At 44.2% G+C, this 487,587-nt stretch overlaps 3 protein-coding genes and 6 long non-coding RNA genes across 10 annotated transcripts; 4 read left to right on the forward strand and 5 right to left on the reverse strand.

Annotated features, from left to right (window-relative positions):
• Nucleotides 1-10,859: 10,859 nt before the first annotated feature.
• Nucleotides 10,860-15,231, reverse strand: LOC139076941 (uncharacterized). The gene is made up of 3 exons (XR_011529032.1): nucleotides 15,116-15,231; nucleotides 14,040-14,165; nucleotides 10,860-11,937 (listed from the first exon to the last, which is right to left on the reverse strand). It is a non-coding gene; the product is annotated as an uncharacterized lncRNA (long non-coding RNA).
• A 13,366-nt stretch (nucleotides 15,232-28,597) lies between these two features.
• On the reverse strand, nucleotides 28,598-39,336 carry LOC139077004 (uncharacterized). The gene is made up of 3 exons (XR_011529112.1): nucleotides 39,177-39,336; nucleotides 38,804-39,031; nucleotides 28,598-31,633 (listed from the first exon to the last, which is right to left on the reverse strand). It is a non-coding gene; the product is annotated as an uncharacterized lncRNA (long non-coding RNA).
• Nucleotides 39,337-41,683: 2,347 nt separating this feature from the next.
• On the forward strand, nucleotides 41,684-61,427 carry EPHB3 (EPH receptor B3). 2 transcript variants are annotated; one of them, XM_008508458.2, is made up of 16 exons: nucleotides 41,684-42,247; nucleotides 50,708-50,772; nucleotides 51,937-52,609; nucleotides 54,877-55,032; nucleotides 55,832-56,182; nucleotides 56,351-56,475; nucleotides 56,656-56,815; nucleotides 56,893-57,001; nucleotides 57,400-57,452; nucleotides 58,490-58,612; nucleotides 58,735-58,982; nucleotides 59,418-59,633; nucleotides 59,745-59,894; nucleotides 59,985-60,178; nucleotides 60,281-60,436; nucleotides 60,542-61,427. In XM_008508458.2, exons 1-16 carry the CDS (start codon nucleotides 42,133-42,135, stop codon nucleotides 60,648-60,650), a joined length of 3,003 nt encoding a protein of 1,000 aa, XP_008506680.2. In that variant the 5' UTR covers nucleotides 41,684-42,132; the 3' UTR covers nucleotides 60,651-61,427. The 2 variants fall into 2 exon arrangements, with proteins under 2 accessions (XP_008506680.2, XP_008506681.2); XM_008508459.2 differs by having other exon boundaries at nucleotides 41,988-42,247; nucleotides 56,656-56,806.
• LOC139077005 (uncharacterized) lies at nucleotides 55,215-61,144 on the reverse strand. Its single transcript, XR_011529113.1, has 3 exons — nucleotides 60,520-61,144; nucleotides 60,257-60,413; nucleotides 55,215-55,498 (listed from the first exon to the last, which is right to left on the reverse strand). It is a non-coding gene; the product is annotated as an uncharacterized lncRNA (long non-coding RNA).
• A 977-nt stretch (nucleotides 61,428-62,404) lies between the features above and the next one.
• Nucleotides 62,405-70,856, forward strand: LOC139076942 (uncharacterized). Its single transcript, XR_011529033.1, has 3 exons — nucleotides 62,405-62,528; nucleotides 65,708-65,869; nucleotides 70,511-70,856. It is a non-coding gene; the product is annotated as an uncharacterized lncRNA (long non-coding RNA).
• A 95,602-nt stretch (nucleotides 70,857-166,458) lies between these two features.
• On the reverse strand, nucleotides 166,459-167,633 carry MAGEF1 (MAGE family member F1). The gene is given in 4 exon segments (XM_008531962.2): nucleotides 166,459-166,767; nucleotides 166,770-166,832; nucleotides 166,835-167,384; nucleotides 167,387-167,633. Coding segments are annotated over 4 exon segments (873 nt in total). The 5' UTR covers nucleotides 167,486-167,633; the 3' UTR covers nucleotides 166,459-166,606.
• A 40,163-nt stretch (nucleotides 167,634-207,796) lies between these two features.
• LOC139077006 (uncharacterized) lies at nucleotides 207,797-218,724 on the forward strand. Its single transcript, XR_011529114.1, has 2 exons — nucleotides 207,797-207,866; nucleotides 218,619-218,724. It is a non-coding gene; the product is annotated as an uncharacterized lncRNA (long non-coding RNA).
• A 17,450-nt stretch (nucleotides 218,725-236,174) lies between these two features.
• LOC139076943 (uncharacterized) lies at nucleotides 236,175-246,677 on the reverse strand. Its single transcript, XR_011529034.1, has 2 exons — nucleotides 246,543-246,677; nucleotides 236,175-236,382 (listed from the first exon to the last, which is right to left on the reverse strand). It is a non-coding gene; the product is annotated as an uncharacterized lncRNA (long non-coding RNA).
• A 4,067-nt stretch (nucleotides 246,678-250,744) lies between these two features.
• Nucleotides 250,745-486,355, forward strand: VPS8 (VPS8 subunit of CORVET complex). The gene is given in 49 exon segments (XM_070582453.1): nucleotides 250,745-250,886; nucleotides 252,040-252,138; nucleotides 259,719-259,964; nucleotides 260,767-260,835; nucleotides 266,636-266,766; nucleotides 270,358-270,451; nucleotides 274,223-274,255; nucleotides 275,196-275,250; nucleotides 282,913-283,037; nucleotides 283,800-283,886; nucleotides 286,303-286,370; nucleotides 287,601-287,754; nucleotides 287,860-287,919; nucleotides 289,455-289,562; nucleotides 293,696-293,776; nucleotides 297,837-298,007; nucleotides 310,427-310,501; nucleotides 311,240-311,275; nucleotides 312,164-312,254; nucleotides 312,694-312,740; nucleotides 313,723-313,812; nucleotides 336,368-336,414; nucleotides 343,784-344,006; nucleotides 346,166-346,255; nucleotides 348,887-348,938; nucleotides 359,834-359,876; nucleotides 361,301-361,373; nucleotides 361,666-361,785; nucleotides 369,988-370,059; nucleotides 374,761-374,880; nucleotides 376,206-376,262; nucleotides 379,582-379,664; nucleotides 380,409-380,493; nucleotides 381,686-381,784; nucleotides 386,722-386,811; nucleotides 390,241-390,287; nucleotides 402,809-402,956; nucleotides 406,551-406,640; nucleotides 409,621-409,663; nucleotides 413,250-413,353; nucleotides 418,635-418,716; nucleotides 419,069-419,151; nucleotides 429,414-429,494; nucleotides 431,215-431,241; nucleotides 431,243-431,385; nucleotides 433,918-434,083; nucleotides 451,831-451,884; nucleotides 479,300-479,380; nucleotides 482,754-486,355. Coding segments are annotated over 47 exon segments (4,281 nt in total). The 5' UTR covers nucleotides 250,745-250,886; nucleotides 252,040-252,138; nucleotides 259,719-259,811; the 3' UTR covers nucleotides 482,904-486,355.
• Nucleotides 486,356-487,587: the final 1,232 nt, after the last annotated feature.

Below are 487,587 nucleotides of genomic sequence, written 5' to 3' on the forward strand. Positions count from 1 at the left end.
GGGAATAGTAACAGATCCTCAATGACCTGCAGCCCAAAGATCGCCCCACGCCAGCGCGACTCAGTGCAAAAGTAATCTGCTAACGTGTCACCACCTCCCAAAGGGTTAATGAGTTGTCCTTGGGTAACACGTGGTTAACTCATGAGCTTTTGACGGGGGAGGAGTCCTTTTCTGTAATAAATGGAGTGATTCTAACGGTGGGGATTCAGGCACAGTGGCAGCATTGGGAGAACTGCTTTGGGGCTGGGGTGAGGGCAATATGGGGTCTCAAACTGTGTACAGTACTAGGTACTCCTGTGGTCCCCCACGTTGCGCACTGCTGCGTGCTCTCCTCTTGATCCCTAACCAAACCTGTGCGGGTCGGGCCCGCCCACCCCGCCTGCTCCACACGTTCAGGTCTGCAGATGGGTGTGTGGATGTTGGGGGGCGTGCCCGGGCTCTGCTTCCTCCTTCCCTCCCCTGGCTGGGCTGTGGGTCGGTGGCCTCCTTCACGCTGCATCTGCCGCACCTGGCAGAGAAGCGGTCAGAGCGGACGCGGGGCTCTGCCAGGCTGGCTGAGGACCCGAGCGCTCCGGGGACGGTCTCTTCTGGGAAGCGCGCCACTGCCCTCTGGTGGGTGAGCTGTGAACTTGCTGAGGTCCCGGGGCTCCGACTGAGGTGGAGGTACCAAGCCCCTAGAGCCGGACCTGGGTGTTCCGCCCACCCCGGGCCTGGGCCGCGGAGGGCCGGGCGCAGGGTAGCCCGGGGACGGTGCGCCGGGCTGGGGCTGCGGCGAGTGAGGATGGCGCCGACCGGAATGAGCCAGGTCTGAGTCAGCCCCGTCCCAGGACGGCGGGGAGGCCTCCTCCTGCCTCCTTGTCCCCGCTTCGCTGGCCGTCCACTCTTTCGGGTCTTCCCTCTCCTTGAGGGAAAAGAGAGAACAACTTCACATATTCATGTGGAAACTCACTCCTTCTAAAAAGGATTTGAAGTGGTCTCACAGATTTATGAGGAAATTGAAGAAAGGGAAGAGGATAGGAGAAAAAGGATCAACAGAGGGCTAAGGTCAATACTTAACATAAGTCTTGAGATCCTGAAGTTACTAGAGCAGAAGAGTGGAACTAGGACGTCAAACTTCCCAATCGTTAGAGCTTTAAAGAGAAGAAACTAGGAAAACTCAAGCAGTCTTTCAAGAATCCGGAACAAAAGACCAGGGGAAGGGAAATTATGGAACAAAAAATATGAAAGAAACATGTAGACAACATATATCAGAGGTCATAATTATTGCAGGCGGATTAGATTCCCCTATTTAAAAAAATCCCCTAGTGAAAAGCCTAGGACAATATACCTACCTATTTTCTGTTTGTATGACCATGGCTAAAACAAAGTGACACACACAGTTTGAAAACAAAGAGGTTGGGAAGGACGTACCCGGGAAAGCTAGCGCCCCAACATCCGTCCATTTGGAGTTGTAGCCCCGAAATACATCTCACATCTACCCACTTCTCTTCACCCACTGCTGTTCCCTAAGCCAAACCGTGGTGATTTCCCCCTGGGGCGACAGCAATAGCTTCCTAATCACTTTCCCTATGCTCCTCTTGCCTTCTTCCCTACAAAACAGACAAAATCTTCTTTTAAAAATGTAACTGAGATTTTAAAAACCTAAATCTCTCCGCTGCCTAAAGTCCTGCAATGCCTTCTTCTGGCACTTAGAGTAAATTCAACATCGTTACTCTGGCTACAAGCCCCCGCTCTCACCCCGACCCATCTCCCACCGTCTGTCCTTCCTAGCTGCTGCCACGGTGGCCTTCTTGCTGTTCCTCAGACTCACTGGGGCACACGCTATCCCCTCTGTCCAGAGTGCCATCCCTGAGCTCTTTGTTCTCATTGCCCAGGTCCAGCTTCTGGATCTCCCTACGGAAAAGCTTTCCCTGGCCAGCCATCCAGAATACCTAGCTACTCTTGATCATGAGTGCTTATTACAATCTGTAAATATCTTGTTTATTTGCTTATTTCTTCTCCAATAGAATTTTTTGCTGCATTCTTTTGGGTTCCTCTTAGCATACAATCATATCATCTGCAGATAGAGATGATTTTTTCTGCTGTCAGTATTTGTTATAATTTCATTTTGTTTTAATAACACAATAAAGCCTTCAAAATAATGTTGAATAATAATGATCATGGTGAGCATCCCTTCCTTGTGCTTAATTTTAATGGAGATAGCTTGAGGGTTTCACTGTTTTGGTAAGATATTTGCCATTAATTTTTGGTAAATATCCTTTATCATATTTAAGAAGTGTCCTTCTATTTCTATGTTACTTTTACTTTTCCAGTGCCTCCTGGGGTAACTGATCTATTTAAATGTTTTGTTTCTTTTGGTGTCGATTTGTATTTTCCTAGGAATTCAACGATATTCTCTAGATTTTCAGGTTGGTTGCCATAGAGTTGTATGTAACGTTGTCTTATAATTACTTTTCTCTCTTTTGTTTCTGGCATTGTACAGCCTTTCTAATTTCTAACATTGTTTGTATTTGATCTCTCTCCTTTGTCCCTAATGGTTGCCGTGAGATATCTATTGATCTTACAAAAAATTGGATTTGGCATAGAACTACCATATGACCCAGCAGTCCCACACCTGTGTAAATATTCAAAAGAATCAAAAGCAGGGACTCAGATATTCATACAGCAATGTTCCTGGCAGAATTATTCATAATAGTCAAAAGGTGGAAACAACCCAAGTGTCCATCAACAGATGCAGAAATAAACAAAATATGGAATACACATACAATGGAATATTATTCAGCCATAAAAAGAAATGAAATTTTGATACATGCTACAACATGGATGCACCTTGAAAACATTATGCTTAGTGAAATAAGCCAGACACAGAAGGACAAATATTGTATGATTCCACTTATATGAGGTACCTAGAGTAGGCAAATTCATAGAGCTGGAAAATAGGACAGAGGTTACCAGGGGCTGGGGGAAGGGAGGAAGGGAGAGTTATTATCTAATGGATACAGAGTTTTTGTTGGGGGTAATGGAAAAGTTTTGGGTATAGATAGTTGTGAATGGATTTAATGCAACTGAGTTGTATACTTATGAATGGTTAAGATGATAAATATTATGTTATGTATATTTTGCCACAATACAAAAATTAGATTTGAGATTATTTATTCTTTTCATTATATTTTTTACTTTTTCACTAATTTTGGCTCTTACTTTTATTAATTCCTTTGGCTGGATTGTTTGTTGTTTATATTTAATTTCCTAAAATGAGTTCTTAATTCCTTTAATTTCAATCTCCTTTAACAATGAAGGCATTTAAGACTGTGATTTTCCCCTTGAATATGGGTTTAATATACCAAAACATAGGTTTCATTACTTTCTAGATAGTTTTTGGTTCCAATTTTAATTTATATATTGATCCAGAAGTTACTTTTATTGTAAGTAGTTAATAGTTTCAAGGTCATCTATTTATTAATTTGTCTTCTAAAATATTGATAAGAAAATATATCTTATAAAATCTTCACTTTTTAAAATTTGTCACGTTTTATTTGTGGCCAAGTACACAACAGATATATATATATATATACACACACATATATATGATATATAAATATGTTTAGAAATAGGAATATAATGCATAAATATATAAATGTTTTATTGACATAAGGAAAAAAGCATGTTCTGTATTTGTTGGTTGCAAAGTTCTATATACATCTATTAAATTGAGCTGATTGATTGTAATACTCAGATCCTCTATGTCCTGGCTAAATTTTGTCTTCTAGATCTATCAGATTTTGAAAGATGTGTAATAATAGAATCTTCCACTAAAAATTGTGCATGTGTATTTTAAAATCAGGCTTTCCTTGTATTTCTAACGGTTTCTGCCTTATATATTTTGCTGTCATAATATTTAGTGTTTAGAGGTTTATGACTAATACCTTCTTCCTGCGATGTGTCATATCATTCTGCATTATCTCTGTCTCATTTAATACTTTTTAGTTTAATTTTATGTCGTCTGTATTGTCACTTCTGCTTTCCCTTTGTTTCATTTGTCTGATATTTCTTTAATCGTCTGCCTTTCTATATCACTTTTTCCTGTATGATAAAAGAGTTCTTGCTTAGTACTTATATTACAAATTGTCAACCACACTCTTGTCATCCTTTTCATTTTAACCATATATAATATGAAGATCATCGCTCAATAACTGTCTCCCTTTCTTTCTCATCTCTCCCTAGGTTGAAGTCTGTTTCAGTTCATTTCTTATTTGATTAGAATACATCCTTAGCATCTTTCTTTTCCCTGACAGGTGAGTGCTCTCTTGTGTGGGTCTGAGATTCTGAGGTCACTGTCCTTTCTCTCAATATCTGTAGCTGTCATTCTCCTGTCTCTTAGATTCTAGAGTTGTGATTTAAAAACAAAACAAAACAACTCTTAGCAAACTAGTAATAGAGGGAACTTCGTGAATATGGTAAGGGTTTCTACAAAGAATCTTACAGCAAACAAATTAATGGTAAAATGTTGAAAGCTTTCACTTTGAGGTAGGAAATGAGGCAAGGATACCCAACTTCATCACTTCTATTTAATATATTATTGGAGGTCCTAGCCGGTACAATAAGGCAAAACAAGGAAATAGAAGTGATACAAATTTAAATAGGAGAAAACAAAACTGTCATTAATTGGAGACAATGTGACTGTGTATGTAGAAGATCTAAAATAATCTACAGGCAACATCTTTTATTTAACAAGTGGATCTAGTAAGGATGCTGAATGCAAGGTCAGTATACAAATGTGGATCTAATTTGCTCAGCATTATTGCTACATGCAACAACAACAGGGAATAATCTCACAAGCATAATGCAGAGTGAAAGAAGCAGAGGATAAAAAAAAACCCCACATGGTGTCATCTCATTCCATTTGAATAATGTTTACAAAAGGCAAAAATATAGCCATATTATTTAGGGATACATACATGGTTTATTTCAGAAATCAGGTGTTACAGAAATTAGAAGTCCCTCCCTCTGGTGGGGAGGAAAAAGGTTGTCATCTACAAAGGGCACAGTGGGAAAGGCAGAGGGCTTCTAGGATGTTAGGGTGTTGACAATATTCTTTTTTATATATTTTTTTAATATGGTAAGGGTTCCTACACAAAAATGCATATCAAAAAGCCATGTTTATCAATAGGAAGACTCAATATCATAAAGATGTCAACTTCCCAAAATTAATCTATTAAATTATTGTCTTAATCAAAATCCTAACAAAGGTTTTTATAGAATCGACAAGCTAATTAAAAAATACGTATATTTCACTATAAAAACGCATGTACATTACTAGAATAAAAGATGAAAGAATTAAAAATAATAACCTTGTAGTAGGGAAAGTCTTTCTGAGTAAGGGACGAACTCAGAAGCCAAAAAGGAGAAAAATGGATGTGTGAACACATTAAAACAAAATTCTGCATGGAGAAATACCAACACGAAATAAAAAACAAATGAAAAGTTAGAAAAATAATTGGAAATTGTATGTCAGATAAATGGCTAATTTCCTTAATATATAGTGAACTCTTACAAATCAATAAAGGAAAAAAAAAAGAGCCCAACAGAAAAATGGGCATAAAGCAGAAAAAGATATACAAATGGCTGAAAGATGAATGATGTTCCATTTACCTATAGTTAAGGAAATAGAAATTAAAACAAAAAAGTGAGATAAATTTTTCGTTAAGTTTAATAGCATAGTGTTAGCTCCAATGAGAGCACTGCAAATGGGCATTTGCATGCATTTGTTGGAATTGTAAATTATTGTAATCTTTTTAGAGAGCAATTTGACAACGTCTATCGAAATTGCACATGCACATTTACTCTCTATCCCTTCTATAAGTATATTCCTATATGTGTGTGACGTTATATGTAAAAAGAAGCTGGGGCCGGCCCGGTAGTGCAGTGGTTAAGCCCGCACGTTCCGCTTCCGCGGCCCGGGGTTCACCAGCCCGGATCCTGGGTGCGGACATGGTACCGCTTGGCAAAAGCCATGATGTGGTAGGCGTCCCACGTATAAAGTGGAGGATGATGGGCACGGATGTTAGCTCATGGCCAGTCTTCCTCAGCAAAAAGAGGAGGATTGGCAGCAGTTAGCTCAGGGCTAATCTTCCTCAAAAAAAAAAAAGAAGTTGATTGCAGTGTAGTTTGTTATTGCAAAAGAGTGGGAACAACTCATGTCCACCAATAGGGAACTGGTAGATGAAAGACCATGTAGCTATTTTTTAAAACATAGACTTTATGTGCTGACATGGAAGGATTATAGATACGTTGTTCAATGAAAAAAGCAAGGTACTGAACTGTGTGTATTTTATGCTTTCATTGCGTTAAAAAATGGACGGGCTAGATTTGGAGAGAACCTAAATCATATATATAGTTGTAGGAAACAAAAATAGTACAAGAATCTGTAAGCAGTAGATGTTTGGGAGAAGGCTACTGGGGGCCTGAGAACCTGAGGTGGGCAGGCGGGCAGCTGAGTTTCATTGCATTGTTTCACCCTTTGTACTTTTTGATTTTTTAAATAAGTCTCTTCTCCCACCCTCTCTCTCACTCGCTCACATTTTTTTTTCAATTCTTAAGAGCATTAAAAAAAATTCTCCTGCCTTCTTTCTTCTTCCAAAGGTTCTAACACTTTTTATCAAACGCCAGAAAACTAGCTATACAGTAGATCATCTTTCCATGACCCAGTCTGCATGTTGTTTTAAATTCTTGAATACTTGAAAAGGTGCACAGTTAAAATGGTAAAGGTTTTTTTCAGTTATGAAAGTGAATCTTAGAGCCCACTGAAATTTTATAGAAATGAAGTTTCTAGGAATAAATCTAAAGAGATGTTAGATATTTATGAAAAACATGTAAAACTAATTGCAAGCTTTTGAAGAAGACCTAAATAAATGGAGATAAATGCTGTGCTTATCAACAGGAAGACCCAATATCATAAAGATGTCAGTTTCCCTAAATCAATCTATGATGTCATTGTTTAAATGAAAACCTCAATAAAGATTTTGTAAAACAAGCTAAATCTAAAATGTATGTGAAAATGTTAAGGACCCCAAACAGTCGAGATAGTCTTGAAAAATGTGAGAATACATGCTCATCCAGAGATCAAGACTTATTATCAAGTTTCAGTAATTAAGAGAGTGTGGTATTGCTCAAGAACAAATAGGCCAATGGAACAAAATAGCCCAGAAACAGATCAACATATTTTTGGAAATTTGATTTGTGGCAAAGCTGGCATTGCAGATGATTCGAAAAGGATAGGCTGTCGAATAAATGGTTGCAGGACAATTGTTATTCCTATGAGAAAGAAGATCTCTCCGTAACTACCTTCTCAAAGAATCAAATCTTTGGGTGGATGTAAGGTCAAATATAAAACAACAAAATTTGAAAACTTATAGAAGAAAATATAGGGAGATTTATGATCTTGGAATAAGAAAACGTAGTTTAACCAAGTCATCCAAAGCACTAACTATAAAGAAATAGACGTTAGAATACATTAACATTTAAATTTTATATGCTTTAAAAGACACCATAAAAAGTTATAAGTCACAGTGTGAATGTTAGTATTTGCAACACATCCACCTGACAAAAGATTAATATCCAAAATATATACAGAATTCTTAAAAATCAACAAGAAAATTACGACCACCAATAGAAAAACAGGGAAAGGTTATTGGATAGGAATTTACAGAATAAAAAATACAAATGACCAGTAAACATATGAACAGATACCTAACTCTAACTTCATAGTAACCTGGGAAATGCAAATTAAAACTGTGAAGAAATTATACTACAAATCCATTAAATTAGGAAAAAATAACAAATCTGACAATAGCAAGTGTTGATGAGGATAGGGAGCACAATGACTCGTCTGTTGTTGGGACCCTCACTTTTTGAGCAATTTGGCAGTAACTAGTAACATTGAAGCGAGACATCCTGTGGAGTACTGTGGCCCCAATCCTAGGCGTGTACCCCCTAGAAACTCTCACACATGGCCACAAGGAGACACGGACTCGAATGTCCATAGCAGCATCGTCTGTAATCAGGACAAAATGGAAATAGTCTAAATTTTAATCAGTAAGAGAATGGATAAATAAACTTAATATAACATTAACACAATAGTGTGCAATACTGCAATGAAAACGAATTTTTACCTATAAAAAAACCTTATGTAGCATCATCTGCCAAGCCCTGTTCTAAGTTCTTTATTGACTGAATGAACCAGAGTTAGATTTTTCAACATGAGTTAACACGGATAAATCCCCAAAGCATCATGTAGACCAAAAAAGGAGGTCACAGAAGCATATGTGTAGTGCTTTACCATTTATGTAAGGTCTGAAATAGTTAAGACAGTATTATATAATGTTCAGGAATTCATTCACATATAATAAAAGTACAGAGAGAGGTTACCTCAGGGGTGAGGGGAAAGGGGAGTAAGGAGGGTCCCCGAGGGGCTTCAACAGGAAGGGTGCTGGCTTTCTAACGCTTAATGATGGCTAGATTAGTTTCTATACCTCCATGTAGCTCTGAAGTAGTTCATAAAACAGTAGAAAATAAAGGGGAAAAATCGCCCACTCTCATTTAATTGATTTTCTTCCAGTCTTTCTTCTAAGCTTATTTTATATACTTGTGAAAATCCCATGTATACAAACTTGTAATGTTTCTTTCACTTAATAAGGACATTTCCTCATGTTACTAAAACCTCTTTATAACTGTTATTAATAACGGAATGATATTCCAACTTGTGCGTGTCCCATAATATTCTCATCCAATTCCCAGCCTGTTGATTCCAATTGCAAATTACCCTCTTTCTCATTTTCCACTACAAAGAGTATCTGTGTACAAAAAGCTTTGGGGAATATTTAAGATTATTCCTTTTGCTACATTTCCACAAGCAGAATTACAGTATCAATTATGAGCATTCAAAGACTCCTAGAACTCTGTACTTTTACATCTTGCCAACAGTTAGACCAATTTATTCTCCCACTCCGAGGAGCGTTGCATGAATGACTCCATTTTTTCTGCAGCTTTGTCAGCACTAAATATTCTCATTTTAAAAAATCCTTTCTATTTTGATCGGAGAAAATAGAAGCTTATTTGTATTATTTTAAGAAATATTTTCCCCAGCTGCTTATCAAACGTTTATAAAGGGAGAAAAGCTTTGCTGCCCAGGGCTCCGTGAGACCCATGGTCTCTGTCCTGCGAGCCGCGGAGTGGCTGGGCGCTTGGCAGGTGCCGCTCAGAGGGTCCCCTCTTTGGTCCTCCGGACCGAGCGCCTACCCAGTGCTTCCCACGCTCAGCACCACGACGACGACGGTGGCTCTGATCCGGGGAGCCCAGCCCCCACGGAAGCAGAGGAGGGTCGCCGGGGTCATAGCTGAGTCTTCACTATCTTTCTTTCCTGTCCGAGGAGTCGCGTTGGGGTCACCCCTGGGCCGCTGGCCCGGGCTAATTTTCAGGGCTGCCTCACAGCCGTCCTTGGCCTCTTTTCACGCAGTGACATACTGGCCATTGACATCCCGCCCACGGAGCGCGGGCACACAGGGCTCCATTCACCCTCCGGGGGCCGGGTGAGCGGGGTGGGCTGGGCGGGCCAGGCATCCTCCCCCCGGGAGCGGCCCCCACCCCACCTCGGGCCACACACAGGCAGGGTGGGACCAGGGGAGCTTTTCCTTTCCCATGGACTGGACTGGAATTTGGGGGGAAGGTGGGAATTGAGGAAGTTGGAAAGGGAGGAGTGAAGGGGTGGGTGAGAAGTGGGAGGCTGTTTCTAGAAGAGGGATGGGGGAGTGGGAGAGAGAAGGATGGAAAAGGGAGGAAGGGGAAGGGCGGAGGGGGGGTATCCGGACCAGAGAGTTAGGGGTGGAATGAGGGGACTGGAGGAAGTGAGAAGTTCAGGGGTGGGATAGGGAGACGGGGGGGGGGGGGGGGGGGGGGGGGGGGGGCAGGAAGAGGAGACCCCTGGGGCAATTAGAGGGGACATTCATATGGAGCTGGGGGTTACAGGAGTGGGAAGGGAAAGTGGGAGTGGTGGAATGAAAGGAATTTCAGGAGAAGGGAGGCATTGCTAAGCCTGGGCTGCCCCCTGGAGGGATCTGGGCATTGCGTTTGCCAGTCGGCTCTGCTTGGAGCCTGGACAGGACCTGGGGAAAGTCTGCAGCTCCAGGCCGGGGTCCAGGGGAAGAAAGGCGATGACAGAGGCAGGCAGTGTGCATTTAGTCCTTGGAGAACAGGCAAGGACAGTGCTGCCCTAGCTGTCGGAAGTTTCCTGGGGGTGGACTCTGAAGGGGCCAAGAGGTCATCTTGGAAGTGGGGAGAAGCCCACAGTGAGGGAGGAGCACCCTGCAGGAGGAAGGATCTGAAGAAGCACAAGGACCACTCTGGGAAGCCCAACATCCTCCAGGGACCAACTTCTTGTCACTGGGAAAAATCCCCACCAGTGATGGATGAACTAGATAAATTATGTTTTAGCCATGTTATGGGAGACTATGTGGCCTTTAAAAATGGTGCTGTAAGGCGATGCTCCTCAAACTCTGTGGGGCGTAGAAATCCTCTGGGAGAGCTTATGCAGATTCTGATTCAGCAGGTCTGGGGTGGGGCCTGAGATGCTGCATTACTCCCAAGCTCCCGGGTGATGCTTGTGCTGCTGCATCAGGACCACACCTTGAGCAGCAGGAGTGTAAGGAACTGTGTACGGACATGGAGGAATATCTAGGTTAAAGGGTAAAGTGAAAGAACAGTCTGTGTGGGATGAGCTCCATTTTGATTTTTTGAAAAGGGTGTGTCTTACACAAACACGCAAATGCATATATATACACAGAACCAAAAAATGCAAAAAAAAAAAAATACATCAACTATATTTTTCTCTAGGAGATAGGATCACAAGCAATATGAATTTCCTACTTTTACTTGTCTCCATTTTCTGAATTTTGTACAAAAACATCTACTCCTATCGTAAGAAAAAATATTCTCTCAAAACTGCAAAAATTATTTATTTTAAAAAGAGAACTCAGGCAGAATCTCACAAATTTCCCTCGACTGGATTAGTTGGTCCTCTTCTTCCCACACCTGGAGCCTCTGTTTACACGCTGCATGGAGCAGAGACCCTCCGTACCTATGGCTTGGCGTGGGGCTCACCTTTGTCCTGCTAAAGCTTAGCATAGACCTTCAATAAATGTGTGCTCATCTAAGTGAGTATACTGGACAAGGTCCCACTGAGGTAAATTTGGTTACAGCAAACTCTAGCAGTACGTTTAAATTGCAGCATTAAAGTAAAATGTTCTTAGTGGCTGTTACTTATGTTGCTTGTATTATGCGGGCTGGTTGAGCCTAGAGACCTTAGTGCTATGAATGGACAACTCTCAACTCTTCCCATTTATACGTCATCTTGTAATTTCTACTTTCTTATTGATACTTTGTTTGATCCTCTGAGGTAAGTGCTCTCATTATCTCCCTTTTATAGAGGAAGAAACTAAACCTCAGACGGTTAAATAAACTTGCCCAAAGCCAACAGCTGGTAAGAGACAGACTACTGGGCTTTTTAACCCGGAATGTCTGACTAGAATCTGATTTCTTGACTACGGAGATGCACTGCATCTCACAAGAGGCTGGACTCAGGTTCAGAAACCTACCTTTCCAGTTCATGTCCAACCACATCTCTGGAAATCTCTTTGCTTATGTGTGAGCTTGGGGTGATGAAAGTCTACGGCACAGCTCAGGCTCAGTGAGGGGAGCACGTGAGCTCACTTAGAGAGCAGCTGGCCACATGGAAGGGGTGACATGATGATGGGGGGAATGGCGATGATGAGTTTATTTGTTTCAAAGCAGGCCTGATAACATGAATATGAAATCTAGAAACTGATCACTGGGAATTAACTGGATATCGTTGAGTTGATCATTTTTCTTCTCTGGACTTCTTCCCTATAAAATAACAAACTTTTATTATGTTTTGCTCTGTCTTGGAAAAGATTTAGTCTGTCAAACAAATTGCACTTGTTAACTAACAACTAGTTTTTTTGGTTTTTTAATTTGATTGAAGTCATTTGTAACTACTGCAGCTTCTAATCAACATGGGATCTAAATATAACCACACTGGGCAGCTGCACTTCTATACAAAAGAAAAGAAACTGGGCATTTTTGCTGGCCTGTGCAGCTTTATAAGAGGTAAATGCTTAATTGTTGTTAAGGCTTTTAAAATAGTGAAAAAGACCCATGAACCTCTTAAGAATCTATGCTAAAGAAACTATTTAAATTGCAGAAGAAAAAAATGTATTTACAGAGATGCTCACTGCCTTATTTATGATAACATAAACAGTAGAAACACGCTAACTATTCATCTGTAAATAAATTAGGGCACATTTGCATGTTTGCACAATGGCATATTTTGCAGCCATTTAAAAGTTCTGTTCAGTCTTAGAGTGGAGACCGATTTCCTATGCAGGGCACCGAACCCAGAAGCCATTAAGGAAAAGCTGACAGATTTGATACCATAAATATTAAAAAGGCTTGTCCTTGGAAGACACCATAAACAAAGTGAAAACACGAGTGACAAACTGAGATAAAATATACAACAGGAAGAATATTAAACTCATGTATTTTTATTTTCCTCGTAAATCACCCACTCTTTCAGCTTCTCTTCTCCAAGGCTGAGCCGTGAAACTCATTGCCCAGAGAAAAGGGGGGCAGGGACGGCCTGGGACAGAGAGACCCTGGAAAGACTCTGAGTCTCAGTTTTGACTTCCTTCACCCACTTAGCAAGACAAGAGTCTCAAAGGCCAGCCTCTGTGGTGAAAAGAAAAGGAATGATTTTATCCTGAAGCTTGCCCTTTAATAAATCAAGAACCAACCAGGATGGACTTGTTCATAAACGTCTACACAGGGAGAACGACCATCAGGAGGAAGTGGGAAAATAGCCAGCCCTTCTCCCGGGAGGATTGTGGGAGGAAGAGAAAGACAGCGATAGGAGAAGCAGTTGGTGAGAAATGTGTGTCTTGACTGTCCCTAAGTTCTAGACAGGTAGATTGAAGGAAACATCACAAGCAAAAGAGACGCTTCGGATCCTGATTCAGTTTGGAGTCTTGGGAGGAGAAGCCTCACCAGGTACCTGCCCTGAGCAACATTTCTGCCTGTTTGGGCTCCCCAGAGCCTTTCTTGGCATTCATTGGCATGAAGGGGGTCCAGAATTTCCTGGACACTCTTGGAAGAGTATGTGGGGGGAAGAGCTTATGTAGGGGGAGGTGACCCTATGGGTGAGGACTGGGTGGTCATCCAGGCTGGGAGCCAAATGGGAGTTGCAGCCAGAACTCAAGGGGCACCAGTGGAACTGAGGTGGAGAAGAGTCCATTGAAAGGACCACTGGGCTCTGAGGGAGCTAAGAAAGACCTCAAACTTCCTAGCTAGAGTGTAAGCAACAAATGTCAGCAAGATGCATGCCCAGTGACCAGGCCAACAAGAAACACAGCTACAGAAATGAGAGGAGCTACAGGGCAGTACAGGGACCTGTGCTCAGAAACTTAGGCCTCCTTCACCTTCACCATGAGACCATGTAAGCCTCATCGCCCATACACCTAAATGCCATCTCAGAGAATTAGCAGGAGGAGGAGTATATGAGTTGAATAGTGAATAGGGTAACAAAAAGATCTTAAAATATGGCAGCTTAGAAAATAGAAGCTGGTTCCTCTCTCAGGTACAAGTCCAGGTGGACAGTGCAGGTCTGGTATAGCAGTTTGAGGGGGTCGGGACTGAAGCTTCTTCTATCTTGTTGCTCTGCTGTTCCCAACATGTGACTTCTATCTGATGGTCTAAGACGTCTATTCTAGCTCCTGCCACTATGTATGCATTCCAGCGTGCCCCTCCCCATTCCCTTTAAGGCATGACCTGGAAGTCATGCTCTCACATGTGCTCACATACTGCTGTCCAGAACTAGGTCGCATTGCTACACCCAGCTGCAAGGGAGGCTATGAAAGTCTTCAGCAGGACAGCCACCCAAATATCCATATATCTCACCCATAGGACACACTTGCCTTCCTCTCCAAGGAGGATAGGCCTGGAGGTCTGACCAGTTAAGGCATCTCGCTCAATGTTCAGGATCTCTGTATGTTGTATGGTCCTCTCCCACAGGTCCAGATGTGGCTCTTTATGTCTGGTGACTTGTAAACAAAAAGAAAAGTTACTTCCTCTACCTCCTGTCACATACATACCAAATATGCGCCGATGGAGAAGGAACAGGATGACTAATAAAAACTTCCGTACAGAAAAAGGTAGAATGGAAAATGCACAGGAGTCACACAGGAGTTCACAGCAATGATCAAATCCTACCACCTAGGAGTTACAAACACTCTCTTCCCTGGCAGTGGATATAGGGCCTTGGTTTGTCCATCTGGTAGCCACTTGTCCATTGACCCCAGAGAGTACAGGCTAGTTTTCAGGGAGATTATTCCTTGTCCGTTTTCCTCCATGGTCTTGTCCCAGTTGGATATTCCAATATTCCAGTATGCCCTTTTGTGGGCCTCAGATCTCACAACCTATTTCCTCCAGTGCCAGGGGCCTAGGAGTTACTTTAGGAGTCAAAATAATCACAGGCTTTTGCAGGTCGTACTTGTGGTTTCTTTGGCAATAAAATTCCCACCAACACTTAGTAGGCTTCTCGTCCATTTATCTCCTGTCAGTGCCATGTGCAAGTAGCCACAGTCAAAGCTCTTCTTTAGGCCTTGTTTTTACACAAGAATATTCTGTTCTTTAATTCGCTGGCTTCTGACTCTGCTCATTTTGTTCTGGAAGGCAGTTACATTACTAGTGGATCTTATTGACTCTCAGGTTTGGTCTGTTTTCATTTTGTCCTTAGTCTTAAGGAATGGTTCTTACTCTAGGGCATGGTCTTACTCCTAACTATGGATTGGCTGGAACTCCATCTCCCAACACTGTGCAAACTCTGATATTCCCGTTCAACTCTCAGCCCCATAGCAGCCACTTTCTTCTAGGCCTCAAGATGTCCTGCCTGCACATGCTCAACCAAGCCCTCAGCCAAGGGCCACTGGAGGACCCCAATGTAGACTTTCTGGCGCCCTTATCCCCCATGCAGCTCCCTCATCTTTCTTACCTTGTCCTGAGAGTTCTGGTCAATTTAGCATTCCTGAATTTCTGCCTCTTCAGCTCAGCATGATTGCTATGCTCTGTGTAAACTCCGTCTCCCTACAATGTGACCCAGAAAGTGCCTCCAGGAAGAAAGCCAGGGCCAATGTGGCGTTCACCTCATGTTTCCTTTTTCTCAAGGATTGCAGTCTGCTACTCCCTGTTGTCCAATGCTTGAAAACACTTACCTCACGTACTTTTGTCTAGTTTTGTAGTTTATGGTGGTGTTGGTGGGAATCTGATGTCAGTTACTCCATCAGGGGTATAATAAAAATACCTTCCTTCTTTACTTAGAGAATTTTATTTGGGTACACAGCTGTCCAGGGAACTAGCCAATGGAATATGAGCAGGAGCAAAGGAGTGTGTCTCTATTTTTATTTGTTTTCTTTTCCTGTTGGCTGAAATGTTATGGCTGTGATTACTAGCTGTCCACCAAAATCTACTCTCTATAATTAACATACTTAAATCAGAGATCTCAGACAGAAATGAGAAGAGAGAGTGAGGCAGAAAAAAAAAGGATATGAATAAATAATGACCAAATTTTTCCAAAATTTAGTAAACACATCAAACTAAGATTCATGAAATTCAGTGAACTCTAAGCAAGATGAATAAGAAGAAACCATACTGAGGCCCATCATAGTCAAAATGCTAAAAACCAAATATAAAGAGAAAAATCTGAAAAGTAGCCAGATAAAAGACACATTATATGCAGGAGAGCAATGAAATGAATGTTGGCTGACTTCTCATGGGAAACAAAGAAGGCCAAAGACAATGGAATAATATCTTTAATGGCTGAAAGAAAAAGCTGACAATCCATAATTTTATATCCTGTGAATATACTCCTCAAAAATGAGGGTAAATTAAAGTCTTTTAAAATAAGTGATAGCAGAGAGAATTCATTGCCTGTAAAACTGCAGTACAAGAAAAGTTTACTGGAGGGCCAGCCCCATGGCCGAGTAGTTAAGTTCGCATGCTCTGCTTCGGTAGCCCAGGGTTTCGCTGGTTGGGATCCTGGGTGTGGACCTGGCACTGCTCATCAGGCCACGCTGAGGTGGCATCCCACATAGCACAACTAGAAGGACCCACAACTAAAATATACAACTATGTACTGGGGGGCTTTGGGGAGAAGAAGGAAAAATTTTAAAAATAAAAATCTTTAAAAAAAAAAGAGAAAAGTTTACTGGATAGAAACCCATCTGTAAAACACTACATCCGACAACTGAACATTCTTTTCAAGTGCACATAGGATGTTCAACAGGATGGACCATATGCTGGGGTATGATGTAAGTCTCCATATGTTTCAGAAGATTGAAATCTTACAGAGCATGTTCTCTGACTACAACAAAATTAAATTAGAAATCAGTAACAATCAGATAGTTAAAAAAACCCAAATATGTGGAAATTAAACATGATAATTCTACCTAAATTATGGGTCAAAGAACGAAGAGAACAGATTAGTGGTTACCAGAGGGGAAGGGGGCTGGGGGGTGGGCACAAGGGGTGAAGGGGCACATTTATGTGGTGACTGACAAATGATAATGTAGAACTGAAATTTCACAATGCTATCAACTATTATGACCTCAGTTAAAAAAATTATAGGTCAAAGAATAAACCACAAGAGAAATTAGAAAATATTCAAAGCTGAATGATAATGAAACTATAAAACAGCAAAATTTGTGGGCTGCGCGTAAGTAGCGCTTAGAGGAAGTTTATAGTTTAAATGCTTATATCAGAAAAGGAACAAGGGTTTAAAATCAGTGATTTAAATTTCCAGCTTAAGAAATAAGAAATATATGAGTAAATTAAACTCAAACTAAGGAGAAGGAAGAATATAATAATGATAAAGGGAAAGATCAATACAATAAGACAATAGTCAAACCACAGAGAAAATTAACAAAGCCGAAAGTTGGTTCTGTGGAAAGATTAATAAAAGTGATAAACCTTTTATAAGATGGGCCAAGAAAAAAAAAAAAAGAGAGAGAAAGCACAAATTACCAATATCAGGAACAAAAGATGGGAAGTCAGAAATTCTCATACCTTTAAAAAATTAAAAAGGACTATCATGAACAATCTTATGCCATAAATTCAACTCAAATAAATATAAACTCAAATGAAATGAATAAATTTCTTGAAAAACATATCTTCCCTAAACTGACTCAAGAGGAAAGAGGAAATTTAAATATCCCTGTGTACATGAAATAAATTGAATTTTTAATAATAATTTTTTTAAAACTTCCCATTAGGGAAGCTCCAGGCCCAGATGGTCTCATCAGAGAATTCTATCAAATATTTAAGGAAAATAGAAGGAGTGGCAAGATCATATTGTGGAAGGGCACATGGATAGGAAATATTGTTGCAGCTACATTTGGAAATTACAATCTGCCACAGTGACGTTGGGATAGGCAAAGATTTCTTAGGACACAAAAAATACAAACCATAAAAGAAAATAAATTGAACTTACCAAAATTTTAAAATTCTGTTCATATGGGCCGGCCCGTGGCCAGGTGGTTAAGTTCACATGCTCTGCTTCAGTGGCCCGGTGGAGAGAGAGAGAAAAAAAAGAAGATTGGCAACAGATGTTAGCTCAGGGCCAATCTCCCTCAGGAAAAAAAAAAAAAAACCCTACTCATAGAAAGACGCTATTAAGAAAATTAAAAGTCAACACCCAGCCTGGGAGAAAATATTTGGAATACATACATATGATAAAGAACACCCAGAATATACAAAAAAAAAACTTTTGTAGGTCAATAACAAAAAAGACAAATAACCCGGTTAAGAATAGATATGAGACTTGAAGAGCAACTTCACAGAACAAAATTCTCTGGTCAATAAGCACAGGGGAAGATGTTCAACATTTTTAGTCATCAGAGAAATGCAAGTTAAAACCTCAGTAAGAAATTGCTTCACACCCATTAGGCTGACTAAAATTAAAAAGAGTGAAAATTCTAAACACTGGCAGGGATGTGTAACTACAGGACTGTCATATATTGCTATGTAAAATTGTACAACCGTTTTGGAAAATTGTTTTGCAGTTTCTTATTTAAAGATAAACATATACCTGTCCTATGACCCAGTGTGGTAGGCGGAACAGTATCCCCTCCAAAGTTGTCCACATCCTCATCCCCAGAATCTGTGACTATATTACATTATGTGGCCAAAGGGACCTTAAAGTTGTGATTAAATTAAGGCTTTTCCAATTGAGAAATTATCCTGCATTATCTAGTGGGTTCAATGTAATCACAAAAGTCCTTAAAAGTGGAAGGGGGAGGTCAGAGTGATGCAATATGGGAAGGATTCAACCCACTGTTATAGGCTTTGAAGGTGGAGGAATGCGGGCAGCTTCTGGAAGCTGAACAAAGTACAGAAATGGATTCACCCTTGCTGTGCACTGGACTGTGTCCCCGACAAGTCGTGGGTTGAAGCCCCACCCCCAATGAGATGATATTTGGAGATGGGCCTTTTGGAGGTCATTAGGTTTAGATGAGATCATAAGAGTGGAACCCTCATGATGGGATTGTGCCCTTTAAAGATTTTTATTTTTTTCCTTTTTCTCCCCAAAGCCCCCTGGATTCATAGTTGTACATTCTTCATTGTGGGTACTTCTAGTTGTGGCATGTGGGACGCTGCCTCAGCGTGGCTTGATGAGCAGTGCCATGTCCGCACCCAGGATTCGAACCAAAGAAACAGGGGGCCACCTGCAGCGGAGTGCGCGTACTTAACCACTCGGCCACGGGGCCAGTCCCGGATTGTGCCCTTTAAAGAAGAGACACCAGAGAGCTTGCCCCACCTCGCCTCCCCACTGCCCATGCATGGTGAACACACAGCAAGGAGGTGGCCACCTGCAAGCCAGGAAGAAAACCCACACCAGAACCTGACTCTGCTGACACTCTGATCTCAGATGCCAAGACTGAGAAAATAAATTTCTGTCCTTTAAGCCACCTAGTCTATGCTATTTTGTCATGGCAACATGAGCTGACTAAGGCACCCCTAGCACCTCCAGAAAGGAACACAGCCCTGACAAGACCGTGATTTCAGCCCAGTGAGACCTGTGTCAGACTTCTGACCAACAGAACTGTAAAATAAGGAATCTGTGTTGTTTTAAGCCACTGGTTTCTGGTAATTTGTCATCGCAGCAATAGAAAACGGGTATACTCAGCAATTCCTCTTCTAGATGTTTACCCAAGAGAAATGAAAACAGAAAAATCTACAACAATACTTGTACATGAATGTTTGTAGTAGCTTTAGTCACAATAGTGAAAACCTAGAAATAATCTGAATGTCCATCAACAGGAGGATGAATAAGCAAATCGTGGCATATTCCTACAAAGGAATACTGTTGAACAATTGAAAAAGAATGAGTTATTGAGATATGCAGCAACACACATGAATCCCAAAAACATCATGTTTATTGAGTGAAAGAAGCCAGCCACAAATGAGTACATGATGTATGATGCCACTTATATGGTGTTAAAGAAGGGGAAAAACTAATTTATGGTGATGGAAATTGGAATGGTGGTTGCCTGTGGGGGTTGGGCACAAGGGGATTTTCTGGGGTGATGGACAGAGTTCACATTTTGATTAGTGTTTGGTTACACAGGAATAAAAATTCACCCAAACCTTTTGTGTTATACACTTGAGATCTTTGCATTTCCCTATACTTAAGTTTTCCCCAATTACAGAAAGAAAGAACAGATATTGGGGGGAGATCTCATAGCTTCTGGCATATCATTTATATGTCCTATATTTTTTCATTTAACATAAATTTATGTTATGTTCCTTTGTGCAGCAGTTAATGTTTGCTGCTATAATTAATGAATCCCCAAATCCTACTGTCTTAACACAAAAATGAGGCCCAATATGGACGCTCATGATCCATAGTCAGCTCTTCTCCAAGTGCTGATTTAAGCATCTATCATGGCCTCCATCATCTCCATAGCATGGCTTCCAAAGTCACCGCACTTGTCTGCATCAAGCCAGCTGCCGGGTTAAAGCTCAGAGGTCAAGCATGGGAGGGTTCTGTGGGCCAAGCCTGGCAGGGGCACTCGTCATTTCTGTTCTCATTCTGTTGGCTTGACTTTAGTCACATGGCTACAGCTAACTGAAACGGAGGCCGATAACTGTAGTCGAGCCAGGAGCCCCAGAAGAAGACAAAAAGGATTTGATAATAAGTTAGCAGTCTCTGCCACACCATGCTATTAAAATCTCATATTAGCTAACGTGTTAAATATTTGCTATTCACCAGCAACTGTTCTAAGAGCTTTACAGTTAATCTTCAACGACTCTTTGAGGTACATAGTATTTAATCCTCCTTTTACAAGTGAAGAAACAAAGGTATAGAGAAATTAAGTGAGTTGTCCAAGTCATATAGCTCATAACAGGTGGAGCCTGGGTTTGAACTCAGGCAGCCTAAGACCAGAGCAGGTGGCCATAACCACTATTTTATGTAGCATCCATCTAAAGATTGTGTAATATTTCAAATGTTTGGATGAGCCAAATTTTATTTAACCGCTTTCATATTGTGAGAGATTTAGATCATATATCAATTGGGGCTCCATAAATAATGCATGGCTGAACATCTTAAAATTTTTTCCCCCTGCATTATGGATTGATTTCTTAGGATTAATTCTTTTTTATTTTTAAAATCTGCTAAATTAGGCAGACAAGACTCGGCTTCCTCTCTGAATTATGTACTGCATACAAATGACCTCATTATTGACAAGACATTCATCACTGGATATTAAATGCTTTGCTTCAGCTCTCTCCTTTTGCAAATAATTCTCTACAAAATATCAATCTGCCTTTGTTGATATTTGGCCCTGAAGATACTTGGGTAGACAGAGTTCCTTACTTTACACAATAGAGTCACGGATATTTCATTGGAAAAGATCTCACAGCTTATCTGGTCCAATTCCTTAGCTGATGGAGAGAGATAGTTCTAAAAATGGGGGGACAAAAATAGAAATTTTATAAATTGAATCGCATCTTTTACTTACTAATGGAGCTTGCTCTCAAAGGGAGTCTATGAGAAAAGCTTCAGTAAGTGAAAATTTAGCTTGTGAAGGATTAGTAGCCGTTAAAGTTAAGGCGCAGAAAGGGACCAAACTGTGAGCTGACAAATTGGACCTCAGCTTTGGAGATGATCGGGTCGCTACAAAATTATAGTGAACATTCACCGAGTGCTTACTGTGCAGCAAACACCGTGCTCAGCACTTCAGATACTTTGTTTCGTTTCATCCTCGCAGCAAACCTGTGGGGCATGTATCGTTAATGTCCCTGTTGTACAAATGAGGAACCTGGGGCTTGGCAAGGTCAAATACAGATGCATTACTTTGAAAAGCAGAAACACCACCGCCAACAAAATGGCTCATGAAACCCCATTAACATCGTTTGTATGTTTTCAGATCCTTCGTTTGCCAGGGTCAGGGGTGGAGTGGAGATTCTACTCATGTAGATAATTCAGAAATGCTGAAATTCTCTTAGTTCCTCAAAAAAATGAAGTAGGGTAGAAAGTTAGCTAGCATGGTGAAATCTAACCTTTCTTGAAAGCTAAGTGGGCACTATGGGCTTCGTAATGTTGATTGATTGATTGATTGATTGGTGACATTTCAAGAAGGGGCGACCCGCCCCCCAGAAGTATACTGTAGAGTTTCTATTCTCTGTCCCTCACTCATTCTCAATTTGAAAGCCCGCCCACCAGGTGTCCGGGGATCCCTCCCTCCTTCCTTCTCTTCCTTCATCTTCTCCCACAGCCTCCTCCCAGCCTCTCCTGGGCACAGCCTTCCCTGCCTATCTCAGTCCTTCCCTGTCATTCCAGCCACAGACCCATGGAAACTTCCTGAACATCTCAGATGGAAGAGGATGGCTTCCAACAGGCTCCGTCGGTTTAAATGAGAAATTCCTTCCTGGGTCCCAACCCTTATCCCAAGGCTCCCTTTCCTCTTGTGGAACAGAGCTGTGTCACAGGGGCTGTCTATTCCCCTGATGACTGTCCTTCAGTCTCGGATACCACAGGAGGCTGAGCTCTCACTCCAAGGGGGTCAATGGGGGAGGCAGCTTCCAGGGATAAGGATGGGTGGGTTCTTTCTGGTGTTCCTGTGGGCACTGCGTGGAACTAAGGATAGCCAGACAGTGGATAAGAACTTGGCTTAAGCATAAGGTCCTACATTTGGGGCCCCATGGCCTCTGGTGTCCCCACCTGGATTGTGGCAGCCTCTTCTGGGGCAGGGAAGAAGATTCCCAGGAAAATAGGTCAGAGTGATTGTGCCATGGGGTGAGGACTGTGTGGAAAGGGGCCCTGGTTCGGACCAACTGATCAGAAGCCCGTGCAGCCCAGCCAAGGCTGCTGGGACATGAGGTCTTGGGGCTGGCACCGGCTGAGGTGCTGGGAGGCCCACAGGAGATACCACATGGGCTGCCTTCCTCAGGGAGCTCATAGTCTCCTTAGAAAGGAAAGGCATGCATGCATGCTTGCTTATGCACACCATATTCACACTCACAAGGCATAAGTGACCTGAAGACACCCAAGCACAGTGAGGAACTGGCTGACCCAAGTGCCACAGAGACTCAGTGAGCTCAGCTGGTGCTTGTGGTGGAAAATGGCGGGCGCGGGTGGGCGGATTTCAGGGGTGGCCACGGAGCAGTGGTTCAGGGGAACTAGCTACAGGACCTGGATTCGGTCCCTGGTCATATGACGGTCTTGTTGTGTGACCTTGGCCAAAATGCTTAACCACAGTTTCCATGTCTGAAAAGTGGGAGCCTTAACACTACCTCACAGGTTTTCTTGTTTTGCTTTATTTTCGGTAATTAAAAGAGAAGATATGTGTGAAAGAGCCTGGCCTGTGGTTAGTGCTCCATAACGTCAGATGAGCCTGAATCTGGCACATCCTGGGAGGCCTCATGGTCTGTCCGGGGAGCCGCCTGGCTCTGAAGAGCTCTTGTCAGGAATCCATCCGTCAGGAACTGGTGACCCAGCTGCCTCCCAGGAGTGGAAATGGTTACCAGGGACAAGGGAAGGAGGGTCACTTATTTTTCAAACTTTGTCCACATACATCTATTTCTTGTTTAAAAAAATAAGTACAATTTAAAGCTTTTAAAAGGAACATTCTATATCATATTAGTGTTTTAAGGTTATCAAAGCATCCATATATAGATGGTTTTAATTCAGACTTCAAAACAATCTTGAGAAGTGGGTATTATCTTCATTTTATAGATGAAGAAATAGAGGATCAGAGAAGTTAACTGACTGGCGTAAGGTCCCATAGCTGGTTAGAGAGGCAGAGTTGAGCCCTGAGGCCAGGGCCTCTTAAACCAGTGACATCTAGTATGACAGTTTAAGCCTGAGACCGCATCCCAGGACTTCCAATGGCTTGATCTGTGATCCTCTGTGAGTCCTGGAGTGGGGGTGGGGGAGCTCTCTGTGCCTCCGTTTCTCTCTGTGTCAACTGCCCTGGTGCTTCATGAAGAAAGACTTGGGATAAACCAGCTTCCACCACCTTTCAGTCACGTAAGCCCCTCTGTAATTAGGAAAAGACGAACACCCCATCCTTCCCCGGTTGGAGGTTCTCCACTTTGGTGGGTCATTTGCCCCTAAAGGATGTAAATGTTCAACCAGTGCCCCCTGGTGGTCACTCTCATGAGCCTCTGATTTCACCAGGCATCCTGGAAGGTTGGGGTTTAGCGGAAGAAGTACCTAGATGAACTACAAAGTAACTAGATGGGACTTGCAAAAGGGAATCAAGATTTTGGGCCCATGTGTAACCTCCATCTCTGCACTGTGCCCATAATGCTGGCACCGGAGTGTCCAGTAACAGAGGCCGGCTGATGTCAGTTGGCTAGGTCATTTCGTCTACTTGGTTGTTGGTGCCTCTTCCGTAGTAGATGCTCTCTGGTGGTTGTTAACATGTGATACAGAAATTTTCACACTTTAGCCCACTCCCGCATGTCCACTCATATCCTCTACCCCAGTCCTCCCGGTCCTCACCTTCCAGTCTTTTCCCTTCCATGTGCCTGACCAGTCAGCCATGCCATTAGCCACTGCCTATGCGTTGTACACATTTTAACTTCAGGACACTTCTCTTTCTGCACAAAGGGGACAAGGAGATGCACCATCTGAAACTCTGCAGATTTACTGGAGGGTTTTCTTTGTTTTTTCAAGGCCACTCCCAAGCAAGGCTGTAGTGTAGCTACCATCATTTTCAGTTTGCACATACATAGGAAGTAGACTCATCTGTAACCCAAACTCAGGCTTTCTCCTCCTCCTTTGGCTGGTTGGACAGGAGCCCAGATGGCCATGGGCATGAGCTGAGGTGGGGCACCGGGACGATGGTAGAGGGGGCTGTGCAGCCTCCTGTGCCTTATAGTTGGGCTCATGCTCAGTCCTGGCTGTGCCGTCTCCATCTTACAGTGGACTGATGCTGAGCCTGCCGGACCTTACAACTTGGAAGGTCTGACAAGACCCAGCTCACGATGGGGAGTTCTGGCTGCATGGTCACTGGGTGCCCCGTGGAAGTTTGTTTTGTTTTGTTGATTGGTGCATAGTTCTCTGCTGCAGATGGCACGACCTTGCTGGAGAACCCAGGGGTCTCATGGGGAGTCTCCCACGGGAGCTTGCCACCAACGTCACAAGGCAACTTTTCCCACTACTGAAACCTTCAGCACCATGATATCGGCTGGGTCCTCTGGCTCAGGTGGCAGAGCTGCTTGCTTCTCAGGTGACACAGGGCCACTTGCAGACTTTAGAGTGGGACAGCCTGAGTGGGGCCTTCCCCTTCGTTCTCAGGTGAAGATCTGCAAACTAAACGTGCTACGTTCTTAGAAAGAGAGACAGAGGAAGAAAATGATGTTGCCCTTGGTCAGCCCGTCTCGTATTGTTTTGGATCTTTTGATGTACGTATCTCCCAACCGACTGTGAGTTCCTTTGGGGCAGAATTAGAATCGCAGCTCCTCTATCTACATAGCTCTGTGATCCTGGGCAAGCCACCTCACTTCTCTGAGCCTCAGTGTCCCCCTCTGTAAAATGGGGATCATGTCAGAGCCCATGGCACGGTGGTGCTATGAGCATTGACAGAGAGAAAGCACACAGGCCCCTGGCACTGTGTCTGCACACAGTCAGCACTCCTTAAAGGCTGGCTGTCATTCGTCTCCCCTGTGACTCTCTGACAAAAGATCCCCCACCCCGACCCCAGCACTCAGTAACTCTGTGCTAATGTGTAAGTGGGTGTCAGTGAATTCCTGTAATCCTTGGGGTACATGTGGTTAACATGTGTGCACTTAATAGGCTCTCTACAGTGACGCTAATGATGTGTGGACTGTCTGGGGGCCGTGGGGGCTGTTTTCTCAAGTTGTAAACTCACCACTGCTCTGCTCCACCTTCTCCTTGGGGTCTGCAGCCAAGCTCCTCCGTAGCTGGGCGTCTGCCCACAGCCCCTCCTCACAGACGCCCACAGCCCAGGATTGCAGGTGTGTGGCTGTGGTCTGCATGGTGTGTACATATGTGTATGTGTGCTGTTCGTATGTATGACGTGTGCATGTATGTGTGTCGCTTCTGTGTTGTCTGCATGTGTGTGTCTTATAGTTAAGTCCCCAGAAGAAGGAAAGAGTCACAGACTGACCCTGCCTGGGTACCACTTCCTCACCCACCTCCTTATGGGCTCCCCACCCACCTCCCACCTCATGGGCTCTGACTTCCCTCCCTGCCTCCCCAATTCAACTGTGGGTGGCACCTGTGCCCTGTATCTCAGCATTTAACCAGGGCTCAATGCAGGTGCTCAATACAATAGTGCTTGCTTGCTAGTTGAATGTGAAAAAGCAGTCCTGGGATGGTCTTTTCTGGGCAGTGCTGCAGTGCCCTCTAGTGGATTTTCTCTGAACTTCTCAAGGTTTGTGGTTAACGCTAGTCCTTGGGCTGTCAAGCCCTGAAGTCTGTCCTGGGAATCCCTGTGTGCTTGATCCCCCCTTGCTGATGGTCGTTCCTGTGTCCTGCAGAACAGGTGGCTCAACAGGAGTTGAGGCTGTGTGGGGGCGAGGTCGGGGTCAGGCTGGGGAGGAGGTGGATGTCGGCAGACCAGATCCGAGCCTTGGCGGCCCAGGAAGGCTGGGCAGCAGGGGAAAGTCAGACCTCGCGCTTTCTCCCCATCATCCCTCGCTTCTCTTCTTTTCTTCTCAGGCAGAAATGAGTCAGCAGATGTCCTGATTCTGTTAATTAGAGAAAAGATTCCTAAAACAAGATGACACATAAAGGTCAAAATTCTTTTATGCCAGGGTGATGCTTGCACACCCACATCTCATCCATCAGCAGGTCTTGTTGGTTCTGGATCCAAAACACATTCCAGATCCATCCTCACTGCCAGACCAGTGCCCAAGCCAATCTCAGCTCCTGTTTGAGTCATCCCCATAGCCTCCCAGCTTACCCGCCCAGGTTCTGCTCTTACTCCACTACAATCTAGACTCCATACAGTACCAGAAAGTTCTTTTAAAGTCAGAAATCAGATCATGTTGTCACCTCTTTAGTAATGCTTCATTTGTCCCTCATTTTGCTTACAGTTAAATCCAAACTCCTTCCTGTGGCCTACAAGACCCTGTGTGTGAGGAAAGAATGATGCCACTCCAGAGGGCGGACCCAGGACCAAACGAAGGAGATTCAGAGTGTGAATTTTGACCCAAGCCAGGGAGAGATTTTCTAATAATCAAAGCTGTCCATGCTGTCTGCCCCAGGAGGGTAAGGTCCCGACGAGGAGTGCAGAACTGCTGCTTGGAGGATTCTGCATGGGGCTGGCTGGAGGCTGGAGTAGGTGATCTCCCCTTTGCCTTCCTGCACCAGAACTCCGAGTCCCTGGGAGTAAGAAACAGGAGGAAGAAACTCCCACTTTCCTGGTGGTGGTGAGATAAACATATAGAATCTGCACATAGGCAGGAGAGCTCTTGAGGAAGTGTCAGCCTCTGCTCCTTCTTAAACACATCTTCCAGCAAGGAGCTCAATACTCAATGGGGAGCATTTTTGGTTGGTGGACACTTCAAGTGTCAGGCTGGCCAAGTTGGTCTGCCTCCTGAAACTTCCTCTTCTTTGTCTCAGGTCTTCCCTCTTGCAGTGTTCTGAGTACCCTTCTAAAAGTATGCTGGAGACTGCGCTGTATGTTGGGGTCCTAAAGAAGGAAGGGGCAAACTCTGCTGTCAAGAAGTTCATGGGCTAGCGGGGCAGGGCTGGCTAATGGTAACAACACCTCAGAGATGCTTGGACTGGTGGGTAAGGGTAAGGGCAGAGTGCACGGGGACTGGAGTGTGTGAGAACTCAGCTCCAGCTGGGCATCAGCATCACCCAGGGGGCCATGTGGCTGTGGTACCCTGAGATTGCACGAGGAGCCCACACTTTGGTGGTTTTTAAACCTCCCCAGGTGGCTCTAAGGTGACTAAGGTTGTGGACCCCTTGCTTAGTTGGGAAGAGCTTCATCTTTGAGACACCTGCATTAGCATCCCAGTTTTGGCACTTGACAGCTGTGTGACTCTGGCATCTCCCTCTCCAGTCCTGTGAATAAGCCGGAGGACCAGGGAGGAGGGAGGGAGAGAGAGGGAGACAAGGAGAGATTTCTTGAGCGGTGTACCTGGCCAGAGGACGCCAGGGCAGGAGCAGAGTGTTTTTGCAAATGGGCACATTACACAGACCCAGCTGTACCCCAGGCCACGGGAACAGTTGTGGGCACCTGCTCAGTCAACTTTCCATTTCTGGAACACCTGCTATCAGAGTTTATTGCAAAAGGAGCCAAGACGGCACCTTTATGTGTGTAGGGAACACAATAAATCCTTATAAAACATTATGAAAGGGTTTTCAGAGCCACCCTATGAAGTGGGTACTATGAGTCTCCCATCCCAGAGAAGGAAATGGGTGCACTGAGAGGTTAAGGAGTGTGTCTAAGGCAACTTAAGTTTAGTGCTGGACTGGAATTAGAATGCAGACCTGTCTCAGGAGAGACTAGAATGCATCTTGCTTACCTGCCATCTAACTTAAGAAATAAAATATTACAGACCCAGTTGAAGCCTCTGTATTCCCCTCCTGACCCCCTTCCCTCTCTCCTCTCCAACCACTGTCCGGAATTTGGTGTTTATCATTTTCATGCATCTTTATATACCTTTACCATATAGGCAAGAATTCATAAACAGTACATAGCATCCTAGTGCATGTTTAGAACCTTTTCTAAGCAAGAGGCAGAGTAAAGAAATTCTCTTGCCACTTGCATTTTTCTCTCAAAATTGTTTTTGCCATTTATCCACGTTGATACATATGTGTCTAATTTATGTATTATCTTCACTTTTTATTTAATTATTTTTTATTGAGATACCATTGACATATAACATTGTATTAGTTTTAGGGGTACAACAAAATGATTTGATTTGTGTATTTTGTGAAATGATCACCATAATAAGTTTAGTTAACATCCATCACCACACATAGCTGCAATTTTTTTTCTTGTGATGAGAACTTTTAAGATCTACTCTCTTAGCAACTTCCAAATATACAATACAATATTGTTAGCTACAGTCACCATGGTGTACATTACATGCCCAGGACTTATTTACCTTATAACTGGAAGGTTGTACCTTTGACCCCCTTCACCCATTTCACTGGCCCCCTGCCCCCACCCTATGGCAACCACTAATCTGTTTTCTGTATCTATGAGTTAGTGTTTTTTTGTTTTTAGGTTCCACATATAATTTAGATCATATGGTATTTGTCTTCCTCTGTTTGAATTATTTCACTTCACATAATGCCTTCAGAGAACATCGATGTTGTCCTAAATGGCAGGATTTCCCTCTTTTTTACTGAAAAATATTCCTTTGCATATACACCACATCTGCTTTATCTATTCATCCATCAGTGGATGCTTAGGTTGTTTCCATGTCTTGGCGATTGTAAATAAAGCTTCCACGAACATTGGGATGCAGATATCTTTTCAACAGTGATTTTGTTTCCTTTGGATAAATATCCAGAAGCAGAATTGCTGGATCATATGGCAGATCTATTTTTAATTTTTTTAGGAACCTCCATACTGTTTTCCATAGTGGCTGCACCAATTTACATTCCCACCAACAGTGCACAAGAGTTCCCTTTTCTCCACATCCTTGCCAATGCTTGTTATTTCCTGTATTTTTGATAAGAGCCATTTTAACAGGCAAGAGGTGATATCTCATTGTGGTTTTGATTTGCATTTCCCTTATGATTAGTGGTGTTGAGCACCTTTTCATGTACCTGTTGGCCAATTGTTTGTCATCTTTGGAAAAACGTCTATTCAGATCCTCTGCCCATCTTTTAATTGGATGATTTGTTTTTGTCATCACTTTCCACAATCCACAACTCTGTTGATGGACCTTTAGATTGCGCTCAGTTTTTTACTCTTCTAGACAGTGCTGCTACAAACGTTTTTGTTCAGGTATCCTTCTGCACGCATGTGAGAGTTTCACACGGTGTACACTCAGGAGAGGAATTACTCGGCCGAGGGCATTGTGCTCCTCCAGTTCACTGTGCAGCTCACCCTCATGCAGTGTGCCAGAGTGTCTGTGGCTCTGTGCCCTCTCCCACACTTGGTGTTGCTTGATCTTTCACGTACAAGCTTACCTTCTTATTCTGTGCTTCACAGCCTCCGAGAACAACAGAAGAACAGTTACACAGGGAATGCATCTAGACTATGTTCTTGGCTAGTGCGTCCTCAGCAAAGTCTGGATGGAGGTTGCTAAGGCAAGCTGTGCCATGATTAACTCAGAACATCCTGCTATGAAACATGGAGTGAGAGACATCAAGGAATTTGGACTGGCTGGTTGCCATCTCCACCAACAATCTGCTTCAAGGCACCATCCTTTTGTCTTCACCTTTTGTTCAAGGGAATAAATAGGGAGCCCAGACTTTTAGGTTTGCCTGGGCTGGTCCAAGTTCATGCCAGTTGTCCCAGTGCCTCCTATGACTTTTCAAAGTGTTTAGGTTTGAAAGATAAATTACACAGTCACTCTAGCTATAAGAGTAGCAATTCAGATCAATTTCCTTTCCAAAGATTTCTGACACTCTGCTGTGGTCAAGATGGATATGATTGAGGGCTGCAGTGTGTTGCAAATTATAAGGGAAGAGTTGCAATTGTTTCTGCAACAACAAGGTTTAGGATGGAAGTAGGAGCTCTCAGAACCTTTCAGAGAGGGAGCTGACCACAGCCCAGAAGGCCTTTTGTGGAGTTCTGGCCGTGCTTCTTGGTCACTGCCCATGGGACAGCCGGCTTCAGGGGCAGGTGGTGCCGGGCAGCCTGGCGGGTGTTCCCCCTCCCGGTCTGCTCAAGATCAGAATCCGTTCCAGGCCACCAGACAGTGCTCCCTGCCAGCCCTTTCATGAAAACAGTTCCTGGATGTGCTTCGTGAGTTGTGGCCAAGCTCTTGTGACAACACCTCCTGGAATAACAAAGGGATCCTTTGTGGGCAGCCGGCTCCAGCTAACAGCTTGTGGATGGCTGGACTCCCTTTGGCACTTTCTTTTCTAGACAGCCCCCTACTCCCATCCATTCAGTTCAATACAATCTGGGATCCTAGGTAGATAACTGTGCCATTTGATCAACCTGAAGAGGTAGGTCAGGGCGGCCTTCCAAAATTAAAACTTCCGGAGGAAATGACAGAACACAATGGGAGGTCTGTGGTGGAGACAGCTCAGGGCATCAGCCTGCAGTGGTTCCTTTCCAGCATTGTGTCACCTCCCAGTGAAGGCCTCCAGCTTAGCAGCATGCTCATGTGGCAAAGGCTTATCCTTAGAAATACGTCCACAAAGGATTTCCAACTGAGCAGCCCGGGCGGCCTAGCCTCGTACTTTGAAGAGTGGACCCATTGAGGATCACTCCTACCAGTGGCATTTTAAGATTCCTCTGGGGGTCACCACCTCCATGAAGTCTTTGTTGAGCTGCCCGCACCCCCGCCTTGGCCCAGATGGTAGTGTACTTTCTTTTGTGCCTCCTCCATTATCCACTATGAGTGTGTGTGTGTGTGTGTGTGTGTGTATACACATCCATGCCTGTCACAGCACAATTACTGCCTCGAGGACAGTGACAGTATCTTCCTTATTTCCGTATTCCCCTTCATGCACTAGGAACTCAATAGAAGTTTGTTAAATGAGGAAATGAGTCAATCCTTCACCTAGAGAGGGTTAGTCCCAGAAACAGACTGGATAGAGGAACTCAAATGATATTGTCAAGTCTCTTTTTGCCTTCTGCATTTCTTCTCTGTCTCATTTTCTGTTATGCAGACAGATTGTCGTCATCTCCAGACTGTCTGGCAACGATGGCTACCAGCAAGCCCCCATTCACAGCATTTCAGCTCTGGGAAATGATGGCAGCTCCATGGTCTCGCCCTAGTTCTTTGATCACCCCTGGGGCCATGGAGTGGGGTCCACTGACAAGAGGGTGCACTAGAATCATACGATTGGACTGGGAGAGAAGCAGTTCCCCAAAGTAGGGAAATTGAGGTGATCCTGAAAAGACAAAAATCACAGACGTCCAGAGAAATAGCACTGAAGGCTTGAGGAATTTCGAGGAAGGCAGAGTCAGACCTGGAGACCAGGACTGCTCCTGCGAGGGATGACTCCGGCACCTCTAATAACCACGGCCGAAGGAGGTTAGGCCTGGCCAGGATTTATAAGGATCATCTCCTCCACAAGAACAGCAAGTGGTTATATACGCAGACTCTGAACATCAGTCAACAGTAGTGGATGTTTATTGAGGACCTACTAAATGCCAGACACCATGCAGGCCAAGAGGGGTCAGAGGTCAGCAAACCAGACACAACTCCTGCCCTCACATGGCTCACCATGTACTGGCTGCCCAGGGTCCACTGAAAGGGCCACCATGAGTGGGCCATCATTGGGTGGGTGGCCATCATTCAACAGCTAACACTCTTGGAACTGGGCTTGATGGGCATGGCCCCATTTCGTCCTAGCAATAGTGCTATTTTGTAGATTTTAGAATTTAGGGTCAGAAACATGCCCTAACTTAAGCAGAGAAAGGAAGAGAGGGAGAGAGGAGGTAGGAAGAGAGAAAGATTGGATAGTTCACAGAATTGAAGGAAAAGAGGAACAGCCAGGCTCTAGGATGGATTGGGACAGGACTGGAGCTTGCCATGGCTGTGTATGGACTCTGTCTAGAGGGCGCTGCTCCACCGACTCAGCACCAGTTCCCTTCAGTCCTTGGGATTTCTCTCAAGAGTCCAGTTCCCAGGAGAAGGCTCTGTCTGGCCTGACCTGGGCCAATGGCCACCCCTGTGATCGGGGATCGGGTTCTGTGATGGCCAACCCCACCATGTGGAGTGGAGGAGGGGCGTGTCACCCAAAGGAAGGGTGGGAAGAAGGAAGTATATGGGGGCAGACAAAAACAGCGGCTGTGTACCACCTAGGTGCTGTCACTATCTCCATTTTCCAGGTGAGGAGACAGAGGCTTAACGAGGTTATATGACTTGCTCAAGGTCACACTGAGGGTGTGTGACAGGACTTAAACCCAACCTGCTTGACTGCAGAGCCCACACTCTCAATCTCTATAGAAGGGATGGGTGACTGGTGGGGGCACCTCGCTTGATCACCAACAGAAACTTAACAGAATAACAGTGGTTAAGAGTTTGGGGACCAGTTAGAAGGTAATGGCAATCAAACAGGCAGGAAAGGAAGGACTAACTTATACCCAGGCAGTGGCTCAGATGGATCGGAGGACATGAATGACTGAAAAGCATGCAAAGAAATGTTAAGTGGCTAAACTCTGTCATGATTCATAACTAATAGGGTGTATGAAAGAAGGAAGGAGAGAAGTCTGTGCAGACACCCAGGTTCCTGGTGTGGGCACCTGGTGGATGGAACTGCCCTTCACCGACATACAGAACGCAGAGGGAGGAAGAGGTGGGGTTGGGGGTGGAAGGGAGAAGAGTAGAATTTTGGACATGTTGGATTTGAGGTGCCTGAAAGACACCCAGATGGAGATGTCCAGGAGCCAGTGGACAGATGGGGTCTGGAGAATGGGAAAGAGCTGTAGGCAGAGCTGGTGTCCCCCAGGGCACTGTGTGGTATGAGACCGACAAAGGTCTGAGGATGGAGCCTGGGGAACTCAGCATTCAGGGGTAGTTCAGAATACTTCCTGGGCTCTGCAGTTTCCTGAGAAGATATTGGGGAAGGTATCTCATTCATTACAGCACATCAGTACAATTCTTTCTGACTCTTCTTGCCCCGCCCCATCTCCCCACCCTGCCTGACGGGTAACTGAGTCTTAACTTTCCAGCGTGCGCAGCATTGCCTGAGCACAGCCTTGCTGGGCCTCCAGAGCATGCTTTATAACATTGCACATTTCTTCAGCGCAGCACTTCTTACGTATTATGATAACTTAATCAGTAATTATTTTCCCTGCTAGACCGGAAGCTCCTTGAAGGCAGGGCCATGCCTATCTCGTTCATTGTTGTATTCTGCAGGAGGTGGAGAACCTCTCTTCCCTTCTCCTTGCCCCTCCCCCCTTTCCAGGGATGCTGATTTACTTGGTCAGTTTCCAAGGCCCAGATAGGGACAGGGTTACAGTGTATTAAACCCACCCACAATCTACAATCTTCTGCTTCCTTCGCCTGTGCCACTGGATCAATAAGACAGTCTGGGCTCTCTCCTGCAGGCTGGCATCTTTTCCTCTCCCATATTTCCACATGAGTACCAGGGCACTTGAAAGGGCTCCTCATCTGGCTAGTAGCCCCTGGTAAGGCCCCAGTCTGGGCTGTGAGGCTGAAGGAGGTGCCCTAGCTGCTCAAAGTGGGGAGGGGCGGTGGGAGTGGGAAGCATTCACCAGCTAATAATAAAGTGCCATATTGGTTTCTCATTTATTTTTATCCTCATAGCCTTGGGAACTTTATGGAAAGGGAAGACTGTAGGGCTAGATTTGGCCATTCCTGGGTCCTCTGGTCAAATTCTAACTACTAGACCCTTCACCTCATTTAAGTCCTGCTCAGTGAATGAAGAAAAGAAGGAAGGAAGAAATGCACAAACCAGAGCTGGCTTCCACCCTACAGTGACTATTGGTGAAGATTTGTCCCCGGGAGCATCTGTCTTAGAGCATTCGATACAATGCAAACCCCAGGCTTTGCTCTTGTGTACAGAATCCACACACTGTGTGCCAGATGATGTGCTGTTATGACAGTTCCTGAGCTTCATCCTGATGCATTTTGAAAGGCCCCTGTCAATCTGCCAGCGAGTAGTGGTGTAAACCTCCATAACTGAGTGGGATGGAAGGTCTGAGGGGCCTGTTAGATATTCAGCATTTTCTTGGCCCATGAGTAACAGTCGCTCAAACTGTCTTCGTGTTGTATTCACAGCAACTCTACAAGTTGGGTGTCACATCTCCTTATTCTACAAAAGGGGACACTAAAACTCAATGGAATTCTGTAGTTTAGCAGAGCACCCAGCACTAGTAATAATAATAATTAACATTAACTAATAATAGCAAGTGGCACTACCATTTATTGAAGACCTACTGTGTGCTAGGTACTCCATTCAGGCTTTTACATATTTTTCTCATTTAATGGTCACAAGTGTCCCATGAGGTTGGTGTCATTATTTTAGAAATACGGAAATGGAGAATCAGAGAGATGAAGTGACTTGCTCAAGCAAGTCACAAAGCAAATTTAATACGAGATGGGGTCAGGTTTCTAACCTGGTCTGTCCGACTCTGAGGTCCTTCTTTCTTTTCTTTTTTTCTTTTGAGGAAGATTAGCCCTCAGCTAACTACTGCCAGTCTTCCTCTTTTTGCTGAGGAAGACTGGCCCTGAGCTAACATCCGTGCCTATCTTCCTCTACTTCCTATGTGGGACGCCTACCACAGCATAGCGTGCCAAGCTGGGCCATGTCCGCACCTGGGATCTGAACCGGCGAACCCCGGGCCGCTGAGAAGCAGATCGTGCAAACTTAACCGCTGCGCCACTGGGCTGGCCCCAGAGGCCCTTCTTTCTTTCCCTGTGCTTTCTCCTTCCAGCTGGGAGCAGGAGGTACGTGGAGGATTCTGTGAATCGCTGCAGGCACCCAGACAAGCCTGACAAAATGCATTCCAAGAAGGAAAAAGCTGCTAGGTCTGACCCCAGAGTGGCAGCTTCAGAAAACAGGGAGAAGAAAATGCCTCACTTGTACTGTGCCTGCTGGAACCCTGGAGGAGATCCGGGCCCATTTCTGGCTGGGCTGGGAAAGAAGCCTGGGATGAAATTGGCCAGAGCCAGTCCCTGGGCAGATGCTGGGGAGCAGGGGCAAGCGGGGAGAAGGGGCCGGGCATTCCCAGGACCCTTCCCCACCTGAGGAAGGGACAAAGGACCCACGCTGCCCAGAGACCTGAGGCAGGGCCTGGTGAAGGCCTCTAGTCTACAGAAGAAAGGAGAGCTCCCAGCAGGTCCCATGGACCCCGGCAGTCCTGAGTGGGCTTCTCTAGGGATCCTACCACATCAGATAGGGGAGGAGGGGAAACGCTAGATCAAAAAGTTTTGTTTTAAAAAGCAAATGTGATTGACTTACTCCTCTGCTTGAAACCTTACAGCCCATCAGGGGTTTCCTACCTCCCTTGGGCTGAACACCAAACTCCTTAATGCAGCTGGTGAAGCCGTCTGCAATGTGGCCACTGCTGACCCCACCACAGACTCCTGCACTGTCCCCCACCACCCCCCGCATACTTTATGATCTGGTGGTTCTCCCTATCTCTCCCTAACATCAGATCCAGCTGGGGAGCTTTTAAAACCCATCAGTGCCCAGGCTCTGCCCCAGGTCAGGATCCCTGGAGGTGGGCATCTTTCATTTTTAGAAATTCCCCGGGTGATTCCAATGTGAGTCTAGGGCTGAGAACCCCTCTGTCATCCTCTCTGGCCAACTCTTCATTTTCCAGGCCTCAGCCCTGTCTCAGCTCCATGTCTGCCTCCTCAGGAAGCCTTCCATGACTACTGTCACGGAGTTCTCCTTGGCAGGGGGGCAAGGTGCCCGTGTCTAGGCCCGTGCTCCGTAGTGTCCTGGGTTTGTGCTGTGATTGCCTGACCCTCGCCTTGCTCCTCCTCTGACTGTGACCTCCCTGAGGATGGGGGCCTTGTCTGTTGGCTCACTGTTGTCCCCCACACCTGGCACACAGTGACAGTTCAATAAATGGGCTGAAATGTCAAACATCAAGTTAAAATCTGTCTCCCTACAAACTTCCCTTAGTCTGCTGTTCCCTCCTTCCTTATTAAACATGAAAGCTCCAGTCTTTTCCATTTTTTAGCTCCCCCCAAAAGTCTATGGGCATTGGTCCTTAATTAGCACTTTGGATCCCTCTGGGTCCTCGCTGTCCTCTGGAGCAGGGAGCTGGCTCTCTGTTCCCTCAAACGTTAGTGTTTCCCCAAATAGCTTGTAGAAAAGGAAGCGCGGCTTCTCCACAAGAAAAGACAGTTTGCAAACAAGAGCTGCACAGGCAGGCTCAGAGGCAGCAGAAGCGTCCCCCTCTCTGGGAGATGTTTAAAGCACCTCCACTTAAGATCACAGCGAGCCTTAGTCAATACCCATCCATCTCCTCCTCCACCCTTCCTCAAGGGAAGCCAGAACGGAGCTCTTGTCAGAGAGGGTACCGCTGCAGAATAGCTTCAAGAGAATGGAGGGGATGATCCAGGTTGGATGGGAGGAAGATGAAGGGGGGAAGCTGCCAGCAAGGCATTAATTGGCTTTGGAACAGCTAAGAGCCTCGCCTGGGCCCAAACAACCCGAGGCAATTTCCGAAAGCAACTGTGGAGGAAGAGGCTCCACCTTTCTCACCTCCTTTGAATGGGCGGCTCGGAAGTGGCGGAAGGAGCCAGGAAGCCACGGGGCATCCTTCTTCCGCCAACTGCCCAGGGCCTGGAGAGAAGCCAGGCTGCCTGCCTCCTGGGGCTTGGGAACGTGCCCGGTTCCAAAGAAGCTGCAGCCCCCAGCTCCCCATCGTGGAGAGGAGGTGCTGACAGCGGCGAGTGCCCAGGCCCCACAGGGATTGGGGGAAAGGGATGGCTGCTGCCAAAGCACTGGGTGTGGACAACTAGTCTTTGTTGGATTTCTGGCTCCATTGACTTTCCTTCTCTGAGTTCAGTTTCCTCATCTGAAAATGAGGGTTTTGTTGGACCAAGTGTCAAAGGTCCCTTCTAGCCTCGCCTTCTGGGGCTGGTGAGAAAATGGGGGGAACAGAGGGAGAGAAGAGTGCAGGAGTGAAGAGAAAGACGGGCACGGAGCCTCCTGTCTGGGAGCATCTGGTGCCTGTACGTGGCATCAGGCTCTAGCCTGGAGGCCCAGTCCACAGAGGAGGGGTGGAAGGACTCCCTGACATCCTGGATGAGACATCAGATGAGAAAACTGAGGCCCAAGGAGCTTTAACAGACTCACACAGGTCACATGGGTAGGAAGCAGGGGACCTTGTTCACTACAGGGATGGCATAGTTTGACTTCCTGGGCCAGCTCTGATGGATTGACAAGGGCTGTCTGCATCATCACGTTGAGGACAGTCCATGATAGATGAGCCATGTCTGCCCCAGGCTTGGGAAGAGGACGTGGCAGCATGAGTACCACATATTTGCTGTGCTTACTGATCCATTTAGTAAATTGTTACTGAGAAGTTACTTCATGCAGGACTGTGGTCCTTACGCTGGGTATTCAGTGGTAAATAAGATAAGCCCTCACCCTCAGGAAGTTTACATTCTGGAATGGGAGACAGACAATATACATGTAAACAAATGACTCAATAATATAATCTCAGCTAGGGCCAAGTAGTAGAAGGAAAATAAAATAGTGCAATAGGATAGACAGTGATGATGTGGGGGAAGAGGGAGGAGACTGAAGTGCTCAGGGAGGTGACATTTAAGTGGAGACCTAAATTCTGAGAGGAGGCAGCTCTGTAAAAGCTGGAGGAAGAGCATCCAGGTAGAGGGAACAGCCAGTTCAAAGGTCCTGAGGTGGGTCCTCCAAAGGACAGAGAGAGACCAAAATTGAGGCTGCTTAGATAACAAAGGAGGGGGTCAGTGGAGGAGGTGGGAGTGGCTGACAGGCCTCCCAAACTTAGCGAGTCCACAGGGACACCCTTAGTCCCCAACGCCCTTCCCCCCTAAACAAATTGCTCTTCCCCAAGTCTTTCCTTCTCTTCCCATAAATGACCAGCCACCCTATTGCTCAGACCACCCCAGCTACAACCCCAGCCCTGTCACCATCAAGTCTTGCCTGTGGCCTCCTTGCTGGTCTCCTTGCCTCTAACCTGGTCCTTGCTCAAAGCCCAAAAAGCACTCATCAAACCAATCCCACCACCATTTACTGCCCCCAAGCTCTCTCCTCTCAGTTTTGTCTTTCTTGCAACTATAACCAACCTACAACCTCAGGAACACAGTTTTATTATCTTTTTAAAACAGAATCTGGAGTTGGTCATAGCCACAGGGGCATGAAGTCCCAATTCGATGCACACACATTCCTCTAGTTGTCCCCAAACTGACTGTGTTTCCAGAGTGGTTCTGGGGACTGGGCATTAATTAGCATGGGGAACCATTTATCAGGCCTCTGCAGTGCTCCTGGTCCTGTGGCCAGAGCATCATAATTGCCCTGCAGGAGAGGTTTGATTATCAGCCCACCCTCATTCCATAATTCCTATAGATACTTGGACACTGAAAGGCTCACCTTCTTATTATAAGTCCCCCAGCTGGTAAGTGGCTGAGCCAGGATTTGGACTCAGGTCCCTGTGATGCCAAAGCCCAGACTTGCTTCTACACTGAGCTTCCTCCTAGACTAAAATGGGCAAAGGATGATGGGCTCAGAGAGGCGCCTTGATCTCAGTCTGGACGTCTTGCCTGCATTCCAAATCAAAGGTCGGAGCCTGCTTCCTGGGTTCCTTGGCACTTCCTTAGCCTGGAAAGATAAGAGGGTTAGGACCTTCTGCCCACCTGGTCCTGAAGAGATGGTCGTGTCCCAGCCCTCCTTATCTGGCCTGGCTTTCAGTCCGCATCCCTCCACCTGCCCCCCTCTCACATCCCTTCTGTTGCCAGGTGGTCACCTTCCTGCCCCAGGCCGGTGTAGCCAGTACCCGGTGCCCTCCAGCCTGTCGGCCTCTTGATCGGAAAGCATTCCCGTGGGAACCATGGTGCCAACATCCGGTGAGGACGGGCCCTCTGTTACCTGCCGGCCCTGCTGCCTCTGCTATCAGTCCCAAGAACAAAGGAGCTTGGACCCTGCCGCTTGGCAGGCTGTGTTTGTCCAGGGCGAGGCGTAGCCTGGCACAGATGCTGAGTAAACAGGAGTGCCGGCCTCACAGATCCGCCTTACAAACGAGTGGGGCTTCAGCTGGGAGGTGTTGCTGCCAGGCCACCTGCTGAAATATTACCCCGCTCAACTCCAACCAGCACCCCAGGGCAGAGGGGACTGGAGGGCAAGCAGTCCCATCTCTGGACCTTGGGCTTTCCAGCTCTACAATGGGGGAGTTGCATAAGATGATCTCCAAGATCCTCTCTGTGGTCTAGAGTCTTGAATGATGTTGCTGGAAGTCTCTAGGACTTGAGAACAGATCTGGAGGCAGAAGTGTCTGGGAGGTGGGAATGGAATCTGGGCCTCTGTCTCATGGCACCCCACCCCAACTCTAGCCCCAGGTACCCACCCATGCCTCTGTCTCTGGCCAGAGGACTGACCTCTCTCAGAGCAGTGTGCTTGAGCGCTGGATCCATGACCTCATTTATCCTCATGGTGCTTCCAGGATGGGATCTAGGGTACTTCGTGGTCAGAGGAGTAAGTGTGACCATTTTGCTTCTGAGGCCACTTAGAATCTGATCTCTCACTCTCTGTCCCCAGAAATCCTAGGATAGCTGGGGAAGGCTCTCGGAGGGACCATGGAGGGATGTTTCTCCAGTTAGGACAAGAGACTGCATGGCGACAGTGATTCTCAGACTTCAGTGTGCATCAGCATCACCTGGAATGCTTATTTAAAATGCAGAATCCTGGGTCCCATGCCCCAGAGATTCTAAGTCCCAAGATCCTAGGCGGAGTGGGTGGCTCAGGATTCTGAGTTTTTAACAAGCACCTAGGTGATCCTTAGGTCTCTGAGGAAGAGGAGTGAGTGAGCCTAAAAGCTACACACCCCTGGATTCAAATTCTGCCCCTGCCACTTTTTAGCACTGTGACTTGGGGCAAGTCACTAAGCCTCTCTAGATGTCAGTTTTGTTTGTTAAAATAAGGCTATAATATCTACCTCTTAATAAACAAGATCTATTGTTTCAGAGTGTTTATTGCACTTTGTAAATGTTTGTTAAGCAAATGGGGTAGAAGTCCATTTGGCCAATCCAGAAACCTGGGGGTTCTCCTTGATGTCTCCGCCTGCCACATATCTCTCAACCACTCAATCACCAATCCTGTGAACTCTGCCTCCTAAAATATCTGAGATCTGCCCTCTTCTTTCCAGCCCCACAGCCACCACCTTCCTCTACCTGACCACTGCATAGGTTCCTCTCTGATCTCCCTATTTCCACCCTTGCCTCCTCCATTCTTCCTTCCCAGAGCAGCCATGCTAACCTGATAAAGTAATGCCTCTCCTTCAAACCCTAGCTCTCTGGAAGGCTTTATGAGTCTAAAAAAATTCCTCTGGTCCCCCACACCTACTTCTAAGCCTCCTCTCAGCCCGTCTCAGCCTCTACTCTACACTCAAGATGTTTTGAACTTCTTTCAGATTCCTTCAATGAATCTTGGTTTCTCCTGCCCCTAGGACTTCACACAAAGTGTGCTTGCTCTTCCTGAAACGGCCACCTCCCCCTCCCCAAACACACATCCTTCAGCTACTACTCATCTTTCATATTTCAGCTTGAATGTCATTTCCTCAGGGCCAGACATAGCCGTCCCCCTCACATGTGCTCCTCCAGAATAATACCTGTCACACACTGCTGTGATTTCACACCTGCCTCCACCACTGAAGTAGCTCCGTGAGAACACCGGCCTCTGTGTTACTCATTGCTGTAGTGCCCGCAGTTACTAGAGTCTTTGGCTCAAAGAAAGATGAATACACAACTGAATGAACGAATGAATAAATAAACGAGTGAGAAGGCCCTGATCGCAGGGTATGTCGTGGTGGGCGCCCCCTGTTAGTGCCTAAACTGAGTTTAGGGTCTGGATGTGCCTGGAGAAAAAGACAGCTACGTGGGGGCGTCCCTGGGCTCGTGCAGGCCACAGGGGGGCGCCTCCGGCTCGTTGTATCTAGATGGCACCTCCTCGGACTTGGTTCGGTAACTAATCGCTATGGGCGACAGGGGGCGGGGTTCTCCTTCTGATGGACAGTATCGCTCCGCCCAATCTAATTCATCTTTTCCTTGGCCCCGCCCACTCCGGGCCTTGAAGTCCCTGAGGGTGGGCCTGATACAGACGACACCAACTGAGTACCAGCAGAGTGCTCTCAAGGCGGAACCAGGGAGCCTGGCGGTCTGTGAGTGGGCGGCCGGGGGCTGGGGGCGGGGCCGCGGAGTCGACAGGCAGGCGGCCGGTCCCGCCCTTCTCGCCCAGAGCGGCCGCGCCAGCGGTGGGGGCAGCAGAAGTGAGTACGTGAGCGGCGCAGCAGGATCCCTGCTCGGACCCCGGACGGCGCGCGCGCCCAGAGCCTCGGAGCCGAGTCCGGCCCGCGGCGGACCTCCGGATTACTGTGCAGCCCGAACTACGACCACTTGCGCCCTGCCGCCCCGGCCCGCCTCCCCGAGTCCTCCCGCTCCGAGCTCTCCAGCGCCCAGGATCCTCCTGGACCGGTCCGTCCAGATTCCCGCGGGACCGACCTGCCCGCATCCCCTAGCAGCGCCCGGCTCAGGGTGCCGCCTCGGTCCCAGCGCCGCCCGCCTGGATTGCACCCCCTCCTTGCCCGGATCTCCTGGCACCGTGCGCGAGCCTTCCTCGGGACCCGCCGAGCGGACCCTCCCCCAGGTGCCCGCAGCCCCTCCGGCGCGGCCCGGCGCGGCCCGGCGCGGCTCCCGGAGCCCGCCCCGGCCATGGCCCGAACCCGCCCGCCGCCGCCGCCGCCGCCGCCGCCGGGGCTCCTGCCGCTGCTCCCTCCACTATTGCTCCTGCCGCTGCTGCTGCCTGCCGGCTGCCGGGCGCTCGAAGGTGAGCGGCGTCGGGGGGCGCGTCCAAGGGTTAAGGGGGCCGGGGTCGCCCCAGCGTGGGCCGGAGAGGGCCCGCGGTGTGGGGCCGATGCGCGCTGGGCGCACGTCGGAGGAGGCTCCGCCACCGGCGCCCTCTCCAGGGGTCGGAGGATGGGGACGAGAGGACGCCCCCGGAGCCGCCTCGGAGGAGCTGACTCCGCGGCCGGCGGTCCACGGGTTGCGGGATCGCGGGCAGCTCGACTCGGATTGAGCGTCCCCAAAAGTCGTGGCCCCCCGTGAGCTTCTGTGGGAGTACCTCGCGCTCACGGCAGAGAAGCGGCGTTCTCGGCACCTCCCGGAGGCGAGCGAGTGTGGGCGACCCACCAGGCAAGGGGGGGTGCTCTGAGGCTGCTGCGGGGCCGAGGCAGGTGGGGACGAAGCGGGTCTCCCCAGGTTGGGGGGTGGCGTTGGTTGGGAACCCGTTGGAGTTAACTGTGAGAGGGTGAGTGCGTGCACCCCGCTTTGTCCGGGGATGGCTGCGGGGGTGGAGAGGCAGGGGCCTGTTATTGTTTATGGTTTACCGAGCGCCAATTACACATGAATGCTGTGCGCGCGGCCGTTGCACACTGATCTACGGCTCCCCCTCCGCCTTCTAGCAGGACACCCCGAGTGCTCGGGTCTCCATTGAACCCCTGAAGTGGTGGGGTTTGCTCCAGGGAGCCCCGGAGCCCCGTGTGTTCCCCATGAGCCTGTGGGAAAAGGCGGGCCTTCTCAGTGGGTTCCGTGAAACCTGCCAAGACTGGGGCTGAGGGGGTACCTCCAACTTCCAAATGCCTGTACTTGGATGAACAGCCCGAGTGTTGTTGGCCCTGGTGGGAGAGCACACACACATGCCGCTTGACACAAGCCTGCAGGGGACGGAGGCACTGACACCCGTCACAAACAATAGACACACACACGGTTTCCAAAGATTTGGGGGCCATTAAATGAGGGAAGGAAAACCTTCCCTAATGTGGAGGAAAAGACATCACAGAAATTTGGGGTAAACTGGAATATAGGCAGTACTTGTTTTTGGCATCTTTAACAGATCCAGTCACTTTCTTCCTTCAGGAACAAAAACAGGAATTCTGTGAAACTTGGTTTGTTCGTATGTTCACAGTCGGTAAACTTAAAGGTTGAAAGGGAAAAAAACTCAGTTCTGAGAGAAAGACATCTTCTGGTGCTTTCTGTTTTTCTGCAGGGGAAAAAACGACCCCCTTTTATCTCTGAGCCTGTTGGTGCTGACAGACCGATTCACACGGCTGGACACATGCAAATCCAGACAGACACACCGAGGTCGCGCCCACACTTGCGCACACTCACCCACATGCGTGTGATAGGATCGCAGGCGTGAGAAACTGGCATGGGGCTTTGTTGTTGATTGCCTCAAGGGTGTGAGCCAGGGAGCCTGTTGGAGTTCCCAGGTCTGTGCCTCTGTCTTAGCCCAGGAGAGGCGACACACACATACATGCTCATGGGGCTGTGTCCCCCGGGCCCCAGGGCCCTTGTTTGTGGGGTGTGGTGGGTGCTGGTACCGAGAGTGGGGTGGGGGTGTGTGGTTGGGTCAGGTGAGCAAGGGCTTCCTGAGGAGGCTCACCCCTGCCTTCCTCCTTCCCTTCTGTTTTCCCTCCCTTTCTTCCTCCTTTTCACGTCAGTCGCTCAGAGCTGGCCTCCAAGCCTCCAGGCCAAGGAGCTGAGGGGCCGCCCTGATGAGCTGTAGCAGCCCATGAAGGAGAGGGCAGCAGGGCCATTGCCCCCTACCCTGTCCTGCCCCTCCCCCTCAGCTGTGAGATGGGATCCAGGGCTGCCCCGTGGCTGGGAGGCCAGGCCAGTGTAGGTGCCCCTGAGTAGCAGTGCCTCCGAAGTGTGGCTTTCGCCAGCTCCTTCACTTGTGCCATACCTCAGACCTTCGCGTCTTCTGTCTGGGTGTGTGAGAATGAAAGCAAAGAGAGCGGCCTCAGGGTGCTGACCTGGCCCAGAGGGCCACCTTCCCCCCTCCAGTTCTGCCTCCCTGGGAGAAGGGATGGTCTAGCACCCATCTCCCAGGGGTGTCGGGAGGATTGAATCCTTAATGTGTGTAAAGTGCTTCGCACATAGCCATTGTTATTCAAGGATTAGCTGTCATTGTTCTTACCCTGGGGTCTGCTCCTTGGGGAGCCATGCAAGTGAAACTGGTACGTGCCCTTACCCTGCCGGAGGGAGGTTAGAGGAAGCAGTGATGGGGCAGGCAAGGTTGTCTGAGGAGGAATAAGGTGCCCCCCACCCCCACCCCTTCATCTCCCTTCAGCTCTGGGAGGGATGGGATGGGATGGGAAGAGAGCTGGCCCTGACTCCTGCCTGTCCCCCACCCGTGTTCTGGAGCCTGAATGGTGGGGTGGGTAGACTTGGAGGTCCTGGGCTGTGGCCAGAGGGCAGGGCTAGGCAGGACCCCCAGCCCTGGAGATCTCATCAGCCCCCAAGCTTTACGGGCTGGAGATCTAGCCTCCTCGCTCCAGCCTTCCATTTGGGTTTGCCAGGATTTGGTTTGCTCGTGGCCTATGGAAGCCTTTTGGCTCTCTGCATCTGGAGGTCATTATATTTAGGCCCAGGGTCCCGGAGCTGAGGGTGCTGCCCCTCGTGGCCCCCTTGGTTAGATGCTGTCTAGCATCTGGCTGCTCTTCCCTCCATGCACACTTGAGGTTCACCAGGACTACATCCGAGGATCTCAACAATTTGGGGACGGAGCCAGGGTCCTTGCTTGTCCTCCCTGGTTGAAGAAACACTCCTCCCTTTGCCCTCTGATTCTCGCCCCCGCCCCTCCCCCAGTTGCCCTCAGATTTACCGTCAGTCACAGGGAAATAGGGCCACCTTGTTGGTCACTCCTTCAGGTGATGTTCCCCAGTCCCCCAAGCCAAGATCGTTCTCCCTGCCAGGACCACAAGTGGTACAGCAGTAGGGTCTAGTAGGTGAGCAGACAGGAACAGACCGTGGGATAAGGAAGGGTGTCTGGACCATAGGATCCTTACACCTAAGATAGGATGGGGAGGCCCCTGTTGGGAAGAGACCCTTTTGAGAAAAGAGAAGCAGTTACCAGATCATAATTGGTGGGGGCCGCACAGCCCTCTCCCAGCCGAGAAGGAGGCAGAGCAGGAGTCCATCTCTTTCTCAGCAGTGACCACTGAGGAGGTGGCAGCTGAGAGGGGACAAGGGGCTGGGGTTCCTGTGGGTTGCTCACTTGTTTGAGTTGCCTCCGGCGCCCCCCACCCTGTCTCTGTGTATCATGAGCTGGCACTTAAGAGCTGCCGATGAGGGACAGCAGCAGGTATTTGGGGGAACCAGTTTGCCCATTGCTGCCTTCCCTTTCGCCAGAACTGCTGCCGCCGTCGCCACTGTGGCCTCAGTGGCAGCCAGCTAAAGCCAAAGCTGCCGTGGGCAAGGCCTCCACCACCGGCCTTGCACTAATTAAACAGCATGAAGAGGCTGAATCACCAGGCCTGCATAGTTTGAAAATTGTAGCCCTGCCTGTTGTGCTGAGTCAAACTGGTTTGTCGGGATTGGGCAGCTAGGGGGGTGGCGGAGGGAGCCTGGGTACAGCTGGGCACCTGATGGGGTGGGAGAGGCCCCCTGCCCCAAGGGCTGGCCCCGGCACTGGGTCTCCTGTTGCCTTCTGCCCCTACACCCTCTGTGGCTGGGATCCCAGGGAAGGGCTCAGAGGCCTCACGTAAGGGCTAGCTGGCCATCCGTCCTGGCTGGCTGGCAGGGCCAGGACTGGGGTGAGGGCCCTGGATGAGGACTGAGGCAGCCGGGCTCCCTGCCCTGTGCTTCTTCCTTCCTTCTCCTCCCTTTCAGGTTTATTTAATTATCAATCCTCATGATCTGAGGGGAGGAATGAAAAACAAAATGTGTTCTCTGTTCTGGGATGCTCCCCTCCCCTCCATCCCAGACTTGAGGGCTGAGGGGCCATGGTGGGGGAGGGAGAGGTGGTCCTGAGTGAGTTAAGCTCCTCCAGGTCTCATGGCAGGACCCCTTCTTCTTGTGCTGACCAACCCTGAGTGTGCAGCTTGGTACACATGCACACACACACTGACACATGGGGAGAGGCAGGAAGGGAAAAGACAGGACGGATCCCTCAGGTTGGTTGGCTGAGGTGGGACCCCGTGGAGGAGGAGGGGGACCAACTCAGAGGTGACATGGGATTCCTCCCTCTCATCCCAGGCAGGGCTCCAGGGTTCTCCTTCTTGTCCAGACACTGCCCCTCTGCCCTCCTGCCCCTGCACACTCTGCTGGCCCAGCCCTGCAGTGTGATCTTTCCGGCCGCCTCCAAGTCCCTGGTCTGGAGTTTGGGGTGGAGGCTTCTTGCTTCTGTCTCCAGATGTTTTTGGTTTCCTGGGTCTCACTGACACCCCTGTACCTAGGGTGGGGTGCTCTGGGTGGCATGGGGCCTGGCAATGCTGTGGGGTCTGGCAGATGCATAAAACTCTGTGCACCTGGCCCTTCACCAGGGCAGGTGGCAGGTTTCCAGCTGATGCCTCTGCACCAGGGTGGCCCAGTAAGGCCCTCAGACATAGGCTGGATATCCACAATGTTCTTCTCCTGCTGGGCCCCCAACTTATGTGTGCAAGTGCTACCTGAAGCTCCTGGCGCTATATCTCTTCATGATACCACCCCCTTCCCAAGGGCTCGGAGGCCCTTGGGACAGTGTCATTAGGCTGGCAGAGAAGTGGCCTGCTGCATGGGCAGGGGCTGTACCTGGGGAGGCCACACCCAGCCACACCCTGAATCATCTTCATGCCCTGACCCCACCCCCAGCCTCGTGACCTGTGACAGCTCCTTCCTGTGCCAGAGCCACAGGAAGTACATCTGGGGCTTGCTCCTCCTTTCTGCCTCTGGTCAAGGCTGCCCTAGTACCTCTGCTTTCTTAGGAGACACTGTCCGCCCCCACCTCTTTCTCTGCCCCACTTGAAGACTCATCCCATAGAAAGAATATGCTTGTAGTGTGTGTGTGTGTGTATGTTGCATGTGCACGGAGGATGCACCTTGGGGACTTGACACGAACTCTAGGTATTGATACTTATACTGTGTACACATGCTCCTGGGGCATGTTTCAGTGCAGACAGCCATCTCTGTGCACAGCTGATGCCAGTTGTGTGTGACCATGTCACCGAATCTGTACGGAGAAACTGGTGTTCGTTTCCACTTGACTACTCAAGACTGTGACTCGTGGCTGGCAGTAGTGTGCACAGTTGAGTGTGTAAGGAGAATGTGCTTTTGGGTGTGTGTGCCCTCTGTGTATGCATATGTCTCAGGAAATCGGCACATATGAAGGCTGAAAGAGCGAGTCTCTGCCTCAGGCGAGGCAAATCTGCGAGGGGGAAAGAGACACTGTACTCGGGTGTCTGAGGAAGACTGATCTGTTTGTACCATGTGCGTATGTGTGTCTGAGGAAGACAGACCGTGGCTGTGTGGAGCCATGTGTGTGTTTGCAGACGGCTGTGGCTTTGTGTGTTTTTGTCCACCATATGTGTTGACTTGTCGCTCTTTGGCCCTGATGGTGGGGAATGAGCCCAGCCACTGAGAACTGGGGGATGCGTGTGCATGTGTGTGTTGGTGCACAGGTGAGGGCCACACAGCTGCTGCCACGTGGCTGTTGTCCGTGGCCCCATGGAAACCTGAAAGGGTTGCTTCACTTCTGAGCATCGAAGCCCCAGTCCCAGAAAGCCCCCAGGCCTGGTGCCCACTTCCTGCTTGCTTTTGGGGGCTGTGGGGTTCCCTGCCTGGCAGAGCCCCGTATCTGGGAGTGGCCAGCTGCTCTCTGGTCTCCCTCCAGCAGCCACATGGAGGGACAGTGGAGGGTGGGGGTGCAGACGGGAGCTGGGAAGTTTGGAGATCAATCACTCATTCCTCTTTTGTCCTTACCCCCTGTACCTCATATCCTTCACCCCAGCGTGTGTGTGCACGCAAACACGCATGCACACATGCCACACACATAGAGAAATGGTGGGCTCTGTTGGGTTGGGTCTCTCTCTCCTACTGCCACAGACAAGTTCTAGGCGCCCCCCCATGTCCTTCCCGAGGCTTGGATTCGGACATCTCAGGGTCTCCCTCTTGCTGAAGGGGACCAAGCCCCTCCCCTCCCCCAGAGACATGGGGAAACCGAGAGCAAGCCCCCCTCCCCACCAGGGTGACCAGAGCCCTTCCTCAGGCACACATGACTCGAAATCCAAGTCCTCTCCTCATTAATGGGAAAAATGTGCCGAGATTGAGCGATGGCCAAGGCTGAGCGATGGCCAAGGGCCGATCCCCTCCCTCTCTCGCTCCCCAGAAATTAAACAGAAATGAAGAACCTCCCCCCTTCTGCCCGCCGCCCCCCTCCCCACCGTCCTCCCCTCCCCTCCCTCCTCTCAGAGCCAGCGCAGGGCTTGTTTTAAACTGTGGAGGAATCTGGCTGGAGGGGGGAGGGGGCTGAATATTTGGGTTTAAACAGTTCCAGATGGGTTTGGCACAGGCTGAGCAGAAGGAAGTGAGCGAGAGGGAGGAGGGAGGCTGCGCTGGAGGAGTGGTGGGAGCCCTCGCCTGCTCTGGCGGCGGTGGGCAGGGCAGTGGGCAGACAAGCAGGCGGACTGGCTGGCTGGCTGGCTGGGGGTGGGGGTGCGCTTGGCACTTGGCTGGGCCCACTCCTGGGGACAGGAATACTCTGGGCTGCTGGCTGGGGAAGAGACCACTTGGCAACTTCCCTCTCTGTCTCTGTCTCTGTCTCCTTGGGCCTCCTCTTCTCTCCATCTCACTGTCTTTTGTAGTCCACCGCTGGCCATCCCAGCTGTCTGGTCCTGGCCAGCCAGCTCTGCACATCCCTCCAGCTCGGTGCCGCCCACCCTCCGCCTCAGCAAAGCCCCTGCTCCACCGCCTCTCTCCCCCGTCTCCAGGCCCCTGCTTCTGCCCATCTCTGCTTTCCTCCCGGACTCCCCTGCCGAACGTCTGTGTCTATCTGTCTGTCTGCCAGAGAGGCCAGTCAGGCCACCGGCGACAAGACTGGGATAGCTCACCCTGCAGCCGGGCCCTCCAGGGACCAGCCTCTGCTGCAGGAAGAGGAGGGAGCCTCCCTCCCCACAGTGAATGGCTACTGCCCGCTGCCCCCTCTGCCTCACCTGGGGCCCCCAGCCGCAGCTGCCTCATGCACCAGGCACCACGAAGCCCACGAGCCTGGAGACTGTGGGGTTTGGGTCTCTCCTCTCCTGGGTGCCCTCAACCTGCCCCACTGTTGATGAACAGAAGTTCTGGGGCAACGCTGCCCCATTCCAGCTCAGAGCTGCGGGGAGAGCTGCTGGCTGCCCTGTCTCCCAGCCTGTGAGGAAGGAGTTGGCACCTCTTTCCTCTTTTTCCTGCTCCTAGGTCTGATCTTGGGGTCACACTGTCAGAGAGCAGAGTTGTCCAGCCAGAACCCAGAACCAGGTTCCCAGGGGAGCGAGTTTATATCAGAAACATGAATGGGCCCTTCCTATGGCCGAGCAAGGGGAAACAGACAAGAAACCGCAGCTCAGAGCGGGGTTGGTGCTGTGACAAAGCCCCTGGCCCTGGATATATAGAGGAAGGCATCTAAGCCTGAGTTGAGGATTCAAGGAAGGCTTCCTGGAGGAGGTGACAGCTTAGTTGGGACTTAAAGGATATACAGGAACTTTCCAGGCTCCCTCTGTCCCCCGTTTACAGAGGAGCATATTGCAGTCAGAGTGCCCTGGTTAAGGCATTAGTTGGGGAGTCAGAACTGAATTTGAGCCCCCTTTCAACCCCTCCCCTCCAAGTCCTAGCAGTTTTACCTTAGGCTGTGTGTTTACTTTATCTGGGCTTCAGCTTTCCCATCTGTGAAAGGGGCACACCGACAATACCTTTCTCCAAGGACTGCAGGCAGAACTGAACTAGCTCCCCAGGAGCTGGTCTGGGCCTTGGTGGCCCCACCTCACCCTCAAAGAGCATTCCTGCCCCTTCCCCCGGAGATGGTTGAGTAGGGGGGCTCTGGCCTGTAACTGCCGTCCCCTTCTGGGCGTGTGGGGCTGTGCCTTTGTGTTGGGGATGGAGTCCAGGGAGGCCTGGGCGCAGGGTCTGAAGCACACGGCCCTTTGTTCCAGGAGAAAGGCCCTGCCGGCCCCTTTGTGTGGAGATTAGCAGAGCCTGTAGGTGTGTGAACCAGTCCTGGCTCCCGGCTCATTAACCCAGGCCTGGGGTCAGTGGCAGACACCCACCCCCAGCTGGCCCTACCCAACATCTTTGGGCTGTGACATCTCTGGGGACGGCTGGAGGGTCTCCTCCGGGGCAGGGGAGCTGAGGGCTTTGGGGACTAGAGGGTGGGGTGGTACCTGGTGGGAATCAGTCTCTGGTGTCCTGGCCTTTCCTGGGCAACCTCCTCGCCACCTCCTCTTTCTCCTCATCCTGAGCTTGACCCCTGACCTTTTTCCTTCTGTTGCTTCCCTAGAGACCCTCATGGACACAAAATGGGTGACATCTGAGTTGGCATGGACATCTCATCCAGAAAGTGGGGTAAGACTTCCCCGCTATCTCTCCCGTGTGTTGGTTGCCAATTAAACCACCCCTCCCTCCAGCGTCCACCCCACTCAGGGCTGGAGAAGAGCTGCCTCTGCGCCCCGCTTGTCCTTCTCACCTCCGGCAGCATCCCCATCCTCTGCCCCGGCCCCCTCCTTCTTTGCCTGATCGTCTCTCTCTGTGGGTGTTTTTATTTCTCACCCTTCAGCCCGCCTGTGTCCCCCTTCCCACATACACACCATCTTTGTCCATTCTCCCTCAGCCTGTTTTCAGCCTAGTCCCACCCCTCTCCTGCCTGACGGCCCTTTGAATGTCTGTCCCAACCATCTCCCTCCTTCCTGGGTCCTGGGAAGAGCACTGGCTTGGGAGCCAGGAATCCTTGGATCCAGATCTTGAACTTACTGTGTGACCTTGAGCAAGGCAATTTCCGTTTCTGGGCCTCTGTTTCTTGACTGTTAATTTCTTGTAGTCCTGACGTCTCTCAGATATTCTAATTAACCTCCCTAGGGGGCCTTCACAGCTGCCTAAGCTCTGGAACACTGGGGTTGGGTGGCACTACAGGCTTCAGTCACCAGCCCTGACTGTGTGACCTTGGGCGAGTCCCTACTTCTTGTGAGTCTTGGCTTCCTCGTCTCTGCAGTGCGGACAACAAACAGGTGCACCTCCTCATGGAGTTGTTGTAGAGGTCAAATGTGATGGCAATAGTGATGGCCGATATTTATTGAATACTTGCTCTATATCAGGCACCGTTACAAGCCCATTACTGTTTTAAACTGACATAATTCCTCACAGCCTCATTTATTTCCAATGAGCCCCATTTTTACACATTGAAACTGAGGCATAAAGAGAATAAAATTTATAGGAATACTCATAGAGTACTGATCAATCGCCCTGTTCTCAGTGCTTTATGCCTTTAAAGTCATTTATTCCTTACACGTTTTTTCTTGCCATGTTACAGATGGGGAAATGGAGGCACAGGGAGGTTAAGTGACTTACCCATAGTCACACAGCAAGCAGAATGGTGGGATTTGAACATGTCTGTGTGCTCAGCCACTATCCCACAGAAGCATCTCTGTGAAGTAAATATAGCAGAGCTGGGCATGTGGTAAGCACCTGGCAGATGTTGGCACTCACTCTCTTTTTCACTTGGTCCATGCACAGTGGGAAGAGGTGAGTGGCTACGATGAGGCCATGAACCCCATCCGCACATACCAGGTGTGTAATGTGCGTGAATCAAGCCAGAACAACTGGCTTCGCACGGGGTTCATCTGGCGGCGGGACGTGCAGCGGGTCTACGTGGAGCTCAAGTTCACGGTGCGCGACTGCAACAGCATCCCCAACATCCCTGGCTCCTGCAAGGAGACCTTCAACCTGTTCTACTACGAGGCTGACAGCGATGTGGCCTCAGCCTCCTCCCCCTTCTGGATGGAGAACCCCTACGTGAAAGTGGACACCATCGCGCCCGATGAGAGCTTCTCGCGGCTCGATGCCGGCCGTGTGAACACCAAGGTGCGCAGCTTCGGGCCACTCTCCAAGGCCGGCTTCTACTTGGCCTTCCAGGACCAGGGCGCCTGCATGTCGCTCATCTCCGTGCGTGCCTTCTACAAGAAGTGTGCATCCACCACCGCGGGCTTCGCCCTCTTCCCTGAGACCCTCACTGGGGCAGAGCCCACCTCACTGGTCATCGCCCCCGGCACCTGCATCGCTAACGCTGTGGAGGTGTCGGTGCCGCTCAAGCTTTACTGCAATGGTGACGGAGAGTGGATGGTGCCTGTGGGCGCCTGCACCTGTGCCACCGGCCACGAGCCAGCTGCCAAGGAGTCCCAGTGCCGCCGTGAGTGGGGACTGCCTGGGGGAGGAGAGGGAGCGACCAGGCCACAGCCACCTGCTGCCCCCTGCCCACCACTTCCCACCTCAGGACAGAGGCCTGAAGTCTGGGGCGGAGGGAGGAAAGGGAAGAGGGATAGCAGGTGCAGCGAATCTGGTGCAATGAGGGAGGTGAGAGAAAATGAGAGACATGAGGATAACAAGAGGAAAAAATAAAACTAGAGAGAGAAGAGAGACGTGGAGAGTCTTTGATAAGGAGGCACCTGAGGAACCAGGAGGCCAGCAGAGATGCCCACTTTGTCCCGTCCCCAGTGTATGCTTCACCCTGGAAGTACCCTGTGTGCACCTCGTGCTTGGCCCTTTTCCCTTGGGGTCTCCTCTTTGTGAAGCAGTATTTCCAGCAGAGTGGTGAGGGGCTGGGTCCCTGAGGTCCTGAGTCCTGACTCTGCCACTTACACCTGTGAGACTTCACTCCCTGAGCCTTGGTTTTCTCATGTGCAAAATGGGGAGGATAATGGTGATTCCTTCAGAGAGCGGTCGTGGGGCTTAAGTGAGTCAATGTGCATGAAGCCCTGGCACACGGCAAGCACCAACCCCACCTAAGTGTTAGCCGTGACTCTCGGGAGCCCTGGGAGATGTGGGGGACGTGCATTATTCTGTCCTTATTTCATACATGAGGAGGTTAGGAGGCTTGCCAGGACTCATAAGACCTTACTCTATAAAACCTGTTCACGTAGGGTTCTCATTTGAGCCTCGCCACAACCTTGTAAGGTCGATTCCATTTATCTCCCCTATTTTGCCAGTAAGGAGACTGCGTCTCAGAGAGGTTCTGTACTTAGGCCTCCCAGCTGGGAATGTGGGAGCTGGGCCGACAGCCTTGTCTGGTGCTCTGCCACCCGGACAAGGTGCCGAGGGCCTTGCCTTCTGTCCCTTCTGCCTGATTCTCTCCCCTGGCCCTGGCAGCCTGTAGCTCTGAGGGGTGGGAGCTGGCTCTTGGCACAGCCCTAGGTGCGAGGAGGCTGGCGGCCCGACCTGGCTGTGAGGCCCCGTGTTGGGTGTTGTCGTGGGAAGGTGAACAGTGCCTTGCCCGGCCCCGCCACTTCTCTATGGGAACCTGCCCCCAGACTTCCTCTTCCTAAGTGGAGAAAGGGGTGGGGGTGATGAGCCTGACAGCCTGAAGAGGGGCTAACACTCTGCAGGTCCCTGGCAGGAAATGCATGCTGGTTCCCATAGCAACCAGGCTGGCCTGGCCCCTGCCCCCTCCCCCACTGGCTCAAAGGAGCTTGGATGGAATATCACCTTAGTGGGGAGATTAAACCCCGGAGAAGGGCACAGCCCCAACTCTGGGCTTTCCACATTCTGGATGACCCCCCCAGAGGTGGTCCTGTATGGGTAGGGTGACCGTATGCTGTGGTACGTCCAGGGCGGTGCTGGTATATGCCCGTTATCCTAACATGATGATTGCTAATGTCTGCTTTCACCTTCCACATACTCCAGTTTGAATACTAAGTTATATGGCCATCACAGATATGGGGACCCTGCAGAGCCGAGGTGCAAGGGCCCGAGTATAGATGGCAGGAGAGAAGGTGGAGGAGGAGAGAGGTTCAGGCACTGAGCTCTGAGCTCACTTTGGGGCCTGGGGTTCCCCTTGTGGACACTGTGAGGCCTCTGAACTCCAGGTGACCCCTGCCTTCCTGCCTGCTCTCTTTCTCTCCTTTTCTCACCGTTCCTCAGCCCCCACCCCTGCCCACGGGCAGAAAGGAGCTGCTACCCTGCTTCTGGTGGGTGGAGACAGAGGTTGGCTGTGAAACTCAGAGGCCCCACCTCCTGGCCCTTCTAAAGTGTCCTTAAGGGTCCTCAGGAATGATTTTCCCCAAGCTTCAGGGAGGGTGGGGGCATCCCAGCAGAGTACAAGGTGCCACCAGCCTGCTTAGGGGTCTCTTCCCCTCCCCCTCCTCTTCCTCCTGCTCTCTCCCTTCCCTGCCTTGACAAGCCTGGGCTGTCCAGGTGATGGGGCTGACGTCGTCCATGATGCCCCAGGCTTGGGGTGGGGGGGCAGGGGCGGGGAGGAATCCGCTGACGTGGGGTTTCCATGGGGCAAAAGGGCCTTTTGTAGCTGCAGCGGGAGTTGGGCAATCCCAGCATGGCCCCCACAGTCTAGGAGGTGGAGGGGCCAAGACCTGGGCTGGGGAAGGGCCAGATTCCCACGGGGTGTGGATGATTGGTATCTGCAGGGCAGGGAGGTGAGCTCGTCCACCCTCTTCTCCCCCGCAGCCTGTCCCCCTGGGAGCTACAAGGCGAAGCAGGGAGAGGGGCCCTGCCTTCCCTGCCCCCCCAACAGCCGCACCACCTCGCCAGCCGCCAGCATCTGCACCTGCCACAATAACTTCTACCGCGCAGATTCCGACTCTGCAGACAGTGCCTGTACCAGTGAGTGAACTTGCGCGCTTACCCTCTCCTGCCCCAGGGCTTCCCTCTGTGGGCCGGCCTGGGACGACCTACACGGTCACTGTGAACATCTCCATTTTCCAGATGGGGAGACTGAGGCTCAGAGAGGTTAGATGTTGTGCTCACTATGGCACAGCTAGGAAGTGACCAGCCCTGAACCAGAATGCAGGTCAGCTGGCTCAGCCTCTCCACCAACATTTAATAAGTGCCTGCTAGCTCCTAGCCAGGCATCAGGAACCAGCTGGGGCCCTCCAGTCCATCTTCCTCTGTAGAACTGCTGCTCTTTTGGCCCAACTCTAACCACAGAGGGGGCCTCACATCCCTGGGGCAGCCTAGTGTCTCACTTTCTCTCTTCTTTGGCCTTTGGTGTGCCAGGCATTGTGCCAGGAGCCAGGGATGTATGTGGAGAAGAATAAGATGCAGTCACTGTCCTAATGGAGCTCACAACCTGGTGGGAGAAAAAGATGTAAAAACAGATAATGACCATTTAATGTGCTAAGTGCTGGGCTGGAGGAGATGCCCAGGAATTATGTTATGGGAGTGCAGAGGACAAGGAGAGGATGAATTAAGGAGGGCTTCCAAGAGGAGGTGACATCTCAAGTTGAGCCTTGAAGACTAAATAGGAGTCTGCACAGTGAGGAAGTGTAGGAAAGTTATTCTGCTTATGAAGCAGAGGCAAAGGCAAGGAGGTCAGAAGCAGCTTGGAATGTGCACAAAGTCTGGGCAGGAGGGGATCCTAGGGCCTTAGCTCACTGTCCTCTCCCCTCCTTCTTCCCCGTAGCGGTGCCCTCTCCACCCCGGGGTGTCATCTCCAATGTGAATGAGACCTCGCTGATCCTCGAGTGGAGCGAGCCCCGGGACCTGGGTGGCCGGGACGACCTCCTGTACAACGTCATCTGCAAGAAGTGCCATGGGGGCCCCGGGGCCGGGGGTCCCTCAGCCTGCTCCCGCTGTGATGACAACGTGGAGTTTGTGCCTCGGCAGCTGGGCCTCACAGAGCGGCGGGTGCACATCAGCCATCTGCTGGCCCACACGCGCTACACCTTTGAGGTGCAAGCAGTCAACGGGGTCTCGGGCAAGAGCCCTCTGCCTCCCCGCTACGCTGCTGTGAATATCACCACCAACCAGGCTGGTGAGGAGGGGACACAGCAGGGTGGGGCCTGGGTCACCTTCCCCTACACAGAGCTGAGGTTGCCCATGGCCTGCCAGTGGACCACAGGGATCCCATGGGCTGTGGGTTCCTTGGGAAGAATGCCAGGGCCTGAGGAGCCCATGATGAGCCCCCCCACTCTTCCCCTAGCCCCGTCCGAAGTGCCTACATTACACCTGCACAGCAGCTCAGGCAGCAGCCTGACCTTGTCCTGGGCACCCCCAGAGCGGCCCAACGGAGTCATCCTGGACTACGAGATGAAGTACTTTGAGAAGGTCAGAGCCTCAAGGGGCAGGAGGAGGCCTTGGGACAAGAAGATTACCCCCAGATAGTGGCAAGGGCCCTTGGGAGCAAGGCCTTGGGTACTGAGGGGGCTGTGGGGCCGGCCTGGGGCTGGGCAGGGCCTGATGGACCTCAGGACCCACTGAGACGCCTTCTTCCTCCTGGTGTTGCAGAGTGAGGGCATTGCCTCCACAGTGACCAGCCAGAAGAACTCAGTGCAGCTGGACGGGCTGCGGCCCGATGCCCGCTATGTGGTCCAGGTCCGCGCCCGCACAGTAGCTGGCTATGGGCAGTATAGCCACCCGGCCGAGTTTGAAACCACAAGTGAGAGAGGTACACCCGCCCTGCGCCTGCCCCTGCCTCAGCCCCCACCGTCCCTCCCTCCACTCACCCTCCCCTCCTGTCTCCAGGCTCCGGTGCCCAGCAGCTCCAGGAGCAGCTTCCCCTCATAGTGGGTTCTGCCACGGCTGGGCTTGTCTTCGTGGTGGCTGTTGTGGTCATTGCTGTCGTCTGCCTCAGGTACTCCCAGGCCCATGCTTGCTCCCCTGGGCTGACTAGAGCTTCCCTTTAGCACCCTGGAACCCTCATGCCCATGGGTGAACCCTCACCCACATCAAACCCAGAGCCACAGCCTTCCTGGGCCCAGGCTGTCCTTGCTGGAAAGGCCCTCTCCAGTCCACACCCATGTCCTCATCCTATCCCCTCTCTGTGCCCTGAATCTACTGACATATCCCTTCAGGGACCAAGTCCACTCAGCCCCTTGTCCAGAGACCCAGTGGCTGCTCTAACCACCAATCCTGAGACCAGGCAGCGGGCCATCCCCTGTGTGCTCGGCCCCTCCTGTGCACTCAAAGGTCCTCTGACAAAGGCAGCTGCCGGACTTGTCTCAGGCCTGCCCTCCCTCCCGCCCCCTCCAGGAAGCAGCGGCACGGCTCTGATTCCGAGTACACCGAGAAGCTGCAGCAATACAGTGAGTCTGGCTCCTCATCCTGACCCCACAACGTGCCCTTTGTCCCTGCAGGGCTTGGGGACACCCTTTTCCCTCCCTGGGACTTTATTCCTTGTACTCCTACCCTGGAGGCCCCTCCTGCTTCCAATCGAGTGCCATTTCCTGAGCCCCTGCCTCACCCCTGCTAGCCCCAGAGATGAATGAGACGTGAGCCCTGTCCTCAAAGGCAGTCAGTCAGTCCCAGGAGGAAGACAAGATGCGTACACACAGGAAACAATGAGAGAAAAATTAAGTGTTAAGTCGGATGTTCCTGTTATAAAGGGCAGTAAGAGTTCAAGAAGAGGAAGGCTTCCTGGAGGAAGTGGCCTTGGGCTGATCTGAGCCGGATAGAATGAGCAGGGTTTAGAGAGGTTGGGAAGAGCATTCTTGGCCAGAGGAGCCTTTGGAAGGTAGTGGGTGGGGTGAGGAGAGTGCCCAACTGTGGGGGCAGCAAGAAGACTGGTTTGACAGCTCCTGGGAAGCCAGGCTGGGTAGTTGCGGCCAGTCCTTGAGGGTCGTGAAAGGCAGGCAGAGGAGTTTGGACTTGACTCCACCACCAGTAATCCAAAAGGCTCTCCAGGTGGGGAGTGATACAATGAAAGTATTGTTTTGGGAAGACAGGTATGCAGGACAGACTGGTGGGAAAAGTCCAGAGGCAGAGAGCCCAGCTGGGAGGCTGCTGCAGGAGTCTGAGTGTTGAAGGCCTGGACAAGGTCGGGGCAGTGGGAACGAGGGGAGGGGCAAGTCTGAGAGAGGTTTCAATGTGATGAGAGATGAGGGAGAAAGAAGAATCCTAGGTGTCTAGCCTTTATGGTCGCCAGCTCTCTCGGAGGGGATGGTGGCGGGGTGGGGCGAGGGGCAGGTGGGGCTTCCACAGGGAGGAGTATGGAGCAGCTTAGCAGGGAGGTTGGGAATGTGCTCCCATCAGGGATGAGAGCCTAGGACAGGATCCCGGGTCCCCTCACCATCCCCAGCCTGAAGATCTGTCCCTCTCTCAAGCTCACCTTTTCCTCCTCTAGTTACTCCTGGAATGAAGGTTTATATTGACCCTTTCACCTACGAGGACCCTAATGAAGCCGTGCGAGAGTTTGCCAAGGAGATCGACGTGTCCTGTGTCAAGATCGAGGAGGTGATTGGAGCTGGTGAGTGCCCTGGGGCACAGTGGGGAGGAGAGGCTGGGGGTTACCTCGAGTGAGGACTGAGGGGGGCTGGGGACAGGAGCCATCCCAGAAATAGCTCACTCCCTGTGCCCTGTGCTCTGCAGGGGAGTTTGGGGAAGTGTGCCGCGGTCGGCTGAAACAGCCTGGCCGCCGGGAGGTGTTTGTGGCCATCAAGACGCTGAAGGTGGGCTACACAGAGAGGCAACGGAGGGACTTCCTGAGCGAGGCCTCCATCATGGGTCAGTTTGACCACCCCAACATAATCCGCCTGGAGGGCGTGGTCACCAAAAGTCGGCCAGTCATGATCCTCACCGAGTTCATGGAGAATTGCGCCCTGGACTCCTTCCTCCGGGTAAGAGCCAGCCCCGGGTCCCTCCCCCTCGTTGTCCACCAGAGAGCTGGGTGGGGCAAACCACCCCTCCCATAGATCAGACAGACCCTATTCAAGTCCACAGATATCTACTCAGTTGGCATGGCACAGGGCAACAGCCCGGCCTTCAGCCAGAAAGACCAGGGTTCTCCTCCTGACTCTGCCCCCTATCACCTGTGTGACCTCAGGCTTTACTTAACCTCTCTGAGTCTCAGCTGTCTTCGTTGTAAATGGGAGTGGGTCCTCATGGGAGTTAACTGGGATGTTGTGTACTGATGCCTGCCACATAGTAGGGCAGCTTACTGACTCAGTGCACTCTGGACATGGTCTCAGAGGACTTGAGAGGGCCGGCGGGCAGGCAGGCCCTGGGGCAGGAAGGAGGCGATGGGCCCACCTGAGCCTGCTCATTGCCTCCAGCTCAACGACGGACAGTTTACGGTCATCCAGCTGGTGGGCATGTTGCGGGGCATTGCTGCCGGCATGAAGTACCTGTCTGAGATGAACTACGTGCACCGAGACCTGGCTGCCCGCAACATCCTTGTCAACAGCAACCTGGTCTGCAAAGTCTCAGACTTCGGCCTCTCCCGCTTCCTGGAGGATGACCCCTCCGATCCTACCTACACCAGCTCCCTGGTACAGGAAGCAGCCGGGAGGGACACTGGGGGTGGGGCCAACCAGGCAGGGGCTCGGGGCTGGGGAGCAGCCCCGAGTCATAGGGTGAAGGGCGTGTGCCCCCCCCACCAGGGCGGGAAGATCCCCATCCGCTGGACTGCCCCAGAGGCGATAGCCTATCGGAAGTTCACCTCTGCTAGTGACGTCTGGAGCTATGGGATCGTCATGTGGGAGGTCATGAGCTATGGAGAGCGACCGTACTGGGACATGAGCAACCAGGATGTGAGTAGGGCCAGCCAGAGTGGGTGGATGAGTGGAAGCTGGCTGGGAGCAAAGTGTGGCTGATTCCAGGTGTCCCCTCTCTTGACCCAGGTCATCAATGCTGTGGAGCAGGATTACCGGCTGCCCCCGCCCATGGACTGCCCCACAGCACTGCACCAGCTCATGCTGGACTGCTGGGTGCGGGACCGGAACCTCAGGCCCAAATTCTCCCAGATTGTCAACACCCTAGACAAGCTCATCCGCAACGCCGCTAGCCTCAAGGTCATCGCCAGCGCCCAGTCTGGGTCAGTCCTCTCCCTCTGCTCCCACCCTGCTCTCGAGCCAGCAGCCGCACTGCTGCTTCTCCTGCCATCAGGACTCACCAAGCTCCTCTCTTCCACCTACAGCATGTCACAACCCCTCCTGGACCGCACGGTCCCAGATTATACGACCTTCACGACAGTTGGTGACTGGCTGGATGCCATCAAGATGGGGCGGTACAAGGAGAGCTTCGTCAGCGCGGGGTTTGCATCCTTTGACCTGGTGGCCCAGATGACCGCAGAGTGAGTGTGCTGCAGATTGGGAGGGGCGGGGCAGGGGGCTCTGAGCCAGGCCTAGGGTGGTGGGCCAGCGGGGAGGGACTGACCCTGCCCTTGGTCCATCTGCAGAGACCTGCTACGGATCGGGGTCACCTTGGCCGGCCATCAGAAGAAGATCCTCAGCAGTATCCAGGACATGCGGCTGCAGATGAACCAGACGCTGCCCGTGCAGGTCTGACACCCAACTTCCACTGGGTGGTGCCCCCCAAGGACTGCACAGGGACTCTGACCAGCCGGCTGGACTTTTGGACTTTTGGATGCCTGGCCTTAGGCTGTGGCCCAGAAGATGGAAGTTTGGGGAGGGCCCAAGCTGGGACTTCTCCTCCAGGCCTGTGCTCCCTCCCCAGGAAATGTGCCCCAAACCTCTTCATATTGAAGACGGATTAGGAGAGGGGGTGATGACCCCTCCCCAAGCCCCTCGGGGCCCAGGCCTTCCTGCTCTCCAGTGGGGGATCCCCACCACCTCAGACTTGGCTATTCTTCAGTGCTGGAGGTCCTTGCAGGGTCAGGTAGGGGATAAGCCTGGGTTCCATAGGGCCCAGCCCTGGCAGGGGTCTGGCCCCCCAGGTAGGCAGAGAGCAGTCCCTCCCTCAGGAGCTGGAGGAGGGGACTCCAGGAATGGGGAAATGTGACACCCGCATCCTGAAGCCAGCTGGCACCTCCAGTTTGCACAGGGACTTGTTCTGGGGGCTGAGGGCCCTGCCCCACCCCCGCCCTTGGTGCTGTCATAAAAGGGCAGGCAGGGGCAGGCTGAGGAGCAGCCCCTTGCCCCCCAGAGACTGACTCTCAGAGCCAGAGATCGGATGTGTGTATGAGTGTGTTTTATGTGTGTGTGTGTGTGTGTGTGTGCACGCACTGGCCTGCACAGAGAGCATGGGTGAGCGTGTAAAAGCTTGGCCCTGTGCCCTGCAGTAGGGCCAGCTGGGCTATCAGCGGAATAAAGGCAATAAGATGATTCTGTTGTCCCTTCTCATTCCACTTCCCAAGGCAGGATTCCCTGATGCCCTCAAGTTCACAATCCCTCAGCACCAGCCCTTCAGAACTCCCTGGAGTCATTGGGAGACCAGACCCAGGCCTATCCAGGCTCAACTTCCCTTTTGTGCTTCGGCCTCATTGCATCTAACTTCTTGGAAGTGGAGCGATAAGAGTAGAAAGCAAACTGCCCCAGAGCTCCTTCCTCCTAAGGCTCAGCGCAGGCGTTCCTGGGGTGGGGGCAGACACTTGAGTCTGGATGGTGTTTTACAGACATGTTCACTCCCGTTGTCTCCCAGGGAGCTGAGGGTAGAGGGGGTTGGTCAGCTCCCAGGGTCACATGGCAGCCCGACAAAGGGGAGGAGAGCCCACTGGTGTTCAGATGCAGAGCCCAGCTCCCTTCAGCAAACATCAGCCCAGAAGTGTGGCTGCTCTTCACCAAGTCCTTACTGTGTTCCAAGCACTGGGCTAAAATGCTCCATTTATAGACGGATCTTATTTAATCTCACAACAACCCAGCCAGAGAAGGAAGTATTTTTATCCTTTTTACACAGGAGGAAGGGAAAGGTTAAGTAACTTGCCCAAAGTCGCTGAGCCAGTAAGTGAGGCCTGGGGCTAGGATTCCCACCCAGACACTGCCTGTGCACTTGAAAGGTTCAGAGGATAAGTTACAAGAACCAGGGAGAGGGTTAGGAAAACAGTTTCTGGAAATGTCAAAGGAGAAAACATGGGGGGCGCTCAGAGGCCCCTTGGATGCAGAAGCAGGAAGAGGGTGGGGGACAGGTGCGTCTCCTGGTGTCAGAAGGGGTCCTTGGGCAGTAAACCTTTGCGGGGCATGGAACAGGTTTCCATGGTACCTGCACATCCTAAATTAGAGGGTCGTTGGCTGGACCCGGTAGGGGGAAGGGCATGGACAAAGCCTCATGGATCACCGAGTTCGCGTGTCGCGGCCCCGCACATCTCCAGACGTTTCCAGACAGGGCAGAGCTCGGCAGGGGCATTCCAAGTGGCGGAGGTAGCTAGGGGTTGCGATGCTACAGGCCCGGGGTGGCTATTTCAGGCGCAGGGGACCAGGCCCCATGAGGTGAGCGGGCGGGCCCGCCCCGCGGCGCGCTCCGGCGGGGAGAAGAGGCGGGGGGCGGCCGTGGCGCTGCGCGGGCTCCCGGGACCCCCTGCCCCGGCCTTCCGCGGCGCGCTCCCGCTCTCGGGCTCCTCCCGCGGCGCCGCTCGTTGGTATTCCCCCCGCGGAGGCAAGCGCCGCGCCGTGCCGCAGGAGGGGCCCCGGGATGGGCGCCCAGCAAGGCTCCGGACCTGGGAGCCCCCGGGGTCGGAGGAGGGCGGGGGACAGGGAGCAGCCATCGAGATCTCCTTTCTTTCCTGGATGGGGACTCTGCCAAGGGCGGGGGATGGGAGGGACGATGCGGGGGCCCGAGGCCGCCTTGGGCCCAGGCGCCAGAGCTGTCAACGGCGCAAGGTGTCGCGGGTGGCCGGGGGAGGGGACGTGGTGCTGAGTGGCGTCCGGCACACCCCTCGCCGCATTCCGGGGCCGAGGACTGAGATAAAGGGGAGGGGGCGCACCAAGCTCCTGCTCAAGTGTCCACTTCCTACTCCTGAGGCTCCGGGATGGGGAGGGTCCGTGGCCCATGTCTCCTGGACTCCCTCCCTGCCTTATCCCGTCATTCTAACCATCTTAGCGGGAGTCTGGGATGGGGCCTCCACCTGAAGAGGTAAGACGTCGCCCCCTACTGGGTCCGCCGGCAGGGCGGGATGGTGGACACTGAGCGCCAAGGCAGGAGCGGGGGCCGGCAGCCGCACAGTAAGGGGGACACTGGGTGTGTGCGCCCCAGGTCGAAGATTTTGAGGGACGTGTTCAACCCAGAAATGCCGGGTCCATAAGGCACTCCGGATGTGTCCTGTGCAGCACACCGCATGTGTCCTGTGCAGCGCACCGCACATAGCTCTCTCCGCGTGCGCCCAGATCTGTACACATGCATGTAGTGCACGCACACCTCTCTCCTTCCACTTAGCCACGGGAAGCAGCAGACTGGGGCACGCTACACTTACCACAGCCACACTTACATCATGTCCCCAAGTCACCTCCCTTACTCGGGTTCACACGTCCTCAGTTACAAGACCCTCCCTGGCCCCACCTCCCAACCCACACACCCTAAGAGTTAGCCGAGCCAGAGAAGAGGTGGGGGAAGGGAAGCAAAGAAAGACGAAAGCCACTGTCTTCCTTGAAGGCACTTGCCCCAGTGCATTTCTATCTGGGCGACCTAACCCAGCTACCCTGTGCCTCAGACCCCTGAGCACGGGGATTCAAGGAGGGGTCGGGCCGTGGTTAGGGCAGAGGAAGAATTACTCAGGAGGGGTCTGCCTTTCCTGGGGGCAGATAAGGAGGGAGAGAGAGTGAGGTCTTAATCTGCCCCGTCTTGGTTAACTTGGTTAATTACACTCTCCTGGGGGCAGAAAATTAGATCTCCCAAGTTAGTGCTTAAAAAGGGAGGTCAATGCATGGGTAGCCGGGGAGGGTTGAGACTGGGGGAGGGGCAGCTTCCCCTTAACTCCCTCATCTCATCTGCCCCAGAGGGGCAGTTGTATCCCCAAATGACCCATGTTGTGCCCCTCTCTATGCCTGAACTCTGACAGTAGGGACAGGTAAGGAGAGTAAGATGCTCCAGGCTGTGCTCAGTCCTCACGTGGATCCCCCTTCTCCAGGGTGGCCCCAGGGAGGGGGACCTGGACAGCAGCCCTTAGATCCAAGCCTGAGTGGCCAGATCCAGGATTAGAACCTGGAAAATCTGGGGCGACTGGAGTATTACAGTGGGAAGGGCTGCAGATTTAGAGTGTACGGGCAGACCTGGGGTCAAAGCCCAGCTTCCTTGGGCAGGTTGACCTCTCTGTCTCATGCCCTCACCTATAAAAAGGTGTAGTAATCATTCCTACCTCGTGGGATTGTTACAAACATTAAATCAGTGAACACGTGTAAAGTATGTGCCGGGATCATAGCAAGCACTCAAAAATGTCAGCTACTATTTTTATTAGTATTAAGTTTAAATAAAATATAGGAGCAGATAGGAAAATGTTGAATAGTGCTTGGTGCATAGCAGGGGTCGAAAAAACCAAGGCACGTGGGGAAATCCACCAACCCCATGCCACCCATGGGGATGCTGGACGTTTTGCTGCAGGCTTAGCCCAGGCCCTGGCCCACTTCCTGGGGTAAGGCCCTGGGGGCCTGGGCAGTTTGAAGGCAGTGAGGGTGTAGAACCTCATTAAGGGGTAGAGAACAGCAAGTTGCCAAGGGAGAATGGTTTCTGCATTTCTCCCCTTAGTACACTGATCCCGGGTCTGGTTGAGGGGGTGGGGCTCCTTCCCTCTGATATTCATTGGTTCTTAAAATGTTTACTGGATATCTACTATGTGCCAGGCATTAGGCTGGGCACGAGGGATGCTGGGACAAACAAAGACAGAGAGAGCTGCTGCTTCAAAGAGCTTAGTCTACGAGGGACATGGGTGCTATTCAAATAATCATACAAAGGAATGTATGTAATTACAAGTCAAGGTAAATGTTACAGGTGCAGGACCAAATCACAGCTCTAGGGACCTGAGCTAGTCTTGGGTAAGGCTGGGGGTCCTCTAAGCAGTTATCTGATGCCCAGCAGAGGGAGCTGGGGCCCCCATTACCATCCAGGTCCCTTTAACCTTTTGGTGTCTGATCCTGAGTATATCTTCATTCACTCCCTCCCTCCTTCCCTCACTCATTCATTTATTCAATAAAGCTTCAATGGGCCCTTCCATATGCCAGTCCCAGTGTATGGAGCTGGGGACATGGGGATGAACTGGCTACAGCTCCCACTCCCTGAAGGGGCACACAGCTCAGAGGCGGACACTGATATGTGCATCAACATATGACACTGACCAAGCCTTCCCTTCCCTATAGCCCATCCCCAACTTGGCCACCCGCTTCTCACAGCTCAGAGGGCCAGTCTCGGGCACCTGTTCCCAGCAGTCCTACAACCCCATAGTGTTCCTTGGGCACTCTCTGGTGCTCCTTCTGTAGCCCTCTGCTCTACCTTTACCCTCTGCAAGGCACATCTGTCCATCAGCGTTTCTGAGTACAGGGTGCCTTCTATCCCCTTTTCTACAGAAGAGCTCAGAGAGATTACGTGGCTTGCCTGAGGACACAAAGCCAGGCAACGGCAAAGCCAAAATCTGAATCAGCCCTAACCTATCCATGATTCTGCGTTCTTCCCACTCCATCAGGATACCTAAGGGAACCTGGAAGTGCTGCACCTGGGCCACTTCAGAATGACACTCTCCCCACCAAGAGGGTGCTCTGCACACATGGGCAAGGGCTGCCTCAGCTTGCCTTTTTCAGAGACGAGAGGAAAGAGAGAGGCGGAGAGCCGGGCCTCCAGGTGGAAGGTGCGTGTCAGGAGTACTGTCCAGGAATGGAATGGGGTTCCAGCTTGGGGGTGGGGGTACAGGTCTGACAGGCAAGCAGTTCTGTCCCTCCATGTTGCCTCCCGGTCCCTGTTTCTCATTAATCAGTCCCATCTCATGGAGCAGGAATGAAAACAGAGGATCTGGCTGGAGGCCTGCTGTGACATCAGCCCAGAGGTGGCTGCCTTGACCCTGACTACTGGGACCTGGGGAAGCCCCCTACCCGACTTTGTCCTGGCTTGACAGGGAGAAGGAGAGAGGGCAGAGGACAACTCTCCCTGAACCTCTCTCCCTTCTCCGGGCACTGAACTTGGGGCAAGTGAGAGAGGTGGCACTTGCCTGAAGAGACCAGGAAAGGGTGTGTCGGCAGGAATGTAGAGGGTATTGGAGCTGGCTTTCCCCAGACACCACTGCCTCCTACACACCCTGCCACTCCTTCCCCCACAGCCACCCCCAGCACCACTCCCAGGCATTGCTCTCCCAGCATCCTCTCCATGTCCTCCATTTCTACTACTGAAATCTTCCCTTGTACCCTTTTCTGCCCATCCTCACCTCCCTTGACCTTTCTGAGCCTCAGGTTCACAGTCAGGCTTCTTCCGGGACTTGGTACCTGGCTGACCAGATTCTTCTTGGCTCCAGCATTTTGGCTTTCACACCCAGATGTTGAACTCTCACCTCCAGTGACCTCCCGCTTCGTTCCCAATTGTCCTTCAACACCACATTGGGCTACACTTTGATCCTGGTTCTCACTTAGCCATCTCCTCCAAGACTGCAAGTCTGATATCCCAGCCTCCCACCACTTCCTCCTGCCTGCCCAGTTTCAAAATCTCTGGTCCCCAAACCCCTTTTTCTCCCCATCTGGGGGCCTTCTGGGGTACACTTCTCTCCCTGTCCCACCTGGACTATTCCCACCATGATCCCTCTGAACAATCCTTTTCTTGTTTTGCTGCTTTCCAATAAAATACCCTCCACAGCAGCTGGTGCAGACTTTTCGACACTACTCAACCCCCAATTGCACCTTCTCCCACCCTCACTTCCTACTTTCCTAGCATAATGCATCCTCTCAACAAACACTTGCTGAGCCTTCCTCTTTGCCAGGCACTGAGCCTCAGGCAATGGAGATACATGAGCCACCCTCAAGAAGCCTACAGTCCAGTGGAGGAGAAAGACAAATGACACGGAAATATAGGAATATTCCAGGTGTCACAGATGGATTTTGAAGAGGAGAGTGACATCATGAGAACAGTATTTTTGGAAGTGGAGTGAGGCTGTCATGGGAGGGATTGGAGGACATGGAGATGGTGGCAGGATGGCAGGGGAGGAAGCCAAGGTTTAGGTGAGGAGTAATAAGGTCCTGGATGGAGATAGGTTGAGGAGGAAGTGCTGGAGAGATGAGGAGGAGATGGGTGTGAAGGATCTGGCAAAGTAAGTAGTAACATGCTTGGTGACTGATGGGATGTGGGAGGGGAGAGATAGTAGAGTCTGAGCCTGGGTGATTCTAAGGACTGAGCGACTGGATGTACTTTGGCACCATTTATAGATTCAGAAAGTACAGGAAGAGGAACAGTATGTGTGAAGGAGAACAGTGGGCTCCATTTGAAGCATTCAAGGAGAGATGCCCAGAAAGCCACTGAATATGTGGACCTGGAGCTCAGGAGTGAGGTCTGAGCTGTAGTGTCAGGCACAGCATGGAAGCCAGGGATGAAGTTCAGATAGTGGGTAGGATTGCCCAGGAGAGTTATAGAGAGAAGAGAAGAGTCTGAGGTGGGTATGTATGGAATGCCCCCTCACTGCTCCTACAGGCATCCTTCATGCCTCTCTGAGAGCTCTTTTCACACTGCATTGGAAATGTTCCTGTTTATCTTCCCTGCCTGGATGTGTGCTCCTTGAAGAACGCATCACATCTTTATGATGCATGTTTCCCAGGAAGACGTGCTTGGGCCTGGCACAAGATAGGGGCTCAGTAATGCCCAAGGGATGGATGGATGATAAAAGTAATGTGTTGAGGGCTTCTTATGTGCCAGACGCCACTCTAAGTGTTTTACATTTAGTAATTCATTTAATCTTCGGGACAACTCTACATTTCCAACTCTCAATGGAAATATATTCTTACCATTTCCATTTTACAGATGGGAAAGCTTGGCTAAGAGAAATTAAGGAACTTGTCCAAGGTCACAGAACTGGTAAAGGGCAGAGCCAAGATTCGAGTCCAGGTAGTCTAGCTCCAGACCTGATGCTTTTCACTCCCACACTATTCTGCTTCTGAAACAAAATCTTAGAATAAAAACATCTACTATTGATTATCATTACTGAATGCTTACTGTGCCAAGCACTGTGCTAAGAACTTTATTAGATTATTTAATTTAATTCTATATAAATGAGTTAATAGATGAATGTATTGATGGATGGAATAAAATTATGTATGTATGTGTGTATGTATGTATGTATGTATGGACAAGTGCATGAATGGATGGGTGAATAAGAAAATGGGTAGATGAGAAAGTAAGTGGAAGGATGGATAGAGGGACAGATGAATAGACGAGTGAATGTATGTATGAATGAAGAATAGCTGGATGGGGACCAGTGCGGTGGCACAGCAGTTAAGTGCGCATGTTCCACTTTGGCAGCCCGGGGTTGGCCAGTTCAGATCCCGGGTGTGGACATGGCACCGCTTGGCACGCCATGCTGTGGTAGGCATCCCACATATAAAGTGGAGGAAGATGGGAATGGATGTTAGCTCAGGGCCAGTCTTCCTCAGCGAAAAGAGGAGGATTGGCAGCAGTTAGCTCAGGGCTAATCTTCCTCAAAAAAAAAAAAAAAGAATAGCTGGATGAATGAATGATGGGTAGATGAATGGATATGTGGATGGATGGGTGGATGGATGAATGGTAGAATGGATGAAAGAACAGGCAAGCAGGTGTATAGATGAGACAATGCATGAATGGATGGATAATACGTGAATAGATGGAAGAATAAGCAAGTGAATGGATGAGTGGATAGAAGGATAGATGGAGGGATGGAAAGACGAATGGATCCACAAGCATAGATGAGAAGGTGGATAAGTAGATGAATGGGTGAATGGATGGATGAGCAGATAAACGGGTGGGTGGATGGAAAGCTGGATGAATGGATAAACAATAGGTGTATGGATAAAAGGATGAATGAATGGACAGATAGTTAGATGATTAAATGGCTGGATGATTGGATGGTTGGATGGATGAGTGGATGTTTAGATGGTTGGATGGATAAAGGAATGAATTCTTATATTTAGGACTGTAAAAGAGAGTAAGGAAAGTCACAAATTATAGTCCCTACCCTTTCCCCTAGATATATCTATGCCTTCTGTTGGCCATTTCTTCCACAGTGGTATATAGAATCTGTCCTGCCCTACCCGCTTCCCCCACCCCCACACACAAACCCACAACCAGGCACCAACGCTTGGTCCTCACCCACCCTCACTTGAAATACAGAGATATCCTGGAACAGATTCCAGCCATCCCGATTCCTCTCCTGCTCTTCTGCTTTGATGTCCAGGGAAAGCACCTTCCAAACAACCAGCCTAGGGAGAAGGCAAGTGGGGATTGTGAGGGCTCCTCCCTCTGACCTCTGTTGCAGTGTCAATAATAATGCCAGGGTTGGAAGGTTGTGATTAGAATGGCAAACTAATAGTGTCACAGAAAGTGTTAGGGGCACAGTGTCAGGGGACAGGGGTGTTCTGTGGGGCTGGTAGGACAGCCATATCTACTCTCAGGTAGAGAAGGGGTTTTAGGAAGTAGCATTCAGGCAGACGGGAAGGAAGGAGGCCTTGCTGGGTTAGGAGGCAGGATCCACCTCTGAAGGCATCGAATTGTTAAGTGCTCAGCTCCACTGAGAGCTGTGTGACCTTGGACAACTCACTTAGCTTTTCTGAGTTTCCTTATCTGTCAAATGAACTAATAACACCTACCTCACATGGTCACTGAGAAAATGAAACAAGATGATCCAAACAAAGTGTGAGGCACGTTGTAGGCCATTAACAAATGCGTTCGAGAAGTAGTAAAGTATGTAGATTTCATTTTCTTCTGGGAGAAGATAAACTAAGGAATCTCTGCTTGGTGTCTGTTTAGGAAGAAGTGCGGGTCAGGGGGGATGATTGACATCCTGGGTCTAGGGTCCCCATGGCCTCTGGGAACCTCCTTGAGAAGCCCTCTCCTGCTTCCTGCCCCTACAAGCTCAGGTCCCTGGAAATTTCCAAGGCCTGAGCAGGAAGAAGTAGCATGAGAGTATTGGTGGGAGCGGGCGCTAGCCCTGGAACCCCTGAGGAAGCAGACCCTTCCCACAGCCCCTGACCCTCCCTCTCTGGGCCAGGCGCCAGCAGGCAGGGCACCCAGCTCTGTGCTTAACAAAAAAGAGCTGCTTGTTGTGCAGGATGAGTCATGGAGACCCTAGAGTGGCCCTGGGAGGAAAGAGGGGGAGTGGGTTCCTCCTCCGACCCAGGAAAGGGCCGTCTCCCACAGCCAGACCTCAGTGGGGAGCACACAGATTAAGGGGGGCTGGAAACCAAGACCGGTACCTTCTTCCTTCCCCACTACTTTCTTTCATTTCTCCCATCTCATTTTATCTCCATCATGTTTATGTTTTCAGATGGAAGAACAGAGGCTGGGAATCTTGCCTTCGGTTTTACAGATATCTACATATAGTATTAAATAGCTAGACTTTTGACTCTGCTGGGGGCACTTGCTCCTTTTAAACTGGGCTTGAGGGGCTGGCCCCGTGGCCAAGTGGTTAAGTTCACGTGCTCCGCTGCAGGCGGCCCAGTGTTTCGTTGGTTCGAATCCTGGGTGTGGACATGGCACTGCTCATCAGACCACACTGAGGCAGCGTCCCACATACCACAACTGGAAGGACCCACAACGAAGAATATACAACTATGTACCCGGGGGCTTTGGGGAGAAAAAGGAAAAAATAAAATCTTTAAATTGGGCTTGAACACAGGATGCATGAAGGGAGGAGAAGGGAATGGCTATGTCTTGTACTAGACTTTTTACGTAGTTTCATCTCCATAGCAATCCTATGAGGTTGAAAGGAAAACGTTCTTGCCCCATTTTACACATAAGGAAACTGAGGCTCAGGGGAGTAACTTACCAAGGTCACATGCCTGGTAAAGGTTAGAGCCTGTATTTGAACCTAGGGTGTCAGACCCTTGACAAGAGCCCCTTAGAGAGGGGACCTTTAGGACAGGGACCCCATAGGGGTCTGGCTTTAGTGGCATGGAGAGGACCGGGGAGCTGTTCTGTTTGACTCAGCACCAGGGATCCCAGATCCACATGCAGCTCTGTGCCGGAAGCCCAGTTCTGCGTGTGGAAATGAAGATGCTAAACCCGTGCCAACAGGGCCATACCCAACCCCAGCCCCCACCTGAGGGCTCAGGAAATGACACACCTGAACTGCAGAACAGATTGTTGGACCCGTCTCCAGGATCACCTCCCAGGGGTGGGGTTTGCAGATAGTTGCTCAGCAGCCCCTAGGAAGGAGGAGGGCCAGGCGTCCTGGGCTGAGGAGTGCCCTCCAGGCTGACCCAGACCTGGCAGTGCAGGGTGGTGGACACATCAGTCTGCGGGTCAGGTGGCCGGGGCTCAAGTCCTGCTGTGTGACCTTAGACAATTTGCTAAGTATCTCTGGGCCTTATACTCATCTTTTGTAAATAAAGGGAGAAATTTTTTTCTGCCTACCTCTGGGCATGGGTCCTGGAGGAAGAAACTTTCTACTCTGTAGGGGTCTGACTCTGGGTCAGAACACAGTCTCCAGAAAGAGGTGGGGGAACGGGGTTTCTGCCTGATCTTTCTGGTGGTAAGGAGTGTTAGGAAGCATGAAACAGCTCCCTGGGGGCTGCCTGTAATTTTTTCACAAGTCTGGCCGTGCATAAGGGGCAGCTTCCTCTTGATGCCCTTGCTATGGTATCCGAAACACAGAGTTCTTCCTGCTCCTGAGGCTGGAGACTATGCTGGGGGCAGGCGGGGCTGGCTAGTGGGAGGGATGGAAATTTGCTCTCATTTGACAACTAACCTCTACTGTGCTCAGCTCTAGAACATCATCTGCTCCTGGCACAGGCAGGGTGACTGAGGCCCCAGAGGAGACAGCCAGCGGAGGCCAAGCTCCCACATTCTCAGGCCTGACACAGAGCTCTGGGTGGTCACCCTGCAGGGCCTCCTCTTGGGGTTGCAAGCCACGTGGAGGCTGGGAGTGCCCCGGGGTGGGGGGAGGTGGGCAGTGTCATTTCAAGTGGGGGGAGGGTCATCCCTTCTCCTTCCACACCAGCCTTGGCTGAGGCCACAGCTCAGGCAGAAGGGAGGCTGGGGGAGGGGAGGGCAGAGCTTTGAAAAGGAAGAGGCAGGAATTCTGGTTGGAAATCATTCAAATGAGGCTATGAAACCAGAACCCTGTCTCAGAACAAATTGGCCAGATTTGGCCTGGGGGGAGGGGGGTTACCAGGCGGGTAGAGGAGGTTGGGCCCTGGCTGAGGGAGGAGGGGCTAGACCAGACTCCGATGTGTGTACCCAAGAGGAGCCCAGGCCTGAGCTGTGATGGGTAGAAGGGGACAGTCATCCCCTGGGCTGCCTGCTGTGATATAGGAGGGAGAGGCCAGGTGCCCCAGCCAGCCATCCGGCCTTCCTAGAGGGATCGGGTCTAGTCCAGCACTGACACTCTCTAGGACTGCCCAGCTGTGACCCTCCCACATCCCTGCCCCTGACCTCTGACTGAGGAGCCCCTGTGACTCTATCTTCCCAAGTATTCATTCAAAATTTCTGTTTCCCTTTTAAGTCCTCTGCTCTGTGCTAAGCCTTGGGTACAAGGATGAACTCTGCTGAGGGTTGGGTGGGGAGGAGTAGATGGCTGAGGCTTTGAGGTGTGACTTAAAAAATGGATTCTCTTTCCTTGTCCTAACTGGGGAGGTGTCTGGGGGTCCTCTCACAGAGCAGAGCTGCTCTAGGGGGCCTGGGGAATGCCTCTCCTACCCAGGCAGAGCGAGGGATAGGCACGGGTCAGAAGGAAGGGAGGGGTGAGCAATGGGGGTTCACTGTGGGGCCAGGCAGGGGCACGCGGCGGAGAACCAGGTCTTCAGAGACTCATCAAAGGAGCTGCTGTGTGAAAGGGCAGCCTGAGAGGGGTCGCCGGTTCACGCTGCCTGGAGAGGGATGAAGGCCTGTCTGATGGGGGCGGGGGAGGCTGCTAGAGGCCGGGCTGAGAGAGGGAGTGGCAAGGACAGCAGGCTCCTCGTCCAGCACTAGCTCCTGTCCAGCTGCCTGGCCAGCCACAGGCGGAGTCTGGAGAGCTTGTTTCTAGGGAGAGGCTCTGTCTGTCTGCCTGCCGTGGTCTGGGTGTCCAGGCCCCTTCTCAGGGAGGAAACAAAGTTCCTCAGCCGCCCCACCCCCATGCCTCCTGTTCTAGATTCAAGGGCCAAAATCAAGTCTCAGAGCCAGACGGAAGCAGGACTCAGACACAAGCTATGACCCTGCCGCCTGTCCTGACTCTTCCTACCCTGACCCCAGCCCTGGGGTTTTCTGGCTTGCTGCTCCTCCGACACCACCCACAATGAGCGGGACTCTGCCTTTGTCCTGCTTTCTGGCCCCATCTCCTCCCTTAGCACTCAAGTCCCACCCTGTGGAGAGGGAACCAGCAACTAATTGGGACCCTCTTTCCCACTTTTCCCTGAGCCCACTGACCATCTGAAGACCTTACTCCCCTCACCTCCAGGGTGGGGGTCTCAGAGGCCTCTCTGCCCTTCCGCCGACCAGAGCTGATAGAGGCTCCCAGAATCCTCTCCGCCTCCAGTGTGGATTCCCAGTCTTCCCTGACCCGCCCCCTTGGAGTGTGGGTCTTGAGTTGCAGTTACCACTCTTGACACCCCCACCCGCCAACTCAGGGCGCTCTCAGAATTCCCTCTGTCCTTCCCCACCGCAGTGTGGACTTCCAAAGTCCTCCTCCATGCACTCCCCAGTGGGAGCACTAGAAGAAAGGTACTTCTGAGGGAAGGAAGGGGGGCAGCCAGGGCTCACGATGGGAGGGACCTCGGCTTCTGGCCCCTCCTTGGGGATCAGGCTGGGCCTGGACCTCTCCTCTCGACCCCTCCTCTCAACTGAGGCGGCCACAGTGGCGGGTGAGCGAGCTGGAGGGGGCTGGGAGGGGCAGGGGAGGTGGGGGAACCGGTCTTGTGTTGTTCTTGGCTTGAGCCCCCAGCCCCAGGGAAATCCTGACTCTGTGGAAAACTGAGCAGGCAGCCAGGCAGGGGAGGAGGAGTTGGAAGAGGAAGAGGAGGAGAAGGGGGAGGAGGACCAAGGGCTCAGGGCGAGGTGGGGGTAGGGGCTCCTCTCATAAATCAATCCCACCAGCTCTCAGGCCTGACAAAAACCAGAGACCCCAGGGTCCCTTGAGGGCTGGGGCTGGGGAGGAGGGCACAGACCATCCGATGGGCTGCGGGGGAGGGAAGGCTGAAATGAGGGGCAGCATCCTGCTCAGAGGGCCCGGCCCCAAACCCCCCGAAACAACAGGTGTGTGTGTGTGGCGGGGGAGGGGTCTGAGAAAACAATTTCACAACCACGGGAGCTGAACCAGGGTGGCTGTGACAGATTGATGGGGAAGGGGCCCACTGGTCAGCATTCAGAACGTTTTTATTGCCCTGGATTCTGGCCTGGTTCAACTCCTGAGGAGCTGTGTGACTTCAGACGAGTTGTTTGGCCTCTCCAGCCTCTGTCTCCCCAGAAGTAAAAGGGTGTGAGGTTGGTCCAGTCGCACTCTGGCACCCTCTGACACTACTCTACAGCTCTTCTGAGTGCTTGGCAGAAGAAAGAATATTGCCCTGGAGCTGGCAGGACAACTGTCAAGAGTCTAGGCTCTGCTGTTTAATAACTGTGGCCTTGGGTGGGGCACATGACCTCTCAGATCCTCTGTTTTTGCCTCTGTCAAATGGGCATCATAGGGGCCAGCCCCGTGGCTGAGTGGTTGGGTTCGCAGGCTCCACTTCGGCTGCTCAGGGTTTCGCTGGTTCGGATCCTGGGCACGGACATGGCACCACTCATCAAGCCATGCTGAGGCAGCATCCCACATGCCACAACTAGAAGGACCCACAACTAAAAAAATATATACAACTATATATCCAGGGGCTTTGGGGAGAAAAAGGAAAAATAAAATCTTTAAAAAAAAAAAAAGAGCATCATAATGCCTCCCTGGCCGGGCTCTTATGCCAGTAAGTGGAACAACGTATGTAAACGCCTGGCACGGCAGATTCTTCGTCAAACGCCATTGTTTATTTTGTGTCCACCTCTTTGGTGTCTGCAAGTCTCTCAGCCTTCCAAGGATTGCCTCTTTCCTTTAATACTCAAGTAGCAATAATAATCAAGTGGCCCCAGCTTCCATGCCAGCGACCCAGGAACCCTCACAACCCGCCCCCCACCCCCACCCCCACCCGCCCCCACCTCAGTATTCCAAGGACTCTGTCTCTGCTTCTCCTGTTCCCACTCACCCCTCCTGCCAGGGCTGGTGACCTCCTGCACTGTTGCCCCACTTGGCCACTGCCACACTAGAGACACATGAACTCTGGGCTTGTGCCTTGTGGGTCATCACCAACCATCTGGGCTGCGGAAGGGGGATGCAGCCAGCACAGTGCAGCTGACCCTGTGCCCTTGAACATCAGCAGCCTCCGTCCTAACCCCTGGCCTTGCCAGCACTGGCCTCTTCCTGCAGAGGTTCACATGGCCATTTCTCAGCCCTTCTGCTCCACCTTCTCCTCCCAATGTCCTGTTCCTGCCCCTCACGCCATCCCTGTCCAGATTCCCTCGGCTATTGACAGAGCCCTCAGCACCTCTTTGCGCTGCCCTCTGGTCCCTGCTGGACCCAGGGCCTCACCCAGTTTCAACCAGATTCCCCTTATGATACATCAAGATATTTCAACCAGCAAAAGGGGCTGACTTTTGAGGTACAGTTTATGCCTCTGAGAGAATGATGAAGGGCAGTAGTGTGTTTATTTCCTAGAAAATAATGTTTTCTTTGCAACAATGTTATATTAGCGTTTCCCAGGAAGATAACTTTGACCAACCCCTCCTCTGCCCTAAGCTCCCCTCCCACCCCCTGGTTCACTTCTTCTCCAGGTCTCAGAGCTCTTTCTTAAGGGAACTCCCTAGAGTGTGTATGTGGGTGGGTAGGGAATGGGGACACAATGGCCCAGGCCTCTCCAGGTGCCTACTCTTGAGTCTGAACAGACCCACTGAGTTGGGCCACACTGAAGGCACAGCTTGGGGCCAACTGGGAGGAGGCTGGTCCAACCTCCCTTGAAACCTCTCACCGAGGTTCCCCTTTCCCAAGAGGCCTTACTTTCCTCCAGGATTTCAAACCCTGATACAGCTCCAAGTGTCTGTGCCCCAAGATGCAGGGGACAATGGAATCAGAGGCCTAAGTGGGCCTGGAGTTTGCTGGGTGGCTCTTGTGGGGACCAGAGCTGCTGTTGTCTGAGCTGTGGGCTCCCCACGGTGAAGGAAGTGTGAGAAGCCTAGAGGAGAAGGGATGGTTGACGGGTTCCCAGACAGTACCTCACCCAATCTCAAGGATTTGTACCTTTACAGGCCCTCAAGGATGAGGTCAATACGCGCATGGGCCCTCCTCTGGGCCCCCCGCTCTTGTGAGGCCTCGTCTTCATTGGGTTGCCCCAGGACTATGAGAAGTCCAGCCAGGTCAGCTGCGAATGTCTAGAGAGACCATTTCTCACACAGCAGTGTCCCCACTCTGTAACCTCCATAACAGGTGGGCAACTAGCCTCTGCTTGACCACTCCCAGGGATGGGGCACTCATTACCTCACAAGGCAGCCCTCTCTGGGTTGGGTAGCTGAGATGACTGAAGAGTTAGAAATAGAGAATCCAACAAGCATTTATGGCTGGTCCCTCTGTGCGAGTGGAGAAGGGGTCAGGGAGCACAGCTGTGGCTGTCTCTATGAGGGAGGGAGGTAAGGCAGGGCTGCCTCTTTAGGGTGAGGTCCTGGATCCCTGGGCAAAGGCTCAGGTCTGGGAAGCAAGGAATAGGGTTTGAGTCTTAGTTCTGCCATTTACTCACTCTGTGGCCTTGAGGGGGTCCCTCTTGTCCCTGGGCCTCAGTTTCCATAAGTGTAAAGTTTATAGGCTGGGCTTGGGGACTTCTAAGGGCCCTGCTCCTGGCGACGGATGCTCTTCTGTGAGTCTATGAATAGCTGGCGCAGAGGGATCAGGTCTTGGTCCATGGGGGCCTGGCTGGCTCGAGAGTGCTCAGAGAATGAGCCCTGTGTGGGATGGGACAAGGTTCTCTTTCATTTCGTGAGGCCTTGGCAGCAGCCCAGGGCCCACAGACTCTCCCTCCCGCCAAGGTCAACTCGACTCTGACCTGGGGGGCACAACTGCCTGGGGCAGTTGAGGTCAGGAGCTGGCAACTTGGAAGAAGGAGCCCAGTGCAGAGGATCAGACGCCTGTCCTCTGGCTGGGGGGAGGGTCTGAGCAATTGCAGCTCTGTGTGCCTCGTGTTCCTGATAGTGACCCAGAGCTCCACCCCAGGCCCCCTGCAGTCTCGGTGGTCCCTGGAAAGATGTCCACTGGCCTTGGTGTCAGACAAGCCTAGTATGGAATCCAGACCTGCCACTTACTAGCCTAATGACCTTGGGCAAGTCCCTGTCCCTCCTCATCTGAAAGTTGGGCACTCTAATTTCTACCTTGCATGGTCACTGGGAAGATAAGGCTCGTGAGCAAGGCTCATGGCCACAGCATGCACTCCACGGAGTGTGGCTGTGATCATTATTATCAGAGGCCAAAGTAGAGACGGTGACGAGGAACCGGAACGAGACTGGACTCTCTTCCTGCTGCCTCAGCCCTCTGTCTCTTGTCTGTTTGTCCATCAGGGCATTGGGGGCTTCCAGTTCTCAGGCCCTAAAATCTGCACGATTTAAAGTAGTCAAAACAAATCCTCCACTCTATTTATGCCGAGAGGGAACAAGCTCCTGGCTCAGCCTAATGGGTTCCAGGTGTGCTCTGTGCCCTGCAGCGGCTCAACCGGCAGCGGTGGCTGTGGCTGTGACTGCCGGGCTGGCTGGGAAGGCTCAACTAGGCCAGACCTTTACAGCCTGGCCCTCCAGCCCGAGAAGAGTGGAGAGCCGAGGCAGGCCCCACCCTGGATGGTGGGATGGCCAGCCTTGTGCTCAGAGAGCCTGGAGTGCAAAGCCAGGAGGCGCTGTGCTCACCCCAGCAGCACACATGGGGGTCTCCTAGACTGTCCCTGCCCACCTCTCCCCAGCAATCCCAGCCAATGCTGAGCACCTACTGTGTGCGTCCTGTCTTGACCCCAAGAAGTTCTGGGGGTGCTGGGATGATTTTCACAGACCTGTAAAACTCCTTCTCGTAGGAGGTCGACCGTGGGAGTGACCTCCCACAGAGACTCAGGGAACAATGTGGGAGCCCAGAAGGCATGAGTGAGGTTTCCTTTATTACCATTATATATTAATTAGCATGTTATATAATGAGAGTGACAGCCATCATTATTAATGGCAAACCATGGGCCAGGTACTGTTTTCGGTACTTTCCATGCATGAGTTCATCAAATCCTCACAGCCATACAAGACAACGGCTCTAGCTCTCTCAAAGAACAGAGAGGGGACAGGACACTCAGGGATACCAAGAGCCTGACTGAGGTCAGGAACAGGCTGAGTGGGATTTGAGCCCAAGGCTCTGGGACTTCAAGGCAGCCTGTCCAGCTGTACACTTTTCCTAGGCTGGTCCAGCCCTTCCCTAGAGGGTCAGGGAGCGTGTACGTGTGTAAGTGTGAGTGTGTATGGAAGGACCTGGTGAGGGGGCAGAGCAGGGAGGGCTTTCTCCCTGGGGTGACGCCAGAGGCTCATACACCCACCAGTTGGGCACATTGCCCCCTCCTCCAGACCCAGCCCATCCCTGCCAGGACTCCCAGTATCAATCCTAGCCCTGACCTGCTACCTGGGCCAACACCCTCTCGCCCAGCCTCCACCCACTTCTGGACGGAGCCCTCCCCAATCCTGAGCTGGGTAGCAGAGGGGACTGTTGGCATTGGGCCACCATCTAATCACCTCACTCCCACCCATATCAACTGGGCCCCCCAGGACAGACTGGGCAGTCACCGTTGGGGGAAGACTGGAGACCCTCCAAGAACTGCAGGGGGTGTGTGGGCATGAGTGCAAGAGAGGGGGTGCCTCACTCCTCCTGTTTGGGTAATTATTAGTAATAATAATTTTTAGCCTCTATTGTCTCAATAATCATTCCATACATAGACCTCTTATTGTTATAATTTCTCAAAGCACCCAGTACTTTCCTTCATAACCCCAATTTGTAATTATAAATTTGTTTAGATATCTATTTGGTTAACTCTGCTTTTCTGCTAGATTGCAACCTCCGAAAGGCAGTGTGCTTTCTGCTGTGTCCCCAGTGCCCGGTACAGTGGACACATGGTAGGTATTTGATGGATTTTTGTGGAATGTATTTATGGATGAATGAGTGAAATGAAGACGTGGGGCAGCACCACGGAAGGAGGCTGGGAAGGGGGAGAGGCAGGAGGATGAAGCTTTTGGAGTCTGACTATGGAGCATCGTCTGTGCCCCCAGAGAAGCCTGGTGTGGTTCTGGGGCGGGGCAGCTAGGCCAGAGGGCCTTTTCACTCACCTGGAGCTGAACTGCAGCCTCCCCTGCCCCCAGTAGAAAATCAGAGGGAGCCTGTGGATTAAGGCCTCTTTTGCGTCTCCAGACCCTTACAGCTCAGAAGGGCCACCAGCTAACATTCTTTCCCCCCACCACTAATACTCTCAACGGGGAATTTGGAAAGGACCTCAGTCTTTGGGCCATTTCAGGGAGACCGTGGAGAGCGGATCTAGACTAAGTTGCAGGATGGGACTTTTCCCAGCCTATGTCCCCTTCCCCGTGCATCTCTAGAGCTGTTGAGTGCATGACACTCTTCCATCCCTCAATCTCCATTCCTTAGCCCCAGTGTTCTGGGGGTGTGGAAAGGGAAGGTGTTAGGAAGATCTGGTTCACAGTCAGCTCTCTACCACTTGCTAGCCAGGAGACCCTGGGCACACTCAGCTTCTCCAAGCCTCAGTTTCCGTATCTGTAGAATGGGGACAATAACCTCTGCCTTGCAGTATGGCTGCAGGGTTAAACAAGCAGGGTGCAGAGCTCTTCCAGCACAGGGCGGGAGGTGGCACTCAGCGGAGGGCTCTTCCTGGGCACTCATTCCTGCTCTGCCACCACCTAGCTGTGTGATCTTGGGGAGTATGCCTCACTTCTCTGGGACTCAGAGACATCTGTCAAACAAGTGGGTTGGATCAGATCATCTATCTGGAAGGCCCCTTCCAGCTCTGACTTGCTTGGTTCTATTCTGAGCAGGCAGCCCCACCTCTGGGGCAGGGGCAACATGAACATTCTTTCAGCTCAGATGCAACCCAGGCACATGCCTGCCCAGCCCCATCCCGCACATTTAGCCTGTAGCTGTTGCCACACTGGCCCCACCCTTGGCACCACGCTGTTCCCCCACCCCCACCCCACTTGCCAGGGCCACAGAGTGGGTGGCTGCGTTCCTCTGGGGCTGAAGGAGCCTGGGAGGACAGAGGAAGAAGAATCGAGAGAAGAGGGAAGGGTCGAGGGGCTGGAGAAGAGTAGCTGGATGGGGAGGGCAGGGCCTGGCCTCGTGGAATCCCAGCTCTGCCACTTTCTAGCGGTGTGTGTCCTTGGCCTAGCGGCTTTAACTTCTTAGACGCCTGTTTCCTCATTTATGAACTAATAATAAGAATTTTTGAAACTCCATTAGATTGCTGTGAAGGATTAAATGAAAGAATATACACGTCAAGGGCCTGGCATTCTAGAGTTTTGTTCTCTGGGGGTGGTGGGAACAAACACTCTTCCCTTAGCCCTCCGGGGAGGGGGGAGTTCCCTGAAGGCCCCGTGGGGGCGCTTGGGCGACTTTTCCGCAGGCCTGTGGTCCTCACCCCGCAGCCAGAGCCCCTCCCCTGGGCTGGCAGCCGGGGGTCCTTGGCCCGGGAGCCCCAGCCCGCAGAGCAGCGGGGAGGCTGCGGCCGGAGTCAGCCCCCCGCCCCCACCCGCGCCGCCTTTGCCTCTGTACTGGCGTCTTTGATCTGCAACCTTCAGGGGGATTAAGAGCCTGAGAGCCCCGCTCCCCGGGGTCCCCCGCTCCCCTCCGCCCTCCCTCCGGGCTGACCTCCCAGTCGGCGGCCCGGGCTGGGGGCTGGCTCCGCCGCCGGTGGTCCCCGCCGCTCCTGCCCGCCGCGCCTCCGGGCAGGCCACTTGGATTACAGGGGCAGCGGCCGCGGCGGGCGGCCCCGGGAGCCCGCGGGCTGGGGCCCCGTGGGGGGTTGGGGGGGGCGGGGCCGGAGGAGGCGGCTGGGGGCGGGGGTCCCGGCGCTCCCGGCCATTTTGGCCGGGGAATCTGTGTAAAGAGTTTAAAAAGAAAAACTCTCCGGAGGAGGACGTAACCTTTTCTTAACATCTGGGGCTCAATTAGCTAATGACAGCAAAGCCTTCTCCGGTGTCGCTGACCCCTGGGCAGCAGCCCCGCTCCCCCACCCCCGATATTTATACAGCTGCGGCCCCTCGCTGGGACGCGGGGCAGGGGGCTTGGCTGGGTTATCTCGGCGGAGATCCGCCGCCCACCCCAAAAAAGAGAAAGAAAAGGCTTAGCACGCGGTCCCACCCACCGGCCCCGTAGCGCTCGGCGTCGCCGCTCGCTCTCCCTCTCGCTCCCAGCTCTGCTCGCTGCCTCCCTCTGGTCTTCTCAGCTCTCCCTCCTTCCCTCCCCTCCTTCCCCTCTCCTTCCCTTCTCCTCCTCTCCTCTTTTTTTGTTGCCTCTCCCTTTTTCCTCTTTCTCTGCTTTCTCTCTTTCTCTCTCCATTCTCGCCTGTGTCTCTTTTCTGCCCATCTTTCCCACTCCTCCGCTCTCTCTCCTCCTCCTTTTGTCGCCCACCATCCCCTTGCCAGTCAGTCTCCTTCTTCTCTCTTTCTCTGTCTTTTCTCTCCCGCCCCAGCGGCCTCCCCTCTCTAATTCTGAATAGCTCCCTTGTTCCCCCTCTGGGTTCCTGTCTCTGCCTTTCATGCTAGCGCTTCCTCCCCACCTTTGTCTGTCCCTGTCTCAACCTCTGAATACCTCTCTGTCTGTCCTCCTAGAGGTGCGTCCCACCCTGGCTGCCAGGCAGTTACCCCCGCGGGGAGCAGCCTAATTCTGAGCCAAGCATCCTTTCCACCGCGGGGCTGGGCAGGCCTGGGGCCGGGCACAGGCAACCTGACCCCTACCCCACTGTGGGAGGTTGAGGGAGCGCTGTGTTTAAGGCCCCAGCTCTTCACGATCAGAGCCAGAGGGGATCCTCTGCCACTCCGCCCACCCCTCCCTACCCCACCCCAACACCCTGCCTGGTATTTTGAACCCAGGTGCACGTGCGGACACACACTTTCCTCTTTGTCTTCCTTCAGCACAGTTAAAACAGGCTGGAGTCTTATTTTAAAAAATTCACCAATACTAAGAAAAAAGTGATAAGTGCAGAAACTATAAATAGCACAAAATAGTCATGTCCAAAGGCAGAGTAGAGTAGCATAGAAGAGCACAAAATTTGGAATGAGAGGAGCGTGTTCAGCCGTTGTTTAAAAAAATTCTCTAATCTTGGGGGAATCGCTTGAGCCTCAGGTCCCTCGACTATAAAATGGAGATAATAATAGTTATTAAACAATAATGAAATTTACTGCCTACAAGACCACAGTCAGGGGAAGGTGAAGTTCTTTCATTAGTGCATTTGCTTTTTTTTTTCCTGGAGAAAATTCTGGAATCTATGATTTTTCCAGGGTAGCACTGTGTTCCAAAATTCTACCTCTTATTCTTCCAAAGACACTTGAAACTCTCGCACCCATTGCAGACTCCTCTACATACGGGTGACGGCTTCAGATCCCTTTCACGGAAAAACGAAGAACGCTAATGTTTGCAAACAGTGGAGGCGGGGGAGGTCCCGGAGCTCCGGAAGCCCCTGGGTTGTGGCTGGGGACAACCCTCGGCTCACTGTGTACTGGGCACTCGGCGGGTGCGGCGCATCCGTGATCACGAATCCTCACGAGAACACAACAAAAAGGGTACTACTGCCCCTGATTTACACGTGGGGAAGCGGAGAAGCAACTGTCCAAGTACCACAGCTATCGCGGGGCGGAAACGGGACTGGAACCCAGGGGTCTCGCCTCTAGACCCCAGGAGGGTGTCTCCCCGCGCGTAAAGGGTGGAAGAGGGAATGGTTGCTCCGACACCTTCCTTAGCCCGAGCGGGGCAGAGGAGGGGCACAGCCGGGAAAGGTGGGCTCCACCCTCCGACCCCGAGCCGGCCCGACCCTCGGAGCAGGCGGGAGGGGTCGAAGACGGAGGGTGGGGAGCTGAGGATGCTGCCCCCGCCCCCGGGCCTGGCTCCCCGCGCCGGGCTTGCTGCCGGCACCGGATGGAGAGTCCTGGGAAGGCTTAATTTGCAGGAAGACATTCTCATCAGATCTCGTCTCCGGCAGCCGAGCGCTGCTGCCGGGGGTCGGACGAGGCTCCTCCCAGCGCCGCTCCCTCGGGCCTCGGCCAGGCGAGAAACAGGGATGGTGGTAGCAGAAACTGGAGCCCGGCGCCGCGGCGGCCGCGAGGGGCCGAGGCCTTCCAGGGCTGCGCTGCTTCTTGCCAAGGTCAATCAAACCCTCCCACGCAGGGAGGTGCGAGCTGCCTGCTCCCGGCAGCCGGGGACCGAGGCCAGAGACCGGCGTCCCGGGCGGGGCCGGGCCAGGGTGCGGCAGGGGCCTGGCCTCCGCGGACTCTGCCCGCCCCGTCTCAGGGCAGGTGCTTGAGAGTGCGGGCACGGGAGAGGATGCGGTGGGGATGCTGGGGCCAGAGGCTGGGACCCAGGCGGCCGGGCGGCGGGGTCTGACCCACCCGGGCGGAAATGGAGACTGATTAGGGATGTCTTTATGCTAATATGCACCTGGCTGGGCTTTTCTAGGGCCGAGAAAAGGTGTCGAGTAGAGGGGAAGAAGTTCCGGAGAGCGGGGAACTTCCGGAAGCATTTGATTCCGTGATAAAAAGACTACCCTGTTCTACTGCTCAGCCGCTGTGTGGCCTTGGGGAAGTTACTTGGGGACGTTATGGGGCTTCAGTTTTCTCCTCTGAGAAAGAGGGACCACGGGTCAAGTTTCTTCGCAAGCTCAGTCACTCTCTCGACGAAGAGATGGAAGTCTGGCCCTCAGGTTGCTCTCGGGAGGATAGAGAGGGGATGGGGTGCAGGAGGTGTGAGGAGGAGGTGTGAGTCAGAGGGCAAAATCCTGGCCTTTGCAGAGCATCCGAGTCGCAGAAACCAGGAACACGTTTGCAGGGGCCTGTGGCTAACTGTCTCCACTGTTGCCCAGAGGTCAGAGTGAGGGGGCGAGGGAAGGAGGATTAGCAAAGTCCCCTGATGGAGGCGGCTCCGAGGGAGAAGATAGCAGACTGGGAGACCGAGTGGGGAGCAGAGTAGAGAAGTGGGTGTTTTATGGTGGAACCCACCTGTGCTTAATCATAAGGTTGGGTGGAGGGGAGGGATGGCTGGAAGATGCCAGAGAGAGAAAGGGGAGATGATTGATGGGGGTCATGTCCTGAAGATGGCTGAAGGGTGGGAGCTAGGGCACAGGTGGGAAGGAACAGGAGGAGATCATTGGGGTGGGTGGGAGGAGGAGGAGAGGATATTTTGACTGGAAGGAGCACTCTTCATTGTCCTTACTCAGTCCAGCTTAGTGTTGGAGGAGGCCTCAGTGTTGGCACTGAGTGGGGACTAAGAGTAGACCTGAGAAGAATCCACCATGGAGACCAAACCAGGAGTAGGGTAGAGAGGGTGCGAAGGGCTGATGAGCAAGGATGCAGCTGAGGTTAGATTACAGCAATTGGAAAGCAAAGTAAAAGAAACCTTTGTTGCAACGGGAGATGGCCAGCATTTACTGAGATCCTTTGCACCCTCCTATACGCTGTCTCATTTCATTCCCACCGCACAGTGCGGTAGGTGTTATGAATCCCATTTTATAGATGGGAAAATGGAGGCGCAGAGTGGTGAGGAACCTTGCCCAAGGTCACTCAGCTGGTAAGAGATGAAGCCATGATTTGAATCCAGGTCTCTCTGCCTTAGAATGGAGGCTGCTTCCATTGAGCTCCACTGGGTCAGAGTCCTGACCCTGGGGCCTCAGCAGTCCTTCCTTCCCCAGGTGTGGCCATCCTGGGGCACTGACCCATTTGGCTGGAAGGAAGAGGCTGGGCTTTGGACCCTGTGCAGCCTGTCCTGGGCCAGCCTGAACTTAGCAGGAAGCCACCACCCAGCTGAAAGGAGGGGAGAAAGGGTGGGCTTTTTTTTTTTTCCTAAATGAGATCAAAACATATATATAGTTCTGCAACATGTCATTTTTCTCTTAATATTTCCATGCTTACATATATATATGTCTATGTAATTTTTAAAAGTTGTATGGTACTCCTTTGTATAGATATTCCATTTATTATTTATCTATTCCCCAGCCACTGGACGTTTGGATAGTCTCCAGAGTTTTGCAGTCACAAACAGTGCTTCAGTGCTTGTCCATCCTGGTAAGAATATTTTTACGCAGATGGAAGTATTTCTATGGGATAGATTCCTAGAAATGGCATCAATGGGTCAAGGGTATGCTTGTTCTAATTCTTGTAGATAGTACTAAATTTCCCTCCCAAGAGACTATATCAATTTACATTCCCCCCATCAATGTATGAGTGTGCCCATTCTTCCACATCCTTGCCACCGGGTGTCATATAATATATACCTATTTGACAATCTAGCGAGAGAAGTTTTTCACTTTGGTTTTCATTTCTATTTCCCTGAGTCTCTACAGCTCAGCCAAAGGCCCATTAGCTGAAGGAAGCACTGGAGGTGAAATCCTGGAGAAGAGTTCAGGAATGAATAGCAGATTTAGGGCAAGCTCGGAGGAAGAACTTAATGTCAGTGAATGTTATCAGGACCTAGATAAGGGAGGGGCAGCAGAATTCCTTTCTCTGAGCACATTTCTATGCTCCGAGTGGATCAGATGCCCCCTGAGCTCTGAGTGAGGGCTGGCTACCTGGGGTCTCACAGCCAGCAGCCAGATACCCACTGGGTGAAACCTGGCTCCGCTGAGGTTACAGGAACAAGCTAACAGGCTGCACGGAGCAGAGGAGGGCAGGTTCCAGGGAGGGCACAGGAATGAGTTCAGCTTCCTGAAAGAGCCAGGGAAGATGGGAGTCACCAGCCTCTGAGTGCTAAGTGAAACCTGGGAGATCCGTAGGCTCAGGACGTGAATGATGGGAAGAGAATAGGAGTCCAGACTCTTAGTAAAGGTGTTTGGGGGGACAAGGCGGGGGGAGATGGAGAGTGATGGCAGCACCCCTGCCCTTTTACGCATCTGTCCCCAGCCTGTTAATAATAATAACAGACCTGATGTTTTTTTGAGTGCTTATTATATAAGACATTGCTCTAAGTGTTTCAATTTATTGAATAATTTTATCCTTGCAACAATTCTACGAGATAGGTATAATTATTGCGCCATTTTACAGAGGACGTGGAGGCAAAGAGTTAAGTTGCTTACCCAAGCTCACACAGCTAGAAGGTGGCTCAGCTGAGACTCAGACTCAGGCCATGGGGCTTCAGAGTCCATGCTTCCAACAACTGCACATGTGGCTTTTCATGGCCTTCCTTAGCCAGTATGATAGTAATAATAACGACCGTTAATTGAGAGCAGACCAGGCACACTATGTTTTTTGTCTCTAATGCTTATAGCAAGCCCATATAATAGAAAGTGTTACCGTTAATTTAAAGATGAGAAAGTGAAGTTCAGAGAAGCTGAGCACCTTGGCTAAGATCACCCAGCTAAGAAGAAGTTGAGCCAGAATTGGTGCTCAGATCCTTATGAGCCAAAAGCCCCTGCCCCTTCCACATCACGATCGGGCCTTTATAACATAAAGGGAAGAGAAACGACACAACCACAGGATGGCCAGGGCTGGAAGGGATCTCTGAAGTCATTGAATCCGAATATCTCATTACAGATGGAGAGAGAGTTTATACGGCAAGTCTCAGAATAAGGCGAATCTCGTGGGCTCCTGGTCTTCTTTCTCTGGGGATTAAATGCTTTGCCTCCTCTCTGCACAGATGAGAACACACGTGAATGCAGCCTGGAGGCGTGTGGTGGGGAGGCGGGGGGCCATATGCAGTGCTGGGGAGAGCCCTCTGTCATCAGCAGGGCCGACTGGGAAGCAGTGACGGTTTGGAAGGGGAATCTGGGGATGCCATCCTTTTCCTGTAACTGGGACTTTTCCCCTTCCCCTTTCCCCCTCTCCACCTCCCACCCCTCCCGCCACATACACATGTATCCACCCCAACCTCAGTAAAGCAGGAGCTGGTATCCTGGACAGAGCTTCTTTTGAAGCATTCTAAAGGCCTCCCATCATCCTGGGTGACCCAAGGACTGCCATTTCACCTTATAGGCCCGCTGGATAAGTTACCCATTATCCTCTCCAAGAGTACATGTAAAAATGCAAATTACCCTGGGACCTAGCCACACAGTGAAAAGGATGCATCAATCATTCACACCTTCCTGTGAATTCATTTGTCAGCTAGGACAGTGTTTCTCAAACTCGACTATCTATTCTCAAGTTCCTAAGTTCTCTGAATATTTTTTAAATTTGGATTTCATTGATAGTAAAATATTTTAGCAGTTGTAAAGACAGAACTCTTTGCAGTTAAACATTTTCATCAAGTAGGCCTTCTGTTCCTTATGTTGACGTTGCACAAACAGGGGTCTGTGAGCTGCTGGGAGCTCACAGACAGGATCCATGAGAAATGCCTTTCCTTTCGAGAGCTCTGTTCATACACAAATTTGAGAGACTCTAAGCAAGGATTTGACAGGTGCATGCTCTGTCACAGTGGGCCTTTCAGCCCTGACATCATGTCTGCCAATGTTCTGGGGGCCCAGAGATCTGGGCTCTAGTCTCCGCCACTTGACCACTTGGGGCCTCAGTTTCTTCAGGTGTAAAATTCACTCACTCTTCACCACAGTGGCAGCATCCTCTCTGCCAGGCCTGGTTGCCAAGAAGGCTAGGAGAGGGATGAGGTTCAGGTCTATGAGGTCCAGACAAGCTGGTGAAGGTGCTGAGCTCGGCGCCCTCCTGTCTGACAGTTCAAGGCAGCGGGTAGGCCAAGCCTAAGGGGTCTAGCAGGGGAAGAGCTCACTTCTGCTTGCTGAGCACAGGGGGGCTTTATGGCAGAACTGGTTTTGAGCTGGGTCTTGAGCCAGGGCTGCAGCAGGTGAGCGTCCTGGCCCTGCAGGCAGAGAGGATAGACACAGGAGGTCGGGCGGAGTGGGCTTGTGGACAGAGCAGGCGTGTGAAGTACATTTAGGGTACTGGACCTATAACGGAAGGACCTCAGAGATCATCTTGTCCAACTCTCTAGGGTTCAAGGGGACATCACGAGGCCCAAATTGGTTCAAGAGCCTCCCTGAGGTCACAGAGCCAGTTGAGGCTGTGCAGACAGCAAGGAGGTAGGCAAGAAGTTTTTCAATCTGGAGCTGAGTTCCCAGCCTCAAGAATGTTTCAGGGAGTCCAGCCCAGCTGGCAACCCCCTCTTCCACACCACACTCCACAAAGCCTACGGTGGACTCCACCAACCCACCTTTCTCCAGCCCCCAGGACTCCCGAGGCACACTGGCCCACAGACCTGGGGGGCGTTTTAATTTTATTTCCACTCAACAGAACAGCCACATCCTGGTGGAAACCAAAGTGGAGGGAGGTCTTTAGCCCACCCTTCCCAGCCCCTAGTCTTTGGGCTGCAGTAACAGCTTAGGCTGGAAAGAGATGTGAAAGCCAGAACCTGTAACAGGCCTCCCCAGGCCCCAGCTTGCACAACTTCCCAGGTTGGAGGATGGGCGGGGTGCAGTGGTGTCCAAGAGGGTTCGGCTAACAGGAGCCCTTGGGCATGGACAGCCTGCCTCCACTTGGCCCTGGGAGCCTTTTCCTCTCCTTAGCTGTGGGGGCTTCTCAGGGTGTGCCCATCCCTTTGGCTGGAGGAAATCCTCCCCTCACATAGGCTCTTGGGGTCCACAGCTACCCATCCTATCTGGGCAGAGAGGGGCTCATTGCCCCAGGACTAACAAGATAGTGGTGAGGCAGTCAGAAAGAGGCTGGGCTCAAAATGGACTGGAGTCTCTGCCCACTTCTCTCAGCAAAGATGTGGAAAGAACAGGCTAGTGTGAGTGTCCATGATAGATGTCCAAAAGGAAGGCTGTGGAGCCCAGATTTACAATGTGTAGTCTAGGTTTGGTTGCTGCTCCCATGGCCTTCACAGCCACCACCATTGTCACCATTTCCATTTTTACCACTATCCATTGCCACTGTTACCACTGTCTCCACCACAACTACCACCTCCATCTCCATCACCATAACCACCACTACCTCCACACCTACTCCTATCAATATCTCCATCCTTCTCATGACCATTGTTTCCACTATAGCCAACACCTCCACCTCCACCACTATTAGTATTTCCCTCTCCATTTCAACCGTGACCTCCATCTCCAGAGCCATCACTACATCCATCACCACTACCACCTCAGCCGCAACCATCACTTCCATCTCCACCACCATCATCACCTCCAACTCTTCCACCATCACCGCCTCCTTTGGTATCACTACCTTCATCACCAGTACCATCACCACCACCATCTGCACAATCATCACTTCCATCTCCACCACCATCATCATCTCCAACTCCTCCATCATCACCACCTCCACTGGTATCACTACTTTCATCACCAGTACCATCTCCACCATTATAACCACCTCCATCACCACCACCACTACCCTCTCACCTCCCCTAAGACTTCTGTCACCTGCTGTCATCATCCCAATTACCCCACCCACCCCTATCTCTGCCCATTTTGATCCATCCACACAAGATAGAACATAAAGAATTGCTGTTTAGATTAGCCATTCAGCCTCTTTTCATTTCACCAACCCCAAACCCAGAAAGGGCGACTATAGACTCCATTCCCCCAGTTTTTCTTTGGAGACTTCTCATGGAAGACAGAATTAAATGTCATGCTCTTTAAGTTAAGGAAGGTTGTGTGTCTCTCGCCGTTCCTGATTTACCAGGCCCATCATTCTGTCCTGGAAGGAAATGGGATTACTCTGACAGAATGTGTTCTTTGGAAAGCAGTGCTGGTTATTACCTAATTCCTTATGACCTAGTGTTTGCAGATTGATTTTTTGATGACGTGTCCCAGTAGTTTTCTATTATAGCAGCTTGGCTGATGGGCCCGGCACTTCCAGAGGCATCTGCTCTCCCCCAGGTTTCAAGAGAGGCAGGGACAGGCTGCCTGGGTCTCCCTCTTGTCTCCAGGCCCCTCACCAGTTCCCCATAAATCCCCTCAGAGTGAGAGCTAGTGATCTGACTCCACCTTGGGCCAATTCCTTAAGTATCTCAGCATGTAAGTCATCAGGGCCTGTGGATATGAATACACAAGTTCTTTCCTCGTTCCCCCTTGGCTTCCTGCCTTCTCGTGATCCCATGCAGGGCCTCTTTCAGTTTTCAGATCACAGCTGACCTTTTTAGGCTAAGGAAAAATTAAAAGCCCCTGCTTTTTTAGTGTCACTGCTTATAGGCTTTCTCTCCACAACTCAAGACGAGCCAGCAATCTCCTTAGTCCCTTTTGTTGGCCTGTTACAGTTAGAAAATGTTTTTCTCATTCTTTTGCTGCCTTGTGCAAGTTGTATCTCATTTCTTTCTCTGAACGACTCCTGATTTTATCTCCACAGCCTTTTGTTATTTTTTTGTACGTCTTCCTCCTTCGTAACCTGGCCTGATTTCCACTTTCTTTGGCACGGCCATTTTCATTTTAGTTCTCTGGGAAGCTTTCTGGATAACTAACAAGTAATCTCCAGGTCCCTTCTAGCTGTTTTATGCATCAGGAGAGTTTCAGTCTCTTCTCCCAATTTTGTTGCCTTATGTGGAAATGTCTAATTCTCCTTAGAGAGTGCCTCTGGTTCTTAAACTCCGTGTTTGTGCTTTTCATCTCGGTTCCCAAAGCCTGGTGCAGAAAGCTTTTAGAAGGGGCCAATTTCTGAATCTTGTTTGAGTTCCTGATTTTCTTCCTCTCAGAGGGTGGCCACCTTTCTCAACACTCCCTTCCATTCTCCAGCACCTTCAGTGTGTGTCACACCTAGTCAGCACTTGCTCCCCAAGACACATGCTGGGGTAACCACAGGGGGTGGTGACTAATACCTGGATCTGGTCACTGCTGCCCAGAGTGTGGATGGGGACACTAACTGGAGCATTTGGTTACCATGGAGGGCTCTTGCCACACATGGACCCATTTGTTTGTTCTCAGCCTCCCTTATTCCTTCTAGAATATCTGTGTATTTTTGTCTGGGGCCCTGCCCAGTGCGGGCTCATAGGAAGGATGAGTCTTCCTGGATCGAGTTGATAACGGCCTGGAAGAGCGCACCGGCTGGTAAGGTACATAACCTGAAATTAGGTTAATTACATAGACGGTGGCGCTCTCAAGATGTGAAGATGATGGTGTGTGTATGATGTGCCCTGCCTCTGTAGGCAGAGGCTTCGCCAAGAAAGGCATATTTGAGCAGGATCTTTAAAGTTAGGAAGGTGTTTGCCAGGAAGGGGGATGCAGAAGGGCGTTCCAGGCAGAACAGGGTATACAGAGGCAGAGAGGGACGTCTGGGACTGGCCATGTGGGGCCAGCTGGACCTCCATACTCCATGAAGGTCTTCCCAACCCTCCACTGGCCTGGATGGATCATGTCAAGCGGCCCTGCCAAGGCCCCTTTCAGTGCCTCCCCAGGGGGTCCCAAAGCTCCCGGTCATCTGATGTCATCTCCAAACTTGCCTCCTCAGTGAAGGCTTTCTCCATCCAACCTGGCCAACCTGTGCCCCTGCATCCTGAGAGGAGGCTCAGGACTTTTCCCCTTCCGTTCCTTAACGGCTGTGACAGTAGAAGCTCCATGAACCTTTCCTAAACTCCCCCAAGGGAGGGCAGGATCCAGCTAAGCATCCTCTATACTCCAGATCAAATTTTTTACGTCTAGAAAAACTAGAATACAGATTAGCAAAAAATTTTTAAAAGTTTCAAAAATCATACATAATCCCACCATTCAGAGTTCAGCTTGTGGACATTTTGATGTATATCCTCCCAGATGTATCATTTCCTTTAACAAAACATGTAGTCAGCACCACGGCCATCTTTCAGAAGTCCCTACAGGTCTACCTCATTATTTTAAACAGCTACATAGTACTCCACTGTTCAGTTGAACCATTATTTATTTAAACCCGCGAGCTTGATGAATGGTGCTGACTGACTTAAAAAAACGAGGAAGGGCATTTGTAGATTCTCCTGCGTTTTCCATGTTCCTTTGGAACCCAGTGGTTCAAAGGCTGTAGAAAGAGCCCTGCTTCTAGAGTCAGGAGATGTCAGTTTGAATGCAACCTCTTTCACCCACCTGTATGGGTCTTGACTCTATCCATACATCTCTTGGAGCCTATTTGACATTAACATTTTTATTTTATTTTATTGTGGTCATAATAGTTTATAACATTGTGAAATTTCAGTTGTATATTATTATTTGTCGGTCACCATACATATGTGCCCCTTTACCTCTAATCCCACCCCCCCAATCCCCTTCCCCCTGCTAACCACTAATTTGTTCTTTTTGTCTGTGTGTTTGTTTATCTTCCACATGAGTGAAATCATACGGTGTTTGTCTTTCTCTGTCTGCCTTATTTCACTCAACATAATTCCCTCAGGGTCCATCCATGTTGTTGCAAATGGGACGATTTTGCCTTTTTCATTTTGCGGAGTAGTATTCCATTGCATATATATACCACATCTTCTTTATCCACTCATTACTTGATGGCCACTTGGGTTGCTTCCACATCTTAGCTATTGAGAATAATGCTGCAACGAACATAGGGCTGCATAAGTCTCTTTGGATGGTTGATTTCAAGTTCTTTGGATAAAAACCCAGTAGTGGGATGGCTGGGTCATATGGTATTTCTATTTTTAATTTTTTGAGAAGTCTCCATACTGTTTTCCATAGTGGCTGCCCCAGTTTGCACTCCCACCAGCATTGTATGAGGGTTCTCTTCTCTCCACATCCTCTCCAACATTTGTTATTTTTTTGTCTTGGGACCTATTTGACATTTTTGAAGCATTTAACACAACTGACCACTCTCCCCTTCTTGACCTCCTTCCTTCCTCCGGCCTCTGTGACGACACCCTCCGCCCCAGCGCTTCTCTTATGTTTTACCTTTCCTTCGTAGCTTCCTGAGCTGGAACCTCTCCTCCTGACCAGCCCTTAGATGTTGGAACTCCCCAGGCTCTCTGCCTTTCTGCCTCTTCCCACCTCTTCCCGCTCAGTCTGTTCCCTTTGGATGACCCATCTAGTTCCATACGTTTGAGGATCACTCTCTCCAGCTCACCTCTCTTTCCTGAAATCTAGATCCACGTATTCAAGGGCCCGGAGAACATCCCCATCACAAACGCAACGTTTCCCCATCTGAGCTCATTTCTCCTTACTCCCATCCTGTGCCTCCTCTTGGAGTCTCTGTCTCCGGGACTGATGCCATTCATCCCCGCCAGAAGCTGGAATCTTGAGTCTTCTCTTTCCCTCCCAAATCCAGTGCCTCAAACAGCCTCGATCCTTCCTTCCACCCGGTCCCTCCCCTGCTCCCACACCCAGCCTCAGTTCAGGCCATGGGGTCTTCCTTCTGGATTAAGCCTGCAGCATTCTCACCAGTTCCCACCTCCAGGTTCTCTTACAATCCACCCATCAGGATACTTTTTATCAATACGTAAAAAAAAAAAATGGAGGTATAATTTGCATATATTAAAATGCACATATTTTAAGTGTACAATTGGATACATTTTAATAAATATATTACATCTGTGCAACCACCACTCCAATGAGGACACAGAAAATTTCCATCATCCCTTACAGTTCCCCATGACCCCTTCAGTCGATCCCCTTTCCCAGGAACAATCGCTCCTCTGATTTCTTTCATCGTAGATTAGTTTTGCCTAGTCTATAGAGCTTCGCATAATGAAGTCATGTAGTTTGTATTCTTTTGCTTAGCAAAATGTTTTTGAGATTCCTTCATGTTGTCATGTTGTCATCATTTAAAAGTGAATATTTATTTAAGTCAATCTTCTGCTTAAAACTTTTCAATGGCTCCCCGTTATCCAAATTCCCAGCCCCCGTGTGATCTGGCCCCGTCTCACACACTGCCCATCCTTTAACTTTAACCTTTGAGAATACTGAGCCGTTTGTTCCACTGCACAAACATGGCCTTTCATGGGTTGAGTCCGCTCATCTCCGACTCAGTTTGCCTAGTGAACTCCTACTCATCTGGCAGCACACTGTTCAGACCTAGATTCTGTGAGGGTTTCTCTGACCTGTTCCCACCCCAGGACAAAGAGTCTGTCAGCGCCATTATAATGGACTGTGTCCACTATCCTACTCACCCCTGAACCCCCGCCCTTCATTGATTGACTGGGTTCCTTTCTTGGTCTGACTCCTGTGCCTTGTCCATTATGTATCATCGTTCCCATTACACCGTATGTGTTTATGTACTTGTGTAACCTCTTAGCTATGCTCAGAAGGATAGAAAGATTCATTCTGTTTCCAGAAATTCTTCCTATGGAAGACACTCTTGTTGCCTACTCAAGAGCCATTCCCTGCAGTCTTCTTTGCTAACAGACCTTGATCTTGTTCAAGTAGCCATGTGCCCAGATATACCTTTGCCAGTGATTGGTCAAGAAGCGGTCTAATTTCTGCCAATGAGACATGGGGTCTAGTCTTCAGGGGGCTTCTGGGAAAGATTTTTCTCCCTGAAAAGAAGAGATGAGAGATAAATGCCTCCTTTTATACCTTTCCACTTCCTCTTATTTGGGACACTATTGTATGAGGGTGTAATGTTTGGAGCTATGGCAGCCATCTTGTGACCATGAGGTAAAGGCCAAGAAAAGCACACAGACATGGATCCAGCACCCTGGCATTACTAAGGAATTAAACAAACCCCAGATCCTGCTACCTTCCATCTTCTTGTTATGTGGGTTAATTAAATGACTTTATTGCTTAAGACCCAAGTAGTTGGATTTTCTGATATTTGCAGGTGAATGTATTCTTAACTGATAAATTTTGTGAATAATCTTTTATTTTGAAATACTTGTAGAACTTATACGTTTTTGTGAGATTACAAAGCACATAATATCTGGGTGGTGCAGAACAATCTGTACTTTCCCCCTCAAATGACTACACCACATCTACTGTGAGTGGGCCTCAGGGGGCTTTCCTTTCTACGCTTGTTTCTCAGTCTTCTAACCTCTCAACCCTCCCTTAAGGAAAATGAAAGAGCTTCCTCCTTTGGGCCTCTGATCCAGGCTTCAGTCAGTCAGTTCCATCTCGTTTTCCCCCACTGGAGCTCCACGGAGAGGGCTCAGATCCTAGACTCTCTTCTTAGCAATCCACAAAAAAAGATATTGTTGCCTCATTTTGTAGAAAAATGGAAAGTCAGGCAGGTAAAAAGCCTGATTGTAAGCCTGCAGTTGGTAAGCAGAGGCGTGCCATGGCGAGGTCTGCCCAAAGGCATTGTCTTTATACCTCCTGTCTATATACCTGGCCTCCCATGGGCCTCAGTGATGTCAGTGCTAAGCAGGTGGTGGGCCTTCCTTGCTTTGGGTGACCGCCACTCAGATCTCCTACTGCGGGCAGGGTAACTGACCAGGGTCTGCAGCTCCGGTGCATTGGTGCCCAGGCCACACTTCCCATGGGCTGTTCCCCACTGGAGGCCAAGCACAGCAGGGGTGCTAAGATGGGCTCCTTGCTGAGAGACATGGGTCTCCTCTGGGTGCTTAATCTCTAGGACTTCCTGTTGGCTTGGTCGAAAGCTCCTTAGAGCTACGCTGCAGTCTGAGACCACCGTCCAACCCTCCTTCCTTCCTTCCCTCGCTCTCTTCCAGGGCTCAGACCCACACCGTGGTCTGACGGTCCACACCTCCTCTCGCTCAATTCCCTTCTCCCTTCAGAGATATTTCCACAAATAAATCTCTTGCATATCTAATCGTATCTTGGGGTATGGCTTCTCTGAGGACCTGAACTAACGTGCTTTGGTTTTTAAACTCCCCAACTCAATCTGGCAACCTGTATATAAAGCACCTGGCATGTACTGGGTTGTTCCTCTTCTCTTTTCTTCTCAGAGTGTGTGAGCAGTGGCCATGCTGTGAGGCTGTTCCTGTCTCCAAGGGGAGTAAGACGAATCACCCTGTAACCAGAAGATGTGCATCCCTAGAAACTATATATCCTGAGTTCAGAGAGACTGAGGCACTCACCCAAGGGCACGCAGCTCATGCTCAGGTGCCCACATATATGCACACCAATGCATGGAGTGGGGAGACAAAGTCAGAGACTTTGAAGAGACAGGGTCAGGATGCAGTGTGGGGCAGGCAAAAGGCATGAGGAAGGCAGCCCCTTCCTGCCCCTCCCAGCTGACTTCCCACACTGGTCTGTGTGTTTTGGTGCCATGGCAACTAGCTATGAGGGCTGTACATGGAAAGTGAAGCTTAACCTTAGGACATTGTGAGGAGCTAGATGGGCCTAGGAGATACTAGGTCCATGACCTTCTGGCCTCCCAGCCTTGTTCCAGCCTGGAGACGCTGCCCAGCCCAGACAAGCCCTCAGTCATCGAGAAATACCTTTCTGTATTCACACTCACTGCTCATCCAGCCAGTTGCACTCAGCTGCTTGGCTATAGTAGCTCTGATTCTGAAATGTTCTGTTTTTTTATGTTTGTCTAAATGCTCTCCATCTCTCAGGGCGAAGTTCCAATCTCACCTCCACCTGGAAGCCTTCCCTGATTTCCCCAGTCTGCAGAGCTCTTTTCTTCCTCTGAACCTGTCTAGCAGTTACTGTATTATCTGTAGCATTCACATTATGATGTTTGGACTTTGTCCTGATTGAATTCAACAAGTTTCTTACATGTGCTAGACACTGTGCTGAGTGCTGAATGCTCATTGGGTGTTCTTGGGGCTGAGACTACCCCGGGCTCCGAAAACTTCAGACAGGAGAACAGCAGGCCATGTAGCAGCTCTGGCTTTATGACCAGGAGGGGCCCCCAGTGGCTTCCAAACTAGGCAGGACAGAGGGGAGGGCAGCAGCTTGTCAGAGCCTTGCCCCTGAGTGCAGACAGCTCACTGCCTCAGTTTCCGTGTTCTCAGCTATAAACGGAGGATGCTAGGACCTACCTCGCAGGCTTGTTTCAAGGACAAATGAGATAATATATGTAGCGTACCTAACACGGTGATCGACGTGCTAGGTCTTTGCCTCTCTCCATGCCAGCCCCACCCTCTCACTGCCCAAATCGACCTAAATGAAGACATTGTGCTCTCCTCTTCGCCTTAGGACTACTCAAGGACCTCCCTGTCCAGGGGGCTAGAGAGAAGTCACAGAGCCCTGCCCTCCAGGAGCGCACCTTCCAGCACGCCCTTGCTCTCATTTACTCCTCCATCAGCTCCAGGGCTGGAAATAGCATTCCTACGTCCAAGAGGGTGGAGCTAGGGCTCAGAGAGGCTGAGCCCCAGCCCAGATCACAGAGCTAGCGGGCAGTGGAGTGGGCCTCAGCCTCAAGCCTGAGACATAAGAGAAGCCCTAAGTGAACGGACGGAGCCCACGTGATACTGGGAAGATGTCACTTCTGCCCAAAGACTTCTGTAAATTCAACATAATGCGGATCAAAATCACAACAGGATTGCTGTGTGTGTGTGTGTGTGTGTGTGTGAAATTTAACAAGTGAATTCTAAACCTAATCTAGAAGAATAACTGTGTTGGAGTAGCCAAGAAATATTTGGAAAAGAAGTACAATGAGGGGAGACTTGGGCTATTGGATAACCAAACACGGCCAAGTCGTGCTAATTAAAGCAGTGGTGTGCTGGCTCCGGACGAGACGATGCATCAATGTCACGGAACAGAGAGTTCACAAAGGGTTCTTGTATAAAGAGGAATTCAGGATATGATAAAAGTTGCGTTTCAAAGCAGTGGGGAAAGGACAAACTCTTCAATAAATATCGTAGAGACAATTGGCTATCCTTGTGAAGAGGCATAAAGTCGATTCCCGCTTCACACCATTCACTAAATAAATTCCAGATGGATTAGAGAGCTAAATGTAAAAAAACAAAGCTATAAAACTATTAAAAGAAAATATAGGAGAATTTGTTTATAACCTTGGGGTAGGAAAGGCTTTCTTTTGCAAAACATAAAACACAGAAACCATAAAGGAAAAGATCGCTAAATTCGATTATGTCCAAATCTAAAACTGCTGTATGACAAAAAGACACCGTAAATACTGTTAAAAGACAAGTGACAGACTGGAGGAAGGTATCTGCAACATATGCAGCCAAAAAGGATTAATATTCAGGATATGTAAGAATTCCTACAAACAATAAGTAAAAGATAAACCACCCCAAGAAAAAATGAGTGAGAGTTGGGAACAGCTAGTGCACCTCAGAGGAAGTGCAGATGGCCGATAAAGGACCACAACAGGCTCACCCGTCAGCAGAGAAATGCAAGTCAAGCAAAACTGAGTTAGCATTTTTTTCACCCATCAGATTTGCAACATTTTTAAAGATTCATCATAGCTACTGTTGGCAGGAATTTAAGGGCAATGAACCCCATTGTCGCTGTTGGTAAGAATGGAATCTGTCGTGCTGTTGCTGGAGCGCGATCTGGCAGTGCCTGTGGCACTGTGAATTGCCCAGCCCTGCACCACAGCGATTCCACGTCTTCACCTGGAGAAATGCTCCAGGGGCACAGAGGCCCGGTCACAGGGGGCCGTGGCGGCAGCGGCAGAAATGGGGACAATCAGAAACAACCGAAATGCCTATTAATTGAGAAAGGGCTCAATACATTTCTGAGTCTCTGCATTAGTGATGGTTTTCCGAGGTCCAGACGAATGAGGTGGACCTCTGCATCCTGAAGCGGGAAAGCCTCATTATGAGAGAGAAGCAAGTCACACGACAATCTGGCTCTGGTTATATAAACACAGAAGCACATTTCGAAACTGTGTGCATGAGGAAGAATATTCTGGAAGGGGACATATCAAACTGAGAATCCCTGGCAAGGCAAGGGGAATTGTGTGGGAGCCAAGGTGGGCTTTATCTGGAGTATTTAAGTTTTTTTTGCAGTGAGTATGTATAAATGTATTACTTATGTAACAACAATGTGTAATAATAGTGATAATACATCTAAAATAACTAGGAAGACTGGCTCTTACTCAATGACCAGCAATGTATGCCCCTAGTTTTCAAGCCCTGCACCTGCTGGTGGCCCGGACCTGTTGATTAGATCTCGTGCCTGGTTCCTGAGTGCACACATCCCCCACTCTTTACCACCTCCACCACACTAGGCTACTTGCCTGGGTTCTTTGCCTGTGCCACTTTGCCTATGACAGATCTGGAACAAAGGGGAATTGCTCATGGTCCTAGCCCCAGAAAGGCACACGGTCCGGTAAAATAAGAATTTCAGAGAAGATGTGGTCAGAAAAACCAAGGAAGCCTTCTTAGAAGAGGTGGCATTTGAATTGAGCCTTGAAAGATGGGAGATAATTGGGTTTGGATGAGGTCACGAGGTTGGGATGCTCACAGTGGGATGAGTGTCCTTATAGGAAGAGGAAGAGAGACCAGAGCTGGCTCGCTCTTTCTTTGTGCGCACAGACCCAGGAAGGGCCATGTGAGAACAGCGAGGAGTTGGCTGTCTGCAACCCAGAGGGAGAGCCCTCACCACGCACGGCCCCTGCTGGCACCTCGATCTTGGCCTTCCAGTCTCCAGAACTGTGAGAAACAGATTTCAATTGTTTAAGCCACCCCGTCTACGGCATGTTGTGATGGCAGCCTGAGCAGACCAAGACAAGTATGCCGTCCAAATAACGCATCTGATTATATGTTTCATTTTTTAAGATAATGTATCATAGCCCTTTTTGACATTCCTAAGTGAAATTTATAATGATCACTCTGAAAGGCTGTGCAGTGCGCCCTCCAGTGAGTGTCCTATGATTTAAGGACCCATTCCCCTATTGTTGGATTTTAGGTTCTTTCTTATTTCTAAAGCTGCCGTGAGCATCCTTGAGCATGTAGTCCCCGCCCCCTCGCCCCCTTTGGGTTATTTCCTTGGAACAAATAAATTCTCAGAAGTGGAAATACTGGGTCAAAATTTATGAACACTTTTATGGCCCTTGAAACATGTTGCCAAATTGCTTCTAAAAGTATAGTTCCAGAATACACTGAAGGCTTTGTTAGGCAAATATGAGAGGCATAGGGACGGGACGGGGGTCCTGACGCCAGGAAACGGCATGTATAAAGGTGTGTTGACCAGGACAGACTCCTGAGATTTATCCCTTGAAGGCCACGACACGGCCACGATGTAGAGTTCCGTGGCGGATCACATCGTTAGGGATTTACGTGGCAGATTTACATAGTCAGCTTCCCAGTCTTGAACTGGTTATTTCAGATGTTTGACCCTCAGTGTCCTAATCTATAAAATGTAGATAATAAAGCATTCTGAAAGGGGTGTGGACAGGATTAACTTTTAGAAAAATACTAGCATGGTGTCTACAGTATAGGAGAAACTCAATGTTGTGAAGTGGAGTCTGTTTCTGTTATGTTTTCGCCTGATAAGAGTGGCTGTACTCGCCACCTCACAAGCTAGAGGATGAGCATCTGAAACTACCAATTGAGAGGCATAATACACAGAAACAAGACATTCCTGACAACAAGTAACAGCCAATATTTATTGAGCACCTTCTATGAACTATATGTGTTAAACACCTTACATTTTTAAAAAGAAATAAAAAAGAATTTTATGGCAGATTCTGTTGGTTGGCAAACTCAGCAGCCATACTCTATCTCCTTTTCTCGTTATTCTGTCACCATAGAAGGTAAAAGCCAGATGCTTGCCAGCTTCCTTTGCAGCTAGAAGTGATCATGTGACTGCATTCTGTCCAAAAAGATGTAAGAGAAGGCTCTGGGAAGAATTCCTTCCTTCTTTCCTCTCTTTCTCTTTCTTGTATTCACATTTTTGACCTGTTTATTAAATCTTTGAACCAGGAAGTTGAAGGGTTTTGACTTCCTGATTAAAGGGGAAATGTCATTGGCACCATCTTTCCTTCCTTCTTCCTTTCTTGAATGTAGATGTAATGCCTGGAGCTGCAGCAGCCACATTAAGATCATAAGGTTGGACAAGCATGAAGACAGAAAGCCAATATAGTGAGGGTGGCAGAAAGCCTAGACAAAAAGAATGTGGGTTCTTATAGCACCATTTAAGTTGCTGAATCAATACCTACCTCTAACTTCTTGTTTTGTGGGAGAAACAAACCCTCATTTGACTAAACCATTGTTAGTCAAATTTTCTGTTACTTGCAATCAAATGCTTCTTAACAGATACAAGACTCCACTATCATGCCTTGTCTTTCTCAGACAGCACCTGGGATTCAGATTCTAGTCCTGTTATACTAGAGTTTCATCCTGTCTCTTGGAACTAATGACTTGGTTCTCTGCTACCCAGAACATTTACTGCCTGCCCACGCACAGTCTGGGTGGTCATCTCCTCCTAGCTCTGGATGATCCCAACAGGCCTCAAAGTCTGAGGCCTGTTCCCATGGCCCCTGAGCCCTATTTGTTTTTTCAGGAGGAGCCACCAGGCCAGGACCTTGTCTTCAGGGTATGCAGATCACTGGCTTCTTTTGAAGTCTCAAGAGAATCCTGAGTCAAGGGTTTTGGATTCATTTCTGGATCTTTCCTTCACTTGTTGTAGAGTCTTGGTCAAATTACTTAATCTCTTGGAGCAATAATCTCCTCTTCTGTAAAACAGGGTTGCTGGCATGACTTAGACCTGCAAATCTGGTAACATGACAGGTGCTGAGAAATGTCTTCCGTCTGAAGACAACTGAGGCTCGGAGAGGTGCAGTGAGGAGCCCCACATCATCACGTAGCAGAACCAGAGACAGACTCAGCCAGCCGAGTCTCCATCAAGATGCCTTCCGGTAGCCACGTGGCTACCTCTGTGGAGCTCAGGTGCTGGGAGTGACGCACGCTCTTCCCCAGTCACTCAGAACAGAAACTGCACCTGCGGGTTGTTCCCGGGTGGCCACACAGTGTGCACCGAGGCTGGTGTTTACCACATTCCGCAACAGGCGCCCAAGGGAAGGAAGGAGCCTCTGCTTCTGCGCCATGGGGCCTGCGGGGCCTGCTGAGACCTCGGGAGCTGGTGTGCTGTCCCCAGGCCCCGGGGACGGAGCCGGAGTGCCCCTGCATCCCTAGTAGCCAGAGTCAGGTGGGCCTGCTCACGTCCCTTGCACAGAGTCTGCAAAACCAGCCCCGGGTCTCTCCTGCACGTTCCCAGCTGACAACTTGAGCACTACATTCTGGAGGCCAAAATTAGGACATGTGCTCTGTCAAAGGATTCCTTCCACGGCTGAATGTATTTATTTGGAAGTTCTTATCAAGGAATAAAAATGAACTCTGCCAGAGGTTTAATGAATCACCTTAATTGGAAGGAATACAAATATGCGCAAACAGGGCTGTCTTGGACACACTCACGATGCCAGGGGAAGTTTCCTTCTCAACAGCCGAGGGGTTGGAGTCTTAGGCCCAAGGGCAGAAGTGGAGAGATGGAAGGGGATGGCCACGGGCAGAAGTTATTTGCCTTGAACAAATTCTCCTTAACTAGAAACTTTTCAACAAATTTTAAAGGGAATATAGAGGCATGATGATTAGTGAAACCACAATGAGAAGATATAAAGGGATGTAGTGTGAAAGCAAATTCAGGGACCACAGAGAGCAGGTGATCAAGTGTTGGCATTGTCATTTTACTCACTAACTGCCTCCCCCCACACTTGCCAGTTGTGCAGTTCCTATACCCAAACCCCACCCCAGACTTACCTGTGTAATTACCCACCCCAGGGAATTGGCCCCTGCACTAGGGGGAGACTAGATTCCCACCCCCCGTAGACAGAGCTTCCATCTACCTTCAAAGTCACTTGCTGCCCAGTGTGGGGAGAGGGAGGGAGGGGTGTGAGGCCCAGGATGAGGGCTGTCCTCACTGGACCATAGCAAGGTCATTCTGATGAAGTTTCCACCATTATGGAGTAAGGATGGAATCCCCTGTAAGTCTGCTCGTTGTCACACCTGCCTTCGGGGACATGCCACTCATCCCCCAGCCCCAGTCTCTTCCACTCTCCAGCTTTTCTGAGAAAGTCACATGCTTGGATCGGAGAAACCTGCATTCTGGTCTGACTGTGCCCTGATATCCCATGGGGAGGAGCCCGTCAAGGGACAGTTGTCACCTGAAGCCAGGGGAAGACTGGGGCCCTGGGTGCAAATCCTTGTTCTGCATCTTACTGTGTGACCTTGGTCAAGGTATTAATCTCACTGAGCATGAATTTTTTCATGTGTCTATAGACCTAATGACCTCTCCATTACAGTCCTGATCAAATAAGGAGAGCACCTATTTCATTGTTCGGCACATTGTAGGCCATTGATAGACAGTGGCTATTCATAGATAAAAACCATTAAGACACGTGAAAGTATAAGGGATACCAACATTAATAACAATTATAGTAATTATCCCATTCTCCTCATGCCCCCAGCAGAAGGAAGCAAGGAGAGAGGACTATTGCAGCCCTTCCAGCCCTGATGCCTGACTTCTCGTGGCCCCACTTGCATTGTTCTTAGGGGGATGGGTTCTGCCTGATTTACATGACTTTCCTCTTAGGCAGTGCCGTCCACACCCGGGGATCTGGCATGACCCTGTTCTCAGCTGGATGGGGTGCCACTCCTGCCTACTCCATAGCAGTCAGGACCAAGACAGGTGCATCCCTTTCTGCAGCAGCCACCCTCATACTCGTCTTTGTGGCAGTCCCAGGAAGCTCCCTCTCCAGCCCTTCCAGCTCCCCCAGCCCTTGTGCGTGACCCCTTCTCATCCTTCCTCTGCTCCGCTCAGCCTGCTCCTTGCTGCTACACGTCAGCCATGGCAGCAATGCTGTGCATGTCCATAGAGGAGATGCAGGGAAAGTTGTGCTCCCCGCTCATTGTCTACCCTGTCTCCACATGGGCCCGGCTGGGTGGGCGGGACCACTGCTGGATGCCCTTAGCATGGCCTAGCCTCACAGCAGCCAGATCCCCTTTCCCACCCCCCCCCCACCCCCCCCCCCCCGCCACCGCCTGCCAGTGGCGGTTGAGAGGGAGATCTTAATTTCTCCCGCTTCTAATCAGCACAGCTGGGAGAACCAGCAGGCAGGGGCAGGAGGAGGTGAAAGGCCAAGGGCCTAATCTACCAGCCCCCCAGTCACCAGAGCCCAGCTTCCCTCCTAACAAGCCGTGCAGCAAACAAATTATCTTTGTTGTTCCTGGGAAACCTGCAAGTACTTACCCGTGTAATTAGCATCTGTGCCTCGTGCCGGTGGTTCAGGTGAACAGGCCGCGGCTACCCGGTGCCAGGCCGCCTGTAATCAAAACCAAAGCAGCCGCCAGGGTGCTCTCGGGCGAAGACGATGTCAAACTCAATCGGGCCCTCGCCTGGGATGGCGTCACCAGGAGCCAGCATGTGCTGGGGCTCAGTTGCTCTGAAATGCACAAAATGGGGGAGGAGGCCGGCACAGCCCTGCCTTTCCCACAAGCCGCCCTGGCACTCTGAAGCCAGGGCAGATGGAGACCCTGAGGCCTGACCCACTGATGCAAAGGCCCTGGGCCCAGGGATCTGCATTTTAAGCAGCTTCCCTGGTGATTCTGCGACACAGACCAGGTCTGGTAAATACTAGATGTCCTCCAAGACCCCCTCAGTGGGTAGAGTAGTAATAATGATAATTATCGTTTACTGAATGCCTACTAGGTGCAGGGGCTTTATATATGGATACATTGTTTCATGTACTTTCTCATACCTGTGAGAAGGGGATGAATGTGCCCTTTTTATAGAGAGAATAACTGCCTTGCCCAGAGTCACAAAGAGGCGGGGCTGAGAGCCCACCCGAGGTGAGCCTGTTTCCAAACCCTGTTCGGGGCGCCTCCTCAGAGTTATTTTCCATTTGAAACTACTTGTTCTATGCAATACGGAGTCTCCTCAACCTTGCACATGGAGTGAGGCTCCCTCTGCGAGGAGACAGCGAGGGGTACGACACGGGAAGCTCCGAGGCGCCTTGTTCCTGTGCGATGGGGGAAGCTGTTGTCAGCGTCCCGTTCAAAGTAGGGAATAGCACACAGCTCCCTTTAGCCCGCGGGGGAGGAACGTGGCACCCCTACGTGGAGCAGGAAGAACAGGCCAGGATGGGCAAACATATCGCACTAACAATAGGACGAAGAGCAGAGGAGCCGCATGGAGCCCACGGAGGGAGGCACTCCCTGATGACAGCAGGTGGAAGGCATTTTGAGAGAACGGCTGGCTGAGGCAGCTCTCTTTAATACAACTGGACAGAGCTTGCGCTAAATAAACCCTGAGCGTGTGCACCCTTGGAGACTGAGAGTCAAGGCAAAACTCTGGAGCGGCCAGCGTGGAACCGGAGGGAGGGGGCACGGAGAGGCAGGGGTGAGAAGCCCAGAGTTTGGATGGACAGTATACGAAGATGTTGATTCTATTCCGGATAGCACAGAGACTGGGGTCTCATCAGTTCTTCAGCAAAGAGGAAATTGGAAATTAATATCAAAACCCCACAGAGTAGCGTCCATAGTTTCCATATGTAATCATGCTTGGCTTAGCCAGGTAGTAAAATGTTTATGATTCTCTTTCCAAGGTTGAGTTTAGTCATTCTCAATGAACCATTTAGTTGGCTTCATGAAGTCCTGAATTAAAGAACCCCTCTACGTGATGCTATAATGGACAGATACCTCTGCTAGGTGGACCCTCCTGGCTGTTGAAGTCCAGGCCTGGGGCCCAGACTGTGCAAGCCCCAGGAGGAAGCCATCCTCCCAGACAGCTGCTTTGACAAGGCTGGGGTGCCACATGCTACATGATGGAAGCATCGGCTCGACAGGAATGCACGGTGATCTGTTTTGAGGACCTCCCATGGCGTTTCAATTCATATACAGAAATTCAAATAGCATGCCCCCTCCCCCACATGTGTTTTTGGCAAACCGAGGCATCGCTGGGCTGGCCCCTAACAAGTAGAGTGGAGGTGGGTGGGTACGGTCATCATGGTCAACACTGGTGCTTGTTCTTCAGGCTCCTTCCTGGAAAGGGCCAGAAATGTAGCAGCCTCATGCCCTCGGCCCCAATCTTTAGTTCATCCACACTGGAAATTTGGAGATGGATTTAAAGACCAACACACACCATTCCACCATCTGCTGGGAGCTAGAGGCAATGGGGGCAGTTGGGCAGGCTGAGGGCCTGAGGATCCTATCATCCATCTGACACACACACACACACACACACATCCATACACACACGTTCATGTGCACACACATGCATGCTCACACACAGACATACGTATTCCTGTACACAGATATACATTCATTCACAGACCCATAAACAGACCGTACACACACCCAGAAGTAGACACATACACACACTCATACACAGAGACAAATATTCCAACACACACATTCGTACCCAGCTACACAGACACTAACACACTTGTACAAGACACACTCTTATATGCAACACACGGAATCCACATCCTCAGACACACCCGTGTGTGTACATACATTGCCTCCTCAGTTGCCCTTCAGACAGGAGAAGGCCGTGTCTGAACTTCCATGTGTGGATGGCTCATGGCCCCGGGCAGAGTGAGGCCACTGCCAGGCCCTCCCCTGCAGCCCCCACCTTGGCCACTCGCAAACGCCCTGATGATGACTGCACACTCAGAGCTGGCCTCCGCCTGCCTGCCTGGGCTTCTCTCCCACACATCAGCAGCCTCTCGTACAACGGCACAGCCCCGTCCCCCCAGCCTCTAACACAAGCACACACACACACATACTCAAGCACACAGAGCATGCTCTTTCTTTCTCTCTCAAAATCAATCTCTGTCTTTCTCTCAGCGTCTCACTGTCACACAGGGAGGCTCTGTCCCCAGCCTCTCCCAGTCACATCCACGCCATTCGCCTGTCAGCTTGCCCCCCACATCACCCCTGGCTTTGGTCTTTGTCTCATGCACAAACACACACAGCCCCATGCAGACACCCTGTATCTGTCTGTCTGTCTCCCGCACACAGGAACAACTTGAGCCGTGGCAAGTGGGAGAGGGTGTCGGGCCTGATGGAAGCTGTTATTCTTAGCCCTGTCACTGAACACTTCCACCCCCTCCCCAACTCCGTCCCTGCCCTGCCTGTCACCCTCCCCGCGAGACAGAGCCGAACCTGAGGCCAGTCTAATCCCCCATCTGTGGAGAAGGAGGGGAGGCAGGAGGGGCCTGCAGTGAGCACTGAAAAGGAGCAGAAAATGGGATTTATTTTTGCGGCCCCCCCCAACCCCGACTCTGCCTCCAGCTGCTCAGAGAGCAGTTGTGTGAGGAACGGGTGGAAGGGAGGGAATTTGCATTTGAAAATACTTGTTGGTTGGCCTGAAGCATTTGGTGCTGTTGCTGATCCAATTCAGTGTGTGTGTGTGTGTGTGTGTGTGTGTGGTGGGTGGGTGGGTGTGCGTGTGTGCGTGCACGCGTGTGCAGGGTGCAGCCACGTAGGGGGTGTACGTGAGAAAGAAGACACCATAGAGGCTTGACTCCAGAGAGGGCACCAGGTAGCGTCTGTCCTAAGCCATTTTTCACCACTTTCTTGCTTAGGAGCTAGAACCAGGCATAAATAGATCAGAACCAGCTCAGCTTCTGCTCAGCCCCAGGGACCGCCAACTCGTAGGCCTCACTGTGCCACTGGCTGGCTCTCGGCCTCCACACCTGCCAGGAGTTGAAGGGGGAACCAGGGAGAGGGAGTTGGACCCCAAGGAAGTCCCGCAGACACCTCAAACCCAAAGTGCTTGATCTTTTCCTCTAAGCATCTCCTCCTCCCTGTGTTCCCTAAGCTGGAAACTTCAGACACCCCAACATCCTCCCTGGCCCCCCTTTCTGGTTGGGTCTCAAATCTTCTACCTCAGAAGCTTCCCTCCAAGCATTCTCTCGTCCCCATTCCCATGAGCACAGACTTGGCTGGCCCTCCCGTGCTCTTGCCAGGACCATTGCAGTAGCTGTTAGCTGGTCTCCTCACCCTCAGTCTCTTCCTGCCAGTCCACCCTCCAAACAGCTGCCAGTGACTATCAAAAACTAAAGTCAATAAAACCTGATAATGTCACTCGTGCTCAAAACCCTTCCCTAGTAGCCAGCAGAGAGAGTGGAGACCCCTAGGGTGGCACACCAGGCTCCTAGGTCCATCTCTTGTTCCTTATACGTCTCTCTCTGCACCACACAGAGCCAGCGCTCCCCAAGCACAGCAGGCCCCTCGGCGCTTGCTGCCGTGGCCCGCGCTCTTCCTAAGCCTGCAACACCTTTTCCCTCTTCTCCATCTCCGGTGAATTAGAATCCAACTCACGTGTCATTGTCCCTTGTGAAAACTTCTGCCTCCCCCCATCCACCATCACTTGGAGGGCTTTTAATTTCTCTGCTCTCAAGTGCTTACACAAACTTTAATTCTAGCCCTGAAACCACTGCCCCTTAAAATCCCGTAATTATTCCTTCCTCCCTGCCTTTGCCAGCTCAGCTCCTCTCATCTGAATGCCCTCTCTTGCCCTCCCCATTTGACTCCATCCTGTCCAGCTCCAGCCTAACCTCGCTCTCTGATGTAGACTCTAGTCGCCCTTCCTTTGGGATTTTCCAGTCTGTGGCCCACCCTGGGCCCCAGATTCTTTGGCCCTGTGTTGTCCACACTGCTTTGCACATACGGTGTGGGGTCACCCCAGCTGGCCTGTGAGCTCCTGAGGGGTGTAGGAGGTGGAGTTCGCGCCCAGGTGCCCCCTGGAGTTCTGAGTGGTGCTGGGCTCAAAGCCAGGGCTCAGGGGCTTCAGGGGGTGGGGGTGGGGTGGGGTGGGGCGCTGAATTTAAGTCTGGGAGGGGGAGCAGGGGAAGGGGAGAAAGGAGCCCTCAGCAGGTGCTGAGTGGAGACGGGCTGCAGTCCCCTGGGACTCCAGCGAATGGAGCAGGGCTGGGGACACAAAGCCTGCTCTCGCCTGGCAGCTGTTGGCCAAGCCTGACCCCAGTGGTGACACCAGAGGTGGGGGCCACTGGGCAGGCTCTGGCTCTGACATCAGCCTGCTGAGTGTCCCGGAGGGAGAGGGGCTCCTAGAGGGAGAGGCAGAGAGACAGAGAGGCAGAGAGACTGACAGGGAGAGAGTCAGAGCTAGAGACTGAGAGGCCCAGGCAGGGCCAGTGACTGAGACGGACAGAGACCCTGCAACAGAGAGCAAGAGAGAAGGAGACGGAGACACGAACACCAAAGAGAGACCAACGGATTCAGAGACAGACTGAGAGAGAGACTTAGAGACACACACAGACAGAGAGAAAAACGGAGTCATAGAAGGGAAGAGAAAGTCAGAGAGAGACAAATAGAAAGGAGACAAAAAGGCAAGCAGGCAGAGAGGACAGGAAGGGGCAGAGAGGAGGGAGGCGGATGTCAGGACACACACACACACAGACACACAGACATACAGGTATGGGAGAGTCCAAGAGGAGGTCAGTAAATACACGCATGCGCACACACACGGAGGAAGCCAGAAAACCACCTAAAGAGACAGGGGAGGCATCGGGGGAGGAGAAGGCTCAAGCCCCATCCTCGGAGGGGGCCAGGGCAGGCCTGGGTTGGGGGTGCAGGAGGCCAGGGCCTGCCAGCTGGACCCCTCTCCTTGGCTGTGAGCTGAGGGTGGAGGGCAGGCTGACAGGGCAGGCCTGAAAGAAGGGCTGGGTGGAAGGAGGCTGTGGGGTCAGGAGAGAGCCTGGGTCCAGCCTTGGCCTTTCAGGTCCGGAGCTGCCACACTGGCAGCCCCAGGAGAGGGGGCTGGACCAGAGAATGGCAGGTGGTGAGAGGCCCAAGCCAAGCCTTGAAGCGGCATGGCCCAGTGGCTACTGAGTCCAGAGGAGCTTCTGGAACATAGACCCTCTCAGCTCAGTAGGGAGAGGAGCTGCAGGGGAGCCACAGGGCTGAGCCCTCAGGAACCCTCACAGGGAGGGTGCTTGTGTCTGTGCCTAAGCACCAGGTTGACTCTCCGGGGCCTTGGCAAACCATTCCATTGTTCCACCACCCAACACAGAGAGCCCATTGGAAGTCCTCCCTGCTGTCTAATTCCGATACCTCCCACTGCAAGGGCAGCCCACTCAATGCTTTAGGAGGTTAAAAAAAACACAACTCTGCCGAAATCTGAAATGCCACAGAGTGCTCAGACAAAGACCCCTTTCTGTATGGTTCCACCGCCTCCTACACCTCTCTCCCCCTCCCCACCCCCCTTCCTCACTGCAGGCTAAATTGGCAGAGCAGAGGTTTTGAGTCAACAAATGCAGTGGGCTGGGGAAGGGAGCCCTGAAGGGGATTCCTGTCTGGGAGACATTTGCTGACAGCAGTTACTGTGACAACAAGGAAGGCCTGCACCAGACCCACGAGCAGCCCCTGCCTCCAGCCTGCGGCCCCGCCCCATTCTAGCTCTCCCTGCACCCCCTTGCTCCAGTTCGTTCACTCGCTCATTCATTTGTTCTGTCATTTACTCAACCATCTTTGGACACCAACCATGTGTCCAGCACCTGCTTGGCATTTTTTAATTTACCATGTCATTCAGTCCTTGCAACAACCTAGTAAGTTACCTGTTATTCTCCCTTTAGCAAAGAAGAGAGAGGAACCCAGTACACTGAAGTGACTTTCCCAAGGTCATGCTGATGATAGAGCTGGGATTTGAACCCAGGTCTGTCTGGCTTCCCAAATCAGTGTGTGGGCCTCTAGCCAGTGCCAGGAAGTCAGGTGCCAGGCGACGAGCTCCTTGAAGGCTGAGACTTCACCATCCTTAGCTCTACATCCCTAGAACCCTGCCTGGGGCCTGCATACAGTCAGTGCCTACTACATACTTATGGCGTGAACGCTGGCTTATGGAGGCGAGGGCAGGGTCAGTGGAGGCGGGAGCTTCAGAGGAGAGGGCTTTCCTGCTTGGAAGCGGCTGTGGCTGGATTCTGCAATCCAAGCACTCCAGGGCATTTATGGAGCACCTGCTGTGTGCCAGGCACTGTGTGAGGACCTCTGAATATAAAGATTTAAAAAATCCATTTGTACTTTGCCCCAAAGGAGGTCTTTGTTTAGCTGGGGAGACAGACACATAAACAGATGGAGTTAGCAGTGTTATAGAAATGAGGGCCGAGTGCTGTGGGGTTCCAGGTGGAGCACGGACCTAAATGTGAAAAGCCAAACAATAAAACTTTTATAAGACAATGTGTAAAAATGCCTCCATGACCTCAGGGTAGGGAAAGATTTCTTAAACAACACACAAAATAACACTCACCATAAAGGAAAAAGATGATAAATTTGAGTACATTAAAATCAAGAAGTTCTGTTCTTCAAAAGACACCATTAAGAGACTAAACAGAGAAGTTGGGGTGGGAAAAGATTTTGCAACACATACAACCAACAAAGGGCTCATCTCCAGAATGTGTAAAGGACTCCTACAAATGAGAATGCAGGAGACTGTCAACCCAGGGGAAGAATTGGACCGAAGAATTGAACGTGCAGAAATTCCAATGGCCAATAAATATGTGAGAAGTTGCATGACCTGATCAGTAATCAAAGAAATGCTCATTAAAACCCCAATGTGATTCTACAGACTCACCAGATTAGCAAAAATGTGAAAGTCTGATCAAACCAAGCGTTGGTGAAGATGTGGAACAGGAGTTCTCAGAACCCTCTTCGGAAGGAGCCTGTCAGTATCTAAGTAGTTGAGTCAAAGATATGCGGATCCTAAAGGTGAATTCATGCATGAGGATATTCATGGCAGGCATTGTTCATGAAGGCCCCCAACCCCAATGGATATCCAACAATGAAGACTGGGTAAACTGAGTACAGGAGAGCAGAGATGAGCACGACTAATTCTCCCTGAGGGCCGGGGGTGTCTGAGAAGGTGACCTCTGAATTAGCTCTTGGAGGATGAAGTTTCCCATTGAGGGAGAGGGAGGGAGAGCATTCTAGATGGAGGGATGAGCAGATACACCGGCAGGGGGTTATGAGCAGTTCCTGCTTGTCTAGGAGGCAGTTGGGTCGAGGTGTCAGGGAGAGAGGAAGGAAAGGAGAGCAGAGAGGGGGTCCGATTTGCAGAATGTGAAGGCCTTTGTGGGCCATAGTAGGCAGTTTGGCTTAAATACAAAAGTAGGGGAGAGTCAGGAGCAGGGAGCAGTTAGAAGGAGGGAGACCGGCTAAAGGCTACTGCAAAAGGTGATGAGGACTGGAAATCAAGAACGGCAGTGTGCCAGAGGGATAGGGTGGATTTGGGAGCCATCTCTGAGAGAGAATAGAAAGGACATGATGACTGGGAGTGGGGATGGGGAACAAGAGGAGCGGAGGCAACTCCCAGGTCTCTAGCTTGGGGAGCTGGGTGAATGGTGATGCTATAACTGAACACCCAGAGACTGAGGAAGGAGTGAGGGAGAGGTTTGCAGAAGGAGCTAAGAGGCCTCACTGGGGACGTGCTGTTTTTGTTGCCTACAGAATAGACAGGGGAACATCCAGGACACAGGGACAAGCTTGGACATGGAGCCCCAGATATCAGAGTCTTGGAGCAGGAAGCCGTGGATTTAGATGAGAAGATTTGGGGTGCAGGAGCAGGGCAAGACCAGAAGAAGTCACAGATGAGCCCTGGGAATAAAACATAGAGGCAGTGGTCAGAGGAGGAGAAGTAAGCGGAAGAGACAGAGAAGGATGACCAGAAAGTTAGAGGAGATCTGGAAGAAGGTGGTGGTGTCACAGCAGCTGAGAGAGGAAGAAGTTTCACAAGGGCTGGGTGGTCTGCGGAGGGAGAACAGGGTATTGAAAAGAGGTGGGTTTGGGTCTGCGATAAGCAGGGAGGAGGAGTAGAGGGAGGTTGGGAGAGTTCTGGTCTGAGGTTCTCTATTTCCTCTGTCAATTATATATGAGGGAGGGGGCAGGCCGGAAGCCTGAAAGGGCAGTAAAGGTTTAGAACGGGAGCTGACCACCAGGGGCCCAGTGGCCTGGAGGGCTGGGCTGACGTCAGCGACCATAAATCTGGAGTGGCACGAGTTTGCACGGTTGGGTGATTTTCCTATGCTTTCTCGTAGCCTGGGAATCACGATGGAGAAAGCAGATGACTAGAATCCTCTAGGGCTGGGAAAGGTAGGGCGAGGGGGTGTGGGAATCGAGAGTGCCAGGGAGAATGAATGATGTGGCCGATCAGAGGCAGGTCGATAGGGGAGGAAGTAGAGCCAGGAAGGAGCTGACAGCCTGGCAGAGTGCCTCGTCCAAAGCCGGCACTCCTGTACTGGAGCTAAATGAGCAAGACAGAACTGGAGAACAGGAGCACTCTCTGTGAAAGGAGAGTAGGTTTTATGGAAGAAAAGGAAAGAAGTTGTGGCCCAAGAGGGGGATACTGGAGTTCAAGATTTTATAGGAGACATTCCAGGCAGTATGTGGGTGGCTGAGGTGGACAGAAGGTCATTGGAGATGGGGAGGTAGAGGAACCAAGAAGTGAGGGCGTTGGGATGTCCATGTGGACATTCGAGTTACCCAGGGTGATGGCAGGAGTTGGGATACAGAGGAAGACCATGACTCAGGTGCCCAAGTCCTTAAAAGATGTTGGGTGACTTCTGGGTAGATAGATGATGTTGGCCAGGTTGGGTAAGGGGTAGAATGGCTGGATGGTGAGAACCTGGAGGTCTGATTTTGAGTGGGAGAGGAAGTGTAATGGACTGAGGTGGCAGAGGGAGGCGGGAGAATGCTGACTCTCTCTCCAGCCTGGCTGGCTGCCACCTCCTGCAGGCTCACCTGACCACTCTCTTCTAGGCCTCCATTGTTCTTTGAGTCTGAAAGACTTTGCTTAACCCTTGAGTATGAACAAATGGTACTTGCTTTTCTCCCCTCAAGGTCATAGGGCAGGACTTTACCTGTTGAGTGGGTTGTGGCCCCCCATATATTGTGGACCCAGTAAACTCTGAGAAATGGGTCATGGGTACAGGACAAAAAAGCCTGGACTGTAGTTTAGGACAATGAAAGTGCAGGGCGGTTCTGGGCCAAGCCACACTGTCCCACGCCCCTTCCCCATCTCCCTGGGACATGCAGAACTTTTCTACCCTTCAACTCCCACATGGAAAATTCAGCCAATACAAAGAGATGCCAAGTGTCAGGGCATGAGCTAAGTGAGGTGGTATCCAGTGTCATGGTGGCTCGCTCTGTCTGAAATACCTCATCTCCTTCACCTGCTGTCAAATCCTGCTCAGCCTTCAAGGCCCAGACCATGAGGTGTCACCTCCTTTCTGATCTCTTTTTCTCAATATCAGTTACTTTGATAGCAAGACTTTTGGTCCCTCCATTTGGCATTTGTTTCCACCAGTCTTAAAGTTGTTTGCTAAAAGTCTGTGTTTTCTATAAGACTTCATTCTTGAAGGCAGGACCTCTGAAGGACCATGGGGACAACTAAGACATGGCCCTGTGGGGAGGAGTTTGCATTCTGGTCATAGTGTCAAAGAGTTCCAGTTGATTTCTGGATCTGAAGGACTAGGACTTGCAAATGGAAGGCCGGTGGATCCCCAGGGAGAGGGGTGGGAATTGCCCGAAACCACCTGGAGGACCCTTCAAGGTTCCAGAGGCCATACCCAGGGCTCCTGATGTAGCAGGTGGGCAGGGGCAAGGGTCAGGCCCCCTGGAAGTTTAGAAACCTAAGGCAGTTCTGAATCTTACTTCCAGTTGAGAACCACGATTGGGGAAATACAGTGAAGGGCAACTGGGGACTAAAGAAGTAAGGAGAGAAAGCCAAACCCAGCCTGGACATATGATGGCCGTAAAACGACAGTCATTTATGAGCCCTGCTTACAGCCAAAACCCATCACCATGAAGCACAATGACAATCGGGCATGCCATTATAAGGTGTCAGCTCATTTGTAGGCGACATTAGATTATAACTCTAAACTTCTCGGGACTGGCCAGGCTGCTGCTGTTCAAGGCACAAGGGCTAATCCCAGCACGAAAGAACTTTCTGTGTGCTTCAAGGCCAGCTCTCTCTGTCCTACTCTGTCTTTGAATCTTTCGCTTCCCGAGCTAGATACCAAGAAAGAAGAAAACTAATGCGTATGGAGCACCAGTCAGAGGCCAAGCACGTGAAGTATTTATCTCATTTAATCTCTGAAACTTCCCTATACTGGGGAGCAGTGTGAAAAAAAAATGGTTAAGAGCAGTGGCCGCTGCTGACCCCGGTTCAGGTTGTGGCCCTGCAGCTCACCAGGGCAACTCGAGACTGCCGACCTCCACAGCCCCAGCGTCCTTATCTGCAATATGGGGCTAAGACGATTTACCTTATCAGGCACATGGTAAACGTTTCATACGTTATAGCTGTTTATTGCCATCATCTCCATTTTATAGATGAATAAACTGAAGCTGGGTTGTAAGTAGCTGTAGATATTTACACTCAGGTCTGCTGGGCAGTCCAGGCTCTTTCCTTCACCACACCACCTCCAGGCAGCCAGCCCTTGGCTAGGGGAGTGTGTGCCATGGGGGGCTCTGGCAGAGGCTGTGGATCCCCCCTGGGGGCTGGGGGGTGGGGAGAGCACCTGTGGCCATTAGGAACAGCTTTTACGAGCCTGTTCCACCAACTGGCTCCCTCCCCCAGGTCTGCAGCACATTGAAGCTCTTCCTGTTTGCTCCCAAGCAGATGGTGCTGGAATCTCTCTACACCGACTCCCATTCATAAATCACAGTGGTTCCCCTGGTGCCAGAGCGACCATTCTAATTACAGTGGGGGAGGTGTGTGTGCAAGTGTGTGTGAGTGAGCGTGAGTGTGTGTGAAGAGACATAGAGACTGCTGGCCAGGAGATGCCACCTCTTTCCACTGGGGACACAGCCTCTCCCCTCACCAGCCCTCACAGCCCACCCTGTTTTACTGAGGGAGCCCGGGGGCTCTAGGCCTGAGGAGGGAGGCCCTGGTGGGAGTGTTTCCTGTGTCAGGTGGCAACCCCCCAGAAGGGACCCCGGGACCAGGCAGCCCTTCTCAACCCCACGCTTTCTGGCCTCGGGTGCTCGGCATTGTGGTGGGGGAGGCGAGGTAATATTAACAGAGCCCCTAGGGTGTCCCTGGGGGCCCTGATGGGTACCTGGGGCATTTAAGGGAGGGGAGTTGGAGATAGGGATGGAGACCTGGTCCCAATCAGGTCAACTCTTATCTGCGGGAGGTGAGAGTGAGTGAAGGGGTGGAGGAGAGAATGACAAGCTTGAGGGAAGTCAGGCTGGGGGACCCTTGCTGGGCACCTCAGCTCAGACTCCAGAGCTCTCTGGGTCCCTCCTCTCAGGCCCACGGGGCTGTGTGTGTGAACGTTATTTCCATACATATTCCTACACCTGAGTGTGCAAAGGAGTCTGGATTTGGTTGTAGATCTGGGCGTGCTGTGCTTGCTGAGTGTATAAGCAGTTTGTAAACCGAATCATTGCCTGACTCTTCATCCTTGTCTATGAGTGTGAATGGGCTCGTGTGAGGGGGTGGGAAGGATTTGATTGTGGGCGTTTGGGTGTATATGAAGGTCTTGGGGGTGTGTCTCTGTTTAGGGTGGGAGCAGGGGTTCTGGGTGTGTGTTGCAGTCTCGGTGAGCAGGTATGAGGCGTGGCTGTTGCTTGTCCAGGTGTGCATGCGTGTTTTGGGGACAGTGTGATGGTGCACACCTGCATGTACTTGCGGCTGTGGTCTCTGTCCCCTCCACCCCCTCTATTCTGAGCACCCGACTGTGGAGGTGTGTCCAGGGGCTCACACTCTCTTCCTAGTCCCTGGGGTTTCACTTACAAATCCGAGGCAATTTACTATGAGGGATGGGGAGGTAGGAAGGGACAAGGGCAGCTCCCCACCTCGGGCGAGCCAGAAGGGGCGCTCCGTCCCCCAGTGCCCCCACCGGGCAACAATGGCTGCCCTGGGGCTCCTGGCTGACCCTCAGCTCAGTCACCTTCCTCCCCACACCTCTCCCTTTGTCCAGAGACTCCTGGAAATGTGATTCTGCCTAGGACCCTTCTCCAGGTGAGTCTACTTTTCAGGGGGCCCTCCTTTTCCTTCCCCTGCTCGAGGAATCTGAGACTTTACCTGGGGAGCAGGTGCAGATACCCTAAAAGACGCTGCTGTGAGGGGCCCTTTTATTTCCCCTGCCCCGCCCTCCGCACGGCTGGCTGTCATCCTTCCGCACTTGCCCAAGCAGCTCCACGCTGTCCCCATGGAAGGGGCTCTGGTTTTAGAATACAAGCTCCATATATGCCACTTGCTACCTGTGTCTCCACCCACGAGTCATTGCACTTCTCTAAGACTCAGTTTCTTCATCTGCAAATTGGTTACCCACCCTGCCTACCACACGGGACTATTGTAAAGATCGAGAGAGCTAATTCATATGAAAGTAGTTAGAAATGATGAAAGACGGTATCCACAGGCCGGCTCTTATTACTTCTGGTGTTTCTTTTAACTAACCAACACTATGTCCCTTTCACAGATGGACAGACTGAGCCCTATGGGGACTTGACGCTGTGTTGCCCCTGTGGCTTTTTGCCAGGATCATGCCCCCCACCCCTCGCCCACCCCCCCCACCCCCAGTCTGTTAGCAAAGAAGAGTCCAGACCTTCACTATCCCTTCCTTCACCGGCTCCACCGGCTTGTGTGCTTTGAAAACTCTTAAGCATCCTTCAGGCTCAAAGGGCACCTCCTCCAGGAAGACTTCCCAGATCCTGCAGAGCTGGCCTCTCCTCCACCAGGCTTCCCAGCTCTCTGAGCACATCTCATGGCTGTTCTCTTTAGGCTGCTCTGTAGTTGTTTGTTTACCCAACACTGTTTTGCAATTACTGTGCAGTTTACAAACACTGACACTGCCGTGTGATCCAGCTACTGCAGCCACTGCGAGGTGGCACCCAGGTGCTGGTTCCTGCTGGGCCAGAGGTAGAACCATCCCCCACTTAGCTGTTGCCTGTGACCACCCCCACCCCAGGACCCAACCAGAACCTGGCTCTAGGAGGCGCCTGGTAAATGGTTACTGGCTGAAGAAACACTTGAATCAGGGAGGGAGTGGAGACTCTGAGAAAAGACAGAAGGGAAGAGATTCTTCTCGTTAACATCTCTTCGTGAAAGCCAGTGAGTTCCTATATCCAGCTGGTGTCTGAATTGGGGCCGATCATAAAACAGGGAGGCCCCGAGGCTGAGGGTAGCTGGCTGGCCAGTGGGCTTTATAAGGCGGTTTTATGGACTCAGCTGAGATGTGGTGATGGGAAACCAAACTTTAAACATCCTCTTAAAGTTCGCTTTCACTCCCCGGGGCCTCCAAGCTGAACGGAATTGAGGAGAAGGCCTCTTGAGGAGGTGCCAGTGCACGGAAGATGAGGATAGCATCATCTCATGGACCAAAAGGAAGTAGGCAGGAATTGCAGCAGGAAGGGTATAAGTTAGATACGAGGAAGGACTTTCTTCTGGGCCTGGGACTCGGCAGGGAGTGATGGGGAGCAGATGGACTGGTCTGCTCCCCGATTACTCTGTGACTGAAAGGGGTCATGCGGTGTTTCTTTCCTGCAGCCTCTGCTGATCTTTGCTTTGAGAGGGCTACTACATCTGCTCCCCATCTCACCCTGCTCTCTTCTGACTTCTCCCCCATTCTGAGCCAGGGGGAAGCTTCTAGAAAGAGGGAGACAAGAAGGAAAAGTCAAAGTCAATACCAAGATCTGCTCAGGAGCTGGGAGCCCCGACTGAGCCCAGCATGGCCAGGCCTGTGAGTGCAGGGTCCCCATGGTCTGAGATGTGAAGCTTTTCTTCCAGCCTCTCCGCCTCTGCTGTTTGACTGCTGGGAAGGAGAAAAGCAAGCAGCCTGAGGAAGAAAGTGCTCAGGAGAGATTTAGAGGTGAAAAAAGTTCAAAGAGACAAGGAAAGAGAAAAATCAAAGAGAGGAAAAAACACAAGAGGCAGTTAGCATGCACGAGCCTACACGGAAGGCTCCGGAGGATGATCTCAGGATTCTTCACAACCTTTCAAAGGAGGGTAGCATTTTACAGATGGGGACCCCTCCCCAACTCAGAAGGGTCCATGGCACACCTGGGGTTCCCCAGCTGGTGAAGGTGTTGAAGCCAAGACTGTCTGATTCTGGCCCAGGGCAGGTGGCACCTGGGCAGAGACTCCTGGCTTGGTCTCTGTGAGTGAGCTCAAGTAGCCCAGGATGCTCTGAGGGCCGGGTGCCCTTGCAGCAGCTGGCAGCAGATCCAGCCAGCAGCGGATTCCCCTGGGCCTGCTCTCCGAGGCTGGGCTTGCGGCTGGCCTGTCTGCTGGAAGGATTGACGACTATTCTCCTGGGGAATGAAGTCAGAACCCAGTTAAAGGCTTTTCAACTCAGGCCAGCATCCTCAGCCACAGAGAGGGTGCCCTTTGCCTTGGGGACCATGCCTCATGCTCTGGAAGCCTCTAGTCCAAGCAGGACTCAGCCCTGGATTCACAGCTCCTGCCTGCTGAGAGTGGTCATGGTCAGGAGCGGCGGCTGCTCTGCAGTCCCCCTACTCCCCCTTGGCCTGCCACCTGCAGAGGCTGCCGGCTGGAGAGACAAGGGACGGGGACGTGGGAACAGCGCTCTGCAAGACCCCACTCCATCCACACCGGCTGTGAGTGCCCTCCAGTTGGGGGCATGGTGAGGGGCTGCTCCTGCTCCCTGGGCATAACCCTCACTTGGGCATGGGGTGAGCATGGCCCGGCCCCTTCTTGAGTCCCCAGGGCAGGGGAAGTGAGAAAGAAGGAATAGGAACAGCACGGACAGAGCACCTATCACATCCCAGGAGCTTTACACCCATTGGCTCATTTAATCCTCACAGCAACCCCGAAGGGAGGATTGTTAGCCACATTTTACAAGTGACAAAAATAAAGTTCAGAGAGGTTAACTATCTCACTCAGACCCATACAGCCTGTAAACGGTGGAGCTGGGATTCAATCTCTGGTCTGCATAGCTCCCAGCCGTGCTCTTGTGCTCTGGGAGAGGATGACTTGACCACCCTTCCAAACTTCCAGGCTGGGCATTCGCAGGCACACTCCACGTGCACATGTGGCCTCTGGGGGCCCAGGCCTCCCGACTCTAACAAACACCCTTCAGACGTTTCCGGACACTTCCTACCCCTGCTCTGGGGTCCTTGGGAAAACCGGGTTGCCTTTGAAGGGGCCCCCCAAGCCCATCAGCATCTCTACTATTTCACACTTTCCCTTCAGGATCATCAGATGAGGAACAGCTGGGCCTGCAGATTTATTAGGGTTTTGCAAGTGATTCCATCCGCTCTTCCAGTCCCCGGCTAAGCCCTGCCCCCGCTCTCATTAGCCTCCAAAAGCAAAGGGAGTTCCTTTGTCAGTGCCCCGAAGCCACTTAGCTGGTGTGATTTTTGCCTCTCCCACTCCTCACGGCAATTGGGAACCAGCCATACATCTCCCCAGAAACACCACAGACAAAGGGGAAGAAAAAGAGAGAGAGGAAGAAAGAATGAGTTTCATCTTTCTGTTTGAGAAAACAAAACGGAAAACCACTGGCTAGAGGGACAGAAGACCCAGATTTTCCTCCTGGTTCTGTCAGCTGTGGGGCTGGGAGCAAGTCATGTCGTCTCTCTAGCCTCAGTTTCTGCGTCTATAAAATAGGGGAGAGTATCTACCCCGAGTACCTCTCAGGGAGCATGTGAGCATCAAAGCCACTGCTTTGCACTCTCCGAAGACCTGTCCCAGGCCATCCTCCTCAGCGCCCTGCACCCAGAAACCTAAGGGCGGGTATGCTGACGTGTGAGCCCACCTACATGGCCCCCCCCCCGCGCCCCGATACACCCTGAAAATATAACGTGACCACGGAGTTTTCCCACTAACAGGCCTTCAGAAACATTGAGTGTTTCTCATTTTCCCCCCTTTGTTTTTCAGGGGTCACCCATTGACCTACACCTGTGTGACATGCGTGTGTGGGAGCTTGCGGTGGTCATGTGACATCAGGAGAACCCAGGGGAGGAGGCACAGGAAGCAGTGGGTGCTGCGGCACAATATGAACATTCAGTGCCAGACAAGAAACAAAAGGCCCAGCCACCCAGGGGTCAGAGTTCCATGTGTGACCAGTTGTCACAGGTGCCTCTTGCAAGAGCCGGGCAAAGCCCTCAGGGAGTTGAGCAGAGGCCCAGACTGATGATGATATTTTAATAATGAATCATTATTAATCATTCTAATTACTAAACAAAATATATTCGTATTTGGTTAACTATTAAAATACTAATGTTGGCACTTCAGAATTAATGGCTCAGAATGATTATGATGGTCGTTGTAATAACACTATGCTGAAGGGATTTTTTTGCCAATAGGTAAATCAGAAAGCAAATGAGGTATACAACTGTGATTTCAGGACTGATATGTGATGACAACAAAAAATAAGTATGCGTGTGTTCAAGTAAGTATGCAGGTGTCAAAACGCCGACTGTGAGCCTTGACCCCCAAGCTTGGCCCAAGGGCTCTATCACAAAGAAGCTTTGTACAGCAATGGCTGATCCTCTGGAGCCCACACAGGCAAGGGCAGAAGGCAGCCTGGGCCTGAAGGAGGCTGAGTTCAACCGGAGCCTTGAGAGTGGGCACTGAGAGATGCTGGATGCAGGAGCTCGGGGGAGTAAGGCCAGCATCGCGACTGGAGCGAGCAGAAGGACAAGCCGGCAGTGGGTGATGTGATGAGAATTGGGGGCGGGGGGGGGGTGAGAAGCATGCTGAGCATTGGCAGCAGAAAAGTTCTCATGTGCTTTGTGCCAATCCTGCAGCCAAGCATTGCAATATAATCACCAGGTATTGAGAAAATAGAAATAGGGTCTCCAGGCGCCTGGCAACATGGGCAGATGAACAAGACAGACACTGACAACATGGAGAGATGATTGAGGTCCGGGGGCAGCCTGAGGCTCACCTACCCCTGCGCGGAGGAGCAGGGATGGGCCGCTAGAACCAGAAAGACAACCATGCCTTACACCTGTAATTAGGCAAAATGCTTACTTCAGTAGTTTAATAAAGTTGTAGTTGACTCTTTCTGTGATTTGGCTATTTTCCAGGAATTCAGTAATTCCTTTGTTTTAAAGTCCCTACTTAAGAACTTGAACTGGGCTGGACCTGCCTAAACTTCCAGTGTCTAGGAAGACCATTCACACTGTAGAGTCCAGAAAGGGACATCCTGACCGATTGATCCTGACCAGGCACCCTACTAAGTTCAGAATTCCCCCACAGGGGTGAGCAACACAATTTGTAAAGATTTGGGATAAACCCCACTGTCTCCTGTCTTGCACACGGGAGCAGGGTCACCTTCCAGAATTGGATAGTTATTCAGACAACGTTGAGTAAGAGCTCACCACATTGGTTGACAAGCCAAGAGAGGTCATCACGGTAGAGGAAGGTTTGGGGCAGTGGCCTCCAATACCCTCATTGTTTCAGGAGTTATTTGAATCTGCTTTGAATTCTTCTAAGACCCAGTTTGTCCAGACCCTTAATTAACTAAATATGGCAGTCACCTTGGATGTAGGCAAGGGAAGCTGCAGGCAGACTGGACTGGAAGGAGAAATGCATTTTCAAATACTCAGACATTTCATTTTGGGGGAGGGAGCTGGAGTTGGGACTCACACTCTTCTTGGCTTGAATCCCCAGAAACCTAATGGAAGGCCTCGAACTGTCTTTTTGTAATCCTGCTTACCACGTCATGTTAGAAGAAAGTTTAATGCGTTAAAGAGCCAGCCATTCTGTGTTGTAAAATAGGAAAATTCCAGCAACCTGAAAATCTCGCAATGCCTTGAGTCTTTTCGGCGAGTTATAGAGTCATCCTCCACCAGTGACCAGCTTGCCATGGGGATGAGCACACAGTAGGTTCTCATGAGCACTGGTGGCTTCCTCTCCTCTTGCTGGTGAGGGCCCAAAACACTTCAGGTTATTACAACAGGTCAAGTCTCACTAGTAGATTTGTTTAACCTCACACCATGTTGGGTATAAATTCCTTACTTGAAATAACGGTCACTCATTCTCCCCCTGCCTTGAAACAACAGGCATTTCATTCACCCCAGCTGGAAGCGCCCGGCAGACTGGCTAACTGGCTCTTATGGGCTGAAACGTGCTGCGGCTTGTTCCTGCTCCATCTCTCCTCCTTCTCAGCTTTTCTACAAGCCACATGCAAAAATTTGCCCCATTACTCGATTATCACATTTCATATGAAATTAGGTATTGCAGGTCTCATGTTATTCAGTTAGCGTGGTTCAGGCTGAGGGCATGACTCAGAGGCACTCCCAGTTTCACCTCCTTCTAGTCATGGCCTCCTCCTTTATCCTGACCCCTGGGAGACCTTGTCTTGCCAGGACACCCTTCTTCGTCCAGAGGCTTGGGTTAAACTACACTCTCAGGCCGCTTGGTTCCAGGACAAAGGTCTTTTTCACCAGCTTCAGTTCCACCCCCTTGAACCCTGACTCACCAGTGTCTCCAAGAAGTACCCAGATAAATTACCTCAATTCGCCTCCCTTATGGAGTGGCCCACAGCCCTGTGGACCAGCCCTGTGCTCACCCTGGCCCTGGCAGCTTTTTCATTCTCCCTGTCGCTAGACTAATGGTTTCTCTAAAAAGCTTCAGCCCTCCAGGCTGCAGTGTCAGCAGCTCTGGGTGGCCCAGCACATACTTCCTTCAGGTACACGTGAGCGTGCTAAAAATCCTGGTCCCACCCACACATCCTGGCCTGGTAGCCTCCCCCTGTTCCACATTGCAGCCTTCACATTCTCAACTCCTACATTTACTTTTCATCAGAGTCACCCCCAGGCTCTCTGCGACCCCTTCATCAATCCACAGTGATGTTTTTGGCTATGCCCCCTGCCCCTGGAAATGATTTCCCACCACCCCAGAGGCACACACATGTGGACCGCCTTTTCTTCCCTGCACACTTTCCTTTCTGTGCCCAACTGTCCTCAGAGGTGCCAGGAAATGCATTTAGGGTTCATTTGCTCATTCAGCAAAGTTGTCTGAGTACCTACTATGCATAAGACCAGATTTCTTACCTTCAGGGTTTATAGCCTAGGAGGAGAGGTGAGAAAAAAACAACACAACTTAGTAACATGAGAAAAAGTGCCTCTTATGAGAGAGGTAGAGGAAGACAGGAGACTGGTGAGGCTTAATCTTCACATTCACTCTGGGAATTCTGGATTATCATGTCTGAATGCCAAGGACGCCTAGGAAACAGTGAAAAGGACGTTGGGTTTGATGATCAGGTCTCAGGAGACTCAGTGAAGACTCTTAAAGACAAGACAAAGGATGAATCAGCTGTGATTCGCCCCAGTGGACCCAGAACTCACCTTCAGCTGGAAGGCAGTGAAGGGACATTAAAAGATCCAGGTTCCCTTTTCTAACAATGAGCTGAATCAGCTTCCTAAGAAAGGCATTCCCTAATTTTGAAGTTCCCTTTGGCAATAAGCCGTCTTAATTGCTCTAAAGTTCCCATGACTCTTTGAAGCAAAAATTATAACATTGTCTTGTGGGTTTCATAATGTATGTAGATGAAATACATATGATAACTATAGCATAAAGGATGGGGGTAGGGGGTAATAGACCTCTGTGGTTGTGAGCTTTCTCCATTTTACTTGAAATAGTAAATCTAAGTGGACTGTGAAAAGTTAAGGATGTATACCGTAATCCCTGGGGCAATCACTAAAAAATTAATGCAAAGAGATATAGCTACAAATCCAATAGATACATTTAAATGGAATTCTAAAAATCCAAAAGAAGGCAGGGAAGGCAGAATAGAGAAATAGAAAACAGAGAAGGCAAATAAAACTAAATTCAACCATATCAACAATTACATTAAATGTTAATGGGCTAAACATTCCAATTAAAAGGCAGAGATTGTCAGAATAGATTAAAAAAAGACCTATTTGCAGTCTACAAAAGATGTACTTTAAATATAAAGACAGATAAGTTGAAAATAAATGGATGAAAAATGATATACACTCAAAAGTTGGAGAGGCTATATTAATATCAGATAAAATAGACTTCAAGACAAAGGGTATTACCAGAAATAAAGAGGGACATTTTATAGTAGTAGAAGGGTCAATTCATCCGCAAGAGAAAAAACTCAGAACCACGTATGCAGCTAATAATAGTGCTTCAAACACTTGAGGCAGAAATTGACAGAATTAAGGGAAGAAATAAACAATATCATAATCAGAGATGGAGATTTCATCAGTAAGGTGGAGTCGTCTGTTTGTGCCTGCAGGACAAATGGGTTTTTGAGAGCAACTCCTAGGCCAGGGCTGGGCTGTGGGCTGTGGTGAAACACCTCAAGGAGGCGGCCAGGAGGGAGCCAAGCAGTACTTCAGCAACAAAGCCTGGAGAGATTCTTTGAGGCTGGTACCCAATGGTCCGAGGTGACTTTTATGGAGAGCCTGGAGCGCGGGCCCTGCCTGAAGTGAGGAGGCAGTGGTTGAGGGTAGTAAACCTGGTTCTGAAGGTAATGGTGATAATGCCCATGTGGCAATGGTCACTTTTGTTAGCTGTTCCAGAACAGGATGCCAAATAGTGGAGTGGAAAGCAGCAGCAGAGGCCAAAAAAAGCTCCCCCACTTCATTATTAGCCACTCAGGATCCCCTTATAATAAAACGGATGAGGTGGGCTCAGGTGTCAAAGCCCACAACACTTACCTTAATTGTCACCAAGACTGGTGGGGTCTGGAAAAGCAAGCGGTAGCCCAATGCTTCCCAAGCTTGAGCGTGCATTAGAATCACCTGGAGGGCTTGTTAAAAGAGTGCTGGGCCCCATGCCCAGAATTTCTGATTCAGCAGGTCTGAGGTGGGATCTGCTGCTGACGCTGCTGGTCTGGGATACACTCGGAGAACCACTAAGGGAGACGAAGTGCCAGGGGGCCCGGAAGAGGGAGAAGTTTTCTCTGGCACACTGAGTCAGCACAGAAGGTCACCGATGGAGGTGAGGGTGAGGGGCATGCCAGCGAGAGGAGACAGTCTAGGACACAGAAAGGACAAAGTGCATTTATGGGGCTGAACTGCAATGTCCATATAAGGAGCAGAGCAGAGTAGCTGGGTAAGGTGGATCAGAACCTGAATCAGGCATGGCTTAGCTTAGCAGTGAAGAGCACAGGCTCAGAAATCAGATGCATGGGTTCAAATCCTGGCTTTGCCTCATATTAGCTGTGTGAACTAAAAGAGGTTACATACACTCTCCGAGCCTCAGTTCCACAGTCTGCAAAATGGGGCTAATGCTAATTCCTGCTCTCAGGATTGCTGGTGAGGGAGCGCCATAAGCACCTGGCACAGAGTAAGAGCTCAGTCAGGCAATGCTGGGGTTGTTGCTGAACATGAGGCTGAGGATTTGCAGGCAGAGTGCACTCGGCTGACCTGTCTGTGGGCTGGCGGTAAGCGTGTCGGGCCTGGGCTGCATCTCTAGCAACAAGCTAGTCAGACAGTGTTTGTGAAATCCTTCCTGAGGACACTGGGCTTTTGGCTCAGAGAGTTCCAGGCCTCTAGCTCAAGGTGATCCTTTCCTCTAAGTCAGGTTGTCCCCCAGCCCTGCTTCGGTCCTTCCCAAGCCCCTTGGCAACCACAAGGGGTGGCTGAGGTGGCTCCATCAGGGCCCAGGCAGAGGAGCTGCAAGCAACCTAGGCTCTGGGTTTATCCGCCCGGCTTTCAGAGTTACCAGTTGGCATTCAACAGAGCAAATGGCAGCAGCTTTTGGATTTCTCCTTTTAAAGCAAGAAGCAAAGGGGGTTTAGTCCATCTGCATTAAGGAAAGGAAATTCATCCCCCAACCCCTGACCCTGCCACCACCACATTCACGTTCTGAGATAAAATGATTCATTTCCATCAAAACTGAAACTCAGAGAGGAATCCTTGCTGCAATGCCTTTTGGACTGTGAGCTAAAAGAGGGAGGAGTGATGTGCGCAGGATAGAGAACTGTGCCTGTCCCCCATCCTCTCCTGGTGCCAGAGAGGACCCCAGACCATGGGCGCTGGCTCCTGAGTGGCCCCTGTGTGGTTCTGAGCCTCTGTGCTACAGGCATATGGGTGCTGGCTTAGACTAGACTGAGGGTTCACGGAAATGGTAATCAGGCCTCTGCTCCCTGTCTTCCTTGGGGACCATCCTGTCACCTGGGTCACTACCCCTCACCCCAATCCCAGATAATTCGAGTTTACACCTCTTCTCCTTACCAACCCACCACTAAGGCCTTAGCATGTCTTGTAGCCTTGTCCTTGCAGGGCCTTCCAGGGACGGGGTGGGCAGGCCCTGGGCCCGGGGACTAGAATCTCCCCTGGTAATTTGCTCACCCTGGAGCCTGTCCACAGCCAATTCTGACCCCTTCATAAGGGCGTCTGCCCCCAATACCATCTCTGTTAATCCTCCTCCCCATCCCCTGCTTTCTGTTTTTGTGGTTTGAACAGCACTCAGGATAAAGCCAAGCCTGGTCATCTTGGGGAAGCATTGTTCGTGGTTGGAAATCATGAGTAAATTTTGAAAAATAGTCAAAGAAAATCCTGCTTAGGGAAGCAAGTTTCCCAGCAGGAAGAAAAAAAGCCAACTGGCAAAGTCCAACAGGAATAATCAGAAATAGTCTCAGGATTATTCACCTTTGGTATCACCCACCCCCTCCCCATCCTTCCCCGCAGCATAGGGAACCAAGAGATACCCACACTAAGGTGATTGTCGAGGAAGAATAAACTCAGACACGCAGCCAAATTCCTGAGCAGTTCCCACTGCAATCCAGATTCCCTCACGCTGACTTCTCCAACTCCTCCTTCATCCAAATGCAGTTCACATTATGGATCTGCCCCCCGGGGGCGGTTGGTCCTGGCAGATGTTTGCGGCAGAGCCCTGGGATCCATCCAAGGGTTAGACCTTCTGGGCCCTGTGTGGGGAGGTAGCGCTTAAAGGTGTAGGTGGATTTATCTCATCGGCCAAGTATTGCCTGAGTGAGTGTCTGCGTGAACAAAAGGACAGTGAACGCCCTTCACTTCGCCTTGCAAATCAGTCGCCTGATTTTCCCAGCCCATCTGGGGGTACTTTCCTCCCCTGGGACTGAGGAGAATAAATGAGGCAGCAGACCAGGTGGGAGGCAGGGGACCTTCCAGTCCTCTTCCTTCTCCCCAGCCTCCGCGTAGCTTTAATTCAGCCTCCATCTCCCTTTGCCCCAAGTAGGCATCGGCCTCCCTGCCTCCACTCTCCAAGGAGCAGCCTTCTTAAAAAGCAAACCTGAGCACGTGAATGGCTTGGGCTTTACACACAGGGACAACCAGGTGAGGAGCTCTGCAAGGGCCTGGAAGGGAGATTGCAAGGGAAGGCTCAGTCTGGGTTAGGCCCCTTTTACAGTCCTGTGGGGCCAGGGGGCCTTCTGTCTGCAAGTATGTGTTGGTCCCTGCTGGCCCAGGTTGAAGTCTAGGGAAGACTCATCTCCCTTAGAGAACGTTATCACCAGGACAACCGGAAGTACTTAAGCCCCCCGCTTCTCTAACCAGCTGGCAGAGGAGAGTGCCCTTCTCTGAACCCCTCCAGTGCCCGCTCTGCTTTGCGAGGCGTGGGCCTCCATGAATGTCTGTGGAATGACTCCGAGGCATCTGAGAATGCATCAGGGTCCAGGCAGCTTTGGAATGGGGGTGAGGATGGATCACGTTTCTCTTCCAAGACCACCCCAACTCCTTGGGACCCAGGAGAGGCGGGAGCTGGGCCTCTGAGAATTGACAGGCTTATTTTTAGTTTGGTTTTAGTTCACAAGCCCCATTGTTTTTCAGTGTTGCTGAATTTGGGCTAGGTCCTGGCAGTGTCTCCTAGGACCCTGGCTTGGGGCTGTTGGAGGTCTGCAGGACATAAGACGTTAGGGCAGGGAAGTCCCATCAGCTTCCTGTCCCAGGGCATAGGCAGAATACAGCCCATCTAGCCAGGCCACCCTGGGGCCTGCACCAGCCACCCCAGCTGGAAGAGGAAAGAACCTGGGCCTCCCAGCGCCAAGCCTTTGGTGATTTGGGGTGGAAGGGGTATAGACTTAACATCCTGTTTAAATTTGGCACCAATCGCATGTTTTAACAGGGGTTACGACCCTCACTCCTCCCTCTCCCAGGCCTTGCTTACATATTCCTCTAATCAATTTTTCACTTTTGGCTCTAATTCTGCTCTTCACCTTGGAGCTTTGGACCTGACCAGGAGAGGAGCTGTGTGATCTCTTGATTGTGGCCTCTGAACGGAGCTGACCACGGCGAGGCTGCAGGAAGCCCAGCAGCAGTGGGGGGACTGAAGATGGGACAGAGCAGAGGAGAGAAAGGATAGAGGAGGACAACAAAGAGGAGAGGAGAGACATGGTATGCGAGTGTGCGTGTGTATGGGAGAGTACTGTGTCGTTGCATGCGAATGTGTTGTGGCTAGACGTGGTGGCGCAGGAGGTCTGAGAGGTAAGGCAGGAGAGGGGGAAAAGGCCTAATCACAGCCAGGCGCAACTGCCGGCCAGCCCAGCCCCGGCCGGCCGGCCCTGTGAGCCGAGGCTCGGCCGGCGAACACCCAGCCCCTCCGTGATTCCCGGGCGGAGGAGCCCACATTCCTGCCCAGCAAAGGCCGCTTTAATCAAGGCTCCAGATCCTTCCTGCAGCCGCCCGGGGGGGACTGTAACGCTAAACACATTAGTGTGTGAGATTGAAAGGTAACACATTCTCATGGAAGCCCCCGGAACAATGGGCCTCGGGTCTGGGTTTCATTTGGAGGAACTGTGCGGTGGGAATTTCTCTAATCAAATAAAAGGAAAATGAAAAACTCTATCGTTCGCAAACTTTAATGCTCTTAATTGCATTAATTTGAAAAACATACAAGGTCTTTCTGAGGGTGGTGTTGGAGCCTGATAGGAGAGGAAGCTGGGGGCCTGGCCAGGGAGAGGCAGGGGTCCGGTGGCAGTGAAGGGTGCCTGGGAGAGGTGGCCAGTGTGGCCGCAGCTTGAAAGACGGCCTGGCGGAGACCCAAGTGATACGAGGTGAGGCCTCTGTCCCCCAGTCGCCCCTCCCAGCCCTGGTATTTCCGGGGCCTCCATGGTGGCTGAAGAGGCCTGAGAGCCCCATCAGGCCACTTGGCTTGGACCTGCCGCTGTCACTCACTCCTCATCTGCCCGAGCCCGAGGGGGAAGGGCAGACCCTCTCTGCTCTGTCAGCGCCCACAGCCCTGAGCCAGCTGCTCCTCTTGCAACACACCCCACCCTGGATGTCTCCAGAAGCCCCAACCCCAGGCTTCCCCTTCATTCCCCTTGTGCCCTACTGGGCCTGCAAGAGTTCACCAGCCTCTTCCTGTCCAGACCTCCGTCTCCACGGAGGATGGAGCGGAAAGAAACCACCTGCACAAGGGTGTTGAGTCTGTCAGGCAGTGACTCGAGCTCTCTGAAGCCTGAAGGAGTTGGGGCCCACCCACCGCAGGTCCTGGAGCTGGGGGTGCTCAGGTGATCTGCATTTCTCACCTGGAGTTCAAGGGGCTCTCACAGTCTCAGGGCTGAGGGACAACGATCTGGGCCTGCAGAGGGTTGTGGAGCCTGGAAGTTCCTAAGCGTGCTGGGACGCAGCCCTCCTTGAAAAGCTAAGGAGAGCTGGAGGCCGCTCCTCAGAAAAGTGCGGATTGCACACACACATGGGCTTGCACATGACTTCAGAGGTTTCCCAGACACCTAGATCCGAGTCCGAGGAGCCAGGTTAACACCTGCTCTTGAGTCTTGGCCAGGACGTGGACTTGCTGGAAGTCCTTCAAAGGAGTGGAATTCTGGGCACTCAGGCTGGATGCTGGTTAGGGGTGAGGATAACTCTCAGGAGTTGAGGAGGACCTAAAAGACTGATGTTCAGGCCCATGACTCACAAAGAGATGGGCCAGGAACTGGGCATGCTGGGGTTTAGCCCCAGCCCCTCCACTCTCAACCTGCGTGACCTTGAGGCAATTGACCTTGATCTGTAGGAACGATGTAAAGCCCACCGGGGCTGTGGTGAGGATTAAATAAGGTATGCTACGTGCAGGGCGAGCAGTAGTGGCTCCATAAATGTTGGTTCCTCTGGGTCCCAGTCCTCAGGTGACGATGCAGGGAGTGAGGATTGGCTGTGTGTACATGGTAGCTTCGGGGCTGTGTTTGTTAGTGGCCACCACAAAGGGTCCTCTTTATCCATCCCATAGTTCCCTCCCCGAATCATTGTTGTCTGTGGCTCCCTCAACCTGCAATTCCTGTCTCATCCTTGAACTTGTAGTAAGCTCATCTCATCTCTCATGTGTCACCTCCTCTGTGAAGGCCTGTGAAGTCCCCGGAGAACTGATTCCCCTGGGAGGTAGGCTGAGGACGTGTTCTTCTTCCTATTCTCCAGAAAACCGAGACCCTGAGAGGTTTGTTGACTTTCCCCAAGGTCACACAGTGGCAGAATCAGGATTGACATTCCAGATAATGGCTCCACTCTCTAGCACCTGCCCTGAGCCCAGACCCATGCCAGACACTTTGTTGGTGTGAGCTTGCCGCATTTTATAGAACCCAAGTGTCTTGGCTTCAGGTCCACATTCTTTCCTGGCACCACACTGCCTCCCAAAGACAAGGATGGAAAACCTAGAGGTCTCCAGCCTTCTTTTTAAATCTTCCTTTGAGAAGAATTCTGTCAGCTATCAGCCAACACCACTTACTCAGAGCACTGGGTGTGGACTAACGAGGGACAGTCTTTCCCTGGGCAGAATGCAGGCTCCCAGGGCGGCCGGACCTGCAGCCCTCTGGGGGGAAAAGGGAGAGAGAGGACAATCTGTGTCTCCTCAGAGCCCAGCTCCCATGCTGATTCTGCCACTAACCAGCTGTCTGACCTTGACTAAATGATACGTCTCCTGGCCTCAGTTTCTCCGTTTGTACCACAGAAAGCAGGAAGCATAAGGCCTCTAAGGACACTCCCAGCCCTTGGATTCTAGGATTCTGCCACTTCTGAGAGTGCCGTGGGCTAGCCAGTCCTGGGTGCAGCGAGGCGTGATCAGCGGGGTTCTCACGAGGGGGCCTTGGGCTGCTTTAATCTTGCAGCTTCGTTGTCTGCCAGAGCTCAGTACTCAGGAGGGGGCGCTCATCTGGGATAGGGGGAGCCCTGGTGAAGATGATTTGCAAAAGCAGGATGTGCGCAGGTTAGCAGGGCCTAATGGTGTGCAGGGAAACAGGCAGATGTGCTCCCTAAGCTGACAGATGTTATTTTTTAAGAACTACTGAAGGCAGAGTTCTGGGGTGGAGGGAATTCTTGGGGCCTTGTCTCTCCCGTGCCACAGCAAATGCTCAGTGACTTATGAACATGACCTGATTTAATCCTCCCCCTTGGTCTATTGGGGAAGAATATTGCGCCCCCTCTCCTGTCGCAGATCAGAGACAAAAGCAGCACATAAGGTGTGTAAGGTTACCTGGCTGGGAAGCGATGGAGTAGAGATTCAAACCCAGGCCCAGCTGGTGCCAACGCTCAGGTGCTGTCCACTCCACCATGCCACCCTGCCCCTCATCTCCATCAGGGTGGAGCGCAAATGACAGAACTGGCAGTTGAATTCCAACACCAAGGATACTCAGAGAAGGAAACCTCAAATGAAAGGGTTGCAGACTGAATACTGGTGTGCCTCAGTTTAAGCAAATCCAGTATATCCAAATCTAAAAATAACTCCTTATATTGGAACTCTTTCCCATATGAATTCATTCCCATCTGAAAAAGAATCACTGGTTCTTTTCTTCAAGAAGCCAACTCCATTAGTGCATTAAAAATACGACTCAAGTTGCCAAATGTGATTTCATACACAACCCCCTCTCCCCACTCCCAGCCCCGGCATACTTCTCACTCCTGATCCCACAGGAATACTCTGCCTTGCCTAAAGAGAGGTTCGCCCACAGTGAGGCGGGCTGGTGATCAACATGGCAAACACATGTCCTGGATTTTCTGAGACCGGCTCACTTTCTAATATTAGGTTTCCATTGTCCCACGAGAACACTTGGAACTATCAGCCTTGGGGACTGGTGCTTTGGTTCCTACAATGTGGTCATCACGGACAGGAGGACACTGCCCTGTCAAACCCACTTCCAGCCTGGCAGGGCTGAAGGGTAGGCCTGGTCAGAGGAGGGGTGACGTGGGGAGCCCAGAGCCCAGCCTATGAGGTGGGGTGGGGGATGCTGCGTATGGGGTGAGTCAACTGAGAGGCAGCCCCCCTGGGTTCCTGGGATCTATTAGCAAGCATGCCATGCAAAACAGGCAGGCTGCAAAGATCCAGGGCTCCCTCGTGGTGCTCCTCTGCATGGGAAGTGGGAGGGCGGGCCCTGGAGGGTGGCCAGGGAAGAGCGGCTCCATGATTAAAGGGTTGGAGACCAGGACTTTTGAAGCAAGACTGGGATGGCTGGTTATTTATGCATTCAGCTCTGGGCCTGCCTCTACTATACCCCACCCCACCACCCAGAGACTCTGACCCACTGCCCAGCCCTGGGCCGCACACTGGGCTATGGGAGGGTGGCAGGGAAGGCAAGGATTTGCAAAACCTTGACTGAGGACCTGGGGTGTACTGGCAGGGGCTTTAACATACATGTATCATGGATCCTCCCAACGAGCCAATGGGGGTAGGAGTTACTAGCCCCATTTTACAGGTGGAGACCCTGAGGCGAAATCCTTTGCTTAAGGTCACATGGCCAAGTGGAACAAGGACCCAGGTTTTCTGATTCCACCTCATCACAGCAAAAGCGGGAGTGACAAAGGGTGAGGGTAGAGAAATCTTACTGAACCCCTCCAATGACTGGGTTGCGTTCCCAGGGCTGTTTATGTCTTAAATGGTAGTTCTTAAAGTAGTCATAATAATGAGGTCGATGCTATGCACCACTTACGGAGCAGCTACTACGAGCTCAAGATTACTACACGCAATTCTTACGACAATTTCCCAAGGTGGGCATTGTGACCCTTGTTTTACAGACGAGGAAGCTGAGACTCGGGGACATCACCTGACTTGATCATCGTCACAGAACTAGCAGAGGGAAGAACCAGGATTTCAGCCTTGGGTTTTTCTGTCTTCCAAGCCCATAGTCCTTGCCTCACCCCATGCCCCATTCAGCACCCACGTTATGGTTGCTGGAACTGTTCTATCTACGGGAAAGAAGTTTGGGGAGTGACCTGGGAGCATCCTGGGAGCATTCTTAGAGCAAAGGAGAGTCACCCCAGGAGGCTGCTGGCTGATCAGCTGTTTTCCAGCATTATACGCTAGCTTACTTCCACGTTTTGGCTCTTGCTGTTTCCTTCCTGCATCAAAAACAAAATTTTTTTATATGTCAAATCCTACCCATCCTTTAGGACTGAGCTCAGCTGTCTCTTCTTCTATAACCCTTCCCTGATCTCCTAATCACGGCTGTGCTCTCCCTCTCTGAACTCACCCTCAGCCATTCGTGTAGCAGCTAGGACCCTGGCCTCCCCTATCTGCCTGCTTCACATGGTTGGAGGACCGAGACTGAGTTATATTTAAGGGAAGGCATCCTAGCTGAAATTTCAGAGTGGGGATTATGGAGTTCCAATCTGGGGAGCCTGAGTGAGTCATAGAGAATGGTTTCTCTTGGTGAATTGGGTGATGGGGAGGAAGGCCTACCCCCCTCCCAACCTCAGGCACAGATGCGCCTCTGGTCCAGCCTCTGCTTCCCCTCACCTTCCTTCCCAGTCCTGCATTGTTCCTTCAAGTCTGGAAGTCTGGGGTTTCCTGGCAGGTGCAGCACAACACTTCCTCTTGATGCTGCATAATCGTGGTTCCACCATGCTCTTGGAGAAAGTACTCAGGACCAGAGGTCCCACACGCACCACAGTTCGGTGGCTTCAGCCTGTGTGTGCCTATGTGAACTTGGGCAAGTCTGAGCCTCAGAACTGGCCAGTGGACTTTCCACTAGATTCAGGAAGTGCAAGAATCAGTAATAGAAGGTCCCTGCCCTCAAGGAGCTCCAGTCTAGAGGGGGACACAGTCAGATAAATAGGTCATTGTAAGTCTAGGCATTTACTTCTGCAGCAGAAGGACGGACAGCTCTGAGGGGAAACAGGGCAGATCAGAGGACACAGTGACCAACCCTGCCAGGGAGAGTCAGGGAAGACCTTACAGAAGAAGCGACATCTGAATGAGGATTTGAAGGATGATGAAAGTTGATTGAGCAGAGAAGTGGGTGAGGGCACCCCACTTTGGGATTTGGTGGCCTGGATCCATTACCTGACGTCTATTCCTGACTTCTGATAATGCTGTGCCCTGGGTTACTACTTGGCTTTCACGGAGGGTCCTCGCACCCCTGTGGAAACCTCAGCTCAGTCATGATTTAGATCCTGGCAAGACTCAGGGAGAGAGCAGCTCACAAAGGAAACGGGTGGGAGGACTGGAGCAGAAACTAGAGGAGCAGGCTGGAGGAGGGAGATTCAAGAAGCAAACGTCCAAGAGCATTAAGTGCCCCAGGGATCAAGAAAGATGAGGATGGTGAAAAGTAAGAAAACTACTCGAATAAAGAAAAAAGACTGGAAGGAATTATGCCAAAGCGCTCATCGTGGTCACCTCGGGGTATACGGGTAATCCTTTTTCTGCTCCTATGGACTACTCTGTACTTGCCAATTTTTCTACAGTGAAGCATTTGTTTGATAATCAAGAATTAGAACAATTGAAAACTTGTTTAGAAAAGAAGTCATTGGTGACCTTGGCAAGAGCAGATTCAGTAGAGTTGTTCTGCCAAGCCAGATTGCAGGGCATTAAGAAAGTGGCAGGGGGCGAGGAAGCGGAGAAGTATGTGTGGAACACTCAGAGAGGTTTGGCAGTAAACGGAAGGACAGAGATGGTACCTGGAGGCAGCAGGGCCAAGAGAGGATGTTCATTCTTTATCTAATGGGCAGGGACTTTTTAAAGCAACGAAATTTTCTGAATAAAAAGTCAAGATCTTATAAAAGACTTTTGTGCCTCTTCTGGATAGAAGACACAGAAGGAGAAAATTTATTGGAATTTCTGGGACTTTTCTGTGGTTTGTGGGGACAACAGAAAAAGATTCTATGAAACTGGGATTGTCCTGGAAAATCCAGGCTTTGTGGCTGCTGAATATTGTGGGTTTCCAAGCAAAGGGGAAGGAACAAATAAAGGAGAAGATAAAGAGGATGTTAAGAAGTAGGGGGCACCCGTGTTCACAGCAGCATCATTCACAATAGAAAAAAGCTGGAAGCAACCCAAGTGTCCGTTGATGGATGAACAGATAAACAAAATGTTGTATATACACACAACAAAATATTAGCCTTAAAAAGAAGAGAAATTCTGAAACATATCACAACATGGATGAACCTTGAAGACATTATGCCAAGTGAAATAAGCCAGTCAGAAAAGGACACATCAGGACGACTCCACTTACATAAGATTCTTGGAGTCATCAAACTCTCACAGACAGAAAAGTAGGATGGCAGTTGCCAGAGGCTGGAGGAATGGAGGAGTGAGGAGTTGCTGTTCAATGGGTATAGAGTTTCAGTTTTGGAAAATGAAAAAAGTTCTGGAGATGGATGGTGGTGATGGTTGCACAATGCGAATGTACTTCACGCGACTGAACTGCGCACAGAAAAATGGTTAAAATGGTAAATTCTATGTTATGTACATTTTACCACAATTTACAAAATTTAAAAATAAATAAATAAAAAGAATTACTAAGGAAGGAGGAAGAGGAGAGGAAGTGGGGGAGAAGGAGGAGTGCAAGGACTCCCGGGAGGCAGAACTGGGGGGCCTGGGTGCCCCCAGGGGGAAGGTGTTGGAAAAGTGGAAGGAACACTTTCTATTCAGAGCACAGAGCGAATGGGAAGGGTAGGTAGAGAAGCAGAAGTACCACGGCGGAGGGGGTGGGGTCAGGTCAGGTACCCTGGAGGAGAGTCTGCCCCCATCTGCTGTGGCTAAGATTTAGAGAGCAGGTTGGAATTATTCGTTCATTCATTTGTCCCGTGAGGTAGGACTGCAGCACAGGCAGGACCATCAGCATATACACAGCACCTTCATGTGAGTGAGAGAAAAAGCAGCCCCCCTCTCCCAGCAGACACGGCTTCAAGGCCGCAGGGCGTAGTAAGTAGACAGCATCTCTGTGGGAGTGGGGATTTCTGTCCCTGCCCGGCCACTCGGCTGAGTGCTTCTATATTGTAAACCGCTTACCCAAATGTGCCCATCAACCCTGTGTACCAGGTACTGTGCTAGACCCTATAGAGTTTTCTGAGCTATAGAAGACCCAGCCCATGCCCTGAAGTATCCAGTGTTGCCAGGGTTGAGGGAGCAGAGGAAGAGAGGAGAGGCAATCAGTTTGACAGCATGACCCTGAATTCTGTGCACTCTGCTTCTGTAGGAAGCAGGGATGAAAAGATGGCAGAGTGACTGGCATGGGCATTGGCATTGCAGGCCTCCCCTCCCCCAGTGCAGGTCAAGGGAACAGTGTGGAGAGGACCACACTGAAGTGGCTGAGCTAGGGTCCAGGCTGGGGAGGGAGAGTGGCTTGGTTAGGGAGGAAGGAGCCTGAGGACAGCAAATATGCACAAGGTGCTTAGTCTGCTTATAGCTGGAGGAACTGGCTGGTACTGCTGGGTACCCTTAGGCAGTGGTGCCTCTCTGTGCTAACCCCGGTACACAGAGCTGTATGGTCGGCAGTGATGACTTCTGGATCATCCCTAGGACAGGATGCCTACAACTAATCTTAACTAGAGGGTATGTGACCTCCTGCTTTCCCCACGGTCAGCATGACATACTGATCTTTGGCTTACATGTGGCCTGAAATAACATTTTGGGGTTGGGGAGACCAGGGTTCAAATTCTAGCTCTTAACTGTACAATTTATAAGCTGTATGACCCTGGATATGTCTCAAGACTCTTTATCTGTAAAATAAATTTGATTATATCATCCCCCCCAGGAGTTGATCAAGATTGAGTGTGTCAATATATATAAAGCACCTAGCACAAGGCCTGTGAAACCAATGGTTGTGTTGCCTCTGCTGACCATGGCAGGGCCTTATGGCACTTCAATACCAGACAATGCATAGCTAGGGTATTTTTGGTGTAGTATGCTGAGTGGTACATTGTGGCAGGGTGGAATACACTGTGGGGAGGTGAGGTACACTGATGAGGTAGAGTAGACTGTGGGGAGCTGAGGTACCCTGTGATGAGGTGGAGTAGACTGTGGGAGGTGAGGTACACTGATGAGGTAGAGTAGACTGTGGGGAGGTGAGGTACCCTGTGATGAGGTGGAGTAGACTGTGGGAGGTGAGGTACACTGATGAGGTAGAGTAGACTGTGGGGACGTGAGGTACCCTGTGATGAGGTGGAGTAGACTGTGGGAGGTGAGGTACACTGATGAGGTAGAGTAGACTGTGGGGAGGTGAGGTACCCTGTGATGAGGTGGAGTAGACTGTGGGGACATGAGGTACCCTGTGATGAGGTGGAGTAGACTGTGAGGACATGAGGTACCCTGTGATGAGGTGGAGTAGACTGTGGGGAGGTGAGGTACCCTGTGATGAGGTGGAGTAGACTGTGGGGAGGTGAGGTACCCTGTGATGAGGTGGAGTAGACTGTGGGAGGTGAGGTACACTGATGAGGTAGAGTAGACTGTGGGGACATGAGGTACCCTGTGATGAGGTGGAGTAGACTGTGGGGAGGTGAGGCATCCTGTGATGAGGTGGAATACACTGGTAAACTGAGGCCCACTGTGGTGAGGGAAATGCTCTGGTAAGGAACAGTGTTGCCCTCCACTTCATAGTCCTGTCTTTCCTTCTCACTTCTACTCCTCCACTCTTACATTAGACTTTTCCTGGACAGCGTCCCTTTCCTGATGGACCTAAACATGCCCCTTGCCTGCAAACTCTAACCTGAGGACGGCCCCTGACCTCCCCCCTGGGCTCCTCCCTGCCAGCGCACCTTGCTGCAGGGCAGTTGTTGGCTTCCCCCAGAGCCGGCTTACCACACATGGCCCTGGGCACCTGCACGACCTGACGGATGGATGAGTCCCTTAATGAGAGGCTAAGCAGTGCACGGGAGGCAATTGTGCATACACTTGATGAAATCTTCCAGGTGTCACACCCTGTGCTAGTCTCTGGGGACTCAGACCTGAATAAAAACTGGCCCCACTCTCAAGGAGCTCAATGCGGCAGACGACCTTGGCCCCTAGATTCACCTGGGCTTAGCGCACTCCCAGAGGTGTGAACCACACATTCATTCAGAGCAGAAAACAGGCAACTAGCTCTGACTCGGTAAGTCTGGTAAGGCTTCCCAGAGGTGGTGACATCTGAGGTCAGTTTTGAAGGAGGGGTAGGAGTAGAGAACCAGTGACAGGGCATTCCAGGTTAGCTGTCAGTGGGTCTGGAAGGTTCTGACCGGTGGGGGATGTGTCCTGTAGAGGTTCTCCAGGGACCTACAGTGCCGTCCTGATTTTCTGAAACTCAGGGGGACCCCAACAGGGTGAAATGGTCTGTGATGGGGCTACAGATGTTTCTACTTAGAGGGACGGGGGAGGGGGGTGATCAGACCTGGCTGCACCCATGTCTCCCAGTCGTAATCTGTTCATTTCCAGTCAGGAAGGAGGGAGGCTTGGAGGGAGAGGGAGGAGCTGAGTGGGCTGGGCTGGGCTGGCCTGGCACTGGAGGGACTGGCTGTTGGGCAGGAGGATGCTGTTTATTTGACTATGATGTATATTTAAAGGTCTCAGTTACAATGGGCCCCGGGCGCTCTTTAACAAGCTGCAGCTGTCTGGTCGCTCATTAGCTTTCCTGACATCTTCTCCGGCCTGGTCCTGGGGGAGCAGCCCCCAAGTCCTTCCCTGTGGGCGAGGCCCCTAGAAAGCTGACTTCTTGCCCCCAGCGCTGCAGCCACCATGATGAATGGCGCTGCTGCTCCATACCGACAAACATCTTCCTGGAACAGGCCCTGTTTGTTTAAGACAAATAATCCCAGTCGACTCTGGTGAAAACCCCTGGATCGAAGGCCCCAGCCTCACCTGCCGCCTTCTGCCCCTCTGCCCCTAGGCATTGGGAAAAGACAGAATGAGGGGGCCAGGCAGCTCTAGGCACTGTCAGGATGCAGACAGAGAGGGGTCTCAAAGGACAGCAGGGCCTGGACGTCTTCGGAGGTGAGTTGAGAGAGAGAACTAATGCTGCGCAGAGAAGTAGGGAAGCAGACAGGCATGATGGGAAAGCAGGTGCTTTGGTGGCTTGTCGTCTGTTCGCTGCCCTCCCGATGTATGTCTCTGCTCAGGTTGCACCTCTCTTGGCTTCAGGTCCCTCAGACATAGAATAGGCCAGTTTGTCCAATCAGTGGTTCTCGACTCTGGCTGCACATTGGGGTCACCTGAGGAGCTCTTAAGCAATACAAATGCCCAGACCCCTTTCCCAGAGATCTGATTCAATTGGGTTTCAGAAATCACCATTTTTTCCTCCCTAAAGCCCTCAAGTGACTCTAATGTGCCGCTGGGGTTGAGAGCCATTGGTTTGCATGGTTCCCGAAGTCTCTCTGACTCTATAGCTTATTCGGTCTCCCTTGAAAATTCCTGCTTCCTTAGCCAACACCTCTGGGAAGCCATCAATTTGCAGAATGGGGTGCCCCAGAAGTTCCTCTACTAGGAGCTCCTCCTAAACGGGAGCAGGAAGGGACCTCAGAACTCATCTGGTCCAAATCAATTTTAGAGATGGCGAAACTGAGGAATCCTCTTCGTGCGAGGAACCCCAGCCCACATGGAAAGTGCTTTGTAAATGTAAGCAACCACAAAGTGGGAGATTATTCTTATTACGGATGGAATAGTTGAGGATGGAGAGCAAGTTTGGAGCACTGGAATTATAACTACTCTCTGTCTTCCCAACTAGACTGTAAACCCCTTAAAAGCAGGGACCAGGTCTGTGTGTGTGCGTCCTTCTCCTGACAGCAATAAATGACTATATGGATGGATGGATGGATGGGATGAATGGATGGGGCTATCCTTGTTTTGGGCACCCATTGCTAGATTGGGCTGTGGGTCACCTGGGCTGCCATCACCATGTCACTGCTGTGAATAATGGAGGGGCAGGGGCTGAAGGAGGCATTGAGATAACCTGTTAGCCTGGGGAGTCAGGGGAGGGTCTTCAACAAGGAGTCAGTATCTGAAACTGGTCTTGACAGACTTGCTGTGAGTGGCGAGGCGGGATTACATGCCCATTATACTCCGCTGTGAATTCACATCTCCCAAAGCCCATCATATGGGGTGGTCAGGAATTTCATGTCCTCAAAGATCTCTTGCCCAAAAAGGCCATTTCTGCCAAAGGAAGAATGTGGTCCTGCAGCCATCAGGTGAGAAGGAGAGGGGCCCAGAGCTGGGTGAGGACAGGAGTTGGTGCCCCAGACTGGATCTGTTTAACTCTCACAAACTCTTAGTTCTTCAAAATACTGCCCAACACGCAACCAGCCACCTTTGTTGATCTCCCTTTTGGGCAGACACTCTGCTCGGCTGAGGGTACAGAGCAACTTACAGTCAAGGAGGAGAAGCTGCCAGGAAAAGAGCAAAGTGAACCATAGAGGAGGAAGCACCTAACAGGGTCAGGACATTGGGTATGGTGACATAAAGGAGGTGACATTTAAGCTCAGTGAGGTTTCTTCCAGGCAGGTCCCAGAACCTGAATTTTTTTCAAAAATTCACTAGGAGGTCCTGTTGTGTGGACAGGTTTGGGAATCGCTTGGCTAGTGGATGGTGGGGAAGGCTCCACAGGCAAAGGGGACCACATGTGCAAAAGACGAGAGGTGGTCCAGGGGCATGTGGGAAATGGCGAGAAGTCAAATCTGTCTGGAAACCAGTTTATTTGGGGAAAAGAAGGAGATGCAACTAGGGTGGGAGGATGGTCTCGAAATGCCTTTTGCCAGGATAGTTTAAAATAATTCCCTCAGGAGGCAATAATCCATTTCAGCCCCCCTCACAAAGGGCTGATATTCCCAAGTTGTTGGAGATCTGGTGCCGATTACCAGGTTTCGGTGCAGTAAGTAATGCAACAATAAAATTTGGGTCATTGCAGCACAAAGTCCCCTTTATTTTGACAAGTGTAACTTTTACTCTGAAGTGTTATCATAAATAATTAAATTAAACCAGTAAATGGCTTGTAGCATGCTTTGCTGAAGTTACACAGTCTCTGTAACACCAGACACTGAGCCACTCCTTGGGGGGATGCTTGGCTCAGAAATATTTGGGAATTTTTTAGAGCTCAAGAGTATTTGAGCTCGTCAAGGGACAGGGTAGAGCGGAAGGCTCATCTCATTCCCCTGCTGGCCTCTTCCCATTGGCGCATCCCCATTCGGCTGTGCCCCATCCTGTCATCTGACCTGTGGTCATTTGAATCCATAAGAAAGACTGCTCCCCAGCCCTGGACTGGCCTGGGGTGAGGGGTCAGGGGCCTGGTGCACCTTCTTGGCAGTCTTGTTTTTTCTAACACCTGCCCAGGAATCAGAACGTCGATAAGTAGGTGCTTCAGATCTTAGGGTGGCAGGGCTTACAAGGATTCCCAAGACCATCCAACCCCCACCCCCACCTGCTGCTCCCATCGTTTTATAAACAGGAAAACTGAGGCCCAGAGAAGTGAGGTGACTTGTCCTAGGGCTTATTGGCTCATGGATAGGGACCAGCAACGTGCAGAACGTGAGTGGAGAAGACTCAGAGATCCAAAGGGAGAACATGCTGGAGGGACAGGGGCTGCAGGGCAGAGAAAGGAGAAGTGGTGGGAGGGTAGAAAGAAAGAGGGAACAAGGAAAGAAGCAGATTTGTTGGAGGGTGAGGAGCTTCGAACCAGACTCTTAGGGGACATCCAGGAGGGGACCCTGAGGAATGGTCATCAGAGCCTCAAGCATCTGGACCTCTGCCCACTGTATCTCAACAGTTCTTAAACTAAGCCAGAGAGAAGTGAGATTTTTCCAGTGGAGAGGAAAAAAAGTTGCTGGAGGGAATCCCCAGAGGCAGAGCATGCTGGTGAAAAGCAAGGAGTGTTCAGGCCCTTCTCAAGTGGAGTGGACAACCTTTCTCCTCCTCTCCCAGCCATCCATCCCTCCACCTGTACTCTCCAGCAACCTGCCTGCTGGACCGCTAAGCATTGGCTTCCCTCATGCTCCTTGGGGCCCTCAGGTAAGGTGGCAGCTGGTAGCCTGGTTGGAGAGGGGTGCCTTCCCAGCACCCCCTCTTTTGATGGTATCCCAGGCCTATAGGACTCCAGGCAGCGACAGTTCCATTCTTAGAGCCAGAACTCCCAGCGAGAGTTCCAGAACCCGGGCTCCCTCAGAGTCCCAGGCTGCTTCCAGGAACTCCCAGGACCTCCCGGCTGAGCCAGCTCTGGGGAGAGCGTCACAGACAGGCATCCTGGACGGAGGAGCCCATCAGAATGAGGCGCCTGACAGCACTTGTGGCCTTTCCCCCCCCGGCCCCTCAGACCGGGTGTTTTTCATAGCACCTTTGGTGGAAATGAAAGCATGTTGTTCTAACTCCACGGAACTCTGAGCTATGTAAACAATAGACATGCAGCTTGGAACAAAAATCACCTACAAGGCAGACAGAGCTGCACCAGAAATCCCAAAGAGGAGGGGGCTCAGGCTCCAATGTTCATGGTGGCGTTTAACAAGACACACACTCAGATGTTGGTGAGGTGTCGGGTGGCATGGGCTTTTGCCCTGGGCTACTGAGATCGTGGGCAGGGGAGGGGAAGTGAGCTTAGCTGACCAGGTCCGTGCCTGCTGGCAAGCCGTTGGGTGCTCTCTCACTGGCTGGTCCTCTCCACCTCCCACAGAACTATGGGTTCTAGGCTACCCCTCGGGCACTGGTGGCAGGACAGGGGTGGAGAGGCAGAGGTGATCTGCACACCAGGCGGGATCTGAAAGTGCCCCCAGAAATCCACCCCTAAGCTGGGTCCTCCGGGGGCTCCTTCTGAACTGACCTTCCTTCCCGATGACCTCTCCCTCCTCTGAAGCACTGTCTGCTCCAGGAAGCTCTCTCTGAGCCCCAAGTCTGAGCTGGGTACCTTCCCCTGTGCCCCACTGCACCCTGCCATGCTCAAACCTTATCATCTCAAGTCTATCTTCTTAAGGTAAGTCTATATCCATATACAGTAGGTACTCAATAAATGCTTGTTGAACAGAACAGGGGCATCTCTAGACCGGACCTGATATGTGGGTCCTCTTCAGGATTGATGGTTTTAGTGGGAGAATCGGTCCCCTGGCCACAGCTGCTCTTGGCCTAGAGGGACCAGTTGAGGGAGAGGCCTGGGAGGCCAGAGCTGTGTGCACTGCCCTCAGTCCAGCCACCCATCTGTTCCCCGTCACAGCCGGAGTCTATCTCCTCTTCCCCAAGCAGGTCTGTGGCTACTGCATTCCCCCAGTCAGGCACTGTGGGGATGTGTGTGGCCAGGTTGGGGGGAGGGGACTTTAAACAAACAGCCCATGGGCTCAGTCAGTGCCAAGGCTCACCACACCCCCTCCCCAGATTGAGGCAGCTTGCTGGACCGTGTGACAAGGAGCCAGCAGAATTCATTTAGGAAGAAAGGATTTGGTGCTCTGCCTCCCACTCCCCCAGCCAGGCCAGTTAGCGCCTGGTGCCCCTCCTGCTCTTCCTCCCCCTTGGGCCTTTCACCCCCTAATCCACCGAGTGGGGAGTGGTCACGTGGGCCCCCAGCTCTCGACAGGAAGCTGTCGGCACCACTGGCTCGCAGGGCCGGCTCCCTCACCGCCGCCGGGGAGGCAGGCTGCCTTCCCCCAGCCCAGCTCACTGAAACCCAACCCCTCTCTCCAGCTGCAGCCCGAAAGAGCCCCAGGCCCAGCCTTCCCCGGGGACCCTGCAGCCTGCAGATCTCACGGTCAGGGAATTTTCCCTGTGCCGTGTTCCAAGCCGGCAGAGCCTCCAGAACAAAGGGCAGGGAGAGACAGCGACTGTCTACCCTCCTTCACCCCCCGCCCACCCTCCCGCCCCCCCCCCCCCCCCGCCAGAATCCAGGGCAAGGGAGCCCCAGAGGACAGAGGGACAGAGACTGTCCTTCTTGGGGAGGCCCGTGCCTTGGGAAGCAATCCCTGGAGGAGCTGGGCCCAGATGGGTTCGGAGCAGTTCACATTTCTTCCAGCTCTTCCCTGACCGGGGAGAAAACTCACCTACGATGGCCCTGACATCCCCATGACCACGCCGGGTGGGAGATCCGTGTCAGAGTCAGGCCTGCTCAAAAAGGCCTCCCTTGCTCCACAGAGAAGGGGACTGTGGCTGGGCACTGAGGAGGCACAGGTTCCAGAGCTCACTGATTCCCTTATCTGGGGAAAAGTCTATTTGCAAAAGAAAAATTGGGCTTGGTGTTGTCCTCGTTCTTGAGAACAGACTCTTCCTCAAACTCAGCTAATAAACTGTTGTTAAGCTGTAAGGCCCATAACAGTATAGTAGGGTGGAAAGATCCCAAAAGCAAGGAATGGCTCAAACCCTAATTCACCATTTACCAGCCACATGGCTGGTCCAGCTGTAGGGACACCCCAAGATACGTTATAAACAACTCTGAGCCCCATTTTTCTCATAATATGGGGCTAATATTATTTGCCATGTCTACTTCTATTCATGTAGCAACCACTAAATAAGTACCTACTATGAGCCAGACATTAAGTCAGTTGCTGGAGACTGAAAAATAACAGGCTCTCCACCCAAGGGGTCACATCAAATAATATGTATGAAGGTGTTTGGAAAACTGAAATGTTGAAATAAATAGATAAGGACCAGCTGTAATGATCTCATTAACTTTCTGCGAATGGGGCTGCTAAAGTGATTTTTAAAGTTCTTAAAAATGGTTTTGAGTAAGCCAGACCTGTCTCTGTAATCTGGCCTGCACTATTTATTTGCTTAGTAAACCGTTTCTTCATAGATAGTGCAAAGGAAAGACTTCAGACCAGCCCGAGGCAGAATTTATCCCAAACTCAGAGTGAGTGGGGTCTGAATTAATTAGGTCTTTCTGTAGCTTAATGTATAAACCTGGGCTCAGGAAATTTGGCCTTTAAAGCAGGTGCCCTTTCAAATGAGGTGGGTTTCATGTGACTATTTTAACTTCAGCTCCATTACTCTTTATGGGCTGCAGGGGTGGTGGGGGGAGCATGGGGGAGGGATCTGGTACAAGTCTGCTTCCGAGAGAGAGCAATCAGAGGAACCGTAAAACAGCCTCCTCCCAACGTGGTAAATTCACACTTGCAGCCCCCTGGGCTGGGTTCTCCTCCAGCTGGCGTGAGGGCAGGGGCCAAGGCTCCCAGTCCTACTGCTGGGGTTTCTTCTTCGACCTCTCATTGGCCCCTCATTGTCTTTGGACTTTTTTCTCCCAGCTTTATTGAGGTATGACTGACAAATAAAATTGTATATACTTGAAGTGTACAACATGATGATCTGATATACGTATACATTGTGAAATGATTACCACAATCAAGTTAATTAACACATCCATCATCTCACATAGTTACCTTTTTTTTTTTTGGTAAGAATGGTTATTACTCTCAGCAAATTTCAAGTATACAAAGCAGGACACCATCTTACTGGCAGAAATCAGCAATGACTGGAAACAACTTCTGATGGAAGTGAAAGAAGACTGTGCCAAAGCAGGACTGCATTTGAGTGTCAAGAAGACAAAAATCACGACGACAGAAGAAATACACAACTTTAATGTAGACAATGAAGACGTTAAAATTGTTAATATTTTCCCTCCCTTGATTCAGTCATCAATTTAAATGGAGACCGCAGCCAACAAATCAAGAGAAGACTGAGGCTTGGAAGGGCAGCAATGAAAGAAGTAGGAAAGAACATCAAGTGTAAGGAAGATGCTTAAAGACCAAGGCCAAGACTATCCACACCCCCCTATTCCCAATTACCATGCAGAGGTGCAAAAGCTGGACAGTGAACAAGGCTGACAGGAAAAAAATGGATTCATTTGAAATACAGAGTTGGAGGAGAGCTCTGTGGATGCCCTGGACGGCCAGAAAGACAAACAAGTGGGTCCTAGAGCCAATTAAGCCTGAACTATCGCTGGAGGCAAAAAGAGTAAAGCTGAGGCTGTCCTACTTTGGGCACATCATGGAAAGGCAGGATTCTTTGGAAACGACAATAATGCCAGGAAAAGTAGAAGGCAGCAGGAAAAGAGGAAACCAAATATGAGATGGATTGATTCCATAAAGGAAGGCACAGGCATGAGTCTACAGGAGCTGAGCAGGACTGTCAGGACAGGACATAGTGGACATCACTCATTCACAGGGTCGCCAGGAGTCAGAGCTGACTTGATAGCACATAACAAATTGACTATAGCACCATGCTGTACATTAGACCCCAGGACCTATTCATCTTATAACTGAAGGTTTGTACCCTTTGACCAATATCTCCCCATTTTCCCTACCTCCTAGCCCCTGGCAACCACCATTCTACTCTCTGTTTCTATGGGTTCAGCTTTTTTTTTTTTTCGATTCTACCTATAAATGATACCATACAGTATTTGTCTTTCTCTGTCTGACTTATTTCTCTTAGCATAATGCCCTCCAGTTTCATCCATGTTGTCACAAATGGCAGGATTTCCTTCTTTTTTATGGCTGAATAATATTCCAGTGTGTGTGTGTGTATAATCACATCTTCTTTATCCATTCATCCATCAACAGACACTTAGGTTGTTTCCATGTCTTGGCTGCTGTGAATAAGGCTGCAATAAACATGGAGGAGCAGGTATTTCTTTGACATGGTGTTTTCATGTTCTTTGGATAAATACCCAGACATGGAATTGCTGATCAAATGGCAGTTCTAGTTTTAATTTTCTGAGGAACATCCATACTGTTTTCCATAATGGCTGTACCAATTTACATTCTTACCATGAGTGCACAAGAGTTCCTTTTTCTCTACCTCCTCACCAACACCTGTTATCTGTTGTCTTTTTGATAATAGGCATCCTAACAGGTACGGGGTGGTATCTCATCGTGGTTTTGACTTGCATTTCCCTGATGATTAGTGATGCTGAGCACCTTTTCATAAATATGTTGGCTATTTTTATGTCTTTTGAAAAATGTCTTTTCAGGTCCTTTGCCCATTTTTTAACCAGGTTATTGGTTTTTTTGCAATTGAGTTGTAAGTGTTCCTTATATATTTTGGATATTAACTCATTTTTGGATATATGGTTTGCAAATATTTTCTCCTATTCCATAGGTTGCCTTTTCATTTTGTTCATTGTTTCTTTTGCTGAGCAGAAACTTTTTAGTTTGATGTAGTCCCACTTGTTTATTATTGCTTTTGTTGCCTATGCTTTTGTTGTCATATCAAAAAGTAATTGCCAAGACCAATGTCAAGGAGCTTTTCCTCTATATCTTCTCCTAGGAGTTTTATGGATTTAGGTCTTACATTTAAGTCTTTAATCCGTTTTGAGTTGACTTTGTGTATGTCGTAAGGTGAGGGTCCAATTTCATTTTTTTGTATGTGACTATCCTTTTCTTTTAAATCCATTTTTTTGTATGTGTACTTCTTGTTCTGGCTTGCCGGTGGCCTCTGAATTCCCCAGCCATCAGAGTGCCATGTCGGGCACCAGGTCACAGGACACTACCTCACTTAAGAACCTCTCAGCTAACCTGAAACTCCCACATCTTGTTATCTGCTCAGTGGGATTCCAGGTCAACTGTCCCTTTAGCCAGTCCAACACCATAGCCACCAGCTACATGTGGCTATGGAGCACTGGTGGCCAGTCTAAATGGAGATGTGCTGTAAGTGTATAATATGCACCAGATTTTGAAGACTCAGGATGAAAAAAGTAATGTAAAATATCTCATTAATCATTTTTATATTGATTACATGTTGAAATGATAACACTATGGATATACACGGTTAAATAAAACATTTTTAAAATTAACTTCACCTGTTTCTTTTAAATTTTTTAATTTGGCTACTAGAAAATTTGAAATTCCCCCTGAGGCTCCCTTCTGTCGGTCCCATTTTGTTTCTTTTGGACAGTGCTGCCCTCGAGCATCAAGCAGTGAAAAAGTGCCTGGGCTGGGTGGTAGGCAGATTTCAGTGACTTCTCCAAAACTCTGTTTCCTTTTGTTTCAAATAGGATTAAAAGTACCTGCTTCAGAGGACTATTGGGAGAACTGCGATGAGCTAACAGTTGTGAACGCACGTGGCATATGCAAGTTAACTCAGCACACGTTGGTTTCCTTCCCAAATCGCCTTTCAAAACACCTTCTAGAGCAATGGTTCTCGATTCAGGATGCGCCCAGATTCACTTGGGTATCTTTTTAAAACCTGTGCCCAGGCCTGGGCCCCATCCTGGTTTAATTGGTCCGGGCAGGGCCTGGGCATCAGCATAATTTCCAAGCTCCCCAGGTGATTCTAAGCCCTAGCCGGGGCAGAGAACCCTGCCCTGGAAGGACTGTTCACTCCTCCAACCCTCGATGCTCCAGCCCCTTGGCTTTATGTGGTGTCCCTGTAGCATTTTACATGTGTTTTGTGCTACTTTAATTATAACCAACATTTCCAAAAGCCTACCAAGTGTCTGTTGCTTCATGCGTGTTGTCTCTAATCCTCACCACAACTCTTGCAAGGTGAGTTAGATTAACCCCATTCTGCAGATGAGAGCTGGGGCTTAGAAAGGCTAAAGTCACTGACTTGTTCCATACTGGTGGGGAGCTGGGGGAGGCACTCAATCCAGCTAAGTCTGACTCTGGGGTCCAAGCCATTGACCACTAGACTGAACTGCCTACGTTTTAAATTATTCAGCAGTGAGAATAGAAGCTTCTGGGCGCAGGGACGTTTCTTCCCATCTGCAACAGGACTGAAATGACTCATTCGGTGGCCCCTTGACAAATCCCGAATAAACCTCAGAGATCTGTTAGAGAGCGGCTGATGGGCTGGAGACCCATCAGGGATGAGTAAGAATTGGGGTCTGTGCTGCACTCTGAGCCATGGGCCAGGCCTTTCAGGGCAGCCTTCCCCAAGGAGGCCCCCTTCCAGTGCAGGAAGGCTCTGGAAAGGACAGCACACATCTGACAGAGGCTCATTGGCTTCCAATCTAACATTCTCCTACAATCACTCTCTCCTGGAGACTGTCTAGCCCAGGAGCAATGTTGAGAACCCAGGTCCTGCAGGAACAAGACAGCAAGGGGCCTGATTTTTGTGGCTCCTGGGTTGGTGGTAGGTGCCTCACCCCGATCCCAGCTTACAGGCCCCATCCCCAATCTGCCACAACGAAGGGCTGCATGGATTTTCTGGACCAGTTCTGAGTCTATATCTTTTTACTCCTTTCCAAGTAGGCTATTTATTAAAAGCTTGACTAAATGCGATTCAAGAGTTCTACTTTTGTAAGACTTCAAATACAAAGTTTTGTTTTGTTTTTTTGCTGAGGAAGATTAGCCCTGAGCTAACATCTGTGCCAGTCTTCCTCCACTTTATACGTGGGTCGTTGCCATGGCATGGCTGACGAATAGTGTGGGTCTGTGCCCAGGAACCCACCCTGTGAACCCAGGCCACTGAAGCAGAATGCACCAAACTTAACCACTACGCCACAGGGCTGGCCCCATAACATTCTTAAATCAGGAGGTGAAAGTCTGCTTCCACCCACACGGTGGATTCACCTGCAGCCACCCAAAAGGAGGACAGACAAACTGCCCAGAGACACGGAAAGACGATTATGATGTCATGACATGTGGTGGGAGAATCTGGGTCCACATTCTGGAAACGGCATAATTACAATGATTAGAAAATTTTAAAAAATAAAATAGAGGTGGGAGAGCTGGGAAGGAACTACAAAAGAATGTTACTAGTGGCTGTGTTGTGGTGGTGAAATTACAGATAATTCTTTTTCTTCTATTTGCCAAATCTTGTGCAATGTGTCTGTGTGACTTTCACAATAAATGGAAAGAAAAATTCCTTCGAGGTGATCCATCCCAACAGAAACCATAAGATTTGATCTGCACTCCATCATCCTCTACCTCAGTCTGGGCCACCTCGCTGCCACCCCTTCCTGGGAGATGACAAGAAAAGAGCGGGGAAGCTCAGCACCCTGGAGAGCCAGCTTCATCCTGCCCTGGGGTGAGGACTCTGGCACTTTCTCCCACAGCCAGTCTGGGAGTGGCAGACTGAAGGGCCGCGTCCTGCTCATCCTGACCTGCTCTCTTGGACCAGGATCCTCTAGCTTCCAAAATCAGGCCTCTGCTGTTCTGCAGGAGCAGGAAGGGAAGTGGGGAGACCTTCTGGGGCTCTCTGGTATGTCCCCCCAGGTTTGGAGCCAAGCACTGGAGTGGGCCACCCTGACTCTCGCCGCAGCCGAGCGCAAGGGCAGCCCTGTGGTTTCAGTCTGGGGCTTGCAGGGCTGGGGGTGTCCGGAACTGCAGTTCCTGAGCGTCAACAACTTTCCTTTTCCTCCTAGGCCGTCTCCTCTCTCTGCTGTGGCCAGGACCCCACCCAGAATCTAGCCCAGCCCACCCTGCCGTTGGGGCCCAGCCCGCAGACAAGCAGACCATGGGTAGAGTGGTTCTGAGCTTTGGATCCAATCAGAACCTGGTTCGAACTTTGTCCAGCTTTGCCACTAATGAGATGAGTGACCTCTGGAAAGTGACATTTGGTCAGAGCCTCATCTGAGAAATGGGATAAGAATCTCTGTCTGGCTGGGCTGTGATTAGGGTCAAATGAGAGAAAATGGATGGAAAGCACCTTGTGCAGGCCCAACACGCGATAGCTGTTACTGGTGCTGCCGTCTCGCTGGCCCCTCCTGAGCCGGGCTCTCGGGGCTGGCGAGGACCCTGGCTTTGACTTTACGGATCAGCCCCTTTAGTGCTTTGCTCCTCTGGCCCTGCCTGGGGGCTGGCTCTGGGAAAGTCACGGGCCTTCAGGCTAGCTCCTTATCCATCCCTGCTTCTCCCTTCCTTTGTCTGCTTGGCTCTGGAGGTGCGAGGTAATCCCTGGGGAGAGGACCTCGCTCTTTCTTGGGGGTACAATCACTGTCCTCTTGCTGGAGGTTGGATGATGACGGTGAGAGGGCTGACCTCACTCCAGCCCCCCCGCCTGGCCACGCTCTCCCGCAGGATCAGCCAGGAGACACAGACCCCAGTCTAGAAGGCTCTGGTGGTGTTCCCTTGACAAACATACACAGGCTTTGGGGGTATTTCTGAGGGACAGTGGCTGGTTTTATAGTACGTGCAGCACTGTGGTAATAATATTTGTCATAGTTATTATTATTGTGTAGCACTCTGCAGTCTGCAAAGCACTTTCTCATACTTCATCTTATTTACTCCTCTCAATAAACAGCCTTCTGGGGTGATATTGTTATTAACTCTGTTTAGCAAATGAGGCCATTGAGTCTCAAAGAGTAAATGATGATCATAGGTACGGGATCAAGTGATGCCTCTTGACCACAGATCCTGGAGGGTCCACATGGTGAGCAGGGGCTCAATGTCTAGTCTTCTGGGGGCTTCTCTGTTTTGAGCCCCTGCACACACCAAAGGAAGTCCTTTCTGTTCTCCCTTCAGGAGAGAAAGTGAGACCCTGACTAAAATGGAGGTGGGGAAACCGAGGGAGACGGGGACCTTTCCTGCTGCTGGGTGTGAAATTAACAAGCTGAGAAGGCAGATGCCTCGTGCCCTGGACCGCGTTTCCAGCGCAGGAGGGTGAGCTGACTCCACACCTGGGGCCTGTTAGGTGACCTTCACCAGGACATGACCCAGGCCTTCCCACAATGCAGCCACAGGCTTGGGGAAGAGAATAAAGTTCTCCTTTCTGGTGTGCCCCTGGCCATCAGGAAAAGAGAAATCTCTGGAAAGGCTTTCTAGGGAGTAATACCTCCCACAGTGCTCCGAGGGCCTGGGAAGGAACCCCTTCTTCCACTTGTCCTCTGCCTGGGTTAAGTGCCCACGTCACCTGGAATGGGAGGGATGTGGGCGGGCTTGCTAAGAGCAGGAGAGAGCTGCTGGCAGCCTGCCCGGTCTCCATTCCCCATCTGTGGAGGGAGTGTGGTGGCCCAGGATCCTACCACCTGTGAGGCTCAAACCCAGGGACAAAAACTTGTTTCAAGAGCCTCTGACTTCCAAATTGCTGTGGGGTGCTATGGGGGAGGAGACAGGAGGGGAAGTCCTGGACAAAGTGTCCTCAAGCCAGCCGTCAGCTTAGTTTGGCCACTGCCTGTCCCTCTGCCTTTGTGGCCAGCTGTATGGTGGCACTATTTTCACGAGTGGCAGGAGCACAAATGTCCTTCTTGGTGGTCAGTCAGCTTCTCGATGTGAAACCCTAGCCCAGGGGTCCTGGGCCCGCTGCTGGTGGGCAGGCAGGCCGGGCCTCCGTCTCATTCCTGGAGCCTTTATGGCCCCTCTCCCTGCTCTCTCGGGGCCTCTCAGGAGTTGCTCAAATCGTAAAATAAGGCATTATAATAACAGTCACCATTTATTGATCACCCACCATAAGCCAGGCCCTGTGCGAGGTGTGTCATTTCCATTATCTCCTTAGGGACCACCTTGCCCTGCTTGTTCTCTGTCCTGCTTTAGAAAGACGGACACTATGTAGAGAACAGGTATATCGCACTTCATTAAATTTGTTGCCAATAGATTAGTCTCTAAAATAAGACATTGTTTTCATGGGGAAACTAGACTTCATTGATACGTTTTGCTTTGCAGGAAGACTTCTAGAAACCTCAGTCTGAGCCAGACCCGTAGCTGCTGGTGTCCACGGTCAGCATGGACATGTCACCTACAATTCACAAGCATCTTTCTGGTCCAAGCTGTTTCTGCCCTCAAGAAGGCTGTGTCTTAGATATCTGTTTCTCTGGCCTTTCTCTCTCCTGCTCAAAAACTGAGGGCTTTCCTGTCAGAATGGGAGGCGCAATGGTTCTGGGTCCAGTTGCAGACTGGTGGGCCATGGTGGGCCTTGGCAAGCCCTCCCCCTCAGCTACTGGGGCCCTGGGACACCGCCCCTGCTGGAGCTGCCAGCAGAGTGGAGGGTTTGTGGGGCGGGCTGTTGGTGTGGGGTGGGAAAGGGGAACATTCCTCCAGCTGGCGGCAGGAGCTGGCCAGCCAGAGGCCTTTTTCACGGCCCAATGCAGTGCAGCTCTTGTGTTTATGAGCTTTGCGAGCTTTAGATCGCTCTGTATTAGCCACAGGTTTTTTGGGGTCACATCAAAGGTTAGAAAGCCATGGAAAGAGTTCTTTCCCCATGAATCACACTTCCCGAAAATGTAATTCTCTGAGAGGAGCTGGCTTGCTTTATAGAGCTGACAAAAAGAAAGGGGTAGTGGGGGCTCCCGGGTAGTTTTCCTGAAGAAACTTCTAGAAGGCTGGACAAAGGAATTCCCAGAGAGGAGAAGAGCCAAAGGAGGAGAAAGAACTACTGGGACCAGGTTGATGGACTCGGGTTTGGGGGTTGGGGTGAGGTGGCAACGGGGCTTCAGATGCTGTTGGCCTGGAAGGATGGGGCCCCTGCATTGTACAACTCCAGGGAGCACGCTGGCTTGTGCAGTGCATGACTTGTATAGCCACACATAGCAATTCTTTCTTTCCTTACTCCTTCCTGAACGGGTTTATTGTCTCTTTAATGGAGTCCCATAGAATCCTCTAGATGGTTATAGGTTACAATTACCCATTTGCTTATCTGCACCCCATTCTCAGCCACTTCACAGTTACACCTTTGAGGACAGGGACTATATCTTCTTAGCTTTTGCTTTCTAGCCTGGCACATAGTATATGCAAAGTGAATGTTTGTGGAATGAATGAATAAACATTGTTGAGAGAGTTCTTCCAGCCTTCGGGCACTGGTATGGCTAACTCAAGTATTAGGAGCCAAGAAGAGCTTTGATTTCCTTGAAGAAAAAGTACCACCCAAATACACCAACTCCTTTAAGACCCAGATCGACCACCACCTGCTTAAGGAAGCCCCCCTGATGAATTTTTGGTCACTTAGTCCCTCCTCCATTTCTCAAACACTCACCAGTCCCTGTCTCCACCAGGCGCCATGACAGCTTGTCCTGGAGAAGCCCACAGTCCTGATGGGGTGACAGACACACACACCGGGCATTACAATGGAGCGATCGAAACTGCCAAAAAGGCACGTATGTGGCATGTGCAGGGGCTACAGGGTGCTAGGAAGGGAGTGGCTCACTCACTGCCAGCATGGCAAGCTTCACAGAGGGGGCGACAGGGGCCGGGGCTTGGAGGGAGGGGCTGGTGAGCAGACGTGGAGGGGAAGCTGTCTTTGCTTGTCCCTTGTCAAGGCTTTGGCTGTCTTGAACACAGACAGGTTAAGTGTCTACTCCAAGGCCACACAGCTAGTAAATAGGTCTCCTACCCCATTCTTCAGCTCCTTATCTTGTGACATACCACCACCCATTTTCTGTGCTTGAGCCCGGGCCTTGATAACCTGTCCATCCAAAAGCCCCTGTGGCCTCACAGAGCGTTTGAAGTAAGAGGAGACCTCAGCAATGGCTATGAAGTTTATTCCTGAACCACCGGGGGACCCATCTGGGCCTCCTTTGATCTGTGGTTGCCCTGTTAACAATCCAGCTTGTCCCTTGCCCCTCACCTATCGCGCTCAACAGTGTGATGCTCTGCTGACCCACCTGGCAGCTCTCGAGCTCCCTGCTTGTCCCCCAGGCTCTGCCTGGCAATCTCCCTCCTGGTGGATCATCGCGCTTTGCACCCCAGGCACCTGGCCTCCAGCCTGTCCTGGGGCACTGGGGGCTTCAGTTCCTCCAGGTCTGGGCACATCTCACTCCACCACGCCTCCCATGCTGGCCGAGCCACCCCTGCTGCCAGCCGTCCCCAGCCAGTCTCCTCTGCCAAGACCTCATCTCTTCCCTCAGCTCACCAACTGGGACACTGCCCATCCCTGCCCACTGGGCTGCAAACGGGGAGAGGGCGTGGGCTCCAAAGTCAGACAGACCGTGTTCAAGTCCTGCGTCTGCCAGTTTTCAGAAGCTTCTTAACGTCCCCGAACCTTGTTTTCCTATCTGTAGAATGGGAATCATAATACCTGCCTCACAGACACACACACGCAATATGTGAAAATGCCCCTTTCTGTACCTGGTACCTGGCCTAGGAAGTGGGAGCTGATAGTGGCTGCTGCAGACTTTAGCCGTCTCGTTTGACCCTGCGGCGCACAGAGAAAGCTTGCTTTAGCCCCTTTTCCAGTGGCGAGACGGCTCAGGGTGAGGGACAGAGCTGCCCAAGGTGGCACTGCCCAGCAGGAGGGAGCAGGGTAAGAACCCGAGTGTGGAGGTCCTACATTCTGTGGCCTCAGAATAAATCTTTCCTGCCTCTCTCCCTCCACTGTCAGAGCATCCAGCCCTATTCTGAGAAAGCCCTCCCTCCCATGCTCAGAATGCCCGTGAGTCTGGGCATGATTCTGGCTCTTTCCGCGGTCCCCAGCAGACCCTTCAGGTGGAGAACGGCAAGGAGGACCCTCCACATAGGTCTTCGGGTTTTGGGGCTTCTGAGGGTGAGGAACACAGGGCCTGGTCCCTGGGAAGGAGGGTGCTGCTGGTTGAGATCCGCTCCTCGTGCCCCTGAGTCAGTGCTGGCTCCATTCTACTCTCACCCAAGCCCCTGGCCAGAGCCACCCTGGGGCCAGGTGGTGGCTGCTGCCCAGCCCCCGTCCCCAGGCTGCCGAGGTTGGCAGCCTAGGGGCCACGCTGCACAGCTCCGCGCCTCTCCTCCTCAGTTTATTCCTTCCAGATACACAGTTGCTGCTTTTTATTTGGATCACTTTTCTGTGTTATGGTATTTCAGTTGTTTTTCCAGGCCCCACCCCCACCCCCTCCTTTCCCCCATGGCAGGATTCCTAAGAAGACTCATTTTTGGAGAGAGCTCCGAGCACATCTGCTCTCTGGCTGCAGCATTCCAGGAGGGCCCTGTCAGGGGCTCAGGTCTCGAGGAGCCAGGACACACGGGGCAGTGGAGGCTGGCGGGCAGGGTTCAGGGCCCCTGGCAGTTGAGGCCTGTAGTGGGCCCACTCTCTGCAGCAGGCAGGGCTCCGCCCCAGGGCCTGTGGGTGCTGGCAAAGTCCTGGAGCTGCAGCTCGCCAGCTCGCTGGCCCTGCTGCGGTGGCTGCTGGCTGTCTCTGCTCTAGTCTGCGTATGCCAGGCTTGGGGTGAGGGAGAAACCACAAGACTTCGAAAACACCTTGGCCTTCCATCTCCTCTTTTGTCCGTGGTTCTGAGGGGGTGGGGGTCCTGATGTGAGAGGGTGGGAGGACTCTCATGTGAACTAGAGAGAGTGCGGTGGTTGCGTGCAGGCTTGGAAGTCACAGGGCCTGGGTTCGATTCCTGACTTTCCCATCGATGTAAAGTGAACTTGGGGCAAGTTACTGTGAAGTGGGGACGCTAATGAGCCTCCCACACAGTGTTGTGAGGGTTAACTGGGTTAGTACTTGAAAATGCTTTCTGGCACATAGTGAGTGCTTGATAATGTTTTAGGTATTTTATCTACATGTGCACAGGGGTGTGCACATAATTTAGTAGATTTGGGGTGTTGTTCCTTGGACTCTGGAGTTTGACTGTCGCCTGGGAAGCTTGTTAAAAGTGCTGGTTTCTGAGCCTCCACCGCAGAGATTCTGATTCAGCAGGTTTGGGGTGGGTTCAGGAATTCACATTTTAATCCAGAGGCCCTGGTGGTGCTGATGCTGGTCCAGGCTCTGATCTGGAGTCGTTTGAGGTGTCTGGGTGAATAGATCCTCGGAATCCTGGGCTCTGGTATATCAATCAGAACTGCTTTGCAAATGTCACCGGAGACCAGATGAAGGGGTGGAGTAGGAGGAGGCCAAGAGGTGGTCAGGAGCCATGCCGGGCAGAGCCTTGAGGCTCTAGGAAGGAATCAAGGTTGTGGAAGTTTTAAGCAAGGGATTGACACAGTCCTACTGAATGATTTGGGTCAGGCCGGCCTGGTTTACAAGGCCAGGGCACAGTGGATGGCAAGGAGGGTACAGAATTGCAGTTAGCTCAAGGCCAGAGGGGCAGAAGGGTCTAGGCCCTGAAAGCAGAAGCAGCAGTATCTGGAGGAGGAGCAAATCCCCCAGATTGAGCAGCTGTGCCAAACCCTCCTCCCTCAGCCTGGGCATCCGAGCTGCTGGCACAGCATCCAAGCAGAGCTTGGGCTCCGTGAGCCCATCGCCTCACCAGCCGAGCCAGGCTGCGGCCAGACTCGAGGGCATGGCTTAGGAGGAGAATCTGGCTCTGTCAACTCATCTGCTCAAGAGCTTGCAGTTTCTTGATTTATTTTTCTCTGCTTTCTCACTTAGTAAAGATCTTTTAGAAAAATTCTTTGTTTTGACTGAGCTAAGAAAAGAAAGAGGTGGGCTGTGCTGAGGCTGGGGGTAGGGCTGGTTGCCTGCTCCGGGGAGGAGCCTGGGGAGAGCTGATGATGCTGAGGTCAGCCCTCCAGGACAGGCAGTTGGGGCAGCTCTGGGAGTGGGCTCTCCTTTCAGCCAGCGCGTTAGATGTGTCTATTAAGCGCATGTGAAGGTGGGTGAGTAAGAGAGAGCGTGTGTGTGTAGATGTTATATATACACAGATGAGTGTTGTATGCATGTGTATGCATTCAATTCATTTAACAACCACCATAAAATATTTACTGAGTGTGTACCGTGTGCCAGACACTGTTCTAGATGATACATCAGTCAACGAAATGAAGATCCCAGCCCTCGAGGAGCTGGCGTTCTACGGGCATTTGCGTGCCTAGAGGGGATGGATATGTATTGTGCATGTGAGTCTGTTGTGCATACATCTGTGAAGAATGAAAAATAATAACGTGGGAGTGCACAGGCAGATCGGGTCAGGAACCACTGCCATTTTCCAGGCATGATCCTGGGCAAAATACTTAACTTTTCTGAGCCTCAGTTTCTATAAAATGGGAAAATAATCTCTTTCTCTCACAATTGTGTGACTAAATGTGAAAATACTTGGAAAGCTCCAGGCAAAGTACCTGGTATACAATAGGTGCCAAACGATATCGTTTCTTCGTCTTCCATGGAGTTGAAGGAGATATTTCTACATGTACATACCAAGTGTGCGTTTGTGTCTGGGTGAGGTGCTCTGTGTGTCCGAGAGTCTGCCCATGTGGGTTCTCCCTGAGTGAGAACCTCCCTCCCTCAGGATATATCCTGTGCTGTGGAAATTTCTTTGATTAAAGGTGATGGAGTTGCCTGGAACGTTCCATTCCAAGCCAGAAGTTCCACTATAGAGCAGGGAGAGAGGCTGCTAAGCCTGGAAACCTATGAGTTGGCCCTTTTAAGCATCGGCATAGGTCTGCCACGAGTGCTTCCAGCTGCAGTGTGACCCTGTTGTTTGCAGCTCTGTTTTCAGTGCACTAAAGAATCTTAGCTACCCCTTCATTGACACCCACCTACAACAACTTGCAGCTCCTTTTTTCCCAGTTTCATGACTCCCTGGCCATGTTACCCCATTCTGAGCCTTTCTTATCATCCAGATCATTTGTAGAAGTAAATCTAGAAGATAGACCCAGAACAAGCTCCCAAAAGACAACTGTGGGAGCAGGACTGCATTTCTGTCTTGGGACCTCCGAGATCCTTGCTTTCTCCCACACAGCAAGAAGAGAGATGGATCAAGTTCTTGCTCTCCTCCCTCTAGATTCTCTCCCAAGGAGAACGTCCGTGGTTTGGGCTATGTCCTCTAAGATGGCAAGTTAGAGCATCTACCTTCAGCCTCAGTGTTCCTCCTCTACTCCATCTCTGTGTCCACAGAACATCCAAATGGGCAACTGAGACTCAATGTGACTGAAGCCATATGCATCTTCTTGACCCCAAACCAGCTCCCCTTGGGCATCCAGTAGTTCTGCTTAACGACTCCAGGGTTCTTCCAGTCACACCAGCTTGAAATTGCTGACTCATACCTCACAGGTCCTTCTGTTTCATTTCCCACAGCTAATCAGTTATCAAATCATTTCAAGTTATTCCCTCAACCAGTTCTTTCCTGCCCCGATTCCTGCTGCCACCACTGCCTCAGTCAGGCTGTCATTACTCCTATTTGGACTGTTGCCACAGTCTCTCACTTGGCCTCTCTGCTTCCAGCCTCCCCCTTCACAACCAGCCACAACCCCCTTCACACCTTCCTAAAACACCGCCATGTGCTCAATGCTCTCCCTCAGCCACTGCGCCCAGCTGCATCCTCCATCCACAGCGCCCTCTCCTCTCCTCCACAGACTCTCTGCTCCAATCTAACTGATGCCCTTGTGGTCTCCAGGACACTGTGCACACTCCAGCTACCGACCTTTGCTGGAGTTGTTGACCTCACCTGGAATCCTTTCCCCTATTCCAACCTTTTACCTAAATTCTAGCCATCTCCAACACTATGTAACACCCCTGGTTGAGATGCACCCTTAGGCTTTGAAAACCTTGATGAGGAGAAGGTGGGAAAAGTAGGGGGAAGGGAGTTGTGGTTGTTAGCAGTTTGCTAGAGGTGGAGAATTTAGTTCACCATTGGGGCAGACTTTTGCTTTGTTTTGGGAAAATCAACCCAAATCTAAAACTGCGTAGTCACTGTCAGCCTGCATGTTCACTGTTCTGGTTCAGCAATGTAAATAGCCATGCCTTGGGAAACAGGGGCTGCCTTTTCGTTCCTTTTTCCCCTAAGGTTTGAGGAGAGGAAATGTGGCAGAAAGGAGCCTGGACTGGTCCCTGTCGAGGTGACTGTTTTCAGCTGAAGTGTGGAGAGTTGTTTGCAAGAGATCACGATCGCAAGCAGAGACAAGCAGGCTTCCTGAGGAGGTTGAGAGGACCTGGCATTGTTGCTTTGGGACCCAGGGGACATATCTCGGTACAGAGCTGGACAAAAGGACACTCTGTCTACCTCTGCACAGAACGCAGCATCCCTCCAGAACCCTGTGGGCATCAGAGGAGGCAGCACGGATGCTGGGACCCCACAAGGACCATCTCCGGCAGAGGCTCCTGTCGCCGGCCTCCACGAGCTCCCCCTCGGTGCCTGCTATGGATAGAAGGATTTGTGACATCATTTGAGATGCCCCATTGGGAGCTCCCAGAAATATCTGAGGGAAATATTGCTTGCAGCAGGCCTCAGTGTCATTGTAACTCATGGCTAAAGTAACAACAAACCATTTATACCCCCAGCAGGTGAAAACCAAATACACTAGAGACGGAAACAAAATCATACAAGTGTTAACCATGGTTGCCTCTGGGTGCCAGTGTTCTAGAGAATTCCTTTTCTTCTTTACATTTTTATGGACCTTTCCAAATTTTCCACTATGAGCATTTGTAATTAGAAAAACAAAAGCTATGAATGAAGCATATTTTCTCTTTCCTTCCCCTTCTGGCCTAGCGGAAGCCTGCCCACTGCCTGAGGCCACTGTGGTTTCTCCCACTGCTGAACTCCTACAGTAACTCTTGGGTGCAGATCCGTGTTTATTCATTGTTTTGGATACTTGTGCCAGCTCTGCAAGCTACTTCAGGATAAGGAACGCATCTCCTACTCGACCCTGCCCCTCCCCTCGCTCTGCTTGCAGGAGCTGCTTCTCAGAACCTGCCTGGCCTGGTTCCGCCCTGGGCCCGCATGCTTGCTGTTCCATCTACCAGGACCCCTCCTCCCCAGGCCCCCCAGACAGCTTGTGGGCTCCCTGCTTATCAACCTTCAGTTTTGATTCATGTGCCACTTCTCTGTGAGGGTTTCCCTGAGCAGGCCATCTAAAATTGCACACCCTCCCCATGCTCTTTCCCCGTTCCTGCTTCATTTCTCCCTATGACATAGTCCTCCAACTGACATGCTGAGCATTATATTTCTTTATTATCCATCTCTTTAGACCAGTAATATAAGCTCTGGGAGGGCAAGGATTTTTCTGTTTTGTTCCCTGCTGTAATCTCACCACCTTGTATGGATAGATGCTCGATAAACAAATGTTGAATGAGTGAATACATTTTATAACAGTAGTTACCATGTACCAGATGCTCTGGCAGGTGCTTAGTAACTCCCTCATTCAGTGCTTCGAAGAAGGTAGCATGATCTCTACTTTGAAGATGAGGAAACCAGAGCTCAGCGAGGCTAGGTAACGCCGAAGCCTGCGTTACATGCTATTGCACAGCAGAGAGTGGGATCGGAAGCAGATCTGTCTGCTCTGGGGGCCAGGAGCTTTCTATTGCAGGAGGTCTCCTCTGTTCGCACAGTTTGAGTACCATGGCTGTCCCTCACCGTGCTGACACCCACCAGGGATCCTGAATGTTCTCAGGCTGAGGCTGCTGCTTCCCTTGCACCGATTCCCCCACTGCAGGGACCACAGAGCTGCTGCTTGGAGGCATCATTCTTCAAGATGGGCTTCTCTCCCAAATCGGGTCCCTTCTTGCGACAAAAGGCAAATGACTCTCCAACTAGAGAAACCAATTGTCCTGCCCCCCGCCCCCTCTCCCCCCACTCTCTAGCCTGGGTGTTCCAGGTTATGGTATAAATGAGCAGGACGAGAGGTTTTCTTCCCTTCCCCCTTGGCCCCATTTTCCCAATGGGAGGCTGCTTGCTTCCTAAGGACCTTCTGAAGACCGGCAGGACGGAATGCCAGCAAGAACACAGAAGATTTAGGTTCAAGTTCTGGATTTGCTGCTCACTAGTTATGTCATGAGCTTGGGCAAGTCATTTAACTTGTGCGTTGACAGAATGGAAGGAATTATTCTTTCCTTGTGGTTTTCCCATAGTATCATAACGTTGGCAAATGGAGAACGTGCCTCACGGGGCTGCTATGCAGATGCGTGAGACGATGCAGATATCATACTTAGCACCATGCCTGACACATATGGCTTAATAATGCTGGCTGCTATTGTTATTGGTCGCGACCGCCTCGGGAACTGGGCAGGGCCGGGAAGCAGCTGGTAGGATGCAGTGTGGGGAGTGGAGAGTAGCTGACCCCTACTCCAATCATTCACTAAACTTTTTCCTAGAGTTTTCCTTCGAGTTTGGAATTCCTCATTCAAAGTACATAGTCATGATTTTTAAAAGGCCTTGATTAGGACACTTTTCAAAATACCTAACCTCCTTAGTACACTATGTTTCTGCTGGGAGGTAATTGTTGCCCTCTCTGCTGAGCTGCACAATTTGAGGAATAATTTGCACAAACATCAACTGCCACCATGACCAAGGCATGAAGCATAATTATCTCAAGTGGAAACTATGATTGAGCCTGTGAATTGAGGCCTGATTTGCAAGGGCTATAAATGAGCTGCCACCTCTGGAGCACTATGAGCCTGCTAGAGACTGGGGCTGTGATCAACCTGAGCCTGATTCCAAACACCTGTTCTCCAAGTTTCAGAGGGTCAAAAGTCCCGACCCTGGTCAGTGTCAAGATCCCTGAAGAATCCGTGGCTGAACCAAGACCTTCCCACTCTCCAAGACGTGACTCATAGTTTTCAAGGGAATTTCCTTTACTGGTTTTGCTTTCTAGTTGGTGTATGATTTAAAGCAATCCATCGGCCTCCACTTCCCCAACAGCAGCGCCCTGCTCTCCTCACCCACAGTGCTTTACCTAGGAAGATCTAGTTCTGTTTGTGTCTGAAGGGGAAGGAGACTGGGGATCCAGGCCTTCTTTCTCCGTCATGTGAATGACCATAAGCAACAGGAGAATTCATCTCTTGCCCTCAGCATGGCCCATGTCAACTCTACACATAAGCCCAGAAGCCACACTTTCGATACTTTTGAGAGGTTGATGATGGCATCTATGACATGGGAGCTCTTTCATCCTGAGGCAAAAGTAGGAGTTCTGCCAGCCTTTCGTACCATCTGGAATGACCACTGGGAATCTTCTTTGCAGGTCCACAAACGTTATTTGATTGTTCCATGGCATGAAAGACTTAATTTGAGGCTTAGTGGAGAGAGCAGACTAAAGTAGACTGAGGCAACATGGCCTCTAAGGGCAAAATATGCTGAATTTGAGGAAAAATGCACCTTCTACATGTAGTCAGCACCCTGAGAACACTGGGGAGAGAGCAAGCAGAGCTGGGATCAATGTTCACAGAGAATTCGACTTTATTTTAGCCTCCTTGTTACCCTCCTGCTGGCCAGTGTCTTGTCATACTTACCCTGGCTATGCAATCCTTATTTGTATTTCCAGAGCGACAGCGATGTTTGAAGAAAGAACATGAGTTCAGAGACAAATGACCCAAGTCTGGAAGGAGTCCCAAGCAGAAGAAATATAAAATAATGAAAAGTGTGGGCTTCTGACTCAGTCAGACTTCAGTTCCAATCTTTGTTTCGTTATACACTATCTGTGAGGCCTTTATAGCTTCTCCGAGTCTCAGTCGGCTGACTGCAAAGTGGAACAGATAATATCTATCCTGTACGATTGTCATAAAAATCATTAAAACATAAGTAAAGTATAAAAAAGCTGGTCCCTCTTAGGTGCGGAATAAATGGCAAGTATTACCATGATCGACATCTACAAAATGGAGGTATTTAGTAATGCCCACTTTGCAATGTGGTTGTGAAAAGTAGAGGAAAAAACGCCTTTGGCCTATAGATGTTTAGTAAATGTTTCGGTTGTCAGTCCTGTCTTTGCCAGGTGTTACATCTGTGACCTTCAGTGAAGTCACTTCTGCCACCAGTAAAATGGGGACCATTTGTAGTCTCCCTCACTCTCATGAGGTCTGCAGTGGCCGCTCGAGATAGTTACACAGGCCTCGCTCATTTCTGGAGTTGTGATAACTACGGTCACACATCATTTTGGAAGCCAGGAATGGGGAACAATGTGCTAGAATGAAACACACTGGATTGGGAGGCGAGGGACTTGGGTTCTAGTCTTGGTAACGCCTTTTGTGGACCAAGTGACTTAGGCCAATCACCAAGTAATCTGACCCTCAGGGGCACACGCTGAGACCTCCTAGCAGCTGTGACAAAGTACAAATGTGAGGAATTATCATTATCGTTTCAGGAGGAAAAACCAGTCTTCCCATTTTGATCTTTGGAACCCAGCAAAGTCCTTGGTACAGGGGGCACACAATATTTTTGTTTGTTAAATGAATTATAAATTCATTAGAAGTCATAATCATCAGTAAACTTTTTTGCCCATAAATTTATAGCTCTTGGTCTCAATTTGATTTGTTGGATCACTGAGCCTGTGTCCCAAAGTATTTGTATTCCGTGCTAACCCAAACATACTCAGCAATGTTATCTGGACACAACTGAAAGCAGAAAAATACTGGCAGTAAAGGGAGAAGAAAGCAGCTCTTCTATATATGGCAGCTGTAGGAGAGAGTTTCACAATTCCCTCTACTCCCATCTCTGGTTGGGTACCACTCTTCCAGGTTCCCTATTATTCTATGTACCCACTCTGCGAGATTTATTCCCAGAGTGAAGGGGGTAGGCATTGCAGAGGCCTGAGCTTCTTATGTAGATGAACCTTCATGGCAAGTTAAGAATGTGAGGAATACCTTACAAGTATCCTCCAAATGGGAGGTGGCAGGTGGAAAGTGGCAGGCAAAAACACGGATGAGGGCACTGGACCTCCTGGTGCCAGGGAGAGATCTTGAAGTGGGACTTCTTGGTAGTCGGGGACATCATATGTACCCTCCACTCACACTGCAGACTGTTCCAGAATTGCTGCAATATTTGGTCTCTCGGGGCTTTGGCAGAAGAGGGAACCTTGTAGAGGTTGAAACAAGGGAAACGGAGAGGACCAAAATGCTAAGTCACCATCATTGTTTGTGCACTGTGATAAACTGTCCTGGAACAGGAACACTGGCAGAGGCAGGGTGTTTTTCTGACCTGCCAGGTATCAAGTCTCCTTCTCATGTTACAAGGAGCATCTGTGATCTTGTTATTTTTAATACCATCACCCACACCCAACTTCTTCCTCTTTTCCTCTCCCTCTGCCCCAAAGTCTGACTAAAAGAAACCTCGGGCAAGCCTCACCCAGTCATCCCAGCTGGATTAGGGGTCACTCTGTAGCCTTCAACGCACCGCACTGTAATTTCTGGTTTATTTACTTACTTTCCAGTTCTGAAAAGTAGGACTTTTATCTTGTTCAACATTATATTCCTAAATAGTGCATTGCGCAAAAGAACATGCTCAACAAATATTTAAATGCATTAAGTGTACCAGGGTATACGGCTAGTTTATTGCACTTTTATTTTTCTCTATATATTATAATAGCTAAGCAAATACAGGTACATGTCAGTCTTTCTTCTTTATACAATAGACAAAAAGTGTTGGGAAGCTAGACATCAATCAGCTATTTTTTTCCTGGTACCTGATCATCGCACTGCTGAGTTCCTTCAAACCATTAAACCACAGCATTACAATGTTGCATAATTTGTTCAACATCAGAGAATGTAAAGTGTTTCAATCCATTTTACAAAACGGGCAAAACTCCACAACAAAATTCTACAAGGAAAAATAGGCCAATCTCATTTATAAATACCAATTTAACAGTATATTAAAACGTAGCAAGATACAAAATCTAAATCCTAGTTACACAAATACAACTTCTACAGAAGTAACGACCCTTCCCCCACCTATACTACTTATAACTCAGACAGCAGCTTCCATACCCAGGGGACCCTGTTGGCCATCTTTCTACCAGCCCTTACCATGGGCGGATGCCGGCCCTGCCACTGGTCCTGGCTCTAGCCCTAGCCCTCATACTGGCCTCAGCTCTGGCCCTGTTGTCCTCATCTGCCAGGACCTCACGGTATAACACTGGCCAGTGCTGGGGTTCTTTCTTAAGGAGCTTGGCGACGAACCCAGGGCTTTCATTTTGTTGATCTCCAGTTTGCTTCGGGGACCCCAAGAGAATTCACATTACGGTGGATAGTGTGAGGCACCCGCCTGTAACGGAGGTATCGCTGCTGCACGAAATCTCCCGTAATAAGCCTCTTCGGGTACCCGAAGAGGAAGTGATACTTTGAGGGACGCACCCCCAAACGACGCAGCATCTTCCAGACCTATGCCTTCCTGGCGCTATTACCCTTTACGCAGATAAGGCCCAAGATCACCATTAAATGACCCAATCTGAAGCCATCTCCTCCCAGATCCTCCGCCTCCTGCTCAAGAGGTGTTAGTTTGTTGATCAGGATCTAAGTGTGCTGCTTGCGGCCAAGCTGTTTCAGCTCGAAACCAAACACATACCGCAGATGCTCTGCGGTCCTTACGATGATCTTGGGGAACAGATCCTTCAAGTCTCCGATCATGTATTTCACCATCTCGGAACGAGTGATGGGACTCTTCTTGTGCTTCACCAGCAGGAACAGCACCAACTCGGCCACCGCCCGATCCAGAGGGTGGCAGGCCCGGCGCCGGGGTGAGGGCAGGTCCGCAGCCCCCTCCTCCCTCACAGCGCCAAGGTCCGCCTTGGGTCTCTCCTGCAAGAGGGGCTTGGGGGCCGGGTCTCACCGTCACGGCCGCCATCCTTCTCCCCCTCGGCCTGAGAGATGGGGAGACCGCCGCTCTCGGGTTTCTGCAACATGTTTTCGGGCAGGCAGGTGCAGAGCGCGTACCCGGACCGAGGGATGTGCAAGGCACTGCACAAACCCCGGCGGAGGGGTTGGACAGCGCCTGGGGCGGCAGGCGGAGGACTCGGAGAGATGACAAACGGAGCTTTGCGGCTGCGGGGCGCCACCACAAACACCTCGGAACGGAGGCCGCAAGGCCGGCGATGCAGAAGACCTGCGGCGCGACCGCCGCGCAGCCTCAGTTCGCGCCAGCGCACCGGCTCGCAGGGCCACTTCCGGCCAACTCCGCGGCGATGGCGGCCCGGGGCCGCAGGAAGCCCCGCCTCTTCCGGCTCCCTCTGCTTTCGGTGTTAGGCGCCGGCTTCCGCGGATGCCAGGGCCGTGGCAGGTGTGCTCACCGTTTAGACTCAAAGCTGCAGGGGGCTAAGCAGGGCTTTCTCATCCAAGATGCGGAGTGGGCAACCTTTCCATGTGCAAGGATGAAATAGGGACGGAGTTCTAGCCACATCCTTCCAGCAGGTGCTTATTTATAAGAGTGTGTATCCAGATTTTGAGTGGTTTACTGCGGCTCAAGCGCAGAGTGCATGGAGGTGAAAGCTGGGAGACGTGTGCGGGACACTTAGTGAAGGGCCTTGAACAGGATGCTGGGGAGGTATTTGTGATATTTACTCTGAACAGAATGGAAAAATACTACAGGGGGATTTAAGCAAGGGAATATCCAGACTAGATCTGTATCTTAGAGTCTAACTTGTGGCAGTTGGATGGATTGGAGTGGGGCCGACCAAAAGCTGGGAATCCATTGTGGAGGAGTATTATAGTGCAGAATAGGACCTTAGAGTTGGCCTGTCTTGTTCCTTGGTGTATCGCCAGTGCTTAGAACAGTGCCTGGCATGTAGAGGCGCTTCATAACTACTGTAAAATGAGTGACAGGGAGTAAGGATAGCAGATTCTACAGGGTGAAAGGAAAACAATAAAAGATATATTGAAGTACAGGTGGAAGGAATAGTGACTGATTGGAGGAAAGGGGAGATTTTTTTAACCTAATCGAACTTAACTATTCCTATTACTTTTTTTCTTTTTACATGCTCTACTCCGAGCTTTCTCTCACTTCTTGCCTCTTTCTCTCTCTCTCTCTCTCTCTCGTCTATCTCTATTTCTATCTTCCTCTCTTTCTCTACCCCACCCCTCAATTCCTCTTTTTCTTTCTTTTCAGGACTCAGTTTAAGTGTCACCTTTTCCAAAGCCTTCCTTAGTCTCCATGTATGAAAGTTATTTACTACTACCACTGAATCACCATAGCAAGTTGTATTTATTTAACATCCGCCTATATAGACCTCCTTATGTCCCAGGCTCTGTTCTAACCACGTTTCAAATACTAATTTGTTTAATTCTCATTAAGGTAAGTCCTATTATCATCATCCCCATTTTATAGATCTGTCTTTCTTATGGCATTTATTTGCTATTTACAAGCTATGTAATCTTGGGCAACTTACCTAAATTCCCTCCCAGTCAGTTACCTTATCAGTAAAATGGGTACAATTTAGGAAACAATATTCTGGAACTTATGTGAAGTAATGCATATAAACCATTTAACTAAAGTGCTTGGCACATACTGAGTATTCAATAAATGTTGGCTATTATTTATTGCATATTTTCAATGTGCCTGATACTGTGCTAAGTATCTACATGTATTACCTCGTCTACTACTCATAACAGCCCTGCTAGATAAGTCCTATTATTATCCCCATTTTACAAGTGAAGTAGCACACAAAGAGGTTAAGTAATTTCCCCAACATCACATGACTGAGATTTGAACCATATAGTATGGCTCTAGAAACCCTGCTTTTAACCACTATATTAGTAGTAGTTAATTATTATTATTGACCATACTCTTATAATTATTTTCGTGCTTATTGTATTACCCTCCAAACCAAAGGTCCTAGAAGCTAGGTCTGTGTCTTTAACTCTTTGGAAGAACCCCCTCAGAGTCAGCACTCAGTATATAATTGTCACCAAATAAATGATGGAAGGCCTTACTTTTTACCACAGGAAATAACATTTATTTTAAGTAAATATCTGACACTTAGACTTTTCTAGATGTAATCATGAACTCTTCATTTTAAAAACTTCTGAAAATATATAGCCATTTATACTATTTCACTTACAAAAACTGAAAGCGTATGAATGGGGGGCTGGCCCAGTGGCATAGTGGTTAAGTTTGTGCACTCCACTTTGGCCGCCCGGGGTTCACAGGTTCAGATCCTGGGCGTGGACCTAGCACCACTCATCAAGCCATGCTGTGGCAGCATCCCACATAAGATAGAGGAAGATTGGCACGGATGTTAGCTCAGCAACAATCTTCCTCAAGCAAAAAGAGGAAGATTGGCAACAGATGTTAGCTCAGGGCCAGTCTTCCTCACACACACACACAAAACCCTGAAAGTGTGTGAGTGAAGCAGGAGGATGTTTATTCTAGTCTGGCTTGAAGCTATTATTAGTTTCCATTGTGCCAAACATTTTGTGTACAATATAATTTAGTCCTCACAAATCCCTGTTAGGAAGGTATTATTATCTGCATTTTACAAATGGGAAAACAGTGACAGAGAGGTTAAATCACCTGTCATGAATCACCCATCTGTTAAGTGCTAGACCGGAAATGAGAACCTAGATCTGTCTGTTCTGAAGATTGTACTTATGACCACCATGCTGGACTGCCTGGTTATCTGTTTCTCCTGAAGGTAGAGAGAACCACTCCCCCTAAGGACAGCACTAGAGATGAAATAGTCCACTGCATACTCTTCTCCCTTCCAGCATTGCCGAGGAGATATGCAGGAGATATATGCATGGACAAGGGCATACAGGAGATACATCAGATGGAAAGAATTTTAAGGGACAAATTAGCAGTAATATGACTGGATTTTAAAAACTGGATGAATAATGTAATACTCATTAAGAAAAAGGGCCAACCTACTGATACAACATGGATAAGTCTGGCAGACGTTGTGTTGAGTGAAAGAAGAAAGATACAAGAGATGACATACAGTGTGATTCCATTTAAATCTGATGTTCAAGACAGGTTAAACTAATCCATGGTGATAGAAATTAGCACAATGGAGGCCTGGAGTGGAGTTGACTCAAAGGGGCTATCCGTGAACTTTCAGAGGGTGATGACAATGTTCTGTATCTCGGTTGGGGTGTAGGTATACGTTTGTCAAAACTTATCAAACTGTGCCCTTAGTATCTACGCATCTCACAGTATATAAATTATACCCCCAAAATTATAAAAATAAAGTTTTTTAGTGAGGTGTACTTGACATATAGCGGTAGTTTCAGATATACAACATAATGATTAGATATTTGTGTATGTTGTGAAATGATCACCACAATAAGTCTAGTTAACATCCATCATCATACATTGTTACCGTTTTTTTTCTTGTGGTGAGAACTTTTAAGATCTAGTCTCTTAGGAACTTTCAAATATGCAACACAGTATTGTTAACTATAGTCACCATGTAAAAGAGATTTTTACAAAATGATTAGCCTTTAGGTATAGGAGGTGGTGGGGGTATCCAAGGTGCATGGACTTTCCTTTCCCACTTGTCAGTCCCTGGATGCTACAATGTTATACTGAAAGGAACCTACACAATCATTTTTTTCAGTTTTGATTGTGCCCACCTTGTACTGGACAAGTAAACTTTTAAAACAATCCCTATCTAAGCTATTAAAAGGGAGGAAATATTTATCTCCTTGGTCGGGGGTGGGGGGCAGCGAAACAAACACTTTGATGACTATTAGATTGAGGAAGGATCCTTTTTAGCCTAGAGTCTTTGAAAGCCCGCAGTGCTTAGCACAGTCTAGTGTGGGGAAAGGGCTGAGAGAGTTACAGTGGAAGAGCAGAATTGCAGGATGAGCTATCCTGGAAAGGTCCGGCACACTGTGGCCGTAGAAAAGGCGTGTCCTAGAACAACGCACTGAATTTGATCAGAAGAGTTGAGTATTAGTGTCCCTCCTCACTCACTTTGTGACCCTGCACAGGACACTTAACCTCTCTGGGCTACTGTTTCCTCATCTTTAGGCCTGGCAACCGTTGCTTTGCCAGTCTCCACAAGAGTTGTTTTGAAGTTCAAGTAAGATTATAAATGTAACCATACTCTTAAAGTGCTCTGCCATTAAGAAACAAATATAAAATGTTGCAGGCTTTTTTCTTTTTAAAGAGAAGTGGTAGAAAAATCTTAGTAAGGAGTGTGACTGGCCTCTCATGCAGACATTTTGGAATGAGCTTTCACATTCCTGGTTGAAAAAACTGTCTGGCCAGAAAAGATTAAATAAAGAAATGTCAAGTCCTGACACTCCATCTAAGGCCAGTGAAATGCTTTGGTAGGGAGCCAGGGCTATCTTGTTGGATTCCTTTTAAACTTGGCAATGAAGTCCTCCAAGCTCTTGAGTGCCTTCTTCACATACACGCTGAGTAACGGCTCAGCCCAGATCTGAGGGCGCCCCAAGCTGCATAGGTGCTTGCGTCTTCTATATTTCTCCTGACAGTTTGACAGCCGTGCAGCTGATCCGGCTCAAAGAAGGGATCAGAGGAAGAGCTTTGTCCTGTATCCCTCGGCCAGGGGCAAAATGGAGCCCAGTTTTGTCACAGGAGAATGGGCAGAGCGTGAGGCCATGGGCCCTGAATGTGCGGCTGGGGTTGGGGCAGGATGGTCAGGCGGATGATTCGATCTGACTTGGGTAACGAGAATTGTTTGTTACTGTTTGAAGAGCAATTGTGTAAGCAACAGTACTTCTGTGTTTGGCTGCCTGTGACCCACCGGTGTCTGTAACATAACACCCAACCCAGAGGAGGAGCAGACCCTGGCCAGCAGGAGACAGAGAGATGCAGGGGCGCAGGGCCCCTTCTCCCTCTTCTGCTGTCCCACCCCCTCTCGAAACCTCGAAGGAGAGTTGGCGAGAAGGCATTTGCCACCTGGACACAATGAGGCCCAGTGCGAGGTGCAGGCGCGAGGCTGGCCGGGAGCCAGGGCCCTGGTCTGAATGAGTGTCTCCAACGGCCTGCCAACAGCCCATCTCTATCCCGGAGAGGCCGGGCCAGGGCCAGGGTGGGGGCCCCTTAACGCCCACCTCTGAGGCCCTGCTCACGCCATTCGCCGGCCGGCCGTGATCAGAATGTGCAGGACCCAGGGCCTTTGAGCAGCTGAACAGAGCCGTTTCCCCTCCGCTGGCCGCCAGTTCCTTCGGATTAGAGCAGGCTCTCCGGAGCCCCTTTGTTGGCTGCTTGTTATTCTGCATGCACCGAGCACTGTGCATTCATCTTTATTAGTTCTAATTGCTTCCCTATTCTAATGGGATCTTGATATTCCCATACAATTGAAAGGAAATGTATTCATTAAAATAATTCTTCTCCTAACTGCCGCTTCAAGCTGCTCCTCTAAGTGACATTGTCTCTCCTGCCACAGCCTGCTGAAGCCTCTTATTAAGACTCTAGTCAAAAGCCAACTTTGGGCAGCAAACTTTCCTCGCAGGAGTTTCCAGACACTGAAGAGAGGGCGCTTTTTAATCGGCTCACACACTGGAATTGGAGGCCAGCTGGTGTAATTGGGGGTGCTGCTCCGGGTGGGTGGGGGAGCAGGGCTGGCCTCCAGCTCTGCCTGCCGTAACAATGACCCCTTTCTGCACAGCGACCGGCTAATTTAGACAGGGCTTTTTCCCCCCTGTCATCTGTGTGAAACTTTTTGTTTATGCCACCAGCAGTTACTAGGTGTGTGCTAAGTGCAAGGAGCTGAGTAAGGTGCTGTGGGAAGTGTGAAGACGGAGCTGTAGTCTCAAGGTGTTTATGGTCTCCGTGGGTGGCTCCCAACTGCCAGTCCCGAAAGTTAGGCAGGAGGGGAAAGGCTGGGACTGCTCTCGATACTCAAAAAGCTTAATAAGATAGAGAACTTAGAAAAGCAGGCTGCTATTTCATAAATGTGTTTGATTTAATAACCAAAATCTTTCAAGCCACAGGATCATAGGGGTAATACAAGAAGCTTCTTTGGGACATTGGGAACCATTGATCTATTTGAGGGAAATAAGCCGTTATAAGAAAGAATGACTATGTGGATGTCGTCTGCTCCTTACACAAGTGGTATAAATAAAGGGCTCTAGGAGTTTGGAGGAGTGGGAGGGAGCATGTGCTGGGCACTAAACTGTTGCTTGAATCTTATTTAACTCCTGTAACAGCCCTGTAAGAGCAGCGTGATGATTCCCCCATTTTACAAATGAGATCTGAGAGAAGTTAGGTCATTTGTCCCATGTCAAGAGTTGGAGTCAGGATTGGGACGCTGGCCTTCTGATTCCAAAGCACAGGCTGCTTTCACGGCACTGTGCTACCTCTCGGGATGTATCTGTCAGGGGCCGTCAGAGTGCAAAGCGGTGTTTGATCCCCCTTGAGGCTTTTAGGGATGGTGGGTTGTCAGCAGGTAGAGTGTGGGGTCCATAGGAAGGAAGATCGGGAGAAAAACACAGCAGCTGGGAAGAACCTGGCATGTCAGGAAATGACAGGAGTCCAGGTGGCCCGGCGACTGGAGGGTGTGCAGAGGAGTCGTAGGAGAAAAGCAGAAAGGTTTGTGAGGGCCAAATTGTAGAGCCTTGCCTGTCAGGAGTTTGGGTTTTATGCCATAGATACTTCTCCAAGGAGGATACTTGAACCTCCAGATAAACACAATATTTCTCTCAGGAGCATCAATCTTCCTTGAGGTGAATCATTTTAAACATCTTCATATTAAAAGAAATTCAGATATATCATGGAACAGATTGCAAAATTCTCATGAATTTTTAAGAGAAAACAGAAGACTTCAAAGAGAGCTTGGGCGTGCTGGCAGGAGCTTCAGGCTGCGCGGTCCCCTGGGGGAACTGAAGGCATCTCTTTTGTCTGCCGTTGGTGCACTTCAGCGGGAAAGTTTGAGAAGTACTGATTTTGGATAAAATGTTTTGATCCCAGGAATAAAATGATTAGATATGTTTTAAGCAGGGGAGCAGGCACTTGGAAGATGGGTTGGACAGGGCAGAGACTGAGGGCAGAAGACCAGTTAGGAGACTGTTGCAAGAAACTCTCAGGAGACACAAAGGGCTTGGGGCTGGCTGCCTGGGCCTCAGAGCCCACCTCTTTGCCCTGGCCTTTTCGGAGAGGGCTGCCTGAGAGATGCCCCACCCCAAAGGGGTGCCCCATTCCTTCCTTTTGAGGGGCTCAGCGCTTAGACTAGGATGCTCAGGGAGGCTGTAGCAGAAGCGGCCAACGGAGGCACTGGGCCTGGGCCAGGATGGGTCCTCACAGAGAACCTTTGTGCCGTGGCCACTTCACCCACCACACTGCCCGCCAACCGCCTTCCAGTCCAGCAGGTTTATTAGCTTACCTGCCTGAAGGCAAGTGGCTGAACCAATGGTTCTCTTTGGGGTGGGGGGTACTACCTTGTTGCAGCATCCTGTCATCCTGTACTGGTGGCCAGTGTCGTTGTACTCAGCGTGGTGGCCAATACTATGGTCAAGAGAGACTCCACTGGAGGAAGGAGACAATAAGGCGTTTCAGCTTAGGACCGAGGCCAAGCTTTACTTTTCCTTATCATCAGTAGATGGAGATAGCCCACCTGAGTTAGCCAGACTCTCCTTTCAGATGGGTGACTTTTTTTTAGATAGTTTAGAATTTGTCTCTCGAAGCATCATTTTTTTTAAAGCATTAAAAAATTCCTTAGTGCTTTATTTTTTCTCATTTTAGAAGAGATCGTTTATTGTAGATCATCAAGAAAATCCTGACCATCAAAAAGAAAAAAACAAAAAACACCTATAATTCTCCTACCCGGGGATAGCCAGTTAACAAATACCCTGGTGTGTATCCTCCCCCGCTGTTTCTAAACGTACAGTTGGCCTTCCGTATCCACAGTTAGTTCCACATTGGCGGATTCAACCAACTGCGGATGGAAAGGCCTGTGATGGCTGTGTCTGCACTGAAAATGTACTGACTTTTTTTTCTTGGTCATTATTTTCTAAATAATACAGTGCAACAACTATTTACATAGCATTTACATTGTATTAGGTATTATAAGTAATCTACAGAGGAGTTAAAGTATACAGGAGGATGTGCATAGGTTATATGCAAATACTACACTATTTTATATAAGGGACTTGAGAATCTTCAGATTTTGGTATCCACGGGGGTCCTGGAACCCATCCCTCACAGATACTGAGGGACGGCTGTATACATTTTTTTAATGGAGTTATCTTATATACACGGCTTTACATATATATAATATATATTTCTTCACATGCCATGACTCTTTCACACTAATAAATATTTTTCTATGATGTAATTATTTGTGATTGAAAATATCCCACAGGCCCCATGTCACCTTTAATGCCTATTGTTATATATTTGGGTTGTTTTCAGCTTTTCATTATTAAATACAATGTGGTTAACTTACTTGTGGCTAAATCCTTCAGAACGTGATATTACAAATAATATATCCTTTTGTTCTATATTATACAAATAACCATTTCATTACAGAAAAATAGAAGTTAAGACAAGAAAAAATTAAGCACCTGTAATCTTACCATCCAGAAATCATATCTATTTACCTTATCCTTACAGATTTTATTCCATGCATATATTTATATCTATACACAAATACGTGCACTGAATAAAGTCTGTAAGTCTCATGTAGATATATTTTTATTAAAATGACACTATTTGCCAACCTGCTTTTCCTTCTTAATGTATAACTATTCTCTTGATTAAACAGTGTTCAGAATTATTTTATTGCTTTCTAATTATACATTGTGTCAGTGTACAAACATTCATTTATCCTATTGTTGTGCATTTGAGTTTTTCCTGGAACATTCTCTTTTTTCTATTTTTGAGAGAGTTCTTTAATATTAAGGATGTTAAATTCTTCATCATGTTCCAAATCTTTCCTGGGTTATTATTTTTCCTTGAGGCTTAAGATAAGTTTTTTCCTGTTTATTTTGTAATTATAGAAATAAAACATAATCATTCTACAAAAGTTAGAAAGTATAGATAAAAAGAAAAATAATTAAAATTAAATAACCATAAATCCCCTCAACTGGAGATAACAACTATTAACATTTTAGGAGTGTGTCTTTCTAGATTTTCCTACTTCCCAATATATATAAGAATATGACCATATAGATGTGATTTTTTAAAAAACAAAATCGAGGGGCTGGCCCCGTGGCCAAGTGGTTAAGTTTGCGCGCTCCACTGCAGGCGGCCCAGTGTTTCGTTGGTTCGAATCCTGGGTGCGGACATGGCACTGCTCATCAAACCACACTGAGGCAGCGTCCCACATGCCACAACTAGAAAGGACCCACAAGGAAGAAGATACAACTATGTACCGGGGGTCTTTGGGGAGAAAAAGGAAAAAAAAAAAATTCCTTAAAAAAAAAAAAACGAAATCGAGATTATTCTTTGTATATTTCTGGGATGTACTTTATGCGCTAAATCTATTTTGTAAATCTTTCATGTCAACACAAACGAATCTGCACCTTTATGTATTAATTTTATTTTAAAAATAGACCATACTTTCACATAATTCAAAAATCAAAACAATACAAAAAAGTATACATTGAGAATTCTTGCTTCCACCTTTGTCCCTTCACCTAGTTTTCTGATTTCCCTCCCATAGGTCACTGCTTTTCATAGTTCCAGTGCTCCTTGTGAAAATACAAGCAGATGCGATTATATATGCCTTGTCCTTTCTTACACAGAAGTTAGCACACTACAGACATCATTAAGCACCTTGCATTTAAAAAAAAAACAAACTTAGTATATAGTGGAGACTTTGTCTTATCAGTTTCCTGATATATTATGGTGTGGATGGACTCTAATAGCTATCAATTCTGTATTAATTGGACATTTGGGTTATTTCCGATCTTTTACTATTACAAGCAGTGCTATAATTACACACACATGTCATTTCTGTTTCTGTGCAAATAATTTTCAGGAAAAATTCTGAGAGTGGGATTGATGAGTCAAGTGGTAAATATATTAGTAACATTTACAGAAAACGCCAGCTTGCCCTTGAGAGGGGTGTACCGTTGTTTATTCCTATTAGCAGTGTCTGAGGGCACCTGTTTCAATTCAGCTTCCCCCATCGAGGGTATTTTGGATATGTGCAAATCTAAAACGTGAAAAATGGGTGTATCATTGCAACTGTAATTTGCCCTCCTATTATTAATGAAGTCAAACATTCTTTCACATGCTTAAGAGCCATCTGTATTTCTTTTTTCTGAAAAGAGATATTTTTTCCTATTGGGTTGTTGGTCTCCTTGATTTATAGAAACAAATTATGCACCAGAGTGATTGACCCTTTCTGAAATGAGCTGTGATTTTTTTTCTCCGGTTAGTCTTTTTTTTTTTTTTTTTTTTTTTTTTTACTGTGCTTATGGTACTTTTGCCATGCAAGAGTTTTAAGATTTTTATATCAATGTATTTATCAGTCTTTTATTCATGACTTCTGGATTTTGAATCAGTTAGAAAGATCTTCACCACTCCAAGATGATAAAGGAGTTCCAACATTCTTCTGGGAATTTTATGGGTTTTTTTTGTGTGCGTTTAAATTTTTGATCCGGTTGATGCTATGCTGGTATGCTATGTGAAATATCAGTCCAGCCTCTATCTTTTCTGGTTAGTTGGACACCACTTATTAGAAAGTCTGTCTTTGCCTCACTGATTTGATGTTTATCATATACCAAATTCTCATATATATTTGGGTCTGTTCCTAGGCTTTATTCTATACCATTGGCCTGTGTGTCTACACAGCATCATTTTTGGTAGCTGCATAATATTGCTTCTTACATATACAGACAGTTCCCAACTTACAATGGGTCAACTTAATTATTTTTCAACTTTACAGTGGTGCGAAAGCCATACCCATTCAATAGAAACTGTACTTTGAATTTTGACCCCTTCCTGGGCTAGCGACATGTGGTATGATCCTCTCTCATGATGCTGGGCAGCAATAACGAGCCATAGCTCCCAGTCAGCCTGCAATCATGAGGGTAAACAACCAATACACTTACAACCATTCTGTACCCAGACAACCATTCTGTTCTTCACTTTAAGAACAATATTCAGTAAATTACATAAAATATTCAACTCTTTATTATAAAATAGGCTTCACATTAGATGATTTTGCCCAACTGTGGGCTCACGTAATTGTTCTGAGCACATTTAAGGTAGGCTAGGCTAAGCTAGGATGTTTGGTAGCTAAATGCATTTTCGACTTACAATATATTTAATGGGTTTATTGGGATGTAATCCCATTGTTAAGTCAAGGAAGATCTGTATAGCATAATTTATTTGACTAATTCATTTTTGTTACACATCTAGGTTGCTCCCAATTTTTCAGTATTCCAGAGTGCCTCAGTGAATAAACTCCTTGCGTATGTTTTATGTGTGCGCATGTGTATGGTGCATCAATTCTTTCCTTTGGATAAATTTTTATACATGGAATTACTGGGTCAAAAGGTATGTGCCTTCTTAGGCTTTTTTCATACATATTGCCAAAATGCCTTCCAGAAAGATTGTACCAATTTATAGTCCCTCCAACAGTGTGTGAGCGCTGACTTCCCCTCACCCATGCCAGCTCTCGGTATTATCATTCTTTTTAATCATTGCCAATCTGATCAGCAAAAAAAAGAAGGTCTCTCATTGCTGTTTTAATTTGCCTTTCTTTGAATGCTAGTGAGGTTGAGTATTTTTTCAATTTATGGTGGTTTTTGATGTACAGAAGTTTTTAATTTTTTACGTAGTCAAATCTATCAATCTTTTCCTCTATGGTTTCTGCTTTTGTTGACATGTTTAGAAGTCCTTCGCCATCCTAAGATTATAAAATATTCACTTATATTTTCTTCTAGTACCTTTATGGTTTCATTTCCATCTTTATCCATCTGGTATACATTTTGATGGATGGTGTTAGCTGGAAAATAACTTGTATTATTTATTTATTTCCCAAAGGGATACCCCGTTCTTTCATCACTATGCATTTGTGTGTGTTTGAGTAACTACTCCTAAAATGAACATCCTGAACAGCTGGATACTGAGGGTAATCCAGTTCTAGACTTTAGGTCATCATTAGAAATATCAGTTATTGTACTAAACAGGCAGATACGGCACTTTCCAACATATGGGGGCTTTTGAGCCGAACTGACTGACATTTGACTTTCAAATCCCAGCAGTGAAGTTCAGTGCTTGTGCAACTTTGAGCAAGCCCACGATCCTCTTGAGTCTTGCTTTCTTCATCTGTAAAATGGGGTAATAATAATTATCTCATAGGACTGTGATGAGAAGTAAGTGAGGTAATGTTTGTAGCAACTGTCAACATATGCCTTACGTATCATGGACAGTCTATATACATTACTTGCCCTTCACACTGCAACCCTCTGGCTCCCGCCTCCTCCATCTAGTGATCCCCTCAAGCCCTCACTGTAAATAGGATATGCTGGAGAGGGGAGGGGTTGAGGGCTGGGTTTGCTTTTTATAGGTTTTCTATCTTTACACTTGTGATCAGACTCTCGTTTGTTATGTCTTGTTGCTTTTAGTGTCTTTTCATTAGCAGGCTTTCTCTCCCCTTCTAAATATGCTGCTTTTAATCTTATACCAGCTCGGGAACCAGACAACTGGATTGTTAGAAGTGTATATAAATCAAGAGTAACCGGGATCTGAGTCAGGGCCTGAGGGCCTCTCCTGGTGTGTAATGTGGTGGTTCTCAACTCTGGCTGCACATTAGAATCACCCGGGGAGATTTTAAGGCATATCCACGCCTGGGTCCTACCCCAGACCAATTAAATCAGAATCTCTGGCAGTGGGGCCCAGGCCTGGGTGTGTTTTAAAAGCTCCACAGGTGACTCTAACGTGCATGCAGGGCTGAGAACCATTGATTGAGTGTACCGGCTTTCTGAGTCCCGTATTCACAGTCAGCGGTCTCCCTCTCCGGTTTTCTCCCAAAATGTGCCCCAAGTTGGGCAGGTCGCTCTATGGAGCAGAAGAGCAGATGGTGGAGATGTCAGGGATGTTCAGGAGGCTGCTGGGCTTACTAGAGAGAGCAGCTCCAACTCTCAGTTCTCTGTCACCCCAAAGGTCACATTCTTCTGGACATTGGGAAATGATGTTGGCAGTTTCGCTTCAAGAAACAGAGCCATCCGTCCCCTCCCTGCTGTCTCCTGGCTCCAGGGGCTTCCTGGGAGCACCATGGTTTTGATTCCTGAAGAGTACGCGAGGTGAGGAGAAACAAACCTTGAGAAGATACCTTTAGTTTTTATTTCTATTTTGTTTATTTGTGTTTTGTTCTCTTGGCCTCTTCTCTGTCCCCCAAAACGCATGTAGATGATACATGTCAAGCCTGCTTGGTTCCCAGCTTCAGTGGATCCGTTCTATCCACAGATGGAGCCACTCTCTCCCAAAGGCAGATGCACTCCCATCAACTATTGATGGACCCACTTTGTCACCTGGCAAAATAGATTAAAATGTGCTTTGGACAGCCCACAGGATGGGTCCCAACATCAAGTCTCTTTGCTACAAGATCAGCCTTCATCTCATTCTCAAGTTTGGATAACCTGACTGTGGGCTTAGCCCCTAGGCTTGAGTCCCCTTCTAGGTGTCTCACTTGGTTCATCTAAGACTAAGGCTTTCCTGGTTCCACCAGACCCCGTGAGGAAGAGTTATCATCTTTCCTATTAAATTAAAACCATCTCCTCCAGTCTTAGCAATGAAGGGAGAAGCTCTGGAGGACGGACTGAAGTTTTCCCTTGGGGTTTCTCACTAACCATTGACACTAGGCAGTGTCCCCACCCTCCAACACACAGAGCAGATGAGACTGGGCTGGATCCTTCAGACTAGCCTTTACTGTAGGTTGGATAACAAAAGAGAAATAAACAGGGAGAGTAACATAACTCCATAATCTCATTTACAAAATATGACTCGATCATGAGGGCTCAGGACCCGCCTTATCTTAGCGTGGGGCTGCCTCTGTGTGGTCGGTACCATCACAGCAGCCCTGGCCTCAGGGAAGGAGCCTGGACGGCTGGCCTCTTGAAAATTCAGATGCATCCACTGAAAGAATGAAGCCAAGGAGACAAGAGTTCTCCTCTGTGGTGCTACCATCTGAATTCCAGTTTCCTGTCTGAGGAGCTGCCCCTCCTGGGATGATTGAAATGATTGCTTCTCTTGGTGGGAAATAGGACCTCAACTTCAAGTAAGGTTTTGTTGATCATTAAGGCTGCATATGGCAAGGGAGGGAGTGGGCACGCACCAGCTCACCCCAAAGCCCTGACTGGTCTTGCTAGAAGTGCAGTTTAGATCCACGAAAGACAATGATTTTTCTTTAGATACGTTCAGTTGAGAGGCAAAACATCACAATATTGTGAACTAATCTGTGGTGTTGATTCACGATGGAGCCATAGGTGAGCAAATCGAGGATTATTGGTTGAGTGGTGATGATGTACTTTTCAAAGAAGCCCCAGTAGCTGTCCAGGGGGAGGAAACTACAAGGGTTTTCAGTTTGCTGAGACTTCTTCTCTGCCTGTAGTCTGTGTGACATAGCTCTGCCTGTTTGGGTGCTGATATCTTCTTCACATTCTTCAAGAGAGACCTCACCATCTATGCATCAGGGCATGGACTTACCGCAGGGAATGGCCCCAACCAAACAAGAATGTAGCAGGACACAACAAAGCACTGGGGACAGAGTGCGATATGTTGATAGATTTCCCTAACGCTGTCTGTCTGGTCAGTGTTCCTGGAGGTTGTATGGCTATCTTCCTGCATTCCTTATCAGTTGGATAACCCCATAAACTCTGGCCCAGCGGTCCTCAATAGAGTCAGTGCTGCCCCCTAGAGGCATTTCAGAAATGTGTGGTGTATTTATATTTGTTTCATTGGTTGCTGGGGTTACTACTTGGGGGAAGGTGGAGGGGACCAGACTTCTTGCCTTAGGTTGGGCAGTTTTGTACAGCAAAGATTTGTCCTCCACTTCACGTGACACTTGAATGCTCTGCCAGACATTCATATATAGAAAATCTCTTTATATTGGTCTGAGTCTAGAACATAATTTCATTTTGTATATAAACACAAAGTGCTTTTTGCACAATTTGGATATACACTGAATTTTTCATTAGTGCTAGCAACATATAAGTGGAGCAGATACTGTATTTTATATTTACCAGGAGTTTTTTTCACCATTTCAGAAAACCACAATACCAACAGCAAAATGCTCGATAACACGTCTCTATTCGTCTGCATTCGTACGTATCTGTATGAATAGATGGTATTTATTTAGTCCTGTTTCAGAACATCAAATATAAAGAAGTACCCGTAATATTCCAGTCAATATTGTTTTCCTTCTCTTAAATTCAAACTTATTCATTATAAGTAGGTGCAGTTGTCTTATATCTTCTAGTACAGTTATGCTCAAATATTTATAGACTGAAATCAATATTATTTTATTCTAAATTATTTCATTTTAGTTCTTTATCCTGTGGATAGGGTAGTATATTGATTCTTTAAAAAATTATGTTCCTAGGTGGACATTTCATTTCAGAACAGTAAGGGTGGTCTTACAAAATATTTGCTATAAAAAAGGAGCATTGGGTCTGATAGGATTGGAATCCACTGCTCTAGGCAACCTCCTGGGGGATCTTTTGTTTCATCTAATTTTCACAATAGCTCTCTGACGTAGGGCCTATTATGACCACCATTTTGCACAGGAGCAGACTGAGTCACGGAGACATGAGGTAACTTGCCCAGGGTCACGTATCTGGAAAAGGGGGAAGCCGGGATTCCAGAACCCTCTCACTACACCAGTTCACGATTCTGCCTTCCACCCACTGTGTCTGTCCCATCGCCCATGATTTGTCCAGGTGTCTGGGGCCTTTCTACCTGGAAGCCCATCCTCTGGCCTCACCCAGCCTCTTACAGGGCCCAGCAGGGACTCAGACTGGAAGGAAAAAAGGCTATTCCCTTTGGATAGAATTTCAATAGAGTAAATCAAAGGGAAGGGCTTTGCCTAGAGCAGACCCCCAATTAACTTTAGTGAATGAATGAATGATTTGATACTGTTTTGGGGAGAGTGGTACTGGGTCCTTGGGAACAGCCCTGGACTTCTAGTAATTTATTTCAGTAAATTGATGTGAGTTTCCCAGTGGTTGATAGCAGGTTCACAGGGTTCCCAGGTCAAGGATGGACACTTCCATTGTCTCCCTGGGGCTTAGGGAGGCTGCCACTCTTTTTTCCCAGGAGGCACAGCCGTCGAAATAGGAACCAGCACATCTCTCTCACTCTTTCCCCCTGCTTGCTGACATGGCCCAGGCCCTGGAGGTGGGGATGTTCTTTAAACAACAGGCTTTCTTCAGACCCTTTGGTCTGGGATCTGACTGACTCTGGCCTGGGAGATGCCAGCTCCTCCAGCAGGCAACGCGCAAAGAGGCGCTGCGCTGTGCCTCCTGTGGGTCTTCAGCAGGGTCTCACTCTGAGCTGCTGCTGCTGCTTCTTCCCCTCATTCAACAAACGTTTTCTGAGGGCTGGCTTTGTGCAGGCATGAGCAACAGCACACAGTCCCCACCCTCCGGAGCCTCAGATTTAGGACAGAGGGCTAGCTTTTGCCATAAAGTATGGAAAGAGCTGTGAAAAAGGGATATACAGAGGCTCTGGAAGCCCAAGGGGAGAGGCAGCTGACCCAGACTGGGGAGAGGAGGGAAGCCTTCCTGGAGGAGGTGTTAACTGAGCTCAGTCTCGAAGAAAGGTTATGATTTAGCAAAGACAAAGGATGACTGTATCAGTCAGGGTCCCAACAGGGAACGATGACACACTTAAGTTAGGATAATCTGAGGAGCGTTTATGTACAAAGGGGTCATTTGCAAAGATTTGGGTAGGGGATGGGGGAACATCACGAAATCTCACAGAAGCCCAGGGCTGGCAGCAGCAGAGCTATCACCACCCCTAGACCAATAGAAGTAGGGAGGGAGGCTACTGTGCTCTGGAAGAAGGGAGAGTCGGGTAGTGCAGGCCCCCTTGATGGAAGGAGTGACCTTCCATCTGCAACCAGCCAGCCTGATACGACTTCATAGGGAGGGCGTAAATACCCTGGGCTCACTCTTTCCTATCCTTCACTCTCTATTGGCCAAACCCAACCGGAAGCCAGAGGGCACTGGAGTTTGTTGATGTGATCCATATGGGGCAGCCTCTGGGGCGCAGAGCCGGGCAGAGAGGAGACCTGGAAGGGCGGGCAGAGGATACCCAGCACGCCGGGAGAGGGAACGCATTCCGCAGCAGAGCAGAACTGCTGTGACGGCCGGGAGGAGTGGGAGGGCAGGTTAGAGGTGGAAACGCATTCTTTATGGCTGGAGTGCGGCGCGAGCAGGGGTGACAGTCGTCCATCACGAAAGGCCTTGCATGCTTTTCTGAGGAATTTGAAAAATTTCTCCTGAAGGCAAGGAGACCACTGAAGGACTTTAGGCAGGAGGTGAGATGATGAGATTTGTGTGCTAAAATGGCCACTCCAGCCCTTGTGTGCAGATGTTCTGGAGGTACCATTTCAGACTGGAGATGGAGAGGCCCGAATCAAGGCAGTAGCAGTGGAGAAAGAAAGAAGTGGATGGATTTGAGAAACTTCTAGGAAGTAGGCTCAAAATGTGATGAAGGGTGGGATGCGGAGGTTGAGGAAGAGGGCCATGTCAAGGGCAATGCCTGGGTTTTGACTGGAAGCTTGGGCAGGGGAGGGAGCATCCAGCAGCAGGTTGGCTGTCTAGTGGTCAGCTCCCTGCCTTTGCTTTCTGGACTCAGGGGAAGACTTAGATTGACCTTTAGCAGGACCTCATTAGCAGAACCTTAGGCTTTCAAGGGGACTTTGGAGGGGCTTCCTAGTCATGCCGCAGGTTGGCCTTACCATGGCTGTCCCAAGAGCAAACCAGACTAGAGAGCAGAAGTCACCTTTCCCTGCCACCCTGGGGTCTGCTGAGACAGGACTTGCTCCCCTCCCAACCCCTGCCCCTTCCCATATGGAGAGAGGATGTGTTTTCTTTTAACGTGCTTCATTGCAGGGGCAAATGAGGGCCAGCTGAGGGGAGAGAGCCAGCAGTGACGGCAGAGTATGGGCTCCACAAGCTGGGGCGAGCGCTGGGGTCCTGTCATCCCCAGTTTCCTTCCCAGCTTTTCTGAAGGCCCCGGTCCCCGTAGGCTCATATTTCATCACCAGCAACTCTAAAGAACCTGCTCTCCAGTAACAGGTCCCATTCCTTGGAGTCCTCTGCCCAGAAACCTGGAATAATTTTCTTTTGTTTTAGAGGGAAGTGCTGAGGTAGTTCTTTCATGTTCTAAGAACTTGAGTAGTCATGGCAACACGTAGGGGTGGGGTGGCTGAGGTGGGGGGCTTCTTAGCAGCGTTTCGTTTCAAATGCCAGATTAAAGGAAAAGTTTCTTTGGAGTTTGCCTCATTAAGAAAGACATAGCTGGGTGCAGGCTCGCTGGATGATTTTCTGGTTCATCGTTTCACACTTTACATTTTGCCTACATTTCCTCACCTGATGGACAGCCTTCTGAGACCTCTCCCTGAGAATGTTGGCTCAGAGACTTCTCTGAGAATTTCAGCTGATTCCTGGCAAGAGAGTTGGTGGGAGTGTTTCCTTTGTTCTTATCTGGGGTCTTGTCCTGTAAGCCCCTTTCTTACAATGGGACTGCCACTTAAAAGAAAAAAGGTAATGTGTTTATTGAGGTTTTGTTCAGTCTACTGAAGGAAAGATCTTCATTGAGCAGCCATGTTATCCCACACCACACTTTTGGTCCAAGATCTTTCTCCTGGAGTTTGACCTGGCTCAAGGACCACAGGGTGTCCAACGATGGCTCTGGCTCTGGGGTTCTGGGAGATCCCCTCCAACTGCTGTCTGAGGGAATCCAGGAGAAAATAAAGATGGAATTGTTTAACCCAGAGACTGAACTTAAGTGCTTTTTTTCCCAAACTGAACCGTATATCCTGGCTTGAGGTGACTTCAGAATTCTCCTTCAGTTGGGCTGGACTCCCCACTCCCCCAGTCCAAACCTTCTTTCCCAGCAGGGAATTCCAATTCTGACCCACAAAAGATACTCAATCACATTAAAGTTGCCCAGGTGTCAACTAAAATATTCCCCACACTCAGTCATCAAGTCTCGTCATTTATTCCTTCAAGGCGCCTCCTAGATTCACCGTGTTATTAATGTTCTTATTAACAGCAACCCCCATTTATTGAACATTGCTGAGAGCCAGGATTTCTATGTGTCACCTCATTTAACAGTCATCAAAAACCCTGCGAGGCAGATACAATTATTCTCAACTTACAGAGAAGGGAACTGAAGACCCAAAAAGCTAATTTGTCTGGAGCCAAATAGCTGGTACAAGGTAGAGCCAGGTCTGTCTAATGCACACCTGGTGCTCTTTCCACCATCACACAGCCTGTATCCTCGGCCAGCTTTCATCCCCTCCTGCCAGATCACGGCGAGCACTCCTGCACAGGCCCCTACCTCAGTTCCTCTCTGCTCCATTCCAGCCGGCATGTAGCCACTGAATGATCTCCCAAAAGCTCCCCTTTCATTGCTTCCCCACTGGGCTCAGTTTTGGGGGTGCAGAGACCATGATCATCTTTGTTCATCATGGTGTCTATAGGACTTAAGACAGTGCACAATAAGTGCTAATTTACTTAGTGAGTCAATGAAAAATCTCTCTTTCTTCCACCAGTCCCTCTCTTATTCTGTCTCTTCTTGAGTCCCTCCAAGCTGGAGCCACTGCTGCCCTCCACCACCAGACATGGCTTACCTGGTTTCTGAGCCGATCCTGTCCAGGCAGGTGGAATTCTACCAGAGTAAGCAAGTATGTTTGCAGGGTACGTTCCTGTGGATCCCCCATAGCTCTGGCTGCTTCTGCTTCTGCAGGGACAAGGTATTTCTGCTGTGATAACTCCAAGATCTGGGGTGCAGGGGGTGAGTCCTGGGCCCCCATATGCTCCCTAGGTCCCATCCTCCCTCACCTCCCTCACCTATCCACCTCGTCTATAGAGTAGCCATTTACTATGCACCCACGGGGTTGGGCACTTCACATGCGTCATCTCATTTAACTGTCACAACAACCTCAAAAGGCAGGTATTGGTGTCTCCATTTTACAGATGAGGAAACTGAGGCTTGAAGAGATTAAGTCACTTGCTGAGGGACTGAGAGATAGGTAGTGGTGGAGGAGGGATCCGAGCAGGGGCTCATCTGTGGTCCAAGGGTTTGTGAATTTCCCTTCACTGCCCTTCCTCTTGGGGGCGGGGCTTCTGTCATCTTCTACCTATCCAGCCTCCAAATCCCTCGTCATTTTCTGGGATCCTGACAATCTCAGGGGCTACTAATCACAGTAAGTAGAGTACAATTTTGTGAGCATCTATATGGGTCAGAAGCTCCACAAATGACCTTATTTCATCTTTACCTCTTGAAGTAGCTGCCACTTTACAGATAAGGAAGCTGCGAGACGTTAAGTGTCTCCTCCAAGGTCATATAGCTACTCAGGTGAGGGAGCTAGGGTTCAAACCAGGTTTGTCTGACTCAAAAGCTCATGCTCTTTACTACTCTCGCAAAAGCTGGCTGACTGGGAGGGGGTCCCTGACAGTCCTCTACTCCCCTCTCTGCACCCCTCTTCTAGCTGAGGTCCAGCCACCCAAAACCAGGTCCCCATGCCTTCTGGACTCCCGACTCCAGACTTCTGCTGCTCTACCCCACCTGCCTGATGGACCAACCTTCTGCATCCCCCTGAGCTGAGTCACGTTCACATGCCCCTCAGGGTGTGCTTGGCACTGCAGGCCCCCCTGGAAGCCAAGTCAGTTCCTTTGGTCTAACTTCCTCCACATCCCAACCCCGCCCTTGTCTGTGTGTGGAGGTTCCCATGGGATCTCACCACCCACCAACCCCCCACAAACTTAACGGGCTATGCTCCCAGGCTCTTGTGCCTAAATGGCTTTCTAAGGTGGCCTGAGCAGGTCAAAACTCCTCTGCCTGGCTTCCTGGGTGTCATGTAGCTCCCCTGCTTCTATCCATCAGTGACAACCTCTTCTCTGTGGCCCTGGGACCCCCACATTCTGGGGCCAGTCCTTGCTTGGCTGAGCCTGGCTCAGGGCTTTCTTGGCACTGTGGCTGATGCTTCTTGCTGGCTTCCAGGTCCCTGACCTGCTGAATGCCCTGATTCTGTCCTGTTCTGCCATTTGACACTGGCCCGAGTCAATGCAGGCACTGGCTCCTGCCTTTGTCTCCCTCCGGCCCCGAGGAGTGTATGCTCCTAAGCCTCAGCATGTCCCCATAAGCCCTGGGTCCACCCAATCGTCTCTCTCACTCTGCTTGATGGGACACTATCCAGCCTTTTTGTTGCGACATCTCCCAACTTGGACTCTGCTCCACTTAGAGCAGAATCATCACTCATTGAAGAATATGTGCTGGGGGCCCACATGCAAGTCATTGTGTGGGGCATGGAGACCTCCAGCTGCCTCATGCTCCTCAGACCCACTGTCACACACCCTTGGTGCCTGGTTTTTGCTGTTCTCCTGCATTCCAGACCCCCTCCCCTCTTCCCACCCCACCAAAGGCCTCACCTGCTCTGAAACCTACTCTGAGGACTTCAAGCCAGGGCTTTCCTATGTTCTCTGTACACAAAGGGAAGGCAAGCTGGGGTAAATGGAGGGACGGCTGGCAGCCTAGGAGGAGCCAGCCAGGAGGTCCAGCCACCCCAAGCTTGACCTCAAGGGCTAAAGGGGTGGCTCAGTCTCTGCTCACCTGGAACCCATTCTGTCAAGAAGCTCTCCTCTAAGCCATGGCAGTGAAAATCATGAGAGCTCCCTTTTGTGGAGGGATTAAAATGTGCCAGCTTGTGTGTTGGGCATTTCCATACATCACCTCTGGTCCTTCAAAGCAGGTAGTCATCATTCCACTTTACAGATGAGGACTAAGGACCAAGACAATCAGCAGCTCCCCCCAGGACCTTTCCTCCCTGAGCTTCCAATGTACTTAGAGTCAACGTCCTGGGATTAACGCTACGGCATTCTGGTTTCCTCTCCATGTGCCCATCTTGCAGTGACACAGGGAGCTTGATGAGCACAGAGCTGAGTCTGATTCCTCTCTGCATCCCCACACTGCCCGGCACACTATAGGTGCTCCATGCTACCTCTCCTCCAGGCCCTTCTGGGGAGCCCAAGGTTCCTTAGGCCCAGCTCTCATTTCCACCCCAAAGGAGTAAACCCAAATGCCTTCCCCAAGGAAGGCCAGACCCCTTTTCTGGGGAAGGTGTTTGGGAAGAGGGACTGCGCTGCCACCAAGCGGCTTCGTGACTGTGGCCCTCTGGGAGTAGGGTGTTTCTAGGTCAAAGGCTGGGGGAGCCCCTATCTCTTTGTTTCTCCTTGGCAGAGCATCTCCACACACTGCCATCCCTGTCTGCCTCAGAGGATCTTTCCCACTTCAGGTATTGAGAAGTCTCAAGTCTCTCTCTATAGATGATCCTGTCTTTATACCCAGCTCCTCAGGGCAACCCATGGCCACCCCCAAGAGAGGGCGAGGGCCAGGGATTGACAGGTGGGTCCCATCACCACACTCCTGCCTCCGTTCCATCACGTATAGTAGACAGTGTTAGGTCAGAGTGACCCTAGGAACTGCTGAGCTGGTCCAATCCCTCCATTTACAGGTGGCGAAGCCAAGGCCTGAAGAGATGATGTTTCCTACAAGGTCACGGAAGGAGAAGAGGCAGAGACGCTGACTCCCCATCCGAGGCTCTTCCCACAGATCACGTTTCTTCAGCATCAACTCAGTTACCAAGGCGCTGCCACCCAGTTGGGGGTCCTGGAGCACAGTGATTTTGCTTGGTTGCTTCCCGGCTGGAGGACTTCGTGCCTCACCTATGGGGAGTGGACAGTGGCGGGTAAGACCACTAAAGGGTAAAAATTCAAACATGCTGCGCGAGCCCTTGTTGGCCCCTGCAACGCTGACAAAATGGCAGGCCGGGCTGTGTGTGCTCACTGTTGCTACGCTCCCTCTGTCCCCATTGTCTGGAGGGGGAGGGCAGCTGCCTCTATTTTGAGGACTGTAGTTGCTCTGGCCCATTGGCGCACAGACTTTCCACTAAGCAGAGCTCCATGCTCTTTGGCCAAGCAAAGGCCCCGCTCTTCCTCGGCCTGGCAGGACCAGCAGGGTTAACTGGGAGCTGCCCTTCCCTCGGTCATCACCATTTCCTCCAGAGGGACGGAGCCAGCTCTCTGCCATCTCCGAAGCTTCAGCGGAGTTATATTTTGCATAAAGTAAACTTAGCACACAGCGAACACAGTGAGAATATATTTGGCTTTGAAGCGTCAGTGTTCTGACAGGCATTTCCTATTAGCTATCTCCGAGCCGACCAGCCCGGCTGGGTTTTGCTTAAGTGGCATAATTCTTCTGCAGTGGAGACAGCTCATTCATTAGTCATCCCAAAAGCCAAATACAAAATATACTTCTCTAAGCCGACTCCACCAACCAGCTCTGCAGCGGGTGGAACAATGAAACTATGTTGCTCGCTGGGCCTGGCAAAGGTCAGCCTGAGAGCCACCTGTCTGCCCGGCTCAGGAGGAAGGCCCTTCGGAACAGGAAGGACACATCTGGTTGGCAGAGCCCTGGGGAGCCTTTCAGAAAGTGGGCTCTATCCCATTTCACTACTGAGTCACTCGAGACAGCTCGAAGCCCTGATTGAACCCACTCCGTTTTGTTTATGTTTTTTTTAGGTCCTAGAAGCTAAAGGTACTTGTTCTAAGAGGAAGCGAAGGAATGTGTCCCTTCCTGCTTGGGTCTCTCAGCTGAACTCAGCCCTTCCTTGATTGACATCCTGCGTGTTATCTCTTTTAAGCCCTGCACCCGCTGAGGGCCGATGTCTCCATTATACAGATGAGGAAACCGAAGCCCAGAGAAGTGAAGTGATTTGCCAAAAGTCACACAGCAAGAGTTCAAGCCGGTCAGGCTCCAAAATGCATCTTCTGTCTTCTCTTTCAGAAAGCTCCTTTGAGATGATTATCTGAGTTTAAAAATGAAAATATATATGGGGATGAGGGTCTCCTTGTCTCAACTTCAGGAGAACTTGGAATGCCACTGTATTCCAGGCACCCGGAGCAGGGTGGGCTAAAAAGCCAGCCAGGGAGAAAGCAGGGGGAGACATGTTCTAAAAGGAATGTTGAAAACACCGTGGGGTGGGAGTTGGTCAGGGGGGTGTTGCGGGCAGTTCTAATGGAGACAGAGCTTGGGAGCTGGACCAGAACAGGCACAGGGAGGGGGTCGTTGTGGTTCTGAGGCCCAGCTGAGGATTCCACACGTGCCCCACTGAATGGGCCATCTGACAAATCCTGACCAAGCAGAATGCCATGGGGTAAAGACTCCACTAACACCCGGTAATGACGGGAACACCAGAGGAGCACCGAGAAAGTTCTCATGCAGAGGCGAAGAGCTAGAGGTTGTGACCACAGCTGGCGGTTGGTGTCAGACTCCTCCTCGGAGGGCTTAATTAACACTCCAGGTGGACAAACACATCCACAGGTGCCCAGGCCAATGGACGGGCGGGCAGGGGAGACAGGCTAAGTCAGAGATAGAATACGTATACATAAGCTAGGAATGAGAATCTCAAAGTCCTTCCAAAGCAGACATCCGAAGCTTAAACTCTTGAGTGGTACCCTCCTTAGCCTGCCATTAAGACCTCCCTAAGTCTGGTCTTAACTCACCTCTGTAGTGTCATCTCCCACCCTCCCCTTCATCCCTCCACTTTCTGTCTCAAGCTGTTTGTTGTTTCCAAACACACATAGCACTTTCACTCTACAGCTTTTCCACATGCTATTTTCTCTGCATACACTTCGTCTCTCCCATCCATAACCCCACCTAGCAAACTCCTACTCACCCTTCAAAACCCTGCCTAAATGTGAATCACCTCTCTGGCGTTTGAGCCCCTCCTCTGTATTCCCTGATGTAATGTACACAAGCCACCTCATCTAGTGAGTGGCATATATTAGATGCTCAGTGAATGGCAGCTGATGTTGTTGTTGCTTCTCAGGGACTCCAAATGGACCTAGACGAGTCCACTGAAACAATACTGAATCTGGAGTCAGGGCTGCATCTCTGTGTGTGAGACCCCAAACAAATTTGGACAAGTCATCACAGCCTCTTTAGACCACGGTTTCCTCATCTAGAGTGAGGGATATGCTAGATGTCCTATAATTGGGTCCCTTCCAGCTCTGATTAAAACAAACCAGAACAAAACCAAAGCATCCCCAACAGATTGTAGGGATTCTGGCTCCGGTCTTCCGGGTGTGACCTGGACCAGAAACCAGGGAACCAACCCTGATCTTAATGGTCCTTCCGGGGGTGTGCCCCTCCCCCAGGCCGGGCCAGTCCTTAGGGAGGCAGAAACTCCTCCTTGACACGCTCTCAGCCAGTCATACCCGCTCTCCATCTGGGAGAAGGAGGGAGACAGCCTGTCATGGAGGTTGTGGGAAAATCCTTCTTCCTCCCCAACACTAACCCTGATTAGCTGTGTCTTCACCACGAAACTGCAGGGGTGTGTGCGGGTGAGTCATGGACGCCCAGATCACATTTATAGAGCGTGTGCAAGGCAGTGGGGCTTGGTGGCTGTCAGAATCACCCCGGTTCCCTTTCCCTCCCCTCCAGCAATTGTGGAGATTTTAGGACCCAGGTTTTTGGGTTACTTTTAAGAACCATCCTCTGATGCCACCCAAATACTAGGCGGCTCCTCATGCCAGGCCTCTGCCACTCAAAGCAGCTCCCTGGAGGTGGGTGGGGGCTTGCTCCTTATACCATGACCCCCACCCCCCTCCCAGGAGGGTCCTCACAGGGCAGACCCAGGCCTGAACCCTCTCTTTCTTGAACCCCTCTCTCCCTGGTCCCTGCCACCCCCAGGGCTACTACGAAGGAATCAGGAGATCTCTCTGGGCGTGGTTAATCTGAACCTCACAACCTCCAGGGGCCCCAGCTCCCACCACCCCCAAACCCTAGGCTCACTCTGTGGCTGCTGATGTGAGGCAGGGCTGCAGCCAAAGGCACAGGAGTCCCAGCCTCTCTGATCTGGTCACTCTGTTCCCAAATGTCCCCCTCATGCCCCTTTGCCATCGGTCGATGGAGGACCCTGAGCTGCCATCAGGAGCTGGGGAAGAGGCAGAGGCCTTTTCAGTGGAGGAATCCTGACAGGCGGGCGAGTCCCGACAGGCAGACCCGGGCTGCAGCGTGCAGACAGTGAGTCACCTGGGTCCCTGCTGCTTACTGGACAGAGCCAGAATAATGACAATAATAATAGAGACCCAGGGTGCTGTTATTAAATCCCACCTTTCCTCCCAGGATGGTATCTCCTCCATCCACCTGACAACCCTGAGGGGCAAGGAGGAGCCGAGGGCAGAGATTTGTTGCCTTGTCTTAAGTAAGGGGGAAACTGGGGCCAGAGTTAGTCTCCACTGAACCCGGTAGTCTAGAGAAAAGACTGCCTCCTAGTGTCATCCTGATGTCAAGAGAGTCTTGTGGGCCCTCAGTTAGTGGTCCTTCTCACTGGCAAAGCTCTAGGCTCAGAAGGGGAAAGAACTCATATTTTTTAAAGTTCTCACAGCCTATCCTCTAATCCTTACTTACAACAGCCCTAGGGGGTAGGGATGATTATTATCTCCATTTTATGGATGAGGAACCTGATGTTCAGAGAGGTTACGTAACTTTCCCATAGTCACACAGCAAAGGAGTGGCAGAGCCAGGATTTGAATGCAGTTGGTTTGACCGTGCCTTCTCAGCCTCCTGTGTTGCTATGCCATCCACAGCCAAGAATCCCAGAATCTCCACAGCTGGCTTCCTAGGCCTTTGGGCCTAGCCTTTCTCCATTGCCTTCCCCTCCTGGACTCGCTCTGTCTCAAGATTAGGCCTCTTCCCAGGGCTCCCTGGAGGCCAGCTTTCATTTTTTATCCTTGAGCAGCTGTGGAAAAGTAAAGACTCCACACTTTAATTTGGGGGTCTCAGTAATTATCTGGTATCCACCACCCACTCAAGTCTACCCACTAGTTATTATAATAACAACAATAATAATTTAGAGAAGCAGCGATGGTTTATCACAGCGTCACTGATCCCCCATGGGAGGCTGGATACAGGCAGATAGAGCCTCGCCCTTTCTTTTTATTTCCAAACGGTCCTGGATTGGGGAGTCAGGATTACTGGATTCTAGTTTTAGCTCTGGCAAGGATGCCACGTATCAGATGGCTGCATGAGCCCCTAAATACCTCTGTGCCTTTACTTTCCCCTCAGTAAAGTGGGGATAACATTCTTGCAAGATGATGCACTTTAAGCTTCTTGAAAGAAGCTCTAATAAGACAATTTTTTTCTTTAAGCATCACCACACCATATTTACCATTAAAAGCAACCCAGCAGCCTGATGCCTCAAGGTTGTGTTATCTTCATGCTCCAGTCTCCCCCTGCTCAGGCCGCCCGGCCCTGGGGAAGGCCGCTGGGTCGGGTTAGGGGCAGCGGCTGAACTCTTGGTTGCAGTGGGCGTCTGGCTTTTCCAGCCCTCACCCTCCACAGCTGCCTCTGCCAAGGCCCTGGAGCTAGAAAAAGCGAGGCCACTGCCTGAGCGCAATAAATGCTTTTATTAGTCCTTTTATTAATGATGGTTGGTATTTGTCGAGAAGCCGGGACAATAGTTATTCCAGTAAGAGGATATTAAGCTCCCGCGGACAGGCCCTGTGTATCTAGCGTGCTCTGGGCCCCGCTCCCCCGATGCTGCTTTATTACAAGGCAGCACGCCCCCGGCCTCCTAGCAACTCCAGGGAGAGGAGGGCGGGGGAGTAGGGATAAGCGGGTGTCGTTAAACACACAGGCCCTTTCAGAGGTTACCGTAAGCCAATAGCAGGGAGCTTTTGCTTCCCCGCTGGGAGCTTAGGGAGGCTGGAGTTTTGCATTCTTTTTTTGCCACCTCTGGGGTCTTGGCTGTTTTATAGCCAGAGCTGCTAGTGAGGAGTTGGTAAAAGAGGAGGACATCCTTGAACCATTTGTTAAACTGGAGACCATTCCCATTCTTTGATTTTCAGCCATGTCACATTACTTTTTATTTGACAAATCCACATAACGCTTACTACGTGCTGGCAGTGTTCTGAGTGCTTTTCAGATACTCATCTAGTTCTCATAACGCCCCTGAGAGGCAGGTGCTATTATTAACCCTATTTCATAGATGAGGAAATTGAGGACCAGAGAGGTTAAGTGACTTACCCAAGGTCACACACCTAATAAGTAACTGAGCCAGGTTTGAATGCAGGCAGTTGTCCCCAGAGTCTGTGCTTTTTATCTGATATTTTAAAACTGAGTCTGAAAGGAACTGGAAAATGTTTCTGAAATTCAGCAGCTTTATTGTTTTACCAAAGGAAATTAGAATTTTTCATGTAGGGGATAGTATAATAAATTAAAATAGCAATCCTCAGAATCAGAGTATCTATCTTTGAGTTGAAAGGATCCTCAAAGGTCATCTGATCTAATCCTCTGATGAAGACAAGAATTCTCTTGGTAGCATCCCTCGTGTGTGGGCAGCATCCCTCATAGGTGATCCTCCAGCTTTTACCTGAACACCTCTAGTGACGGGGAACTCATTACCTCATCCAGCAGACCATTCTAGCTTTGGACAGTTCTCCCTGCTGGAAAAGAAAGTTCTTCCTCAGGCTGGACTGAAATTTAGCTCCCTGTAACTTATTCTCCTGGGGTGGGACTGGGGGAGGGGAAGCTTTACCCCTTTTGTATAGGTTAGTCCTTAAAGTGCTTGAAAACAGCTTTCATGCCCCCCTTAAATCTTTTTTCCTCTTTGGGGTTAAACTTCCTTCATTTTTTTGCTGTCCTCGTTTGTTATAATTTCCAGATTCTCTGTCTTCCTGTTTCCACCCCTCTGATGCACGATAGTGTGTCCATGTTCATCCTGCAGTGGTGTCAGAGGAAACACAACACAGCAGGTGTGGTCCAGCAGCGCTAAGAAGACTGGGCTGGCACCTCCTTCACCTCCTTCTTTTGTACCTAACATTTACAATGATGCAGCCTGAACTTGCCTTAGGATTTTGAGAGTCACATTATGCCCATGACTCATACGGAGCTTGCAATCAATGCTCAGCTCCTCCAGCTCCATCTTCCAAATTCTGAAATGATACACTGTGCTATTTGTTTTTTTGAGTCCATGGGTGGGGCTTTATATCTACCACTAGTAAATTTCATCTTGTTAAATTCAGTTCCTGTTCCAACCTATCAAGGTTGACTTGGGATCTTATTTTTTACCCTATTTAGTGATTCCCTACTTGACTTTGTTGCATCTGAAACTTTGATAAAAATGCTCTCTGTGTTCGCATTCGGGTTGTCATTATTTTTTTTAAAGCTGAATAGGAAATTTTTCAAGGATGGGTTTGTGGCAGAAGGTGAGGTAAAGCTTGTGTGACTCCAAAGGGACATTTTCTGTTTGAGTCAACATGAATGACCAGTGCTGTGCACTCTCTGGGGACGTGAGTGGCTGGGTAACCAGGTAAAGACTTGTACAGCATCACTTCTGCGTCAGAGCCTGGGACCCATGACGAGACAGGAAGGCAAATATTGATAGCCTGGTTCATAGATCTGATTGTTTCCTGTATACCCTCTGCTGACAAGTACTCAGAGTGGAAATGAAGGATGTTGTGAAATAGAAGAAAGACCCATTGTGAGGAGACAAACAGGACTCTCAGGGCAGAAAAAGCCAGGGGATGGCTGTAAGCACTAAGACCTCCAGAAGCAAAAAAGAAGACATTCTTGGAGCAAAGACAGAGCTAACAAAAAAAAGGCTTTAGCACGCTGCATGGAGTTTGAATAAATTTTTCTCGGCTTGAACAACCATTCCCTTCTGTCATCCCTGAGAGGTCACACCTGGAAGCCAAAAGAATCAGACCGAGGCCACATCATTGGGGTTCACAGCAGGGGGTCTCTGCTTATGCCAAAGGGTGTTGGAAATCAATTTAATGTCTCAATCTTGCTACTGATGGCCCTTTAAAGAACCCAGCCCACTTATGCCATGCACCACAGGAGTATATTTTTAACTCTCCTTCTAATATTTACCCAAATTGTTCTCCTCCTTGCCCATTTTGACCCATTCTTTTTATTTTCTCTTTCTCACCCCTTCTTCCCCACACGCCGTTCCTCACCCCCACCAGGAGTCTGGCACTCTGTGGGTCCCAGGCACCTGTGTTGGATGTAGCTGCAGGGACTGAGGTAGATTTTGGTGCCTGGGGGGTAATGCTTCTGGTGGCTGAGACTTTGGGATTTTCAGGAGAGTCATGAAATGGAGCCAGGTCGCCAAGTCCAGATAGGATGAGCCAGGAAGGCTGAACTGGGAGAGCGCCTGGGACTGAGTGGGAGCCAATATCTGGGGCAGAACAGAGCAGGGGACACTGAACTGAGGAGCAGGCAGGGTTTTGTGGGGCTCCCATGGGCCAGGCAGAGGCATGCTTCTCGGGGTTAAGGGCCCCGACTAGGGGAGAACATCCCCAGCTCTGTGGCTCCCTGTTTCACACTCCAGCTCTGATGCCACCTAACTCTCTCCTGCTCCCATAATGCACTGAGACCCTGTCTCGGTCCATTTGGGCGGCTATAACAAAACCACCACAAACGAAATGGTTTAAGCAACAAACATTTATTTCTCACAGTTCTGGAGCCTGGGAAGTCCAAGAGCAAAGCACCAGCTGATTCAATGCCTGGTGAGGGCCTGTTTCCTAGTGTGTGGCCGGTCATCTTCTTCCTGTGTTCTCACGTGGCAGAAGAGGTGAGGGAACTCTCCAGGGTCTCCTCCTACAAAGGCACTAATTTCATTCATGAGGGCTCCACCCTCATGACCCAATCACCTCCCAAAGGCCCCACCTCCTGATACCATCACGTTGGGGATTAGATTTCAACACACGAATTTGGAGGGACACCAACATTCAGTCCATAACGGACCTGCTTCAGTTTGCTGAGCTTGACACGCACAGCCCCTTCTCAACTCGGTGGGTCCGTCCCTTCCACTCAAAGGACTTGTAGTTGTGGTCAGAGACACTCCTCAGCTCTCTGAAGCCCTATCAGGTGGACCACCCCACCCCGGCCTCCCTGCTTGGCCAGGGGGGCTGGACACTTATTTAGCATCAGGCACTGTGCCCAGGAAAATGGGGTGGGGGGGCACCTCAAAAGGACAGGAACCACTTATCTGCACAGAACCAACACTTCCATTGACTTAGTAAATTGAGACTCTAGTTCAGTTAAGTCATTAAAAAGAAGATAAAAGTAAGTGGGATCTGTTTTTTAGTCGTATATATTCAGGGAGCACACAAATAGACAAACCCCTACAGTTTGCCTGGATTGAGCACTTCGCTTCACAGTTTATCTTTTGGTGACACCAATCCAGTCTCCGGCAGACCATAGGCCTTATTTACTGTTATTATTATTTTCTATTATTAGGCAGTTTCTTATCTGCCTGTGGTCTGACTCTTTCAGGGCTAGGCTTGTGGGCCTGTGTTAATTTGCAGGGGTGAGTTATTTACATTATATTACAATCTAGTCTATCAATTTCGTACACATTTTCCCCTCAAGATGATCACTAATCCAAAAGGAATTAAAACACTAAACCCAGGGGTAGGAAAAAAGGGGTGAGAACCGGATTTGAGAAGAACTGAAGGATTCTCTCTTTGTGCTTCGGCCCTGGGCCCGAGACCCCAAAGGTGGAAGGAGGCCGGCGCTCCTGCTCCCTGCTCACAGCTCTCAGCTCGGCTCAGAAGGCGCGGGAAATGGGCAGACAGCACGGATAAAAACGCCAACTCCACCCAAATGACTCAAGCGAAGGCGCGTCTCAGAGTCTGTGTTTCCCTGAAACTCAAGGCCTGAGCACAGAGGAGAACTGTCCCGCTGCCTGGGCTTGGATGGGAGCTTCATGAATCTCCAGACAGCCTCCGACCCTTTCTCCTTTCTCTTTGGCTCTGTGTCCTTCTTTGCTGAGGGTCCCTATTTGTCAGGATGGAAGGGAATTTCCTCAGTCAGTTTTGAATCAGACAAAACAAAAATAAGTGGACAGTCCTCCTCAGAGAGGGAGGAATAGTGGTGAGTCTTTTTTTTTCTTGTTTCACCCGCCTGACTTATCAGGCAGCACAAAGTGTGTGAGAGGAGGGTGGCCAGGAGTTCAGGTGTAGAAGGGGGAGCAGCAGTTTGGACACAGAATGGGATGGGGGTTGGTAGGAAAGCAAGGGATGGGACTCAGCCTCATGGTTCTCCCTCTCCCCCTGCAGGTGAGAACAGACACACCAAGAGGCAGGAGCAGAGCGGTGTAGACATGCAGGCGGGTGCAGGAGTGCCCACGCATAAACTGTTTCAGGGAGTCAACAGACAGAGAAAGGAGCCCAGGATAAGCAAAGATGATTGATGGTGAACAGGAATTACTCTGGGCAATAGTAACGATAGGAAGAACCACCGGCTGCCTTCATCCATTCAATGTGCATTTATTGACGGCTCCTCTGGGCCAGGCACGTTCTAGGCTCTGAGGATACAGCGGTGAATGAAGCCAAGCCCTCGCCTCCAAGGAGTCTAATACACGTCAGGCTCGGAACACACGTTATCTCATTCATTGACCCTACGAGATGGTTACTGTGACCCCCATGCTACAGATGAAACTAAAGGCATAAAGAAGCTTTAATACCTTGCCGTGTGTCACAGTAGAGCCAAGATTTGAACTCGGGTCCTCCGACTCCGGAGCTCCCCATTTTAACCCCTGGAACGTGGTACGCTGCTTTCACTAGCCAGTCCCGAGCTAAAGCCTTAGTTATTAGAACTCATTAGACAGACGACTTTTCCTCCTAGAACCTCAGACTATCCATCTGTGAAAAAGAGGCGTTGGATTAGCTGGTCTCCGAATTCCTTCCAGCTTCAGAGCTCTCTTATTACGGGAAAACATTCTACAGTGGTCTCCTCCCTCTGCCCCACCGAGCGCTTCTTGTGGAGATCTGCAGAAGCTTCGTGGATATTCAAAAAGAGATGAACACTCGCAGTAATGTTTCCCACACTGGACTCCAAGGATTTCTGTCCAGGGATTATGGGGTTTTCTATGAGAATTTTACTTTTGTGAAACAGATTCCTCCAGGGTCCACAGCTCCAGAAAGAAGCAGCTCTGGGGTTGACCTGTGGCCAGCAGAGGACAGAGAGAAAGGAGGCGGGAGGAACAGTGGAGAGGAGGGTCCAGTTGGGGTCGGGACTCAGCTAGTCCAGGCAGTTGTGTTTTGTCCTGGAGGTAGAGGGCTGGGGCAGTCAGTCCCAGAATAGTTTTTTCATTTTTTTTATGATTTTTTTTTTTGGTGAGCAAGATTGGTCCTGAGCTAACATCTGTTGCCAATCTTCCTCTTTTTGCTTGAGGAAGACTGTCACTGAGCTAACATCGGTGCCAGTTTTCCTCCACTTTGTGTGTGGGACACTGCCACAGCATCGCTTGATGTGCAATGTTAATGTCCAGGCCCAGGATGCGAACTCGCGAACCCCGGGCTGCCAAAGCAGAGCACACAAACTTAACCACTATTCCACCCAGCCTAGCAAGTCAATGCCTTGCTCGGGTCAATCTCACCAGAGGCTGGGAGAGGTAGGAGGCAGTGGGGCTCATCAGGGGCCCAAGGCTCAGAGCCCAGGAGGGCAGGCACAGTTCAGGCTGCACCTAGGACCCTATAAAGATCCAGCTAGAATGTTTGAAGGAGGAAGGACATGATGCTAAATGGTAACATGTGACCAAGCAAGAAGAAACGGGTCCCAGCAATTTCCCTTAACCCTGACTCACCTCGCCTGCCCAGTCAACTGCTCTAATGTGAGCTTTGTCGCCTGGAATAGTGAGGTGGCAGTGGGACCCTGGCTTGCCCGGTGGCTAAATGCAGCTTAGTAAACTTATTAAATTACACAGGAAAAATCGAGATGGAATATTAATTCTGCACACCTCTCCTCTCTGCCTGGGGAACCTGCCTTCCTGGGTTTCACTTTTCAAAGGCTGAAATAGATATGGAGATTTCACGCTTAGTTAAAGGAGAAGGGTGCTCACTTCAAGTCTTTTCAAAACCATTTTGGTTCTGAGCTTAGCGGAGTGGGTGGAGACCCAGTCACCATCTGGCATGAAAGGTGTTAACTTGGAGTCTCCAGTCAACTCTAGACATCAGATTCAGAAACAAAGAGAATTAATTTCGGAGGCCCCCTTAAACAGCGCCTCCTCCTCCAGCCTGTAAGTTGAGAGCCTATGACTAGCTAGGTATTAAAAAGTTAGGTCTGAGAGGTCACCTGCAATGCAGAACGCCAGGTGCCAGCGCTCACCCCATACGGCAGGATTATCTTATCAGCCAGGCCGATAAAACTCAGGGAAGTCTGGCCATAAGGAACAAATATTTATAAGCCCAACACCTTTCGGTCCATAACAGATTAGGCACAGAGTGTGAGCAGGAGCTGAGGGGCGAGTCAGCGTCCACTCTGGGCAACTGAGCCTGGTTCCTGATTAGAACCCTCCCGGGGTCCTCCCATCCTATTTAGAAGAGTGCACGTCGAATGGTGAACTGTTTAGGGGGTCCTTTCCCATTTATCCTGTCACGCAACCCTTGAGACAGCCTGGTGAGAGCTATTATCACCCCCATTTTACAGCTGAGGAGACTGAGACGCAGAGAGGTTAACTGATTTGCCTATTCGCACAGCTGGCAAGTGGGACTTGAATTCAAGTCTTCTGATTCCAGAACTGTGTCCTTCCCTCCCTCACCCCCCCACTCCAAAGGGGTGGCCTTGACTGCTCACTTGGCTACTCTTTGTTTTTTGTTTTTGGGTATTTTTTGGTGAGGAAGATTTGCCCTGAGTTAACATCTGTGCCAATCTTCCTCTATTTTGCTTGTGGGTCACCACCACAGCATGGCTGATGAGTCATGTAGGTGCTCGCGGGAGATCTGAACCTGTGAACCATGGCTGCTGAAGTGGAGAGTGCCGAACTTCACCACCAGGCCACAGGGTCGGCTACCCTTTGAATTAGCAGCTCCCAGGAAGCCCCACTGTTCTGCCCCTCACTCCCTGCCCCTCACAGGCCCTGCTCCCTTGGCAGGTAAGGCAAGTCAGAATCCTATGAAGAGGTAAAAGGAGACAGTGACCCCTGTGGATGGTGGAGGGGTGCTTTAAAATAGCCCTTGCCCCCAAATATGTACACCCCTGTGGTCTCTCCTGGGGCCCAGAATTCATTCCTTTGGGTCCCCAAGTCTTTTCTGTTTACTCATTCTCCCTGGGAGACGTGAGGAAATGATCAAATGCAAATGCATTAGAATAAGAGGCCTTTAGTATCAGAGGAGGGGTCACTGATGGGAGGGGTCTCTGATTTCTGCCCGTGCTAGTGAGGACAGGGGGTGGGTGGCACTTGGAGGAAGCCCCCTCCTTCTGGGGACCTGGGTTTCTCCTCTGCCAAAGGCAAAGTCAGACTAGATGATCTTCGACATCCCTACTGCTTGGGCCTCTCAGGCAAAGTCTCCTGGGATAAGAAGTCCCTTAAGCCCTTCTCTGTCCATCCTCGGCCGCGAGAGTGAGTGTTCTGGAGGAAACAGCTTCTGAGTGAAGAGGAGAGGAAGTGAGCAACTGGGGTCAGGAAGCAGCCCATGCAGAGGCCTGGAGGTGAGTGCGAACATGTGTGTCTGAGTACCTGTGGGCCCGAAGCTTAGGTTACAAGAGGCTGAGAGATGAGGCTCCAGAGATAAGCAGGAGCCAGATCGCAGAGAGCTTGTAAGACTGTGTCTGGGGCCTGGACTTTACCGTAAGAGCAATAGGGAGCCAGAAAGGATTTAAAGCAAGGCAGCGGCATGCAACATGTGAGTTTTAGAAATTTTCCCCTGGTGCAAATGTGGAGAATAGATTGGAGGGAGGAGGACAGGAAAGGGCAGTGGGAGGAGGAAGGGCAGAGGGAGCGAGACTCCAAGTGGACTTATTTCTGCTTCCCACCCCCTTTCCTCTGACCTAGGCGGGCCGGCTGTGATACCTGTATTTGCAAGAGTAATCATAATAGCTGCCATTTATAGATGCTTACTCTGTGCCAGGCACTGTGTGGGGGGCTATGCCTGCATTGTCTCACTGAAGCCTCATGACAACCCTGTGAGGTAACAACTTTTACCACCCATATTTTGTTGATGAGAAAATGAGGCTCAGATAGGCCAAGTGTCTTGCCTTGGGTCACACAGCTGATAACTGGTAGCACCAGGACCCGGGCAGAGGTGCAGCTCATTTCAAAGCTCCAGCTTTTAACCACTGGATGTCCGCCTCCTGAGATGGCCATCACTGTGTTAGTCTGCCCTCTCCAGTACAGTATGGAGCCCTCTGGGCCCGCTTCCTGCCACAGTGGAGAGTGAAGGCAGTCTTAGTTGACACAAATGTCATTTGCTCTGGATTTCCTTTAACCAAACGGTGGGCTATGTCTGGAGAGGTTATGAGGCCTTTGGGAGTGTTTGGGCTCCCACAGCTGGTTCACTTTTGCCTGTCAGAGCAGAAATGGAGCCAGGTCTCGGGCAGGTGCTGCTGCTGGTGACCCTGCTCCCCATCCCCTCTGTCGGAAGCCTTGGGCTTCAGGAACCGTCTTCCAATCCGGGGGGGTCCAAGAAGCCACATCTTCCAGACGCTGGAGAACACAGAGGGAGAAGGGCCACTACCTCTTTCGCAAGCTGCCTCTTCCTAAAGGGGGAGCAGAGCCCCACATCTGCATCGGGAGGGCTGGAGGGCACCCCAAGGTGTTAGTGCAGGGGCAGTGCTCCCCGAGGGCCAGGGTGGAGAAGGGCAGACTGTCGTCTCCGACCTCCTAAAGTCACCAGAGACCCCCAAGTGGAGCATGAAATGCACCCGCTTCTTGCCAGTGATAAGGAAGGAGGGAGGTTACTTTGCTGAGAGCCAGAAGTGCAGGCTTCTGATCTGGACCCTTCCCTAGAGAGCTGAGTGGCCTTGGAGAAATCCCTCCCCGGATCCCTGCACCTCAGTCTCCCCACTAGATGACCTGATCCCTAAATTCCCCTTTCCCAGGCCCAGAGTCTGAGTCTCCAGGGCCTGGATGAGGCCGCGGTCCAGGCTGGCTTCACAGCCCTCTGCAGCCATCAGGGCCCATCCTCTCTCTCAGGACCGCTGGAGCCAGGCTGGAGAGCACACTGCCCCTTGGGCCTTCCACAGCCTGAGATGGAGCAGCCGCCTGCCGGCTCCAGGCCGGCACCCTGCTCCACGCCCAAGCCCATCAGGACACCAGCCTGTCTGGGTTCGCTATCAGTTGGAAGATAGGGCTGGCTTACACCTGCAGCAGGGCACACTGATTAATTTATTTTGCATCATTTTGCATAACCTGGCTCCAGGGCCCTCAGCTTGACATGCAGATTTATGTAAAAGAGACCCGACATGCAAATGAGCCAGGCCTGCCACTTGTTTTAGTAACAGGCAGGGCTGCATCACTGGTTCCTCTGGTCCAGCTGTTCTTCCCAAAGCCCACTGGTTCTCACAGGCCACGGAGGGGCCATGGGGCCATCCCCTGTCCCTGGACCTCCCCCCATCCCAACACACACCCAGTGCTGCCACCGCTGTGCTATTCTCGGAGCCCAGACCAGGTGAGGAGTCTACCTGACAGCGAGGTCAGAAAGAAGGAGGCAGCTAGAAACCCTGCTTCCCTGAGGAGTTTCTGGCTGAGTTACTTGTCAAGAGACAGAGAGAAGAACAGAGAGATAGAGAGACAAACACACACAACAAAACAGAGAGAGGCCAGCCGACTGAGAGAGGGGCAGACAGGGATTCAGAGGGGCCAGGAGACAGGGCTGCACAGACAGCACTGAGTCAAAGGGGGCGAAAAGCAAAAAGAAGTGGAGACAAGAGACAGGAGAGATGGGGACACAGGAGGGGGATGCTGATGGAGGGGGCAGACACCAAGAAAGGAACAGATTTCAGAGTTGCTGCGGAGGAAGAAGGGAGGATATAGCAACAGCCTGGCTGCAGGGAGCAGAAGTGAGGGAGGAGCCGGTGATGATGACAGCTTGATGTTGGGGAGCTGGGAAAAGGAGAGAGCTGTGGGAGAGACTGGGAGCTGCCCTCTTGGAAGCGCTGGCAGCAGCTTGGCTGCCACTGGCAGGCAGCACTGCCGCCACCTCGTAAATCCTGGATTTGTATCCGTCTATCTATATTTATACACACACATATCTATAGACACACACGTATATAAACCACACAGGCACACGTTGGTGGAAAAAAGCATTCTAGAGCCATCGGGGAGAAAGTGAGCTTGAGGGGCTATCCAGGACAGCAGCATCTGTCCCAGAACAGAGGAGGTCGTCTCCTCCTCAGAGGGCCCGGAGGAGAGTTCACACCCCCGCCTCCCGGCTGGTCCTGGCCCATTTAGCAGCCAACAGCCCTGGGTGTCAGGATGCTCCTTCCCGCACCTGTCGCAGCCGGGCTCCCCACACCCTGTCCTTTGAATGCTGAATGCACTCAATTTGAGCATGAGAGCAAGCAGGAAGCGGACAAGTCAAAAAATAAAGAGGAAACCCCTCTCGTTCCCACAACCTCTTTTGCAGGGAAATTGACTTTGTGGGAGGAGGGAGCCGCGTGTAGGCCCTGGGTGGGTGGTCTTGGAGTGCAAGGGGGAAGGCTGGGAAAGCTCCCTGTGTCTTTTGGATGATCTCCGCTTCCCCCACACAAGATCTCCAGGGAGAGGACAGAAAGGGGCATTTCTTAAAACCTAAGGTGGCAGCACTGAGGGTGCCCTCAGAGACCCTCCAGCCCAACCTCATCATTTCGCGGGAGAGGGAAGTATGACCCAGAAAGGTCCAACGGCTTGGTCAGTGCAGAGTTAGGCTAAGGGATTTTCACTAATGACTGTCATTTCCTCCAAACCTCCCCCTTGGCACTGATGACCTTCCCCTCTCTTTTTCTGTGATTCCTCCGATTAGCCCACATTAGTGCTGGACACACTCACAGCCCTTTGAAGAGTGGATGCTATTTTTACTCTGAGACAGATAACTTCGGACACGTAGTGAAAGTTGTGGGCACAGACCCTCATGTACACTTTTCACTGATGCCCCAGGAAGGCCTAGGGCTCAGCTTGGGTCACCTTTCCATCCTACCAGCTGCTACCTGCCAGGGCCCCAGCAGATAAGATCAACAAACAGTTTAGCCCTGTGGTGGTGTGTCATGTGAGCCATGGGATTTCACCTGGCAGAGATCTGCTTTAAGATGAGGTCTCTAGGAACCCGGGTCATCTCCGGGAACCCCACCCCCACACTGCCCCGCACTGCCCCCCACCCCACACCCAGCTACAATTGACGGTCACCTCCTCAGACTCACAGTACTTACTGCCTGAGCCTGATCCAGTCTGTTTGTTTCAGCCAGAGGTCATCTGGCTCCACTCTGGCCTGGTCCTTTGGGTACTCTGGCCAGCCTCCTGTGTCACCTTCATGTTAACCTCTAGTGGCTTTTAAGTTTTTGGAGAGAGAGATCCTTTTGAGAACATGATTGAGGCCATGGAGGTTCTCCCCATAGTACTGTCCTAACCACAAGATTTTGCATACAATGTCAGGAGATTCATAGACTCTCTGAAGCCCTCCGTCCAAGACAGACCGAAGAGTCCTCCTGGCATCTTCAGGCCTCAGGAAGCCAGTGTTGATGTGTGGAGGCCCCAGGACCCTGCCCATTTCAGAGGGAAACTGTAGTCCTGACAAGGTGGCATTACAGGACACTTCCCACAGAATATCTTCTTTCCCTCTTTCTATCTTGGGTATTACCTTTTAGGCAACTGTTTCTTCCACCTTGAAAGTCAGATGGAAGCTACCACTATCCCCTAGCTACATATCAAGGCAAGCTCAAACAACATATAATCCAAAACTGATTTCTACTTTCCCTTAGAATCTCTCTCCTGCTCTGTGCCCTCTCTGATAGTCTCCTTCCACTCAGTCCATGACCTTGACCCTGTTTTGCTCTAACTTGAGCCAGGGCTCAGCTGAGCACCAGGTCCTGATGTGGCTCCAGAAGAGAAGCAGAGTAGATGATACACTCTCAGAGAGTTGAAAGCTGGTCGGCCTTGTCCTCTCATCAGCCACGGGAGACCATAGATGGCCATGTTCTCAGAGAAAGGGCCTCTGAGGGCAAGAGTGGGTGGGAAGAGCGGAGAAGCCAAAGGGGAAGGAGGTGGGGGAGGGGGAGCAACCAGACTGAGGATTCTCTCTGCAGATTCCAGGCCCTGAGCACTGCCCCATCCCCACCCCACCCCCCCACCGCCCCCACTCCCTCCCCAAGAGCTGGTGATAGAGGAAGCTGTGGACTCCAGGCTCTGAGCCCGGCTGGAGACGCTGAGTCTCTGGGTAAAGGGGTAACGATGGGAGGGCTGGAATCTTTGGGGGGCCGGGGCAGGGTGGGGGCCTGGGAAGTTCTGCGTGGAAGGCCCAGGACTCAGGGTGGGCCGGGGCTTGGAAGAGTGAGAACAGGCCCCTCGCCAGAGAGGGGCCTAGCCAGCCCATGGGGTGGCCCAGGCATCCAAAGTGCCTTTAGATGGGGAAAGCTGCTTAATCTCCCCCTGGAAATCAGGAAGTTGGAACCCGCACAGCTGATTACGGGGCCAGAGGAGTGATTTCAGAAGAAAGATTAAAAGAATTAAAGTCGGCTCAGGAGGGAGCAGTGGAGAGGGAGCTAGGGGCAGTGGGGGGCTGAAGGGGTTATCTGCAAAGCCCCAGCACCTTGAACCCAGCTGGGAGGGTTTCTTGGGGTGGAGGTGGGGAGCCGGGCTGAGGTGGAGTCCGTGGGTGGGGGTCAGGCCTGTAATCTTGGGGGGATTCCGAGGGAGTGAGGGTCAAAGGTAGAGAGAGAATAGCATGAAGGTCTGAAGATCCTGAGAGCTCTAGGAGGGAATAGCCAGATGCCAGCGATAGAGCTGAGGCCCTACTTCCAGTCCAGGCTGCCATTGGAGGGGCGGCTCTGTGAGGGGGGCCTCACCCTCACACTGTCCGTCTCCTCCAGGCCTGGAACCCCCAGCCCCAGATCTTCTGGGTAAGCAGGAAAGAAGGGCAAGAGAATGTATGTAGGTGGGTTATCACTAGCAGAATGTGTCATGGAGGCCACCCTGGGGCTGAGGGGCAGGGGCTATTGTCCCAGGAGACCGTAGATTGAAGGACAAGGACAGTCCTGGGACGGTAATGATCTTGCCCTGCTTCAGGTCTAGACAGGAGAGTCGAGGCCAGAGGACAGCTGGGGCGCAGGCAGAGACTGGTGATTCCTCTGCTCTGCTGTCTGCTCCAGTCCACACACACACACACACACACACACACACACACTCCTCAGCCATATTTGCTCTCATATTCCCTCCTTCTCTCTCTCCTTCACACACACACACACACATACACACGTGCACCCCACTCAGCCAGACTTGCTTGCTCTCATATTCACCCCTCCTCTCTCTCTCACACACACACACACACACACACACACATGCACACTTAAACATACATTTAAATAACTTGCAGACGTATATTAGCAAAAACATTCCATCTGGGCTGGGATTTCTCTCATTGCTTTGAATTCCCCTGGGTTTTAACTTGGAAAAAAAAAATAGGAAGAGGCAAAGATTTGACTAATGTTGGGTTAAGGTTTTTTTTTTTTACCCCTTTCTTTCTTAGTTACTGACTGCCAAGAATTTATGTTTGTAAAAGGAAAAGAATTAACTGTGTTGATTAAGAGGCAAACTCCCTGGAAATGTTCTCTCTTAACCCTTTGGTACCCTGTCAGCAAGACGCTGGGGTTTTCTGGTGCAGGGCTGGACATCTGTCCCTGGGCTGGAGGCCCAGAACCTTCTGAGGGGCTGATCCTCCCCAAAGGGAGCTTGTGGAACAGAGGCAAGCTGTGACCTTCTGGTGAGCGAGTGTGTGTGTGTGTGTCTATGAGCAGATGCCTGGGTGAGTGGCGTGAGAGTGTGTGTGAGCGTGGGCACTGTGAGTTCGCGTGTGGGAGAGGAGTGTGTGCACGTGGGAGTGTGTGCACGTGGGAGGGAGCGTGGTGACTGTGCCTGCATGTCCCTCAGCACATATGGGGTGTGCCGGCAGTCTCTGCGGCCTGCTGGCTGCGTGGTAAGACTCCAGGAGGGCGAGGGGACCTTCGCCTTGACCACTTTAGCAGGAACTGACTTGAGAGGAGCAGGGGCCTGAGACCTGACCCAAAGCAGGGAGGCTAGGGGGCTGGGGGTGGGCGGCTCTAGCTGAGGAAACAGGTTCTTTCCTGATATCCAGCAGCTGTTACCATGGACTAGCCACGACCCAAGGCTCGCCCCACCATCAGTCACTGTCCTCGCATGGGGAAAGGCGGGGGGATTTCTTCTTTTTCCAGCTCAGCCTGAGTACCCACCAAGGGTCTCCCCTCCAAATTTTCCTTCCGAAGCTTCCCTGGCCCTTAGGAAGAACCTGGACTGCATGGCTCCTGAGCTAGGACACCAGAGGGGCTGAAGCCTCAGGGAAAAGGAGGCCCCTGGAGCTGGGGCTCAGGTGTCTGACCGGAGAAAGGATGTTGGAGGAAGAAAGAGAAGAGATGAAGAGATTGCCAGAAGCTCAGAGCTTGTTAGTATGCATCCAGCTGTATAGACGTGCTTATACTTCCCTGAGCCCTCTGACTGGCCTCACTCCTTCCCAGACTCTGCACAAGCTGTTTCCCTCCACCTGGAGAGAACTTCCACCCCTACTTTGCTTAGTCAATTCCTACTCATCCCTCAAGTCTTAGATGCCACCTCCTCCAGGAAGTCTTCCTTGACCCCATCCTCAGCTGTCCCCCTGTCGCATGACAGCACCCTGAGCACATGGGCACATTCCACATGGTATAATCCTTACATCCTCTTGTCTGTCTTCCCCACTGGACCCTGCACTCCTTGAGGAGAGAGGCACAGCCTTCTTCATCCTGAAGCCCCAGTGCCTAGTCCCATGCCTGGTGCACAGCATGGGCTCATTCAACACTCGCTGAGTTGGATTGAAGGCCCTTGACTGCCAAAATCAGTGTTAGTCACTCCACAGGCCCTGATCTAGTGATCTAGTATACATGCCCCACCGTGACACTTACCACAAGACCCCAGGATTAGCTGTACATATATTCGACTCTTTCGATTTGCTAGGAGTCCCTCAGGGCAAGGATTTTGTCACAGTCATCCCCAGGGCCTAGCACAGCATCAGACAAAGAGTAAATGCCCAAGAAACGCTGACTGAATGGAGAGTAACCGCTGCATGATAAACATCCAGGAACACGCAAGGAGTAAGCGAAGTGTGGCTGTAAAGATTGTTGAGGACTGGAGTGCAGAGAAGAGCCTGTGCAATCAGAGTAGCGCAGAGCAGAGGGGAGGGAAATATTTATTGAGCACCTACTATGTTCTGGTACTGCCCCCAGCCCCGCACCAGGCATCTGGAGGCTGTTGTTTCACTTTCTCCTCTCCTTCATCCTATGATGGAGAGATACTTACCTCATTTGACATATCAGGAAATTGAGACCAAGAGAGGTTAGGTAACTTGCCCAAGGTCACACAGCTGGTATAGGTTAAGCTAGGATTCAAACCCAGGTCTGTCTGAGCCCAGAACTTAAGCTTCTCCTGCTGTGCCATCTTCCATGAAGGATGTGTGTTTTGAGCAGAGTTTTGAAAGATGTGAGGGACACAGCTTTGTAGAGAAGGCTCTCAAGCCCAGGTACGTGGAAGCCTGAGGGTTCCCGAGAAGGATGAATGCTGGTTAGCTTGTCCCAGGAGCTACATAAGCTACCACGTGACCAGGGAGCAGGGAGAAAGCCAGCGTGGCAAGGGACAGTGCCACTGCGGAGGAAGGCGCGGAGCAGAGAGCAATCAAGGAAGGCCTTCAAAAACAGATCAGAAGCCCTGTCTTGCAAAGGCACTGGGTGGGATTTTCAAAGGGAGCCAACACAGATGGAGTGCTTATTGGGTGGCAAGCACCGTGCTGAGCGCTTTGTTAATACATTTAACTCTTAAAACAAGGCTTTGAGATGGGTCCTACTATTATCCCCAAATACTGATGGCGAAGTGGAGCCCAGAAAGGTCACATGGCTGGTGAGTGATAGACCTGGGACTTGAGCCCAGACCGTCTGATTCCAGAGTCCATGTTAGTGTCAACTACACCAAGGAGGGAGAGTGCGCCTATGGAGGGCCCTCAACATGCGGGTCAGACTGGCAGGCTGAGTCTGGGAGTGTGATCAGAGCTGGGTGGAGGGCTAGGAGGGGTCAAGTTAAAGGAAAGCCCTACACCCCAAGCTGATGAGTTAGGAAATCATCTGAGTTTGGGGAACACTTAACAGCAGGGCCAGAGACAGAGTCTCCGATGGTCTAAACCTTCTCTGTGGACATGGAGAACTTGTCCTTGCTTCAGGGACTTTGGGGTCCCCCAACCTGTCAACCCTATCCCAGCCTCCCGAGAAGCCACAAAGGGCTGTGACGATGTGGGTTATTCCTAGGCTACTTCCCCTGGAGAACTCTAACCTGTTTGCTCTCCCCCCAACCTGTGAACAGGGGATCCAAGCCAAAACAGCACGTGGGCCCTGCCCTGGCCCTGCCCTTGTTCCTGCTGGACGCCCACTGCCCTGGGGGACTGGGCACTTTGCTGCCTGGGCTCTCTCCCTTTCTCCATTCAGGGCATGCCCCTGGGAAGGAGACTTATAACTTCTTGGTAGCTCCGCTCTGACTTCTCCCCAATTAGAGGGACACTGCCATCTCCCAGCCATGCTCTTTTGTGGTCTGGGTGGGTGGGTGTCACTGTCCCAGGCCAGCCCCATGACCCTGTCCAGACAGTCCAGAGACACTTGGGAAGAGCCAAGGCTGATGGAAGATGGTGACTCCCACACTGTCCTGGTCTCGTGGTTTTGTGGGGGTTTTTGAGGGGGAGTGCCCTTGTATCAGAACACCAAGAGATATTCTCTTGAATACCCATGTCCAGGAAATACTTTCTACCCGGCTTTGGACCTTTGGGTCTGGAAGGAACTGGCATCCCAGGATCGCCCTAAAACTTCTCTCATAGCCACTTCAGAGCAGCCCCCAGCCCTCAGCCCCCACAGCCCCTGGGCAGGAAATCATCTTAAAACCTACCCTTGAAAGATCCCCTCAAACAGCTCTTTACCTTGGTACAAGGTAAAGTCACCATGCTTATAGTCACCAAGCATTCTCAAATCCTCAGCCCATGGGACCCCCCCCCCCCACATTAGCCCTGTCAGGCAGGCAGCTCAGAGATTATCAGACCCATTTTACAGATGAGGAAACTGAGGTCACACGGCTGGGGAGTCACATCAGCTGCACTGTCAGATTTCCAGGCAGTGGGACCAGAAGGTGGACCAGGATGGGGAGGCGGGCAGGATCTGGATAGATGCAGCCGAGGAGTTGGGGGAATTGGAGGGATGAGCGATCACAGTTCCTCTGTGCCCAGAAAGTCCCACCTTGAGTCACCTTCACCTGCCTTTCCCTGATGGAGCCACCGGCAGCTTCCCAGATGAGCAGGGCTGACTCATCTTTTTTCGCCACCTCTCCAGGGTGCTCTCAGTCAGGCGCTTCTCCTGGGTCTCGTAGGATCTGACTCAAGGTCCATTTCAGGTAGGCAGTATCTGTGGAGGCTTCGGCTGTAAGGCTCACCTCTAAACAAGAGGAGGTATTTGAGAACTATTCGTGAAAAAAGAACACCGTGAACAGTGTTTGGGCTCTTCAGGAAAAAGAGATGCACAAGGCTACAGCGGCGGTGGCGATAGTAACACCCAATTACATAACAGCATCGACAATTACATCTTGCATGTCTTTAGCACCCGCTTCCAAAGAGCTTTAAGCTCCTCCACGTTTATTAGGCTATTTGATCTCATAAAAGTCCCACAAATGGGTGGTGATCGTTATTATTATCATTTTATAGATGAGGAAACTGAGACCCAGAAAGGTGTTAAATGATTTGCCCCAGGGCTTACAGAGTGGAGAAGTAGGGCTGGGTCTGTCCTGTTTCTAGAAGTTTCTCTGGGTGTTTTGTGCATGGACTCTCTTTTGGTGTCTACATTCTTACGAGGCAAGGTGTGGACAGAGGAGGTGACTGGCAGCAGGCTCAGAGAATTTTCCTGTACAAGGTCACTCAGAAACAGTGAGTCAGGCACCCTTATACTGAGGTCAGTTTCCTTTTTCACTTCCCCAAACAATTGTTGTGGAGTGAGCTCACTTGTTGTTCATTCTCAGATCAGGAGCTGAGGGTATTTGCGCAGTTTGCCCCGGAAGGTTTTAACAGTAGCAGTGATCTGAAAAAGAGGTCAGCGCTCTACCCTAGGGCTCCTGCCCTCCTGACCCGCCAATCCGCCAGCTAGGTGTGGGGTCCTCTCTAGCCCTGCCTATCACCAGAGCCTCTGCAGCAGTTCTCTGACCCCTAGCATCATTCCCATTCAATCTGTTCCATGACTGACCTTCCTGAAGCTCTCCCCACTCTCATAAATTGTCAGTGGGGCCCCACTACCTCCAGCCTCGGCTTGGTATTCAAGGCCCCACCCAGTCAGGTCCCAAACGGTCTTCCCATCCTTTGCTCCTCCCCATCTGCCTCCTCTACAAAATCCCATCTTCAACCAAGATGGTAGGACTTGCCTAGACATGCTTTGTGTTTTCCCAACTCCACAGTTGACCGCCATGTCATTCCCCTGGCCTGGAAAGCCACTTCCACCCTCTCTGCCTGCTGGATTTCTATCCATCCTTCAAAACCTATGACAAACATGACCTCCTTCATGATGACCTCCTTAATTCCACCACCAGGAAATAATCTCTCCCTCCTGAGATGTCTTACTCAGTACACGGGTCTCTACACAAGTAATTCTCTGATTGTGTGTTGTGATGTGTAAAGCTGCAGAGACTGCAGGATTCTGCAATACCCCGTGTGTGTGTAGGTATGAGGGGTGGGTAGAGCTACGTAGAACACCTGAACACAAAGAAAGGATCGAACATTTACTGAGCTTGGAATGCGTCAATCACTTCTGCTCTGCCAATGAACAGAGAGCCAGGTGTCTTCCTCGGAGGAGAGAGAACACTCACTATAAATCTATAAACACACGTGGAGGAAGAAAGAAAGGAGAGAGGGAGGAAGTAAACAAGTGTGTACTGACCATTTACTATATTCCAAGCACTGTGTTAGAGAGGAAATTTCGCAAAAACAATGAGCTCACTTGACCCTCAAAATAGCTCGGAGAGGTAGGCATTATTGCCCTCGTTTTGTGGATGTGTACTGTTGAGGGTCAGGTTCCTCAGGAAACAAACTCTGAGAGGAAGACCCATGTGCAGCAGGTTAACTGGGGAATGCTCGTGGAACAACCCCTGTAAGGGAGTCATGGAAGCAGCCCTGGCAAAGGGAGAGGTCGTACGGCAGTGGTGTTGTCACAGGCCTCAGAGGATCCATGGGGCACTCTGAAGCTTGGGTGGCCCTTCAAAGATGTTCCCCCATCTAGGCAATGGGACTGGGTCATTGTGCCACCTGGGAGGGGCATAACTTAGGCACAACAGCTCCCTTCAGCCAAGGGCATTCATGGGGAGGGACAGCATCCACTACACACACAACTCCAGACCTGAGAAATGCCTGCCCTGCATGCACACAGCACTGCTGGCAACTGGAAGGCTAGGGATTGCCCGCCTTTGTCCTGAGGCACTGTGTGGCTTTCACTCCATCTCAGAAGACTGCTTGGCTACCCTTTGCTCAGGATGCATCTTCAGGAAGACCGTGCCCAGAAAGTCACCCATGAAGAGAACGGTCTCCCCTTTTTCTAAGAGATCTCAGGTAGATCTGGTGCAAATAATAGCAGTGAGAAGGCAGGTAGCGCTGATCTAGTTACTGATGTTTTCTGTTACTGTCTGGTTCTTACACTTGGGGAACTTGGATAGTGGAATCCAAGTGTGATATTCAAAATATATAACAACAAGAAACACCCAGGATAGTTGGAGTGGTGCTGGCAATGTGCATCCCAGCTGAACACGAATTAGACCTGGTGGGCTCCGGAGGACAAGGCCACAGCTCCCCCAAGCCCCATGTGCTTGAGAAGAACCCAGGAAGGGCTTTCTTCAGAAAACAAAGCTGAGAGAGGCAGGTCTCCTGATTAACCTGGGCGTTTGGATCGGCATCTGAGTGGAGGTAGTAATCTATGCTGTAAGCCCCTCCATTTTGCAAGGACTGTGACTTACTTAGCTCTGTATTCTCTCATACCCAGCAGAGTAAAATTTGTTGGATGAAATCTGTTTGACTCTGGGCAAGGCACCACCCTACTCTGTGCCTCAGTGTCCTTATTTATAAGAGAGGCTTCCAAACCCTGTTTCTTCTTGAAACAGAAGAATCTGGTGAAGCCCCCTTAGGAGAAGGGAGGTGAGTGGGCCAGACCCAGGGCCCCCTATCCTGCTTTAACTAGAGCAACTCCCCTGTATTTGTTTATGCTTCCATACGGTTTCACTTATGCCAGCATTCCTCAGCTAAAAACAAAGCCTGGGAACCACCAGGCTGCGTATGATATCTAAGGTCCCTTATACACAGCTCTGACATGTGTGAATGCTAGTGAGCGGATGAACAAAGGAATGAATGAATGAATGAGTTAGTGAATGAACTCTGTGCCCCAAACTAACGTAGGCCAGTCCCTGGTCACACCTGTTGTTGGAGCAGATGGCCTGCTGTCCTGGGAGGTTTGGAAACTTACACAGGGCTAGATCAGAGCTCTCCCGAGTGCTGTCAATTGCAGGGTTCTGTCTCTCTTGGCCACAGCCACTGACAAGGCCTCCTCCCTCCAGGCACCTCGGGTGCCAGCAGGTCTGAACTGCACATTTCTTTGACTCTCCCAATACGTTGACTCAGCTGAAAGAGATACTGACAACAGCAGTACGAGTCACTGGCAGGTTTGGCAAAAGAATCATTAGGTTTTCTCAGTGTGTGTGTCCCGGGGTGTGGCAGTAGGTCTGGCTTGCTTCAGGTCCCTTCCATCACAGAAAAAGGGCCCTCAATTTTGTCTGTGACCTCCCTTCCACCACCCCTCCCTTCCTTTCTCCCTCTAGGACAGTAGTTCTCAATCTTGGCTGCACGTTGGAATCGCCCAGGGAAACTTAAAAATTACTGATGCCCTGAGATTCTGATTTCTTGGTTTGGGGTGTGGCCTTGGCAATAGGAGTTGAAAAAGCTCCCCAGGTGATTCTATTACGCAGCCGAGGTTGAGAACCACTGGTCTGAGGACAGGGAGTAGCGATCCCAACTTTGGCCTAAATTCTTCCTAGCCACGGGATTCAGACGTGTCTGCTGGGTTTGGGGAAGTGTGGGGCCCAGGCATCTATGAGCAGTGGGGGTGGAAAGGGAAGTGGAGGGACGTACACCCCACCACACCCCTGCCCACTACCCTCGCATCTGAGTCCTGTGGGGAGAGAAGCCTCAGGAGACGCCGAAGGGGCTATTTCCATCAGGGATCCTGTGAGACTCAGAGAGAGCAATCCCATTTGGTGACAGGGTGTGACGGAGTAGGGGGAAGGGAAGAGGACACCATGAGGCTCCAGTACACTGAGGACACCAAGTGGGCAGTGCTGCCCTTTTGGGGAGCTTCGAGACAACACCCTGGGCCTGGGCAGCAGCATCTTACAGGGCATGCCAGCAGCAAGGCCCACCTTGGAGTGGCTGCAGGCTGCGCAGCATCAGAGAACAAACAGGGTGTGGAGAGCAAACATTTGCTAAGACAGGGCATCCACTCTCGATGGCAGTCCCATTCACGAGCACAAGTGGGGTGCTCCCAAGGGGTCCTCCAAATCACAGAGTGAACCTCTGGTAGATGGGAGCAAGCGGCAGGGAAATCTGGTAATTTCATTGATGGGAACCCACCTGGACTTATGGGATGGTGAGGGCCGTGGACACCTGGGTCACAGATACAAGCCACAGTCATGAAACCGTCTGGGTGTGGCAGTGGTGTGGTAATGCACGACAGAGGCGGACTAGAGAAGCAGACATTTGCCAACCTGCTTGAATTGCCCCCTGGTCGGCTCAGTCCCGCTAAATAGCTCTCATGCTGTGTGCTCCCCATCTAGGCAGAGTCTTCTCAACCCAAGGCTTCTCTGTGTGCATGTTCTCAATACGAATTATTTGCTTTACTTCCTGTGCAAGTTCCTTCTCTCTCTCTCTCTTTAAATCACATTTTCTCCTAAATTAGAAAACCTCTTTAATTGTTAGCAGGAGCTGAGGCTCTGCTCCTCGCATGGACAATATCATTAAACATTGGAAAATAAACAAACTGGAAAAGTTTAAGACATTTTCAAACCCTTTGCTTCCCAGAGGGCGTCTGGGGCCCAGGGCAGGACAAGGTTCTGCTGGCCTGGGTTTATACTGTGTTGATGACTTGACCCCTCCAGCTGTGAGAAGCCAAACTGACAGCAGGGTTGTTTTTACTAAACTTCCCAGGATTGCAAACTTGATTTGGGAGGCATTTGCGCTGATTTGCGCTGAGGTCTCCAGCGACTGCGCCGAGCTTCCTCCTTGGGCCGAATGCATGATGGGAGTGGGCCAGTGGCTCTCGTAGCTGACAGCTGTTGTAAACCATCGCTGTCCTCCGGAGTTATTCCACAGGGCCAGGGGAGGAGAGGGTAGCTGTGGGAGGGGGTGGCGTGTGAGAACATTTCTTTCCATCTTGCTGAAATGTGAGTCTAATGAAATGATAATGAGGTTGTGGCCTTTAAGCTCCATTGAGCTTCTTGTGCATTGTAATTTTACCCAGAGTGGGGCTAGTTTTTGAAATGATTAAAACTATCGATTCCTAGGCCTGTGTGGCTTGAATCAGAATTCATTAGAGGCCCAGAGGTGAGGGATAAACATTTCTCCTTAGTTCAGCCAGGAAACAGACCCCATCTTGTGGGTCTCCTGCCTGCCCACCCACTTCTCCAGCAAGACCCCTGGTGCACAACAGGCTGATGTGGGGACCCCTGGAAGTGTTGGCAGACAGACAATAAACGGGATCCAGCATCCATAGAGCGACAAGTTATCAAAGTCCCAACCATGACTCCCAGCCATTTCTTGGGACCTCTCCCTCAGGTTGGAGGAGGGAAGTTCTCAATGTTTAGTCTTGGTCCTTTTTTCTTACAGGAGTTTTATGTGAAATGTCTTCTCTGTGAAAAGAAACACATAGAAACACTCCAAAGTGTGACCCAGAAAAATACTGGAAGGAGAAACTCCAGCTGGGAGCGGTGGCTGACAACGTGACCTGAACTTGGATCTCCCGAGCACCGTCTTTCACAGGATGGAAAGAGGGGTTTCTTTCTCTGATATTTGATGTCACCACCATGCTGGCTCCCAAGAGCACAAGATCACTCCTTTCAACTTCTAGTTCAAGTTCCCTTGAGCTGAGACAGGCTGGCATCTTAAAAAATAAGCTTACTTTGAAAACAGTATAAATGTTCCTCAAAAAATTAAAATAGAACTAGCATATGATCTAGCAGTTCCACTTCTGGGTATTTATCTGAAGGAAACAAAAACATTAACTGGAAAAGATATATGCACACCCACGTTCACTGCCGCATTATTGACAATAGCCAAGACATGGAAGCAACCAAGTGTCTATCAATGGATGAATGGATAAGGAAAATTACACACAGGCACACACACACAATGGAATATAATTGAGTCATAAAAAAGAAGGAAATCTTGCCATTTGCAATAATATCGATGGACCTTGAAGACATTACGCTAAGTGAAATAAGTCAGACAGAGAAAGACAAATGCCACACAATCTCACTTATATGTGGAATCTAAAAAACAGACAAAAAAACAAACAAAAAAACTTGAACTGGGTGAAGCAGGTCAAAAGGTACAAACTTCCAGTTATAACATGAATAAGTCCTGGGGATGTAATGTACAGCATGGGGACTATAGTTAATAACACTGTATTGTAGATCTGAAAGTTGCTAAGAGAATAGATCTTAAAAGTTCTCATCTCAAGAAAAAAAATTTGTAACTATGTGGTAATGGATGTTAATTAGACTTATTGTGGTGATCATTTCATGATATGCACAAGTATCGAATTATCACGTTGTACACCTGAAACTAATATAATGTTATATGTTAATGAAATTTTTTTTAAACTTTACTTAATATTAAAGGAGGCCAAAAAGAAAATAATTACAGAAAAATGTCAACAGCATAAGGATGGGCATGTTTCCAAAGTATGGGTGTCTTGTTCTACCTTAGCTCTCTCTGTTCTCGCCTTAAAGGGCTGAGGCAATTTATCTACACTTGGCCTGGCTCCCTGTCTGGGTCCATGTGGGGACCACATCTTAAAATTGGTCAGCCTCCCATCTTAATCTCTTCTCCGACAAGCCTAAAAGGTCACATTCTAACCGCCCACCTGGGACCTCCTACTCACATAGAGGTTCTGGTCTGAGGAGCAGGCTTTATCCACAGCAGACTGGGGGTCATGTGAGCCACTTAGGAAGACAGTCAGGGTGCAGTCCTCCACATGCGGCCGGGAGCACACAGAAGTCTCCTTGAGCCCCATCCCTTCCTCTTCTACTGCCTCACTGGGCAGTTGTGATCATCAAACACTCACAGCAATAATTATACTCAGACAGGAGCTTCAAGGTCACATACACCATGATCCTGTCCACATTTTGGAGATGACGTGATATATTTCTGGTTTTCCTGCTCACTTTTTAAAAGTCAGCTCAGGTATCGCCATTCTGAAGCCCTGTCTATCCCAGGCGAATGGGACGCCTTTCCTCTGGCTTTCCAACGCTTGATGGGCACCTAGGGTCCCCTATACCACATTGTATTATTATTCTCATCTTTTTCTCTGTGTGGCCCCCACTAGACTGCAGGCTTCTTGAAGGCAGGGTTTGCGTTTTATTCCTTTTTGTATCTCATTACCCAGCACAATGCCTGCCCCATAACATACCTGAGTGGATGATTGTTAAGTGAAGGAAGGAAGGAAGGAATCCAGGATGGATGTCATCTGATTCTTAGGACAACCTTGTGAGTCAAGCAGGGCAGGAATATGAGCTCTGATTTCCTGAAAAAAAAAAAAAAAGAAAAAAGAAAGGAAAGAAACGGAGGCTCCAGGAGGGTAGGGCCTTGCTTAAGGTCACCTGATTCCTGGAGCTGGCGCCAGGGCTGCAGTGCAGTCTGGTGGCACTGACAGAGGTGTGCGTTTCGCTGCCCACGCTTGCTCAGTCTCCTAAGGCCCTGTGCCATTCAAGAGTCTCTCCAAGGTGCCTCCTACACAGGTGGTTCCCAAGTGGTTCATATCAAGGTCCCCTTTTATTTTCTCCACCTGCCCCACCCCCAGCACCTGGGCTTTGAAAGATTTGGCCTAGCAAATGAACTGCAATTATGCAGTAATAATGACTCCATTTTCTCGTTTTTATTAATAAAAGACATATGCGACGTGCCACTCGGTGCTTTCAGCTGAGAGAAAACGTGTTTCCCCCGCTAGGTGACTACAATTCCACCCAGAGGCAGACAGTTAACAAACCACCCTCTCGGCTCGGGCCGGAACCGCAGCACTGCACTTGACAGCCCTTTCCCTGGGCCTCCAGCGCGCCGGCCGCCTGCCCTGGGTCTCTGACGTCGGAGGAGACAGGGGCCGTTTCAGCTGCTCCCAGCTTGCCTTCCCGTCCCCGCTGGAATCAGCAGACCCTGACTTCTGGAGAAGCGTTGCTGCAATGTGTCAGCTGCTCCAGGAGAGCCCGGAGTGATGTATTCCAAGACCTGTCAGGAGAAAGGGTTTACGGTCAGTTAGGAACTGTAAACTCCCTCCCATGGAATCGTCAGTGGAATTTTAATACTCTGTCTCCCTCTGTCTGGGCACTTCCTTCCACTCTTGGCCTGCTCCTCAATGCATATGGAGCAGGGCTCATGTTGGAGGGTCCCCCGGGAGAGCACACAGCTTCACTCCATCCAAGTGTCAGGGCTGAAAACAGGAGGTGAAGCTCAGACAGGACGCTGGCCTTCCCGCCGCCCCTGGGTCTTGGCTGGGCCCCCCGACCGTTGATTCTCTGGTGTTCCTTTCCCTTTCATAGCAGGAGTGAGGCCCTGCACAGGCCTGAAGGGAGCAGAAAAATGGAACTCCAGCCTGGCCTCTCCTTCCTTCCTTTATTCAGGCAACAAACACTGAGGGCCTCCATCCTGAAGGCCCACTATGTGCTGGGAAGGGAGCTAGGAGCTGGGGAACAAGAGGGTCACTGTCCCCATCCTCATGGCACCCCTCCCTGCTGCTATTCAATTCTGATCACTCCATAGATGGTAAATAACAAACAGGAAGAAGGGAAAAGAGAGGGAAATAAGAGAGGAGGTTGCCAGAGGAAGAGTCATAGTTAGGAATGACCTCCTGGGGAAGTGAAATGGAAAACCAGGCTCTAGGAACGATTTGGGAAGCCCAAGTCAGCCCCTTCCTGCATTATGGCTCCCAGCCCTCCAGTCTTCACTCCAGGAGACTTGTCTACCACATCTTCAGTGATAACTCCAAAGTCTGTATTTCTTGCCCAAACTTCACTTTTGAGTGTCAGACCCCCTATATCCAACTTTCTTTACCTGGAGGTCACAGAGGCAAACCATCCATGACCAAACTCATCATCTTCCATCATCTTTCATTATAACCTCTGAATTCCTTCTCCTCCTCCTTCTTTCCTAGACCATGAGCAATTTGAGGCTACTCCCCATGTCTTGGTTACCTCTGTGTCCCCAGTGTTTAGTACAGCCCCTGGCACATGGTGGGCATCCAGGAATATTTGTCAGAAAATGATCAGCACCACTTCATGGAAGAGGCAGCTTCTACAGGATCAATTTCCCCATTTCCCCTTGAAACTCCTCTCATCTGTTTCCCCTCAAGGAAAGGCAATCCCCTGGGTATGACTCTCAAGACTGTTGTTTTAGTAGAATCAAAATGGAACCGGTGAGATTTCCTCATCCCACAGGGAACTCCTTGGACCAATCTGGGGGTGGAAGGGGGATCTCAGGACTTGCCTTTGTATCCTAAGTCTTCACACAAGGGGTTTGATTTGCATATGTTAATATGGAGAACTGTAGCCATTTAATGAGAAGCAGTGGGCCATGTGGGTGAGCGGAATTCCTCAGAGTATTTTTTTCAGATGTCTTAATTCACTCTCTTTGTTGTATTTTGGCAGATCCAGGTGTTTGGATTGAGTTGGTCCTGGTCCCCACTCCCCTCCCCCAAATCTCTGAAACCACAGATCTTTCTAGACATCAGACTCAGCCTTACGTCTGGAGGGTGAAGGTGGGGGGAGCATACTACCCACCTGGAAACAACCCCAAGGAGCTGGCCTGAGGGAGACAGCCCCAGGCCCAAGAGCCCAAGCCCAAGGGGGGCGTGATGTGTTCCTGAGGGGGGTGGGGAGGAGAGGCTAGAATTCCAGAGACAAGAACCCTCTACTGAGACAGCCCCCTGGGCTCCCAGCCCTCCATCTGGGTTCCACTAAAAACACATTTTGCGTGTTTCTGTTGTTCTTAAGTCTGGGTTTATTTCAAGGGGAAAATTATAAAGAAACATCTCTGCCTTTATTTCAACAGCAGCTTGTGCTTGGGTAGGTTCTCATCTGTCTGGCCTGTCCTGCCTGGAGGTGAAAGGAGGGGGCTAGGGTGAGGACTGCCAGTGTCGCAAACCAGTGGGCCTGTCACCAATTCTCACCTTCCCAGTTGATGGCAACATTGATGGCAGGAGAGACCCGTGGTGGTTTGAGAACGAGAGGAGGGGATAGGGGGAAGCACAGGGCCAGGACGGATCTGCTGAGGCTGCCCCACCTGGGAAATCGCCACAGACAGAAAGGCAAGTGAGAGCGTCCCCACAGGTATTTGAAAGCCTTCCTCTCTGATCCCAGGGCAGCATTCCGCACATGTCCACCCAAGTGAGCCTGGGCTTAGCCCTGATAGGAAGCCAGAGATAGCAGAAGCCATCCTGAGGATTCAGGTTCTAACCCAGTCTGAGAATCCCCAAGGTTACCCAGAGCCCTTGAACTTGAATCAGCCTGCACCTCCGAGACGCAAAGAATGAATATCAGAGCTAGAAAGATCCTTAGCCACCTAGCCCAGGGCTTCTATTTCACAGATGAGGAAACTGAGTCCCAGGGAGGGGAAGCTCCTTGCTCAGGCCACACAGTGGGTCATATATCCCAGGCCTTGGTGCTGTCTGGCACTTTTCAACCATGCTGCTTATGAGGGTGGGTGGACGGCCAGATATCCACAGAGGGGCCGAGAGCACTAATATACATGCCATTCACGGACTCACACGTACGTGTGCACACAACACGTACACTGCCTCGGACCCTGTCAGCAGAGCTCACCAGAGCCTGGCCCACCAGGACAACCTGCTTTCTCTTTCAGGGTCATCTTGGACACTCAGGCTCCAGACAGACATGGGACTCAAAACACCCCAGTAGATATAGTCCTGTCTTTACACAGAGCTGATGTCAGACACAAAGAAAGAATTCATGGCGCAGGCCTTAGGCCCTGGCCTTCACCCACCAGAGAGCAATCCTTACAGAGCTCTCTTCCTTTGAGAAGGGCCTCTGCCATGACTCAAGTTGACCTGCTTAGGAAGGATTTGATTGCCCCCTGGTGGCCATGTCTGGCATCTTCAGCCCCAGCTCCCCCAGAGCTCCAGTCTATTCCTTCATCAAACATGTATTGAGCCCCCTGCTGTGGGCCAGGGAAAGGAGTGGCCAGTGGACTGTAGGAGATCGATATGCAAAGCAACAATTACAATACAGGTTGATTAGTGCTATTATAGAGGTAAGCTTAGGGTACAATGGAAGCTAAAAAAGAAAGGAGGGTAGTGGGGTGTCATCCCAGCTTCTAGGCAAGAAGCCTAAGAAAGATTCCTCAAGGGGTGTAGGCTGACATGTTTCCTGGGCTGTGCAGAAGCAATCAATACTTAACGTTCATTTGTGCAGGAGTTTACAGTTTACCAAAAGATTGTACTTGCATTTTCTAGTTTATTCTACCGATAGTCTCACGAAGTGTGTATCATTGTCCCCATTTTATGGATGAAGACACTGAGGCTCAGAGATGCTAAGTGAGTTGCTCCAAGTCTGTCTGGTAATTGGCTCCTGTTTGATTAGTACAGTTTCCAAACTGCTCCAACTGGACCAGACAGCCCATGGGGAGGTGAGTACACCAGGCAAGGGCTGAGGGAGGGGTTGACCACCTCTGCCACAAAAGGGTTGGTAAGTTAGGGGTTTGCATCCTAGGGGATGAGAGCTCTCTCTCTCAGAGCTCCCCAGTGATGCCTGGTGGGCCTCACAGGACTAATGCACACTGGAGAGTCCTGGGCTTTGTGGCTATCACATTCTCATCACAAACCTGGAAGTGATGGACACGAGAGGGACGTTTAACTTCCTTTTCCTCGCTGGGGCTTGTGGTCAGATCAGGGCTCAGGACACAGAGTGAGCACTGCAAGGGATCCTTAGAGCCACCGTGACGTTGCCTGGCTTCAGCATGGGGAGCACAAGTCTAGGGGGAGCCTCATCTTCCACACCCCCCTCCACTGCCAAGCACAAGCTGCAGGTCCTAGTGGACACCTTGTTAAAGAAGAATGAAAAATCCGGTGCAGCTATTTAGTGCGGCAGAGGAAAGTGGCCCGCAGTAGGAGGCGCAGCCCAGACAGCACCTGGGAAATCATCCACCACTGCCAGCCCTGGAGAGAGACCCTGCGTTCCTGGCCAGTGGGAGATGTGGGTCATTTAGGCTCCCCTCTCACCCAGAGCTAGTTCATCAGGGGGTCATACTGACTCCTTCCCAGGAATGCTCCAACAGCCTCACTGCTGCCCCAGAGTCCAAGTCCCGTCCCTCTTTGCTTGGAAATCCAGTTTGTTTCCCCACCAGTTCTCTCCCTCTCTTCTCGCCACAGCTCCCCTTGACAGGGCAGGACTAGAGCCTCAATCCCACCTGTGGCGCTCCCTCAGGGTGGGTCTGGGCCCCAGGATGTACAGACCTCTCATAAGAATGGGGGGGGGGGCTGCTTTTGGGAAGGGGCTGGAAAAGGCTGGGGTGAAAGAGCTGGAATGAAGAGAGTCCCAGTGTGGTAGAGACCGAGGTAGTCTTGAGTGAGTGGCTGTGTGCAGTGGCCTGTGAACTAGAGCCCACCAGTGTGCCTGTCAACATTAAGATGAGAGAGGGTTAAGACTCTGCTGGGGTTCAGAGTGATTTGTACCTCCCCCAGGATTCTAGACCTGTGTGTTTTCTAGTGAACTAAAACTGGAAAGCCCAGAAAGTGATGTGTTCCAAGGGCTGGGCTCAATGCAGAAAGTCCTTTGGACCAAAGATATTGGCAAGGGGTGAAGGATTCAGATCCAATGACCCTTCACTGACAGCCTACCATGGACCCAGCACTGTGATAGGCACTTGTTCATATTTAATCCCATTTAATCCTCACCGCAGTCTCATAAAGCAATGAAACTCAGAGAGGTTGGGTAACTGGCTGGAGGTCACAAAGCTGGTAAGTGACAGCACTAAGATTCAAACCCAGGCCTCCAAATTCCAAAGTGGTTTGTTTTAAGAACATCTTTTGACTTTGTTAATTTATGGATGTGATGTGGAGACTTCCATGAAAGAGTCAAATATTTGGGAAGCCGAAGATTCAAGGGAGGGAGTGCCCGATATTTTTGTAGAAGAAGACTGCCCCTGCCATGGAGTCAGATTTCCCTGCCAGCTCTGCCTTGTCCCAGGACACATATTCTCTGCTGTGCATTTGGTTTTGTCAGTGCTCTGTGGAACTGCATTTTCAAGGACTCCGTCACTCCCCAAGCATACAAATGTCTCTCCTTCATTTTCCCTGTTAAGCAGATTTAAAGAATGAACTAAGATTCCTGGCCACCATTAATTTCACAGCCTACAATTATTTGCATCCCTTTTTTTGCTTGAGTCATTTTAAAAAGCCCTTATGATTCCTTTAATCCCCTTTGGTAGAGCGATTCCATTCTCTTCTCTCTCAATCCCCTCTCTCCTGAATGTCCCCCACTCCCCACCCCCACCACGGAAAGCTTTAAATAATGCAGCAAATTCTTGTTTCATTTCCTTTTCTCTGTTTCCAGATGGATTTTTCTCCCCAGAACATCCCTGGGAATCATTTCTGTCAGACGCTTCACTGGATGTCCCCTGGTCTCTACCCTCATCCGTCCCCTTCCACTCTCCCCACCAAGCCCCCCTCCGAAATTGCAATTTGCTATTTTAATTATAGTTTCTCTTGCCACACTTGAGGGTTTTTTCCCTTTGCAGCCCTCTACCTCCTTTAGATTTTAATCCTTTCTTCCACTGCAGAGAATTCATTAAGATTTCTAGATTCCTCTGAATTTGCTTCCTTAGCGGTGAATACTTCTTCTTAGTCTATGCATCATTCTGATTGTTCAGCGGCTGAATGAATCTGCTGAGCAGAGGGGCCAGTGTGCCCTGTGTGAACGAGCGGCCCCATCCAAGTGCAGAGCGAATCACCGCTCTGGAGATGGCATGTCCCTGGGCCTATCTGGTCGCTGCAGTCCTAAGGCTGACTGTCTCCAAGACCGGACAGTGATCCCAGGGCAGCTGGCCACGTGCCTCTGCCTCCTGGCCAGCTGGTGAGAGCCCCAGGGACGGTTTCTCTTTGGATTCCATACATTGCTCCTTGCAGGCTGGGACAGGCTGGCCTTGACCACAAACCATCTGGGTCACCCGCAGCTGTTTCCCAGGTGCCTGCTGGGCCCGTGGGCTGCGGCTGCAGCTGGAAATGAGTCTGGACAGGAAGTGAATGGGGAAGTAACATGTGTGACTAGGAAGCTGATGAGGGCCTCCCTTCGAGGGAAAGACAGGAAAGCAGTTCTCCAATGCACTCTAGGCATAGAGGCTGAGCTACTCATCACCGAGAGGAACTACTTGAATGCTACCACCTATCCTGTTTGGGCTCACAAATCTGTCACCCTTCTGTCCTTCAGGCAGGTATGTAGGTCAGCACTAGTGAAGGGCATTTACAGTGGGAGCATGTACACTTCGACTTTGAGCCCGGCTCGATCAGAAACATGGGGTGCTCCAGGATAACCTAAAAGTCCCTGGGAAAGTGATGTGATACACTTCTAGCTGTGTAACCTGGGGTGGGTCACTTTACCCCCTGAAACTCGGGGCTGATGTGACACAATGTCCAAGAAAAGCCACTAATGGGCAACACTGACTTTCTTACACAGGCGAGGACGTTTCCTACCTAATTCTTAAAGGGATTTGAGGCAAGAGACCCAGCTGGAAAATAGACAAAGGAAAAATGATTTTGAGTCCATAAAGCATAAGATAAGGTCTGAGACTGTCTGCAGTGGATGTAAAGGGAGTAAAGAGGAGGGAGGGCCGGTGAAGCCAGGTGAGTAGGGAGAACACAGGGGCCGGGGCCCGGGAGGACCTGGTGCAGGACCAGCGGGAAAAGCTGAAGGAGCAGGTGGGGCGGTGCACTCCTAGTGAACTCGCCTTCTAGTCCCAGGGGTTTCCGTGTTGGGAAAGAGCAGGCTCAGACTTTCTAAGACATTGGGAATACCAAATAAGATGGTAGAAAATGAGGCAGATAAATGGTCCAAAAAGTTGGGGTCATATCACTCTGTAAAAAATTCTGGCACCTTCTAGGTGTGCTTTGGATATAATGCTTTTACGTACTGAGGGTTTGTTTGTGAGCATGCCTCTGACACTTCCTGTCATGGTTCAAGGGCAGCAGCAATGCCAAGGGGAGGCTTAGAGAGGTGTGTTTTGCCCTTCTTGTCTTCATTAATTATTCCCCCAAAAAACACTAAGTAAAAATAATGTTTTTTGACATGGGCAGATGTCTTCCTAATTGTATGTAAAATGTGAACGAACACCAGCCCCTTTAGAAAAATTGCTATTTTCATTGATGTGTGAAGAATCAGCTGAGTGCACACCACAGCTTTGAGAGAGGTCCCCAGTCCCTGCTGTTTCTAAGTCTCCCCAGGTGAAAGTCTGGAGTCCCCGTTCCAGGGGCACTCGGTGATGCACTGGAGTGAGGGCCAGCTGGAAGAAGGAGAAGCTCTGAGCGCTCTGGGGCCATGAGGGATGAGTTGATGACATAGTAGGGACTTTGAACAGGCTGGGTTCAGGAAAGGCAGGGGGTATACTTCCTACGGGGAGGAGGGCACAGTAAAAGATGGAGGCTGGAGAGAGTCTGGCCATTCAGGGAGCTGTAGGGGTTGGTCTGTTGAAAGGGAGGGTGTCTGGAAAGCAGAAGCAGGAGGTGAGGTTGGAGGAACTGTGGTGCTAGATCCAAGGAGGATCTTGAGTGCTGGGTGAAGGAGGCAGGTCTGTGTTCTTGAGCAAGACACTCCATTGAATGCTTCCAAGCTCGGGAAAGCTGGGGGCAAAAGTCAGATCTTAGGAACATTGGTCACATGTAGGATAACCTGGAGGGTGGGGGCCGGCCAGGGAGGCTGGTGGGGAAGCTTCGGTTCTGAGTCCAGCATGAGAAGCAAGGGCCGGGACTAGCATGTATGACATAGAAACGAAAGGAGTGAATAATAAGTGAAATAGAAAAGATATGACAATTGGAAGGGGACAGCCGGAGATGGGGAGGATTTGAAAGTTAGGAGGAGAAAGATGCCCTGGGAGCAGGCGACATGGGTACTTTATATTCCCAGATGAGTTCCCAGGAGGGGGCTAGTTGGTTAGGCCAGTCACTTCGGTCCAGGCCTTGCTAACGCATGCACCAGAGCAGCAGAGATTTTCCACAAACTTTCCCCAGGAACCGGCAGACCGAGGCAAGTAGGGGTTAAAACGGGTTGCAAATAAACCAAAGATTAATCCTCAACGGTACTTAATGCAGGGTAAAATGTGATAAATTATTCACATCGTACAGTGTAATAAGCAGGTTGAGTCTGTGGCACTCGGCCTCTTGAGCTGTATTTTACACTTAGGTCCTCCTCTTATTCCTCTTATTTAATCATTTTCAGAACACCTGACTGAACTAGCTCTTTCAGGTCCCATTTTTTTCCCCTGCAAAAATAAATTAGATCATACATTCATCTCATGACATTCTGACATTTGCCATATTCTCACATTAAAATAAAGATGATTGGAAAGAAAAGAGCTCAGTAATTAGGCACAGGAGGAAGCTGAAACGCACTTTTCCTAAGGTTACCCCTTCCGGCCTCCGTGGAAGAAGCAGGTCTGTTCCACAGAGAGCCTTCAGAAAGCTCCTTTGCATATGGGATACTCCCAATTTGTGGTTAATCAGAGAGAATTAAGTCTGTTTCTTTAGAGTTGACAGGATTCTCTCTCCTGTGGAGTGGGTGTCTGGGGAGAGGTTCTCATAGCCCTCTGGGGTGTCTGTAAAAGGTATTATCATGAATGGGGCTTTTGTAGCCAAGAGCCTCCCACTCATGGGCATCCTTTCCATGGCTCCAGTCCATGGCAGCTAATTGCCCTGAACAACGGTGAATTTGCTCTACCTTCCTCCCCAGAGACTGTGAGTAGAAGGTTCTGGGGCAGAGACCATTTCTATTGTAGATCTGCTGTCTGTGGGACCTAAAGTCAGTGGGGAAGTGCTAAGAAGCCATATGAAGGGGAGGAGGGTAAATTAAGACACTGCTGAGACAGGGCAGAGAGCACAGAAGCATGGCGGGGAGAGCTAGCCAGGAGGTGGTGGACTAAAGAACCAAGTTCAAGGGAAGAAATGGCCCCCGAAGAAAGGCAGGCTGAGGTGGAACTGAGGGGGACAGGGAATGGCCAGGACTGGGAATGAAGCTTCGGGAGAGAGAATTAGGGCTCTCAGAAAGAAAAAGGAACCAGAAAGGAGGGACATAGGAAGATCAACAGAGAAAGAGTGCCAGGAATAGCGTGGGAGGCGGTCTCCACCCCCAGCCGTTCTGATGAACCAAGCTGAGGGTAATTTAACTGAGGTGTCATCTGCTCTTAACCCGAATCTGCTTCTTTCTGTATAAAGCAGGACACAGACACACACGTATATATAGTTTCTGATTTCTTTATTGCATTACTGACTGTAAAACGCTTGGCAAACTCAGACTGCTTACTTCTCTCCCCCTCCTGCCATGTTCTGGCTATACCCTCTCCATCACTTCAACAGCCAGCCAAGCAGGGCACTTTTGATGTTTAATTATAAATACAAGACAGATAGGGACTATTAGGGTCTGCAAAATGCTAACAAAGTGGTGGGCTCTTTGTGTCTCAAAAATGGGGTTTCGGTTCCCTGGGCAGCCCATTCAGCATATCCAGTGAGATGTGACAGTGGCCCTGGCCAGGAGTTGTTTCTAAGGGAGGGGGCTGGCATAGATAGGAGCGACTGGGGCGTAGTGCCGGGAGCATTTCCTCGCAAAGGGAAGAGCTGTCAACAAATGTTTAGAAGCAAGTTTCTTAGGGATATTCAGGAACAACTACAGAAATTCCAGATTTGGGGTGCGGGGGGAGAGGTGATTCATATGTACTATATTATATAAGAAATTCAGAGAGAGAGAGACAAGCAGGCCACATTTCCCAAGGGCTATGAAAATCTGAAAACACTCTGATTTCCACGTGGAGGTGAGAGGCACCTGATGTTCCATGGTGGTGTATACCAAGGGAGTCAGAATGACTGAAGGAAGAAACCCAGCACATCTCTGGGGAGGTTGGGAGGTAAACCCAGAGCTAAGGGAGCGTCAGCCTGCAGCCCGCGCTGAAGCTGCTCAGAGCCGAGAAGGGTGCAGGGTCTGTGTGCTGCCAGCTGGGACCCCCCACAGCCCTGCTTCCGGCTTCCTAAGCAGGTTCGTGGGAGCTTCCCTACTGATGCTACTTAGTAGATGGTGAGCCCGGATGTCAGCACCAGGCTCTGGAATGTTGCCTGTCCACCATCAGCATGGAAGGGAGCCCTCCTGCCCAGACTCCCTCTGGCAAGCCAGTGCTGAGGGCAGCCAGTGGCCATGTGGAAGCCTGGGAAGACACATCCTCAGCCCTGAAGGCAGAGGGGCTGCCAGGCCACCTTGGCACACAAACAGTGCAGCAGAGCTGTCAGCTGGAAGACAAAAGTTTGCAGCATTTCCTTGCAGTTTAAACCTTCTGAATGTCTAACTGAAGGTTGGTCTTTACTTCATTTGGTCAATTAAATGGAATCAATTTCTATTCAGCTCACATTTAAAGACTGGTCCTCAAGGAGCCCCTGGTCCAGTGAGTCCAGATGAGTGAACCCAACATCTCGTATTGAGATAAGGGCATAACAGAAGTTTTGAACAAGGTACAGAAATGGCATAGAAGAGGGAAAAAGTGATTTATTTGAGGGATAAATAATAAAAAACCAGCAAACACTTATTAAGTATTTATCATGTTCCAGACACAGTGCTAGGGCCTTCCATCAATTAACTCCCTTAATGATCAGAAAAACCCAATAAAGTAGGTTCTGTTATTCTCATTTTACAGAAGAGGGAGCAGAAGCACAGAGGGTTTAGAAAAGTGATGCAAATTTACATAGCTTGTAAGTGGGAAAGCAGGATTCGATGCCACTACATTCAACTGCCTTTCTAAGATATTAAGTGAAAAAGGAGTTCACCTGGGAGAGAAGGTGGAGGAAAGCATTGCAGGCAGAGGGAAGAGCATATACAAAGCATGGAGGTGTGAGATCACACGGCACGTCCTGAGAAGGATACATAGCCCAGTTTTATGGAGGTAAGAAGTGTAAGCGCAGGAAGGAGTGGAACGTGAAGGTGGAGGGGAAGGCAGCGGGCAGAGCATGTGGGGTCTGAGAGCTTAGACTTCACCCTCTTGTGGTGAGGCACCTTTGAAGGGTTCTTAGAGGGAGAGTCACAGAGTCAGATATACTTTTAAGGAAGACCACTCTGGCTGCAGGATGCATTGGGTGACAGGCGCAGAGGAAGAGTTGGGAGGCTATTGCAATGGTGAGCAAGTGACATGATGAAGACCTGAACTCAGGCAGAGAAAGGGGGCATCGTTTTGAAAAAATTTTTAGAAGACTGAATCAGTAATTCAGTCAGTAGTTGACTGAATGTGGGGGTAAAGGAGTGAGAAGTGGCAAGGATGAGTCCTAGGTTTCTGGCTTGGGAGCTGCTATGGTCACCAGTTAGGGTAGGAAAAGCAGGTTTGTGGGAGGCTGAAGGTAGGGAGCCAATTTTGGACATGCCGCTTTGGGGGTGCCTGAGTGACTCCCAGGTACGTAGACAGCAGCAGGCAACTGGATACACAGATCTGGATGGCCCTTGGCCACCGTTCCATCTTCTCTGCCCCACCCTGCAGACAGCTCCTCATTAGGAGCACAACGACAGGAAACATTAGAAGATGGAATCTGGAGTTGGCAAGGCTGAGCGTGATTAATGCAGAAGAAATGAAGTCAGTATTGGATGGCAACAAACTCAGAGTCTGTTAGACACAGCAGAAAGTGATCAAAGAGGAGGGGATAAAGGTGGTAATGGATGCTCAGAATATTCACTCCCGTAGACAGTCGGAATTCTTAAGTGATTTGAAGAGAGAAGAGTTCAATAAAGGCATCACTATCTTTTATTTTTACTGTCAACTCTTAGTTCAATACGATGAAATTTGTTGAACAATCATTATATTCATTGAGCCAACATTTATGAAACACCTACTGTGTGTCAGGCAGTTTTATAAGAGCTGAGGACATAGCAGTAAACATACAAAACTCCCTACCTTACCTGAGCTTACCTTAGCTTACCTACCTTAGCTTACCTTCTGGTGAGGCAGGGTGGGGAGACAAATGATAAACAAACAAACAAAATATCTATAATATTTGGGTATCAACTAACTAATACAGCATCTTCATGCAGGAGAGGAACAGGCCACTCCTCTGGGCTGAGGCAACCCTGTGCCCAGGCACACAGCTTGGCAAGCAGAGCCTGGGCCTGCTCTTGCTCCTTCAGCCAGGCATCCAACCCGCACAACTGTACATGGCAGCCCTATATAGAAAGCCAATTGTACCCTGGAGAAAAATAGAACAAGATAAGGGAGACAGGTGGTAAATGGGAAAGGATGTTGCAATTAAGAAAATGAGAAGGACTCAATGAGAAAATGACATTTGATCAAAAACTTGAAAGGGATGAGTAAGCAAGCCGCGTGGTTCTCTGGGGGAAGGGCATTCACAAGCAGGGGGAACAGACAGTGCAAAGGCTTGAGAAGGAGCATGCCTGGCACATCTGAGAAACAGCAAGGGGGCCTTCGGGAGCAGGGGGTGGCTGGAGGAAGGAGAACAAGGGGGAAAAGAGTGGCAGATTGGATCTGGAAGGCAGCTGGGGGCCAGATATTGCCGTGTAGACCATTGTAAGGACTTTGGCCTTCGCTCTGAGCGACATGGGAAGACTTTGAAGGATTTTGAGCAGAGGAGGGGCATGATTTGACTCATTTTTTAATGAGCTCCATCTGACTGCTGGGTTGAACATACAGTGCAGGAGGGAAGAGTGGAAGCAGGGGACCATCGAGGAAGCTACTGCAACGACCAAGGTGATAGGTGATGGCAGCTCAGACTAGGGAGGCAGCTGTGAAGGGGAGGCGAGTGGTCAGATTCTGGTTATATTTTGTGAAGCCAGCAGAATTTGCTGATGGATTGGATACGGGGTCGGAGAGAAGAATGACTCCAAGGTTTCTGACCCGAGCCATGGAAGAATAGAGTTGCCATTTGCTGAGAAAGAGACGGCTGTGGGAGGCAACATGATTGGGCATAATGTCCAAAATTTTAATTTGAGCGCTGACTTGAATGTGCAAAACGGCCCTCCCTCGTAATAGGCCCTGACGTTTGCAACAACCTTACAGAGGAGAAAACTGAGAGCCAGAATAGCTTGCTTGAATCCTGCCCAGCTAATAAGTGACAGAAGTAGGATTCAGATGGATCTGTGTGACTCTAACACCCATGCTCTTTGCTCCACACCGCACTGTCTCAAAGAGTTCCTTCCCCACCAAGGGACGGGAGAGAAACTAGACCAGGAGCCGCGCAGGAGCCGAGGCTGGATCTCATTCACCTCTGTATCCCCGGTGTCGGGATTCGGTTGGAGGAACCAGTAAGTAGTACTCCCCGTCTCGGCTCGATTTGGGGACCTATTGAGAGACAGACATGAGAGTAATGCAGATAGAAAGATTGGCTTTATCCTAGAGAACGTTGAGGTGGAAGGTGAGGCTTGAACGCCCAGCCACAGCGGGCTTCCTGATGTTACTCCCCTGAGCCTGGCTGGCAGAGCTTGACCCTACAGGCCTCTTCATGGAACGTTCACGTGGAGAGGCAACCCAAATGCAGGTAGACCTGCTCCAAGAGAGAGACAGGAAGAGGAAGGGATTGAGCTTGGCGTGCTCAGGGCTTTCTCTCAAACTCACTATCAGATAAACTGCTTCTCCCACAGGAAACACAGAAATGAAGGTACCCTGTCCCCCCAGCCAAAATCTGGGACACGTTGGATGCTCAATAAGCATTTGCAGAATTTTTTTTTTTTTGGTATGATTAAAATACAAGCAAGCACTTAGTATCTTGCAAAGACTATAGAAGGCACATTACATACAAATTTACCCCTCACTATAATCTTATGAGTTAGGCACTATTTTTATTTCCCTTTTTTTTTTTTTAAGATTGGCACCTGAGCTAACAACTGTTGCCAATCTTTTTTTTTTTTTTTCTGCTTTATCCCCCCAAACCCCCCCACACACAGTTGTATATCTTAGTTGCAGGTCCTTCTAGTTGTGGGATGTGGGATGCCGCCTCAACGTGGCCTGACGAGCGGCGCCATGTCCACGCCCAGGATCCGAACCCTGGGCTGCTGTAGCCGAGAGCGCAAACTTAACCACTCGGCCACGGAGCCGGCCCCTATTTCCACTGTTTAAATGAGAAAATGGAGGCATTGAAAGGTTAAGTACTTGACCCAGGGTGGAGCCAGAATTTAAACCAGGCTGTTTGGCCCAGAGTGAGACCATGGAATGAGTACATGTACTCCCCTCTGGGGCGTGCTGGTGAAGGTCCCATGTGATAAGGGCATTATTAGACATGAGTATGGAGTGTGTTGGGAACCAGATGAGCGAGCTGTTAATTCTGCCTGGAGTTGGTGTTGGGGCCGGAGGGAGTCATGGACAGTCACAGAAAGAAGGTGAAAGTTGACATGGGTCTTGAAAGACAACTAGAGACTTGTGAAAGGACAAGATGAGGGGGGAGAGGAAATGGCATTCTAGATGGAGGAAACAGCTTGGGCAAAGATCCTGAGACTTGAACAATATATGATATGTTTGAGGAATAATGGACCAGACTCCTCACAATAGAGATCACAAAATGGCAGCCCACCCTCCAAATTCAACCTGAAGATGTGAGTTTGGCTTGTATTATATATATAAGCTTTCAGTTGTCCCACTATTTAAAAATTGAGCAGTTTCACATAAAACTGGACTTTTGGCTTTTCTTGAAAAACCAAAAGATAACCCTAGGTAGCCGTAGGCTTGTGTTCCCATATGGCCACCTTTGTTGAAAGCTGAGAAACCACTACCTCCTTCAGAGAGACATGGGCTCCCTAGCTTGCTGCAACCCCGACCACTCCCTCTCACTCCCAGGCACCTGCCTGCTTCATTCATTTATTTAACTAACTTACCTGGTTCCTGTGGGTGCTTGAGTTTGCAACCATTGGGCTAGATGCTCAGACTGAGTTTTGAAGGGCATGGTGTGCCATGCCAAGACTTTGAATTTTATCGAGAAGGCAATCAGGAGTCTTTGAAGTTTATTAAACAGAGGAGCACATGATCAGCTGAGTACAAAGGAGAGGGTGGATGGGAGAGAGATGGAGGCAATGCTGAAATTATTAGGCATGAGGGTACCGGTGGATTCTCCTGAAGAATTCCTTTTCTGGCTGAAGTAGCAGTTGTTCTGGGAGAATCCTTGTCGTGGGCACTGGACTTGGAGGCAGAGGGCCTAAATCAAAAAAGAAGAAGTTTCTCCTTTCAAACACTGTTAGCCCCACCTCTCCAGTAAGTCCTGTCTGTTCAGTAAAGAAGAAAACAAGCACAAATCTGGATCCAAGTCCCAGCTGTGCCATTTGCTCCCTGTATATCTCTGGCAAGTCACTTAACTTCTCTGGGCCACAGTTTCCTCAACGGTAAAACAGGAATAACATGACCTAATTTGCAGAGTAGCTGTGAGCATTGAATGAAGAATGGTGTTTGAACATGTCTGCCCATGGTAGAGGTCCTAGGGAGAGTAGAGGATAACTGGGATTGATATTATAGGAAGACCCCACATATGGGACTTGGTTCTTGGAATGTCCACTATCTAGAGATGGCACAAACCCCAAAATAGCTGGGGCTTTTACCAATGACAGGCCACATCAAGCGGCGTGAACAAGAACATATGCATAAAGGCTTACATCCCCTGCTTTTTCCTACCCCCAACACACACACACACACAATGAAGTTTGGTGCAAGGGCAAAAACCCAGCGTGTGGTCTGAGCTGGATTTAGCTTCTGGGGTTGGTGTGGGGCATAGGGGCTCCAAATCCTCCGTGTCCTACATACAGCATCACGGTCACTTGGGGATGGAGGCTGCACAATCAGCCTGGTTTCAGCCTCTCTTTTCTCTGCCCTGCCGCTCCCTCCTTTCCCCTCCCCCTCACTCTGTCTCCAGCCCTGCAATTCATCACAGCTCTGTGTCCATGCCCTCTGTGACCGCGTCTCTCTGCAGCACCACTTCTGCATTTTGATGTTAAAACAATATTTTACCCAATATATGACAGCACTTGAAGCCTTTGCAAAGGCCTTTCACATCTGTTATTTCATTTGATCCTCACCAGGTCGCTGTCAGGTAGCCAGGAAGGTATTATTAGCAGGGGCGATCGTCAAACTATATAACAACCAATATACCATGGGCCCAACCAATTGGAACGGATGCAGGCCTAGGGCTGGGAGAGGGCCCTGGAGGTGTCCTCCCTTCGTGGAGGAAGGTCTGGGGGAGGGAGGGGTCCCAGAGTAGGGACCAGGAAGGTGGGGTCAAAGGGCAGAGCAGATTTGAAGGAGTTAAGGAAGTGGCTTTTTACCAAGCAGCCTGGAATTGTGTCCGTTTCTCAAGCCTCTGTAGCTGTACCAGTGCTTACACTTGACTGTGATGATCAGTCCAATTGTGCTGAGGTGGGGGTTGAGGTCCAGGGAGATAAGTAACTTGCCCAGGGTTAGAGGTGAAAAGAAGACCAGAAGTTAGGTTCCCTGACTACTCTGGCAGAGATTTTTCTACCACCTCAGAGTGCAAGCTAAATGCAAGAGCTTTTGTTTGCGTTTCATCCTCCTGCACAGCACAGCAGCCTTGAAATGTGATGCCTGACCTCACGCTTCCCTTCACACTTCTATCACCAAGTCTTCTTATCTACTTGCTCTGTCCTCTGTCCCACCCTCCATGAGTCATGATTCTGCCCCTGAATTTCCTCACTTGACTGTCTCAGGGATGATCTCCACTGATCCCCGCGCCATCTGCTATTACCTGGCTGGGAACGATTTCCAGAAACTCCTTGAGGCCCTCATCTCCCCCTCCTGAGCTGCCCATTGTACATCTCTCTCAGGTGTCCTCCTAGCTACCCCACCTCAACATGCCCCAAAGTGACCTCACCACATTCTCCTCCCAAACTTGCTCTCACAATGCCTATAAATGGCAGCACCATTCTCCCACTCCCCTAGACCATAAGGGAGTCTTCTGGCAGACCACCCACGAGCAAGTGCCCCTGATGGCATCCTCCTGCTATCACCTGATGCTCTCGGAAACCCCAGTGAAGATCAGCTCTGAAGTCAAAGCTGAGGCTGGAGTCTCATATGCCACAGCCTTTGTCCCACCCTGAGATCATGACCCCATCTTCCTTTGCAATGGCCTGTTCATTTTTTGGTAAATAAAATTTAATTTTCATTAAACTAATACATATACAGTGTTTAAAAAGCCAAACAGTCCTACTAAGTATATAATGAAAAATAAATTGCTCCCTGCTTCATTTCTCCCTACCTCTGATTCCTGCTTCTCAGAGGTAATTTCTTTCAACATTTCTTGTTCTTTCTTCAAGTGTTTACCTCTATTTTTGTAATGGAGGCAAAAGTTTACATTGTAATTCTAGATTTTTCCATTTTAGACATATCAGTTGACTTCTATGTCAGATGCTGTCGGTGCCCCACCTGTATCCCTCAGACCTTCCCATGAAGCATTTTTCCTCACTTCCAATTGCCAGGGTCTGCCTCTCTGTACCTGAAGGCTTTGGGGCTCTGCTCTCACATGCAGCAGGCTGACATTCCAGGAAATGGATATGCCACCTCCCCCACCTCCAGCAGTCCTCAACTAATGAGTTCCAGGAGTTGGCATATAAATATCTCAGCTCCCTCCCCCAAGGGTGGAATAATGTGTGTTTTGCCCCATTTCCCAGAGTTTCCCCAGTGGGAGAAAGTTCCAATCACTCACAGTGGTGTCTGGCTTAATCACACATTTTTTACCAGTTGCTTTCCCTTCCCTGTGTCATTTTCCCACTTCCCTATGAGTGTTCCCTGCACTTCCCAAATAAACTACTTGCTAGCAAATCCTTGTGTCAGCAACTGCCTCTGGAGAAATCCGAACTAAGACAACTTCCATAGGAAGATGAGGATTTATCTTCCTTACAGGCCTCTTCCCTGAACACACACACACACAGCCCCATATTCTCTCAATATATTTGAAGCATGGTTTTTAGTTAAATCAACATTCTGTATTTACATTACTATGACTATGTAAATATTGCTCACCGCTGAGTGACATGAACTATGTATGATATTTCTTTTTCCTAAATAGCATTTTTCCTCTAAAGTTAATAATTGCTCCTTTTTTTTCTTTGCTTAGTTATCTATGTATTTATCACTAATTCCCCCCAACTCTCTGATAGCCTAGAACTCTCTCTATATAGTTAAATAAACCAAATAAATGGAACATATGTTCCATTATTTTCTTGGAAACTACATCGTGAAGGCTGAAGTTTTCCTGCTTCAGTCTGAATTGGTTGCTTTCCTGGTTTGCAGTACCAGGGGCTTACTCCATCATCTTTCCGGAAAGTTCTTTAGTTTTTCTCCTGTATTAGATTCTCCTCTTTTTGGGGGTCCCATGTCTTCTTTGTTGGGTTATTCCTCCTTACACGCTTTAGTAGCTTTGTGAGAATGGGTGCATCAGAGACAAAGCTTTTGAAACCCGGCATGTCTGCAAATAATTTTGTGCATGTTTTATTGACAGTTTGCCTAGAGATTTCTAGATACAAAATAATTTCCTTTCAGAATTTGGAAGAAATTGTTCTATTGTCTTTTAGCTTCCATCCAGCATTGCTTTTTGTTTTCGGTTTACTTTCTGTAGCAATTTATTTGAATGAAATGTTTAATATTTAGACATGGGTTATCTTACTAGCTGTTTTATAATATACCCATACATTTTTATATTTGAAATGCTTTGTATATTAATTCCAGAGTTTTTTATTTTATGAATTCTTTTTTTTTTTACATTATTGAGATATAATTTTGGATTTATAAAATTCACCCACTTCAAGTGTACAATTTAATGATTTTTACTAAATGTACCAAGTTGTACAACCATCATCATAAACCAGTTTTAGAACATTTCCATCACCCCAATAAGATCCCGCATGCCCATTCAGCATTGCTTTTGAGAAGTCTGATGCATTCTGGACCCCAATCCTTTCTATGTGGCCCAGATTTTCTCTCTAGAAGCTTTGAGGATCTGCTCTTATTTCTGATGTCTGAAATATTCAATGATGTGTCTTAATATGACTTTTTTTTTTTTTTTTTTTTACCATCCTAGAAATTTTTTAGTCATTTCTTTGGCAATTACTCCCCAAACTTTTCTTAGTCTCCTCTTTCTACAACTCTTGTTCTAGTGGTGAGCCTTTAGGAATAATCCTTTAATGCTCTTGTCTTTTTTCTCTTATTAGATTTTTTTTTTTATCTTTAATTGCTTTACTTCTGAGAGATTTCTTGTAATTTTTTCTTCCGAACCTACACAATTAAAAACTTTTAGCTCTCTTTATTTGCTATAAACCCTTTCTCATCTCTGAAAGTTCTTTTTTCTATAGCCCCCTGATCTTGTTTCATGAATGCAATGGTTTTCTTTTCCTCCAAGGATGTTAAATATGCTGTTAAAAAAATTTTTTTTTCTTCTCCTTGAGTTGTCTGTTTCTCCTGAGCTCATTGAAATCTCTTTGTGTCTGCACAGGGCTGGTTGAGTGGTGGACCACACTTTAGGATTATCTGGTAGGAAGCTGATCTTTTACTGGGGACTCCCCCTAATGCCAGTATCAGTAAGTGTTTCTCTTGGGTCCATTGGTTTACCCAGCAGACACTTCCCCAATCTCTTTCCTCTAGAGTCTAAGCCAGGCTTCCAGCACTCCAGGAGCCCAACAGGGGAAGAGGTGAGTGATCACTTTGTTTAGGATGAAGACTTCCACTTAATCCCCCTGTTTTCAATATGGTGCCTTACCTCTTCCGTCTGCTTTGCCTAATGTCTTCCCAAAATCCAAAGTCTTTCTCCTTCAGCCTCTCCAGAGAGTAAATCTCCTGTGTTTTGCTGGGTAGGATAGAGAAAGCCATCTGGCTACAAGAGCTGGGAGAGAGGAATGAGACTTTCAACTCATCCTTGTGTTTTCAACCCAATTCCATCTCATTAGCTTCGGAGTTACCTGCTACCTCTATTTTCTAAACTTTTCTGTTCTTTTGCTTTTGTTTTTGTTTTTCATATCAAATTGGCTTCCTTCTTCAAAGCTTCTCCACCCCCTGCCTGCCCTGCAGGCAGCTTTCTTGTCTTTCCTAAATCAGTTAACATCATCCTACTACTATTCATCTTCCAAATTTTTTTGACATCTTCCATCAGCTATTGTCTCTTGTCTTGTTCCTAGAGTTTTTGTGGGTTTACACTTTGTTACTTTACTGTCATTTTAGGAACAGAGTCAAATGCATATGTTTAATGTGCCAAGTCTAACTGGAAATTCCTTTCCTGTTCTGCTGCCACACTCTTACGCCTGACTCACATTTCCGGTCTGGACTGCTTAATATTCCCCAAACAAACAGGCTCTTTCTGGCCCCCTTACCTTTGCTAATAAAGTTTATGGAATGCTCTCCTCACCTTCTTTGCATTCTTCAAGGCTAGGCTTAAATGTTATATCCATGAAAGCTTCTCCAGTTGCCACTGCTGGAAAAAAGTCTTGCCCTCCTCTCATGCCCATTGCACATTTCACCTCTTCTAAGACATCTACCAAATGCCACGTATAGCCATCACCTCCACTATGTAAGTTCCTTGAGGGAAAGAACAATATCTTAACATCTTTAAATCTCTTTCAACCAGCTCAATAGATATTTGTTGAATAATAAGATTTGTCATAATCAAATGTCTGCCCTACTGTGTACATTTTTTAAATGCGTATTTTAACCATCTTGGCTTCTAACACCCACAGTAATTCTGCAAGGTAGAGTACTAGCTTTAATTTTTAGATGTAGAAACTGATGCTCCAAGATGTTAAACAACTTGCCCAAGGTCCAGCAAGAGGCAGGATCAGAATTCAAATCCTATTCTCTCTGTCTCTAAAGTCTGTGTTTTATCCCAGCAGCCATATCTCAGCTATCTTTTTTTTTTTTTAATGTTGTTTGTTACCTTTGTTGTATTAACTTGGATACTTAACATTTTTCTTCCTACTGTGTCGGACTCCCTCCACTCTGAAAGTGCAGGTGCAGTGTGTTATTCTGCTCATTCCAAACCCTTGTCCTGAAAGCTGGAACCCTCAGGTTGGCCTTTGTGGATCCATATCTGTCATTTATTGAGAAATTAGTCTCTGCCAATTAATTAGTAATAAATATGGTTAAAGGCAGGGACTCTGAAGACAGGTTCAAATCTTGACTTCTCCACCTACTAGCTATGAATGTGGGCAAGTTACAACCTCTCTATGCTTCTATTTCTTCCTCTGTAAAATGGACTTAATAGTAGTAGATAGCACATGAGATTATGGTGAGAATAAAACGAATTAAATACATGCAAACTGTTTAGAAGAGTGTGTACTAATTAATGTTACCTATTATTTTCACATACTCTATCTCATTTAACTTAACTTCACACCAACCCTATCAAGTAGAAATTATGCTAACGTTGCAACGAGGAGCTTGCTATACAGATATAAATTGAGGTCTGTCTGACTCTAAAGTCATGTTCTTAACCACTAGGCTACACAGCCAGAGAGACAAGTGATATTTCTGGACACTTTTCAGCTTTGGATGTTTGGTAAATCTATGAACAAAAAGACAGTGAGGACCTTTGGTCTCCAGTGCAAGTCTAGAGAGAATGTGGAGGTAGCATTACTCTGTAGGGATAAGAGCCACCCCCTTAGGCTGAGAGTCAGGAAACCTGGGCTCCAGTTCTCACTGCTGTGTGATGATACCACTTCCACCCATCCCCTCCCCCAGCCTCATTTCCCTTATCTGTAGGATGAGGAATGGCTCTGGCCATCTCCAAAGGCTCTCTTGCAAAGGCTCCCGGCAAAGCCAGGCTGTTATCTGCTGAATGTCAGCACCATCTGGTGGCCATGGGCCATAACCCAAGCCCATTGCCTCCCACTGCCACCTGGCGGCCGCTAATGCCTCATTAAGTTTGCATGGCATTTCGAATTTAAAAAAACCAATGACACGTTCACATACATTATTTTTGCAGCAACCTGACAAGATAGGTAGGGCAGGTGTTGGTACTGACTTTTACCAACAGGATGCTGGTGCCCAAAGAGGTTAGGTGAATGGCGTGGAGTCACATGGCAAGTTGGTGGGCTGTTAGAGCTGGGTTTAAAAGTATCTGGGATATTAAGCTACCTCTGAAACAGATTTAGCAGATATTTATTGAGAACCTACCAAGTGCAAGAGTCTTCACATAGGTCATTTTATGAACATACAAATGAGAATCAAGCAAAATAATTCACGCAGCATAGGGTGTGGCAGAGGTAGGATTTGAACTCAAATTGTACAATTCTAGCAGCCGTATTTCCCCTTCTACTCAATGCCTAGGGCCAGCACATAGAACACCCCAAGGCTTCTATTCTCCAGAATTCTGTAATTCTTCTTCAGGATAGAAGCCCTAATGTTTAGTTGGGCTGATAGTCACCGAGAATGAAGACTACATTTCCCAGCCTCCCTTGCAGCTAGATGTGGGCAGGATTGGTGTTTGCGATTTCAGGAAAGAGTCTTTGAAGGGACTGGGCATAACCTTCTTCACTGGCAGCTTATAAAACAGCTCCCAGTGATCTCACTTCCTGGAAGTCACACTCTTGTGTAATCCTCTTCCCTTGAATGTGGCCTGGAGCTAGTGCTTTTAACATCAGAATGTAGAAAAAATGATGGGAAGTCACTTCCAAGATCAGCTTACAAAAGACTATGACTTCTATCTTGTTCACATTCTTTTTTTGGTGAGGAAGATTGGCCCTGAGCTAACATCTGTTGCCAATCTTCCTCTTTTTGCTTGAGGAAGATTGTTGCTGAGCTGACCTCTGTGTCACTCTTCCTCTATTTTGTATGTGGGATGCTGCCAAAGCATGGCTTAATGAGTGGTGTGTAGGTCTGCACCTAGGATCTGAATACAAATCCCAGGCCGCTGAAGCAGAGCATGAGAATTTAACCACTACGCCACTGGGCCAGCTCCTTGTTCACATTCTTAATGGCTCCTCTTGACTGCCATCTTGAATGAAGCATGCTACCATGTTGTAAGCTACCTTATGAAGAAGCTCACATGACAAGGAACTGAGGACACCTCTGGCCAATAACCAGTGAGGAAGTGAGGCCCTCAGTCCAATGCCTGCAGAGCAGCGAATCCTGCCAATAACCACATGAGTGATCCTGGAGGCAGAGCCTTCCCAATTTGACCCTTGAGCTGTCTGCAGCCTGGGCCAACATCTTGGTTGTAGACTTGTGAGAGCCCCTGAGCCAAAGGACCCAGCTAAGCCACGCCTGGATTCTTGACCTACAGAAATCGTAATATAATACATGTTATTGTTTTAAGCCTCTGATTTTTGGAGTAATTACACAACAATAGATAACTAATAAAGTTTCTTCCTTGCTAATTAGAAGGTGAACGTGATGGGTGGAGCAGACTACTTGGGCATGACATAGATGTGGGAATTGAGGTCCTTCATGGAGGAACAATGAGATGGTAGGAGTCTGGGTCCTGACACAATGGAACATTACTGATATTTCAAATTTTCTTTCAATCTCAGCTGAGGCCAGCTCTTCCCTTTTTGTGTTGAAGAGGTAGTGTGTGTCTTTTTATGTAAGCAAGGTTATCCTCAGGATAATGGCAAAATAGGTCGAATTTGCCTTTGATGTCCTTGCTGTTTCTGCATCTTGTTTATTCTTTCCTTGCCCTTTCTCTCGTCTAATGCCCAGTCCTCTGCAGTGCCTGCCTAAGGTTCCCTTTAGAGTCCAGATCCCAGCCCTAGAGCTCCCTCTCCACCCTCTTTTTGTTCTTGAGTTCCAACAGGGCTAGCATGATGCCAGTCCTCAGTTCAAAAGGCTGATAAAGGCTGTGCTTATTTGCTTGCAGGAATGTGGGAGGGGTGGCAGTGGAGGAGCAGGAGGACAAAATACTCTCAGCATATTTCAAATGACGGCGTTTGTGGAACTGTGAAATTATTAGAAGGAGACATACTTTTAAATAGTGAGATCTTCCAGGTTTCTCTCAACCAAGTACACATACCCTACTTACCCTACTTACCCTAAGGCTGAAGGGAAGAGGGATGTGGGACGGCACTAGAATGAAGGGGTGAATGAAAAGTGAAAGGCGACCTGTTGTCAAGAATACAAAATGGTAGAGAATACAGATTTTATTTCTTTGGGAAGCAATTTATGATTCGAGTCCTCCTCCCGCCACTGCTTCTTTTTTTTTGTTGCTATTCTAATAATGTTTAGATATAAAACCTGATTATTTCTAAAGGTCAGAAGAATTTGGACTTTTTAGCTCCCATAATTTATTCCTATTATGAATCTTGATAAATATTGCATTTTTTATTGTTTCTTCCTGGCTAGGCATCAGATACTATTTCTCATATCTGTGTTCCTGGCACCAAGCATGGTGCCTGGCACATAGTGGGGACTCAATACATGCTTGTGACTGCTAGAAGTCGGGGGGCAGGGGGGTCCTTATTCCTTGAGAATCATCCTCAGGTCGGTGCATGTGATACCCCCTCCACACGCAAATATAGACTGTCATTGCAGGATTCATTCATTTACTTAATAAAAAATTATGGAGCTCCTATTATATGCCAAGTACTGTTTTAGATGCTGGGGATAAAACCATAAATGAAGCAGACAAAAATCTCCACTCTCATGATGCTTATATACTAGTGGAGAAGACAGAAACTCAACAGATACATAAGTAGAATATACAGTATGTTGGATAAGTACTATAGAGAAAAATAAAGCCTGAAAGGGTGGCAAGGGAGTGCTGGGGAAGGGAGGAGTAGTCAGGGGAGACCCCATGGATGCAGCTCCCCAGATATCCTGAGTGCTCCTCTGCACTTCCTGGCTTCATTGCAGTAAAGCAGGGCCAGGTGGCTGCCGCTGGCCAATGGACTGTGAGCAGAAGGAGTACATGTCACTTTCAGGTCAAGGCGGTTCAGAGCTAGTGAGCCTTTTCCATCTCCCTGCCTCGGAGAACTTGGAGGCCATGTGTTCAGCTGCGAGCGTCACCAGATGGAAAGAACCTAAGTCCCTGAGACCTGGATGGAGGAAAGTACTCCTCTCTCATCTGCCTTGTATTTATTGCCCTGACTAACGCAGTGGCACTTGAGCAAAGCCCAGAAGAAGGTGAAGAAGGCGAAGAAGGTGAGGGAGTGTGAGTCCTGTGGTTATCTTGGAAGGAAGAACATTCCAGGCAGAGGGAACCTGAGAAGGACATCTGGATCAGCTTGAGTAACTTACAATAACCAATTTCACTTCCCTCCAGAGACTTGAATGTTTGACTCAATCACAAATCCTGTATACCAGATTCCTCTTGAAGAAAGGAAAAGGCGTCAATTATTTTGTGATTGTGATCCAGGAAAAAAATGACACACTCACCCATCTCCTAGTCTCTGTCCCTTGTTCCCAGGTATTTGGCATTTTTTCAGGATAGATGTGGCTCACTCTGGATGCAATGTTAACAGCAATGTCTGGCCCATACTCTCCATCCTTCCTGTCATGGGGAGAGCTGGAAGAGGAGGGTTGAGTATCAGGACATCATCCAGCTGCAGCAGCCTTCGGGTGGTGCTCCCCTTCTGGCTGCTGGCCATCAGAACAGTCAGTCCTCACTGATTCTCACGCCCCAAGCCTCCTACAATGGGCTTTTTTCTCATGGGTTTAATTTCTCCTAAGACCGATTCATAGAAGTTCCATTTTAATTGCTATCTGTTCTAGTGCTTTGTCTTACTTTAAAAGACAAGTTTAATAAATCCAAACCTTCTTTTGTCTAGGTCCTACTGACCTGTACAAAGTTAACTTTGACGAATGGTACATTTTAAGCCAAAACATACTCTCTGAACCCCAAACATAGTATAGCTTTTGGTGCTCTTTCCAAAGGCAAGAAAATCATAACAATATTCTGTATAGAAAAATTCCAATATATAAGCTGACATCATTTTTACCTTTTTTTAAAAAAACAAATCCCAATGCCTATGTTTAGATAATTACAAATGAAACTTTAAGAAATTTCCATATCAAGTTTCTCAAACTTAATGTTCAGATTCCTTATAAGGGAAAAAGATTCTCACAGATCTCTAGAGTTGGCTTAAATTATTTTTTATAATGTTTCATACATATATGTGTATGTGTGTATATATATATATATAAACACAAAACTAAGGAAAAGACTCCTTGTTTTTACAAATTTCATGAATCTATAAAACCAAAACAAATTTGTAAATTAAATACAAACAAAACTACCAAATGAGAAAATTAAAATTTACTATGTTGATTTTATAGAAGGAATGATATTTGTTGAAACCAAATCACCCCTCACAACATGGAAATTTTCCCAACTGCAAGAGCACAGACCTATTTAACCACATTCCTTGTGATGACTCAATTCTCCCACTAACCTTTGTTTGTATGGTACACCACAATATAATTTGGATATAACTTGGTGTGACCACATCATTTATTTTTAAAGTCTCTCTCTGTTTTTTTCTCATAAGTCTGCAACAGTTCACTTCGTACTATTTGCCAATCACAAATTCAAACAGAGGCAGTGAAACTGCATTCCCAGAATAACTGTTAAGGGTTGATAAATTTATGAAGATATCCCACTCCACTAGTAATCCAATACAAATTAAAATGAGAGGCCATTTCTTCCATCAAATTGGTAAACCTTTTTAAAAAGATAGAATAAATGCTGGTGGGTATGTATGATGGGCACCCTGGAGCATTTCTGGGGAGAATGAAAACTGGCCTGACCTTTCTGGAAAGCAATTTGGTAGTAGGTATTCACAGACTTAAGAGCTTTCAAAGTCTTTGCATCAGTAATTTCACTTACAGGTCTCCACCTTAAGGAAATAATTTTAAAGTGTGGGCAAAGATTTCTGTCTAAGGAGATTCCTGGCAATGTTCTTGTTAACAGTGAAAAAACAGGACACCCCCTAAATGTCCAAAAATAATGAAATAAACTAAATTATTAAGAATTATGTAGCCATTACAATAATATTTGTGAACAATTTTAATAACAGCAGATAGTGCTCAAGACTATGGAGGGGAAAACATGGAGGGGAAAAAAAACAGGATACAGAGCCATATATTCTATATAGTTCTATTATGTCAAAAACATAAATGTGCAAAGAAAAAGACACAACAGAAATTAGCCAAAATGATGAGTGCTTTTTTTTCTGGAATGTGGGTAATTTCTGCTTTACTTTTTATGTTTCCTGAATTTTTAAACTTTATATAATGAGCATGCAATATTTTTATTTTTTAATTAATACAAATAACCCTGTAATAGATGGCATGTTAGCTTAGACCACCCTAAAAGACTCCTAATTGTCAACTGGACTTGCTTCCTTACAACATCTGTCACAGGTCCCAGATTTAATTTCTAGAGTTACACAAAATAAGTCTACAACTGCTGTAGAGATATTTCAAAAAGCAACCTTTCCCACCTCCCACTGCCATAACCCCGCTCCCCAACTTCCGTCAATTTTCTTTCTGCCCAACCCTTTCAACAGTTCTCTATCAGATAGGGTTTCTGATCTCACCAGCCTGCTTACCCTGTTCCAGACAGGCTCTTGTTTAATAGTTTTCCTCTAAAAATGTGATATTCAGAAGCAAAGGCAAGTCTCCAAAATTCTAAAACACAGCTATAGTCATACCACTCCTCTGCTAAAGAACCTCCAGAGGCTCTTACCAGAAAAGCAGACCCCCTCCCCCATCCCCCTTGGCATTCAGTGTCCTCCTGGATCTTGTCCCAGCCTTTCCAGCCTCATATCCCATTGGGCCTCTAACACATTCAACACCAGTGCTTTCAAACTATGTGTTGCTATGCATTAGTGAGTCATGAAATCAATTTAGTAACAGCATTAAAAAAAAAGAATAGAATAGAATAGAAAATACCAAGTTGTATTGCACATACTAAAGGCAATTGCTATCTTAGGTTGTACACACACACACACACACACACACACTAGGTCATGGCTGAACTGTATTTCTTACTTTGAGTGATGATCAAAAACCTTTTGAAAGCCACAGCCCATGCCACAGCCACATGAAGCCAGCAGCTGGTCCCCAATCTTGCTTCATACTGCCTTTGATCCCACTGTTCACTCAGCTAGGCAATCTCCCTGTTCTCTGTCTACTGAAACCTTTCAGGGCCCTAATAAGATACCACCTCCTCCTGGACATGTTCCACCATTTTCCCTCATCTGTGATCCTGAAGTGATATTCTCCTACCTTTTTTATGCCACTCAAAACAGCCTGCCTTGTATTGTAGCTATATCTGACACTGAGTTCTTAGAGAAAGTGTCCCTGGAGGACGGGACTGTGTCCTTCTTCAAAGGCCCAAACGTGTAGTGAACCTAGTTGATGCTCAATAAATGTCTGCCCAACTGAATATTTTCTATATCTCCTTCCAGGAGCATCTCCTGGTGTTCTTCCTCCTATTTGCTTGACAACAGGCCCCAGCAGGCATAAGATCTGTGCCCTGGGGTCAATGTTATCTACAGTGGTGGCTCTAAAAAACAGCCCGTCCTGAAAGCTTTCATCTTTCTTCAGGAGGAATAAGAGAAATAAACATACATTTTTATTCACCTAAAAGATACTCCTTTATCTGAGAGTCTCTCCTATGTTTTTGGTGTTAAGATGTATTTTTGTGGGGCCGATTTGGATCCTGGGCGCGGACACGGCACCGCTTGTCAGGCCATGCTGAGGCGGCAACCCACATAGCACAACCAGAGGCACTCACAACTAGAATACACAACTATGCACTGGGGGGCTTTGGGGAGAAAAAGAAAAAGAAAAAAAGATTGACAACAGTTGTTAGCTTAGGTGCCAATCTCTAAAAAAAAAGGAAAAAAATATATTTTTATGGAACCATGTTGAGGATAAATTAGAAAATAATAGTTGGCTTTTAGTGTGTGTGTCTTTATGGTCCTTACTTGGCAAAATAAAAAGCTAGTAATTCTATGTTTGCCTTTAACAGCAGGGACTCAACTGCCCTTTCTGGGCTGGCTGCAGGTAGGTTCACTTTTTTAAAGGCCAGGTGAATTCATTGATATAGGGCTGGAGGAGGGTTTCTCTTCTCATCTCAAGGACTGCTATTTATTGGTCTGTGTTCCTCCTCTGACGTTTCCACTCTCTTGGTCCCCAATATGTTAATCACCCATTAAGTCCCTGGGGGTGAGCGAGTGTATCTCTGGCCCTTTAAATGGGGGCGTGGCGTAAGGGGCGGACCGCCTAGGAGAGACGCGGGTCAGAAGAGGAAAGCGGAAGCGTGGCCGCCAGTGGTAGATACTGCGCGTGCGTGAGGCTAGAGCAGGGGGCGGGGTCACGTGGGCCTTGGGGGTCCTGGAGTGGAGTGGCTGCCAGCGTAGGTAAGAAATCTCGCGAAGGCGGGCCAGCTGGTTGGGACCGTCGTCAAGGGCGGTACCCCGGACCGGAGGAGAACGCGCGCCAGGTCGCTGAGCCTGGGCCTTTTCCCCCGCGCGACAGCGGCGAGGCCTCGGTGAGGCTGACGGAGCCGCTGACAGGCCACCTGGACCGGGCCCACCGGCAGGGCGGGGTTGACTCTGGGCGGGGGGCGTGTCCTGCGTTTGGCCTGGAACTGGGTCAGGCGGTTTCCACTTGTTGATTCCGAACGAATGTGAGGCTGAGGGATAGGTGCGCCCGCTCCCCTGATTGTGAGGTCAGGAGGCGGGTCATCACCCCCTCCCCCGGACGGAACAGGTGTGCACCCCGCCTTTCGGGCCTGGGGCACCGGTGTGGGCTCCTCTGTCTGTCGAGGACTGGGATGAATGTGCTCCCCGAGTATGAGGCCGAGGTTTAGATGGGGTGACCACCCTGTGAGGCTGGTGCCAGTTTGTCTCTGCCTGCAAAGTGTGCCCCAAAGTGAGGATAGCTGGGGGACAGGTGGGTCTCTAAAGTTGGAGGCTGCTCCTGTGTCCTGGTTAGTTCTCCAGGTGTGGTACCTGGGGAGGGAGCAGTCTAAAGTGTTTGGTGTGCTTCAGACGCAGTCAGGGTGGGATGAAGTAGGATGGGTGAAAGAGGGTCCACGGCCATGGGGTATCGGGAACTGCTGGGGAGCCTTTTCCAAATAGGCATGCCTCCTCTATACCGTAATGTTAGGATGGACAGGAAGGCTTGTGTCCTCTGCATTGCCCACCCTCTACCACACTCTCCCCTCCATCCCCCCCTGCCCCCTAAAAATACAAGCAAAACAAACATGGCTGTTAACTTGTGGCACCAACTCTACTCCAGATGTCTGTGGTTGGGAGATAATTATGCGTCAGGTGTGTGTGTTTGAGGTCCATAATACAAATGGGGATGGAGGACCTCTGTCTAAGACGTGGCTTTGCTCATGGTTAAATTTAAGCAAAGAGTAGATTTTGAATCTTCTGGCAATAGCTGGTGTGTTCCATAGAATACAGAATAAAGATAAATGGGGGAAAAATTCTTGTTGAACTATTAGGCTTCATATGTCAGAGACATAATGTGAGAAAATTCTTTCCAGAGCTCTAAGAGAATAGTATGTTGATTGTCCTTTATATATTTCCTTTCTACCTGGACTAGCATCAGCAGGTGGATATTTTCTGTTTTCCAGGATATTTGGGCATCTTGATGATTTTCAGCTTTATCTCACTGTTTTAGAGACATTTAAACCATTGTGACATCCAATGTCAGTTATCTAAGTGAATGAAAAGTAAGGCCTTTTGAACTTAATGAAGTATGTTTAACTTTGGATCTGTTTATAGTTTTCACAGAGGTTAGATAGCATCTTCTCTTCACAGCTTCAGGTATCACCTGTATATATTTGTAAGATCAAGCTGTTCTTAAGTGAATCTTGAATTCGTGTTTGAATTATCTTCATTCTATGTAACAGCTCCTGTGTTACATCTTCCAAGACTAAGCATCCCAGAGTGAAGAGAAAACTCCTGCCTTCAGTATTTACAAATCCCAGGGAAGGACGCTGATTGGCCAGGTTGGATATGACAATATCATGGGCCTACTCTTCTGGCTAGGCAGCTAGGGTGTTTGATTAGCAGCACCACCAAAATTGCATGCGTGCAGGAGGAGCTGTTTCCCAAAGGAAAGGTGGTAAAGGTGCTGGGATGTTTTGACTGTAATCAACTTTGTTTTTCACTCCGTAGTTTAGCAAAAAACTTGCCTCTTTCAAAAAAAAAAAAGAAGAAATCTCTTGTGACTCTACGTCCTCCTTGACACCTAACCAAGAGAAATTGGGGTGACAATATAATTAATTAAGATGAGTGGGAAAGCCAGCATCTACTCAGCTGATAACTGAGTGGAATCCTATCTTCTGTGCATTTGACTTATAAGAATTCACCATACCAGTCAGTGAAAAAAGAAAAGGGAATCTGTTTCAGCCTACACAAGGCCCATGCCCTTCTTAGGAGGAGTTCTCTGAGGTTGGCCTGGGTCTTTAAAGAGAGATTCTTGTAATAGTGGAGATTTATTAGAAGCTGGAAAGAAGTGATGATTTTTTCTGTCATTCATTTAACTTATCACCTCATACACATATTTATATACAACTGATGAATAATACTAGGGTTTATATATAATGTAGATATTTATAAGACTTAGTTCTTATTGTTTTGTATATTGTAGAGGGTTAGTTTTTCTTTTCTAGAATGGTGCTACTAGCAGATTGTGCTTGACAGTTCGTAGTAGTAACTTAGTACCATGCACAGGTAGGTCTCAGACACTCTTCCTTTCTCTCACTTTTCTTTTTAACATTTGTTGTTCATATGTACTTCCTAAGTTTTAAATGACCACTCTTCTCCTTTAGACATTTACCTCGAGAAGTTTAGGCTGTTTCGTTGTGGCAGCTCCAAGCACTGTGGGCAGTAGTTGCCTAAATGTAACCTATTCTTGGAAAGAAACTTGGGGGTCAAGTAAGCAGCTCAGCCCAGTACGTAGTAGCATTGCATCTAACACAGGGTCTGTTTCTGAAGTCCATGAGTAAGGTGAAATTTGAGTACCCTTGAAAAAGTACCGTGAGAAGGAGTCATGTTGGAGACTGACAGATGATCTCTCAGGAAGTCCAGCACAGCCAGCTTTTGCTCCATGTTGGAAGAGCATGCTGTTTATTTTGAGCACAGGTAAATAGATTGCTTATGTATGAAGCATGCAAGAACTGAAATTGACCAAAAGGACAACAATGTCCATCTCCCATCCCATACTCACTCTGAAGCATATAGTTCCTTAGGGGAGTGGTGCGCAGAGTCCCTGGCTCTGAGTAAAATCATTTCTTTCTCTTTCCCTTTGCTGAAGATAGTAGTTGAATTCCTGTAAATTGAATGGATAGATGATACATTTCTACTGTTTTCATCTTGGTCCATGGGCTGAATTAATGCAAAAGAACATGAAACATCTGAAATTGCAGAGTTTGTGTCATATTATACATGAGCTAAATGGTCATTAAAAAAGAGCAGTGTTAGAGATTTTTAAAAATCTCATCTGGATGCAAGGATGGGAACTTGCAAGTGGGTGGCTTTGTAGTAGAATGACTATATCTTATTTTGAATGACCAGAACTGCTATTTGAGGCTCTGGAAACCAGTGATGCAGTGTTGCATGGCTGCTTACCTAGGGAGGGAGGGTGGGAGAGAGGGAGTGATGGAGAGATGGGTGGATAGATGTTGGTGGGTTGATTAGCTACTGTGTAATTAGGCACTGGGAATATAATGGTGAACAAGGCAAATCTGGTCTTTGCTCTCCCGGAACCTGCTATTCTCCTGGAACCTGCATTCCAGTTGAGGGAAGAGAATGGTGGTTCAGACACTGAAAAAATGATTGCAATGTGGTAAGTGTAATGAAAGAGGAGAACAATGTTATAGGTGCATATTAACAGGGAACCTAGTCTAGTTGAGCAGGACAACAACGACTTTTTTCCCCCCTAAAGATTGGCACCTGAGCTAACAACTGTTGCCAATCTTCTTTTTTCCTTCCTCAAGATCCCAGTACATAGTTGTATATTCTAGTTGTGAGTGCCTCTGGTTGTGCTGTGTGGGATGCCGCCTCAGCATGGCTCAGTGAGCGGTGCTGAGTCTGTGCCCAGGATCTGAACCGGTGAAACCCTGGGCCACCAAAGCGGAGTGTGGGAATTTAACCACATGGCCACAGGGCTGGCCCAAAAATGGCTTTTTTAAGGAAGCAAAGTTTTAGCTGATATCTGAAGGATGAATATGATCAGCAGTAGTTGACAAGCCTGATTACATAAAGGTAGAACTCAATTATAACTTGGCTAATTGTGGCATAGATCCCTATATGCTGTGAGTCAATATCTTCTGAAGCTTAACAATTACAGGTAATAAAAGTCATATTTAATTTGCAACACGGGTGTTATTCTTGTCTTCCAGTTCTTGTGTTAATCAGCAAATATTTATTGAATGTCTACATAGTTATGCAAATGAGTGAGCCCAGTGATGAGGAGTAAACAAAGAAACATGGCCCCATTTTTATTGTCTAGTTGGAGAGAAGAGGCATAGTCATGTGCTAAGTCAACTAATGAATCAATGTGAGAAAAGTGCCAAGGCACTGTTCTAAAGAAGACATGTATTCTGGATTCAGAGGATGCTTAAGGAAGGAAGGTGCCCAGAAGGAAGGAAGGAAAGAAAGAAGGAACTTAGGAAAATGGAGAGGGAAAGGAAAGAGAAGGTGAACTAGTGTGAGCAGACCTGGAGGGGAAGTGGAAGCTCTTTATGAAGGACTCTGAGTACAAATACTAAATTTAGTTGTAAAGGAAGGTAGGGCCAGCTCATGTGATGTCTGGAATCATGGGTTTAGAATTTGGAATTTTATTCTGTAGGCATTGGGGAACTGTTAAAAATGAGTCCATTTACCAGAGAAAGAGAATAGAAAACCAATAGAAATGAGTCCTCTATTATGTTTTTCTTCACAAAACAAACCACAAAAAGATGAGACAAAGCAAAGAAATGGAAGAAGAGAAATACTTGGATTGGGAAGGCCAGAAACAAAGTTGGCATGTAAAATTATTTCCATATCGTGATTTCATGATATCTTCCTGGGGATATAGTAAATTAAAACAAACCTTGATTTGATTTCATTGTAATGTGAAAAGTGTCTCATATGACACTTTTGGGAGGAAAAGAATGTCAGTGAATTAAGTAGGATCCTGGAACTTGAGAACAGTTGGGAATATCTGCCATGGTAAAAAAAAAAAAAAACAGCTGGTGCAAGTTTCACATTAACCTGTTGGCCAGTGTCATAATGGGGTCATTGCAGTTTATATGGTACATGTATTTTTTTAATGGTCCTTGAATCTATTATTAATTGAATGAGAATAACCTTATTAATTAAGAGAGAGTAGCTTTGGGAACTGTCAAGATGTCAGATAATCTTAAATTGGAACTATTAAAATATTAGTTATTAGCACTCAGAAGAGGACAGCATACTGGGTAATCATAATTCTGTGATATACATTTCCTGTCAGATTAATCTAATTTCATTCTGGGAGAGACTAAGAAACAATCGATGTGACCTTAAGAACTATAAAAACACTCTATCACAGGATGGTTGGGTGAAGAACTAGTTGTAGCATTCTGTCTCAGGAGGAGATTATCAGTAGTTCATTGCCAACCTTGGTGCTGGGGTAGCACTTAAGTGATGTCTGAAGGCAGTATCTGCATCAAGTGTGTAATCTTGTGTCATATATTAAGCATTTCATCATTGGTCTGCATACTGGAATGAACAGCTTGCTCAATAAATATTTGGGCAACACCAAGTGACAAGGGAGAGGTTAGTATTTCAGAATGTTGGCGATGTGGTCGGAAACAAATTAATTGAAGTTTGTTAGTGTATTCATTTCCTATTCCTGCTGTAACAAATTACCACACACTTAGTGGCTTAAAAAAAGCAAATTTATTATTTCCAATTCTGTAGTTCACAAGTCTAGCACCGGTTTTCCTAGGCTAATATCAATCTGTGGTGGGTCTGGCGTCCTTCTGGAAGCTCAAGGAGAGAATCCTTTTCCTTACCTTTTGCAGCTTCTAGAGACTGCCTAAATTCCTGGCACCCTTCCTCCATTTTCAAAGCCTGCAACATAGCATCTTCCTGACCCTGCTTCTGTTGTCATACCTCTTTCTCTGACGCTCTCTTCTGCCTCCCTCTTCCACTTTTAGACCTTTGTGATTACATTGGGTTCGCCTGGATAATCCAGGATAATCTCCCCAACTCAAGATCCTAATTTAGTCACATCTGCAAAGTTCCTTTTGACATGTGAGGTGACATAGTCACGGTTCTGGGGGTGAGGATGGGCATGGTTGGGCAGTATTATTCTGCCCACCACAGGCACAACTCAATTTCTAAAAAATGTACAGAAGCTGCTCTAGTGAACTCTCCTTTTTTAAAAAAAAAAATCCGAGCATGGTGATCTTTTGATTCAGCAGGTTTATTTGGGTTGGAAAAATTTGCTGACTGACATAAAGAAAGGAATAACTACTGGTAAGTGACAAAAGAGGAAGTTGGTGTAAGAAAAGGAATAATTTTAGAATGAGTTAGTAGTATAAAACACTTATTATCATAATAAAACATTTTTGTTAAGGGTCTCTGGTGCTTTGCAGGGGGCTGTACTGACCTTAGATAAAACACTTACCATTTAGCTCATGGAGAAACTTTTAGTATGATATTATGTCCTTTTGATATGCTTAGCGCTGGCTAGACCTTTCCAAAAGTACTGGATCTTGTTTCAGGGTCTTTAACTTTAGAAGAATTTGGAAATCTTGAGGAAATGTTAAATGATGATAGCTAGTGTTTCTTGAAAGCCTATTCTGTGTCCAGGCATTGTTCTAAATGCTTTACGCTCATTATGTCATTTATTCCTCACAGTAGCCCAGCAAAATAGGTAGTTACATTCCTAAGAGTCAGGACTCTCAATTGTAAGTGACCAAAAAAAAAAAAAAAAAAATTAAAAGAGTTAAGAGAGTTGTTGGCTTATGTAGCCAATGTACCAGGAGGCTATGGCCAGAGCTAACATCGTGGAAGACCAACCTGGGGCCTGAAGATACCAAGGCACTCTTTCCTCCTCTTCTAGTGGAAACGGCTCTTCCTCACCAGTTCCCTTTTAGTGAATCCTGGGAAAGGACTCTGGCTATATGATGCAACCTCTATTACAGGAGATTTTTGATTGGCAGCCTCCACAAGAACCACATGGTTTGAAGGAGCCTTTCCCAAAACAAGAGAGAGGTTCTTCTCTGGGCAAACAACGCAAATGGCCGCAGTATTTCATCTTACAAATGTAGAAGTAGAGGGGCTCAGAAAGGGTCGGCAGATTGACCAAGGTCGCAGATAGGAACTGGTAAAGTCCAGATTCAAATGTAATTTTAACTGACTCTTTGGCTTCTGTTCTTTCCACTTTGCCACCACTCCACGATGACGGGAGCTCAGTGAAGTGAAGGTTGGGAATGGAGTAGGGCAACTGGCAGGATGTTCTTTCTCCAGGGAATGCTTGATCGCTTGAAACTTCTTGAGTGTGGTATTCTCTAGGGAATGCTTGATCGCTTGAAACTTCTTGAGTGTGGTATCGGTGTTCCCAGGTGCTGAGCTGTCCTGAGAGCCTCTTACTAACTCCAGATAGGAGATATCAAAAAAGCCAGAAAAAAGTGCTTGCCTTTCTGAGTTATTTTGGAAAGACAAATGTGAAGAGTGAAACATTTTAGGTTATTAAATCATTTAAAACTTTCTTTTTGGGGGGCTATGTGGTCTTTTCTTCTTTTTTTTAAATGTATGAGAATGAAACTTAATAACTGTCCTCAGGAACCACTGCACGTGAATTAGATTGTGCATGTTTGCAAACCCCTTGCCTAATTGTAATCATTTTTGCTAAGTGGTCCAAATAAGAGTGAACTTTCTTAAGAAGTAATTTGTCATGAGCCAGTTCAGTCTTCTTTGCAGAAAGGCATATGAATGCTTATATTGCTACCGCATTTGGCTCATTGCAAAAGGAGCAGTATATTTGGTAACCAGGATTGGAAAGCTGCTTTCAAATGTTGCCAGATACGGCGTGGCCTGTTATGTCTTCCAGGAATGTATTTGATACCATGTGTTTGTAGGACAGAGCCTTACAGTCTATCTTCTGTAACATGTGAAAGAAATTAGTCTGTATTTGGTAATATACCAAATGTACTAGCTAGAAAAATTGTTTTCAGCTCTTGAAAAATCAGTCTCCATGAATCTACATGTCTTACACATAGTAGATATTCATTTCTTTTAATATGATAAAAATGAAACGTGGAAGGAAGTGAAATTCATTGTAAGTACTAAGAAAAATGAACCTTAAATTAGATAATATTGTCAGTTTGGGGCATGTTATTTTTTAAAAAACAGTAACAACTAATTCTCGACTCCCTTTGAAAAAGTTAGTTCTTTCTATGACTCAGTGGTTGTTAGCCTCTTTTTCTGCTTCCATTTCTCTAAGGAGTAAGAGAAGCTCCTACGATGGGGAGGGTTGGTGATGGGGTGGCGATTATGCCCCCTGCTGGCAGTATTGTAGCTTGAAAAAGCTTCCCAGTGAGAGTTACTGCTAGTTGTGTACTGCGGGAAACACGTCTGGAAAACAAAATGACTATTTTTATTATAATTTTTGCTATGGTGTGTGTTCTATTTGCATGTTTTTGCTTCTTTATTCTAAACGAGCAGAGCTCAGTGATGGACTTTTTAAAGTTTGGTTACTTGTAGCCTAATTCTGACACCAAACTAAAAACATTTAAGAACAAATTTAATCATTAAACATATAATTTTTTTCCTGAATGTGTTTTCAGTTTTCTAGAAGTTTTGCAGGTGGTTATTTTCTAGACAATTTTGCTAGTAAACCAAATTATCTTTTTAGTATATCGTATCATTTAGAGCTGTGAAATATACACAACATTGCATGCATTTCTTTTTCTTTAGTATTTCAGTTTTCCCTGAAAATGTCCATGTTTCTCTATGACTAACTTTCTTTCTAGAAATTGCTAGTTGGCTTTGGAACTATTGTATCCTGGCATCATTGTTGTCTCGCCTAATAGATCTGAACCCTTACATTTGCTAGTATCACAGCAAGTGACTAGCTGTCCATTCTGAGCCCTCTGTGTCTACACTAAGCACCTTGAGTGATCTGTGGCCTTGTATGGATGGCAGTGACAAAATTGGTCTATGTGCTTCTCTCCAGGGGAACTGGAGATCTACTCTGAGGTCTGGGGAATGTGAGGAAGGGATTAATTGCAGCTTTTGGCACCACTTTACCCTCGTGCTATTAGGTACATAAATCTAGTTGGTACTGGGTCTAGTGGCTGAGCTTATCCCAAGTCTATCGCTGTCAACATACTTACGTGTGGTGGGCCACTTCCTGTTAGATGTTCCTCCTTTGTGCTCCCATAGAAACTGCCCCACCCATATCATACCCTGTACCCTTGTGTTGATTTCTCTTTGCTTATAATCAGATCACCAAGTGACGAATTGGTTTCCACAAAAGTCTGACCAAGTCACTCTTTGTAATGTCCAGTTGAGAAATCTAAGTGATATATATTTTTTCTTCTTTGAAAAGAGATCATCATTCAGATCATCATGATCTAAGGCCACAACGCAAAACCAACAAAAATTTGCTTGGATTGACTGAATACAATTATTAAAAGTAAACATGGAAAATGAACCAGACCATGAAAATGTGGAACAGAGCCTCTGTGCCAAGACTACTGAAGAAGAACTGAATAAGTCTTTCAATCTAGAAGCTTCACTTTCAAAGTTCTCTTACATAGATCTGGACAAGGAACTGGAGTTCAAAAATGATCTGGTAAAAATTCAACTTTTTGTCAAGTGATGATATTTAACCAAAATATTGGTTAGAGTGTACTTTATGACCCAGAACTCTAAATCTCTCATTTTTGCATGGACTAATAGTCTGTGTACAGTTTTATGAGATAATATTACTCTTCATTTGTATAGTTCATTACAGTTTATGAAACACTTTAATACATGTTCTCAATTGAGCTTCACAACACTGATAATCCATTTTCTAGAGGAAGACACTGAAGTGCAGCTATGTTAAATGACTTCTCAAGATTGTTAAGCCAGTGGTAGGTTTAGAATTCTTGCACAGTGATTGTTTTCCCATTGATTTGATACTATATTAATACGATTGTGTGACCATGAGAATATTTAATAAGTTGTTTGACCTAATCATTTCTCACCATAATTTATGAAATAACTAGGAAGCAAGTCAGGCCTTCGTATATTGCTTATGACTTATGTCCAGACTTAGAAAATTAGGGCTTGTCATAAGACTTGCTGTTTTGTCATGCTTAAGAAAATAGAGGCCAAAGTCCTTCAATAGAAGCTTTCTGGAAAGGGCTGTCAAGATGGTGCAGTCAGTTTATAATTGTCCTTGTCCTTGGTAATCATTCAGTATGTGGATAGGAAGGGGAATAATTCTGTGGTCTTTTGACCTGATCCCTATTACCATGGATTATTGAGTTGGCTCTCAATCAGTTTGGTGGTATGTTTGTTTATTGATAATGATTCTATCAATTAAAACATTCATGATTATAAGAGGGATAGCATCATTCTGTGAGCATTAATTTCTTTTCTTTATTTAGATTGATGACAAGGAGTTTGATATTCCTCAAGTTGATACTCCTCCAACACTGGAAAGCATACTAAATGAAGTAAGTATATATTAAAGGTCATTGTCATTAATTTTGATACTTTCCGGGTTAGTTATAGTGTATGTATCTAGATTTTCCCTGTCCGGTATGGGAGCCACTAGTCACACGTGGCAATTTAAATTTAAATTAATTAGTTAAATAAAAATTAAAACTTCAGTTCCTTAGTTGTACAAGGCACATTCCAAGTGCTCAAATAGCCACATGTGACTAGTAGCTATTATAGTGGACAGCATAGATACAGAACATTTCCATCGTTGCAGAAAGTTCTGTTGGACAGTGCTGATCTAGATTGTGAGCCTCTCAAGGGCAGAAGCCATGTCTTGTTCATTTCTGTGCCCAGTGCAATGCCTTTTGCTTGGTAGATTTAAAAGAAAATGTTTTATTGAGTAAGTTGAAATATTAAAGTCATGTCACTTTTGAGATTTGTATTGTGTTTTGATAATGTTATCTCTACCAGTGATATTCAGATAGCTCATCCTCTGATAATGAAGAAGCATCCACAACCTTTAATGTGCCTCATCACTCTTCTAGATGAAGAAAACAAAACCTCCATAGGTTATCTTATGAGCACCATCTCTATTAAAGAGTTTTTCAGAGTTTTGAAATGATGTTATTCTTTTCTGAATTATCAGATCATAAAGGCTTTATAAAGGAACTTTGTGGGAGTACATGTTGGTGAAGCGTGCCAGTTTTTATGTGCTCTGCATCTGCTGACAGTTCTTCAGCTCAGCCTTCTTGATCTTTTAGAAACTTGCTTAAGACTTCCCTTGGAGGTTTTAGCTTCTAATTTGAGAAAGATTTTTTTTTTCTGTGTAAATCTATTTCAGATCCCAGGTTGTATTTTCTAGAAGATAGTGATGCCAAGCTTTCCCAACAAAAATGCCCACTGATCCATGGCTCTGAATGAGGTGGACCTTGGTCTTTATCACTTGTTTACCTATATTTTTAGGCTTTTAGCCAACACTTTATAGGATGGAAACTACTTTCTCTGTAAATTCTTTCGTTTTTCTTGTATCATTTTTATTTCTGTTTTTTATATCAGTTTGATGTTGCTGTTGCTTTGAATATATTTTAACTTCAAAAATGTTCTGTCTGATCTGTGTTGACGCTTAAGAATTTTTAGTTTGGACAAAGAAGGCTTTGGTCTATGAGAGAATATTCTGCAACAGTGAAGTTTCTTTTATTTTTTGCTTTCTAATATAGCGGAAATCTTTCATTTAGAGATGAAGAGATTAATTTTAGTTAATTTTGTTAACATGGTCTTAATCACATGCTCATTTCAATTATCTTACTAAGTGTGAAGTAAAAATAATTGTAGAGGACTGTGTACAAAGCCCTATTTGTACATATTTATAAAGTAATAGCAAAGAAAATTATGCTCATAAATGAGACTCTAATTCGTAATGAAGGAAAACCATCTTTGCACAGTTTTCTTATCTATGATGAACAGTAAGTAGTTGTTAGTGGTTTACTGAGAAGATAATGCTGTTACCATCCTCAGGAGTAATTTGGGTGCCTAGTGTATTTGGGTCATAGTGTTAGATGCTGGGATTTTAAAGTGCTATGTGACTGTCTCTGACTTTGAGAGAGAAATGGGACTGGAAATTGGCCAGCCTTCGCACCTCCAGGGAGCTAGGCAGGTAGGTAGGTGGAAGCAAAAATAATTTAAGTTATAGAACATTGTGAAGACTATAAGAGGGGAGAAATATTAAAGAAAATTATTTTTAAAAGGAAAAAATGAAAAGGGTAGAAGTAGAAAGTATGAATAAGCACTTGATCCAGGATATGTGTGTGCATATCTTCTATGATATGAATAATATCAGCCTGAAGAGAGACTGGCAAGAAATGGGCATCCAAGATATTTCACAGAATGGAAAGTTAGAGATTATCAAGACATCCTGAATCTCAGAATTTAGGGCATGAAATAATGTTACTAGGCCTTGTCATCCTTTGAAACTGTGCTACCTCTAGGTTTTTAATTTTTAAATTCCATTCTCTAACTGTAACTACCCTGCAGCCCCTGTCCATTCCCTCACTTTGTTTAAGGGAATTCTTTGACCCTATTCTTTGACCTCATTGAGACCAGGTCTCTTGATCCTTCCTAGTCTCCCAGTCCCTGAAAGCAGTCCTGGCTTTACTTCAATCCTACTATTGGATTGTGCAGCCAGAAACTTCTTTTGAACTTTTTGTTCAAGTATAACCTACAGATAGAAAAAGTACACAGATCGTAAATGTACAGCTTGGTGAATTTTCACAAACTGAACCCCCTGTGTAAGCAGAATCCAGATGAAGAAGTAAAACATTACTAGCACCCCAGAAGCTCGTCCTGTGCCCCTTCAATACTCAACTGCACGATAATCACTCTCCTAACTTCTACCACATTGATTAACTTGCCTGCTTTTAACTTTATATACATGGAATTATACACTGTGTGCTTTTGTTGTCTGACTTACTTCCCTCAATATGTTTTCAGATTCATTCATGTTTTTGCATGTAATTGTTCATCCGTTCTCAGTATACACCATTATTTATTCGTTCTACTGTTTACGGGTATTTGTGTAATTTCTAATTTCTGGCTGTGATGAAGAGTGCTGCTGTGAATATTCTTATTCACATATTGAGACATATGTATACTTACACACGCATATTTCTGTTGGGTGTATACTGAGGAGTAGAATTGCTGGGTCATCAGATATGGGTATGTTCAGCTTTAGTAGATACTGCCTCGGGTTTTTCAAAGTGCTTGTAATAATATCTACTTCCAGCAGCAATATATGGGGGTTGAGGTTAACATACCCTCGTCAACTTTTGAATTTTTCTCTCCTTTTCACTTTAGCTGTTCATTCTTGCAGGTATGTAGTGGTATCACATCATGGTTTTAATCTGAGTTTCCCTGAAAACTGATGAAGTTGAGTACCTTGATGTATGTTTTGGCCATTTGGATATCTCTCTTGTGAATTTCCTTTTCATATCTTTTGCCCACTTTTCTATTGAATTGGTTTTTTTAAAAAAACTTACTTATAGAAGTTCTTTATATGTGATGGATATAAGCCCTTTGTAAGATATGTTATTGCAAATATCTTCTTCCATTCTGTGGGTTACTTTTTCACTCTATTATTGGTTTCTTTCGATGAACAGAAGTTCTTAATGTTAATATAGTTCAGCTTATTAAGTTTTTCCATTATAGTTAGTTTTTTTGGATGTCTTGTTTAAGAAAATTTTGCAAATTCCAAGGTCATGGTGATGCTATCTTATTTTAAAATCTTTATTGTTCTATCTTTCACTTTTGGATCTGCAGCTCATCTGAAATTTTTGTGTGTGATATTGAGGTATGAGCCAGAACCATTTACTGAAAAGAGTAGTCTGTGATGTCACCTTTGTTTTCAGTCCGGTGATCATATATGTGTAGATCTGATTCTTTTGGTCTGTCTGTACTTGTCCCAATATCACGTTCTAATATTCAAATCTTTATAGTAGATCTTTATATCTAGCAGTCTCAAGTCTTCTAGCTTTGTTGTTGTTCTTGATTGCCTTGCTTATTCTTGGTCTTTTGCATTTCTCTGTAAGTTGTAGAATCACTTTATAGTTTACACTTACATAAACACACAAAAATCAGCAGAAATTTGGTAGGATTGTGTAGATTTTACACATCAGTTTAGGAGAATTGATATCTCTATTGTGTAGCTAGTAATTTTAAATTCAGCCTTAGTGGTACTCTCAATACTCTTCTTCCTTCACTTTTTCCTTCACGTAGCCTATAAGCCCTCAACCCTGGCTTAACTTAGCTGGTATGTTTTCTTTAATTATGTCCCCAGGCTCCTTAAGAAAATCAAATAAGATTCTGATCGACTCTCTTGCTTAAGACCTTGGTGCTGCAGTTCTTATTTCTGAATTACTTCCTTTCCCTTTCCCTATAGCAATTATTCCACTCTGGTACAGATCTCAAGTAACAATATCTCCTTGCTAATCCTAGCTCTGTTCTTAGCAGACTTGTCTGTGGACATAGCTGAATAGCACTTGTACCTGTGGGCCTAAACCTCAAGAGAAATTTTGATACTGAAGATGCAGATTTTGGAGTCATTAGCCTGACATGGTATTGAAGCTATAGGTGTGGATTTTCTTGTTCATATAGGAAATGTGTGAAATAGGAAGAGAACTAAGAATATAATCCTGGGGAACAACATCATTTAAAGGGTGGGCTGCAGAGAAACTAGAGAAAATGACTGATAGAAAAGGCCACATAAGTTGGAGGAGTACCAGAAAAGAGAGGTACTGGAAACCAATGGAAGAGAAAGTTTTAAGAAGTAGGGAATGGTCAATAGTGTTAAATGGTGCAGAGAGGGCAAGGGCATGTTAACTGAAAATAGGCCAGTGCATATGGCTAGTATCTTCAGCAAGAGCAGTAGTCAGTAGCTAGTAGTAGGTGGAGAAAGTGGAGATGATGAGTATGGTCTGCTGTCTTAAGAACATTGATGAAAATGGTAAGGCAGAAGGTAGTCCAGCTGAAAGAGAAGGTAGGATTAGAAAATTCTTCTTTAATGTCTGTCATTCAGAATCAACTTAGTCAAAGCTGAATTCCTGATCCTGCTTTGTCTGCTATTCTGCTTTTTTATTCCGATTAGTAATATCACCTTTTGCCTAGTTGCTCAGGCTAGAATCTTCTTTGACTTCTCCTTCTCCCCCTCCTCCCATTTAAAGATTTTGTGTTTCCTTTTTCTCCCCAAAGCTCCCTGGTACATAGTTGCATATTTTTAGTTGTGGGTCCCTCTAGTTGTGACATGTGGGACACTGCCTCAGCATTGCTTGATGAGCGGTGCCATGTATGTGCCCAGGATCCAAACCCGTGAAACCCTGAGCTGCCTCAGCGGAGTGCACGAACTTAACCACTCGGCCACGGGACCGGCCCCCCCTCCTCCCATTTAAATGGTTACCAGAGACTTGATTTTATCTCAGTAATGTCTTGTCTTTGTTCCTTCTCTTGACCTGCATTACTAGGCTGGACTCTCTTCTCTACCCTCATCCATCTTTTTACTTCCCTATTTATCTGTCTAAACCATGGTTCTCATCATGTGTGTCCACTTCTTAAAAGTCTCAGTTGCCTTCTCACTGCCTACTATATGTAGTACACTAATGCATTAAATAAATGAATACTGATTGTGTCAGGCATTGTACTAGGCACTAGGGATACAGTGGTGAACAAGATAGACATGGGCCCTGCTGTCATCTATCTTAATGGAATATAAGGCTTTTTACAGTTTGGGTCCCAGCCTATCTTTCTAGGATCACCTCCAGTTCCTACTCATGTCCTCTAATCATTTTGGACTACTTCCTTTTCCATGGGCAAAACTCATACTATGAAATCACTGTGTCTGCACATGCTGTTTCAATCCAGAATGCCTTTCTTCTTTCTGCCTGCCATATTTTTCATGGTATACTATTTATAGTCAGGTGGTATTTGTTTTTTTCTAATTAGCCATTGGCTATTAGTTAACTAGTAAAGTATCTATACAGGTTTGAATTTTAAGAAATATTCTGAAGGTAACAATAATCTGCATAACTGTTCCTGGTTCCTCCTGCTTGCAAGAAAGAAATTTTGGGGGTGAACTCTCTGTAGAGAGAGATATCTGTCTAGATTGAAATTTAATTCTGTACTGAGCCTCTCTGGTCAATAACAATGCATGGAGTAGAGGTGAAAAGCAGAAATAGGCATGCGAGTGTTTTGGAGAAACCTATTCATGCCTCTCTGACTTATAGAGTATTTGGAATTTTGAATTTATTTATCCATATTATTCCAATTTAGACTGATGATGAAGATGAATCTTTTGTTCTCGAGGATCCTACATTGTTAAACATTGATACTATCGATTCTCACTCCTATGATACTTCATCTGTGGCAAGCTCAGATAGTGGTGACAGGACCAACCTAAAAAGGTAAGTAATCATTTAAATCACACTTGCGTATGGTTGAACTATTTGATCGTTTAAAATGTAAACATCTGTTTATAGTACAATATGGTCTGTTGGAATGGAAGCCTTGCATGGAGAGTACAGGCCCACTTGGGTGGAAATAATATGCTTATTAGATCCTAAAGATTTTAGCATTGTTGAGGGGAGAGGATTAAAAGGTGGGTACTATGACCACTATCTTCTGCACCCCCAGTAGAAAGCCATAATAACGCCAGGGACTTCCGGAAGCAGTAAGCCCCTGGGAGGGAGCACAAATCAAACTCGTCACAGTGTCTGTGGTGGAAACATGGAGCTTGGTTTACCTCACCACCCTCTGTTCCCTGCACACCCCATCCCCTTCCTCCCACTCTCTGAGGTCAGCTCCACCATTCCTTCATTCCCTTGGAATGGGTTCAGAGGAGAGTCACAAAGATGATTAAAGATTTGGGAAAAGGACTTCTAACCCTAAATAATTTCATATTGGCTGCTTTTCACCTTCCAAATTCTTGGAGAGAACATGAAAAGGAAAGAGAAGTGGAGGAAGCATAATGTAAATCTTTATTGAATTCATGTGTAACTTTAATGTTGATAAAGTTGTCGGTGTATTTTTTCTCTCTTCTTAAATTTTGCCTGTATCAGTGCTGTCTTCTTTAGGTTGTCGACTCTTGTGGGATAGGGGCCATTGCTGGATATATTAACCCATTCATCACTGTGTCGTACAAGTAAATAACTTATTTTTTTTTCAGCTTTATTGAGATATAATTTTCATATAACACTGTGTACATATGAGGTATACAGTGTGATTCTTTGATACACGTACAGATTGCGAAATGATTACCACAATAGGGTTAGTTAACATTTCCATCACCTCACATAATTACCATTTCTTTTTGTGACGAGAACATTTAAGATCTAGTCTCTTAGCAACTGTCAAGTATAGAGTACAGTATTGTTAACTATAGTCACCATGCTGTACATTAGATCACCAGAACTTACTCATCTTATAACTGGAAGTTTGTACCCTTTGACCAATATTCCCCATTTCTCCCACTCCTCAGCCCCTAGTAACTACTATTCCACTCTCTGTTTCTATGAGTTTGGCTCTTTTAGATTCTACATATAAGTGAGACATACAGTATTTATTTGTCTGTGTGACTTATTTCACTAGCATAACACCCTCAAGGTCCATACATGTTGTTGCAAGTGGCAGGTTTTGCCTCTTTCTCACGGCAAAATAGTATTCCATTGTGAATATGTATACCATATCTTCTTTATCCCTTTATCTGTAGGTGGACACTTAGGTTGTTTCTGTATCTCGGCTACTGTGAAAAATGCGGCGGTGAACATGGAGGTGCAGATATCTCTTTAAGATGCTGATTCCATTTCCTTTAGATATATACCTGGAAGTGGGATTGCTGGATTATACAGTAGTTCTATTTTTAATTTTTTAAGCAACCTCCATACTGTTTTCCTTAGTGGCTGCACCAATTTATATTTCCACCAGCACTGCATAAGGATTCCATTTTCTCTACATCCTCACCAATACTTGTTACCTTGTCTTTTTGACAATAGCATTTTACCAAATGTGAGGTGATATTGTGGTTTTGATTTGCATTTCCCTGATGAATAGTGATGTTGAGTATATTTTGGATATTAACCCCTTATCAGATAAGTGTTTTACAGATATTTTCTCCCGTTCCCTAAGTTGCCTTGTTGTGTATATTGCTTCTTTTGCTGTGCAGAAGCTTTTTAGTTTGATGTAGTCCCATTTATATTTGCTTTTGTTGTTTGTGCTTTTGGTGTCATATCTAAAAAACCATTGCCAAGACCAACGTCAAGGAGCTTTTTCTCTTAGGTTTCCTTCTAGGAGTTTTATGGTGTCAGGTCTTATGTTTAAGTCTTTAATCCGTTAATACACTTAATTTTTGTGTGACTGGTGTAATATAGGGGTACAGTTTCATTCTTTTGCATGTGATTATTCAGTTTTCCTAGCACCATTTATTGCAGAGAGTATTCTTTGCCCACTGAGAATTCTTGGCTCCCTTGTCAAATATTCGTTGACTGTACATGCAAGGGTTTACTTCTGGGCTCTCAATTCCGTTCCATTGGTCTGTGTGTCTGGTTTTGTGCCAGTGCAGTACTGTTCTGTTTACTACAACTTTGTGATATAGTTTGAAATCAGAAGTGTGATGCCTCCAGCTTTGTTCTTCCTCAAGATTGCTTTGGCTGATTGGGGTCAGATGTGTTTCTCTATGCTACCAATGAAACATCTGAAAAAATGGTAAAACAATCCATTTATAATAGTATCAAAAACAATAAAATACTTAGGAATAAATTTAACCAAGGAGATAAAAGAACTGTACACTGAAAATTATAAGTCATTGATGAAAGAAATTGAAGAAGACACAAATAAATGGAAAAAATCCCGTATTCATGGGGTAGTATTGTTAAAATGTCCATACTGCCCAAAGCCATCTATAGATGCAATGCAATCCCTAGCAAAATTCCAGCTTTCATACTTCACAGAAATAGAAACAACAATCTAAAACTTGTATGGAACCATGATAACTTAAATGTTTTTGGTGATCTGGTCACCACCTGCTTAATAGATAAGGCGTTTTCTTCTTGGCCACATAATAATGTCAGCACTCTTTTGCATGGCATCAGTCTGGGCCCTGCTTGCCATTTGACCCATTCTCTAAACACTCCCACCCCCACCCTCCTGGTTCCTGCCTTCCGTGTACTCACATTACCCCCACACACTGCACACCTGCACATCTTTGTAGTTCTGCTTGTTCTTTTTTGTTGCCTGACAGATTCATAGTTATCCATCCAGGCCAGATTGGACGTCTTCTCTTTTCTGTAGCTGTCCTTGATATCCCCCTAATAAACAGGATTAAAGTCTTCTTTATTTCATTTCTATAGTGCTTTATTCATTTTTCTTGTCTAACATTTATCCTTTAATTTAACAGTGAATTACCTATGAGTCGCTCTAGCTAGCCTTGAGTGTCTTATTTTTGTATCCCCAGAACATGCTTTTAGTCATAGAGAGTAGGTAATCATGTTGGGTAAAAGTTTAAAAACTACTTTTTGTACAATGATGAGTTGGATAAGTGAAAGGAGATGATAGTAGGAGCAGCTGAGAGTGAGTAGTTGGTTGATGAATGAGAGGGTGGTAATAGACAGGAGGACGGCAAGTACGGTGGATAAGGGTGGAAGGCAGATGGAGGTAACGCAGACATGTAGGGCAGGACGAGTGCTCTGTAGGCGACCTGGTGAGTGGTTGAACCTCTGCTGTGTTACTTAAGATGGGTGAGGAACAGTTTGGATCAGTGAAAAAGGAATGCTTGTACATTCTCTGAGGTTCATTTTCCTGCTTGTGCTTCTCTGAGGTTCAAGGTGGGTTTAGCACAGCATCTTAAATGTGGGACTGATAGCCTTTATTCCTCTTTGCAAAGCAGAACAAAGTACATAGAGTGTTGTCTTCGACTTTTCTTACTTTTTATGTTTTTATTCTTTCAGAGACCCTACCTTTTCCATTGTTTCTCTGTTCTTAAATGTTTTCGTTTTTTTTAGGAAGAAGAAATTACCTGATAATTTTTCACTCCATGGCTCAGTTATGCGACATTCGCTTTTGAAGGGAATTTCTGCCCAGATAGTGTCTGCAGCTGTAAGTATTTTGTTCTCTTCCCCCAGCTTTATAACCTGCAATGGCATAATGAAGTAGGAATGAGCATAAAACAAAGCCCCGCACTTCTCTTGGCCCGAGGCTTAAGAAAAATAGAATCTGGCTTTCATGGTTTTTGTGTGATTATTTTTGACTCATAAGACGTGGCTACACATCTTGACATAGAAATTAGTGCAGCCATGAAATAAAGGTCTGCTCAGAGTCTCGGGTGTGCCTAAATGAAATATGGCAGCAAGCCTAAAAGAAACTCTATCTGCCTTTTTTAAAAATTCCTTTTCAGTTTAGTTGCCATCTTGTGTGTTTGGTTGAGGTAGAGTGCTTGTGTTTTTAGCTTTTCTTTTTTTTTTTTTTAAGATTTTATTTTTTCCTTTTTCTCCCCAAAGGCCCCCGGTACATAGTTGTGTATTCTTCGTTGTGGGTTCTTCTAGTTGTGGCATGTGGGACGCTGCCTCAGCGTGGTCTGATGAGCAGTGCCATGTCCGCGCCCAGGATTCGAACCAACGAAACACTGGGCCGCCTGCAGCGGAGCGCACGAACTTAACCACTCGGCCACGGGGCCAGCCCCTGTTTTTAGCTTTTCATATGGAGAAATGATTGAGCAGAATTTTTACAACTCAGTGATTTTTTAAAATAATTTACACAAGTCTTTTCATGTACCTTATTTTCATTTTACTCTTACAACTTTGAAAGTAGGGAAAGCCATATCCTGTTTTACAAATGAGAAGACAGACACAGAAAGGTGATATTAACTTGTCTTACATCATTGGGTTAGAAGATAGAGCAATTACTCAAAATTGGGGTTTCTGGCTTGAAGTCCAGTGCTGCTTTGTTGTGAAATGGAGGTGGTATTGGCGAATGTGGCCAGTGTATAATGGCTGGAACAGAATATCTGTATTCTTTTTTGAAAATCACTTAGGGCACTGGGTTAATGCAAAAATATTCAATAGTCTGTGAAGGCAACAGATGCTGATTCTGGTATGTTTGATCAAACTTTCCCTTTGACCTCAAAGCCTGTAGTTTTATGTAGTCTTTCAATTTTAATTTTCTGAATTCAATAGATAGATCCTGTATATAATAATATGATGATGATGATGACAGGTTCATACCCCGGGAACTTTGATGTGTTTTTATGTTCTTTTCATGGAGTTTAATTGGTATTTTGCATATTCAATTTGGATAAGAAATAAAAGTGTTGATTTTTCAGGAGGGGAAGAGATTGATACAGAAGTGGCATCATGACACCATAACCGCATTGCAGTTTTCAGGCTTATCAGAGAAAGCTCTTATTGCAGATACCAAAAAAAAAAAAAAAAAGAAAAAGAAAAGAAAAGAAAAGCGAAAGTGTTCTCTGTGGGCCCTTGGTATAGCCTGACCCAGCTCATATATCATGAAGTCAATTTAAATAGAGAGATAGTCAAGCAATGGAGGAAACCTGGGCAATTGTCCTTCCTCTTTAGGTGGAGAGTAACTCATATTTGCTAGAATGGGAACCACCTGTTGAGGATTATATTTCCATGACGTTTTCTGAATTTAATCCTTATGTAGGTGATGAAATTCATTCCTTTCAAAATCAAGATGAACCAGAACAGTCATTTGACCCACCTGTGCAGTTTTAAAAATATTTTGAATAATGGAGACTGAGCTAAAACTCAGACACTGAACAATGATTAGATAAATCTGTTATTTAAAAGGGTTTTCTCCTCCCTCTTGAAGGGGAGGGAAAAATTCTAATAAATCCCAGAGTGTTTGCATTTTATTCTTATTTCATTGCCATGGCTGAGCTCCTTTGGTATGTTAAAATGAAAACTGCTTTTCCTGTGACAGTCTTCATACTGTGCCTTCCTAATTTTGGAATTACCAGCTCAATTTAAATTGTATGCTTCTCTGTGATGGTTGGTTTATTAACATGTAAAGCTAGTTGTACTTTCGGGTATCTCTCCTGAATAGTTGTTCAATAACGCCTTCAGCCATGTGGATTGTGATGTTATTAGGGCTGCCTAGGGCCTTGATCATCACGGCTTCGTAGTCCACGCATGGAGAACACTTAGGGGAGATGAAACTTTTGGAGTTGTGAACTTCATTGTTTAATTTTGGAATCCTCCTCAAAATGATATGACATGACTATATTTAAAATTAGTGAAAATTAATTTTTTAAGGATATTTATCATTTTTATGATCATGTAAGATAATAGATACCTTGGCACAGTGTTTTGTAGAATGTTTCCGGTGTGTAATGATCTCCTGGAGAGCTTATTAAAATGCAGCTTCCTGGGCACTACCCCAGACCCACTGAATTGGAATTGCCAGCAGGGTAGCATGGGGATCTGCATTTTAACAGGTATCCTGATGATGCTAATGCACCCTGGCTTTTGAGAATGACTGTCCTCAATGTCTCAACACCAGTACTAAAATTCTGTAATCTCTCAAGTGCTTCCCACATCTATGGTGTTTTAGCTTTTAATGTTAGCTGACTTCTGATTTCATTATTCGGGTTCCGTTTTGAATATAGTTTATGTTTTTCATCTGCCGTCTCATTCTTTTTCTGTGTCCGCGACACAAATCATTTATCAGATACTTATTGCATGCTTCTTAATCGTCCAGCATTATGTGAGGCATGCCTTACACACACACACATCTGCATACAGTTGGGTATATCCTGCTCTCCAGAACATTGTACAGAGCAGCCTTGGTCATTGTTCTTCCATATTCCCACGCACTGGAGTAAGTTTCTTAAGTTAGTTCCCGGCAAGCTCTATAAAGTTGGGTAAAATAGATTCTGCCTTCTGAGAGATGGTGATAACGAATTGACCACATTGACAGGGACAGACATAGAGAAGAAAAGTAGAAGTCATGTAAAGAAGCTGACCTGGGAACTGGACACCCTGAGTTTGAGACATAGTTCTTCCACTCTCTGAATAATTGTGGGCAAGTCAGTTAAGCTCCTTGAAACGTTTGTTTTCTTAACCTGGAAAATCTGAATACTGCTACCTATTTTATCTATCTCTTTCAGTTTGAGAATCAAACAGTGTAATATATATGTATGTGAAAGCTCTTTGCTGCTGCAGTGCTAATCATTATTATTGTTTAAAGCTATAGAAGCATCAAATAGATTCCCTTACATTTATGTGCTACTTTACATTTAATTTGATCCTCACGAGAACTCATTGAGGTAGATGGGGCAGTATTCGCTATAAGTTGGACAGATGAGACTAATACTCAGAAGGGTTAGGTGACTTTCCCAAGGTCATTTGGTTACTGGTAAGGAGCTGGGACTAGTACTTAAGTTTTGATTTTCTTATGCTTGAGAACTGACTGAATATATGCTGCTCAGGTTTTATTTAGGGGTTTTTGGATAATCTGCTGAGTAGGAAGAATATCTTTAGCATATGTTTCCCTTTTCTAAAATCTTTATGGACTCCTACCATTTTGACCCATAAGTACCCATAGTTTATTCACATTATTGAAAATGGAACCTCTTTCCTCTCTCTTTTCTTTACATTTTCATTTATAATCAGTACCCTTCCTGAAGCATCTGTTACAGTTAGTAAAATAAAATGACCCACTCTCGTGCTTTTTATATTTTGTTGATTTATACAACTTTTGTAGTTTCTCTTAGGTAGGGGCAAAAATGAAGGGTCTACCTCTTGTCTGAATTGATTTGGATCAAAGTATGTGTAAAGAGAGCGCCTTATACCATTTTCTGTTTTAAAAAATATCTTTTCAAGGACTTTTTTTATTTTTAATTTCATTCAGGACAAAGTAGATGCTGGCTTGCCTACAGCAATTGTAAGTATACTTTAAATAATCCTTTAAAGGTAAGCTTTCTGTTTGATTGGGTTTTCTTGGATTCAGTCTTCTAATGTTCAAAGTTATTACATAAATTATTGTGATGATAAATTCATAAGTCATTTACTGCCAGTAGTCAAGTTTAAAATTTACCCGTGTTGAATGTTCTCTTTCTAATATATTGTTACTCTTCAGGCATTTGTTTGCGGAGCATCTAATGGAATAATGATTAGCTTTTTCCAGGTTTATTTGTATGTGATACTACCCTGCCCAAGTGAATTTGCTCCTGTGATTCGGCTTGCCTTTGGTTATAGGAGTGGAAGACAGTATTTGGTAGATTCACTTTGGGGTAAATAGTACTTTGAACAGCTCTGGACTCCATCGCCAAGCCTGCCAAATAGGAAATGTGGGGAGTGATTATAGAGAACTGGGGGATATTGAACTGCCCTCTTTTCTCGACTACTTCCAGCTGCCTCTTGCTTTCTTATTAGTCAATTGGTGAGGAAATGGGCTGAATTTTGAACATTTCTGGTGCCTTTTGGCTCCTCTGAACAAACTGGAGAAGAGCTTTCTTGTCCCTTCCCCACCCGCACAGGAGGCTCTTGCTGGATAGTGTAAGTGCCTCTTACTTGGTCTGGACCCCTGATTTTTTTTAAAAAATTGCTTTAGAGGAAGCTAAGTGGCATGCTTTTGCCTCTAATGTTGAACATATGATATTTTGATATTGTTACCCTTAGAGTAAATTTAGAGAGATTCCCAGGAATAAAATGTCCTGAGTTTCATTTCCCGTTTTACCTCCTAGATGAAATTCTCCTTATTTATAATAGTTGGTATGTCATCTGGTGCCTAGAGGAAGGAAGACCAACAAATTCAGCTCTGATTATTTCAAGATTCTTGATGTAATATCTTAAAATGTAATCTTCCCTTTCTTTTTCCTCAGGCAGTGTCCAGTCTGATAGCAGTGGGTACATCTCATGGATTGGCTTTAATATTTGGTAAATTTCCTAAGTACTTTCCTTATTTTAAACATTAAGTATCCTTTGGGTTTTATAATGTCTTTTACTCATAGTGTATATGGTGAACTTTATTTTCTTGAAAAAAACCCAGAAAAACTTGAAAAGTAGTGTCATTTTTATAGTTAAAAATTACTTGACCCAGCTTCATTTTGTTGCTCATTGCAAGTTTATTTTCTTCTTTCTGAATTTGTAAGTCATGACAGCATATCTTTTGACTTTCTGCAGAGCTAGACAAAAAGAATACAAAGTTGAAAGGGACCTTTGGTTGTCAATTTGTCTGCCTCCAATTTGTGGTGGTGGTGATTTTTTATTCTAAATCATATCCGAGTAGTAGGTATTCTAAAAGGTCTTCAGGCAAAGAGATTCCCAGGCTTTCTCAGTCGTTTTTAGTAACTCTCATTGACAAGAAGTTCTTTTCATTTACATTGCAAATCCCTCTAAACTGAAAAATTTTTAGCCCATAATCACACTCTTTGGTTGATTGACAGGAGAACTTAACTAGTTTCATTTGTATAGTAGACAGTCATCTGAAGTATTTTCTCATTTTTTTCCTCTCTGAGACTAAGGAACCCTAGTTTCAATAATCTTTCTTTGCTTTAGAATTCAATACTATAAGCAGAACATTTTGGTCTGTTTTTTAATTTAAAAACTATCAGGTAATATTTTTCTGTCATTTTTAGTGTTCTCTTCCGGATCTTAAGTCTTTTGCATCTCTCTTAAATGGAATTCCTGATGATGCTGGATTTTAGTAAGGAATCTACAGAATATTGTATAAGGTTTACCTGGGAATACTTTAGTAGCAGAACCACAATTTGATCTCTGTGAGCCTTGCATCTTTATTTACCGTATGAGTGAACAACTAGGTATTTTCCCTTGTTTTGGAACAATTGACTTCCTATTTATACATTTTCCATTATGCCAAAGGCCTTATTTGTCATGTGGTTTTTAACACCTAGTCTTTTCAAAGATGATTGATTTAAATAATAGAGTTTTACTGTTTAGGGATGGGAAGAATGAAAACAAAGATATAATTCTCTTGAGAAAACTTAGACTTGATTATTTAAACCATAATTTTTTTCTTATTCCATAATTGACATATTTTCATAGTAGAAGGTTGAAGATATAAAATACTAAATTCTATCATCTAGGCATAATCCCTAACATTTTTGTGTGGCCTTCTAATCTTTTTTCTGTACGTGTGTGTGTGTGTGTGTGTGTGTATGTATATGTACACACCCCAGAATGGGTCATGTTAATTTGTAACCTTCTTTTTCATTATAATGAACATCTTTCCATGTAATTATATATTCATCTGTAACATTATTTTTAACAGTTACATAGTATTCTTTTAAATGGAGTCACCATAATTTGCTTAACCATTTCCTACCATAAGATGTTTAGGTTGTTTCTAAACAGTATAGTAATGAACATCTTTGGAACTACATTTTTGTGCACATGATTACTTCCTTAGGACAAATTCCTAAAAGTGGAATTGCTTAGGTCAGGGTATGAACATTTTAAACACTTTTAATATATGTTGCCTAATTGCCTTGTAGAAAGTTTGACCAGCTTGCTCTCCTATCAAATGTAAATGCTTGTTCTGCTATAGGGGCATGATTTGTATTAGATGGATAGAATTTGGGGAAAGGATCTTAAAAGTTCTTTTAGTTCAATTCCCTTACTTTACATAAAGGGATTGAGAACAAGAGAGGTTAAATGACATGCACAGAGCCAAGATCAGAAGCAAGGAATACTGAATCATAGATCAGTGCAATTCTGCCACTCCAAGCAATTCACTTGTCCTGAGAGAACAGGAGGCAAATTCCAAAATATGTGAAGTAAAAAATAGAAGAACTAAGATGAATGAGGAGAGAATAAAATGCATATGTTTATCTGTCAGCAGAATGCATGTTGATTTTTTGTTCCCACTACCAGTATTCACTTTTCCTCAACTCTGTTGGCTTTAACGTCCCTTCCTTACCACAAGGATATAAGAATGTGTGCCTGCTTATAATCAAACCCATGTAGAGCTTACTGCAACAAATTAACACATATACTTTTAAAATAAAAACTAACAGAGAAGAAGAGTACATTGTCTTTTGCTACTCTCTCTCTAATTTCCTTGTGCCTGCTTCCTAATTTTTTTAGACCCCAGCAGATTTCTTATTGATAGGATGAAATAGTAATCTTTCATTATGGTCTCATGGAAAAGAAAGTCTGTCAGAATGAACATTTTGAGAAAGAATCATAATATTCTGGTTATGCCTCAGGCTTTCAATCATGCAGTTAATATATTTTACTCATAATTTTTGTGGGAATCATATATTTGGGCAGCGAGTTTTAACAAATGCATTAAAATGTGCTTGAAAGCCAGGAACAAATGGCAGAGTAATAATACTATGAAGTATCTAGATTAGCGGTCTGGGTTAAATCTGATCTTTTTAAAACATCTTTGTTGATCGCATGAAAAAGTGCAGCAGCAAGAACTGTAATTTTTTAAGAACTACTAGATTCTCTTAGGAATAGAGGCATGAGTTATTAAAATAGTCATCATTATAAGCTTCTTAAAGATGATGTATGTTGCCTATTCTTAAGGAATTATAGGTTTATGGTATTTATTATATATCTTGGTTCTCACCTATATACAGGATCTCAAAAATTCAAGTCTTAATAAATGTGTCTCCTTATCCTTAAGGCCCTTAGTTTTCCATTTTTTGGGTTGTTAGTGTACTTTAGGAGATTATCTTTTTGTAATTGTTTTTGTTTCTATCAAACTTAATAGACTTGTGTTTTCTTACTGTGCTATAATTTGAATGTTACACATTTTCTCTTCTTGCATAACCAATACTTGAATATAATCATAGATGCTAGAGATGCCCATTAATCACATTTAATATCATTCCCACAGATAACTGAAGTTTGTCACTTATACTCTTGAAATTTTACCTGTCTTTTCTCTGAACTTTTGAACTGATTTCTTGCTTTTCTCTTTCTTTTGATCTTTTCTGCATGGATTCAAAGGAAAAGGTATAGTAATTTTGGTTTGCATGAGTGACTCTTTTTCTTTTGACCTTTTTAATGTTGGAAGAGAATGCTATCAATTACAGTTGATGCCCTCTTAGGAAATGCTTATTGGAAAAAAACCCAGCTAATTTAAATTGATTAAAGCAGGGAATTGTTAAAAATTACATATAATATATATATATACATACATACATACATACATACATACCTTCAATGTTTTATTTTAACTGAAAATATATAAATATTCTTTTTCCTCTTAATCTTTTGATATAGTCCAAAGCCATTTCTTTGACTTTGTGTTTGCCACTTGGAGGTCTACAGCATCTTTTTTGGCATAAACTGCATCAATAATGGGTCATGTAAAATTTGCACTTTTAAATTAAAATAAAAGGTAAAAGCTTAGGCACCTGTGAATCGATTGAGGAGTGCAGAATTGTAGATTTTCACAAAACTTATCTTCAAACTTCTACAGTTATCTTGTCTGCAACTTATTTCATGACAGTTTTTTAAAGCAACTCATCTTTACCAGATTTTTCTCAGCATTCATTTAGTTTCATAGAAACAACAGCTGTTTCTTTTTCACTCTATTTCATCAGTTCATGTATTGTTTAATTTTTAGGTACAGTAACATTACAGTGGCGTGAACAGGTTTGGAAGTGAACACAACGGACTCTTCTTAAGCATCAACATTCTAGAGAATAGCCGGTTAGCCATGGGGAGTCAGTGTGTCCTGGGCTTCAGTCACTCAGCTTTGCAGAGGGAATGCGAGCTTTAGTTCTCTGTGTTTGTTAGGTGGAGGTCAGGTGAAGTGCCTCTGCAGTTGTCTGATCATTGACAAAAAGTGTTTCCTAATATCTCTTTTCTTCTTCTCTTTTGGTCTTAGAGGATATTTTAATATGCTCAAGGGGTAAGAAAAGATTAGTAGTGAAGAATGTTGAATTCTGGCAATGAAAGTAGAGCTCCAGACCACAAATTTGATTCCTTCTGGGATCTAAGTGTTTCCTTCTTTGATGGTCTTTGGGCACTAAACTAGATAAAACAAATTAGTTAAACAAATTAGGGTGAGGAAATAGAGGATTGGGTTAATGTTGGTATTTGGAAGGAGGAGAAATTCTTGAAGTACGTTCAAATTTAGATTTTATAGCTATTACAGACTTTATATGTTATTTGTGGCTTTTCTTTGCTGTTCTGCGCATTACTCTTAAACCCAGAATATGCTGAGGAGATCTACCCTAAGCAAAGTGTACTTTGAAAGACATACTAGTAAAAGAAATAGGTGTAATTCATCACAGTGTCAAATAGGTGTGCTTTTGTGCTATCTGGGCTTCAGGTTCTCTTAATTAATTGTTAAGCTATTTCTTGTTGTTAATAATAATTCCTTACATTTGTACCATTTGGTAATTCTTAAAATTGTCATAGGCATTTTCTTATTTAAGCTCTATGCCAACTCTGTGAAGTTTATAGGAAAAATGAGAGACTCATTTCATATTTCTTGCCCAGAGTCATTTGCTTCATAAGGACCCTCTCCAATTCTTTTTAAAAAACTAAGTTGACAATGATAATAGATATGATTTTATGTGACTTTGTAAATGAAATTAGGTGTGCCACTAATTTAATCTCTTTTCCCCAACAATAGACAAAGGAGACTTCAGAGAGAAGGGGGAAAATAGAATTTCTCCTTTTAAATTAGTAAGATCAAGAGCCCCCTGGAGGAAGAGAAGGTGCAAAGCTCTGATTGTCACCTTTCTTGCTTCTCTCTAGGTCCTTTTATCCTTTCCTTATAACTATAGAATTTAAGTGTTTGGAAGAGGTTTTATTTTTATTTTCACCAGGTGCCTCTCCCCAGAATCATCCAGAACGTCTGGACTACAGAATGTTTAGTTACTCTAGCAAAGAAACCTGTCCAGTAAGACTCTGCTTTCTTCTTTCCACAGAAATCTATCTTTTATGATTAGCCTAAATTGTGTAATAGCAAGTTTGTTAACATGATACCATAAAGATAGATGTTTAAGACAGCAATAAAAATTGGTAAATATCTTTTGGAGTTAAAATAGATTATATTTTATACACTGTGCATCACCTCATGGCCATGCTACCTTATAAAGGGACATTATAAAGAGAATGAATACATTGTAAAAATCAAAAAAGTTGAGAATGTTTTCATTAAGAGAGTCCTATGGGATGTAAATTTGATACGTCTTTCAGGAGCGACCAAGGTTGATAATTTAGGTCCCTGTCTTAGCTACTTTTTTGTTCTGAGGAAGATTAGCCCTGAGCTAACATCTGCTGCCAATCCTCTTTTTGCTGAGGAAGATTGGCCCTGAGCTAACATCTGTGCCCATCTTCCTCTATTTTATATGTGGGATGCCTGCCACAGCATGGCTTGACAAACAGTGGGTAGGTCCGTGCTGGGGATCCAAACAAGCGAACCCAAGGCCACCAAAGTGGAGCTCGCAAACTTAACCACGATGCTACCGGGCCAGCCCCTCTTAGCTACTTTTTAGTACATGGATCCCACAGTTAGGAAAGCAGTCATATTTGGGGTTTTAATCTAGAGGTTAGATGTGTCTTTTTCCTTCCGTCTTCTCCATTTCCTCTTTCTTAATGGTACCATTATTCTCTTTTATCATACTCCTTAATTCTCCTATTCTTACTTTCCCTGAGTTATAGCAATACTTAAATAGTCTAATTTAAAGTTTGAACTTTGTTGAATCAGAAAGCAGTCATGAGTGTCTTTAAGTGTTGGTGGATCAGAACTGTGTAAAGTTTAGATCTCAAAGCAGGGATTACAAAGGATCCCAGCAGGACGTTGTACAGACTCTGCTCTGTGCCCGGAAGGCGGGCAGCCAGACTCAGGGGGCTTCTTTGTGAGGCTGGTAGGGATTTCTGTCTTTGTCCTCTTACTTTCTTTCCATCCTTTGCCTACATGCATGACCCAAAGTATTGGTATATATAGAACACTGTTACCCAACATGGTATCTTGACAGTTTGCAAAATAAGATATATGGATAATCCACTAACTGTATAAGGTGGCCGTGACAAAATAAGGACCCCAGAAAATGCTGATTTAGACAGGCAGTTTCAGTAAAGCAGAATAAAATGGGATGTCGTATTTAGAGTCAGGAAAATAGAATAAAGGAAATTTTAATAATTTGGGTTAAACTGGGGGAGGGAGGGAAAAGTATGTAAGTAAGGAAAAAATCTCTAGTTGTATAATTCTAGATGTGAATAAAGATAATGAGTTTTAAAATATATCAGACCTTTGTATATTTGTGCATTTTGTTCCTTCTCAAAAGTTCACCTTGGAAGGCTAAACTCTAAAATGATTTCAGAAAACATTGAGTATGTTTTGTGTGCCAGAAACAGTACAGCCATTAATTGTGTCAGAACTCCTTGTGGAATTGGGATTGCTATTTGAGCCAGCTTATGAACATAGAAGAATATTTGTGCAGTATTCACTTTGGATGGGCAAATGAACTTACCTAATATTGTTCCCTAGACCTGAGAATTAATGTCTTTAGGCTCTTTTTGATAACTAGATTTATCCTTCTAGAAGGAAGATTTGCAAATGTGGAAGCTATTCAGATGATTGTCGGATGGCTTATGAGTGCAAGGCACGAGGCTAGGTATTCTGGGAGTGTTAATTCACTCATAATCTCAGCCCTTAGAGAGGTCATAGTCTAATAGTGGGTGTAAGACATACCAACTTCCAAAAAGTAGCATGTAGATAGTTAAGGGAAGCATAAATCGTTGCTGGGGGAATTCAGAGGACTCCAGGTTGTGCAAGTATGGTGGGTTTTTTCTTTCTCTAAACAGTTAAATTTTATAAGCATGCCTTTGTATATTTAAATTTTTTATTTCACTGTTTTCAGGTGGGTATAGTAACGCACTCTAGACAAATAAGCATTGCCTAGGAGAAGCTCTAGAGGAATTTCTTTTAATTATTAGAGATAGTAAAATTTAATAAATATTTGAGTGCCTCCTGGAGAAATCAGAGGTGATTAAGGCAAGATCTTTGCCCTTAAAGAACTTAATCTAGCAGAGATTTGAATTATTTGCTTTTTGCATATCAGATGTTGATGCTTGAAAATAATTTTCTTAAGTGGTTTAAACTGTTTACTCTATAATTTTATTTGCACTGTTAATTTGCCTAGTAGACCTTTTCTCCATGGATAATATATAAATGTAAATTTTAGCCAAATTCTAAATTAATAAATTTTGATTTTTGAAGTTTTAAAGCTACTTTAAAAGATGGTATTCCCTGTAACCTTGCATCCTGAAAATAGCAAGAACTACAATTCTAGGATGAGACAGATGAAAGGCAGTTGGTTTGTTCAAGGAGATAACAGATTCCTTATGGATTTTTTTACTTATCATTAGTAAGGTTTATATTATGCGTCCTTGTAGATGTTGTTTTCCCGCATTCTTAGTGTTATAATTCAATGCCAAATATCTAGTAGGTGCTCAATAAATATAGTTTTAAATGGATGTGACTTCATTTCATTCTTTTGATTCTTGCTTCCTCCCACGTCTTTGAAAACAAGCCTATTCTACATATATATAATTTATTCACTCCTTCCATTTCTTTCACTTGATTTTACAAATTGCTCTCTTTAGATCAGAATCAAGCTTTGCGACTCTGTCTGGGTAGCACTAGTGTTGGAGGTCAGTATGGAGCCATCTCTGCGCTCAGTATCAACAATGACTGCTCAAGGCTTCTCTGTGGCTTTGCTAAAGGACAGGTAAATATGAACTTTAGTTTATGCATTAGACAATGCTAAAATCAATTTTTTAAAAACTAATATCTTTAGATCAATATCTCAAAGACCAAAATGTGTGTTATAAAATGTCATGTCTGTGGAGCTAACCTGAGGTTGCTTAGTCTGACTTTTGTGCACATTTTTGAATAATTGTTATTGACTGAGCCAGAGCCAGATTTTTAATATCTTAATTTATGTGTCTATATAATTAAATAGCTTTTGTAAACCAACCAGGCTGTTAGACAAAATTTACTTCCTTATAGTATTGTAGATAATTGTTGCTATTTTTTAAATATGCTATATTCTTCTTTCTGTATTCTTATTCCTGTGTTCTGGATAACTGTTTTGGTATTTTTTTTCTTTCCACTTCTGAAACTGGCAGTAAGTTATGGTTTTTCTCATCTTCTGACTTCTACATGACTAATTTGGCAGTGAGCCTTTCCTATAATTTTTATCAGTGCTAGAGAAATTGACTCATTAAAGAAATTTCTTTTACCTCTCAGTATAAGGACAACATTCAAAATCTAAAGGGAAAAGTAGGTGGGACAGGATGAAGGGTGGGTGAAGATGGAATCAAGGCCCCGTGCTTTAATGGATCTGCAACCTTTAGTTATGTTTTAACTTTACAGTTCTTTGCCTGCAATGTTTATAGAGCACGAATAGATTATTTTAGCCAGAAGGCAGGATACTTAAGTCCAAAAAAGAGCAATAAATTTGTTTTTAAAGCATTTGGTTGTCTTATAGATTACTATGTGGGATTTGGCCAGTGGAAAACTTCTCAGATCAATAACAGATGCTCATCCTCCAGGAACGGCAATATTACATATTAAGGTAGTATTTTCAGTTTTTTTCTAATAATTTTTATTATTTTGCCTTTGTGTCCATTTTTAAGTAAATTTCTTTGTAAACGGAATCGTTGACGATGAACTTCCTTTTATTTGATTAGCCTAGCAAGATGTTTTCTCAAGTTAAAACCAGAGATGGGCTAGCATGGTAACATTCCACTGCAAGTTGTGTTGAAGTCTAATAGAGCAGCAGAGTAAATCGACGTGAGTGATCCTCGATGAGAGGTTGGCAGCAAAGACAGGCAGTACCCTACTGAAAACTCACGTGGAGATTTTAAAGGTCTTTTTACCTTTTGTTTAGTCCGCCAAGATTTCATTGCTGAGGTGGTGTGCTCTGTCACACTTTGTTGGGAGTTACCTGAGGCTCAAGGCAACAATTGTGAAAGAACCGAGGTTTGGATTATGTTTAGAAATGAATCTGTTGGTTTATTTTCTTTCAGGCCTCTAAAGGAGAGGCATTAAGATTTGTGTCTTGGCTTTCTCCTTACAGGCCTGAAAAAAAATAAACCGACTTAGGTAACAGATTTCATTTATAAATACAATGTGAACTTTGGTTTTTGTATGCTGTCAAGCCCATGTTCAGAAGCATAAAAGGTAAAGGGCTATAACTAGGGAAGTCTAAAATCAGATCTGCTCGATTTTAATCATGTACACATTTGGTTGCTTAGCTGTGCAGACCTCTCTTATCCATGCATATGCTTTTTAAAGTCTGCAAGCATCTGGAGTTTATGTGTCTGCATCTAGGTTAGTTACATAAAAGTCTTTTGTGACAAAGCAGCAGTGAAGCATTTGGTAACAATGAAAACAACCAAGACAAGTAAAAGTAGAGAGAATTTCTCCTCTTTCTGAACATCATGGTGGTTTATCTTGACCTCTTCCTATGGCGTCTGTCAACTTCTAATACGTCGTAGTCATTTGTGTTTATGTCTTATCTCCTTTAATAGATTAAGATCTTTGAAACCAGAATCTGTTCTTTCTTTATGTTTGTTTGTTACTCATAGTAGCCACTCAATAAATGTTTGGTTGAAGGAATAACCAGTTGGTGGTGTTTATAAAAGGCCAGTTCTTTTGCAGAAAAAAGTTAAGCCTTTGGGAGAAACAGTAGGAAACAGAAGCGATAAAGGCAGAAAGAAAAGACAAGAATGCAGCCGAGGTTAAAAGCACAGTAGTAGAAACCATTGTGTTGCTTGGGAATGATGATAAGGTGGTACATGCAGACACTGTGACATTGGAGAAAGAGGTAGCAAGAGATATATGATGGAATACTTCTGAAGCCTTGGATTGACAACAGCCACTTACACTTCAATACTCTTACTCATTATTCTTCAAACTTAACCCTACATCTCATCGATAACAATTGGGGCTTGCATCCTTAATGTATATATATTTATTATTTATTTTAAAATTATATAAATGTACTACTGTACTGATATTTCAGTACATTATAAAACATATACACAAGAAGTAGAAAATTAATAAACAAAAATACAAGTTCTTTTATCTTTCCTACACTCCGGGGGGATGTGCCTCCCACCTTTGCACCTGCTCAGCTAGCCTTTGAGAGCAAGCTGTGAGACTTCTTCACTCTGCCTGTGTGTGGGGTCCAGGAAGAACAGTTTTACAGTAGCTTCCTGTACCTCAACCATCCCTTGACTAAGAGCACAAAGGCATGCTGTTTAGTCTCACCAGCCTTTGGGGTTAGGGAGACTCGTCACTGTAAATGATGCAAGTTAAGCTATGCAATTTTATATTATACAATTCACATTTACCGTAGCTCATAAGCCCTTAGGACTGTCTGTCATCGTGAACGTTGTTATTTTGAGTTTTCTAGGGTAGGTAATAATAACTGAGGTATACTCTGTTGAAGAAGATCAAGGAGGCAGCTCACTTTAGGAAGAGTTACATAAAAAGTTAAACTATTTTTAAATATAGTGGGTTAACTCTTGAGTTATTCAGAAAACATATTCAGACAGGTTTATTTCCCAAAGATACCAAATATCTTTTACTGTGTCTTTATTCTTGAAAACTAGGCACCTACAGATGTATCCAAAGTATCCTACTCAATTTAATACCCAGTTAGAAAAAGTCAGTGTAAGAACCCAAGTAGAGAACATTAAGGCTTTTATGAATTACAACTTTTCTTTTTATTTTATCCTGATGAAAGGTGGTTTTGCTTTTTTTAAAGCCTCAGTTTTTTAAAGATACTGAGTCATTTTAATTCTGAATACAGGTAAGTTTGTGTATTTGGAGTGGTGAGCTGAATCTTGCTTAGGTGATTTCAAATGCTATTAAAGGTGTTTGTTTTAGATTTTTAAATTTTTATAATTTTTTCCCTTATTTTCTTAACACACTTTACTGGTTGTTTAAAAATCTACAAAAAAATAAATTCCCTCTCTGTTTAGTTTACAGATGATCCAACTCTTGCAATTTGCAACGACAGCGGAGGCTCTGTTTTTGAATTGACATTTAAGTAAGAGACTAACCGACATTTGTTGACAAATGAAGAAAGTAGCTCTAGTTTAATGACTTGAAATTGAACATGAGGAGGTCTGGAAGGCCCGTGTGATTGAAAATAGCTTATGGCTGTGTATTACAGTTACCTCGGGAGGCTGATAGAACAGATGAAGCTCCAGAGCTGGCCTCCCCAAAATTCTGTCTCAGTAGGTCTGAGTTGGTGTTCTAGACTGCTCCTCCCCTGGGAATTTGTATGAGCCGTCAGGCTTGGGAGCCACTCTTCTGGGGTATCTCATTGATTTCAGTTTAGGCCCCAAGCTCAATCATAATGGCCAGGTGTAGAAAGGTTTTTATAGCTTTGGAATTGCCTTGTTTACTCTTTAAATAAGAGCAAAGACTATCTTGATAGATTGGAAGAACATTTGTAAAGCTGAGTTAAAAAAAAAGTAGAACATAAAATTGATTGTATATTATGTTTCCATATGTTCTTCAAAGGTAAGGACTATATTTGTTTCTTGTATTTCTCATACCTTCTAACAGTGCTGAACCCAAAGTAATTGCTTAAAAAATACTATTCATTTAATGTTTACTGAGCATCTCCTGTGTGTAGGTGTTATTCTAGGTACCAGGCAAGGTTGCTGATCTAATAGAACTTGCATTCTAGTTGGGGTGGGGTAGGGAGACAAACAATAAACCAACACGTAAATGAAGTAACTTCAGATTATTATGAGTACTATGAAGAAAATAAGACAGGTCGGTGGGCTGGAGTGCAATTGAGGATAGTTCAGGAGGGCCTCTCGCAGAAGGTGACATTTGAGCAAAGATCTGAATGATAACCTGGTCAACAAATGCAAAGATCTGGAAGAAGTGTTCCTGGCAGAGGGACGTCTGAACACAAAGGCTTTGAGGTGGGCACACACGGCCTGCTGGAGCAATGGAAAGAAGGAAGGTGTGGCTAGAGCCTGCCTTTGTCACGAGCAGCAGTAATAGGAGAGGAGTGAAGGCTGGAGCCAGATCCTATAGGACCTTTTGAGACGTGATGAGACATAGCAAGCCATTGAACTGTTTTTAGGAGAAGAGTGATAAATCTGGCCTATTTGTTGAAAAGACCATGCTGATGTCATGTGGAATTTGGATTTGGGGGGCAAGAGGAGGAGTTGGGAGGCTATTGTAGTATCCAGGCTAGAGATGGTAGTGCCTTGGAGCATTGCTAAATCGATTCTGAATGTTTTGGTTACGTTTTCAGGAGAGTGATGGGAGTGAGGACTTGTGAATCTAGATGTCTGTTCAGTGGCTCCAAGGGTGAAGTTTGCTGCATTGAACCTCTCCATTCCAAGCCAGAGTTGAAAGATCATCCCATCACACAGTTTTCCCTACTGGCCATGGCATCCTTAACAAAGGTAGGCATATTTAGAAGATGAAACTCATAACTTTTAGAGGCTTTGAATACCCCAAATTTGAAAATTACAGAGTAAATATTAAGAAATCTGTTTTTTCGTCTAAAGATACTGGTCATTGGATTGAAACCATCCTTGAAAGTGTGGATGACTTTTCCCTATGGACGGGTGAGTAAGCTTCTCTATCTTATTGGCAAAAAGAAGGACCATATCAGGAGGTTGGGGAAAATGACTCGTAAATGGTGAATTCTGTGAGATTGTCAGAAAACTGGGTAGAAGGGAAGTCAGTGCTCCAAAGATCACTGTCTGGGCTTACCTCGACGTGGCCAAAGCTGCATAAGCTGGTGACCAGAGCAGTGTCCTGGGAGTCTTGAGATCTGTATTTTCTACCATTATTGCTTTAAGTTTTTCTCTCATCAACAGCATATAGCTGGCTTTTGTTTTTAACCTCAATTTGACAGTCTCTCTCTATTCACTGTCCTGGTGCTTTGTGGTCACACCTAATTTCATGCGTGGATTTCCCTAGTCTCATTCACTGCACATTTGAGTGCAGTAAAATTCCCTCATTGGATTTAAAGCTGGAGTATAAATTGATGTATTGAATCCCAGCCCCAATTTTCAACATTTGAAAGACATTCGTCTTTGCGTGACTGCTGCACTGTGGTAGGATTATGCTTACCATCTGCCGCTTTGACATTGCACGGCTGCTGGAGAATACCCCACCACAATATCCAGCAGACGTTGCTCCCACGTAAGCTTTCCTTAGCTTCTGCCTCTGGTATTTTACTTTGGGGCGATACTTCCCCTGAAGGTACTGTGCACACCCCAGTTTCCCTTTTCTTTCCTGCTTGCTTGTTCTCAGAGAGTTGTGATCTTCCAGTGAATATGTGAGGAGACGTATTGATGGGATGGGGTGGAGAATGAGGGTGCAGAACTCTGACTAGTCCAGAAGGCAGCCCCTGTGCTGAGGGTGATCACTCCTGTTTTCTTGTCGGTACTCTGTATCTCTGGGCCGCAGGGGAAGCAGGTCTGCCCTTTCAGATGGTAAAGCTGGCTTAGATTAGTTCTTAGGTTAGCTTCCTTGAGGTTTAATTGAGGTTTATCATGGTGGTATGTGTTTGCATGTCTTTTTGTATGTTTTTATTGGTATTTTTCCCAAGATTTTATTATGAACGTTTTCAAAGACATAGAGAAGTTGAAAGAATTTTACATTGAACATTTGTAGACCTACCATCTAAATTCTACCATTAATATTTTACTGTACTTTATTATATATCTATCCATCTCTCTATCCACCTATCAAAGCTATGTTTTTTTAATGTATTTCCAAGTAAATTGCAGAAATCAGTACTCTTTCTACTAGATATTCAGCATGCATATCATTAACTCAATATCTGTTTAAGTTTTTCCTTTGGTGTAAAATTTACATACAATGAAATGCATAGATCTTGAGTGTACATTAGCAGAATATGGTTTTGTAAACCAAACCTCTGTCAAGATGTAGAACATTACCATTAACCCAGAAACTTCCCTCATGACCCTTCCCAGTTAGTCCCTGCTTCACTGAAATTTTAATGAGACATTAGGAGAAGTTTTATCAAGGAACACTGATCAGATGCTGTTTTTAACCAGAGTTTTCTCTTTATTCTTCTGTGTTTTGACTGTGATAACTTTTTTTTTCCCTTGGCCTTCTCCTCACGTAGATGGACCCTTCCAGTGTTCCATTGCTGGCCTGGCACTTTGTGGCAGTGCATAATTGTGTGAATCCCATGCTTGCCTTCTGCAGAGGAGATGTCGTTCATTTTCTGTTGGTAAGTTCTAATATAATGCTAGATTTGTTATAAAGTCCTTTATCATAAGACTTTCTTTCTGGTTCACCAGTGATTTAATTTGTGTCAAAGAAATATGCTATCATAATTCTTTGGCGAGAGTGTGACCTATTTAATTTTTATTTAAGGCTTTAATGGTTGACATGGAAAACAACCGATCATCCTCAGCTTCATGCTCCTTCATTGTTTATTTCTCAGTTCCATCTCCTTTGACTAACAAATAATTAATGGTTTATGTGTATGTATAAATATATGAATGTACATATGACTGTGTGAATGGCTTACCTATCTACATGTAGTGTATTTTTTATAGAGCAAGTATAATTGAGCACCTGCCATATTCTCTACATGTGATGGACACAAGAAGCAACTGAAGGAAGTATAGTTTTCTCTTTCACACAGCTTAAAATATTGTTTGAAAGGCAAAACCAGTGTGCTCATTACAACTAGAAAGAACAGTTTAAGGGTTGAACCATATGATGAGAAATAAAAGTTGATATAAGTTCAGAGTATGGAGAGATTTGTGTGGACTAGAGAGGCTATGGAAGACTTCATGAAGGATATACAGCACATATTGCAGGAGAGGTGGACATGCAACCTGGGGGAAATAGGACGAACCAAAGTTCTAGAGGTAATAACCTGGCGTATGTAATCCCTTCTTTGGGTTTCGCAGCTCAGTGAAGCCAGTGCCCCGCAGTCCACCTAGTTTCTCCAGCCAGAAACCTAGGAGTTGCCTTTCAGTTGCTCTTCTCCTTTCATATCTGCTCCATCACCACATCTTGTTGACTCTACCTCCAAAGTCTCCTGAATCTACTCTCTTTTTGTCTCCCCCGTTACTGTTTCCTTAGCCTAAACCACTGACATTTCTAGCCTAACCTCTGGAGTAGCTGCTTAACCAGTCTCTGGCCTCACTGTCTTTCCATATGGGATCTCCCTGCCAGGAAAGCTGTGCGCTCTCTTCCACTTTATTCTAGCTCATGGTTAGCATTGCCGTCCCTGACTTCCTAGACTAAGGTAGCGTTTCTTGCTACATAATGCTCATAAGACCTTCTCCTTTGATGACATTTGGCACTTTTAAAACTACTGGTCTAATATTTTTCTTCCTCACTAGACTGAAACCTCCGTTAGTCTAAAGACCAATTCTACTGCTGTATTCCCAGCCACTAGGACAGTGCCTGTATATAATTCTTAATGCATTTTTATAGAATTAATGACAGGGAAGAACCTCTGGTGGAAAATAAAGTTGAATATATGGGGTAGATCTAGATTAGAGGTTGGCAAACTGTGACCCATGGGCTAAATCTGGCTGGCTGCTTGTTTTTGTAAATAAAATTTTATTGGAGTGTAGTCATGCCATTTGTTGGTCTATATTTATATTTACTTTCACACTATAGTGGCAGGGTTGAGCGGTTGTGACAGAGACTGAATGGTCTGCAGAACCTAAAATATTTATTGTGTGGCCTTTTCAGAAAAAGTTTGCCGATCCCTGATCTAGGTTATATAATAATCGGCCTAGATTGGTAATGGGGAGCCATCATAGGTTCTTAGCTAATTAAAATGATAATGATGTGATTAAAATAATATTTTAGGAAGATCATCATGGAGCTAGCAAGAAGAATAGATTATGTTAGGTAGGAAGGAAGAGGAAGGTTTGGCTCTTGTACTAAAGGAGGTGTGAGGTATTTGGACAAGGATGGTTGGTTGTAGTGAGAGTTAGGGGTGTCATTTTGAAGGAAAGGCATGGCTTCTCATCTTATTGGATCTGGAAATTGAAGGACGTGAATGAAACATCACGTTTCTCACTTTGCATTTTAGTGGGATGAAGTATTCAAAGGGGAGATTGTTTGGGGAGAAACCAATTAGGCGGGCTGGCCCAGGGGCGCAGCGGTTAAGTTCGCATGTTCCGCTTCAGCAGCCTGGGGTTCACCGGTTCAGATCCTGGGTGCGGACATGGCACCACTTGGCAAAGCCATGCTGTGGTAGGCATCCCACATATAAAGTAGGGGAAGATGGACACGGATGTTAGCTCAGGGCAGCTTTCTTCAGCAAAAAGAGGAGGATTGGCAGCAGTTAGCTCAGGGCTAATCTTCCTCAAGAAAAAAAAAAAGGAAACCAATTTGAATGGGTTGAGTTGGAAGTGAAGGTGGTACTCCCAGTGTTGTATCAGAGAGTGTCCTCTGGGCAGATGGCAGTCCAGGTCTGGAGTACAAATGAGAATTCCAGGATGGAGAAGGTGGTTGAAGCTGTGAAAATCAAAAGCTGGAGCGTACACAACCTTAGAGGACACTCACACAAGGGAAAGGAAAAAGAAAAGGAAACAGGAAACGAGGTTTCTATAAAGGCACATGGAGGTAGGAGGGGAAATAGGGCAGTAGTTTAGTGTAACCTAAAAGACAAAGAAGGAAAGGCTCTGTGACAATATCAATTCCAGGGTAATACCAATACCAAAGAAAGATCAAGAAAGAAGTATGTGGGGCTGGCCCCGTGGCCGAGTAGTTAAGTTCGCGCGCTCCGCTGCAGGCAGCCCAGTGTTTCGTTGGTTCAAATCCTGGATGTGGACATGGCACTGCTCATCAAGCCACACTGAGGTGGCGTCCCACATGCCACAACTAGAAGGACCCACAACGAAGAATATACAACTATGTACCTGGGGGCTTTGGGGAGAAAAAGGAAAAAAATAAAATCTTTAAAAAAGAAATAAATAAAGAAGTACGGCCAATACTGCAGGATCAGACCACTGGATATGCAAGAAGTGGTTCCTTAGAAACTTCTCAGAGGACTAGTTATCAATGGAATGGAGGAAGAAGCTAGACTGGAGAGCCTTGTTAAAGAAATGGGTCTCTGGAAGAGCAGACTCACACGATTATAGTGTAGTGTTTGGTTGCAAGAGGAAAGAGAATAGTTAAATATCTGTAAGAAGTAAATCAAAGGAAGGTTTTTTGTTTTCTTGTTTGTTTTGTTTTTTTTTTTAAGATAAAGAAACCGGAAACATGTTTGATAGCAAAAGGAAAAGAGCCCTTAAAAAGGAGTGATTGAATATGTTAGCAAAGGAGGAGTAATGTTAAACCGTGATGGAGCGGGTAGGGTTTACAGCGTATATAGGTGAAATGATTTTCTTTAGTAAAGATGTTAGCAAATCTTAGGATGAAACCCTTCCAACAGGTGCAAGATATGGAACAATTCGGTGCTATCTTACTTTCATTTTACAAATAAGGCACCTGAGAAAGAATAGTGATTTGCCCTTGTTCACACAACTGTAATAGTGGAACTAGTTCTTAAACCCATTGCTCTAGATCCCATGCTCCTTTTACCAGAGCATCCTTTCTTACAAGTGAAGAGAAGATGGGAGTACCTGAAGGGCCCACATTAAGTGGTCTCAGTTGTTTGTTAAGGTATCTGGTAAGGTCCACACTGCAGGTAATGGGACTAGAAGGCAAAGAGGAATTGGGACTTAAAGCGAAAGGAAGACATCTAGAGCACCACTATGGGGCGTATGCAAGAAAACCCAGGTTGAATGGGATGTTATGAATTTCAGGTGTATATTGTGCTTTGTCTCTTTTTTCAGTGCTCTGTCATCTTGGAGAAGTGGAGAAAGCAAATTATAAGGATTATTGAAGATTATAGAGTGTATATATACATATATATAAATAAAATAGACACTCAAGGTTCTTTTGAGAAATTTTGGGCTGTTTGAACTATAACAGTAATATATTTAGAAAAGTTTGTCACTGTAGCTTCTTTTTTTCTTTTTTAAATGAACTTCTGTTTGGCTTTATTGCATTGTGTTACCAATCCCATTTTCTGCTTTAACTCTAGCTAAATACAAAAGTTGATGTGATCAAAGTAGGTTGTTCTGAGTTATGAGAGAGTAAAAGTTACGTTACAGTATTGCTAATACTGACAACTAGACCACTGATCAGATATGTCTTGGACTTTGGTACAAATCATAGTGTGAATGATTTTTTTCATTTATATAATAGTTTCTTTAATTTTGGGTATTTTTGGCTTATCCATACTCTGAAAGGAAATCATGTTCCAGGTAGAGTATAATTAAGTATCCAAAAAAGTCCCTCAAACAATAGCTGATGTTTAGGTTGTTTTTATTTTATCATCAGGTTAAGAGAGATGAATCTGGAGCAATACATGTTACTAAGCAAAAGCATCTTCACCTATACTATGACCTCATCAACTTTACTGTGAGTATTATTCAGATTAAATATCTCCACCTATTTCATGTAATTGTTTTGAGTCCATGAGGTATTAAAGCTGCTAGGATCACTGCCATGAACCATGACCTTTAGGATCGTATAAAATATGGACAGAAGTGAAGTCTTGCTTTTATTGAATGAAGTCTGAGTTTGGCATGATGCCACGGTATTTTTATTGTCTTTCAGCTTTATGTCCTGCTGAACACTGGTAGGATCAGGAAAAGTTTTCTTTAATGTCAGAAGAATACTCAGAAGAATTTAGGTGGATTTCTTTAGGATCATTGCCTGGGATTTTTGTAAACACATTTTCATATTTCTGAGCTTGTCCCAATTGGTTCAGGAACTTTTATACCTATTCTTTCCTTGTGACTAAAAACTTTGCAGAGTTTTTTCTCCATCATACATCTCAGTCCTGAGTGACTTTTTGGTTTAAAAAAGAGGTTATTTCTTTTTGTATCAAATTATTGTTTTTTTCTTCTTCAAACTGTGTTAATTCTGTGAGTACTGTAATTATGTTTCTGGGTTCTCTATCATTAATGGTTTTAGCACATCGGTATGTCATATTGAGTGAAACATTCTGTATGTGCATGAATATGGGCAGCTCTAAATATAAGGCAGTGCCTTATTTTTCCAGTAAAAAGGCTAAAAAAAAAGTTTTTTCCCCTAACTTGATAATATGCAACTTTTTAGGATATAGATGTAATAGATCTTTTCTTTATAATATATGATTTATTAATTAGTTACACATTTAATCTCACATATAGACTATTGATTTAGAAATAATACTTTTTCCCATACTCATTTCATGAAATAGTTTTGTTCAAACTCTTCTCACGGATATAAGACATCAGTGTCTTTGTCACCAGAACCCTTTGTTGAATCATCTAACACAGTTTTCTAGAATTGATCATCATCACTTCTGTTTAAGATGTCTGAAACACAGCACTTTAAAATCTTCATGTGACTCTGTCCCTGGAAAATTTTTCCCCTACTTCAAGTAGCCATTCTCCTAACAGTAGGACAGTCGGTGTTTTCATTTGTCCTGTGGTTTATCCGTGATGTGACCACTAACTGCATTGCTTTGTAAATTACGTTTAAAAGGCTGACTTACAGCAATGTCAATACTTGCAATTGTGAGGGTCTAATCTCAGGAATGTTTGCTAAACCTGCTAACATTGTTTCCCTGTCACTGGTTCTCTCTGTTTTAATCAGGTAACCTTTGAAAGCATTTAAAAACTATCACAGACTGAGAATGTGTAAGGCTAAATAATATGTTTCTCCTAAATGATAACTTTGTTTTTCAAAGTAATAAAGAGAGTACCTTCTAAGAGCTCTTTGTAAAAGATCTGAGTATCAGGCTGTTTTCTGAGAGAGAATATTTTTTTTGGAAAAAGCCTGGAATCTTTCCCTCATGGTAGCCTTTAGAGTGATAGAGTATGTCTTCAGCATATGTCAAAAGAAAATTGATCCATTTTCAACTTTGTTGTCTTTGACATGGTATTTTGCAAATAACATCTCATAACATGGGATGGGTCAGATAAATAAACCAACATGAATTTTTGTTCTGACTGATTTAGAATTCTAATTGAGTAGATTTTAAAACTTCATTTGTTTCTTTGGAGGGATTGAGATTTTTAAAAATTATTTTATTGAGGTCATAATAGTTTATAACATTGTGTAATTTCACTTGTACATTATTATTTGTCAGTCACCATGTATATGTGTGCCTTTACCCTTATGCCCACTTCAAACCCCTTCCCCTCTGGTAACCACTAATCTGTTCTCTTTGTCCATGTATTTCTTTATCTACCACTTACAAGTGAAATCATGAGGTGTATGTCTTTCTCTGTCTGCCTTATTTCACTTAACATAATACCCTCAAGGTCTGTCCATGTTGTTGCGAATGGGACCATTTTGTCTTCTTTTATGGCCGATTAGTATTCCTTTGTATATATGTGCCACGTCTTCTTAATCCATTATTAGCTGATGGGCACTTGAGTTGCTTCCACATCTTGGGTGTTGTGAATAATGCTGCAGTGAACATAGGGGTGTATCAGTCTCTTTGAATTGTTGATTTCAAGTTCTTTGGATGAATACCCAGTAGTGGGATAGCTGGGTTGTTTACATTCCCACCAGTGGTATATGAGGGTTCCCTTTCTTCCACATCCTCTCTAGCATTTGTTATGTTTTTTCTTTGTAATTATAGTCATTCTAACAGTTGTAAGGTGATATCTCGTTGTAGTTTTAATTTGCATTTCCCTAATAATTAGTGATGTTGAACATCTTTTTTTGTGCCTCTTGGCCATCTGTGTATTGTCTTTGGAAAAATGTCTGTTCATATCCTTTGCCCATTTTTTTTTTTTTTTAAGATTGGCACCTGAGCTAACATCTGTTGCCAGTCTTCATTTTTTTCTTCTTCTCCCAAAGACCCCCAGTACATAGTTGTATATTCTAGTTGTGAGTGCCTCTGCTTGTGCAATGTGGGATGCCACCTCAGCATGCCTTGATGAGCAGTGCCACGTCCGCGCTCAGGATCCAAACTGGTGAAACCCTGGGCCACCAAAGCGGAGCATGCGAACTTAACCACTCAGCCACGGGGCCAGCCCCTCCTCTGCTCATTTTTTGATCAGGTCGTTTGTTTTTTTGTTGTTGAGTTGTACGAATTCTTTTTATTTTTTATTTTTTATTTTTTTTAAATTTTTTTTTTTTTTTTTTTTTAAAGATTTTATTTTTTCCTTTTTCTCCCCAAAGCCCCCCGGTACATATAGTTGTGTATTCTTCGTTGTGGGTTCCTCTAGCTGTGGCATGTGGGACGCCGCCTCAGCGTGGTCTGACGAGCAGTGCCATGTCCGCGCCCAGGATTCGAACCGACGAAACACTGGGCCGCCTGCAGCGGAGCGCGCGAACTTAACCACTCGGCCACGGGGCCAGCCCCATGAATTCTTTATATATTTTGGAGATTAAGCGCTTGTTGGATATATGATTTGCAAATATTTTCTCCCAGTTAGTGGATGGTCTTTTCATTTGTTCCTGGTTTCCTTGACCTCACAGAAGCTCTTTAGTCTGATAGAGTCCCATTTGTTAACTTTTTCTTTTGTTTCCCTTGCCTGAGTAGACATGGTATTCAAAAGGATGCTGCTAAGACCGATGTCAAAGAGTGTACTGCCTATATTTTCTTCTAAGAGTTTTATGGTTTCAGGTCTTACCTTCAAGTCTTTAATCCATTTTGAATTAATTTTTGTGTATGGTGAAAGATAATGGTATACTTTCATTCTTTTGCATGTGGCTGTCCAGTTTCCCCAACACCATTTAAGAGACTTTCCTTTCTCCGTTGTATAGTCTTGGCTTATTTGTCGAAGATGAGCTTTCCATAGATGTGTGGTTTTATTTCTGGGCTTTCAATTAAAATGTTTTGAAAATAAGAAATCTTTTACATAACCCAACAAATTGATCAAAATGGCATCCTTCAGAAGATTTTTAACATTGTTATTTACTTATTACTTTTAAAATTACAGTAGTACTTATTAAAGAAAATTCAGAAGATACAGAAAAATAGAGCAAAAAACTCTCCCATAATTCTTAGGGAGGTTTTGAAGGAATTGTATATTTTAAATAGCTTCTATTTTAAAATATGTATTATTTACATTTTAACCATCATCCTTTGACCACTTATGTGTATGAAATTTAATTTGCCCTTTTATTAATGTCATAAAAACTAGTTTGTCACTTTTCTTAAGTCATTTGTGCCGATGTGCCTTTTAAAAAATTTTATAAAAGCCAATATATCCTGTAATATATATTAAAGCTCTTAGCTTTCTTTTACACTATGAAAGTGTCGTTTTAGCACTGTCAAAACTCAGTACTGTGTTATGCACCTACTGTTCACTGGGCTGTCACTGAGTAGTTCTTGCTGTGATTGTGTCATCATCAAGTTATTAAATGACAAAGTCCTCAACATGATTTAACTGGGTGGCCAAGCTTGCTGCTTGTCCTGAATGATGGTGTGGGATGGGCCTCACCTATGTTTTGTTGTGTACTTGAATTGCAGTGGATAAACTCACGCACGGTTGTGCTCTTGGACAGTGTGGAGAAGTTGCATGTGATTGATCGGCAAACTCAAGAGGAACTGGAAACAGTGGAGATCTCAGAAGTCCAACTGGTCTATAATAGCAGCCATTTCAAATCACTGGCCACCGGAGGAAATGTCAGCCAGGCACTGGTGAGGGTATTCCATTATCTTAGCACTGCTTTGATAAACTTCGTGTCTTGTCGTTTTGTTTTAGAAATAGGAACTCTGAGGAGTTATCTCTATTCTTGAGATGTTTCTTTAAAAGCCACTAGGTTGGAGTGGAGGTGGGTGTGTTTGTAAGTATTCAGGAATGTGAACTAAAACAGTAATTCCTGTTACCTTCTACCCAGAAATGTGACTAATTTAATGCCAAAAAGTTTTAACTTTTATATTATAATAATGAAATGAAATTGAAACTTTATGAGAAATTGTAAAATACTTTAGAAACTTTAATATGGGGGCAGTAAACCTGATAGATTTAAGGGATAAATAAATGACTAGAGACTGGTAGCCTATGAGGCTTTGGAAATATTTGGGTGATTGGTAAAGGATTGAACAACAAGTATGGTGCAGCATTGAAAGGCATTGAAAGGCAAAGATGACTTTGAGAGAAAGAAGGAAGATTCTTTAAGCATAGGAGATAGATGAAATGTAGGAGCCTAGAGAAAAGGAAGACACAAAAGTTATGATCTTAGTATTAATTTTACTGTATTTTAAGTAACCACAGTAATGGCCTTTAGCAATTTACACAGATAGTTCACAGTTAAATTACTTTGAATTGTGATCTCATGTTTTCTAAACCAGTAATCTTTAAGCAGGAAATTTAGACAATTGTGAGGCTTCCCTGGGTAATTTCTTGAAAAAAATTATAATGTCATATTTAATAAGTGTCTACTATACGATATGTAGCCATTGCTAAAATCTCCCTGAGATATTACAACTTTAGCCATAAAATATCTATGAAAGGGTCTTCCAGCCTTAGAATTTAGAAACCAAGAAAGTCCAGAATAAGAAATGGTAATACAATAAAATTCACTAAAGTAAGAATAATTATTCTCCTACACTTCGATATTTTCTTGTGTCTGAGGGGTTATTAAAAATGCCATTAGACTTTAAACTTGCACTTTTGGTTAAGATGGAATAATGGGGTCTGGATTTACTCTCCTGTCTAGAAAAACAAAATCACACACCCACAAAAGAAACAGCGGTTTTCAAGATACTGATATCAGGTCCTGAAGGACAGCAATCTCTGACAAAATGGGAAACAAACAACATGAGCCCTGTGATTGTCCCAGTTCTCACTTTGAGAGAGTTTCCAGGCTGTGGCTCAGGGAGGAGAACCCAGCTGGAGCCTCGAGGACTGCTTGAGTTGAGACAGAGCTGAGACTGCGGGAAGGCAGAGGTGGGGTGAGTTTTCAGGACAGAACACTGGAGAGTGGAGCACTGTAAAAGGGGTCCTCCTTGGGTATTTATCAGGCTACTGATCAGCCGATGCATGTGAGGAAACTACCCACGCCAGGGAAAGAAATATTCAGAAGGTTCAGAAGGAACTATATCCAGTGCGCACACTGGCTTGCTTATACCAGCCAGATGGAAAACTTCAAGACTCACAGGGCATTGAGTGGAGTACTCATCTTGCCTCAACAGGGGGGAATAATTGGGATTGGGTAAACACTGCTCTGGCCCCACTAACAAATCTTAAAAACAAGACCAGAAAGGATCAAACTGTTTCCAAGTAAGTTAACTACCTCCCAGAACAAAGCACAAGTACATTAATAAGAGTACAGAAATTTCCAGAGCCCAACAAGATAAAATTCACAATGTCTGCCATCCAATCAGAGATTACTAGGCATGCAAAGAAGAAGAAAAACACAATTTATAGGGAGGAGAAAAATCAATCAAAAGTGACTTAGACTTGAAACAGATGTTAGAATTAGCAGACAAGGACATAGTTATTATAAAAATAGTCCATGTATCCAGAAAGTTAAGTAGAGACATGGGAGATATTTAAAAAGATGCAAATCTAACTTCTAGAGATAGAAACTACAGTGCTTGAGATGAAAAATACACTGGATGGGGACTAACAACAGAGTAGATACTACAGGGAAAAAATCATTCAACTTGAAGATATAGCAGATCTCTCTATAGCAAAGATATAGAATCTACCCAAAGTGAAACACAGAGGAAAAAAATAATTTAAAAAAATAGTGTTAGTGAGCTGTGAGAATCAAGTGGCCTAATACATGTGTAGTTGGGGTCTCTGAAGGACAGGAGAAAAAAATTGGAAAAAATAATCGTCAAAAACTTTCCAAAACTATAAACACACACATTGCAGAAACTTAATGAACCCAAGCACAATGAAAATAAAACTGTATGTAGATTGATCAAAATGAGCAGTAAAGAGAAAAATATTAAAGCAGCCAGAGAAAAAAGACACATTGAATGCAGAGTAACAACACTAAGTGTGAGAGCAGATTTCTCATCAGGAACAATCTGCAGCAATCTCCTGAGAAGATATACAAATGGCCAGTGAGCATATAAAAAGATGCTCAACATCATTAATCATTAGGGAAATGCAAATCAAAACTACAATGAGATACCACTTTGTGCCCACTGGGATGGCTGTAATCAAAAAGACAGACAATAACAAGTGTTGATTAGGATGTGGAAAAACTGGAGCACATACGTTCCTGGTGGGAAATGTACAGTCACTGTGGAAAACAGTTCCTCAAAATATTAAACAAGGAGATTCCATATGACTGAGCAACTCTATTCTTAGGTAGCTACCCAGGAGAAGTGAAAAGATACGTTCACACAAACACTTGTACACAGATGTTCATAGCGGCATTATTCCTAATAGCCAAAAAGTGGAAACACTCCAAATGTCCACCAACTGATAAAATGATAAAGAAAATGTGACATAGCCAGGTAATGAAATATTATTCTACAATAAAAAGGATGAACTGATACATGCTGCAACATGGGTGAACCTCAGAAATACTGTAAGTGAAAGAAGCCATGTGGAAAGAACATATATTGTTTGATTCTATTTATGTGAAATGTCCAGAGAAGGCAAGTTTATAGAGACAGACGCAGATTAGTGGTCACGTGAGACTGGGAGTGGGAATGGGGGTTGACTGGAAACGGGTAAAAGGGATCTTTGTGGAGTATTGGAAATGTTCTAAAACTGGATTTTGCTCATGGTTGAACAACTGTAAGTTTACTAAAAATTAGTGAGTTGTACACTTAATGAGTGAATTTTGTGGTATGTAAATTATACCTCAACACTATTGTTTGAAAAAAAGCAGTGGACTGTTTAAAACAACAGTAATGTATTGTAGCGTTTATTGTATGACAAAAATAGTACATAGAAGCAGGGAGTAGGGGATGGAAGTATATCATTGTGGAGTTCTTACATTATACAGTCACGTGTCATTTAATGATGGGGGTATGCTCTGAGCAATGCATCATTAGGTGATTTTATCCTTGTGTGGACCTCACAGAAAGTACTTACACAAACCTTGGTGGTATAGCCTACTGTACACCTAAGCTATATGGTACTAATCTTACAGGACCACCATCATATTTGTGGTCTGTAATTGACTGAAATACCATTATGCAGTGCATGGCTGTACATCAAGTAGTATAGTACTATTTAAATGTAGACTGAAATAAATTAAAGTCGTGTGTTGTAAATGCTAAGAGCAGTCACTGAAAAAGAAGTGTAGCTAGTAAGTCAGTAGTGACAAAATGGAATGTTAAAAAATAATAAATTCAAAGAAGCATAAAAAAAGAACAGATAGTACAAGTAGAAAACAATAAGATAATAAATCTAAAGCCAACCATATCAATAATTACAGGAAATGAAATAGTCTAAACATTTCAATTAGAAGGCAGAGATTGTCAGATTGGATAAAAAAAAAAAACAAAGCAAGGGGGCTAGACCTGTGGCCGAGTGGTTAAGTTCATGTGCTCTGCTTTGGTGGCCCAGGTTTCACAAGTTTGGATCCTGGGTTGAGACCTAGCACTGCTCATCAGGCCACACTGAGGCAGCATCCCATATAGCTATATAGAACTAGAAGGACCTGCAACTAGGATATACAACTATGTACTAGGCAGCTTTGGGGAGAAGAAAAAAAAACCCCACAAGAACCAGCTAGATGCTATCTACAGAAAACTCACATTAAATACAAAGACATAGATAAATAAAAGTAAGAAGATGGAGAAAGACATACCATGCAAACACTGATCACTAGAATGGCTGTAGTAATAGCAGACTAAGTAGATTTCAGAGTAGAGAATATTGTCACAGTTAAAGAGAAATTTCAAATTGATTTTAAAAAGGGGTTAATTTGTTAAGAAGATATAACAATCTTAAAGTTTTAAGCACCCAAAAACAGGCCTTCAAAATATATGAAGCAAGGGGCCAGCCCAGTGGTGTCAGTCAAGTTCGCATGCTCTGCTTTGGTGGCCAGGGATTCGCTGGTTCAGATGCCAGGCTTGGACCCTATGCACCGCTTATCAAGCTATGTTGTGGCAGGCGTCCCACATATAAAGTAGAGGAAGATGGGCACGGATATTAGCTCAGGGCCAGTCTTCCTAGCAAAAAAGAGGAGGATTGGGACGTCAGCATCATGGCAGAGTAAACTTTCCCAGTAATCTTCCCCCTCCAACATACAATGAAAAAATATCCATACTCCAACAGAGGATATCCAAACACAACACAGATAACATCGGAGAGACACACACAGCCATATGACAACAGGTGGAAAGGCTGGAGCCCTGCTTAGAGGAGGTGGAATGAGGTAAGAGAAAACTTCATCCCACCCCCCCCCCCCCCAAGACTGCCATCCAGGACTGCAGGAGGCCTCTGAGAGGGAAGGAATGGGGGAGAGGATGTTCGTTTGCAGGAACACCAAGGATCCTGGAGGGCCCATGCAGCCTAAAGGGAAGACCTCTACTGGGGCGAGAGCTTTTGTGGGAGGGTGACCTCATGAAGCCAACACCCTAGGAGAGCAGATAGCGAGAGTGGAGCAAGATAACCCTGAGAGCACGTGGGAGGAAGCGCCCTTACCCCCACCTACCCAGAGCCTGGCTCCAGTGCCTGGGATCGCAGCTGAAGGCAGAGGGCTCAGAATACACTGCTCTTGACCCCCACCCAGTGGCAATAGGAGGTAACTGCAACCAAATAATACCAGGCTGCATAAAAACAGAGGCACCCCCCCCAGCAATATCAAACATTATATCAAATCTCCAGACCCAGAGAGAAAATGACAAGTACCCAGAATTCAGTCCTGAGGACACAGAAATACGTAATATAAATGACAATGAATTCAAAATAGATATCATCAAAAAACTCAATGAGGTAAAAGAGAATGTAGAGAAACAATTCAATAAGTTCAGGAGCTACTTCATAAAAAAGATTGAAACTATAAAGAAGAATCAATCAGAAATATTAGAGATGACAGACACAGTGGAAGAAATAAAATACAGAGTCTGAACACTTGAGTGGACATCATAGAGGAGCATATCAGCGTAATCAAAGATAGACATGTGGAAATGCTCCAGACAGAGGAGGAGAGAGAACTAAGACTAAAAAGAAATGAAGAAAGTCTCCAAGAAATATCTGACTCAATGAGGAAATGCAACATAAGAATTATAGGTATTCAAGAAGGAGAAGAGAAGGAGAATGGAGCAGAAAGTGTGTTCAAAGAAATAAGAGAGAACTTCCCAAATCTAGGGAAGGAGATGGAAATCCATGTGAAAGAGGCTGCCAGATCTCCTAGATATGTCAATGCAAAAAGACCTACTGCAAGGCATATAGTAGTAAAACTGGCAAAAATGAGTGACAAAGGAAGAATACTAAGGGCAGCAAGGCAGAGGAAAATAGCCTACAAAGGACCCCATATCAGACTTTCAGCAAATTTCTCTGCAGAAACCTTACAGGCTAGGAGAGAATAGAATGACATATTCAAATCTTTGAAAGACAAAAATTTTCAGCCAAGAATACTTGGTATCCAGCAAAAATATCCTTCAGATATGATGGAGAAATAAAAGCTTTCCCAGACAAACAAAAGCTAAGGGAGTTTGTAGCCACAAGGACCCCTCTACAAAAAATCCTCAAGAAGGCCCTCATACCTGAAAAAAAAAAAAAAAAAACCCCAGGGAGAAAGGGGTTACAAAGCACAGAGTAAGGAGATAAATAGGTAGATAGAATCAGAATAGGATGCAAATACTCAAGTATAGCATTAAAGATAAAGGGAAGGAAAACACCAAAAACAAAGATAACCTTGTCATTTTAACCACAAACTCACAAAACAAGATGGAATAAGATGTAAGAAAAACAACTTAGGAGGGGAGGAGGAAAGGGACTGAATCAATTTAGACTAAGGAAAGAAGAGGCCATCAGAAAATGGACTATCTTATACACGAGATGCTGAACACGAACCTCATGGTAACCACTAAACAAAAACACAGAACAGAGACACAAATAATAAACAAGGAGAAAACAAACACATCATAAAAAACTACATAATTCAATGGGTAGACCAAAACAGGACGAGAAACAAAGGAAATGCAGGAGAACCAGAAAATGAGTGATAAAATGGCAGCATTAAGCCCTCATGTATCGATAATCACCCTAAACATAAATGGATTGAATTCTCCAATGAAAAGACACAGAGTGGCGAGATGGATTAAAGAACAAGACCCAACAATATACTTCCTCCAGGAAACACATCTCAGCTCCAATGGCAACCACAGGCTCAGAGAGAAGGGATGGAAGATGATACTCCAAGCTAACGGCAAACAAAAGAAAGCAGGTGTTGTCATACCTGTATCAAAGTAGACTTCAGGATAAGCAGGTAAAGAGAGACAAAGAGGGGCAGTATATTTAGTCAAAGGGACACTCCATCAAGAAGAAATAACACTTATAAATATCTATGCACCCAACAGAGGAGCACCAAAGTTCATAAAGCAACTGTTAACAAACCTAAAAGAAGATATTAATAATAACACAATAATAGTAGGAGACCTCAACACCCCACTCACATCAATGGATAGATCATTCAGACAGAAAATCAACAAGGAAACAGTGGAATTAAATGAAAAGCTAAGCCAGTTGGACTTAATAGACATATATAGAACACTCCATCCAAAAACAGCAGAATACACGTTCTTCTCAAGTGCACACAGAACATTCTCAAAGATAGAGCATATGTTGGGAAACAAGGCAAACCTCAATAAATTTAAGAAAATTGAAATAATAACAAGCATCTTTTTGGATCACAATGCTATAATGCTAGAAATTAATTACAGGAAAAAAGCTGGAAAGGGACAAAGATGTGGAGACTAAACAACATGCTATTGAACAAGCAATGGATCATTGAAGAAATTAAAGGAGAAATCAAAAAATGAAAATGAGAACATACCATACCAACTCAGATGAGATGCAGCAAAAGCCGTATTAAGAGGGAAATTCATTGCAATACAGGATTCCTTAAAAAACAAGAAAAATCCCAAATAAGCAACCTCAAATTACACCTAACTGAATTAGAAAAAGAAGAACAAATAAAGCCCAAAGTCAGCAGAAGGAGAAAGAGAATAAAAATCAGAGCAGAAATAAATGCTATTGAAACAGAAAAGGCAGTAGAAAGGATCAGTGAAACACAGCTGGTTCTTTGAAAGGGTAAATAAAATTGACAAACCCCTAGCCAGAGAAGAAAAAAAGAGAGAAAGCTCAGATAAACAAAATCAGAAATGAAAGAGGAGAAATAACAAGATACCACAGAAATACAACAGATTATGAGAGAATACTACAAAAAACTATATCCCAACAAAATGGATAATCTAGAGGAAATGGATAAATTCTTAGACTCTTACAACCTCCCAAAGCTGAATCAAGAAGAAATAGATAATCTGAATAGACCAGTCACAAGGAAAGAGATTGAAACAGTAATCAAAAGCATCCCAAAGAATAAAAGCCCAGGACCAGATGGCTTCCCTGGGGAAATCTACCAAACTTTCAGAGAGGACTTAATACCTATCCTTCTCAAGCTATTCCAAAAAATTACGGAAGCTGAAACACTTCCTAACACATTTACGAGGCCAACATCACTCTGATACCAAATCCTGACAAGGACAGCACAAAAAAGGAAAACTACAGGCCAAGATTGCTGATGAACGTAGATGCAAAAATTCTAAACAAAATAATGGCAACCCAAATACAGCAATACATCAAAAAGATCATACATCATGATCAAGTGGGATTTATACTAGGGACACAGGAATGGTTCAACATCTGCAAGTCAATCAACATGATATACCACATCAACAAACTGAGGAATAAAAACCATGATCATCTCAATAGATGCAGAGAAAGCATTTGACAAGATCCAACAGCCATTTATGATTAAAAAAACTTGTAACAAAATGGGGATAGAAGGAAATTACCTCAACATAATAGAGGCCATGTATGACAGACCCACAGCAAACATCATACTCAATGGAGAAAAACTGAACACCATCCCCCTGAGGACAGGAACCAGACAAGGATGCCCACTATCACCACTCTTATTCAACGTAGTACTGGAGGTTTTGGCCAGAGCAATTAGGCAAGAGAAAGGAATAAAAGGAATGCACATAGGGAGTGAAGAAGTGAAACTCTCGCTGTTTGTGGATGACATGATCTTATATATAGAATACCCTAAAGAATCCCTTGGGAAACTATTAGAAATAATTAACAACTATGGTAAAGTTGCGGGGTGCAAAATCAACTTACCAAGATCAGTTGCATTTCTATACTCTAATAACAAACTTACGGAAAGAGAACTCAGGAGCACAATTCCATTTACAGTTGCAACTAGAACAATAAAATACCTAGGAAGAAATTTAACTAATGAGGTGAAGAACTTAAACAATGAAAACTATAAGACGTTACTGAAAGAAATAGGTAATGATATAAAGAGATGGAAAGAGATTCCATGCACATGGATTGGAAGAATAAACGTGGTTAAAATGTCCATACTACCAAAAGCAATCTACAGATTCAATGCAATCCCAGTCAGAATCCCAGTGACATTCTTCATGGAAATAGAACAAAGAACCATTGTCTCATGCCATACACAAAAATAAACTCAAAATGGATCAAAGGCTTGAAGATAAGTCCTGAAACCATAAAACTCCTGGAAGATAATATAGGTAGTACACTCTTTGACATAGAACTTAAAAGGATCTTTTCAAATACGATGTCTTCTGAGACAAGGGAAACAAAAGAAAAAATAAACAAGTCGGACCTCATCAGACTAAAGAGCTTCTGTAAGGCAAAAGAAACTAGAATCAAAACAAGGAGACAACCCCCCAATTGGGAGAAAATATTTGCAAATCATATATCTGACAAGGGGTTAATCTCCATAATATATAAGGAACTCAACTAAACAATAAAAAAACAAATAACCTGATGAAAAAACGGGCAGAGGATACAAACAGACATTATTCCAAAGAAGATATACAGATGGCCAATAAACACATAAAAAGGTGTTCACCATCACTAATCATCATGGAAATGCAAATTAAAACTACACTAAGATGTCACCTTACACCTGTTAAGATGGCTATAATCACTAAGACGAAAAATAACAAATGTTCGAGAGGTGCTGGAGGAAAGGGAACCCTTATACACTGCTGGTGGGAATGCAAACTGGTGCAGCCACTATGGAAAACAGTATGGAGATTCCTCAGAAAACTAAAAATAATACTACCATACAACCCAGCTATGGCACTACTGGGCCTCTACCCAAACAACTTGAAATCAACAATCCAAAGTAACATATGCACCCCTGTGTTCATTGCAGCACTATTCACAATAGCCAAGACATGGAAGCAATCTAAATGCCCATCGACTGATGATAGGATAAAGAAAATGTGGTGTATATATATATACAATGGAATACTACTCAGCCATAAAAAAGGATAAAATCATCCCATTTGCAACAACATGGATGGATCTGGAGGAAATTATGCTAAGCAAAATAAGTCAGACTGAGAAAGAGAAACACCAGATGATTTCACTCATATGTGGAATATGAACAAGCACATGGACAAAACAGTTCAGTGGTTACCATGGGAAGGGTGCTGGGGGTGTTAATTGAACACAAATCAATTAAATAGAAAATGGACAAACAATAGAAAAAAATCAAAGAAAGCAAAAGCTGGTTCTTTAAAAGATAAATAAAATTGATAAACCTCTAGTGAGACTAATCAAGAAAGAAAGAGAGAAGGCACAATTACTGATATCAAGAATGAGAGAGGTGAAAAGATAATATGAGTAACTTTATACTAATAAATCAACAACTTTAGATGAAATGGAAAAATTCTTTGGAAGACACAAATTACCAAAGCTGACTCAAGAAGAAATGGAAAATCTGAGTGGCTGTACATCAATTAGAGAAATTAATTGATTTCCTGTGAGGAAACTCCAGGCCTAGATAGCTTCACTAGTGAAGTCTGTCATATTTAAGGAAAAAATAATACCAATTCTACACAAAAATATATATATATATTTTTAAAGATTTTATTTTTTCCTTTTTCTCCCCAAAGCCCCCCCGGTACATAGTTGTGTATTCTTTGTTGTTCTTCGTTGTGGGTTCTTCTAGTTGTGGCATGTGGGACGCTGCCTCAGCGTGGTCTGATGAGCAGTGCCATGTCCGCGCCCAGGATTCGAACTAACGAAACACTGGGCCGCCTGCAGCGGAGCGCGCGAGCTTAACCACTCGGCCACGGGGCCAGCCCCTACACAAAAATATTTTTAAAAATAGAGGAAAAGGGAGTACATAACAGTTTTTATGAGACTGCCTTAACTCTGATGATAAAACCAGAAAAAGACATAGCAATAAAGAACACTACCGACCAATGTCCTCATAAGCAGAGAAGCAAAAATACTTAAAATATTGGTAAATAGAAACCAGCAATGTATAAAAAGACTAATGATGATCAAATAGTGTTTATCCAAGGCATGCAAGGCTGGTTTAACGTTAAAAAAATCAATGTAATTCACCATAATAGTTGATTGTAAGGAAAACCGTAATGTCATCTTGAAAGACGTAGAAAAAGCATTTGACAAAGTTCAATATCCATTCCCAATAAAACTCTCAGCAAACTAGAAATAGAAGGGAAATTCTTCATCCTGATAATAAGGACATCGAGAAAAATTCTACAGCTAGCATCGTACTGAAAGTAGTACTGCCAAAAGCCAAAATTAAAATCCCTGATTCTGATCAGACCTCCTCTGGAGAAAGTGTAGAAGGCAGAGGAGCGTGTTAGAAGATTCCATGGGCATGAAGTGAGCAAAATCCAGATAGTAGGAAACTCTATGGAATAAGTGTTCCAGCTTCTTCAGTAAATACACTTCAAGGAAAATAAAGGACTGACAGCTAGAGGCAAAAACCTATATATTAAGAGACTTGAGATGCATTGGCCAGCTCCAACATGTGGCCCTTGTTTGGATCTTCATTCAGACAAATTAAATGCAGAAAAAAGAAAAACAGAACAAACAAGAAAAACCTCAACAGCATTTGACATCTGTGAGACAATTTGAAATCCAAACACTGATTGGATATTTGATATTGAGAAATGATTGTTAATATTTTAAAGTATATTAGTGAAATTGTCATTATGTTAAAAGGGCTCATTTATTATGCCTATATTGAATTTTTATAAATGAAATATTCAAAATCTGAGATTCACTTCAAAATTATACTGTGTTACAGAGGAGTCAGTGGAATGTAGATGAGACAGGATTGGTGATGAGTTGATAATTGATGAAGCTGGATAATGGATGCATAGGTTCATTATTTTATTCTCTCTGCCTTTGTATACATTTTTAAATTTCCGTAATGAAAAGTTAAGAAAAATTATCATAGTTATCAGTTATTGACCACTTATATATTTTGGGAGGTTTATAAATATTAATATATTTAAGCCTTGCAGAAACAGTACATGGTTTTCAAAGATGGGAAACTGAATGTTGCAAGTTTGAAACTTGTTTAAGGTCATACCCGCTAAGTGACAGAGCCAACATTTGCAGCCCAGATCTGTCAATCAGACAGTAGGTCTTCTTTCTATTTTGCTGGGCTATGCTGACTTTCATATACTATACTGGTTTGTCTTCCTGTTTTTCTCTTGAGTTTTATGCTGATATTTATTTCAGAGAACTTGGGGGTGCCATTTTCAGTCAGCCCTATTGTTTGCCAGAAGCATGACTACCTGTCATCCAACGATGGGCAGGTTGCAACAGTTTTCCTTCAGATTTAGAAGTTGGCATGTTCCTCCCTTTTCCATGTTCTGAAAAATCAAAAGACCATCTGTAAGCAGAAAATTACTTTTTGCACTTTGTCTTCTCTGCCACTGTCACTGACAGATGGCACTTGATTGACGTTTTCCCCACTTACTTATGGGATGATGGCATGAAACCATGTTAACCTTAAATGTTGTCTCTATAATTGACATTCTTTAAAACTTAGTGAGACTTCTAATGCATGTAATTCTTACCTGTTTTGTTTATTTTTTTATAGGCTTTGGTTGGAGAGAAGGCTTGTTATCAATCCATCAGTAGCTATGGTGGTCAGATCTTTTATTTGGGGACAAAAGTAAGCTCTTCCACTCTGTGACTTGTGTTTATTTGTGTCAGGATAGTTGGGGCTGAAGGAGGTTGCTGGTAAAAAGAGCAGTGCATTACAAAGTGGATATTGATCAGCGGTAATCTAAAACTTTTAGGGGTTAGATAGTGGTGATTTTAAGCTGACTTATTTTCTCCATTTTTAGAAATATTTTTACTTTCACTTAGCTTCTAATAGAATGCTTATTTTCTAAATTCAGGGATATACTTTCATAATCTTCGCATTTATGTTTTCATGACCAGGAAGATACCTTCTCATGTATGTTTGTCATGTCATTAAGATGTCCTTTAGCTTAGATCTGCTTAGGATATATTAAAATACATTGAGGTATTTGACTTAGAATAGAATCACTGGAATAGGAACTTTTTGTATATCAGTTTGTTCCTGTGCTTTTATTTTTTAACTTAACATGGAGAAATATTTATTCATTATTAAAATTCAAAATATTAGCAAGTCAGTATGGGAAGATTGGGGGTTCCTTATCCATGGGATTAACTCCTTTTTGGACCGTAGGCTTATTGACCTTTAAATATTTGATTTACTCATTAATGTGGGCCCTTGAAGACCCTTTAGTAAATGCTTCTAACTGTGGTATGAAATGCTTTTACTTAAAGAAATGTGAAATGAGATGTGGAACTGGGGCAAATGTGTCTCCCGAACAAGTCCATTGAAGAAGAGCATTTTAATTTTCTTCTCTTTGATTTCTAGTCTGTTTACGTGATGATGCTGAGGAGCTGGAGAGAGGTAAGTTCAAAGTAATTTTATGTATTAGAGCTGTTGAATTGGTGCCATCTTAACATTTCTGTTTTGACTTTGCAGAAAAAGATTATTTGGATTTGGGCTTTTTAGTTTCAGCAGTGTGCATCAAAACCCTTGTAACTACTGGGTACTTGATTTGGTAAAACTGTATAAATTAGGAGTAGGTTTAGCTATACATATCAGAAAATTCAAAATAACAGTGGCTTAAACAGGATTTTTCTCTCATGTAAAGGCAATCTGGAGGTAGGCAGTCCATGATTAGTATGGCAGCCCTATGGTCTTTAGTATAATATCCTGTTCCACCATCCTTGTGTGTGGCTTCTAGTCTCAAGGTCATTTTATGTTCCAGTATGGAACTCCAGCTGTTAAGTCTACATTCCAGGAAGGAGGGAAGAGAAGAGAACGGCTGGTCCTTGCCTTTTAAAGTGACATCTCAGAAATACCAAGCAACATTTCTGCTTACTTATCATTGGCCAGAATTTAGTCACATGGCCCCAAGTCGCTATAAGAGAGTCTTAGAAATATCCTTTAGCTTGTATATTACTGTCTCAAATAAACTTGGGACTTGTTACTAAGGAGGAAGGAGTGAAAAGATGTTGTGTTAAACAACTAGCTGTTTCTGTGATCAGTGACATTCTAGCTGTTTCTTCTTTTCATATTTAGGCTTGTGGCTGCCTATATTAGCCTATACAATCACTGTACTATCCAGTGCTTTAAGAAATTATTTTTCTTGGAAATAACATAGTCACATGGTTTTGGAATAATTTTAGATACTAAGCAACAACTTCTAGAAATATATTAGGTAAAATAGGAATTCTGACTGGCAAGTTGGTCACATAAAGGGGTCTGGTTTCTCCCGTTTATTCATTTTAGAGAGTGGATCATCTGCTGAAACAAGATTGTCTTACGGAAGCCTTGGCTCTTGCATGGTCTTTCCATGAAGGAAAAGCAAAAGCAGTAGTGGGTGAGTTAAAAGATTACTGGTGTAGTAGACATTGTTTTTCTGGACTAGAGGGAATGAATAATACTAATCACTCACATGACACTTCTGGCTTAGTGTTCAAGTATTTTATAAATAAGATGTTGTCAAAGCTTACAGACTTCCAATGAAAAAGGTTAATGACAAATACAGGATATAGAATTTTAAGTGTCACTCTTTTGATTCTTTTTTTTTTTTTTTTCCATAAGGAAAATTTGCTGTTAGAGCAAAAGGGAAGTACATGCTATCTGGTCTGATACATGTGAGGTGTTCCTGTTATGGCGTATTAGCCAACATTTTGATACCTAAGGATTGTTGAAATTCTATCTATTGGTAGCACAGGTTGTGAATAGAAGACCAGAATAGTTTCACTCTTGAAGATGTGGACTAACTTTGTTTTTTGCTGGGTTGTGCTTCTCTACAGGATTATCAGGGGATGCCAGTAAGCGAAAGGCTGTTGTGGCAGATCGGGTGAGTATTTTAATAAGGTTTTTACTAGGGTATAGTACAGATGTGCTTTTGGTATTTGCTAATATCTGTGGGCATGATTAGGTAAATGGCTACAGTCAGGGAGATGGTGTGTAAGAAAAAAACGAGTCGGGTTATCATTTCCTGGTGTCATCTTGAAAACTTTTTAAATTCTTTCTTATCGCCTTTTCTTTTTTTTCCCTTGCTTACTCTCCTATGAAGATGACAAAGTAGTAAAATAGTTCAAAGACAGCAGAAAGTCAAAGGAAGAAAACCCAGGGATCTGGGTTATTTCTGAACATAATTATAGCCCATAGAAAGTTAACATTTGTTAGTTTTTATAAACTGATAGTAATTATGAGAAGTATTATAAGAGCAAGTGTTTGTATTGCCTGAGATAGCAGGGTTAATATTTTAATATTGTTGTTATTAGCTTAATATAGTTAACGCTAATATTTACTATTAGATTTGTTTTCCTAGACTTGGTTGAATTCGTTTACTATAGTCATTCCTCCCCTTTTTATTGTGTAAATGCATTGGTAAAAATTATTCCAAATTAGTGTAAACATTTAGAAAACATAAGTAGAAATTGGTTACTCCTTAGACTTATGAATGCTGCTTGTCTCAGTATCTGCTCTAAAAAGAATTAGCTATCTGTGTTCTTTAGGGAAAGACCTACAGCAGAGGATTACTCAAGAGCTGAACTTCAAAATTTTTCATTTCCTGAGCAGTATAGATAGTAATGAGGTCTAGAACCTGGAGATAATTTTTAGGAAAGATTAGCAAATTAGTGGTAGCTCTGAGGCTGAAAGAAGTTAGGCTGGGGTTAAAAATATTGGGAAATAAAGCCACTAACATTTTGTATTATATTTTTAATGTAATAACAAAGCCTGGCTCTCTATTCTTCAGGAGGGCCATATATATTAGGTAGTGAAAAACTTTAGAAATACATCTTAATTTCTTTGCAAGACTCTTTTCCTTACAGATGGTGGAAATCCTGTTCCATTATGCAGATCGAGCTCTGAAAAAGTGCCCAGATCAGGGAAAAATCCAGGTGATGGAGCAGCATTTTCAGGTACACCTTTGCATGTGTTTCTAATAGACATTGCTGTGCATAGGTCTAATACTACTCTTTTATATTACTTGAGAATGGGACTTTCATGTTTGGGTTAAACATTTTTTAGTATTCAAAGCTTTGTTTCAGGGCTTGTGGAGCATTCTAAATGATGAAATTTTCAAGTAACCAGTCACATGGGAACAGATGAGTAAATTATTGTGGAGCGTTAGTGCTTAGCTACTTAGTGTTGTGTGGCAGGAAAGGATATATGTAAGTGGGTACAGAGCTGTGAATTGTCACCTCACAGTGGCTGACACCGGCTGATGACCGACGTTTATGGTAACTAGGCTAGTCGGAGAAGAGGTCTACTATCGAAGTGTCAGTTGAGTTCTAGGAGTACCTGTGACTCAGGAATGGATCCATTACAAAAAAAGCATGATCTCTAAAATATGCTAATGAAAAACCTTGAGTTTCTCTTGGAACTCAGTGAAAATGGAAGTCAAGGAGCAATTTAAAGACTTGTATAGTGTTTATTATGCAAGTTACACTGTTTGCAGTGATCTCCAGTTATATTTGTTACAAATCTCTTTCTCCTTCCCCATTCCTAGAGCTCCCTCCCCTCCCCCTGCCTCCTCTTTTAACAAATCTTTGAGGATCTAACACAGGGGTCAGCAAACGTTTTCTAAGCAGGGCCAGATGGGAAAATTTAGGCTTTGCGGGGCACGTATGATCTCTGTCACATATTCTTCTTATTTTTTTTTTTTTGTTGTTTGTTTTTTAAACAACTCTTAGAAAGTGTAAAAACCGTTTTAGCTGTGAGCCATTCAGAAAAAGGCTGTGGGCAGGATTTGGCCCATGGGCCAAAGTATGCAGTCTCTGGTCTAATATGTACTAGGCACTGGGCAATAATGAGTGAAATATACATGGTCCTTGCTATCTTTAAGTTTGCAGTGGAGTCAAAGTAACTTTTCTTGTGTACATTAGTGGAAATATTTAGAAGAGATCTAGGGGTTTTGAAGTTCTAAAGAGCAGGCCCAGCTCAGATCCTTGCATCTGTCCCTTTGATGCTCATAACTTTGGAAGATAGGGATAGATACAGCAATTAACATTTGGAGGACATCAAACATTTGGAGAGTATTAACATTTGGAGGATTTGGTTTCCTGAACTGTACTCTTTAGTGCCACAATAGTGGGCTTCTGGTGGATTAACTTTTATTACTGTTTGGCTGGAGGCTCATTAATTTATCAATAAAGAAGAGAACTAAGCCCAGATAAATCATAAAAATAGATAACTTGGGAGGAAAACATATGGCAGAAAGAAAGCTTTTGGGAACAAAACTGTGTGGGAACAATACCTTCTATATAAATAATTTTTTTTTTAAAGATTTTATTTTTCCTTTTTCTCCCCAAAGCCTCCCGGTACATAGTTGTATATTTTTAATTGTGGGTCCTTCTAGTTGTGGCATGTGGGATGCTGCCTCAGCGTGGCTTGATGAGCGGTGCCATGTCTGCGCCCAGGGTTCAAACCAGCGAAACCCTGGGCTGCCAGAGCAGAGTGTGTGAACTCAACCACTTGGCCACGGGTCTGGCCCCATAAATAATTTTTATACCAATGTTGTATATATAGAAAAGAAAACTTAGGGGCCAGCCCGGTGGCATGGTGGTTAAGTGCGCACATTCCGCTTTGGCAGCCTGGGGTTCACCAGTTTGGATCCTGGGTGCAGACGTGGCACCACTTGGCAAGCCATGCTGTGGTAGGCATCCCACATATAAAGTAGAGGAAGATGGGCACGGATGTCAGCTCAGGGCCAGTCTTCCTCAGCAAAAAGAGGAGGATTGGCAGCAGATGTTAACTCAGGGCCAATCTTCCTCAAAAAAAAAAAAAAAAGAAAGAAAGAAAAAGAAAAGAAAACTTAATATTTTAACAAGAGAATATCTATTACCAAGAAGTGGTAGGGAGGTATTCATGAAAGAACTCTCTCCATTGGAAGGTATACTCTGTTGAAAATAAACATCTAGTAGGGAACTAGGAGGGGCTGATGTGGGGGGGCGATGTGTAACATAGAAACCACCATGTGGGGAAGAACATGGTAAAGAGTTATAAAAGAAGAAAGGGAGAAAAGTGATGTTCTGTTGGAGAAATAAGAAAGAATCTCAGCGTGACAGGGGCTATGGATGATGGTTTCTAGTGCTGATTATAAAATTTACAGAGAAACAAACTGTAGTCATGTGTTCTTAACCATCTAGATCTTTGTTGGAAGTTTCATTCTGCTAAAAGAGTATCTGATAAAATTTTTTATTTATTAAGATTTTAGTCTCATAAAAGGTAAAGGATAACAGTGGTGGCGACCACTATTTGGGATTTGTTTTTTACTAATGATCAGGGATAGACTCTTCAGAGAAAAATTATCACTTTGTTTTAACAATTGTAATAATGATGAAGAATACACTCAGCATAAATCCTGTATTTTAGAAATCAAATATTTCAGAAAAAGGGGCCAGCCCCATGGCCGAGTGGTTAAAGTTCCATGCACTCCACTTTGACGGCCCAGATTCACGGGTTTGGATCCCAGGCGTGGACTTACTCCATTTGTCAGCCATGCTGTGGATGCATCCCACATACAAAATAGAGGACGACTGGCACAGATGTTAGCTCAAGACTAATCTTCCTCAAGCAAAAAAAGAGAAGGATTGGCAATGGATGTTAGCTCAGGGCAAATCTTCCTCACCAAAACCAAAACAAACAAACAAACAAAAATACTTCAGAAAAGAAAATATGGGTACAATCTCATGGTTATAGGCTCCAAAAAATGAATAGGTTACAAAGAACAGGAAATTCTTAAATTTTGACGTAATAACCACAAACAATTCAAAGAGAAAGGAAATGGAGGCATGTTGAGAGAAGTGTCTGTCTACAAAGCACAGAACAGCTACAAAAAATGGAGAGAGGCAGAAAACCAAAGATAGATGCCAAAAGCATCTTGACTGCCAGAAAGGAGAATACTCCAGTACCTACTAAGATGCTGAGGGGTACACGAAAGAGATTTTGACAAAGATTCACTGAGTATATACTACATGCCAAGTACCAAGTAAAGGGTGTAATATTCCTTTTTATTTAATTCTCCCAGCAACCCCATGAAGTAGATAGTGTTTTAATCCCCATTTTACAGATGAAGAAATTTAGGCTGAGGGAGGTTAAGTGACTCCCCAAGGTAATATTGCTAGTAAGTGGTGGGGCCAGAACTCATATCCAGGTCCTTCTGACTTCAGAGCCCAGCTGTTAACTAACCATTGTACTGTACTGTTATTTTCAGAGCAAAAAGTGTAAGGATAGGTGAGAAGGGGTGATGTTAATAGGTGTCTAGAATGATAATTATAGCAGAATCTGAATTGTTTAATGCTTACTAGGTGGGAGGCACTGTTAAAAACCCTTTGCATATATTAACTCATTTAATTCTTATTGTAACTTTATATGTAGATGCGGGTATTCACATTTATAAATGAGACTGAGGCACAGAGACATTAAATAACCTGTTCCAGGTTACATAGCTAGTAAATGATAGACCTGGGATTAGAACCCAGGCGGTGGGCCTTCAGGTCCACATCTGGACTGCTACACTCTACTATAGAATAATGCTTCTTATTTTACTCCATTTTCATGAGCACAGAGAAATGTTCTTTAAAGTGGAAAAGTCTAGATAAATATATTTAATAAAAAAGCTGAACCCCAGCATATGTGACATATAGTTACATTATGATTGTTCAAATCTCAAGACCCAGTGGAATCATAATCCAGGATACTGTTTGAACAGTTGGAGCCATTGTTAATGATTTGTGAGTAACTTTGGATCAACTTTTGAATGAGGTGCCCTCGCTTAAGCCTGGAGGCCTCAGCACAGGAGACACAATTTATTTCACTCAAGAGGGCTGTTTTCTTCTGGAAAAGGTAATCCTCAGCCCATCAGGATGAGTGGAAGTCATGCAGAGTTGGCCACAAGTCTGCCATTTTAAGCGTTTAATCTTAAATATTTAATCACAAAATTATTAAATAGGTTAACTCTTAAAGTGTATTTTTTTTAAAAAGAAGCGTGGACTTAGGAAGCTATCCACTGATAACCCCAATGTGGTTTGTGAACATTTTCCATGAGTTCACCTAAAAATGGTCATGTTCAATGATCATGTTAAACTCATAAATTGCCTTATTAAAAGGAATCTGAGGATGGCATTTTCATGGAATGCCTGTTGCATAATGCCTTGATTTCATTAAGGAATTTGTCTAAATTTTCCATTCTCCTCATGGCTGAAATAGATTAGTAAATAGTAAATAGATTAGTAAATCGATTTTCAGCTAGATAAACATCGCTACCCAAAAAGCATTCTTTGGGGCTTAGTATTAATTACATCTTGGGGCTCTTTGTTATCCAAGTTTTTGTAATTGATTTGGATGAAGATTTATTGAGTGGCTTGTCAAATTTAGATGACACCAAGAATCAGGGTCCAAAATGATCCTGACAGAGTGCAATCAAAAGCATTATGATATGAAATTTAACCAGGATAAACATCAAGACTTCATTAGATTCAGCTGATTACATTGCATGAGTATTGAGTTGGGAAAATCTAGCCAAACAGAATTTTAGTTGACTACAAATTTAGTATGAGCATTAGTACGTTAAGGTCCAGATAAAGGAAAGTTATAGTACCACTGGGCTACCTGTTGGAGATAAAACCTCTGAGATAGGTTATGGACTATTGACAGACTAAGCTATATCCCACAGCTGGGATGGTGGGAGGTTTTAAAACAATAGTTGAAAAAAAAATACTGGCGTTGTTTAATCTGAGGAGAAAGTGGAGACATGCCTGCCTTCAGATGATGAGGGGCTGTCGTATGAGGATTTACTGTACTGCTGCAAAGGGAAGGCTGGTATAAGTGGGTGGACATTAGGAGCTGTATTCCTGTTTAAAATGACCTAGTGATGATGTAATGGCTTTTGGACTTATGCACCTCCTACTGTTGAATGTATTGAAATAAAGGGAGTATGACAACTGGCCTGAAGTGTTTTTAAAAGACTTTCTTTACTGGGTGGGAATATCTAAGATTCTGATCCGTATAGAAACTCATTAGAAACAGGTATCCTTTAATCCAGGGAAGACTGGTTTCTTACTCAGAGTACCAAGAATTTGTATCTTACCAGCAGGTGGCGCTCATGCCTGCTGCCTCAATTTTAATCTTCACTTGTGAGGAAGAGCCTCACCTTTTCCTTGGAGTCAGAATATATGCCATTTAGTATTTCTGCTTTCCTCCAAAGATCAATATTTTGTCCTGCTTTGACTATAGAAAATAACTTTGGGATCTTGTGATGCTTTTGAAATGCTGTGGCTTTTATTTATCTATGAAAAGATTTGAACCTATACTTTATTTGTATAATAACTAGAAGGATTAAAAGGAATTAAAGTGTTCTCTGTCTCTACATCTTGAACCATGTTTTTTCTTCTGGCCAGGTCTTCCCATCCTAAAACAAAGTCAAACAGCAAATAAACGCCTCCTTTGCACCATGCCGTACACAATAGCCTTATGCCTCTTGTCTGCACATTCTTTACAGAGCCAAACATAAGAGTTGTCTGCATTTCCCACCTCCCTCTCATCCTGTGTCTATAAATTCTGTGGGCCGTTTTTGTTCCTCATCTTGTTGGTCTCCAGAAGCATTCAACGCAATTAGTGACTTCTTGAAACAGTCTGTCCCTTTGGCTTCTCTGGTATCATACATTCCAGTTGTGTTTTTTTTCCCCTATCTCTCTCACTACTTAGTGACTTTCTTTGTTCATTCTTCTTCCTCCTCATCTACTTAACCAATAAATGTTAGAATTCTTCACAATACTCTATATCACTGTTTCTCTAGATGTTGTCTGTGGACCATTTGCTTCAAAAAACGCTTGAGAATATTTGCTAAAAATGCTTTTCCTGAGTTATTTCGCAGGTTGGCTGAATCTGAGTCTCTGGGATTGGTGACCCAGATTTGTGATCAGCCCCTGAGATGACTCTTAAGCATGTTAAAGTTCAAGAACTGTTGCTTTATGTTCTCTCCCTAGGTGATATAGACAAGTGACTATCTTAACAGTGTCTTCAACCTAGATTGTTCTCCGAGTTCCAAGATCTGTATAGTAAGATGCCCATTTAATCTCCACTTGGATGTTTCATAGGTACCTCAAACTCATGAACATTCCTTCACAAAGCCTCTTTGGATGATCTCTATTTTACTGAATGGATCCACTATCCACCTAAAGGGAATTGAAAGATTCTTGTCTTTCACTCGTTCTTATCTATTCTGCCTCTTGACTTTTCTCTATTTCTTTAATCTGTTTACATCATGCCATCTATTCTTCCACTATTCTGGTGCATATCACCATAATTTTCTCTTGGTATATTACCATAGCCTCCTTATTGATCTTTCTGTACATATTCTTACAGCATTTCATTGCATTTTCCACACAGCAGACAGAGAGAAATGTCTTTCAAGTCTAGACATGAGACTCTCCTGATTTTAAAATATTTTGAGGACTTCTGATTGTCTTGGAATAAAGACTAAATTCCCTGGAGTTTCTAAGGCTGTACATGATATACAGTTGTCCCTCCTTAGCTGTGGTTTCACTTTCCACCATTTCAGTTAACTGTGGTCCTCCGTGGTCTGAAAATAGTAAATGGAAAATTCCAGAAATAAACAATTAATAAGTTTTAAATTGCGCACCATTCTGAGTAGCGTGATGAAATCTTGTGCTGTCCTGCTCCATCCCACCCAGCATGGACATCATCCCTTTGTCCAGCATAGCCACGCTGTATACGCTACCTGCCTGTTAGTCACTAGTAACCATCTTGGTTGTCAGATCAACTGTCACGGTATCGCAGTGCTTGTGTTCAAGTCATCCTTATTTTACTTAATAATGACTCCAAAACACAAGAGTAGTGATGCTGGCAATTTGAATATGCCAAAGAAAAGCTGTAAAATGTTTCCTTTAAGTGAAAAGCTGAAAGTTCTTGACTTAATAAGGAAAGAAAAAAAAAGTCATATGCTGAGGTTGCTAAGATCTATAGTAACTTTTATTACAATATATTGTTATAATTGTTCTGTTATATTATTGGTTATTGTTGTTAATCTCTTTCTGTGCCTAATTTATAAATTAAGCTTTATCATAGGTATGTATCTATAGGAAAAAGATAATGTATACGGGGCTCAGCACTATCTGTGGTTTTAAGTATCCACTGAGGGTCTTGGAACACATCTCCCACGGATAAGTGGGGACTACTGTATCCCCACCTAACTCCTCCTGATTCTTGGTATCCCTACAATACTGTAGAGTTCTTTTCAGTTTTTTGATGTCCCCGTTCTCTCTTAACTCAGAGCCTTTGGCTATAGTGTTTGCACAAAAAAATTCCTTGCTATTTCTTTTTAGCTCAACTAGCTCCTATCTATTTTCGGGTGTCAGCTTAAACGTCACTTCCTCTGACTCCCGTGTTAAATCAGATCCATTTCTTTGTAAAATACCATGCACTTAAATTACTCATTCAATGTCAGTCTTCCCCAGCTAGACTGTGTAAGTCCAGGGACCTGTATAAGTGCAGGGAACAAGTCTGATTTTTTTCACTGCTGTATTCCCAGCATGTGGTTTAGTGCCCTTTATTTGGTAAATATTTGATGAGGGACTTTAAAAAAAGCACATGAACTTATGTTGTGTACATGTTTGCTTTGGAAATATGTTTTAAATCTAACTCTGGGAGGTTTGAAATGAGAATAGAACTTAGCATTTGCAACGCAGATGTCCATAATCATGGCTGATATTGTGTGCGATGTGCCTGGCAAGTATCTGATTTGATCTTTATACTGGAGGAGTAGCTGTTATTTATCCCCATTTTACAGATGTTTACAGGTGTTAAGCAGACACGGAGCTTGAGTAACTTGCCTAATATCACACAACCATTAAAGAGCAGAACCATGATAGGCACCCAGGCTGTCTGGCTCAGGAGCCTTGACCCTATACCGTACTGTGTTTCATCCCACAGTTTATTCTTTCATAATCTTAGACCAGTATGTTATCAGGTAGCTCACTTTGAAATAGAGAGGACTAAGTAATATATGAGTTTTAGGAAGATACTAATATATATAAAAAGGTGAAAGTACAAATGAATTCATTTTAAGATAACCATAGTAATCATCTTTGAATGATTATGGGCCCTTTTATTTCTCATCTTATTGGTCCTTAATAGCATTCAGCGTAGTTAACGACTTCTTGAAACAGTCTGCCCCTCTGGCTTCTCTGGTGTCAGAGCTGTCTGCCAGCAGTGCTCTCAGATTCAGAAGCTGGTCAACTAACTATGGAAACAGGTTCATGAATTTGGGTTATTTTATCTTGCTACACTCATGTTTGTGTATGAAACAAGGTAAAGGTATAAATAAATGAGGCATTTTAATAATATGAATCAAGCTAAAATAATATAATTTTAAAAGATCTGAAAAATGAAGCCTTACGTTAATCATTACCAAGCTCTCCTTCCAGCTTCATGTACATTTCCATGAGAAGCATATCATTCAAGGCTGTTCTTATAGCAACTGTTGGCATATGTTTTTGTTTTAAGAATTCATGCCAAAGAGTGGACAGAGACTAAAACTGAACGCAGAGTGAGATGATAGGAGCTTTCCTTGTTTAACTCATGCTTCCCTGAGATGATTTGGAAGGGAAAACAGTGTCGGTGTCCAGCACACCGCCTTGTCCCTGAGGCTTGCTTAAAATGCTGGTTCTGGGGAATCAGGTCTTTCCTAGAAGATTACTTTGTTATCATACTGGGAAAAAAAAAAAAGGAAAAACACATGTACACACATACACATGCAGAGAGATATCTATATAGCTGCTCACAGTGTGTGTATGCTAATACTGGACTACCAGCTACCCAGCTCAGACAGCCTTTGGAGATCGATCCGTCTGTCTGTCTGTCTATCTATCTGTCTATCTTTCTCTCTTTCTATGTGTGTGCTTAGGAATGTTTATCTATTTTGGTATATATACATTCTAGGCTTTGTTAAAATTTTGAATCATTTTCAAACAATGCTGTTTTCACTGCCTGACTGACTTTTAGAATATAGATTATGAGAATTAATGCTGTTGTTCCAAAAAGCAAAGGCATCTACATCTGCTATCTCGTTTCTTTTCATATCATCCCTATGAAATAGGGAAAGCCAGAGATTATATCTTTAGTTGGCAGATGGTAAGATAGTCACAATGCAATAAAATGATCTATTCAGTCACTCGAACAATTGACAGGCTTAAATTTAGGTTTTCTGTCTGTCAGCTTAGTGTTTTATTTACATTTCCACATTGCCTTCTTTAATAAGTCTTAAATATACATGAATATCTAATAAGAGAAACAGTCTTCTTTGGCCGATGATAGGGCTGTGCATTGAAGAAGAGATTAGAAAAATATTTACTTTTTTTTTTTTTTTTTTAATTCTGGAGACCAAAAATTTACCCATTTCAGGGGACTCCTGCAAGCTTTTGAGACTGTGAGGAACATTCTTAAAGCAGGTATTGCTCACTACGTGTGTGTTGAAAGACTTCAGGCAAATAGCAGCAAGCAGCACACAGCGCATGCTGAACCTCAGGGCGGAAGGGCTGAAAGTTTGCAGTCAGGCCCTTGATCGCTCAACGTCCCAAAGAGAGGTGTGTGTAGATCAAGTCTAGCTGGAAGGACTGAGGGTTTCGCTTCAAGAGAAGGACCTGTCTTTTCCCATTCTTCTTTCTCATAGTGCTCTCATGAAAGCAGCCTTCCAAATGGGTTAAGTGGGGAGATAGCCCAGCTGGGCACCAGCTGCTCACGGTGGTTGTATACTTGTCCTGGGAATGTCAGCTGTGTAGCTGAGTGCAGATCCTGTGGGAAGTTGAGTCTGTGCTTAGCCCTTGCCACTGGGGAGATGGAGAGCTACAGATCCCAGCCAGCTCGTTTTCAGGCCCCTAGGAGATTGCCACCGGGCATTCTCCACTGGATAGTCTGACTTGACTCTTCGTAATCAGATTCTAGAAAAGAAGCCTTAAAATATGGAAATAGATTTGGCTTTAACTAATATTTTGTTTATGATTTTTAATGTTCAAAATTGATAAAGCATTAATTTGGATGATGTAGCCCTATTTAAGTGAGTTAAGAACAGTCAGGGGTAGCTTTGAGGACTATGTGTATCCTCTTTTTTTTTAATTAAATTTTTTATTTGGGGATAATTGTAGATTCACATTCAGTTGTAAGAAATAATACACAGAAATCCCATGTACACTGAACTCGATTTTTCCCATTGGGAACATCTTGCAAAACCGTGGTGTGACTACATAACCAGGATATTGACCAATACACTAAAGATACAGGACATTTCCATCACCACATGAATTTTGCCTCTTTATAGCCCCATCCACTTCCCTCCCGCCCCTACCCCCTTCCTAGGCCCTGGCAACCACTAATTTTTCTCCGTATCTATAATTTTGTCATTTCAAGAATGTTATATAAGTGGAATTACGTAGTATGTAACCTTTTGGCATTGACTTTTTAAACTCAGCACAATTCTCTGTTGATTCATCTAGGTCGTTGATTCTATCAATAGTTTGTTTCTTTTTTTTGCTGAGTTGCATTCCATAGTATGGATGCACTGAAGTTTGACTAACCATTCACCCGCTGAAGGACATCTGGGTTGTTTCCAGTTTGGGGCTATTAAAAATAAAGTTGCTATAGGGGTTGGCCCCATGGCTGAGTGGTTAAGTTCGCGCGCTCCGCTGCAGGCGGCCCAGTGTTTCGTTGGTTCGAATCCTGGGCACGGACATGGCACTGCTCATCAAACCACGCTGAGGCAGCGTCCCACATGCCACAACTAGAAGGACCCACAGCGAAGAATATATACAACTATGTACTGGGGGGCTTTGGGGAGAAAAAGGAAAAATAAAATCTTTAAAAAAAAAAATAAAAAAAATAAAGTTGCTATAAACATTTGTGTATAGGTTTCTGTGTGAACATAAGTCTTCATTTCTCTGGAAGAAGTGCCCAGGAGTGCACTTGTTGGATCGTATGATAGTTTTATGTTTAATTTTTTAAGAAACTACCAAACTGTTTTCTACAATAGTTTTACCCTTTTATATTTCCACCAGCAATGTATGTGTGATCAGGTTTGTCCACATCCTCACCAGCATTTGGTGAAGTCACTCTTTTTCCTTTTAGCTATTCTGATAGATGCGTAGTGATATCTCATTGTGGGTTCCATTTGCGTTTCCCTAATGACTAATGGTGTTGAACATCCTTTCACGTGCTTATTTGCCATCTGTATATCTTCTGTGAAATGTCTCTTCATGTGTTTTGCCTATATTCTAATTGGATTGTTTGTTATTTTACTGTTGAGTTTTGAGAGGGTTTTTTGGTTTGTTTTTTTAAATTCTGCATTTTAATCCTTTATCAGAAAGGTGGTTCTCCCAGTCTGTAGTTTTTTTTTCATCCTTTTAACAGGGTCTTTTAGAGAGCAAAAGTTTTTAATTTTGATCAAATCCAATTTATCAGTCTTTCCGTTTATTGATTGTGCTTTTGGCATCAAGTCTAAGAACTCTCTGTGTAGCCCAAGACCCCAAAGATTTTCTCCTATGTTTTTTCTAAAAGTTTTATAGTTTTGTGTTTTACACTTAAGTCTGTGATCCATTTTGAGCTAAACTTTGCACAAGGCGTGAGACTTAGATCAAAGTTCTCTTTTTTGCCTATGGACATCCAAGTACTCTAGCACCATTTATTGAAAAGACTAGTTTTCTTCTTTGAATTGCTTTAGCACCTTTGTAAAAAATCATTTGGGTCTATTTCTGGGTTCTCTTTTCTATTCCATTAATCTGTGTGTGTCCGTCCATCTGCCAGTACCACATAGTCTTGATTACTGTGGCTGTATAAGTCATTTGAAATCGAATAGGGCGATTCCTTCTACTTTATTTTTTGTTGTCAAAATTATTTCAGCTATTCTACCTTTTTTACCTTTCCATATAAATTGTAGAATAATTTTGTCTCTATGAAAAAGTCTTGTGAGAATTTTGATAGACATTACATTAAACTTATATATCAATTTGAGGAGAATTAGCATCTTTACTATGTTGAGTCTTCCAGTCTTCTTTGATTTTTTTAATCATCATTCTGTAGTTTTCAGTATACAATTCCTGTACATAGTTTGTTAGATTTATACCTAGTCAATCTGTCTGTCTTGCCTTCCTTTCTTTTTTTTCTTTTGCAATTATAAATGGTATTGAATTTTTAATTTTGGTGTCCACGTGTTCATTAATAGCATACAGAAATACAATTTATTATTGTATGTTTATCTTATATTCTGCCATCTTACTGAACTCACTTCTTAGTTCTAAGGGTTTTATGTAGATTCCTTGAGATTTTCTATGTAGACAGTCATGTCATCTGCAAAAGAAACAGTTTTATTTTTTCCTTCCCACTCTGTGTGCCTTTTTCTCTCCTTTTCTTGCTTTATGGCACTGGCTAGAACTTCCAGCATTGTGTTGAATAAGAATGATCAGGGCAGACATCCTTACCTTGTTCCCAATCAGAATGAAAGCAGTCAGTCTTTCACCGTGAAGTATAATGTTAGCTGTAGGAGGTTTGTTGCAGATATTCTTTATCCAGTTGAGGAAATTCCCCTCTATTTCAGTTTTTCTAAGAGTTTTTTCATGAATGGGTGTTGAATTTTATCAAATGCTCCTTCTGCATTGATTGATACTGATTTTTCTGCTTTAGCCTGTTAGTATGGTGTATTACATTGATGGATTTTGATTATTGAACTGGCCTCTCATCCCTGGAATAAACCTCACTTGGTCATGATGTAGAATTCTTTTCATATATTGAATTATATATGCTGATATTCTGTTAAGAATTTTTGAGTCTTATTCACGAGGGATTTGGTCTGTAGCTTTCTTTTTTTGTAATGTATTTTTGGATTTTGGTATCAGAGCAAAGCTAACTTTACAAAATGAATAGGGAAGTGTTCCTTCCTCTTCTGTTTTCTGGAAGAGGTTTTGTAGAGTTGGTAGTAATTCTTCTTTAAATGTTTGGTAGAATGCTTCAGTGAAACTAAGCATGTAGATTTTGGGGGGGAGTTTTAAATTATGAATTCAATTTCCTTCATAATTATAGGAGTATTCAAATGATCTGTTTCATATTGAGTGAGTTGTAATAGTTGTATTTTTTGAGGAATTGGTCTATTTCATCTAAGTTGTCAAATTTGTGTGTGTAGAGTTGTTCATAGTATTCCCTTATTATCCTTTTTTTTTTGTTCCTTGCACCCAGAAAAATCCTTCCGTGACTGTCTCCCATACTGATTCGAGGACTATAATCGCAGTGTTTGGAAGGAAGAAAATTTAGACGTGGAGACACAGTAAGCATGTAGGTTGAAGAGAAGTGAAATGGCAGAAAGAGCTCTAGATGAGGTACCAGGTGGCCTGCATTCTGACAAGCTGTGTGACCCTTAAACTTTCTGAGTCTCAGTTTTCTCATCTCTAAATGGAAATAAAAGTCCCTTCCTGGACAACCGAATTATTGCAGCTATCACCTGTGAAGTGCTTTGTAAACTTTGAAATATAAGACTTTAAAGGATTAAAAGTCTCAGATAAAAATATAGGCGGGGGGAATTTATTAATACTTATTACATTTTCTTTGGCAAATACTAGTTAATGGTAGTTTTGATTAACAAGGAAATGAGAGCTTTTTGCAGAATGGAAACCACATGATAAATTGCTGGGGCCAAAGAATTCATTCTTACTGCAGAGTGGATGAGGCCTTCTAAGTCATTTCTGATTCCATTAACAAAATGGTAATTCCTTGCAGTCTGGAACCTTAGTGCATTTAACATCACTGTCCCACCATGAGTTCCTCTATTTTGTCCTGGCAGTCTGGGTCACCCTAAACTAGAGCAAACTGAGGGGCCTCCCCAGGGCCTTCAAACTAAAGAGCCTCCGTCCTCTATCCACCCCGACAGCCTACAGCTTAGAATGTGCTTACCTGAAGACTAAGCACTGTGGGACAAGCAGAGTAGACTTGCCAGACAGACAGACAGGAAAAATAAAACGAGAAATACCTTTTTGAAATTTGATATTTCAGAAAAATCAGTGTAGTCATGAGAAAAAGCTGAATTGTGTCAGACTTGTGAAACTTATTTTACAGTTTAGTACTGCTTTTCTTTTAAATTACGTGCATAATCCCTGCTTAGGACCTCTAATGTTCTCTCTCTCTTGTTTTTAATAGATGTTTATTAGAATAGGTCAGGAGTGATGATGCTGTGAAAACAATTAAAAAGTAATTGTCGTTAATTATCATGAAAAATAGTCATTAATACTTTCAGAATGTAATTATCCTAATAGCTAACCTATGCACTCCTAGTTTTATTTGTTAGAATATCATAATCTGTCTCGGTCAACACACATTAGGGTCAAATCCAGTGTTACGAATGAGGCTTGTGAAGCAAGATGCTTTCTGTTGGAGCATTTTAATTAGGAATACGATGGACTACTTCTCCATATCCCTTGGTAGAGAGAATAGAACTATGGTATGTTAGACTTTTTAATTTAATTTTACTTTTTATTTTACTTTTTGACCCCTTGCATCCATTTCTCACATCCCCTAACCCCTGCCTCTGGCAACCACCACTCTGCTCTCTATATCTCTAAGCTTGGTGTTTTTTTTTGTTTTTTGTTTTAGATTCCACATATAAATGAGATCATACGGTGTTTGTCTTTCTGTGTCTATTTCACTTAGCATAATGCCCTCGAGGTCCATCCATGTTGTCTCCGATGGCAAGATTTCATTCTTTTTTATGGCTGAATAATATTCCATTGTTTACATATACCATAATTTCTTTATTCATCCATCAGTGGACACTTAGGTTGTTTCCTTATCTTGACTATTGTAAATAACACGGCAGTGAACACGTAGGGTGCATATATTTTTCAACTTAGTGTTTTCATTTTCTTTGGATAAATACCTGAAGTGGAATTGCTGGATCGTATGGTAGTTCTATTTTTAATTATTTGAGGACCCTCCGTACTGTTCTCCATCGTGGCTGTACCAGTTTACATTCCCACCAACAGTGCACAAGGGTTTCCTTTTCTCCATATCCTTGCCAACACTTGTTTTTTCTTATCTTTTTGATAATAGCCATTCTAACAGGTATTAGGTGATATCTCATTGTGGTTTTGATTTGCATTTGTGATAGTTTGTGCTTTTTGAGAAATTGGTCCATTTCATCTAAGTTGTCGAATTTGTGTGTGTAGAGTTGTTCAAAGTATTCCCTTACTGTTCTCTTGATGTTTACAGGGTCTTAAGTGATATACTCTGCTTCATTCTTAATATCAGTGATTGTGTTTACTCTGTATTCTTTGTCAGTCTTGCTAGAGGTTCATCAATTTTACTGATGTTTTTCAATGAACCAGCTCTTTGTTTTATTGACTTTCTCTGTTTTTTGTTTGTTCATTTTCAATTTCATTGATTTCTGTTCCTTATTATGTCCTTCCTTATGTTTGCTTCGGATTTATTTCATCCTTCTCTTTCTAGGTTTTTGAAATGATAGCATAGATTGATTTGAGACTTTTTTTGTTTTCTAATGTATGCATTTAATGTTGTAAATTTCCCTCTCAGCATTACTTTAGCTGTGTCCTACAAAGTCTTGCTATGTTATATTTGCGTTTTCATTCAGTTGAATGTGTTTTTAAATTTCTCTCATGACTTTCTCATTGATCCGTGGTTTATTTAGAAGGGTGTTGTTTAGTTTCCAAGTGTTTGCAGATTTTCGTGTTATCTTTCTGTCATTGATTTCTCGTTTGATTCCGTTGTGGTTGGAGAACACACTTTGTATAATTTCAGTTCTTTCAAATTTGCTGAGGTTTGTTTTATGGCTCTAGATGTGGTTCATCTTGCTATATGTCCTATGGGCACTTGAAAAGAATTTGCTTTCTACTGTTGTTGGTTTGAGTATTCTAAAAATATCAGATGGTATTGTTGAGTTCTTCTATATTCTTGCTAATTTTCTGTCTAGTTGTTCTATCAGTTATTGAGAGAAGGCTGTTGAAGTCTTCAGCTACCACTGTGGATTTGTCTATTTCTCCTTTCCCTTCTGTCAGTTTTTGCTTCATATATCTTGCACCTCTGTTTGGTGCATACACATTTAGGATTGCTATCTCTTCTTGGTGAATTGACCCTTTTATCATTTTAATGTCCCTGTCGGTCTATAGCAATTTTCTGTGCTCCAGAGTCGGTATTATCTCATATTACTACAACCACGCCTGCTTTCTTTTGATTAATAGTTGCTTTATATATTTTTTCTATCAGTTTACTTTCAACCCGCCTATAGTGTTATATTTGAAATGAATTTCTTGTAGACTTCTTAAATCCACTTTGCCAACCTGTCATTTAATTGATATATTTAGACCATTTACATTTAAAGTAATTATCCGTTTGTTAGGGCTTACATCTGTCATTTTAATTTTTGTTTTCTATTTGTCCTCTCAGTTTTTTGTTTTTCTGTTTTCTTTTTCCTTCCTTATTGCGAGTTGCTTGAAAATTTTGTACAATTTCATTTTGATTTATCTATAGTAGCTTTTTCTAGTGGTTGCCTAAGTATTACATTATATATACATCACTTATCACAGTCTACTGGTGTTATTTTTCTCTTCACATCTCTTTACCCTCTCCTGTTTATAATATATTCTCTTAAATATTTCCTCTACATTCATTTAGAACCACATCACACAGTATTGTGATTTTTGCTTCAACCATAAAACATAAGTAAGAAAACTCAGGAGAAGGACTGTCTATTATAATTACCCTTATTTTTGCTTACCATCTTCTTTCTTCTTTCCTGATGTTTCAAGATCCCTTCCTTTATTGTCTCCTTTTATTTAAAGAACTTTGATTAGCCATTCTTTTTTTTTTTTTTTTTTGAGGAAGATTAGCCCTGAGCTAACTGCTGCCAGTCCTCCTCTTTTTGCTGAGGAAACCTGGCCCTGAGCTAAAATCCGTGCTCATCTTCTTCTACTTTATATGTGGGACGCCTACCACAGCATGGTGTGCCATGCAGTGCCATGTCCGCACCTGGGATCCGAACTGGCCAACCCCAGGCCGCCGAGAACCAGAATGTGTGCACTTAACTGCTGTGCCACCGGGCTGGCCCCTGATTAGCCATTCTTTTGGGGCTAGTTTTGCTGACAGCAAAGCCTCTTCATCTGGGAATGTCTTGATTTCTCCATCATTCCTGAAGGATATTTCACTGGATTTAGGATGGTTATTTTATTTCAGCACTTGAAAAATATCTTGCCACCTCTTCTGGCCTCCATGGTTTCTGATGAAAAATTCAGTCTTTCAAATTGTTTGTCCCTATAGTTAAGGGGTCGTGCCTCTTATGCTGCTTTCAGGATTTTTTTTTTTTTGTCTTTGGTTTTCAGAAGTTTGAAAAGTCTTTGGTGTGGATTTCTTTAGATTTGTCCTATTTGGATAAATCTTTGTGTTTGTGTCTTTTTGCCAAATTTAGGACATTTTCATCTATTGGATCTTTGAGTACTTTTTCAGTCCCACCCTTTTTCTTCTCTCCTTCTGAGACTCCAATGACATAAATGTTAGACCTTTTGTTATAGTCCCACAGGTTCCTGAGTCTCTCTTCATTTTTTTTAATCAGTAATTTTTTTCTCCTTCAGATTGGAAATTTCTGTTGTTCTTTCTTCTAGTTCACTGATTCTTTCCTCTGAACCCTCTATTCTGCTGTTGAGCCCATCCTTTGAGTTTTTAAAATTTTCAGTTATTTTATTTTTCAGTTCTAAAATTTCCATTTGGTTATTCTTTATGTTTTTCATTTCTTGGATGAAACTTTCTGTATTTTCATTTGTTTCAAGATTGTTCATAATTTCTCATTGAAGTACTTTTATGATGACTACTTTAAAAATATTTGGCAGATTATTCTAACATCTCTGTCATCTCAGTGTTGGCCTCTATTGATTGTCATTTTTTAATTCATTTTGAGATCTTCCTGATTCTTGATATGACTTTTGATTTCCTTTTGAAACCTGGACCTTGTTGGTGTTATGTTGTGAGACTCCAGATCTTATTTAGACTTTCTGTTTTAGCTAGTTTCTTCTGATACAGCTCTGGCAGGGCAAGGGGAGGGGTGCCATGTTGTCACTGCCAGGTGAGGTGCTCGTCCAAGTTCCCCACTTGGTCTCCATTGAAACCTGATGGGAAGTGTTCCTCCTCACTGCTAGACTGAGATGGGGCTTCCTGCTCCTTATTAAGCCTTCACTGATACCTCATTGGCTGGTTAGAGGTAGGGAATGCCTCATTACTGTTCCCCATGTGCCCTCAGTTGTTGACAACATAGTGAGAGGGGCCTCACTGCATCAGACATCGGTGAAAGTTCTGATTCGTAGACCTCCTCTGACGCCACTCCAGTAGGACCTCGTTACTCTGGGTGTAGGTAGAAATTCAGGCTCTCCACATGATCTCCACTGGCACTCTCCATGGGGGAGGAGGAAGGGATTTGTTACCAGCTTGTTGGAGTTGAAAGTCCTGACTTTCTATTGCCTTCTCTGATACCACCCTGGTCAGGGGAGGGAAGATTAGGGTACCTTGTTACATCCTGTGGAGGGTGAAATCTAGGTTTTCCAGGCAGCTTTTGCTGGCATGGTGAGCATATCAATTAGGGTTCTCCAGAGAAACAGGACCACTAGAAGATATATATATATATAAGTAGGTTTATTATAAGGAATTAGCTCATGTGATTATGGAGGCCAAGAAGTCCCAAGATCTGTGCTTGGCAAGCTGGAGACCCAGGAGAACTGATATTTCAGCATTATGAAGGGAAATCTGCTTTACATGGTCTACTGATTCATATGTTAATCTCATTCAGAAAGTTTGATCAAATATCTGGGCACATCATCGTCCAGCCAAGTTGACACATAAAATTAACTGTCATAGTGGGTGTGGGGCCACAGTTTTTTTGTTTTTAAATTGTATCTTCTGAGCTCTTTTTTTTTTTTTTTTTAAAGATTTTATTTTTTCCTTTTTCTCCCCAAAGCCCCCCGGTACATAGTTGTATGTTCTTCGTTGTGGGTCCTTCTAGTTGTGGCATGTGGAACGCTGCCTCAGCGTGGTTTGATGAGCAGTGCCATGTCCACGCCCAGGATTTGAACCAACGAAACACTGGGCCGCCTGCAGCGGAGCCCGCGAACTTAACCACTCGGCCACGGGGCCAGCCCCTAGGGCCACAGTTTTTTCTGTGGTATTTTGCTGGAGAGTAGTAGTTATTTCTGAAAGTTTTTCTTTTTTTTCTTTTACTAGGTTTCTCCTTTTCTATTTGTTTGGTTAGAGAGAGTAAGCCTTTGTTGGGATGTTTTCTGTCTGTGCTTGTGGACGTTTCCAGGTTGCCGCTTCTTCAGCTCCAAGTCTTGGACATATGGTTAAAAAGAAACCAGGGAGCTCACTACCATGTTGTTCCTCAGTTCCTGAAATATCTAGCTGGTCTGCCTTCTTTCCACCTTTCAGAATCTTCACGTGTTTGTGTTGTATATACTATCTATGGTTTTTAGGTTGTACTAGTGGGAAGAATAAGGAAAAATATGTCTGCTCCATCTTCCTGGAAGTGGAATTCTCCTGTATGTCCTCTTTTCAAGGCATCTCAGGGTCCCTTGGATAAAGAAAGAGAAGGATGTGAGCAAAAGTTTGGAATTGCAGATGGTGAGAGAGTCTAGGCCAAGAAAACTAAGCAGTGCTGAGGGAAGGGGAGTTGGCAAGTGACATATAATTGAGAGATTTGCAAAGAAATAAAGTTCGCACATGTATTCTAAGTAATTGTATTTTTTATTTTTATGAGTGACAAAAGTAAAAAGACTCTAAACCACTTGTAATCCTGCCACAATTTTTTAAATTTTCATCTCACTTCTTAAATCTCACTGCTTAAAACCGCTTGAGTGGTTTTCCACTACTCTTAGAATAAAGTCCAGAATCCTGCGCATTGCCCCTTCCTCATCTGGTGCCAGGCTCCTCTTTCTGTGCTCTGGTCACACTGTCTCTCTCAGTTCCTCAAGGTCCTATGCTGTCTCGTACATCTGGACTTTCCCACAGGCTATTATTGCCTCGTACTGGAGCATTCTTCCCTGTGACTTGGTTGGTGAATGCTCTCTTTCAGGTGTCCATTTAAATGTCATATTCTCAGGAAGGCAGACTTAGGTTATGTCTCCTTGCCATAAGTTTCCCTGGCATTCCATATTTCCCCTCTGGTAACTTTCCTCATACTTCATTGTTACTACTTGTTAAAAGGCTTTGTACTAGACTATAAGATATGTCTGTTTTGTTAAGTACATATTGTTAACACCTAGCAATGTGCCTGGTCCATAGTAGATGCTTTATATAAATATGGTTGAATTTCACCAGTGGTTTGGTGTACATCCTGCCTATACGTTATAGCCAGTTATGTTTCCATAGAATTGAGATCGACTGAACTTAGTTGTATTACCCTCTGTTTTTTTAAACCTTCAATTAATTTAACTTTTGGATCAGTTATGCATTCATGTGATTCAAAAATCAAAAAATATAAAAATGTATACAGTGAAAAGTCTCCCTGCCACCCTAATGCCATCTGCCTAGTTCCCACCTGCCTCTCACCATCATTACTAAGTTTTTAAGTATATTTCCAGATTTTCTGTAGGTAAAATGCTAGCACATATTCACATTTTTACCTACCCACACATCATATTTCCTCCTCATTTAACACAAATGATAGAAAACTATATTTGTGATTTTTGTGCTGTGTTTTTTCCACTTAGTATATCTTGGACATCTTTTTATGTTGGTTCATAGAGAGTGCCTTTTTTTTGGTAGTTGCATAATATCTTTATTTTTTGACGCTATCGTAAACAGTATTTTTTTACTTCAATTTCAGCTTGTTCATTTCTAGGATGTAGAAATACAATTAATTTTAGTATATTTATCTTCTATCCTGAAATCTTGCTAGGCTGACTTGTTAGTTCTAGCAGTTTTTTATATTTTTCATCAGATTTTCTGCATAGGCAATCAAAGACAGAATTACTTCTTATTTTCCAATCTGGATGTTTTAGTTCTCTTTCTTACCTTACTACCCTGGCTCCAGTATGGCCTCCAGTGTGATATTGAAAAGAAATCATGATGGGTGGCACCCTTTTCTTGTTCCAGTGTTAGTGGGAATGCATTGAGTCTTTGATTTATAAGTATGATGCCAGTCATAGGTTTTCAAAGATGCTCTCTATCAGGTTGAGGAAGTTCTCCTCTATTCTTAATTTCCTAAGATTTTTCTTTTTCCTAGAGCAAATGTTATTTGCTTTTGTCAAATTCTTTTTCTGTGTCTGTAGAGGTGATCATATGGGTTTTCTTTTTTCATTTGTTAATGTGATGAATTATATTGATTGACTTTTTTGAGTGTTAAACCAACCCTGCATTCTTGGGCTAAACCCATGTGGTTACGATGTATTATCTTTTTTTGTGAATTTCTATGTTCATGAGGAATAATGGTCTGTTGTCTTCTTTTCTTGTAATGTCTTTGTGTGGGTTTGGTATTAGAGTAAAGCTGGCCTCATAGAATTAGTTGTGAATTATTCCCTCCTTTTCACTTTTGCTTTTTAGGTTGACATCTTCTTTGAAGAGTACTCTCTCCCTGTTGATGAGATATTTTCTGCCTAGAACCTAGGCCTTCTAGGATGTTTTTTAAAGGAAATCATTTCTCTGCAGCCCCCAGAAAATGAGAGTACTACTGAAGTCTGATGCTTGGTTACTTGACAGTTTCCAGTTATGATAAGCTACTGTTTCTCCCTCAAACTGTCCTGAAAAAGGCCAAAATTATGGGTTGCCATTCATTTGTTATGAGTCTGTACAGGATGAATTTAAAGCAGTCAAAATATTATGAAACCGAGAAGTTAAATCAACCTTAAAATAGCTGGTTTGGAAGATGTGACAAAATATGGACAACCTTAATCACCTGAGCCACAAGCCGGACCAATTATGTCCTTTTAACAGTTTGATGCATTTTCTTCTGGTTTTTTTTTTTCTTTGCAGATTTTCTTTACAAAGTTGTGAGATAAATACATGTTTTCATCTGTTTGTTATAATGTTATTGTAAACTCTTTATAAACTTTTAGTACCAACATAATATATTATTTAAATAGCAGATTTACTTCACTATTTTCCTGTGTTGTATATTTAATTCCAATTTCTTTCTCCCTTCCCTCTCCTTCTCCTGCTTCTTCTGTTATAGAGCTGCAGTGAACACCTTAATGCATTATAATTTTTTTCTTAAGTGTATTTATGATAAATTTCCAGATAGAATTACTGGAAATTTTTTTAACATTTTTGACACATAGTACCAGATTGCTTACCCAAAGCGTGGGGTAAGTTGTATTCTCTCAACAGTCTAACAGTATCTTAAGCAGACCTCTCTTGTTATGTGTCGTGTCTAACCCGTGAGCTGTAGGACAGAGATGTGGTGCTGATGCTTTCTTTATGGTCTCTCTACAGGATATGGTGCCTGTCATAGTTGATTACTGCCTTCTGCTGCAGCGAAAGTGAGTATATGTTGTCTGTCAGATTCAATTACTTTGAATCCAGCTTGTCTCTTGCTTATGTTATAATTTACTGCTATGAATTCTATGAATTTGACTGGATAGGTTTTTAAAAAAAGTTTAATTTACAGGCCGGTCTCATGGCCAAGTGATTAGGTTTGTGAGCTCCACTTCTGTGGCCTGGGATTTGCTGGTTTGGATCCTGGGCATGGACCTGCTCACTGCTCATCAGGCCATGCTGTGGCGGCATCCCACCTAGAACTGGAATGACTTACAACTAGGATATACAACTATGTGCTGGGGCTTTGGGGAGAAGAAAAAAAAAGAGGAAGATTGGCAACAGATGTTAGCTCAAGGCCAATCTTCCTCACCAAAATAACCCCCCTTAATTTACATAAATTAGATTCTTTCACAATTTTCAGTCCATTTACCTAATAAATTAACTTTTCCAAAATAGATGCTGTGGGTGTATTATCTATGCATTTGTGTGGCAGGATAGTGGAGGCGAAGAACATAGCTAACAGAAAAGCAATACTAATTAAATATCTTAAAAGTAAAAGTGTATGATTCGTGTACTGTATATATATTCTTTTATGAACTATCACTAAAACACAGTATGTCGTACTGCCCGGAAAAGGGCAAGATTCCTGTATCTGCAGGTTTGATTTTTGGAACATTTTTGTTTAAAAGAAATCAGTGTAAATAAACTCTTGATTAGGCTTTTTTAAAGGTTTAAGTAGTAACTATGCTAGTTACTAGCTGGTTAACCAACTTGTGCTAGTTAACGAACCTGTGCTAGTTCACAATTTTTTCACAATTATGATAATAGTTCCCTGCACGCCAGGTATTGTTCTAAGCCCTCTACATTAAATTTGTCTAATTTTTATAACAGTGAGGTAGATGTTATTATCTTCGTTTTACACAGGAGGTTCCAGAGGCAGAAAGCCATTAAATAACTTGCCAGAGCTCACTCACACTTCTTTTGAGGAGTGAAGGTGGGATTCTAATGCGGGCAGACGAGCTCCTGGGCATTTGTTCTTTTGTGGCACTTTTTGGGTGGTAGGGAACAAATGTGAGCACCCAGTGCAGAGACTCCTAAACCCTGTACAACACCGACCTGACCCGTGAGTTTATATATATTCAGGTAGCCTGCATCATGAAAGGTTGGGTCCTACTTTCAAGTTATCAGTGAAGCTTATCAAGAGGGCAGTTATTTGCCACGTCAGACCTTTGATTAAGTCATGGAGAGCTGTAGCTTCTGCTCACTTGGGGCTCAAATTCATTCCAGTGTTTCAGCTGTAGTGCTATGTGTGATTATCCAGTGACATATATTGTATTCACAGTTGAGATGTTGTGGAGAACATTGCTTTATGTTATGCATTGTCTTCTTCTTGAGGGCCCAAGGGAGAAATTTCCCTCAGGTGTTAGTACCAGAATTACTTTTGCCTCTTCTGAACAGCTCGTTCACTTTAATCAATGGACAGTGAACTGTGTAGCTAATTACTATTTCCTAGAAAGCTAAGAGCCGTGACATACTAACCTCACCCTAGCTTTTCTTAGTTTATATTCTTTACCCCAATTTTCACACTCACTTCCTTGTCATCTTGTAGTTTTTAAAGCAGCCTCATAATTTATGGATCAATTTTACGTATTTTGTTTTGTTTAATCCTCATAATTACAGTGTAAGAGAGGTAATGTTGTCCTCATTTTCAGATGAGGAATTGAGGTATAGAGATGTTGCTAATACTAATAAGTACTTGAATCAACCCTAATCTTCAAGTTGAGATAATCATAAATGAGATATAAAGTACCTAAAAGACTAAATTTTGTTTAGAGTAAGAAAGCGTAGATTTATAAAATGGGTTATATCCACTTAGAATGGTGCCTGGCACAAAGTAGCTACTCAGTACCTGATGGTTGAATTAATGAAGTAGTTCTGCCTCCTGGTTTGCCAGATGACTTGTGGTCATTATCTTGAATACTCTCCCAGTGATGTGAAGTTGAAATGGCTCTAGCAGTTGTAAGATGAAGGATTATAGAGGGAAAAAGAAAAAAAATAGGTTCTTTCTTGCAGAAATATTTTGTGTTATTCCCAGAAATGTTCTGGAGATAGACCTTTCTTTTCTATATGATTCAAAAAGGCATTATTTCTAACTTTCTATTGACTGCAATAATTTCTTTATTAAATCACAGCATATAACGTAGAAGATAAGATCTGGTATGATTTTCACCAAATTAGAATCTATTTATTATTTCTTCTTTTTTTATCAAATTTTTTCTTTCTTTAATTTTCTTGACTCCTTAGCTTGTTTGCTTCTGGGCTGTGTCAAAAATAAATGCAGTACTTGTTGGAGATCTCAGAAAGAAACACCTGCAGTCATAGTATTCCTGACCTCCACGGGGAAGGGACAGCTCAAGAGTCCTTTTCCAACTCTTGGTTCTTTTTGCAGGTCTTCCCTCCCTCCCTCCTTCATCCACCCATACACACATACTCCTAGATCAAGGGCATGGACGTTTCCCAGGTCCATAGTGCAAATAGTGTGGCCTCCTTCTCTCTCAATCCCGTTTCCAAAGGCTGAAGATCAGGTTGCACTACATCCTGCTCTTGCTCAGGAGAAGTTCCAGCACGTGTTGTTCTCATTCTCCTTTCCCTCCTGCTCTCTTTCCCCACTTTTTCTACTCTCTAGGTTCCAGTAAGGGCAGGAGGGACGAGGCAGCATTCCCAGCAGTGTAAGAAGGCCTGGAGTTGTGAAACTAAGCACTGGGTCAGGTGTTCCCTTTTGTGTTCTAGATTGTGTGCTTCTGTGCTTGCTTACTTCTCACCATATGGCTTTTCTTTTTCATCAGTGTTAAGAGCCTATCTATGGGCCTGAGCTTAGGGGGAAAGGGGTCAAATTGGCCATTTGATCAACTTTGATTCTTTGCGTCTAGGTCATCTTACAGTCTCCTTCCATTTCAAACATGAAACAATTAAAGATTTGTTAGATATAGAAATTCTATGTTTGCTTAAATAGTTCAATATAATCACTCTTAACTGGTAGAGTTTTTATAATGTTTTCTTAGAGTTGCCATAGATAACAAGGTTAAAAATGGTCAATTCCCCAGGTTAAATTGAAGTGGAGGATTAGAAGCTGTATGTCACTTCCTTCTAGTATAGTGTCTTTCTTCCTAAACTGGACACTCTCTTTATACCATCTTTTTTGACATTTGGTTCCATTTTCATGTAGGGTCTTTTGTATTCCCAAATTTCCAGAGTATCTGTGACATTAACATTGCTTTAAGGAATGCTTGGGTTTGCATAACACAAATACAGTCTCACAAAACATAGTCTAGTATTCGACCATTTTCAGGTAACTTCTTCCACTTCTAGGGTGATCCTTTAGACTCTCAATCCTGGCCTGCACATGCCTTTTATATAAATATCTTCTGATTGAGTAAATTGTTTTTATAGCCATCCTCTTATTTTCACTATTATACTGTTTGTTATGTGCATCAAATTATAAACACAATACATATTCTGAAATTAATTTTAACTCAATACCACAAGCATTATTATACTATGATCACTATTACCTCATAGTAGCATAATTCATAGAACCCCATACCTAGCAGTAATGTTAATTGAACTAGTGTATATATGTATTCCTATTCATACCTAAGAAGTGTTTTATAGTATAAAATCCTTTTTACTATGACAGGAACCACTATATTATAGCCATCTTTTTTGGTTAAAACTTGGCTATATAGTCTTTTCATGAATTGTTCAAAATTAGAAATGACAGGAAATGCTGTTTTTGAAGACTTGAGCTTTATTTTCACAGTTTGGTCTCTGTTCCACAATTTCATTTCAATTTTGTAATGTGAATTTTTTTTTCAGTTTTAGACACATGATATAAAATGTCTCAAGGCTTTTTCTAGGACATTTAATAATTTGTCATTTTGCCTATACAACAGTAGCCATAATTGTAGCTTATTTTGAAATTGGTCCAGAGTATACTTGACCTATAATCATAATTTTGAACATTGTTTAAGAATAGGTGCTATATGATTATATGTGAATTATATCTCAATAAAATTGTTATTAAATGAAACAAAATAGCTGCTGTATGTAGATGATCCTGACACTTTGAGCTTATATCACTGTAAGCTATCCAAAAAGAAGCCATTGTTCAGATGACTTGAATTATATATAAATCTGAACCAAAAATATTTCTGTTAAATCGGAAGTGAATCTGAAGCGGTCTTTTGATAGCCAGGATATTTGTTCAATCTTGTTGTTCAATATCCTGATTATTGTTTGAGAAGCAAAAAGATCTTAATTATCAAGCACAGTTGAGGAGCTGGATGTTTCAGATCTTGTTTCCCTGATAGCTGCATCTTCAAATTTTAAATATCAAAGCTGGGGGGAAGGTGCTACGCCTTTTTAATTTTAGAACAGCTATATTGAGATATAGTTCTCATACCATACAATTCACCATTTTAAAGCGTACCATTCAGTAGTTTTAGTATATTCACAGAGTTGCACAACCATCACCACCAAACCTTTTTAAAGGAAATCTTTACAAACTGTGGTACTTGTATCGGAAAACAGAGCGTTTTGAACATAATTTCTCTTTTTTCTTTTTTTGTGAAGGAGATTGGCCATTGAGCTAACATCTGTTGCCAATCTTCCTCTTTTTTTGCTTGAGGAAGATCTTCACTGAGCGAACATCTGTGCCAATCTTTCTCTATTTTACATGGGATGTAAAGTGTGGCTTGATGGGTGGTGCTAGGTCCGTGCCCTGGATCCAAACCTCCGAACCCTGGGCCGCTGAAGCAGAGTGCACAAACTTAACCACTATACCACCAGGCCGGCCCCTGAATTTGTAATTATCTCATAATCAAAGCTGAGTTCTTCACATTTTTTTAAATTGTAAAATTGGTAATGCACAAAGTGAATTTAGCCATTTTCTCTATCAATTTGAAGTTATGAATGATAAACTCCAAATGATATTTTTAATATGAGTATTAACATAAAGTGAAATTATGTAAAAAAGAGCTCTTTGATGTCCCTCTGTTATTCAGAACGGATTTTCTGTTATACTGGCTATAGAGAAGCTAAGCTTTAAGCAATAAACAGCAATTCTTAAGTTAGTCCTTCCAGGAAACAAAGTCAGCACACTGGATGGAGTAAAATGCATAAATATAGAAATAAACACAAGAGCTAAAGCTTTTTTGTATGGACTTTTATTTCTCCCTCCTTCCTTGATACTCTAATAAATATTCTCCCAAAATGATGTGAACATGTTTTAGAATTTTGTTTTATTTTTATTTTAAAGTAGAGATACAGATAAGATTACTGAGTTTTATTTTTCTTGTATCCTTATTATAGCCTTTAACTGGTTAAGAAAGAAACATAGTTTTGTCATGAATCTTACCAGCAGTGATGCTGCTGTTTGTCACAGGAGTGCCTTGTTTGTCAACTTTTATGCTCTATTTACTGAATTTTTAGCTCTTTAATTCTCCTCTCTAGGGCTTTTTCTGCTGAACTGAAATAGTAATTATCTTCCCTAGCATATTGTTTTTAACAACACGTTACAGAGTGCAAAGGCTAGCAAATAGAACATTTTCTTTGAATTCATTAGAGTTACTTTGTTACTCTTACTTTATCTTTCTTATAGTAAAGCTTCATTAATTTCAGTTTCTTTTATTTGGCTAGTAACTGGTAATCACAAAAATGTGATGGGCTATTGATTAAAATGAAACTAACATGAAAAATGCTCTGATAAAAATGAAGCAAAGAGGAAAAGTGATACAAAAATTACATTCGTAGATATGAGAAAAAAGTAAATGAATATGGATTTCCCCCAAGGATACTGCAAATACTGTTTATTGAAAAGTGGCCTGTGGTTCTGGCACAGTTGTAGCCAGTCCATTTATCATCTGTCCCCTTCCAGGACTTCAGATGAGGCAAGACCCCATCCTACTCCTTTCAGAACGTTCCTTAAACTTTTGTGGAACTTGTCATGAAAGAGCACTTTTGGATGAACCGTCTATACCATATTTCACAACTGACATGATATACATATAAAAAGATTATACATTTGATAAATAAATAAGTAATCCTAACAGATAAATAGCATTTACACAGTTTTTATTTTAAAAGAAAAGGAATGAGTGAATCAGTGAATGATACAAGGCAATACAATGTATGAATGGAAACTTAGGAAACATTTATTTTTGCCAGTCATCAAAGAGTTTAAAAGAGTGATGTTGTTTAATTTATACTTGTTAAATTATCTGGGGGGAAAAAACCAATCACAATTGCCTGGTGAAACTGGTATGATTATACATTACTGGTGGTATGATGCTTTTTGAAGATAATTTAGTGATACATTTCAAGTGCCACAAAATTTTTCGTATCCTTTGACTCAAGATAAATTTCTAAAAAGTAGTATGACCAAGGGAATTAAGCCCCCATAATGGGAACGACTGCATATGTAGATGTTCATTGTCACATCACTCATAACAGTTAATACTGGAAATAAGTGATATAGTCCACACCACAGGAGTAGTTAATTAAGTTCTGATGTTTCAGCATCTTGAAACCTTGTTTGACAAAATGGTAACTTTAAAGAGTAGGTAGCAACTTAGAATAATGCTTATCATCTTAATGTTGCATGAAAACAGAATTCAGAATTATATCTGAGTATAACAAATTATTTATGGACTATTTGCAGAAGAAGTAGGAAATAAAATAATTATTGAGTGTGGTAGCATTTAGATTAATTAAAAATTTTTGTTTCCACAATAAAATAATGTCCAGATATATTTTTAAAATACTGAATGAGATTTCTTCCTTCTCGTCCATCAGTAATTACTACCTAAAGCCTTTGAAAAGCAAGGGGTAAGAACTAGGTAAGGAAGCAGATTGGCTCTGCAGATCAGCTCAGGATATTTAGATACCAGGAAAGAGGAAAAGATTTATGAGTAGTCCTTTTTAATTTTTTTTTCTACTTCATCATGTTCACCGTACTACTCACTCGTATCAGTGTTGTCTTTAAGAAGCATTGTGCCCTAATAGACTCAGCACAGGATTTAGACCAGAGAGCTGAGTTCAAATTCTGACTCCATAACTTAACTGTGTGACTTTCAGAAAATAATTTAACTTATTCAAATTTTCTTATTTGCAAAAGAAGTATTGAGAGAATTAACTAAGATAGTATGTATAAAAAGGTTTTCACAATATACAGCTCTATGCAAACATTGTGAATGTTGTTATTAAACTTGTGAGTAAGTCAAAATAGAAGAAAGATGAGATATACCTAGCAGACTGAATTTAGTGGATGTTTGGAATGTTCCTAAGAGTGTTTTTTTCCCCTTCTTGTTACAGAGATCTTTTATTTAGCCAGATGTATGACAAATTAAGTGAGAATTCAGTGGCCAAAGGAGTGTTTTTGGAGTGCCTTGAGCCATATATCTTAAGTGATAAATTGGTGGGGATCACACCCCAGGTAATGAAAGACTTGATCGTTCATTTCCAAGATAAAAAGTTAATGGAGAATGTGGAAGCCCTCATTGTACATATGGATATCACGAGCCTAGATATTCAACAGGTGAGTTTATAGACAGTCTACTGATTTACAGAATAAGCATCATTCCTTTACTGATTATATTTACCTGACTGATCCAGCCTCCCCCTACCTTCTATCAACCCCAATTATTTATTGAGCACTTTTGGTAAGATGTTTCATAGACTTGTATTTGTCAATGTGTTTCTTAGGACTGTTCTTTAATGAATGTCAGATGATGAACTCCTGCAAGCCAAGAGGCTTCTCTTTCTTCAACATCCCCCAGAGCTCTTAGCGTAGAGTTTACATTTGGTAGTTGCTTGTCCTCTCATAGGTTTACATTCTAGCAAAGAAGTTTGACAATAAATAGATAAACAAGTAAACAAACCAGAGATATCCAAAAACAAATTCTATGTTAAAAGTCAAACGGGAAATATAGTAGAGAATGAGAGGCTACTTTAGATTGGTTAATTATTAGAAAACCTTCCTGAGTCTGGAATCCATATGACAAGAAGGAATAAGTAATGCAAAGATCTTGGAGAAGACTGTTACAGGTAAAAGCAACAGCTAACGCCAAAGGAAAAAAAAAAAAGATATATGCCTTGGCTATTAGAATTACAGATAAAAGGCAAACAGATTTGGAGCTTGGTTGAAAGGGAGAGGTAATCCTTTCAGGGCAAGGTACAGATTTTTTCCATTTTATTCGGAGTGCTATGAGAAATCATGAAAAGGTTTTAAGCAAGGTCACTCTGGTTTGCTTTAGGGATAAAAGAATGAGGGGTGGGGGCCAAGTACAAAAGGAGCAAAGAGACTAGTTAGGAGCTGGTCCAGGATGTGGTCCTGGCTGGAGTTGCTAACAGTAAGATAGAGAGAGATGGCCTGACTTTGGATGTGTTTGGAGGTAGAACTGATTTGCTGATGAATTGGGTGCGAGGGTGTGGAAAGAGAGAATTTAAGAAGGATGCCTAGTTTTTCAGCTTGAGAAACAGGGTGGAATAATTCCTTTAAGAAGATTGGAAGACTGAGGTAGGTCTAAGTTTGGGAGTCAAAATCAGGAGTTCTGTTTTGCCATTTTATTTGGAGATAGCTCCTAAACATTCAGGTGGAGATATCAAGTCAGTGGTTGGATATATGAGTCAGAGAGGAAACTAGGGCTGAAGCTGTAAATGTGTTAGTCATCAGCAAAGAGATCTATGATTATGGCACTGGCTGAGAGGAAGGGTAGTGAGAGAAGAGAGAGAGGTCCCAGAACATACCTTCATCTAGAGTGATTTTCTCATGACACCTCACTTCCATTTTTCCTCTTACCTCTCTGGCTTCTCCTTATCATTCTCCTTTGTCGACCTCTTCTCTTCTACTTCAGCCCTCTCCTCTTGTCAGTATAGTATATTTTAGCTCTCTTAGGAACAGAATATAGAGTACTCTATACTTTGAGTCATCTTAAAGTATGTCTCTCCCTCATATTTTCTCTCCCTAAATATTTTCTCAAATCAATTTCTCTCCTTCTTTAAACACTTCAAGCTCCTTCCCACCTTAGGACCTTCATCTTTACTGCTGCTTCTGCCTTCAGAGTCCCCAGTGTCCACCTCTGCTTTTGGCTCACATACATGCATCCTTTAGGTCCTAGCTTAAATATTGCTCCCTCAGGGATGATCTTCTTAATTCTCCAGCCCAAGTCAGGTTCCTGTATAACACTTAGCACATTTGTAAATGAATTATTTGTGTCATTGAGTATCTCCCCCAAGTCATAACTCACACACCATTTTGTGCCTCTCCCTTCTTTTGGTGAGTGTTCAAGATGAATGGACATTCCGTAAGGGTACAGACTAGGTCTGGGATTGTCTCATCCATCACTTTATCCCCAGTGCCTATGAGAGAACCTGAATATAAGTGTTCAGTAAGTATTTGTAGAACTAGTGACCCAAGGTAAAATAAATATGGAAAGGGGGTGGATAGAGAAGAAATAACGTTAGACATTGGAGGATGTTTCAAAGTAGCTGTTGTACTATTAAAAGTAGTATTGAACCTTCAACAGCTGTTGTCTGGCATTGTGTTTGAGTACTTCAATTTTGTTTTTTTTCAGAGAAGGAATAAGAAAAATTAGGGAAGAGAAGTCAAGATCTTCCCCATTCTTAAATCTTTAAGGAGAGGAATTGGTGAGACTTACCTAATTATATGGACCAAGCAACTTTTCCTTTTTACAGGTAGTTCTCATGTGTTGGGAAAATCGGCTATATGATGCTATGATCTACGTCTACAACAGAGGCATGAATGAATTTATTAGTCCAATGGAGGTAAGATACTTCCTAACTTGGGCACATATTTAATATTGTCTATTAGTGTTTTTTTCCTAATTCTCCATTGGCTTTGAAAGTTTCTGTTTTCATCCATTCTTCTAATTTCTTGTAGATTTATTAGGCTCGCACCCATTTCATTTGGGACTTTTAGGTAGACTTTAATTTCATACCTTCTACCATTGCTTTCTTTTTTATCTGCATAATTATGTATTTAAATCTCAGGGAGCAATAGGCACAATTAAAAGTTATGCTTACCTGTTAGACTTTAAGTTTTTTCCAATAACTTTTGAAATTATAATAGCTTTTTCAAAAGGTATAAGAAATTCAATATATATACTTATTGTATATATTGTACTATTGAATAATGCTATTTGTAGATATATTCTGCTGTGGAAGGTCCTGAAAATGATTGGAAGTCATTATTTGTTAACTGCTAGTTTGTTGCTTTTCCCAGTTCAGAATTGTATAGCATTCATTATAATTTCTTATTCTCATTTCCATTAGAAGAGAGCATCTAAAAAGCATTTGGGCTTATTTTAAAAAGAACCAAACCCCATCTGTCTTGTTATTTGCCTTAAATTTGGGGACGGAATTGTGGGTAATGGATTGTAGATACACGTAGTGCCCTGCCCGCCCATTGCCTTTTTACAGCCACTAATTACCTGTGTCAAAAGAGCCAGGCATCTGCTGACGGCAACCGGTCAACTTTTTTGTGTATTTAATGGCCATCCAGAGCTATCTCCAGTATTACTAAGTCAGGAGTCATTCTAGATACTTCAGTCTTCTTTAAACATATTAGCTTGGTGAGTGAGCAGCCCTGTAGTTCATAACTCCTTTAGTTTGGGTTGTACCTCTCTGTTCTTGGTCAATTTCCAAAATGAGTGCCACAGCCCCCTTCACTGGTTTTAACCCTGATTGTCTGTGTGTCAAATAAGTATTCTTTACACTTGAACAGCTCTCTGCTGCTTACTCACCGAGATCCAGTACTTCCCTGAGAAAGAGTGGTCACCTCCCTCCTCAGTGAGGTCCAGGACCTCCCTGCAGGCAAAAATGTTCTCTGCCCCACTACCAGACCACAATTAGGAAGAGTTAATGCAATGTCTAGTTTCTCTCAAAATAACCCCTGAAAACACCTTCTAATTTGATGCATTCTGTGTTTATAAAAACAATTGCTGGGTTTTTGGTATTGTTGCTTTTGAAGTTTTTGTTTTTTGTGGGTTTTTTATTCCTCAAAGTCTGGAGATTTTTATACCTGCACATCTCAGATGGAACACTGGACTATTGAGGTGGCCTTGTCTTGTGTTGAGTAGTTTTTGAGCTTTCAGCAGGAGCTTGGTATTTGTCATCTTTTGGAAGTTATGGCAGTGGGCGTTTAGATGCATCCTGTGATTCCTCGTTTATAATTCTCTGCCTGTAAGGAAATCACTTTTCAGTGTTTAAAGTTTAGTTATTTTAGTACTTAAAGAGGTTCAAATTAAGAGGAGGTGTCCTGCCTTGTGAAATTTTCTAGATTTTCCAGAATGAAAGTGTCATCGCATTTGGGATGACAGCAGTAGTCTCTGGAACCTTTCCTGACTTCTAGTTTTGACTGTTTCTGAGGCCAAAGTAGTGCCTTGTGTTGGGCGGAAAAATTTTTCCACCAGCTTAGATCCCAGTGGTGGGGGGAGTGCTGCAAATTGACAGACAATAGACAAATTAACAGGAGAAAAGACAAAGTTTATTCACACATGTACTGGGAGCACTCAGTAATGAGTAACTCTCTGAAAAGCCAGAGGTAAAGGTTTATATACTAGTTTAACAAAAGTTGGGGCGGAGCGAATTTATGGTTTCCATGGGAAAGTATGAATGGTTTTTTGGGCTTTTTGATGCTAATTAACAGCTGAATTTGCACTTCTCAGTGCTAAAGGTCAGTCTTCTCCCCAACAGGAAACTCCCTCCCAGGAAGGCCAGTGGAGTTTTACCATTAATCTTACTGTATTTTCAGAGGCTCTGCTTAAATTTAGATAATGTTTCTCTCTGTGGCTGCTGATCATTCAGATGTTTTCAGTTTAAAGTAATCTTCATTACCATTTGGGGGGCTATCATTAATCCCTTCACTTGCTGACTCTTTTTTTTAAAGAGTAAAGCACTTTTAGGAACCTAAGGATATTTTATATTCAGAAATCATAATCTCAACAGAGACTTTCATCTAACTGGTATTTATTAATTGGTTTCTTTTAGTGAGGAATATGACAACAATGATTGTTTCCCAGTGATCTTTCTAAAACAGTTCATGTCCACATTAAAAGTTTTTATGTTTAAGAGGCTGACCTGGTGGCACAGCGGTTAAGTTCGTGCACTTGGCTTCAGCAGCCTGGGGTTCACTGGTTTGGATGCTGGGCGCAGACCTATGTATTGCTTATCAAGCCATGCTGTGGCAGGCGTCCCTCTTATAAAGTAGAGGAAGATGGGCATACATGTTAGCTCAGGGGTAATCTTCCTCAAAAAATAGTTTTTATTTTTAATCTCAGTAGCAAATGAATAATTCAATCAGAAAGGTAATTAACAGCATAAGATTCTTGATTATCTTTTTAAAAATATTCTTTTTAAAAAATAATGGTGATTATTTTTCTATTAATTTTACTCCAGAAACTTTTCAGAGTCATTGCTCCTCCTCTGAATGCAGGAAAGACGCTAACAGGTATTAATTTTCTAAGCCTTAATTTTTTTCTCTTTTTTGTATTTTAAGATATTATTTAAAATATCATAAAATTCACCAATTTTATATGTACAGTGTGAATTTTGACAACCATATATAATCACGTAACCAACACCATAATCAAACTATAGAAGGAACTATATAGTTTCTTCACACTAAAAAATTTCCACCTGCGCCTTTGTACGCTATCCTTTCCCCACAGCCCCACCTACAGGCAATGACTGATGTACTTTCTGTCACTACATTTCATGTAAGTGGAATCATGCAGTATGTAATCCTTGGTGTTTTATTTCTTTCACTAAGTGTAGTGTTTTTGAGATTCCTCCATGTTGTTGCATGTATTAATATTTCATTCCCTTTTACTGTTGAAGAGTAGTCTGTGGATTGGACATACCATCGTTTGTTTATCTCTTTACCAGTTGATGGACATTTGAGTTACTTCCAATTTGGAGCTGTTATAAGTAATGCTGCTACAACATTTGTGAACGAATTTTGTTCTGTTTTTAATTAAACTTTGTATTATGAGGAAATTGTAGATTCACATGCAGTTGTAAGAGATGACACTACTCTTTATCCACTTTCCCCTACTGATAACATCTTGCAAAACTAAAGCACAATATTACAACTAGATATTCACACTGATAAAGTCAAGATGCAGAACAGTTTCATCACCATAGGTATCCCTTATGTTGCCCTTATCCCCCACTTCTGATCCCTAGCTATGAGTAAGCTTTTGTGTGGGCACATGTGTTCATTTTTCTTGGGCAGTTACCTTGGATTGGTATGGATGGGATGTATGGTAAATAAATGTTTTACTTTCTAAGGTACTGCTGTTTGGTTTTTCAAAATGGGTGTACCATTTTGCATTCTCATCAACAATATATGAGAGTTCCAGTTGCTCCATATCCTTGCAAGCACTTGGTACTGTCAACCTGTCAGTCTTTGAAAAATTTTAGCCATTCTGGTGGGTGTATAATGGTATCTCATTGTGATTTTAATTTTTATTTTCCTGATGGTCAGTGATGTGAGCATCTTTTCGTGCGCTCTTGCCTATTCATATATCGTTTTTTGTGAATTGTCTCTTTAAATCTTTAACAGTTTTTTGGGGGTGGGGAGGAGGTGTTATTTGACTTCATATTATTGAGTTGTAAGAGTTCCAAGTGAGTGAACTCCCCACCAGAGCCTATAAGAATGTTCTTTATGTAGTCTGAATACAAGTTGTTTTTCAATATATGTTTTGCAAAAATTTTCTCCCTGTCTCTTGCTTACCTTTTTGTTTTCTTAACCATGTCTTTCAAATAACAAAAGTTTTTAATCTTAAAGAAGTCCATTTTATTCATTTATCCTTTTATTCATTTTCATCTTTTCGTTTATTCATTTTAGACTTTTGGTGTTCTGTTTAAGAAATGTTTGTCCAATTCAACATCATAAAGATTTTCTCTTATGTTTTCCTCTAGAGATTTAATAGTTTTAGCATTGCATTTAAGTCTGTAATCCATTTTGAGTTAATTTTCATCTATGATGCAAAGCAAAGTTTAAGGCTTTTTTTTCTCATATAGCTATCAGTTCCTTTACCATTTTTTGAGAAGATTATCTTGTTTCCATTGAATTACCTTGACACTTTTTTCAACAAAAAATGGAGAAAAACTGATTTAAAAAAAAAAAGTCAATTGACTGTATACGTGTTGTGTTCCATTGAGCTATATGTCTATAAATATAGACATATAATATACTGTCTTGATTACTGAAGCGTTATATTAAGTCTCAAAATCAGATACCTTAAGTTCTCCAACTTTATTTTTCTTGTTCAAAATTGGTTTAGCTAGTCTAGATCCTTTGCCTTTCCCTATGAACTTTAAAATCAGCTCATCAGTTTCTTTTAAAAAACTTATTAGAATTTTGTTTGGAATTGCATTGACTCTATAGATTAATTTGGGAAGGATTGACATCTTAATGCTATTGAGTCTTCTAATCTATGAATATGATATGTTTCTCCATTTATTTTGGTCTTTTAAAATCAATTTGCTTTCTCAATTTCTGCAGAAAGGCAGCTGAGATTTTGATAAGGATTGCTTTGAATCTGTAGATCAATTTCAGGAGTACTGCTATCTTCACATCGTTAAATCTTCCAATTTATGAATACAGGGTATCTTGCCATTTATTTAGGTCTTGTTTAATTTCTTTCAACAGTGTTTTTCAGTTTTTAGTGTACAAGTCTTATACTTCTTTTGTTAAATCTATTCCTAAGTATTTTATTCATTTTGATGCTATTGTAGATGGAATGAGGTTTTTAATCTCATTTTCAGAATGTTCATTGCTAGTGTATAGAAATAAAATTGATTTTTGTATATTAATTTTGTATCCTGCATCCTTACCAAATTCATTTGTTAGTTCTGATTTTTTAATGGATTCTTTAGAATTTTCTACATATATAACATCATGTTATCTATATGTAGAGATAGTTTTATTTCTTCCTTTCTAAACTGGATTCCTTTTATTCCTTTTCTTCACCTAATTGGCCTGGCTAGAACCTCTAATACAACTTTGAAGAGAAGTAGCAAGAGTGGACACCCTTCTCTTTTTCCTGATCTAAGGGAGAAAGCATTTAGTCTTTCACCATTAAATGTGATGTTCACTGTGGGTTTTTTGTAGATGGCCTTATCAGTCTAAGAAAGTTTCCTTCTATTCCTAGTTTGTTGAGTGTTTTTGACATGAAAAGGTTAGATATTACCAAATGCTTTTTTTCTGCATCTATTAAGATAATCTTGTGGATTTTGTCTTTTATTTTATTGATATGATCCATAAGATTGATTTTCGTATGTTAAGCCAATCTTACATTCTTGGGATAAATACTACTTGGTTGTGGTGTATAATCTTTTAGCATGTTGCTGGATTGAGTTTGCTAGTATTCTTTTGAGTGTTTTTATGTTTATATTCATTAAGGATATCGTTCTGTAATTTTTATTTCTTTCTTTTTTTTTCTGGTCTTGGTATCAGGTATACTTGATATTTTGGTATACTTGTCTCATGGAATGAGTTGGGAAGTATTCTCTCTTTTGTTTTTTGGAAGAGTTTATGAAGGATTGATGTTACTTCTTCTTTAAATGTTTGGTAGAATTCATTAATGTGAGCCTGGGATATTCTTTGTTGAAAGTTGTGAAATTACTAGTTCAGTCTCTGCTTGTTAAGTCTATTCAGATTAACTATTTCTTCTTGAGTCAGTTTTGGCACTTTGGGTATTTCTAGGAATTTGTCCGTTTCATCTATGTTATCTAATTTGTCGGTATATAGTGTTTATGGTATTCTCTTGTAATTGCTTTTATTTTTGTGAAGTCAGTAGTTATGTCTCTTCTTTTATTACTGGCTTTTTGTAGTTTGAGTCTTCTCCTTTTTCTTGGTCTATCTAGCTAAAGGTTTGTCAGTTTTGTTGGTCTTTTCAAAGAACCAATTTTGATTTTATTGATAGTCTTTATTTTTCTTTCCTCTTTCATTTATTTCAGCTTAGTCTTTATTATTTATTTCCTTCATCTTGCTTTCGGTTTATTTTGCTCTTTTTTAATTTTCTTGAGGTGGAAGTTTAGGTTATTGATTTGAAATCTTTCTTTTTTAAAAAAAAAATGTGTTTACAGCTGCAAATATCTCTCTAAGCGATGCTTTATCTGCATCCCATAAGTGTTGGTATGTGGTGTCTTCATTTCCATTCGTCTAAAAGTATTTTCTAACTTCCCTTGTGATATTGATTATTTAGAAGTATATTGTTTAGTTTTCACATATTTGTGGATTTCTCACATTTCCTTCAGATGTTGATTTCTAATTTCATTCCATTGTGGTCAGAGAACATATTTTGTTCTCATCCTTTTATAGCCTAACATATGGCCTGTTCTGGAGAATGTTCCATATCCACCAGAAAATAATGTGTTGAATATGTTTTCTTGTTGAGTGCAATGTTCTACAGATGTCTGTTAGGTCTAGTTGGCTTATAATTTGTTCAAGACTTCTATTTCCTGTTCCTGCTAATTGAAAGTGGAGTATTGAAGTCTCCAAATATTAGTGTTGAATTGTCTATTTCTTACTTTAAGTCTATGGTTTTTGCTTCATTTTATTTTGGAATTTTCAGTGCTCTAGCAGGGTGTTTTGTGCAGAGTCTCAAAGTCAGCCATAGGTTATAGATTAGGGCCTTTTCAGTCTTCCCTGGGTATAGTCATAGCCCTGTATATGCCCATGTCCTTCTAGAGTTCCAGAAATATGTTGGAGCTTTTGAAAGCCTGATGGCAGACCTCCATTCTCCAGTTTTTCCTTTCAAGTTTTTTGATGAGTCTCTTATTAGTCCCTTCTGGTAGCACTGACTCTGGCATCTGTAAAGTTAAACAATTGTGCTGACTGTTTTTAGCAAATGTCCTGGGGTTGGTGCTCTTTGCATAGAGAAGCTCTGAGTCTGGACAAAAAGAGACAAGCCCTGAGAATGGAGCTTTTAAGTGAGCTGCCAGATAGATCAAATAGTGACATTTCTCTAGGAATGGGGGCTTTGGGGGAGTTCCAAACCCATTCTGACCCCTCAGGTGGCCACTAGGTGACTGATTTTCCCAGCCACCATAGTTGCAAGGCTGTTGGTTTTCAATGAAGCTGGGGAAAGGGGGATGGGACTAGGTAAAGTTAAATCACCGTGGAGTTCCCTGTTCTTACTGAGATTCAGCCATTTTTCTTGAATAAACATTCCTTGGATTGTTTTCATTGCTTTTGTGGAAGCGCAGATTTTTGAATGTTTTCCTCGACTATCTCATAGTCAGTCCCTCTGAGTTTTGTCTTTGTTTTGCTTGGTGTTTTTTCCCACTGTCTTCTCATTAGATGATTTCTATCGCTGTATCTTCAAGTTCACTCTTTCATGTCAGTTCGGCTGTTAAACCCATGCAGTGAATTTTTATCTTCCATGATTGTTTTTCAGTTCCATAATTTTCACTTGGTTCTTTTTGTGTTTCTGTTTCTCTCCTCCATTTCTTCATTTATCTGTTCAAATTTTCATGCATTGAGGCATGTTTTGTTTTATTTCATTGAAAATAAATAGAATGGTGGCTTTAAAATTTTTATCCATTAGTCTAACATTTTGTTCATTTCAGGATTGGACTTGATTGACTTTCTTTTCTTTTAAGAAGAATATGTTTTATTTTTTTGGTTCTTCATATGTTGGATAATTTTGGATTGTATCCTGGGTACTGTGAATGTTACATTGTGGAGAATCTGGATTCTGTTATTTTTCACCACTGAGAATTTTTTCCCTGTGTTTTATCAGGTAATTTTCTTGGCTGGGGCTTGAATTGCAAACTCTGTTTCTGTGTGGCAGCTCCAGTCTCTTTTCGAAAGATCGTTTGTCTTTAGCTGGTCTGCTTTGATTCTTTTCCACTTGTGTGGCTTAGGGGTCAGTCAGTGATGAGGATAGAGAGTTTGAGGATCCTCTTTCTGGCTTCTTTTTACAAGATTCCTCCAGTCTGTTAACTTCCCATTTCCTACGTTCTCTTCTTTAGTTCTCCAACCAGAAAGATTGCTGATTTTCCCTTGTGAGCTCCCAGCTGCTGCTGTGCTTGCCACACAGAGAGCACTTAGTCCCAGGCTAAAAGCCACAAGTGATAGTAATGTACTGTACACGTCCCTGTCTCCACTCCTCTAAGCACATGAACTCCACACCAGAGCCGGTCTGCTTCTCTTCACGCTCCCGTGAAGGAGGGCGGGTGGGAGCTTCAGGGAGGGGCTCCAGTCTTGGTGCCGACTTTTCCTCTTAGGCTGAGCTGCTTTGCTTGTTTCTCATGCATGGTGTGTCAGGGATCAGTCACGGAAGTGGGTAGACAGTTTGGAGCTCCTCTCTTTGACTCGTTCCCTTTTGGGATTCCCCTACTCCTTCCACATTCATGATTTCCTGGCTTCACTTTTCTGGTCCCCTGTGCCAGAAAGATGAGAAGTTTTTCCGTCCCTCTCCCTCCGCCCCCACTGCCTCTGTGTGTAGTGGAGACTGCATTTAGTCCAGGGAAAGGCACAAAGAAGAAAAGTTACTTGTATGGCTGCCACTGTCCTCCTACCAGTGACTGTGAACTCCCCACCAGATTTGTCCACTTCTATTCACTCTTTAGCAGCTTCAGATAGTTACTTTTGTATCACGTCCAGGTTTTATGGGGTTTTTTTCCTGTAAGGTTGAGAGCAAGGGGGATCATTTGGTAGAGTCATAGTCCCTCACACCCAATAGTAACCCTGAAATGAATCTTTTTGAAACAAACTTGAAAATTGTTTTTAACATATATTTGTGGCAGAAATGAAAGCAGTATATTGAAAACTCCAAATGGAATTGATAAACTTTTGCAACAGAAAACTGTCTGGAAAAAGATAGTGAGGAGAGAAAAGGAGTAGAAGAGGGGTCAAGAAAATTAAATACTTTGTTGGTATATATGCTTCAGTTCAGTATCCATTTACTAAGCACCTACTATGTGCCAGATGCTGTGCTGGATGCTAGAGCTGGAAACAGAGATGACACAGGCTTCCTGCCCTTAAATTCATAGCAATGGAATAAGGGAGATGAGTATGTTAAACAAGTAAATTGAATTCTCTAGAAGTATCTGAGATTTTATCTGAGATTTCTAGCAATAAAGGTTTACCTAATTAGCCGACGAACAGGAACTTATTACACTAGTAAAGTGACTACCACCTTGTATCATGCTAATTGAGTTGAATCAAATAACGTTTAGGACTTCTGGTTTCCAGTCTGGTTTGTAAGGAGCTTAGAAATCACCACTCTGTCCTACCAACAAGTAAACAGGTGAACAAGCTGAAAAATCAGCAACTCTTCTGAGATCTGCCAGAAAAGTGAGGTCACAGACCAAACTCCCGTACCAAAAACTAGAGAGCGAGGCAGGCACAGAGAATCACAACTTACTGGAGTAGACACCTCTGCAGGAACCAGTGCTGGGGTAGGAAAACTGGAACTGTAATTGAAGAATTGCTGGAGGCTCAGTGTAGACAAGTCTGAGATCTAAAAACTCCAGGGAGGCCCTGTCACAGTGGAGTCCCCATAATTTTGTAAGATTTACCCTCCAGGACTGCTACCAGGTTCTCTCAGTGAATATCAGAGAAAAATCCCTTGTGCTTCTGCAGGGGGAGGGGAAAGGAACCATTTTGAAATATGCAAGAGTATTCTGTTTTTCTTAACTTTGTCTGCCCCGAGGAAAAACTATTTTGTCAAAACTTAACCTGCTGGGGTTTTATCAGAGCCTAAATTACTTGAGGGAAGGAAAATACTCAACCCCAGCATGTTCAACCCATCCTGTTCCACCTACGAGGAGGAAAAAAAACTGAGGAGCACTGATGAGGTTCATATCTTAGAAGCACAGGCACCAAAAGACTGTAGAATCCTTCGCCTCCCCTCATAGCTTACCACCACGTGACTAAAGGCCTCTTTACAGTAGTGCCTTTTACCTAGTGCATCGTATGTGGCTTTCAAAAATTACAAGGCATACCGAAAGGCTAAGAACACAGTTTGAAGAGACAGACTAAGCATTAAAACCAGACTTAGATATAGCAGGAATGTGGGAATTATCAGACCAGGAATTTAAAAAAATACTGTGATTAATGTGCTAAGGACTTTAGTGGAGAAAGTAGACAACACTCAAGATGGATAATATAAACAGAGATGGAAATTCTAAGAAAGAATCGAAAAGAAATGTTAGACATCAAAAATGCTGTAACAGAAATGGAGAATGTCTTTGATGGGCTTGTTACTAGACTGGACACAGCTGAGGAAAGAATCTCGGCATGAGGACATAACAATAGAAACTTTCAAAGGTGAAAAGCAAAGAGAAAAAGACTGGAAAAGAAAGAATATCCAAGAACAATGGACAACTACAAAAGATGTAACATACACGTAATTGGAATATCAGAAGGAGAAGAAAGGGAGAAAGGAACAGAAGCAATATTTGAAGCAATAATGACTGAGAATTTCCCCCAATTTAATATCACACACCAAACCACAGATACATAGGAAGCTTGGTGAACACCAAGCAGGATAAAAAGCGAAAAACTGCACATAGGCATGTCATATCCAAACTGCAGAAAATAAAGAAAAGATCTTGAAAGAGGCCAGGGGAAAAAAGCACTTTACCTATAGAGGAGCAAAAACGCGAATTGCATTCTACTTCTCAGAAATTGTGCAAGCAAGAAGAGAGTGGAGGAAAATATTTAAGGTGTTGAGAGAAAAACCCACTAACAGAATTTTGCACCCTGTGAAATTATCCTTCAGAAGTGAAGAAGAAACAAAGACTTTCTCAGACAAATAAAAATTGAGGGAATTTGTTGCCAGTAGAATTGTCTTGCAAAAAAATGTTCAAGTAAGTGCGTCAGAGAATGAATAAGTAAAGATAAAAAAACTTTTATTTTTCTTATTCTTAATTGATCTATCAGGTAACAGTTTGTTCAAAATAATAATAGCAACAATGTATTTGTGTATGCTTGCATATGTGTATATGCATAGGTATAAATGAAATGAATGATAGCAAAGATACAGATATGGGAGGGAGAAATTGGGTGTATCTTGTTATTTCAAGGTACTTGCACTACCTGTGAAGCAGTATGTGAGGCAAAAACTGATAGAATGGCAGGGAGAATTAGATAAATCTAGTATTGGAAACTTTAACACCCCTCTATCAGAAGTGAACAGATTCAGCAGGCAGAAAATCAGTAAGGACATAATTAACTCAAAATGAATCATAGATGTAATTGTAAAATCCAAAACTATGAAATATCTAGATGATAATATAGGAGATAACTTAATTGACTGTGGTTATGGTGATGAACTTTTAGATATGACACCATCCATGAAAGAAAGGTACCATTCCTGAAAGAAATAATTGATAATGGAGTCCATTCAAATTAAAAATTTCTGCTCTGCAAAAGACAATGTCAAGAGAATGAGAAGATAATCCACAGATTTGGAGAAAATATTTGCAAGAGACTGTTATCCAAACTATACAAAGAACTCTTAAAACTCAACAATAAGAAAATGAACAACCTGATTTAAAAATGAGCAAGAGATCTGAACAGACATCTTACCAAAGAAGATATACATATGGCAAGTAAGCAAGTAAGCATATGAAAAGATATTCAACATCATTAGGGAATTACAAGTTAAAACAACAATGGGATACCAGTATGCACACGTATTAGAATGGCCAAAACCTAGAACACTGACAGCACCAAATTCTGGCTAGGATATGGAGCAACAGGAACTCTCATTTATTGCTGATAGGAACGCAAAATGGTACAGCTACTGTAGAAGACAGTTTGGTGGTTTCATACAAAACTAAACATAGTCTTACTGTACAATCTAGCAGTCGTGCTCTTTGGTATTGACCCACAGAGTTGAAAACATATCCAGACAAAAAACCTGCACACCAATGTTTATACCAGCCTTCTTCATAATTGCCAAAACTTGGAAGCAAGCAAGGTGTTCTTTAGTAGGTAAATGGATGAAGAAACTATGGTACATCCAGACAATGGCGTGTTATGCAGTACTAAAAAGAAGTGAGCCACCAAGCCCTGAAAAGACATGGAAGAAACTTAAATGCGTATTACTAAGTGAAAGAAGCCAATCTGAAAAGGCTACATACTGTATGATTCCTTTTATAGGACATTGTGGAAAAGGCAAAACTATGGAGACAGTAAAAGGATCAGTGTTTGCTAGGGCTTGGGGGGATGGAGGGATGAATAGGCAGAGCGCAGGATTTTTAGGGCAGTGAAACTATTCTGTATGATACTATAACAGTGGATACATGTCATTATACCTTTATCAAAATGCATAGAATGTACAACACCAAGAGCGAACCCTAATGTAAACTATGGACTTTGAGTGATAATGATGTATCAATGTAGGTTCACTTATTATAGGAAATGTACTCCTCTAGTGCGGGATGTTGATGGGAGAGGTTGTGTGGTGTGTGATAGCAGGTATATGGGAAATCTCTCTACCTTCTACTCAGTTTTGCTGTGAACCTAATTAAAACTTCTCTAAAAAAAATTATTAATTTAAAAAACCTGGAATTGAATCAGGATGTAATTATTCATATAATTTTGACCAATTTCAAGTTTATTTTCACTTACAATAGCACAGATTTGGAGTATTTGTGAAGGATTACTGATTTCTATATCAAAAATAGAAAGTTCAGCTCATCATTATTACTAACCACAAATTCTTATAATCTACACACCATAAGAAGTACTGATCACTTCACCCACTCTTGGTGCTTCTACTCTATTCTCTGTTGCTCTTGACCCCTTGGCCTAAAGCTCGGTCTGATTATATTTCCTATTTATTGTAACCAAGAAATAGGTTTATATTACCAGATGATAGAATCTTACATTTTAGATATAACTTAGAATGCAAAGCGTCCTAAAGGTCATTTAATCTAAGTCTGTTAAACGTTTGTGAACAATGGCCTTCTCAGCTCTAGAGCACTGTAGGTGGTTCAGAGTCCATGTTTCAAATGAGAAGACATTCTAATTATGCCTTAATGTTAATTCGTTGGTCATGGTCTATAATTCATCAACTCACTGCCTGTTCTACACCTTCCCCTGGTCCCAAGCTGTTGGTTAAGCCAACAATACATAGATCTCTGCCTTCAGATCTGTTCCTTCTACATGTACCCTTGAATGACTCATTGATTTTGTGTCTGTGAAAAGAATCTAATGGAAATTCTAAAAATAATAACTAAAGTGGTATTTCAATTTTCTGCTATTTGGAAATATACTTACCTTAAATGGGAGGTTTTGTTTTTTGTTTCCACATAAAGATTATATTTCTGAAAAGGTTTTGAAAGAGACTTGCTAAGATACTTTTTCTATTTTAGATGAACAAGTTGTTATGGGCAACAAGCTTCTTGTATATATTAGGTAAGAGATTTTTTATTTACTCCTCTGTGTGTATGCTCCTTCTGTAAATGTCACCTCTTATGTATATAGTGCTTTTCATTTTTCGGGGTTCTTTCCTTTATAGCCATGCTTCTCAACCATGGGTGATTTTGTCCCCCATGCCCACCCACCAGACTTTGACAATGTCTCAGACATTTTTACTTGTCACAACTGGGGCTGGAGGACAGATGCTCCTGGCATCTAATGAGAAGCCAGGAATGTTGCTAAGCATCCTGCAATGCACAGAGTAGTCCCCACAATGAAGAATCCTCTCTCCCAAAATATCAGTGGGGCTGAGGTTGAGAAACCCTGATTATTTTACTTGTACTACCGACAACTCTGTGGGATATGTGTTGTCTCTATTTTATATATAAGGGCAAGAGATTTGTTTAAATCATGAAAAAGTTAGTGACAGAGGTAAAGCTGAAATGTTTCTCTCTTTGCTCCTGGACCAGAGTTTTTTCCAATAGACTATGCAGGCTCAGAGTTGTGTCCTGATAGAATTTTGGATAGATAACTGGCCGCCAGGCTGGCAGGCAGGCAGGCAGGAAGTTGGCAGAACCTGCCAGAGCATCATTTTAGCTCCTATTTAGTGTCAGAATTAACTTTGAGATCCATTTCACACTTGTTACGTTGATTCTACAGATGCAGAACATATGCAGCATTTAGCTAGGACTCTATCATCTGTGCTTTAAACTTCTTAGAATATGCTGGTATCCAGCTTCTTAATCTAACATTCAAATTGATGACTAGTTCAGATAGTTTTAAAATTCATGCCACCCCCCCCTCAAAGAAAATAAATGAATAAAAAGTGAGGACATATTCGGAAGACATTTTTATATGTCAGCCTACAAGGCAAGTCATTAGCCATAAGGAAAATCTGATTTGGAAGTAAAACTGTACAGTTAAATTCCTCATGAGATTCTAACTCTCCCTGAAGGCTTGTCCAATTGCAGACATTTTCCAGATGTTTATTAGCCTAGCTCATTTTCCATCTTTAATCACCATTTTTAGAGCCACTGGTTTAAAAGTCTCTGAGAACATCAGGCTTATAACAGGTAAATCAAAGTATAATGGTGCTGTTAGGTTCTTTCTAGATGCTGAGTATGAGACTTTTAGATAGTCTGTCCTTATTCCCTCTTGCCTTTAGAGTGCAACTTGGGTTTTTCTTAGGAAAAATAAGAAGAAATGAAAGTCCTTACTCAGTCACAGGATGTGTTACTTCACTATCATCTCTGTCGCCCATGTTTTCTGAACTGGCTGTCATCTTGATCTGGGTTTGAACTTGCCCTAACTGGCAAAAGCTGAGCCTGCTTAAAAATCAAGCTAGTGTCTTGGGTTTGAGAAACAACCTGGAAGTTAGTCCATTATAAGTCACCAACTCTGTTCTCTTTCTTTTCTTCTAGCTGTTGTCTAGCAGGCCGTGCCTATCCCCTTGGTGACATCCCTGAAGATCTTGTTCCCTTGGTTAAAAACCAGGTTGGTGCTGTTTTCACCACATGTTTACCATCAACACCTCTTGTTAAGATGCACTAAAGACAAATTGTAATTGAGGGTTACGCAGCGGTCCAGAGCCATTAGCTATGACAGGAGAGCCTGCACACTATTACTGAGGCCAATAATCGTAGTTGAATGAGGTAAGAGAAGTTATAACATAGTAGCAATTTAAACTAAATTCAACCTGCCTTTGTTTTATCCAGGTGGGAATCATTGCTTTGGCAAAATACTTTGTAAGGTGAAAAAATAATCAACTTTTTTTTTCAACTTGCAGGTTTTTGAATTTCTAATTCGCCTGCACTCAGCAGAAGCATCCCCTGAGGAAGAAATCTATCCCTATGTTCGGACTTTGCTACATTTTGATACAAGAGAATTTCTAAATGTATTGGCACTGGTAAGAGATAAATGATATGATTTTAATGTGTTTTAAAAGGAGGCAGGTTGGGGCCTGCCTGGTGGCATAGTGGTTAAGTTCATGTGCTCCATTTTGGTGGCTCAGGATTCATGGGTGGGGATTCCAGGCATGGACCTACACACCACTCATCAAACCATGCTGTGTTGGCGTCCCACATGCAAAATAGAGGAAGATTGGCACAGATGTTTGCTCAGCGACAATCTTCTTTAAGCAAAAAGAGGAAGATTGGCAACGGTTTTTAAGCTCAGGGTCAATCTTCCTCACCAAAAAAAAAAAAAAAAAGCCAGCATGATTATTTTTTAATAGAAAGAAAATAATGCAAGTAATAATCCTTATGCAGGTATAATTTTTATGCCCTAGCAGTAAGTCAGGGTTTCAAACTTCTACATTTTTAATTTTGTTGTACCACCCGTATTTTCTAATTCTTTATCCCCCTTCCTTCCCCCTCCCTCCCTTCCTCCCCCTCTTTATTCTCTCTCTGTCTCTTTTTCTCTCTTTCTCTCTCTTTCTGTGTGTCTCTGTGTCTGTGTCTCTTTCTAATACATCCTTATCAAAAAGTTAAAGAAAGCAGAGTTAGATGTGGTGCATCTTTGATTTTATAAATTCTGTTAGTTGGCACACTAAATATGGAAGAAGGCTCTGAAGTACATGTGGTGGTGGTGATAGTGGAAATACCTGGAGTTGAAATGTAACACAGAAGCTCCCTGCTGAAAAAACATCCTTATACGTGTTCAATTAAAGATGGGTTTGGGTGAGCCAAGTTCTCTGTGAAAATGCCTCCAGGGGAATAATTATATAAAACATGATATATCATCTCAATTAAATGGCTTTGTAGTTATAGTCTAAAAAGCTTTCAATAACATGGACAGCACTTATATTATAGTGTTTAGTGAAGCAGGAGGCTCAGAAATGTATAGAACACACAAATAATGTATATGCACAGTATTAGGAGAAAAAAGACAGGAAGGAAATACACCTAAATATTAATAGTGACTAACTCTGTGAGATGGGGCAAATATCTCTAAGGACCGTATAGTACTTTTATAAGTTGAACAATAAACTGTTAAATAAAAAAAGTAAGTACTCCTGAGAAGGTTAAGATACCAATTATACTTTGAATTACTTTAATTTTAAAATCTTACTTCAGAAGTAGTAACTTTAATTGCATATGAAGAGGGGAAAAGAAACTTAGAACTGGAAATTAGGTCTAGTTGGTTTAGGAGATCTTCGACATCCAGAAGAGGACATAAGGGTACTTGGTGTCTGGCATGTAGGAAAAAAGAAACAGGAAGTGGTGGGGCAGGGGATTCGGAAAAAGTGGTAGAGAGCGACAATTGATTTTACCTAATTTTCATTTGTTTAAGGGCTGTGTTAGCATTGTAGGTCATTTGGAATTATGCCGATGTCTGAATTACCATATTGAGATTGATAGTAACCGCAATATAGTCTCTCATTTGCTTGACAAATGTGTGAGTGCCTAGTTTATCACAAGTACTGTATTCTGGGGGTGCATCCTTGGCTGACGGGATAGAAACCCTGCCTTTGTGGAGGAAGAGGATCCAGATTGTAGAGAAGTAACTGTAGCACAGTGGGATACATGCCATTGGAGAAGTGCAGGATGCTGCACAACACCTCGGAGGGGAATCTAATGGAGGGCTAGGGAAGGTTTCTTGGGTGAAATTATGTCCATGTTGAGTCTCAAAGGATGAGTAGAAGTTAGGTTAGGGAAAGATATTCTAGGCAGAAGGACAGAATATGTAAAAAGACCTGGAAACAATACAGCAGTGTGTGTTCAAGGAATTGAGAAAAATTCAGCGTGGCTGCATCTTTAAGGAAGCCCGCAGAGAGAGAGAGCTCCAGAGATGTAGGCAGAGACTGAATTTTGTAATCCATAGTAAGAAGTTTGGACTTTATACGAGAGCAGCAGGTAGCCATTGAAGCTTTTTACATAGAGGAATATCATGATTTGTAGTTTAGAAAATTCTGACTGATGAATGGAAAATGGATTGAAATGAAATAAGACTGGAGACAAGAAGATCTATTAGCAAATTTTCGTGGTAATCTAAAGAGAAGGTGATGGTGGCTTGAATGCGGGCAGTAACAGTGGGGTACTAAGAAGTGAAGGGTTTCACAGATACTTGAGGAGGCATAGCGGCCTAAGATTTAGGGCTTACTGTGCAGTTGGCTGTGAAGGATAAGACAAATGAGAAGCATCAAAAATTCCCAGATTCCTGACTTGGTGAACGGGATATGTAGTGGTTTATTTGTTTATTCAGTAGGGAATCGAAGGAGAAACAAGCTGCTCAGGAGATAGGGGGAGGGGACAAGGGTGTGGTGAGGAGTCGGGAGATGTAGTAATTACTTCTCGTATGTATTTAATGAATTTGAAATGCCGTGAAGACAAGTGGAGGTTTCCTTCCATGCCTGCACCAAGTGTTGGCTGCATTCCCAAATGGGGATGGTGACAGATTTTTAAATTACATTTCCTACTTTTTTAAATTTAGGAATATTTTTTCAAGTAAAGTTTTTAAATTTAGCTTTCTTGAAGTATGATTTATACAAAATATAGTTCACTCATTTCAAGAGAAGAGTTTGACAAATATACACAATCTTTTAACCACTACTACGATCTAGATATAGAACATTTTTATCACCTCAAAAAGGTCACTTCTGCAGTTTTGTAGTCAGTCCCAATACTTTCTGACACTACAGTTTTGCCTTTTCTAGAATGTCATTTAAATAGAATCATAAACTTGGTAGTTTTTTCTGACTTCGTTCACTTAAAATAATGCTTTTGCGATTTATCCATGCTGTTGCTTGTGTCAATAGGTTTCTTTTTATGTCTCTATAATTTTCCATTTTATGGATATACAGTTTGTTGATACATTTACCAGTGGATGATTCTTGGGTTGTTTCCAGTTTTAGGCTACTATGAATAAAGCTATTATGAACATTTACATATAGGCCTTAGTGTGGACATAAGTTTATTTCTCTTGAGTAAATACCAAAGAATGGAATTGCCGGGTTATTTGTTAAGTGTATTATTTTACTTTGTAAGAAACTGAAACTGTTTTCTAAAGTGGTTCTACCATTTTACATTCCTACCAGTGGTATACGAGAGTAGCATTTCCTTCGTCTTCTCACAACACTTGGTAGGGTCCATCTTTTTAATTTGACCATTCTAATAGGTGTAGTAGTATCTCATAGTGGTTTTAGTTTATATTTTCCTTCTGACTAATGATTTTAAGCATCTTTTTATTAAAATATGTTAGCCAAGAAGATATGTTTGCCATCCATATATTGGTAAAATATCTGTTTAAATTTTTCGCCCATTTTTTTAAATTGTGTTTTTCTTGTTGAGTTTTGAGAGTTCTTTATAAATTCTAAATACAAGTTCTTTATCATATTACGTAAGCCTAGCAAATGTTTTCTCCCAGTGTGTGGTTTATCTTTTCATTCTCCTAACAATGTCTTTTGAATAGCAGAAGTTTTAAATTTTAATCATCTAATTTATCAGTTTTGTTTTGTGATTCATGCTTTTGATGTCGTATCTAAGAAATGTTTGCCTAACCCAAGGTTGCAAAGATTTTCTCTTATGTTTTCTTTTAGAAGTTTTATGGTTTTGGGTTTTACATTTAGATCTATGATCCATTTTGAAGAAATTTTTGCATGTAATGCAAGGTTTAGATGCAAGTTTTTGTGGGTTTTTTTGGCATATGGATATCCAGCTCTTACAGCACCATTTAATGAAAAGACTGTCCTTTCTTTGCTGAATTGTCTTTGTACTTTGTCAGAGATTTATTATCTGAATATGTGTGGGTCTACTTCTGAATTCTGTTCTATGCCATTCGTCCGTTTGTCTGTCTTCATGCCAATACTATCATACTGTTTTGATTTCTGTAGCTTTATGAGTATGGAAATCACATTACGTTAGCTCCCCATATTTTTGTTCTTCAAAATTGCTTTGTCTTTTGTAGGTTTTTTGCTTTTCAATATGAATAGAAGAGTTATCTTGTTAATTTCTACAAAAGCCTGCTGGAATTTTGAGTAGGATTGTATTTAATATTTAGTCAATTTGAGAATTGACATCTTAGCAATATTGAGTTTTCTGACCCATGAAAAGGTATATTGTTCCATTTATTTAGGTCATCTTTAATTTTTCTCAGCAATATTTTGTAGTTTTCAGTGTACTTTTCTGAGTGATGAGGATTCAATGTAATGTTTTGTCTACTATTGTACAATTTTCAAATTTTGATAAATTAAAACAAAAATTGCCTCCCTCTTACCTTGCTTTGTACATTGCTGTCAAGAAAACTGATGTTAGCCTGATTTTTCTTTACTTTCCCAGGGACACAGTCTTTTTTCCTACGGAACCAGCATACTTTTTTCCTTATATTTAAAATAATAGTTTTACTCTAAGATATCACTCAGAATTGACTTTCTGGGTCAGTTTTACTCTATATACTGTTGACTCTTTCAATATGTGAATTTAAGTCTTTTTATTTCAAGAAAGTTTTCTTCAATTTGAATACTTTTTCTGCTTTATTGTGGTCATGCATGGCTTAATGACAGGGATACATTCTGAGAAATGCATCGTTAGGTGATTTCATTGTGCAAATATCGTAGAGTGTACTTACACAAACCTAGATGTGGTATAGCCTACTGTACACCTGAGCTAAATGATTCTAATCTTATGGCACCACCCTCGTATATGTGGTCTGGTCTTGACCAAAACGTTGTTATGTGGTGCATGACTGTATTTTATATTTCATCTTCAGAAACTCCAACTATTTTTGTATTGTGTCTTCTTTATCGTCTGTATTTATCACCTATTCTCTGATCTCTTTTACTTCTTTATTCAAATTTCATTTTCTTGGTTCTTTTCACTTACATTCTCTATTTCTCTTACAGTGCTTTTGATCATATCTCTTCTCCCTTGGTGGCTTGTAAATCTGTCTTCATTTTGAGATGACTTTGTCTTTTTTTTCAGTTTTTTTTTTCTGAGTTCAGTTAGCTCCTAGTTTGTATCTTTCTGCTTTTTGTGCATTTCTTTCCTGAATTCTTAAATTTCTGTGATACTCTTTCAAATCTGCAGTTGTATGTTTAAATATATTTAATATATATTGGGATAACGTTATAGTTTACTTCTATCTTGTAGCTAGTTTTTATTTTGTGTTATTCTGGAGTGCCTGCATCTGCTGTTTTGATTCTCATTTTTTGTGTTGGATTTTTCTGGACTAGCAATAATAGGTGACTTTGTTGGAGAGTGGAGGAAAATTGCATACTTGTTTTCCTAGTTCAAGTGACTTCTCCATTTGCTACAATTAACTACAATTTCTTTTTTTTCTTTTTCTTTTCTTTTTTTTGGTGAGGAAGATTGTCCCTGAGCTAACATCTATGCCAGTCTTCTTCTATTTTGTATGTGGGTTGCCGCCACAGCATGGCTTGACGAGTGGTGTGCAGATCCATGCCTAGTTTCTAAACCTGCAAACCCTGTGTCTTTTGAAGGTAGTCTGTCATCTTCTCAATCTTTGACATTATCTTGTTTTAGTTAGGATCTTTATCTTGAGCCACCTCCTTCTTTACCATGAATAATTCCCCATTCCAAAGTACCTCCTCTATCCCAAAAGCCATATCTTACCAAGACCTCTGATCCACACTTGCCAGACCCCTTCTTTAATCTTCCTGTTGGCCTGTGCTCTGATCCACCAGGTCTCAGACCTGATGTCAGTGTTTTCTCACCCAGAGTGGATTTCTCTTTGCTTCTGGAGGTGAATATTGAATGGTATTATAGGTGTTCTGCTACCAGTGAAACCTTGTCACAGCCTCCTTTCTTCTCCCCAGTTCTATCCTGACTTCTTTATGGTGTTACAGGCTTTGGAGCCAACTCTGCTAATTTGGGATGTGGATTTTCCCACTTTTATGTAAGTTGAAGTTTGTAGTGTTTGTTGTCCTTCTAGTTTTCCCATTAGCCTGGGTTGTGGGTGATTCTTTTTGCTCTCTTTTTATCATACACAGATCTTGTTGGGGGATGTGTGAAGGTGTTAGGACATAGCTCCACAAACTACAGCCTGTGGACCAAGTTCTGCTCCATTTGGCCTCTGCCTGTGCAAGCTAAGAATATTTTTTACGTTTTTAAGAGTTATAAAAACAGAAGAATATGTTGTTGAGACCACATGTAGCCCACAAAGCCTAAAATATTTTCCCTCTGGCCCTTTTCAGAGATGTTTGTTGACCCCTAGATTAGGATTTAGCCAATCAGCATTATCTTACAGAAACTCTGTAATAATTTTTAAGGGACTACGGAAAGAAGCTTTTATGACAAAATTCCCAGATGACTTTGGACTGAGTTTTGGGTCTACCTTTGTGCTTCGCAAACTGTGTCATTCTCCATTAGGACATCTTTGCGTATTATTCCTCTAACAAGCATTGTACAATTAGAAGCATCTTTGTGGAATGATAATGGTTTAACAATGATGTGCCATTTTGTTAACTACAACCAAAATATGTCATTATGAATATCCTAATATTCATAATATAGTATATCACCACTTAATTATGTTTACAGAAGTAAACTTTCAATATCTGTTTCAAAGCAGTGAATACAAGCTATCAAAAGGAAAATGGATAAGGAAATTCTTTTTTCCTTGCTGTCACTGCTGTAGTATTTTAATGCATCTGTTAATTCTCCATGTTTTTGTGTTTTAGTTGAATAGCACTTGTATTAGCAGACAGTACCTTCAGTTTGTACCTGCAGAGTTGACATGTCACTTTGGCAGGCTGGGCTGGGGGATGTTTGCGTGAGCTTGTGCGTGTTTATTGTTCTCATAAACCTGAAGATACAACTGAGAGACTTTCTAGTCCCCCTGTCTGTCTTCAGTCGGGGTCATATTTAACCTGCTTAAACATCAAAGTATCTTCTGTTTGAGCTTTCCAGATTAAGAGTTCCTGTGTCTCCTTGGTTACTCATTTCAGCATATCTCAACTAACTGGCAGCAAACCAGTATAGCTGAAAAAAAGATTAAAAAAAGGAAAGGGTTTTCTTTTTCTCTGTAATTAACTAGACAAATCAGCAGTCATTTGTTTAAAGCACTTACTGTGTGTCAGACAGAAGGGAAAGAAGGCGTGCTCATAAGAGAACAGCGTGAGCAAAGGGGCTTTGGAGAAGTTGGGGGATTTCAGGGCCAATTTACAGAACAGCAAGTATTCTGGTTTGAATGTAACCTCGATGTAGTCTTGAAGGTTCGTGGCTGTGAAATTCCTGTTTTCTTTTAATCTATTGGGACAATATGTAATCTATTTTCTTTTCTCAGGAAAATAAGCAGTAAATTATTGCTGTGTGGATTTAAATATTTCTAAGAGCCTAATGTGCAAAGTGAGAACCATAAGAAAGATCTTTGTCTTTCATCATTCTTGTTATTCAATAAACATTTTCATTTGAATTTTTTGGTAGTGGATACAATTTCAGCTCCTTCATATGTGTATCCTGTACGTACTAGGTATTTTCAGAATCTGGTGCTGTCATTTACTTTGGTGCGTGTTCTATTCAAAATATATTTGGCTCTACTTGAGCAGGGACATAAAATAAGAAGTCCTGTACTTGGCAGTGTTTTGAAAATAGGGTGCCTTTTCCTTGTATGTTGGCTTGAGGATTTTAACATTGTGGCATTTTACCATAATAATTTTTTTAACTATCTTTGAACATCATTTTTTCTTAGTTGTCACGGAAATTATGAAAATTATTTTTCATGACAGTTCACAAACTGTATTTCAGTTATTATTTCCAAATAGCACAGATGGAATGATGGCTGAGCATGTAACATGTATTTCATCCTTCTCAAACTCTTGGTCACCAATTGTGTCTTGCAATTAGTGTTTTTTCTTTTTCATTGCCTGTAAACTTTGCCTTCCTTTCTTGAATCACTTTTTGGTTGCCTGATAATCACCATATTTTATGCTTTTTATCTATTTTTAAAGTTTCAGAATACTGTGCAATATTAAATGTTGTAGCTTTCTACTTAACTCACTAAAAATAAGTTATTAAAGATATATAAGGAAAAAACTACTGAAGAATGATTATCTTATTTGGGAATTTACTTGACTATTAATAAGAATTTAATATCTTCTTTCCTTCTAAAATTTACAAATAATTATTTTTAAAACTTTCTTTCTCTCTTTTAGACTTTTGAAGATTTTAAAAATGACAAGCAAGCCGTAGAATATCAACAACGTATTGTGGATATTTTGTTGAAAGTAAGTATTCAGAAAAAATGTCTTTGTGTTGATGTTTATATTAAGAAAGTTGAATTATTTTATAGCAAGTTCTAAAATAATCTTGTTTAATGAAGTGCTGTGTTACAGTCATTTATCTTGTTTAATGAAGCGATATGTTGCAGTCTTTTAAAAATTTTATTATGATGTCTTTGTCTTCAAAAGTTGAATGAAATACTAATCATTCATTCAAAGAAGATTTAATGTCTCTCAGCTTTAGACTTGATACAAGGATATAGGGTACTACTCTTGAGAAAAGTATATTGTGATAATTGCTACATTAGTATGATTACATGCAACGATAGAAACTAACTTCAGAGTGCTTTGAGAAAACAATTAATGTAAATAATCTCCTTCTGTCTCATACCATCATCGCAGTGTTGCTAAGGTAGTTTTACCGTTGTACTGAGATGATGGGTGACACTTAGGACTTGAGGCACACAAAGACGATCATCCCGGTCTGAATCTAACTAGATTCAGTCCAAAGCTATTTTGAGGTTCATGCTGTTGCTAATGAATGAATGCAGAGACAGATTTTTTTCCTTTCCATCTGCACAGCTTCAACCAGGCCAATTTCTTCTTGTAGTTGAAAGCTTAGAGTTTTCATCCTGTTCATTTGGCTATAAAATAGAGATTTCTTCCTCTTAGTGACTTTTAGATTATTTTGGACAAGAGACCAAAATTAAAATGTTCTCTGTGCATAACATTAATGCATTACAATTATAATAGTTCTTTATAATTTTCAAAGCACATTTATATACATTATGTCATTTGAGCTATTTATTGACCTTGTAAGACTGACAGTGATGAAAATACAAACAGGATGGCTAAGCTCCCAAATAATGCCAGTTTGATCCAGGTGGTTAATATGGAGATTTTTCACCTAAATGCCCAAAATACCTTTCTAAATGGTTTCTCGATACATCATCTTGTCCTTGTTTAATTTGTGATCTTGCCTCTTCTCTACCTAATAGTCTTCTATGGCTTCCCATTAGATCAGTTGGAATTAAGTTCTGCTGTGAGAGAATATTCAAATTAACAGTGGTTTGATTGTGATGGGAATTTATTTTGTCATGTAAGTCTGGAAATAAGCAACCTGATTTAGTAGAGTGGCTTCACAAACTTATCAGGGATGCAGATCCCTTCTGTCTTACTGCTCTTATTCTTAGTACATGGTTTTTGTTTTTTGGTTCAAAATGGCTGCTCAGGCTCCAGCCATCACCTCTGCTTTCTAGCCAGCCTGACTGCAGAAAGAGGTGAAGAAGTGAGTGTTCCTTTCTTTAAGAAAATTTCTTAGAAGTTATCTACAACAGTTCTGCTTATATTGTGTTGATCAGAACTTAGATATATGGCAGGTTAGCTGCTAAGAGACTGAGAAATATATTCTGTATTACGGGTGACCATGTGTTTAGCTCAAAATAAGGAATTCTGTTTCTAAGTTAGGAGGGAAGAACAGATGTTGGAGCACAAGTACTAGTTTCTTCCGTACCCATATAAACTGCTTAATGTAACATCCAAGATCCTTCTGTATATTTTAGTCCCTGACTACTTCTCTGTAACTGCTCCTCTCTCCTACCCACCACCGCCCCGCCATGTTATGAACTCCTCAACCATACTAAATTGTTGGAATTCACTGAACTTTCTCTGTCATCTTTGTGGCTTATATTCTTTGCATAGGTTTTCTTTCATCCCGTCATGCCTTTTCCTTTCCTTTCTCTGCCTGGCAAATTCCTAACCATTTTTCAAGATGTAACTCAAATAGCATCCATGAGAAACTCATTTAGGATCCTCTCCCATACTTCCAGTTTGATTAGTTGCCCTTTCTCTGTGTTCATGTAACACTTGATGCTACACTAGACACACTGTTTAGTAATTGTTTACATGTGTATTTTCCTACCCAGACTTGAGCTTCCTGTAGGTATAGACTCTGAGGACTTTTGGGGGGGAGGGTGCCCATTGTTTTAACATGCCCAGAATGTGCCTAGCACAATGCCCACAACTTAGCAGACATACAAGAAATGTTTTCAAGTTGATTGAATTGGAATTTAAATTTAAAACTATACTGAGTTAGAAGAATGATCCAAATGAAAAGAAGAAATCTCCGTAAGTACTTAAGTTCTTACTATTGGGGAATGGCTACTCTTATATATTGTTTTGATAGTATTTACCTTGGGTCCATGAAGAATGAACTTTTGAGATTATTTTCTCATTTCTGGTAATAGAGTTGTACTAATCTGTTAAAGGGTACTTCTGAGGGAGCCAGTGACAGTGGGAGTATAGGCAGTGACCAGAGAACAGGTGAATGAGCATCAGATCTCAGGCATTATTGTGTGTGCTGAATGGCTGCAGACAGAGAGGAGAAAGGCTGTTAATATGTGACTTTGTACAGGATTGCCCTACAGATTTTGTCAGCATGGTCTCTGAAATAGGTCGGAGAGAGGAAATGGAGAGAAATCAAAATTTCTAGGGTGATAACCAATTAGACACTTGCTGAGGTGCCAGGGGAACTGGCTGTGAGTTAGAACTGTTTTCAAAGATGTTTCTAGGATCAGACAGTTAAGGAGTTTGCTTACAGAGCAAAAGGAAGGGCTAAAAGCAGAGACAAGCACTAGTTGAGCCCCAGCAGTTGAGTTCTACTCAAGGGTCCGCACACTGGAAGAGAGTGATGACTGAGTATTCTAAAGCTGTAGAAAGCTCTTTGAATATGATCAGTTGGAATTTAGAGACACACTCACAGATTACAACTTGAAATATCCTCACGCTCTTAGAAATGACTGATTATGCACTTGAGCAAGCTGTGATTGCTGGGCTAAAAGCAGGAAGGGTGAAAGAAGTGTATATATGACTAGCACAGTAAGAAGAGGTAGGCCAAAAGCCAGCCCCCAGGGAATGCTTTATAATAGGAGAAATGTTTATCTTTGAATAGAGGATGGAGGGAGGGAACTTAGGTCTTTGCCGTAGATGAGACAGGGTGCTGTTCCCTAATTTGTTGTGGGGTTGCTGCCATAGATCCAGTAAGTCCAAAACAGTACATGATCCTTTCTCAAACTTCTGCATTCTCTCTTTGTTAATGGCATCATTATCCTACCTGCCTGTCAGGCTCAAGATCTATTTTTTATTCCTCCTTTAGCCACATATTTCCACACATATGAATACTTGTCCTGTCTCCTCTCTCTCTGCAGTGTCTTTTGCACCTGCTCCTCCTTCCGTTTTCCTTGTCTCTGCCCTGGTCAGAACCCGTCTGTCTCTCCCTTGGACCCCTGCAGTCACATGCATCTTGGTCTCTCACCTTTTCGGTCTTCCTCTGTTATTTTATCCTTCACACTGCTGACAGGATAGTTTTACCTCAGCACAATACTGATCGTGATCAACTTTCCTGATTGAACGCCTTTAGTCTCTCCCCAGTTTGTGATGGAATAAATTCTAAATTCCTTGGAATGACATTTGAGGCCTAATCTTTTTGTATCGAATTTCTGCCTCCTCTGCATGCATGCTCTGCATTCTAATGAAACACATAGTTTCTCTAAGCAAACGGTGTTTTCCTGTGTCCATGCTTTTGCTCACTCTTCCTCTGCCTGGATTGCTCTCTCTCCTGCCATTTCCCCATCACGGGTTCCTCATGGGCTTTAAAGCTTAATTTAAAAGCTACTTTTCTCATTTCTTTTCAAGTTCCCTGTCTAACCAGTTGAAGTGAATTTACCCCAGTGTGCTTCTGTAGTCATTTGTTCCTCTGTAATAGTGTTGATCACAGTATGCCTTTTAAGATTCATTTACCTGTCTCACCTTCCTGTCTCATTGATAATTCCCTTGAATGTGTCTGCCATAGCATCTTACACATAGTAGGTACTCTGGAGATAAGAGCTCTCTTAAAGCAGGGGAATGATTATGATTTGATAACTGTGTGTGGCTGTAAAAAGCCTGTTACATGAAGCCATCTGTTCAAGAAACTGTTTATAGACAAGGCAGAAGCCATTTCCTTCATTGATTCGTGGGCTAGCTGACTTCTTTTCTGGGATGCTTTTACTCTCAAGTTATCTTTTTTTTTTTTTTTTAATGATTTTATTTTTTTCCTTTTTCTCCCCAAAGCCCCCCGGTACATAGTTGTATATTCTTCGCTGTGGGTCATTCTAGTTGTGGCATGTGGGATGCTGCCTCAGCGTGGTTTGATGAGCAATGCCATGTCCGCGCCCAGGATTCGAACCAACGAAACACTGGGCCTCCTGCAGCAGAGCGCGAGAACTTAACCACTCAGCCACGGGGCCAGCCCCTCTCAAGTTATCTTTTAAACCCCAAAGCAACTTCCTTCTTCCTGTGTTAGTGGGCAGATTTTTAAGAGGGTTATTAATTTACTGTAAATTAATTTGAGTAGGATTCTCTTTTAAGAATTCAAGAGGGAAACATGATCAATATTTCTTTGAAATCCACCTCTCTAACAATTCAGTTCTCATCTGAGTCATGCCTAGAAACATGCCCAAAATCGCTAACATGTTTTCCTTTCAGAGTGTGTGAGTAGTTGTGCTCCTTCTCTCAATGGTATTGAGCTCTTTTATTGAGTTGTTGCACAGTCAGTAAAAGAATCTTTTCATGAGTCTTCAGTAATGAGACATCCCCCCTCCTTCTAATTGTATATTTTTTGTGTCAAACCAGATGGTGTATTGAATAAATGGTCTCTTTGCTCATCAGGTTATGGTGGAGAATTCTGATTTTACTCCCTCACAAGTGGGGTGTCTCTTTACGTTCCTCGCCCGGCAGCTCGCAAAGCCTGACAATACTTTGTTTGTTAACAGAACCCTTTTTGATCAGGTGAGTGTCTTTAACAATGAGAACTAGAGTTGTTTTTACTCTACTTACTGTTCGTAGAACCCTTCACTGGATCACACTGTTTCTTTTTTTTTTTTTAAAGATTTTTTATTTTTTCCTTTTTCTCCCAAAGCCCCCTGGTACATAGTTGTATATTCTTCGTTGTGGGTCCTTCTAGTTGTGGCATGTGGGACGCTGCCTCAGCGTGGTTTGATGAGCAGTGCCATGTCCGCCCCCAGGATTCGAACCAACGAAACACTGGGCCGCCTGCAGTGGAGCGCGCGAACTTAACCACTCAGCCATGGGGCCAACCCCTACACTGTTTCTTAATAAAACAGCCTATAGGATAAGTTTCTTATCAGGGAGAAGCCTGTTTGGGTTTCAGTTTGAATCTAAATTGTATGTTGTTTACAGAATAATATATCTGGATACTATGACTTTGCCTGGTAACTTGGTGTCATGGGAGTGTGGTTTGTGGAGATTGGTTTATAGAAATTCTGTTCTCTTAATTATTGTGTTGCTCTAAATTGCCTAGAATTCTTTGCTGAAGAATTTTCCAATGTGAGAATCACCCGTCTCACTGGTAGGAATACTATGATGTTGATCATCTGAAGGAAAGATTACTTTTAGAAAATCTAAATTTACTTACAAATAAATGACTTTGACTCTGAAGCTCTAAAGATATCTCCAAATCCCAGTTAATTATCTCCTACAAATCCACAGGTGGCAAAGAAAATACTTTTTTTCTGGAGAAAGTTGCTTATAACGAGTAGCATTTCTTGAGCACTTCACAGTGCCAGACTCGATTCCAAAGCTTTAATACGTAATATTAACTTAATGCTCCCAGTGGGTCTGAAATTAGTATAGTTGTGACCCCCGTTTTGCAGATGAGGAAACTAAAGCCTGGAGAGGTTGTCACTCATCCAAGGTCATACTTAATAAGTGCTATTATTAGCAATAAATGTTATTATTGTTAATAAAGTTAGCGTTCAAATTCAAGTGGCCTGACTTCACAAAGTCCGTGCTCTGCTTGGTCCACGGTATCAGGGATCTTAAAGTTAAGATATAGAGATGATGCTGCCTTCTAATCATGTTTCTAAACACAGTAAAGAAATGTGTGCAAGGTACATGTTAAATTGTTAGTGTGCCTGAGCCTGCTGTGCCATGTACTAGAGCCATCAGCTGGGAAGATACTGTATACTGTGGTATTTGTTATGGCTGAGTGTGAATGAGTTGGTGATATAGAAAGGGTAGGTGTTGTTTTCATTATGTCAGTGTTATGGCATGCATGCTGGTATCCAATAAAAAAATACCTTTTCTTTGACTAGGTCCTTGAATTCCTCTGTAGTCCTGACGATGACTCACGACACTCTGAAAGACAGCAGGTATGAACCACTAGAACTCTTTTTGCTAAAGAATGGGAAAGAAGACAGAGTAAGCCCAAAAGAACCCTTCCATTCTAGACCTCATGAGACATAAGGTGAAAATGACTTGTGACAAACCCTAATGCTAAGCTAGAAAGTGACAACCAGAAAATAGTGTGGATGGTTGGTTGAAGTACATGTATAAGGCGCTTATGTCAGACTAAATTTCTAAGCAGACTGGACCTGTCTTTCATTCAACATGGCATTAAAGAGAACACTTCATCCTTCTCCATTATGTAGGAACAGTTGGCACCTATTGTATCCTGCTTCTCACCAGTGTCATTAATCTGGTAACCACTCTTAGCTACAATGATCCTGAATCAGAAAGGCTGCAGAATCCTGAGTATTGAGACACTCAACTTTTGGGTGTGCTCTCTAGCACCACTGCAATAGGGCTGGCCATTTCTGAAGACCAGAATCCATCTGTCCCTCCGCAAGTCACTGTGCGATAGTAACTGTTCGATCACCTCCTCTTTCTACTTATGCCACTTTCTGTAGGGTCCATTTTACGAGGAAGATTCTTTAAAAGCTTACCCACTGTAATTGTGAGCACTAAGAGAGTCAACCTATTTAAAATTGGTAGCCAGACTCTGTCAGATAAGCTACAAAGATTAAGTGTTTTGAGAGCTGTGCTGATTTTTTATGGTAATAGTGCCCAGCTGGGAGGTTGAGACTCAAATAAGAACATGGGATAGCAAGAGTGACCCCTTTCTCTGCACAGCTGTGGCCCAGTGACGGCTGCAGACTATCTTAGGGAAGACAACAGCTGCTAAAATTGTGGTTCTCTCTTAAATTATATTGAATACAAATGGCTACATGGACTCTCGTTTTGCCCCTATTTCTCTACTGACAGGAAATGTGGATCCTGGTATGCATGGTATTGCTATATAAAATAACTTTTTATATAGACAACTAAATTAAAATCAAAACCAAACCTAAATGTAAAAGCTGAACCTTGAGAAGTAATCATAGGATAGTAATGTTCTATTACTGGAGTCCCCTTTAAGATTTTGTAGGTTTTTTCCCTACTCATTTTAAAAATACAGAAAACTGAAGAAGTTGCCCAAGGTCACAACTAAGATTAGAACCCAATTCCTTCCCTTCTAATACAGCACTCTTTCTCTTGTACTGTTCATTATGTATAATAATTTGTTTATGCAATATTTTTTAGTATTTTCCAGTGTTGTGCTGATAAAAGTTTAACAATGGCTTCCCAAGTGTAGTTCTGATATCAATGTCGGTTGATATTTTCGTTTATGTAAATGAATAAGATGAGAGTGCAGCCACGAAAGCATGTCAGAACTTCACTCGTTCATCAATGAAGAGATTGCTTTGCTGAATCTGATAACAGTTTTAGAATACCTGCACTGGAACATAATTTCTTAATTTTTTTGTGCTATTCACAATGTAATGACTATGACGTGTACACTTTTAAGTTTGATTGCCTTATTAATGTTATTTCCATCACTTTCCTAATCAGGGACTGGCACACTTTTTCTGTAAGGGGCCAAAGAGTAAATATTTTAGGCTTTATAGGTCATGTGTGGTCTTAGTCACATGTTCTTGTTTGTTTGTTTTACAACCCTTTAAAAATGTAACAAGCCCTGATTTATAGCATTTGACAATTTCCGTGGTGTAAATACTCCCACTGTAGCTGATTTCAACTTACCAACATGATGTCACTGAACACGGAGTTTGGAAGAGATAAACAATACCACAGTTTTTGTAATATTTCCACCCTGTAGATATAATCACAGAAACTAACCTCGAGAGCATACATAGTAAAATGTAGTAAAATTAGGAAGCAGTGAGTTTTTGGAGTATTACCTTTGTTTTTAATTTGTTTAATTTTGAATTTATATAATTTAATTTTTAGCGATGGCTCTATTTAACATCCAACTTAAAAAATTCCTGAAAATTTAAAAATCAGCTCCAGTGAGTTGTAAGACTGGCTCCAGCTAATGGCATTTCTATTATGTTATTCCACATTGAGGCTTCTGGCAGGAGGGGTTCACTCCGCAGTTATTCTATATGACAGTACATTATGGTACTCAAAAACATTAAATTAGAGTTCTGAAATGTTAAGTTTGATAGGTTTTACTTCTTTTCTGCCTTTTGTTTTTTAACCTGAAAGTAATCAATTTCCTGTGTTAGAGAAATAGTTTGTTAAATGATTTCCTGGAGTTCTGAGAAGCGTCATGTCATTCTAGGTCTTAAACTTAAATACAGGAGAGAGCTTTCTCATATTGCTCTATTTACTATATAATGATTCTATTGTATTTTGAGATTTATTTAAAAATATTGATGAATCAATCTCAAGATCCTAGTCACCTTTATTATTCAGCCTCTTGTTGTGATAAAAATTATATGAACCCCAATGTTTTTGTTTGTTTTTTATTGTGGTAATATGTATCCCATAAAATTTGTCATTTTAACCATTTTAAGTGTACAATTCAGTGGTGTTAAGTGTATTGCATTGCTATGCAACCATCACCACCATCCATCTCCAGAGCTTTATCTTCCCAAACTGAAACTCTGTCCCCATTAAACAATGACTCCACAGAATCCCCTCCCCCAACCCTTGGCTGCTGCCAGTCAACTTTCTGTCTCTATGGATTTGGCTGCTCTAGGTACCTCATGTAAGTGGAATCATACGGTATTTGTTCTTCTGTGACTGGCTTATTTCACTTAGCATGATGTTTTTAAGGTTATCTGTGTTGTGGCATGTGTCAGAATTTTATTCCCTTTTAAGGATGAATAATATTCTATGTATATACTGTATTTCGTTTATGCATTCACCCATTGATGAACATTTATGTTGTTTTCACCTTTTGGCTCTTGCAAATAATGCTACTATGAAAAACACCAATGTTTAATTAGAAAAATTAACATGGATACTACCTGTGAACAACAGATTTTAAAGCACCATAAGACATAAAAGCCAGACAAAAATATACTTCTTGAAAGAATATATATGGACATTTTTAGCTCAGTGGAGGGTCAGTCAGATATTCTAGTTAGGCTTTATTTCCAAACACTGTGGCATTACTTCCATGTTTGAAAGATAGATCCGTTTATCTTTTTATAAGACTTAAATACGATATGGTCAACATTTTAATGTCAGTCTAACCCCTTTTATATGTGAAAGCCAGGCCGAAACATGAGCAAGTAATAAGACAAAAGGAAAAAAGTTAGGGGTGGTGTGGCTGAATGGACTCTTAAAGAGCTAGTAAATAAAAGTAGATTCCAGTATTTTTACTCATTTATTTTAAATGTTCAGGTCCTTTTAGAATTGCTGCAAGCTGGAGGCATAGTCCAATTTGAAGAGAGTCGGCTCATCCGTATGGCAGAAAAAGCAGAGTTGTAAGTTGTTTTGAAGCCAAATTTTAGTTCCCATAAAACTATTAAATTGCCTTTCTCTAACTTGAAGCCCAGTTTATTGACACATTGCTGTTTTCTTAATTAAGAAAGGCTGTGCAAATAACAACAAAAAACCTAAGTATGAAAGTTTTTGCCTTTCAAGTCTAGAAATTAGTAAAATTTGCAGAAATTAACAGCAAGTAAATTTAAAGTGTTTGTACATTTGTTTTAGTATGAAAATGAAGTGGCAGTCTTATGATTTATTACTTTAGGTTTTTTTACTTAAAATTTCCATGGTATTTCATAGATTTTTGACAGTTATTTTTATATGTTATAAACAATGCAGAATTTAACATAGCAAATAAGATGTAGTATGTTAGTACTACTGTTTATCTAGTTTGTTAACTATTTCATTTGACATATTTAATTCTGAACAGAAAAACTTAATTGATATCTAATATATTAACTATTTTTTATGTGACACATGGTTGCTTTAACATTTATTTGGTACCCAGCTTTGAAATTTCTTATAAACATGGTATTCAGCAGCATCTTAAACCTAGATTTAGGGGAATGACAGATACTCATCTCCCTTAAGTAGTATAACTTCATTGAACAGTAGAAATCACATCCATTATAGTAATTTTAATTAATACTAACCTCTATACCTAAGCAACTTCTTGAAATGGTAAGCTAATAACCACCTGCCTGTTTGGGTACACTGAAGTTTTCCCTTTTGTGTTGTAGCTATCAAATTTGTGAGTTTATGTATGAACGAGAACACCAATATGACAAAATTATTGATTGCTACTTACGTGACCCACTAAGAGAGGTGAGTTAAGAGACTATTTTCCCCTTTTTTTTTACTCAGCACTCCCTTACCGAGTAGAAATAACTATTCAGTAAGTATAATTATCCAGTAGAAATATTTGGACATGTGTTTGCTGATTCAAGGTTTTCTTCAACAGGTTTTATTTTGAGTGCCTCCTACTAGCCAAGTATACATTTATACGTAAAACAGATAGAGTTCCTGCAGTTTTAGAAGTTATAGTTTAGTGACAGTGACCTGACAGTAAGAAAACCAAATATACACAGTAGTCCACCCGTTCACGGTTTTGCTGTCTGTGGTTTCAGTTGCTTATGATCAACTGTGGTCTGAAAATATTAGATGGAAAATTACAGAAATAAACAATTCATAAGTTTTAAATTGCATGCCTTTCTAAGTAGCGTGATGAAATCTCGTGGTGTCCTGCCCAGGGCCGTGAGTCATCCCTTTGTCCAGCATGTCCACACTGGCTGTATGGCTACTCACCCATTCATCTACTGTTGTGCTATCACAGTGCTGGTGTTCCACTAACCCTTATTTTACTTAATAATGACTCCAAAGCGCAAGAGTAGATGCTGGCAATTTGAAGAGAAGCCGTAAAGTGCTTCCTTTAAATGAAAAGGTGAAAGTGCTCAACTTAATAAGGAATGAAAAAGTCATACTTTGAATTTGCTAAGATCTATGGTAACTTTTATTACAGTATGTTGTTATAATTGTTCTATGTTATCATTAGTTATTATTAATCTCTTACTATGCCTAATTTATAAATTAAACTTTATTATATATATGTATAGGAAAAAACACAGTATATGTAGGATTCAATACTGTCTATGGTTTCAGGCATCCACTGGGAGTCTTGGAACATATCCCACATGGATAAGGGGGCACTACTGTAATTACAAATTGTGATGAGTGCTAGAGAAGAGAAACTGGGTGCAACTTTAGAGGATAATGGGGGAACTGACGTATACAGAGCAGCCAGGGAAGAAATCTCAGAGAAAGTGGCATATAAACTGACTTTTGGAATGTGAGAAGTTAGTCAAGCAAAAAGCCAATGGAAAAGTGTTTCAGGATAGAGAACAGTGTATGCAAAGGCCCTGAAGTGGGTAAAAATTTTGACATGTTGAAGGAACTGAATAGAAAACTAAATATTGTTTGAGTGAATGAATTAATAAATTATGTTGTCTGTGCTCTTTAGGAAGAAGTCTTCAACTACATTCACAATATCTTATCCATTCCTGGACACAGTGCAGAGGAGAAGCAGTCTGTATGGCAGAAAGCAATGGATCATATTGAGGTGCTGATTCCACAGAACTTTTTAAATTTGCCCATTTGAATGGATATCTCCCAAATTAACTTTTTGCTACCTAAGCAATGACAGGTGTCATATTATTAAGTTGATTTATTTGAGGATTAACATCTTTTTCATATAATTTATTCCACTTCATATTTGTATTTGTAAGGCCTATGTGATAATCAATTTATTATATCATGACTTATGAAAATAACCCATGTTCAATCAGCTAGTTGAGAAGCTGGAATATTAGTGGGTTTTTACAGTGTTCTAATCTACAGAATGATTCTGAGAGTACTACTGGTCTTTTTCCCTAACACATGCTAGGAGCCATTCTCCCTAATCTCCCAATGGAATTTTAGAAACCGTACTGCAGTGAGTTGTTCTCTGTGATGTATTTCCTTTTCTTAGGTAACAGGATGATGATTCTGATTTTGTTTATGCATGCTGTTTTACAAGAATGCAAGAATTTCCTTGGAAACAAAAAGTTCTTTTTTAAAAACCATGCTTATAGATGCCTAAATGGAGAGACCAGTACATGTGTGATGAACATGTGATCAGAATGCATTATGAAAAGGGACCCCAAAGCACTCCTCACTTTAGTTTCCTTAGGTTCATAACATACAATGTACCTCAGAGACCAACAGAGCTGGCAGGTGTGCTGAAATCTATTCTGTCTTATGGGTCACTGATTATTGAAAAAAAAGAAAACAGTAACGAAAGATTCTGAGGTACTCTTACTTTTGGATCTACAAAGGTTCTCTCCTCCTTGTAGCAAAGATCAGGTGATGGGGTAGCCTCTGGTGATGGGTTTAGAGATGTAGTGAAAGATATGATTATTCAACGTGTTTTAAATTTTTATACATTTGAAAAATGGTAAGAAAGTATGAGCTCTGAAACTCGAAGAAAATACTGCATGTGATATGAATACTTTGTTCTGGTTCCTGCTGGTTGTAAAGTGTAGAAAGATCAGAAATGTGAACAGCATCTTATGTGAAACATCTGGTGTGAAAGGTGGTGCAGTCAGTGATCAGATGTGTGGTCTGAAGTAATTTCCAGACTTTCATCTACAGGATTGAGAACATATATATGTTATTTAACATTATCATACTCCTGCTAACAACAAAATGAATATATCCTGGTGAAAGAACCCAAGAAAACTTCTCCTATTTCGAGTTGTCTCTTTTTTCCTTTAATCATTTTGTATTCTTTTTCCTTTCATCATCCCCTTCAAGTCTCCATAGTTACATTATGGCCCATTCTTCATTTCTCTTCATCTGCATTATGCAGTGGTTTCAGCAAATGGACTCCAGACATCCAGAAATGAAGTTATGTCTTTCTACATAATGTGAAACGTGATGAATTAATCAATGAGCAAACAAATTGCTCGGCAGAAAACTCATACTGGAGAAGCAAGAGTATTTTTGCTGCACAACTGTTCTGTGTGCTGACTGCTTTTCCCATATCTGCATATTTTTTCACCTTGAACTTTTTAATATCTCTTAAGGCCACGATTACAAATATATAGACTTTTTGTTGAAGGCCTTCTGTGGCTTCAGTAATGTAAATAAAATCAGCATTAAATATGTAGGGAGAAAAATCCTCGTAGTAAAGTTTTCTGACAGTATACACAGTGTATAGATTAGCGGTTCCTAACGCTGTCAGAGTTACAGAACTCTTTTGAGAATCTAATGAAAAATTTGGACCTGTGCCTCGTAATATTGTGCATGTGCTCAGCTACATAATGTTGTTTACAATTTCAGGGATCCACAGCCCCCTAAAAGCCATTCTTAGATTGGGTTTGTGGATTCTAGGTAAAGAATTTCTAGCTTAGGTGGTTTTTCCAATGTAGGCAAAATGTGTTTTATTAGATTCTCTAAAATATTTTTTAGTTTGAAATAGAAAAGACATCCAAAAAAGTGCATAAAACAAATGTACAGTTTAATAAAAAGTTCCAAATCAGACATCCCAGGCCCAGATCAAGAAACAGAGTTATTTCCAGTACCCTAGACTCGTCCTGTGTCCTTCCATGATTACCATCCCCGGCCTCCTCTAATACTCACATTATCCTGGTTTTTCTGGCAGTTTCTTGCCTTTCTATATCTTGTTACTACTTGTGCCTGCATCCAGAAAAATAGATGTTTTTGTTTTGCCTGTTTCTGAGCTTTATGTAAATGAAGTTATACTGTGTATTTTTTTCTTCAATGTTTTGAGAAGTTTGTATATTTTGTTCTATGTATCTGTGGTTCATTTTTATTGGATCCTGTTCCGTTTTACAGGCTATCACAGTTTATCCATTCTATTGTTAATGGACATTTCAGTTGTTTCTAGGTTTTGACTATCAGAAACAGTCCATCCATGATCATTCTTTATATGCATCTCCAGCACAGCCACGTGCATTTTTCTAGGGCCATGGTTCTCACTTTGATCCCCAGGCCCGCTTGACAGCATCAGCTGAGAACTTGATAGAAATGTAGTTTCAGTCTTCACCCCAGACCTACTGAATCAGAAGCTCTGGAGGTGGGCCCCAGCAGTATGGTCTAAAACCCCTCCAGGTGCTTTTGACGTGTGCTAAATTTGATAAGCCCTGCTCTAGGGTCTGTAATTGCCGGTTAATTGGGATAAATATCTTAAACTTTACCAGATGCCGGCATTGTGTGAGATTTTCCATTGACTCCATTTCTTTGCTAGGCTTTAAAATTATGTCAGTCTAGTGGATGTGTAATGATATTTCATTATGTTTTAAATTTACATATCCTTAATTATTAATGAGATTGGTGGCCTTTCCACGTTTATTGGCCGTTTAAATTTCCTTTCTGTGATGTGCCTGTTGAAGTCTTTTGCCCATTTTTCTGCTGGAATCTCTTTTGTACTTACTGATTTGTAGGAGTTCTTTGTGTACCCTGGATCTTAGTCTTTCAGAGACATGTGTTGTGAATATCTTCTCCCACTCTGGCTTTTTTCTATGGTTCTTTTTAAGAAAAGTTGGTTTTTGTTGTTTTTTCTTTTGATGTCATCAAAATGATAATTTTTTCCCTTCTATCCTGAAGGAGAAGTTCTCCTATATTATTGTCTAAATGCTTTCTTGGTTTTTTTAATCTTTAAATCTTAGGTCCACCTGAAAGCAGTTTTTCTATATGGTACGGGGGGGGGGGTGGTGGGGGGGGCGTCCAATTAATTTTTTTAAATAGAGATGCCCAGTTTTCCCAATTTTCCCAGCAACAGTTGCTTTAAAAGGTCGCCTTCCCCGTCGCTCAGCAGAGCTGCTTTGTCATAAGTATGTCAAGGATCTGTATGTTTGGTCTGTTTTTCTGGGCCCTCTTCTGTTTCCTTGGTCCATTTGTCTCTGTATCGGTACCATGCTATTTTAAATATTGTTGCTTTATAATAACTCTTGATATCTTTAAGAGAATATTGGTGCTCTCGACCTTTTATACTTCCAAGTACGTTTTAGAATCACTTTGTCAAGTTCCACCAAAAAAATTTTCTTAACCTTATGATTCTGACAGGGATTGCATTAAATCTCTCAATCTCTTGGAATTTAATTGACATCTTTGCAATACTGAGTCTTCCGATCTGTGACCATATGGTATAACCCTTTATTCAATATCTTTCTATAAAGTTTTATAATTTTCTCTGTAGAGATTTTCCATCCTTTGTTAGGTTTACTGTCACAACTTTATATTTTTTAGCATAAAAATGCTATTGCTAATGATATTTTAAAAAATTTTGCTAGCCTCATACAAGCTGAGGAAGTTTCCTTTTTTCTATCTCTGTAAGAGGTTAATTAATGTTGGAATAATTTCTTCCTTCACTGGTTCCTAGAACTTAGCAGTGAAGCTATTTGAGACTGGTGTTTTCCATATGGAAAGATTTTTGACTGTTCACTAAATTTCTTTAATGGTTAAAAATTAATGCAGGTTATCTATTTCTTAGGTCAGTTTATTAATTATATTTTCTAAGAATTTATCCATCTTGTCTACATTTTCAAGTTCTTGACCTCTATTAATTCATAATAGTTTCCTATCTTTCTAATGTCTGCAGACGAGTGATAATACCCCCTTTTTCATTTGTGATATTGATTAGTGGTGCCTTCTCTGTTTTGAGATGTATAAAAGCAGTATAAACTACAGTTATTTGTGTCAGCAACTTATTAATCTACAAATACTAACACTCAATTGTTAGATATATCATGAATATTGCAGTCACAATAAGTTAACGAATTTTTTTTTGATAGTATACTATGTTGATCTATAGTGGGTCTTTGCCTTTCAGCCATATAACATGCAGTTGGAAAGGTAGGATAGCAGGTCACAGAAACCAAGTAAGAAGAGAGTTTCAGGAAGAAAAGGACAGCCAGTAGTGTCTGGGAAAGTTCAAGGAAAGGGCAGATTGGAAGTCTTAGACTTGATAGAAATAGGTCTTATTAACAGTGGTTAACAGTGGTCAACCTCTTAGTCTCATTTAAGACTTATGACCTTAGTTGATTTCTTAAGACAATTCTAGTTTCAAAATCCACCAAGCATCAGAAGTAAAATTTTAGAACTCTTAGCCAGAAAAATTGCAACTATACTTTTTTTTTCATTTCTTCAAATTATTATTTTAAGCTCAAGGGTGAAATTCACTCATAGGGAGTTTGGGAAGCTTCTGTTCCTTCTGTTCATCCTGTAGATGTCATGGCCTAGATCCAGAGTTTTAGTACTTTCATTTTCTAAGAATTCTGAATTACCTTTTATATCAAAACCTGATTTTTTATATGGCATTTTTCTAATTTTGCTCATTTGCAATGTGCCTTTAAATTGAGGCCCTATATCAAGGTCTCCCGAAATGCAGTGTAGAAGCTCATGAAAATATTGAGGTAGGTGATCGTGCTCCACATCTGTGGAAATTCTGTTTAAATTTAACCGTAAGAATCATTTTATCTTTTTCTTTCACTCCAGGAACTGGTGTCCCTAAAGCCCTGTAAAGCTGCAGAGCTGGTTGCTACTCACTTTTCTGAACAGATTGAAGCAGTCATTAAAAAACTTCAGGTAAATATTGGAAAAACACACTGGGAAGAAGCATCTAGAGGAGCGACAATTATTGAATAGCTACCAAAGAACCGTTGATTGTAGTAGTTTCTTCAATTGATAGTTGCCATTTAATAGCAGTTTCTACACATTTTGTGTGTGTGTGTGTGTGTGTGTGTATTTGGGGGTAGTTGTGTGATGATCTCTGAGTTTGGAAATGAAGGGAGTTCATCTTTTGTACATAACAAATATTAGCATCACAGAAACGTTTTTGGAGCTATAGCCTGTGCTTAGTCTAGAGGTCTTAGTCCACAGAGGATCCTTCCCCCCTCCCTTTTTCTTTTGCTGTAGGAACTACAACTGTATTCTCTTTGAGGTTCATGTTATTTATTCAGACTTTTGTCTCCTCAAATTGGGTTAATGCTGATTATTTAGAATTTTTCTTGGAAAATCTTAACTAGAATACAAGTATATTCATGCTGAATATTGAGATGCTCAGTTTGAAGTACTATTTTATGGACCTACTGTTCCACTTGTCACTACCCTGGCAGCATTAGTAGTGAGTTTTGCTTACCACCTATGGCCTCAAGTGATAGAGGTAGGGAATAGGACAATGACAGGGACATGAAGCACAAGCCAGGGTCCACAAATAGCAATAATAGTGGTGGAGAATAGGTATGCAAGATGGAGACCAGAGCAGTGAAAGGGAGGCAGCTGGCATGAGAAACAAAAATAAGGAATTCATTCATTTAAACGCTTATTATGGCTCCACTGTGTACCACAGTATGGTAGGCCCTCGGAGGCACAAATAAGAATACTATCTTTTCTTTAATTTTTCCTATGGAACAGAGAAGCACTTATATAACCACAGAACAATGTTCTAAGTGCTACACCAGACATATGTAAAACGTGCTGTCGGGGGCCAGCCCCATGGTATAGTGGTTAAGTTCAGTGCACCCTGCTTTGGCAATCTGGGTTCGTGGGTTTGAAACCCAAGTGTGGACCTATACCACTTGTCAGCCATACTGTGGCAGCAACGCACGTACAGAATGGAGGAAAATGGGCACAGATGTTAGCTCAGGGTGAATCTTCCTCAAAAAACCAAAAAAAAAAAAGCCAGTGCTGTAGGAAAAAAGAGAGTGATAGACTGTGTGAGGAAGTCAGACAAGAGTTCCCAGACATGCCCGAACTGGATCTTGAATGATTGGTATCAGTTTTCCAGGCAGAGAATTTGGAAGGACTTGCTACATAAAGGGTTATAGGTATGTAAAGTCTTGAAGGCTTGAAGCAACATTCAGAGAATGATCCAGTCTATGTGAAGCATAATGTGCTGGGGACGATGGTGGAAGAAGCATTAGAGTAAGCTATAAAAGGCATGTTGGAGCAGAGGAGTTAAAAGTATAGAGGCTGGATAATAGAGTTTGGGGCCTGATATCGAACGATCTTCTGTGTAATGCTAAGAAATTATACGCCAGTATACATCTTCTGTATACTGGAGAATTACTAAAGTTCTTAAAAGGAATGACATCATTGGATTCATTTTATAGAACATTAACTCTTTAGAGTGGAGAATGGTCTGGCAAAGAGAGCAAATGGAGGAGAGAGACCACTTAGACCAGTCAGAAGGAAAAAGGTCTAGGCAACAGATGGTGAGGACCTAAGGGCTAAGTCAGTGGAGAGGACCGGTCCAAGATATGTTTGAGAAGGAAAATGTATAGGGCTTGGAAATTAATTGAAAGTGATGCGAGGAGTTAAAAATGACTCCCAGATATCAGGCTTAGTTGTCCAGCAGGATGAGGTCCATTAAATCAAGATAAAGACTCATCCATTAATCAAATATTTATGTACCTGCTGTGGGACATAATAATAAAAACATTATTAAGTGCTGAGGATACAAAACCATAAATGTAGCCCCGTGCTCAAGGAAGAAGACAAATAAGCCAAAAGGCAGTTGCAAAATAGTTTGACTTGATGATGGTAGAGCACTGCCTGGGTACTGAGGAAGAACGTGGAGGGTCACCCAGTCCAGTCCAGTGATGGGGACAGGAGGACATTTCTGCTAAAACTACTCTCAACCTACAAAGGTTCTCCCCCCTTTAAAAGTCAGCAGTTCCAGTGAATCTTCTTGCTTGTAGTGTTGTTACTGTCATTTACAATGTAAGATTATCCTTTGCAGAATTTTCTTTTTCCTATAGTCTCAAAAGATATTTAGTGGCAGAGAGCCCAGGTAAATGAATATAAATGTCACTCATCAGACAAATATATAAAAGCTGAAGTGTCATGGATAAAACAAAAAGAGGCTACTTGACTGTGGACTGTAGAGTCTTACATATTTCTTTTAAAGAAATGAAGTATTTATTTCATTGCAGAGCTTTATTGATTGTGTGAGAATCTCACACAAATTTTATAAAGTACCTTTACTTTTGATGGCAAGAGATAGTCCTCTGATCAATTGTTTTCAGAATTCTTGACATGAAAAATAAGCCAGAATATTAAGTTATAACCAGAAGTGTAAAATAAAACAAAGTGATAAACCAGGGAAAAGATAGACAATCAAAGACTGATAAATATATATAAAATATCACATTCTAAGTGATATTAATTCTTTTCAGTTTTGAAAGTCCCCTACTTTTTATAGGTGAAGTTTGATTGTGTCAAAAAATTTTAAAAAACTAAACTATAATAATTTTTGCTTAGCTTTCCCAAGAACTTAGAAACATTATTTATATTCATGTAGTATAAGGTTTGTCTCATTTGATTCTCACCTCTACCCTGTGCGGAAGGCAGAGAAGAAATTGCTGTTTTCTTTTTCACCTAAGTATAGTGAATCTCTAAGAGAGTCAGTGACTTACACAAAGTCAGATAGCTAATAAGAGGAAGAAACAGAAGCCAGATTTTATGGCATATTAATTGCTAACATGTTGCAGTTTGCCATCTCTTCTATAGTTGATTATATTGGGGAGTTAATGAGCATTTTTGGTGTTGGGGGTGATTTGGGCCTCAAACTCCCACCCTACCTAGGGCGAGATTAACTCTCCCACTGTTGGCCATTGTCACAAGGAAGACCAGGTGAGGCAGTGTGAACCCATCAGTGCAGCCAGAACTCTCCATCAGCAGAGCAGTTCAGAGCACCTGCCATTCTGAGGGTCCTTGTGTTGAGAACTGCTCAGTGATTTGTCTCAGTAGAAGGCTTTTTTTGGGGCAATAACAAAGTGTTTGTGTTTGTTCTGTGCTCAAAATTGAACGTGTGACAGTGATTAGAATTACTGAGAGGAAATGACCTCCAAATGATTCTTTAGAATTTCTTAAATCAGTCCAGAGGGCTTAATGGAAATAATCATATGCATGTGTGCAATTTAAAGGACTATTCTAGAGTCATTCATTACCATGGCATAACTTGAAGAATTTGTTTTAATATTTAATTGTATTTTCTATTGTTTTTCTGTTCAGAACCAAGTTTTGCTTTTCAAATTTTTGAGGAGTCTTCTAGACCCAAGGTATGTTAATAAACTTTACTTTTTCATAATACATAGATAGGAAATCATTTGAGGTTAAGAAACTGGCCCATGGAATCCACATAGTACAATCAGCTCTTGATTTTTAATATTAGTGGGAGTCACACTTACATAGATTATACCAAAATACTTGATGTAAAAATGGATTATGTCTTGAGGGAATACTTTTCTTTCCATTTGGACATGAGTGTATGTGGTGAGTTGTCATCAACGTAAATAACATAAGGAAGCCATGCCATGAGGAGGTGTTTCAGGAAGAGTGTGATGGTCGTCTGGCTTCACTCCTTCCTATTCCTTATTCCATGCTGTTCATTGGTAGCTTCACTTTTCAAAGTAAACACCTCGTTCCCAGCCCTCCTCTAAATGTATTACCTTTTAAACTCTCATTTGAAGTGTTTAGTTTTAAATAACTTTTCCTGGCTGTGTGAGAAGGAAAGTTTAAATGTTTTTTTAAGTGCTGCTGTGGTACTCAGCAAATAAAAACTAACCCAAGGAGATGATGAAATTAGTAATGGATTTGTAAGCAAAGTAGCTCTGCGTGTGAAATTGTAATATTTTGCTGTAACTAAGTGGAGTACATTAGGAGTGGAGTGTAATAATATTTAACGTCCTCCAAGACAGTCACTCTTAACCAGAAGTGTGTGCATCTGAATCACTTAGGAAACTTTTAAAAATATAGATGCCTGGGCCCAAGCCCGCAGAATCATTGTGGGTGGGGATATTTTTGATGTACACTTAAGAGTGAAGCATCACTGGCTTAAGTGTAATATTCCAGGATGACATAGCTTTCATATCACATATAAAAACTTTTTAAGTTGCAGTATAATATACACTAGCCATTAAAAAGAGTAATTTACTTACTTTAGCAATTATAAAGTCCGTTTTGGTTATCCAGTATTCTCTGCTATTTTTAAATACCAAAATACCAGTAATTTTGTTATTATAATAATTTTTTGAAATCTCGGTCATTTAAATCTTGAACAGGCTATGCCACATTTAAAATTCAGAGTCATACAGATGTGTATGTGCAGATGTTTAGAAAAGCAGTCTGGTTACATACTCCTCTGCACCCCTATTGAAGACCTTTTCAAAGTATCCGTGTTTTAATGCCCTGTTGTCAGAATATTACTGAGGCTAGACACCTTTTTTTATTTCCATTAATCTTTTGTATTTCCCTCAGAGCCAGTTTGGGCCCTAGTCTCTCCTAGAATTAACTGATGAAGATAACTTAGAATTGTAGTTGGGGGGTTGGAGGGAAAGAAGAGAGCTGGAAAAAGGATGGAGAGAGCTGAGGGAGAGGGGAGAGGACTGAGGAGGACTGAGCCAGGCGGAAGAGGAAGGGGGTGCCCAGTCCCAATTACCAGCCCTTTCTCTGGAGCCTGTACGCCCCTTTTTCCATGGCAGAATTCCTTCTGTTCCTCTCTCATGTCAGATCTCCAGTGTCAGATCAGTTTTCTTAAGACCTGACTCCTCTTTCCCCATCCTACCTAGGGAGACTCCAGCTGGATGAGCAGAGGAAATTCAGCTTTGAACTTGGCCATTACTCACATGTAATAAAATATAGAAGATGGATGGTGACCCAATCTTACTTTTTTTTTTTTTTTGAGGAAGATTGGCCCTGAGCTAACATCTGCTGCCAATCCTCCTCTTTTTGCTGAGGAAGACTGGCCCTGAGCTGACATCCGTGCCCATCTTCCTCTACTTTATATGCCGGACACCTGCCACAGCATGGTGTGCCAAGCAGTGCATAGATCTGCACCTGGGATCCAAACCAGCGAACCCTGGGCCACCGATGCAGAACGTGCAAACTTAACCACTGCACCACTGGGCCAGCTCCCCAATCTTACTTTTTTAAAATAAAAAATATCAGTATTAGGTAATATAAATATCACTACAGTCATTGATTCTGAATGACTGGTTTCCCATCCCATTTTAGCCTTTGTGAATGAGCATGCTTTTTGACTAAGCTAAAAAAAAAAAAAGGATTAGGGTCTGGTCAGATCCTAGGAAAACTGAAGGAGGAAACTGAGGGAGTGTAGAAACAGCTACTTAGAGTCAAAAGAACACCCAGCATCGGTAGACTGGCCCTGCCCAGCAGTTCTCACTGGCAGACAACTTCAGACTGTTTTTGCCTTTGATTCTTCCCATTCTCTTCTTCTTAAGCAGTAGTTGTTTTTTTCCCCACATCCAGGTTTTTTCCCCCATGAAGCTCCTATAGCAGCCTTCTGGAGAGTAGGGAAAATGAAGAAAGACAGTTATTTTGAGACAGAGACAGCTTGTATTATGTGTGTCATATCAGAATGTTTCTTTTTTTGCTCTTGCCCCAAAAACCTGAGTCAATAAGATCCTCAATCCTGTGTATATAGTTTATGCACATTTGATTTAACATTTATATATATTCAGTGAGTTGTTTTTGAGGGGGTAGCTTTTTATTTTTGTCAGCAGCATTTTTAAAGGAACAAATCATCTAATTGAATTCTTATGTATATTTCTCTATTTTCTTTATCCAATTTCTTTAAATTATCTTTGCTATGTAAATAATGTCCTCAGTAGAATTAATTGACCTACAAAGATATTGGTGGCATCTGTACATAGAAAGATTAGATAGTTCTGGGGGAAGGGGGTTAATCCTTCAGAAGCAAATTGCTTCCCTGAATTGAGGCCAACAACTTGGGAGAGAAAGGATTTGCATCCCCTTCCAGTTCCCTTCTTTGGGACAGCTGCTGCATAAGCCCCGCGCCACCCCCTCTCCCTGCGTGCATTCCTGCTGGCCAGAAATTCTCCCAGGAGCTCTCCTGATATATTTACATCCAGATGCAGGTCTTTTGTGCACTGGGGATGCTTGAAGGATAATACAAAAGGACACTGATGGGTCTTGTGCAGCTATGAGCTGCATAAAGAATAAAGAGAATGTGCAAGTATATTTATATTCACAATATTTTCCTCAGTACGATTTTCTTGGTAATGTCAATTTAGCCTTTGTTAACATGTCCGGGAGCCTCTGAAATATATGGAGTATATGGTATGATTTTCTTGTAGCAAAAAGTACATAAAACGACACATTATATTTCTAAGTCTTAAATCAAGATAAAGTAAAAATTGAACATTGCCAAGAAAATGAGTATCTATGCCAAAGAGCAAAACATAGATTATGGAAATGGTTATACATTGAATTTAAGTTGACTCTGTCACTGTTTCTGTGGATAATTTTGAAGGGACATCTTAAGATATTGACACTCAGTGTTGAAATAACATATTTCAAAATTAAAAATTAGAACATTATGTTTATGAACTTTGACATATAAAAATACATTCCTACTTCAGTGAGTGCCTGTCAGCTTGGCTAGGCTCACTACCAGATATTGAATCTTTGGTTAGTATTTTGCCAGCAGCTCAAGATTCAACCTTTTAAATCCTAACACATCATCTCCAAAAATAGACAGACAGAAAGATAGGTAGATAGATAGATAGATAGATAGGTGATAGAAAGAAAGAAAATAGCCTACATGCATTTATTTCTTCTTTTGTTTATTCAATAATTCTTTATAATAAGATTGCCATCTGCTAAGTGTTGTGCTAGAGGTTGAAATGGCTCAAAATTATACTCACTTTTTTCAATCCAAACCTGTTCCTTCTCTTTTATTTTCTCTCCTAGCAAATGACATTATCCACTCATTTATTTCATTTAACAATTTACTGAGTAACAGCAGCTTACTAAGCACTGTGACAGGCATGGGAGATAAAATGGAGAATAAGATGGGGCCCTGCCTTGAGAGAATTTACATTCTAATGGAGAAAATGGACGAGTAAGCAGACAATTATAGTATAAGTGTCTTAAATAAATCCTGAGAGTGATGACAATTTTTTCGCCGTCCTTTACGCACTCCACCCCACCTTCTCAGCCACACCATACAGAACCATTCATCAGAATCTGCCTCTTGGATATCTCTTCCCTGTGAGTCCTGCTCTCGTCTACCCCACACTGCTCTGGTTCAGGCGCTCAGCATCTCTCTCCTGGTCTCCTAACCAGCCTTCCTAATTTTTCTACTTCCATTTTCAAGCAGGCAAATAATGATAATGTTCTTCTTCCCCTTCTCAAAGTTCTTTCATTATCCAATGTAAAATCTAAACTCCTCATGGTGCACAAGACCTGCCTCATTCTGATTCAGGCGTATCTATCCAGTTTCATTTCCTTCCTTTCTCCCGCTTCTCTTTTCCCCTTTATTTCTCAGCAGTACTGAACTGTTTGTTCATAGGATACACTAAACATTGTCCATCTTCGCTTTGCATATGTGTTCCTCCCTCTTAGTCCACTTTGTTTTCTTAAAAGCAGTTTACCTGTATGTATTAAGAGCTCTCAAGTTATACATGTGTATTGATCCAGTAATTCCATTTTGGAAAATAGATTTTAAGGAAATACTGTGAAAGAAAAAAGTTAATATTAAAATATCCTTATTAGCATTTACAGAGTGAAAAAGCTATTTAAAAAGGAGGATGGAGCAGATGGCTAAATAAACAATACGGTTCGTTGTTGTTATTGCCACTGAGTTGATTCCTAGTGACCTGTGTAGAACAGAGTGGAGCCCTGCCCTGTCTTTTTACGCCATCCTCTCACCTTCCAGCACTACATCAGACAATGCTCTGCTGCTATTCAAAGGGTTTTCATGGCCAATTTTTTCAGAAGTGAGTGGCCAGGTTTTTCTTCCTAGTCTGTCTTAGTCTGGAAGCTCCACTGAAACCTGTCCACCATGGGTGAGCCTGCTGGCATTTGCAATACCAGTGGCATAGCTTTCATGCATCACAGCAACACAGTGTGACAACCGACGGATGGGTGGTACAGTTCCCTGACCAGGAAACAAACTCAGGCCGTGGTGGTGAGAGCACCGAATCTTAACCACTAGACCACCAGGGCTGGCTAAACGTTGAGGTGTCTGAGCATAATTGAATGCCAAACTGGCAAGCTTGGCAATCTGAGTGTAAAAATAATGCTAAACTCGAAAAATACTAACATTACATAGTGTACACACATACTATTAGTGTGTATGATTGAATGGTTGCTAAGAGGATATGGAGAGATGTAGATATCTTATTGTTCACTATATTCTTTGTCCCCATAGATTTGCTTAAGTTAATAATAAAAATGAGAGCAATTGTTAGTAGTTTAGAAGGGTCTGCTCTTTGCTTTTAAAACTTCTGAAACAATGAAGACTGCTGTGTAAGAGCAATATATTAAAGTTTCGAAAAATGTGCTTCATTTATATTTAAAGAAGTCTTTCCAAATACCCATATTTTTCTATTTACAATGAAAAGGACACATTTTAAGATCCTTGTGGCTTTTAAAATCCTACCCTTTCTTCTGTTCTATTTATGTTACTGTTTTTTTATTCTTTGGCCTTGTTTTTGGTTTCTTTTTTGGTTTTCTACTTTTTTTATTCCTTCTCTGGGTTTAATTGAGCTTTTTATGTGATTCTATTTTTTCTCCTCTCTTAGTATATCAATTATATGTACATTTTTAAATATTTTAGTGGCTGCCCTTCAATTTGCAATACATAATTATAAGTAATACAAGTCTAATTACAAATAACACTATAGTACTTCTTGGATAGTACAAGTGCCTTATAACAGAGGATTCTTAATTCCTCCCCTCTTGTCCCGTATGACATTGCTGTCATTTATTTCACTTATCCATAAGCTATAATCACTGAATACATTGTTACTATTATTCTTTTGGGCAAACTCTTTTCTGTTAGATCAGTTCAAAATAGGAAAAATAAAAGATTTTATTTTAGCTTCATTTATTCCTTCTCTAACACTCTTTCTTTATGTAGATCCAAATTTCTAACTTATATCATTTTCCTTCTTTCTAAAGAACTTCTAACATTTCTTGAAAGGCAGATCTACTGATGACATACTCCCCCAGTTTTTGTTTGTCTGAGGGAATAGTTCTTTTTCACTCTTGAAGGAGAATTTTGTTGGATACAGAGTTCTGGGTTGGTGATTTTTTTCTTTCAACACTTTAAGTATTTCACTCCATTCTCTTCTTGTTTGCATAGTTTAGGAAGAGAAGTCTGATGTAATTCTCTCCCTTGCTCCTCTATACGTAAAGGTTTTCTTTTCCCTCTGACTTTCAAGATTTTCTCTTTGTTTTTGATTTTCTGCAGTTCAAATATTATATGTGTAGGTGTGGATTTTTCGGTATCCTACTAGGTATTTTCTGGGCTTTCTGGATTGGTGGTTTAGGATGTGTCATTAATTTGGGGAAATTCTCAGTCATTATTGCTTCAAATATTTCTTCTGTCCCTTTTTTTCTTTCTTCTCCTTACGGTATTACCACTATGTGTATGTTACACCTTTTATATTTGTCTCACAGTTCTTGGATCTTCTGTTCTCGTTTTTTTTCCCCGAGTCTTTTTTTCTGTTTCTATTTTAGTTTTGGAAGTTTCCATTGACATAGCTTGAAACTCACTTATTCTTCCCTCTGCTGTGGCCATGCTGCTGATGAGTCCATGAAAGGTTTCTTCATTTCTTTTAGTGTTTTTAATGTCTAGCATTTTCTTTTGTTCCTGTCTTAGAGTTTGCATTTCTCTGCTTACTTTACCCTTGTGTTCTTACATGTCACTTTTTCCATTAAAGCCCTTTGCATGTTAATTATAATTGCTTTAAATTCCCATCTGATAAATCCAACATCTCTCCATATTTGAGTCTGGTTCTGATACTTGCTAGATCTCGTCAAACTGTATTTTTTGTCTTTTAGTATGTCTTGTAATTTTTTATTGAAAGCTAGACATGATATACTGCATAAAAGGAACTGAGGTAAACAGACCTTTGTTGTGAAGTTTTCTGTTTATCTGGCTAGGTGTTAAGCTGTGTTTACTGTTTGCTATAGCTGTAGGTGTCTGAGGCTGTAATTTCCTCAAATGTCCTCGTTTTTGTCTCCCTGGTCGTTCTCTGGGTTTCCCTAGAGACTTCTTCTAAAGTAAGATCTGAGATGTGTAGTTCTTTTCAGTTGTATTCCCATTACTGTACAGGAGCCCTACTGATGTGGTGGTGAGGTGTGGTGGGAGGGGAGGCATTCTATAGTCTTGTGATTAGTGTTCAGTCTTTAGTGAGCCTGTGCCCCGGGCAGTGACCTTCCCAAGTACTTCGTAGTACCTCTCCCTGCCTCTAAGTGAAGCAGAAGGCTGGAGGGGCCTGGAGTTGAATATTTTCTTTCTCCCACATGGAAAGCTACAAGGGGCTGGAGTTGGTTATTCCTCTTCCCCCAGCTTGGTTAAGCTTTAGTAAAACCCCAGTCAGTTAGGTTCTGGTAAACTAGTTTCCCTTGAGGGCAGTTGTATTCGTTTATTAGGGCTGCCTTAACAAAGCATCACAAGCTGTATGGCTTAAATGACGGAAATTTATTGTCTCAGTTCTGGGAGCTAGAAGTCCAAGATCAGGTTTGGCAGAGTTGATTCCTTAGAGGGCTGTGAGAAAGAATCTGTTCTGTGTCTCTGCTCTAGCTTCTGGTGGTTTGCTGGCAATCTTCGATATTCCTTAGCTTGTAGAAGCATCACCCTGATTTGAGCCTTCATCTTCACATGGTGTTGTTCCTGTGCGTATGTTTGTGTCCAAATTTCCCCTTCTTTTGAGGGCACTGGTCATATTGAAGTAGGGGCCCACCCTACTGTAGCATAACCTTATCCTAACTTAACTAATTCTATCTGCAAAGACCCTATTTCCAAATAAATTCGCATTGTGAGGTACTAGAAGTTAGAACCCTAACATGTGAATTTGGGGGGACATAATTCAGTCCATAATAGCAGGCCTTGTTAAGAAGAACAAAATTCTCTGGGTATATTTCAAAATGGCCGCTTTTCGCCACCCCACTGCTAGAAGCATGATGGGATTTTTCTCTCATCTTCACAGTGAGAACCTGGTGGGCCTCCTGGAGGTAAAACTCATGAAAGTGAGGGAACTTCCCCCGAAGACTTGGCCCCCCTGGAATTTTTAACTCTCAGGTTTCCACACTGAACCTCCAGCAGTTCGTCAATTACGGTTTAATTAAGTTTAACCCAGTACGGTCTCCAGTAGCTGTGGTTTTTATATCTGCTGTCTGTCTCTTTCTAATTTGGGTGGTGGCAGTTTGCCCTGTGACCTCAATACTCAGATGGATCCAGGAAGGATTGTTGATTTTCAGTTTGTTCGGCTTTTTTCCTCTGAGGACGGAAGTGTTAACTTTCAGTGTCTTTACATGCCAGACCAGAAACCAGAAGTCTTTGTTCTCTATATGTTCAGAATTATATGTGGATATCATAATAGATTTATAGTAGTCTGACCCAGCTTCAGTTCAAAATCTGTTTCTGGAAACTGTTTAAAGAATGTCTCTGTGGTGAGGTCACAGAACTGCCGCTCTTCCATCTCTTCCAATTCCATCTATCACTTGAGGCAGAGAATGACATCAGGTTTCTCACCTAAACCTGAAAGTGCACCAGTTTAAGTATTATGGGGAGATGCCAGGACCTGCGTCTTTCCAGTCTTTTTCTACTTGGGTCACATTAAGACAATCTTTCCTAATAGGATTGCTAGCAGATTTTAGTGATGAGAGCTTTGCATTGGGAAGAAAATATACATTACAGGTAACTGCAGTTTTCTTCTTATTAGTGTTATGAATAGTGGAACTTTGGAATATTTGTTTTAGCTATGCTATGAGTTTTTAACTGAAATCTATACAGCGTTGGAATGATCCAAAACTTGATAAGATTATGGAGCTAAATTATTTTTTCTGCCCCTAAAGTCATTGGGCTCGTATTTCTGTTAGCTTATAAAGCCATTCTTCCTGCTTATGTAGGAGAACATTCAAAACAGTATACTTTTTTATGAATATCAGAGAGAAAACAAAATTTCTTTTAAGATTTAAAGGAGGACATTTGGACACTTGATTATTAATCAAACTCTGGAGATGGAAAGTGGCCAAATCCCCTACAGATCTGTCTTCGATCTGCTGTTACATCATTTGATGCAGCAGAATCTTTGCTGTTAGACAAATGGTACACTTGTCTGCTTTGGTCTGTGCCTCGTAAAAGTTTATAAGGGATTGTGGCTCTTCCTGTGTGAGGGGTACTGACAGCTGTGCACAGTGTAATGGGTCATCATGGAGCTCAGAGAGACCAAAGCATGCTACTGCGCTCCTTCTTCCCACAGGATGGGTTTCCATCTAAGCCAGTTGCCTGTCCAGTTTGTGGAACATTGTAACTATGTTAAAGTTTCATATAAATTTTGTAGGTACTGTCTTTGCTACTTATAATAACCACATCTGAAGTATTTTTCAGGCAGATTGGCACGCTCACTCATGTTTTGTTCAGTTGACACAGGATTACATTGTGGCATCTTTAACATGGAATGTATATGGAGGGCTAAAAGTTCAGCTGAGCAGCCTTGTGAAGCAACTTGCTTTGAATTAAAACTATATGGAAAATAATTTACTCTTGTGTGTTGTGAGTGATATATCTGAGTTCTCAGTCTAAAAGGTACCAAGTAGTCGTTAGTATGTCACCACCTCTAAGGACTGGATCTGTGGGAATGAGGAGAGAATTCAAGTAGTCAGGATTTAGGCTAAGCTGAGGTGACCCTAGTTGTCAAAACAAGTTACTGAGGGAAATTGTGAAATCCTCTTCCTTGGAAATCTAGAAGAGTAGTCTAGACTATTTTTGTGTGGTATTTAGAATGAGGAGGAAGGACTCAACCAGACTTTTTTCATTCCTGCACAGCTTTTATTTTCTCTGGCAAATATTTTGAAATCAGCATTTAAATTTTAGAATCAATTTAATGTAATTTTTTCAAAACTGGTAGTTTATCCTTCCCCAGAAATGGCCTAATGTGCAAGATTATAATTTTAAATTATTTTCACAACCTAAGTAAGAATGGATATTTTCTTCAACCTGAATTTTGGGGTGTGGTTGGTATGTGTGTGTTGTGTATTTCACAAGGCAAACAAATGCTTTCTTTTAAAGCTGACAAGATAAAGCCTTGTAAAATTCTCCGTTTTATATATACTTAAATGTTTGTATCTTTTAAGTCAATGCTGTTATTAAAATAGAAATTCCCAAAGAGTAGGTATGCTTTAGGTCTAAAATATGTAATTTTGACAGCCATTAAAGTTAGCAGTGGGTATACGGCAAAGTAGGCAGCTCATAGAAGACTAACAGAAATAGCTTTGGGAAATGGATATAACAAATTGTATTTATATGCAAGACTGATAGCAGTCAGAAATGGGTGTAAATTCATTAATGCTACAGTTTATTTATTAAAGGTTTGGTTATGTTGCTGTTGCCCAATCATTTCCCAGCACACACATTATTTCCCTCGCAGATGAACGCATCAAAATCTATTCGTCTGGGTGATTTGCTTGGTTTGATGCATCTTCACATCTTCAGTACTTGTAAAGAGTTTTGTCAATAAATGTTCTGGAAGTAATTAAATACTCTGATTCATTGGCACATGCTTATGTCTAATCTTAATTTGTTCCATAGTCTTGCATTTATAAGACATATTAGCGGAAGTCTGGTGTAGATAAAATGTTAACACCACTAACAATATGGCAGAGACATCTGGAAAGTACACTGGCTCACCTTAATGTCGAGAAACATTCGTTAGCATTCTCTTTCTCTTTTACCTAATAGTGTTCTGTTGAGACACAACCTTGATCCTACGTACAGAACTATCATTTCCCTGGGTTTATCATGTGCGTCTTCTGCTTTCTCCATGTAGAACTTTCTGACAGGATTTATTCCTAGCTTTACCTGACTTTATAGCCCTAGTCCTTGTAATTTTCACCCCTCTATCCTATATTTCGTTCCCTCTGTTTGCATGCAATCCGGTACACTATTTCCAGTCAGTTCACTTCGGTTCAATGTACGTTTACTGAGCACCTATTTATTATGTGCCAAGACTATGCTAATACTGGGGAAATAACAATGAACCAACACGGTCTTTGCTTTCCCAGTTTATAGTGTAATCAAACAGATAATTTTCAGATTATATGATAAGAACTAAGGTAGTGGTCCCCATAGGGCATAACCAGTCACTTAACAAAATTCCACATTAAAGGCAGTTGTGAAATTTTAAAAAAAATTGAAAATTCGATCTTTGGGATTGACAGTTAATTTGAAGAGATAGTGAATTAGCCCATCAGCAAGTATTGAAAGCATCGAGCAGTAGAACTTACTGAGCTCATCACCCAACCTCTAGTCAAGAGTGAGTGTCACCAAGCTCTTCATTTAGGAAGGATTACCCATATGTAAATATAATTTCTTCTTCTGTAACTGAAGTCTCTTACTAGTAAAAATAAGAGGGCTCTTTACCATCATTTATAGAATATTTAGAAGCCCAGATCCTTCTCTCTGGAGTCCAGAGATTCCCACCTATGGCTCTTGGTGTGCTGTGCGTGGGCTCCAGGTGTTCTTAGAGACTGACCCCCTTGGGTCGTGGGGTGGTTCTTGAGGCACCTAGAATGCCCTGTCATCAATCTTATTTTACTCCGATGGGCCATACAAATATTGTTGCTTTCTCTGTGCCACAATATGAGAAAAGCTGGCAAGTGTTGCTTTAGACAATCTGCCTTAACCTTTCTTCAGAAGGTCAGTTTCCCAAGCAGTCATTTTGTGTCTTATTAACCCTATTTCAATTCTTTATATAAGGAGCTTCAGTTGAGGAATTCCGAAGAGAAGATAGGACTTTCAGTAGGAACTGATTTGTTATGAAACAAGAGAGAAGATGATTCTTAGGTCTCCCGTGAACAACAGTTGATTTTCTAAATAGTTCATTTTGGCCACCCGTAGTTGAGTGTCCTCCATGATACAGCTAATCCTCTACTTCCACAGCTTCTGTGTGGGCACTATGACTAGTGAACTTGGTGAATAGCTGGCAGACAAGGCAAATGAACCCATAAATGTTGTGTATCCTACTATTCATCCAATTTTTTGTTTTAACAACACCCAAATAGTTAGCCGTTACTACATGCAAGACACTGTTGTAGGCTTTGAGAATTCATTAGTGAGAAGATACCTCATGCCTGCCCTCCGAGTTTATAGTCTTGTAGAGAAGATAGATAATTAAAAAGTAATTACATTATGGTGCGTTTGGTGCTGCGAGGCAAGGACAGCGGGGAGTGCTGGTGAGACTGGAAGATGGTTTGTTATGTACAGGTACTCAGGGATCAAATCATTTAAACTGAATTGGGTCGATCTTTGTTTCTTTTAGAGCAACAGTGTGTCTTTTGGTGTTATTCAGAGGCACCTTCATGGAATATTATTTCCTTAATTGTTGAGTGTAAACTGAGAAATACTGTGATTTAGAGTGCCTCTGACGTAACTTACTGCTAACCTAAGTAACAGGGAGACTTTTAATTCGCAACTTTTCCTGACCAGAAGATAGTCTTGGTTTTAAGGTAACATTTTTTTTTTACCTGTAGCCTGAATTATAGATGTGAATAAATAATGCTACTCTCTTGCCTTTTATGCTTTCAGGGAAGGTATTCATGTAAATCAAGAATTGCTGCAAATATCTCCCTGTATTACAGAGCAGTTCATTGAGCTGCTCTGTCAGTTCAACCCGGACCAAGTTATAGAGACGCTGCAAGTCCTTGAGTGCTACCGCCTAGAGGAAACTATTCAGGTGAGACCAGTAGTGTAGCGGAGACAAGCGTGGGCTTTTCCTAATCAGTCACCATTTTACAGGGAGCAAGGGGAAACTCACACAGTGAACCACTTGCCTAAGCTGAAGCTCAAAGGTGGTAGCACCTGAGATTGAACCCAGACAGACTGGCTCCATGGCACATGCTCTTCATTGCCTCCCTATTTAGTAAAGTCAGAAACAGCACGTGTCCATCATTGTTGTTAATCAAGTTTCACAGCTATTCTGACCAACATGATAAGCCTAGAAAAAGGAATACAAGAAACATATTAAAAGGAGAAAACCAAGCTCTTGTTCGCAGGCACTGATGGTGAGATAGTCCTGCTGCGCCGTAAGACTGACTAGGCTGAAGGGAATTCAGTAGCCGTAGCACAGGCTCTGCTTTGGTTCTCTTCCCTTGTTTTCTCCTGTTTCCATATGAGAAGCTAGTACATTCCCCATTTAAAGTTTATTTTAGGGGCTGGCCTGGTGGCTGGCAGTGGTTAAGTTTGTGCACTCTACTTTGGTGGCCCAGGGTTTGCAAGTTTGGATCCTGGGAGTGGACCTAGCGCTGCTTGCCAAGCCATGCTGTGGCATCATCCCACATAAAATAGAGGAAGATTGGCATAGATGTTAGCTTAAAGCCAATCTTTCTCACAAAAAAAAGAAAAGAAAAGAGATTTATTTTTAAACTACCATTATACCTCCTTTCCTTTGCTATCAATACTCATGAAACAGTAAGCTATATTTTTTATTATCCACTTCCTGAACTGCCCACACACTTTAAAATTTTTAAATTATGAAATATTTCAAATATATTGAAATATGCAGAATATCAAATACCTATATACCCACCAACCCAATTTTATAGTTGTTAACATTTTGCCGTACTGGCTTCAGATCTTTGATGTTTTGTTGTTGGTTTGTTTTAGCAATAAAGCACCTTTTATGCATCACATTCCCCTCTTCTCCCCTGAGGTCCCCACCAACCTCACGATGGGAAGTTTCTTCTTCCCATTCGTGTTTTTTATTTTTCCTATTTATGTGTTGATCTATAAAATACGTGATACAGTCTTACGTGTTTTTGGAATTTTTATTAATGGTATCATAATACATATCTCATTGCAAATTTCTTTTTTCATTAAATGTTTTTAAACCTATCATTTTTTATACATGTAGATCTAGTTCATTTTAATGGTTGTATAATATTCTATTGAGTGAATATGCTACAGCTTATTTATTTCCCTATCGATAGGCATTCATATTGCTTCCAGTCTTTTACTTTATAAGCAACGCTACATTATACATCCATGTCATATTTCCTTGTGTTTCCATGTGAGGTTTCTCTAAATAATACATCTGGAAGTGAAATTCTTGAAACAATAGAGTAGCTTAATTCTACTGATATTACCAAGTTGATTTTCTGTTTGTTTCTATTCTCATCATCAGTGTTTGATATTTGCTGTTTTTCCACATTCTCGCTGATTACTAATATTTTTAGACTTCTTAATTTTTACCCGTGTGATGGATATCATTGATTACGTATGACATTGAGCATTATTCCATATATTTAATGACCCTTTTGATTTTCTTTTCTCTGAATTATCTATTCATATTATTTGCCCTTTTTTCTACTGAGGTTTTGCCCTTTGCTTGATTTCTGTTTCTTTCTCATTTCTGCATCTCTAATCCTTTGCTGATTTGGTGTGTTGGATATGCCTTCTTGCAGTCTTTTGTGGCATGTCTTTTAACTTGGTTTTTAGTGACTTCTATTTTATCAGTCTTTTCCTTTAAGGTTTAAACTTTTTTGTGTGTCTTATTTCCTTTCATAATTTTATGGCATAAAAGATAGCCTCTTATATGAGTTATATAGTTTAGCTTTTTACATTTAGGCTTTTAATTCATCGGGAATTTATTTTTGTAAACAGATCGTGAGAGATTTGTATATTTTTTTCCACATCCATAGCTAATGGTCCATGGGGCATTTTATCATCTTTTCGTCACTGACTTATAATGCCACACCGCTGCATACCAAACTCCCAAATATACGTAGATCTGTTTGTGGATTCTGTTGTGTTCCTTTGGTTATTTGTCTTTCCTTATACCCATACCACATATTTTAATTAATACAGCTTTACAATAAGGCTTATTATTTGAAATAAGAGTCTTCCCCCTTCATTCTTTTTCTTTAAAATTCTTTGGCTACTCTTGGCCTCTTACTATTCTACATCAACTTAGGAATCACATTATCAGGTTCTTTTAAAAAAAATTCTTCTGGGATTTTGATGAAAAAATACATTGAATTTGTAGATTAATTCAGGGAGATTGACATCTTCTGGTATTGAGTCTCCATATTCAGGAATACGGTTGTCTTTTCAAAAGATCTTTTATGCTGTTTGGTGAGATTTTATTACTTCTATATAATATTTTATATGAGATTCTTGCACACATTTTCTTAAATTTGTTCCTAGAAACTTATACTTTTTGTTAACATTGTGAAAGGAAATTTTTTGAAAATTTTTTTATTGATTGCTGCTGCTATAGGTTAATAATTTTGGTGCATTGTTTTGTATCTGGTAACCAGGCTGAGTTCTTTTTTCATTCAACTAGTTTCTAGATTTTTTAATGACAAAGATATTTTATGAGAATAAAGGTACTTTTGGGTTGTTTTCTTTCCAATCTTATACTTTTTTCTGCCTCTTATCAGATGTCTAGGAGCTCTAGGATATTATTGAGTAGAAGCAGTGACAGTATGCATGCTTGCCTTGTTCCTGATTTAAAAACGAACGTGTCTAACATTTTACATTAAATATGGTGTTTATTATAGAATTTTAATAGATAATTTTTTATTAAATTAAGAAAGTTCCATTCCCAGTTGTGTTTTGTTTTTGTTTTTGTCAAGACTGGGTGCTGCATTTTATCAAAGACTTTTTCTGCATTTATTGAGATGATCACATGTTTTTCTCCTTTAATCTCTTTACCTGTTAACATGTTATTTGGGCCTCTCTTTTTTCTTACTACTAAGAAAGTTTTATTCTACTTTATTAGTTTTTTCAAAAACTAATTTGGGGTTTGTTAAACTTCTCCATTGTTTCTCTGTTTCTTTTCTATGGCATTATTTTCTGTGTGTATTTTCTTTCTTTTGTCTTCTTAGCTTAATTGGTATGTCTTTTTCACTTAGTAGAAACTCTTAATTTATTAAATTTTATTAAGATCCCTCAAGTTGACGTGGAGTGTTTTCTTTGTCATTTTGTTCTAAATGTTTTGTGTATAATTTCACTTACCAATTTCCGGTTTATATTATTACTATTTATGTGTATGTGTTACTTTTTCTCCAATAGACCTTATTCAGATGTGTAACAATGTTTTAAATAGATCAGTGAAAAAAAATGGATGAACGTAGTCCAGTTAGAACTGCCAAATGGGCCACTATAAAACTAGAAGGCCAAATATTTGCATATTATACTGTAAAGTAGCGTACTACTAAGGTATGAATTCGTTATTTATTATCATGCAGTATTTTCATCCTTAATAGGATCTTCTCACTACACAGACGAGATTTGTGAACAAAAATCTCTATCTTTTCTTCTTTCCTAGATTACCCAGAAGTATCAACTTCATGAAGTCACTGCTTATCTATTAGAAAAGAAAGGAGATATTCATGGTGCCTTCTTAATAATGCTAAAGGTAACATTTTACTCTGTTTGCTTTGTCCTGTTTCTGTGTAGCCCTCTATCAATTCATCAGTCCATCTTTTTTAGTTGAGATATAATTGACATATAACAGTGTGTAAATTTTCATCAATCCATCTTAATTTCTTATGTTTCAAAGTAAGTTGCAGACAATAGTGCATTTTACCTCTAAATATTTTTATCATGCATGTCATTGACTAGAGTTCAATATTTCTTTGTGGGTTTTTTTAAGGTAAAATGCACATACAACAAAGTTCACAAGTCTTGTGTACCATTTAATGAGTTTTGACAAGTGCATACACCTGTATGTATAGCCCTAGTTCCTAACAAGACAGAGAACATTACCTTCACCCCAGAAAGTTCTCTTATACTTCTTCATAGTCTGTTCTCAATCCCATCCCCCCAGAGGTAACCACTCTTCTGATTTTTTTCATCGTGGATTAGTTTTGCTTGTTCTGTTCATTCATGTTAATGGAATTGTACAGTAGGTACTCTTGTGTAATTCTTCTTTCCTTCAGCATAATGTTTTTGAGATTTATCTATGTTATTTCATGTATCACTAGTTTGTTCCTTTTATTGCTGAGTCACTTAATTGTATGAATATAGCACAGGTTATCCATTCTCATGTTGATTGACGTCTGGGCTATTTCTAGTCTTTGGCTATTATGAATAAAGCTACTGTGATCACTCCTATACACAAATGTTTTTATTTCCCTGGAGTCAATACCAAGGAGTGGAATTGCTGGGTCACAGGATAGGTATAGGTTTAGTTTTATAAGAAGTTATCAGATCTCCTTCCAAAGTGGTTATACCACTTTACATCCCACCAATAGTGTATGAAAGTTGCTCCACATTCTCAGCAACAGTTGGTGTTCTATCAATTTTTCAAAGAATTTTTTTCCATTTTTTTAGTTGTTATGAAATATGCATATCATAAAATTTACCATTTCAGTGGCATTAAGTATATTCGCATTGTTGTGCAATTATCACCACCATCCATCTCCAGAACTTTTTCAACTTCCCAAACTGTAACTCTATACCCATTAGACAGTTACTCCCCATTCCTACCTCCCTGCTCCTGGCAACCACCATTCTACTTTCTGATTCTTTCACTTTGTTTACTCTATGTACCTCATATTCATGGAGTCATACAGTGTTTTTTTTGTGTGTGTCTAGCTTATTACACTTAGTATAATATCTTCAAGATTTATCCATGTTTAACACGTGTCAGAATTTTATTCCTTTTTAAAGCTGAATAATATTCCATTTTATGTATTATATTGCATTTTATTTATTCATCCATTGATGGACACTTGGGTTACTCCCACCTTTTAACTATTGTGAATGATGCTGCTATGAACATGGATGTACAAATATCTTTTCAAGACCCTGCTTTAATTTCTTCTGGGTATATATCTAGAAAGAGAATTGCTGGATTAAATGGTAATTCTGTTAATTTTTGAGGGATTGCCATACTGTTTTCTATGGTGGCTGCGCCATTTTGCATTCCCACCAGCAGTGCACAGGGGCTTCAGTTTCTCCACATCCTCACCCACACTTCTTATTTTCTGTTTTCTTGATAGTAGCCATCCTAATGGCTGTGAAGTGTTATATCTGTTTTTTAAATATTATCATCTAGCTAAGAATAGATTAGGGATGTCCTTTTTATGTCAAAAACTACTCCATATTAGCTTCTAGGTTTTTTATAGCCATATAAGTGTAAAGCAGGCCAGGAAGAATATGCTACAAAGGCTTTGTGTAGGCTCTTAACCTCTTTTAATCTGTAAGTTACCCCTACATCCATTTTTTCCTTGTAATTTATTTGTTGATAGCATGAACCTGGTTTTAAAGGCTAAGTAAAAATATTCCTGGCATGGATGGAGGGAAGTGAAACAAGAAATCCTCACAGGGAATAAGGCCATCATTTGCAAAGACATGGGAATACAAAGAAATATGAACTGCTAGGAGAGCAGCCAGCAGCTTTATTAGAGCTCAACTATCAATACGCAGGTCAGGTTAGAAACAAAGGCTAAGTCCAGATTTGGAAAGATTTTGTAGAACATGCTAAAGAATTAGGACTGATTCTGTTGTCACACAGGATCAGCTAAAGGTTTTTAAGCAAGGAACTGGCATAATGTTGTTGTTTCATAAAGACTGCTCTGATCACTGTAGGAAGATCTGGCGGGGAGGGTGTGCAGAGAAGTGCGAGGTAAAAACTCAAAACAGAGCATCTGTGAGGCTGTTGAGTAGTACAGCTATGAATCAGTGAGGGCTTAAGCTGGGTGTGGCAGTGGCGGTGGAGTGAGAAGAAGAGGTGGATTTGAGAACTATTGATCATTTCTATATGGTGCGGAATAAATGAGAGGTATGGTGATTCTATGATTTTTAGGTTAACATTGGCCTATATGGGACCTAAAGAAAAGGAGCAAATTTTGCGTAAAATGGATGTGTTATGGTCAGTTTCAATGTATATTAAGACACCTTTGGAATATCAGTTAAGGGTGTCTAAGGGTCTAGAATTTAGTACAATAGTGGACACTACAACTGCATATTTGTGAGATGTCACACTCAAGGCTGTCCCCTGTGCTATAGGGATAGACTTATATGTCCTTTTTTATTCCCACCCACCTCTTTTTCTCATAACCCACTATGAATTTTATTCCCTTATTCCAAAGCATAGATAAATCCTAGTCCTCATTACTGTGCTTAAAGAATGTCAGTGATGACTGTGTGGTAGTGCAACAGAAGCAGAAGTGGGCCGAATAAGTGATACGTGATATTTTGGGTCCCTTCCGATACTGCTAGCTCTACTTTCTGTGTACACAAGAATGCTCTTCTGAATGATAGTAAGAAACCATTCTTAATAACCTTGTTGCTTCTTGAGGATTTTTCTTTAACATATGTTAATTCAAATATGTGGTGGATTAGAAATACAAAGTGTTCCTTTTACCCCTGCATTCTTTTTTACCTCCTAGAGACTACAGAGCAAACTTCAAGAGATAACACATCAAGAAGAAAGTAAGATCTTGGGTATAATTTACAATTTTTTCTCCAAGGGATCCCATGTTGTAAAAGTTGTTGTCTAATAAACTGCATTTATTGAGTAATAATTAGATTCATCTGCATAATTACTGTTTATCCACTTTAACATTGATCTTAATTTTAGCTCATTTTCAAGGGCTCTTAGTAGGAAATTGTAGAAGCCATTGTGGCTTTGTGATGCAAATTGTCAGCGGAGGTCAGTATAAAATTAGGCACTTTTTGCTGCTATGATTATTCTTTTGGTTATATTTCTGTACTGTTTTTTGGTTATATATAAATGAGATGCATAACTAATGTCATAAAAGTTACTATAATGTGCTGAGCAACAGCAAGTCAGAGCTTCTAATCAGTAAATAGCCAGTGTTTCTGTACTGAATTTATATAATTTTAGCACAAAGTGGTAAAACTTGACAGTTGAGAATCTTGAATGGCTTTGTCATGGGTAGATATATAATTCTCATTATTTTCCTTAACGTTTAATATATATTTATTGTTTTCAATTGTGGAAAAGTATACATAACACAAAATTTACCATTTTAACCATTTTAAGTGTATAGTTCAGTGGCATTAAGTACATTCACATTGTTGTGCAGTTACCACCACCATCTACGGAACATTTTCAACTTCCCAAACTGAAACTCTGCAGCCATTAGACAATCTCTCCTCATTCCCTCCTCCTTCCTCAGCTCCTGACACCCACCATTCTACTTTGTGACTCTATGAATTTGACTCCCTACTCTAAGTACTTCATATATGTGGAATAATAGTATTTGTCCTTTTGTGTCTGGCTTATTGCCTTAGCATAATGTTTTCAAGATTTATCCACGTTCTAGCATGTGTCAGAATTTCATTCCTTTTTAAGGCTGAATAATATTCCCTTTTACTTATATACTGCATTTTGTTTGTCCATTCATCTGCCAGTGGGTACTTGGGTTGCTTCCACCTTTTGAGTCTTGTGAATAATACTGCTCTGAACATGAATGTACAAGTATCTTTTCAAGACCCTGCTTTTATTTTTTCTGGGTATATACCCAGAAGTGAAATTGCTGGATTAAATGGTAATTCTATTTTTAATTCTTTGGGAAGCCACCATATTGTTTTCCATAGTGACCATATCATTTTACATTCCCACCAGCAAGGCACAAGGGTTCCAGTTTCTCCACATCCTTACCACACTTATTTTCTCTTTTCTTGTTAATAGCCATCCTAATGGGTGTGAAGTCATGTCTCATTGTGCTTTTGATTTGCCTTTACCTAATGATTAGTGATGTTGAGCATCCTTTTCATGTTCTTATTGGTCATTTTTATGTCTTCTTTGGAGAAATGTCTATTCAAGTCCTTTGCCCTCTTTTGAATTGGATTATTTTTGTATTACTTGACTATTTTCAAAATAGCCCTCCCAAAGTTCAAAGAATCAGTTGAAAGGTGATTGTTAGATTGTCCTGCCTCTTTAACACACCAGCACATTTCTTGAACCCCTTGGCCCACACATTTCCCTAAACACTTTTACCCTAATTTTGTGTAGATTACTTGCTTATCTATATTTTTTGATGGTTAGGACCTAGGTGATAGGTATTATACTGAATCTTTTTGGAACTTCAGTAAACACGTGATTGACTTTTCCATATTTAACTCAGCTAAACATTTAGCTATTATTTTTGTACTGTTGCTATGTGTTCAGTCAATTTAACTTTGTTAGATTTGTTGCATTTATGGTATTTTTCTTTTTGTTATAAGAATAATTTTTGCAGACATGAAAGATTGAGGGAAAAATAAGAAGAATGTTTCCCCTAAACCACAACACTGATTTGCAAGTGGTATGTCTAGGGAAGCCAGTACGTTGAATTCCAATGAAGATAAATTTCTCAGTAATAGTCTTACATCTACCATTTATTTTCAGCTTCAGTTTTTTTCAGTATGCTTAAGAATTTTGGAAGATTTGCTAATTGCAAGATAATGTGCTAGTTCCTTTGGGTTATAATATACATAGATGGCTAAAACACAGTCCTTACCCAAAGAACTACAGTCTTGTGAAGGAGACAGACATGTAAATAAAAATATCTAATGCTGGTAGAATCAAGTATTATAAAAGAGATACAGTGAGAGTGGCAAAGGATGTGGAAAAGTGGGGAACTGTTTGTAACTGATGAATCAGAGATACTTTTGTGGAAGAGGTGACCTTTGAAGTAGGATTGGAATGACGAATAGGAGTTTGATAGGCAAAAGCAAGAAAGGCCTCTAGGCTGAAAACATGAACATGAAAGTTCCTGGCTAGTAACCTGAAGGAGTGAGAAATAATCCAGTGATGCAAGAGCACAGGGTGAGAAGATGAGCCAGAGTGTTTACCATGTTTACTTACATTCTGTTCTTTTTTTAAAGAATTTTTTATTTTATCTTTTTCCTTTTTCTCCCCAAAGCCCCCCGGTACATAGTTGTATATTCTTCGTTGTGAGTCCTTCTAGTTGTGGCATGTGGGACGCCGCTTCAGCGTGGCTTGATGAGCAGTGCCATGTCCGCGCCCAGGATTCGAACCAACGAAACACTGGGCCGCCTGCAGCGGAGCGTGCGAACTCAACCACTCGGCCACGGGGCCAGCTCCCTTACATTCTGTTTTTAAAAATTAGAAGTCTTTGATGGTTTTGTGGATGGGACAGATGTGTTTGGACTCGTACTTGAGAAAACTCTAGTGACAGTATAAAAGGGAATGAGAAAGGCAAGATTTGGAAGTCAGAAGTTTAATTAAGAGGCTGTTGCAGTGCAAATGAAGTAATGAAGAGCTCCACCAGCATAAAAGTAGTGGGCTTATGAGAGTAAGGAAGTAGAATCAACAAAATTGGCAGTTTATTTGAATATGTGGGTGAAGGAGAGGGAAGCATCAAAGATAGTGAAGATTTACAAACTGGTTGACTTAAAGACGATGGTTCCCTTAACTTAGTTTGGAAATTTAGGGGAAGGAACAGATGTGAAGCGAGAAAGATGAGTAGGTTTTTTCACATATAAGGTTCAAGGTTCTTGCAGGACATCCATGCAGAGATAGATTCCTAGAGTCTGTCGAAAATTCAACCTGCAGATTATGAAAGGCATGAGGGCCAGAGGTGTGTACTTGAAAGTACAGCAATGTCATGAGAGTTGAAACCATAAGAGTGGCTGAAATTATTGAAAAAGGAAAAGGAAAAGGCCTAAGATAGTATTTTGGAGGAATTACCTACATTTAAGAAATAGGTGGAGGAAGAAATGGTAGAGCAAGAAACGTGAAAGATAATCTCTCTACTAACTAATCCCCAAACAGATGATTGAGAATTTTCCATAGCTAAAGAATATTAAAATGCTAAGTATGATGTGCTTTGAATGTACTGTGAATGTCAAACATTTATATGGAAAACCCCCATTGCACAGAGTTATCTGTTTTTTAACTGCTAAACCTCTGTATCAGGTCTTATAGATGATTCTATAATAGAAAACTAAAGCTATGCAAAGAAAAAATAGTTTAATTTTTTATAGAAACTCTGAGATTATCAGTAATGTATCCTTAAGTGATGTGAACAATTTTTTCTGAATCTAGATACTAAAGAGGATTCCTCGTTGAAGGATGTTGAAGATACCATGGTAGAGACAATTGCCCTTTGCCAGAGAAATTCACATAATTTGAACCAGCAGCAGCGAGAGGTAGGAGAAGATACATAGGTACTTAAAAGTCTGTTCTGGTCTGAAACTAGGAATTAATTCTATTTCCACTGCCCTCTCAGCTACCTGAGTTTAATTCAACTGGATTTTAATCACTGTTTAGTGCTCCCAGGAGTCTAAGACTCCTAAAGTTATTATAGGAGTGCTGTCTTCTTTGTTCTCACAAAAGGCTTTATATTCCTAGATTTGGCTGTGCTGCAAAAGTTAGGTGTATGAATAACTAGATGTCCTCGTTCTCTTGGGACTGAGATTTTGTGTATTCCGTGTAGTGGTACTGTGGATGTGTCATCATTTATCATCTCCTCCATTCCCTATGGATGAAAGTGAGCTTGAAGAACCTGAGGAAAACCCTCAAGGGATACAGAGAAAGCTGGAAAAAGGTCAAAGAAGGCTATGATATAGTAGTTCTCAACCTTGGCTGCATATTAGAGTCACCTGGAGAGCTTTGAAAAATCCCAGCACTCAGACTGCACCCCAAATCAATTAAATTAAAGTCTCTGGGGCTGGGACCCAGTCGTCAGTATGTTTTAAAGCTTCCCACATGCTTTTGCTGTGCAGCCAACATTGGAACCACTGCTGTAACAGATTCCAGACTGCAAAAAGGGAGAACACAAAACTGAAGGCGGTATAGTTGAGCGCCTGGTGCAGGTAGGAGTTACAGCAGTGAAGCAGAAACTAAGGGGGCGAGATGTGACTTGACTAAATTCTGTAGTAGCAGCATGATATGGCCATAACTCCTCTGTGCCTGCCCCTCCAGGCTCTGGCCTCCTTCCAGTGCCTGGGTTTCTGAAATGAGAAGCAGGGTAAATTTTTTATGTATAGTTTTAGCCATACATGTTACAGTGAAAATAATAAACTTGGTGTGTTTTCTGTTCTTATGAGATGGGTAAATTTCTCCTTTATGTTTTTGTCAAGGATTTTTTAAGGTCATAAATTTTGAAGACCCTTTAGAATATAAATCATATGTAACAGACACATTTACATAATAGATGTGATTTTTTTCTTTATTAAAAAAACTTTTTTGTGTAAAATGATACATCCTGTCATTTTTAAAAATCCTGCAATACAGAAAGTTACACAGAAGGATGTTTTAAAAAAAATTACCCTGTATCCATCCTGTCACCCAGAAATAACCATCATTATCATTTTGTGAATATCATTTTAGATATTTTTTATCTGCCTAGGTTGGCATAATTTTAGAAAAATTGGATCAAATAATGCCTGCTTTTAAAAATAAATATAGTATTTAATCTTGTTTGGCTGCATGCCCAGTTGGGTAAGGAGTGCAAGAGAGGTTGCAGAGACCGAAGAAAAGACCTGGAGATGGCAGGCAAGACATATGGGTTTATTAGGAGTTACATACAGGGAATGTCCAGTGGCGGCCAGCTGGATGGAAGTGTGCACCCACTACCTCCCCCTGAGAGAAGCTTGCCTAAGTAGGCAGAGGAACAAAGGCTGTGTGCCAGCCGAGAGGCATTGTCCTTGTATGACCTGCATTCCAAGGACCAGAGCTCCCCACAGGGGGCCTCTGTGTTCCCTCAGACCGCAGTGGTCTTTGTGCTAACTATCCCACGAGAAACAGCTGGGTTGGCCAAGCCCAGGAGTGTTATCATCATGAGTGCTGGCACGCAGCCCAGACAAGGGGCTGCAAGGACACATGGTCTTAAAGGGCACACGGGCTAGTGCGCCTACAAATCTCGTTTAGGAAGCTTATGTTAAAACTGAGGAATTTCTGAGTTACAAATAAATATTTCTTCGCCATACTATCTCGCTTAATAAATCTCACTGAAGTTAAAAAAAAATCTGAATAACTGTAATAGATTGGAATTATGTTTATAATTACATTTCAATTTTATAATATCTATGATGCGAAGCCAATAAGGAAACTTGCATGAACTTCTACTTGCTCCAATCTCTCTTCTCCATTCCTCTTAATTTTAATTACTTATGTTATTCTACCTCATTAAGGTTAATAACACATTCCTTTCTGTATCCGTAATTCCCATAGTTGTTTAATCTCTATTTAAGTGGTTGTGGGCTTTACACCAGTCTTTTTGCCATGACTTTGCCATTCCTCAGTTTTTATTTTCATTTGTCTTTTGGTTAGCTGGCTATATTTGGACATGGTTATATTTTGGTAGAAAAACACAAAAGGGTAGAATTGTTAAAACTATGTTTATACATATTTAATACCAAGCCTTTTTTTATTTTTCAACCTTCCATCTCTTCTCTAATATCTATTTGATACTCTTCCTTTTTCTCATGGAAAATTTAAGGAAAAAATGACAGTTGTGATTTATAAATAGAGCCATTTAGGTTCACATAAGCCGAAATAGGTCTAGATTCACATATATTAGTAGTAGAATTAGATATAAAATCCATGCCTCCAGAACTCCAGGGATTATTCTGATTATATTTGAACTCAGTATCTCTTAATCAGAGATAGGGACAAGGCTTTCTTCAATGTGACAAAGGAAAATTTATTCTATCTTTTTTTGGTCCAAAAAAAATATGTCTGAGTTGGAAATTGTCTTAATAAAGATATTAGATGTTAGACTTCTTTCTATCCTTTGAAATTTTCACTTCTCTAAGATTATTACACCATTTACTGGCTGCATATAAGAGAAGTCTGTCTGTCTCCCTCTCTTAGACATAAACACACACACACACACACACCCCTCCTGCCACTCTACACCTCCCCCAACAACTAACTAGTTCTGCTTCCTTTCTGAACAAGTTTCATAACAACAAAAAAAATTTGAATGATGGTTTTTATGTAAATACTATTTTTGTGAAAATGCTAGACTGATTTTATATAATACCACACAGTAAGTTTGGGAGATGGTTGATTGCCTTTTTTCTCTTTGTTTTTGTTTTGTTTTATAGAGAGTGAGAACAAGAGCTATTATCACAGACCCTAAACTAACTAGAAAATTTGAAGTATCCAAAAGCTTGAAAATGAACTGTCTCTAATATTTCTTTTCAAAAGTTTCATCAGAAGATTTAATAATATGTAGTATTTCCTTAAAGTTAGACCACAGGAAGTTGGGTTGTCAGTCCTTTCCCAAGTAGAATCGGGACCTGTCCTGCCTTTTTTTATCTGTCTATTTATGCTGCTACCCGAGGGTCCTGTGATTACATAGAACGAATAATATGGCCGTGTTATGCATATAATTTCCTGAAAAGAAAGCTATTTATTGCATAACATGAGAAAGTAATTCAGGTTTAATTGTGTTGCTCTCAGGGGTTAGGATTGTCATTGTCATGGATGGTTATTTTAGCCTATGAGTTTTTAGAGTTATCCAAGGTAAAATTTTAAGAACCAATATTAAAGTGCAAGAGAGAGAAAATATTTAAGAAGTGTTCGCCATATAGTTAGGGTTAATGTAGACGTTTAATTGAAGAATACCTTCTATTTAAGGTATGAACACATCCTCAGGCTGTTACCTCTACAGCCATGTTTCCCCTAGTCTGCATCTATAAATCATGAATAAAGTAAACTTTAAGAAGATAATTCTTCTAAATTGTCCAGATTAAATAAGAAAATTTAAAAACCAAATTTCTAGGGGCCAGCCCAGTGGCACAGCAGTTAAGTTCGCACATTCTGCTTCAGCAGCCCGGGGTTCTCTGGTTCAGATCCTGGGTGCAGACTTACACACCGCTTACCAAGCCAGGCTGTGGCAGGTGTCCCACATATAAAGTAGAGGAAGATGGGCACGGATGTTAGCTTAGAGCCAATCTTCCTAAGCAAAAAGAGGAGGGTTGGCAGCAGATGTTGGCTCAGGGCTAATCTTCCTCAAAAAACAAAAAGTCAAATTTCTAAGCATAGTAAATATAAAACCCAAAAGATAATAATTAAATATGCCATGTATCATTAAATTAAAAGACCATAAAATGCACAGAAATAAATGATGTGATTGTGAAAATAAGTTAAAATAGGCAACTAAAAGGTAAGCTAAGTAAAGCTATCTAAGAATAAAATACAAGATTAAAAGTTCATGAGTACTGGATAAAGTAAGTTAAAATTTCGATAAAATAAAGCATTTCCGGGATGTAACATAGTATCTCAAGAATTTGAAGAAATACATAAAAAGTCAGCAATATAATATTCTGTTCTTAGGAAAACTCAAGTGGGGACAGATAAGGGCTTCCTAGTAGAGCTCTTCAATGAGAAGTCACCCAATGGAAAAGTCACTGGACCCTTAGCCTGTCCCCTTTGCCTTAAGGGATTCCCGTATCTCCATTGCCAGCTGAGTTCTACAGTGTCAGATGGAAGGGTACACGACATGCCCTCTTCTGTATATAACCACTCTTTCTTTGCTCTGTCAATGCTTGCTTTTCTTCATGGCTCCTGGATGTTTGCAGGAGTAGGTTCCTCCCAAGATAATGGATTAAGGCCCTTGTAAATCATTATCCAACAAGAAAACATGTTTGAAATTTTAAAATGTATTAGTTTGTTTTTTGATGATAAGTATTTTTCCTAAGGTTTAGGAAGAGCACAGAATTTAGAATCAGACTGCCAGTTTGCTGACACTGTGATCTTTGGCAAAATTACTTAACTTCCCTAAACTTCCGTTTCTTATCTCAAGTGAAGATAATGCTTACTGTATAAAGTTATTATGAGATTAAAATGAGAAAATGTGTGTAAAGCGTTGAATACAGAGCCCAACATAAGAGGAATAAATAAATGATAGATCTGTTAATTTATCTCAGGATGTAGTTGGAAATATTAATTGAAAGTATGTTAACTTTCGCTTCTTGGTCTGTGATGACTAAGGAAATACAAAATAATGCTTGATATAGGAAAAAACATTGGATAACCTTTATCTTGCTTGACATAGCTGAAGAGAGTTGGGGGGATAAATGTCGGTGGGTACTCTGTTCTCTTCTGCAGTACATCGGGTTGTTTAGACTTTGACAGTGATGCATTTATACCAGAGAATGTAAGAACCCAGCAGGAAGCTCCTTTGAACCTACTCTTTCTTGAGACACAGAAGGCTGCAGTTCCAAGGTCTAGATTTACTTAACTTCATCTCCCTTATTTTCCCAAGGTGCATGGTAAAGGTGTCTGTTCTTGCTATGGTCCCTGCTTTTTATTGTCTTTTATCTTACCAGTCAAGTGTTCCATCTTTTCTTTTTAAATTTTTACCAACAAATGTATATGAGAAGTACATTTCAACTTGTAAAACACTATGCTGATGTTAGCTATTCTTAAAAATAACCGAGCACTTTGGTTTTTCTTTGGTTTCCTCTGATATTATAGGCACTCTGGTTTCCATTATTAGAGGCAATGATGGCCCCTCAGAAGTTGTCTAGTTCAGCAGCTCCTCATCTACATGCTGAAGGTAAGTTCATCAAAGTCCACCTATACCGTCACCCGATTTTTATCTGACAAAAGTTATCATTTATGATACCTTTCCCCAGTACCGTATTCTTATTATTTTCCTTAATGAAATCATATTGTAGTGTTGATCTCCTCTTTCGGGTTCAGTTCTTTCTGTGGCACCAATATATCATTTGTCTTGAATAATAGTGGCTTTGCAACTTACCAAGAGTTAACTTTAAAAATATCAAACTGGCCTTGGTTAGCTAAGTTTCTGGGAAGCTATATAAGTCCACTATTTTCCACTGACAGATAGGAAAAGCCAAAAACTCTTATTTTCAACTAACCTTAATATTAACATTTTATTATAACAGCTCTGAAATCTTTGACCATGCAAGTCCTAAACAGCATGGCAGCATTTATTGCCCTTCCATCAATCTTGCAAAGAATCTTACAGGTAAGTTAAAAGGGGGAAAAATACAATTGATCAATTTCAACTAATATTTTAGTTATGTGTACATAACAGCAAATTGGACTAATGTTTAAATGAGTCTCAAGAATCACGCAGCTAATATTTGGCATTAACTGAATATCTAACCTGTGATTCTCATCCTTGAATCTTTCCTAGCACTCCAGGGGTGTGGGCTTGCCTGGCACACACTTGGGACCTTCAGTTAGTGAGTGCAGCCTTCAGATGTTCACTGTTAACCTTGGGATGTAGATATACAAGCTTCCTATTGGTGTGCTAACTAGGAGAGAATTGCCATTATTTCCAGCTGATTATACTTTTCTAGATCAAAAAAAGATAACCTAAAAATTAAGTTAATATAGGCATTTCTTAATCCTAGGTTGTTACTTAGTTTTTCTAACTCATCCTAAAACTTACTCTATGTCCAAGACTCATCCTCTACTCTAGATTCTGGCCAGCTTTCTGTCCAAAGCCTTTGTAGGAAACATCATTCTAGCCTGTTTTCTTCAGCAAAAATGGCTGAATTTTTCCAACTTCATCAAAAGGAGAACACTGAAATTACACTAAGACATAGTTTTAGAAAAATCTGTGAACATTCTTGGGGAAACAGCAGGAATTATCCTTAGAATCCATTTTATCTTCCTTCGCTTTATGTAGTATAGAGCACACACACACACAAATCAAACAGTAATATGATGCTATTGGTCTTTATAATTTTCAAATGGTTTTTATCCAATCAAGAATATCCCTGTCAGCTCTCCTTTAAGACTCTCCAAACTCTCTTCCCATCTGATATTAAACATCTGGGCCTTTGCTGATAAAGATTGCCGCATCCAGTAGTCTCCCTTCACATAGTACGTTACCATTTAGAATGTGTCTTCACACATATTATCTCACTGATCTTTATCATGTATTGAATAATTCTTTGATAAAGACTACTTCTCTTATGTCCATTTTAAAATACGTCAGTCTTAAGATTTTTAATCATATATAAAGTAATATCTCCATAAGGCAGAAATACTTTAATTTACCAAGTAAATTAGAAAAAATGAAATCTTAAAGCCAAAAGTGTCTTCTCTCTCAGTGTATGCATTTTGCTTTGTGTTGAGCTTTAACTACACATGAAGATACATAAATTATAATAAATAAAAATCTGTTTTTCCCTTGGCAAAAGCATATGATTTTTTAAAAATTTCGTGTTTCAAGATTTATGTCTTTAAAGGCTTTTTATATTTGAAAATCTTCACTTTATTTTGAGTGATGCTGGCATTCACTGTAATTGTATTCTTATCATTTTCTACCTTCAGTGGTTGTTAACTCCCACTAATCAGGAAGGTGTGCTGTTTCTTAAACTCCTTGTTTGCACATTTATGATTACTATAATAATAATTCTACCTTGTATTTGTATAGAGATTTTTATTTTTTCAAGGTGCTTTCAGAGATATTATCTCATTAAGCTCACAACAGTCTCTTGTTGTAGGTAGGGCTACTGTAGCAGTTTCTGTTGATGAAGGAGGAAGGAAACTGAAGTATAGAAAAGTTAAGTACCTGGCCTGCCATTAGTGGCAGAACCCAGACTACCACCAAAGTCTCTTACCTCCTAATTTATGCTCTTTCTCGTTTTATCATACGATCCTTTTCATTTGTTTCAGGCTCTGGTTTTTCGAGGACTTTATTAATTAGTTTATTAATTACCTATGTAGATGAAAGGCACAGTTCTTGCCCCAAAAGAGCTCTTATAAGAGAGGCAGAAAATGTTCTGATATAACTATTTATAGGGCTCTAAGTAAGTAATAGTGGCAACCTTTAGGATTATCTGCTCTGAACCCTATGTAGGTACTTGCCGCTTCTACAACCCTACCCTCTTAATCCATGTGATTACTACAGGAGCAGCCATGTGAAAGGGGCCCTGCCTCCTAGCTCCACCTGATTGACTCCAGGTGGGTGCCTGGCCTAAGCAGGACCAGAGTCCTTTTGAGGAAGTGTTAGAACTGCGCTTGAGAAAGATGAATTCAAGTCTCTCTTCAGGTCTCTGGATTACATAAGGCACAAAGTTCAGGAGCTGACGGTGACTATTCCATCATATGGACTGAAAGAGTAAAAAAAGCTAATCTCAAAAGAGGAGAATGAGGCAGACACACGACGAGGAGAATAGACAAGATGTATGGAGGAGAGGGAAGATACAAGGAGAGGATTCAAGACAGTGGGAGAAGAGGCAACAGAGAGAGAAAATCCTGATGGCATTTGAGTCCCTCATTGTAGCTCTTAAGGCTTACCTGCAATCCTGTGCTTGGATCCTTGAAGCACCGCAGCACCTTTACAATAATTATCTTTTTTGAATAAGTTAGAATGAGTTGGGTTTCTGAATATGTATAGTCAAAAGAGTACCAATAAAATATATTTTTGAAACAGACTGGGGAATTTGGAAAGATTTCCTAGAGAAGGAGATGTCTGAACTGAATTGCAAAGAGCCTAAAGGAATCAGGGAAAAACAGCAGATAGGACTATTTAAAGCAGAGTGAACTATATATACAAATAATGTGAGGTAAAACATGGTACATTTGGGGAGTTGCAAGTGTTTAAGTATGCTTGGAACATAGGACAAGAAAAGGTGAGGCACAGCTGAAATTTGACAGACAGGCGGAGACTGTCCTGAATTGCTTTATAAACCGTGGTAAGGTCTTTGGATTTTATTTTAAAATTAGTAAATTCTCATCAAAAGATTTTAAGCAGAGGAGTGATTGAATGAGGTTTCTCTTTAGAAAGATCACTCAGCCTGTATTATACAGAATAAATTAGAAGAGATCAAGACAGAGGCATAGAGATCCTTAGAATGTAATAGGTACTCGAGTTTGTTAATTGGGTTACAGAGAAGATGAATTTGGAAATTACATAGTTGATAGAATCCACTTGACTGTTTAGATATAGGGGAACACAAGAAAAAGCCAGGTAGGAACCCAAGTTCCAGGAAACACCTGAGAATCAGGTCTATTTACCTATTTTTATTTCCCATTAGAATATAAGAATGTTGAGAGATAAGACTCTCTCCAGAACTCTGTCACCATCACCTAGCCCAGAGGCACCTGGCATATACAGTTATGTGTCACTTAACGATGGTGATACATACTGAGAAGTGCGTTGTTAGGTGATTTCATCATTGTGCGAACATCATAGAACATCTTACACAAACCTAGATGATATAGCCTACTACACACCTAGGCTGTATGGTACCAATCTTTTTTTTTTTCCTGCTTTATCTCCCCAAATCCCCCCTGGTACATAGTTGTATATCTTAGTTGCAGGTCCTTCTAGTTGTGGCATATTGTATGGTACCAATCTTATGAGACCAGTGTCATATATGCTGTTTGTCATTGACTGAAATATCATTATTCAGCACATGACTGTAATAAATATTACTGAATAATAAGTATTTCTAGAGTGAATAAAAGTCAAGTATGGAGAAATTCCACTTCTGGCCAAGATAGAATAACAGAGACTGGGTTAACCCTCCTGCTTGAAATAACCAACATATATAAAATAAGTTTTATGTATATATAATATATAAAATATATACAAATATATATAAAATATATAAAATAGTTTTCAAAAAACTGGATAGCAGGCAGTAAAGGACAGTGATTCCCAAGAGACGGGAAATAAACAATGTGAGTCTTTTGTTTGCCCCACCTTAATGTCCTGAGAGAGTTTCCAGACAATAGTGCAGGAAAAGGGATCCCAAGCAGTTTCCAGCATACTCACTCATTTGGGGATATGGAGCTGAGAGTTAAGAGAGACCAAGGTGCCCAGAGTTTTCAGGCCAAGTACCAGGAGAGAGAACTCTGGAGATATGCCAAAGGCTCCCTCAAGTATAAGTGCATGATCGAGGAAATTAGGCCAGGGAAAGACTCACCTGAAAGCATTAGAGGAATAACAAACTCACACAGGGCCAAAAATAGTGTCTTTCCCACCAGTAGGACTAGAAAACTTCACAATTCACAGAGCATTGGGTAGAGTACTCAGAAGCACTCAATCATGGGAAACAGCTAGCTGTAGACTAAACATAGCTCCAGTCATTGCCTTACAGACCTGAAAAGCAAGACCTGAAAAGATCAAACTATTTCCATGCAATTTAAATGCATCTCAGAACAAAACTTAAAAATACTTTTAGGAATACAAAATATCCAGATCTCAACAGTGTGAAATTTACGGTGTATGGCATTGAGTGAAAACTCGTAAGGTATGCAAAGAAGTTGGTAAATGAAACCCAAATATGGCATGGATATTAGAATTAGCAGACAAGGACACCAAAACAGAAGAAAAGATTAGTGAATTTGAAGACATAGCAATACAGACTATCCAAAATAAAAAACTGAGAGAAAAGTGAATCAGAAGAAAATGAACCAGAGTATCAGTGAGCTACGGGATGGCTTCAGGCAGCCCAAAATTTGTGTACTTGGAATCCTGAAAACAGGGAGTCAGAGCAGAAAAAAATATTTGAACAAATATTGGCTGAAAAATTTCCAGATTTATTGAGAACTGTTAACACACAGATCAATAATACCAAGCTCAAAAAACATGAAGAAAACTACAAGGCACGTCATAATTGCTCAAAATAAATGATTAACAGAAAAGCTTAAAAGTAGACAGTGAAAAAAGACACAGAGGAACAAAAATGAGAACAGCAGATTTCTGCTAAATGCTCTTGGCCACTTTGACCTAGTTGACATTTATATATCAATTACAGTAGCCGAGTACACATTCTTCTCAAGTGTTCATGGAACATTTACTGAAACAGACTGTTTTCTGGGCTATAAAACAAGTCTCAATAAATCCAGTGTTTTGGATTTTAGCCATTCTAACAGGTTGTGGTGGTCTCATTGTTTTAATTTGCAGTTCCCTAATGAGTAATGGCATTGAGCATCTTTTCATGTGCTCCTTTGCCATCTGTGTATCTTCTTTGCTAAAGTGTCTGTTCAGATTTTCTTGCCCACTTTTCAGTTGGATTTAGTTTTTTTTTTTCATTTATTGTTGAATTTTGAGTTCTTAGTATATTTTTTATACAAGTTTTTTCTCAGATAAGTATTTTGCAAATATTTTTTTCCAAGTCTGTGGCTTGTCTTTTCATTCTCTCAACACTGACTTTCACAAGGCAGAAGTTTTTAAAATTTTAATGAAGTCCAACTTTTCAGTTTTTTCTTTCATGAATTGTGCTTTTGGTGTATCTAAAAACTCATTGTCAAACCTAGGGTCACCTAGATTTTTTCTCATGTTATCTTCTAGAAGTTTTATAGTTTCGCATTTTACATTTAGGTGTATGATCCATTTTGAGTTAGTTTTTGTGAAGGATGTCAGTATCTACAGTCGTTTTTCTACATGTGGATGTCCAGTTTTTCCAGCACCATTTGTTGAAAAGACTATCCTTTCTCCATTGGATTGCCTTTGCTCAGTTGACTGTATTTATGGGAGTCTGTTTCTAGGCACTCTATTCTTTCCCATTGATCTATTTGTCAAGTCTTTTGCCAATACCACACTGTCTTGATTATTGTAGCTTCATAGTCAGTCTTGAAGTCAGGTAGTGTCAGTACTGTGACTTTGTCCTTCCTTAATACTGTGTTGGCTATTTTGGGTCTTTTGCCTTTCCATCTAAACTTTAAAACATTTATCTGCAAAGTAACTCACTGGCATTTTGATTGAGATTGTCTTCGTCTGGTTTTGGTATTAGGGTAATGCTGGCCTCATAGAATGAGTTAGGAAGTGTTCCCTCTCTATTTTCTGGAACAGATCGTTGAGTATTGGTATAATTTCTTCTTTAAATATTTGGTAGAATAAACCAGTGAAACCATCTGGGGCTAGGCCTTCTGATTTGGAAGATTATTACTTATTGATTGAGTTTTGTTAAGAGATGCAGCCTATTCAGATTATCTTTATCTCCTTGTGTGAGTTTTGGTATATTCTCTTTCAAGGAATTGATTCATTTCATTTAAATTATCAAGTGCTCCAACCATGAGTTTTTATGTGCCTAGGTGTGTGTGTGTTTGTTTTTATTCTTCCCCCTCATCACTTTTCTCCTTAGTCCCAATGTTTAATCCACTTTAAGTCCTCTCCACTAGACTATTTCCTATGCTCCAGCACAGTGCCTGGAACATAATATATACTGAATAAATATTAGTCGACTCAATCACCTAATGTCCTTGAGTAGTTCTCAGCAGTTTCTGAAGCACTTTTGTGTTCTTTATCTCTTTTGATCTCTGTGTATGTTGAGCTGGGGAAGTAGTGGTATCTTCATGTTCCTCATGAGGAAAGGGCCTCTCAGAAAGATTACATAACTTGCCTTAGTTACTCAGTTATTAAGGGAGCACAGCTGGACCATTAACCTAGGTCTTCTAACTCTGCTAAGGCCTTTTCTTCTAGCAAGGGTGTTGATGCTATCTGGTGTGTTTTTTGTATCCACCTTTCTTCATCAGGTCTCTGGGGAGACGATAGAGAGTGACAGTTATTGACATGCACAGTTGCTCAGATATTTACAGTTTTTCCAGAAGAGAGATTCACTTGATAAGAGGTTCTCAAAGATCTTCTTGACCTCTAAATGTTTATTCAAACTGATACCTCACACCTGAATTGTACGTGTTTCTTTCATGAACATTAGATGATAAGTTAGTGAGTGATTTTTTTAATTCATGAATACTTTTACTTTATTTTATTGCTTAAATATTATTTATCTTATTTTTTTATTTTTTGCTTGAGGAAGATTCACCCTGAGCTAATGTCTGTGCCAGTCTTCCTCTGTTTTGTATGTGGGTCGCCACCGAAACATGGCCACCGACGAGTGGTGTAGGTCTGCACCCGGGAACCAAACCTGGGCTGCCGAGACAAAGCTCACTGAAGTCAATCACTAGGCCACAGGGCTGGCCCCTTAAATATTTTAAAAAATTATTTTATTGAGGTCATATTGGCTTATAACGTTTTGTAAAGTTCAGGTATACATTATTATATTTTGGTTTCTGTGTAGACTGTGTCCTGTTCACCACCAATAGCCTAGTTTTTATCCGTCACGATACTTATGTACCCCTTTACCCTTTCACTCTTCCCCCATCCCCTTTCACCAATCTGTTCTCCTTATCCATGTGTTTGTTTGATTACCTTCCACATATGAGCAAAATCAGTGTTTTTAAGGGACCTTATTTATGTTATATACATTCTGTCTTCACTGCTTGCTTTATTGATCTTCACTCTATGGCAAAAGTAATTCTTGACTTCTGAGAAGCTGTTTATGACTTTTTACTGAGGGAATTAAAACAAGCAAATGATTTATATGCTAACCTGTTGAGGGCATTATTCATATTTTAGAGTAATCCTTGATTACTAAATATTTTAAGACATTACCTATATGATACAATAGGTATTAGAAAGCAATAGGGAAAGGAAGTGGTCATCTCATCTTTTTCTAATGTGCTTTTTAAAAATCAAGTTTATGTGCAGTACTCAAGGGTACTCTTTTATAGTTTACAAACAAGTTAAAAAGAAACCTCAGCAGTTATTCATTGCTCAAGAATCTAGCTGACATCTTTGGAAAATAATTTGAAAAGCTAGTGGATTGTGTACATGCTGTGCCGGAAGCCTTTAGCTCCCTTTTGCATTCTATAATTTATATGTTGTCCCAGCATGAGGTAATTTTCATGATTTCACCTTTAAATTATGCATATTAAAGTGAAATGTACTGATACAAATATAGACATGACCTATAAAGATTTCTTCTTTTTCACAGAATTTAACCTTTTAAAGACCTCTTTATTCTCTAAACCACTCTTGTCATAAACAAATGACAGAGCTTTTCTATGCTAGAGCTATATTAGTGTATTGGATGCACATATTATAGTAGATATTTTAATAGGCTTTTTATAATAAAGTATTGCACTGTCCATTAAATACTTTGAGAAATAAGCATATTTATTAAGAGCTTGACCAAAAGCATAATTGAGTGTAAGTTCAGAAGCCTTAACATGGGTCTATTTTTAGGCAGAGAAAATTAAAAGAAAAAATTGTCTGTTGAGTGTGTGGCCTGAGTTGTTTTTTCTAGTAAAGAGTTAGCCTGAGATATCTCTAGTCTTGCCTTTTGTAAATGGTCTGCACATGTTTGACAGGCATCTTTAGCTTAGTGACACAATCTCTGGCTTTGAAACAGAGAATTTCCCCACTAAACTTAAGTGACCTCTTCAAGCCCAGACTTGTAAACTTGTTAATTAGTACACAAATATGTAGCTGTTCCCTACTGTCAATTTCTTCAGCATAACCTTAGCATCAGGGACCAGGAACCTATGGCAGACAGTCTTGTGCTGCCCCAGACCAACTGAAAATTCTGAAATAGAAGCTGTACAAACCCGGTTCTCAAGAGCCATCCTCAGAGGCTAGAAGAGAAAAAGAAGCAAATCCTAAGACTATGTTGTACAGGAGCAGGAAGGCAAAGTTTCTTCTCACACTTCTGAACCTCGCTCCTAAGTTTTTCCTACTTCGCAGTCTTTTTTGTTTTCTTAACGTATGAACTCAGTTACTCTTACTGCACCAAGATTTTAATAACTCCTACTCCCTAAGAACCAGAAGTGTTACCTATATTTTCAAGCAAAGCTTAGTTTATCACTTAGTTATCCATACTGGTTACTTCTATTATCTAGCAAACATTAGTTTATTATTTAGTTTATTAGTTTATGTATCCATACTTGGGAGACCAGTATAGTCTATTAATTAAGAACATGGTTTCTGAAGTAACTAGATTCAAATCCCGCTTATCTGCTTAATAGTTTTGTGATCTTAGACAATTTTACTTAACCTCTCTGAGCCTGAATTCCTTCATTTGTAAACGTTCTGGAAGGAATTTCATGATATGGCATATATGAAATGCTTAGCACTGTACTTGGCGTATGCTATGCAGTTAATAAATAGCGGCTACTTTTATCATACTGTATAGTTGGATTCCCCTGTTTAGCATGGAAGAGTCGTTTATGTCATACATGATCTCATATTAGAGTAAAGTAATAGATTTGACATACTCATTTATTAGTAAATTTTTTATTGTAATTCCCAGTCTAGCCAAAGGTGCAGCAAAATGAGCTCACAAATGTGCCAATGGAGATAAAAATTGCATAATACAACTTTTTGGTGGAGCAATTATGCAGTATCTATCAATACCCAGAAAAATGCTCTTTGAGTCTGCAATTCCTTTTCTAAAAGTCTCCTCCAAAGACAGATCAGAGCAAAATTTGCAGCCACTTGCGTTTGATAAGAGTGGGTGGGATTCGGGGTTAGGGGTCAGATGGGAAACTTAAATGTCCAGCAACAGAGAAAGGTTGGCTAACACATGGTGTTTTCACGTGATTCATACTCTGTTGCTATTATGAAATATTTGGTGATGTGGGAAACTGCTTACCATATACTCTTAAGTAAAAAAAAGTTATAAAAGTAATATGAGAAATACTGAAATTTCATACACTAAGAACTACATCCCTGTCTGTAGTCCTTTCTCTCCTTCCCCAGAAACAAGACTGGAAGAACAAACATCAACACATCAGAAGTGTTTATCTCTGAGTGGTTGGATTTCAGATTTTTTTGGTTTTGTTTTCTTTTTGTACACTTCACTGTTTTCCACATTGTAGGTAATAAACAAGTTACTTGGCACACCTCGTATGAAATGCAGTGGAGGGAAGATGGGGTGTCTAGGTATCTGTTGTTTGTCACTAGTGACCTTATTGAAAAAAGCTTTGAAAAACCGAAAGCTGCTCCTTGGATCTAGAAACTGATCTCCTAAACTGAAGCACTGTAGTTGATTTGGGCCAGGAGGTGGCAAATGTGGGTCACAGGAGGAGCTGTTGTTGGACAGACTCTGTGTGTTCACGAGTGCATCGGTTTAAGTATAGCAGATAAAAAAGCCCTACGAGAGGGACAGGTGGTGTTTAATATGGAGGAGAGGAAGCTTCTTGCAGGAAAAAAACCAGAGTGAAATTTAATTAGACTTGCAAAGAAGATTGTTAAGCAAGGGGCGTGGATCATTTAAATTTTATTAATTTTCCCAAAATATTTGTGATGGCCAGAGGGAGACTGATGTGCATTTCCAGTGGAAAGCTTGTGGAAGAATAAATATTTTGTGACTGTAGAAAAATACTTAAGAATATTTTGCTTTTTCAGATAACTTATATTTTAAAGTAATTTTAAAATACCAAGAACAGAATTATAGCTTTTTGCAACTTTTTCCTAATTAGGATCCAGTTTATGGAAAAGGAAAACTTGGAGAAATCCAGGGACTTATTCTGGGAATGTTGGATACCTTTAACTATGAACAAGTAAGCTACTCTCCATTTCTAAGCCTGTCCTAAGGTAGAAGGAGACTATTTCTTTTTTCTTTGCACCTATACTTTTTCTTTAAAAATTACCATCTATTTAGTGGAAGTTTGGTAGATTGAAGTGGTTTTTAAGATTTTTATATTTCTCTTCTCTTCATCTTACTTAATCTGTATTTTATATACACACATATATATTCTAGAATGTGGAAATGCATCAACTTTGGATTCATTTTATTGTTCTGTTTCATGGGCAGTGGGAAAAATATATTTTATTTTCCCGTTGAAAAGTATGAGAAACTTTCTGGAAAAATAATTAAATTCAAAGATACAACCCATGAAAAGGAAGGGTCAGCGTGAGTATAGAAAATTGCAAAATAAAATCAGAGTGTTCTTTTATACATTCTGAAGCAGATAATTGCCACTAACCAAAAATGGTCATTAGTCTTTCCTTAGCTCAAAACTGCCTATAGCTTTAATTCTCAGTAGAAGCCAGCTTAGTGTACAGATTTTTTTCTTAGTGTACTTCAAAGTGACTCATGAAGCCAAGAAAAGCTCCATTTAGGCATGTTAGATACAATGTCTGCTTTTTTAATAATCAGAGGGAAGAAAAAGAAAAATTGGGGTGGCAGAGCCTTTCTTAGGATGTTCTAAGAACTGCGGTTTTGCTAAGCATAGCACAGTGAGGCTGATGGCCCTGCAGGCCAGACCCCATGTTGGCAGAAAGAAAGCTGAGTACAAGGCACAAAATTTTTGCAAACTTTGTAACTTTGGAAGAAGAGTAAAAGATGGGGTTGATTGGAAAGAATTACAAAGGTTAGACCATTAGAACTAAAAGTTCTGCATTACAAAGGACTTGCTATGTAGCAAGGAGGATGGGCAATATATCTTCCCCCTTGAGACCTCAGAAAGGAACCCAACTGCACATCTAAATGATATATATGAATGTTGAGAATTAGATATAGTATGAAAACGATTTTATTTTGCAATTTTCTATACTCGTGCTGACCCTTTTCATGGCTTATATCTTTGCATTCAATTATTTTTCCAAAAAGTTTCTCATTTATGAGAAATAGTACTTTATAAGCACAAAGATCCTTAAAATGACTTAATGTGATAGCTGTGAAAATGTCTTTATGTGACTTAATGACAGATGTCACAGTCTTGAGTAGATTCAAATGACTTGTAAGTGCTGATCAGGAAAATGTGATCTCTCTGCCCGAGGGAGATGAAAATTGAGTAATGGCCATTAGCTTTTCCAGGGAAAGGTTATTTGAAGTATTGCCATGAATGCAGTTTCTATAAAAAAAATCAGGGATTTTTTTTTGTTACAACACTTGGAGCCATTCAGAAAGAACTTATTATATAAATGTAACAAATACTATAATAGATTTAGGTTTATCTAGTCATTTGAAAGCCATCAGTACTGAATTAAGCCACAGCATGGGAGAACACACATTCTCAGTAGAAACTAGTAACAGCCTTTTAATAATTATTTTGAGGATCTTAGTGTATGCACTTATCATTACTCTGCATATTAAAGTTAACCACTGAAGTTTGGGGGGTTTTAATGTTTGTTTTATCAACTTTGTGCCTTTAGAGTGTATTCCAATTTCAGTTGTTCATAGTTGAAAAGTAAACAAGTATTACTCCCTATTCATCCCTTCTATCTCTTTCACTTTATCAATGATTTTTTGTTTGTTTTTGTTTTGGTCTTTCATAGACCCTGCTGGAAACAACTACTAGCCTCTCTAAACCAAGATCTCCATTGGTCGTTGTGTAACCTGAGAGCTTCGGTCACCAGAGGACTGAACCCCAAGCAGGATTACTGCTCCATATGTTTGCAGCAGTACAAGAGACGCCAAGAGATGGCTGATGAAATTATTGTCTTTAGGTAAGAGAGGGAAGGAAATGTTCCACGTATGGTATGTGGACTCGTATGGTATTACCAGGCAGAACACACGTGGATACACAGCCCCAGTCAGTCATTCTAGCAGTGAAGAAAACAAGACAGAGTGCCTGCCCTCATAGACCCTATACTCTGCATGGGGGTCGGGAGGAGTGGGTGTTAGGGTGGTCAGGCAATAAGTACATAGGAAGTAATAAGAGCTATGAAGAAAAATAAAACACAGGGTAAGGGGAGGTAAGGATGAAGTGTTCAGGGTGAGAGTACTATTTTAAGACACCATAACGAGGAAAAACATCTCTAAGGAAGTGACATTTGAGCAGAATGAGAGAGGTAGGAGTGAAGGTTCAGAATATATTTTAAGGGTGGGGCCAACTTGCTGCTGTATTAGATGTGGAGTGTGAGGGGAAAAAGGCTTTGGCCTGAGCAACTGGATGAACATGGTGCCCTAAAAAGAGGAAGAACAGGTGTGAGAAACGGGGAAAAGCAGGTTTTGCCTTGGAGATTTAGTTTTGAGATGGCTAGTAGACATCCAAGTAAGGATGTCGGGTAGACAGTTATTCTAGTCTGAAACCTGGAGACATGTCCTGGAAATATAAATTTAGAAGCCATCAGCATTTAAATGATGTTTAAAGCCACAGTGCAAAGAGAGAAGAAATCCAGTGTGAAAGTGAAAGGTTTGATCTCAGGAGCAAAGACAGCTCATCTAGAATATATGGATAGAGCCAATAGACGATGGACTCTGGAGCCAGACTTCTTGAGGACGAGGTTGACCTGATCTGACCTTTGTCTGAAGGATCTCTTTGACTGCTCTGTTGAGAATGGACTATAGAAGGTCAAGGGCGAAAGTAGAATACCTAGTTAGGCTACTGCAGTAATGCAAGTGAGAGATGGCCCTAGGTGATAGTAATCAAGTAAGAAGTGGTAAGATTCTGGATATGTTGTGAAGGTAGAGCTGAGAAGATTTATTTGTAGATTGGATGTGAGGTTTGAAAGAAAGAACTGTCAAGGATGACTCCAAAGCTTTTAGCCTGAGAAACTGTAGAAAGTAGTTGCCATTTATTGAGATGTGGAAGGTTGGATGAGAGCATGCAGTGGGGGTGGAGTTGGCTGGAAATCAAGAATTTGGTTTCAGGGTCTGCCCAGGGGTGTAGTGGTATAGTGGTTAAGTTCCCACTTCGGCAGCCCAGGGTTCACAGGTTTGGATCCTGGACACAAACCTGTATGCCCCTCATCAAGCCATGCTGTGGCAGCATCCCACATACAAAATGGAGGAAGATTGGCACAGATGTTCGCTCAGGGACAATCTGCCTCAAGCAAAAAGAGGAAGATTGATGGTGGATGTTAGCTCAGGTCCAATCTTCCTCACAAAAAAAAGAGAGAATTTGGTTTCAGGCATGTTAAATTTAAGATACCTATTAGACATCCAAAATAGAGTTCTTGAGGGGACAGAAAGATGAGGTTTAGGAGAGAAGTCTGGGCTGAAGGTGTAAATTTGGCAGTCATCAGCAAGTAGGTGGTATCTTAAAGCAAAGGAATTGGAAGTAATCACTAAAGGATCAAGGGTGGGTATAGAAAGAAGCGTGCAGAAGAAAAAGACTACAGAAGAGAAAAAGAGTAGATAAGAGAAAGACTGTAGAAGAGAAAAGGATCGACTTCTGAGGTAGTCCCGCATTGCAGGTTGGAGAAGGGAGGAGGAATCAGTTCGGAGGGCTGGGAGTTATACGCAGCGCCTCGCTTCTGGGAGGCTCATTTGGTAACTTGGTGTAATCAATAGGGGATTGCTTCATAGGAGTAGTGTAAGAATTTAGCACTGACATTTTTGTAAATGCTTAATCAAATCACAGCTCTGGCCTTGAATTTGATGAGACACACCACTCATGTTAATATCAAGCTGCTTATATAATGATGACTTTTCTCAATTGACTTTTTTCAAGCTGTCTAAAACATTTCATAGTTTGAGAAATGAACAGAAGTTCAACTCATCCCCCAGGTGGTTTGTAGTCAGAAAACTGTGATTCTGTTCCTACTCAAAACTCAAGTATACAAATATACGTCTGGATTTTAAAAAAAGAGAAGACAGCAACAAGTAAACTCCCTTTCTGGTTTCTTAATCTATACAACCAGCAGTGCATTCCAGCTTATTGAAATCTTTATCACTTTATAAATACACTGTTTTTTTTTTAAATCAATGGCGTTTTAGTTTTTTTTTTTAAGATTTTATTTTTTTATTTTTTGTTTTTCCTTCTTATCCCCAAAGCCCCCCAGTCATAGTTGTATATTTTAGTTGTGGGTCCTTCTGGTTGTGGCATGTGGGACGTTGCCTCAGCATGGCTTGATGAGCAGTGCTAGGTCCACGCCCAGGATCCAAACCAGCGAAACCCTGGGCTGCCAAAGTGGAACACACGAACTTAACCACTCGGCCACGGGGCCGGTGCCTATAAATACACTCTTAACATAGCTGATGTTTATGGATTTTATGATAATGAAAAGTACAAATTAGTTGCTTTCGTTTTGTAGCTGTGGCCATCTGTATCACTCATTCTGTCTGCAAAACAAAGAGTGCACCATCGAAATTGAGGGGCAGACAAGATGGACATGCTACAAATGCCGCTCAAGTAACAAAGTAGGAAAATTAAGCGAAAATTCATCTGAAATTAAAAAGGGAAGGATAACCCCATCACAGGTAAGACTTGTTTTCGCAGAAAAATGCAGACAGTCTTTTCTTACCAACATCTTTTAGGCCTGGCTTGATGTTTTTTCAGGTCCTATAGGCCTCAACAAATTTACGCTATGGGTATCCAGTGCATGATGTCTTCTGCTCAGTCCCAAGCAGTGTTTGAAGAGTCTCTCCTCTCTGCCTAGGACTGAAAAACAGGGATTTGAGAACAACAGGAGACATTTTCTGCCCTCAAAAAGCTTAAGATCTAGTTGAACAGAGGGGATGTACACACGAGTCTAAGATCCTTTGACAAAGTAAGAGGTCAGCAAGTACAAATGCTACAGTACTGATGAATACCTATATGCTGAAGAGTGCCGAGTTCTCACCTTTAAGTAGGGCCGATGGGCAAGGTACATACACGTGTGTGCTGTGTATGGTTTTCTTAGCTGGTAACTGTCTTCAAAGAACTTGGTGCAGTAGTGTTCATTGAGAAATTTTCGTTGCCTTTGAAGTCTGACTAATAGACTAGATATAATTTTTGTTCAATCTGCAGCCTTCTTTTTTTTCATCTTGGGCAGGCAGTGGAGCAGAGTTTGAACTCTACTGCTTAGTAGCTTTTGGGAGAATAGAACTTGACAACATGAGGGGCTCAGTGTGGAGGAGGAGCAGTTACTAGGGCTGTGACTTGATCATTGTGCTATTCTCAATCTACTTCCTCTTCAAAGTGACAGATAGTGTCTCGTTTGCTGTTTCCTTCTCCTTTCTCTATGCCACCCCATCCTACAGTCAGCCTTCATATCACATAGTAAAAAGTTGGACCGGTTGCTTTTCTCTCTGTTTCATTAGCTTTCAGTGTTATATTAGAAGCAGACCCAAGAAAAAAAACCTTGGTTGAGCTTCTCCCAGATAACAGTTTGGAATTTCTACACTCCAGTGGTAGGCATTCATTTATATATCCACCCAATATATATGGAACAGTGCACCAGGCACTGTGCTTAGTCCTGGGGATGTAATGGTAGACAAGTCGTTTGTCTTGTGGAGTTCACAGTCAATGAAATTGTAAACAGATCTTAAATAAGTGTTCTTAAGTTCATTCTGACACCAAATCGTGGTATCTTTTCCAGCACCAATTCTGACATCAGTTTTGTCAGTTCTTCAGACAACAACAATTCTGAGTGTCCAAAAATTCAATTCTGACACTACCTACCAGGAGTTAGTGTCAGACTCCACAGATTTAAGGATTCATCCCCACAGGACTGCTCTCGCTTCAGACACCAGTCGCAAATGGAGTGCCCAGGTTACCCACACTTCCGTCTGACTTGGCCAATTCAGGGGTCCCCATGACTACCCCCAGTTAGATAATTCACTAGAACAACTCATAGAACTTGAGAACATACTTTATGTTTACCAGTTTATTATAAAGGATACGACTCAGGAATAGCCAAATGGAAGAAATGACCAGGGTGAGTTAGTAGGGGAAGAGGGTGCATGGAGCATCTATGCCCTCCCCCAGCGTACCGCCTTCCCAGTACATCAATGCGTTCACCAACCCAGAAGCTCCTTGAACCTCATCGTTTAGGGGGTTTTTATGGAGGTTTCATTATGTAGTGATGGTTGATTAAATCATTGGCCATTAGTGATTAAACTCAATTTCCAGCCCCTCTCCCCTCCCTAAAGGTGCAGGGGGAGGGGGGCAGGACAGGAGAGGGTAGAACTGAAAGTTCCAACCCTCTAATCATGGCTTGATCTTCCTGATGACCAGCCACCATCCTGAAGCTATCTAGGGGTCCCCAGACACCAGTCATCTCATTAGCATATAAAAGGCACTCATTGGGGCTGGCCTGGTAGCGGATGGGTTAAGTTCATGTGCTCCGCTTTGGTGTCCCAGGGTTTGCAGATTCGAATCCTGGGCACGGACCCAGTGCCGTTAGTCAAGCCACACTATGGTGAAATCCCACATAAAAATAGAGGAAGATTGGCACAGATGTTAGCTCAGCCACAATCTCCCTCAAGCAAAAAGAGAAAGATTGGCAGCAGATGTTAGCTTAGGGCCAATCTTCCTCACCAAAAAAAAGGCACTCATTACTCAGGAGATTCCAAGAGTTTTAGGAGCTGTGTGACAGGAACCAGGGACAAAGACCAAATATAAATATTTTTATTATACTGCAGATGAATTGTGCTGTAAGAGCAGATAATGAGTAGACCTAATCTAGACACGGGAGATAATGCTTCCTCAAAGTGCCATGTTAGCTGCCTGAGAAGGAAAAAAAGAAGTAAGCTAGACAAACTTTAAGTACGAGGGTAGGCAGGAGAAGGAGTATTCCAGGCAGAGGGAACAATATATAGAACAAACATGTAGCATCTCTGCTGTGAAACAGAAACGAGCATGAAACTAGACGTTAAACATAATTGGATCTAGAGGGTGAGAGCAAGAGTGGTGTGAGATGATGCTAGTGAGGTAAACAAGGACCATCTTAATTATTTTGATGTTTATACTAAAGAAATAGAGAAGACATTGAAGGATTTTAAGGAAGGAATGATCTGATCTGATCCAGAATAGCATTAAAGAACACTGACTGCAGTGCAGGAAGTGAAAGGGAAGAAAGAATGGATGTAGGGAGACCAAGAACATTGAAGTGATTTAGAGGAGAGAAGAGGTGACTTGTACTAGAATGGTAGAAGTTGGGATGGAAAAAAGAGTACATATCTGAGATGTGTCTGAGACGAGCACAAACATCAGAATAACCAGTGGTCCCTGCTTTCCTCACTAACCTCATCTCATACCTCTCTCTTTTGGCCTCTAGATCCAATCATGCTCAACTTCTAGTTTTATACTCTTTTCTGCTTCACAGCAGAGATATTATATTTGAGAGGTAGAATTATCAGGACTTGGTAACAAATAAATTGTTGGATGGGGGAGGTAAGACAGAGGAAGAAGTCAAAGATAGCACCCAACTTTCTAAACAAACCCAATGGATAACGGTAACATTCACTGAGATAGAAAGCAATAAACAATAACAGATTTGGGAATAAGATAGAGAATTCATTATTGGAGTTAGAGATGTCTGCAGGACATACAGGTAAAGATGTTCAGTATGGTTTCCAGATTGAAAATTTTATTAACCAGTCATCCAGAACACTTCCTTGTTTGCATTTAGGGAAGGAAAGACAGATCCTGTGATTTCCAGCATCTTTCCAAGCAGCATCTAAGTGCATATGAGGGGACCTTTACTTAATGTAGATACTCCAGGCATTACATCTTGGGGCACTTCAGCTTTTTTCCTCTTTCAGTTTTATCCTATTCATAAACAGTTTGTGATTACATGCATGTTTTTATATGGATTTTACCAGTTAGATTTTTTTTTTCTTTCTTCCTAAATAATACCCAGAAGCTAAAACAGACTTTTTTTTTCCTTTTTCTAAAATACAATTCTGTATTATGTATATATAATTATGTGTTTTTATACATAATCTACAAACAGTAAAATTCACTTTCTGTGAATTTTGACAATCCTCTACAATCAAGATATAAGGCGTATTATCACCACCTTCAAAAGTCCCCCTTAGCTCTTTCTAGTCAACCTCTCCCCCTACCTTCAACCTCTGGCAACCACTCATCCATTTTGAGTTAATTTTTTAATAGGATGCAAGATAGGATTGAGGTTCATTCTTTTGCATGTGAATTTCCATTGAATTGCTTTTGTACTTTAGTCAGAAATCAATTGACTGTGTATTTGTGGGTCTATTTCTAGACTTTCTATTCTATTCCATTGATCTATATATCTATCCTTCCTTCAGTTCTGTAGCTTTATGGTAAATCTGGGTATCAGGTAGTATGTATCTTCCAACTTTGTTCTTCTTTCTAATATTTGGCTATTCTATATCCTTTGTTTCTCCAGATAAATTTTAAAAACCAACTTGTCAGTTTCTACAAACTATTATACTAGGATTTTATTGGGATTGTGTTGAATCTATAGATCAATTTGGGGAGAGTTGACATCTTAACAATACTGAGTCTTCCAATCTAAGAAGATGGTATATATCCCAATTTATTTAGCTCTTCTTTGATTTATTTCATCAGTGTTTTGTAGTTTTTGGCATATAAATCTTGTACATATCTTGTAAGATTTATTTCTGAGTATTTAATGATGATGCTTTTGTTGTTTTATATTTCAATTTCTAATTGGTCATTGCTAGAATATAGAAATACAATTTATTTTTGTATATTGACTTTGTATCCAGTGACCACTGACCTTACTAAGCTTACTTATTAGTACTAGGACTTTTTTGTAGACTCTTTGATATTTTCTACATAGATAATCATAACATATGCAAATAAAGACTATTTTATTTCTTCCATTCCAATAATTTGCCTTTTATTTCTTTTTCTCGCCTTATTGCATTGGCCTTCAGTGCAGTGTTGAATAGGAATGGAGAGAATAGACATTCTTATGTTGTTACTGATCTTAGGGGGAAAGAGTTCAGTTTTTCATCATTAAGTATAATGTTAACTGTAGGCTTTTTATGTGTAACCTTTATAATACCATGTTTAGGAAGTTCCCTTTTATCCCATGTTTTGCTAAGAATTTTTTCATCAATGAGTATTGAATTTTGAAGCCATTTCTACTACCTTGGTTGTCCTGTTCCCACATCCCCACACCTCATACAGTGAAGAAAGACAATCTGTTTCATTGCTTTCCTCCTGCCTTCTCTCAGAGCATCTAGAAAAGGGAAATTGTTTTGAAATTGGATCTGCATGTCAAAGGCAGCTTTATTTCTGAGGCCATCCCATTCTGCAGGGCAGGTGAGATGACTCAATCTTTTTATTGTTTAAGAAACTCCAGTAAGATTATTGATCAGATCCTCTTGAAAATCTCTGTTTGATGCATCCTAATAATGTACAAGCTAGACTGAGAGCTATTCTGGATTTCTTAAATTTTCCTCTAGCTGTCTGTCTCCCTTGATTTTCTTACATAAAGTATTGTGAAAAGATCTGGTGGGCTGGTAACATAAGAAGGAAAGAGGAAATGAAATTTATCAAATATATGTTTTAGATGTGTGTATGCCAGTCTTTACCACAACTTTATGAGGGTGATATATTCCCTGTTTGCTGAAGGAACTGCATGTAGCTCAGAGAGGGAGGGCCAATATTTGAACTGAAATTTGTAGGATCGTCATCACCCCCGTTTTAGCATTCTGGCTTATTGAAACCTGGTAAAACTGATTTTTCAATTACGTTCATACCACATTGGCTGTGCTAATTAAGATTTCTTACCATGCATGAGCCACTCACATTTTTAATTATAAGAAAATTTAAAATGAAAATACTAATTCTGTGTATGATGGCTTTTTTTTTTTTTAAGGTTGGTACCTGAGCTAACATCTGTTGCCAATCTTCTTTTTTTTTTCCCCTTCTTCTCCTCCCCAAAGCCCCCCAGTACATAGTTGTATATTCTAGTTGTGAGTGCCTCTGGTTGTGCTATGTGGGATGCTGCCTCAGCATGACCAAATGAGCAGTGCCATGTCTGCGCCCGGGATCCAAACCTGCAAAACCCCAGGCTGCCGAAGAGGAGCACGTGAACTTAACCACTCAGCCATGGGGCTGGCCCCTGTGATGGCTTTTATTAAACTTCATTTCACAAAGTTCTACTTTGCTCTCTTAATTTCCTTCGAAAATCCATTGGCCCTGGTTATTAAGTTCCTAGCCAGTGTACGGAGGGTAACATAGGTGAGGGCCCCAGTGACTCTGAAATCAAACTGAGACAGCCAGTTAGCTTCTACCTGCTGCTGTCTACCCCAGAAGGTACGGAATGCATTTGAAGCTTCCCACTGCCTTTCTAACATGATCCTTCTATCAAATAGCTTTTTGTTTCATTCTTTTCCGAGACCTGTGATGATTCACTTTTACTTCTTCAATTTCTGACTCCAACTCAACAGGATACAACAGTTGTCCTCAAAACTGTGGTTTTGGTGGATAAAGTCTTTCTTCTTGTTGCTCCTTATCTCATTTCTGTTTTTCACAGTTGGCCAATATATATAACCAATAACTCTGACGTATTGGTTACCTCCCAACAGGTTTGCACAGACGTGATGGGAGTTATTCCCTCAGGAAGTCTGCTTTCCTCTGAAATAAGCACTTTTATTCTTTATAAGCAGGAAAAATGACTCAAATTTCTTTCTTTTCTTATCTCCTCTCCCTCTCTCAGGCTTACAACAGCTCAATCTAGAATGTTTAGGTCCACAGACTAGACCTTGCGAGTCTGTCTGATTCTCTGTTTTGCTTTACATATTACTCACAGATGAAATACATTGGAGAACCTAATTTCAATTGAAGTACTCATCATTCTATTATATTTTCTCAACAAATATTATTCCAATATAATATAATAATTTATTTCATCTTTGCTTTATTGAATTTATGGTAGTAAGTAATCATCTTCGTTGGTACTGATTAGCATTAGAAGAAATTAACTTGCTATTCATTTTAAAAATAATAATTGTTGCTCAACGGGCAACATGATATAAATTCAATGAAACATAATTGAAGATTTACTAGATATTAGTTTTAACAATATTATTAACAGTGCTTAGAATTCTTGATAGCTGGTAATAAGTAATGTAACAGAAACATTCAAGTTGTTATTCCTTTTAAAACTTCAAAAAACAAGAGCATTTAGAGACTCATCAGAAAGTTTTATGATGTAGTGCTCAATATCTTTTCTGATTTGAATGAATCATCCTTTTTCAGTAGAGAGCCAGGTTCGTAGGTCAAATGTCAGATTTTTTGTTTTTTCAATAAGAGGTAAATATCTGAGGAAGAAGGGGACTGGAAATAAACATACAGCTGCCTATTCATTCTTTAATAATCACAAGGAGAGAATTAAATGAAATAGGCTGATATTTTCCTTAGTACTTGGAGTTGGTTTTATTTCTTGGTTTTTAGAGTTGTCTAAGAAAATGTTCTGTCTTTGGGGGTAAATTTATAAATAATGTCAGAGGGAAGTATTTACAACTTCCAAGAAATTATTCAGTAAATGACATTTATGTGCACTCGTCATAATTTTTTGTTAACCATTGTACATTGCTTATTTATTTTGGATTCCCACTATAAATTGGAGATTTGGTTTACATGCTGTTTAATGAAACAGGAACACTGGTATTAATGTGCCATTTTCATTTGTCCATTTTTAAAGAGTATTAGATCCCTAGTATAAATATGTTAGATTCAAACTAAATGCTAAAAAATGAGATTTCACTTTTTGATGACAGCAGCATTTCTCAGAAGAATATCTTCTAAATTAAACTTACAAATTAAATGAATATTAATACATCTCAGAAGTGCAGAGAGATGATAAATGATCCCAATATAAATGAATCTTTTTGAGGAGACTTTTGTCCATTTTTCAGTATCTTGTTATAACACTCTGGTATTAAGTGATTCGTTACTTCACCCAATATTTAATGTATGTCTACGTTGGGCCAAACACTATTCTTGGTATTAAGTAGACATTAGTGAACAAAAAAAATAGTTCCCAGCATCATATAGCTTACCATCTAGTAAGAGAGCTAGACAATAATTAAGTAAACAAACAATGTATCAAATATGTAGTTTCAAATTGTGATAGGTGTCTAAGTGCTGTGAGGGGAGAACAGACTGTTATGGGAAGAATAACATGAGGGGAACCTCCTCTGGACTGTGTGGTCGGGGATATCTATCTGCAGAGATGGTGTTTAAGCTAAGATCTGAAGGGTGAGAAGCTACCAGCCATGGGAACAACATTCCAAGCAAGAGAAAACAACAGGCGCAAAGGAGCTTGAGGGGGGAATGACTTGTTCAAGGAACTGAAAAAAGGTCAATGGCTGGAACATGATGACTAAAGGGGAACATGGCGAGGAATGAGGTTGAAGAGGCAGGCAGGGGCAGATCCTGAGTAGCCTGGAAGACTCTGGTAAAGAGTTTAGTTTTTATTCTTAAGAATAGGAGGGGTTTAAAACAAGGGGACTGACATGATCCATTGATTGTGATTGTGGAAAATGGATAGACACCTGCATGTCTGTTACAGCCCATCGTTTACCTCTTTTGCCAGAGCAGTTAAACAGTCAGATTCTTGAAGTTCTGTAAATTTGTGCAGTTCCCTTTGATCCAGAAAAAGCTTGTGTCCAAGAAACCAAGACATGACAATAGTACCAAGAAAGTGTCTCCAGTCTTTATGTAGAACTAAAGCTTTGATGGAAATGTGGGCAATGGATGTAAAAAAATTCTGTGGTCCAATTAAATGGGAAAAAATGTTCAACTTTACCAGTGATCAAAGAAATGCAGGTTAAAACAGCTTATGACACCTTTTTCCTTTTTTACTTATTAAACTGGCAAATTTTCTAAACTGGCATACATCAAAAAAATACGTATGCATTTACATTGATAAGAATGTTAGGAGACAGACTTTTATGCACTGCTAGCGGGAATGCATATTTGTACAAATCCACAATCCCTTCTCCAAGTCCCTTTGGCCAGATGTTTCAGAATTCATATTTTTTTTATTTTAGAAAGGTAATACAGGTGCTTCCATTTCTGACAGGATGCATTTGGAGTGTCTTAGGGGAGAAAATGGACAAAATAAATAAAACAATGCTTCTCAAGACATTGGACCTCAAGCAGTGGAGGAGAGTGACCCCTGAGAGACAAGAAACATATTATGTAAACCCTAGGATTGCCCCCAAATTACTGTCTGGAGAAAGTTTCCTAGCTATGATGTGGGGAAGGGGAACCAAGGCAGAGCTCATCAGTCTCTTTGAGTTGAGGAGACGGAGCTGGGAGTCCAGGGAAAGCAACGTGGCTAGAGTTCACAGGACAGAATATTGGACAGGAGAGAGCTGCACAGAGAGAGAGAGAGCCCCAAAGATCTCAGAAGGCAACTTTAAGTATTAAGTTAACTAATGACCCACTCAGTTATGTGAAGGCACTACTCAAGGTCAGAAAAAGAACCACCCAAAAGGACTAGTGGAGCACTGTCCCACATTAACATAGAGCCAGGATTAATGCCAGCCTGGAAAGCTTCATAATTCACAGGGCAGCACTGAGAGTACTAAGTACAGTCTTGACCTCAGTTCTGGGGGAAAGGTTAACCCTAGACTAACTGCTGCTTTGATCCCACATAACAAAACTTAAAAAAGCAAAACCTGAGGCCAGCCTGGTGGTATAGTGGTTAAGTTATTAGCACACTCTGCTTCAGTGGCCCAGGGTTTGCAGGTTCAGATCCCAAGCTCAGACCTACACGACACTCATTGGGCCATGCTGTGGCAGCCTCCCACATACAAAATAGAGGAAGATGAGCACAGATGTTAGTTCAGGGCCAATCTTCCTAAGCAAAAAGGAGAAGATTGGTAACAGATGTTAGCTCAGGGCTAATCTTCCTCACAAAGAAATAAAAGTAAAACCTAACAAGATCAAATTATTTCCAAGTATTTTAATCACATCCAAGAACAAAGCTTAAGAATATGTTAAGGATTACAAAAACATCTAACCCAACAAGGTTAAATTCATAATATCTGGTATTTGATCAAAAATTACTAGGCATGCAAGAAAGCAGGAAAATACAAGTCATAAAGAAGAAGAAAAAAAATCAGCTATGTGACTTCTGGAATAGTCAAAACTGTGGAGACAGTAAAAAGATCAGTGGTTGCCAGGGGCTGGGAGTGGGAATGAATAAACAGAACACAGGATTTTTAGGGCAGTGAAAGTACTCTGTATGATACTACAATGGTGGATATATGTCTTTATACATATGTCCACTCTCAGAATGTGCAGTGCCAAGAGTGAACCCTAATGTAAATGATGGACTTTGGGTGGTAATGATGTGTTAATGTAACATGTCGTCAATTATAAGAAATAGACCACACTAGTGGAAGATGTTAATAATAGTGGAGGTTGTGCATGCATGGGAGCACGTGATATATGCAACATCTTTGTACCTTCATCTCAGTTTTGCTGTGAACCTAAAACTGCTATAAAGAAAATAGCCTTTTAAAAAAAAATCAGTCCATTAAAACAGACTCAGAAATGGCACAGATGATAAAGTTAGTAGACAAAAACATTAAAACAGTTATTATAATTGTATTATGTTCAAGAATCTAGGGGAAAGATTGAACACATTCAATAGAGATATGAAAGTTATAAAGAGCCAATAGAATGTCTAGAAATTAAAATTACAGTGTCTGAGATGAAGAACACACTGGATGGGATTAACAGCATAATGGACATCACAGAAGAAACAGCTAGCAAACTTGAGTAATAGAAACTAGCCCAAATCAAACACAGAGAGGAAAGACGGAAAAGAAATGAATAAAGCATCACTGAACTATGGAACAACTTCAAGTAGCAAAATATACGTGTAATTGCAGCCCTGGAAGAAGTAGAGGTGGGGATAGTACAGAAAAAATATTTGAAGAAATGTAATCAGAGTTCCAGTAATGGCAGAGGAGCCTGTACTGGACAACCCATCTGCCAATAGCAGTTATAAGCTCTAGACAGAATTTGAAAAAACAGCATTTAGAGAGCAACCAGAAGCAGGCAGAAACTATAGGGAACACAAACCTTGAAAGAAGGGAAGCAAATCAGGGGAACTCTACATTTAACCAGCTTTTCCCTTAGGGCACTTCCCAGTTTTCCTTGGAGTACTGAGGGAAAAGAGCTTAAACAGACAGTAGCGTTCTTAGTGGGATAAAGAAACAGAGGTCAAAGTTCAAGACTACCAAAGCAGCTAGCTGTAAATGAGGGGGGAAATCTCAGAAAGAAGGGTACCAGGGAGGAGGGAGCCCCAAATTCTTTTTATACGTTTCTAAATTGCACATACTCAGACAAAGCTCCAAGAAACTGAGCAGAAGGTAGCATCAGGAGGACCAAAGAACTGAGCAGAGATTTCAGCAGCTGCATAGTGTTGAGTTTTGAGTGCCAAGTTAGAGGGATTGATAAACACCTCAGGTTTTTTATAGAAACTGCAGAAGGACTGTACTTTAGGACTAATAGCTGCCCCAAGACTAAGGGCAAAAGCAAAATAAATCTCTCTAGTAAAGCCAAGCCCAAATAGGGTCAATAGGAAGAAGGAAAATGTAACCTGAAATCAAGAGAAAAAGCATCAATAGAAGCAGACCTGTGGATCACCCAGATGTTGGAATTGGCAGTCAAGGGCTTTAAAATAGAAATTATAAATATGTTAACAATTCAGAGGAAAACATCAACAGAATTATTGAACACATGGGGAACTCTCAGGAGATAAATAGAAACTATAAAATGAAACCAAGTATAAATTCCAGAGCTAACAAACATCTAAAATTAAAATTTCATTAGATATCAATAGCATTTTTAACACCGAGACAAATATTATCAGTAAATTTGAAGACAGTTCAATAGAAATAATCATAACTGAAGCACAGAAACTAAAAGGATTGAAAATAAGTGAAGAAAGCTCTCAGGGACCTATGAAACAGTATCAAGAAGTCCAGCATATATATCATTGGAGTTCCAGATAGTGAGGAGAGAGAGACCAGTGGTTGGGGGGTGACCTAACAATGTCTAAAATTTTCCCATATTTGGTGAAAAAACACCAACTCATATGTCCAAAAAGCTCAGCAAACCACTAGCAGGTCAAATACAAAGAAAACCACACTCAGACACATCATAGTCGTAGACCAACTGCTGAAACCAAAGATAAAGAGGAAATGCTTAAAAGCAACCAAAGACAAGACAATAACAAGAATGATGGCTGACTTCTCATTAAAAAAAAGGAAGCCAGAAGACGATAAAATGTTATTTTCAAAGTGCTAAAAGAAAGGTAATACGGCACATATATTGTGTAACATTCCCGGTGGGGTTAGGGCATTATCCCAACATCAAATGCTTACGTGCGATAAATAAAGACTGTAAATGGCCTTCAGGTTTTGCTGTCAGATGACTTTGGGTGCCTAAGTTTTTAAAAAGAAATCCTGTTGGGTTCAGAACATTTTGGATTTCAGAATTATAGGAAAAGGGTTTGTGGATCCATCTTACTAGTCAGGAGAAAAATTGGCAACATGTTATTTTTTAATAATAAAAAAAATTGAAAACAGCCTAAATGTCCCAATAGCCTCCCAAAAGTTGATTAAATTAGTGACAGTCTGTCTATACAATGAATGTACTGCTTACTAGCCGTGAAAAATCATATTGTGGGAGAATATTGATGTGGTAAAATAAACATTCTCAACACGTAACATGAAAGATCACAACACAGTGTGATTCCAAATGTTAGTAGTTATTGCTGTGTGGTTAGATTCTGATTTTTATTTACTTTGTTTTGCTCTTTTGTATTTTCTAAATTTCCATTAGTGAAAATGTATTCCTTTGTAATCTGAAAAATCAAGGCTTGTTTAAAAAAAAAAAAGCGAGGTGGTAAGGAAGGTCTTACTATTGCTATTAAAGTGTGGATCAGATTGCTTCTCTAAATCAGGGATCATTTTATTAACAAAGATCACAAAAGTTCAGCATTACTAAGGCCATAGCTTAATATACCATCCATACCCCCAGATCTAGTGTCTGCACACCTGGATTTAAAGTATCTCTCTTAAACTGCATTGCCTGAGGCATTTCCAGAAGGAATCCTGTTAAATGAAAAGTAAGACCTTTATGAGCGGTGCTGAAGCATTTCTCTTGCCACTTCAAACACTCTCTGACTTAATCTCCAGAGAACAGCTTTCTCAGATAAATTGTCCAGCACCACATCTAGTTCTTGGCTTGTTTTAAAAAGTCTGCAGATTCTTTCATGAGGTCGTTTTTTTTTTTTAAGCTTAAATATCTACTTTGCTTTGAAAATCTATTTTCTCCCTTTTCAAAACGAGCATACCAGAAGTTAAAATTGGATCACATTTAGCAAACTACATCATACATCTGGAGTGAATTCCAGAGTATTAATGTCATGGTATGCTAGAGCAAAGACTGTCAAGTCTAATTTTTGCAGACCTGCTGAAAACGAAAAGACAGTCTGGACAGCCGGGAGTTTTGATCCCTGAGCTGAGGTATGTTTTCCAAAGTTATTCTGAAAGTCAGAGAGGAAAGACAGAAAAGCCTCAGTATGGTCCTATTTGAAGAGCTTGATGTCACAGTGTCTTTATCATCTATACTGTAGGCTCTTAGGATTAGACTGTTAGAACTGGAAGAGTCTGGAGAACGTGGGCCCTATTGCTTACCCAGTACTTAGACCTCTTGTGTCATTCTAGAGAGATTGTATCTAGTATCTATTGAACTACTTGTAATGACCTTATTCTTCCGTGTAAATTTATAAGTTGATGTTCTGATTTCATGGTTGGTTTCTGTGTACTTAACATTTGCCAGAATTCACTACTGAAACCATGTGGACCTGGAGTTTTCTTGGTGGGAAGATTTGATAAATTCAATTTCTTTAACAAACACAGGGCTATTCATATTTTCTGTTTCATCTTGGGTCCATTTTTGTAAGTTGTTTTTTAAGGACTGTGTCCTTTTCATTTAATTTGTCAAATTTATTGGCATAAAATTGTTTGTAATAGGCTCTTATCATCTTTTAAATGTCTGCAGATAATATGGCGTGTAGTAATAGATCCTCTTTCAATGCTGATGTTGGTGGTTTATATTCTCTTTAACTTGATCAATCTAAATAGCAGTTTATCCATTTCATTGATACTTTCAAAGAATCTACTTTTGTCTGTAATTTTCTCTATTATTTTATTTGATTTCTATTACATTGATTTCTGCTCATTATTTCTTTCCTTCTACTTAGTTTGGTTTTACTTTGATCTTTTTCTAGCTTCTTAACTTTGAAGCTTAGGTCCTTCATTTTAAACCTTTCTTATTTTCTAATATAGCGTAAAACGCTATAACGCTCTTCCTCTAAGCACTGTTTTAGCTGCATCCTGCACATTTCTTTAAATGCTTTATTGAGTTAGAATTGATGTAAAATAAATTGTACATATATAAAGTGTATGAATTTGTATCCATCAATCTGTCACCACAATCAAGATACGGACTGTACCCATCACCACCAAAAATTTACTCAGTTGCTCCCTTCTGCTCTCTGGACACTGCTGATTGGCTTTCTGTCACAATAAATAAATTTACATTTTGTAGAATTTTAGATAAATGGAACCATAGGTGTGTATACTTTTTTGGTCTTGCTGCTTTCATTCAACATGATTATTTGAGATTTGTCCATTTTGTTGTATCAAAAGTTCATTTCCTCTTCTGTGTAGTGTTTCATTTTATGGATATACCATAATTTGCTTATTATTTCACCTGTTGATAGACATTTGGATCTTTCTAGTTTCTTGCTATTACAGATAAAACTGTTATGAAGATTTGTGTACAAGTCTTGGTATAGACATATACTTTCATTTCTCTTGGGTAAATACCTTTGGAATAGAATGGCTGGCTCATATGGCAAATGTATGTTTATCATCTTAAGAAACTGCCACACTGCTTTCCAAAGTGGTTGTACCATTTTGCTCTCCTACCAGCAGTATATACGGGTTCCAGTTCCTCCACATCCTTGGTATAGCTGGTCTTTTTAGTTTTGGCTATTCTAATAGGTGTGTGTCTCATTGTTTTTAATTTGCATTTTGTGAATGACTAATAATGTTGAGCATCTTTTCTAGTGCTTATTGGCCATCTGTATATCTTTGAAGAAATGTCTATTCAAGTCCTTTGCTCATTTTTTAAGTGGGTGGTTTATTTTTTTGTTGTTGAGTTTTAAGAGTTCTCTGTATATACTGGATATTAATCTCTTATTAGATTTGTCATTTGCAAATATTTTCTTCCATTCTGTGAGTTGCCTTTTTACTCTATCTGTAGTATCCTTTGGTATACGAAAGTTGTTAATTTTGATGAAGTCCAATTTGTCTATTTTTTGTTGTTGTTGTTGCTTGTATAACTTTAGTGTCATATCCAAGAAATCATTGCTAAATTAAATGTCATGAAACTTTTCCCATATGTTTTCTTCTAAGAGTTTTGTAGTTTTAGCTCTTATATTTTAGGTCTTTGATCCATTTTGAGTTAGTTTTTGTATATTGTGTAAGGTAAAGGTCCAACTTTGTTCTTTTGTATATTGATATCCGGTTTTCCCAGCACTGTTTGTTGAAAAAACTACCCTTTCCACATTGAATCGTCTTGAAATCCTTGTCAAAAATCACTTGACCGTATGTATGATATATATATGAGGATTTATTTCTTGTCTCTGTATTCTTTTCCATTTGTCTATGTTTGTCTTTATGCCAATAGCACACTGTTTTGATTATCGTAGCTTTATAGTAAGTTTAGATACTAGAAAGTATGAGACCTCCAATTTTGATCTTTTTTTGATTGATTTTGCTACTCACAGTCCCTTGAGGTTTCATATGAATTTTAGGATGGATTTTTCTATTTCTGCAGAAAATGCCACTGGGATTTTGATAAGGATTGCATTGAATCTATACATTGCTTTGGGTAGTATGGACATCTTAACCATATTAAGTGTTCTAATCCAGAAACACGGGATGTTTTACTTTTTATCTTTGTCTTCAATTTCTTTCAGCAACGTTTTATAGTTTTCAGTGTACAAGTCTTTTGCTTCCTTGGTCAAGTTTATTCCTAAGAATGTTGCTCTATTTGATGCTGTGGTAAATGGAATTATTTTCTTAGTTTCCTTTTTGGATTGTTCATTTTTAGTGTGTAGAAATGCAACTGATTTTTGTGTGTTGATTTTGTATCCTGCTACTTTGCTTAGTTCATTTATTAGTTCTAACAGTTATTTTTGTAGAATCTTTAAAGTTTTCTACATGAAAGATCATATCATCTGCAAACAGAGATAATTTTACTTTTTCCTTTCCAGTTTGAATGCCTTTTATTTCTTTTTCTTGCCTAATTTCTCTGGCTAGAACTTCCAATACTATGTTGAAGAGAAGTGGTGAAGACAGTCATTCTTGTCTTGTTTCTGATCTTAGAGGAAAAGCTTTCAGTCTTTCACCGCAGAGTATGGTGTTGCTGTGGGTTTTTTATATATGGCCTTTATTATATTGAAATAGTTTCTTTCTAATCCTAGTTTGAATGTTTTTATCATGAAAAGGTGTTGAATTTTTCCACATCAAATAACATGATCATGTAGTTTTTTCCTTAATTCTGTTAATGTGGCGTATCCTGTTTATTGGTTTGTGAATGTTGAACCATCCTTGATATAAATCCCACGTGCTCTTAGTGTATGATCCTTTTAATGTGCTGTTGAATTTGGTTTGCTAGTATTTTTCTGAGGATCTTTCCATCTGTGTTCGTCAGGGACTTGGGCTGTAATTTTCTTTCCTTGTAGTATCCTTATCTGGCTTTGCTATCAGGATAATGCTGACCTCCTAAAATGAGTTTGGAAGTGTTCCCTCTTCTTCAATTTTTTGGAAGAATTTGAAGATTGGTGTTAATTTTTCTTTAAATGTTTGGTAGAATTCTCTGATGAAACTATCTGGTCCTAGGCTTTTCTTTGTTGGGAGGTTTTTGATTACTAATTCAACCTACTTACTAGTTCTTGGCCTATTCAGATTTTCTCTTTCTTCATGATTCAGCCTTGGTAGGTTGTGTGCTTGTAGGATCTAATTTCCTTTCAATTTCTTCCTTGATCCTAAGTTTCTATATATTTGGGAAATTTTCCAGAGATCTTTCTGTTATTGATTTCTAATTCTGTTCTTATCAGAGAACCTTCTTTGTATGACATGAATCCTTTTAAGTTTATTGATAATCATTTTCTTGATAGAAAATAGTCTGTGTTGGTAAATGGTCCATGTGCACTTGAAAAGAATATGTATTCCCTTTTTTGGGGTGAAGTCTTCTGTAAATGTCCACCCGCTCAAGTTAGTTGATTGCGTAGTGTAAGTCTTCTATATCCTTTTTAATTATTTGTCTACTTGTTCTCTCATATATCGAGAGAAAGGTATGGAAATCTCGGACTATAAAAGCTATTTCTCCTTTCAGTTCCATCAATTTTTGTTTTATGTACTTAGAAGTTATTAGAAGCATAGACCTTTAGGATTGTTATGTCCTCCTGATGAATTGACACCTTTATTATTATGAAATGATCTTCTTTATCCCTGGTAATAGTCTTTGCTCTGAAATCAAGTGCTATCATGGTATATCTTTCTCATCCTTTTGCTTTTAACCTATTTGTGCCTTTATATTTAAAATAAGTTTCTTGCAGGCAACATGTAGTTGGGTCTTGCTCTTTTACTAATCTGGCAATCTCTCTTAACCCTTCAAATATTTCAAGATATTCCTGTACCATCAATCTTCTCTTCCTTGAGCTAAACATACTTTTATTATAGTTTGGGCTGATACTTTTTATAAATCTTTCACTATGATTATCAAACTCTTTTGTGCATGTTTTGCTTAAAAGGGATATTATATCACAAAGGATACTTTGAGTTGGCCCCTGTAAGAAATGCTGACTGTTGTGTATTGTGTCAGTTGATTAACATTGTCAACAAAGATCTATGTCTATTTGGTTCCTCACCATTTGGTTAAAACCAACCTGGACCATCTGTTCCACTTTTCTTACCCCAATCGTATTTTTATCTTGGCCAACTACTGACGTTTTGATCTCCAGAAAAATTTCAAAGGAACTTAACAAAAAAAATCTATTTATCATTCCTCTGTTTTATCTCAGTTCCACCAATTCTAGTTGAATTATTTTGAATGTGGGTCAAATAAAACTAGGCTATAACTAAAAGGGTATTAAAATGTTTGCCTTTTTTCCCAGGTAAAAATGTCTCCATCCTGTCATCCATCCAAAGGCAATCCTGCTGTTAAGAAGGTGAGTGCGTTTTAAAAGGAAAAATCCAGCTTCCTCCTTTAGTGTGTTTATTCTCCTGTGTTGAACAATTTTCTCAAAATGAAAATGATTTTTAATCATCTTAACACTGTCAAATGTTATTTCTAATTGGGTGCCTTAATGATGTGTCTCTAGACTCCCTGGCTCTTCCAGAGAAGCCAAATGTGGATTTGGGCCTAGCATCCGTCTCCTGGCAACTAGGAACTTTCATTTTTCTAGAATTCCCATCCTCTCTACCAGGCAGGCATCCTAGTATCAGATGAAGGCTATATAGTTTTTCTTAATAATGTGATTTCCCTCCCGATAGCTATGCCTAAAGAAAACTGGCCTGAGATACTAACATTTCAGCACATATCACCTAAGAAAGTCCTCAGTAAACACTTGTGGGATAGAACTCTTGCCCCTGCCACTTCATTCCCTGACTGTAAACTTTGTGGCACAGTTAGGGAGTGAGTCTTTCAGCTCAGCTATCTTCAGATGATGTCAGGAGACCCACTAAAATCCTTTTTGTTATCCAGCTGCAATAGTGCAGACAAAACGTGGTAAACAGATTGACATTTTTGCTGTGTTTTCTTTTACCATTTTTATTTCTCTGATGCTGGAAGTGTTCATGGATGTAGCTTTTCTTTCCTTGCCTTTTTTTATAGTTTCATCCAGCATTCATGTCAGCAAAGGACTATAGAACAAAAATAACAACTTGCTGGCTCCGTTGACTAACAGCAGGTTCTAGCTTCAAAGCAGTGTGCCAGAAATGGGTCCCTTTTCTCTGCCTTTAGAATCCTCTGAGACTTTTTCAAAGAAAAGAGTAAAAACAAAATATGTTCTCTGAAAAGCCCTATAACATGCTTCACATGAAAATCTCTTTCATTCTTGTCAAGACGGGAAAAGCAGGCAAGACTGAGGCAATAATGGTTGCTGCTCAGAACCGTCACACCGTAACAGGAGGAGCTGGAAAGGGCGTAAGTCATTTAGTCTCACTCAGTAAACAAATGAAGACATTGGAATCCACGGGGAAATTTTTTTTCCTAAGCTCTCAAATGTTAGCTATGGGACACACTTCTAAGTAGAGGTTATAAACATGTGCTTTGGATTCAACTAGACTTTGGTTCACAGATTGACTCTTCTACTTATTTACCTGAGTAACCTTGAATGAGTCAGCCTCTCTGTTTCCTCCTCTGTAAATGATGATGCTACCTCTCAGAATTCTCCTGAAGATTAAATGAGATGCTATTTAAGTGCCCAGCACTGTGTTTGACACTTATTAAGTACCCAGTAAATTACTGACACATAGGAAGTACTCAGTTGTTATTGAAACTAGTATTAAAACACAAATCTCACAGCTCCTAACCAGATGTCGTTTCACTTTATTATGCTACTCGTAGATTATTGTCCATTCAGCAAGGATTTCTTTATACTGAGCTAAGAAATGGACTACAAAGGTGAAAAATACAATCCTTGTTCTCAAGGGCCTCAGCATTTAGTGGGAAAGGTAGACAGGTAAACTGACAATTACCATACAACTTGATACATGTCATGGAAGGTGCACAAGGTATCCTGCAAGAGCATAGAGGAGAGGCCCTGTTTTGAAATGACTAAGCTAATTTAGTACGACTCTTGTATTCCTTGTGGTAGAGTCCAGTGAAGAAGTTTGAGAAATGGTTAGCTGCTCCCGTACAGCCTCATTACTAGATTATAATGAAAGCAAATCCTGCCATCCTTACAGACACTTATTAAGTAAATATTCATTTAGAAATAGGTTCATGCTGGGGCCGACCCAGTGGCATAGTGGTTAAGTTTGTGCGCTCCGCTTCAGTGTCCGAGGCTTCAGAGGTTCAGATCCCAGGCACAGACCTGCACACAGCTCATCAAGCCATGCTGTGACAGTGTCCCACGTGCAAAAATAATGGAGGAAGATTGGCACAGATGTTAGCTCAGGGCCAAACTTCTGCAGTAACAACAACAACAAAAAATAGGTTCATGCAACTTATTTTTTAAACTTTGTAATGTCCCAGCTCTCTGTCATTTTAGGTGTCTGACCACTATCAGAGATGTAGCAACGTTGCAGAAGCAGGATTCTGCTACTCTGGTAATCAGCATTCCTTTTTTGAGTTCTTATAGCACGCTGAGCTAGTCCCTACCAACATACTTACCTGGCTGTGTTGAAATTCCCTCTTTTCTTATATATACCCTCCATCAGACTATATGCCTCGTGAGGGCAAGAACCACATCAGTCTTGTTTACTGCTGTATCCCTAAGTGTAGAACAAAGTAATCACTCAGCTGTTGTGTGAAAGAGAGATATATGAGATTCCACAGGACTTCCTAGTTCTTTATGGGAAGTGAGAGGGAAAAAGTTGTTTCTGGCCTAGATAACTAAAGAACGAACAAATGAAACATCATTGCTGTCTCAGGCTTGTATTCCCAACATGGTCAGTTCCTTACTGTTGGAGCTATATCAGCAATACTCTGAGTGAGATCATTGTGAAACTCAGCACCTGGTTCCTACTTCCCTTGGGCGTGTATTTTTGTGTATATATGTATGTGTGCATAGATAAGTACATCTACGTATAAATTCTGGTTATCATCCTGGAGCAACAGTGTCTCTTCCCAAAGTCACATTGACAGATGGAAGCACCAGCAGTGTCTGTTGAACAGAGTGACTGCCAAAGTGACATGTGTAAGAAACACAAAGGAGCAGTAACGTTTTGATTTGAGCCAAAGATTCTCTGTTGACCAATGACTGAAGAAAGTGTTTGGTGACTTTACTGTCACTGTTGGCCCTGCCAAGAGGTGGATTCAAGTGCTGAGGAAACAGGAGCCATGTTCTGTAGGGCCACCTAACTTGGGTAGGTGTCTTATGTAGGAGTCACTCTTCCATTCTGTTGCCACATGTCAGAATCTGGCAGATTCCGTGAACATGTATACGTAACATCCTTTTGCAACACAAGCATTTTGTATTTTAGACATTCTTTTAGAAAGCTCTGGATTAGAAATATCATATACATGGTATATAAAATTTTTATATAATGTTTTGTCTTATGTTTATAAAATTTCTTATTGGGCTTTGACTGATAACTTAAAAATAAAATTGGAAGATACGCATACTTCCCTAGGACTTTTGCAGTGTTTGATCATGGATGACCAGAAATTTGAAAATTAGGAGGCATTTCCCTTAGATAAAGATTGCCATAAAGGTTCATTGCAATAAACTCCATGGAATAGATCCAAATGGGAGGTGTTGACAGTGTTTGATGTGGATTAAAGGAGTTTAGAGAGTTAGTTGAAGGCAGCATCAAAAACCACTCAGCTATGATGCATCTCTTCTTAACTGCTAGAGAAACGCCACCCAGGAATTTGTGTAGCGGAGTTGGGACTGCTACATGAATAATAACCAGAAAAGGCAGTTTGGTTTTCTCTCTTGATCACAGAGAGTGATCACTCTTTGAGGCCTCCCCTGTTTTAGATGAGCTTTCTCTGCTCGTGTGTTTGCAGAAGCCTGAGGGGCCGGGTGCTCTGGCTGAAGAGTATCCTCAGGCTGGTGGAACCCACTGGAAGAGTCTACAGTTGATATTCTCCTCAGAGTGACCTCTTCCAGTTAGGGGCAGGGTACTGGGAATAGCAGGGAGGAAAGCTTTTCTGATAGTTCTGGGTAAATTCAGTAAATATTCAACAGGCCTCCAAGGTGCCACGCGTTGGAGGGACAAAGCTCAGTGCAATATAGTTGATGATCTCAACACATTTACAAGTCAGCTTAATGGTGACTGAACTGATGGATTTAATAGCCAAGGCTCCTGGAAATTGGTTCCCCGTTTCTCAAATATTCAAGTGCATTGTAAGAATTTGGAGCTGATGTTTTTTGTCCAAGTGTTCTGGTGAGGTAAAATTTTTACAGCCATTCCCAGTCTTGCCACTCATATCAAGAATGTACATGACTCTACTTGCTCATTATTTTTATTGAATCACAGGGAGGAGGTTTGTTTTTTAGGTTTTTTATTTTTAAGAGAAAAAGCCTTACAGAGCGACTGTTTCCATAACAACAGGAAAAGCTGGCTGCACTGTCTCAGCTGACCGGGCCCAAGAATGGCTGGTTGGTAGTTTCACAGAAGTGAAGGGAAACATGAAAAGAAAACACTGAGATAGATGCAGCATGTTCTAGCCGTCATCTGACGATGGCTGAAATAAAGATTCATTTGCCTTTTTATGTCATACTTTTAACTCTTTCCTGCAAAAATGCAAGTCTTCATGAACAACGTGATAGCCCTTGATGCATGTATTCTGTCTCTTTCCTTAGAGCATTTGTCCTAGTAGGACTTATATCTAAATGTGACTTCTGGGCCTCTACTGATCAAAAAAAAAAAAAAGGGAACAGAGGACACTCCTTGGTCTTTGCTTTGCACAGGCGGGGTGGAAGACCTCCACAGGCCAGGTGCCTTTTTATGCTGATGTGAGGAAGCTGGGCTGCAGTGTCTTCAGACATCTGGAGGCTGCCGATTTGGAAGGAAGCATAAGCATTCTTTGTAGTTCAGAGGACAGAAGTGGTACCTGTGGGTAGCTGCTACATAGAAGGAGATGCTGGCTTGACATGAGAATTTACTAACAGTGGGACACGTCACCTTGTGTATAGTGCCTTGCCCATTACCAGAGGTGTTTGATCGGTGGCAGGATGTCTGTCAGTCAGAGCTGCTGCAGAGGGATTCCTGCCATGCGTGAGAGGTTGGACTGGTTCATTTTTAGATCCTGTGGAGTGTGAAGATCTTCAATGTCTACAATTGTACTAAACTCAAAAAGTGGCATGTTCATGGATGTGGTGAATACTTTTAGTTAGACCTTAACATCCAGCCTGAACTAATAGAGCATGTTGTCTATCAAAGAAAAACAAATTTGGCTTGGGTAAGGAGAGAAGTCATTCAAAGAATTATTGCAATAAGGGGAGTGGGCTATTGCCGTGGAGAGAATGCTCCCACCATAAGATCTGCAAGGGTGTCAAACATCAGGCAGAAAGGAAATTTCTTTATAGGGGCAGGTAAACAGGCCTAGAAAGAACCAAATGTGGGGGAGTAGACGGCAGACTCAGACAGTTGATCAGGAAGTGTCTTTCCTTTCGGTCAGCCAGTTTTTAGGAGGCTTCATTAAGGAGGGGTTGTATGCTGGCTCAGGCTGAGGGTGGGTCAGAGCTTGGGGAAAGGAGAAAATCTTAACTAAAGTTTGGTCATCAATTAACAAGAATTTTGTTCCAATCAATCAATGAGGACAAACAGCTCAGCTAATCTTTTATGAGGCAAAGAGTGGGGATTTGGTGGGTCTGTGTCTGGCCTTGTCATAGGTAGATATGGGGGCTAGGTGAGTCTTCCTGAGTCTTATGGGGATGGGTGGTTCTTTGCAGTAAGCTGTTTCCCAGAACAGGATAGGGGGATTTCTTTAACTGTAGCTGTTTCCCAGGAGCTCAGGGCTCAGGTAAAGTTTAACATGGTCATGGGTCTGACTGTAGCTGCCAAGTTCATTCTTTATTCCTCTCCATGATTATGACCTGAAGTTGTGACCTGGGCTCTTCTGAAACCTGCTTATTAGTCCTCAGGTAGAGGGAGAGCATGTCAGCAGGAAACAGTTACTCAGAGGGACAGCAGGTACCATTTGTTTGTGGTGCTCACCCTTCTCGCCAACCCAGTTTCCCCTGTTATTAACATCTTGCATTTCTGTGGCACATTTATTATAATTGATGAGCCAACATTGATACATTATTATTAACTGAAGTCCACAGGTTACATTATTGTTCACTTTTTGTATTGTACATTCTGTGGGTGCTGACAAATGTATAATGAAATGTATCCACCATTACAGTATCATGTAGAATAGTTTCACTAGCCCGGAAGTTCCATGCTCCACCTATTCATCCTTCTGGTAATTGCTGATCTTTTTACTGTCTGCATAGTTTTGCCTTTTCTCAGAATGTCATGTAGTTGGACAGTATGTCCAACTTTTCGGATTGGCTTCTTTCACTTAGTAAAATGCATTTAAGGTTCTTCCATGTCTTCTTATAGCTTGATAGCTCATTTCTTTTTAGCGCTGAATAATATTTTATTGTCTGGATGTACTACAGTTTGTTTATCCATTCACCTGCTGAAGGACATCTTGATTGCTTCCAAGTTCTAGCAGTTATCAATAAAGCTGCTATAAACATTTGTGTGCAAGTTTTTGTATGGACTTAAGTTTTCAGCTCATTTGGCTAAATACCAAGGAGCATGACTGCTGGATTGTATGGTAAGAGTACGTTTAGTTTTGTAAGAAACTGCCAAACTATCTTCCTATTGTGGCTGTGCTATTTTGTGTTTCCACCAGCAGTGGATGAGAGTTCCTGTTTTTCTACATCCTTGCGAGCAATTTTTGTTGTCAGTGTTTTGGGTTTTAGCCATCCTAATAGGTGTGTATTGGTGTCTTGTAAAAATTTGCAATTCCTTAATGACATATGATGTTCACTATTTTTTCATAGGCTTATTCGCCATATGTATTTCTTCTCTGGTAAGGTCTTTGATGATTTTTTCACTCGTTTTTTGGGGTTTTTTTTACTGGTGCTCTAAGGTTTACCATATGCATCTTAAGTTTTCCAGATCAGCTCCTGATTTAAACTAGCTTAATTCCAGTTATATATGGAAATGTTATTCCTGTATAGCTCTATTGTCTTTCCCGCTTTTTATGGTATTGTTATACATAGGACATCTATTAATGTTACAAACCCAGCAACACATTGTTATAATTATTACTTTACCATCTGTAGTCATTTCCTTAGCCCAATAAAGCTTTGCTCCCACCCACTTCCTTTGTGCAAATATATTATACATATATTACATTTTTATGTCTTATGACCAACATTACTTATATACATGTTATTTTATACAGTTGCTTTTTTAAATCAGTTATGAGAAGAAGAGAAAAAATCTATGCATTTTGCTGTATAATTACATAATTACCTTTACCAGTTCTGTTTTTTGTGTGTAGGTTTGAATTAGCTTCTAGAATCATTTGCTTTTCATTAGTGACTCTGTGAACAGTGACTGATGAATTTCCATTAGTATTTCTTGTAAGGTGCTGGCAACAGCTTCTCTCAGTTTTTGTTTATTTGGAAAAGTTATTTCATCCTCATTTTGAAAGATATCTTTGCTGGATATAGCATTATTGGCTGACCATTTTTTCTTTGAACACTGAATATGGTTAGCCCACTGCGTTCTGGCCTCTATTGTTTCTGCTAAGCAGTCAGATGTTAATCTTACTGGGGTCCTCTTGTAAGTGACTAGTCATTTTTCTCTTGCTGCTTTCAAGATTGTCTCTGTGTCTTTGACTTTCAGCATTTTTACTATGATGTGTTTGCAGTGATGTGGATCTCTTTGCACTTATCCTGCTTGGAGTTTGTTGAGCTTCCCAGTTGGGTGGGTTATAATTTTTGGTTAGAAACCAGACATCTTAGGTAACACATTGTGGAAATTCTTGATCCCACATTCTTGGGGCTTGTTACTGTTATTTGCTTGTTTATTTTTTAGTGACTGCTGGGTTATTTTGGTGAAGTCTCTTCACCTCCCACCCCCATATACACACACTGTTAAAACTCTGATACTGCTCCTCAGGGAGGCACAGCCTTGGGTATGCCCTGGGATGGCAGTGGTATTGATAGGGCTCTCTTTCTCTTTTTCCTTGACCACATCCAGCTCTTAAACTCCTACTGACTGCTCTGTTGTTTTCAGCAATGCCCTGGGGCATAAATTCCTCTACAAACTAACCCAGTCAAATTGTGGCTACTTTGAAGGAATAGTTTGTGAAGACTGTTTTTGATATTGGTTTTGACCTCCTCACCAGGGCTCCTCCCAGCTTTTGTTTTCCTAGGTTCTCTTCTACAAAGTGGCTAGCCTACAGTTTAGGTTGTATCTTCGCTAAATCCATGAATCTCCTCCCACTTGCCTTTCTTCACACAACCTCCGCTTTTCTTAAGAACACACTTAGGTTTGAACTTCTCCACACTCAGTTGCAGATGAAGTCAGTTCCTTTTGGAAGAGATTAGGAGCTGTCTGTTTTACTACCTGCTTCTCCACCAAGGAAAAATCTCTGAACCAGGGCTCTGTTGCAGGGGGTAGGGACAATGGCAGCTTTTCTATGAATGACACCCCTGCTCTAGGACTTGAATGCTTGTTGGAAGGGGGAACAGCCTGGGTTCCTCTTGGCTTGCATTTCCTGGTATGGAGCCATTGCCTCACAAGCCAGGGTAAGGGTGATCAGGGACCCAGTATTTTTCCATGCATGAGACCCAAGGTAGAACCTCCATTCCACAAATGGAGTCAGAAGAGAGCTCCCACCACCTCTTGACTGCACTTACCTAGGACGTAGCCTCAGCAACATGTAGCTGAAGGCAGGATAAGAAATGCTGAAGTCCTGTTTCTACTGGGAAGAAAGTCCTCTAGCTGGGAGCTTGGGGGAGAGGAGCTGGGTGTTCTTGACTACAGCAGTCTGAAGTGGAGTCTCTACCTCACTGGCTGGGAGGGTGGGGACAGGAGCAGTCTTGGTTCAGATACCACAGACTCACCTTTCTTAATGAATTTACATAGATTTTTTTAATAGTTACTTCTTCATTTGCTGTTTGTCCTTAGGTCCATTTCTAAGGTCTTTAAATGATTGGATTTTTAAAATAATTTTCACCAGTTTCCCTGGGGAACAGGTCAGCAGAGCTCCTCATGCTGTCACACTAGAAGTCAACCTCCTTCCTCATCCATTTCTAACAAACAGTGACAAGCCCCCTGCCTCTGCTTGAAAACCACCTCCTGAGGCAGGATGTTCCATCTTTGAAAGCTGTGCCTCAGATAGTTCTTCCGTATGCTGGGTGACACCTCGCTTCCCATTGATCCTAGTCCTTCCTCTGGAAGCCATCAAAAAGATGTCTAATCCCTCTTTCATATAGCAGCCTTTCCAGTCCTTAACGTAGGTGAAATCCTGAATCCCCAGCCCCTGGTCTTCTCTTGTCCAGGCAGAACATCCACAGTTCCTTTCCTCATTCACCTCCACCCTGTCATACCACATCTCTTCAACTGCCGCCATTGTACTTCAGGGAGGTCAATTTAGAGCTGAATGAGATCATCACTTTCCTTATTGTAGGTGCTGTTTCTGTAAATGGAACCAAAAGCGCATTAACTTTTTTAACAGCCATTTTGTGTAGTTGATTCAATGAACATGTTGATAGCAAACTCCTGATTCTGTTTACACATGCTACTGATCCCATCCTGTGTAAATACTATTGGTTTCTAGAGCCAAATGAAGGGCTTTTCTTCTGTTGTTTCAGTTTATAACCTTTGGGAATCATGTTTTCCATCCAGTGCATTGGCCTCTTTTATCTTTATCTAAGTCATTGATAAGATATTTGTATAGAACAAAGCCAGGGACAGAGCCCTGCAGCTCATCATCAGAGACCTAGGTAGCATTATTTAATTAGTCACCATACCATGGCAATTGAGAGTTAATGGGTGTGATTTTTCTGTTTCTTAATATGACACCCCTTCATGAACAGTTGACAAGATTGTTTTCACTGAGTAGAGTCAGATGGTGTGAGTCTCTCACTGTGGGGCTGTATGTGAGACCACGTCAGAGCCAGTGGTTGTTCTTTGTGCCTTCTTTGTACCCTCTCCGTATATGAAAGTGAACTCCCCTATCAAGACAAGTGATGCCATCATGTCTACCATCTCCTTGGAATTTTGGATCCTACTTCAGTTTAGAGTATTGATCGAGTTACAAATGGGCCTTCCCCCTCCGACAGTGTTTCTTGATGAAGCTTTTAGGCACTTCCTACAACACACAGCAGGGATCTTTTTTCTCTTCTGCATGTGTGACAGAGCAGCTAACAGCCTATTATTTTGCATTAAAACAACTCAGTAGGCCATACTTAATTGCACTCTGCTGATCTGTAAAGGTTATAGAATCCAAAAAGCAGAGCTTTGCAGAGTTTGAGCTGCTCTAATGTATGTGGTGTTCTTGAGTGGCTGATATACTGTTACTGCAGAGTATAGCCTTCTATCTGGACCACTATCCCTAATCAGATAATGTGTCATCCCTGAGAGCTCACACTCCTTTCTTAGAATATCAGGCATGGGACTGAGCATGTTCAGGAAACAGTGAGAAGTCTTCTTTAGTTAAAGCAGAAGCACAGGAGGAGACGATGAAGATGAAGTGTGGGCTGGTGCTTAGTGCAGTCTCTTCTGTCTGACAAGTCACTGTCTTGCGACTTTTGTGTTTGTTGTTTCTGCACAAATCCAGGGGGCATTCTAGTTGGAATTTACATTGGTTCTTCTATCAGGACATGAATAAGTTTTAGCCCCCTGGTTTGTAGTGAAGTATCTACTAATAGTGGATATTATTCCAGATACAGCATGTCCTTAAAGGAGAGACACCACTCTACATGGTTAAGTCACTTAACTTTTTCATATATTGTCTGAGTCAGTTAAGGCTACCTTTTTATGGTATAACTGGGGCAGTTCATATCTGTACTTTGGCACCTACAGCCCCACAGAAAGAGAAAATGAAATTGTGTAGAAATTTCTTTGCAGTCTTTGGAAGGAAGAAATGATCTAATTCCAGTGACCTCTCTGCATTTTACTTTTACCTTTGAGAAGCTTTCTGCCACAATGCCAACCATCTCCTTCTCTACTCTTCCCATTTACTTGAGTGGTGTTGTCATTCCCCAGTCAGTATGTACCTCTGCTTCCAAAAGTCTCTTCACTGACCTCACTGCCTCTATCTTCTCGGGCTCCAGTCCATCGTCCTCCACTTCTTCTAGTGCTTACAAAACTTCACTTGCTCCCTGTGGCTAACAGAGTTAAGTCTAAATAGGTTTAGATTGACAGTCTAGGCTTTTGATGCATCACTAGCCCACATTTCCTACTCATCTTCTCTTCCTTTCCTTCTTCTTTAACCAAAGGAAATTTCTCACTGTTTCCGAAACGTAGCCAATCCCATGTCTGTGTATCTGCTCTTCCCTTCCTTTCCATAACCTGGTATGTCCTTCCTTCCCTGCCCTCGTAAGTGATAGCTTGTTTTTAGCCTACAGTTCAAATTCTGCTTCATTCATTAAAAAAATATTTCTTGGGCACCTACCATGCACCAGGTGTGGGTCTAAGTGTAAGGGATCCTGCAGGGAACACAACCAAGACTCTCCCTTCACAGAGCTCACATTCTGGTGGCAGGGGTAGATATCAGTCAAAGATATGGTATATCAGATGAGGGAGATAAAAAGGGAGATTGCTGTTTTATGTGGAGTGGTCATGGAAGGTTGGTAGGTAACATTTTCTAGCTAAAAAAAAGGTGAAGGTGCAATCCATGTGAGTGTGAGGGAAAAGAGCATTCCAGGCAGAGGGAACAGCAAACCCAGAGGTCTTGAAGCAGGAGAATGCCTGGCGCGTCCCAGAAACAATAAGGAGGCCACTGTGCGTGGGCTTGCAGCTTCGTAGGTGTGTGGTGAGCACTTTTGGAGTGTCTCTTCCTTCTAGTTTTCTTGTTCACTGAGAAAATAGAAGTAAATGGAATCCATTGAGAATATGGAGGAGGTGAGAAATGTTGGAGGTTTGAAGAGAGGTGAAGGTATGAAATAAACATCTAGCATAGTGGTTGAGTGAAGAGACTAGGGAAATATCAGGGGGCCTGCTTGCAGTTCATAACTCAAATGTCTTTGAACTCATCACCTCTTCCTCTGAATTCTTGTAGCAGTTATTTCCATACTTCATTTGGCACTTGGCATATACTTCTGTTACGGTTTTTGGTGTCTGGCCTAACTTTCTAATGTTGTTGTTTTCAGTTGTGTTCTAGTCCACCTGGCTCCTCAGCTTCTTTGAGGCAACTTTCAATATGCACACAACAGAAAAGGACAAAAATAAGTAATTGAGGGCATCAGGAAAAAATGAAAATATACCTGAGTAGAATTCAGTAATAGCGTAAAAGCATTTGGGGAGAAGGAATCTTGAATAAAAACTTTTTTTTAATCTTTACTATCTAAAACAGGACAGTTTATTGAAATTGGATATTTAAATCATTACTGTAATAATTACAGTGAAACCTACGTTTGCATTGCCTCAATTTTTCTCCCACACATTCACCTTGATTCCCAAGAGAAAAAAGTTTTGTATGTTACCAGTATATCAGTTCCTTGCACTTTACACTATCATGTCGGCAGTATTTGGTAAGGACTGTAGTGGTAGCCATGAAACTTGCTGAGAAGAGCATGCGGGGCCTGTGTGCTTTGAGTAAACACCTGGCATGGTTTTCTCAGACACAGTATTCCTGCACAGGCACCACAGGACCCAGGGACCTCCTGAGCCAAAGTGCAAGTTCATTCCACAAAGCAACCTGTAAGGATTTTCCCCCTTGAGAAGCTCTTATTGATTGTCACACTTGTAAAATGTCCATGATGATTACAGTACATATTTTTTCTTTCAGCTCATTAAAAATGCTATTCCACTGTCTTATGGTTTGCACTGTTTTTAATAAGTCATCAGTAGTAATTCTCATCATTGTTTTCCTGTGTCATGGATGCTGTGGCGCCCTCTTCTCCCATCTTTCAGGAGAGCGAGAAGCACTCCTTGCCTCAGCTGCTGGGAGTTGTAGCCACTGGTAACTTTTAGTTCATCTTTCTCCAGGAATTGTCCTTAGCTAAAAAGACCTATCTTGCCAACAGTGACAGCCTCTTCCTGAGAGCAACCTGCATCTAATGACTAGCCATTGAAGGATTATAAAGACCAGAACAGGGGCTGGCCCAGTGGTGTAGCACTTGAGTTCACAACGCTCCACTTGAGCAGCCCAGGGTTCGCTGGTTCGGATCCTGGGCACGGGCCTACACACCGCTTACCAAGCCATGCTGTGGCAGGCATCCCACGTATAAAGTAGAGGAAGATGGGCACGGGTGTTAGCTCAGGGCCAGGGTTCCTCAGCAAAAAGAGGAGGATTCCTAATGGGTGTTAGCTCAGGGCTAATAAGGGCCTGAACACCTTGTCTTAATGCAGAACAATTCTTCAGGGCCATCTTAGCTCTAGAGCTTTCCTTGGGATCACTTGGGGCCTTTGTTGTGGTTGCATCATGGTTGAACCCCCTCTGCCCAGTTCTGCTTCCTTTCCTGCCCCATAGGTTTCCATTCCAAACATCCACCAATAACCTCCGGCAGACAGATCTCCATCTCAGTCTTTCTTCCAGGGAACCCAACTGGTAACACCTGTATATAACATGTCTTTTTTTCCCTTTGGCTGCTTTCAAGTTTTTCTCTCTGTCTTTGGTTTCCAGCAGTGATATGCCTGGGTGTTGCTTTCTTTGTGTTTCTTTTTTGGAAAGTTCAGTAAGCTTCTTGGATCTGGATGTTTATGATTTTCATCAAATTTGGGAAACTCGTGGCCATTATTTCTTGAAATATATTTTCTGCCCCAATCTCTCTTCTTCTGGGCCTCTAATTACATGTTCAGTAGACAGTTTAAAGTTGTTCCACAGGTGACTGAGGCCTTTTTTATTATTTCTACCTTATTTTTCTCTGTGCCTCAATTTGAATAGTTTCTATTGTCCTGTCTTCAAATTCACTATTTTCTTCTGTAATATCAAATCTTCTGTGAATTTTTCGTATCCAATATTATACTTGTCAGTACTCAATTTCCATTTAGTTATTTTTGTCTTCCTTCTACTTAGGGTTAATTTGCTTTTCTTTTTCTAGCTTCTTAAGCTGGGAACTTAGATCATTAATGTTAAGCCATTCTTCTTACCTAATGTAAAAATTTTAACTATAAATTTCTGTCTAAGCACTACCTTAGTTGGATCCCACAAATTTTTTTTTTTAAAGATTTTTATTTTTTCCTTTTTCTCCCCAATGCCCCCCAGTACATAGTTGTATATTCTTCGTTGTGGGTCCTTCTAGTTGTGGCATGTGGGACGCTGCCTCAGCGTGGTTTGATGAGCAGTACCATGTCCGTGCCCAGGATTCGAACCAACGAAACACTGGGCCGCCTGCAGCCGAGCGCGCGAACTTAACCACTCGGCCACGGGGCCAGTCCCTGGATCCCACAAATTTTGATAATACTGTATTTTCATTATCATCCACCTTGAAATATTTTCTAATTTACCTTGTGATTTCTTCTTTCACTTATTGATTATTTAGCAGTATATTATTTTAATTGCCAAATATTTGAGGCTTCTCTAGATATCTTACTGTTAAGGATCTCTAATTTAATTCTTTTCTAGTCAGAGAGCATACCCTGTAAGATATAAATCTTTGGAAAGTCATTGAGACTTGTTTACAGGCAAGCATACAGTCTATTAAATGAACATTGTGCACCTGAAAAAAATATAATCCACAGTTGTTGGGTATAATTCCTGTAAATGTCAGTTAAGTGAATGCAGCTGTTAGTGTTATTCAGCATTTCCGTATGCGTACTGGGTTTTTTTTTTTTGGCCTAGTTATCTTATTAACTACTAAGAGAGAATGTTCAAAATCTCCAGCTGTGATGTTGGTTGTCTTTCTCCTTTAGTCAGTCATTCCTGGGTGTGTTTTGAAGCTCTACAAGTAGGTGCATATACATTTATTATTGTTATATATTCCTGGTGTATTAATCCTTTTATCATTATGAAATGTTTCTCTACTAATTACCTATTCATGTAGCCATTCAAGCTTTCTTATGATCAGTGTTTTTGTTATATATCTTTTTTCCATCCTTTACCTGTCAATTTATTTTTGTCTTCGTATTTAAAGTGCATCTCTTGAAAACAGTGTATAATTGAGTCTTGTTCTTTTAATCCTGTCTGAAATTCTTTGTCTTCCAACTGAAGAGTTTAATATTTACTTGGATTCTTCTATTGCTTTTTTTAGCTATATCTTTTTGCTTTTTTTTTTTAGGGATTACAGAATACATCTTTACCTTATTGCCATCTAATTAGAGTTAATATTTTACTACTTGAAATGTAGGAAATTTGCAGTGCCCTAGGTTTATTTACTAACCTCCCATCAATTAGTTCTTTTTATAGTTTCTGTTTCTCTACTGGGGTTCCTTTATTTATTCAATTGTTGAGTTCATCCTTTCCCTTAAATCCTTAAATGTATTTATAAAATAGATGTTTTAAGTTCCTTGTTTGCTAATCCAGTGTCTCTGTCATCTCTGAATCTGTTTCTGTCAATTGCTTTTCTGGTTATAAGTCACATTTTCCTACTCCACGTGTCTAGAAACTTTTGATTGTATGCTGGATGCTATATTGTTGAACATCTGGATTTTGTTGTCTTCTTTGGACTTTTGAATTTTCTTCTGGCAGGTTATTAATTTACTGTTAAATCAGCTACATATTTTTGAGGCTTATTTTTAAGCATTGTTTGGGCAAGTCTAAAATATTCCTGCTCCTAATACATGGCTTTTTAGTAGTCTCATTGAGTACCCAGGGTATTTATCAAAGTCTTTCCTCTCTAGCTGGTTAATATTCCCATGTCTTGCAGTGCTCTGCAACCTCCACAGTCTCCATTTATCTCACAGCTCCTGGCACCTGTTCTCTGCCAGGTCTCTGGAGCCTTGCCTGCATATGTGCATCTGAGTATTAACCCAAACCTTAAGGGGATCCCTATATGCATTCCTAGAGCTCCTTCTCAGCTCACCTTCCTCCTCTTCAAATTCTTCCCACTGTCCAGGCCCAAACTCCTGTCTCTAATTCCACAGCTCAGTAAGACTGCCATGCTCCACTTGAGCTATCCCTGCCTGTGCCGCAGTCCAGAAGGTGCCTCCAGGTAGAATTCCAGAGAGATCACAAGATGTATTTTATGTGTTTTCCTTCTGTCAGGGATCACAGTCCTTCTCTGCGTTTTGTTCAAAGTTTGAAATGCTATATATATTTTGGCTGATTTAATATTTACTTTGATGGGAGAGCTAGTCTAGTCCAGTACCATTACTTTATAATGGCAAGATTTGAAAGTCTCTAGTTTGCCTTTTTTTGTTTTTAGGCATCATAAACAATAGCTTAATATATTAATTTCACTCAATTTCCATCTTCTTATTTCACTTCCTGCCCTCCACCTCCCAATACCAAGTTCTATAAAGAGAAATGATCTGAAAGCTTTTCTCTCTTCTAGACAGCAAATTGGTGTCTAAAGTAACCAGAGTACAACCACAATGCACCATGCTCTTTTTCCTTTGGTTTGTAATTACATTGTTAAGTTGCATTGGGTTTTGCTAATTTCAGAGTTAAACCTGCTTTTCCAGTTGATTCTATATTCCTCTTGTTATCAGGTAATCATTTTTAGGTCTCTTTAGTTAAGATGAGCAGGAATACTGGAACTGAAAATGTTTCAGCAGTTGTGGCTGTGATAGGCAATCATTAAGGACCCTGCCCTCAGAGGGGCGCTTTGTTATAATTGCTACCCCACAGCAGCATCTATCAAGATAATTGTTTGACTTTCTTCTTAAGTAGGCAACAATCAGTTAGATAATCAAAGGGTAGCAAGCCTTAATTACATATAAAAAATGAATACTGTCTCTGTTTTGACTTTTTTTTTAATAAGGCCAATGATAAAACAAGGGGGGATTACTCACTAGCAATACGAAAATGCCACCTCTCTCAGAAGCTTTCTTTGTGGCTCTACTTCCCATCATAATAAAACTTTCTCGATTTTTTTAGATCTTCCTTTCCTGATAAAAAGAAAAAGCAAGAATGGAATGACTACAATATACCACGTAGCAAGAATCCTCAGTGCCCTCAGGAAGGAGAGGTTGGGGGTCACAGCCTAGTTGTCATTCCATCTCATTTCCCAGTACTCATTTTTAATTGCTATTTATAATGATCCTAGTCTACATCCCAACATCTCTGGATAATGCTGACTCTGGATAATGCCTCCATTACATTGGGGGTGGCAACATCCAGCAATTAATTTTAATCTGTTTGGGAGTTTGAGCCTCCTATACCCATGAGTCAGTCACACTACGATGACCAACCCTTTGTAATAATAATAATCACTGTCAAGATAATAGGCAGATTTCAATGAATTTGACCAAGGAACTACATTAGTTATTTAAAGTTCAAACTACATTCTGCAGTTGCTTAATCAGTTTTTAAAAATCCTCTTTTTTAGGTATAATGAGATCATGAGTTTATTCTCCCCAGGTTGTTGCCTTTCAAAGCAGGTTAGGCAAGGAGTAGCCGAGCACGGCCAGGCAGAGTTTACAGGTATCAGAGACTTTAAGCCAATTTGGGGACATTTCTTTTTGGAAGAGCAAAATGGATGGACAAACCCAAGAAGAAAAAATAGTGTTCCTTTGTATAGTGACACAGCATTATGTGGCACTAACCTTATAGATGATCCCACCAGGGGTCCTGGCAGGGTACTCAGGCAGATGCACTATCAGCCTCCCAGCATGTGGAGCAGCTCAGATTGTCCGTGGGAAGGAGGTCCGTAATACCTATACGTTCATAGCACTCAGATTGCCCATGGGAAGGAGGTCCATATACCTTATACATTCATAGCAGCTCAGATTGCCCATGGGAAGGAGGCCCATAATACCTTATACGTTCATAGCACTCAGATTGCCCATGGGAAGGAGGCCCATAATACCTATACGTTCATGGCAGCTCAGATTGCCCATGGGAAGGAGGCCCATAATACCTATACGTTCATAGCACTCAGATTGCCCATGGGAAGGAGGCCCATAATACCTATACGTTCATGGCAGCTCAGATTGTCCATGGGAAGGAGGTCCATAATACCTATACGTTCATGGCAGCTCAGATTGTCCATGGGAAGGAGGTCCATATACCTATACATTCGTAACACCTTCTGTCTGTCACAAACATGGCATAGTAGGCTTTAGCATAGACCTGTTATCTGGAGCTGCCCTGTTTCTTACAAATTGTATTTTGACATGTCTGAACCTCCATTTCCTCACATGTAAATTAGACAGTAAAGTCTACCTCATTGGGCTAATGTATGCATTAAACAGGAAAGTAGCTAGAGTAAGGCCAGAAACTAACCAGACAGCAGATTACATGTGTTTTCTCCATTTCTCTCTGCTCCCCTCCCCTCTTCACTCCCCTCGCAAGAGCCCTGTGAGGTAGGCTATGCAGGTATTTTCTCTGTTTTACAGATAACTGACATCAAGGGTGTTACACAACCAGTTAGTGTCAGAGCCAAGTTCAGGGTTTTTTCTGTGGTGTCAGAAAACCTTCGTGAGCAGCCAGTGTGTGCAGTAGCATCTTCTGACGTGTCTGAGGTCTCTCACTGCAGAACTTAGCTTAGTTCTTAACATCCTTGGCTCCCATGGGGCTTCTGCAGCCCAGCCTTCCAAAATGCATTTTTAAGCCAGACGCTAATAACTGTAGCTCATATTCATCAGCTGCTCTCACTCTCTCTCCTGGGCCTTTTGTTGAGACTTCACAGGCTTAATGGAATGAGTTTCTTTAGCTAGAAAGCAGAATCATGAAGGATCCCCAGAAGGAGGTCAGAGGACATCAGTGTTTTAAGAGCATGGCTCAGGCATAGCGACCTCCAGCTAGTCTTAGTCTGCTCCAGACACAACCTTTTGGGTCCCTTGAAAGTGGCTTTCTGTCAGGCTTCTTCTGGGACGATACCAAGAGCATGGCAAGTGAAAGAAACCTCTGGAACTGGACTGCCCAAATTCAGATCTGGGCTTCACTCCCAATCACAGTGACCTTGGGCACGCCATGAACCCCAGAACCTTAGTTTCTTCAACTATAAAATGAGGATAACAGAAGTACTGACCTCATAGGGTTTGTGTGATGATTAAATGAGATGGTGCATGCACAGTGCTTGGAACCGTGGCTGACACGTGGTAGTTACTTGCTCAATAACTGTGAGTTGCTGCGGTGGTGGTGGTGGTTACTCCTCCTCACATCGTGGAAGACTTAAACCAGCATTTTCTTCCTACTGAGAAAAGTCACTGTGTTGTTTCTTTTTAACTGTGGTACTGAAGGTCTTGGTTTTTCATGGATATTTTCCAGTCAGCCTTTCACAATCTCCATCTCCAACCTCACACCCTCTCTTCCCTTAGAGCTGGTCATTCCAAAGCCATTACTACTCTAAGCGAAATCTCCTTATGAGATGTCCTGTGAGGTGTTTCTCTCCTCTCTCCAGGCCGCTTAGCAACATACCTGCTTATTTTGTTATTTCATTACCTAGTTCATTATTAGCTGTGGCCTCTTGAGGGTTTTGAGGCATCAGGAAATCAGGGTATGTGAGAGTCAGGTTCTGTCTGAGAACAAACTGTGTTGTGGGTGGGAATTTTAGGAAAGGTGTTTTCTGTTTAGGGGAGGCGGCGGGTGGGGAAGAGGAATGGCTTCACTCCCATCTCTGTAGCCAAGGTTTCATTTTAGGCAAAAGCATTAAATACAAAGGACCTCTAGTTGGAAGTAGCTTAGGTAGTGGCAAAAGGGCTGAGAGAGGCCTGTAACAGACGGAGCATAAGATTTGGCCGTGAGGCCGAGGGCCGGCAGGGAGAAAAGAGGGAGATGCGGTCTCATTCCACTCATCCTGCTCCCCCTCTCCCTGTGCCCCCCTTGCAAGTTACAGAAGTGTCAGTCGAAGGCTCCTAGAATGCAGAAGAGGCAAATGCTCACGTTGCAGAATTATGCCAGGTGTCCCATGCCTCTCACAAATTAGGTTTGACGTTCTCGTGTGTTAGTGTGGGAGGTCCGTTAGGAAAGGAAGCGTTGGGATTTTGACTTCAGGACCTTATTTATTGTGGAGAAGAAGTGAGCAAGCAGAGCTCGGTCTCCTCTGACTGTCCCTGTCTTCGTATATGATTTGGAAAGTTGCATATGCAGTGTTCCCAGGAACCCAGCCTTCAGGTGGCAGCAGATCATGGTGGTTTCCCTGTGTCGAAGCTCGATGCGCTGGTTAAGAGTTCTCTGGATCCTGAAAGCCCTGGTTGTTTCCTTCCTTCCAGCGGATGGAATTATGGCTCTCGCTTCCACCCGGCCTCTGAGTCACTGAGCTGTGAAATGTGCGGGCGCACCGTTAGCCCGGCGTCTCTCTCCCTGGGGCTCTCCTAGAGCATCAGGACCTCATTTTCCACTGGATTTACTTTAATGCTGAGTGTCACAAGGTCATTTCCAGGGTTGTCACTGTTTATTCCTCTAATGTTTAGCTACAGTTTAATTTTCAGCTTTTTACTGTACTTCGTTACATGAGAAGAAAGAAATTTGCTCCAGCAGATCGTATCAAATGTGTTTCTCTTTCTCTTCCAATTAGAAAATGGTTCCTAATCAGTTCTATGCTGGTGGGTTAGATTTTCCACTGGATTCCCTTTACTGCTCAGTGTTACCAGTCTGCTGGCTTAGATGGTCTGGGAAGAGTGCTTTATGTTTATGGGTTTGCCAAACTGAGATTGTGTTCAAATTTTGTTGGTCCCACTTTTATACGTGACACTGATTTGGCAAATCAGTTTCTCTGTACAGCATCTTAGTCTGAGTCTGTTACTTCTCTTCAGGGTACCATGAATCTATGTGACAGTGCCTCTAGTTGGTTGCCCTAGTTTGCTTCTGATTATGCAACGAAAGCCATGATTAGTTTCAGTAAACATTACTATCTTACTTGAAACTTTCATGCCCCAGATCCCTGTTATCTCATGGTGCCCACATCTTCCCTAGATGGTAGAGCGTACCCAAGTGGCATTGCCCTTTGAAACATCAGGACATAGACTCAAAGGAGCAGTGTAAACTGCTCCGGTCATACAGGGAACTGTGACAGGGTTGGAGCTCAGGTTTCCTGATTCTCAGCCCATGTTCGTTCTTCCAGATACTTCTCTTGGGAGTACAGTTGTCCCTTGATATCCACAGGGGATGGGTTTCAGGGGCCGCAACAGATACCAAAATCCTCAGATGCTAAAGTCCCTTACATAAAATGGCCTCGTATTTGCATATAAGCTACGCACATCCTCCCATATACTTTAAATCATCTCTAGATTACTTACAATAGCTAATGTAGTGTAAATGCTATGTAAATAGTTGTTATACTGTATTGCTTAGGGAATAATGACCAGAAAAAAAAGTCTGTATGTATTCAGTACAGATGCAGTCATCATAGGCCTTTCGACCAAGGTTGGTTGAATCCGCAGGTACAGAACCCATGGACAAGGAGGGCCGGCTATACACAGTCGCAGTAATGGCTGCCATTTATTGAACACCACGTAGGTGTCAGGCCCAGACATAACCTCTAATCCTCCCAACAATTCTGCAAAGTAGAGTTTTACAGATAGAGAAGCTGAGACTGAGAGAAGTGAAATAACTTGGCCAGAGCCACCTAGCTAGGCATCGCAGAATCCAGATGGAGCCCAGGTCTGTCAGAGCCGTGCCCTGTGCTCTTCTTACTGCTTTGCAGAGGGCTTATGAATGCTCCAGTGAAGGTCCAAGTATGAAGGAGAAAATCTGCCTGCTCGCCCTTCCCATCCCTTCATCCATTCGATCGGCAGATAATTATTCCACAGCTGCTCTGTGCTGAGCATAGTGCTGGGTGCCGGAGAGCAAGAGGGACAGAGGCCCTGTCCTCAGGGAGCTCTCCCTCCACTCTCCCCGTTCTCTCTCTTCTGCAGCAGCCACCCGTCCTTTCATTGCCAGGTTTGCCATTGTTGTCTGCACTGTGCCCTGATGTCTCCTTTCTCTCCACTTCAGTGGCCACGTTAGGAATAGGCACACACGACCAGTATGCTGTGTGGACTGGCTGTGTCCAGGGCCTGCGAGGCCCTCTTCTTCGTAACTCAGTGAGAACTTAGAGTGTCTGCGCATTCACTGCGTGCTCGACACACATGACCTTCCTGCTCAGAAAGAAGAGGTAACTGCCTCAGATTGTGGTGCCAAGATGGTGACACCAGAGTTTGGCTTAGGCGCACTGACTCTGGAGCACAGGCTCTTGCCCACCAGCCGCTGCAGTGTCACAGGCCGTGGGGAAGTAGGCGTGCCCCAGCAGCAGGCCTCGGTCACACCAAATGGAGGGCTCTGCACCAGGAAGTGCCAGGGCAGCCACAGAAAGAGGCTTTTAACCACAAGTCCCACTGGTTTGGTAAATTTTCCTACCTTCTTAAAAGGGTTGCTACTTATGTTTTCTGATATTTTAAAAAATAATCCTTTCCCCAGAAATGAATTAAATAAAATAAAATAGACACTTCACTGAGACAAAGGACAAACATGCCAGAAATGACAGTACAAAGACTCTTTCCAAAGTGCAAGTTCGTGAAAATAGGAAGACAAATGCCGGTGATTTCACACTGGGCCACGTGCCTGCTCTCCTACCGAAAATGGGCAGCTCAGAGTAAACCAGGATAGAGATTATTCGGCAAACGTCTGTTGAACATTTGCTGGTGTAGAGCAGTGGGAAGAGAAGGATGAATAAGCTCCGGTTCGGACAGTCGAGGGGTTCACAGTCTAACGGGGGAGGCAGGCAAACATGATTACACTGCTGAGGGCAACAGGGCGGTGATGGACGGGCCGTGTGGAAGCTCGTCTGTTGACAGGACTGGGCACTCAGCAGAGGCATTCTGAGAGGGGCCAGAGCTGAGACGTCCACGCCTCATGATGTTCAAGAGCGTATCTGGACCCAAAGATGTAATTTCAGGGACATTTTGATGGTTTGTGTAGATAATGGGAGAGCATGTTTCAGGCAAGCCCTGTCCTGGCACATAAGCAATCTATGTTTATTATCCCTCAGTAACCTCTTAGCTTTGCTCATCAGCACTGGGGAAGGTGAAATCTTTTTGTGGGGTTTTAATGTCCCAAAATCTGCAAGACATTAAACCCCTCTTGACTTACTCATCTTTGTCCCCCAAGGCCTATTATCGGCATGGTCAGGGCCCTGGATGTATTTGTTGAACCCCAGAACTGGGTCCCAGTTCACGAGGAGGTGACAGGACAGGAGCTTGCGTAGGCAGGACATAAACCAGCTCAACAGGCTTTTGTGGACAAGCTGCCTTCTCCCTCCCCTCATTCTTGCTCCATCCCACTTTTTGAGCCGCAGAACCAGGGAAAAGCGTACAGAAATCCTCAGCTTAGTGATTTATTAGTCATTCCCTGAATGCTTCCTTTTTAAAAATACTCTGTCTTATTCCAGGAAGGATTTTAAGACAGGTGAGCGTCTCCTAGGTCCTAGGCACGTCTACAAATAGCTCTCCCATTTCACCTCAGATGACTCGTATGCAGATGCTTTTCCACAGAGACAGTATGGCCCGGCCAAGAATAGGGCATCTCCGTCCTGCAGTGACTTGGCTTCCAGAGACTCCCAGGGCAGTCCAGCAGCGGCTCCTTAGTTCTGTCCCTGCTTGCCCAGGATGGTGGCTGTGTCATAAGAGAGGACCTGTCACCTTGGGTTATTTCACACCCATGGGACAAGCACATTTTTCAATTTCTGAAGGATGTCATTGTTGGAAAATCCCCCTCTTGGTATGTCCAAGGAGTTTAGGGCCTAGAGGAGGAATAAGATCACAGCAAGCCCAGAGCTCAGTGCCACCCCTGCGCACTGGGCTTCTCATGTTTGAAATCATGGGTCTGCGTGTGTGTGTGTGTGTGTGTGGATACATACACACGTTTGTACATATGTTTGTGCATGCTTACCTATTGTTACTCCAGGTTCTCTCCCAGCAGAGGGGGACTAGGGTTTACAAGGTAGAGGCCCTGGTTATGACCCTCCATTGGTTGTGAATGTTTGTTTCATACTGGGTAAGTTTCCTAGCCTTCTCTTCCACAGTCCTGTTCACTTATTTAGTAAAATAGTTGTAGGGCTGCAATTCAGTATGATTGAAAATAACCATGTGGCAGCAACATTTATTTATCTTATTAAATTTTCCTATTATATCCCAGGGTTGCTAAGATGCATGTGAACTCCATGAATGTTGAAAACAACGTACCTAATTGGGACAACTTAGAAAAAAAGTGTGTCCTGTTGCCGTTAGGACTCAGTAGGGACAGGCGGTCCCATGGCCCTGGGCTGTTCTGCAGTACACATCAGCACCTTGCTGCTCAAAGTGCAGACGGAGGACCAGCATTCACAGCATCCGCTGGGAGTGGGTTAGAAACGCAGAGCCTCAGACCCCACCCCAGGCCTTCTAAGCAGAATCTGCCCTCTAACAGGTTCTCTCACTGATCCTTACGCACATTAAAGTTTGAGAGGCACTGGATCAGAAAACATGGGTTTGCCCATCATCTGAGACTTCTGCACTTTCTGCCTTGGTGAGCAAACTCCCAGGGGCTGGAGCCGTCTATTCTGTGCCTAGAATAGACTCGTGTGCTGTGTAGTCTTTCCTGGGGGTGAAAGTGTGATTCTATTTTTAACACTAGCATTTTCCACTTACGGTCGGACATGACCTTCACTTTCCCAAAATGATTTGCGTTGGCTTCCAAAATACCTCCAATAGGATGAAATAAATAACTGAAGAAATCTAGATTTTAAAAAACTATGTGGAAAATAATATAAAACTGGGTTTTAGTAGCACACATAAATGTTTGCACAAAGTCCTATGCAGTTGCTAATTCTATGTAGCCGACCCTTAGCTCTGAGTTCGCTAGTGAGAAAAGCAAAAAAGAAAACACAATTAGTAACAAGTCTACACAATCAGCAACTGCGTCCAAGACAGTTTTTCTCAGCACAGGGTCTGATGGGAATTTCCTCAGTGGATCATCATAAGTGGCCTGTACCATCTGCATTTCCGTAACAAGTCCAATAGTACACTTCACGAGGGTTTTTTCTTACAGTAGCCCTTCAAGGCAAAGCGCTGTTTTATGGAAGTACTTCTATAAGGAGAGACCTTTTCTTGTTCTGCTGCTTTGTCATTTGCTAACGCGGCCTTTTCAGCCTTCTTTTTAATTCATCTGCCTTAACTGCCCCAGTGCCACCTCACCTCATCCGTTCCCGACTTGTTTCCATTGTTAAACCGGTCCCAGAGTAACCAGGGAACGAGCACAGGTGAGAGCAGGGTGGCTGGTCCCTCGTCCTGCGGACCGTGGGGGTGGCGGCCCCACAGCCAAGGTTTGGAGTGGCCGGTGAAAGGCATGTAGCATCCTTGTGCTTAACCTGCCCTGCTCCCCAGTCTAGCCAGTGGTACTAGAGGGATTAGGAAAATCAGGTGGCAGGACCATGATGTCCAGTGTTAAGTCTCTCGAAGGCAATTATATTTTTTCTCTTTTTGCTTTGTTTGAGGTAGGTTTGTATTATTTCTCAAACCTTCAGATCATCTCCAGCCTGGAACTCCCCTGTGGGTCTTACTTAGTATCCCTAGGGAGTGTGACATTCCACACTCTCACCCTCTCCAGCAATATGATCGTTTTTCCTACCAAATTATATTGAGAAGAAATGTTTTTTAAAAAGTGTGAAGGCAAGTTTAAACATTGTCAGGTTAGAGAAGGAGGCTCCCTGTGTCTGGCAGGCCCAGAGACGCCAGTCTAACAGAAGGAAAGTGGGGCCCCTGTGGGTCTGCCCTCTTCTCTTTCTGGCTGCTGTTTGGGATCATACTGCCTGCTCAGGATTCCTCTCAAGCTGCCTTCACCATCCCCACATCACTGACAGCATCAAGAACTGAGGTGCCTGTGTCCTGGGCTGGTCTCTGAAGCCTTGACGTTATCTTTGGGGCACCACTGTTGGATCCCAGAAGCCTATGAGATGTGAGCCGCCTCCTTATTGACAGCTGATTTCTAGGGGTTTTTTTTTTGGTGAGGAAGATTCACTCTGACCTAACATCCATTGCCATTCTTCTTCTTTTTGCTTGAGGAAGATTAGTCCCGAGCTAACATCTGTGCCAGTCTTCCTCTATTTTTTATATGTGGGTCACCACCACAGCGTGGCTTGATGAATGGTGTAGGTCTGCAGCCAGCCGGGATCCAAACCCATGAACCTGGGGCTGCCGAAGCAGAGTGTGCCAGACTTAACCACCACACCCTGGGGCCAGCCTCTGCTTTCTGGATCTTAAAGCAAGTCTTTCTCATCTGATTGGGAGATGAAGCTGTGAGGTAACTTCCTGCTCAGCTAGCAGGATCTCCTTCAAGGGCAGTGCTTGTTTCCGTTCTCTCTTAGCTCTTAGTAGGTTTTTCCCCCTAAGCATAGTGAAAATTTTGAGGAAAAGAAGGAAAGTCCTTCCCGCAAGGCAAATTTACAGCTTTTTCAAGTTTAAATCCTTTGGGGGGTTGGGAGGAAATAGACCTGACCGTACCTTTCTCATCGAGTGATTTCGAGGACTTGATGAGCGCATCCATGGAAAGCACTTAGCGCACAGGGCTTGGCTCATAGAAATGCTCAGTACGTGTAACTATGATTAGTGGTATTATTTTCTCTTTGCCTCCCCTGCTCACCCACTCCGTTTCCCTGTTCCTCAATTTCTTCCACATCCTGGACACAGACATTTGTTTTCATCACTGTTTTGGTGGCTGTTCCTGCAAGGACTTTCCTGTAAACAGAACATGTCTTCAAACCAGCTTTTGCTGCTCCCTTCAATCCCACAGCCCTCGCTCGGCCCACCTAGATGCGTGCTTGTTTCGACACCCAGATCTTTCGTCACTGAAACACTTGTGAAGTCAACATTTAACTAAGGGGATCTCTAAATTGTAGTAATAAAAGCTGGCATCTACTGAGCCCTTTCGGGGTATTAGGTTAAAGGCTCTTTAAATATGTATCTCATCTAATTTAATTTTCAGTAACCTCTTAGGGAAGCATTATCCTCTCACTTAGAGGTGAGGCAGTTGAGGCTCAGAGAAGTGACTTGCCGAAGGTCACACAGCAGGTTAGTGTCAGAACTGGCATTCCAGTTCACCTGTGGCTCCTGCACCAGGACCCCATTTCTTCTCTCTGGCTCTGAGTTGGATCAGATCCACTGAGAGCAGAACCACAGTACTGGCGTGTTCCACCACAATAACAGGTGGAACAAAACGAGACTATTGTAGAAGCAAGTTAGACTTCCTCTCTTCCAAAAAGCAGCAGATTAAAACTGCATCCCCAGAGGTGGCTACCAGCCTTATGAGGAGACAGGGGAATGACGTGATTTTTCATTTATAATGCATCCCCACTCCCACCACCAAGAAGGGGCATCTTTGCTGGCATGGTCAGTGATGGATGTGGAATGCAAGGCTGGGTGGAGCTAAACTGCTCTGCATAGATCCCTCTGCAGAGAGGGACCGAGAAGCCCTAAAGGAAGCTCGTGAGTGTGAGAAGTTTAGAGACCACGTTGAGGAAAGCGTCCATGAGAGGTCAACCTGGGCTGATACCAAGGGACTTGAGAGGGACGTGCCCATTTCTAATTCATGTTCAGTAAAATTTCTCTCCCCACTCGCTGGCAGCGTGGATTCTCTTCAGAGGAATGAGGGAAGCACGCCATCCTGTTTCACCGTTGGCCAAGTGCAGAGGTTGCTTGTGCGAGTTACTAACCGTGCCGTTTTTTATTTCTCAGGCAACCTCAGAGCCTGTTCTGGATCCACAGCAAATCCAAGCATTTGATCAGCTTTGCCATCTCTACCGAGCAAGTTCCAGGGTAATGTCTGCATGGTGGTTTACATTTTTATTTCCCTATTTCTAATTACTGTTGTGGAAACACAGTGTCCTCAAGTCCTTACTCCAGCCTCCTCCTCAGTCTGTAAAGTGACCTGGCATCCCTGATATGGCCACGTGGAGCCCTACGAGGAAGTGAAAAGATATCTGTCCCTCACCTCCCACGGGCTGTGAGGACACAGGAGGGCATCTGTCTGTACTGCCTCTGGAGAGAGCAGGCATATGCCTAACCCCTCATCTGGAGGCCTTTGTTTATACTGATGACTGCCGGATCGGCCCTCAGCCCCAGACCCTGCTGGACACCTGCAGTGGCTGAATTTGTTTTGGCCATGAAAGACAAATGCTAAATTATAGTGGCTTAACCAAGGTAGAAGTGTAAACGCAGGCATCCCAGGGCACCTTCCATGAACCTCTCTCCAGGTTCCTTCAGTCTTCTGGCTTGGCCATCCTCAACATATGGCTTATACTCACATGGTTCAGCATGGTTGCTCCAGCTCCAACCATCATATCTGCATTCTGGCTAGCAAAGTGGAGGAAAAGGAGGAAGACTGTCAGCCCTCTAGTTAAAGACAGTTCCTAAAAATTAAATGCACCACTGCCACTTACCTCCATTGTCCAGACCTTAGAGACATAACTACGCCTAACTGCAATGGAGACTGGGAAAACTGGTCTTTATTCCAAAAGGCCATGGGCTAAAACTCGTGGTATCCTGTAACTGTAGGAGAAGAGTACAGACGTGGCGGGCAACTAGCAGTCATGCCACAGTATCGATAGGTCTGGGTGCCCCACAGGCACTTCAGAAGTGTACTCATTAACTTGCGTGACCTGTTCTTCCTTGCCTGGGGCCTGTTTCTGGCTGGCACCTTCTGCCATCCAGTCACCCAGAGCAGCACCCTGGGCTCATCCCTCCCATTCCATCCACTCACTAGGGAGACCCCTACATACTACATCTCTGTGTTTTTCTTCCCCTCCCGCCTCCAACTCACAGAGGCCACTGCAGGTCTTCTGTCCCTTCTCTGTGCTGCTGCCTGGGTGCCCTCTTAAAACCCAAATGTCATGTTAGCCCCTTGCTTAAAACACTTTCCTGGATCTCCATCAGCGGAAGGAGGAGTCCAAACTCTACCACCGTCTCCACTCCGCAGGTCATACCCACATCCCAGCGGGGCCAGGTTTGTTCCCAGAGCTTGCCTTGAGCTTGCACAGGTGCTTACGGGCTCTGCTGCTGTGCCTGGGCCCCCTTCTCCCACTCCGCATTCTTAGGCAGACACCTGCTCGGTTGCTTGGCAGCCAGAGGGAAAATGGTGCTCTCTTTGAGAGTTTGTCTGGGCAGAGGTTTTTATTCCGGGAGACTTCTCTAGGGGTCTCCTGAATGTAGTCCAGCAGCTTTATGGAACTGGCATTGCCTCCATCCTTTCCCAGCCTCGGCCAACCTTTGCCCCAGGAGTTGGGCTTCTGGGCCTTCGGAGGAAGTTCTGCTGCGTCAGAATGGCGAGCCTTTATTCAGGACTTATCAATTTCCAGATCACTAAGTTACAGAAGTAGAACACAAAAATCTCTCTGTTCTTGGGAAATAGAAAATATTTTTTTGTGGTTGATCTTTCTACCTCACAGTGTCCGAACGAGAAAGAACTTGGAGTTTACGTGGCATCTGTTCATGGCATTGTATGTAATAGTTCTTGTGGAGAACTTCACAGGCTCCTGGGCAGCTGAGAGGATTACAGAAGACAGGCAGTGGCACGAGGTGGGGCTCGAGCAGAGAAGGGACATCTCCTTGTAACCTGCTCGGGTGACAGTGGAGGTCCCTGGCAGGACTGCTTGAGCGAGTATACCTCCTCTGTGTCCTTGGCCAGCTAAGTAACTTTCAGTCAAAGCTTCTGAGCCAGTGTTATGAGTTGTGAATTGGACCACAGACATGTCTCCGAGCTAGGGCTGCATTATTTTAGATGAATTGGTACTTTGAACTTAGGGGTCTTAAGATGTCTCCCCAGTTACCACAGGCACTGATAGTGAGTTTTCAACAGAAGTGACAAATGGACGCATGTGAACTTTGTCCCATTATTGCCTGAGTGAAGGGAGGACCCTTCCCAGAGGTCGGAGGACAACTAGAAGGCAGAGTTCCTGGCAGAGTAGGTGGGTAGGGAACAGGTAACAGACTAGTTGTCTTCAGGGAAGGCAGAACCTTAGGCAGCTCGGCTGAGCGGAAGTTGCCACACAGACTAGCCCTCACCACTGGGTGACTTGGGGGAACTTACTTCTTAGGGCTCTGGGTTTTTTACCCAGAGGGTTTTTGTGGAGGATTAGAAATAAGAGACGTGTAAAGGACCTGGCATAGTGCCTGGCCCCTGAGGGGCACTCCCTACAGTGACCTGGGGCCGTGAGAAGCACCTGCGGGCTTCAGGCCTTGAGCCCAGCACAGACAGGACTGCCTGCCATGTTTGTGGCCCAGTCCTCACGCTGCCCTCTCCAGGTGAAGGGCCTCAGTTGGCTGTGGAAGTCATCTCTTCTCAAACCATCAAGAGCATCTCGAGGGCCAGGCTGTCAGCCTCCTACTTGTGGAGAGAGCCTCTTTGAGGAAGAAGAGATGGCCCCTCTGAGTGGCAGAGCCTGGTTTCCTGAGGAGCTGGCATTAACCTTTCCTCCTGCCACTCTTTCTCCTTGGCGAGTCTTCAGACCCGAGCCACTAACGGAGTGAGGGCTTTGCTGGTGTCACTGGTGGAAACAGGGAAGCTGGGAGCAGGGCAGACTCTTAGAGGAGAAGGTAGAGTCTCTGAGTTTCCCGCGGAGCTGCTGAGTTTGAAGGGGCAGCTGGGCATCCATTTGGAGCCATCCAGGTTACAGAAGAGAGAGGTGAGCCAGTGATCATAACTCTGGGTCCCTCAGCCTGAGGAGAACTCACCGAGAGGGAGGGTGTGGAATGAGGTGAGCAGAGAGTGGAGAAGCCCAGCTCAGGGCCTGTGCGCAGAGAGGGAGAGGAGGCCACAGGGTCACGCACCCCCGGGAGAAGGAGGACTCAGTGAGAAGGAGGGTCAGCATCGGACAGCTTTCCACTGTCAGAGAGCATCACGGTTTGATGTGCCCATGGCCTTACCCAGTCCGGTCTCATCATGACCAAAGGAGGAAATTTAGGCCCTAAAAGATGAAGCGAACTTGCCCAAAGTCACATTACTTGTTTGTGAGATGCAGACCTGGGATCCAAAGCCAGTTTGTATACTCTCGCCACTGTGCAGCACTGTCCCTCATGTGTTTGAAGTGGAGGAATTCAGGCTCCGCCACCTCTGTTCCACATCCCTCCCATCCCCACCCACACTCACCCCTGCCCCACAAGCCTTGGTTAACGTGTGTCCCCTCCTTTGCAGCTGGCTCTCCTTACAGAACTCTCCCAGAATCGCAGCAGCGAGAGCTACAGGCCGTTCAGTAGCTCCCAGAGTGGCCCGGCTTTCAACAGCATCTTCCAGAATGAGAACTTCCAGCTGCAGCTCATTCCCCCACCTGTGACGGAGGACTGAAGCCTCTCTGGGGCCTGGCCCCACAGCCCCCGCTCTGAGCAGAGTTCGGAGGTGGGCTTCTGCACTAGGCCTTCCCCACGGCCGCCACTCCCCGGGGAGCCCCCTCCTCCACGGTGTGGCTGCAGCCGCAGGGCCCCAGACTTGTGGGTTTTGTTTTGCTCATTAAGCGCAGGAAAGTCATACCTCTGTCCAGCTTTTTAAGAAAATGCGCTTTGCCCATTAGGACATTTTCCTGTTTCCCCTGAAGCCTAGAGAATAGGTAGAGCCCACTCTGTCTCCTCCAGCTGGTGGCTAACACAGAGGGACTTCAACTTCTGCCACCGTTAGGAACAGGGGGCAGCGGTCAGCCAGGCTGCAGTGTCACTGAAACCTGCTTTGGAGGGAGCGAAGGACCTGCGGGGCTAGGGCACCTCCCTTTTGATGTGTTTATGTTAAAATCCATTCGAGTGTAAGTTTTTCCCTTTCTAACAATAAATGCCTCTGCGTTTAAGTTCTGCAGGCCTGCTGGCTGGCTGTCCAGCTCTCAGTCTGTCAAGTCATAAAGGACATTTAGAACCCTTGTCGCCACAAGTCCGTTTCATTAGCTCAAAGTCAAGGACTCTGATTGTGGCAACCCTAGCTTTATTCAAATTGGCGGCTCCCTTGCAGGCTCCATTCAGAGCAGCCAGCCCCCCAGGTGCTCCCATGACAGGCACTAGGCCCCCAGAGCAGTATTATTGCATTTCTTGGCCCTGGGACTTTGAACGTCATTGAACCAACAAGCACAGGAGGTCACCACACGCAGAGGCGAGGCTCCCACCTCACAGGCTGACGGGCTCCAGCCCATCACTTCCCTTGGGGATGACCAGACTCTCGTGGACTGGCTTACACCATCCAAGCCCACAGGAAATAGATGTGTAAGCCTGATGCAAATACACTGACTTTTAATGGAAAATAGATCCTGCTTCTGCCACATACTAGCTGTGATCCTGAGCAAGTCACTTAATTTCTCTAAGCTTCAGTTTCTCATAAAATAAACCCATTGTGAAGACTGCATGAGACAGTACTTGTAAGCATTTAGCACCGTGCAGGCACATGGCAAACGCCCCCGAAATGCTAGCCGAGCTTTTATTACGCAACTCCTCCAAGACCTGGCGGCTTGGGCTGCTGCCTCCTGATGGAAGCGGGTGGAGGTCAAAGTAGGGGAAGTGGTTGACCAATAAGTGATCCGCAGTTGGGTGCCAGTGGCAGCTGTGTGGGAGAGTCTCCACCCCGTTCTACAGATGAGAAAGGTGAGGCTCAGACATGATAGATACTTTAACCAAGGAAACACTCTCAAGAAGTGGCAGAGCGGGCGTGTGAACTCGGAGCTGTGATTCCAGAGCCACTGATGCTGCCTCCCCAAATCATGTATCAGAAGGTTTCTTAATGAGCCTAAAATTAAGACCAGAGGAGCTTGATATTCTCAACGCAAAACCTGGCGACTGCCCTTCTTCACTGTGTAGTCTAAAGAGCCAAGGCAGTTTACTGAGTGTCAGACCCTGTTCAAATCCGGGCCAGTAAACACCAACTAATTCCTCTTCTCCAGCGCCTGTCCTGTCTTGTCAGACCCCAGGAGTCACAGCACCATGGAATAAGTTAGAGCATCTTCTATTCAGGTCATGCCTTCCTAAGAGTATACTCTGGAGGGGTTTGGAGAGCCCTCTGTCACCTCAGGGTAGATGAGTGCTGGGCAGGCCTGAGCTGAGCCCCGGTCCCTGCCATCTGGAAGCCATTGTCCCTGTCCCCTCTCGTGGCACTTAGCACATGTTCTGCTCTGCAGTGATATCTGGTCCCACTTCCAAGCAGGTCCTTAAGGGCAAAGACTTATCTGGAAGTATTTCTAGACTCAGCAACAGAAGCAGTTCTGCTGACATCGCCGTGGAGCTCGTTGAAGGGAATGGGGGAGCTCCCAGGATCAAGGAGCTGGCAGCTCTGAGCACCCCGCTCCAGCTGTTTTTCTAGGTCACATGCTCACCCCTTGGCGGTGACAGGTGGTAAGAGGCAGGATCTGGGGGAGGGAGAGTCCAGAGACACATCAGCTACCATTTGGGGAGGGCAGGGGCCTGGTCTGAACGGTCTCCTCCCATGCCGCCCCCCAAGGGAAGGGAGAGATGATCCTCTGAAAGGACATCAGGGACCTCATGGGAGAGGGAGAGGATTCTGGTCGAGCAAACGCAGCAGCGTCCGTCACAGCTTTGGTTCTCCTTTGTACCTGGCAAACAGGAAATGTCTGAATGGACACCGTCTGTGTCCCACCTGAAAATGGGTCCTCTCAGCTCCCAGCTCCAGCTGAAGGCCGCCCCATCTCCCATCGCCCTTTTCACTCTTTATTTGCCCCTCCCCCTGCCATGGGCCGGCAGGGCTGGAGTCTCACCCAGTTCTCCAAGTGGCAGAATGGACTGTTGGATAGAGCCCTGGGCTCAGATCGGGAGCCCAGGGTTCTCAGCACAGACCCACCCCAGGCTCACTTGTGAGCGGAGGAGGGCTGTTTACTCTTCTGAAAAATGAAGATGATGAAAGCAGTCTGCTCCATCTACACAGCAAAGGTCCAGGTGCCGTGTGGGAAGATGCTTTACAAAGGGAACATATTACCAACCAGAGCCTGCCGTGGGGAGAGGGGCAGGGGAGGTGTTTGTGGAAGAGAGCCGACGGGGGCCTCATCAATGATGAATGCTGCAGTGAATAAATAATTCAGAGCTCTGGAAATCCTTTTAGAAGCGGTGTTTCCACTCGGCTCTGCCTGCTGAAATGCTTTTCCAGAGGGGCGGCTCCAGGATCAGACGCCTGTGACGTGCCCAGAGATGCAAGAAAGGCCGCCTGGTATGTCGTCCTCTGGGCAGCCCAGGGCCGAGTCCGGGCCCCCAGGGAGTCCGGGCACCGCTGAGCTCCGAGAGGGCGGCGCTGGCTCATGAGAGGGTTCATCCCAGCGGCCCCTCCTCTCTGGGGTGTCCGTGGCCATCTTTCTGCCACCAGCTTCCTCCACACCCTGATACCCTCTGGAGGCTCCCCCAGCTCCCCGAGGACAACTGCTGTTTGCCTCACCTTGTTTCCAGGCTTGGGTGTCTTCCTGTCTGTCTCCATCACTCCTGAGGGCAGGATTGTGTTCTCTCCAGTCTTGTGTCCTCCATAGCACAGTACTTAAAAAGGAATAGTATCACCATCTTTTCTTTAAAGTCACTATTTTTTTTAAGTAAACTTTTTATGGACGGAAATGCTCACAAACCATGTGTACAGCTGGATTAATTCACAAAGCAAATACACCTATATAACCAGCACCTAGATCAAGCAAATAGGAATGACAGACACCACAAGGGTCCCCTAAATTCACTGTTCTTCACACTCCCCAAGTTAACCACTATCCTCACTTCTAACGGTATGGGTAGCTCTGCCTGTTTGGGACTTCATATAAATAAATGACATTATGTACTCTGTGGGGAGTAGCTTCTTTCACTCCAATTATGTTTACGAGATTTATCCATGTTAGTCGTTCTCACTACTGAATAGTATTCTACTGTATGAATGTACCATGATTTATTCTATTATTACTGGGCATTTGGGTTATTTCTAGTACTGCCTATTACCATTCCTCTTCCTGTCTTTTAGTGAACATGTGTATGCATTTCTGTTGGGTACAAACTGAGGAATGATTTTGCAGGGTCAAAGGGTGAATGTAATTAACACTTTTTTAATATATGCCCGCTTGCATGAATGAATGAATGTCTGTCTACAGCTTTGGAGGGCTATGGGATAGATAAGATGGGAGACGGTGCACACCATCCTCTGCACAGTCCCTTCCCGAGCTTGGCTCCTAGTGCACGGGCCCCGACATCCGCCTCCTGCCCCACCCGGGGACAGCTGGCTCAGGAGGCTGGCAGGATGTGCTGTGAAGCTGCTGGTGGGCCTGGGCCTCCACTTCACACCGGCACTTCTCCATAACTGAGTGAAGCCAGTAGCCCCAGTTCCTACCTGACATCTGTTCCCTCGGAAGTCGGTACTGCATCCATCTCGAAGGTCAGTATCTGGTCCTAATAATCTTAGGGGGCCATGTCCCCGTCCCTAGCAAACTCAAGGACCGCATGGTTGCCAAACGTGGCCTCTTTCTCCAGAAGAACGAGTTGGCCTATCATCCTTCAACACTCCCGCAATCCACCCTCACCTCCACTTGAGATGGTGATTTCAACTCCCTCCCTTCATCTTCCCCATTGCTGACCTCTCCATGACCCCATAATTCCCTTTCTGAGTGGCTATATCGGACATAACGAGGGGTCCAGGTGATTTCCTACTTGATTCAAGAACACATCACAGCCCCAGGAATTCACAGCCTCCCTGTGACTCTTGGATATGTTGATCATGGGTGAGAAGAAGTCCTTTGGGGCATAATTGACCCCTTCAGGACCCCATATACTCTGAAAGGACCCAAGTGAATTCTAGTTGGACCCACTGATCTTATGCTGACCTCTTGGTGACCTGTCCAGAGGGGCCCACCGTGGGGCCTCACATTCATCTAGGGCTGTGGGTTCCTTGGGAAACCCAAACCCCTGGTGTCTCCCCATCTACTCAGTGCAGCCCCTAAATCATGCTAGAGTCACCTTTCATTATTCTGAGTCCCAGGTAAAACAGGCTGTGTGGATCCCTGTGCAAATCCCACCCAGGCCTCGGTGAG

This window comes from Equus przewalskii, chromosome 18, assembly GCF_037783145.1.
Source record: "Equus przewalskii isolate Varuska chromosome 18, EquPr2, whole genome shotgun sequence".
NCBI classification, from domain to species: domain Eukaryota; kingdom Metazoa; phylum Chordata; class Mammalia; order Perissodactyla; family Equidae; genus Equus; species Equus przewalskii.

What these genes read in the sequence shown, in the direction of transcription:
- EPHB3 (XM_008508458.2), top strand. Translation starts at nt 42,133, where the DNA reads ATGGCCCGAACCCGCCCGCCGCCGCCGCCGCCGCCGCCGCCGGGGCTC. An exon ending in CAAGGAGTCCCAGTGCCGCC is followed by an intron (nt 52,610 to 54,876) that starts GTGAGTGGGGAC and finishes TCTCCCCCGCAG; the next exon opens with CCTGTCCCCCTGGGAGCTAC. An exon ending in TATCACCACCAACCAGGCTG is followed by an intron (nt 56,183 to 56,350) that starts GTGAGGAGGGGA and finishes CTCTTCCCCTAG; the next exon opens with CCCCGTCCGAAGTGCCTACA.